Genomic DNA, 436202 nt, shown 5'->3' on the forward strand with positions numbered 1-436202 from the left:
TAAAGAATAAGTCAAACAAAAGTTGCAATCTCTAAACGTCCTCAAGCATGCTGATTAAACAGTGTTTTATAGAACAGTGAAAGTACACTCAGTGACATTTTTGCTTTATCTTTACGTTTTGGATAATTTTTCTCAACAGTTTCAATTCACAAGTAACCTTTTATAAAACTTCTATACCTTTTATAACATAATCTAAAAGTGAGTATTTCATATACAAAGAAATAGGTCAGTATGGCCCATGACTTTGGGTTTCATCTGATGGTGAAACTTATATTATTTTGGGAAGACAGTATATACATACAGAAAAGACCCAAGGATATGTATAAAGACATACTTTTAAACGTTTAACTTCTTAAATGAATAAGTAGTTTGAACCAGTTCTAGCTTAATGCAGGTAATCAGAAAAACTCTAAACAATCTTTATACTTAAACATTAAACAGCAACTTTTAAAAGAAATTACATCGTATCAAAATGCATACCATGCACTATACATGAAAATTTTGTATTTAATATATTAAATTCAGAGTTTATTCAAAAAGTTTTGTCAATTTAAATTCAGTTCTTATACTAAGCTAATAATTTTGAAGTCCCCTCTTGTTTTCTGCCTCTTCTCTTCTCTCTCTCTCTCCATATATATATATACATATATATGTACACACACACACACACACACACACACACACACACATATATATATATATGAAAAATCAAATAAAGCCTGGCTTTTTCCATGAAGAAATAAAATTCACCTGTCAGCATAGTGTATGAAAAAATACATATTCCACAATATTATTATTATTCTCTTGGCTTTACTAAAAGCTATACCTTTGCAATTATGCATTTCAATACTATAATAACATGTAGGTAAAATGAGCAATTTTGGTCTTGGAATTCCTTTTCAAAATATCCACACCTTTTCTTTTGAAAATCTGTGCTTTAATAAAGAACAGAATGTCTGACATGTCTGAAAAAGACTACCATACCTGCTCTACCTTACTGCATTACAGGAAATGGAACCCTGAATTAAAACCGTTCTTACAAAAGATCTCATACAAACTAATAAGAAAACACAACGACTAATCAGTAAAAAGGCTAAGGGTATGACAAGAAAACTAAGAAGAGGAACTATTGCTCAGAACACTTATGGGAATATGTTCTAAACACTCAAAGAAAGAAAATTAAAACAAAATACCTACGTTCACCTTGATTAGTGTACTCATTTCCTAAGCAAGACTGCCTTTAAAAAGTACCACAGACTGGATGATTTAACACAACATACATTTATTCTCACTCAATTCTGGAGGCGAGGCTTCTGAATAAAGGCACCCATAGCGCCATGCTCTCACTGAAGGCTGTAGAAAAGAATACTTCCTTGCCTGTTTCTAGCATCTGATTGCTGCTGACCATCCTTGGTGTTTCTGGACTCACAGCTGCATCATTCCAGTCTCTGCTTCCATCTTCATAGGGCATCTTCCCTTTGTGTGCATGTCTTTGTGTCCAAATTTCCCTCCTTTGTAAGGACACCAGTCGTTAGATTAGGGCTCCTCCTAATCCAGGATGACCTCATATAATTTGATCACATCTACAAAAACCCTATTTCCAAATAAGGTCACATTCTGAAGTTCCAGGTGTGCATGAATTTTGGGGGGACACTATTCTACCCAGTATGGTTAACAAGGATTTTTTACTTAATGGTACATCTAGTACTTGATGTCAACCAACCCTCACCTCTGTCTCTCATACCACATCTGGTCATCAGCAAGCTTGTTACTTTATGCTTAAAATACTATCTTCTGAATCTGACTTCTCACCATCATCTCTCCATCTGGACTATTGCAGCTGCCACCTACTTGGTTTCCGACCTCTGCCCTTGTTGCCTTACATTCTTTTGTCCACAGTGGGCCAGGATGACCCTTCAAAATCTCAATCACAGAATATCACCTCATTGTTCAAAATCTGTCAGGAACTTCCCATCACACTTAGAATGGAGAGAAGGTCCTTGTCAGATTGTATAAGGCCTTCCTTACAGGCTCCAGGCTCTGGGTCCCTCTCTGGTCTCATTTCTAATCTTTCTTCTCCTAGCTCACACCTCTCAGGTCACTCTGACCTTCATACAGGACATCTATGTTCCCCCTTGCAGCCATTTTCACTTATTTTTCCCTCTGTCTTCCTCAGGATCTTACCATGGCTGGCAAATTTACTGTAATTAGGTCCCTCCTCAGATGTCACTTTCCCAATGAGTGCTTCCTTGATCACCTTTTCTAAAAAAGTACTCCTTAAGCACTCTCTAGAGCCTTTTTCTGTTTTACTATTCTTCATAACAGTTATCTCTACTTAACATTACCTACTTATGTATATACACCTATTAATGCATGTGTAATATATATAATATATATATAACGTATATAATTTACATTAGACCTAGATGTTATAATAAACATTATATCTAATTATATTAGATATGTGTGTGTTTCATTTTGTTCTCCTTACTCAGGTGAGCTCTCTGCCCACCTAGGACACTGTCCAAGCATAACTTTTGTCCTTTCTCTTTAGAAGTCTTAATCCCTGTGCCGGTAAGGCTGAACAAATACACAGTAAGTCCTCACTTAACATCGCCAATAAGTTTTCGGAAGCCAAAACTTTAAGCAAAACAACATATGATGAAACTAATTTTACCATAGACTGATATAAGTTCCCACGGCATATTTCTGGTCACAAAAACATCACCAAGCTTCTAAATAAAGACCTAAAACACTTCCAATATTAAACATCGCACTATATGTGAATTACACATACGTTTAAGAAAGATGAACAAAAACATGTAAGATAATTATTTTCCAACCTACTAATTCCAGTTTAGGGTTAGGTGTGGCTGGAGCTTCGCCTGGCAGCTCAGGGTGCCAAGCAGGAACCCACTTTGGACAGGACACCCTCCCATCACAGGGGACACTCACACACATAGCCACACTCATACTGGGACAATTTAGACATGCCAATTCACTTAACATGCACAACTTTGGGATGTAGAAGGAAACTGGAGGACCCAGAAAAAACTCAGATAGACATGGAGAGAATGTGCAAACACTACACAGACAGTTGCCCCAAAGGAAATCAACCTTTTTTTCTCATCAGCATGACAATGACATGACACTGAATGAAACAATGCTATTCAAAAACATGCTGTATCATGAAATAGACGTTAGGGTGGCCATCCTATTGTGTTTCCCAGAAAAGAAGACCTAGCCGAACAATCAGCTCTAATGTGTCTTCTGGAGCAAAAATCAATATAAGACCCAGTCTTATTTTACTATAATATAAGACTGGGTCTATAATATAATATAATATAATATAATATAATATAATATAATATAATATAATATAATATAATATAATACCGGGTCTTACATTAATTTTTTCTCCAAAAGACGCATTAGAGCTGATTGTCAGGCTACGTCTTCTTTTCGGGGAAACATGGTATTATATTAGTTTCTAGGGAAGAGATGCCACAGAAATAAGATAGACACCAGCTTCAGTGCATTATGCATGTTGAGTACTGGACCATCCACAGGATCACAGCCTAAATGGGGAATGAAGTACTACTTGATTTAACTGGATAAACATGCTTTAATCCCTCTAAATTTGGAGCTTTAGATAAATTGTATTGGAGAATGCTATTTAAATCTGAAGCTGAAGTGAGGTTTCCTCTTCTATTCCCTCTGAGTTGAAGGCACTGATTCTACAGTGTAGGCCCAACCTGAATTGCTCACCCAGTTACAGGAAAAGTTGTAACTGAGTCCTCTGATTCTTTCTTCAAGCTCCAAACTTAGGGCAAAGAGAACCTGCCCAAAATTAAATGTGTACCAATGAATGTCAAGTTCTGAGTAACCTTGCTTAGGGAGTGTTGTAGGTTGAATTGTGTCCCCCCCCAAAAAAAAAAGATATGTTCAAGTTCTAACCCCCAGTTCCTGTGAATGTGATCTAATTTGGAAATGGAGTGCTTGCAGATGTAAATCAATTTAAGATGAAATCATACTGGATTAGGGTAGGCCCTAGTCTATTGACTAGTGTCCTCATAAGAAGAGGGAAATTCAGTCACAGAGACACACACATAGAGGGGAGAATGCCATGAGGCAAAAATTGGAGTTATGCAGCCACAAGCCTGTCGCGTCCAGTGCAATAAGGGCAGTGAGAGAACGAGCAGGGGTGGTGAAGGGTTAAGAAAGAAACTGAAGTCAAGAGCTTTATGCACTAGGGGCCAAGGGTCTCACAGCCTCAAAGGACTGAGAGCCCTGAATTGGGCCACCTTGTGGCTTTTATTGATGCACACACAAGGAAGTAACATTGCTTTCTCCACAGTCTGTGAATTTCATACATTATACTAGGAAACTGATTCAAACCAATTACCCTTGCCTGCAAGCAGCAGAACTGTAAGTCTCAGGAGGTATGAACCTCCCCAAGGGACAAAACCTTTATGGATATGAATAGATGGAGAGCTGATGTTATCACATCATTGAATCTCTTCCCAAGCAGGTTGTGGGAAGGAATGTAGCCACAGAGGCAGAAGCTCTCCTTAGCCGGGGGAAGGTGGGGGTCTGTGCCCACCTCTATCAACCCCGTGAGTTCTCCTGATGGCCCCTATGCGACTGGCTTAGGTTGTTCCTTCCTTGAGGAATCTTACTGGTCATTGACTAATCAGCCATCCTTTGGGGCCAAACAGGGAGACATAGGTGTAAGCACAAAGGTGAAGCAAAGTCCCTGAAAGGATCAGTCTCACAGACTCTCCTTTCTTTAGGGGCAGGTACGAGGGGACAGATGGGTAGGCTGCTGCATGGCAACACAAGCCAAGAAGGCCAAGGTTTGCCAGCAGCCACCAGAAGCTGGGAAGATGCAAGAGAGAATTCTTCTCTGGAGTCTTCAGAAGGGAGCACTGACCGACTAACAACTTAATTTCAGAATTCTAGCCTCCTGAACTGAGAGAGAATAACTTCCTGTTGTATTAAGACATCCAGTTTGCAGTACTTTGTAATAGTAGCCCTAAGAAACTAATTTAGGGAGGAATAAGGAATGAGTTGGAGAGAGGGTCTGAAAGTGTTCCTTCTCTTCCAACTCTCCCTCACCAGGAGGAAAAGCTTTGCCCAATGGGATAAGAGAGGATAAAATATTGGAGAGTGAGAATTTCTCTATTTCCATCCTGCATTTTTGCTTCAACAAATAGGTTTGATAAAACATCTACAAAAGCCTTTCCTTTGTGTCTCCCTGCACGAGTGAACAGGAGTGCTCACCGTAGCCCCTAGTGATCCCTCAAAATAGTTAGAATGAGATATTACTTAACTCTTAAGACATGGTACATCCTAAATAAAATATGTGTTTTGTTTTCTATTTTCTATTTCAAAATATGTTTAACTACTAGCCTTCAAATACCAGAGATTAGTTGTGACCTAGAATAATATCCTGAGCTCCAATTTTGAAAATGAACCTCCTACTCTCAATGTTAAACTCCCAGAAAGAAATTAAAGTCCAAAAGTAAAGTCTCCTCCAGTTTGTAAATTTAACTTCAAAAAATTTGAAGTTCGATATTCTTCTCTTTTTTTTTTAATTAAAGTTTATTGGGGTGACCATGGTAAGTTACATAGGTTTCAAGTGTATAACTCTATAATACATCATCTATATATCACATTGTGTGTGTTCACCACCGAGTCAGTTCTCCTTCCATCACCATATATTTGACCCTGTTTACCCTCTTCTACCACCCTTTTCCCCCCTTACCCTCTTGTGACCACTAACCTATTTTCTGTGTCTATCAGTTTTTGTTTCATTGTTTGTCTTGCTCCTTTATTGCTTTCAGTTTTATATCTCACATATCAATGAAATCCTTTGGTTCTTGACTTTTAATGTCTGACTAATTTTGATTAGCATAATAATCTTAAGATCCATCCATGTTATTGCAAATGGCACTATTTCATCTTTTCTTATGGCAGAATAGTATTCTATTGTGTATTCGTACCAGATCCTCTTTATCCAATCATCTATCGAAGCTCTGAGAACTTCAGCCTCGCAGCCACAGACTCACAGCTTCATCCTTCCCTAATTCAGTTTTCTCCTCAGTCTCAGCATAGGGGCCTGTCTGGCTCCCTTGGCCTGGGCTACCTTCCCTGGGGATGGGTTAACTCCTTCAATCCCTCCAGTATTGATTTAACCCAACACGAAATCTCTTATGTGTCCCACTGTGAGAAGACAACTCTCAGTAGATTTTTGGAGTGGGGTTCCTTTAGGGAAGTCGTTTTATTATGTTTCTTGAGATCTTGCCTTTTGTATTATTATTATCAGCATTGTTAATACCAGTAATAATATTATAATAATACCTCATATTACAGATCGCTTACTATATGTTTAGATACTATCTGAAGGTCTTTATATATTTTTATCTCACTTAACCCTTTCAACAATTTTATAAACTCACATTCTTATTATTTCTGTTTTATCAATCAGAAAACCAAGGCACAGAGACATAAAAAATAATAACAACAGCTGAGGTTCAAACCCCAGCAATGTGCCTCCAGAGGCCACAGTCTTAACCATTATACAATATTGCCTTACAAAATTTGTTTGGTTTTTGGGGGGACCCAATCAAACTTTTTGATCCTGGCACACATAAACTTGGCCCTTTCCCCTGAGCTCCATCCTTTAAAACAGTTGGATATAAATGTATCTCATTATATTTTTCTTTTCTTCTAGCTCTACATCAAAACTCTCAACATTTCTCCTAAGGAATGCTTGTGCTTATTTTAATTCTATCAACAAGAATTACTTCATGTTTGTTTTATGTTGCTATTGGTTCTAGAATGACTACTTGTCTTTCATATCTGACTTGTCTTTGATATTGTTTCCATGAGGTATACATATGCATATGTATTTTATGTAAAATTATTTAAATTATTTAAAGAAATAATGATTTAAAAAATTCACAATTATTAAGCAACATTGCTTTGTTTTTCTAATGCAGGTATTTCAATTAGTTGTTCTTTTATCTTACATTTTTCTTATAATGGTTTTCTATAATGTTCTTAAAACCTCTTCAGAAAACTCTCTTTTAATCTTTGTGGGAATCCCAAGTAAGAAAGTATATTTGTGAGAGGTTTTGGGAACGTACAGAGGGATAGTGGATGGGGGGAGGGGGGTTCACACAGTGTGAGGGATATAAATGATAAATGTCTAAGTTTTGCTTTGTCTTGTGCACCTGAAACTAATTAAAAAAAAAAAAAAAAAAAAAAGTTAAAAAAAAAAAAAAAAAACTTCTGTGGGAACTGAAAAAAAAAAAAAAAAAAGTATATTTGCCCAGTAGTTCATTCAAAATATAACAAATAATGACCTATATAGATATGTGCCATTTCTAAGATCAAAGAAATTCTTTAAACCACTTCCTTGTACAAGCCCCTTTAAAAGAAAAAGCCACGTGTTTTATTATAAAACTTAACCTGATCATTGTCCACGTCCTAGTTTAAACAACCACCAAGTCCTAGCAATTGTCCATATTCAAATATTTCCTCATGCACCCATATACACTACACAGTTGTCTTAGTTGGGAAGAGATGGATTAGGAGGAATCTAATTTTGGAGTCAAGCTTCTACCTATATCTCTGCAGTTATTTGTAAGGAAACCTACACAAATCCTAATCACACAAACAATTCCATTTTATATTAGGTATATTGTACAAATGACAAATAAGTCTTTCCATTGTTCTTTAAGTCAAAACTCTTTTATGGCAATTGTCTACTGAAGCTATCTTTTACTTAACAGCTTAATAATCTTATAAGAGTATAAATTAACATAAACTAATGAAAAAGTAGTGGGACAGTGCTCAGAAGAGATTATACAATCCAATTTTATCTAAAACCTATAATAAACTGTGCTTTCCTTTTTAAAATGAAAGTTACATCTCTTTCATTAACAGTTAAGTTGGGTTTTTTCATAACCAATTTTACCCAGAAAGAGATTATGAAGTAATTATGTTATGATATTTAAAAAAAACTAGTGTCATGGAGCTTTTAGAATTTACTGTGTGGGTACCAGAATTTGATTTTCATTTCTCTCTTTCAATTCCTAATTTAATAAACCTCAATTTATAAGCAGTTATTTATTTTAGCATTGCAAATTAGCCTAAAGCTGAGTAACTTAAAGCAGTGAACATTTTTGTTCTCTTTTTAAATTATTTTTTTTCAATTATAGTTGACATTCAATATTATATTAGTTTCAGGTGTACGGCATAGTGGTTAGATATTTATATAATTTATGCAGTGATCACCCCCAATCAATCTAGTACCCACCTGACACTACACATAGTTGTTGCAGCATTATTGACTATATGCCCTATGCTGTACTTTACATCTCTGTGACTATTTTGTAACTACCAATTTGTACTTCTTAACCCCTTCACCTTTTCACCCACCTCCCAAATCCCCATCCCCTCTTGCAACCATCAGTTTGGTCTCTGTATCTATGAATCTGTTTTGTTTGTTCATTTATTTTGTTCTTTAGATTCCATATATATGCGAGATAATATGGTATCTGTCTTCCTCAGTCTCACCTATTTCACTTATTATCTTCACGGTTTGTGTGGGCCACAATATTTGGAAACAGATTAGCTGGGAAGTCTGACTTGGGGTCTTTCATGAAGTTGCAATCAGGATGACAGAGGCTGTAGTCATCTGAGGGCTTGACTGGGCTGGAGGTCCCACTCCCAAGGTGGCTCACTCACATGGCTGCCAAGTTGTTGGTTTTTGGCAGGATGCTTCAGTTTCCATGACAGCTGAGCCACAGGCTCCAATGTCCTTGTGGTATGGCAGGTGGCTGGCTTTCGCAGAGCAAATGATCCAAGATGGAGCAAAGTCCTCTCTACAATATCTTCTTTGACCTGGACTCAGAAGTCACACACTGTCATTTCTACCACATTCGAGTTGTCAGAAGCCAGTCAGTAAGTCTGGCTCAAGGAGAGGAAAATTAAGCTCCACCATTTGATGGAAGGGGTGTGAAAAATGTGTGGACATGTTTTTGGACCACTACAATATCACTTACTTTATCCCTTGTTTTTTAAAAAAAGATTAACATAAATCTAAAATTCTAGCAATAGATCATTTACCTCATTCTCAAATATTTTCTCAACAAAGTTATTTAACCCTGTATATCCTGAAAATATCGTCTCATAGTTTTATTGTTATTGAACATATAAGCCTTCCCACTTTCACTATCACTACAATAGTGGTTAAGCATAAATTCTTTGATGGACGAGATTGTGAGGATTGTGAGGTTCTCACTGGGCTTTGAGATTTGAGACTTTTTGTTGTTGTTTATGTATCACTACAGACTCAGAGTTTGCATTATGTCTGTAACTTGTTTGTTGAATAAACGAAGAAAGTATATTACTATTTTTTTGTTGTTTTGTTTAGGATTCTTGGATCTAGCTTCCCCGTTATATTCAGAAAGTAAAATCAGGGCTTTTATAAAAATATTACATTTTGTGCCCTAAAAGGTTATGACAAAGATATATATGGTGAATAATTTTCATTAAAAAATAAATTATAAAACATGAAAATTAATAAGGAGATAAAAGCATTGAGTAGAACAGAGTGGTATATTGATCTGTTGCCTCTTTCTCTCATTCTCTCTCTCTCTCTCTCTCTCTCTATATATATATATATATATATATATATATATATATATATATATATATGATCTTCAAAGAGATGTAAGGAAAGGTTTCAAAAAATAAAACCCAACAGTGCTGAAAAATAGAAAAAAATTGCCATCAGTACAGTCACACCTAAAAGTGGACTATATAAATAAAGGGAGTTGAAAGTTTATACAGAGAAACAAAGGAAAGAAAGAGTTGTTTTGGTGAGTGAAAGGGTAGAGGGAAGTTAACTAGGGAAGTGTAGTTAACTGTATTGCCATTACAGAGGCACCCTTGAAATCAGTGGTCATGAATTTAAAGTGAAAATAATCAAATAATCAGGTTTTCTCCAGCTGCATTTAGCTACTTGGGGACAGGCAATGAACAGAAGTGAGTTCAGCTGGAAATATAGTTGGGGTTTTGCCAGAAGTAACTGAAGGGAAAGCAAGGCAAGGAATATATTATGATGGACCATAGTTTCTAAAGTGGGTAATAAAAAGTGAGGACAAGACAAAAATAACCGTGAAAAAGTGGTAGAATCAGTGGAATAGAGATATCCATTGGGGTTGAGGAATTTGGGGTACAGATATTTTAGCTAGAAATATAGTGGCAGTGGGATGTGTGAGATTATGATAGGGAAGAGTACGTAATGACAATATCTAAGCTAAGACCATGGAAGTAGGTGATTAGCACAATGTGGAGGACAAGATCATTGGAGAAGTGAAAGAACTAAGAGGCCAGAGTTCCCATAAATATGCTATCAGACAAGTTCTGAAAAAAATTATTTAAACTTTGAATTCTCTATTCATCCACATTATCAACCAGATCTGATCAAAAATTAAAAATCTTTTTACATGCAAAAACTTAAAGAACATACCACCTGTATACCATACATGAAAATAATCCAGTCTGGACTACAGAATGATAAAATATACAACCTCAAAACAAAACAAAGCAGTGCCTAAGAAATGCCAGCCAGCCCTTGGGTATGACTCAAAAGAAGTGAAGGAAGCTAGAAAATAATAAGAGACTCCATTATATTCCAACAGGTGGAGACGTCCTTTCAAATGCCAAAATTTAATTGACACAGATTAAATTTCCTCTTTGAATCCAATCACACTACACTGTGTGTTCTACAGTGAATTAATTCTTCCATGCTTTGCACATAAGTTGATTGGACAAATTGAAGCCAAGTGAGCAATGCTTACAATGTTAAGTATCTAAATAATAATTATAGTTACAATAAAAATGTAATCATTATAGTTATTGACAATGTAAAAATAAAGAAGTAACTAAAGGATAATCAAAGAAGAGGGCTGGAAGGAAGGGCAAGGTAAGTGTACTAATTTCTTCATCTTTCATAGCAGAAATTAGTAGATGTTGTAAAAATCAATATAAGTAGGGAGTTGAAGTGTATTATTTCAAGAATAACTAATATTGATGCTATAAATAATAATTTGGAAAGTGGAAGTGCAAATAAACTAAATTTCTCATATTCCTCATATCTCACAGCAGATACATGCAGCAAGGAACTGAGGTAAATGATTACCATAAATAGATATAAAGGTAACCACAAAAAGTACAACTGTTAGGAGTGGTTGCCTCTGGGAAATGAAACTGGGCCTGATGCTTGGGAAGAGGGATTATTGGTCTTCATGATCTTCCTTTTGAATTCTTTGACTTAAAAAAAAAAAAATTAACTTTGAAAAAAACATTATTTTCATCTTTTAAAAAATTTCTCTTTAAAGAAAAATGGAATGGGGGCGGCCTGATGGCTCAGTTGGTTAGAGTGCAAGCTCTCAACAACAAGGTTGCCGGTTCAATTCCCTTATGGGATGGTGGGCTGCGCCCCCTGCAGCTAAAGTTTAAAAATGGTGACTGGATTTGGAGCTGAGCTGCGCCTCCACAACTAGATTGAAAGACAACTACTAGGAGCTGATGGGCTAGAGAAACACACTGTTTGCCAACATTCCCCAATAAAAAAATTAAAATAAAAAAAGTGAAAAAAAGGAAAGAAAGAAAAATGGAATGTGTGAAAGGACATGGGATGGGGAGTAAGCCACACACGATTAATTTCAAATCTACTGTTCTGTTTCTCATCTCCGGATATAGGTAATTGTAAACTTACTTAGATTTATAAGGATTTAAATTATTTTATCCTTTAGAGACCATAATAAATAAAATCACTATATTAAACTTAAAAATTACATACTAATCACATTTTTCTTCACTTATTCAGCACTATTGGTACTGTTGTAGTATGTTCTTTCTAAAAAACAGTAAGAGCAGGGAGAGGGAGGGAGATAGAGAGAGAGAAACTAAAAGTTCTGGTAGAAGTTTGAAAGACGCAGATCTGAGAGTTAATTATATAGAGTGGAGACAAGATGAACCATACACAGCCTCTATTGCCGTAAATAAGAAAGTTTGTAGTTTTAAATAGTTTTGCTATCAAAGTGATTTTTCACATCTCTCAGTGAAGCATCCATAAAGAGATTTACCAAACACTGACAGATACGTTTTGTATATTAGATGATTCCTCACATTGTATTTGATGGTAGATAATTCAATAGATGTAATAAATTGATTCTAATGAATGTAATTTTTAATTACTGATTACTGATATGTTCAGTAACATTTTAAAAATTTTGACTAAATGTATTATTTCTAGTGGGTCTCAGCTCTAATTTGGAACAAATCATTCTGTTGTTTTTAATTAAGTCCAAGTAGGTGGGGAAAAGATAGGAAAAAATTTCCCCTTTATTCTTCATCCTGTAACCTAGCACTTCTTTTTCTCTTTTTGTTAACGTTTTTAATTGTATCATCAGTTCAAGGCCATGGGTCCATTAAAGTAAAATAACCAGTGTGTGAGAGCTACAATGTGGTTGAAATAAATAGATATCATTTTCTTTACTTGTTTATACCTCTCCTCCCTCCACGTGTGACAGCTTCTTTTGCTTAAAAATAACTTTCTTCCTCACAGAAATTAGATAACTCTTTTTTTAAACCATGATTTTATAAGTATGTATAAGTATTTTCGTAATTTATCTTGTATTACTTCTGGGAGAAGTAAGTTGCAGATGAAAAATGAGGAGAATGAAGGTGTTTCTAATACCGGTGAGTCTAACAGTAAACGGATAAAGCTGATCACTGACTCCCTCTTGCACTTATGGGACTTCAGGTGGTCACCTAATTTCTCTAAGACTTATTTCCCTTGCTTATTTATTCTCTTAATTTTCTATAAAGTGGGGGAAGTGGAAGGATTAATATGCTGTGTTTGCATCTCTGGATGATAGTGAGAATGAACTGAGTTGGGATATGTGAAAGTCAAACAGACATTACACAATGGGATAAACCATCATCCTCATTATTATTGTGACACTAGATTAGAGAACACTATGTTCTATGTAACATCACACTTACCTAGCTTTAGCTCTATAAAGTTAAATAATCAGGTTCCTTCTTTTATGCTAACTCCAGAAAGCGTAACACCACACATTCCAAAAGAAATCTCCACCTGCCCCTTGGCCAGGCTATACACAAACACACGAAGAACTACCTCAGTAGGGCCGGCCATCTTGGATTTTAACACATGAAATAAAGATTGGATTAGCTAAATTGTAAAGACCACTTAAGTAACCTGCAATTGTCTTATTTCTTAGATTATACACAATTTCCCTGTTTAGTTAATATGATATTTTGAAGAAATCATATATGTAACAAAATGCAATATATGCAATAAATCAGTATGTACCCTGTTCTGAACTTCAATAAACCCACCAGGAAGGGTCAGAGTTAAATCCCTGATATTCAGCAAAAATAAAAGGAAAATTCAAAACAGAATAGTCTTTCTCTGTGGAATTTATAAAAGAAAACACTAACAATATGAAAGAAACAATAAGTATGAATGATCGCTACCAAGCACAATGTAATGAGAAAAATCTGGACTTGAACTAAAAGTTTTGTGTTCACATCCAAGATTTACTCCCAATTATAATATGATTTTGAGCAAGTTACTGAACATCTCATCTCCATTTTCTCATTTATACAATGAGATTAGTATGACCCTACCTTATAAAATTGCTGTCAAGATTAAATTAGGCAAGGCTTATTAAATAAAAGCAAAGCATACCATACTCTTATTTTCATTTTTTTTCATATTCTCTGAAATTTGGTTATAAGAAATTCTACTTGAAAGAAAAAATGTGTATATCTCCCTTCCTTAAAGCTGAGGCCATTTCTGTTGAGCTTCTACCCTCCAACTGTGTAATATAAGCCCCATATTCTTGCTATAAATGAAGGTCTTTGTAATTTGTAACATTTGTTTTTATCCATGTATTCTCCAACTCAAGATCTCAGACTCTGGCTCTGTCATATGAAAAACATTCTCTGTGTGCTCACTGGTGAGCATACTTTATCACCCCCTCCATATCACCTACTATGGTAGGAACCTATATAATTGCAAAATGGTTGCATAGCAACCACATTATCAAGCATCTTCATTCCATCTCTTTTATCTTAAATCTCCAAACAACTAAAGGAGTATTTTCAGCTGACAGCAGTCTTTAACCAAAAAGAGAGGATATAAAAATCCCAGGATACTGATTCAGGTTGTTTTTTGTTTTTTTGTTTTTTTAAATTTACTTCTATTTTTATATTCACCAGGCTTGTGTGTAAAACAAAAACTGAAATGCTCACAGATGAGGCAGCGATTAGCATCTAAGCATACCATATGCCAAGGGGGAGTTGTTGTTAAGCTATCCAAAGTTACCTAGGTTATCACTGACAAATAGCTTCCCCCAGAACATAAGAAATCAACAGCCACCTGCTCCTTCTTGGCTGGTAGCGTGAAACAGACTTTATAGTCTGCTGGCTATGCTACAATATGAATTACAGGTGAGTCAAAGCCACTCTGCCAGCCATTGAAAGAAAAGTGACTTTACTCACCAGAAGCACTGTCCCTTGCCAAACAAAGGGAAAGAGACTTGAGAAATCATTTAATTTAAGAATTTAAGACCTTCATTGTACAAATCAGAAATCTCAGTTCATGTGTTTTGACCAGTCATAACACAGTTCATTAGTTGCAAACATAGGATGAGTAAAAACCTTTCTTAAATTAAGAATTCTTCCAGAGAGGTAACATGACAATATATTTTTGTAAGCACAGTGCCAGTATTGATTGCAGCTGCCTTGGCTTGTATTATAATTCCCCAATTATATATAAGCTACTAAGTTAACCTTTAGGGACTTCAGTTTCCTTAATGCTACCTTACAGGGTCATTTTGAAAGTATGAGATAATCCATATAATATAATCCGTATAACACTTGTGTAATTTCACCTTGCACAAATTAAGTACATGTTAGCAATTATTATTATTATTATTATTATTATTCAGTGGTCTAGAAATCCTAAACCTGTCAGGACCCAAAATACCATTGATATCTTCCAAAGAAGGGAATATTTTATATTCAATGGAATGGTAAAGTCAAATAAAGTTCTAATTGTTTAAGCTATATCTGAATCACCAACTATTCAGTACCTTTAAAATAGTCTCTTCTGTATCTTTGGAATGACTATCCTAAGCATTCAGCAAATTAACCACATAAACCAGTAACTACATAAATTATAAAGCTGAAGAAATAAGGGTTTTTATTTCCATCTAAAATACTCATTTGGACCTTTGAACCAGATTCTAGCTCTTTTATAAAAGCAAAAGGAAAGGAAACAAAATGAAACAAAAATGTATGAAGTATGAGGAATTCTGCCTAATTTGAGCCTTGAGTTATGGTTTAAACATTCTTTTAAACAAAAGCCTCCCAGACTAATTATCACTAATTACATTTTTTTTTTCCCTCTAGGAGATCAATCAACTAGATGTAACACTTGGGAGAGTTTTGTTTTGTTTGGTTCGGTTTGGTTTGGTTAGCCTATTAATCTTAGCCAGAATGGGCCTGAGAGGTGGGGGGAGAGGTGAAAAAGATTTCAAAAACTCTCTTATCAAACATCAGGATTTTCAAAAAGACCAAGGCAGTTTCCCCCTTCCCTCCCCAAAATAACAAACAAAACAAACAGACAAAAAACATGATGGGGGTGGGGACTTATATAGCTCCCTTCTTTAAATAGATTCTTTGAAAAAAATCATTTTGAGTATTACTCTTAGGCCTGGCCATGCTTATTGATATGATCATGGATTTCCGACACCTTCTTCTATAATCATCTTTTCTTTGCCTACTAAGGAAGACCCATTCCTTCTCCAACCTCAAAGATCAATAAGTATGAGCATGAATCTTGAAGTGATCTCAAGCTGTCATTTAGCTTACCTCACTATCAGCAGGTATGTTTTCTCAAATGATTTCCAAGTGTCATTTTACCACAGATGTTAAAACAGAGGTTATCAGACGTGGCTTGATGGTTCACAATCTTATGCGATCCCCAGGGTGAAATCTGAAATGGTCCTTGTTCATGGAGGGCAAAGAGAGACTAAAATAAGAGGTAGGCCATTCCAAATTGGTAGGTGGAAGGTTTAACAAGCAATGGAACTGACTTTTGAGGCTTATCTTGGGTGGTTGTTCAACAGGCAGATCACTGCACCTGCCCACCAGAATCTTCACTGGGTTTAGTCACGTATTCAGTCCAGAGGGTCTTAACAACACCTTACTCTCAAGGTTGGGTCCTTGAAGTGCCTCTTAGTGTGAGACCAATGGGCAGAACATTCCCAGGACAGGGGAGAGGAGCCTCTGATTGTGAGGGTCCAGGTGGAGGTCAATTGGTGGTCATGTTCTCTCGAAGACCTCTCCTAACATGGCTGGATCAAGCAATTGGGGCACTTAGCTGGAGCTTTCAGATCTTTCATATTTCTTCTGGAGTAATTTCTCTGACTCCTATAAGTAAATGGCTGTGGTATACTCAGGCCAGCTTCATTACAATATTATGATCTTCTACTCCAACACTATTTCATTTTCTTGATGGTGAGGTGGACTGTGAAAGACATGTGGATCTTTTTGTTTGATTATTTGTGTGTGTTGTGCAGGGGACCCTGCTCGCTGCTCCATTTGTCGTGCGGGGTGGCATGCAGGGAGTTACGCGGGGTCTCAGCTCCCGCTCCCCGCATAAGAACACAGGATATGGTGAGGCCAAAAGGGAACACCCACGGAGCCATAGGTAGGGGAGTCATACCACTATATTCTCACTGGCGGCTGGGTTGGAGACACAGGAAGCAGGAGCCACACTCTTCGCAACCCTCACTGCGCCGCTTGCAGGCTCAGCCACCATCTTCTTGCTAGCCCCCATTTTCTGCTAGCGTAGCCACAGCAGTTATATTAGTGGCCAATGGCTCACTGGTTACAGCTGACGGCCAACTAGCCACAGCTGATGGCCATCCAATCACAGTTGATGGCCATTTATTACCTGAGCCAGCACCTGTCTATGTGAGGCCGAGAACCTGGATACTACTTTCTGGGGCTCTGCCCCCACAGTGTGCTTCTTTTGTTTTAAGAAACATGAGCAATGCAGAAGAGAAAAACGATAATAACGAAGACCATGTAGTCTTCATGTATATTAAGCTAGTTAAAATTTTCCCACTTGATACTTTCCTTTGCCTGTATGAAGATATTTTCTTTTTTTTTTTTCTAAGGGGATTGGTGTTAGGTGAGAGAACTCCCAAGCAAACAATCTGGGCAGTGCTACCACCCTCCTCCCCCACCTGTCTTCATTAGTACTGGATCAAGCATTTTATGGTCAATTATTTTTGCTCTTTGGTGCTGTGGCCTTGTATAAAAGAGGCTACTATGATCAACTGCAAATGTGGGATGGTAAGTCCTTTAAATAAGAATTGAAGCCCGTAATGAGGCATGAATTTCTGTGATGAATTTAAAGAAGGTGGTTATGAATTTGACTCACCCAATAGTGGTGAGTCAGGAAGTTGAGGAATGTGGACAAATGGAGGAAAAAAAATTGATAACAGTTTGGATAAAGATCTGGCACAAATACAGAAGTGCCAATAACATGCGCCTCATTTAACCTAGTTTTTTTCTAAAGTTTTGGGTACTTACGTAGCAAGGTTAGAGAAAGATTAAGAAGCACCTGGAACAACATGTATCGACTTTAAATAATTATGCGAAGTGAAATAAGTGTCACAAAAGGACAAATATTACATGATTGCACTTACATGAGGTACCTAGCGCAGTCAAATTCGTAGAGACAGAAGGTCTGGTGATTGCCAGGGTCTGAAGAGACGGGGATACAGAGTTGTTAATGTGTAGAGAGTTTCAGTTTGGGAAGATAAAAAAGTTCTGGAAATGGGTGGTAATGACGTTTGCACAACAATGTGAATGTACTTAATACCAGTGAACTGTACACTTTAAACTGGTTCAGATGGTAAATTTCACATTATATATATTTTACCACAGTAAATAAAAGAGTCACCTGGAGAAAGTCGACAAAGGAAGAACCTGATTAGGATGGTACAATTTAAATAACCATGAGAAACTAAACACATGTACACATGCAAGTATATATTTAGTGTTACCAAATATCTTAAAATCGTACCTTAAAATCTGTTTTTACTTTAAAATAAATAGAAAAGTTCAGCAATGGTCTAACCACTGTGCTGTACACCTGAAACTAATATAAATAATACTGAATGTCAAGAGTAAGTAAAACAATAATTTAAAAAAAAAAAGTAAAAAGAAAACCTCAGCAAAAGAGTGCCCCCTTGTGGACCTCTGTGAGGTGGCGGAATACCTAATGACTAAGCCTAGCTGTCCTGAAATGACACAGCTCTTTTGAATTACACTTCCTCCATCTTGAATGTTTTTGAACATAACCTCCATGCTTGCATTGCTTGACTGCAGAGGATTCAAAAACCTCCCAAAAATTAATCCAAAAGTAAAGATTAAAAGAAGGATATTGATGTATTTTGGAGAGATTCTCTTAATTTCTTTGACAGAGTCAAAAAATTATTAATTTCCTGTTTTAAAGGTCGAAGCTCAGTGGCTTTTAAGCTAATTATAATCTAATGTTTAAATTCACGGTGCGTTTCTGGAAGAAGCTTCTCTACAAGAAAAAAGAGATATTTTGAGTGTATGTGTTTTTTGTGGAGCAGGGGTTCTTTTTTGAATATTACCTTTATTTCATTCATCATTGTATTTTGTTCTGTTTCTCAGATGACTTGTTTTGTTACTGCCATCCAACTTTGTTACTGATAAATAGGAAACGGGAAAGTAAGTATCTCTTTGATCACCACAAAATTGCATGACGTCCTTCCACAACACATGTTTTTATTTAACACTTTTATTTTAACTTGCTTTCTGATTATTATATAACTGTTTCTTTTTAAAAAACTGTAGAATTATTCATCAACCTAATTTGTTGGCCAAGGAACATGTAAGTGTTTTCAAGATCATTGAAAGAATGAATGGCAAGATTAAAGCAAGATTAAAATTCTGATGTACTGATTTTCTGCACTAATCTTAGGTGATTGCCAACGGTGATGCTCTGAAAAGGTATGTTCTCAAGTACAACCAATTTTCAGTTGGGATTTTTTTTAGGTAATTCTATGATTATGTGAGGAAAATAATTTATAGAATTTTATAAAAATTTGTTTTGCAAATATAGGTTCCTAACCTAGTATGTTTATCCTGAATAAATATCTATTTTGAAGAAGATGATAGAAAGATTAATTGCACCTGCTAGCAACTTTTACTTGACCTTGAGAAAGGTTAGAGTCATCCAGAAATCTCATTAGAAATGTTTAGTGAAAAGTTCAAATTAAATATCTTTCTACCCTTGGGTTTCTGTTTCTTTAGGAATCTTGAAACCTGAACCAGTCTGGTATTAATGCAATAACTGTAAGTAGCTTAAGCAATTTGTAGTTATCTATCCTAAGATGCTTTGGAGACCATTAGTTGAAGTTCACAATATCATTATAATGTCACATTAACAGGCTATTACCATTTCCAATTATAACTATGTGGGGATTTTTAAAAACTTTTTATTTTGGAATAATTTTAGACTTACAGAAAGGTTGTAAAGATAGTATAGAGAATTTCCATATACCCTTCACCCAGTTTCCCCTCATATTTACATCTTACATTACCATGTTACATTTGTCAAAATTCAGAAATATTGGTACATTACTCTTAACTAAACTCCAAAATTTGTTCAGTATTTCCACAAATATTTTTTTTTCTTTATCCCAGATTTACATCTAGCATATCACACTACATTTAATTGTCATGTCTCCTTAGACTCCTCTGTCTGTGACAGTTTCTCAGACTTTCCCTGTTTCTCATGACCCTGAGAGTTTGGAGGAATACATATTTTGTAGGTTTTCCCCACATTTGGTTTTGCCTGATTTTTTACTTTTTCATGATTAGACAGAAGTTATGGGCTTTGGGTGTAGAAAACTAAAAAGGTGGTAGTGCTCTTCTCATCATATCCTATCAGATGTGCATGATATGGCAGCATGACATCACTGATAAGATAACCTTGATCATTAGATTAAGATAGTGCTTGCCAAGATTTTCCACTGTAAAGGTGCTATTTTTTCCACTTTTTTTTCCCCACTGTTCTTTGGAAGTGGATCCACTATGTCCAGCCCACAAAGTGGAAGAGAGTGGGGAGAATTAAGCTTACCTCCTGAAGGAAGAAGTACTGACACATGTTCTTTAGAATTGTCTGTAAGGAAGATTTGTTTTTTTCTCTCTCATTTATTTGTATATTCAATTTCTTTATATCAGTATACACTCATATATATTTTATACTTTGGGTTATAATCCAATACTACATTATTTATTTTATTGCCCAAAGTGTTACAGCTTTGGCCTCTGGAATCTCTTTCAGATTTGCCCCTGTGACCTTTTGACATGTCCCCATTCTTTTGTGTTCTTAAGTACTTTCTTTCTTTCTTTCTGGCATTCCAAGATGCTCCGGGTTCATTTAGTATTTATCCTCCCTTGGCCCTGGAATCAGCCATTTTTCCAAGGAACTCTGGTGGCTTTTATTGGCAAATAGTATTTAGAAACCAAGATCTCGGCACTTGGTACGCTTGATGTCACTAGATGTCACTGCTTCGAGGCCCTCTCAGCAAAGGAATAGAAACATATGTAAGTATATTAACCTGTGTATACACATATATCTATACTTTTTTCTGTATCTCTCCATCTGTAGATAGATGATGGATGGATGGATGGATGGATGGATGGATGGATGGATGGATGGATGGATGGCTATCTAGATAGCTAGATAACTAGATAGATGAGAGCTAGGTAGGTAGGTAGAAAGAAAGATAGATAGATAGATAGATAGATAGATAGATAGATAGATAGATAGATAGATAGATAGATGATAGATAGATAAGAGATAGAAATTCATACTGAAGTCTCTCACATTAATCCAGTACAACAGGATTTATTCTACCTTTGGTGAGAATTTTTGCTTTAAATCTTGAACTTTATTTCCTTTTGTTAGATAAACCTTTTTTTTGTAACATATTTTATATTACTCAATGACATTTCCCTTTTATGCTGCTGCCAGTATATTTTGGTGATATAATGATATTACTGTAAGATATTCCCTGAAAGTCAAGTAAGTTTTGGACCCCTGTGGCAGACACTGCTGATTATCTATCTAATATTTTTCATGTCATTTTCATTCCGCCAATTTTAGAGACAGCAATGTGTCCAGTTGAAGATTCTCCTCCTCAGACTTTCTTTAAGCTAGAGGTGTCCCCATGTAATCTAGTCTTATGAGATACAAGAGAAAGCTTCCTGGGTGGAGCTTGCAGGAAAGCTATTGTTTTTCCCATAAAACACATCTTTTTCTCTTCATTCTGCTCTCTTCCTCATATCTGAAATATGCACATGACATCTGGAGGTGGGGCAGCCATCTTATGACCATGAGGATAAAAGCCACAAAGGATGGCAGAGCAGGAATATAGAAAGAGCCTGGCAAAATGAGTTTTCTAATCACCAGCTTTAGACTGCCTACTTCCAGACTTCTTGTTACACAGGGGACGTGAACTCATTTGGTTAACCTATTGTATAGTCTGTCATGTGAGATTTAACACAGTCTTACTTGATGCAACCCATTTGGAAGAATAGAACAATAGTTCCTTTCTTCCTAAGTTGGATGGTCTGTTGTTGTGATTATACATGCCATGAAATACCAGCCAGTGCTGGTTTGTTGTGTCATGTTTAGGTGTTGAAAAGCATGTTCCAGTTTCAAGGGTTGACATGCAAAGAGTTTAATGGCATTCTTACTATCACGTCTATGCCAGCAAGTTTGAGGATTAGCCAAAAGTCCGTCCATACATACCATGTAAAGGGATAAACTTTGGAAAAATGGGGAATTGTGTATGGATCCTAAGGTCATAAATTAGTATCATAAGAGATTTATTTTCAAGGTGTAATTCAATATCTTAAGAATACAGTCCAAACATCCTTGGGGTGGCAGGAGAGAATATGGGGTAGAGAGGGGGTGAAGCAGAGGAGTATCATAGTTCATGGGATAATATGCAGTTTGAAAGAAATCATATTAGAATTACAATGCCTTTTGATCAATATTTTGAATTTTCTTTAAAAGTTAATGAGGATAATAATAATAGATGTGTTCTATGTTCCAGGGAATACACTAAGCACTATAAAAGTAGCATAACGTTGACTTGTCACAATGATACTTTGCAGGGCTACTCTTAGTATCTCCATGTAAAAGGTGAGAAAACTCAAGTGTAAACATATAAGCTCACATAGCTAATAAGTGCTGATATTCAAAACCAAGTGTATCTGAGTCCAGGATCTCTGTACCTACCCACCTCACTGAACTTTTTTCTTGCTAAATAACATTAAAGGAAATGATAGGTCTCCTATTTTATCAAAAGACACAATGGGGTTTTAAAAAAAAAAGTTGAGTAATACTGTTATACTCAGTGAAAAATGAAAAGCTGTTTTTCTACCCACTGATAGGAGTAAATCACATTGTTAAATGACATAAATTTCTAAACCAATATAACAGTTTAAAATAACATTTGATTTACATGAGTCTATGACCTTAGGTCATTGCAACATCACTAAGAAATATTTTGTCAATTACAACATAAAAAATGAAGTATATTTGTTTCATAGAAATTACCTGCTCATAATTCACTTTTATATGAAATATTTGAATCATGCCAGAAATGAAAGGCAGCTTTAGCTGTCATTTTGATTTAGGAAATGCCCAGCATTTCTAAATTTAATTGACATGCGTAAAGTACGACTTATGAAAGATATTAGAAGGATTTTTTCATTTTTATGTATATAATAAATGTATGAATGTATATTATTGTATTCTTGAAAATTATTGTTTGTTTAATAAGTTAGGCAGTAGAAATTTCTACCAGAACAAGAATAAATCATTTTTCCTAAATTTTCAATATAGTCTTTTAATAGACATAATGCCTTTTTTATATGCTATTTAATGCTATTTAAAATAGATACAGTACCTCTAACAGATTAGCATGGACACCACCAGCTATTGCCTTGTGAGCATAAAGATTTTTGTGAAGAGCTTATGTCGTGCACAGAACTGAGTAAATTGTCTCAAATAGCTATTCCCAGGTATTGACAGTCATTGCAGCAACATTTCGTATCTGGAAGTAGGATCCATAATAATTTTATTCTAATATCAAAACATAGTTGCATAAATCCTTATTGATTAAAGAAAATAGATGTATCTTTTCTTCAAAAAAAGACTTCTGTATATAAATGAATACATATATTAATAAAAAGAGACATGTAAAAATCAATATAATTGCAATAGTAGCCTCTGATGAGGAACACCGCTTGATGAAGTGTGTATTTTATATGCAGCTCAGATGTTATGTGGGATCTGCAGACCTCTTAATGTCAATACAGTTTCGTCCATCTTCCATTTCATGCCTTATGTCAATATAAAACTTTTCTCACGTTTTCTGGAACTTCCCTACTTCTTGGATGTTTTGGTTCTTCTGGCTTCTAACTTTTTGCCCTTTGAATCAGTTTAGCTGGTGAATAAGCTTTCCACCTGGAACTATCCTTTCTGTTCTGGGCCATGTCAACCTAGATATGAAACCCAGTCATTTATTGTAGTCTCATACAATAAAAAATCTAATAAGGCATATGTGTATGGAATATAATTTACTAAATTTGGGGGGAGGAAAGGGATAGAAGAGACTTTACATTGAAGCCACATGATCACCTTATTAAATAATAGGCACCCTAGTTATTAAAACTCCTTTATCCATCCCATCCAGCACTGGAAGTTTTTCACTGCTACCTCATTGCAGATAGACCTCAGCCTCGTACTGTCTCTTTGGCTCGTCATTCATCTTCCCACTTGTCTCTCACCTCTTCCCTGTTTTGCCCTTCCTAAATTGCCACCCAGAACTCCATGTCCAGCATAGAAATTTTGTCTTCTTCCTAGTGCCCAAAAAACCAGTCTGAATAAAGCTTCCCCACTGTTTATCAGGAAGTGATAGTCAAAGGAGGCAAGATGGAGGTAAAAAGACAAGTGAGGAAGAGAAGAGAAGAAAAGAAAATATGAGGGGGTGCATTACTGACCTGGCTGTAGTTTCATAAGAAAACATAACAGTATCACAGGACAGATGAAACTTTTTGCATCTCCAAACAGTCAGGGGGGGGGGGGGAAGGAAGCAAAATGTATCTGCAGGACCCTTTCCATGTCCTCTCTTTTCATTGGTCAGGCTCCTTCCAATGCAGCATCAACTTCCCTGCACTTGTGGTTTTAAACTCCAATATTCCTCATTGGATACATATATAACAGCACACTTAATTCCTGGATATGCTTAAATAATAAATTTCTGCTTCAGAAGTTTAATTAGCAATCAAACTCACTGGCATTGATCCTGTATCATTCCAAACAACCTCTTATAAGTGTCCTAAATTCTACTCTGTTATCCTTTGGTCGCAACGTAGTGGGAGGAAAAAATACTGGAACAATATATCTGCATGGTTCATTGCTGGGAAAAAATGTACAACTGAGAATTCTGGCTGTAAATTCACCAACCTTGACTGGACTCTCACCACTGCCCAAACTTACCGCTGTGTTTCCTTGGTTAACTTACTCTCCTGTTCTCCACTCAACATTAATCTTCACTGTCCTGGCACCTCAAGTCCCAAGCTTTTCCTCTCACTCTCAGGAGATTACTTCACTACCTACTTCAGAAAGAAAATGAAGGCCGTTGGGTAGACATTCCATCAAATTCCTATCACCTAATTTTCAAATCTACCTGCATCCCTCATATAAACAACAGAGCCTGGCATAGCGTGGATATACAATAAATGTTTATTGGAGGTTTTCAGTTCTGACCTCAGTATGCCACTGATAGAATAATGCATAATCTAAAGGAATAGAAAGGAATAGCGTCAAAGAGGTGTAAGAACACCTTCTTATATCAATGTGTCTTTTCCTTTTCTAGGACCCTTTATCCTTCTTTATAAGTTTTGACATATGTGAGTGAACTCTCCTGCTAAATATACTCAACCTATATAGTTCAACTTATTGTGCTTCACTGAGGCCTTTATAAACCTTTACATGTGTAAGAATAACACAGTTATATCTCTTTCTATATTTTATTGTTGTTTTGTTGTTTTCTTCTGTTTGTTATAAAGATTACCCTCTCATTCAATGGAAGGTATGACCAAAAAAGATTCAAGAATTACAATAAGTTTCCATCATCACTACTATCATTGTTAGTCCCATTCTGTATGAAATTTCCAAATATTTCCAAATGCTCAACACTCAACATCTCCTTTCATTAATATTTTAAAAAGTCGCAATTTAATAACATCTGCTCTTTTTTTCAAAATCTTAAGAAGAAACAGCATCCTGGAATTGGAACAATAATATGTGTTTCTCTCTGTGGATAAGCAAAATTTCATAAGAACTAAGATGATTCAAGCAGGTGTTCATCATTTAACTGCCAGAAAAAGCCCTGGGAACCACAAAGATTAATTCAGATCCACAGTTTGGAAATTTCTCTACCGCATTCAAGCATCTTTTTAAATAGGTATTCAATTGTTTTGAAGTGCTTTTAAAAGACCTCATTAAATTTCATTTAAAAATCACTTTTCAAATCTGGAGTACTAGTCCTGGGAATATATCCTAGGTGGATTTGGATGGAAATGAGGGGGTGGATATAGATCTTTATTTTGTCTTTTAGTGCCTTATTCATGTATAAACATGTAGGGCTCTCCATGATCTAGCCACAACTTAGTCCTTGCCATTTCCTATCTTCAAATACTTCCCAATCATATGGAACTTCCATCATCTCCCAAAGCATGTCATGCCATTTCACACCTGTATGACTTCACTCACATTGTTCTTTCCCCCCATTGCCATTATCCACCAGGTAAATGCATCCTGTGTTTTTAGAGTCAGCCCAGCATCACCTGTTCTAGGGAACCTCTTCTGACTGTCATTCATCTCCCACAGGCAAAATAACTACTTTATCTTTGATACTTCCTCTCTCCACTCTAGATCTTGCTATGGTATCACTATATTGGCTTGCTTGCATTTGTGGCTCTCATTGAGCAACTATAAAGTATTTGGAGGCAAAAATTGTATTGCCCGTTTTTGGATTATTAACACCTACCAGTGTCTGACTCATGGTATAAACTCAATGAATTCATCTTGAAGAAATGAATGAATAAAAGAATGAATTAATACCTGTATCTCTACTAGTTATTTAATACTTGATTAGTGAAGTTTTGAAAAAATTTCCCCCTATTTTGAGATTTAGACTGTGTTAAATGAAATCAGTTACATACATTAGACATGACTTTGTCCTTTTCATTTGTCCCTAGAACATATGGAATAAATAATCTCTGTAAAGGTTAAGGAAACATTGTAATATAACATAGAAAAGGCATACCTAAAACACGAATAGTGTAGAAACTTTGTTTCCGATATTTGATATACTGCTGGAGTAAAACAGAAAAATCTGGAAAAGAAGGAATACTTAAAAATGACACCATTATAACATGGCATTTATATGCCTGTAATTGTACTGTGCTTTTTAATTGTTACCACTTTAATTTAATATGCACAATAAGCCTATGAGATGTGTTGATATATCATGTGTAGTTAAGGAAACTGAGTCTCAGAGAGAGGAAATAAATTTGCCAGTCACATCAAGTGATTTCGACTCAGGTCTCTCTAACAGGAAAGCCCATGGTTTTTGCTTTGTTTTGTTTTCCTTTTTTTCTTTTACTGTTTATTGTGGTAAGAACACTTAACATGTCTACCCTCTTTAAAATTTTAAGCACATAATACAGCATTGTGAGCTACAGACAGTGTTGTACTCTAGAGCTAATCATCTTGCATAACTGTAATTTTATACCAGTTCAACAGCATTTCTCTATTTTCCTCTCCTCCCAGCCCCTAGCAAGATCATTCTACCCTCTATTGCTATGTACTGACTATTTTAAATACTTGATATAAGTGGTATCATGCAGTATTTCTCCTCCTCCAAGTCTATGTTCTAATTTATTAACTCTTTGAAACAATAACAATAATAAACCATAACATGTTAACATAAATAACATTTATGAACAATAACTATATTTTCAAAAAATTAGAAGAGCAGCATAATTTGAAATTATCACCTCCAATCTCATTAAAATGTTTGAACTATTGGGAAGCATCAAGTTCATGCTGGCAGACACACATTTTCAAAAAATTTAATTCTTCCTTCAAAACTCAAATATTATCATTGGCAACAAATATTGTCGGTTGTTTTCCTTGAAGTCGCAAACTTACTTCAGTCATTTTCGAGAAAATATTTGCCAAATATCCAAGTCTGAATAGACATAGTTTGTCTGTCAGTGTTCTTTTAAATACGTTTTGCTCAGTGAAAAAAAAGTGGCTACTTCAACTTGCAACTCACTTGCACAAATGCTTTTCTTCAAGACAACAATCATACTTTAGTAAACAAAAGAGCTTTAGGTGTACTTCCCATTTCATCACACAGAATATGAACAAGACGTGTTCTCAAGAGCTGACAATTATTAACGTTAATAAATTCTACTACTTCTTCAAGGATATACTTATGTGAAACAGGTTTTTTTGTTTTGCTTGTTTGTTTGGGTTTTGTTTGTTTGTTTGTGAGTTTGTGGTTGTTGAGAATACATCGATGATTAACTTAGTAGAGTTTGATGCCACTCTCTTGATTCATGCTAAGGTGCCCGCAGTGTTATTCATTATTGCCTTTGCACCATTAGTACACGTTAATACAGTGAGAAAGGCAAATAACATCCTACTTATCAGGAAAATAGTGTGGACTTCATGAATCCCTGAAAGGTTCTTGGGGTTCCCCTGGGGTTCCCTAGACTACACATTGAGAATTACATATGACTATTGGCTCAGCCTCTTACCTGCCTTTCTACAATTTGTTTTCCCCATAACACTCTAAATCAGATGCTATTATCCCTCTGCACAAAACTACATGGACCTCCCATCTCATGCAGAGCAACGTGGAAAGTCCTGATCATTCTGATCTCATATTGTACCATTTTATCAACTGTCATCTTCCTCCAATTTAGTACCTCCTTATTGTTCTTGAACACTTTATGCAAGCTTTCACTCCATGGGTCTTCACACTCTCTATTCTCCTGCACAGGAATTTTTTGTTTTCCCCTCACAAGTTTTTCATGGCTCATTTTCTCTCTTCTTTTAGGTTTCCATTTAAATATCACCTTATGGAAAGGCCTTACCTGACCACAATATACAACTGCACTTCTGTCATTCTTTAAACTCTTGGCCTACTTTACTTTCCTTTTGCCGCTTATTTGTTCTTTTTTTTTTTAATTGTCCAACTCCCCAACATTAGAATGTCAGCCCTATGAAACCAGGAATTTGATTCTGCTGACTGCTTTGTTTTTCACTGCATGTAAAATAAATAGCCCAATTTAAAAATTGACAATTAAAAATTGACAAATGATATAAATAGATGTTTCTCCAGAGAAAATGGGCAAATGGCCAGTAAACACATGAAAAGATGCTCAAAATCATTAGCCTTCAAAGATATGCAACTCATAGTAAGATCCCACCTCACGCATCGCTGGTAAGAATGTAAAATGGTGAAGCCACTTTGAAAAATGCTCTGACAATTTCTGAAAAGGTTAAACATTGTTACCAGCAATTTCACGCATACAAATATACCACCGCAAAAATGAAGACATATATCCATGCAAAAACTTGTACATTAGTATTCACAGCAGTGTTATTCATAATAGCCAAAGAGTAGAAACAACCCAAGTGTTCATCACAGATTAACGGATATATACAATGTAGCATATCCATAAATGGAATATTATTTGGCAATAAAGGAATGAAGTACTAATAGGTACTACAACACAGATGAACTTAAAAACATTATGCTAATTGAAAGAAGCCAGTCTGACCACATATAATATGATCCCTTTTGCAGAGTTCAGAATAGATATATAAAGACAGAAAGTATATGGGTGGTTACCTTTGGCAAGAGGTAGGGGCTTAGGAGAACTGGAATGTGACTGCTCATGGGTTTGTGGTTATGTATTTTCTTTTGGGGTTGTTATAGCAGCCTGAACAGACTAGGACAACTCCATATCTCAAATATCTGGTTTTCAAATCTTATGTGCGTTCAGTGTGTATTCTTTCTTACTAACCATGTTACCTCGGTTAACTCCTGAGATTCCTTTCATATCCTTCTTGATTAACCTACGAAATTTTTACATTTTTAAGTTATGGTCCTCATGAGCTACATGGCTATTTGAGCATAATTTTTTAAAAGTACTTTCTTTCAGTTTTATATTCCACATTATCAGTGAAGTCATATGGTTCTGATATGTGGGATATAAAACTGAAAGCAACAAAGGAACAAGACAAACAAATAAAGAAACAAAAACTCATAGATGCAGACAATAGTTTAGTGGTTTCCAGAGGGTAAGGGGGGAAGGGGATGGTAGATGAGGGTAAACAGGGTCAAATATATAGTGATGGAAGGGGAACTGACTCTGGATGGTGAACACACAATATGATATATAGATGATGTATTACAGAATTGTACACTTGAAACCTATGTAATTTTACTAACCATTATCACCCCAATATATTTTAATAAAAAAAAAATATTTTCTGAAAGTATACCAACAGAGGGTAATAGAGGCAGGTAGGAACATTCGTTCTTTTCTGACCTTTTTCTGATGCACTGAAATACTATTTAACACTCAAATGCCCTTCCATTGCAACATCAAATATCTAATTCATATATACATTTTATTTTCACAATAAAAAAATTTTCTAGTCTAGAGTATTAAATTGTATAGCAAATGACTTTTCTATTGTGGTAAAGTATGCATAATATAAATTTACTATTTTAACCTTTTTTTATTTTATTTTAACCATTTTTAAGTGTACAGTTCAGTGGCATTAAGTATGGTCACATCATTATGCAACCATTACAGCAAATGACTTTTACATAAATAATTCAATGGAAAATTCACATATACAATTAAATCTACAAAATACCTTCAGTTATTAAAATAAAACTATAGTTCTAATAAAGAACATTATCACAAGACTTCAGATAAACTAGTAATCATGTTAATAAAGTCATGACATTTATGGAACTGTTTTTAAAATTTATTTACACTTGTAATTTCCTTTTACAACCCAAAGATTTTCATCCAGATTTTTTATTGGAAATAAATTCATTGATGCATCATGAGACAGATTGCATATTAAGTATATTAAATGTCAGGCTTGTTATTCTATTTTCATTTGAAAAACAAACTTTTCCATAAGGCAGGGACAGATGTTTATAACATAATAGCAGCTGTGGCAGAGAATACATTTTCATTAAGGAAAAATGAAAGTGCTTTTCTTTAATTGGTAAGATTATTAATAGTTCTTTGGAAGTATTAGACAGAAGTTGTTACAAGATACTTGAAACAAAACAGCTATAATCAATAACCCATCTACTGTGTTTCTTATTATAGTACCAGCTGCTACTGTTTCTTCTCTCTTGACAAGACATTAAGCTCCAAGGACATGCCTACCTACCTGACCATAACACACAGGTCAAAATGTGGCCACCCACTTGACTAAAAGAATTATCCAGTTATGCCAGAATTTCCTGTTTTTTTCCTCCTTTCATGTGCTTCTTTTTTTATGTCTGGGTCTTTTATCTATGCCCTCTTGGTCCTTAGAGACTTCCTATCCATTATTTTTTCCTGTACCTTTACCTTCAAATTTTATAGGTTCTTTCCTCTCAGCACTTTTGCATTTTGAAAAGAAAAACAAAAAAATCAAAATCCCTTTTCTTACCACTCATATTCTCATCTTGCTGGTATTTAAGATCTCTACTTCATAGCCAAACTTATTTAAAGAGAAATGGACATGCCATCTCTAGTCTTTCACCACAATTCACTCCTTACGCTACTGAAATGTTGGCTGAGATAACTCAGGCCAATGGCTGTATTTTACTTACTTACTTGACTTCTCCCTATCTTTGATGGGCTTATGGATCCTAACTCTTGAAACTCCTGCATTGGCCTAGGTGATACTGCACCTCGCAGTTCTCCAAATTTCTCACTCCTTTGCAAGTTCTCTCATGGACTCTTCTTTTTCTGCCTTATTCCTAAGAGTTGATATTTCCCATGTATCCAACTCCTTACTAACACCTATAATTAAAGGGCACATCTCAAACTCAATTACAGAATTCAATTCCTCATTTTTCTCTCCAATCTTCCCCTCCTTAGGTGCTTTCTATCTCAGTGGAGGTCATTGCCATTTACCAATTGTTCAAGGCTGAGCGCCACTCTTGACTCCTCCTTTTCCCTCCCCTCCCACACAGCATTAATTACCACCTCCTGTGGAGTTCTCCCACACCCCCTTTCTGACCAGGCTCCCTTACCATGCTGGGCCTCATGTCAGAACTGGTTTACTGAAATAACCTGTGCCACTCACTTCTATGCCCCATATTACTTCAGTCACCATTCTAGGATTTAAATCCCATCATGCCACTCCTTTCCTCAAAAACCCATCAATGCCTCTACATAAGAGTTTAACTTGCCTAAAGATACTAATACTACCTGCTTCCCACTTTCCACTATATCCTCCACTCTCATTCTTCCCAGAAGTCACTCTGCCTTCCAGCCAAGTGGAATTTATTGGATGTCCTACAATGTGCAATGCAGTTTTCCTTTGCTTAGAATACTCCTCTCACTTTTCTCTCATTCATTAAAAATAAGCTAGAGTATCACTACCCCCATGAAGTGTTCTTTGATTTTATCCCATCCCACATCCCTGGGCATAAACTCAGGCCTTAGATGCCCCTCATTTTTTCCTTAAAGCTGCCTCTATCTATCTCTTCTTAACTTGGCTCATATCAGGGTAAATTTTAATCATACATTTACTTTTATTTTTCTCTACTAAATTATTGACTCTCAAGGGAGAGAAATGTGCTTCACTTGCCTCTGTGGTCCTAGAGCTAAGTACAGTATTTGGCTTTAGTAGACAGCAATAAAAGCTTGTTGAATTAATATATGCAGGAATGAATTTAATCGAATAAATCTTTGACTTAAGTATACGGCCAACCACACTGTAACATAAGAACCCATAATTTTTTTTAGCCTGCCACTCAAAATACTCCTTCACAAATCACATCTACTAAATATGTGTTTCACTTTGGTTAATTCTGAGACAAGAAGGCTTAGTGTACTCCAGTAGTTATCTTATTAAATTTTAGGCAGTTTTATTTTTCCTAATTTTTGCAATGTGTCATATATGTTAAACTCTAGAAAAAATATTTGAGTTTGAATTACACATTCAGTTGGTAAACATTTGTGTGGGCATGAAAATAAAAACCTCTGGTCTCCAGGACATCCTGGCCAAACAGTGAAGCAAAAGGACTAGAGACTTCCAGAAAAGTTGATTATACTGTTATAATGACGGTAGTTTCCATCAGCAGCTCCCAGGCAGAACCAACTGCTATGGTTGATTTATTTGTTTGCTTATTTTTTTCCTTGCTTCCAGTGCTTGACAATGCTAAGTATCGAGTGAGAGCTGAGTAAGAATTTCATTTTATATTTATATAGCAATTTACAGGTAAAAGTACTTTCAAGTTAATGTTCCCCTTTGAAACATATGTTGATATGTCAATTTTATTTAATCCTCCTGAATCTTCAATGGTCCTAACAAGAAACAAAACTATAGATTCATTTTACTCTATCTAAAAATTAAAATCATATTTTGTCTGAATTAAAAAAAAAAATCTTCTTTATGTTTCAAATAAAACATGGTCTGTCTTATGCTTTATAATATTTTTAAGTGAGTTTTAAGTTATTTGCTTTCTAAAACATAAATATAGATATCATTTAGGGAAATGTATATCTCTAATCTGAAGTATTCCAGTCACTTCTATGGATGACTTTAATCTATAAATTACTTCTATGAATATAATCTGAAGACCTTTGCTTATCACAGGACATATTTTTCCCAGCCTCTAAGTTAAAAATCTCAAGTCACCACTTTATTCTGAAGTTACTCCTTATTCTTGCATGATTGCAATGCTCTTACAAATATCCTTTCTTTAACAGAGGAAAGCAGTAATTGTTATTTCTAGGCTTCAGAAATAACTTTCTCTCTTGTTTAACCCTTAAACCTAAACCTTTGAAACATTCTGAACTTATTCTCACATGCTATCTACTCTCAGTGTCTTCATATTTAATTCCCAGGAGGACTATACCAAAATGCATATATAATTGAGTTTATGCTTTGAATTGTATGGCTCACGTAGCTTCAGTCGGTCACACATGGAGACTGTGTGATTGGGCAGAAAATAGTCAGTTGACAACTAGTTTTTGACTCCCCCTATGGGCCAAACACTGTTATAAGCCCTGTCACACTCTAATGAACAAACAGTACTACCATTGACATGTTACAATCATACAAATAAACAAGAATGTTTTACATGAAGCATCTTGGTGCTTATTCTGTTCAGAGTGACGCCAGAAGTTTTATATTTATTTTCCTACTGTCGTGTTCTTTTTGCCCTTAATTCTCTCATACATTATTTTAACATTCTTGATTTATATGCACATTTGTATGACACCTCAAATCATTATGGAATGAGAGATAGTAACTAAATACCACTCCATATAGAAATACTATATGGAGATATAATAAAGGCGTCACTCTTTCCTTCAAGTGAACAGGAAATGTTTTCCTTTGCCTCAGCACATTAAAGAATGCAAAATACTCAAGCTGGAAATCAGAAAGTCAGCAACAAGGAAACAGAGATAGAAACCATTCCCAGAGTAATCAGCTATACACACTTTGCAGAGCAAATGTTTTAGGAAAAAAATTATATATATATGATATATATGTTATATATATCATATATATTATATGTACACGTATATAATATATACATATATACTGTAAATATTATATATATATAGTATATATGATATGTATATATAACTTTTTTTCACTGTTAATATTTACAGTGAACCTTGAGGAAACAATCAGCCAATCCCCAGAATGGTAGGAAATTCTATAAGACAAATGATCCAATTTCTTAAATAGACAAATGGAAGCAAGAGGGGAGGGATGGGAGGGGGGAGAGAGAGAGAGAGAGAGAGAGAGAGAGAGAGAGAGAGAGAGAGAACTGCATATCGACTTAATACAATATATGACCTTGTTACAATCCTGACTGTAATAAAATGCCTGTAAAAAGACATTTATGAGACAATTAGAGGAAATTGAACATACATTAGATATTAAATAATATTAATAAAATATTAATTTGGGGAATGTGATTATGGGATTGTACTTATATTTTAAAGGCCTTACATTCATGTATTTATAGATGAAATGATATAATATCGGGTATTTGCTTTAAAATAGTCCAGATGTATACATTTTATGAATAAGTTTATCAGTTTAAAGTAAGTAAGAAAGTTAAGGCAACTTTGAATCATAGTCAGTTTCTAATAGGTTGTAAATGAATATAAATTACCTACTCCTCTCAATCCACATTCTTTCAAAAGTAACAACTGAGAGAAAAGCATATTTGAAATTTATTTGGGACTGTGATCCCCGGCAACAGCATTGAGAGTCAGAGAGAGTGGAAATGGAGAAGAAGAGAAAGACAACAGAGGAATGCATATTGAGTCGGCTACCACTTTTGGATGGCAGGGAGCTGAGTCATGCAAAAACATTTGAAAGCCTCAAAGGCTAAGCCACAGGGCATTAGGCTTCGTTACACAAGCCTGAATTCTGAGAGTCCTGTGATACCTGATGAGTAGGCATAATAGAAGCCCTCCAGCAGGAAGTAAGAGGTACCCAGCATTGGTCTGAGGCAATGTACTGTGAATTGCACAGGAATTAATCTGGTTGAAGTCTTCATGGGAACTAATCTCCACAGCTAAGATCAGACTAAAAGGCTTAGTAGAGGCACATGAGTTTCTCTGATACAGTCCATTTGCTGTGCCTACCATTCATATCTCCTTTTCTTTCCATTAAGTTCAGTCAGTGATAGAATCCCATCAATATGGTGGCCAGCTGGAATCTGTAAAAAGACTGAATATAAGAAAGTGAGGGAAACAAGCTGCAATGCCTAATGCTGCACCTGGTTCCAAGACCATCATTGTATTATTTATCCTCCACTCCCAATTTAGAAGTCTGTCACCCTAGACCTGCACCTTGGCTGTTCTATGTTGTTTGCCAGATGAAGTGACTTAGACCTGTAGCCCCAGTGGTTCTGTACCCTTGATTTCCTCATGCTTGTCAGGTCATGTTTGCTCCAATTTCCCATCCACAATTTTCACTGGTCTTGGTAGCACCAAGAGACACCCAATGAGCATCCTCTAAACACCCTATAAGTCCTAGATATATAGCTCCCTACCTTCATTTTGTAGCAAGATCTCTAGTTCCTCATGGTAAAAATCTGTAATAATTACCACTGGCATTACAAAATGACTTTCTTACCTATTGTGAGATTTCAGGATGACCAGTGTTCAAACATAAGAATGTACAGGTTACCACCAATGAGATATTTAGTATGTAACATTTAATGTGGTAACAGAACAGTGATGAAGGTCACAAACAGCCTAATCAGCATCAGCAGGTGTCATGTTATACTTTTCTAAGTTTGATCTCAAACCATCAATCACCTTAAAATGCAAAAAACAAAACCAAACAAAATCATGTCTCAAAAAACAAGGCTATGTTAAATGAGATTATATTCCCATAAGTCATTTATTTCAAAACTGATTCCTATCTTTTTTCTGTCTATTTAAATAATTTATACTTTTTCTCATTCAATAAGGATTTGAAGGAGATATGTTGAATTAATAATTTTTACCAAGTGTAGACACAAGCCTAAGAAAGTTTATTTAACAGAAGAGTGGAATCTTATCTACCTCATTGGTTATGCTTATTTTATTTTATTTTTAACGTTTTTTTTATTAGTTTCAGGTGTACAAAACAATGTAATAGTTAGACATTTATCATTTATGTCCCTCACACAGTGACAACCCCCCAGCCCCCATCCACTACCCTTCTGACATTGCACGCAGCCATTACATTTCCACTGTCTCTATTGCTAATGCTGTACTCCGCTTCTTGTAACTATATATATATATATATATATATATATGTAAAATTGTAGTTGATATTCATTATTGTTCAGCTTCAGCTTCAGGTGTACAGTGCAGTGATCAGGCATCTACATCATCCCTGAGGTGTTCTCCCTAATGAGACAAGTGTCCATCAGATACCCTACAAAATCTTTACAACATTATTGATTACATTCCCCAAATTGACTTTCGTATCCCGTGGCAATCTTGTGGTTGGTTATGCTTATTTTAGATGTATTTGCTTATTTAATAATAATGAAAATGGGCTCCACTTATTTTGTGCATCTGCTGTCACAGACTCTTACATGAATTAGCCTTAGTCCCCACAATAATCCTTCAATGTAGGAAAATGATGGATTATAGGAAGTAATTTATCCAAAGTCAAACAGTTGCCTTTCCAATTCAGGCCTGTTGCCATCATTTAGAATAGTAAAAGAAATCATTCAATTTAAAGTTGTAAATATTATGGGAAATCTGTGTAGATTTGGGTTCTTTGGATGGTCATTTTGTAATTCTAAATTAAGAATAGAGAAGTAATTTACAAACGGTTGCTTTCAAACAGCTGGCTTTTGTATTATTCTATCAGTGCCTATTGCATCATAGGCAAAAGCAGAAGTCCATATACAGTTTTTGTGGGTTGTAAATCAAGGTGCCCTCCCTGGTCTACCATGGCCAAAGAGTGGTCATTTGACTTAAGTTTGAACAGTAACGTTTTCTCTCCTGAGATTTTGATATGTGAGTGAAGAGACGCAACATTGTAAAACAGATTGAGCATATTTATTTCAGGAGCAGCTTTCTTACAACACAATCAAGCAGTTCAGTCAGCTTAGCCTTTGAAATGTTTATTTTTGTGGGCAGTTCTTTAGTCTTTCTGTAGATTTTGTAAGGATATCATGATCTCTTTCCAATAAACTTTTGTTTTGTTTATATTAGGCAGAGTCAGTTCCTGTTGGTAGCAATCAAAGAACACTAAATTATACATAATATAACTGAGAACCACCTCTCCTTTCTGTAAGTACTTATTGTATTGAGAGTCTACACCACACAGTTCAACATCAACGTTCTCTAATTCCATCAGGAATGTTGCCTCCCTAGCTTGAGTGTAAACTACTTGGGCATTTCTGTTATTATTCTTTGGGATTCCATCATATGACCTAACAAGGGCTATATACTACACTAATAGGAAGACTTTAAAAACATACTAAGATGGGTAATGGTAAGAGGTGGGGTATTGGGTAAATCAGGGATAGAAAATGAACATAAAGATTCAGGGAATGCCGAAGCAGAAGTCTAAAGCCTCCTTATACCTGCTTCAAACCACTCATGACTATTGCAAAAATACAGCTCTCCATTGGACAGCAATTCAGACTAATAGTAAGTACATAAAAGCCATCATGCTCGTCATGTCACCTTGTGTTTACTCAAACCCTACTACATGAGGAAAAGAGTTGGAATCATTGGATTCCCATGGAATAATGAATGAGGCATGTATACATTATTTTTGCACAAATATATAAAAAGTTACTAGAGTGGTAATCTCATCTTTCACAAGCATTAATGATTATTGAAACTATTAAGCTAATTGGCAAGAAAAATGTATAATCTCTCATTAGATGCCATAAATGTATTATATTACCGTAGTCCCCCTCTTATTTTTGGTTTTTCTTTCTATGGTTTCAGTTACCCACAGTCCAGAAATATTGGAAAAATGGAAATTTCCAGAAATAAACAATTCAATAAGTTTTAAATTGTGTGCCATTCTGAATAGCATGATGAAATCTCTCGTGGTCCCATTCTGTCCTGCCCAGTCATGAATCATCCCTTCATCCACACTGTAGATGCTCCCAGCCCATTAGTCACTTATAGCCATTTTGGTCATTAGATCCACTGTTTAGGTTTCACAGTTCTTGTTTTCAAATAACACTTATTTTACTTAATAATGACCCCAAAGTGTAAGAATAGCGGTCCTGGCAATCAGATACGCCAAAGAGAAGCCACAAAGTTCTTCCTCTGAGTGAAAAAGTGAAATTTTCTACTTAATAAGGAAAGAAATAAATTGTATGCTGACGTTGCTGAGATCTAAGATAAGAGTGAATCTTCTATCCGTGAAATTGTGAAGAAGGAAAAATAAATTCTTGCTCGTTTTGCTGTCAAACCTCAAACTATGAAAGTTACGGCCACAGTGCACGATAAGTACTTATGGAAAAGGCATTAAATTTGTGGGTGGAGGACATGAACAGAAGAGCTGTTGATGGTAACATGCTATGCCAGAAAGCTTTGAGCCTATATGAAGACTTCAGCAAGGGATCCGCTGAAACGAGTGATACCAAGCCATTACCTGTAAGTAAGGAATAATTATACAGATTCAGAAATAGATTTAGACTGAAAAATATAAAAATTACTGGAGAGACTGCATTTGCCAATGAAGCAGCTGCTGCCACATTTCCAGCAGAGTTCAAAAAGTTGATTAGGGCTTGGTACTCTCCACAGATTCAGGCATCTACTGGCGGTCTTGCATATGGGGGCACTACTCTATTTTCAAGACTTCTTTTTTTCATTGTAGTAGAATGACGTATTTTTCTCAGCTTGCAGAGTAAAAACATCTTATTTCACAAAAATCTCAATAGTAAAGAGTGATTATTTTTAGTATATTGAATTGTTAAAGGAGTGATTATTCTACTGCTGAAGTCATTCTGAGGTGAGTTTAGAACATTTGTTTACAAGGCCTGGCTCTTCTTACCTAAAAATTGAGAAAAAAAAAAAAAAGGGGAAGAAAAACTCTTTAGGAAAAATGTTTAGATTTTTAAAAAAATAGCAACTCTTCTGGTTAAATAATGCAATGTCTAATGTTTCCTCTTTGTTTTAATCCACATAAATGCATGCCTTTTAGCAATTACAAAAGGTGATTTCAACTCAGAATGGTTTCTTTTACCTTGAAATGAATTAAACATTACCTCGCCATGCCTACCATGCTTTCCTTCATTCCCATAATTTTCTTTGAAACTTTTCTTAGACACGTATTATTATGGTAAAGTACATAAGGGATAACTAAATTAAACATGTCTGAAATTTGTGCATAAAGAACATTTTCTGAAACTAGCAATTGTCTGCGAAGTCATTCGATTTTGAAGGATATTATGAATGCTACCTCCTACAAAACTACATACAAATTATTTGAAAAATTAATCCAGGAAATGTGTAAAGAAATACAAAAAAGAAAACAAGGATACAAGAAACAGGACCAGTTAAATCTTATCCAGAAGGATTTAAAAATAAAATCTAGAGAAAAATTAAGGCTATTATAAATCCAAGATGATTGGAAGATTCCCCTTAGAGTAGGGAAATTTAATGATACAAGAATTCATTTACTTCTTTATGCATCTTGATTCAACAGAAAATATCATTTTTACAACAATGTTGTATTTGCTGTTTAATGGTTTTGGGAATGAATCTACAAAGGACAAGAAACAAAATTTAGTGACTGTCATAAACTATCAATATAATAACACAATAAAATAACTATAAAAGCCAGAAGGTAGATGGGGAAAGAGAAATTGGTAGGTAGAGTAGATGCACTAAATGTCTCATGTTTCTGAGCTGGAAATCAACAGATGCTGTCTAACATTGTTGGTGAATCTAAAAAAGGGCAACCAGAGGCAGACTAACCCTGAAATAACCAAGTTTAAGCTTCCGGAATCTTCACTGACAAGGGCACCTGCAAGGCACTGGAAGAAGCCCTAACAACTTTGTATTTGTAATTTTACATTCTTTTTTTTTTAAAGGTGACTTCCCAAGTGTATAAATTTTAGGCCTCACTTAACCAGGATCCACTCCTGAGCCACGGCCAGGGCTTTGGGAGAAACCTATACACCTGGAAGACCCTGAAACTTAAGCTTCTTTAGCTGCAAGATAAATCCAACCTGATGGAAACTACCAAAATAACTAAAAGTAGGTATCATTGATGCTCTTTGCTTCTGGGGAAGGCCCTGGTAGAATTGGGAGGATTGGGGGAAGAAGGACGAGGGACATTTGTACATTTATTTTATAGCCACCAGTGCCATTTTATTTATTTACTGACCTGTAGATGTATTTTTTTAACAACAACAATTTACAGTTTATTAGTCAACATGTACTGTCCTCTTTCATGTGTACTAAAGCTGTATATTAAAGGCAAAATATATGGCTACAATGTATATACATATATTTTATTCCTTTTTTCCACAACTGTGGTGACAATCTTTATTTTCTCCTTACACACATTTATTCTGGGTTCTGTGCTACCTTTCAAGTTAATGGAAATTCCACATGTGAAAGCAGCAGTGTGTAAGATAACAGGAAATAGAAACATCTGGCATTATATTTTTGTCCTTCGGAAGAGCTACCATGGAAAGCAAGCATCAATGATAATGGTCTTCTCTTATCAAATGTATAGTGCTACTGATAGAACTCTTAAAAATATAGGACTATTTTCTTGTTATGAAGAGTTTTCTCACGAATGAAATCTTATTCTTTCCCAAATATTTAAAAAAAGAAATTCATGATTTTCATCATAGCATCTCTGTAGCATTATAACAACAGGATTTTGCTCTTGTAAATAGCTAGTGATATTGTTTGGGGAAGATAAGCATGTATTTAGAGCTTGCAGTAGAATAAGAAAATAACTGATTTATGGAGATATTTCAAAGTCTCATGAACTACCTTGCTAACATGAAGTGTTGCTTTTTTCAGATAATTAGAATGCCCTTCACTGCCAAGAAGAAGTACAACTGCAAGCAGACACTAACTCCATGGTAACATGCAGTTCAGCATTTTCCTTTTCAATACCCGAGAAACGTCATTTCTTTGAACTTCTGCTCAGGCATTTTTTCTCAGTAACAGGTTAGACAACTAGCGGCAAAGGAAATGTTTAAACATGTTGAAACTAGAAAGCGTTGTTGGATCATTCAGCCACTTACACGAGGAAGGACAGCCTTGGCAAATGAAGGGGAAGACAGAGGAGGGTATGTATAGATTCCCTCCCAGCCTTGAATTTAGAACGGATTGACTGGAGGATCCCAGCAAGTAACTGGGGTAGCGTAACTGCTTTTCTTTTTGCTTATCTCCTGGATAGCTCTGCAAAGAAGGACCAAGTGTAAGAAGAGGATCTAATTTAAACAGTATAAATGCTGTCTTTTGATTTGTCACACTGCTTACTTCCAGTTAATAGGTTAATATCATCAATATGATTTTTATTACTTTTTAGAGTTAGGGATGACTAATCCTCAATTTGGTATGTGGTGTGTGTGTGTGTGTGTGTGTGTGTGTGTGTGTGTGTGTTAAATAATTCATTTTCAAGTTTTTCTAAGAAAGCCTCCATGGACATTTATAATACCAAATGGCCTCTATAGGGTATTGTAAAAAGTTAGGCTATTTTAAATGAAAAAAAAAAAATATTAGGAAATGGAAGCATTACATATGAGATTAAACCTTGCATAATGAATGATAAATTAGGAAGAGCTTGTTGGTAAGTTAAGTTGGAAGATTAAAGAATCTCCAAGGTCCAGTCAAATCTATGTTTCTTTGAGTAACAAGAAAAGACTACATGAAGAAATTCAGATGCAAAATACAGCACTGATTTTTTTTTTTTTTTTTAATTCTAAAATACTCTTGAAAGTGCTTGCCTATAATGGCATGGTAGGCTACAGTTGGCATGAGAGGTAATTGGTGAAAACAATGATTTGTTTGCAAGAATGAGCAAATAATATATGCCTTTGGGAAGTTATGGAACATAAAAGAAAAATGTCAAAGTATGTAGGCAAAAATACTTATGGGTGGAAAGTTCATTAGAGAAATGATTTTAGAAGCAGGCATTTAAAAGCCCAAGAGAAGTTGGTGATAGCATAATTAACAGTAAAAATTAAAATTACGAGTTATTTTAAACTAGAAAAAAATGAATAATTATAATTACTATACAATAACAAAGCACTTACAGGAACAGAATGCCATGCAAGGATATTAAAGACTAAATGAGTAATTTGGCATCATATTCTAGAATTCAAACGATCAAGAGAATAAAGGAAAATATCAAGGAGGATCAACACAAATTTTATTAAATGTTTATCAGTGGAGAATATTCATTCTATAGGTCTCTGGATCTTGTCCCTGCTATTTCTCCAAAATCATCTCATTTCCCCTCACCTTCCCCCCACCATACCTTGTGTTCTTGTCACATGATCTTCTTTCACTTATATGAACATGACAAACTCTGCCCAACTTCAGGTTTCCTGATGATACTGTTTCCTCTGCTATAAATGGTCTTCTTCCCACTCTGCTTGGCTAGCTCTTCCTCATCTTTTAGTCTTAGCTTAAAACATTGTCGTGGCCCTTTACGATTCTTATTAAACAAAGCTGTAAACATCCCAATGCTACCCCAAGACTACATTATTTTGTGTTTCAGCTCTCCTTACATTTGTTTTCTGTAGAACACCTATCAAAACTTGGAATTATTTTATTTTTTAAGACTAGAAATTAATGTCACAACTAGAAATTAAGCTCAATGTGGGAAGGGACTGTGTCTCTCCTTTTCACTCTTGGGAGCCCCATTATACTACTTGGCATATAGCAGGAACAAAATAAAGAATGTCTAAATCAATGATAATGGATTAATGAATTTATAAATAAAACATGTAAATAATATGATGTAAAATATAACAAAATAGGTAGACAAATGTCTGTTCTAATGTTGCCCTTTGCAAACATATCACGTTTTCCCAACCTATTTGTAAAATTCCGGCTTAGTTTAGACCATAAACCACAGTGTAGCTGCCAGCGATCATGGAGAACAATTATCTGAACGTTTTGGTTACTATAGTTTAGAGGTGCATACCAAGATTTAGCAGAGTAGCAGATTTTCCAAACATCAGAGAGGGAGTCAGATGCTAAGGGGCAAAAAGCTTTCTGAGAAAATTTCACGACAAGAGCCAACAGTCCTCATACTGGGATTAATTGTGCACAAGGGCTGGGGAAGAGCTCTACTTAAGGAAAACAAGTGAGTTCATTCAACAGCTATTACCAAGCTCTTGTTGAGTACCTATTGAAAACATATTTTGTGCCAAGCTCACTACCAAGTCCACAGAAGACAAAAAAGAATAAGATATCTCTGCTTTCACGAAATTCAGTGTCTAATAGAAGAAACACACATGTATAGCTATAGAGTTTTCTGCAATTTTGAGAATTATGTCCTTGAAAACTCTGTGACAAGATAATATGTAAGCTAAATATGTAAGAATTTAAGTGTCAACAAGAATGTGAGACAAAGTTCAGAATGAAAACAGAAAGGTCAAATATATGGTGATGGAAAGAGAACTGATTCTGGGTGGAGGGCACACAATGTCATATATATAAATGCACACCTAAAATCTATGTAACTTTATGAATAATTGTCACCCCAATAAACTTTAAACAAATAAAATAAAATAAATGAAAATAAAAAACAAACAAAAAACCAGAAAGGTCATATTAAATGTGAGATTTATATCCTTAAGAACAGTTTTTCAGTGCAAAAGATATTATTCAAGGGTTTCTTTTGATATTAATATTTGAGATTCAGTTTATCAAGGCTCTTTTTAAAAATTTTAAGTTGCACATATAAACCTACTCTACTTTAAAGTCTGGTAAATTTTAGCAGTTTCTAAATAATATTTGATAGGTCCCATTTAATATAACATGTAAACTATATTTATAAATATAAAATATTCAATTTGTTCCTTAAGTCATTTGATTGTATGACTTAAACAAAATCCTCACAAGTATAAAATTGGTTCTTATAAAGATATTAAAAGTTAAACTTCTAAATAATTTGATTCTTAAGTTCCCTTAAATGTTTTAATATATGCACTCAATGAGGGCTTACTTTAAAAATCAAAAGTCTAAATCACTCATTGAAAATTAGAATTAAATGCTTGACATATGTTGCTCTAAAAGGTCATTTTTTTTATTGCAAGGACGTTCCAAGCATGCTCACATTCCATAATATGGTGATTCTGATTCTCTGTAATATTTCTGTACTTAATCCTAGATCTTTTAATAGTTGGGAAATGCTTACTTGATAAGAAATGTATATCATCCCAATAAATTTCAGCATAAATTCATCATTGCTTGGTTTTACAACCAGAGCTTTTGGCTCTGATGCTGACTGGATTCTTAGTGACTAATGGGACAGGTTTAGCATGACAGTCATATGCCACTTAAGGACAGATAGGTTCTGAAAAATGCATCCTTAGGCAATTTTGCCATTGTGTGAACTTCATAGAGTACTTATAGAAACCTAAATGGTATAGCCAACTACATACCTAGGCTATCTGGTACAGCCTATTGCTCCTAGGCTGCAAGCCTGTACAGCATGTTACTGTGCAAAACACATGAAATTAAGTACAAGAGAAAATGATGCAATCAAGAAACACATCATTTAAATGTAAACATGAGCTATGGGGTTCCTGCCAGCATAACATGGGCATGCATTTCGTTGTTGGTGAATATCTTGTGTCAGCAGAGCTTCCTGCTTCTCAGAGCACTTTCACCTCATCAATCATTTGATCCTTGAGGTACCTCTGTGGAGAGGAAGGTGGGCTTCTTTATCCTCTGTGAAGCCCAGAGAGGTTGCGTGTCTCACATCTGCTCAGTGTAGATGGCAGAGCCACCTGGAGCTGGGCCCATGTTTTGAGGATGTAGGACAAAAGTGTGTTGGCTGGAGGGGATTAGGTTTATATATATTTAATCGAGGTTAAATCCACATAACAATATTAACTATTTTAAAATGTATAATTCAGTGGCATTTAGTACATTCGCGTTGTTGTGCAACCACCACCTCTATCTAGTTCCAAAACATTTTCACTACCCCAAAAGAAAACACCATACTCATTAAGCACTCCTTCCCTTTTCCCCTAGTCCCTGGAAGCCACCATTCTGCTTTCTGTCTCTGTGGATTTACCTATTATGGATATTTAATATAAATGGAATCATACAATGTGTGACATTTGTGTCTGATTTTTTTCACTTAGCATAATATTTTTGAGGTTCATCCACATTGTAGCATGTATGAGTATGCCATTCCTTTTTATGGTTGAGTAATATTCCATTGCATGGATATACCACATGTTGTTTACTCAAAGAGGGGATTTCTAAAAAAGTTTGCTAATTAACTTTTTATTGTGGTAAAATGAACATAATATCAAATTTCCCATTTTAACTATTTTTAAGTATATAGTTCAGTAACATTAAGTACATTTACATTGTTGTGCAACCATCACCACCAACTATCTCTGTAGAAAGGGATGGTTTTTAATTTTTCTTAAAGCTTCTATAGAAAAATTGTTTCTCTTCTCACAACACTTCTGACACCAAATGTATAGGGTTCCCCCCCCCATGCCAACCAATTATCCAACTTTTCAGACACCAACTGGGTGTGCTATCATTTAATTCAATTCTGACATGAACCATCTAAAGTTAGTGTCAGACTCCACATGCTTAAGGTCTCAGGCCCACAAGATTGTTCTTATTTTATTTTATTCCCTTAAAATTATTCTTTTTTAAACTTAGTTGCAGGTGTACAAAACAACATAGTGATTAGACATTCATATACCTCACAAAGCGATAAGCCCAATAAGTCTATTACCTGTATGACACTGTACATAGTTATTACAATATTATTGATTGTATCCCCTATGCTGTACTTTATATCCCCATGACTATTTTTTTAAGTTATAGTTGACATTCGATACTATTCTATATAAGTTTCAGGTATACAGTGCAGTGGTTAGACATTTATATAATTTATGAAGTGATACCCCAGTAGTACCCATCTGACACTATACATAGTTTTTATAATTTTATTGACTGTATTCCCCATACTGTATTTTATATCACTGTTACTATTTTGTTGTTGTTGTTTTTTTTACATTAAAGTTTATTGGGGTGACAAAAAAAAGATAAAGTACTTCAATATAAATCTAATAAAACACATATAAGACTTGTATGCCAAAATTCCCAAAATGCTGATGAAAAAAAAATCAAAGAAGATCTAAATAAATGGAAAGACAGACTGTATTCATGGATTTGAAGATTCAATATATTCAGCTTAGTATGGATGTCAATACTCCCTAAATTGATATACAGATTTAACATAATTCCTATTAATATCTCAGCAAGATTATTTTGTGGATATATACAAGATTGTTCTAAAATTTTAATGGGAACGGAAAGGAACTAGAAAAGCTAAAACAATTTCAAAACAGAAGAATAACTTGGGAAGAATCAGTTTATTCAATTTCAAGATTTATTAGAGAGCTGTAGTAAGACTGTGGTATTGGGGGAGGGATACACACATAAATCAATGGAACAAAATGGAAAGCCAAGAAAGAGTCACCTCAGATAGGCCTGACTAATTTTTGACAAAACTTCAAAAGTAATTCAATGGAAGAAAGATAGCTGTTTCAACAAAATGATTCTGGAATAAGTGAACATCCATAGGCAAAAAATCAATATAGATCTAAGTCACACACTTAATACACACATTAAGTTAAAATGGATCACCAAATTAAATATAAAACATGAGTATAACCATAACACTATTAGAAAAGCATAAGAGAAAATCTCTGGGATTTAATGCCAAGCTAAGACTTCTTAGGCTTCAAACCAAGCATATAATCAAACAAAAAATAATAAATTGGACTTCATAAAAATTAAAAACTTTTGCTCTCTCAAACTCCCTGTTAAAAAGATAAAAAGACAAGCTACAGACTGAGAGAAAATATTTGTTAATCATATATCCCACAAAAAGACTATTATCCAGAATATATAAAGAATTCTCAAAACTCAAGAATAAAAGAAAAAAAAAGTCTATTAGAAAATGGGCAAAGAACATGAAGAGATATTTCACTGGAATGGAAATGCAGATGGTAAATAAACAGAAAAAGGTGCTGAACACCAATTCCTTTAAGAAAATGCAAACTGTGGGCAGAGAGCAAGTGATGGCAGGTGTTGGGGCCAGTGGCTGCTGGCAATGAAAGCTTCTGTCTGACCAGTGAGAGCACCTCCCAGAGGGTCCTGTGGTGGCCGATCACTGAGACCGTCACCCTCAGCCTCACTGGCATAATGGCACATGCATCACTTCTAGAGCTTCTTTGAGGCCAAGAAACTAGTGTAGTGCCCTCTCCATATTACTCTTCCCTTTCGTTTCAATTACTTAGCACATTCCCCACTCAATAACGTGTCCACCTAGATCTTGAGGGAAAAAATGGAACAAGACTATAAGCCACATTGGTTCCATGGCAACAAAGCATTCATATCAGTCACTTGTTGACACTGGTTCACAAGGACACAAGAAACTAGGCCATGCATTCAAAAATCTGTCTTCCGAGTTTGTGAGGAGTTGCAACCAACTCAGGATTAAGTCTTGCTTGTTTCTCCCACAGTGATTCCCCTCTGTCTTATCACAAAGAGCAAATGAAAACTCTCTCCTACTCCTTTGACTTCTCCTCATCTATTAACTCAGTAGGTGACTGGACTGCCCGTTGAGGAGGCTCTTCCTCACTGCTCCCTTCTCAGTCCTCGGTTCATTCAGTGACTTTGTGAATATAATGGGCAGATCTTGTTGCCAGAAGATTTAGATTTTTTCCTATATATAGAACTACTTTTTGATAAACTGTATATGTTCCTCATTGAAGTGTTTCTGCCTGTGTGCAGCTAGCTGAAAACACCAACGCAGCCCCCTCTGCATTCTGTTTATTCACGCATTTTTGATAACTATCATGGCAGCTCTAAAGATTTCAGTGGTCTGTGAGCCAGAAATCAGATGTCACAGCTGCTCTGAGGGCCAAGTAGAACATTTTCTTGGACACCTGTGATTTCCATGACATAGCGTCTCAGAGTAAGAGGTAAAGTACTGACGGAGCTAGCACAGGACAATGCACTCTTCCACTCCCTCTTCCCTTCACCTTTATTTAAGCTGTGGTAATTGTTTTCTTCACAAGAACAGTATTTGGTTCTTTACAGAGACTTTTCCAGTAACGTTAAACATGTTGTGGTAAAAATAAGAAAATGCAAATTCAATCCACTACATCACTACATGCCTGTAAGAATAGCCAAAAGAAAATAAAGAACCAACACCAAATGCTGATAAGGATCTGGAGAATCTGGATTGGGAGGATGAATACATTGCTGGTGGGGGTGTAAAATGGTACAACCACTCTGGAAATCATTTTGATTGTTCCTGAGAAACTAAACATGCAACTACTATACAACTCAGCAATTACATTCTTGGGCCTTTGTCTCAGAGAAATTAAAATTTATGTTCACTCAAAAACCTGTACACAAATGTTTCTAGCAGCTGTAGTTTTAATAGCCGCAAACTACAAACAATCCAGATGTTCTTCCATGGGTGGATGACTAATCATACCCAGGTATACTATACTATGGAATACTACACAGCAATAAAAAGAAATGAAGTATTGATATATGCAACAACCTGCAAGAACATCCAGAGAATTATGCTGACTGAAAAAAGTCAATACCAGTAGTTTACTTACTGGGTGATTCCACTTAAGCAACATTTTGAAATATTGAGATTATAGAAATGGAGAACAGATTACTAGTCTCCAAGGTTAAGGAGGAAATGAGGACAGGAAGAAAGTCAGTGTGGCTCTAAAAGAACAATATAAGGGATCCTTGTGGTGATGGAAATATTCTGTATCTTAACTATATCAGCGTCGATATCCTGGTTGTGATATTGTACTATAGTTTTGTCAAATGTCACATTGGCGGAAACTGGATAAAGGATACATAGGATCTCTCTGTGTTATTTCTTACCGTGAATATGACTCCACCATTAACTCAAAATAATACGTTTAACTAAAACAGAAAGTATCTTTTGAAGTGTAGACATTTCCAATTTTGTTAAGATCCAATTGATCAATGTCTTGTTTTACAAATTGTACTTTTAGTATTTTGCTTAACCCAAAGTAGCAGAGCTAGGTTTACTTCTAGAAGATTATTAGTTTTAGATTGTTACATTCAGGTCTATGATCCATTTTGAGTTAATTTTTGTGTATGATGCATGGTATGAATCCAAGTTCTTTTTTTTTTCTTGTATGTGGTAACCACATATTCCAGAATCATTTTTTTAAAAGACTATCATTTTTCCACTCTGTTACCAGTTACTGTGTTGAAAACCAGTTGTGCATTGATATATACCAGGGGTGCCAAAAAAATGTATACATATGACTTGTATTCATCCTTTGTTACAGGTATATATTGAGTATTACAATTTTAATACAATTTTGTCCTTTCTTAGAATGTGTATACATTTTTTTGGCACCCTCTGTATATATCAATCTATTTCTGGACTCTATACTATTACACTGTTCTGTCTGTCTTTATACCATTGCCATTCTATCTTGATTACTATGGCTTTAAATAGTAATATAAATTTAAAATCACTTTGTCAATATCTTTACAAAAAGCCTACTGAAATTTTGAATGGGATTGTATTTAATCTATGGATCAACTTGGGGAGAATTACCGTCTTAATAATATTGAGTCTTCCAAGCCACAAAGGTAGGGACCCCAGTAATTTTTATCTGTTGTGTTCACATTTTTACTCAATTAGAAATATTTCTAATTTCCCTTTTGATTACTTTTTAAATCCATGGTTTATTTAGAAGTGTGCTATATAGTGTTTAAATACTTGGGAGCTCTTTGGTATTGATTTCAATTCAATTTCATTGTGGTCAGAGAATATATTTTGCCTTGAATCATTGTAAATTTATTAACACAGGTTTTAAAGCCCAAGTTATGGTTTAAATTGGGTAAATGTTCCAGGTGTACTTAAAAGGAATATGTATTCTGCTATTATTGGATGGGGTGTTCTCTAAGTGTCAGTTTAATGTGGCTGATAGTGTTATTCAAATACTTTATACCTCATGATGTACTATTTTTTATATACTAGTTCTATCAATTATTACTAGTTTAATGTCAACAAGGGCTTTAAAATTATGAGTTATAAATTATATAGCTAACTGCTTGTCCCCACCCCCCATCATTTACACTGTGAATCTCTCATCCATTAGGATGAAAGCTGAGTCTACAGTTAGCCTGTAGGTCTATGAGTAATATCTGTGATTACCCCAGGGCTCCTGCATGGAAATTTCATGGCAATTTTACAAAACAAAGATCATACTGAAGAAATTGACTTTGCCTTCCTTGTCAGTGCTCTGTTACATTCTTCTTCTTCTTCTTTTTCTTTCTTTTTTTTTTTTTTTCACAAAATCACTCCCTGATGAATATCTGTCATCATTAGCCAGTGGCAATGACATATTTACTGAATTTTTCTATACTTATCCAAACATCTCTTATAACAATTCAATGGTTCAGAGAAAATAATGAAATTATATCAGCTTTTCAGCTCAAAAACAGAATTTGTTTTTTTGTGTTGCATTCCAAGGAATGCTTTTTTGCACTTGGAAGCATTCTTGTTCTTTTTGGTGGTGAGAAAAGCTGCTAAAATAGTTCATTTCTTTGTTTTGCATAGAGTTTGCAGTAATTTTCCAAGATGACAGGCCATTGATTGGTAAGTATATTAACTTAGGGTTCAGCTTTAAAACTGCCAAGATTTTCTTTTCAAAGATTTTCAAAGTATGTATTTTTATTCTGTTTGGGGTTTATGCAATTTTTCCTTTTATTTGACACTTTTTCTTTACAATAATATGCAAAACCATAGCGTGATAAGCAGAGTAATCAGCTGTCTGATTAATAACTGGGTACAATGTCTTGATTTGGATGTAATACAAAGAAGTTGTGCTTTGCCACTTTTAACCTAGGGCTCCCGAAATGAATCACAAAACAGACAGTGGCCACTAATAGGCCAGATAAGTGTAAAAACTAAGTTAGACTATAAAACCCAAGCAAAACAAAATTATTTATTATAATAGTTTGGTCAGTTGACATTTCATCAACAATTTTGGTACCAATGAGGAATAAGAATAATTCTACTGTTGTAACAATTTTTTTTAAATGTTGTAGCTTTGAATGAGAGAGAAAAAAATACAATTTTAGTTTTTATAAATTTTAAGTATCAATCCATTGATCTCTCTCCTTTGGACTCAATCAGAATTTTTGTCACTTTCAATAATGTGGTACGTAATGATTTATATGATCAGCTATTTTATATATGAACATGCAGTGTTTTGCCACTGGGAATGAGAACAATTCAGGACTGTGCAAAGTAAAGTGCTTTTCATAAAATAAATGCTTAGCAAATCGCATATTTATTTCTACTAAACTCTGTAGCCTATGTTATATATTTCTTAAGAAAAAACATGCTTTAATCGTTAAAATCTGATAACTACCTGAGCTATGTATAGGGTTGGAATCAGGTGGCATGTTACACAGACACTTGTATCATCTCAAATTGTCATTATTTCATCATATTATGTATAGATGTGGAAAGTGATGACTTACAGACCCAAATCAAACAGATTCCCTACAGACTTACATCACTCACTCACTCGTGTATTCATTCATTCAATAAATATTTACTGAGCTCCTATATGTGCCAGCAGTGTGCTAGATTCAGGGGTGAACAGGGCAAACACAGGTCCTGCTCTCATTTACTAAGAACACTCTTCTTTAATTGTGGGCTGATTTGTAGATAAAAACTCTCTAACTGCTCTTACAAAGATATATGTTCTAAGCATCTTCTGTTTAAGAAAATCAGAGGAAGACAGTAGTGAATGCTCCTATCTCCACCAAAAGATTCTCTGTCCCACACTTATTGACTTTTAGCACAAAAATCAGATATGAAAACAAGTTCAACACCACTCAAATCTCATTTAGTGTATTGGAGATATATAAAAATATACATATGAGCGAGTATCAGGAAGGAAACTACAATAGCATTCTTTTGGAAACATTGAGGTTGGCCACTCTTTCTGAAATATGTTTTGCATAGGTTAGTTCAAACCATCTTATTTTGCATTGCAAGTACTACTGGCTGGGAAGAAAAAAGCATCCTTCAAAGCAATGTTTGCTACTGCCATGTAAGTTATATGAACAATGAGTTACACAATTTGTATTAGCAAATTAAATATTTTTGGTTGTCTGGAGTTAAAAGGATAGTACATGGAGACAGAAATTTATTAATTTACCTAAATAATTTCGTTACCCAACTATAAGTTAATTGTTTCAGGTGGATCTTGTGCACCATTTTTCACATAATTGTTTTATTTATTAAATTTATTGGGAATGAGATTGGTTAGTAAAATTATATAGGCTTCAAGTTTCCATATTTATAACATATCATCTATATATTGCATTGTGTATTTTGCTAAGTCATAATATTACCATGCTTACTTCAGAGAGAGTCACTATTACAACTGAGTTCACAATTTGGACTCAAAATGCAAAACAAAGCTTACTGTATTGTTTAAAACAAAATGATGAGTGAGGAGTTCACCATGTTACAAAATACATTTAAAAAGTATTTTTCACTACTGGCCAAAAGTTTGAAACTGACTGAAGAATCAGCATCATCTCAAATTAATTCTCAATTAAAGGAGGTGAGTTGTTCGTTTCATTAGTAATCATCTTTGAAACAAATACTCCCCACTGTCATCATTTCAGATTACTGGATCCTATTTAAATGATTAAATTATTTCTTGAAATTCTAAGCCAAGTTTTTTTTTTTAACTGTTATCGTTTGGAGGTACTCATGTGGGTCAATAGAGAATATTTTGACATTCTGTAATCAAAGTTGAGCTCCACTGTAATTTTCATCTCTAGCAACAATTTAGTACACTATGCTTTTCATTATTAGGTATTTTTACCTATGGTCATGTGGTCTTTTGCTACCTGGAATATATTACATTTGAGGATAGGGACTAGGTACTATGCTTTTCTGTTTCTAAATTAGAAAAATATGATACCTGGAAATGGTGGAGTCCTCTTATCACTTTTGGAGAAGTCAGCAGAGGGAAAAATTGGCACACTAAGAATAGCAGAGTGAAGAAAAAGCTAGAATCTGGATCTTTAATACCATTTTTCACAGACCAATTATACAATTCCTGATGCCCACCTGTGGACATTTGGATTTATGCAATAATAAATCCAATGGATAAGAGAGTTTGAGTGTAGAGTTTCTTTTACTCAGAATTGAGGCCACCTAAATACGGATACAGTATTATTATCCCCCTTTCACAGAAGAGAGAACTGATGCTTAGCAAACATAAGTAAGTTGCTCAAAGTCACATAATCAACTAAGTAGCAGAATGAAGACATGAACTTGGGTCTTACTGCCGACAACATCTAGATTCACTCCACCCCCACCAAAATTATTTATCTGTTTAATAGAACTCTTTTCCCATTGTTGTTATTATAATATTACAATGTTCTTACTTCCTGCCTTTTTTTTTTTTTTTTTTGCTTGCCTTTTTCTGAGAGGAAGAAGTATTCCTCCTCCTACCTAACATTAGGTTAGCCTCTCCCCTATTGATCTTGCTCTTTATCCTTCCTGCCTTTTTTTTTTTTTTCGGGTGGGGGTGGGGACTTTGCTCTATCAATCACTCTTGTTCTTGAATTGTCATTTTCTTATTTTCACTTCGACATCTGCAAAAGTTCAAGTCATGCCTGACACCTTTACCTTTCTCTTGATGCTGATAATTCTTTAATCTATTCTCCCTTTTATTGCCTTTACCAAGAGACTTTTAGAAAATGCAGTGTATGTTTGCTCTTTCCACTAAATTTCCTCTTCATTGAAATTGCTCTCTTAAAAGTCTCTGAGGGGAAAAGGCTTTGCAAGCCCCCCCACACAGAGGAGAAGGAGGTGATGTTATGTTTTGTTACAGGTTGTGTTCCTGGTTGGGTCATTGTTATTCGTGGGCAGGATCAACATGTGTTCAAACATCACTCATGCCTCATGCTTTCTTGTTTCTTTATCCCTGTCTCCCTATAGTAAGCAGATCTAGATAGTGTATTGTCCTTTAGGGAATAGGGACCATCCTTTCTTCTTCCCCTCCATTCCTACCTCCGCCATCCCATCTCTTTCCTCCTCCACCTTAGAGCAGCAAGTCAAAAACAGGCAAGCTTTGGGGGGAACTCTTAATACTAAGCACATATGATTATATCTCAGAACTAAGTCATGGGACTCACACTTTATCTTTGTACATATTAACAGTATAATATGTTTATTCTGGTGCTGCTATGATCTATTATATGTACAGAAATGAGGTATGATCAGTAGGCCAGGATTCTGGTATTACTGGGTTTCTGCACAGAATACCCTCAAAACAACATTCTAATTCTCAGCTGTCACCATTGACTTTTTTTCCTCTCTTTTCCCCACAGCTTTATTGTGGTATGATTGACAAATAAAAATTGTATACATATATATTATATACATATATATTGTATATATGTATGACATAAAAATTATATACATATATATGTACATATATATACATATATACATATATATATTTAAGGTATGCAATGTGGTATTTAGATATACATATACATTGTGAAATGATTACTGCAGTCAAGCGAACTAGCATATCTGTCACCTTACATAGTTACCTTTTCTTGGTAGTGAGAACATTTAAGATCTATTCTACTAGCAAATTTCAAGTATACAATATCTAATGACCTATTAACTATAGTCACCATGGTGTACATTAATCAGGTCTTCACTACTGACATTTTAATAGCCAAATGCAATGATCTGTATGTAATATATTTGATTATTTTAGCCATTTCCTCCTTGAAATTCTTCACTTGGCTTTTATGCTATGTTACTTTACTAGTTACTTATGGTAACTCAAATCTGTTGGTTTTATTGCCCAGGATTTATTTGCCTGTCTTCTGGCAAAATAGTACCCCAGATTTTTAATGGGAACCCTCCCAACAATCTTAGCCCATATAATTTACTTCCATTAACAGCTCCCAATGTGGGCACTGATTGGCTCTCACCTTATCATCAAACTGCAATCTCCCAGCTATAGTAATTGGGTCAGGGATGGGCACATAATTGACAGATCCAATTAGAAACAATAAGGTTTGCTAGGGCTTCAGAGCAAAAAAGCTTTTTCTGCCCTTCAGACATGAGTGAACTAGGATATAGAGAATAGAACTTTCGGTAGCCCATTTGGCCACCATGTGCAATTTGAGAATGGAGCCTAAGTAGCAGGAAGCAGAGTGAAGAGATGGAGCAGTCTCCTCTTGGTGACATCCTGGTGTTTGAGTCCTATATCCAGCTGTACTTGAAACCAGTCTATAAACTTTTCAGAAACAAGAGTCAATAAATCCTCCCTCTCTGCTACAATTTTGATTTGGATTTAGTCAGTTTGATTTGGATTTTCTTACCTTCGCAACCTAAATAGTACAAAAACAAACCAATGAAACAATCTCCATATTTTACTGTGGACTAAATGCATACATATTCACATATAGGGAACGCTCTGGAAAGATTCATTTCAAAGTGGTAGGAGGGGTTATCTCTGGGAAAAGGGACTATTATGGTGGAAGAAATTATTAGGAAGGAATTTTTTGTTATCTTTATTGTTAGACTGATTTATAGCAAGGATGCATTTCTTGTGAAATTGAAAATAAACATCCAACAAACATAATGACAACACTCTGCTACCAACCCCACCACCCCCTCTCAACAACAACAACTTCTATTGAATCAATACTGAGTATTGCCTGATATTCCAGATCTATTGCAGTATAGCTAAAACCCCTCACTCTCTTCTTTTCCTTTTCTACAGTGGGTCCTTACTGTTCCTGGAGGTCGTAAAGCAAATGTACTAAAACTGGGGCTTTTGAACTCATCTTGCAAACCAATAATGGTTCTTTTTTTTCATGGTTTTTTTTTCTGATTATAGTTGACATTCAGTATTATTTTACATTAGTTTCAGGCGTACGGCATAGTGGTTAGACATTTATACAATTTATGAAGTGATCCCCCAATTAGTCTAGTACCCTCCTGGCACTATACATAGTTATTACAATATTATTGACTATATTCCCTATACTGTACTTTACACCCTCGTGACTATTTTGTAACTATCAATTTGTACTTCATGCCTTCATGTTTTTCACCCACCCCTCTAATATCCCTCCCATCTGGTAACCATCAGTTTGTTCTCTGCATCTATGAGCTGTTTCTGATTTTTTGTTTTGTTTTGTTTTTTACTTTGTTCTTTAGAATCCACATATAAGTGAGATCATCTGGTATTTGTCTTTCTCAATTTCAATTAGCATAGTACCCTTTAGGTCCATCCATGTTATTACAAATGGTAAGGTTTCATTTTTTACGGCTGAGTAACATTCCATTGTATATACGTATCACCTCTTCTTTATCCAATCATCTTCAATAATGATTCTTATAATTATTTACTCTGCAATGGTAATTAATTATATTTCAAAATACTTTTTCATGCTTCCTCTAGTTAATGAGTAGTTGCACCATTATTTCCTTGACAAATGAGAAAACAAGGTGAAAACTAATCTAGTGGTTTGTTAAAAGCTGTCCAGTAAAATAGTGATAGTGTAGGGACTTATCTCTTTTGATTCTCAGCTGATGGGCTTTCCATTTCACCATAATTTAAAGGTGGGGCAGGCTTTGGGAACGTTGTTTTAGACTCATGCTGTGGTGTTAAATTGAACTTGGCTCCCTCCATGGGCTGAGAAGAACTCTGTTTAGCTCTCTGTTGTCTTTTTTTTATGTTGTGTTTCTTTTCATATGTAACCTGACAGTGGGTATTTAAATGCCCTGATGACACGGAGCAGAACAATTTTAAGTAGTTGAATGTTCTGTTACAGAAAAGTCGAATTTTCAGTAAGGGATGCTCAGGAGGCAAGGTGTTCACTACACTTGCTAGGAATAAAAGGGAGTTTGCTTCATCTGAACAAGAGGAAACTGTCAACCCTACCAGTTGATCTCATCTGGGAAAGGTTTTCTTCTGAAGGGGTGAACCGGACTACCACCAGGTGGCGCAGTTTTACTATGTAGACAGAGAAAAAAGCGTGCTCTCACCTGAATCTTTTCTGATCCTGAATATTAAGGAGCTCATGTCTCCCCAGCTAAGAGCTCTGTTTAACGGATCCCTGAGAGTGAAGAGAGCCTTGCTTTGAAGCCACACAATAAGTCTAAAAAGTTAAACCCTCTGAGTTCATTAGTTCATTTTTCCATGTTGTTGGAAAGGAAAGTGGTATATTGTGGGAGATAATTATAACTGATCACCCAAATGAAAACAATTTTGACAAGTTCTAATGTAACTTTTTATTGAAACAGGGACGATGAAATCCTTTTCTCTAAAAGGAAAAAGTTGTAGGTCACATGAAAGATAGGTCTCAGGATAAGAAACCTCTTGTTCAACTAAGAAAAACAAAAGAGCACTGAAATTCTGAGGAATAGAATCATATGATGCTTTACTTCCTGCCCTCAGCTTGAAGAATGAAATCAAATCGGAGGGCCAAAATCATGCTTCTCTAAAACTGGTCGCAAATAATGTCATTTTTGTTTTGTTTACATTGCCCCTGTAAATGGAGGACAACAGTGGGGATTTCTCGGGAGAAAAGACATTCTTCCTTTTGATGAGCATGTTGGGGAAGGATTCTTTGGTTTACTTTCTACCACAAGGAACTACGTGGTTATACAAGAGTAGTGAAATATATAAATGTGAATTTTCTTTTACATATCAAAGATCCATGAGAGGAGGTTTGGGATTCACCTGGGGAGACACATTATCTCTGTCCTCAAAGCATCAAGATGTACCCTGACTTTAAGCATAAATTGAGGAGGGACTGGCAGTGCGAGGAAACTGGTTACTGAAATAGGAGAACACAGTCCCGAATCGCTCCACAACAAACTCATTTAGGTCACAATATTATACGATGAAGTGTACTTGCTATGTACCATACCAGGCTATTTTTTCTAGGCCCTTCCAGCCTTGGCCATCCCCAGACTGTTAGAAGAAAGATCAGGGTGTTGTAAGGGGTTCTCTCCCTAGCCTCCCAAAACCAATATTAGCCTGCACCCCAGCTGCAGCCCCCAAGCCAGGGTTAATTCCTTAAAGATGTCAGAGCCTTAAATGAAGGAGTCTACATTAGAGGTAGTCCTCCACCTGGGGGTGGAGTCCAGGGCGGGCTGAGCCTGGCCCCGCCCAGGGAGCGGGCGGGGCATCTCCGTGGCTCGGCCCTGCTGGCCCGGGACTGCACGTGACCCGCAGCCCCGCCTCTCGCCCGCTTCGCAGCGCCAGCTCGGCAGGCGCGGGGCGTGAGTCTCGAGTGAGACCCGCTAGGCTCCAACTCCGCATCGCCGGTGCTCGGCGGGCAGCAACTTTCTCGCCGGATCGGCCGCGGCGGCGGCTGCTGCCGTGGCATCCGGAGCGAGAACCGGGAGGAGGAAGGCGGCGGCGATTGCTCCTGCCTCGTCCCCCCGGGAAGCCCCGGGCCCCTGCTGCCCTATGTCCCGCAAGGCGAGCGAGAATGTGGAGTACACGCTGCGGAGTCTGAGCAGCCTCAAGGGCGAGCGGCGCAGGAAGCAGCAGGAGCCGGACGCGGCGATCGCGGCCGGGGAGCGCAGCCTCCTGGCGGCCGCGGAGTCGAGCAGCAGCCTGCAGAGCGCGGGCGCGGGCAGTAGCGGCGGCGTCGGGGACCTGGAGCGCGCGGCTCGGCAGCAGTTCCAGCAGGACGAGACCCCCGCCTTCGTGTACGTGGTGGCGGTCTTCTCCGCGCTGGGCGGCTTCCTGTTCGGCTATGACACCGGGGTGGTGTCGGGGGCGATGCTGCTGCTCAAGCGGCAGCTCAGCCTGGACGCGTTGTGGCAGGAGCTGCTGGTGTCCAGCACGGTGGGGGCGGCTGCCGTCTCGGCGCTGGCTGGCGGGGCCCTCAACGGCGTCTTCGGCCGCCGCGCCGCCATCCTGCTGGCCAGTGCCCTCTTCACCGCCGGCTCCGCGGTGCTGGCCGCGGCGAACAACAAGGAGACCCTGCTCGCGGGACGCCTGGTCGTAGGGCTTGGCATCGGTGAGTTCGGGCTCTGCAAAGGGAATCCAGGGCCCCTGGCGTTACCGCTCTTAACCCTTGATCGCTGCTTTCCTTTTGCCCCTTCGAGGTCCCCGTCGAGTCTTGGCAGGTCCGAGAATCCTCCCCTCCACGTCTCTTGTCCTGAGAGCCCATCTATTAGTCCCGCTTCTAAGGCTGGCTCCCTAGGGGGTTGGGGCGGACTCGCTGTAGTCTACCCCGAACCCATGTGGAATGTTTAATCGCCCACCGTCAAGTGAATCCGTGTGATTGGCCTCAGCCCTTCCAAGAACCCTGCTTATCACCAGCTTTTTCCTTGATCTAGCCTTGCCTAATGCTCCTCTACAGCTTAAGAGGGAGGGTCTCTAATTTCCGGAACTCGCTCACTTTGTTTCTCCACTGCTAGCTCCTTTTCTAGGATTCCAAAGTGCGAATCCCATCAGTCTTAAAGTAACAGTAAGTTAATTTTAAAGTTAAGTAATTCTAGACTCAAAAACTATTTTTTGCTACCCCTTCTCTCTTTTTCTTCTCTAGTCATTTATCTTTAGACAGAGTATAATTTTTACTTTTTGTATGGCTTTTTGCTTTCATCTTTTTTCCCAAATGGTTTTCCTTAACTCCGTTTTGCTAACTTTTCCCTTTAAATCCATATTCACCCATTCTCCTCTTTGTTTTGCCTCTCCTGCCTTCCCGTTGGGAGCCAAATTATTGTATCTATTAAAGGTCATATTCACTTCCTAAATTCATTTAGGAGCTACTCCCCCTGTGGATAAATGCCTAGCAAGATAGATCTTTGCAATTTACTTTAAAAATACGGTATTAACGTTCCCAGGGCATTGATTTTTCACCCTGGTTGCTGAGCAGGAAAGGTACAATTGGCAAGTTCTTGGCAGAAGGAAGCTATTTGGAATGTACTCAGTATTATTAGAAAGCACTTTTGAGGGAAAGTGGGGGGTTGACACTTCAATCTCACTAGGAATTTTTCTAAGACATACTGCTGATGCTTTTTAAATGTTTCATTTCATAATTCAGTTTTTGTTTCCTTTAGGGTGCTGTTGACCTACGCATTTCCTCTCTATGGCTGGGTCTTGATGAAGCCCTTTCAACCTGGGGCTCCGATGATCTGTCCAGTCACCGCTTGTTTGACATTTATGCTTTTCACCCTTTCTCTGTAGGCTCTCAGGGGAATCGAGCCCCATTTATACAATTCCACGGGTAGGAATCTTGAGGCTAACCCTTCCCCACTTCCCCCACTCCTACACAAACACACACACTGCACTTTGTATCCCAAAGCTGTCATTTCTGACATCCTTTTTGTTTGTTTATTGAGCAATTAGTGAAGCAGGGATAGGCTCTCAATATAAAATGTTAAGTTGGCACATTAAAGTCCAAAATGACCATAAAGTACAGCTGAAGTGAACTCTCTTTATGTAGGAGCTACCTGTACCTTCAGGACCCAACAAATAACCTGGTGTTGACGTCTAATGATCAGGGGATTCTTTTCTCAGCATTCTCTGCTTGGGACACCCAGACCACCTTTTTTTGTTTGTTTGTTTCTTCTGACATAGAACAATTTTAGGTAGCAAGATTTGGTCTGCGAGACTGAATCTTATTTGTGATTTCAAAATTTGATAATGTTTTGCAGAGATCTCTAAATGAAGCCTCCTCATGTTTAGCTATGGCAAGTATTGGGTATTTGGATATTATGTTGACTATTTTATCTGATAGGAAAATTGAGCCCCTGTTATGTGTAAGGTCCCCTTCCAGGTGATGTGAGCAGAATGGTGAGGAGCATTTATACTCCAGTAAGGGTGGCAGGGTGGAACTGAAGCCAGGTAGAACTTGCTAAACTCCATAAGAAAGGCTCTCAGAGGGCTGATGAATTCAAAAAGGGTAAGGTTACTGGGAGCTGAGGGAAGCCAGAAGCTCTTCCTGATGGAAATGTATGTTGATGAGCAGTATTGTCACAGCGGAAATGAGGAAAGGACCTTCTAGCCAGGGAATGAATAAAGAAAGGAAAGCATAGGGCATTCTTGGGGAACAGGGTGGATGCAACAAAGAGGAGGAAGCAGGATTGGAAAGGCTGGTGTATAAGAACTAAGGATGCTTCTGTGTATCAGTGTGGTCCTGTGGTGCCTGGGCTGCTTGCCTGACAGTGCAGCTAGTTGGAACATGGTTCTGATTCAGTCCTGTTAAGGCCTGTGTCACTCATGGCGAAAGTACCCCTTAGAATAGAACCCCTGATAACAAAGTTTCATAAAACCGCTTCGCTTATAAAATGAAGAATGTTCTAAGATCATGAACAGGCCTTGTAGTAGACCACATGGAACAACACCACATTACAAATTAGAGTCTATGTAAAGTATGTAATTGTACACGTAAAATACTTAAAACTCATAGATTACTAACCCCTCAAAAGAGAAGTCACAAGAATTATTTTCAGCTACAAGAAAATGGGTCCCTAACATGAGCATTTTTTTAAGACATTAAATTTTATTTGTTCGATACACTAATTCTTGGTTAATTTCATGCTACTTTTTTAAGTAGTTAAATTTTAAGTGTGGTCAGAAGGGTTTTTTTGTTTGTTTTGTTGTTTGTTTGTTTTGTCCTTTCAATACTTAGTAAATGTTGACAAGTTTGCAGTGATAATTTTTTTCACCAATTTGCCTATGGTAAATATAAGGTCCACACAGACAGTGTTTTTTGTTCATTTTGTTCACTGATATATCCCTAGCCCGTAGGAGGCACGTGTTGAATAAATGAATTAAATGAATGAATAGTAAGTAGAAACATTAAAGTAATTACATTGCTGGTAGGGCACCACTCTAGTTAGGATTGTTCTTTTTTAAAAAATAGGGTATTATAAAATATTTGATAGGCCATCTAAGGGTTTTTGTTTATAACAGTTTAATGAAATAATTCATTTTCTATTCAACAAATGCTAATTAAACTTCCATTATTGATTCTGTCAGATTTGGAGTAGACAGTCATTAGATAAAAATCCCACTCTGGAGGTTTTCATTCTCTAATGGAAAAGAAAGACCATCCGCAAGCAATTAAAATACAGTAGAGGTTTCTCTAGGTGCTGTGGGACACACAGAAGAGTGGGCAGTTGAGTCCCTTGTGGGAGGAAGTAAATAGAACACAGAATTAAGAGGATTTTACAGAGACAGAATTATTTAAGCTGGGGTTTGAAGGGTGAGTAGGAGTTCAACAGATGTAGAGGGAGCTGGGAAAGGAACTAATATTTCGTGTTTATCTCACTTAATCCTTCTAACTCTTTGAAATAGGTGTGAAACAGGTCACCTTCTGCTGGATGTGGATATAGCCTACAGCAGTTAAATGACAAGGTCACTGGTACAAAGTCAGGATTAAAACAACAAAACCTCTTTCTGTTACCACTTAAGGTAGAATTAGCAGCAGGTGTAAAGGCAGAGAAGAATCAAAGCAGTGTTTGAAGCATAAAGTGACTGAAGTGTGGTGGTAGGGTGGTCGTGAAACTGGAATGAATTTTTTTTTGGGGGGGAGGGCAGGGGGTGGCGGTAGGCTGAACAGGGTTTATTTGGCCCTGCCTGTGGAGGGACAGTCAGTGGAGGTTTTTAGTTGTAAATGATATGCTCAGATTAAGCATCCATTGAATCTGGTCTTCTCTCCACCCCCATTGTGCTTTTAAACTCCTTCCTTCCCCAAAGCTCTTGCCTCTTTGAGTTTTGTAGTATTAGAAATCCTTGGCTGAGGTGGTTACTATAGGATGGGTAAAGCAGAACATGTGGCCATGAATTTCTGGAATTGGAAGAGTCAGTGGGCCCTTCAACAGAAACTCTGAGAAAGATAAAGATGTCAAGCAGTTTAGTGTGGGTGTTAATTTGTATTAAATGAGTCATATAGTAAAAGACAGAAACATCTCAAATCAGGGGTATTTGTGTTTATTTTAGTTTAAGGGTTCAGTTTCCTTGACGAGTTACAGCAAAATCAGCTTATGAGTGCCTATTTTGAACAGGGCAATATTTTAGGTTTTTGGCTTCACTAAAGCTTCCTTTGATTGCTCTGGTTTGTTTTGCTCTTGTCCTTGACTTGAGTCCTGGGAACAGACCATTGTCCCTGCCTTACTGTCATTGCCACTCAAACTGTTTAAACTTGAAGACTCAAATTTCAAATAGGACACTAGGAGAGGAAGAAAATTTCCTCTACCCTTCTAGGTTCAGCTGGTCTAATATATATATATATATATATATATATATATATATATATATATGTTTGAGAGAGATTAAATTAACAAAATCAAACCAAATTTATGTATGTATGTATGTTTGGGAAACCCACATACATGAAAGGTTCAAAAACAAAGTTAAAATGAGGTATATATTGTGGCATTTTGAGCTAAGAATGAGGTAAGGCGCATTGGGGTTTCTGAGCGGGGGAGGAAGGTCATTTGAAGGACGATAAGAGCAGATATTTAGTAATTAGATGTTTGCCCTGCCATATAATAGATAAGTTATAACAAAGTTATCTCAGGTGATAACTCATTATGGGCAAGGCTCCCAACTTAAATTCTTCAAGGGAGAGGTAAAAGATTCTCTGGAGCCCACAGGGTCTTGATTGCTTTCGACTCAAAGTAATCCATATGCCCAGGTGGCACATCTTGGGGAGGCCTGTTCTGAACCCCTTCCACACAAATTTGCACTCCCCAAATTTACTGTATTCTACAGGGTAATCTTATTTTTTATGTCCTTCATACACAATTACATTGCGCAGGGTTTATTTAGCAGTATTGTACCTGTAGCCAAAGTTTTTAGGTATGGTTTGGTACAACAGGATTGAAAGAATGTGCTTGCACAGTTCTGCTTTCTTTGATTGTCTTCTGGGACCTTGTATCTCTCATGCATAACACACACAATATTGTCTAGAAAGGGCAAAATTACAAGAACATAGTACTGTTATCACTGTTGGCATATCCATAGTTAGCCAAAAAGCAAGCCATTTAATTTAGTCCTTTCTCCATGGTGTTAGCATTTATTTTACTGCTCATTCTCGGTGGTGGTTAGTGCCTATAGGGAACATCAAGAAGTCTCTAAGGTCAGATACCCACCAATATGCAAAACCTTTACCAAGAATTGACATACTAATTTCACTGGGTTATTTGCACTGGGTTTGTTGAATTAATCTTAGGTTTACACCAGTTTATCCTTTTCCAGCCTCTGTTCCAGTACTCCCTCTTCTGGAACACAATTTGTAGCTGCATATTGCAGCTTGTAATAGGTGTGATATGGCCTGTTGAGTAACTCTTCTAAAAATATCACATTTTTCTCCCAAACCGCACTTTGAATTCTTATTCTTTAATGCCAAGCAAAGCAAGATCTTGTTTGATCAAAACATCGTGAAATTATGCATTAATGTTAAAAAAAGAATTTCATTTAAGATCAACAAAGTTAGCCAGAATCAGCCAGATTTTTAAATAATCAGTTAATGCTTGTTTCTTTTTTTATAATGAAGTGTGTTTTTTCTGTCCCCCCCCACCCAATTTCTTTCAGTTTAATTTTTTTTGTTTGTTTCAAGATTTTATTGGGGAAGGGGATATTGGGGAACAGTGTGGACTTGCAGGACTTTTTTCCAAGTCAAGTTGTTGTCCTTTTCAACCTTAGTTGTGGAGGGCGCTCAATTCCAGGTCCAGTTGCCATTGCTAGTTGCAGGGAGCGCAGCCCACCATCCCTTGCGGAGTCAAACCGACAACCTTGTGGTTGAGAGGACGCGCGCTCCAACCAACTGAGCCAACTGAGCCATCCGGGAGCTCAGCGGCAGCTCAGCTCAAGATGCCGTGTTCAATCTTAGTTGCAGGGGGTGCTGCCCACCATCCTTTGTGGGACTCAAGGAGTCGAGGCGTCAAACCGGCAACCTTGTGGCTGAGAGCCTACTGACCCATGTGGGAATCAAACTGGCAGCCTTGGGAGTTAGGAGCACGGAGCTCCAACTGGCTGAGCCACTGGGCCGGCCCCAGTTTAATCTTTTAAAGCAGGATTTCTTTATTGGATTTATGCTTTCAATGAAACTGACATGTAAAGTAAAACTTTGTTTGACTTCCTCTCTTGCCTTATTTCATACACATTAAAAGTTTGTGTGCACCGCCCCCCCCGCCCCAAGTTTTATTTCTGGTGGCATTGACATTGCAGTTATAGTGAAGGTTGTGATCTAATTATGTTTGTGTGGTAGTATTGCAGCACCCTCCTTGAGTGAGCTGTCAGTGAGATCACAGAAGTCTGTTAACATGAATTCTGTTAACATGAATTCTATGAAGTTATTCATGTGACTTCTGTATAAAACATTTCTTTCACCCATTCATATTTCAAGCTCAAAGTAGGAATACTGTCTAAGTTGAATGACATCATACTGATATCCTTGGCTTTCATACCCCTAATGATGTACTAGTAGAACCTGCTGGTAGATCTCTCGTAGCAAGCAGCCTTGGCTATCTTGACTCAAAAGTACATGAAACTAATTTCCTTTTCTTTCTCTGATCCAACTGGGTTCCTGTATACATCCATCCTGTCTACAGCTCTCTTCATTTCTTCACCTTTCTTTTTTCTTTGACCGGCAGAGTACATAGTAGTGACACTTCTGTAAGAAAACTTCCATTGTCAGGAGGAAAAGCTGTACTCACCAGAAAACCACAGAACATTTTTCCACATTTGTATTTTAATTTCCCTGGATGTAGAGAGAAAAAAATAGCTAAGTTTTGCAGATACTTCTAAACTCAAGTTGGGAGACTGCATGTTTTTTCCTTGGGCCTTTTATTAAATATTAACACCACTGTTTGCCATAGTGTGGTCTGGAATATGTGTCAAAAGCCACATGGCGGGAGCCTCATTTCACGAGGCTAAGCAATGTCACATGGGACCACCAGTGCCACCAGTGGTGGTGACACTAACATTCTTCTTGATTTGATTTTATCATCTCCCTGTTCTGCCCTGGGGGGACTCTCAGTAGTCACTCTTCATGGCACAATGTGACTTGGCAGTCGATTTAGCTGCCAACACCCTGGAAATGATAATACCTAACATTTGTCCATGGTTGATGCTGTGCCAGGCACGCTTTGAAACATTTTCTATGTATTAATTCACATAATCGCCATAATAGCTCAGTGAGATAATACTATAATCTTTTTAATTTGAAGATATTTAGGTAGAAAGAGATGATGTAACTTTCTCTCATGGTCTCAGAGCAACTCGTAGAGCCAGAGTTTGCTCCCAAGAGGCCTGGCTCCATAGTCTGTCCATGCTCAACTGCTTGGTGACACTGACAGTTCTCCCTGAATATAATTGTTCTTTACCATGATATGGTATGTGGACATTACTTGTAAAATATAAACTTTTTAAATGAGTTGTTCAAGAATACAGCCATGGCATTTCAAGGAATAACGAGGAAAGAAAAGCTGGTTAGAGCATTTCCTTGCTAAGCTTGTGAACAGGGATGCCTACCACCGGGCTGCTGGGGGCTTCACAGTTCCAGAGGGCTCTATTCACGTTGCATTTCCCCAAGGGGGGGTGTATTCACACAGACTGCAGCGGGGCCCCTGGAGTTGGTCAACACTGCGGTACTGCCTATAATGCAGCAACTACAATTTAGAAAATGCGTTTCTGCTTTTCCCTTTCAGCTCATGATATTCTGTCTGCTTGGAATGTGCTTTCTCCAAAACATTCTCTCCTTTTCCCATAGCCATTTACTGAGCGATGACTTTGTTGAGTGCTGGAGAGACACAGATAAAAATAGTCCCTGTTCTTAAAAGACCAAAGTCTAGTGGGGAAAGACAAACATGAGGTGGTTAATCCTACCATAGAATTATCCAAAAGGTGTTTACTCATCCTTCCAGGTCCAGCTTTATCAGGAAAGCGGTCTCAGTTGGCCTCTGCTAAATGTTAGCACTTTCTCTGAACCACATTTAGGGCATGTAAGTGCATTATTCCTTGCAATATATCTTTTTGGCTGTGACTCATCTCCCTGGTAGACCAGAAACTCATGGGGTTAGCAAATTAGGTATTAATAGTATTTATGTCCTCTCCCTGCACTTAGTACCCCCCTGTTTATTAAGCTCTTAAATATGTAGCAAGCTAAAGAATGCATAAAAGCAATACTCAACAGACCATTGCTGTAGTTGAACACAAGAAACCTCAGATACGTACTTAATTGCTGCAGAGTTAATTCAGAAAGTGGAATAACATGGTGGTGAAACTTGAGGCCTTTGGATCTACACTGCGTAGGCTCGCACTCTGGCTGGCCACTTACTACCTGGGGGCTGTGTCAAGACTTGTGCTTCAGTTTCCTCATCTGTAGAATGGGGCTAATACCTGCCTCATAGGGTAGCTATGAAGATTAAATAAGTTAATATTTGTAAAGTGCTTTCACATTGCCTGGCAAAGTAAAGCATCAGTATTTATTAAGCATTCGTGTATAAGTTGCATAACCTTTGACAGATGACCACTGTGTTCTTCAGTTTTCACATCTCTGGGATGAGTGTTATGCTAGGACTTAGAAAATAGGGTTGTAGAAATTAAATGAGCTGATGCATGTAAAAATGCCTAGCTATCAATAAATGGTAGCTTCTGTTATCAGGTGTCGCCATCTCAGTCATCACCCTAACACCTTTTTAAATTCAAGGGAAATGAAATCATGAGAGCTTAATGCTTATCATAACTAGTAAGAAAGAGGTGAGTAAAAATTTTGTAATATAAATTGAACAGTCAAACTTGAAAGACAGAATGAGTACTTTAAAAGGGAGTCAGTACTCTCTTTCAAGTTTTCAGTTTGTATTAGTATGTAAAATTTACCTCCAGCCAGGTAAGTGACGTGTTGAAGAAAGTCATAACCATAAGTTGTCTGAGAGAAGGGTACTCTTCTGGTGGAGGAAGAGAACAGAAATAAATGCAAAGCACTGAGTAGAGCAAACAGTTTTTCTTGGCTATGTGGAGGGGTTGAATAAGAAAGTTGTAAAAATGTGAATCTGTTTGTTAGAGTATAGTCTCGGCTGCTAGTATGGGACCAGTTGGAGCTGTGATATTGGATCTGTCTTGTAATATTTTATATGCCTGTTTATAGACAAAAGAATTTACTTCTCAGTGGAAAAGATGTATCTGCCTTTTAAGAAGCAAAGAATGAATAGTTTTAATAAATCTTGAAAGTAATTGCTTTGGAATGAAAAGATTTTTAATAATGGAAGCTTTCATATAAAACTCCATTATCATATTTTTTTGGATTTCGTTGATGACTCCATGTCAGGAAGGCATTCCATACAACACAGAGAGAAAATGGGGCTCTAGAATTGTATGCATAACACTCAAGGACTAAACATTCAGCGTTTAATATTTGGTTAGCAACTGCTTGGAGTTTTGAAAGAAAATTATATAGTGATGTAAGTTGTTATCAGGATAAGATCTGAAGCAGTTAACTACCATGTCTACCTAATTCTAATATTTGCTGTAAAGTGAAAGAAAACGGCTTCTAGAACTCTTCCCTTCACTATTTTTGGGCGGACAGGCAGTGTCAGTGTAATGTGACCATCTGTGATTTTTGTAGGTGAGACAGCATGTATATCAGGACTATCTCAGAGGTCATGCAGGGCCCACAGGCCTCCTGCCCGCCTAGCAGTGAAGTCACTAAGACTGGAAAACATACCAACCCCACCACAAAACCCAGAACTATTAGAGTCATTTATCATGCCTCTTGAAAGCAAGGTTGTTGGGAATTTCTTTAAAATCTTTCATTATATTCATGCCTATCCTATATTAGGGAAATATGTAGAATTTTTCAGAGTTTACTATTTCTTCTTCTACGTGTTCATCCTTTTTAAATGATTTTTAATGTCAAAATTCATCCAATACGTTTAATCAAATACTGCAAAGAACATAGAATTGTGAATCATTTTGCCTTAAATAGTCTTTATCTGTGTAAATCTCTAATCCTCATTTTCTGGGATATAATACTTACTTAAAGACAGCTTATTAGTGGTATTGTTAAAAGTCAAAATGTGATAGACCCTAAAACAAAGCCCATCCTTTATGCCTGTGTGTGTATGTGTTTCATGTGCAGTCACTTATTAACCAAGAATGTTCGTGTTTTCCATACTAATGTGAGTGAATTATAGGAAGTGCAGACAGGTTAGGCAAATTAGCACTTTAGTGACACTGCTGACATTCAATTCCAGGTTTCTGATCGAGGCCCGTTGTGTGCCCTGCCTCTCCATTATGTGATAAATCCAGTTCTTGACTATGAAAGTTAAATATGTATAGTCACAGTGACATTTCTTAGGTTAGTATACATATTTAATGTGCTAGAATTTTTTAAATGATTCTTGAGGGAACAGTGATGAGACAGTGATTGTTAGGGAAACTATTGAAAGACAAGAACTGCTTAGATAGAAAGTAATTACTCCAAATAAAGAGTATATAATGTACATGGCATAATAATGTATTATCAAAAGCAGAAAAGAGATGAATGGAACAAAATAAAAATTCCAGCAATAGATCCAACTATTTGTAAGAGTTTAGTGTTGAACAAATCAGATAAGATAGTGCAGAGAAGAAAGAATTGAGGAAAGGAAAGAATGTGAATAAAAATAATGTAAATATAAGATCTCATTCTCAAGATCATTGTTTAAGAATCTCTAAAATTTTAAAAAATAGAAATGGAGTGATTTTCTTTATATCAATGACGTGATTCACTGTATTATAATTTTTAAAACCTCCAATAGAGGCTTTAAAAGCAAAACAACAGATTGGAAAAATATTACGGTATATTTACCTAAAAGTAAATATATTTATGCTCAAAACATATTAAGTAGACTATAGCAGGAGAAAATGCAATTAGTAAATAAACTCTCGGGGAAGTGTTAAACCTTGTTAATAATTAGAAGTGAAAATTAAGATAACATATTAAATTAGCAAATCAGAAAAAAACTGCTAATTGTTTGTAGGAAAAGATTTTCTGGTTGTAAAATAAATTGGAATATTTTCTATAGAGAATATTTTAGATAATAGCCAGGCATATTTAACATGTTTCATTTATTTGTTATTTTGCTTATTAATTCAAAAAACCTATTTTGAATTACTGATGTATACTAGATACCAAAGTATACAAATACTTTGAATACAGAAGTTAATATGGTCAGGTCTATGCTTTTGAGTTCACTTATAAAACTACTAATACTCTTTGATTTGGAAATTTCACTTGATGGATTATAAGGAAATAAAATTAAAAAAAGTTTGCATAAAGATATATTTTTAGATGTATAGTATGTAATTTTTTAAAAACCAGGCTGGAGGGAGAACCTCAAAGTGTCTAGTGATTGGGAAATGATTACGTAGACACAGTATGTGATAGAACATTACATTGCCATTAAAACAAAAACGTGGACCTGGAGTACATATAAATATACAAATAATAGCCCCCTGAAATAGAACGTAGGTGTATGAACACACGGATTACAGCTATGTGAAAAATTATGGCTGGATGTAGAGTTTGTAAAAAGGCATAAAATTGTGTATATAGTTTACATATGGCAAAGTGGTCTTTAAATTTTATTTTTTCACTGTTGCCTTTATAGCTGTTGTTATTACTTTACTTGGATTTCAGATTTTTGTTTTAAAATATACAGACATATGTATAACAAAAGACTCTGGCAATACGTTGGTTTTTTTTTTCAGATGACATTTTACCTCATATTCCCTGGAATGAAGTTTTGAAGAAATGATGACCCCCCAAAAAAAAAAAATGTTATAAATGTAATCATAAGAAAGTTGTGTGGATGTACATCTCCCCCAATTTGTAACCCATTGCATGAATTAGCAAGATATTATGATGTATAGTGTACATTTATTTGGATCTTATTATGCGATGTATGAGTATCCCAGGAAAAGATCTTCTTACTACATCTTCATCATTGAGAAAAATAGAAACAATCAGAATGAGAGCTCCTGTCACCAAATTCTCTCATCTCCTTCCTTTGTGTTTCCTCGATGTCCCTGCATCCCTGCCTGCACTTTGCCCATGATGCAGGCTTCCTCCTGGACCTGTGGATGCACTGTTCATGCTTTTGGCCAAGACCAGCCCCTCCACTTGTATCTTAGATCTCATCTCTCCCATTAAAAGCTATCATTCCAGCTATTTTCCCTTATTTTACCTTATAAATTTCCCATTCTACTGAGTCATTTCCATAAGCATGCACGTGTGCTGTTATTTTTTCCATCTTAAAAAACAAAACGAAAAACCTTTCTATCTCACTTCATCTTTCAGTTACTGTCCTGTTTGTCTCGTTTTCTTTATCTAGAACAGTTGCCTATATTCTTTCTCTTCAGTTCCTCTCTTCCCATTAGTCTGTGACCCCTTTGCAGACAGGCCTTTGCCCTTACCACTCCCCCTATATTACATGGCTCCTGTCATGTTTGCCATGCCCTCTGTGTTGAACCCAAGGACAGTTTTTACTCCGTATCCTACTTGACTTTTGAAGGGGATTTGACACAATCATGCCTTCATGAAGCACTTTTCTTTAGCTTCCAGGACACCACACCCTCCCAGTTTTTCCTTAGGTTGTTTCTTCTCCATCTCCTTTGCAGATTCTTCCTCATCTCTCAGAACTCTTAGCTTTGGCAAACACCAGAGATCACTCTTTGGCACTCTCCTCTATTTACATTCACTCCTTTGGTGATCTCATCCCAGCTCATGGCTTGGAATGCCTTGTTTGCTGACTGTTTAGATCTCAGCCCAGACCTCTCTCCTGATCACACTCTTAGACCAGTGTCTCACCCAGCTTCCTGCTTTGCTCACCATCTTCAACATACCAGGTAAGGGCATCCTTCCCGGTGTTTGGATCCAAAGCCTTGGAGTTATCCTTGCTTTTCTCTCATGTTCCAGTCTGCCAAGAAATCCTCCGAATCTCAATTCTAATTAAATCTGGAGTCTTTTTCTCATCACTTACACTTCTATCACCCTGATCCAAAATGCCATCTTTTACTAGGAGCGTTGCAAGTCTCCTAACTGTTCACTCTGCCTTTTTGTTGACATCTCTGCCATCTTTTCTCCACATGACAGCCAGCATGATTCTTGTAAAATATAAAGTAGATCATGCTACTTCAGTGCTCCTCCAAGTGCTACTCTTGATAGCTCCCTTTTTGCTCAATAAAAGCCAGTAGCTTGTGGTGCTGCAGTGTTCTTTCCCCTTCCCCCCTCCTTTGACCTTACTTCCTACTACTTCTTCACCCCTGCAGCAGCCACCCTGGTCTCTTAAGAACACACAAGTCATCCTTCGAGGCCTTTGCAGGTCTGATTCCTCCGCTAGGAAAGCACTCCTCAGATTTCTATATCACTCCCTCATCTTTCCATTTCTCAAATGTCTCCTCTTAGTGAGTTCTTCCTTGATCACTCTGTTTAAAATTGCAGCCCCCATCATTGGTACTCCCTACTCTCTTTTTTATTTTTTCACTATGTTTTACCCTTTTTTTCTCCCTGCTTTATTTTTCTCTATGGACTTTCTACTAATTGATATTTATGTTACTTATTGTTTCCCTTCACTAGAATGTAATCTCCATGGAGACAGGTTTTTACTTTTCTGCTTGGCTTACCCCTGTTTCATCAGTGCATAGTGTAGTGCCTGGCACACAGCAGTCATTCAATAAATATTTAATGAATAGCTAAAAACTAAAACAGTATAACTCTGGTGAGTAATTTTTGAATCGAGATTGGATTATCTATGCATCAGGGATGTTATAGGAAATGTGTGCAGTGGGTGTGGGTAATTAAATGTTGTGCAGTGGGTGTGGGTAATTAAATGTTGCTTCTGACTCAGGTCTGTCATTTCATACTTTTTAAAGTAGTTGGGAAAAAAATAGATATTTTTAAGTTCAATGAAACATTTCAGTCAAATATTGTGCTCAGCACCTGGGACAAAAGCTGATCTCTTCCAGTCTTGTAAAAAAATGGAAGTTGATTTGTGTATGAAAAATGATTAGACTTTCAGGGATGAACTTAAAGTAACTATAGTTAACGCTTGAATAACATGGGTTTGAACTGCATGGGTCCACTTATACGTGGATTTTATATATATAGTAGTCGACCCTCCTTGTCTACAGATTGCAAACAGTATTTTTGATCCGTGGTTAGGAATCTGTAGCTGCAGAGGACTGACTGTATGCATTGTTCTATGCCATTTTATATAAGGGATGTGAGCATCAGAGTACTATTTTGGTATTTGTGGCGACCCTGGAACCAGTCCCCCATGGATACCAAGGGACAACTTTAGTAACGTTTCAGGGGAGTCAAAAGTTAACGTGAATTTTTGACTATGCAGGGATCAGTGCCTCTGATGCCCTCGTTCAAGGGTCAATTAGTTGTACACTGACACATGATGGTGGAATCAACTGGCATGCACACTTATTATTACATGATGCATGCATGTTCTTTCCCAGTGTTGGTAAAGCTCTAATGTTTGTGCCCTTTCCTGGCAGGGAGATTTGTGGGAAAAGAGATTATGATTCAAATAGTTGCATTTTTGTAACTGAACCTGGAATTAAAGTAAGATGGAGGTGAAGGGTTGGAGAGTGGTATTTTACCCAGACTATAAAGAGGCTTGATCAGTTTTCGCTGACCTTCAAATCATCTTTCGGATCACTCAGGTTCCCCAAATTCAGTGAATCTTTCTCCTGGAAAATGCTGGGTATGGAATTTGAAATCTCTTATTTTCTTTTTAGTGCTCAATCCATATTTCAGATTCTATGATCAACTTCATTAAGTAGTTACCAAGCACTGGGGCAGGCACAGTGGTAGTAGCTGGGGATTCAAAAAATAAAAGACATACTTTATTTTTCATTATAGATCTAGTTATAAATATAGGGGACAAAATGTATGTATGTGAATGCATTATGATGTGATAAATTTTAGAAGTATTAAACGTATGGAATTTTAAAAATGAGTATCTTGATCTTGAGGTTGCTCTGAGCCTTAAGTGGTCAAGATTTTAATTCTGGATATGAACAGTGGGGTTATGCTTCAAGTGAAGCTGGTCTGTAACTCTTCATAGCAATGGAGTAGCGTGATCATTAGTCCAAATTATGATAATTAAAATGCTAGTCTTATGTCACATTTTAAACTTACTTGAATGTGGGTGCTTCCAATAAATGTGAAACTTAAACTGTTAAGCAAAATAATCACATTATTCTATTAAGACCTGGATTAAGCCAGATTTTCCCATTTACCCTTCTAGTTTTTCGTCTTACAAACCCCTTAAACTCTTAATATCTGTGAAACTGTCCTTGCCATCCCAGACAAACTTTATTCTGCCTTTCCCTATACCACTTCTATTACTTCCTGTGTGTGATGTTCATATATCATTGATGTAGAGAGTAATAGGAAAATATGCAAGGCACAGTAGGACAGGTAGTATCTACCTGGAGCTAGCAAGTCAGGCTTCACAAAGAATTTACTTCGTAGAGTTCTCATGTGGGTCAACTGATAAAGTGCTTCCTGTTAAAAGCTTTACATAGTTCCTAGTACTCAGTAAATGCTCAATAAATATTAGCTATTCATATTGTAATTGTGCTTTTACATAGCTGTATTTGCTACCATATTGTAAGTTTTAAAAGTGCAGAGACCATGTCTTTTGCCCACCCACCTGCCTTTTTAATCCCTGTGATCTAGCCTGGTGCCTGATGGGTTGCTGGCACCTGCCTTCGATTAATTGATCTGGATTTTTCCTCCCATTTTGTATCTGTTGTAGACAGACAGCAATATCTATTGAATTGATGAGCAGAAGCAGACTATACTGAATAAGATTTCTTGGCATGTTAGTAATGAAAACCTTCTGTAGAGCTATAATTTGCATATTAGAATGAGTACAAATGGATGCGTTACCTAGTTTTCCAGTTAAAGTTTCTGGCTAAATGGAGAGAAAATTTTGAAAAGTTTCATAGTGTGATTTGAACTTTGAAATATGGGACTGGACAGAATGAAATGGAATTTACTACTTCAAATATATATATATGACATGCCATTACTCTTTGTTGTCAGTAGTTGGCCAATTTCAACTTTCACTGAAGTTCAGGGAACAAAAACACAACAAAGGATTCTAACAATATGCTTTTATTTTTAGATAAGATTTCCTCCTTATGGTGTGAAATAAATAGGAATAAATAAATGACACTGTAATTATAGTGTCAACATAAGTAAATTTAAAAGAACATTTTGATACTCAGATGAATGATATATTGTGAATGAATAGATCTTGAGACTAGGGAAGTAAGAACTCATTTTTAAAAAAAGGCATATCACCTGATTAAGAAAAACATGAATGCTGGACAAGCAACATATAATTTTGTGATATTCATTTGGTAATTACACAATTATTTAATCTTTGTGCAAGAGATCATTATGTTCTGAAGCATTTTCAAAATTACACTTTTCTGAAAATAACCATTTTCAAATGCACATTTATATGCATTAAGCATTCAGAATTATAGTTATTAATAGGCTCTAAAGCTTTGCGTATAAATAGCTGCCACTGTGATTAATAGTTAACTTCTCTTTGCTTTAAGTGAGCAACTAACTGACTTAATTCAATTCAGATTAAAAGGATTTGTAGATATGAACTGCAAGTCACTGTCGGTAAATTTTTAATATTTCTAACCATTCATGAAGATGAAGTATCCAGAGGTAAGACGTTGAGGCAAACATTTCCTTAATTGTTCAGAAGGGAATGAATTCTAGGAATTACAGATCAACAGACATCATTAATTTCTAGAAAAAAATATGAAGTATTATTAGAGTGAAGATTTGGAAAAGAGTCTGATGATTACGAGGAGCTTTTGTGGGTTCACTTGCAAGATGTCTTATTAATCTCGTTTTTTTTTCTTTGACAGCACTGCTGGGTTTATAGATGAGGGAAATTCTGCAGGTAAAGAATTTGACACACTCCCTTTCTTTGATTTAACATATTTGTAGAATATTTACTTTGTACTAGGTGGTGAACAAAATAAACTTTATTAATCTCATGAGGGATAATGATATCAAGTCATCTCTGAAATTTGGCAGATAAATAAGACATGGTTTAGTTGGATACTCTGTCAGCGGTGAAGAGTGGGTCCTGAAAGAGGTCTCTAATGGGGTGCAACCCAGAGTTCAGTCCTTCTTGCCCTGTGCTTATCCAATCTGGGGAGACCACAGCAAACAGATGGCTGTTATGCTTGATGATAGTTAATATTAAAAATATTTTCAAGATACTGAAATGCTCTTAAAAATCGAGAAAAATTAAAAGTAATAGGGAATACATTTATGATATGTTTGTCTATATCTACCTTTTACATTTCAAATTTATTTGCATTATTTCTTTTGACCTACACTTAGATCTGACCAACAGTGAGACAGACTCCGTCAGAGAATGTCCATCAGGGAGTCTGTAGGTGTCGGTATAAGTCGGCAGTCCGCATATGGTACCGAGAGACCTGTTCAGGTGCTAGGAGAAGTCTGCATTGTACTCACAGCCTGACTGGAGGGCCTCTGTAGTCCGACCTGTTTCTAAATTTCTAAGGGCTTCTTCAGTGATTACAGTGGAGAAATGGTTTTATCAAATCTGCAAGGGAACTTGTCCTCTGAAAAGGAGTAAATCAGCTAAGATACTAAAAAATGCAGACTACTTAAGAGGGGAGACAGTTGTCCCCTTTTTGTAACTTCTTATTTGTGTTTAGTAAACGTTGGCTGACTCTGACAACACCTGAGTCATTTCATTTTATTACTTTTGGCACCTGTCTTTTAAATTGTTGGGTTAGCTTTACTTTTTTGAGCATAGTTTGAGTCTGTTTTTATGAAATCAAGAACATTATTTTATGTTGTTCATTTTATAAAGAGAATTTGTAAAATATGAAGATGACAACTTTGAAAGCCATATGTCTCTGGCACCCTCTGTGGAACTTCTCAATTCCCTCGACTCTTTAAATGATTCATTCTGCCACTTGAATGATTCTTCTCAAGAAAACCAATTATTTAGTGTTCTTGAGGTGAATGACTTGCAAATAAGCTTGTGCTCTTAAGCACTTTTTGATAAATTTACCAATTTCTGAAAACTGGAAATTATTTCCACATGTAGATCTAGTTGCAATTGAGTTATTTAGATCAGATATTCAGAGATAATAGACTCAAAATCAGTAGGTGCAGGCACCATACTAGACATTTTATGATGGTAGAATAAACATTCATCTTCAACTTTGTTTTTGTAATAAGTATTTCAGCAAAGAAATTAATATCTTATAAAAACAGAAGCCAACCATTTGTCACATACCTCTTCTGGAGCTTTGTTTCCCACCCCTCCGCACCGCCTCATCTTCCTTCCCCTACCCTCACCACACTTTGAGGTTTTTATTTGCTAAAATGCTTGGTGTTTCTCAATTTTAAGTAAAGTGTGACCTGGAACAATAAACTGCATAGAAGAAAAAGCATATGTACTAAACTTATGGACCTTGGGTTCAAAGAGGATTTTATGAATTTGACCTCAAAGGCAAAGGAAGTAAAAGCTAAAATAAATGAATGGGACTACGAGTATATCAAAGTGAAAAGCTTCTGCACAGCAAAAGAAACCATCAACAAAACAAAGAGGCAACCAACCGAATGGGAGAATAAAAGCATTTTTAGAATGCTTTGGTGTATTATTGGTCTATAACACACAATATACATAGTGTGCTTGCTGTTTCATGCTATGTCAACAGAACTTCAAGACAAGATCCCTACCTCTTCTCCAACCAGACTCACACTTCCAGATCCCACCCGTATTGGGCTTCTGGAGCTGTGATAGCTGTTTAGGTAATATTTATCTTTCCTTAAAAGGCAGCCGTTGTTGATTATTGGCATCATAAAGTATTTTGAAGAAGGGATTATGCTTCTCCCCAAGCAGTAGAATACTAGTCAGGTGTAATTTCGTAAAACTTGTAATTCCTGCAGTAAACATAGGGGTGCATAAATAACCAAAATGCACATCGGTAGATGACTGGATCAAGAAACTGTGGTACATTTATACAATGGAGTATTACTCGGCCATAAAGAAGAATGAAATCTTACCATTTGCAACGATGTGGATGGACCTAGAGAACATTATGCTAAGTGAAATAAGTCAGACAGAGAAAGACAAACACCATATGATCTCACTTATATGTGGAATCTAAAGAATAGAATACATGAACAAACTAATCAGAAACAGTCTCAGAGATATAGAGGAAAAACTAAGGGTTGCTAGATGGGAGGGGAGGTGGGTATGAGGGAGAAGGTGAGGGGATTAGATAGCACAATCGGTGACCACAGGATTGCCACGGGGATATGAAAGACAGTTTGGGGAATATAATCAATAACGTTGTAAAGATTTTGTAGGGTATCTGATGGACACTTGTCTTACTAGGGAGACCACTTCATGGATGGTGTAGGAGGTGCCTGATCAGTGTACATCTGAACCTGAAACTGAATAATAGTGAATGTCAACTATAATATATGTATATATATATATATATGTATGTATATGTATACATATATATATATACATATATATGTATACATATATATATATATATATATATATATATATATATATATATATAGTCACAGGAAGTGGAGTACAGCATAAGGAATAGAAACAGTGGAAATGGAATGGCTGTGTGCAGTGTCAGAGGGGTAGCAGATTGGGGGAGGGGGATTATCACTTTGTAAGGGGTATAAATGTCTAACTGGTACATTGTTTTGTATACCTGAAACTAAAAATAAAAAAACAAAAACAAAAATCTTGTAGTTCCTTTTAATGTGTGATGTTGAAGTCAGTTAGAAAGATAGCATTTTAAAAATAAAGTGGTCTAATAAAATCAGTTTAAATGTCTTTAAATTTAGATACTGAACTATTCATGTCCTACCAAACAACTTTTCTCTTTTTTTCTTTTTTTTTGAGTAAGAACTCCCTATATTTTGGGACTTTTTATCTTTAACTGTTCCCCGCCTTTGAGTTTCATGTTTTAAAAAAAATGTTATACTCCCGATTCCTTTTACTTAATAGAGTAAACATATTTTCATGCCATTAAAACGACGAGAGGCTCTCTCCCTCCCTCTATCTCTTCCTTTCTTCATTTAAAAATTTATAAACTATAGGGTAAGGGAAAACCTGGAGGGTTAGGAAGAAGATGTAAATTCTTCTTAAAAAGAAATTATACACACACACACACACACACACACACACACACACACAGGTCTATATATGTCTATATATATCTATATATTTTTTTCTTGTGAAAACTCTTAACATGCGATCTACCCACTTAAATTTTTAAGTGTATGGTATAGTATTGGTAACTATAGGTACAGTGTTATACAGCAGATCTCTAGAACTTATTAAGTTTGCTTAACTGAAACTTTGTCTATTGATTAGCAGCTTCCTCTTTCCTTCTTCCTCCAGCCCATGGCAACCACTATTCCACTCTTTGATTCTATGAATTTGACTATTTTAAATACCTCATATAAGTGGAGTCGCATAGTCTTCTAACTGATCTAACTTGAGCTGTTTCTTTTTTCTTGAAATATATTTCTTCCCTTAGGCATTCTTCAGAGTATTCTAATGTTTAACTCATTTACTCTCCGTACCATACAATAATATGTTGTTTGTCATGTTACACAAATGGGATCTTAGACACAGGGAGATTAAATGCCTTTATGAAGGACATACATCTAGTAAGCTGTGGAGCTGAGATTTGAACCCAGTGGTTTAACCTCAGAGTCTTGGCCCCTAGATAACCGCTGTACCGTGCTGCTTCAGGATGGTAACAAGAATACTTGTTGCACAGAGTTGGTGTGAGAAGTAAATAAGACAAATTGTGCAGAGTTCTTAGAATACTGCCTGGCATATACTAGTAATTATATAATAAATGTTAGCTATTATCATGATTACATTTTAATTTTAATATGTCTACCATGTATCTGCCTCAATGAAATAGTATAAAAGGATATTTATACTGATTGTAGTGAGTCGTTCCATGAATTTATGAAATTACTGACCCCTTCTGAGTCCTCAGCTTTAAAGATAGAGAAAATAATATCAACTTTGTAGTAGTTTTGTGAGTCTTAAATCAGGTAGCCTTATATAAGGGTATCTGGTGTACATAGATGCCTGGTAGTGTTGGCTTATTTTACTCTGCTCCCTTATGAAATCTGAATTCCTCGAGGACGGGGAGAATGTTTTATTATTTTTGTATCCATCCCAGGATGTATCACAGCTCCTGGCACATAGTAAGCATGAGTAAATACTAATAGAATACAGAAATAAGAGCATTAGAAGGAGAAAGACCAGAAGGAGAGACAAATATGTGGACATTTTTCTACTGGAGGTAGCTTTATTCTAGGGGAAAACGATCATTTGAAGACCACATAGATCTAAAACTTAGTGTGTGGTTTTTTTTTTAATTTAAAGATTAAACCGACCTGATATTTAATTCTAAAGTATTATGCAACTAATATGACCACTTAAGGACTGAAGAATGAAAGAGAAAGTGGAAGGGAAAGAAAGGGTAAGGGATTTAGTAAGTACTACAGACGTTACACTATAAAACTCAAGTTACACTCTTGAATAGTAAGTAACTTCAGAGTCTTAGTACCCATTATCAGGGGCCTTTGCAAAGCCAATTAGATGATTAGCGTTTTAGTTAAAAAATGTTTACTGTTTGCTTTTACATTTGTTTTTCATAAAATATTGGTAGAATTTTATTTTCAGCTGTTGTATTGACTATTTAGCTACCAGTGCTAAGAAATTATAGCTTTCTAGAGACCTGTTACGAAAACTCGGTTAAAAAGTGGAGATCCTAGAGATGTCAAGTACATTTATTAACTTGCTAAGCATTTAAACTGTGACCGTAAAAAATATTAAAACCATGTAAGTCATAGTCTCCCTGTACACTTTTCATGGATTCTTTCTGAATGAAGCTGTAGCCAAAGATGGTAGTGGGAGGCACGGAGTGTTGGTGAGGGTGTGCGGGCGTGGTGCGTGGTTGTGTCATCAGTGACCAGAGCAAACAGACTGGTAGCTGATGAAATCAATCTGAGGACTTGATACATATTCTTTACCTCCACTGTCAGAGCTGAGGCAGGATTGGGAGGAAAGGTGCTGAATTTCTAGGGTTGGTTGTGAGGTACTGTCTCAAGGCTTAATTTTACCTCTTGGAATGAGGTAGTGAAACGTATTATCTGGGACTGACCTTTGGTTAACTGCATGAGATAACTAGTTTAACAGGTCATTCTCTCAATTTGGGGATTTCTCCAGAAACGTACTGCAGTGTTAGGTCAAGGAGACAAATCAGGATCTGTCCTTAACGTTAGAGACAAACCTAATCGCTCTGCCCATCAGTTGGGTCCTGGCACTTACGAATGCCCTGTTCTTGTTACAAGTCTTTCTACTTGTGGACAAGAGACAACAGTGCATCTTTTGTTTCTTCCTCTTAATTTCGAACTGGTTAGCTTTTAAGACTGAATTTTCTGGAATACCTTCTGCTGTTGATGTAATAAGGAAAAGCAGTCAGTGCTTTTAACCAATGGGGAAAAACAAAATATTCCTGACTTATAGGGAAGAAACATGAGAATAGACAAGTAATTTCTTGTTTGAGGGCTTGTCTTACTTTAGGTTTAATTCTGTCGTGTTATTAGTGACCTCAGGTTAAGAAAACAAGTGGCACCTAAAGAAAGGACCACATTTTCTTTTATCATGACAACAAGTGTTGACTTTTATTTATTTTTATGAATAGGTAGAATGAGAAGCTTTCAAATTAAACCCCTTCTTCAGAACAGTGATATTGTGAGGTGGGGAACAAGGGAGGGGTTTAAAAATCACCCTTCTAGGCCACCTGCATTTTGACTGCCAGTGCATCTGTTATTGGTGCCTGGAATAGCATTTCCTAGGTGCTATTGCTTCAGGAGTTTCCCAGTTTTTTCTCTTGCTTAGAAGGCAGCATGGGGTCGTGGAAGGAAGTTGGAAATGAACTTGGAAATCCTGTGTTACGGTCTAGCTTTTACTTAAATGTGTGATTTTGGAAAAGCCACTTAACCCCTCTTAGCTTGCTTGCTTTTCTGTACAGTAAGAGAGTTTTACTAGATTCTAGGTAAAGTTTTTTCTAACATCACTGCTTCATTGACCAGATGAGAGGAAAGAAAGAGAAGTAATGAGATTATCTGCCACGTACTCAGGCCTCTTCCTGTTTGTAGCCTCCCAAACAGGCTTTAACAGTAGAGAGCAATCAGATTCCTAGTCTGATAAAATTACGAGCTGTTAAATAAACTAAATTCATTATGAAAATGGCTTGAAGTCTAATGCTGTCCTATAGCGTATCTTTTCGCATTCACCCTAAGACATTTTAACTTTTAGTACACTGCTGCTGTCTTCCTCCACAGAGAGTTGGTGCTCAGTTCTGGACAGCTCTTCAGTTGAATGACCTGACTTAGGTTGTTGGATTTTGTTATTTGAGCCAACTCTGTGAGCAAGCCTGCCATGCTGGCTGTTTTTGTGTTTCTTGTTATTTAAGGCATCTTATTGAAACTGAAGTATATACTCGTTGTAAGAGTGTTTTTTTAAAGGAAAACTGTTGAAACGTGGCTTTGTGTTTTCATAGACTACACAATTCTAAGCCAGCTGACATGGTTTCAAAGTGGTTATTAGTAGGTAAAACACACAGGTGCGTACTTGAGAGCCTGGGGCTAGTCTTTTGAAGTATTTGCAAGTATTGAAGATGAAGAAGAAAACACAAACCAGGTCTGACATTTTCTGTTCGATTACTTTTACAATATCTTAAAATAGATTGATGTTTTACTGTTACCCTGCCAGATATGCGCTTCATCTTTAATTAGAGACATTTAAATTTATCTGTTAAAGAGTGTTTGGTCCAATTTCCAATATTCTGAGCACTTAATTGTTACTGATATTGTTTGAGTGTCTTTCACTGCCTCCCAACTCCATATTTGTCTCTATACTGAATGTTGTACAGAAAAACAATTGCATTTTAAAATATGGTGAGGGATATCTCATGCTAGTTGCAATTATATTCGTCTTCTACAACCTATCTCTTCACTGATTACAGCTAAACTCTCTGGAAATAATGCAAAATGCTGCCAAAGACCCTGAAAAGTAAATGCTAGCAGGGGAGAGTAGTCAAAATTTGATAAGATAGTTTGTTTGTTTATTTTTCCTTCTTAATTTTCTGAGTTTCACTCGTGGATGGGCTGAGTCCTAGGACTACTCAGTGAACACCAGCAGCAACAAAACAAAACAAAATGAAAATCTCCAAGAGAAATCCCCTCTTTCTAGCTGGAGGACTGAGTAAAGGGACCCTTTGTGAGCCAGAGGGTGTAGGAGGAAATCCCCCTTGCCCCGTCTCTTTTCCTCTCCTGGCCCTGCCTTGAGGCCGTCCCCAGTCACAAAGCTGCACTGCTGCAGTGGTGCAGGCCCCAAGATGCTGAGCTAGAAAGCGTGCGCTGGGGTCTAGAGAGTTTGCGGGGGAATCACTATTGTTTTTCTCTCTAGTTTACCTTGCCACTATGCCTCAAGGTCAGTCCCAAATATGTGGAACTGCATGACATTGTAGAAAGAAGTTCTGAGGAAACCCAGAACTGCTCAACAACAGATTGGAAATAGGGGCCCTAGGAACCAGAAAGCATCAGGAAAATATTGGAGAGGAGAGAACGGAAAAAGAGGATCCCCTAATTTGTGTATAAATTGACACAAGTCCCAAGTTACACATTCACAGATCAAGCCCAAAGGGGCATAGAAAGGTTTTGAGAGCTGAACTATAGTATAAACTGCCATTCAAGTCCCATATTATGCCCTAAACCTAAATAACATAGGCTGTCGAAAACTTGATTGACATTGAACTATCTTCTAGAGAAGGTAGGGCAGAACTTGTGTCCTAAACCTAACTAGGTTGATTGTTCAAACAAAAAATAATCAACATTCACTAAAAGATTTTAAGAGGACTAGAAACTCACAACATAATATTTAATATTTAGAATATAACCCAAAATCATTTGTCATAGAAAGACCTCCGTAAATGTGATCAACTCCCAAAGGAAAAAAATCAACGATGCTAATTGCAAGATGACCCAGATGATGCATTTGTCAGGCAAAGAATTTAAAGCAGCTTTTATAACCATGATCCAAGAGGTATAAGTGAGCACTCTTGTAATGAATGGATAGGTAGACGTTCTAAGCAGAAAAATAGAAACTTTAAAAAAGAACCAAATGGACATTTAAGAACTGAACAATACAGTATTTGAAATTTAGTATTTTTTTTTGGATGGGCTTAAAAGTAGAAGGGGCGATAACAGAAGAGTCAGTGAATTTAAGATAGAATAATAGAAATTATTCAAACAATAGAAGTTATAAAAAATTGAAAAAATGAACTAAAGCTTTAGGGACTTATGGGACATTTAAGGGTCTAAAATTTGTGACATTAGAATCCCAGGAGGAGAGAGTTGGGTGCAGAAAAAAAAATAATTGAAGAATAATGGCTGAAAACTCAAATTTGGTGAAAGACATAAACTGAGAGATCCAAGAAACTCACTGAACTTCAAGCAGTATAAATTCTAAGAAAAACATTCAGATATATGCTAATCAAACAGTTGAAAATCAAAGATTAAACAAAAAATACAACTTGAAAGCAATAAGAAAAAACCCCACGGTATACACAAGGGACCAATGATTCAAATGATTGTGGATTTCTCATCAGAAATCATGGAGGCCAGAAGATAGTGGAAGGAAATCTTTAAAGTTCTAAAAAAGAAAAGCTATTGATCCAGAACTTGATATTTAGTGAAATGATCTCTTTCAGGAATAAAGGCAAAAGAGAATCATTCTCAGTGAAGGAAAACTAAAAATATTCATTGCTTAGCAACTCTGCTCTAAAATACTAAAGGAATTTCTTCAGACTGAAGGAGAAGGATACCAAAAGGTAACTTAGAATATCAGGAATAAAGGCAGAGCAACAGAAATAGTAAATAACTGGGTGGATATAATAGTATATTTTTCTCTTCATAAGTTCTTTAACATATGTTTGATGTTAAAAGCAAAATTCATGCCATTGTCTGGTGATTTGTAAATGTAGTTATATACGACACCTGTAACAGGGAGATAAAAGAATCTATTGTAAGCTTTCTGTATTTTACTGAAAGTGGTAAACTATTCTGAATAGACTGTGAAAAGTTTGGAATGCATATTGTAATCCCTAGAGCAAACACTAAAAAATGAATACAAAATGATACTGCCAAATAACCCAATGGATAAATGAAAATGGACTATTAGAATACATTTTAAAAAAATCCAAAACAAGGCAATAAAGAGAAACAGAAGAAAAAAAGCAGAGTGTACAGAGAACAAGTAATACAATAATTACAATAATTTACTAAATGTAAATGGTCTAAACACAGCAATTAAAAGACACAGATTGTCAGATTGTTTAAAAAATAACTAGACTCCCTACCAGAAAGTGACTTTAAATATAATGATGAAGGTAAATTAAAAGCTAAAAGGATTGGAAAATATATATCATGCTAACACTAAGTAAAAGAAAATTGAATGTCTATGTTAATATCAGATAAAGTAGCTTCAAACAAGAAAAATTTCCAGAGATGTTTTTCAATGAGTGAATGGATAAAGAAACTGATACCCTGTACTCAGTCGAACTTGGTATTGTCAGATTTCTGATTTTAGCCATTCTAACAGGTGTACAGTGGTATACAGTGTGGTTGGTTTTAATTTGCATTTCTCTAATGATGTTGAACATATTTTTTTAAAGTTAGTATCTATTTTTTTAGTAGTATTAGGTTTACTGAACAACTGGGCACAAAATAGAGAGTTCCTATATACCCCTCTTTCACCTCCCACAATTCATACATATTACTTAGTCCTAAAAAGACATGAGCTATCAAGCCATGAAAAGACATTGAGGAAACTAAAATGCATATTACTAAGGGAAAGAAGCCAATATGAAAAAGCCACATACTGTATGATTCCAACTATATGACATTCTGGAAAAGGCAAAACTATGGACACAGTAAAAAGATCGGTTGTTGCCAAGAGTTTTAGAGGAAGGAGGGAGAGAGATATGACTAGATAGGGCACGGGATTTTTAGGGCAGTGGAACTGTTCTGTGTGATGTGGTATGGTGGATATATGCCATTATATGTTTGTCAAAACTCATAGAATATATAACAAAAATGTAAACTCTAATGTAAACTGTGGACTTTAGTCAATAACAACATAGGGATATTGGCTCATCAATTGTAACAAATATATCATGCTAATGTAAAATTTAATAATAGGGGAAATTGGTGGGAGGAGGTGGGGGAGTGGGAGGTGAAAAAGGGATATATAGGAATTTTGTGCTTTGTGCCCAGTTGTTCAGTAAACCTAAAACTACCCCAAAAATAGATACTAATTTTAAAAAAAAGATGCTCAATGTCATTAGTTTGAGAAATGCAAATTAAAGCCATGTACAGTATACCACTGTACAACCTGTTAGAATGTCTAAAATCAGAAATCTGACAATACCAAGTTCAAGTGAGTACGGGGTGCAACTGGGATGCTCATACATCACTGTTGTGAAGGCAGCATGGTACAGCCACTTTGGAAAGCAGCTTGGCAGGTCATTCTATTTTAAACATACATTTACTATACAATCCATCAGTCCCACTAGTAGATATTTACACAAGGGGCATGAAAACTTATGTTCACACAAAAATTTTTATGCAAATCTTTATAGCAGCTTTATTCATAATCACCACGTACTGGTAGCATCTGAAATGTCTTTAAATGGCAAATGGATAAACAAACTGCTACATGCATACAATGGAATACTACCCTGCAATAAAAAAAAATAAAGTACTGGTACATCACACTCCAAAATATATGTGTCTCAACTGCCGTAAGTGAATAGAGCGGACTCAAAGGGCTACATATTGTGTGATTACATTTATATGACATTGTGGAGGTGCAACTATAAGGATGATGAACACTCAGTCACTAGGTGTGGGCCTGCTTTTGACTACAGACGGATAGCATGAGGGAAGGTTTTTATGGTGATGGAAGTGTACTACATATTTATTGTGGTATTGGTTACATGATTATGTATTTGTCAAAATTTATAGAAGTGTACACCAAAAGGAGCAAATTTTACAGTATGTAAATGAAAACAAATTAAGTTTATTGCCTTTTAGACAAATGACAGAAATGAAACTTGGAGAGGTTAAATCAGTTTTCTAAGCTAGTAAGTGGGAGAGAGATTCATTTCATTCCTAACTCGGGGTTTCTCAGCCTCAGCTCTATTGATGTATTAAGCTGGATAATTCTTTGTTGTAGAGAGCTGCCTTGTGCATTGTAGGATATTTATTAGCATCCCTGGCTTGTACCCACTTGATGGCAGTAGCAAACCTGCTGCCCATAGTTGTGACGAACAAAATTTCTGCAGATGTTGCCAAATGCATGGGGGTAAGGGTTGGAGGGATTGTCCTCAGTTGAGAACCACTCTGCTCTAACCCACACATTGAATTTCTACATGTAACATGTTGGGTCATTAGTTTCCTCATATCAAAATGGGCTGATAAGTGGTCCTGCCTGTTTCAGAAAATGGTCCTAAGCATCCAAATGTGTGGAAGTGCTTTGCTAAATGGAAACTCCAAGTAGATGTTGTTATTTTAGGTTGTGGGGAATAAGAAATAAAATTCTGAAGAGAAAAGGATGCCCAGCGGTGAAAGGAAGTACCTATTCTGATCACATAAAAGAAAAAATATTTTGAATATAGGTTGGGAGGATTGACATTTAAGGGAAGATGCAAAATGACTGTTCAAATCAGATCTCATGGGTTGGTATTATTAGGTTGGTGCAAAAGTAATTGCAGTTGAAAAGGTTAAAAATTGCAAAAACCGCAATTACTTTTGCACCCACCTAATACTTTAGTGGTGTCACTAAAATCCAGGTTCTGTCCCTCAATTTTTCAAGTCTCCAAAGTTGATTTTCCCCCCAGTTCTTACTTGAATTAATTAGGTTTAGGGGTGCTGATTCCCACTAACGCAACCCAGAATAGACAGAGGAGGAACCAGAATGCTTTTTGTGAAGCGAGGAGAAAAATAAGTGCCAAGTGGATTGAAGTGCTCAGTTTAGCTGGTCAGTTTTTGGGTTTTATATTCTTTCTGTCCTTCAACCCACTCACCCTTATGCAAAGTTGCTTGGTGAGTTAGCGTATCTGGAATAAAGTTGGTGATATTTAGACATTCATTTTCATTCTGTTTATTTCCAATATAGAGAGAAATCACCAAATCAAGTGGTCTTTCACTGGTTTGTCAGGGAATTCTTTACTCTTTCAATGCCAGAGACACATTGAAAGTCTTTTACTTCAGCTTTTTTTTTACCCTGCATTGCATACAGACCAATTGGCCTTCTATTAACATACTAGTTGTTCAAACTAATAATATGGCTGGTTACATCATTCTATTCATACATTTCTGAGAGCCTGTTCTTATTACTTTGATTTGTAATAGCTTTGGTGTTTGGGAACCGTCAATCAAGAATTTGTTTATAAGCCATATCTTAGGGAAAGGAGCCATGGTAATAGTACTTTTCATAATGATTACAAATAGCTCCTCTCTTTAACTGATCACACATAAATAATGAGCATATAAAATTAGGATGCATAGTAATGGTTTAATGTGAAAACTATTGATGTAATCCAAAATTTAAAAGAAGTCATAGCAAGTAAATTATGTGTGACTAATGCCTTGTCTGAAAAAAAGTTTAAATGGCAAATGATGAGGAGATTTTAAAACATGGAGTGATTGTTGAATAGATAGTAAGATAATACATATTGTATAATTACACTTATATAATATTATACTTAAAGAAACTACTTCCTATAGAAGGTTGGCACCATTCACTCCTGTTTACACCACCATCCTAATTAATTCATATATTCTGCATTTCATGGTAATAAGGTAATATCTCTAGATGCTTATAATTTAGTAGTTGCTAATGGATTAAAATAAAATGTACTATTACAGAATTGTCAGCTATTATATTGGACACCATAGTCCAGGAAAGGTTTTTTTTTTCCTCTGACTTCTTTCTTCATATTGCTTGACACATGTAAAATCCTTATTGTTTTTTACAAATTTAATATTTCATCTTATTAAATGGATACAAATGGGGATTAACTGTTACTAAATACCACCAAAAGGATTGTTTAGCAACATTTAATGAATAGCTAAAATATGCAATTTCTTCTTTTAAGCTATGCACTGTTTTGAATATAATATTTCTGTTAATGAGTACCATAAATACTTTGTGATCTTAGATAAATTCTGCTTTTTTCCTTTCCTTCCCCCTCTTCAATAGATATGAAATACCTAATATTTGCAAACTTATACTAGATTTTCTTTATACTTTGTTTTTATGACTATTATATAATTATGAGGTATATAATTATCTTCTACATTAAGTGTAGATCAGAAATATAAATGTAGAAAAAGACTGTTTTTCTGCCCATTGTATGTCTAGACATCCCTAAATATGTCTGGTCACAAGTCATTTGTTCACCAGTCCCCCAATTCCTTGTAGATGAGCACTGTGGTCTTTTGGTTGGTTATTCAGGCAACTTCCTAGCCCTTTCTTAGCCCGTTCTTCTTAGTCCTGTCTTTGGGCCATTTCATATTTGGACAAGAAAAAAAAAATTCAGATCAAGTGAATTAATTTGATATTTACTCATTATACCTATCTTTACATTTTGTAGATTACGTCTACAGTTATTATTTTTTTTATTGGGGAATATTGGGGAACAGTGTGTTTTTCCAGGACCCATCAGCTCCAAGTCAAGTCATTGCTTTCAATCTAGTTGTGGAGGGCACAGCTCACTCCCAGTTGTGGGAATCGAACTGGTGACCTGGGTGTTATGAGCACTACACTGTAACCAACTGAGCCAACTGGCTGCCCCCCACAATTATTTTTAAATTGATGAAAAGTACCTAAAAGTCAGAAGGTTAAACTTTCTGTGAAACACAATACTGGTTCATCACGATAAGAAGAAACAATTTTCACTAGAGGAGGCCTGTATATAAAACTAAACAGTAAGGAAGGGGAAAGAATACAGAACGTCAGTGCAAAAACTCATATTTTTATGGCGAATATTCTTTGAGTAAGTAATATAAAGGTTGTGGAGAGAAAAGAAACATATGCAGAAACATTTTTGCTTTCATATTAGTAGTTTCTTCAGTCCTACATATCTCAACAGCCTATTGGTGACCTGAATAGATAGGTAATAAATTAGTAATACTAATTAGTATTAGTGGAATCAAGAAGGAAAAAAGAATAGAAAGTTATATGTTTAGAGAAATGGTAGAATAATATTAGAAATTACCACTGATTCCATAGAATTAGTACTGCTGTGTAAATAAAAAGAGCTTGTTAAAGTAGGATTTTGAAAATAATGTTAACCACGTTAATTATATTTAAATAATAGTTCAAGTTTATTATTGAAGATTAAATTTCCTTCAGTGAAACCGTTCTTAGATATAAGAAGCAGAAAAGCTTGTTTATAATTTAGACTAAGAATTTGATTTTAAAGAATTAGATAATAAAATTAGCACTTATACTTTTCCCCACACCTTATCTAATTGAATCCTAAAGACTCTTGAGTTAGTATTATCACCCACATTTTATAGACGGCTAAATAAGATAGGTTAGACAATTTGCCATCGTTTAATTTGAATTGTAAGTTGGCAGAGCTGCAAATTGAATATTGTCTATTATTGCAAAACAAATTCTTTCTTCTCTCCATATGCCACAAAACATGTGATTTGTTTTAGTAGTTAGTATAAATTAATTTCCTTAGGAATATTAAAATGAAGTCTTTAAGATTTTTATATCTTACGATTCTGGAAAAAGCACTCCTCCCAACTTTGGCATTCCCCTTTTGTCAGTTTTGTGGCTGTGATAACTATTCATTAAGATGTAATAATTTTCCTTTTGTTAACTTACCTCCTTTTTACTTGCAAGCCTAGTTGTTCTGTGAAACTGCCTGACAAACCAAAAATGATCTTTTCCTCCTCTGAATTCAGGAGCATTTCTTACCGTTAGTGTTTATTTCACAATTGTGTTGTTATACATTATTAATATTTGTATGTTCTGTGTCTCCAGCTGTATTATAGGTTCTTTGTATTTTATGTATCTTTATGTGTAGGCGTAGCATCTTATTATAGTATGTGTTAAATATTTTCTGAATGAAGGATGGATTATTATTGCTCATTTATATCTTAGTTCTACCTCTTGAATATGACGGGGCATCTTCTCAGTAAATGTTGTCTAGGCGAAGTTTGAAGGAGATGAGAGCCTTTGCTATTCTTGTCATTTCCTAAAATAGTGTATATTATTTCTTTGACCCGACACTCAGGTAATACTCAATTTTCCTTTGAGTGGTTATATTTTAGGTAAGCAAGATTGAAAGTAATGTCTATGGGTTTGTTTTATGGCTGGCTTTGGAGCCATTAACTGAATATTATACTCAGTACAGCTTGTCTTCCCACTTACTGCTTTATGTATCATGAGATACAGGCCTAAGATTTTTTGGCCAGACCTGTTTATCTTTAGACTCTAGTTCTAGGGACTCAAAGTTACTTTATTAATTATTTAATCTTAAATGTGTATGTTTAGTTACATCCATTAGACAGCTTCATTTAATTTTGTGTGTGTGTGCCCATGTGCTTTTTTGAATTGTTTTTAATGTGTAAGTTTCCTAAAACCCTTTTGAAAAGTGGGCCAAGTACAAATACTTTTAGAAAGATTGTTTGGCTACATAAGCATGGATGTTCGGATTAGACAGTCTTGCCACTTACTAGCTGTGTGACTTTTGGTATTTTATTTAACTCATTCAAGCTTTTGAGTCTTTAGCCAGCTGTAGAAGAGGTTAACAATACCTATTTCAAAGTGCAGTTGTGAGAATTAGAAAGAAAGCATGTATGTAAAACCTGGCTCATAGTAGGTGTTCAATAAATTATTGTTCATCTTAAGATTCACCTCTCCATTGTGGTTTAAATTTTGTAATATAGCATCACAATCAAATATTCCTCCTCTTAAAATAATTTGGCTTTTTAGGCCACTTCAGGTTGCATTTGAGAAGTTATAAGGTGTCTGTGCCATGTAGAATTTGTATAGAATCCTAGTAGGCAGCTAACAACCTTTTGTAAATGGTCATGCATTGAGGGGTAGCAGAGAGATAGGAGTATGTTAATAAAATAGCCAGAAGGATCTACAGAGGTCTTCCCTTATCGATGGGTGATATGTTCCAAGACCCCCAGTGAATGCCTGAAACCATGGATAGTACTGAATCCTTTATATACTATGTTGTTTCCTGTACATACATTCCTATGATAAAGTCTAAATTTATAAATTAGGCATAGTAAGAGATTAACAGCAATAACAACTAATGATAAAACAGAACAGTTATAAAATATACTGTAATAAAGGTTATATGAATGTGTCATTAAGTAAAATAAGGGTTACTTGAACAAAAGTGATGCAATACTGTTATATGCTGACAACCAAGGTGGCTACTAAGTGACTAATGAGTATACAGTCTGGAGACACTGGACAAAGGGATGATTCACATTCTCAGTGGGATAGAGCAGGATGGCCTGAGATTTCATCACATTATTACTCAGAACTGCACACAATTTAAACTTATGAATTGTTTATTTCTGGAATATTCCATTTAATATTTTTTGACCATCGTTGACTGTGGGTAACTGAAGCCATGGAAAGCAAAACCCCAGATAAGGGGGGACTATTATATAATTATTGTATAATCTCAACGATTTATTTTCACATTGATAATCCTGTTCGGGTAGCCTACCATGGACTAAAGTTAACTTCATTTTCTTTCTGTCTCACTTAAATATTAGTGATCTACTTCTTCATTTTTTAGTAGTTACGTTTTAAGCTTTTCAAGATTGAGTATTACAACTTTCTGGTATCATCTGTATAGACCATACACAATATTTGCTGAATGAATTATAAATAAGAAATAGGGAATTGTTTTATCACTGTTTGGTTTTTAAAGTGTTTAATAAGTATTATTTGATTTTAAGAAAAAAAAATTTTCTTTTAAATAATTTTATATTGAAGTTTAATAAGTTTTGATTTAATTGATTAACCATTAAATTGTAGGTTTTTGAAAGTTTTCTAGTAATATGACTAATGATTTACCATGATATTTCGTGTTGCTTCTCAGCACTAACACTTTAGTATTTTATGATAACCTTGACTAGCATCCCTGATGGAATATTTATTGAGAGTCTTGATTAAATATTTTACTGTATATGTTGTGATGGAAACTTAATATACTGAGATATTACTATGAGGTGTAACTGGCTTGTAATGGATTGGTATTTTGGTAATTTTAATAAGGTAGAAAGCTGTGGGACACTTACTTGGAATGAGGTTCTCTTGGTCATGAAAAAGAAATTCCTTCCACTCTGGGAGTCCGTTAGACTTTTTTAGAATTATTGTCATTTTTATTATTTCCTTCCTTCTTCATCAATAAATAGTTACTCCATATTAGGTATTTTTATTTAGGTTGAAATGTATCAAAATAACTTTGAAAGTTATATGTTAAAAATTTAAGACCTTTCTGCTGTGAGAAGTGGACTGATATTTTAAAGTATATTTATAATTAATACTGAAGATTTTTTTCAAAGTCCACTGGAGGAAAATAACCCAATATTTGATATATTGTGTAAGCACTGATGCTTAGTTTTTTCAAAATGGAAAGAAAATTTCATGAAATTACGTAGTCCTTATTTTTCTGAGGTAAGCTGAATCAAACAAAGTCAAATCAAGTCTTTAACATTCTTGGAGTTACACACCTTAATTAATTAGTCTATCCTCTATGACTTTCATGTTGGAGTCACCTTTCAGTTTTAAATAGCCCAGGCTTGGTAGTCCAAATGAACGTGTGTGGTTATGGTTGTTTCATTGCTATGGCAATTGTACAATTAGTGTGAAGTTGCTGGCAAGCTCCTGGGCAAGAGGGTTTTGATGTACTGACTTGGAAGCAAAAAAATAAAACTCTTTGCAGCTGCTGTGTGATTGTGAATAGATACAGCAGCTGCTTTTTTCAGTTTTATACGAATTCAGATGTAGAATTATGCTTCATTGAATTGTTGGCAGGAATATCTCCTTGTTCTCCTGTCTATCAATGGGAAAACAAATTTAGGTTTCAAGTAAATATTGGGGCAAGTTGTTTGTGAAAGGTCCAGAAAGTAGTCCTGGAACTGAGCTTTCCATCTTTTGGCTTTAAAACTGAAATGTCACAAATAGTAGAACTATCAATAATCTACAAAACTTCACTAGGGGATTTTTTAGTTATTGAAATGTATAGATTTATCTCATTTTTTAGGATAAAATTAAAAGTTTTTCAGAGTGATTAGTGAAGGAATTAAAATAATTTGTAAAATAAATACTAGAAAATGATAGTCACATATACCATGTTTCCCCGAAAATAAGACCTAGCCGGACAATCAGCTCTAATGCGTCTTTTGGAGCAAAAATTCATATAAGACCCGGTATATTTTATATTATATTATATTATATTATATTATATTATATTATATTATATTATAATATAATATAAAATATACCGGGTCTTATATGAATTTTTGCTCCAAAAGACGCATTAGAGCTGGTTGTCCGGCTAGGTCTTATTTTTGGAGAAACACGGTAGATATATTTGTCATCTATTATTTATCTGTCATCTATTCATCTTTAGGTGAATCACTTTTCCTCATCATTTGTCAGATAATTGGAAATCACTACTTTTATTCTGGCTGTCAGTGTCTCAAAACTGCTTGAACAAGAATAAGAAATAATGCCAACATTACTGCCAGCTAATTTGTGCCAGAGCTTGGTTCTGTTGATTGAGTCAGAGCTGCCACTAGACCTACATTTAGAGTGAAGAGATGTTTATAAGCCGTGGAGAGTAATACAGGGGCTCATTTTAATTATCTCTTGCTAAAGCCACCTTAGGAGAGATGGTACTGCCCTTTTAATAGGCTTGTTCATTATTTGTCATATCACTTTGAGTCTAATTTTAGGAGTACTACTAAGCCATAGTTATGGCGTCTTGCTTATCACATTTCATAAATGGTAAGGATCAGTATATTCTCTTTAGACCCTACAAGAAGAAACAGCATTGTAAAATGTTGATAAATGTTTTACCATGATTGGTTGGTAACATTTCAAAGAATCAATTAAAAAAATATTTTGAGTTATGTATACATTCGTGGTGTACTGGAGAACAAAATATGAAATTTGTCCATTAAAATAATTTTGACTGTAAGCTAAAGAGAACCTAAAGCTTTTCCCTTTCTCCTTCACTCAATTCCCTTTTATCATTAGTGAGACCTAGCTTTCTTAAAGCCAGATGATACGTAACTAGAGCTCCTAAAAGCAGACTTTGTTTTTCATTTTAGTATTGTTCTTTCTTATTCTTACCATAGCTCGTTAACAGACTTTTTCACTTTCTGTTTCAAAAGTTTTTGGAAAATAAGTAGAAAAAGTATTCATGTAGAAAATCATTCCCTACTTTATAGTAATAAAATAAGAGGAAATGGAAGTTAACTTGGCTATGTTCCTCATCAAACATCTAAAATTTTCTTATAGATTCCCATGATTACCAAGTGATTATTATGGGAAAGTACATTGTATGTCATTGTTTGTAGACCTTAAAAAATATGTTCCTTTTTCCCCTTCATTTTTACTTGGTAAAGATTTTTCTACTTATACTGATTTTTAAATGTAAGCATCATAGGAACATTTATATGCTCTAGGTGAAAAGATAATATTAGAAGAGCCGGGAAAGATAATATCTGTTCGGTGGCTTATATGATTTTTACCACTTTAAAAAACTCAGAGGGCAGCGTAATTTTGTCTACTTTTTAGAGACACAGGAAATCATTGATAATCTTTGGTAATGAAGATGGACATTATGTTGCTCTAAGAATCTATGCCTCTTTGAACATTAAAAAATAAGTAGAAAAAAATGTTTAAATTATTAATAGTGTTCTAACCAAGTAAAATGTTTAGCTATTGTTACCAAGTGCTGGAACAGAAAAAGACCGGTTAATGCTTTGAAGTGGTTATCAGACAAGCCAAGAAATTCCATCTATCTAGCTCCAGAAATGTGTTAGTGAGAAATGAGAAAAGGCAGGAGCCATAAGAAGAATGGTTGAGCGAACACTCAGTGGTTCAGGTATTTAGCTAGCTTACCAATCAGTCCAAAGTGAGGAGCAGATTGTCTGAGTGGTTTATACTGAAACTTCTCAATTTTTAGGGTTTTTGTTGTTAATCCTGGAGTTGATTTAGAGGCTGTTTGAAAAATAGTAAATGGGTTGTTTATCTTCTGATATTTACTCTTCACAACAGGATTTTCTAATGTTATTTGGTTATGAAATTATACACGTGGACGATACAAAATACTTGGATCACATTCCCCCCTAGATGTCTGCAGTTTTTGCTCTACAGTATTTCATGTTGCCTGGTTATTATTTTGTAGGTAAGCTGTTTTTTTCCCTTCTGCCCTATGCATTAAAAAAAATAATGATAATTAATTTTTGTTAACTGTGCAAATCAGAGAATTTCCCAGGATGTGTCTAGCTGTTACTACCTATCTCTGGGCCTACTTATTTCTTTTATAATGGTTTCTTTTTTAACAGTATCTTGTGTCATTTTAATTTCCTTTACTTTCCATTCTTGGAGAGCATCTCAAATTGATGTTCCACACTGATTCAAATTTTACACAGCTTCATTTCTGTTATTTACTGTCTCCAGTATGGTGTTTACTTCTGTAATTATTTACATATTCCGCTAGTAAATTTTTAGTGTTCTTGCAGTCCTTCCTTACCCATTTCCCTGTTTAGTTTCATTGTGTTGTGTTTTAATTTAAGCACGTTCCCTCCTTGTGGCTCTCTGTTCCTGCTTTTTAGGCAAGGGCAGACCTTGTATTGAAGAACAGCTTAAACATTTTGGAAGATGTGTGTTCATATATTATATTGCTATGTCAATATTTCCTTTAATGATTCCTTCTATTTTACTTCTCAGCCTTTAATATCTATTGCATGAATAATTCTACAACCAAATTCTAGCCCAGGACTTATGCTGTACACGTTTCTTGTGTATTTTATCTATACTTATTCAGTTACAATTTATATTTAGATGATTCACAGCCTTTTATCCCCTCTTTAGTTCCACGTTGTTTGTTGTCCTTAAACATTTACCTTTAGATGTCACATAGAACTAAATGTGACAAAGCACCACTTATGTTCCTGTGTGCTGAATTCACTGCCTTGAGCGAAACATTGATTTCTTGTTAACCTTTGTGCATTCCATTTGTGAGGTGTAAAAACATACTGCTTCTGCAGCATTTTATACTGCTATCTTTCTCTTATAACCTCCAAAATTTAAGAAATTTCTTACATATGTATGAATTTCTTGCCACCTCTCCCATCAAGAAATTCTTTCCTCCTCTGTTCTTTTCCTGCCTCTTCCTCTGTGTGTTCCAGGAACATTTCTTTCCTCTTTATCTGAATACTGAAATATTATACTGTTACTTTAAAAGATCTTGTACTACAAGAGTACCAAACCTACATGTATCCAGGTATTCAGGTTATTGTATATGGCTACATAGGGATGTGTCTTGTTTGGCTGTTTTCTTTGGCCTATAGAGTTTGTTGTACCTTAGTTGTTATGTAATCAGCATAATACCTTATATCTTATACTCAGTCGGCGTCTATATTCATGGTACCTGCTTAGCTTATGTAAGAAGTTTGAGATCCCTTTTTGGAAAAGAGTATTTAAAGAGAAGGAAAATATTCACAATATAATGAGTTAAAGCTACAGACTTATGGAAAAAATACTGCAAATTATAACCAAATTTCAATAGTGGTATCTATAGGTAGAGTGATTTTTCCTTACCTTACTTCTTACCTGTAGGTTATTCTATTTACCTTAATTTTTACCTATGGTTTCTGAATTTTCCTTAATGAATAATGTTTTTAAGTATTAAAAACCAATCAATTATAGTTTAAAAGGATATGGTTTTGTATACACATCCCATAATACTAATCAACAAGGTCTATGCTTGATACTTAGGCAAGTTATATTGCAGAAGATATGTGAGACAGGATCATGAATGAGCTTGTAGTCCTGCTTGGAGAAGCAATGTGATTCAGTCATACTGAGAAGTTACCGGGAGACAAGGACATGGGCAGATCAATAGAATATTCTCAAGTAATATAAAGGTCATTTAGCCCATGAGAGGCTGCACTGAGTTGCAATGCTGATGACATGTTTGTTGTGCTCTGTTAACTTTTAAACACCATAGAACATTACCTCTGCTAGTTATCCCCATAGATGGAATCTTTCTTAGAACCTGGCTCTTCTGCTAAAGGCATTTTGTGTTATATATATTTTCATCACTTTGGGACTTATTGCTCTCTGAAGTTGCCCAGCAGTTTTTGTGAGTGTCGAAGGCCTTATTTTTAGGTAAAAAACCAAAACCAAAAACTAAAGTCTAGAATGTTAATAACCTGGTAACTGTAGATGCCTGATTACTTAGAAGAATGCAGATATACCCGGCCTGGACAGGACAGCAAAACTGAAACAAATGTAGTGAGAGATACTGTTTGTTTAGACAGATTCTCCTTCTCTTTATTAATATTCTTTAGAAATCATGGGGCAATAATTTATAAAATGAAATTAGGACATCATAATCCTTCTTGTTCAAGAAGCGTTATTATTAAAAGGTAGCTTCATGTGCTTCTGAGAAGCTAATTAGTTGCTGTCTGGGTTATCATGCTGAGAGGCTGCTGTGATTCATGGGTATTTACCCATCGCAGCAGGATTTTCTAATGCTATTTGGTTATGAAATTATTTATACTTCTGACTCAGGGCTTTAAAAGGGCTTCCAGCAGTTTTTGAAAGGCAGCTTCTGCGCTCAAGAGCGTTTTGTGCTGTTCATTGGTGAATCAGCTTGGCAGCATGAGAGTATGAATTGAGTTTTGCTGTGTTGTCTGAGGCACAATTTTCTGGTGAAACTCCTTGAGCCAAATATGATAATGCGTTTTCATTGATGTAGACCTTTTATTTTGTAAGAAACAATCTTTGCTTGTATCAAACTTTTAAACACTATTTAGAAACAATACCAACACAGCTTTTGGTGGTTATGTTTACTCTAATATGCCCTTAACAGGAACTTGTGCCACTAAATTCCTTATGTTAATTTTAAGTCATAAGTTTAGTGTGATGATTAAGAATTTGTTTTTTTTTTAATCAGACATTTATTTTATTTGATTAGTGATTGGTATAGGGGAGAAAAAATTTTTCTCTACCCTTCTAGGTTCTTTTGGCTGATCTAATAATTAAATTGTCGTAAGACAGATTAACAAGAGAAAATAACCAAGTTTAATTGCATACATACATATGAGAACCCCATATACATGAGAGAATCAGAGACCCCACATACATGAGGGGTTCAGAAACAGAAAGTTAAAATGAAGTATATATGACATTATGAGCTTAATGATGAGGTAAGGCATCTTGGGGCTTCAGAGGGGAGAAGGTCATTTGAAGGACGATAAGAACAGATGTACAGATGTTCAGTAATTAGATGTTTACCCTGCCCTATTGTTAAGTCATAAAAAGTTATTTCTGGTAATAACTTTTAATATGGACAAGGCCCTTAATTTAAATTCTTTTAAGGGAGAGGTAAAATTTCTCTTTAACTCAAGGTCTCAATTGCTGTTAGCTCAAAATAAATCACATTCCAAAGTGCACATCTCAGGGAGGCCTGTTCTGAACCCCTGAACCCTTTCATTGGAATAGGGAAAAAAATCTAAAGCTCTTCATAGAATCTGCTAAACTGTAAATATCATTAATTGCATCCATTTATGAAGCACATAATTAATTTTGGGTAATTTCATACAATATTAACTGTCCTTTATTAGAACAGTGAGCTTTGTCTAAGGACAAAATTCCTTTGTTTCTCTAAAGTGGAAAGGAGATTTTGAGGTGACATAGTTTTAATGTGCAAGGTTTTTCATAAGTGGGTGTCATGCTTGGAAATCCATAAATTATGGTTTGCCTGGGTTGTTGTTTTGATTATAAGGTAGGTTAGCAGGGTCTGCAACATTTGCAAGTTGAACGGATGTGAATATAGTGAACACGGAGTCTACTACTCTTCCTCATCATCAGCATTCTTTGATCGTTCTCCATTTTCACAAAGCAGTTTTATGGATTTAAACTTATCTAATTCGAAATTATACAGTCAATCACATTTAGTTTTCATTTTTCTGAGTAATTCATCTGCACTCTTTAACATGTCACCTGGTGGCAATAAGTCACACAGCAGTAATAGGGGCAGGGAAGAGATCAGACCCTCCTGCCCCTACTTAATATGTGCTAACTAAGTTAGTGAGGCCAAAAAGGAAAGTGTTTCTGAGAGATTTCCAAAGTGTCACATTCTAAACAGGCATGGCACTCAGTCCTGGAATGTCTCATTACAAAGATTAGGGGACCCAAATCGGTGAGAACTACTTTGATGTTAACTTCCTATGTGACTTTCTGAAAAGCTCTTCTTGTCTGTCTCTGAGGCTGGATTTCTTTACCTTTCCTAAGGGATAATGAATGATTATCTGTCCCGCCTACCCATCGATAGGATTACCTTACATAATAATGCAAAATGGTAACATAAAAAGACTTTAGAAATAACATAGTATTCAGGGATAAGGCAGCGGCTTGCTGGTCATTTCGTTTCAGTTTCTTTCTCCAGAATTTCCTTAAATATTGCAATTTTTCAGAAATCGGTTTTAGGCATTTTTCTCATATTCCATTTCTGAGCAATCTCCTCCATTCCCATGATTTCAGTTATGTGCCCCAGTCACACAGAACCATCTTCTGAGCTCCAGGTATTTGTATAACTCCCAAGCCCTGCCTGGCCCAGCCTCAGTTTAGAGTTGCATTTAAAGAAATACAGTTCAGCAACTAAAAGCAATTGAAAAGTAGTACTACTTTTGTGTCTAAAGAATCTAATAGCATGTGCATTATACCTCAGCAATATTTCTTAAAATCGGTTACCTCTCACATTCCCAGTCAAGTCTCAGTCAGTCCCTGTGTTATAGGCTCCCATATTTTTCCATACTGACCCTGACCCTCTCACTCACAACTCTGTCCAGTCTTTTTTCATTTGAACTCCTGACAAACCAGATCTTTGACCCATGTTTTTATCTCCATATTTTTTTAAATTTTTTTTTGTCTAGCGTGAAAACAGCTCAAGAACTAGAAGAACTAGGCTGACAAAAACCAGATTTTCCCTTAAAGATGAGAAGGAAGGAGAGATTGGTTATTTTGGCAAAGACTCTTATTGGATAGGAGAAGAGAAAGAGGCTGGGGATATTCGCATGTAAATAATCTATATTCTCAGCACACTTATGGAGTAGTCTACTTGCTGTCTACTTGTATATTTCACAGAGCACCTCTGACTCTACCTGTCTAAAACTTGACCTTATTATGGTGCACCCAAAGTTGCTTCTCCTCCAAAGCTGCTTCTCCTCCAAAGTTGCTTCTCCTCCAGTGTTTCTGACCTTTGTACAAAGTACCCGTCAGGCTCCTAGTTGCTTATGCTGGACATCTGAACATCATCCTCGAATTCTTCCTCTCCTCATCCTTCTCAAGTTTATCCAAATTCTCCTTGGCCTAGATACAAAATACATAATCATAGGATCTCTCCTTTTTACTCCATTTTCAGTGCTGCCACGGTATTCTTTGCTCCCCTGCAGTCAATTTTCCACACTCCAACCAGAAGGATCCTTTAGAAACATGAACCTGACTGTGACTTTTCTTCCTTTAAACTATTCAAAGGTTTCTGAGTACCAAATCCTTCATATAGCTTTAAGATTCTCTGTAGTCTGGTTGGTCTCTGCCCACGTCTCTAGAAATAGCACCCCTTGACAGGATGCATTTCTTCCTGACTCAAGGCCTTTCTCTAAGCTGATCTTATTCTCTAAAGTATCTCTCACCCATCACACCCCCATCTAGCTTTAGCTTTCTCATTCACCTGATCTCGGCTTAAATATGACATCATCCAAGGCTTTTCTGAATCCCCATCCAGTGCCTTTGTCATAGGCTGGTAGTCCCCACACTTCCCGTTTGGTGAGACCCATCCCACTGGACGTGTAATTGCTTGTTCAAACACATTTGGCTGAGCAGCCCCTAAGCTCCATGAGGTAGAGGGCATGTTTTTCTTCTGTAACACTCTATCCCCTGTGCTTAGCACAGTGCCCAGCTCAGGTCAAGTATTCATTCTATGAACGTTCACTGATAAATAGATGCTGCTTCCATGATTTGTGCTCTGTCTGCCCCTCCCACCCTCTCTCTACACATAGTCTGCCTCACACTTTCTGTGTGACCTCTGGGAAAATACTGTCATTTCATATTTTCTTAAGCTCATGTTCTACTCTGCAGAATGTCTGCACTGCCTTTCCTTGTTGCCACCATGCTGCCAGCATGCAGCCGTGTCAGCATCAAAAGATGGGACTCAGTGTATCGCTGTACTGTGACCCTTACTATGTTACTTTGAAAGTTTTTGGGTGCATGTTTTTGTGAGTAGGGATTGTGTGTGGCTGTCTTTAGGGAAGGGACCCTATTTTATTATACTCATCCTGATAATCCCAGCACCTAACACAGGTCAAACTGAATTGGAAAAGCCTCATAGCCAGAGATATAATAATAATAGAAATACTTGCTGATATTGTTGACTACTTTCTGTATGCTAGGCACAATTTTAATGGCTTCGTTCTATTAACTTACTGAGTTTTCCCATTTCCTTTGAAAGAATTACTTTTATTCTTTCTATAATATAGATGAGGAACTGGAGACTCAGAAAAGTTAAGTTGTCCAGACTTGACCAGCTGGTATGTGGCAAGGCTGGAATTTAAACCCAGAGCCTCCCCTCATCTGTGGTGGTCAGTCAATCAGTTTCTATGAAATATCTAATAGAGCATAAGCAGTTGTAACAGTGCTAGCACTCATTAAACAGATCTTTTTTCCAATTTTAAATCCAGTGAGTCTGTCTTTTTATGCGTATAGTTCTTCGGTCATTTCCCTCTGTCCATTATCTGTTACTTTTTAGTGTCCTGTTTATTTTCAGTGATCAAGCTTTATAAGGGCCTGGGGACATCTCTGCATTTCCTTTCAAGTAAAAATCTGTGGGCTTTGTGGTGAGCATGTGCTGCCTAAATCCATGGTTCACATATTCAAATCTGTGGGCTAGCCACTGAATAAAGATCTGTGGCTAAAGAGAGGAACTGAATTCCTCTTTACAGCCAGACCAAAGCAGAAAAAGAAGTCCAAATGATCAATTACTATTGCCTGAGTTTACAAAGTTTAATCGTAAAAGAACTAAAAAGAATAAACAAGTAACTTGTCAACATTTGCTGCAAATGCTTCCTGTTTCCAAGTTAGGTGAATGCCAATTTAGGGTGGTCTGTGCTATTATATTAAGTTGATTAGCAGTCACATGGAAATTTTCAGCTGTTTAAGTGATGATTTAATTGTAGAATATTTGTACTTTGTCTGCTAACACATGCTTATGATTTTATGAAGCTCATAAAATCATGAGATGCTCATAAAATCATAAGATACTTTTCCTCATCACCACATATGGACAGGCACTACGTAACAGTGGTGAAAACTAAAGAGTGTGTGGTTCTGAGACTTAGTGATCTGACTTGTGCGCACACTTAATAACTACTTACCAATCGTTGTACACCAATATAGTGAATGTTCCAGAAGCAGATATATATTACTTAAATAAATCTTGTCTATCCATTTATTTATTTGCTTTCCTCAAATATAGAACAAAGAAAATAAAAATGTATTTCAAATAGCTGACATTGGAGATGACTGGGGCTTCAGGAGGGAGTTTAGTTTACAGAATAAGTACCATGAAGTCTTAAACATTTGGTAGAGGTAGGCCTCTCTTCCTGCCTACCTAAAGGAAGGTCGGTAGTGATTTACAGCACCAATAAACAAACACAACTCAGTTAGTGAGAAGCACAACTATTACAGTTACTGAAACTAGAGAGTACTGTCTCTTGTGGTCCAGAATGTGGTCAGTAGTTCCTTCAAAAGACCTTGTCCAAAACACAGCAATAGGTGTCTCGGTGTTACTTCCTTCCATACAGGCATCGTACTCTTTGGCATCATACAGATCAATTCATTAAAAGCAATACTATGTGGATCTAGTATACAACCCACTGATGTTCTGATTTCATCTAGATATCAATTTATAGTATCTACAGATGTAAAAATATTAAATTTTCTTAGGGAATCCTGCTTAATTTTTTTCACTGAGCTATTGGTAAGTCGTGATTAGGTATTAGTTGTAGGTTAAAAATTGGAAGCAAGCTACACATGGCCAGCAGGGCCAAGATTTTCTTCAAGAGATAATTTTGCATTGGCTCAGAGTTGTGTACCATAGAGCTGTAGTTGTATGCAGGATCGCCTGGAGGGTTTTTATAAGACAGGCCCATTTCCCACCTCTGTAGTTTTCTAGTTAACTCTGATGGGTGAAGTGAGGGCATTTTTATTAAATAAACAAACGTAAGTGGTTCTAGTGATCAGTGGAGTTTGAGAACTGCTACCATAGATTATGCTGCTGATTTTAGATTTAAAAAAAAATTTAAAGCAGGTATTAATCAAATGCACCTTAGCCATAAAACCATCTATTTTACAGTGAAGATCACCTGTTTTTGAAAACGGTCAATTCCCAAAGTACTATTCATTGTGAGCTACTTCTGAAATGTACACCTAGCCAATTGAATAAGGTGATTTAATATATGGATTTCTTATTAGTATATCAATTAATAGTTTTGATGTGTCTACTGGAAATGATGAGCTTGAATAGTAAAAAGATATTCTGAGCTATTTTTTTTTATGTTCACCATCATCTAATTACATTTCTGTACAGACTAAAATATTTTAATAATTCTATAGAGAGAACATTTTCCTATTTTAGCCCTAAAGTTATAAAGTTATAAAATATACTTATATGCCTTCTAAAGTGGTATGAGATGTCTAGAGGTACTTCATTTGTAGGCTTTCAAGTGATAATATGAAAAATGACACTCAAAAATTGGTGTCTCACATACATTTCTTATCTGCAGTGGTCACTAGTTATATATAAACAGTCATTAAATATGTGGTAAACCTTTGTTTAAAGTAGAAAATTAAGCTCATGTGTCTTTGTGTTTGTGTATGTCATAATCTAGCACTAATATCTATAACAACAGGAATCTTGAATAAATGTCTTATGTTTACTTTTCATTGTTTCTTCACAGGCATTGCTTCTATGACAGTGCCAGTGTACATCGCCGAGGTCTCACCACCCAATTTAAGAGGTCGATTAGTCACCATTAATACCCTCTTCATCACTGGAGGACAGTTCTTTGCAAGTGTTGTTGATGGAGCCTTCAGTTATCTCCAGAAGGATGGATGGAGGTCTGTAAATAGTTCTTATATTTAATTTTCAAATAAATCATGATTTTAGGGGATGGGATAAAAATTGAGAAATGATAGGAAAATGTAACTGGGTATTTTGAATCATAGCTCATGTATAAGTGGGTGGCATTCAGCAAAATTGGAAGTGGACAAGACGTTGACATTTATTTTAATGACAGACAAGGAAACTACCATTGAGAATTGATTTTTGCAGGTTTGTTTTTTTTGTTTTTTGTTTTTTTTTTGTTTTTTGCATTTAGGTGACATTTCTCACACTGTATGTAATCTTTTGCAATATTTGTTTAAAAAAATGAATACAGCAATAAATATGCATGTAGTTCTTGAATTGTATCAGTGATGAGCTGTTTATGAACTGCAGATAAAACTATCATCCTTTTTGGATTTAGGAGGCTAAATTTAGATGTCAAAGAAAACCCAGTCATTAAAGGTGTAGACTTAGTTTTACTGTATAAAAAGATGTTACATATGTAAATTTAAAATACATAAATTATTTCTTGATCATTATTTAGCTTATTTTGAATCAAAAGAGATGACAGATAAAAATGTTTTTAAAACAACTTCAAAATATTTTCAAACTGAATATTGTAAAAACAAACTTCTTATATTAAAGCTTAAAGATGGGGCTCTGAATTTTGATATCATACTTTATAGTATTCCTTTTTTTAATTAAAGTTTATTGGGATGACCATTATTAGTAAAGTTACATAGATTTCAGGTGTAAAATTCTGTATTACATCATCTATAAATCCCATTGTGTGTTCACCACCCAGAGTCAGTTCTCCTTCCATCACCATATATTTGATCCCCTTTACCCTCATCTCCCACCCCCCACCCCCCTTACCCTCTGGTAACCACTAAACTATTGTCTGTGTCTATGAATTTTTGTTTCTCATTTGTTTGTCTTCTTTTGTTGTTTTTGGTTTATATACCACATATCAGTGAAATCATATGGTTCTCTGCTTTTTCTGTCTGACTTATTTCGCTTAGCATTATAATCTCAAGCTCCATCCACGTTGTCACAAATGGTTCTATTTCATTCTTTTCTTACCGCCGAGTAGTATTCCATTGTGCATATATACCACAACTTCTTTATCCATTCATCTATCGAAGGACATTTTGGTTGTTTCCATGTCTTGGCCACCGTAAACAAAGCTGCAGTGAACATTGGAGCACACGATCTTTATGTATAAATGTTTTCAGATTATTAGGGTAGATACCCAGGAGATGGATTGCTGGGTCATATGGTAATTCTATTCGTAATTTTTTGAGGAACCTCCACACTGCCTTCCATAGTGGCTGCAACAGTCTGCATTCCCACAACAATGTGTGAGGGTTCGTTTTTCTCCACAGCCTCTCCAACACTTGTTACTATTTGTCTTGTTGATGATAGCCATTCTAACTGGGGTGAGGTGCTATCTCATTGTGGTTTTTATTTGCATTTCTGTGATGATTAGTGATGTTGAGCATTTTTTCATATGTTTATTTGCCATTTGTATGTCCTCTTTGGATAAATGTCTTTTCAGGTCCTCTGCCCATTTTTCAATTGGGTTGTTTGTTTTTTTGTTGTTGAGTCGCATGAGTTCCTTGTATATTCTAGATATTAGCCCCTTATCGGAGGCACTGTTTGCAAAAATCTTCTCCCATTCAGTTGGTTGCCTCTTTAGTTTGTCGATGGTTTCTTTTGCTGTGCAGAAGCTTTTAAGTTTCATATAGTCCCGCTTTCACTGCGTCCGGAAAATTTTGGTAGGATGTATTTTTATTCTCATTTGTTTCTATGTATCTTTTGATCTCTCCTCTAATTTCTTCTTTGACCCGGTCGTTCTTTAAAAGTATGTTGTTTAATCTCCATGTTATTTGTGTTTTTTCCTGCTTTCTTTTTGCAGTTGATATCCAATTTTAAAGCCTTGTGATCAGAGAATATGCTTGGTATGATTTCAGTCTTCTTAAATTTGCTGAGGCTAGTTTTGTGTCCCAATATATGGTCTATCCTTGAGAATGTTCCATGTACACTAGAAAAAAATGTATAGTCTGATGTTTTAGGATGAAGTGCTCTATATATGTCAATTATGTCCATTTCATCTAATGTGTCATTTAGGGCTGCTATTTCGTTATTTATTTTCTGTTTGGATGATCTATCCATAGCTGTCAATGATGTATTTAAGTCCCCTAGTATAATTGTGTTTTGGTCAATTTCTCCCTTTAGTTCTGTTAGTAGTTGCTTGGTATATTTTGGTGCTCCCTGATTGGGGGCATAAATACTGATGACTGTTATGTCTTCTTGTTGTATAGTCCCCTTTACCATTATGAAATGTCCATCTTTGTCTCTTGTTACCTTTTTCACCCTGAAGTCTGTTTCATCTGATATCAGTATGGCTACACCTGATTTTCTCTGGATACCATTTGCTTGGAGTGTCAATTTCCACCCTTTCACTTTGAGTCTATGCTTGTCCTTGTAGCTGAGATGTGTCTCTTGGAGACAGCATATGGTTGGGTTTAGTTTTTTGATCCAATCTGCTACTCTGTGCCTTTTTATTAGTGAGTTCAGTCCATTTACATTTATGGTGATTATTGATATGTGACGATTTCCTGTCATTCTATCTTTAGTTTTCTGGTAAGACTGTGTCTACATTGTTTCTTTGCCTTTCTGTTGTTGTCTATTATTTCTGTGTGGCAGTATTCTATGATTTTCCCCTCTGCTTCTTTTACTACAGTCTATATTTCAGTTCTGGATTTTTTTTTTTGAGTGGTTACCATTAAGTTTATATAAAATAAAGTTTGATATTTAGAGTATTCCATTTTCTTCAGCATGCTTACTTTCTCCATTCCCATATTCCGGTTCAGGCCTTTGCTGTCTCCCTTTTTATGTTTTGGGTGCCACAAATTGTCCCTGTTGATGGTGGTCGAATAGCCTCCTTTAGTATTTCTTGTAGTGCAGGTCGTGTGTTAGAAAATTCCCTCAGCTTCTGTATGTCTGGAAAGATCTGTATTCCTCCTTCATATCTAAAGGATATCTTTGCTGGATATATTATTCTTGGCTCATAATTTCTGTCTTTCAATAGTTTGAATATTTGGTTCTACTGCCTCCTGGCTTGTAGAGTTTCTGCTGAAAAATCTTATGATAATCTAATGGTCTTTCTTTTGTAGGTTACCGTCTTCTTTTCCTTGGCTGCCTTGAGGATTCTTTCTTTGTCATTAATTTTTGACAGCTTCAATACGTAATGTGCCTTGGAGAAGGCCTGTTGGGGTTGAGGTAATTAGATGTTCTATTTGCTTCTTGGATTTGAGAATCCAGTTCTTTCCACAAGTTTGGGAAGTTCTCATAGAGTATTTGTTTGAATATACTCTCTGTTCCCTTCTCCCTTTCTTCTCCTTCTGGTATGCCCATTGTTCTTATATTGCTCTGTCTGATGGAGTCAGAAAGTTCTTGTAGAGTTCTTTCATTTCTTTTAAGTCTCAAGTCCCTTTCTTCTTCCATCCATGTCATTTCCATGTTTCTATCTTCGATGTCACTGATTCTTTCCTCCATCTGGTCAACTCTACTACCTAAGCTGGCTATTTCATTCTTCATTTCTTCTATTGAGTTCTTAATCTCCAGAAATTCTATTTGGTTCTTTTTAAATTTCAATCTCTTTGGTAAAATGTTCATGTTTTTCTTTTATTGTGTTTCTGAGTTCATTAAACTGCCTTTCTGTGTTTTCTTGCATCTCGTTGAGTTTTTTCAGAACTGCAATCTTGAATTCTCTGTCATTTAAGTTGCATATTTCCATATCTTTAAGTTCCTTTTCTGGAGACTTTTTCACTTTCTTTCTGAGCTGTCTTGTTGCCTTGGTTATTCATGGCAATTAATGATTTATTACTTCCCTTCCTAGACATCTACAGGAGTGGGTTCTGCAATAGGTTGATAGAAAGAGGTCTTTCTTTTGTTTTCCAATACATGTTGGTAGAATGTTTTATTTTCTCTCTGACTGCAGCCTTTTTTTCTCTCTCACATTGTAGTGTTATATTTTCCCTGAACTATTCCAGCCTCTCACACAATGGTGGGATTCCCTGGAAGGCAGGCTTCTCCTCTGTTAACAGTTTGCCTGGGTCATAGGGCACCGCGTGCCCTATGTGGGTATGCGGAGAGCTTTTGAAGTTCCAAAGCTCTTCCTGCACTGGAGTCAGAGCCCGTGTGTTTCAGCAGTTCTGTTTACTCCTGCAGAGATCTGTCCAAATAGGTGGGGTCAGGGGCGTGGTGAGTTGTGAGAAGTGACCCAGAGCAATGGTGGCACCACCACCACAGCCATTCCTGTTTCCACAGCTCCCTCCCCTTTGCCGGAACTAGTTGGGCTGTGAATCTGTGTCTGCGGACCACAGTTCTCAGAACTGCAAATATTCTGTTCTTTTGATCTGACACTTACTGTTTCGCTTGTGGCATTGGGCAGGTGGGGGCGGGGCGAGCTCTGGGAGGGTAGCAAGGGGGTGGCTAGTCTCAGTGCCTAAGGCTTCCATTCTCTGCAGCAGTGAGGGCTTAAACCTCCGTTTTCAGCCTTCTTTCCTCAGTCTTTGCTCCATGGTCTCTGCCAGGAGCGTTGGGTTCATCCGTGTTATATGCTGTCCCCTCAGCTCTGCTAGGGCCATAAGCGGAGCCCTAGCAGTCCGAGTTCTTCCCTCTCCCGCAGGTGTGGTAGTTCCAGGAAGCAGCGAGGTTGGAGCACTGATCTAGGTCTGTGTCCTGCGCCTGCATGGCTCCGTCTCCATACTTCTCCCTTCCCTCTTCCCCTGCTTGCACAATTTGCCCACGTTTAGGTGAATTCAGTAGTGACTCTATTTGTCTTTCCTGTCTGCTGTGCAGGGAGTAATTTGTGGAGTTAAAGTTGTTCAATTTGTTGTAAATTCCAGGGGAGATTTCCAGAGGCTCACCTCACGCCACCATTTTGATGATGTCACTCACTTTATAGTATTCAAAACAATGGATTCATGTAATTTTTCCCGGGAGATTTTATTAAAAGGCACAACAAGTCACACAGTGTTCTTTAACTTGATTTCTTGCTAACATTCATTCCAACAAATATTTATTGAGCATTACTCTACCTAGGTCCTGGAGATAAAATACTGAACAAGACAGACTCTAGTACTTATTTGCATGTTGATTACTGTATTGCTGTTAAATCTTATCAGTTTAAGAAAAAGGGTTCAATGCCATCTGGATGTAGGGGATTAAATTTCTGTGTAAGCACACAATAAATCATATGGCTTAAGATGAGCCATTAAATACTTAGGCCGAAATTTTATTAAAAGTCATGTGAGAAAACCCATTGAAGCCACTTAGGATGTCCATTTGTCAGGACCATTAGAGAGGACACAGTTCTTAAGAAGCATTACTGGTAGCTTAGTCTGCCAGTGTTGCTAAACTGTGTTTACCTTTGAAGGAATGAATCTCTGCCACAGTGAGAAATTCCTGGAAAAATGAAGAAGGAAATTTCATCTTTTTTTCCCCATGCTGTTGATGAACAGAAAGAAGGAAGTGATAACGGTTATGAGCATAACATGATATTTTGAGTCTTTTTTTGAAGCTCAGTGGAAGTCAATTAATCTTTCAACCCCATGTCTTTAAGAAGATCTAAATCATCTATTTACATTTTCTTTAAAAACTTATTAATGTAACTAATACAGAGATAACTATATACTTTTATTAAAAATGTGTTTTTAAATGGAAATGTAAAGTGCATAAGCCATGTGTTTGACTTAAGTATAGCAATTTAGGTATCTTTTCTCAGTACTGGTTAGGAAAGAGAGAAAAATCATTCAGTAGTAAAAATAATTTATTAATGTGTTGTCCCTGTGTAGAAGTGGAGGTCTTGGGACAAGTGTTAAACCACTTTTCAGAGGCAGGGTGACATCGTTATAGACAGACCTGGATTCACATTTATTTTTTACCACTCATTGGCTACTGCACCTTGAATAAGTTCCTTAGCTCCTGGGAGCTTCACGTTGTCATTGTAAAAACTGGGACCAAAAATTGTTATCTTGTGAGATTGTTGTGGGATCTGAATTAATTATTATATGTAAAGTACTCGGCTCAGTGCTGGGCACATGGCAAATGCTCAGTAAATGATGAATCACATTATTATTTAGTGTTCTGATGAGTGAATAAAGGATGGGAGCTACTATAGGTAAGTTATAATGTAGGTTCAAGGAAAACATCCTATGGCCTGTTTTCTTTATCAGTAACGATGGGGCTTGGGGTTGATATGGCAGAGACCTAGGGAAAAAAATTGTTAAATGCTTCTAGCTGCTGTAGAAAGTATAGAAAGGAAAAGCCTTATAGACAAAAACAATTTTTCAAATAACCATGGGATTCCAGCTGAAGTTGGAGCCATATATGTGCAGTAAAGCCAAAATTCATGTGTGAATTTTTCCCACAATACTGGAGAACTCAGGGGTGAGACAATAAAATAAGAGGTGGAAAAACTAATTTGGGCTGGCATTCAGACCACTGCATTAACGTACCAGACTGCTTTAACCTATTCATTGTTTGTAAGAATACACATTTACTTATGTATACATGCAAACATGTTTTACTTTTTTTACCGGTGAATTTTCTGTATATTATTTCCTGTTTCATTATTTAGCATCCTTATTTATTTACTTATTTACTTACTTATTTAGCAGTAAGTTTACCTCATCTGACTCCTGGGTTAATAGGAGCATGGTTACAAGTAAATAGACTGAAATGGTACCTTAGCATTAACTTTAGAATTGTCAGCAATTATATGTAAAAAATAATTATTGGTAATTTTTACAGTAGTGATCTGATTGAGACATACAGAAGATGAAACTGATTAATCAGACAGAAAAAGTACTTAGATTTTGATGTTGTTGAAAGACTAACTCACCTTTTGTGCCAGATGGGTCAAGTTTCTGTTCTCTTATTGTTTGGATGTCATAGAAATAAATTGTTTTCTGCTGAACTGGAAGATTAGTTTTCCCAGACAAAAGAATTGCCAGTAGAAGATTGAAAAAAGTTGGTATTTTTATAACACTTGCACTCTAGTGTTATAATACATTTTGTGCTGGGAAGGATGTCATCTGGTTTCATGAGGAAAGGGGAATAAAGATTTTGAAGATAGCATTAAAAATTAGATTTTTAAAAACAACTTTATTGAGATATCATTCACATAGCATTCAATTCACCATTTCAAGTGTACAATTCAATGCCTTTTAGTATATTTGCAGAGCTGGGCAGCCAGCACCACTATCACATTTAGAATATTTTCGTTACCCAGAAAAGAAACTTTGCACACTTTAGCTATCACCCACCAACTTCCCAGCTCCTCCCAGCTCTAGGCAACGGTTAATCTACTTTTTGCCTCCATAGATTTGCCTATTTTGGATATTTCAGATATAAAGATGGCAGAGGTAGTTTAATAGTTAGTATTAATGATATAAAGTTTTATCACTGGTTGTGCTTTTCTGTGCTAATATTTTTTAATGTTGCTTATTGAACATAGTGAGATTTACTCACTACACCTCAAGCAAACAAAGGTTTTTTTAACTGCTGTGTTAAAGCCTGGAGCATAGGCAGGCCCTCAATATATATGTGATTAAATGAATGTAACCATCACCACAGTGATCTAAAACACATCTGGGCGTGCCACTGCGAAAATGCTTCAAAGCCTCCCCATTTCCTACAGGAAAAAAAAAATTAAGCTCTTTATCATGGCTTGCATCCCACATCATGTATCTCATCATTGAATCCTGCTTTACTGGAGTTTTGTAACTCATTGTTGCCTGCCTCCTTCCCTCCTCCTTTGTGCCTATATACTCTATATACCAATCATAGCTTGCTTTTTCATGTTTCTGGATTGTTTTTCTTCTGCTCACTTTACCTATCATGTCTTCCTACCCTGTCCTGGTTTACTGGTCTAACTGCTGTTCTTTCTTTAAATCTCTGCTTGTATGTCATGTGAAGCTGTCTTTGTTCCTTTGTTCTCTCATGAGACTTTGTACATAGCTTCAATTTTATACTCACCATATTATTTTAAACCTGTTATTTATTTGCCTGTCTTCTCTGATTTGCTTTCGAGCTCCTGAATGTCATTGACCATGCACTCATTTTTAGATCTAGGAAAGGGCCTGGAACTTAGTAAATACTCAATAAATGTTTATCGAATTGAGCTGAATTGAATGGGCTCTAGGGAACAGACTCTTAACCAAAGTAAAAAGATATTACAAACCAAAACCAATTCACTAATTTATGCTGAAGAATACTTATACTTCATAGATAGCTGAAAAATTAAATTATTAATCATTACTGTTTCTTATTGCTTTAATATCAGAGAAAGAAAATAAGTTTCTGAGTCAATGAAAATTTCTGTCTCTCAAAATAATATACGTCTCTTGGCCCCAGAACACTCTTTGTCCTTCTCTTTTGGACAGAGCTGATTTCAAATAAGTTACTCCTCTATTTATAATTACATAAACCATCATATGTAATTTATATTAATAAGAATATAAATTACATGATGGTTTATATCTTTAAAGGGGCTAAATTATTCTCTTTCATGTTGAATTTTACTCATTTTTTCCCTCAGATTTAATTTTTTAAAACTAGAGTTAGTTTAGTCTACCTCACGAGCCTAAGCACCAACCATTTGTTAAGTGTCTGAGTGTGCTAGATATTTTCATCATTTACGTGATGCTTTTTTATGTTTTTTGTTTTGTTTTGCGAAAGAAGTAAAATTTGAGATAATATGTGTTGCATGATAAGCACAAAGTGTTAGTGCTAGCAACATCTGTTTGAGAGATTTTTCTGGAGTATCTTCAGGCTAATTTATCGACAAGGTAAGACTTGTGCTGAGCTTTGAAAAATCATTGGGGTTCATGTAGATAGAGGTAGAATTAGGGGGTGTAGGCAAGTTGAGGGCAGGATCAGGAGGCTTGAAACTGAAGTGGTGATCTACACAATAGGTTGGAGCCAGATTCTAGAAGTCTGTGAATGCGAAGCTACAAGTTTTGAACTTTTATGTACAGGCAAAGGGAAGCTGTTATTTTTTGAGCAGGGCATACCATACTCTGAGTCAAAAATTAGTATAACATTGATGCCCAGAATTTATTACAACTCTTGGTACTTGAATGGTTTCAGGGAACCATTATATATGAAGCTGCTGCCGGAATACCTGTGAGGTAGTGAGGTGATTCTGTTGGAGACATCAGTTAGTATGGAAATCATTCCATCATTAAAAAAAAAATTTTGGCATCTACTGTATACTGCTATTTTGCTTCGTACTAGAGATAGAAAAATAAGAAATGTCCCTGTCATCAGGCACCTCACAATCTAATGAAGGGAGAAACTTTTCATAAGCATGTTAATTAAATGAAAGTGTTATGGGAGCTCCCAGTGGGATTGCATAACTTAGCTTCACAATGGAAATGTATTTGAGCTGAGTCTTTTATGAAGGGTTCCAGACACAGTGATGGAGAGGGATATTCTGGTGAAATATAATTTTTAAAAGCCCTGTAGTATGTAAGAGCCAGTTGCACTTGTGCACTAGTGAGAAGTTTAGAGCAACTGTAAGTTGAGGGCCATGATTAATATCTGGGAGTTTGAGTGTTACATGGAAAGGGTAGTCTTCAATGGAAGTGAATAGAACTTTAAATCCACTGCACTCTCTTTAACAATGCATTGAGTTTGAGCTTTTTAATTGAAAGACTCAGAAAATATTTTTTTAAAATAATATTACTTTGGAATGAAAAAATTAATGAGCCTCCCTCCCCCATTATATTTTACAGTTAAAAAAATGTCAACAAGATGCTTTTCAGAATGATATTTGAAAGAGGGTGGTATCCCTGAACAAATTTATGCTGAGGAAAATGTTCTTACAATTTAGTGCTAATAGATCAGTGGTGTTTGGTTCTGTATAAAATATAGACTATGAAGCAGTCTGTCTTAAAAATATAAGTATACAGTGGCCGTTTTAAGAAAGACGGATTTGATTAACCACCTTATTACAAGTAAATACCTTAATGCTGAAGATATTTGTAATTTTGTTATTGACAGATTTGACACCTGGGAATGTTTATCATGAAAGTATCATAGTATAATGGGAGGAATAGGTTTCAGACTTGCTTTAATAGCACATGAATTAATTTAAGCTCTAATATCCTTATGTGGCTAATGCTTCAGCAATTGTACAGTGTTATTGTTAGGATCAAATGAGTTAATGGCTGTGAACATATATACAAACTCTTAAATGCTACTAGATATTGTTTGCTATTATCTTCAGAGATTGTAGATTGACTCTTTATATCTTGCATCTAAAGCTGGCAATAAAAATTGCTCTCACGTTTCAATTCTCTGGATTTCTAGGTAAAACATATGGTTTGCTGATGAGAGTGGTTTCTTATAAAACTAACATTCCCAGAAAATAACCATTATAACCATGAACAGAATATAAGAAACTATTTAAGACATTGGAGAGGTCCAACTCCAGGAGTAAATTGGAACTGAAGGGGATTTGATCCTTGAATTGAGTGGTTCGTGGTGAGATCTACATTTATGTTTTTTTTCCCTGATGGCAACCCTCAATTCACGATGCTGGGCAGCTAGGACGTAAGCAGAAAAATACAGTTTTATTGGCTTGTGGTGTCAGTGGCTCAAGTTTGTGGTGGCCAGAGCAGCTGGAATTTAACGGGGAAAATCCAGAAAAGGAATGATGTATAGATGAGGAAGCCTCCAAATTTGAATATTAATTCACCCCAAATGTTTTTCTGACTCCTGAACTATGAATATACAGAAGAGATTCCATGGAGCCTGCAGAAAGTTAACAGTTAGAAGATGGTAAAAGCTGAGAGGGATATTATTTCTTACCCATAGGAGTATTTGGACATATTTGGACTTTGAAACCTTCCAAGTTAGAGAGGCCAACAACTTGAGCTTTCCAGTAAAACCCTAGGAGGACCATGTGTTAGGAGTGAAGATTTTGTTGTTCGTATAACTAAGGATTTTCCCTAAGACCAAGCCAAAACTGAGAGTCACACTAACCAAGCCATTACAAATTTAAGGTGCCTGATAGAACAATGTCAACATTCTTTAGAAGATGAGAATAAATCTTGAATCTCTACGTTTTATTATTTATAATACACAGAACATACAAAAATATTAGAACAGATGACCTAAAATTAATAGAAAAATTGGTCAATATAGAAAGATTTCAAGATGATATAGATGTGGGATTTAGCAGATAGGGACTTGAAAATAGCTATTATAAATGTGTTCAAGGATGTAATGGAAATGATAGTCATATAGAGTAACCAGATGGGGAATCTCAGAGAAATGCAAACTATAAAAGAAAAAAGAACCAAATAGAAATTCTAATACTGAAAGGACAATACCTGAAATTAGAAATTAAAATCTAAAAAAATTTAACTGAATGGGTTTAATAGCAAATTGAAAATGACAGAATATAGGATCTGGAAACTTGGAGACTGATCTATATCTATCACCTAATCTGAAACAGAAAATAAATGTGGAAAGAAATAAAAGAACCTTAGTGACCTAGAGTACAACATTGAGTAGTCTTATATACATCTAATTAATACCAAGTAGTCTAATATACATGTAATGGAAGTTCAAGAAGGAGAGAGAATGGATCAAAGAATATGTAAAGAAATAATGGCTGAAAATTTCCCAAATTTGGTGAAGATGTTAATTCCTGATTCAAGAAGCACAATGAGTCCCAAATAGGATACATACAAAGATGAGCATACCCAGGCATATCATAATCAAATAGCTGAAAAAGAAAGATTTGGAGAAAATTATGATCCAAGAGAAAAAGACACATCCCTGAAGGAGAACAGCAGTGCAAGTAATGGGTGACTTTACATTAGAAACAATGGAGGTCAGGAGAAAGAAAAATGTCAACCCAGTAGGAAAATATTCTTCAAAAGTAGAGGGAAAATAAAAACATTTTCAGTAAACTAAAATTAAGAGAATTTTTCACCACCCAACCACCTGTGTTATAAGAAATGGCAAATTCTTCAGACTAAAGGGAAATGACACTAGATGAAAGCTCATCTATAGTTAGGAAGAAGAGCACCAGCTGTCATAAATAGGAGGCTAAATATGAAGGGCTTTCGTTTTTTTCTTCTCTCAATTTTTTCAAAAGGCATATGTCTGTTTACATTTAAATGTGTTGTGGGATTTATAATATATGAAGCTATAAAATAGATGAGCACAATAGTGAAGAAGTTGGTGGCAGTAAATGGAAATTATACATGTTTGTGAAGAGTTAACAATATTTAGGTAGTACACATGCATGTTTTTATCCCTAGAACAACCACTAGAATATATTATAAAAGGATAGAGCTAAAAAGTCAATAAGAGTTAAAATGAAATACTTAAAATACTTGGATAAGCTGAACAAAGGTAAGAAGGGAAGAACAGGAATAAAGAGCAGATGGGACAAACAGAAAGCAAATAGCAGAATGGTAGACTTAAAACCCAATTATATCAACATTTACATTAAATGTAAAAAATTACTGTGCACAAAAAGCATGACACAAGTCTATGGTGTCTAAAAGCGACACTTTAAGTATAATGCCATCGATAAGCTAAAAGTAAAAGAATGGAAAAAGGTATACTATACATATATAAGAAAGCTGGTGTGTCTGTATTAATAATGACAAAGTAGACTTCAAGACAAGTGGTATACTAGAGATAAAGAGGAACATTTCATAATGATAAAAGAGCAAATTCACCAGAAATAATAATACAAAGTCTGGAATTTACCTAATAAGAGAACTTCATAATGCATAAACAAAAATTAGCAGATGGTAGTTGAACAGCAATGTGAATCTTAATGCTGCAGATTTATACACTTAAAATGGTTAAAATGATCAATTTTATTTATATTTTACCACAATAAAAATTTAATAGAACTAAAAGAAGGAATAGACAAATACAGGCTCATATTAAAGAATTTTTATCTCTTAGCAACTAATAAGACAACTAGACAAAAAAAGTAAGGTTGCAGAAAAACTGGGCAGCACTATTAACTGCCTTGTCATAATTGATATTTGTGGAGTGCTCCGTCCAACAGGTACAATATATACATTCTTTTTAAAGTTCAAATCAGACATTCTTTAAAATTGACCATATCCTTGGTCATAAAATAAATGTTAAAAAATGAAATCTTAATAAAGGATATCCTCTGACCACAGCAGAATTAAATTAGCTATTAATAACAATAAGATAGCCTTTAAGTCTTGGAAATTGAAACATCATGTTGTAAATAACTCATGGGGCTAAGGGGAAATCAAAAGGAAAATCAGAAAATAATTTTGAACGAAAAGAAAATAAAATATATCAAAATTTGTGGAATGCAGCTTTGGCAGTACTTAGAGGAAAACATATACTAAAGTGATCATATGAGAGAATAGGAAAAAATATCTAAGTTTCATGTTAAAAAGCTAGAAAAATACGAGCATATTAAACACAAAGTAAATAGAAGGAATTTAATAAATAGAAGTCAATGTAAGAGAAAGCAGGCAAACAATAGAAAAACTAAACAATGTTCTTTGAAAAGATGAATAGTTTATTGTTTTAAATTTATTTTTCAATTATACTTGACATACAATATTGTGTTAGTTTCATGTGTACAACATAGTGCTGTGTACAACATAAACTTCAGGGACAGAAATTCTGTCTATGTTATTGAGGGTTAACTGGAAAGTGGTGGGTGTAAGGAAACATTCTTAAATCATGGATATGTTCTGTTTCTGAATTGGGATGGTAGTTACAAGGGTGTATATATTTCTCAGAACTCATAGAATCATACACCTTGGATCTCTTTATATTGTTGTATGCAAATTTTGCCTAAGGAAAAAATCCATTACTGTGACCCTCCATTGTTTCCCTGTATTATATTGCTTTTCTGCGTTGACTAACAAATAATTTAAGTGTTGTTTCTGCCATGATAGTATTTCTAATACCCTCTGTTGAAATAACTTTTCTCCCTACTCTTAAACCATGCTTAAACCTCAGTCTTAGCAGTTAAATAATCCTGTTTTGTTTGCTGATTATTAGAGCATAAGTTTCTTGAAGCAAGGGATGTCTGCTAATCATTACTGTATCTCCATAATCCCTCGCCCAGAGCTTTGCATATGGAAGATTCTCAGTTCGAAAAAAAGGATATGGTGTAGGTATGGTTGTGTGTGCATTATTTTCACCACTACCCAGTAGTACTGTGAGTTTTGTGTAAATCAAGTATATTTTGCCATGTAGTTTAAAACTAGCTGCCTAATATCTGTGCAAAATAATTCATTTGTTTAAATAATATCACATCTTATTCTGTCAAAGCAACTGTACCTTGCTTCTTCTACTATAATTACAGTACTCTAAATAACCTTGGTCATACCACCTACCTTATATACCAAATTATTTTGAGGTGTTTTCCCCTAGCTACACAGTTAATACTTTCTTATGTTTACATATTTGGCAGAGATTTTTTTTTACAGTTTACACAGAAATATTCAGTGGGTAACACAAAAATCACTCATTTGCTGATCATATATCACCTGTTTTTTACTTAAAATGTTTCAACTGTGATGCATTGACTTTTTTTTTCCTCCTTATGTACCTTCACCCATAGTCTTGTGTTACTCTCTAGCTGCCACCACGTTATCAGGTTTATCAGTCTTCAGTGTTGATATTCTACATGGTCCTCAATGGCAGAGAAAAATTAATTTTCCAGCCTGGGGCCTCAGTTTGGCATGTTTTATTATTTTAATTTCTTATCTGTTAAAATGGAATTGTGAGTCATGAGCTGAAATTGAAAAGTATGTCATCAAATGAATTGTAACGATAGCAGGTGGCTAAATTCAGTGTTCTTTTTTTGCATTTAAAGCTTTTGCATTAAGAAATCATATATTAAGTAATATGTGATTTATATTATATAAATCATAATTTATGTTTGATGACTGTCATGTAATTATCTTGTCGTTGATATGCTTTGATGATGACCATTTCTTTTGCAAATCCAAGAATAGAGACATTTTAGTAAAAACATCACTCATGTGATTATAACTTGAAAGAAGCATATGAAAAAACTCAAAATCCAGAAGTCAGGTAGCTCTAGCTGTAGCGCTGAAGGAACAGGGTTCTTGGATGTGGTTTGAAGGCACTGGAGTATACCTTTTTAAGGGGAAAATGTTTTGCCATCCTATGATGGTAAATATAATGGGAAAGGGTCAGCTTTGGGGGTGTTTTTGGGTTGAAACAGTACTACACCATCTCTGGTTTATTCATAATGCTCAGTGATTGGCTTAGAGTTTGACACTTAACATACATTCAGATATTTGCTGGGTAAACAGCTCAGAAAGATTACAAGAAATTTAGTCTTTGCTTTCCAAGAAAATACAGTAAATCTTCATTAGGTAACATTTTCAAAGCATTTACTATTGATTCTAACTGCACCCCCTTTTTATTTTCAATGAACTGTTTCTGGGGGAAAAAAATGTTTAGAGTTCATTTTATAGTTATATGTGAAAGGATGCCAGTTTGAAACTGCAGAGTTTTAAAGAATAAAGCATAGCATCTTAATATTTATGATATTCTTCTAACTTATTTGAGGTATTCAGAATGAGCAAACATGGACATGGTTTGTAAATCAGTGACAGATATAAACAGAATGCAAGCTAGAAGACAGAGGATGGAAATAAAACTAGTGGAATTACAACTACAGTTTTGTCACTTGATTTTTTTCACTTTATTATAAGGCACTGTTGGATATTAGAGAACATTGCTGATAACCCTCATTATACTCAGAACACTTTCAGAGGTTGTCACTGAGTTAATTTTAGTGTTTCGACAAATATCAAGATTCTCTGTGACTAGAAAAATATAAGGTGGAGATTTGGTTTGAGGATGTATACTTATGATAGCATGAGGTTGGGAGACAAGTAAGAGAGTGATTATTGAACTATACCTCATGGTATATTCAGAGGATAATTGGCTAAATGACTGCACTGTCTAAAAAAACCTTTTCTGTGCTTCTCAGAGTAAAACATTTCTTCCTTTAGTAGAATTCAGCGCCTCAAGAACTATAACATCAATTGCATAAAATTTGTTTTAAATATAATATAATGTAATACAGTTCCCTTAGCTATAATAGTTTTTCTGTTATAGCTTGACTTACAATTAAAACCATAAATCATAGAGCTCTTCTATGGTAACGCATTGTCAAACTTCATATCATTTGGGGATTTAAGTAAGAAAAAGAACAGAGGGTGAAGAGAAATAAACAGAACATGGATGCAGGATCTAATTCCTTCTGCACAATTCCTTTTGGAAGGAGAGGCCCGGGTAGGCCTGTGGGAGGCAGAGATTAAAAGACAAAATGTAGAGAAAAATAACTTTAGATATATAATGTTCGTTATATAAAATATTTTAAAAATTTATTCTCATTGTGGAAAAAAAAATCCTCAAGTCAAAATTTTTTTTGCTCCAAGTCATCTTTTAAACTATCTACTTTGTTGTTACCTGTATTTTTTCCTACATGAAATGTTTACTATGTATGTTAAAGAAAAATAAAATAAAACTCAGTTTGGCACAGTGTCCAAAGCAAACAGTGCATGTTTACCCTTACAAATGAGAGATGTTTTCTTTTAACTAATATTCAGCTGTTTTCACAGTAACACATTAGAGTCAAGAGAATAATAAGATATTCCGTTTGCCACTGGTGGGTCTGTATTAGTTAAATCCAGGCTGCAGTTCCCCAGCCAGTGAGTGTTTCTGTGTCAGGTGCTGGGCCTGGTATGATTAGGGGTGACTGCTCCCCCATAACCTCTTTGCCCAGTTATTCTGCAGTGCTTTACTGCATTAGCAGAGGTGAGTGAACAATAAAACTTCTAAAGGGATTCTCAGAAGTCTTTAAAGATGAGACCAATGCAAATTAGTGTCCCCTCTTAGGAATTCTGCAGAATTAAGTTAACTGATTATTAAACATTTATTATAGCTTGACTTACAATAAAAATTTATTATAGGAACCACACTGCCTGGATTTTGATACTAGTTCTATTCTTTGTAGCTCATTTGCCTTTAAAATGTGGATAATGATGGTACCTACCTTGTAGGGTTGTGAAGCTATATGCGTTAAGGTATCTTAAGCCCTTTGAACAGTGCCTGGTGCATAGTAACTAGAGCTGTGTACTAGCTATTACTGTTGTTGTTATTGTTGTTAAATGATTATATGTTCAAGATGAGTTTGTACTTTCAAGTAGATTTTCATGTACTTGGAACATAACCATCACCCTTGTGGAACTACTGGAAAATCAGTGACATGTTTATTGTGTTTTCACTAGTCCATGTTATCAGATAACCATGTTATCAGTTAAGAGAAAGGGAAAAGTTATGAGTTGTAAAATTCTGTCTTTAATGACCATCTATTAGAGGATGCTTGTCTTTAGTTTCATAAGTGAGAGCAATCTGATTCCTTTAGAGCAAGAATGATGGCGAATGTTCAGTTCAGTGAAGGGCTTGTTTGGTTTTGTGTGAGGAACCGGCCCTCTGATGGCAGCAGCGGCAGCAGGTCAGCTCAGCCACTGTGGGGCAGAGGTCAGGCACCCAGGAATGCAGGGTCTTTGATTCACAGAGCTTCAGTTCTTGACACTGGGAAGAAGGCTTAACCTGAGGTGCAATAGCTGGGCTTGTCTCTCTTGTGGTGGCCCAACCACACCATTTGAAAGCGTTCGATTTGAGGGCCCCTCCTTAGTTTTCTGATAGGCAGGTGCTGGTACTGCTAGTTGGACCAGAAAAGAGCTTATTTGTGAACTTGAGTTTAGAGAGGTGATCATGGTGCTGAGAACGTTCTAAAGATTTTTCACTCCTCATGAAAGCCACGCATTTTTGCTACAGTAAACCTACTTTCCCTTTCTGTCAGCTTGGTGTGCTCTCTTGCCTGCAGGAGATAATGGCTTTTGCCTAAGATGTGGACCTTGGGTGCTTACTGTTCACTTTCACCCCCTGAGTTCTTAAAACCTTAGATCAGTGGTTCTCAGACCTCACTGCACATTAGCACCTCCCAGGGAGCTTGTACTAAAATAGAATCCCCTGGGACAGGAGCCCAGACCAATTAATTAAAATCCCTGGGTTGAGTAGAGCCTGGATACTGGTGTTTTAAAATCCCCCTGGGTGACTCTAATGTGAAGCAAGGGTTTAGAACCCTTGATTTAACTTACAATAATGAGATCCTCATGTTAGCAGGGGACTACTTGTTTGGGATTGACTGCCCTGTGTTATCAATATACTCTTTGTCCTATCAGTACATTCTTTGTCTTTTATCTTGTTCCTGATTTCCTTGGATTTAGAGGACTGATAACGAGTCCCTAATACTGCCTTGACTAAGGCTAGAGAGTTCCTGCTCTTTTTAGTCAGTCTCATGATAAAATTTTCATCAGTACAACATCAAAGAAACCTCTTATTTATCTGCAGTCTGCACATCATCAGAGTAATGGTTTTTCCTCAAGAAAGAAATTGGTTAGTTCTTCCTACCGTAAGTTTGGGTAGATGATACAGCCGTGTTAGACAGGTTGCATTGAGCTGGTTAAGGGAAGAGGGAGTCAGGGAGGTAAATATATTTTTTGCTGAGTATCTTCTCCATTTTAGGTACCAACTGAACGATTTCACTTAATTATCCCACCAGTCCTATGAAATAGATGGTCACCTGTGCATTAAAATGTTAAGTAACTTGACCAGGATTTTGTGGTTAGTAAACCCAGAGCTGAAATGTGACCCAGACCTGTTCCTATGCTCTTTCCATCATAAACCACAGCTACCCACTATCTTGTATATTTGGCCTCCACAAAGCCTTGGAAATTTATTTGTATCAAAATATTTTTATCATGAAAGGTAATTAAAATAAGTAAACTAAGTTCTTTTGTTTTACTTTTAGAAGAGAAACATTGGGATGCCAATGTATAAAACATTTTATTTTGACTAATCTCTGGAACCAGTCTTTAATATCTTTAAAGGTTGGCAGCAAGGTGCGAGTTCCTTTTCCCCATCCTGGTATTAGAGCACCGACTTATAAATTTTAGACCTAGACTCTTGGCACTTATGGATTTCAAATGCTGGAGGGCATTCTGTTTTCAAATGCTGGAGGGCTAAAGTAATCGGTTTTCTATAGCTGGCTTAAGAAACAGGCTAATATGTATGTTTGTGTTTTTCTTTTTGTCTTTTCCATTTTCTTTTTCCTTTTAGTTTTTAAAACTATTGTGTTCTAGGATGAAGTAGTGAGTAGTAAAGTACAAAATATTATGTGAGCTTCTTTGGACCTGAAAATGATTCAATTTCTGTATCCATTTCAAGTGCTTCTTTCAAGTATTCTGTGCAGGTCTTTAATCTTAATTCATCACAAAGGGTGTTTGGAGAACAAAAGGAAAGATTATGAGAGGTAGAGAAACAAAATGTAAAGGTTTTCCTCTTTAGGACTTGTAAAATTTATTTCCAAATCCAGTATATTTGGTGTTTACCATTTTATTGCTTTTCTTTTAAATAATTGGCAATATAATTATGTACAACTGTCTTTAAGAAAGTATACAACCAAATAGAAATTTCATTCATTTACAGCAATAAAACATATATTTAAGTAATAGATTTGGTTATATAAGTTAATATCTTAAGGGGAAGAGGCCAGAAATATGCATTTGCCTGAGTTGATCTCTCTGGCTCTCATCTGAAGATTCTTAGGAAGTCTTTAGATGAGTCATTTTCAGAAGAGAAGATCTAGTTGTATCTAGAATAACAAATAGTTTTATTGTCATGAATCACTGTGCAAGTAAGTTTGCAGAGCTAAATGGTCCAGAAGAGTTACTGCATAAGATATTGCTATATGATTATGAAGCACAGCTACTTGCTCTTTAATTAATACAGAAAGTTTAGATATATAGTTGCCTTTGCATCATTTCATAAAACATTTACTAAGTGCCTACTGTGTTCAAGATATTTTAGTATCTGCATAGAAAGTTAAGTATGCAATCAAGTAGGATAGGTAAATAATTTATTGTAATGCAAGGTACAGTGACATAAATTGAGGTTCAAACATTATGTTTTGTGGGTGAGCAGAGGAAGAAGTGATTCAGTATTGGTATAATTATCATAGTCCATGGATTAAAGTATAAAACAGATTTCTTTTAATACTGTAGGTCCAGTGATTCATTTAGTTAGTTACTCATAAATGCTTTCTTCACTTTCTTAGTTAATTTTTCTGTTTTCACATGTAGTTTTAGCTATTGTTTGGACTAGGAGTTATTCTTAACACTCATGTGACAGTTATATATTTTTTCTGCTGTTTTCAGAATTAAAATAAACTAACTTGAAAAATAATGGACCTTTTCACAAGATGTTTATATCCGTAGCCTTTGAGGCTGCTATGCTTTGGGTTTAACATAGCTTAAAAGTCAGAATAACTTTGAAAAGCACATTGAGTCAAGTGACTTCTCACTGAACTATGAGTACCAGTGAGCACGGTTGTTCAGTATTTGGAGTTGGCCTTCTGAGCTCTACCATCATGAACCTACCATGGAACATACCCGGGGAACTTGGATCAACAGAAAACACCCGGGTGTCTAGATTCACAGTTTTCAGTTGAAAGAGACATTGAAGTTTATCTAGCCTAACCCCTCAGTTCAAAAAGATTGAATCTTAGAGATGCTAGGAAATCAGTACAGTGGTCAGAATAATATGGAGAGATCTTTGATACTGATGTACTAATATCACTACTTTTGTTGTTTTTCTGGTGGATTTAAAATGATATACTTATTTGCTATGTAGAATTTTGCCAGCCATTAAATATAGACATTTAAAGAAGATGACAATTAAAACATGAGCATTTTTGTTTGCATTTCTATCATTTTAATAACTATTATTTGCTTCTGAGTCTATCATTTTTCTGCCTTGGGTTTCTACTTATGAGGGTGAACATGATGCTTGATGGCAAAATGAAATCATAGCTAAGCATTCACAGAACAGAAATAACTAAAGAAATCAATTAGTGCATTTATTTAAATGAAAAGTGTATCTTTTAAACAAATCAGAGAGTTTTGTCTTAATCCCATTTTATATTGTAGAATACAGAATTACATATGTTAGTACTGGATAGGGATAGTTATTGTGATGTTTTGCATGATGTGTTTTGTTTAGAATGCATATACATAATTGTGACTTTTGCCCATTCTTTTTCATTGTAATTTGTGTGAGATAGAGAAGAATCAGATTTTTCTCATTTTTCAATTTCACTATAGCATAAAAATATCCTTTTTTTTTGGTGACTCACACACATATATACATAATTGAATGAAAATCATTCTAATACAGCATTAACTGTTATTCTTAATGTGGTGCTAATAAGACCAAAGTTTACAATAATCTGTGGATTTCTTATTGCAGGTACATGTTGGGACTTGCAGCAATTCCAGCAGTTATACAGTTTTTTGGCTTTCTTTTTTTACCTGAAAGCCCTCGATGGCTTATTCAGAAAGGACAGACTCAGAAGGCTCGTAGAATTTTATCTCAGATGCGTGGTAACCAGACCATTGATGAAGAGTATGATAGCATCAGAAACAACATTGAAGAAGAGGAAAAAGAGGTTGGCTCAGGTATGTGAATTTCGTACTTATATGAATTTACAAACTACATGGTGGTTTGATTGAGAAATTATATTTTAGTTTTATTTAATCTCTAAATTATGGAGTGGTTTTATGTGTGTAACCAAAATGAAATAAATATATTTTAATATATAATAAATATATTTTATAAATAAAATTTATTATTATATAATTATTTATAATTATTATTATATAATTTATTATAAATACATATAATAAATATATTTTAAATATATAATGTTACAAAAGAATGACGAAAAACATCCCCATCATGCAACTATTCTAACACATAATTAGTATTTAAAATTTTGTATAATCCCTTTTATTCCTTCTAAATTCAATGTACGTGACATAGTTGTCATTATTTTGTGTATATGGGTAGTTTTTGATTGTATGTTTATTTTATATGTAAATTGTCATATATAAAGATACATGCACATTATTGACCTTCCATATTAATTAAAAAGTCAGTGTGAACTATTGTCAAAATAAATCAGTTTAGTAAAATTAAATACCTGTTTACATGTGTTACATTAATTTTCATACTAATTTTATAAGAATACTTTCATATACTAGTTTGGGGAATAAGAATACTTTCATATACTAGTTTGGGGATAATTTTGTATTTTCCTGTTATCTTTAAGATATTTGTCTAATTGAAATTTTGCCATGTCAGAAAATCAAAAAAGAGGAAGTTTCTAGTTAATTTATGTCGATGGGTTTATTTTCAGAGAAGAAATCATGTACGGATCTACAAAATTCTCAGGCAGGATCTATAATCTTGACAGTGGTTTGGCTAAGCAATTTGTAGGATGCAAATTATAGGAAAAGGTAGCTATTTTACAATACATGTTTTTTCAACAACAGCCTGCCAGCTTCACATTTCTCAAAGTTGTTTTGTTTTTCTCTGGACCTTTTTGCCTCTACGTTAATTGGTAGCTTAAGTGGATATGCTGACTTATATTACTCAAATTATTTTTCATACCTGAGAAACTGCCAAATGCACACACCCCTTTATTGATATGTCGTACGCAAGTGTTGGAAGGTCTATTCACTCACCTTTTTTTTACCATTTTTGGTGGAGCTGAAGGTTATGCTTTCCTAAAACAATAGAATAAACACTTTGCAGAAGCTGGCCACTGTGTTAGCCGTACATGGCTTGACTTAACTTTATATAAATGCAGCACAATATTGTGATGTTATTATCTCCTTGCTCAGACTCATTGGGAGCCCATTCTAGGTGAAGGTCATTTCTAACATTTTTAGAGCATATACTGTGTGCCTGGTATTGTCAGCTTTTCCAGAATAGCACATTAGTGCCACTACTAAAAGGAATTCTGCTTTAATAGAGTAATTTAGAATTCAACATTGCGTTAATTTTTAAAATAGGATTTGTAAATGTCTATCTAAATTACAAATAACTTACTATATACTCCTGTCTAAATTCCTCTTAGCAGTAGCTTGAATGAAATACGAGGTTTTGTAGTAATCAGTACACTTGAAACCCATAGGCTAATAATGTGCAAGTGGAAAACTTTTCAGAGTATTAGGTTATTAAATACTACTCAGAACCTAAGTTTTTATTAATTTATATGAAGGACAAGACAACTTAATAATAATAAAAAACCTTCTTATTTAAGAGTAGGTATAATATTGATTTTACTACAAAGCATTGCACATGTAGTTTTTTTTGATGACTTTTAAAAATTTGTCTGACTGGCTAGCCATGCAGTTGTTGATGATGGACACTGAGTTTCGTGACTATCTGGAACGTATAACCAAATGAATTTCTTTAGAAACTTGAGGTACATAAGATTGCAGTTTTCTGCATCTGCTTTAGTTTTTATCAGAAATCTTTGGGAGTGAAACAGGGTACTATTTCTTGGGTGCAGATAAAGTATTTAGCTACTTACCTATTTCTTAATGTTGCTCTATATACACATTTGGTACAGGTTTTTTAAAATACTGTAATGTTATCCACTGACTCCTAATAACATTTGTGTCGTGCTTGGGTAAATATTGTACACTTTGTAACTTAATGGAATTAATAATTATCCATTTCTGGATTTGTATTATTTGAGTACTATCATCTTGCTTAATTTAAAACTAATCTCATGTTCTTTTTTAAAAGTACAGAATTAATAGCATTATGAAATGAATGCATACAGACATATTGGCCAGTGTTAGTAGTAATTTTGGGCCTTGATTGAGAAATTTGACCACAGTGAGACATGTGGTACACAAGCATGAATTTTATTTCAGCATTCTCATGTCCAGGAGCAAAATTCTAGGTCAGGTTAGTTGGAAAGCAGAGACAGGTGCTAGTGCCTGTGTTAACAAACTGGGAGGGTCCTGGGCTCTCAGTGTACATTAAAAAATGATAGGCTAGATGGACAAATACAATGAAGAAACAACTAACTTTGCAATAATAAAAATGTCCTGGCTCTGAGAAGATTAGTCAGCCATTGCGCTGGAGGGTTAGACAGTGACTTGAGTTAATCGCCTTTGGATCCTAGAGCAGTGAATTGTGAGCCATGACTTCAAGCCTAAGAACTCTGGGCAGTGGAGTGTGGCGGCCTTGACCTAGCCTCCACGAAACACTCAGATATTCCAGAAGGTTGGAAAGAAGTTGTTTAACGAGGCCCCTGTTTCTTTTAGGGAGAAATGCTTTATGTTAGACGTTACCTGCTACCTGTGAGCTTGCCAAATAGATCTGATTCCAGATCAGTAAAACACATCCATCTCTAGGAGTTTCCAGTGGATTTGGGACTTGTGACTGTTATGGTACTTGCTTATGTGACCCTTCTCCTTTTGTAGGACTTTTTTTTGTTGTTGTTGTTGTTACTTGAGTTTATATTTGATCTCTTTGAGGAAAATAGGCATAACTACTGAATTACGTATTTGTTAAATTAATTTTTTGGATGTGTGATATGTCAATGCACATGGCATTTGCTTCTCCTGGTTTCAAAACACACTTTATTAGTGAATATGGCGGCTGCTCTGGCCATGTTAACAGCGGAGGTGAGGCTCACAGGCCATGCCGTGGAACAGGATTGGATTGTAATGGGACTTCCTTTCTTCTGCACATGGTATGAAGGTCACCCTCCTTAGTGTGTGATTTCTCCACTGTAGTCGGCAAAAAAAGGGGGCAGTTTATGGGAAAAGCGAACAACTGGTTTTCACATGTGTTTAACACTGTTTATACATCCTGTAGGACTAATAAAGTGAAACTAGAAGAAACAACAGCTTGGTTTGGAAAGCTCCCTGGAGTGGGAGATAGGGAAATGAAGGCTAGCCCTGGCCCAATCTCAAGTTTGTAACCCTAAAAAGATTTTGGGGGAGTTGCTGAGCTTTAGTTTCTTTGTAGGTTTGCCAGAAAAGAGAGCTAGTTTATAACAGCTCCGCAGTCTTGATATTTTTGGAGTTTTAAAAGTCTGTGTGAAATGCCTGTGTTTTTTTTTTTAATTTCTGTTTATTATGCAGATATTTATTGATTGACACTCGGTAGAGATGGGGATGTAGCAATAAATAAGACATAAGGTTCTGGCCCATTCTGTTGGGAAGAGGCGAACAAATGATATAAAAGTAAATAATTATCAGGTAACTGAAACTGTAGTAATGGCTTTGAAATAAACAAATAAGACAATAGCATATTGATAGAGGGACTGAGAAAAAGGGCTACTTTAGGTGGGATGGTTAGGAAAGGCTTCTCTGAAGAGGTGAATTTGAAGAATGAGAAAGAATCAGCAATGCAGAGATCTGAAGGGAAGAGTGTTCCAGGCAGAGGGAACAGGAAGTATAAAATTGTATGAATCATTAAGTGAACCACATTAATTGTTTGGGAGTTTTGGTAATAGTTGTAAAGTGTACATGTACCAGATTTTTCAAACATTGCAGTAAGAACAATAGTTCTTTATTAATCCCAGGTTACCAAGACTAAGCTTTGAATTAGTAGGGACACAATTAGTACTTTTAGAATTAAAAGCACGTTTGAGTACAAAATAATATTTCTATCATTCTGTTGGTTATCTTTTGTGGTTTTCTTCCTAGTTTATTTCATGTTGCATAGATAAGTATTATTAGAGTCATAACTTGTATGTATAGCAGAGGTAAGAACCTGAGAGAGACCTAGGTATGGCAGTGATTCACAAACTTTTCCACTTAACATCAAAGGTGAGTGGAGAGAGGCTGGCCTTTTGGGACCTTGGTACCAAAAGGCAGCTGCAGTAAGCTCAACATTTATTTCAATTTTTATGCTTTATCCTAGAAATGAAGACAAGTTTGCATGCTGTTCTATAATATAACTGTTTCACTTGACTCTAAAAATGTTTTTTTCTGAATATCTGTAGTGTCTATTCATTGGCTTTATGTGTTCCATCAGTATGTCATGTACATGGCCTCCCTCAGTTTGACAGACATGAGGTATATGCTTCCCTCAGTTTGACAGACATGAACTTAAAGCATTTGGAGTTCCTTTCCTGAGTAACCTGTAAGGCCAGGTTTTAAAAGTTGGGTCTGCTTATATTACTAGAGATAGATGGTCATCTCTGAATGTACTGGGCATGTAGAAGGGCAGAGAGTCGTCATCGTCAGGAGCTTTAGTTCGTAACAGTTAAGCTTAGTTTCTCCCACAACAAGAAAAGTAAAATCAATCAACCAAACAGGCAGGATTCTTCCAAAGACAATCTTAGGGAAGAATCCATTAACGAAGGTCGTGTATTCATATACTTTCTACCACCTTGTTTGACAGCACTAATTGACTTCTTCAATTTCCTTTTTTAAAATTGAGATATAATTGACACATAACATTATATTAGTTTCAGGTATACAACATAATGATTCAAAATATGTATATATTTTGAAATGATTATCACAGTAAGTCTAGTTAACATCCTTCACCACAGACTGATAAATCGATAAATTGACTTTTCCGATTTCTTATCTTGTACCAGAGAACAATAACTGTACTCCTCCTGGGATGAGGTGAAAGAGGAAAGCAACGGCTTCTGCTGGCACATGTCTTAGCAGAAGAAACTCCTTAGGCAGGGCTTGGGGAAAGTGTCAAAAAAGTCACCCTCTCTGCTATTCCTTTCTCTGCTCCGTAGTGGGGTATTAAGGCAGGATCATTGGAGGGAAAATGTAAACAAGGCAAACTTTCTCTCACTAGAGAAACATGCACATGTTGATGTTAGAACCACCACACAAAAACAGGGAAAGAAGAAACAGTGTTTGGGGAGAAAGAAGTTGTCAGGGCAGCTTCAGTGCAACAACAAGATGGGGCAAACAAGGGAGAGACTGAGAGCAGACTGCAGGGCACTGGGGAGCAGCCCCCACAAACCTATTGTCTATAGCATGGGGTCAATCCAGAAAACTTAAAAATGTTTACAGGCTTTTTTTTTTTTTCTTAAAGGAAAATACCTTTTTCAAGTGTCCCATCTTTAAAAAACTTACAGACACACACACACACACACACACACACCTTTTTACAGTACATATTACCTAGATGACATAGATCCTAGATACTTCCAAAATAAATTTATTAAATGTAAGAATATCAGTGAGACAGTTAGCCCTGCCCTTTGGTCACTAAAGTCTTAATATTTGGGCACATGTGAGAAGTGGCAATCCAGAGGCACTACCTTAATGCTTCGCATTGAGATTTCATCTAGGCTCACTGGTTGTCCTCCCTGTGACAGGGCGTTCAGGTTACCTATGCAGTGTATAATCTATGAGAAAACATCTAAGCCAACACAATTTGCGTTGTTTAATCTTATCAACTAATCATCCAGTAATCTGAGTTATTGTGGCTCCTCGTTTTGCCTTTGTCCGGTAGTTTAGTCTCCAGCCTGGCAAGGAAGAATGTCGTAGGGAGCAAAATTTATACAAGACCCTCCTGTTCAGTTAAAATTTGATTTGATTTATCTCCAGCTCTTTGAGGGTCATGTCTGTTGTGTACAGGAAGGGACAGCTGCATCTTTCTCTTTTTTTCATACAGTAATTTTGCAATTAGGTCATCAAGTCTTAGCTTCTCATAAGTTATTTTCTTTTTCTGTGAATTGATATTCCCTGTAGCAATTTCAACAAATCATATTCCGCAGAGAGGTCAGAGAGGGTAGGTATTTATCATATTTTGATAGAAATCCTTCCAAAAGTTTCTTTAGAAATCCAATTCTAGCATAATGGCATTGCAGTAGAATGCGCATTATAGTTGACATCTGATGCACTTAGAGGAAAGTAGTCATCTTTCTCAATATTTTTGGACATTTCTCTTGTATTTTCTTCATGTGGTGGCACAGTGTTGTCTGACCCAAAGTAACGCATGCATGTTATTTACTGGATGAACTTGAAATAGATATGGACAAATCATTTCTCGGCAAGATGACCCCCGATTTTATGAATTTCGGCAAAGAAAACATTTCTATATCTAATATTCTTGAGGTTGTTGCAAAATTGCAAAAATTGTCAACATGTGAGGCTGTTACACATATCTCCTATGGTAAACAGTAGATTAAAACAAAGGGTCAAGTTTAAAGCTGCTTTGCTTCTCTATCCCTGCGTTATCAAGCTGTAAGCTGAAGGAATATTAAAATAATATACAACTCTATTCCATTTTTAGTAAAATTTATTTTTTTTACTTGTGATGACTTATTTAAAAGAAGCTTTATTTAACTCAACATGACTTTAAATAAAGGCTGCCTTCTATTTTCGAAACCAAAGAGGACTTTTGAAATCTTAAACAGTATTAGAATAGTTCTTGGATTTTACATTTAAATGTCATTGACTTGTCTAAGATTTTCCACTCATCAGACTCATGGGAGAAAAATGTTTTTCCGATTACCTGTAAGCTTTCAAGCCATTTTCCTTGATTTATATTGAAAATCCAGATGGTCTTAGTAAGTTGATAGGTAATACTTGAAGGCTTATCTGTCTGCTTTCTTGCTATGATGTACTTACGTCCATATCCCATGAAAAGAAATCCACGCTGGGGGAGTTTTTACTGAGTCAAAATTTTCTTTTTCCCACAGCACATTGTAAAGTTCCTACTCCTTTATAATGCTCTGTATTTAATGTAATCAAAACAGGAGGGAAAAACAAAAAAGGTAGATATTTCAAAAAGAGTATAGTTTTTAAATTTCTCCTTCAGGGTAGTTCATTTCCAACTTAACACTAAATCTATCATGTAGCACAGGTGATAGTCTGCATTGTAAACTAAACTATACTCTGGAGATTAGTTTTCCTCGAGAAAAGACAAATTGCTGTGTCATTTAAAGGTTACCTAGTCTTTGGAGTAGGTTAGAGGAAGATCCTGATCCTGAAGAAAATACAATTTTCTCCATCTTAAAGGGGTGGGCACATGGGGCACTCTTTATTGTTGGGACTTTTTAGTAGTAATAGGATGATTCTAAAAAACTCTAGAATCATAATATTAATAACTATGTCATGTGCTATCTGGAAAAATGTGCCTGTTTACAAATAAATATCACAAGAGATCTTCTCGAATGATTCTCAAAAATCAAAGGAATCACTCTTAATTTTGTTTTTCTAATATTTTAAATTCAGTTTGTATTTAGAAGATAGAGTGGTGAAATACCATTGATTTTCTTCTTCCTTTACCATTCTACCTCAGGCCCTCTGACCCTCTGGTCTACCCACTGAGCATTATTTTTAATCAGTATCTTAGTGAACACTTACCAGAGATGTACATTTCAGTTACCTTACTTATCAGCATCCATATTGCTTGAAACGTAGTAGCCTTCAATAAGAGATGTGTAGGAGAAAAGTACTGGGTTTATGAAGCTAGAACAACAATAGATTGCTGTACAGGCAAACCTCGGAGATACTGTAACTTCAGTGTTAGACCACTGCAGTAAAACAAGTATGGCGGTAAAGCATGTCGTAATCTTTTTGCTGGTGGAGGGTCTTCCCTTCGATTTATAAAAAAAACTAACATCTATAAAGCACAATAAAGTGAAACACGATAAAATGAGGTATGCCTGTATAAGTGTCTCACATCTTTAGTGTAGTTTTTTTTCCTCCCTGAAGGAATATTTCAAAATATTTCCTTAAAAATGATTCCCACTGCTCATCTTTCAGAATAAAATAAACCTTCTAAAGTATTTTTTAAGAGAACCAAACCCAATAACTGCTGTTTCCCAAAGTGAGAGGAGGTTGTGGGGACAGAGACTTTCCAAACCAACTTTGTATAAAAAAGACCTTTTATAGTTTTAGCTTAACATTCATTATTCATATTTGAATAATATGAGTGAAACATACTAGTAACGTTTCTATTTACAGAATGCCTTTTTTGTAATGTGTGTGCACGTGCACACACCTATATTCTCTCTCTCCCTCTGATTCTTAAAACAACCCTATAAATTAGACATTATGATTCATATTGTACTGAGAAAATGGAGAGCTGTCAAGGTCAAACAGCTAGGAAGTGAGAGGCAGGATCTGAGCCCCACCCCACTCTCTCTCGTTTCTCATGTTCCACCTGGTCAGTTCTGCACCTCATGCCACCTCTGTGCTATGCAGTTTGGATATAGATATAGGAAAAAAATAAATAAGGCATGGTCCTTGTTCTTAAGGAGCTTAGAACCCCTCAAATTTCCTTAAGAATGTCCTCGTTTTCTAAAAGGAAAGAACATAAAACAACTACAAAATAGAAACAATAAACCTTCAAAGGCAATTGACAAACTTATTTCAGTTGTTTCCACCTTGAGAGTGTATTTCCCATCAGTTCCCTCTTCCCCACTCTTGCTGTCATTGTCTGTGTTACGTCTCTGGTGTTCATGCTCTCTGCCTGGGTGACAGTATCTCCCACTACTGTCCTTGCTAGTATCTCCTCTCTCCATCCACTTGCCCATGGTCTCCAGAGTTACCATCCCAACCACAGATGGATCGTGTCCCTCTCCTCTTAAGACACAAGTTCCTTAACTTGTTATTAAATGTCCTTTCAAATCTTGTTTGAATTTATCTTTCCAGTTTATTTCACGAGAGCCAAGACTTCATCATTACCCCAAGGGAGAAAGGAAGAGGCGCCCCTATTGACGGAGCACCTCCTGACTCTCAGGGCAGGGAGGAGATGCTGTGGGTTGGCACAGAGGAGGTGGGGTGAGTTAGGAGTTCCTGAGCTTCACTTTTTAATCCAACCAGTGAACTCTGCAAAGAAAATGTAAAAATTGTCTCATGAAAAGAATATATTAAATTTGAGAGCTAGTAACATACTAGCGATTTTCTAAGAAGGCCTTTTGAGACTGTTCTTCATTAACAAATTTAACACAATTCATTGTTCAGTTTACTTTTGGAACCTTTTTTGAAAAAGGTGGAAATAGAAATGTTTAAGCATTTCTTCCTGTTCAGTAGAGGCTGGTATTATTTTTATTGTGTTGCACAAGGGTAGAATGTCTACAAATTAGGTGAAATCATGTTCCATCTATTGCAGCTACTCAACTCTCCCACTGTAGCACAAAAGCAGTGATAATCTATAAAGGAGTGAGTGTGTCTTTGTGCCAGTAAAACACAAAAACTTAACTTTTTTGTGCCTGTGAGGATTTACTACGTATAAAAATAGGAAGCTGACCAAATTTGGCCTGGCCCCTTCTTTAATAAGTTATTAAATATATTTATTTTGTCAGTTGCCTCAGTTTTTACTGTTAGTTTTTTACAGTTTTTGCTAATTTAGGATGCTGCTTACTTTTTAAAAAATGTGCATTGAAGCCCCTTCAACATGGTACTCACTGGCAAGTGTGTTTGCTTTGCTTTCTGTGCAGGCGAGGAAATTGTGTGTATGAGTGCACATGGTGTATAGTCACAGAAGAACCTAAAAGTGAATGTTGCAGGGAAGCCTCTGGGTAAAAAGCAATAAGCTTTTAGAAAACCACTGTTCAGAACTTATTGCTTTCTTAAGGGCTGGGCTCCAGTCCTGCAGTTTCACCGCCTAACAGGTCCATGATGACACACTCTGTCACATTTGATCTGATGCGGCATTAGGAGAGGCCAGGATCAGTAGTGAGAGCTGGGTCTTATCATCTGATGCTGTGGCTGGCTGTCCTGTCAAAATGGTTTGATCCCCTTTTGCACCTGGGAACAGAAATCTTCACTCCCTTTTTTTGGATTACCGTCAGAGCAAGGTGATACCCTTTGTGGAAGACAAAATTCACAGGACAGTTCAGGAGACAATTTTATTCAGGCTGTTGCAATAAGAAGGTTCATTTATAATGAACTTCTCAAAGAAGAGGAAGGAAAGCTGCGATTTTATAGAGCAGATAAACAAGAGAGTCCTGGGGAAGGGTAGAGGTGGGTCTTATCTAGGAATGGGGGAGAATGGGTGCCTTCCTTCTCTGTGTTCTCTGAGCACCTCAGTAATGCATCTCTGTGGCAGTCAGTGATCAGTTTTCATGCCCCTGTCCCAGTAGCGACTCAGCTTTATTTATCATTGCATCCCCCCGTACCAGATCCAGACCCTGTCTTACATCAAGGTACTTACTGTATGTTTCTCTGATTGACTTTCCACTCTTGTGAATGGTGATGTTTGATCTCGGAGCCCTGGGATTTAGAGGAGGAAATGGAGTTCTTACAGCATGACAAGCCTTCCTTGTGTGTGACTCAGTCATTGTGAACCCCGAGGACCCCCAAATGGTTGTTGAGGAGGAGATGTAATTCAGTGTGCAGTGATAATTTGTTGAATGACCCTGCTTCCAAGGGCAGGTGGATATGTTTAGACATTTAAAGTAGATTTTACCAAAACTGTTTGGAATTTATGTGTGCATTAGGAGTTACTAGTATTTACTCCTGTTCTCTAACATGTTGAGCCCAATTAAGAAACTCAACTTTTGAGGTCAAACATTTATAAGTAAAATAAAATTTCAAATATAAAAGTTATAAAATCTTATGTGATTTATTATTATTATAGAATTTTAAAGCAAACCCTTTCTCTGTCGAAATCGGGGAAGTACCACTACAAATGAATGAGTTAGACTTTTGTTTATAATTATGGGTAATGGATTATAATACAGAGTAGGCCCTTAATATAGGTATGTACACTGTAAGATGTGGTAGAATCTTCTGCTATGAAATGTGAACCTTAGAAAATAAAAATAAGTTTTTCACTAGCCATTGCTACAGTGGCTTAGGTACTCTTAAAACAAATGATACTATAATTGTAGTGAGAACCTTAGATGTGAAATTTGGTATTTGTTTTGTTTCTGCTACTCTCTAGCTAGTTTATATTTAGATGTACCCACTTCAGGATGTAATTGGAGACATATATTCCTCAAAAATATTCTGTGAAAAATATTGTCATCAGGGTTTCTATTCATTTCACAAGAAATTACTGAAGTGGAGAAGGGTCAAGATGGCAGAGTAGGAAGACCCTTAGCTCACTTCCTCCCACAAACACCCCAAAACTGCAACTGAATAAAAAAACTATTGCTGAGAACGACCTGAAGACTAGCAGAACAGATTTTCTACAACTAATGATACAAAGAAAAATTCAGATCAAGACATGTAGGAGGGGCAGAGATGAGGTCTAGTCAGGACCCACTCCTGGTGCAGTGACCTACAATCAGGAGGGACATCAGAACTGTGGAAGTTCTCCCTGAGAAGTGAGAGGTCTGAGCCCCACATTGGGCTCCCCAGCCTGGGATACCTATCCTGGGAAGGGAAGCCCTCATAACATCTGGATTTGAAAACCAGTGGGGCATACTACCTGAGTATCCAAGGGGCCCAAGACACCACTACTACAGGGCGTGTGCACAAACTCATTCATTCTGAGTCCCAGTGTAGAGGCAGCAGTTTGAAAGTACTTGGGTCGCACATGAAAGAGACACATTGACTAACTTCAGGGCGAGTCTCAGAGCTGTTGGATATTTCTCTGGAGATGGAAGCACTGGTGACACCGTGTTTTTATTTGTTTATTTGTTTGTTTACTTTTTCCACCTGACTGGCCTGGCATTGGAAGGTGCCAGTACTGATGCTCTTTATTAACCTTGTTAATACCATTAATCTCACCTCATTGCTACCCTGAGGACCCATCCTGCCCAATCTGCCTGTCCTGGCAGGCACCCAACCAAAGTGACTAGCTCTGTCACACCCAGCAAGCAACGTTGGCTGGTGCCAATACCCCTCAAAAGTGGTTCCATCTCCAAGGTGCCAGCCCCCACACCCGAATGTGGATCAACCACTTAGAAAGCTAGTATGAAGGTTGAAAGACAAAAGTAGTAAAAATAATTATAACTATGATAATTAGTTAAGCGGTACCGAAAATAAAAATATGTAAATTGTGAAATCAAAAATGTAAAGTTGTAGAATGCTTTCAGACTTAACTTGCTATCAACTTAAAATAGGCATATATATATATATATATATACACATACACACACACACACACATATATATATGTATATATGTTATTATATGTGAGCCTCATGCTAACCACAAAGCAAAAACATACGGTAGACACACAAAAGATAATGAGAAAGGAATTTAAGCGTAACACTTTAGAAAGTCATCAACCATAAGGTAAGAAAGCAAAAGAAGAAGAAAAGAACAGAAAAGAACTATAAAATATCAAATAAAAACCACAGTGAGATACTACCTCACCCTGGTATGAATGGCTATCATCAATAAGTAAACAAACAACAAATGCTGGCAATGATGTGGAGAAAAGGGAACCCTCGTCCACTGTTGGTGGGATTGCAGATTGGTGCAAACACGATGGCAGTCAGTGTGGAGGCATCTCAAAAAACTGGAAATGGAACTACCTTATGACCCAGCAATTCTACTCTTAGTTATCTATCCAGATAGATCCAAAATGCTAATTTGAAAACATTTATGCACCCCTATGTTTATTGCAGTGCTATTCACAATAGCCAAGACATGGAAACAACTGAAATGCCCATCAGTAGATGACTGGATTAAGAAATTGTGGTATATTTATACAGTGGCCATTTATACTCAGCCATAAAGAAAAATGAAATCTTACCATTTGCAACTATATGGATGGACCTAGAGAACATTATGCTAAGTGAAATAAGTCAGGCGGTGAAAGACAAGTACCGTATGATCTCACTTATATGTGGACTCTAAAGAATAGAATAAATGAACAAACTAATCAGAAACAGTCTTGAGATATAGAGAAAAAAACTGAGGGTTGCTTGACAGGACCGAGTGGGGATGAGGGAGAAGGTGAGAGGATTAGAAAACACGAATTGGTAACCACAAGATTGCTACGGGGATACAAAAGACAGTTTGGGGAATATAATCAATAATGTGAAGATTTTGTAGGGCATCCAATGGACACGTGTCTTATTAAGGAGACCACTTCTTGAATGATACAGATGCCTGACCACTGCAGTGTATACCTGAAGCTGAATAATAATGAATGTCAACTATAATTTTACATATATATGGTCTCAGGATGTAGAGGACAGCATAAGGAATATAGTCAGTGGAATTGTAACAGCTATACGTGATATCAGAGGGGTAGTAGATTGGGGGAGAGGGGTTATCACTTTGTGAGGGATATAAACGTCTAACTATTACATTGTTTTGTACACCTGAAACTAATTAAAAAAAGGAGGAAAAAAACAATGAAATGATAAGAAGTACATATCTATCAAAATTACTGTAAATATAAATGGACTAAAATTTTAATCAAAAGACATAAGGTGGTTGCATGGACAAAACAACAAGATGTATCCATATGCTGCCTACAAGAGACTTATTTCAGATGTAAGGAAACTCACAGACTCAAAGGTAAAGTGTGCACAAAGATAGTTAATGCAAATGGAAACCAAAAGATAGCTAGGGTAGCTATACAGTTAACTGTTGAACAACACAGAGGTTAGGGGTGCCGACCTGCCATTTAGTCAAAAATGTGAGTATACCTTAAGTCAGTCCTCCACAATGCAGATTCCCAACTGTGGATCAAAAATACAGTTGACTCTTGAAAAACACTGTTCAAACTGCGTGGGACCACTTTACAAATCAAATGTATTCATATCAGACAAAATGAATTTTAAGACAAAGACTATTAAGAGACAAAGAAGGTCAGTATATAATGATAAAGGGATCAATTCCACAAGAGGATATAACACTTTTAAACTTCTATGCACCCAACATAGGAACATTTAAAAAATTAAAGCAAATGTAACAGACATAAAGGGAGAGATTAACAAGATTACAATAGTAGTAGGGCACTTTAATAATATTTCACTTACATCAATGTATAGATTATCCAGAAAGAAAATCAAACATTGGCTTTAAATGACACATTAAACCAGGTGGACTTACTAGATATGTACAGAGCATTTCATCCAAAAAAGAGCCAAATACACATTCTTTTCAAGTGCACATGGAACAGTCTATAGGATAGATCACATGTTAGGCCACAAAACAAGCCTCAATAAATTTAAGAAGATTGAAATCATATCAAGCATCTTTATTGACCACAAAAATATGAATGAGAAATCAAATACAAGAAGAAAACTGGAAGAAATACAAATATGTGATGCTAAACAACATAAGTATTAAAAAAATCAATGGGTCAATGAAGAAATTAGAGAAAATCAAAACATACATTGAGACAAATGAAAATGGAAACACAGCATTCCAAAATCTATGGGACACAGCAAAAGCAGTTCTAAGAAAGAAGTTTATAGCAATAAAAAAAGAAATAAAAGACATCCAAACTGGAAAGGAAAAAAGAAAACTATTTGCAGATGACATATTATACATAGAAAACACTAAAGATTTCACACACACACAAAAAAAAAATTAGAAGTAAAAAATGAATTCAGTAAATGTACAGTATACAAAATTCATATACATAAATCTGTTGTGTTCCTGTACACTAATAATGAACTATCAAAAAGAGAAATTAAGAAAACAATCCCATTTACAGTTGTGTACTAGAGAATAAAGTATCTACAAATAAATTTAACCAAGGTGACAGACCTGTACTCTGAAAACTATAAGACACTGGTGAAAGAAACTGAAGACGATACAAGTAAATGGAAGGCTATACCATGGTCATGGATTGGAAGAATTAATATCGTTAAAATATCCATACTACCTAAAGCAATCTACAGATTCCTATCAAAATATCGATGGCATTTTTCACAGAACTAGAACAATAATATTTATATGGAATCATGGAAAACCCCAAATAGCCTACGAGCTGTTGAAAAAGCAGAACAAAGTTAGAGGTATCACACTCCCTGGTTTCAAACTGTACTACAAAGCTATAGTAAGCAAAACAGTATGGTACTGGGGCACACAAAAAAAACCCCACATATATCCATGGAACAGAACAGAGAGCCCAGAAATACACCTTTTTTTTTTTTTTTGTCAATTAATCTACAACAAAGGAGGAAAGACTACACAATGGGGAAAAATAATCTCATTGCTAAATGGTGTTGTGTAAACTAGACAAATACATGCAAAAGAGTGAAACTGGACCACTTTCTTACATGACTTACACAAGACCGAAGTCATGAAACTCCTAGAGAAAAACACAGGCAGTAGAATTTTTGACCTTGCTATTAGCAATATATATATTTTTTGATATATCCTCTCAAGCAAGGGCAACAAAACCAAAAATAAACAAATGGAACTACATGAAATTGAAAATACTTCTGCACAGCAAAGTAAACAATCAACAAGAAGAAAAGACAGCCTACTGAATGGGAAAATATACTTGCAAATGATACATCCAATAAGGGATTAAGATCCAAAATATATAAAGTCATATAGCTCAAAATAATAAACCAAACAAGTAATCTGATTCAAAAATAGGCAGAGGACCTGAATAGACCTTTCTCCAAAGAAGGCACACAGATGGCCAACAAACCCATGAAAAGATGCTCAGTGCCACTAATTATCAGGGAAGTACAAATGAAAACCACAATGAGGTATCACCTCTCACCTGTCAAAATGGTTATTATCAAATAGACAACAAATAACAAGTGTTGGCGAGAATGTGGAGAAAAGTGCATCTTCATGAATTGTTGGTGGGATTGTAAACTGGTGCAGCCACTGTGGAAAACAGTATTGAGGTTCCTCAAAAATTTTTAAAATAGAGCTACCATATGACCTAGCAATTCTACCTCTGGGTATTTGTTCCCCAAAACAGAAATACTAATTTGAAAAGATATATGCACCCTCGTATTCATTGTAGCATTATTTACAGTAGCCAAGCTCTGGAGATAACCTAGGTATTCCTCAGTGAATAGATAAAGAAATTATTGTGTATGCATATGTATGTATACACATACAATGGAATATTACTGAACCATCACAAAGTATGAAATTTTGCCTTTTGCAACAACATAGATAGATCTAGAGTGTATTGTGCTAAGTGAAATACATTAGACAGAGAAGGACAAATACCATATGACTTCACCTATCTGGGATGTTAAAAACAAAACGAATGAACAAACAAAACAGAAACACTCATAGATTCAGAGAATAAACTGATGGTTGCCAGAGTGAAGGGCAGTGGGGGTACAAATGGAAAAGTAAAGGGGATTAAGACGTATAGGGTTTCAGTTTTAAAACGTAAGTCACGGGCCGGCCCAGTGGCTCAGGCGATTAGAGCTCCATGCTCCTAACTCCAAAGGCTGCCAGTTCGATTCCCACATGGGCTAGTGGGCTCTCAACCACAAGGTTGCCAGTTCAATTCCTCGACTCCCACAAGGGATAGTGGGCTGTGCTCCCTGCAGCTAGAAAATGGCAACTGGACCTGGAGCTGAGCTGCGCCCTCCACAACTAAGACTGAAAGGACAACAACTTGACTTGGAAAAAAGTCCTGGAAGTACACATTGTTCTCCCAATAAAGTCCTGTTCCCCTTCCCCAATAAAATCTTTAAAAAAATGTAAGTCATGGGGATGTAATGTATAGCAGGGAATATAGTCAATGATATACTTTGTTCGATGATAAATGATTACTAGACTTAATGTGATTATCTCATAAGGTATGTCAACTTTGAATCACCATGTTGTGCACCTGAAACAGTATGTCAACTGTAATAAAAAAAAACTTTTTAAAGAATTACTGTACAGTTGGTATCATTCATGTCATAATTCTGTAGATTTTTCTCTCATACTTAATAATCCTGGTGAACATTTATTCAAATGTTTAGATTAGTGTCTTTTTGAATAGTATATTTGAGAATATGAACTCTGTATCCTCATATGGAACAATGGCTATAGCTGTTTACCTATGTAGGTGACATTTCTGGGAGTAAGGAGAGAATAATGTCATTTAAAAGTCTCGTTGCTTTTAAAGAGGAAGCTTGAAAACCAATCAGAATTTTCGTATTTTAATTTATCTGTTTGCAACTTGTTTGAAATTAATAAAGAAGAATTACTTTTTTGAGCATTTACTATATGCCATGTACTGTGCACACTTTGCATGGTATTGTATCCTTTAATTTCAGAACATCCTGTGAAATAGTTAGGTGTTGTTGTTGTTGTTATTATTATTGTATTTTAAAGATGGAAAAAATGAGGCTTGGAAAACATAGGTCTCCTTGCCCAGTAAGTGGCAAAAGTCAGAATTCAAACTTGGCTTAATTCCAATGCATATTTTTAATCATTACTCTATATTTCAATGAATTTTAAGATGTTTGCATAAAAAATTATTAACGTTTTAGTCCATGCTTTAAGATTTGCTTTAAAAAGTACTTATTTTATTACAATTATATATATATATATATCATATTTGTTTATACAGAAACATAGGCTATTCAGTTTCTTTGACAATTTTTCTTGAACTCTAACATAATCACATAATTTTACTAGGTGGAATTGAATAAAATGTAGCTTTCTTCTATGCATAGTATCAGTTCATTTGTTTACAGTTTCTGCCGTATTAAAATGATTTCCCGAAGAGAATATTTCAAAACTTTTCTGACTCAAATCAGTGAAGTTTCTAAAATAAAAGTTGATCAAAATTTATTTGTTGTGTATCAACTGTAATAAAGGAGAGGCGGTTAAGAATTCAGACTGGAGTTATATGGCTAGGATCATTCCTGATTTCCACAAACATTATTTGACAGCTTACTACGTGTTAGACACTATGCTAGGTGCCAGTATACAGGGTTTTACAATAATAATGGCTACCATTTGTTGGGTACTTTCTCTGTGCCAAATATTATTCTAAGCCCATACTATTCTAAGTTGAACCCATATAATTCTTACAGTTAAAGAGGTAAATACTGTTAGCATCCCCATTTCACAGATGAAGAAACAGCCTCAGAGGGATTGAGTATTTGCCAAAGATGACACAGCTGGCAAGTGGCAGAGCCAGGATTTGATCTAAGTAATAGTCTCTTAACCAAGTATGTCAATTGACCATACTCTATGGCCTCTCATCCTGAACAAAATAGACAAGGTCCCTATCCTGATCGAGCTTATTTGTGGATAAAAGAGACAGTCACTAGCTAACAAAATAAATAAACAAGACACTATTAACTACTGTCATTAAAATTAAAGTTATTCTGGGAAGTAATGGGGACTGTTCTAGGATGAGTGCTCACAGAAATGACTCACAGAGATAGGGCAGACAAAAATGGGGCTGTGTTGACATGGTAGTACAACGCAATCAGTTAAAGTTCCTGTTAAATCATACAAGCATTCAGTAATGTTAGCTGTTAATGTTACACTTATGTAGCCCTTTAAAGTACACAAAATAAGTGCATTGATTGAGAATACAGTTTTTATGGTATTCAGCAATATCAGTGATGGTAGTCTGTCACGTGATTATTTTCTTTTTAATGATTCCTTTAACCAATGAAGTATATTTAGTCAATAAATCAAAAGGCCTTAAGTAATCATAAAAGAAAGAAGGATTTGTTTATTACATTTTATTATTCAAATCTTAACATGTCCCCTGAATACTTGAAAGAGGCGAATTTAGGATATATAATCATTTTCCAAAAGGAAGTACAGCTTCACAAATACTTGTAGATATAATAATTATGTCACAAAATATAGTTTACCAAAATACACATGATGCCAAAATGCTTACTGACTTCTATATAGAAATGATGAATGTTTCATACGTATTTTGCTATTTGCTATGTATATTAAAGTTTGGAGAATTGATAAAATTAAAACAGAACCTATGGTAAGTGGCTAACTTGCAAATCCATTGGCAGCAGAACTTCCATTACATCCATTAATTTATTCATTTACCAAAAATTGGGTGCCTATGAAATGCCAGACTATTCTCATGCTAAGATTACAGCAGTGACCCCAGCATAGAGTCTGGCTTCATGGATTTCCATTCTGATGAAAGAACACAGACAGTAAAGGAATATGTGACATACTAAGGAGTGTTAAGTGTGATGGGGAAAGGTAAAGTGCATGGGGGACAGAGTGTTAAGAGCCTGTGGGTTAAAAAATTGACAAGGGGTCTCTCTGATGCGGTGCCCTCTAAGCAAAGACCTAAGGAAGTGAAGGAGCATGCCACGCACGTGTCTCCAGAAGAGTGGTGCAGGTGAGGGATCAGCAGGGCGATGGTCCCTAAGGTGAGACTGTGCTTGGTATGTTCAGGGAAGCCAGTGCTGCTGGCATGGGTGAAGGAGGTGGAGAATATTAGGAAATGTAGTCTTGAAAGGTGATTGGGGGGCAGATCATGGAAATGATCTATATTAAATCATTCACCGTAGTACAAAGTGTGATCACTATATACGGTGAAGGCTGCTGCCCAGTGCCATCCAACAGAAAGGTAGGGATCTTCAATACGGGAAGTGGGCGTCGGACCTTAGTAACAGTGTGTGACAAGTTTCATCTTGTTCGGTGCAGTAAGTCGGGTGTGAGCTGTGGTTGAGAGAAGATGTGTTATAAAGTGTGCTGTAAATCATTCCCCATCATGACAACACTCCGTGTCACACATTGCTTCTGGTACGGCAATTTCTGTCAAGTAAAAACATTACAGTGTGTTTTCATTCACTTTGTTTACTGGATCTGGCACCCTTTGACTTCTGGCTCTTCCCCAAAGTCAGAATGACCATGAAAGTAAGTGTTTTGAATCGATTCAGGACATTGAAGCAGCCACAACAGTACAAATAGACACAAAAGAGGACTTCCAGAACTGCTTCAAAAAGTGGCAAGAATGATGGGATAAGTGTGTTCAAGTGAGGGGGTGTATTTTGAGGGGGATTAATGGCAATGTGTCTTTTACTGTAATGCATTTTTTTTATTTGAACACTCACTGTATCTTTTTATCGTACCTGGTATATCTGGAGCCTTGGTAAAGTGCCTGGAGCTCAGTAATTATTTGAATGTGGCATTTAATTTTAGGAGGATGCATTAATCAGAACGCTTTTGGATTATACAGAGGGTGTCCAAAAAATGTATACACATTTTAAGAAAGGAAAACTGTATTAAAATTGTAATACTCAGTATATACTAATAACAAAAGATGAATACAAGTCACATTTGACTTCTGCAATTACAAGAGGTGCTCAAAGTGGTTACCATCAGCGAGCGTCCAGACACTTCTGATTATGGTGAACTACTGCTTGGGTAACGTTGACCAAAGTGTCCACGTGTATACATTTTTTTAGGCATCCTCGATATTTTGGAAACACAACCCAAAGTAGCTTCAAGTTGAATGGAGAGGTGGTGTAGCTTATGTGAGTTAAAAGTTAAGGTTCCTTCTGGTGTTTGTATACGTTGGCTTTGTTTTCAGCTTAACTCTCCCCTTGTGCTGGCAAAGTTGTCTATCACAAGTTCTAGTTTTGCCTTAAATTTTACTACTTAGCAGCATTAATGGCACCCAGCACTCCTCTCCTGATATCTCCCACAAAAATTTTAGAGAGGGCTCTTATCTGCTTCATGTGCCCACACCTGAACCAGTCCGTGTTCAGGATATATGATGGCTCACAGTCATACCCGTTCCAAACAACATGGACTGAGAATCGGGGAGGGGAGATTCCTCAAGCAGGTGTCAACAGGTAAAATATGTGCACGTGGAAGAATAAGAAATAGAATTCTATATTATATGGCACCAAGGAATATGGTTGCCATTAATTTAAGGGCACGTTAGTCCTGAGCGGCTCTGCCTGCCAGGTGAAATAGTAAGCTACTCAGGGACACTGACCAGAGACCTCGTTGCTGAGCTCTTGGTGTTCTGATAAGGGACTCTGTTAGGTAGTAGGATCGGCAATATTTTACAACTAAACTAGGAACAACTTTTAGAAAGGTGCTATTTTCAACATCAGAATCACCTCTGTCATTGAGACAAAAGAAAGGCAAAGAATGTAAGCCAGTAAGCCACATGAGGACAGGTTTTCTGTATTTCTGTCTTGTTTTTCGTGATCTCTCTAGAAGCTAGCACTGTACTTGAAAACATTATATTAATATCTACTAAGTGATAAAAAGTCTGTGATAAATAGCAACTGGAGAGCTGAGTCAGAGTAACTTTTATATTGGGTTGAGTGTTCTCTTTTTAATCTCAATGCAAATTGTTCTAGCTCATGCACTAATTAGCAGTTTTACCTTAATTATATCACATAACCATTTGAGGGTTCAGTTTGTCCAACTGTAAAAGAAAATAAGTGTTCAGTGTTAATGGTACAGTGTTGGGATCTTTTATTTTTTTAATATCTGCCCATTCCTAGTATCACGGCATCACACACACACACACACACACACACACACACACACAAACACACACACACCTTCCAGGACCAGAACTATGTTTTTTACATCTTTGTATTCCTATTGCTGGGTCTACAATATATACATTTATTGAACTGTTAAACTGAACTTCTCTGATTCTAAATAACCTATGACTCATTTTGTTTTACTTTTAATAAAGGGAAGTTTATAAATTATTGTCTTTTAAATAGAGAGCTTGATTTTATTGACATTTTAAATGACAGCATAGTAGTATTAGCTCCTTCTTAAATGTCAAATCTTAATGATACAGAAGTACAAGACTTACACATTGAAAACAACAGGACATTATTGAAAAAAATTAAAGGAGACCTAAATAAATGGAAAAAAGAAATCCCCATTTTAGTGGATTGGAAGACTTAATTGTTAAGATACCATCATTAAGATGGCAATTTTCATTTGATCTACAGATTCAGTACAGTCCGTATGAAAATTATAGCTGCCTTTTTTTCAGAAATTATCAAGCTGATCCTGAATTTCATGTGGAAATGTAAGGGACCCAGAATAACCTAAACAATGGTGAAAAAGAACAAAGTTGGGGACTCACACTTTCTGATGTGAAAAATTATTATAAAGCTACAGTAATCAAAACTGTTGTACTTGCATTAAGTTAGACATAGATCAGTGGAATGAAAATGAGAGCTCAGAAATAAACCCATAAATCTATGGTCAATTGATTTTCAGCAAGGGTGCCAAAGCTATTCATGGCAGCAAGAATAGTCTTTTCAGCACATGGTGTTGGGACAACTGGATAGTCACATACCAAAGAATGAAGTTGGACCCTTTACACCATATACCAAAAAGAAAAAAAGAAAAAAGGATTAAGTAAAGAAATGGACCAAAAACCTTTACTTAAGAGCTAAAACTGTAAAACTCTTAGAAGAGAGCTAGGGGAAAATATTCTAGACATTGGATTTGGCAATGATTTCTTAGATATTATACAGAGGCGGCAAAAGAAAAAATTGATACATTGATCATCAAAATTTAAAAGTTTTATGTGTCAAAGGACACTATCTAAGAAAATTAAAAGGTAGCCTGCAGAATGGGAAAAAATATTTGCAAATCCTATAGCTGATCAGGGTCTAGTATTCACAATGCCAAAAAAAAAAAAAATGTTTACAGTTAAAGAGAAAAAAATTTTAAAGCCAAAGGATTTGAATAGACACTTTTTCCAAAGAAGATATATAAATGATCAATACGCACATGAAAAGATGGTCAACATCAGTAGTTATTAGGGATATGTAAATCAAAACCACAATAAGATACCAGTTTACACCACCAGGATGGCTATAATTAAAAAAAAAAAAAGTATTAGTGAGGATGTGGAGAAATTGGAACCCTCATACACTGCTGGCGAGAATGTAAAATGGTTTAGTTACTATGGAAAATAGCTTGGCAGTTCCTCAAGTAGTGAAACATCAAGTTTACCATATGACACCCCCTCAAATCCAGATACATATCCAAGATAATTGAGAACATATGTTCATACAAAAGCTAGTACACAAATGTGCATGACAGCATTATTCATACTATGAAAAGCAGAAATAACTCAAATGTCCTATCAACTAGTGAATGGATAAATTAAATGTGGTATATCAATAAAATGGGCATTTTCAGTGATAAAAAGAAATGAAATACTGATATGTGGTGCAACATGTATGAACCGTGAAAAGATTATGGTAAGTAGGAAGAAATCAGGCACAAAAGGGCCTGATTTGTGTGATATCTTTTAGATTAAATGTTCAGAATAGACCAATCAATAGAAACAGACAGTAGATTTGTGCTTGGCTGGGGCTTGGATGGGGATTGATAACTGATAAGGGTATGGGTACGGGGTTTCTTTTTAGATAATGAAAATGTTCTGGAATTAGTGGTGATTTTTGCACAACATTGTGAATATACAAAAACCACGGAATTATATACTTTTTAATGGGGAATTTTATGGTATGGTTAAATCATATCTCGGTAATTTTTAAAAAGCACTCTCATCCACTTGGGTAGTAGCACATTAGGGTGTAAGAGAAAGTCATAAGATGAAATACTTTATTTAGTTTGATTGGTTTTACTGAGGACAAATTTCTCAGGTTTTAAAACAGTCTAGATCAATTATCTGATCTCAGGTGTATAAAAATATTGAGTAGGATAAAGGTTACTCCTGATGGTGGGGGAGCTAATGTTACTAAACTAGTGAGACAGAAATATTAACATGTGCATTTATGAAATGGAATCATGTTGATTTATCTTTGATTTTACATGAATTCTAGGCATCATTATATTTTTAATCTATGTTTATGAGATATTTTTATTTTACTCAGTTTACTCCAAAGAAATTTCATTAAAGAGCCTATAAAGTTGTGAATTAACAGGTTGAGGTTAGTCATTTAAATACTGTGTTTCACTGAAAATAAGATCTAGCCGGACCATCAGCTCTAAGGTGTCTTTTAGAGCAAAAATTAACGTAAGACTCGGTCTTATTTTACTATAATATAAGACCAGGTCTTAACGTAATATTATATTATATTGTATTGTATTATATTATAATACCGGATCTTATATTAATTTTTGCTCCAAAAGACTCCTTAGAGCTGATGGTCTGGATAGGTCTTATTTTCGGGGAAACAAGGTAGTGCTAGGATTAAGGGTGATTTTTTAAAAAGACTCAAATCTATGAGTTGTATTTGAAAATGGTTCCTTTCTTGAGTGGGTCAACTAAGGTTATTCTAGTATTCTTAGTTACCCAGATAAGAATAAACTATTAAATAGATTTACATATAGTGTGAAAAATACCATTTTTAAGGGTTCTCTTGTATACTTTGTTACTTGTTAATTTTATACTAGCAGCAATACTAACATTTTCCTACAAGATGTTTTATTTAGTGCCTTGGATTTTTTACCAATTATTTGATTCAATTGTCTTAGAAAAATCACTCTTCCCAAAATGTAGTCATTTGCATAAAGTTTTGTTTATTATCATTATCTCTGAGATAAAAATTGACTGATTCCAATATAGCTTTATGATAGTAATTTCATTTTGTATAGGAAGGTGCTAATTTAGGAATATCTTTTGTAAACTGGGACAAGTTTAATACTTGATTTTAAGTTATTCAAATGGAATCTTTTTATGCAATTCTTAGGTGAATTTTTTCTCAACTTGAAGGTTTGGTGTACGTAGGTTGCTAAGTTATAAAATGTTCCCCTTTTACAAAAGGGATAAGCATTTTCCTTAGGTATATTAGTGAGAGCTGGAGATCTGCACAGATATTGGCGTTTGGTCCTCTGCACTTAATTGGCATACCAGACATTCACACATTAGTTCTTTGGTGAATGTTGCTCACTACTGGGCCAGACATACATTTTCATCCATTATTGTATACATGTTTACCAGGAGTTTGCTATTTGCATGTTGCAGTCTTGAATGCAGTGTATATAAAAAGTTAGGGGAAAAAAGGATCCTGTCTCCAGGAGGCTTTATAATCTGCAAGATCAAACACCTAAACAAGGAGGCAGGAAATAGATGTCATATAATATTTGGGTAAAAATATGTTCTAGATGTATATGACTGTTTATGTTTCAATAGACTGCATTTTCTCCTTATTTCTCTTGAAATTATGTGGTTTTGTTTAAATATAAGCCTGACCAATTGCTATCTGTGTAACTACTAGCAAGTTACTTAATTTTCTTTCTAAGCATTAAGTCTCTTCTGTAAAATCAGGTGCTGAAGTCTGCGCCACACCATTGTTGTGAGGCAGGATGGGACAGGGCATGTACAATGCCTGATGCTAGGGGGCTACAGGAAGTAAGAGCTTGTTAAAAATGGATTCCTCATCCTTTGTTTTGTGCATTAGTGAAGTAAGCCTCAAAAGAACATGCCCACAGTCAAATAATGAACTTCTTTTCATTTTACAATATACATGATATACATACACACACACACACACACACACACACACACACACACACATACTATATATATATATGAGAGAATGTTTGTCTGGCTTACCATTATAGATTTAGGATAGTGAGTTCTTGTATAATATAGTGGGATCAGCCTTGCAAAAAGACAGACTTTAGTAAGTTCAAGGCCTGGCTGTGATGATATGTGCCCTTGGTTAGTTACTTAACATCTCTGAACTCGATTTTCTTATCTCTAAGATGGAGATAATTCCATCTCACAAAACAGTAGTAAGATATAAGGGTTCCTGGCAACCTGCTGAAGTTATTCATTGTTGAATTAGCAGCTTTTATAACCTCCTGCTCAATCTCTTAAGACTTATTTTTGCAGTGGTTTCATGAATCTACAAGTTTTCTGATGTAGTTGTTAGCTATAAATTCGGTGTTTATTGCCTGCTTTAATACTTCTGGGAATTGATGGTGGCTCTAAAGACTTAGGTAGTAATTATTAAGAGAGAAATTTTTGAAACACACAACTACTGTTATAGCTATTTCAGGAAGAACCTCAATTCTATATAATTCTATAAAAAAGAAGGCATTTCTTTTAAACATCATATTTCCATATAATACTCTTTTGTTATGCGTCCAAGACGTATAATCCTAAGCAATCCCCCAGTGTATGTATAACCCTAAGCAATCTCAGACTATGTGGGCTGAGAGGGAGCAGAGACCAGCTAGGAGGCCCTGCTGACCTCATTTCATCTTGAAAAGCACCAGAGGGTTCTGGCATTGCCTCAGAATTTGTTTACAGTGGTCCCTTTCAGAGAATAAACTGCAATGCAAAATGGTCTCTGGGAATTAAAGCTGAAGATAAAATGCACACATTCTTGCTATAGCTCATTTTGGGGGAGTTTAGGAAAGACTGTTTAAAAGATATGTTAAATGAAGCAAAGGAAGTCATAGAGCATGATAAAAAAAAACGAAAAGATCTTCAGCTCCTCCTCTATATTGAAGAAACAAACCATCAATCTTGTGTTGCTATAAAATTTGGCAGAGGATAACCTTATATTTCATTGGCAACATAAAGATGAGTTTAATTTCCCTAGATTTGAAAAAGTATGTTATACGTATTATGAGTAAGACTAGGAAAGCAATACTTTCTATCGTATAGTTTTTCATCTTGTAGTTTTCTTTATATGTGTGGTGAAGTAAACGGGTTAAGAACATGGACTCTAGAAACAGACTGCATTTTAATTGCAGCTGGGCAACTTCAGGCAATTTAGTTGACCTCTTTGGTGCTTCAATTTCCTCTTCTGTAACGTGGATATAGTTGTAATATCTGTCTCAAATAATTATTTTGAAGATTGAATGATTTAGTGTATAAAGCTACGAGAACCGTGGCAGGCATATTATAAACTCTGTAAATGAATTATTATTGAGGTTTAGCAAAGCAATAAAGTAACCAAGGGTGTACTAAAAGTAATTAACTTGTGCACCTTTTGCATTTTTAAAAGTAGGTTTCATATAAGGAATGAGAAGTCAGATTTTAATCCACTGTGTGCCAATTTATTCTACATTTCTTGAAAAAACACCGTTTTTTCCCTCTCTCATTGGAAGTGATAACCTGTTTCATTCCCTCAATAAATATTTCTTGATTGCCTACAACATGGGAGGCATGAGAATAGGATGGTAAACAAAATTCTCTGCTCTTAAAGATCATTAATCCATTCTTTTCCCCCTCAACTGTAAATTTTAAACCTCACTCAGCCTTTATAGAAAAACTGAAAGCAACAAAGGAACAAGACAAACAAATGAAGAAACAAAAACTCATAGACACAGACAACAGATCACTGGTTACCAGAGGGTAAGGAGGGAGGGAGGGGGGTAGTAGATGAGGTAAAAGGGATCAAATATATGATGATAGAAGGAGAACTGACTGGGTGGTGAACACACAATGTGATATATAGACGACGTGTTACAGAATTGTACACCTGAAACCTATGTAAATTTACTAATAATCGTCACCCCAATAAACTTTAATTAAAAGAAAAGTAAACAGTTCATTTTACTCAGTTTTGGTTTTTGGTGTTTTTCCCATCATTTAGTAAATCCACTTGATGATTCGGGCTACCCTTTTTGAAAAGTTTCTTAGAAGCTATCCTGTGTATATATCTTTTGATTACACATTTTTTAAGAACATTTTTATTGTAGCTGCCACTGCATATTTTGTTAGTGCATTCTTATATCTGAAGGATCATAGGAATCTCTTTAGAGGGGATTTTTCTAACCACTACCTTTACATTTATAAACTGGAAAGCAAAGAATTAGAAGTGACATCCTCTGTCAAACATTCTGTAGCAAGTGCTTTTAAGCATTGTCATTCAGTCCCAGTTTCAGAGGTGCACAGTCTCTGACTGCTCAAGTGTGACTGCCTATGGCATTTGCTATTCTGGGATAGTAAAATTTGATTCCAAACACTTGTTGGGAAGCTTGCAATTTGTTGTTTTGAGCATTATAAACCAATGTACTAATCAACTAAGGTTTTGGAAGCAACCTTATCTGTGGCTTAGATATCATTGCCTTGCTTGTTTACATGGGGGAAGAATGTTCAAAAAGACAAAGGGAAAGAATTAAAGGTAGAGTCAAGTCATGTTCTAGTGATCTTTTGCAATTAAGACCAAATTGATGATATTAAAGCTAGATTTTAGGTTCATCATGGTCACACACATGCAATAGACATAAATATCACATCTTCAAGCAACATATATTCTGACATTTTATAGGAATTCGTTACATCTCCCTTGATCATACGAAAACAATGCTAATTTCTACACCTGGAGTCAAAACAGTTGCTAAATGGCGAGGATAATTGAAAGAACCTATTGCCAAAGATATTTTTTTGAGAAAAGAGTATCTGTTACCAAATGGCAAAAAGAACATCATTAATATCTTCTCTAGCATTCAAAGACAGGAGACAGATGCTACTAATAAGATATAATAAACTCCTCATGGTTTTGTTTTCAATGAAACACAAATGATTTCATGGTCTTATAATTTAAAATGTCAATCCAATGTAGTAGTTTTGTGTTCAGAAATCTGGTGTTTAAAAAATTGAGGTGAGATGTTAATTCAGTATTATGTGCAACATTTTTTGCTAAGTATAGGTAATATTAGTGACAAAATATGGTAAAGAAAAAGTAGACACCTGAATTATTAAAACCTCTTGCCCCATTGAGATGTATTAGATATTAACGTAACTCAGTTTGGTGGGAAGAGCCCCAAGACTCCTAGGTTCTAACTCCTGCCCGGCCCTTGCTCATGTGCCATTGACAGGACTGGCTTCATGGATGTGCACTTTCTGCAGTTGCCCAGGGCCCTGTGCTCAGAAGGTCCCTGTGCTGGTGTTAATGTTCCATTGTCATTGTCTGTAAATTCTTCATGATATTTGAATGCGGGCCCTACATTTTCATTTTGCCCTCGGCCATACAAATTATTAGCCAGTCCTGGCCATTGACAGGTTACTTCTCGGAATTTCAGACAAGGCAACAAATATCTTTGATGGATACAAAAGTTTGACGTTCCATGAGTCCTAACAAAGTTTTCTGGATGCTTGAAAGTTTCTGGTCCACCCTAGCTTGGTGATTCTCAACCAGGAGCAATTTTGCCCCCTAGTGGACAGTTAGCAATGTTAGAGACATTTTTAGTTGTCCCAGCTCGGAAAGATGCAACTGACAAGTGGTGGGTACTAAGATGATTAATGCTATAAATGCTCAGGACAGCTCCCACAACAAAGAATATTCTGGCTCCAAGTTTCATCACTGCCAATGTTGAGAAACTCCGCGTGACTCATTATTTGTGTCTCCAATACCGGGTTCTGTCCTGGGGAAGTTACTTGGTGTTTGTCGAACCAGTGTGTGCAGTCTGGATCTTAGATGGTTGTATTCCATGCGGGTATGTAGACTGAAGTACGAATCTGGTGATTACTGAATGTAATCTAACATTTGCATAAGGCGCAGTACAGAAATGCCCTCTTAAGGCACTTCTGCTTCTCACACTTAATCAGTTACGTGCCCGGCCCTGACGCTCTTAAAGCCTTTTCTAACCCACAGCCGCCATGTTTATAGTTGGTGATTTTCCAAGATACCCTTGTACTTCTGCTGCCACCTGTTGTGCTGTTGGGTTTGTTCCCAGATCTCTTTATGTCACTGGTTGCTGTAATTATTCAATGTAATCAGCTATTATAGAAATTTAAGGAAAGAAAGATAGTAAAGAGGAGAGAGGTTTCAGTGAAAATCTAAGTTGAATGATTTGGAGAGATTCAGTAGAGGTGTCACTGAAGAAAATCGGTCTTGAATTAACTAGATTCAAGGCAAGATTACTCTGAAAGATTTTGGAAAGAATCATTAAAATTAGATAGATTCTGGGTTGAATTTGCATATGTGTTTTAAGTTTTCATGTTCCTTATGGATATTATAGATAATTATATCTGTGGGTTTTGCAAGAAAAACAGTACTTTAGCCAGCTGATTCATGCTCAGAGAAAAGGCCGTGTCCTATGTCACAAGATTGAAGAATAAATGCATTTATGTATTTTAAGATGATATAAATTATTTGATTTAGGAATGTAACTTTAGATGACTTTCCTAATAATCAGTGCACCAGACAGCTGGGCTTCTACTGTGTTTTCTAGTTAAAAACAGAAAAAGAATATAGTTAGCTATTTTACTCTTGTAGAGCCAAACTACTCTCAGCTTAGTGATGTCTGTGAATAATTTTTCTTATTCAACACCACCTTATATCTTAAGAAGATATTCCTCCAGTTTTGGTTCAACAAACAACACAAGGTCTGTTACTTTTAACACATATACATTCCACCCATTCTTTCCCGGTGAAATGACAATATAAAAAAGACAATTATCTAGCAGTTTCCACAAAGGCATGAATGTGAGCTTTCCAAATATACTTTATAGGATTTATATCAACTACTCTAGAAATATGTAGTTGATTTAGTATGGTTCTAAATTATCTTCTCTCAAAGGAAATTTTGTAGCTAATTTTATTAAACTGAGTGTGAAATTGCTAATGTCAATTTTAAATTGGAAATCCTCTCTACCCAAATCTGTCTTGCTAATACGAGCAATCAGTAGCTATACAAAACGAAATTCATTAGTGGCAACTTTATAGCCTAACAACAAGGTTGTATCGTTCTTTCTTCCTCCATTATTTTTTCCCCAAATGCCAGCTTTCTCTACCTCACACCCATTAGGATGACTACTATTATAAAACCAGAAAATAATGTGTGTGTGCGGATATGGAGACACTGAAACCCTGTCTATTCTTGGTGGCAATGTAATCATGTCACCTTAGGCTCTTCTGGACTGTAACAGTTGTTCAGACCTTCCTTGATTTTGATGGCCTTCACAGATATAAGGAATACTGGTCAGATATTTTGTAGAAAGTTCCTCAACTGGGATTTATCTGATATTTTTCTCATGATTAGACTGGGGTTATGGGTTTTGGCGGAGAAGACAGTAGAGAGAAAGTGCCATTTTCATAACAAAGTATCAAGAGTATAGACATGATTTAACAACTGTTGATGTTGACTTTGACCCCAGACTGTCAGGTTTCTCCATGTACAGTTACTCTCCCCTTCCTTCCTCTTCTTCATTGTGCTCTTTGGACACAAGTCACAGCACAGCCCTCACGGTTTGGAATTTACACTTCACGTTTTTGAGGACAGGTATATACCTAAATTATTTGGAATTCCTCGTGGGAGATTTATCTCTTTTCCTCCATCTATTTATTTATTCAGTTATTCATATATACCAGTATGGACTCAAGGAGATTTACTTTATATACTTTAGGTTATAATTCAATATACTTTATTTTGTTGTATAAATTGTTTAGTGTTGGCCCTTATGTCCTGTCATTTTGGGGTTTTTGTTTGGTTTGTAAAATTTCCTTGGTTTCTCTGCAAGATGCTCCAGTGTTATCTTTTTTTATCCGTTGCCCCAGATCTAGGATGAGCCATTTCTGCAAGTTCCTTTTATTGGAGAATAGCTTTAGAAACCAAGATCTGGTCCTTGATCTGCTCATTGCTGCTGGGCTCTCTCAGGCGAAAGCAAGGACATATATGTGTGTGTACAATTCTATGTAGGTACACATATCTATAAACACTTCTATATGTAACTGTGCATATCTATGTTAAGAGAAACAGGAGTTAATACTGATATCTCTAAACACTAATGGTAATGTATATGGAGTGAAAACAAGGTAGAAGAGAGAACATCTGAGAAAGAAAAGGTAGAAAATGGTTAGGACAAAAATATCAAATTTGATGATTCAACCCTAGTTTTTGTCTATTTAGGAAGATTTTAAAAATATACATGATTCAATCAAAACATAATAAAACAAAGAAGGCCAGTGTTAGTGATGAGTTGGTTCTAAAGGTTGTGTATCATAAAACTGCTAAAAGGATTTTACTATTTTTTCTTTTTTTTTTCTTTTTTATATGGGACTCCAGGGAAAAACAATAGGCTGTGAAGGGAGAAGTAAAAAGGAAGGCAGAGTGAGAGATTGCGAGGTTGCTCAATTCATAGAATAATATTGCTACCTCATGGCTTTACGGGATTTCTACTAAAGTATTTTACATTTTCATATTTATGGAAAATGATAAGATGTCTTAGTTATCATGTTTTCTGTATGGAGATGGACCAGGTTTGAGTAAGAGCTCTGGTTCCTTATTGCCTGAGTAATCTTGGGAAAGTTAACTTCTCTGAATCTTAATGTTTTAATATTTTTTAAAAAATGGGGATAGCAATATGTGTCTTTATGAATTGTGAGGATTAAATGAGATGAAGTTGTAAAGGGCTAAGCTTGGTGATTGGCGTAGAGAATTACCAAATGTTAATTCCCAGCTTGTCCCTTGTCTTGAATGCCATCGAAAGGTCTGAGGTTTTTCACCATTTGCCTACTGTGGCTTTTGGAAACTGGATTGATTCTAAGACTTCTACAAGTTTGGGTATGACTTAGTCTTGGCCAGCATGTGTTTCAAACTTATTGTCTGCTCTGTTGAAAAAATAGATTAGACATTTGATTCAGTGTTCGGTTTTATTTTGTTTTAAGTTAGTTTTTTGTATGAGAAGCTGAATTTATAGAGAGTTCAATAGTGAGATTGGCTCAGTTTCCTATCTATAAACTTCATTGGGTTGGTGTGAGAATTAAATTTGTTAATACATCGAAATAGCTTGAAACAGTGCTAGGCACAAAATAATCACCTAAAAATGTTCATTGTAATTATTGTTTGCATAAGTACAGTAGCAGAATAGGGTGGTATATAAGGATATTGTTTTGGAATTGGGCTGTCTAGGCATAAATCCCACCTCCACAATTATCAGCTTTCTGTCTTTGGAAAATTGCATAAACTTTCTGTGTCTCAGTTTTCTCATCTGTAATTATTTTCATTTTGTTGTATTTTTGATTGTGGCATTATATGAGGTACTGAGAAAAATTTTTTGTAAGTATTCAATAAATTATAGATTTGATGTATTTCTGTTTTAAATTTTATTAATTTTGAGGTGACATTGGTTAATAAGATTATGTAACTTTCAAGTATATACTTCTGTAATACATCATCTGTATATTACAGTGCGTTTTCACCACCTAAAGACAAGTGTCTTTCCATCACCATATATTTGACCCCCTTTACCCTACCACGTCTCTCCCCGTACAGCCCCCCTTACCCTCTGGCAGTCATCATACTGTTTGTTGTTTTTGTCAATGTGTTTGTTTGTTGCTTTGTGACAACATGGATGGGTCTAGAAGTATCATGCTAAGCGAAATAAATCAGATATCAAAAAACAACCCATATGATTTCACTTACGTGTGGGATATAAAACAGAAATCAATAAGCAGTGTATTTCTTAAAGTAAAAACAAAAACAAAACAATTCTTATTGAGGTCTTCTTCTCTTCGTACAGGATTTCCTTTCTTATATCAGGAGTTAAGACATATTAGTCATTTGGGATGTTGTTAGCCCTTTCAGTAATCCATTTTAATAAGAGTCTCAGAATTAACTACCCCACTGTGTAGTATACCCAAAGCACGTGCCGATACTAGGCTTAGGGATTCAAGAGCCCTTACGGGTGCTTGCCTACAGGACAACTCTGACACTGAAATTTGGTTCTTGCTACATATCAGCTCCCAGTCATTATTTGGTTAACTGTTGTTGTGTTTGTCTCTCATTTTCCTTGATCCTTGGAAGGATCCATTACTTTCTTAGGAAGCTAGTACTGTGTTAAAAATCATATGCATTGAAATTTTTCAAGGGGTCTAGTTGTTAAATAGAGTAATTCATATACTATTCTGCTTGAAGCAGAAGTTAAGGCTAGCATAAATCACAAGCTTCCCCTCAATAAGTATTGCTTTTTAAAAAACCCATTTTTCCCCTGCATTTGTACCTGTTTTAATATACAGTAGTTTTTTTTTGAACTGTATATAAAATTTTCATTTCTAGATCAGTGGTTCTCAGATATTCTCTCTGCCCCATCCCCAATATGATCCTGTCATTCTTCACTGGGGGAGAGAATGGAGGTGGAGCCCAGAGCACGGCAGTGAGCCTATGATAATATGCCCATTAAATGAGCATCCCTCTCTCAACTACAAATCACAGATCTAAATTATTGATCCATAGTTTGTGTTATGAATAATCGTACTTTACACTGCATATTGGAATCTCATGTGGTTTATTTTTTGCTCTGCTGAATTCCAGTAAAAGCAATGACTTTTTCCCTCTGTTAAATCACGGTGTGGGTTTATAAATGTTCAAACATAGTGTCTCACCACAGTTCTAGTTGACTTAATTTAGGTTGAGGCATGCCGTTTTTGGAAAATGGTCATTTTTTTCAATGTACTTTTTATTTTATTTTTGGTGACTGCAGCCTTCAGAGGCCAGGAATTAGTCAAGTACTGATAGGAGAAGTTGCAGAATGAATGAATTAGTTCTGACTTGTAATGTTAGGTGACCATCTTTGAAGAACAATTTCCAAATCACTACAAGATGATCCACAGAAGACAGAAATATCTCTACCCCCAAAATCCACCTTACAGGAAGTCTTTTAATATGAAACAACAGGAAGTCTTTTCATCTGATGATGTACTGGTGATTTGCATTATGATAAGCTGAAATCATTCATTGTAAACCTCTGTCTTCTCAAGTGTTTTTAGGTATAGATAATTGTGTTTTTACTATCATAAGCGGCTAAAACAGTGTCCTTTGGGAATTGTAATTCATTACTAATACCTCATTTTAGGTTCTCAATGGGTTACTATTGGTAAATAATTAGATAACATGTTAATAAAATCTTAGAATTGCCTCTTAGACTGATAATAAAAGGCATTAATAGCTGGCAGAATTTAGAGTTCTTCAAACTAGTATCAGATTCACTCATTTAAAAAGGAGTAGAATCACTTGTTTTAAAATATAATACCCCATCTACCCAATTTCCAAATAAATATAAAGTGGTAGGATGAGGAAATATTTAATGGGCAAGTTACAAACATGTTAACTGCTTTAAATCATTTTTTTGAAGTAAAGGGAGATATGAATAAATTAACAACAAAAAGAAACTAATAATTTTTGCTTCGAGGAATTTTAAAAAAATTAATTTTTTGCTTAGCAGTTTGTTACTCTAGAAGCCTCCAGAAATTTTAGTCTTGAAATTGCTAACACATGATTACCTTTTGATGATGTCATGCCATATTAAGACCCATCGTGAGTCGTAAGATTGGGCACCTCATAAAAATGTCAGCTGTTTATTTAAAGTAGGCAACTATTTCAAGTATTCCAGTTGACAATAAATTTAATAATGGAGACTTATCCTACAGCTTGTGTTTTATTTAGTATGAAATGGATATTTGTAAGTGTTGATTAGTAAAATGGAGTAAAGCAAAAAATGGCTATTATTTCATATGTTGTTTCATATTAAAGTGTTGCAGTGTTTAAAATGTTCAGAATAGGTGTTTTTATATTTTCCCTGAAGAGATCTTATTTTGATGAAATAGCATGAACTGAAGGTGGATGAATAAATAAATATGAACAAGATGATTTCAAACTTGGTACTTTCCATTATCTAGTAAGCATGTAACTTTTTTGTTAGTTTGTTTTTTAAGTATAGTTTGCTTTTCAAGTATGGTTTATTGAAAAACTGAGCATTCAGGTTGCACAAGAAATAAACCTTGGAAATAGCTTATTTCTATCTATATATTGCAGTATTACTGAATTGAAACCCTAATAAAGAATAAATCTATAGCTAGAGCCTCAAAATAGATATAAAAGTGCAAAAATGTTGAGCATCATTAACAATTATACACATTGTATCTCTATTCTAAGTAACAGTAGTTATTCAGCACAATGTAGTGATAGAATTTGATCTTAATAAAAACATGTTAATGAATATGGACATTGAAACATTCCTTTGCTTAGATCAATGACCCATATAACATTTAAAAATTTTTTTTCATGTTTTGGCCTCAAAAATTATATTTATTTATTCATGTTTTAAAAAGAAAAAATATGACAAAGTTGTCTGTCCCTTGACTCCCTCCCCCACTGCTCCATTTTTTCCACAGTTCCAGAATTGGACCCAGGCTGGGCCTGACAGACTTTTCATATGAGGTCAGTAACATTGATGGACATGTCCTCAATGGATGTATTGTGGAAGGTCTCCTTGTCCCAAGAGGTCCTCTTGTCTTCTTCTGCCACTATGTGGATTGCCACACCCTTATGGCCAGAATATCCATCATGACTGAGTCTGTGGGTCTAGTTTTCCCTGTTTATGGGAAGGTCACGGTTGATGACTGAAGTAACCTGCTGCACTTTAGTCCCTCTGGCCCATGTCAACAAAGATGACAACTTCAGTATGTGGATGGAGAGGCAGGAGGACGTGGGCATATAGTATATATAGGTAGTCAGAGGTCAAAAGGAAACATCCCCGCACTCTTGCAGACCTTGGGCATGTCAGATTTATCCCAAGTTGCTATGTTTCTGGGGGTGGTTTGGAAACACTAGTTGGCCCCTTGGAGAGAGGATCACCTTGGAATAACATATTATTTAATATCTGTGAATGATCAAATTACTATTTCATGTAAAAGGGCAGTAATGTTGCAGGGGCATTACTGGAAGGTCACTAACATAATCTATTATGTAATTCTTTTATAAGCTCTTACCAGTTTCATTTTTCTTCTATAGACCTTGTTAACTTACTGAGTCACTTAGTTATAGGACTTAAGCAAGAACTAGGACCTCTAACTGATGTTTCATCACTTATTTTTTGTGCTATTTGTATTTACTTTATACAGAGGGTGCCAAAAATTGTATACACATTTTAAGAAAGGAAAAAAACTGTATTAAAATTGTGCTGATGATAACCACTTTGAGGACCTCTTGTAATTGAAGAAGTCAAACAAGATTTGTATTTGTCTTTTGTTATCGTTATATATTGTGTATCACAATTTTAATACAGTTTTTTTTTTTTTTTAATTAAAGTTTATTGGAGTGAAAATTGTTAGTAAAGTTACAGATTTCAGGTGTACAGTTCTGTAATACATCATCTACATATCACATTGTGTGTTCACCACCCATAGTCAGTTCTCTTTCCATCACTGTATATTTGATCCCTTTTACCCTCATCTACCTCTCCCTCCCTACTTATCCTCTGGTAACCACTAAACTATTGTCTAATACATTTTTTTCCTTTCTTAAAAATGTGTATACATTTTTTGACACCCTCTGTATATTTATAAAAGTCTGTTTAAGTTCTTATGTGTATGTGTGTAATAAGGTAGATATAAATAAATTAAAATGTCACTGTATAAAAATGATAACATCTAAGGAAAGGGAGGATCATATGATCATTTATTATATCTATGACACTCATTTGATAAAAATTTACCACTTATTTGGAAGAAGTGCAGCTTTTCCTGATATTGAAACTTAAGGTCTGATTTGCTCTGTTGGTCCTTATGGAGGAGACGTTGTGATGTAATAGGTTGGCTCATTAACAGAGTCTTTAAAATAGTATAACTTGAATTCTCTCTTTCATATTATGCTTAAAGGTCAGTTTCAAAATAATATTTTGATTAAAGTTCTGAAGGATATAAAATTCATTCATCCTTATTTAATTTTTTTATCAAGATAAAATGCATGTGCCATAAAATACACTCATTTATTGTTTACATAGTATGAAGTTTATCCTTGGATCAAGCCTATCAAAAAGTTATGCATTTGGTCCATATAATTTTGGCCCATCAGAGATTTGCCTTTTCTCGACTAACAGATTGTTATGTCACTGACTTACAAGGAGAGTGAAAAACAGCTTTATAAAACCACTTCCTACGGCATTTTTGTAACTCTAATCTCTGCCAGTGCCCATATTAATGCCTTTTAAAATCTCTTCTGTCCATTTACCTTCTTCAGTAGACTTTGAACCCTTGAAAGGGAAACAAAGGGTCCCATCATATTAGTCTTAGAGTCTTAAGGACCTAGGAGAGTGTCTGGCTCATGGCATGTGCTCAGCACTTTCATTGAATGAAAGAATGAATGTATGAAGATAGTTTGTTCTTTTTTTTTTTAAAGCATTTAGAGGAAATTCCATAATTTCATTCATTCATTTTATATTTAATAGTGGATACTATTTAGAAATTTTATGAATTTTTGTTGCTCTGTAGATCCGTTTTTTTGCCTATTTCCAGTTGTGATAGGCAATATCTCAATTTTCTTTGTGTTTGGGATCACGGCAATAGAGTGAAAACCAGTACTACATGCTTTGAAGTTAAGCAGTGCTGGGTGTGAATACTCATGGAACAGCAACATATTAAAAATGGGTTATTGGATACATTATTTAGCCTCAGTGCCATTTCTTTATTTGCTAAATGGGTATCAAGTGGTGCCCACTTCATAGAGTGATTGTGAAGATTGAGTGAGACAATATGCATACAGCACTTAGTCTGGCACATAGGAAGTGCTAATTGAAACAAATTTTATTGTAGTTGGTATTCAGTGGTTGGTTTTCCCTTCAGGCTAAACAAGCTGGGTTTCTTTAACCAGATCAGTTAAAGTCGTCCAATGGTTCAGTTGTTCTCCTTAATTTCGGTTAGCTGAAGGAATGTCATAGCTTAGTGTAAATGTGTGTGGTAGATTAATAAGATCATCTGGTTAATAAAGTCATCTAGTTACAAAATAAATTTCTCCTTGTCTTGTTACTTATGGGGATGTCTTTTCTTGCTTTGAACTTTTATCATATTTACCCAGTAGTGTGGCCTAGTGAAATAAATCTCAACAAAAATGCTGTTTCTAAAATTTCAGATGATTGATATCTTAAAGATGTTATATTTGTTGTTGCAGAAGTGGTCAGAATTATTTTTTACTTCAGACTAAATTCATTTTGTGATTATGTGCAGAATTTCAGCAAATTTAATGTTATTTATAGACTTTTACATCCCAGTGGTGCTAAGTGAATTTTGCAAAATTGTAGTTTCAATTCCCTGAGTGTAGTTAAGTCCCAAGAATAAAGATGCCAGCTTACAAGTCAGAAGTCCTGCATTCTTGTTCGGATTCCCTTGGTAATTAGTTTGTGACCTTGGGCAAGTCATTTGACCTCACTGAAAATCATTTTCCTCATTTTTTCCTGCCTTCTCTACCTCACAGAGGTCATTATGAGGATGAAATGAGAAAATATTTGGAGATGGTAAAAACTGTAGAAATCTAAGATAACATCTATGGTGTTATTTTTTAAGATGAGATTACAGCACAGGCTAAGACAGTGACAGTGTTATCTATTCACCTGCCTTTTTATTCCAAAGTGATTTTAGAAATATTCAGAGACTATTTTTAATGATTTTCGTTTTTTTTATAACTCCTCCTGAAACCAAAATTTGCAATGTCACATAATGGCTTGTCCTTTGTGTCCCCTCCCCAGTATTTGCTGCCAGTTTGGATTTTAGCAATGCACTTCTTTCAGTTGAAGACTCAGCTTGAGTAAATGCCCAAGTTAGTAGATAGAGTTGAGGAAACTTTCTTAAAACAGCTAAACATTTTTAAAACAGCTGAACATGTTTCTCCTTTCAGTGTGTGAGTCCAAGAGACTTCTGTTCCCTCAGCCATGTTGATATTTATGTATGTTAACATAATTTCTCCTGAATGTCCATGCCCTCCCTTTTGTTTCCTCTCTTGATAAGGAACTGGAGCTTTCTGACCTTGGGGAATGCATTGTCGCCTGTTGTGTGGAGCTGGTCGCTTGTTCATCACTTCTTAATGCTTATTGTTCCACTGAGCTCAAGTAGAAGTGGAATGTAATGAACTAAATTGTGTCCCTCAAAAATTCATGTTAAAGTCCTAACTCCTAAAGTACCTTAGAATGTGACTGTATTTGGAGATAGGCTCTTTACAGAGGCAATTACAATCAAATGAGGTCATATGGGTGGGCTCCAATCCATTATGACTGGTGTCCTGATAAAAAAAGGAAGAGATACCCGGCATGTATGTGCTCAGAGGAAAGACCATGTGAGAACACAGCAAGAAGACGGTCACCTACAAGCCGAGAAGAGAGGCCTCGAGACAAGCCAGACCTGCTGACAATTTGAACTTGGACTTCGGGCCTCCAAAATTGTGAGAAAATAAATTTCTGGTTGTAAGCCACCCAGCCTGTTGTATTTGTTGTGGCAGCCATAGAAAACTGTACATAGAGTCTCCCAGGCCCCGAGTGCTTAACCACTCCTGGTATATGTGTCAGCCACTGGAATTGTAAGAAATATCTTGAAAAGACCCCACAATCAGTACGAAATTCAGTTTCAATTTGAATTAAGTAGTGGTTCACAGGTTTTACAGCGTGTAAGTTCATTTTTTGAAGGTAGAAAGTGATGGCAAAACTATTATAGCATGGAAAAGACAAAGAGGATAGTATTTGAGAGAGCCCATTTAAAAGCTTTTGCAGCTTTCATAGTTTGGTATACTTTTCTACTTTAAAATTCTGGAGGAATTAATAATGCAAAGGCTTAAAAATCTCAGGCACATGCACAATGTAACTTCTTGTTTTGTTTTTGTTTTTTAATTTGTTTTAATCATTGCTTTCCCATATTAGCAGTTCACACCAAGTCAACTGTTTTGATGTTAATATTAATGAAACATTCTAATTTATGTATGAAGTTTTTTGGGAAAAAAAACCTCTTCATCTATTGATTTTTAGTTGGCTTAATTTTGATTTTCATATTGCCTTTTCACTGGAATGGACATTTTTACATCCTTCCATGTGTCATGCTATATACTGTTAAAATGCTAGTACATGCACTATCTCATCCCATCCTCCCCAAAACCTGTTGAGATGAGCATTACTCTTTAATTTTCTGGGAAATGATTCCCAGAGAAGTTAAGATACATTTTTAGAGTCACACAGTGAATTCATGGAGCCCACATTTCCTGAGTTCCCATCCATAGTTCTTTTTCTGTTTCTTAGACTCAGGTAGACTAAACCCTAAGAAATTAGAAACGCATTTGACGTGTGTGAGAGAATATGTGTGCACACGCCCATGCGCATTTTCCCTTAAGTTGTTTATAGTCCCTCCCTTCGCCCTTCTGGTAATTTTGCAGCACGTGTTTTATTGTAGTAGTGGTGATATGTGTGTTTTCTTTCTTTTTCTTTTCTATTGTGTGTGTGCATGCGTGCAAGTACACATACATATATATGTGCAGCAACATCAAAATACATGTTGAAGCAGTGAAAAGATTAGTTTTTATCACCTGTAAGTTTGGATAGAAGGATGAGTACAACTTCTAGCTGAAAAAAAGATTTTAAGATGTCTACAGATGTTGCTTCTTATTTCAGAGGGTACCAGAATCTGTTTATAGTAGGTACAGAATGACACTCAAAATCTGTGTCTCTCAAAAACTGTCACCTATATTCTTCAGCTTCCAAAGGTAGACAACAGTTTATGAAGGTGATATGTTATTATTCAGATGACTATTAAGCTAGCTCATTGTTCCCCAGACCTAATACTGAATCTCTATCTTTCACGTTTCCTAGCAACTGACTCACACGTGGAAGATGCAGAAGGGAAGCCATCAGGGACTTGCTCTGCATTTCTCAAATAGCATCTCTTCATGGTTTCTACTAAAAGCTTGCTTTTTATGTTTATGAGCCTCTAAAAGAGGATAGTCATAAAAGATGAGCATGAAAAATTGAGTAGTGATGATAAAATATCAAAGTCAAATTATTGGAAATTTTCATCAGTAGTAATATTTTTTTAATAGGCATTGCTATTTACATTTACCTTGAAATGAGGGTTCCTGGGATAAGGAGAGGAAAGCCTATTTTATATCTGAGAATTAAGATCTTTATTATTATAAGGTTATTCCTCTTAGATGCCTAAGTACTTGTTCATAATTGTAAAATAAAATGCATCTGCAGTTCTTTTTTCCTTAAAGGAAGAGAGGAAAATGTACCATAAGTACCTATATTACATGTTTATGCATGTATATGTAACTATAGATGGGTATGTATGTGTATGTCACACATGTACACACATCTGAATTTTAAACTTTCAGATTGTCAGATTGAAAAATGCTTTGTGAGCTAAGTGATAAATTTTATTATGTTTAAGCAATGAAGCATAGTAACAACCCAGCTCCAATTTCCCTTTATGAGAAATTGATAATAACTTGATGTTGCCAGTTTTAGCACGTTTAACATAGAAACTATGATTTTGTATTTTTGTATTTTTATTATCACTTAATCTTATTTAATTCTAGTGGTCTAGAATATAAAATATAATGACATTAATCTGTTAATACTAAGAGGTATCTAATACTAAGAGGTATTTATTAGAAAATACTGGTTTGGGATGATAAGAATCTAAGGTGATGTGTCTTCCTTAACTATCATTCTGCCATTTGCTGTAATTGACCCTAGGGAAGGGGATGAAAACAAATAAGAGTGATGGGGACAAGTGGCAAAAGAGAGTGAGAGGAAAATGGAAGGAAAAATGAAACAGGAATCAAAAAACACCACAATGGCTATGACCAGTGAAAGGTGGGGTGGTAGAATTTAGCCAAGCTAGTATATCTTTCTCCCTACCACCTCTATAAAAGTATTAACCTGTTATTCTCCTGTCCAGTATTGAGTTTGCTAATGAGGCCAGCCTCTTTCGGGGGAACTGGTGTTATCCATGGAATATACAGAGAGAAAAAGAGCAAGGGTAGAAAACATAACATTAATCATGTGGGTCTTTAGTGTGAGCTAAGAACCACTTTTCTCATGTGTCAAGTGCAGGCTTGGACTGAATCAAGTCTTGCTTAAAAGCTACTTTGTGGGCCTGTATGATCCATCAAGAAGTTTTCCTTGACTTGCAGCCAGTTTAGGAAACCAAGTATTTTATATCTAATTCATTAATATCGCTTAAGTTCATAGGGTTCAAAGATAAGAACATTTTACTTTATGCACTGAGCCCAACTGTGCTTTGTAGAACTGCTCTTTCTCATAGTTTAGCAGAGTTCTCAAATTCTCGTCCTCATTTTTTCCTGTCAGTCCATTGGATTTAAGACTTCAGCTTCCTATCTGTGTTAAAGCTTTGCTCTTCATCTCAGAGGAGCTCAAAGTGGCATTGTTGCCCTGCCAAGTGATAGCTGTTCAGGTCACTCCATTGCTCTACCCTGTTCTCACCCTCTTCTGTTTCCCGTCCACCACTCTTACTGTCATGTCTCTCCAATTCTCTTTCCTTCCTACCAAAATCGACGCAGGAGGCAGATCAGCAAGGATACCTGAAAACCCATGTTAGGTGATGAGGTGTTGGTCTCTCCCATTCATGCAGGCACCCTCTATCTTTATAGATGATTTTCTTGGTCCTTACCTATTGGCTTGGGATGTGAGGAGTACCAATCTTTCCTCACATGGGTGCTCCCTTTAGAATATAGGGTGCTGAATTGCCCCTTCTTCCACCACAATGTTGGACCCTATTCACGGCATCAGTTCAGGGGGGAAAAATGTCCCACTCACCATGGTATTATTTCTTCACATGTGTTTCTTTATGAGATGGTGATAGTAGATGGTAGCTGGTTTTGGTTCTGATGGGAAAAATTAAAAGCTGCCAGCCCCTTATATCTCATACATCCTGATTTTGTAAGCCCAAATGTTCTCAAGGCATTTTTTTCCTTCTTCTGCTGAAGACCTGAGTAGGGTGCATCCACTGTTACCCTGAAGCTGATTTAAAAAGGAGAGAGAAACAACCATTGTAGCAGGGATTACAGCTTTATCCAAAACACTGACCATCACTGAGCTTCTAACGTATCTGGCTTGTCTGGCCTCTGGCCTTACCAGTGGCAGCATCTGTGACTTGTTCAGAGCTGGCTGGTGTGAAGGGTGGAGGAAAGGGAGGGAGAGAAAAAGCCTGTAGAGGAGCTGCCATTGCCTGAAGGGACCTGAACCAGAGGAGAGAAAGGGTTCCACTGGCAGCTAACTGGACTGACACCGAAAGCACTCTTGATAATTGCCTGTAGTGGTTGGCAGGGAATTGCCAGCTGTTGTAGTTCCTTCATTAGCCAGTGAAACGTTATTTCACAATGTTATAAACACAGAAAAGAAATCTTTTGCATGATGCTAATAGCTATTTATGAAATGTATAAATGAATACATAAACACGGAAATGACTTTTGAGGGTGGGCAGCAAAAAGTGTGGTGGGGGGAGGAAGGGATGCTGCACTGATGAAAAATAGAGAAGACTTGGACCTTGGTTTCTAGGTTTATAAATTTAATAAAATTGAGACTAATTTGAGTGTATGCATGTGAGAGAGAGAGAGTTTGGAAATTTGAGAAGCACTGATAGTTTGGCTTTCACTAAAACTTTTGTTTTAGAGATAGTTCGCATTGGTTAAAGTTTCTCAATTGAGGTCATCTAAGGAATAAATTAAGTATGGATAGTGATATATGGAAGTTTTCCAAACACAGCTGCAACTAGGAGGTGGCAGTAAGCCCCACAGAGTCACTCTGTGAGGCAAGGCCACCTACCCTTGGCACCAGGGTTGTAGGAATCCCTTTGCTTCCTGTTGCCTTATTTCTTTTAGCTCTGAATCATCAGAGCATCCTTTTCCCAGACTTGATGCTTCTGTGGTGTGTGCTGAGATACTATTCCCAGAATATGGTAAAGCAAGAAATACAGTTGTAAACACAATTCTACTTGTACTTTTGATCATGTTTGGGAGAAAAACTCTTAGGGGAAAATGCACTGCTGACACAGGTGCTGGAAGTTAAAGTCTGAACTCCCTATGTGAAATAGTCATTTATTTATTATTTCAATGTTATTGATTTGTTCATTGAGCATTGATTGGATGCTGTCTGTGCATGGCACTTATCAGACCCTAGGGACATGGTGGGCAAGGTAGATAAGTCCCTGCTGTCCTATAAGGAATTCACTTTCTATGAGGAAGAAGATGAGAAATAAGAAAATGAATAAATATGTGTAAGATAATTTCAGATGGTAAAAAGAGGTAATATTTGAAAAATATGATTGCAGAATGCATGGCCATAGGTGTCAGTAGAATAGAGATACCACAGTAGACCTCTGAAGTCCTGATGTTGCAGACTATTCCCCTTGGCTTTGTTTTAAAAAATCAGAGCTATAGTCCCATCGTGTAGGGAAAACTCTTAAGAGAATGAAACTGAAATCTTGTGGCATAAAAACAGAAAGCTGAGGCAACGATAAACAGATTACTGGGAGCATGTTACATTATTCAGAAGCTTAATGTATTTTGCAATAACTTCTCATCTGTACAGTTTCATGAGAACTGTGGCAATTTCCTTATTGTTAATCCATACTCTGATCTCTTTCTGGATCATGCAGATTAATTTCTTTCCTGGGATTCTCTCAGCTAGAAAGTTAATAGTCTTCCTTAAATGTGTGCTAATGCTTCAAGATTTTGTGGGAAATGTGCATATGGCAATGATATTTTCAGCCCTTTCCATGTTAGACAAGTTTGAGTGTTTTTTTTCAAGACCTAGTTTCAGTGTCATCTGTTTCATACAAATCCATCCCTGACACTCCCCATAACCAACCAGAGCAAGGCATCCGTCTTTATTCATCTATTCATTCACTCAGAAATATATTTTGAGCGCCTACTTTGTACCAGGCACAGATCTGGGTGCAGTGAACAAAAGGAAGCCTTCATAAAGTTTTCTCTCTAGTGGGGAGTGTTAGCCAATGAGTGCCTAAACATATGAATGGCAGGTGGTGATAAAGGTTCATGAGTAAAGGTGATGAAAGTTAATGAGCAGATAAAGGATGGTAGATGACAGTGGGGCAAGGAGGTTGCACTTCTTTATATGTTGTTCCAGTAAGGTCAGAAAGATGACATGTATACAGATAGCTAAAATAAACGAGGAGAGCCAGCCACACAGATTCTCGCCAGTGTGGCTAAAACAGAGTGACCTGGTATTTTAGGAGATAAGGTCAGGAGAGCAGATGATGCAGGGGCTGTAAGGACTGAGGCTTCTATTCTGAATGTGAGGGGAAGCCACTGGAGAGTTAGGAGCAGAGGACTGACGTAGACGACTTGGGTTCAGAAAACCTCATCTGTCTCGTGTATTCAGAATAGACTGGAATGAGACAGTGGTGGTATCAGATTCCTTACAATGGAGGCTATTGGAATATGGTAACCCTCTCCCTCCACCCCCTCAATCCATGGGAAATACATTCCAAGCCCCCAGGTAGGTGGATGCCTGAAACCTGGGATAGTACAGCATCCTATACTGTATATGCTATGTTTTTTTATACATGCGTACTTATAATTAAGTTTAATTTAGAAATTAGGCATAGTAAGGGATTAACAATAACGAATGATAAAGTAGAACAATATACTGTAATAAAAGTTATGTGAATTCTCTCTCTCTAGTAATTTTTATATTTTTCAGTCCAAACCTATACCTGAATCTGTGTAACCATCCCTTACTTGCAGTAAATGCCTTCATGTCACTCGTTTCTGGGCATCACTTGCTGAAGTCTTTGTAGTAGGCTCAGTGTTTCCTGGCACAACACATAGCCATCCTTGGAACACGTTTTCTGTTTATGTCCTCCAGCCACAAATGTAATGCCTTTTCCATCCTAACGAAGCACTTTTCATGCACTGTGGCCGTGACATTTTTCTAGCTTGAGGTTTGACAGGAGAACTAGCAAGAATTTATGTTTCCTCCTTCATAATTTCACGGATAGAAGATTCATTTTTACTGTAGAGCTTAGCAACCTCAGCATACCATTTTTTTCTTTCCTTGTTAGTGCAAGAACATTCACCTTTTCTTTGGCATATCCAAATTGCTAACATCAATCCTCTTGTACTTTGAGGCCATTATTAAGTAAAATAAGGGTTACTTGAACACAAGCTCTGTGAAACCTAAACTGCAACAGTTGATCTGATAACCAAGATGGCTACTAAGTGACTAACGGGCAGGAAGTATGTACAGCGTGGAGATGCTGGACAAAGGGATTATTCACATCTGGGCAGGACAGACTGAGAAAGCACAAGATTTCATTACATTACCCAGAATGGTGCACAATTTAAAACTCATGAATTGTTTATTTCTGGAATTTACCATGTTATATTTTTGGACCATGGTTGACTGCAGGTAACTGAAATTGTGGATAAAAGGGGTACTACTGTAATCCAGGAACAAGAGGCATGGGCTTGTGTGATTGCTGTGGGGGAAGGAGAAGTGGTAGTGTGTAGAACTGACAGTATTCACTGAGGCACCAGAAATGGGGCATAAGAGAAATAGAGGAATTAAAATGACCTGAAATTTTTGGCTTAAGCATTTTAAAGGGGGAAGTAGTCATTAATTGAGAGAGACTGGAAGAAGCAGGTTTTATTATTATTTGGGGGAAAAAATTAGGAGTTTGCTTAGGACACACTTAATTTGAGATACCTTTAGACATCCAAGTGAAGAAATTGAGCAGAGTTGGATGAGTAAATTTTTGGTTCAGAAGATATGAATTTGGGACTCATCAGTGGTGTGTATAAAGGGTGTTAGAGACCATGATCTTTATCTCAATCATAGCACTTACTTAATTATTTTGTCATTGTTTGTTGCCATATTTGTCTTTCTAAGTTAAGATACTTGCAGGCAGAGACTGCAACTTATTTGACATTTTAATTTCATTCATGGCAGCCTGGCCGTGGTATGAAGCTGTAGGTTTCTGTTTTCTTTGTGGGTGTGAGCAGCTAAGTTTTACTTAGTGCTTTACATGGAAAGCCGTTTTTCTTAAAAAGGTTATAGTTTAAAATCTACGAAAGGGCGGAATCAGGTTGTTAAATTTATAGTCTATGGTGAAAGTTTAAGATTTTATGCTATCTAGGTATTTAAATCTTGCTTTCAATTGCAGTTACCCTTGTGTCTCTAAAAAATACGTGCCTTTGGATAGTCCCATTAAGCATAATCCAGGTGTAAGTGGCAGCTTTAACCAAGATAAATGCCCTGGAGGAAATAAATCTCATACAAACACCATAGATACACTTGAGATTTACGCTCTTTGAACTTGGTCAGTGTGACCTCAAGTGTGGCCTACAGACTGGTGCCTATCTGTAAGTGTCTATTGAATCAATAAAAATTTGCTTGTGTTTATATATCTTTTTTCATTTCATTTTTCTAGTAATTCATTTTATTGTTTTTGACAAAATATAAGTCTACAACAAATTGTAAATTTAAAAAAGAATTGGTCCACCAAAAATTGCTTGAGCAGCTGTGTAGGGGTTCATTATATCAGAAAGCACTTCACTAACTGGGGATTCTGCTAAGCCAGTAGTTCTCACTGGAGGTGGGATGGATGAAAATTTAGCCAACAGGCATGGTCATTGTCAGCAGAATATCTGTTGTTTAGTTTTCATGTCATGACTTGTTGATTGGGGTATGATATAACAGCATGATAAGAGGTAAAGAGCCACCCGACTACAAGTGTCACCAGAGACTCACTGGGATGTCCAAGAGAGGACTCAACCAGGAGCAGTGGTGACTGTTCGAATTTCCTAAAATCAGTCTTCTGGTGTACAACTCATCTACGCACCAAATATTAACCTTGCTTCTTAGCTTCTGGAACATTTTTATACCTTTGATTTATCTTTTCAACACTTCAAAAGGAAGTTATTAAGAGACACATTCTGATTTAACAATCATTTTAGTCCGTTCTTTAATACTTTTCTTAACTGTTATTGCCTTTCATGAATAATTTTATTTCATTTTTATTAAATAAACAACAGTAATATACCTCACAGAATGCAAGTAATGGCTAACCTGGTAATTTCAGAAAAAGGAAATGAGCAGATGTGAGGAGTAGAAGGGAAGCTATGGGAATTCTATTAAACCCTTGGACACTAAGAAACAGCAGGTTGAGCAATATGTATAATAAAGCACTGGAAAGAGTAAAATGACCATGATAACAGTGGTTTCCTCTAGACTGAATTTTGAAATTGTCTCCTGTTTTTCATTTTTTGGAACTTTCCAGATTATCAATATTAACCATGTTATTATTATTATTATTATTATTAACATTGTTTACATATAGTAGCCCTCCCCCTAACATATAAGTAACTTAACTGTAGGTTAGTTGAGCAAGTTGATGGATATGGTATTCTAGTTTTGGTGTTCTTGCTTTTTGAGGAACTTAAAAATGCTTGTCAAACTCTGCCTTCTTCGTGATTTCCCCAGTGACCTCCTATATAGATTGCTTCTTCTGTCCTTGTAAAGATAGATGTCAATGAATCTCTGCCAGTTAATGAGCACATGAAGCTATTTGTCTCAGGGCTGTTTGTTTTGCTACTTACAAAGCCATAAAGATGTTGACAAATATCTCTCAGTCCCTGTAGAATACTCTCAATTTTTAGTCATCAAGGACATTGGCTACCTAAAAAATTAACTGAAAGAAACTATTGGCTGTCTTTTATGAAACATTAAATAAATGGTTTTTATTAAAAAATAGTTACTTTAGAAAAATGGCATATACTCATTAGATGTTAATAATCCAGATTTTTTGCATTGAACCTTCATAATTGGTGGTAGTAATGATTTTCCATAATTTACTTCCTCTATATACATTGCATATTGTATCCTAGTTTCAGTACCAGACATTTACATTTAAATTGAGTAGAAACAAAAGTTAAATGAAAAAAATTTTTCAATGTCTTTTCCTTTCATTCAATCCCTTATTTCTAAATTATTACATTTTTATTGTTCTGTTATCCTATTTTGTGACTAGGTTATTAAAGAGAGACTGTGACTCTAAAAGTTTCTCAACCAACCAGAAGAATTTGCTTATTCTCATACTTGGGAAAGATGGACTGTACTTTAATGATATTGCCATTTGTTGCTCGGAGGAGTTCTATTTTCTTAGAATTGTCTTGAGAGCCAGCTTTTGAGTCAGAAAACAATATGTTCCATTCACTCACTCAACAAAAATTTATTGCAGTCTTACTTGTATCAGTTCTCTCTAGATGGCAGATACACTACGGTGACAAAACCACATGGTTACTGAGCTTACAGAGCTTGCATTATAGTAGGGCAGACAATATTAGTAAAAATACATACATTAAATGCTTACTCTTAATACAGTGTTTCCCTGAAAATAAGACCTAGCCAGACAATCATCTCTAATGTGTAATTTTGGAGCAAAAATTAATATAAGATCCGGTCTTATTTTACTATAAGACCCGGTCATTATAATATGATATGATATGATATGATATGATATGATATGATGCATAGTATAGTATAATATAATAATATAATATCGGGTATTATATTAATTTTTGCTCCAAAAGATGCATTAGAGCTGATGGTCCAGCTAGGTCTTATTTTCAGGGAAACATAGTAGTAGTAATAAGACCTCTAAAGAAAGCAGACATGTGCTAATGACAGATAATTTAGATAGGAAGTGGGCAAGCATTTAAGGAAGGCAAAGGATGAGCAATTGTTTGGCATAGCTCATTAATTTATAGGCCTCTCTTCTTTTTCATTTCACATGGTTTTATTCAGCTAAATAAGCTGTCTTGTCAATAATTTTTGCCTCTGGATGATTCCACTCCTTAAAGCCAAATTCTTTTGCAAAGGATGAAGGTTTGTGACCACTGAGGATATTCAAAGTGTACCACTGGTTCTGAAGATGGTTCTAAAAGATTTTCAGAACTATCTTGGGCTGTAACATCATCACTGCAATAATTTTATAATCTCCCTTCTCAAGGTGACTTTGATGAAAACGGGTTTATAAATTTTGATGTGTTCAAAAATCAGCTGCATTACTTCATAATTATTCTCAATGTAATGAGAATAGGAAAAGACTTTTTAAAGCAGCCCATTCCACTACTGTTTCTTTTAGAGAAAATGCAGATTGACACAAAATAATCTCTGTAATCATGAATGAAGTTCTGTTGGGCTCAGTTGCTTGTCGATGTCTAAAAACAAGTAGAGAAACAGCTTGATATGTGGAAAGATTAAGAACTTTTTTGGACTTTGAAGTGATAAAGCATTCATATTAGTACTTATTAGCTCTTTGATCTTTGAAAAGTTACGTAGCCTCTCTGATCCTTTCTTTTTCTTTTTTTTATTAAAATTTATTAGGGTGACAATGGTTAGTAAAATTACATAGGTTTCAAATATACAATTCTGTAATACATCATCTGAGCCTTTATTTTCTAATCTGCCAAATGGGATTAATGCTATAAATCTCAAGTATCAGTGCAGATTAATTTACATAGAACTTGAATCTAGTAGGTACAGAATAGATATTAGCTCATATCAATCAACTTTCCTCCCTCCGATGCCTTCATCCCCTACTTTTACCACATTTGTCAAACCTAATGAAATCCAGGCATTAGTTTAAAGTACATATGTTGTTTTCATGCTTTGCTTTATGATTTTTTAAAATTTAATTTTTAGGAAAACATGTTAGTGTATCACATGAAATGGCAATGGTAAGTTTAGGGGTAGAGAAAGACAGCATGAGTTTTTCCAGCAGTAGGTTTCATTCTCCATCTAATAAAAAGGTCAGAAATCTTCAAAAGATGTGTCTAGGAAGATGAGCATTTTGGCTTTGGTACCTGGAAATTATACAGAGAAAAGTCTCATATAAAATATTTGATAAGGTAAGTGAATTTGGTCCCCTACGCTCAAATGGTATATTTCTCATTAAAGGTTAAAACATTACTATAAGTAGGAAACACCAGAAATAATATTTATGAAAATGAATCATTGTAACTTGAAATGAATCATGGAACTAATAAATATACTTATTCATAGATAGTCTACTTCAGCTAGAATGTCTCTCTTGTGTTCTCAACTCTCAGCTCCTTCATTCACCCTTTATGGCTCTTATCATTGTCTATTGTGCCATCTGTGATGTAAGTTTCTTGAGGGCATGGACCTTGTCTAATTTATCTTTGAGCACCAGTTAGTACACAGTCCTGGTGATGATGATAAATTGGGTTTGATGGTACCTAGAAAGAACGTGCTTTGGTGCTGTCATAATAGATACCTGAGATGATTATTTAGGGGAGCAGTTATTTTAAGGTCGGTTTTTGGCTGTATTAGAAGATGAACTGCTCAGCAAGGCTGATACCGTATGACAATAGTGCCTACTCTGTAATTCACATTTCTGAATGGTGTTGTCAATGTTTCAATGTATGAGTTGTTATACATTGGCCACTTAGCTGAGAAGATAGTACTCCTCATCTACTGTTAGTACACACAATTATTTCGTGTTCAAATTTAAGAATATGGTGTCATTTATTTGTGACTCAAGATTTATAAGCAAATATGCATTTTGAACATTTATATATTTGGACTTTTTAGAGTCACTCTGTCCTTTTCTCATGCATGTTAATAGAAAGTGATATAAAAACAGTTGTGTTTATTAAAGAGCTACATCTGTTCTGTGCATGGGTTGTTTGACACTTGGAAAGCTATTCCGGTCAAATGAATCTTCATTCAGACCGGTGGCTTACTTACTTGAATACTACTAACTTATTTTCAGATTCCCATTGGGAGATCTTACATTTAGTTGCAATCTCTAAACTATTTTATCTGCCAACGACAAGCTGGGAGTAGGAAGTTTCCATTAAAATTAATGGGACTTGTCATGGGAAAATTTCCTCTATCTTTCAGTGGCACAAATATAGTAGTAAAAATGTTGGCATTGTCCAAGTAGTCACTTGAATAAAGGTTATTACATGGGCCTATCTTTGTATACAAATTCAAAATGCAAGTACATTGTCTTTAAAAGTACATATATAGTTAAAATTACTGTGCTTGTGTAATATTAGGGAATACAGTTTTCTTAGTTCCTTCGTTGGGCATTATTTTCTTTCTGTTCCATAGCAAATTAACAAAATGTTAGCCAGGTGGAGCGAGTGATGTTTTCTTTTTCTCCTTCAATTTTCTAGAATTAGTATTTAACAAAGTATGCAGTTTGCCTAAGTGAAATTTGCTCTCAGTATCTGTTGAATGTCTGTCTACACTGGACGCATTTATAAAAATCACCGTTGTGAATAGCAATTCAACCCTTTACAGGCATAACAAAATAATTGGGTCATGTGACATAATAGAAAAATCTTGTAGAAAGAATACATGCTTTTTTGATACTAGTATGAGCTTTAATGTTTCTGAATGGTAAAGTAAAATTGAGCTATAATTCGGTTATAACACATAAAACATTTGATTAATTCAACATTTAGGAAATGTTGACAACAGAAATGAATTTTGCCTCTAAATTTTCTGTGAAAAATTATGTAAACATTTACAAAGAAAATTTATGGTGTAAACACATTGTAAGGAAAGTAGGAATCATTACCAACATTTATAATATAAAACTTTTCAGTTTACAGGCAGGGATACTCATCATTGTCCCATGCCATTTTTCTAAAATTGTACAAATTGTTATAAATTATACACTTTAATAAATATGACCATATCTTGTAAACTAATTTCATAGTATTTACATGTAGAGTCTTTATGAAAAAGTGCTTTAAAAATACTGGAAGAAAATACAGGGACTAAAGAAAAACTTTGGAAACAATATGAAGCTTTTAAAAATGTTGTCAAGTGCACATAAGTGTCAGAGCTCAGAACTGGAAGCTAGCAGTTGTTGAGTGCATGCCTTGTCTAGTGTGTACACATCATTTATGTCATCAGCACCCTGCTTTATAGATGAGGACATTGATTACATCAGGATATTTAGTAAGAACATGAGTAGAGGTCAGATACGACCTTGAGTCCTCTCTGTGCCATTCATAACTATGTGGGAGACCTTGGACACGTTGTTGAACTACGGTTGCAGAAGAAGGGGCTTTGGCGTTCAACTCCTCCCCTCAGTCTTAGCTATACCAGTTAGCACTTCTGTGATCCTTACAACAGGCATGACACTTTCCCCGCATACTTGTTAGAATGAAGTGATGTGTATAAAGAAGTTAACATAGTTTGTGATGTCAGAAGTTCAGAAATAACGAAAGTAAAACCAATGAATCACCAACAGAATGATTAGTAAAACTTTATTGTTCATAGATCAAACAGGCAGTTTATGAACCAGGAGCACGCAAACCAAAACATGGACAGAGGCTCAGGGATGTGTTGTTATAAAGCAGCTTATGTAGTGGGAAGGCCGTGACTGTGTATTCTTCTTAGTGATTGATTATAGTATTAGAATTTTCTTAAATGATAGGGAGTTGGTCAGTGGTTATCACGTCAACCTTGCGAAACAGTTTAAGTTTTACTTATGATTTTCAGAGACATAATAAGCAATAAATAACCCTGGTCAAGTTAGTTTTGCAAAATAAGATAAATAAGCTTTGATTGTATAACGAAACTGGTTTTGTCTGCTCGGTGAATTTTCAAGGCTGGTCTCTATTTTTTGTTTGTTTGTTTATTTGCTTGCTTGTTGTTTTTTTAACAGTGGAATATAGTAAGTGTCTAACAAACATGTTGATGGGAAGGATAAAGCTGCTGGTGGGGGTGAGGCGGTAGGGCAGAGCTCATATAGAAACTCGGAATATCTAATTCCAGAGCACATGCTTTTCCTGCCGACTCTGATTCTGGAAAAAATCAGACAGAATGATATGGAAATGTGCCTTGAATCAAAAGCAGTTGTAGTTTTTGAAGCAGAAGAATTTTTTCAATATACGAAGGGATAGGCATTAGAGCCCAAGACTCCAGCCCAATAGAAATTAGTCTATTGAATGGAATAAAGAGTAAACAAAAAAACAAATAGATAAGTTGACTTCTGATCATTATAAATGCTATTAAGATAAAGCAGCCTAAGTGGATGGATTTAACTGACAGGTGTGAGGGAAAGATGACTTTTAAGCAGCTGGGCAAACGGAGATTTTATTTCGTGAAAAGGGGAATGCTGGAGAAATTAATTGCTTGGGAATTAAGAGAACCGTTTTGCTAGTACAATTTGAGATGCCAATTATATATTCTGATGCAGATACAGTGTAAGAAGTTGGGCGTGTCAGTCTGGAGCTCAGAGGTGAAGTTGGCATGGCAATACAAATTTGGGAGTCATGAGATTGGAGGATATCCATGAGGAATACATCTATGAAGAGAAAAGAAGAGACCTGGTCCCTGGGATGTTCCAAAGTTTCAAGGTCAGGTCTAGGAGCTGGATACAGCCAAGGACATTGAGCAGAGGCAGTGATGTGAGAGTAAAACCAGAAGAAAGTGGTTTCTGGAAACTAATGATGGAGGTGTTTCAGGAAGGAAAGGAAAAGCAACTGTGTTGCTATTAGTTGAAGTTTGATCATTGGATTTGCAAAGTGAAGGTAGTTGGAGACCTTCCCAACAACAATTTCAGTGTATTATTGGGATGAAAGCCTGATTAAAATTGGGTTAAGGAGAGAACAGGAATTAAGAAAGTGGAAATATAAGGTATAGATGACTGTTAAGGAGATTTACTGTAAACTGGGACTGAACAATTAGATATGAACTAGATGGTCATGTATATTATTTAAAAGTTGTTTTTTCAGTTTTATTTTACAATGGATGATACTACATCAAGATTGTATGCTGATGGGAAGGGTCAAATAGATAGCGGACCAACTGACATTGGAATAAAGGGATGGATAATTATTACAGGAGCAATGTTCTCCACAAGCTTAAAGGGGTAGTGTTCAGATCAAAAGTAGAGAGGTTAGCCTTGTACCAGGGGGGATGGCAGAGTATATGAGTCAAGATACAGGGAGATTGCCATTGTGGTGGTGAGAAGATGAATTAGTTCTCTTCTAATTGCTTCTGTTTTCTCAGTGAAATAAGAACCGAGGTCATTAGCAAGTGCAGTGTAATGGATGAGTCATGGTCATTAACCAGCATCTGCATAAATTGCATTCTTGAGCATTAGGCTCTTGGGAGATATTTCCCAGCAGAAGGGCTTTGGCTTTGGTGGCTATGCTCCCTGCCCTGCTTTAGCCATAAATGTTCTTGCTGTGTTGCTACCATGTGATTCTTACAGATTTCAGCTGAACAGTGAGGTGTGAATGAAGGGCCTCCAGTGAAGAGTCTACTTTATGCCTTCAGTTTTTCACTTTTATCAGATGATTTCTTAAGAAGTAGGGCATCACGGTCAATTTTTATGCATAAACAATATTTTCATTTTTTATCATTGTTCCAAACCCCTAATGTAAATTATAATGATTTATAACTATATAGAGTACATACTATATCACCTGACTCACTATAAGGAGAGGAACTACCTGTTACTTCACTGCTGACATAAAGAAACTATAGCATAGGGATTTTTACCATCAAGAGATGCCGACATGACCCAAGCCAATTCTGAGATGATCGAAATAGCTTATGATTAATAAACTTCTTGTGCCTTTGAACAAAGGTGATAACATTTCAAATTATTTGTTAAGGAGACAGAAATGTTTATTAGATGGAAACTGTTTAAAGGAAATATTTTATATAAACCAAATTATCTTTTAATTCAGTTCAATAATTATTCAGTGAGTACTTACTGTAAGCCACAAGAAAATAAATGTATGCGTTAACACGTGGACTTAGCTCTTAAGGGCTTAAAGACCTGGTGGTAGATACAGAAATTATAAAAATAGCCATTGTACAAAATAAAAATATAAGTGATATAAGAGTAATGTGAAAAATAGCATCAAGCAAATAATTCTGATGTTTAAGTAAGATTAGGGAAGACCCTATGGATATGATATTGTTTGAGCTGGACTTCAAGGGATGGGTAGGACTTGAGAGGAAGAGATTTGGGACTGGTTTAAACTTTCCAGGAACATGAAGACCGAGAAATAAGGCATAGAGGTATGTCAGTCTACGTGCTCACTAAGTGGTGACAGGCTCCGTGTGGCTATGTTATAGGCGTTAGATTTGAAACCAGACTATTTTGAGCATCATAATAAGGAGTATCTAAGTATTGGGGAAACATTGAGATTATGTCTTGAAGAAGGGAGTGAAATGATTATGACTGCTTGTTAGTTTGATAATTAGTCACAAGGAATGAAATGGAAGAAGGGGATAATTTGAGGACATTTGACAACCATATTTGTTGATCAACCCTAAGTAGTATATAAGGAGAAAAGAGAAACCAGAACTGAGCTGATATTTCTAGAAGGATTTTTTTTTTAAATACATTTTACCCCAAAAAGGGGGATAGAGAGCGGGTATATCATATTTGTTTTGTTTTTGTGTGTGTAACTGTGAGTGATTTAATGAATTTGATTTTGAATTTCTTGAGTACCTATAGTTCTACATTATTTATTTGCTTGTTTGGTTATATCTTAACTTATATCCTAAATGATTTTTGGAAGCTGACAGTTAATACATTCAATAAAGTGGAACTAAAATAAAAAACAACATAATAGTATGGGAAATTAAAAATTATAAGAGAAAGTCAACATGGGGGGAGCGCTAACATGTAGATATATATTATTGACCATAAAAGCATAAACACGTATTAACAATTGGCTGCATATTTGGTTCTGAGCCTCCTGTCAGCCATAACAGGAAGGATAATGCAATCAATTACATGATTCTCATTTTCCAGGAGGAAGAAAAATAAAATAATACTTTCATTAGCATTTACATATTTTCTTACATGAGTCTTCATATAGGGGATACCAATTGCGGGTAGTGAAAAATGATCTCCATGATAACAGATGCAGTAATGTGATTTAGAAAGTTGTTTCTGGAAGAATCAGGACAGATATATAATTACTTTGGAGATCAAGGAGGACAGGATTATAGGTAAAATTGTACGTGGGTGTATAGTTTTTGTTGTACTTTTTAAAATTAAAAGATGGAATTTTGGAAGTAAAAGAAACCAGCTACAATACAATTTAAAGGACTTGGGGTAAAATCTTGGAGAATGCCTACGTAAAGATAACAGAAGAAAAGGATCCAGCAAAGTTTGCTGTAATGGAACAAAGAAATGTTAGGCGAGAAACAAGATTCTATAGTATCAGAGAAGGCAAGGGAAGGGAAATAGGAGCTTTACAGAAAAATTAATGATAGTATAAAATGTAAGGAGTTCAAAAAGAATGATTATTTCACTATTGGTATTAGCAATTAGAATTTCATTAATTACCTTTTGAGAAAGTAGTTTCAATAGAATGGTGGGGGACAGGGGTAAGGGACACAAAATAAAATGGCAGAAATCAAGAAGGTATGTGTACACCTATCTTTCAGGAAGTGTAGAGATGAAACAATTGTAGTTTGGTATTATTAGGATAGAGGGATTGATTGAAAATGAAGAAAACAGAATAATGAGTACAATATCCCAGAGGAGGAAGGAGACAGACAGTAAGATGTACCACATATATGGGGGCTCAGAGAAGAAAGTATTACTTTCACTAAGCTGGAAGGTAAAGAGAAACGTAATGCTACTGAGCAACTTTGTATGGAAGCAAGGTAAGTTACAGGAATTTACGTCACATGGCTTCTGAATTGGTTTAGGATTTGAGGTAATTTGCAAGGTATGGTTGAAAGTATGTATGGTTAGGGAATCCATTTAGGTTATGACCCTAGGTCAAAATACCATTTTAGAACAGACGTTATTGAGGTTATGAAAATGCCATTTTCTGGTTTTAAATATGTCAGTTCTTTGTTTTATTAGAAATGATTTGGTTTACTTTGCCCCTTTATAACCATTCAATTCCCACACAGATGTATCTTTTTTCCATTAAAAGACCAAATGGACATATAACAATGAAGTGAAAGAGCTTTGGAATCCCAATAGACTACATAGAATATTTATGAATAGTACTTTTTAGAAAAGTGCTGGCAAAATGGCTTTTCACTATTTTCCTAAAACATGTATAGTAACTTGATGAATAATGAATGGGAATAATTTATAATAGCTATATACCTCACTCAAATAGAAGTTGTTTATATTCCTATATACCTACATAACAGTTACATCATGGCTATATTTCACATAAAGAGCCATATAGTTTTAACATAAATGTTGCTAAAATAGTTTCCTTCAACAGAGTCATAGAATCTTAGTGTTTTAAGGGACCTCAGGGAATAGGATGTTCTAGAATATCGTTGAGAAGCATTCAGTTACACATTGCTTAACTTCTGTTTAAATTGTACATTCAAATGACCATGAGCCATACTAGAATATAGTCTAAATAAGCCATGACCAAGTTGAGTACTGACGTTAGAATAATTCCCACATCTCTGATAATGAATAATAATATATACTCAACTGAAAATATATAGAGACGAGTTTGATTTTCTTACTGAATTTTGCAGTACAGTGAGTAGATTGCGTTTTTAAAAGACTAAGATTTAGCAGGCAGAAAAGAGTAGACGGAACAGAGCATTTTTAGTAGAAACTCAAGTTTCAGTCAGTATTTTATATAGACACATCCTGACTCCCTTCACAGATTGCCATTGACCATATGGTAACTGCAGACATGCCTCAAAATAAAACAGCCATATGTAGATTTTCAAATACTGACCTCATCCCTAGATATCCACATTTATTTAGAAAAGCATCTCAAGCCATATCAAATAAAATTACAGTCTGTGTCATGTTAGGAGATTGAAGAATCTGCTTAATGAAAAACAATCACACATTACAAACAAAAGAGCCAAGGAAATAAGGTTAGATATCCACAGACATCTAACAGCAAAGGCATTTGGAGAAATGTCTTTTGAATTCTCCTTGCCAAGTAGTTATACACAGTAGGATAATACATAAAAGAAATATTAAAGGTACCCTGTGCTATGATCATCAGAATGGATTTAGTGAAAATACATAAGGGATGATCAGTAGGAATGCATGCCATCTACGAGGTGTGATCAAACAATACGGTGAATGTTTAAATTAAAAAAAAATGTATTACAGTAAAAGACACATTGCCATTAATCCCTCTCAAAATACACCCCCTCACTTCAACACACTTATGCCATGGTTCTTGCCACTTTCTGAAGCAGTTCTGGAAGTCCTCTTTCATGAGTGTCTTTAGTTACGCTGTTGTGGCTGCCTTGATGTCCTTAATTGATTCCAAACATTTACCTTTCATGGTCATTTTGACTTTGGGGAAGAGCCAGAAGTCGCACGGTGCCAGATCCAGTGAATAAAACAGATGAGAACACACCGTAAGGTTTGTATTTGACAGAAATTGCTGTACCAGAAGCAATGTGATACGGAGCGTTTCTGTTGTGATCACAAAATACGGTGAATGCTGCTGCCGAGTGCCATCCTATGGAAAGACAGGGATCTTCAATATGGAAAGCGGCGCTTGGAACCTTAATAACAGTGTGTGACAAGTTTCAGCTTGTTCGGTGCAGTCAGTCAGGTGTGAGCTATGGTTAAGAGAAGGTGTGTTTTTAATGTGCCATAAATCATCCTCCGTCATGACAATGCTCCATGTCACACATCGCTCTGATATACAGCAATTTCTGTCAAATAAAAAGCTTACAGTGTGTCTTCATCCTCCTTAATTCACTGGATCTGGCACCGTGTGACTTCTGGCTCTTCCCCAAAGTCAAAATGACTGTGAAAGGTAAATGTTTTGAATCGATTCTGGACATCAAGGCAGCCACGACAGCACAACTAAAGACACTCACGAAGAGGACTTCCAGAACTGCTTCAGAAAGTGGCAAGAACAACAGGATAAGTGTGTTCAAAGTGAGGACAGAGGGTATTTTGAGGGGGAATAATGGCAATGTGTCTTTTAGTGTAAAAATTGTTTTATTTAGACATTCACCATATTTTTATACATATACACATTTATATACACATACATTTGTAGAAGTGTGTGTATGTATACACACACATACACATATATGCACACACACACATATACATATACATACATCTCTGTGTGTGTATGAGAGAAAAAAGAAGATTTTACCACCATTGTGTTACAGGCAAGCCCTGTTTCCCATAGGTGTTGTATTATGCTAGCAGATCTCTCATGCCCAAGTTTTGTTTAAATCTGGGTACTCAGGGATATGCTATGTGCCTAAAGTTGATAAAATATTAATCACTCTTAAATGTTATTTGCAAGTTTTAGTTTTCCTTTTCTTTTCTGTTGATGTAGTGGTATTTTATTGGATTTTGTTGAGTTATGAGTTCTTTCAAGTACTGTGATATATAATAGGTTTGTCTTAAAATAAAATTGTGATCCCGAAGGAAATCACTTTCATAGATCAAGAATTTTGAAAATTGTACTCTGTCATAAAAAACTACTGAGATTTTTGAACTGATCTTTATAATACATGAGTAAACAGAAACGATGTCCTTTCCAAAGCTCTGAGCCCCTCATATATCACCAGACATATAAGTAGAAATTTGTGAAAATTTATTTTTGAAATCATATTTTTGTTTCTTGGTAAGTTATATTACTTCATTCTATGCCAGATTTATAAGTGGTTTTAAAAGTAATTTAAACTTACTCAGATTTATTATTCTGTCTCCCACCTTTTGTAGCTATCTCATTTTGTTCTGTTCAGTTTTGATGAAAGTAGAAAGATGAGTCCTTAACAGAAAAGCTTAAAATTTTGTCTTCAATAAAAATTATCAATTCCTTACGGAAATCCAAAAGCTTTTTAAAATTGAAACTAATGTACCAACTTGTTGATGTTTATAAAATTCCTTTTTGATACTGATTTATTTTAGTATTGATCTCATAAGTGGGAGATGTTAAGTTAACCACTTTGGGCCATAAAATATTTTGGGGAAAAGAAAATTAAAGGAGTTGTTGTGGTACTTATGTTGCTCTTAGTACATCTTTCTGGTGGAATAAATGAAGCTATGTTTGTGCCAGTTAACTTGTCTTGTTACTTAGGTTGTATCTGATTTGTGAAATATAATGACTATATTTTGTCATTTGTGTCGAACATTTTATTATTGTTATCTTCTGGACATTTGTAAATTAAGGCAAGAAGGCTAAATGGCACTTCTAATCAAGTTTTTTCTATACAAACCTAGGTTTTGATTCATACTTGCTGTAGAGGCCAACCTTTCCTCAAAGGTCTGCAGAAGTGACTGGTATCCTTTACTAACTCAAGCTCAGCAGCCACTCAGATCTTTGGTAGAAAGACTTTACTTGCCAAGATAACCAGTGTATAAAGGAGCCCTAAAAAGGGAGATTTGTTTTATTTATATGCTATGATATAGGATCTCTGGGATTGCCATAGTGAGCAAAATGGATTCTAGAATCCATCATCTACCCTGTGGTCTCCAGGTTTCTGTGTACCAACTGTTGCATTGAGCAATCAAACACATTTATGGAGCTTCCTGTAGACTGTCTGTTCTGTTCATGGCACACCAAAAAGTTTTGTATCTCATGTGTCCTAGCACACCTGAACAAGTAGAAGATGTAGTTATTGCCCTGTTTCTTTTCAACGGCATTTACATTCTGCCATAAGTGTTATTTATTTTAGGAGTTGAACCTTTGTAAGTGAAAAATGAGAGTACTGGAAAATCCATATTTTGAATCAATGCTTCTTTTCTATGAACCCAATTCTCTATTTAATTCCTACCCCATTTTGGAGAACTTAATACTAAGTTATTTTCATAGAACGTCTTTATTTCTTACTCTGTATTTAGTATCTAACACTGATATTTTTTAACAATGTAGGAGACCATGAGTATTCGTCTTTCTCTTTATTGTCTTTATTTTTTTGTGGTGGAGATAATTGAACAATGGGAAAAGAGAGTTGGGGCAGGAGAACTACTTTGGAATTAGAGAATATATTTATAGCCTCATATATTTGGTTCATTTTTATATTGAGCTCCTGGGTATTTTTTTGAATAATTATGATTTTCTGAGACTCATGCTGACAGAAAACATAGTCTCTTTCCTCCTTTAAGATGTTATATTTTGAGGTACCACATATGTTTGCAGCAGTCATGCTTCCAGAATCTTTCAGAACAATCATGAGTTTAGATATCCTGTTCCACCTTAAGATTATGAGCCATTTAATTTGGCCCGATTTTTATCTTTTTGGTATCTTATTTGTGGTAACTATAACATGTAAAGCTAAATATAACAAGAAAGAAGAGTAGAAAATGCATGAATCATAGTTAGCTTTTCAGCTTTATTCTCAATGATACTTATTTGTTGAATACTTGAATCTAAAAGTGGGACATACTAATTAATAGAATAGTATTCAAATATTCATATAAAATTCAGATATCCATATGAATACATACTTTTTTAAAACAAGAAAATGATTGTTTAGAAGCATAATTCATATGGGTAGATCTTAACAATGTTCTAAACTGTTAGAGATATATGAATACTTAAATTTTAGGATCATTATAATGATCTAAAATGAAATCAGGCAATGGGATAATTCTAATTTACATGTGGTTGTATGAATGGTTTAGCAGTATATATCATTGAATTTGATAGAACTGCCATTTATTACAGGAATCTCTGGTATAGATCTTATTGATTTATCACCTAGTGGTTAGTAATCTGTATAGGAGTGTTCTGTTACTTATGAAATAAATAGAAATTGTAAGTATAGAATCCATTTATTCTTTATGTTAGTGAAGCTCTTGGAATTATTTTGTGGAATTTTAAAAGTGAAGACTTTATTTGTTTACACAGAAGGAAAACCTATGCCATTTGTTGACGATTTTTAATTTAAAATTTTCAAATTATATTTAGCTGTGGAGAAACTCTACTAGAGAGTTGATGGATAAATTCATAGGATCATTATTTGAGTTTTGGTGTGATATACTTCATGTACCACTTTTAATGATCAAAATACACTTGTGAAGTATATGTTATCACATGTAAGGCTGAGAGAAGGTAAGGCACCTGCCCAAGGTCAGACAGCTTCTACGTAGCTAAACTGGATTCAAACCTGCGTTTTCCTGATTTGGAGACTCTTACTCCTTGCACTAGTCAACATTACTTATGGTTGTGTAGCCTCTAACAGATGCAAGTCATAGATAGTCTTATATCTTAGTGTGTAATATCTATTGAAAAATTGAGTAGGTGAGAAGTATTTTATATCATTAAGAAGGACAACTTGTTCTGAAAATACTGTCAGAATACCATGAGTTTAAGAATATCTGTCCTTTCGTTAAAAAATTATTTTGTCCAAAGGCAATATTAATGTTAAGAATATAGTTGCTTATGAAAAATTATTCATTTATTTAAAAGGAAAGGATGTCTCCTTTTGCTTAAGAAAGGTTTTCTAAAGTAGTAATTTTTAATATTTTTTTTCCCCACAATAACACCACCCTCCCATGACTGTACGAAGTTGAGAGATCTCTCGTTTGAGAATTGCTGGGCTAGAAGGATGCAGTTTATGATTGCCTTTGTTTATGTAGATAACCTTTGATGAAGGAAATACATTAGAATTTAGAAAGGCTTCTTGATGGTGATAAAACAAGGTTTTTGAAAAACAGTATTTTAGTAGCATTAAGCCCTATCATTAGCTCTCCTTAGAAGGAGAAAAAAGTCTTTACTTTAGCAACCTGGAATAATAATGACTAGATTAACACAGTCATCGCATACAGGGTTTAATGTACCATGATCCGCTCGAAAGCACGCATCTATAGACAACCAGCCCAACAAAACATCTTGGCAAATTGATTGCCTTAGAAGGATTTCAAAATGTATTGGCATAAATGCCAGACTGTGAAGGAATGATTGAACCACATGGGGCTACATTTATCAATAGCAGCAGTCCATTCTTTCAAACAGAACTTGTGCCAAGCACCAGCTTGTAATCACAAACATCATCTGCTGCATATTGAAGAGGAAAGCAGCATGGGTGTGCTCAGGAGCTTAGTGGTAGCTTATAATTAATCACAACATTGTTTAACAACTTGCACTGTGTTCAGATTGCTTCAGTCTTGAGTTCTCATTAACCACTATTTGTTCTGGTATTTCTTTCTTGCTCTTTCCCTTCTCTCCTCCTCCCCCCCTCATACTCATTAAACAAATATTTATTGAATTTTCTCTATTTGCATGACCCTAGGCTAAGTACAGTGGGAAGCAAAATGATAAAACAGAGATAAAGCCTGAGCCATTCACCCCACAAATCCAGTGTGGAGGTCATAACCCAGTATAGAAGAGACATCAGCTGCATAACCTGCCAAACAAATTGGCCGGCAGTGAGAGCATAAGAAAGGTGTTAAAAATGACACCACGATTCAGATGACATAGTATCTTCTTTTGGAAGCAGGGGTGACCTCATAGAATAGGAATGTTGTAAGTGGCAGAGATGTAAAAATAAGACCTCTTTTCATAAAACAGTTTAAACAAAGGTTGTTGCCTCATTGTATATTAGAGGAGAAGCAGTATGAGGTAAATCTTGAAAGGTAGGCTGGGGCAAGAGTGGGCCCTTCATGAAATAGGCCATGATGGATCTGTTACTGAAGGTTTTGAGCAGGTAAGTATAAAGGACATGATCAGTGGTATGCTTTAGTAGAGAAGGTGAGATCAATGTGGAGAGGCTGGATTGATCCGATAGAAACTAGAGATATGGAGAACCTATACAAGGCTTTGTTATTGAATATATAATATATTAGTACTAGTCTGAGTTCTCCAGAGAAACAGAACCAATAGGAGACATAGATTAGATAACATTAGATTAGACTGGATTACATTAGATAGATTCATTCATTTATCAGTCATGAGGAATGGGCTCATCTGATTATGGAGGCTGAGAATACAGCATCATTTATCCTTTGCAAGCTGGAGACCTAGGAGAGCTGGCAGTGTATGAGTAAGTCCCAGTCTGAGGGCAGGAGAACACCAATGTCCCAGCTCAAACAGGCAGCCTGAGAGAACAAACTCACCCTGCCTCCTCTTTTTGTTCTATTCAGACCCTCAGTGGATTGGATGATACCCACCCACACTGGGGAAGGCAATTGGCTTTAACTACTAAGTAGACTGATTCAAATGTTAATCTTATCCAAGAATACCCTCACAGACACACCCAGAAATAATGTTTAAGCAATTATCTAGGCTCCCTGTGACCCAGTCAAGCTGACATAAATTTAACCATCACACATAATGTATGCCAGGAAGTTTATTATATCTAATTCACATAATGGCAAGTATTATACTACTACGAATCCACTTAACTGGAGAGGAGATAGAGGCTTAGAAAGGTTGAATAACATACTTTAAACTTCATAGTAGCTAAGCAGTGGAGCTGGAAATGCAACACTGGTCTGCATAAGTGCTGTCTACTGCCATGTTCTGTCACTTAGGAGATGGATGTGAGCCCAGCTGGGGCAAAGAGAGTTGGGGAGGCTGAGAGGACATAGATGCAAAAACAAGATACATTTTTCTGACATTTTGTGGAAATAAGTCAGGCACATATACATTCATTTTCATTAGAATTTGGCAACTTACTAGATGTGAAAGTAGGAAGGGGGAATGAATAGCCAAATGCCACCTTTTTTGATCCTGACTTATGTGAAATTAGGTAACACGAGGTAAAGAGCAAGTTTACGGATGGAAATGATAGCTTTTGTTTTATATGTACTTGAGCTGGCACACCCTTTCTGGGTCCTTCTGGATTCTTCAATCTCATAATACTTTACATGTACCTCTGTTAGAGCACGTAAGCTATTGGAGCTTATTTTCTTTCTGTGTGTGACTCCCTCCCCACGCGATGTGAGCTCCTCCAGGGCAGGGCCTTATCATGATTCTGTACCTAATGCAGAGTGGGATCATGGACTATACTTGATGGATGATAAATGGGCTAGGGAATACTTGGGAGCTATTGAGATATTAGAAAATCTTTTGAGATTCGAGCAGATGCCTAATACTCTTGGTAGTATTGACTGAATGTTTGTCTCCTCCAAATTTATGTGTTGAAGCCCTAATCCCCAGTGTGATTGTATTTGGAGATGGGGGCCTTTGGGAGGTAATTCGTTTAGAAGAGGTCATGAGTGTTGGACCCACATGATGGGATTAGTGCCCTTAAAAGGAGTAAACAGAAATTATCTATCTCTCCCTCTCTCTCTGTCCACACACATGCAGGGAGGAAAAGCCATGTGAACACACAGTGAGAAAGTAGCCATCTACAAGGCAGGAAGAGGGCCCCCACCAAGAACCAAATCTGCCAGCCCATTGATCATGGATTTCCCAGCCAGCTTCCAGAACTGTGATAAATAAATGTTGTTTTAGCCACCTAGTTGATGGCCTTTTGTTATACAGCAGCCCAAGCTGACCAAGACACTTGGTGATTCATGAAATAATTAAAATTAAATGATGACTGTCCAAAGCATGCACTGGTTAATAGCTGGATATCAGGATGTCAAGTTTTCTTGGTCAGGGGGTTGGGGGGGTAGGGTGTAGAAAAGAAAACCTTAAAATGCTCATTGATCTTCTGGAGTCATTGTGGCCATTACACCTCGTCTCTTCCTGCAGGCGGCAGGGTATAAAATGGCCTCCCCTGGTTGCCTTCAGGAGAGGACTACAGTGTTGGGTCCTTGCTGTGATTGATTATAGCCCAACTGTGGGGCCTCAATGCGGGGTGCAGGGAGAGTCACATTTAAAGCTGAGCAGCGATTATCTTGCTCTCAACAAAGGCCCTGCTTTCTTCACAGAGGCATCTGTACTTATAGCAAAGAATTTAGTCTGTGAAGACTTCTCAGCCGGGGCGAAGCCTCCTACAGTTATGTCTTATAATTCATTAATCGTAATGAGTTCTACTTTTTCTCCCTCAAGTTTTCTTTAGAGTACAATAAAATCTATAAATAAATAAAACAAAATAAAGGGGGAAATAACAGTAAAGAAAACCTTGAAGAAATTCTAAGGCTCCTGCATCCTTTGCAGTTCTCACTTAGTAATCTCAAAACTGACTTCACTGGTTCAGTTTAATCAAATATTTATTGTTGCTTCTAATTAGTAATCCCTGTGTGTCCCTATTTAAGTGAAAATCATGGTCTTTGAATATCTGAATTTTCTTCTTACCATTTCAGCTCTCTTGACATCTAGAGTTTTTGTAAAGTTGTTTTTTTTAAGCAGCTCTATTGAGGTATAACTTACATACAATAAACAGCACATATTTCAAGTTTAAAATTTGATACGTTTTGACATAAATATACACCATGAAACCCTTACCACAATCAAGATAGTAAATCTATCCGTGTCTCTCAAAAACTTTTCCTTTGTACCCTTTTGTAATTCTTCTGCAGGCAACCACTTATGAGCGTAGGAGAAAGCTTTTAATTTGTAGTTTTTAACTACAATTTCAGTGTTTTTAATAGCTTTAGGGTTGTATATTAGAGTTTCTTGAATTAACTTTGGAAGATTCTGTTTTTTAGGGAATTTGCCTATTGCATCTAAGATGTTGAATTTAATGCCATAAAGTTGTTCATAACATTATTTTGTTATTTTTTAAGTTTTTCTTCTTTTTATAAAAAAAAATTGAGAAATAATTAACATATATCCTATATTATTTTTTTAAATAACTGTAGAATCTGTATTAATTTCACTTCTCTTTTTTATGATATTGGTAATTTGTGTCTTCTCCGTTTTTTCTGATCCATCTATGTATTCGTTTCCCATGGCTGCTGTGGCAGTTTACCACAAAATCGGTAGCTTAAAACAAAAGAAATTTATTCTCACAGCCTGGTGAACACAAGTTTAAAATCAGTTCACTGTGTTGAAATCAAGGTGTCGGTAGGGCCATACTGCCTCCAGAGGCTCTAGGGGACAGTGTTCCTTGCCTTTTCGGGTGGCAGCTGGCATTCCTTGGCTTATGGCTGCATCAGTCCAATCTCTGCATTCACGATCACATTGCCTTCTCCCATTCTGTATCAAATCTCCCTCTGCCTCCCTCTTATTGGGAAACCTGTGATGCATTTAGGACCAACCCGAATAATACAACATCACCTTCCCATCTCAAAACTCCTTAACTTATTCACATCTGCAAAATCCTTTTTTGGGGGAGAGGGTATCTAACATGGCAATTTGCAGGTATTAGGATGTGCATATCTTTTGAGGGGTCATTATTCAGCCTTTTTCAATCTTGGTCGAAGTTTATCAATTTTATTGATATTTTCAAAGAACTTTTGGTGTCATTGATTTTTTTTAATTTTCTCAACTATCTCCTCATTGATTTCATGGATTTCCATTCTGATAGATTATTTATTTATATATTTGTTTGTTTTTACCTTGTGCTAATTTTGGGTTTTATTTATCTCTCATTTTCTGGGTTTGTAAGAAAGAAGCCAACATCATTGCTATAAATTGTCCTCTGTTCTGCTTTAGCTCCATACCACAAATTTTCATATGCCACATCTTTCAGATCAAGATCCAATTTCCCACTATTTCTTTGATCCATGGAAATGTGTTATTTAGCTTCCAGTTTGGGGGAAATTTTTCAGTTATCTTTTCGTTACTGATTTCTATATTAATTCCATTATGGCTATAGAATATTCTTTGTATTACATGAATCCTTTTAAATTAATTGAGACTGGTTTTTAGACCTCAAAATATAACCTATCTCCAAGACATTTACCATGTATTTACTTGTAGAAAGAATGTGTATTTTGCCCTTGGTCAGTAGAATGTTGTTTAAATATCAGTCAGGTCAAGTTTGTTGTTAGTGTTGAGGTCTTATGTACCTTTGCTGATTTTCAGCCTACTTTTATTCTATCAATCATTGAGGAAGGTGTAATGAAATATCTTAGTATAATTGTGGATTTTTATATTTCACCTGGCAGTTATATTTTGTTTCATATATTTTGAAGCTCTTACTAGATGCATAGACATTTAGGGTTGTTACGTCCTCTTGATGAGTTAATCCCCTTACTGTTACAGGTTGTACTTTCCTGCCTTTTTGCATGCCTGGTAATTTTTTATTGTATGCCAGGCGTTATGAATATTATCTCACTGTTGAACTTTGTTCTGGGATGCTATTCAGTTACTTGAAAGCAGTTAGGTGTTGCTTTTAAGTGTTTTAGATGGTCCCCAAACAGTGTTTAATCTGGGACTAAATTTATACCATTATTGAGGTAAAACCATCCTAAATACTCTTTCTCATGGTCAAGGTTTTCACTCTCATTGAAGGAACAGGTTATGTCCCCGACCTGTGTAAATTCCTGGGACTGATTTCTTTAATCCTTTTCTTTAGCTCCTTCCCCTGCATTGGGTAGTTTCCTCACACATAACCACAAATCAGTACTCAGCTGAATATTGGGGAAGGAGGAGGCTGCAGATCTCCATTGTCTTCTCCTACGAATCTCTTTTTGCCCTGTGAACTCTAGCCACCTTGGCACCCCTAGATTCTGAGCTGCATCTTTTCAACTCAAAGAGTGCGTTAGGATCTGCATGGTTTCCCTTCCCTGTGCTTTAGCCTGGAAACTTTTTCAAGGCATTAGGCTGGCATGGTGGTAGGGTTCATCTCATTTGTTTCCTGAATCTCAGGAGTCAGTATCCTTTGTTTCATTATCATGAGAATGATTGCTTCATTTATTTTTGCGTGGTATTTTAGTTATTTCATGTTGGAGGTAAATCTGGTAACTATTATTCCCATATTTGCTGGTGGAAATCAAGAGCTGGGATTTTATGCAAAGTACCTTCTGGTGCGTTTATAATCAGACCTGGAGAAGCTTCCATAGATTCTGTTCTCTCACAGACAGCCGGTCCACAGGCATAGCTTCACTTGTGGAACTGTCCTTGTCATCTGTGCCACCAGAGTCCCTGCCACACCCAGACAACCATTGTGAAAGTTACTTAGTAAGAGGTGTTTAGAATGAAGGAAAAGATAAACCCATTTGAGGTTCTTGCATCTATTGTTTTATTATGTGTTATATTTTGAGTCTTGCATTTCCAATCTGCTTTAGTTTATTTAGAGGTTTTAGTTCTTATTGTGTGGGAATTTCTGTGTTTCCAAGACACATTTTTTTTAAAAAATTAAGGATGAAATGTTTGTGTGCATGCAATGTTTTTAATTACAAAAATCAAAAGAAATATAAGTAGAGTATGACATTTAAAATTTTTCACTTATGAACATTCAACCAATTAATGTATTTGATTGTTTTCTTCTGCCTCATAGTTCTTTGATATACAGATTAATGATGGTTTGCATTTGTTATGTTTTACTGCCTAATAAAGCTAGGTTTATGATTTTAATGAAAGGAAATTCTTTAATTTTGTTTATGTATAATCTGATATGAAGCTGCTGTGACCAAAATTTATCTATTTTTTTAAAATCCAGCCTGTATAGGAACTACCATTGTTTATTTTTAAGAGGAAAGTCAAACCCAGAGAAAGTCCAAAACCAGATTATCAAAAACTAGAAAATAAATGTGATGTTTATCTCTTGATATTTGGTCAAGTCAAACTTTAATCCTAATTTGTCATAATTTTCTTTTTATTATTTTGTCCTTCAAAATCAGTATTACTTCGTCTCTCCATCAAATCATGGAACAGTGTAATAGTGCAAATAGTTGCAGCTATCCAAAGATTATCATAGATTTCTTGCAGAAGGCTAGTTTCAAATCTGTAGAGGCCACTAAAAGCTGAAAGGGAGTTTTGCTTGTTTTTGTTTTGTTGTCATTGTTTTATAAATTTTCCACGGGACACAAGGTAAATAATAACCATTTTTCTTTTGTTTTTAATACTGCGGGTTTTTTTGTTTGTTTGTTTCCAGTGTACAAAACAAAGTCATAGTTAGACATTTATACCCTTCACAAAGTAATCACCCCCCTCCCCAATGATAAACTTTTTTATTGGAATTTTTTGTTTTGTGGAAATAGGTAGACACTTACCGGATGCTATGTATCTTTCTCATTATGTGGCACATTTGTAGACCTCTTAATTTGCAAATGAGTCTGCTCATCTTTCAGACACTGATCCAGTTAATATTTTAATATTGGCACAGTAAAGCTCTCAAAATCTATTTCACACAGACTTTCTGATATACTAGGTTTTACTACTGCTTTACTTGAATCTAAAGGACGTTGATATTTATAATACTCTCAGCCTACTTTCTAAATGGGTTGTCACTGCATTGAGCTTTGACTGACCATCAGTGCTTTATCTGGATTCTGTCCTACTGTTTAGAGACAAAATCATTTGCAGTTAATCAAGTCTTCATGTGATTATAATTATGCCGGGGTAGAGATGAATATTCTCCTATAATAATCAGTTCTAGTTAATGCCCTGGCTTGACATCCGTATTAACTTGTATCGCTGAGACAACAGCATATTCTGTTCCATTTCTGTGAGCTGGAATATTAGATTTCCAAAAGATTCCTGAAATGGTGAAACTTTCTTAGGTTTTAATTCACTTGACTTGGTTTAGAATTCCCTAATGATACTTGGCCTCCAGGAAAAATGCCTCTCATTAAGCAATTAACATCCCGGTGATTCCAGGCCATCTCTTCTAACAGCAGGAATACCACAGTTCCTCCGATTTGGCTCAGGTCCCATGAGGACACTATATAGAATACCTCTTAAGGCTAAGGTGAAGGTGTAATTGAAGCACTTCGGAGAATAGAGGGGGCACTTTTAGTAATTATGCCCAGACGGCAGGCATCAATAAGGTTAGTCACCTTATTAACACCTCACTGGTTCATATCTTCAGCTCTCTAGAACTGATCTAGAGTTCTGATATAAAAACCAAGGATATCTGCGCCATTTTGAAAGTCCGTTTATATTTTGAAATGATCACTGAATGCCACTTGGGGAACTATTCAAAATATATATATGTGTATATATATATATATATATATATATATATATATATATATATATATATACACACACACACTCACAAATATATACATATATATGTATATGTATATATGTATATATTATACTTTATTTTATTATTTTTGGTAACTTTTATTAATATCCATTGCAGCTATAACAGAGTCTGATACCATGCCCAAACTCCTTAATTTTAGTTGAATAGATTAGAATGAATATTGTTACTTAATCAAATAAATTGGAGTGAGTGTTTTTTTAATTGTTTTTAACGAATGCCATTTCTTTGGTTGACTAAAGCAATTTGCCAGTGACTTTGTAAGTATTCCCACACTGAATGGATTTTAAGTAATAAATAATTGCCAAGGAAGTAGAAGAACAAAGAGTGGTTAATACAGCTCATGGGGATTTAAGAAAGAATAATTTCTGACAGTTACAGTTATGTAGGTCTTCCTAGTATTCATAATTGCTTTATTGAATTCTTTCCTGTTGCTTTTACAGTTTAAATTCAGATATATATACTGTTTGTTTTTAAAAATATATTGTATATGGTGATGGAAGGAGAACTGACTCTGGGTGGTGAACCCACAATGCAATATATAGATTATATAGATGATGTATTATAGAAATGTATAATTTTACTAACCAATGACATGCCAACAAATTTAATACAGATTAAAATAAATACATTATGCTCAGATTTCTGTAAAAGTATGTATGTTCTGTTTTGAAATGCCCAGTCATGTTTATTTCATGGAAATTTGGGGAAATTTATCCTAAAGGGATAAATTACCATGGGAACTAAAAATAATAGCTGTGTCCTTCTTTTTCTTTCCTTTTTAAAAAAGCTGGACCTGTGATCTGCAGAATGCTGAGTTATCCCCCAACTCGCCGAGCTTTAATTGTGGGTTGTGGCCTACAAATGTTCCAACAGCTCTCAGGCATTAACACCGTCATGTATGTATTTTTTTCTGGCTTTTTACTGAAAAGATTGTGAAGGAATTATTTTACACGGAAAAAAGAATAGGATTCTTGGTGACTTGTTATTATTAAATGTGTAGGATTCTCTTTTTAGAAGATAGTTAACTTTACATTTTTTAAATCCTATTAATTTGTAACTAGAAGGAGATGATTTGTTTTGTGTGCTTTGTTTAATTTCATATAATTTTCTCTTTTATGCCACCTGGTACTTCCTTGTATTCTGAGCTAATGAATGTATCATTTTCATAAGCCATTTCTTGATACTGGTTAGAAAGTAATCAAAATGAAATCACCTAGTATTGTTAGATTAATAGGCACATAGGTGATTAGTTCATTTCCTTTTGGGGCAGTTACAATGCAATGTGAAAAGAACATTAGGAGAAGTATGTTTATTACAACCAGAGCACAGTGAACTGAAGATGGAGTGGGGTCAGAGAAGTGGAGAAGATGCAGAAAACAGTTTCCTGTTTTCTAGTTTTCAGAGTAATCCCCACAGTTGTATGTATGATGGGGATGGAGCAGGGTGACTAGTAGGGGATTCTACTGTGTTTCAGTTATTTCAATGTTAAACACATTTTTGGCAGCCTATTTTGTACTAGATGCACAGCAGTGAGTGAAGTAGACATGGCCTTGGCCTCACAGAGTGCACAGGCTGGTGGAGGAAACACACATTAAATAAACTCAAGGGTTTAATTTCAAACTGTGATCAGGGCTGTACAGAACTATTCCAGTCCTCCACAGAGTAGACTTTTAGGATCCTAGGTAATAGAATATGGGTAGAGAAAAGTCATGATTTTTTGCTGAGAAACTGGTTGTTGGGTGAAAAGCTATTTAATCGTAGAAGCTTTCTCCCCCCCACCCACCTATTGTTTAAAATTGTTCATTAGAAAACTCCAAATTATGTAAAATTAAATTTTGCCTGGTAAAGCATTTGTATTTGGGACTCTTGATATTTTCCTTTAAAATTATTTGGGATATGATGAATTATTTAGTGATAATCTGAGAAGAGTGAATTGGTTAAAATGATTATTAAAAGTAATAATAAGGCCCAATTACCAATTAGATTAAATCAGTATTTGTTAAGCAAGTCTACTTTAAATACATCTACTGTGTTTCCCCAAAAAGAAGACCTAGCTGGACAATCAGCTCTAATGCGGCCTTTGGAGCAAAAATTAATATAAGAAGACCGGGTCTTATATTAATTTTTGCTCCAAAGGCCGCATTAGACCTGATCGTCCGGCTAGGTCTTATTTTCTGGGAAACATGGTACACACTTGGTGAATTTGATTTTAATCATAATCCTTGTTAGACTACAACTTTCTGGACTAAATAATTGTTAATTATTTGGTCTTTTCCTACTTCTCACATTTCTTTTCATTTTTCCTCACCTCTGTTAAGGCCCACCTGTCAGTTTAGTGCCCCAGTATGTTTACTTGTTTTCCAGATGTCGTCCATCATGACTGTTCAGAGATGTATCCACCATCCTGAGTGGGTGATGGTACAGAATTATAACAACGCTAGCCCCACACTTTCAAATACTGCAATGCAGCAATAACCCTATGTGAATATCTAGTTTATCAACCTAATTTAAAATATGTCCTGTTTCTGAAACTATTTTTTGTTTGTTCTGCCCTTTTCTAGGCATTTAAATTTGACAAGTTTAAAAGCACAGAAAATGAATTTTTGCTGTACTTTTTTGTGTTTCTGTAAAACAGAGATCACAAACAGAGGCAACTCTCGTTGATGGGTAGTGGCTGAGGCCAGCATGTTCCTAGCTGAAGTGACTGTTACAGTCCATTTGTGATTTGTAGTATAAAATGTGCCGACTAAGGTTTTCACATTTTAATAAAGCATTCACTTCTCCAAACTCTCAATCTTTTGTCAGTGAGATCAAGTGATTTAAGGATCCTGATATTCCTTAAGATTTATGAGTCATTAATGTGCTTTGCTTATCACAAACTATACATGATGTAGGTAATGTCATGCACCTTTTGCCTACAGTTGAGTATTAATCTCAGAAAGAAGGAATAATAAAATAAGGTAAGTGATGGTGAAATTTAGATTGTGTCTACGTGATGCAAAACAGCTAGCCACTTAAACAATATGATGGCTATGCTAAGTAACTGGTGGTTATTTGTAGCCCCGAATTTCAGACATTCATAGTTTAAGCCCATAAAACTTAGTATAAATTAATTTCATTGTAATAGACTGCGCTTCTGTCATTACCTGAATGGAAATGACTAATCTGGGACTCTCACATAATGCGTTTTCTTCTACACTCTCTAGTCTGTGTTCGTGTGTGTGCACCTGTATGCTGGGTATCTGTTTCCATTATTCTTAAGATTCAATAAATATGATCATACATTTTGTTTTATTTAATTTAAAATAATCTCTTAAATTGAGCCTAATAGTTTACTTTCTGTTGTTTTTAGTAGAACATATTAACTACATTTTTTTTTTTTTAAATGTCACCTTGTTAATTCAGAGTTCTGTTTTTATCGATATTTCATTATGTTCTGGGGGGTGCCAAAAAAATGTACACAAGTGGACACTTTGGTCAGCGTTGCTCAAGCAGTAGTTCGCCATAATCAGAAGTGTCTAGGCGCTGATGGTAACCACTTTGAGCACCTCTTGTAATTGCAGAAGTCAAACATGACTTGTATTCATCTTTTGTTATCGGTATATATTGAGGATTACATTTTAATACAGTTTTCCTTTCTTAAAATCTGTACACTTTTTTTGGCACCCCCTATGTATTTCATTACTCTTTTTCTTTCCAACTTGTTCCCTTTTAAGTGGGAAATAAAGTAGGCAGTGCTTGTCTGTATTCACAACCCAAATCTAATAATCTGCAGAAGTTGAAATACTTCTATAAAATCCATCTTTCACCCCTAAGTTTGTGTGAACCTGAAATTTCAGGTAGTTTGAATTCTGTTTTTCACCAATGAAAGTTAATATAAAGATCATGTAGAAAAAACATTGAGAGATAAATTATCCTTACAATTCCATCATATAATCTTACCATATTTAGTTTTCTCTCCTCTTCCTCATAAGATATTTATTTCTGTCTCCTTGATCTATTTAATATCCTATCTCAGTCAAGAAAATAGATATTTTTCTTGGAATATTTAATTTTTTCATTCTCTACCATGAAAAAATATATATTGTGAATGTCTATGTCTATATATTATATTTGTATGATAATTCATGTTTGTAGCCTAACTCATACCTTATCATTGTTTATCCTATTGAAAAGGATTTAGAAGTCCTTAAAACCAGTACATACTTCAGACAACTACATTTAACTTTTAGAAGAGACAATTTACTAATATGACTCTAATCACTTAATTTCAAACATACAGTGAATAGATTTTTCTCCATTCACAGGAGAGAAAGAACATAGCAAATGGAGTACTTACTAGCTTTCCTGATACAAAAGTGTTGATATTGCACTGTATCTCACAGACCAATAAAATATGTCCACATAGATGAAAATGAGTAATGTGAAGAAAACACTTATAAGAAATTCTTTTTTCTTTTTTTGGTTTTATTCTAAACCCTAGTTATAATATTAATACTTTTCCATTTTCCATCTAAAAATTTTATCTGATAACTACTAATAAATGGACCCTTCCAGCAATATTACCACAACCAGAATGTGTGTGTGTGTGTGTGTGTGTGTGTGTGTGTGTGTGTGTGTAAGTAGGGAGAGAGAGAGAGAACACAGCTGGCTCTATCTGGGTTTGTTAGCACCTTGCTTCTCTTGAGGACTCTTATAAAAAGCTGAATTTTGATATGTTATGATAAATATATAATAATCCATCTTGGACAGGTGGAAGGTATCAGAATTTTACCTGGGAAGACCAAGTGGTTAAATGGCTCATTTTAAGGTTATATAGAAAATCAGTAGTAAAGTGGAGAAGGAGTAGAAACGATTGTGGGGGAATAAACTTCTTCTGGACACCCTATACTAGTCTTTTAGTTTTAATCTACTCTTCTTTTAGATTAATACTCCCAGATTCATCTTTTCTTACCCGTCCCTTTCCTACTAACTTAAAGTAGGGGAGGGAAATAGGCAATTATATTGATTGGGCAGACCATTCTTACTTCCATAACTGCTGTAAATCCCTAGGAGATCACTTCCTATATGGCATTTATAAGAGATAATAAAGACCTTTGGGAAACATGCCCTTGTAATAATAATGTTAATAGCTGTCATTTATTGAGCATTAAATATCAGGTACTGCTTCAGCATTTATTAATTCATTTAATAAACATTAACAGAAAAGTGAAAAAAAGCAGGACAAAACTCTTAACCCCTCAAATGGTGTAATGATTTATTATTGTCATTGATAACAAACATTTTTATTCCTTTTATATACAACACTATGAAATATTTTCATAGACAAGATCCCTCTTGATCTTCATAACAATCCTGTCAAGTCGGCAGGGCAGTTCATCAGTTTATTCTCCTAGGTAAGGAAGCTAACTCTTAAAGAATGAAGTGACTTATCCACCATCACACAATTAATAAGTTTTAGAGCTGAGGGTAGAGTCCTGATTTTCTGACTCCAGATGACATGGTCTACCCTCTACTTGTAGAACACCTGACATGCTCAGAGATGACTGTTTAAAGCTTTTTGGGGAGTGATATAAGGTAAGAAATCAAAGTTAGTATAATTCGGTACTATCTAAAGATAAAAATCTAAAATGACTGTGCACTAATAAAATTGCATCCATCTCAAGAATCGTACGTAACACTCATCAAATTCTTTAATCTGCTGGCACCCAGGTAAGGCCTTTGCTTTATACACCGATCTAGAGTTCCTGGACAAGCCAGTGTGGTGGTTGGATGAGTCATTTATATTTGTTAATCACATTTAATTAATTTAATTTCATAAGTGCCGTATTCTTGAATCTGTTCCATTCCTGTGGAGAGCTCTCCCAACAAGCTCTCCTCTTATAAAAAATTACTATGCAATCAGGAAACATGGCACCATAAGTAGGCATGGCCAGATGGTAGTAAATGTAGAGAAAAATGAAGATGACGGGAAATAAGAAAAGAAAAAGGATTTATGCGTTCACATGTTGTAAATCTGAACCAGAGGTGAGGTTTTGCTCCCTGTGCGATCCACAGCAGGCAGGATAAATGGACCAAGGCACCAACTCACTCATGTGAGAGACTTCTCTGTCTGCTTCCTCAGTATGGCTCTGAACATAATCCAAAAAGCTATTGAAAGATAATATGCTTATCTCATTGGAATGTTTCAAGATGAGTGCATTTGTGGTCATTTGTGTTCATTGGATGAAAGTCATTGAATAGATGAGGAAATGTTAAGGTTCATGGTTTACTCTTTTGAAAGATGAGTTTAATGTGCTGGAAAGAATATTCACCCAGGAATCAAGAGAATCAGTTTTAAGATCTTCTCCACTGTGATAGGCATGCCAGTTAATTGCCTTCATTCTAATTATCTATAAAGTGAAATAGATGGACTTTAATGTGCATTTGAATTAGGAAAAATGGAGTTTCAAGCAGAAGTGGAAGCTAAAACATTCGTGTTTGAAATACTTTAAATCTTTCTTGGATGAAAAGTTATCAGACTGTAGATCAATTTTAGTCTTAAAAAGAAAAATGTATTTTGTTAACATAATTTTTGGAAAATCTATCAAATGCTTACTACATGCTAATCATTGTCTTAGATGTTTAGCCTCTTGTACTATATTAAGACCACATATATTTTTATTTCCCAAGTATATCTTTGAAGAATGGTCTTGGTTATAGTTGACCATGTTTTCTTTATCCCAAGATTGTGTGGCAAACCTATGACTTGATACGAAAGGACTCCTTGGCTTCTGTAATGACGTAAGGGTAGGTTCAAGCCCGGTGAGCTTCACTGGTCTCTCAAATAGTGTACATGTGGAATACATGGGAAAGAATGCACTCTTCACCTCTGAAGTCTAAAGCCATATTGGGAGGCAGATAGATCTCTATCCTAACATACAAAACAAAGTATTCTCATCAGGTGAGGCTCTGAAAAGACTGGCTTTATAGTGGAACGATCAGAATGTTCTTAATCACTTTTCACTTCCCCGTGGTCTGTGTTGCACACCTGTCTTAGTTTGGTTTCCTCAAAACAGACCCTAAGACCAAGACTTGAAAGCAGATGATTTGGGGGTACAGGGGGTTGATACCAAGAAGCATGAGTAAAAGAATGGGGGAGAGTGTGATAGGGTGACAAATGTAGTCAAGATTGCCTTGGTTAAGTAGGTTACCTCACTCAGTAAGCAATTAGAGGTCAATCCTGCTGAGGAATAGTGAGTGTAGAATGTGCTTCAGAACTATTCCAGGAGTATTTATTCACAATGCCCAGTCCCTCAATGTGAGAATTACCCCCTGCAGATGGTAAATGCAGTTGGTAAATGCTGTTCTTTCGGGCTTCCCTAAGCAATCTTCTATGATGCCAGAAATATCAGGCAGAGTAGAGGGACGCACTTTGTTTAGGTAGAAACTGTCAGATTCTATCGTGAATTGTCATGATAGTGGCAAGAGAATTCAGAAAGAAGTCAAACGCATATGAGGCAGGGCATTAAAGGGATGTTTTTAAAATTCTGTGTCTTCAAATATGTGTAAAAATAAGTTTACACCATATGGATGTGAACTTCCTTCATACCTTTCATGTGTAAAATTTCATTTTCAGTGAAAGAAGTCACTTAACCATATAGAAAGTATGCAATACAGTGGAGTTTTATAAGATATGATGAGAACATATTGTCTTGAATATTATAACATTTTCTTTGTATAATTCACAAATAATTTTGTCCTGTCAAAGGAATCGTAAAACTACATCTGCTGAAGTATTCGTTTATTTATTTGTTCAACCAACATTTACTGTATTGATAGAGCTTCAGATATTTGGAAACTATATTCTTGTCTTTGAGAAGTCTGTATTCTACCCGAGCAGATAGACAGATAATTACAGTGCTATAATTGAAAACAAATTAATATGCTATAGGAACACAGAAAAATGGAACACTATATAGGAACACTAATTCTACCTAGAAAATGAAGAGGACACATATAAATTATTTTTTGTTATATTTTTAACAATTTCTTTATATGGAATTGTTTTCTAGGAAGAAACATGGTACATCAAATATTAATACAGCCTTTGGTGTTAAATCTGAATTTGAACCCAAATCCACCATACTTGCTAGTTGTGCAAACTCCATAAACTGCGTCTCAGTGATCTGGAACTCAGGGTTAATCCCTCCTGCGGTTGTCATGGTGATTAAATGATATAGCATATATGGTTCAGGACCACGGGAGCTACTTAGTTGGAGTTAATTCCTTCTGCTCACTGTATATTGCAGTTTAGAAATTCCTGGCCATTTGGAAAGCAGGGACATTCCCAGTTAACCCATTCTCTTTGTACCACACCCATTGGTTTAGGATCTGAGGCATCCTCTGTAGACACAAAATTGTTATAATACCCTTTTTTCATGCACGTATCCATTTCCAAACTATTGAAAAGAATCATGCTAGTGGTTTTCTTCTAACTTATAAGTATGGTAGGAGTGTTTTCTAGTTCAGTATTACATGTGCTCTTTTTATCTAAAGTTTAAGTCAGGGAGAAAAGATCTCAATGACCTTTGAATGTTAAGAGCTAATAATGCCTTCTTAGGAGGTGAGGGATCTGTAGCTAAGTATATCCTATGTGACATGACATCTGGTTTACATCAACAGATTGTCAAATCTTTTTGGCATGCTTTCTGAATCAGATGTGAATTTAAGGTTCTGTGGTAATTAATGGAAATTTATCTGCATGGTTTGTAAAGTATCAGCAACAAAGATTTTGGCTTCCCCAGGATATCTTTGGTAATGTGAAAACATGATTTCCTTGCTTGCTTGCCCTTTCTCTGCTTCTTATGTTTTGCTGAATGGTAAGTAGAAGACATAGAGATGCTGTTAATGAGTTGAAATAGCAGCATGAAATCCAGGAATGTGTCCCAGGAAATCAGCTAGCTGTGTCCATAAAGCAGAACCTTGCCCCCTTACCCCCACCCCCAAATCATATGTGAGTTTGAGAGTAACCAGTCTGATTAATTCCAGGTAGACTATTATAAAATTGTAGAAATAGTCACTTTTTAATTCATTCTTTAAACCAACAGGTGGAAAGCGCTCTGCCAAGGCCAAGGAGTCAAGACACACAATATGACTTAGCCCGTCCCCGGGAACTTTGGTCTTTTTCCCTTATCTTTAAAAGGATCTGCTGTCACCTGTCTTGAAAGGTTGCTTTGAAGATGAAATGAGACAACAAAATGCTTGCCATATAGTCAGTACTCAGTAGATGTTGGGGAGTTTGGTTCTCCTCTTTCACACTCACATTTGTTGTCTCTCAGTAAGTCAGCTTTCTGGGCTCTCCTTACTTGGCTGTGGTTCTTTTATTCCCCCCCACACACACACACACACTCACACCCCTTATTGGCATATTGCAGCATTTCATGCTGAGCCTCCTTCATGGCTTTTCCTGCTCAATTTGCACCTTAATGTTGGTGCTCCCAGGCCTTGGCTTACAACTTTACTGGAAGATTCTGTCCTCTGCATGGTTTCAAATGCCATCTATATGTTAGAGATGACCTAATTCACATTTCCAGATCAGAACTCCTCTGAGATGCACAACCATATCCAACTGCTTGATATCTTCACTTGGATATTCTACTCTCACCAACCTCTACATGCACAAAACTGAATTCCTGTCATTTCCCACCAATCCTGCCCCTCCTATAATCCCCATCTCAGTGGAGGGTATGACCAGTGGTGCCCAAGACTGTAGCTGGGAAGCCAACACATCCAAATCCAACCAGTTGCGATTTCCTTCAAGTTCACTTCCTTTATATCTTTCATATCCTTCCTATTCTCTTTATTTTCATTACCTGTCCAAGTTCAGGCCCTGCTTTAGTCAGGGTTTATTATAAGTAAATGAATCTCACTCAGACCAATCGTGAGAAAAATAAGGGGGTTTACAATAATGGCACAGGGACCAAGGGCAAGAAATACAGCTGGGCCTGGCAAGGGGCTAGAACCAGAAACTGGAGGGTTGCTTGCTCAACCTCTGTGTCCACATGCAATTTTGTCCTTGCTCCACTCTGGCTATGTGCATCCTCTTCCTTCTTTACCTTTGAGATCTTCCTCTGGTCTTGCTCACATGTGATCTCACTGCCACCGTAACCTTGGATGCACTTCTAAGTTCAAACATCCACAATAGAGTGACTAGAATTGTCCCCATTCCTAATTCCTAAGAGAAAAACCAAAGTGAACCTACCTTCTTCGCCCAGGTGTGTGAGGCCGGGGGGCTGGGCAATGCTGTAGGAGGAGATACACAGAGAATTTTTCTCTCTTAAATCATACATCCCTCTTTCTTATCTCTGCCTGTGAACTTTCTGAAATCAAATCAAATCAAATCATATCCCTTCTTTAAATCATGTAAGTGTTCTCACAGCTTTCCGCAGAGCTCCAAGTCGAGAGCCCTTCGTGGCTTGACTTTTGTTCATCTCTGCGTTACCCCATGTCCAGTCCCTTCCCACATGCACTGCCTCCTGCTGTACAAAATGTCCTGTTCTTCTGGTGATGATTAAAGCTAACCCAAGCCTCAGTGCCTTCAACATACCATCGTCCCAGGCTGAAATATCCAGCTTACCCAAGAAAACCTCCAAACTCAGGTTACATGCCATCTCCCGACACCCAGAGGCTAATTTAGGTGACCCTCCTCTGGCCTCCTGTAGCACTCAGAGTAGATTTCTGTCATAACAGTTACAGTAATACTTTATTATAAGTAAAGATTTATGTGTCTGTTTCCCCCCAAAGACTATACAGATAATAAAATCCACCCCCACCAGAGAACTCTTCACCATAGAGAATCCGCTAGATTTCGGTTACTACTAAACTGTTTTGTTTTGTTTTTGTTCTTTTCATAGCCAGGGTCATAGCATGGTGTTAACAATTGGATTTGTCTCAGTCTAACTGTATGAGTGTGTTCCTTAACTGATTTGCAGATATTACCTTAGGAAAACAAAAGGCCACACCATTCAAGACTTGAGAACAGGATATTTCAAGTCCTGATGTTTAGAATTAGTGGCAAGCTTCAGTGACATTTCCATTGATTTACATTATTGGATAGGTGATACTCTTTCAGTTTAGTCTGACTTTCAACACTGAACATCCCATGACAAAAATTCTGCAAGTCAGATCTCTTGGGTCCTTCTTTGTCAGGGCAACTGGAGAGCTAAAGTTAGGGACTTCTCTCCAAGTTTGTGATTATGCTTCCTGTGGCTGATGGAATTGCAGGATTTCAAATGCTATTAAGCTGCTTGATGCAGAGACAAATAGTCTGATGACATGCCATTCATGGCAGGGAGAAAAATGAACAGTCTCTTTCTGGAACATCTTCATTTATTTTGATAAGATTATTTTTTACTGGGAAGATTAAAATATACAGCACTAAATATAAGGTGTTCCTATTTCCATTTCTGTAAAAACACACAGTGCTAGAAAATGTATAAAGCAGATGTAACTATGGAGTTTTAACTTTAGTTTCTTGCATAGAATTAACAGTCTCCTCCTGGATTCTTCTAATGATCTTCTTCATCTTCTAATGACTCCTCAGCCACTTATCATAAGTACATTTGAGAAATTTCATCATATATCTAAGACTATTAGCAAGGACTAAATTTAGCCCTTAGGCATGTTTTCTTTAGAAAGTGCAGAAATTTACACTTGTTAAATTTCCCATTAAAGTCCAGATTTCAAGGGACTGCATTGCCTCTTGGAGTATATGTGTCCTCTCCGTTTCCCCACATTCCCAGTTACTCTCCATGGCTGGGAACCATGGAGGTTATGCCATCTGCCCTCAGGAATCGATAGATATTCAATTAGTATTCTACTTAGCACTTTCCCCATGTATGTCCTATTCAGGGCTGAGTCAAGATGAGGACAGACAATTAGATTGCTCTGATTTTAGGAATAGAAATAGTGTTTAATTACAACAACAACTGTGGACACATGTAAAATGTTTTTCACCCCCAAGACCTTCATTTCACATTTAAAAAAACATTTTTTTTTTTGAGGTTAAGTGGATGAGACTGTCATTTTCCAATACCTTGTATCAGCTAAGAGGGAATATGTTGTAACTGACTTTGAAATCAGACAGACCTATCAAACAGTGTTGCTGGAATTAAATGAGATAATCATATTTAATGTCCTCTGATGTGACTAAGTCATAGCATCTTATTATTTATTGTATTATTTTATTTGGCATCCGACAGGCCTGGAGTCAAGTGTTATCATGCTTCCTGCCAGTAGTGCTGCCTTGCATAGACACTCTGAAGTCTCAACTCTCTTATGTACAAATGGGGTGCAACCTACCGCTCAGGGTGGTTATATTTTCCTTCATTCTTTCGCATCTCAGTAAGTGGCATTACCATCTATCTAGTTGTTCAGGCCCCAAATTTCTTACCTCCCCACATCCAGTTCTCCTATAAGTCTTGGGTCCAAAACCATGATTCCCTAGCTCTGCAGAGACATGAGACTCCTCACAGGGAGTTGTGGGATATTTTCAATTCGTGAAGGAAACACTGACATGCTCAGACTACTGCTGTTAAATAATTTGTACCTTAAGAAACTGAACCACTAGGTATTTTTCTGGTTTAGGGGTGCTTGTGAAAAAAATTACTGAGACACTAAGGGCTCCATGCAGCAGGAAAGTTTGGGAACTTCAGCTCTATCATAGCATATATCCTTCTCCTTGTCTTCATCTCCTGGACTATGAGCCATCCTAGTCATCATGGCCTCTTGCTCGTTTATTATAATAGCCAGTCTCCTAACTGGTCTTTTTATTTCTAGTTTACCCTCCATAAGCCATTCTCCACAGAGTAGCCAGATTGGCCTTTGAAAAATATGAATAAGATCTTAACTCTCCATTACTCAAAACTTCTGGTAGCTTTCCATCACACTTAGTCAACCCATCCTTTCACCCTGGTCCCCAGACTCTACCCATCTGGTCCACCATCCCCATCTCCTGCCACTCATCCCACCATTCACTGTGGTCTCAGGCACACCAGCTTTCTTTTCTTTTCTTTCATCTGTTTCTCAAACTCTCCAGGTTTATTCCCACCTTAGAGACTTTGCAGTTGCTTTTCCTCCCACCTGGAAAGGTCTTCCTCTCGATCTTTACTGTAGCTGCTTCCTTGTGCTTGAGTCTAAATTTAAATGTTACCGCCTGAGGCAGGCCTTGACCCTATTTGAAATAGCCACTTCCTCCGTTAGTATTACATTACTTCATTTGTTTTATTCATAGTATTTATCACTGCCTAAAATTATTCTCTTTGTTTATTTGCTTATTAAGCTCATGAGGGTAGAGCCCTCATCTGTCTTGTTTGACTTTGAACTGTGCCTAACAACACAGTCGGCCCTCAAGATACATTGGTTACATAGGAAATGCAGACAAATGCTTGTTCTGTTTCCTTTCTGCAGACAATGTCATTGATGATCACATGCCCATAACTGCTTTTTTATCATAAAGTCGTGATGAAATTTTGAAAGATGGGGAACTACATGTTTTGGGGGTGATTTGAAACATTGGATTATTTACTCATCTTGCTTCAATAGTCAGGGAAAAAAATGCAATCTCAGTGTAATCTACCTTTATTTGAAGTGCCTGTCTTTTCCAAATCCTTACTAAACTGATTACACCACTAAGAGAAAAATCCCTTTTCTATTTCCCTCTTTACCCAAATCTCTCTAGATTGCCAAGTCTTACAGTTGGAGAAGTACTGGAGTAATATATAGTAAAATCAAAATCACTCTAGTACACCACTCATTCCATTAAAAAACAGGACTGAAACCAGCATGAGAGAAAGGTGTTGATACAGTTTTTTGGTTTATCCTTTCACTATTTCTAGGAGGTGAATGAACTATATTGCCAAATTATATTGTGCAGGCTCTGTTTGAAGTTCAGTAAGATGAAACTTAACAGCAGTTAGTAAAGAAAAAGAAAGAAGAACTATGAGTAACAAAATAAGGACTATGAATTAACCTCAATAAAACTATAATTTTATAATAATATAGTATATACAATAAATTAAAACTAATAATATTTTAGTTATTAGGACAAAATACAAACAAGTAAATTTAGGTAAATATTTACAATTTTTAAAGTATTTATATTCTGGCTATTTGTTTTGTGGGTATTTTTTATTTTCATCAATCTTTACAGAGTCCACATCTAACCTAATAACTGGCTACTTTCTAAGGACTTCAAGTTCGGTTGGAAATAGAGAATTGTTTGCTGATAGAAACAGTCTATGTTAAGCTGGAACACAAAATCCCCTTACGCCTTACCATATCTGAAATTGTGAAACAATCATACCATTGCTGTTATAGGGAAACTTCCAAGTTATAGCTCAAAATTCCAAGCATATTTTTCCCGAGCCCCAGAATTCCCAGAGCACCAGCTTTAGATGCTCAGGAGGCCCAAGCTTCTCAATGCTCAAGTCAGGTACGGGTGTAGGTATGTGCCAGACCCTGTTGGCAGGTGAGTGGGAGTGCAAGAGGGCATGGCAACATCAAAGGCCGGAACAAGGGCAACTAGTGGTGTGACGAGAACTCTGGTCATAGTAGGGTGTTCATTTTGTCCCTGGTGGAGGAAGAGTGGTTCTTACAGTGGTTCTGACAGCAGCTGTTAGCGATGAATGAGGCACGGGATCATTCCTGTTTATCAGCTGTTAGTAAATTGTATGTTTGTACGTTAATCATTACGTATCTCTAATATAGATATATTAGTTTGTAATTCAAATGATTTCTAAAATCAGAAAAACTGAAATCACTAGGACTTCTCTGCATGAATCATACAGTATTTGTTTCCACGAGTTCATTAGAAAGCCACTTTGTGAATTAATTTCGTTATTAAAAGCATATTCCTAATTTAGGTTGCATGTATATAAAGTTTCAACAGCCAGATGAAAACTGTTACCTGGGTGTTTTCATGGTAGAATATGAATCAAATGGCTGTTTGACCTGAACATTGATGTATTAAAGAACAGTAAAACAAGTTTTCTCCTATTTTGTTGATTTTATTTTTTTTTTTTTTCAATAATCAAGAGACTACACTTGAAGTTGGGTCATTTATGTGATGGATTGAAAAGGTCACCGACTTGTTCTAAGGTTCCTCATATTTTGTTATTTTGAGTTTAATTTTTATCCCAATATTACAGATAAAAAAGTCAAGGTACTGTAAAGTTTATCATGAAAAACAGTTGTGCCTGTTCCTCCCTTCCTCTACCTCAAGTACTGCTCTCCAGAGGCAATTGCTTTCACTTCTTTTAGATACTTCTTTTCATATTAACATCTGTATTTCTAAATAGTATTTATATTTTTAACTGATTTCAATTTTTGAAATTTTGTATTGACTTTCCATTATGGAAGGTGAAATACTTCTTCCGACTACTGTCCCCCACCTTCACATTCACACCCCCCATTTATAATTATATGTCGATTTTTAGATTCACTAATGTTCACTGTTTTCATCAGTATGGCTACAGAAATGCTGTTTTCAGCTGAGCATCTGAATGCTCTGTGATTATTTGTATTTCACTGTTGTGCTGGGTATCTTCTGTTTGCTACTCTACTGACACTTTCCAGCCTTCTCTACCTTAGCCCTGCGCAGGAGCCTGACTTCGTGACCTAACTGATACATTTGTACCAACATGTTTTTCTCCACTATAGTAAATAATTGCCTCCTTCTTTAATTTGCTTAGTGTTCAGTGTACCCTTCACTAATCCTTGCCGTATACTCTTCCATGGAACTGTAAAACCTCTCTCTTTATGGTGAAACCTAATAAGAAACACCAGGAAATCTATTCCACCCCTTGCCTTTCTTGCAGACCTTCCTCCTAGAGCCTTCGTGATGATGCTGCCCTCTGATCTGGATACTGTCCAGCCACAGCTGTAGGAATTCTCTTTACTGCTCTGGTTAGCTTCCCTGTTTCCTGGACCCCATGTCCTATTTTTAGCCTTACTCCGTCCTCTTTATGGTTCTTATTCTGCAGTAATTGCTGTGAAAAGCTCAATGTGAAGTAAAAAAAAAACAAAGAGACCATGAAAATCTTTATTCTGCTCCCAGCCTTGATTGTTGTTACCCCTCAGAAGTTTTAAGGGCATAGACTTTTATTTGCAGACCATGCCTTCCAGCTGAGCTTAATTGTGCCTGCTGTCATCAAATCTGCAAGCTTGGTTATTCATTGTCTCTAGACAGTAAACCTCTGTGTCCTCTCCTGGTGTGAGTAGGGTAAGAGATGTGGGAGGGAGACTGGGTGCTCTAACTGATTGTTATAAAGATTTTCAACTAGTCTGCTTATTTTTAGTCACGGTCTGAAATATCTGGTCCCTCCAGTTTTTGGACCTTTCCAGAGTTCTGTCATGTAAATCATCTTGCTTCTTGCAAGCCTCCCCCTATATGTTCTGCCATTTTAAGCAAGTCAACAGTTGTCTATTCTCTTTCCATTGTCCAAAACTTCTAGTCTAATGATCTGTATCCTTGCATACTTTAAAAAAAAAAAAAGTTAATTATTTTGTAGTCATTTTAGCAGAGGGTGAGGAAAAAAGCTGCTGAGTTTAAATGAATGTCTTTCATAAGTTATTTTAAAATATTACGTAGGCAAAATACAGTCAAGCTCCTGATTGAAATGTTTCTCTGAAATAAAAAGCATGTTATTTTTTTTTTTAATTCTACACTTAATAGCTTCAGAAATTTTAAGATTTTGATTTTTTACACTGCATTTGTACAGTAGAGAATCTAGCATTTTGGCTCAATTTTATCTGTTCCTCATTTACTAAAAGAAGTACTGTTGGTCCCACCACTCACACAGAAAGTGCAATTAGAGCCCGAATGGACAATTGGCAGGCTCTCAAGTTAAATCAATAAATTTACATATTGGAAGTAGCATGGATTTCATTTATAGACTCGAGTTAAGAGTAAGATCTTTCACCCAACCTAGCAAGCAAAAATTGGGTCAAAGCATACCAACATATACATTTGATATTACACATATGATTCAATTTATACTTTTATTTAATGTTTGTGTTTCAATTCACTTGAGGTTGATTCATTTAACTATGCATGTACCGTTTATCTTTGTATTATTCCACACTTCCATAGATGTTCAATAAATGTTAAAATAAAATAAAACTCACATTTTCTGTATCTAGCATGGTGATTTGAAGATAGGATGTTTAACAAATTTGTCAAATAATACTTTAGCTTTTCTAAATATCCCTTAAAATAAAGATCTTTTATTTTGAAAAGATTTCTGAAATAAAATAGATTTTAGCCAAGTTACTATAGCATTGCATAAACACTTCTTGGTTTTGAAAAGCTGCTTTGAAGTTAACAATAGCCAATTAAATATTCTTTTGTTTGATATTTTATTGTTTAAAAAATGATAAATTGTAACAAAATGTAGGCCACATGTAATAAACATGTTATTTGAAGCATTAAACATTGTATTAACTTTAGTAGATCATAAACCTGTGAACTACCTTATATTGTGTTATTTAGGGATTTATATCTTTAATGACATTTGTGGGGGGAATTCAAGGATATGTTTTGATTAATGTTTATATTCTTTCCAGAAAACATTTAAATCATATCTTTCACCAATTTTCAGTTAGTTTACTTTGTGCTTTATTGGTATTCTAGACCTAAAGAAAGTTAAACCTCACAAATATTTTGTTGTCAGGGATCAGCAGTAAACTTGCGTAGTTTAACATTTTTTAAAAATTCTATAAAATGCACAAAATATATTACAGCTTTTGATACAGAGGATGGGAGAGAAACGTTATTATTACTGGACTCACCAAGCTGTTTGATTATGATGCATGCACTTTGGTTGACAAAAATCTTATCTGTTTTAAATGCTTAGTGCAAAGTCTATTACTGTTCCATTTATATGTGAACAAACTAAATGCTTTGGTTCTGAAGGTACTATTAATTATAAGGACAGCTTGATGGATTGCTGTATCAAATGAGCAGTTTTTCTCAATCAGATAGCATGAGGAAAAGATTTTTTCTCTATAAATGAAACCTCTAAAACCATTTTTGCTTTTAAAGTTAGAGGTGTATTCAATTTATATAACTGTGAAGATAGTTTTATCTATTGAAATAATGACCTGGCTGTTAAAATACCAGTGAGAGATAAGCCAAAATACTAAAGAGCAGTTTACAAAACAATGTTACATGTCTCATTCATTTATTGTAGGATGTTGACCATTCTATTTATATTTCTGCTCCCGTTTTTATAAATGTCAGAACCATATAAATCAGTTTGAGTTTTTAAAGTTTCTCATAATAAATGTTCATATAATGTTTTCTGAGAGTGCTTATTATAACATATGTCTTTGAATCTTTCCAATCCTCTAATCCTGGGATTTACAAGGAGGATGTTCTTGCAAACCGAGTAAAGGAATAGTAATTGTTTCCTCAGAGTAGTTATCAGTCATTCTTTCAAATAATATTTCCTGTCTTTGAGAGGAAAGAATTATTTAAACACAAAGGATTACTCTTTCATATATTTTAATAATTGAGGAAAAATGTATTATTTTGAGGAACATTTTCTTTCTCGTGTTTTAATGTTCTGAACATTGAGTTCTCTTCAACAAATTCAAATAACCTTTGTTTCAGTATTCTGAGTATTAATCAACCACATAAAGAAGTTCATCAAATTCATTCCGAGATGAAACAATTGGTTTCATTTTTATTTTAAAATCTTATCTTTTCATGAAGTACTCCATAGGATATCCTAACAACTGGGTGAGAACCACTAAAGAAGTTAAAATGAATAACTTAAAATAAGAAATTATTTATTTTATATTAAACTCTGTACTACTAGGAAAGATTGGTAAATATTGATTAGTACTTAAATGTAATGTTAGCTGCTTTGGCTTTAAATGCTTTAAGCAGGGTGTTTTCACATTCAGTTTAGTTGATCATTCATCTTTCCATGTAACGGAAAGAAATATGCATTTTTTATATAAACATTGACTCCTCCATGATAAGAATCTAATTAAGTGCAGCTTTTCTAAAGTAATAGTTATTTTTGTTTTGTTTTCATTAATTAATGTTTTGTACACAATCCCAGAATGACTGAGATGTTGGAGTCATTAGATATCCATTTTAAATCACCTATTTTAACTATGCTTAGAGAGATAAGATAATACATATATTTGTAATAAATGCAAAGATAGGGTACCTCAAGAAAGAAATATTTAATAGAAACTATTTCCCGGAAATCTCAAGAAAGAAATATTAATAGAAACTATTTCCAATTTTTGGAAAAGTTTGGAAGAATTGATACTAGTTTTTCTGTAAATATTTGATACAATTCACTAATGACACCATCAGGTCCAGAGATTCTTTGTTGGGAGATGTTTTATTACTGATTCAATTGCCTTGGTTATAGTTTTATTTATATGTTCTCTTTCTTCATGATTTAGTCTTGGTAGGTTGTGTGTTTCTAGGAATTTATCCTCTTCATCTAAGTTATTCAATATGTTGGCACAGAATTGTGTGTAGTACCCTCTTGTAATCCTTTTTATTTCTGTAGCGCTGGTAACATTGTCCCCACTTTCATTTCTGATTTTAGTAGTTTGAGTCTTCTCTCTTTATTGTCTTTGTGCATCTAGCTAAAGGTTTGTCTTTTTTTTTTTTATCTTTTCAAAGAACCAAACTTTTGATTTCATTAATTTTCTTTATTGTTTTTCTGTTCTCTATTTTATTTCTCTCTGTTCTAATCTTATTTCCCTCCCTCTGCTAGTTTTGGATTTAGTTTGTTCTCTTTTTTCTAGTTCCTTAAGTTGTAAAGTTCAGTTGTTGATTTGGGATCTTTCTTATTTTTTTTCATTAAGTATCTATAGCTATAAATTTCCCCCTTAACACTGTTTTCACTGTGTCCCATAAGTTTTCATATGTTGTGTTTCTCTTTTTGTCTTTAAGTATTTTCTAGTTTCTCTTGTGATTTCTTCTTTGATTTGTTGGTTGTTTAAAAGTCATTTAATTTCCACAAATTTGTGAGTTTTCCAGTTTTAATCCTGTTATTGACTTCTAACTTTCTCGCATTGTGCTCAGAGAAGATACTTTGTATAATGTCTGTTTTTAAATCTATTGAGACTTAATCTGTGGCCTGCCATATGCTCTATCTATCCTAGAAAATGTCCTCTGTGCACTTGAGAAGAATGTGTATTCTGTTGTTGTATAGATTGTTTTGTGTATGTCTGTTAGATCCAGGTGGTTTATTGTGTTAAGTTCTCTATTTCCTTACTTATCTTCTGTCTGTTTGTTCCATTATTAAGAGGAAGGTATTGAAGTCTCCCAATTGGAATATAGCAAGGTTCCTGAAGGTTCTTCTTAAGGAAGATGAAAATAATAAAATTCTTGATGAGTTAATGTTATAATTTTAGATGACTGACAAAAATTTTGAGTTTGAATTAATGATAAGTACATAAAAATTAAACAAAAAAGGCAATCATTCTCTCAATGGGTGGAAGCAATTGTGTAGGAAAGGTATAGTAACAATGGAGCAATATAGGGCTCAGCTGCCAATTTCTTAACATATTTGAAGTATTGGAAACATCAAATATTGACATAATTAAAATTACAATATAACAGTATTAGAAGGATGGTAGGATGAGCAGGGTGCTTATATGGTTGGTGGTAAGGGATAGGAACAGGGAACTGAATCTCTCTTTAAAGGGAGGTAGATAATTAATAGGCATTGCTGAAAACATTTTATTAAAAAACATAAACATATAAACAGATATAGAAGTAAATACCAAATGAAAGTAAAGTGGCATGATCTCAGAAGTAGTGTTTTACTTAAGTGTATGGCTTTTTTAGTAGTAAAAACCAAAATAATTTATATAAAACTGATTACACCATAAAAAACTTATAAAATGTTTGAACCATAGTTTACCCGCTTTTGAATATTCCTTTACCCTCATTTAAAAATATATAATTATTTTATTTTATTTTTAAAAAACTATACAGATGAAAAGTACTTGTGTATTATCATTATACATGCTTAGCTGGTATAAGTAAATGCAGTCATTGAGATGTGTTACTATAGCTACTTTTTTACGAAGAAGGACATCAAGTGGCGAAAGATAAATGACAGAAGTTGAAAGACTGAATTAAAATACATTCATTCAGTTTATCATTACTTCCTGATTTGTTTTAGGTAGATATTATAAATATTAATAATATGTCTGTGTGTATATAGGACAGCTAACCTATTCATTCATGTCATATATATCATATTCTGTAATATATATAGGGTGATATTAATAAATGTTGAAGATTAGTTTTAAAAGAATATTCCTTGGCTGATTTCCCACATTGTATTAACATACAGGAACAAAGAAACTTGTTTTTCATAATTAGTGTCTATGTGGAGTGAGAAAAAGGTGAAGGCTTTTGACTTGCTAACTGACTAATTCAACTTCCCACATATCTCCTTGATATTTAAAAGAAAAAAAAAAACTGAATCTCTTATGCTTGAATTTGGTAAACGTATTCACTTTAGTAAGTTTAGTAATTTTGTTTTCAAGAAAATTTTGGGGTTTCTGACAGTCAAAAACTGTAGGACATATTTGTTTAGGTGTGTATGTTATTAATGTATTCAGAAAAGAAATGCAGGAAAGTCTTAACATAGCATTTTTTTAATTCTGTTTTGTTTTTGCTATTTACCTTGATAAGCTGTATTGAATACAACTAATTTTGGAACTTTACGTATGAAAGCTTTCAAGAAATATAGAATAGAGTTATTGTAGCTTTAGCTGAGAAATGATAATCAATAGCCTATTTTTGGTTTTGATTCTTTTCCCACATTTGTATAATAGTTTATATGTCTTACGTTTTCATAAAAGTATAGATATACATATTTTAACCTAATAACAGTGCTTTGAAGGAGGCAGAATAGATGATGAGATGCTAAGCAATTTGGAAAGGGTTCTTTTTTAGTTTTTATAAATTTTCTTTTATTTTTAACTTTTTTTATTGTGGCAAAATATACATCACAAAATTTGTTTTTACCGTTTTAAATGTAAACTCATTGGCCTTGATTACAGTCATGTGCTGCTTAACAATAAGGATACGTTCTGCAAAATTCATTGTTAGGTGATTTTGTCATTGTGAGAATATTGTGTGGTGCACTTACACAAACCTAGATGGTCTTGCCTCCTATACACGTAGGCTACATAGTATAGCCTGTTACCTGTTACCTATAAGCCTGTATCGCATGTTACTATACAAAACAACATGAGATTAAATCAAGCACAAGAGAAAATGGTGCAATCAAGGGATGAGGTAAACATAAGATGCATGAGCCTGTGGCATAACAAGGCAAAGTATTTTACAGCAAAGTTGTTGTTTTTTTTTAAGTAGAAAGAGTAGACTCTAAAATAATGATAAAAAGTATAGTGTAGTAAATACATAAGCCAATAACATAGTTGTTTATTATTATCAAGTATTATGTACTGTACATAATTGTATGAGCTATACTTGTATACATCTGGCAGTGCAGTAAGTTTGTTTACACCAGCATCCCCACAAACACGTGAGTCACACATTGTGCTACAACCTTACAAAGGCTACAGGACTTTATCAGCTCCATCTTACGGCACTGCTCTCCTATATGTGGTTCATTGTTGACCAAAAAATGTTGTGTGGTGCATGACTTGATATTCACAATGCTGTATAACTGTCACCATTATCCATTGCCAGAATTTTTCATCACCCAAGAAAGAAACTCAGTACCCATAAAGCGATAACTCCCTATCCCCCCTTCTGCTCAGACCCTGACCATGTCTAATTTATTTTCTCAGTGTTTGAGGAAAATACTAGAGAAGAAAGGCTGGCACTATAAGGTGCTGTAGGCTTGGATTTTGCTGTTTTGTCACAGAAAGCTAACTCAAGAAAAAAAAAGGAAAAAGAAAATTATAATCCTGTATAAGTGTAAAAATCCAGGGGTAGTTTGATTCTTCAGGACTCAGATGATGTCTTTGGGACTCTGTTTTTCCTCCTTCCTTCTCCATTTCTAAACTGTTCGTCCTTTATATTATCTCAGAAAGAATACCTCAAGAAAACAGCAACTCTTACCCAACCGTTATAGCAAACAAGTTTACTCCTGAAACTGGTGCTAATTGATCTGAGTAGGGACACAGGCCAACACCAAATATCAATCTTTTTTTCAGGGAGCTGTGGAACTCCTGATGTGACTTAGGCCATATGCTATCCCAGGAGTCAGGGTTGGTGGGTCAACCCTAATGGAACTAGAGAACAAGAGTGGAAAATAATACAGGTTCCATCAGAAAAGACTGCACAGGAAAAATGAAAAATTCTTCCTGTTAAGATCAATAGATTAAAAAAATTTTGTTAAATATAGTTATCTGGATTTCTTTTTGCTTTTCATTTTCAGTTAAGCTGATACAGAGAATAATAGGGAATATACATATATATATATATAAATAATATATATTTGTAAACCGTTTTTTATATTTGTAAACTTTAACAGACATTAGGCGTGTTCCTGATCTTCAGTTCTCATCACAAGAAAAGAAAAATTGTGTAACTGTGTGGTGATGGATGTAACTAGATTTATTGTGATCATTTCACAATATAAATATAGAATCATTATGTTGTATATCTGAAAGTAATATGATGTTATCTTCATATTACTCTAAAAAAAAGATTACACAACTACTAATGAGCAAAATTCAGACTTAGTCCCAGATCACTGTGACTCCAAACCATGTATTTGTTACTGTTATTGGGTTGGTGCAAAAGTAATTGCGGTTTTTGCAATTATTTTTAACCTTTTGAATCACAATTACTTCTGCACCAACCTAATACAACCTAATTTACTCTAAAACACAATAAACTCTGTACTGCTTCACTAGCAAAAAAATCAGAAAAAAATGGTAATTTCATACCCATTTCTAGAAAGGGCTGTGCCAGGGCCACAACCAGTCCTTATACCTGCCACTTAATCTACAGCAGAGGGTATGTTTTTTAAATGAAGGAGCTGATACCTCAAGCTTATCGCTGTGCCTTTGAAATCTCTATAAAGAACATTTGGGCTGGGGGGTGGGGGGTGGGGGGCATGTTCCTATAGTATAAATTTTAAAGGGATATGAAACATGTTGAGAAGTATCTCTTACCCTACAAATGCCAGTAAATCAGAATAGCACTGAAGCCCAACTAGTTGTCAACATACCTTGCAAACCTTGATGCTTCTGAGTTGACATTTTTATTTGTTAGCACATTCGTTTTTTTTATATGCAATATTGATTATCATAATTAAGTGGCGTTACCCTGTGGAACAGTTGATTTCACCACTATTTTCACTGTTATTTCAATTAGCCTTATTGGCACATCAAATTGCATTCTAAATTATTACGTAGTAATTTAACTTTAAATCAGTTTTCTTTTTTATTAACTAGAATGTTTAAAATACACGTCCAAGGGTTACTAGCATGTCTGACGTGCACAGTCAGGGTTACTTCAATGCAGGTACATGGCTCTGAAATGCTGCCTCATGGCCAGATCAGAATTTTGAATAGACAAAATAGAACATAAAAATATGATAATACATGTGCCCTGTATGGACACCCTTTGGAAACTGTTTTGTTGTTCTTCAATCATGGACTTTTATAAACAGTAATGCTTATCACTTGAAACAGTTTACTCAAGTACAGGCAATTAGAGATGCTGGAAGCTGCCATGACTTTTCTGTGCAAGCATGGCTGGCACACATTCCTGCATACTGAAATACTAAAGGTTCCTGAACTGGGGAAAATATGACAGGGCGTAAGAGAACTCCCTCTTTGTCACTGACTTCTTTGAACTGAGGGGAAACGTCCTGCTTCATAAAGCTTCTCCAAGCTGTTATTGGTAACTGAAGACGATCATTTTCCAGGAATAGGAGAGAGAAATTCATGCACCTGAAAACAACCTAATCTATCAAGGCAAACACTAGAGATCATGCACACAACTCAGTTCTTACCCTCTGCAGTTCTATATCGGCAATCCTAGTGCAGGATACCCCATTTAGAAACTCTATGCATAAAACCAAAATCAGTTATGTTTTAAATTTTGTTTTACATTTCAGAATCACCTTTAATATTCTCTCAGTCTTGTGGTTTTCTGTATTTGAAGTACTCTTTCGTTGCAAAAAAAATTATACAAAGCACTGAAGAGCTTAGTACTGACATTATTTAGGCCATCTGATGAGGAGAGGAACCGGGTTTCCTTTAATAATTGGTCACTAGCTTTTGACATAGTATGTGGCATTTCGTAGGCATCCTAATGATAGCTAAAGTCTGTTCATTTGGGTTTGTGTGCCACAGTGTTTTGCGGGGATAACTTTACTTAATCCTCACTATAATACATTCATGTGGTTGATGTTATTACTGTGCAGATTTTATAGATAAGGAAGCTGAGCTTGGTGAAGTGTTTTGCATGGAGTCTTAGAGCAGTGATCTATGCTGGGATTCAGAGCCTGGACGTCGGCCCAGAGCTCCTAACTACTCCGCTATACGGGGTTTATAAATGTTCACTGACCAGAACAGAAGCTCTGTTAAGTAAAGAAAGGAGCAATGATGTATTCTGCTGTACTGTTTGTCTGGTTCAGTTTTCTGCTTTGCACCCTAGTTCTCATCAAGATAGAGGTTAAGATGTACAGTGATATCTCTGGTACATTTCTCTCTACCACTAGCTTTCATCCTAACTTAAGTCTTTCCATAGTATAAGCCACTAACGAGAGTTCAGTTTGATTCAACATTTGGTTAAGCATCTGCTTTGTCTAGAACAACGTGCCAGGTTTTCTGGGAGATAATTAATGTGGAAATTTCACAACCCCTGGATAAACACACACACACACACACACACACACACACACAGAGTTTTAAAAGGGATTAATTTTAAATAGAGTGGGGTGGGAACATCTTGGACTGTCTTGAATGATGGGAAATGTAAGAGGATGGTTCCCTCTGGCTAGTACAGGCCAGACGGACTTTTCACCAGGGATTAGTTTGCTAACAGTTCACAGCTGTACTCCTAAGTAACAAAGGGGCTGATTTAAATAATATTCAGAGATAATAAGCATATCAAGATGCCAAATTCAGTTTAGGAAAAAATCGTTTAAAATTTAACATAATAGCTTTGGGGATTGTAAAAGAATGCTGGTAAGCACCTTTTCACATCTAATCATTATCACAAAATATCTATGCATGTGTAAAGAATTCTCTTTAAATGTGTAAAATCTTATTAAAACAGTGATGATTTTCATTAATATACCTCCATTAGAAAAGGTAAAAATTGCTGGTTTTATGAATTTATAAAGTTTTAAGGATTTGTAGATTTTCTTTGTTATTTATTTGTTTGTTATTCTTTTAAGTTTTTATATCATGATCTAAAACATCATTATTATTTATATTAATTACACAATTTTTTTCTGAACATGTTAGTATAATTACTTCAAAACCTATGGGTTGACAGATATTTTTTTAATTACTGTGTTAATTATGTAACAGGGAAATTTTAGACATGATTAAATATTCCTGAAAAACAAAGGAGTAATGTAATATATTGTTAAAAGTATGAGCTCATCTTGGTAATTTTCATTTTACAAATTACCTTCATGTACCTAAGCAGAAAACAAGACATAAATATTAATACTTCAATATTGTTTTTCCATCTGTAATATAGTTATCCATAATCACAGTTATCTTTTTTAATGTTGAAATAACTAAGGTTTTCTTTTTAATAGTGGCATTTTTCTTAAGCGTTAGTGAAGTAGATTTACAACATATACAGTTTATATTCTTTCATATTAAAATATGATCTACGAACATCTAGAAACTTAAGATCTGGTTATAACTAAAAAGTTTTTCTTTAATTCTTTCTAAAACTCCGTGTACATGTGTACCCACCATCCATTCTACTTCATACATACATATAAAATATAGTAAAAATAATTGAATATTTCTTTATGATGAATGATGATTTACTGCACCTTAGAGTCAGCTGTCTGATATTTGCAATCATTACTCAGTATAGAGAAGGTGTTAGGGGTTCAACGGCATCTTCTCTGACCTTATTTAGGACTAACTGTAAAACTTTCCAGGATAGGGAGGTTAATGTCTATGACAGAATTATTTCATTTGAATTAAATTATTTGTTTTAGAGGTGAAGATGTGAAAAAAAGTCTTGTTAGTCCGGATAAGGTTCTAGTTACTCAATTAATTTTTATGTAGGAAAGCCAAAGGAAAGACAGTGGTAACTAGGTAAAGTGATAGATATACAAGTATTAACTAGCTTGATTGTTGTGCTCACTTCAAGATGTGTATGTATATCAAAACATCAAGTTGTATACCTTAAATGCGTATACCTCTTATTTGTCAATTATACCTCAGTAAAGATGTTTAAAGGGAAAAAAAAAGAGTAGAAAGCCAGGCACACAGCATAGTGGAGTGGCTCAGAGCACAGCATCTGAAGGAAGCTATGTGAGTTAAATACCATTAAAATAATTTTCATTTAGTGTTTTCACTTTACTGAATAATCTAATTCTACTCAAATATAATTAGTGCATACGGTATATATCATACCATAGAGTACAGCAACGTACAGTAGATACGATCCTTCCAAATAAAGAGCATGACTTCCAAATAAAAAGCGTCTTTTTTGAGCACCTACCAACTATCAGGTAGTGTTCTAGGCACTGGGGAATCTCTTAGGAACAAAACAGACAAATTTCCTGCCTTCGTGGAGTGTAAATTCTAGTAGAAGACAGATAATAAGCAACATAAAGTAATTATATAATATTTTAGAAGACAGTAAGTGCTGTAGAGAAAAATAAAACAAGGAAAGGATTTTAGAGGGGCTGCGGTATGGAGGAGGTTGAATTTCAAATAGTGTTCAGGGGAGGCCTCATTGTGCAGGTGACATTTTAAGGTAAGTCCTGAAAGAATTGAGAGAATAGGCCATGAGTATGTCTGGAGGAAGAGTATTCCAAGTGCAGCAGAGAGAAAATGCCAAAGCTCTAAGACGTGCCTGGGTGTTAGAACACCAAGGATTTGGTTTTTGAGAGAATGAGTTCAGCTGCGCACACATTATGCTTGAGTAGCCTATGTATGAATGTATAAATGGGGAAACTGCCCAGTCTCGGTATATGAACCTAGGAGTCAGCAATGGGTAGATGGTTGAAACTGGATGTAATCATAATCAGCAAGGAAGCTAAAAGAAAAGAAGAGATCCGAGGATGTTCTGTGGCACTTTGCATGCGATGGAGTCAGCCGAAGAGAAGAGCAGCCTAGAGAGTGCTGTGTCATACAATCCAAGTGGGGAGAGCACTCATTTCAGGAAGGAGGGAGTGATCAGCTGTATCAGATGTTGTTGATAAGCCACGTAATGGAAGGACTAAGAATTGGCTATGACATTTAACAATGTGGAGGACGTGGGTGACCTTGAGCTACAGTGGTGCAATCCAAAACCTAATCAGAAGAGTAAGAGGAGAAGAATAACAGTGAGTACAGCCAAGTCTTTTCAGTTGCCTTTTTTTAAAAAGGGAAAAGGGGATCGAGAAAATGTGTGTGTGTCTGTTTCAGATTTTTGTCCGTTGATGGGAATGTTCCAGTAGAGAGGAAACAAATGATGCAGGAGATAGAAGGAAGGTTGCCGGAGTGATGCCCTTGAGTAGGAAGTGTTTTCATATGAGCAGAAGAGCATGAGTCAAGTTTCAGCTAAAAAACACATGGTGTTCTAGAGAGAGTGAAGACCACAGAGTTCATATGAGACTCTAGTAGCACAGACAGGGGTATGAGACAAAAGAGAACTGAACGTTATTTTGTAGGTAGTGGGCTGCTGGTAAAGGGTTGAGTAAGAGACTGACAAAATCCTCCTCTGAGTCAATGGTCTGGCACAGGTGGGCAAGATACATAGGGAGTGGAGGGGCTGTTTATAAGGAGACAAAGTAGAAGGGCCTTGCAAATGTAAGCCTGAACACTGTGAAAATGCTGAAGGCCTTACGCAGAATAAATAGACTATCAAAACATATATATATATCTGGAAATACACGGACTGCTTGGTAAGAATGAAGCAGAGGTGCCTGAGTTTTCCATCTTGGTAATTGATAAAGGACACATTAGTCAGAGGTAAACAGTGTTTGCAATAAGAATAATGATTGACATTTTCTTAATGGTTTTCTTTTGTTTATATTTTAGTTACCAAGGCTAACTAATTAAGAATATAAAATATTACCCATTATGTCGATAAACACTCAAGGCCTATTTACAGTTGTTAAGTTCTATCCCAATCGCCTCTGACCTCTCCTAATTACCATTATGCATCATTTTTCTTTAACTGTAACTTGGCTTCTGGTCTTACGCTACTGTATTTCTTTATATTTTTCATTCTTATAACTAAGAGCAATGTTGGCTTCTTATTCATATTTATACATGAACAGAGTAAACAAATGTTGAAAGAATGATAAATGTCTTTTTTAAGGCTTTGTTAAACAATTAACTTTGAGACAATGGGATATTTGACTATGGACAGTATATTGGATTCTATTATGGAATTATTATTTTTCTTTGGCATGATAAAGGTTGTTGGGTGTATGTGTGTGTGTGTGTGTGTGTGTGTGTGTTTATGTTATGTATTGAATTGTGTCCCTCCCAAAATGATGAAGCACTAACCCTCAATGTGACCCTATTTGGAGATAGCGCCTTTAATGAGGTAACTAAGATTAATTGAGGTCATAAAAGTAGGACCCTAATATGCTAGCACTGAGTCCTTATAAGAAATGAAGAGACACCAGCGAATGTGCTCTCTCTCCTCACATGAATGGAGAAAAGGTTATGTGAGGACACAGTGAGAAGGTGGTCATCTGCAAACCAGGAACAGAGATCTCACCAGATCCTAACTCTGCTGGCACCTTAGCGTGGCGTTTCCAGCCCCCAGAACTGTGAGAAAATAAATATTTGCTGTTTAAGCCTGGGGCATTGTGTTATGTCAGCCCAAGTAGACTGATAGAAGGTGGTGGGGGTGGAGGGCTCTGTTTTCTGTTTTTTGTTTTAAGTGTCGAATCTAGGTAAAGAGTTGGCAAATTTTTTCTATAGAGATCCAGAAAATAAGTATTTTAGGTTTTCGGGTCTGTTGATCTCTGTCCCACTCAACTCTACCATTTTAATGCGAACATAGCCACAGATATAAACAAATGGGCATGGTTGTGTTCCAATAACCCTTATTAACAGACACTGAAATTTGAATTTCATATAACTTTCACATGTCGAAAAATTTTTTCTTTTGATTGTTCTTAACATTTGAAAAATGTAAGGGCAATCAAATATATGGTGATGGAAGGAGAACTGACTCTGGGTGGTGAACACACAATGGGATTTATAGATGATGTAATACAGAATTGTACACCTGAAATCTATGTAATTTTACTAACAATTGTCACCCCAATAAATTAAAAAAAAAAATCGGCACCATGAAGGGATAGTTGTCCCATGAAATATTAAAACAAATTGTAAAGCTATAATAAATAAACCAGTGTAGCACTGTCAAAAAAAAAAAAAAAAGGAAAGAAAGAAAAGAAAAATGTAAAGACCATGCCTAGCTGGTGGGCTATACAAAAACAGGCGCAGACCAGATTTGACCCCTTGGGCCATAATTTCTCACCCTTGATCTAGGTGAAGAGTAAACAGGTGTTCAACTGTGCTATATTTTAAACTTTCCTGTAGGATTTTTAAAATTCTCAGAATAAAAAGATGGAGGAAAGTGACTTAATCTTGAGAATAAAAGTAAAACCAAAGAACAGTTTCAAATTTGTTAATTATTCTTCACTGCTGGAATGAAAGGATAATAAAAACTTTCTCAAGAGAGTGCATCTCTTTGAAGAAACAGGCTTTAATGGAGAGAGTGGTGGTAACGTAGAGGATGAGTAAGAACAAACTTGTTTCCACCTTGATTATTTAAATTTGAATCCTTCCCCAGGACCATGACTACTAAACTGGAAGGAAAGAAGTACTAAGTTCATTAAGTACTTTAACATATGAACTTAAAATTCTTGTAAAGGTCAGGTTATTGCTGTGCTCTTGATAGATGTTTTTAATATATAATGATGGTGTGAGCCAAAACTGACCCAGCTGCCTGGTGAGGTATAGTAGTCTGTGTTCCAAGGGAACATTTATGGAAAAGATGATTAATTTTAAAACTGTTTTTCTCCTTACATAAAAATAGAAAATAATTAACCTTTATTGTTAATGCCGTTTAGTTTTAGAATGCCAATGTGTGTGGTATTGGGACACAAGTAGTCTGTATAATTAAGCTAGCTGCTAAGGTTTCCATTTTCAGAATTAAGATTTCAGCAGTAGCAGAAAGAAATTGGTTTTGACTCTCACTTTCCCTTTCCTTAGCAGTGAACAGGTAGATCTATGCTTTTTATATTTGTAAAGGGCAGTGCTCGCTGCTGGCCTTAATTTTTTAGAAAATTTCCTCCAGACAAGTAAAAGCAAAGTAAAAAAATTAATACATTTTGCCACCTGATTATGTTCACTTATATTCTTATTATGTAATACTCAACTTGAGGTATATCTGTGCCATAACGGAACTGAAAAATCATACATAATTTATACTTTTTAAATTAATGTTGCCCCTTCATAGTAGTCACCTTAGGAATCTGAGAACATTCTGAAGATGCTGGTTTAATTTTTTTGTTGTTGTTAATATGCTTTTTAATTCCTAAGGCAAGTTCTTTTTAATATTCTCAGTGGTAAGAGATCTTTGTGTTTTGAGGATGATTCGATTCATGGAAATAGGCAGGAATAAAAGGCATTTAGAAGGTATTCTATGTCTTTTTGAATTAAGGTACATTATCAAGCCTTCTTGATTACTCTATTTTTTTAAACTTTTTCTCTTAAAATGGTCTGTGAATCAGAAATTTGTCATGATAAAAGTCACGCATTGAGTTCTTTATGTCACATAGACTCTTAAAGTTTATGATGTTTTATTTTTTTGTGATGCCTATGATTAATATTCGGACTTTGAAATTTGTCATTGCACTGTTATTTTTAAGTCATCAGTGTCCTCAGCCATCACGTTGAAACCAGCTTGGTCTTGGTATTTTTAATCCTAGAATTGTTTTTGCTGTCTTTCTATGTAATAATCAAAAATCTTATTTCATCACTGGCTGCTTTTAAGTTCCCTATGAAAGATAACAATAGATGTCATGTTTTCTGATGACTGTCTTATGCATCATTATTAATATTCCCCCATTAAAACCTTGCTCTTGACTTCCCCTTCAGTCATTCTTTCCATATCACCATTAATTCATTTGTCAATATGATTATATTTACTGAACATTTTATATTATTTCTTAACTTGTTTTTATGCCAGTATGAAACATACTAAAGTCCTGTCCTAGTTTTTTAATATTATCAATGACTCTTTTTTTATTCATTCATTCCCCACCGTCTTCTCTTCTCCATAGGAATTCAAATATACCTATGAATTTAATACTCAATGTATTTAATGTATTCTTTCAATCTAATCAATGCTTATTTTGATTAACTTTGTTTTGTGCTATCGTCCTAGAAATCTTTTTCTCTAACTTTTCCCCTTACTATTAGGTTGTTATCTGAAATTTTAATTCTTTTGATCACTATATTTTATTCTAACATTTGTGTAACGTACTGTATCCATTTTCCTACTAATGGAGAATCTAGGTGCCTCCAACTCCAAGCTTTTATAGTCGTGCAATGAGCATTCTCTTACATATCTCCATATAAACTTCTATGAGGATGTTTCAAAGGCATACACCCAGGAATGGGGTTTCTGGGTTCTAAGATATTACTCTTAATTTGCTCAAGTCTTTTTCAGATTATTCTCAGAAGTGGCTTCATCCATTTTCATTCTACGCATTTGTATATAAAGGTTTCCATTCCCAACCCACCCTCATTAACAGTTTATATTATACAACTTCATAAATTTTGGCAATCTGGTTGGTATATAGTTTAATCTAATAATTTAGATTTGCATTATTCTGATTATTAAACTTATTTATTAGTTATGTGTTGCATATACCAGTCCCCTGTAGTCTTTTGCTCCTGAAAACATCTAATCAAGTCTGTCATCCATCTGTTAACTGTGTTGTCCTTTGTTTATGTAGTCAGTTTTTCCCTACATAACTTGTGCATTTTAGATCTCTAAGATATTCCATTTTTTATTGAAGTCACAATATTTTCTTACATTTCCTTCTATTAGCTTATAGTTTTATACATTAGGTCTTATATTATTTGGGGTTTTTTTATGATGTAAGGTAGAGAATCTAATTCTATATATTGAGTCAGTTTTTCATTATCACTATATAGTTTGTCACGTCCCACTTGTTTGTTATGCGATCTATATCGTATCATAAATACATACATATATACATACATATATGAATATATATACATACACACACACACACACACAGATGTGATTATAACATGGAATTTTATTCTTCTTCATCTTTAATAGGGGTTTTATTTTGGTTTGGTTTGTTTTTAATTTTCCCTGTAAAGATCCAGTGCATTCTTTGTTAGGTTAATGCCCAGATTTTTTTTCTTGTTGTAAATGTTATCTCATCTTCTATCATATGTTCAAATTGTTTATTTTTGGTATAGAGAAATGTTAATACAATTCATAGGTTGAATTGACTAGCCAGCACTGTGATACTGCTGAACATTAATGGAAAAGTATGCACCCTTGTCCCAGACTTAAAGGTAATGTCTAAAGTTGCTCCACTAAGTATGGTGTTTGCTGTAGCATGTGGTAGAAATTCTTTATTGAGTTGTCAGAGTTCTCTTTGATATATACAGTTTTCTGAGTTTTTATTTTAATTAGGAGTTTCATAATACACATTTATAAAATAGTCCTGGTAATGGTCTGGGCATAAAACAGTTTTTATTGGAGGATTGGGGGGAGGATCGTGATATAAGGTTTTAGATACTATTTCAACTTTTCAAATAACTATTGATCTTATCATAGTTTACATTTCACATTGTTCCATGTTTCATTTTTTCCCAGAATGGATCTATTCCATTCTTGTATTCAGTCATTGGCTTATAGTTGTTCATAATATGCATTTTGTTTTGTGCTTGATCTGTGTAATAGTTCATGATAGTAGTAACCCGTGTTTCACTCTATTGTTAATTTATATTTTCTCTCTATTCTTTTTGATCAGTCTTGCCAGAGGTTTCTCTGTCTTAAAAGTCTTTTCAAAGAATCAATTTTTGTTTTGTTAATCATTCCTTTGGGATGGGTCCATTCAACTTTAGTGAGTATGGTTTATATAAAATAAAATTCACCAATTTTAAGTGAACAAATACATGAGTTTTAAGTTTTGACAAATATATAAAATCATAATAAAGAATAGTTCTGTTACCCCCAGAAGCTTTCTCATGACACTTCTCAATTATATCTAAATAAAGCTGAAAAAATGATATATAGATGGCAAATAATCACATAAAGGAATGTCCATCATCTTTAGTCATTAAGGAAATGCATATTAAAAGCACAATGACATACTATTTCACCTCCACTAAAATGGCTAAAATTATCAAGACTGTCTATACCAAATATTGGCAGGATATGGAAGAACTAAAACTGTCATGGAGATGTAAAGTGTTACAGCCACTTGAGAAAGCAGTTTGGCAATTTGTTAAAATGTTAAAATTACACTTACCAAATGCCCCAACAATTTTATTCCTAAGTATTTATCCAAGAAAAGTGTTAATATATGTCTACACAATAATTCGTGTGTGTGTATATATGTTCATGACAGCTTGATTAGTGTTTCTAGTGGCAACAACTAGAAACAACTCAAATATTCATCAATGAATTAATTTTTTCAAAATGTATATTTATGATGGAATATGACTTAGTAATAAAAGGGAAAGAATGACTGATACATACAATATGTGTGAGTCTCAAAGTACTTTACTAACTGAAAGAATCAGATACAAGAGACTCTGTACTGTATGATTCCATTTATATGAAATTCTAGAAAGGGCAAACTGAATAGTTACAAAAGTAGTTGAGCAGTTGTCAGGGGTCAGGGGTGGGAGGAATAGTTTTCAATCATGAAAGCATGTTGTATTTTGTCAGTTGCTTTTTCTGCGTCTATTGAGATGATCGTGGGACTTTTATCCTTTATTTTGTTAATGAGGTATATCACATTGATTGCATGTGGAATCATTCTTTCATCCCTGAAATAAATCTAGCTTGATCAATTTTGTATAGACCTGATTGTATTGTTAAATTAGATTTGCTAGTAACTTTTGTATCTATGCTCACTAGGAATATTGGACTGTAATTTTCTTGTCGTGTCCTTGTCTGCCTTTCACGTCAAGGTAATGCTGGCTTCATAAAATGAGTTGGGAAGCATTCCCTCCTCTTCTATTTTTTGGAAGACTCTGAGAAAGAATGGCATTAATTCTTTAAGTGTTTGGTAGTATTCATCATTCAGGCCATCAGGTCTTGGACTTTTCTTTGTTGGGATGTTTTTGATTACTGATTCTATCTCCTTAGTAGTTATTCTGTTCTTATTTTCTCCTTCATGATTCAGTGTTAGTAGGTTGTATGTTTCTAGGAATTTGTCCATGTCTCTTAGGTTATCTAATTTGTTTGTGTATAATTGTTCATAGTGATCTATTATGATCCTTAGTATTTTTGTGTTGTCAGTTATAATGTGTTTTCTTTTGTTTCTGATTTTATTTATTTGAGCCTTCTTTTTTTCTTGTTGAGTTTAGCTAAAACTTTATCAACTTTATCTTTTTAAAGAGCCAGCTCTTAGTTTCATTGATCTTTCTTATTGTCTTCTTAGTCTCTTTCATTTATTTCTACTCTGATCTCTGTTACTTTCTTTCGTTCACTATCTCTGGCTTTTTTTTCTTCTTCTTCTTTTTCTAGTTCCTTGTGGTGTAACGTTAAGTTGTTTATTTGAGATTTCTCTTTTCTTAATGTAAGCATTTGTTGTTAAAAAATTTCCCTCTTACAACTGTTTTTGGTACATCTCATAAGTTTTGGTATGTTGTGGTTCCATTTTTGTTTGTCTCAAGATATTTTTTGATTACTTGTTTGATTTTATCTTTGACCCATTGGAGGTTCAGGAGCCTATTGTTTAATCTCCACATATTTGTGAATTTTCTAGTTTTCCTCCCATAATTTATTTCTAATTTCATACCATTTTGGTGGAAAGGATGCTTGAGATGATTTCAATATTCTTAAGTTTATTAAGCCTTGTTTGTGATCTATTAGGTTAGTGCAAAAGTAATTGCTAAAACTATAATTGCTATAGGTTAAAAATAATTGCAATAACCACAATTACTTTTGCACCAACCTATAACATGATCTGTCCTGAATAATGTACATTTCAGAAGAATGTGTATTCTGCGGTTGGATGTAATGTTCTGTATGTAATTCTTAAGTCTGTCTTGTCTAACATGTAGTTTAAATTCAACTTTTTATTACTGATTTTCTGTCTGATCTATTTATTTTTGAGAATGGGGTAATAAAGTTCCCTACTATTGTATTGCTATCTACTATTTATCCCTTCGTATCTGTTAATATTTGCTTTATGTGTTTAGGTATTCCTATGTTGGGTACGTAAATATTTACAAATGTCATATCCTCTTGATGAATTGACCAGTTTCTCATTGTAATGAATGATCTTTTTCTCGGTATAGTTTTTGCCTTAATCTGTTTTGTCTGATATAAATATATTCACTCCTGTTTTCTTCTGGTTCTATTCACATGGAATATATTTTCCATGTAACTTTAACTTTCAGTCTATGTGTGTTCTTAAAGCTGAGATGATCTCTTATCGGCAGCATGTAGTTCAGTTTTGTTGTTGTTTTGTCTGTTCAGCCACTCTAGATCTTTTGATTGGAGAATTTAGTCCATTTACACTTAAAGTAATTCTTGATAGGTATGGACTTACTGCTGCCATTTTGTTAATGTTTTCTGGCTGTTTTGTAGTTTGTTTATTTCTTCTTTCTCTCTGGCTCTCTCCCTTTTTGATTTGATTTTCTGTAATAGTATGCTTTGATTCCTTTCGCTTTGCCTATTATAGATCTACTATAGGTTTTTGCTTTGTGGTTACCAAGAGACTTCCATAAAGCATCATATACCGTGTTTCCCCTAAAATAAGACCTAGCTAGACCATCAGCTCTAATGCGTCTTTTGGAGCAAAAATTTATATAAGACATGGTCTTATTTGATTATAATATAAGACAGGGTTTTTATAATATAGCAATTAATATAATATAATATAATATAATATAATATAATATAATATAATATAATATAATACCGGGTCTTATATTAATTTTTGCTCCAAAAGACGCATTAGAGTTGATGGTCCAGGTAGGTCTTATTTTCGGGGAAACACAATAGTTATAATACTCTGTTTTAAACTGGTAACAACTTAACCTCAAATGCATATTTACCCTTCTTCCTCCCACATTTTTTATTTTTGATGTCAAAATGTACGTATTTTTCTATTGTGTATCTATTAACAAGTTATTACAGTTATAGTTATATTTAATACTTCTGTTTTTTAACCTTTTTAACTAGAATTATAAGTATAACCACCATTATTACAATATTAGAGTATTCTGGTGCTCGCTTCGGTGGCACATGTACTAAAATTAGAGTATTCTGGATTTAACCATATATATTAACTTTACCAGTGAACTGAGTGCTTTTATATGTTAACCTGTTACTAATTAGCATCCTATCTTTTTCCTTGAAGATATACTTTTAACATTTCTTGTAAGGCTGCTCTAGTGAAAGTGAACTCTTAGTTTTTGCTTGTTTGGAAAACTTTTTATCTCTTTTTCAATTCTGTACAAATTTGCAGATAGAGCATTATTGGTTGGCAGGATTTTTGGTTTTTGTTTTTTGTTTTCTTTCAGTACTTTGAATATGTCATGCCATTTCTTTCTGGCCTGCAAAGAATCTGCTGAAAAATCAACTGATAGTCTTATGATGGTTCTCTTGTATGTAACAAGCTGCTTTTCTCCTCCTGCTTTTAAGAATCTCTTCTTGTCTTTAACTTTTGACGATATAATTGTAAGTGTCTCTGTGTGGATCTCTTTAGATTTGTCTTATTTAGAACTCTCTGGGCTTCCTGGAACTTTATATCTGTTTCTTTCTCCAGTTCAGGAATGTTTTCAGCCATCATTTATTGAAATAATCTTTCTGCCCCTTTCTCTCCTTCTTCTCTTCTGGGACCTCTATCATGCGTATACTTGTACATTTGATGATATCTCGTAAGTTCCTTAAGCTGTCTTCATTCTTTTTCATTTGTTTTTTGTTGTTGTTTTTGTTTCTCTGATTGGATAAATTCCACTATCCTGTCTTTGAGTTCTCTGATTCTTTTTTCCAGTGGATCTAGTTTGTTGTTGAACCCCTTTATTGAATTTTTCAAGTTAGTTATTGTGTTCTTTAGCTCCCTGATTTCTGTTTGGTACTTACTTATGTTTTCTGTTTCTTTGTTGAAATTTTTATTTTTTTATGCATTGTTCTCCTGAGCTTAGTGAGCATTTTTGCAACCATTATTCTGAATTCTCTGTATGGTAAGTCAGTTATCTCCATTTCATTAAGATCAGTTCTGGAGATTTATCTTGTTCATTTGTTTGGAACATATTCCTGTTTCTTCATTTTTCTTGACTCTCTGTGTTGGTTTCTGCACATTAGATAAAGCGTCACCTCTCCCAATCTTGACAGACCGGTCTTGTGTAGGAGATGAAACTTGCCAATCTACCTGGCCTAAGCTCCTCCTTCCATCTCAAATCTTTGTGATTGTGAAAACCACTGTTTTTATTTGTAGTGTCTCCCAGTAGTTGAGGGTGTGCAAAGACCCGTCAGTGTCCCAAAGAGGAGGTGACAATCAGCACCTACATATAAGCTGATTAGAAGCCAGGCTCTCAGGCAGCAGATAGTAAAGTGTGTATTTAAACACCTTCCAAGTTGAAGCTGAGAGATGCGGTTTTTTGCTTGCTGAGTTCTGGGGGAAAAGGACGAGTAGCCATGACAAATGCTTACACACCCATTAACAACTGATTCTTTGTTTGCTATAGCCCTGTGGGACTCATGAATGCAAGCTCCATTGGCTTTCAGAGCTTGGTCATTTAGGGGTTCATCGCTTGGATTTCAGCCTTAAAAATTGGGGTATTAGATGTGTGGTTCAAACACTTTTCTTTTCAGGGAGAAGCTGGGAATTGAGGGTTGCTTCTCAATTGTATGATGAGCTGCCAGGAGTGGGGTTTATGGCAGAAGTATAGTCCAGCCTTTCGTATGTTTTGATGTGGGTATTTTCTCAGTCACCCTTCGTGTAGCAGTCACTCAGCTAGTTTCTGGATTTTTCTCAGAGGGAATTGCTCCATTTGTTAGCTATACATTTGATGTGTCCATTGGACGAGGGAAATTCAGAAGCATCCTGTGTCACCATATTGGTCTGGACTTATGGCCTATGGCATTCTTGCCCTAGAGTGTTGTTTCTGCCATCTATAAATCGCTTAAGGTGAAACATTTATTCAAATCTTATGTCCTTATTTTATTGCATTGTTATCTTGTTGTAATTGAGTTGTAAGCATTTTTATATATTCTTTACTAACTATAGGGCCATTTCCTAGGGTAGTGTTTGCAGTGAACAACCTTGTAAATCTGATATGAGTCAGTCTTAATCACTGATTTTGACAAATGTATTTTTATTGTATTTATTATTGTATGGAGCCTTTATTTCTGACATCTTCTTTCTTGTTTTTATTCATCGTTTTTTTTCTCCTTTCCTACCTCTATTATGTTGATGATTCACTTTATTCTTTTTGTTTGAAAGTTACAAATACTATTTTTCTTCTGTTATTTCTACCTTATTAAGATTCATTATATTTGTTTTTCCTTTCTAATGTGTAAATGTTAATATATCTATCTTCCCGCTCAACAACAATCTTAGCAGTCTCTCAGCTTACTTTTCTCCTATAACCTCCCTTCATTTCATGATGGCATCATCTGGAGGTTTTGTTCTGTATTTTTTAGTGTTTATTCAGGTAACAATAATTTTACTAAGTTATTATTCACCGTTGATTCCCTTATCCCTTTGCTTTGACTGGAATTCTTGTTGGAACATATCCTGCAAGATGTTTTTCAAAGAGGATCTATCAATGTGTGATACACTTTATGAAACTACTACCTCTTCCTAAGCTATCCCTCTGTGGTCACATCCAAAACTACTCCCTTTGTTTCTTTATTCATTCATTCAGCAGCTATTTAGTGATTACCTCCTGTGTACCAGGTATTACCCTTGGTCTGAGGAAAGAAACAAAACCAACAAAAATCGCTGTCCTCTGGAGTTGACACAAGGTGCAGAAGAAAGGGCTAGAGAACACTTGAAGCCTTCTTGGCAGTCCATGGTAAAGGCTGCACACTCCAGCAGAGCTCCTCAGCTGCCATGATGTTGCCCTGGTGTTTCTGGATGGTAAAATAGGAGGTGCTGCTTTCTTGTCACTTCATGATGACTGGGCAAACGATATTTTAACCTGGGGACTCCAGGAGGAAAAAAGGACCAACTAGATTGCCGTCTTGATCCATCTCCACTCTGTGGCTGTTGACTCTTCCTCTTTAGATTATATTAATAACTTTCCCATCCATATTAGGACAACTTTTTCCTGATTTGCCAGGGTTTCTTGCTTGTGGTTTTGTTGTTATAGCTGTTATAAATGTTATTTCCTCAATAAAGTTCTGAAAACCACCAAGACCTAATATTATCTGTAATAGCTATGGGATTTGTGTGGGAAAGTTATCCAGCAGCCCATGGTTGTTCCCCATCTTTTCCAGAATTGGTAGTCCTGGTAGAATTTATTATTTATTATTATTTACTATTATTATGGGATGCATATGCCAGTGGAAATCAATGCCAGGAGAGTTTTCGCAAATGATTATCAAACACGTCCTGAATTTAAAAGAGAAAAACTGTGAAATTTAATTACATGTGTGGTACATTAGCCTATAAATTATCAGAATCTTAGGACAATTTTATCTGCTGAACTCCTAAGAAAGTTGACCATTGTAGGGAAAAGAGACTGAGGAGAGAAGCTGGGGATGTCTGAGTGGCCCTTCTCTATGCAGTTCCAGGAGGCTGGACCAGCTCCTACTTCCAGCTCATCACAGGAGTTAGGAGTGAGTGGGTGGGATCTGGTCAGAGAGTCAGAAGCAGCCCTTAATTTCTGAAAAAGCCAGAACAGGAAGCTCTTATAAATAGCAGCTGCAGGTGACCAAGCCATGCCGTCCATCTAACGTGCTGTCCATCTGACAGCATCTGAGCCATGTGCCTTGCACAGCTTTTGAAGCCAACCCATTTCCTTCTCCTGTCTGTGCAGTCCTAATTTTAGGACACACACCCCACTGTCCTCAAATCTTTTTTTAATTTCCAGTTAAAGGACTTTAATGTTGGATTTCATTTTATTTTATGCTCAGTAATTTCCTTGATACTCTCAATCTTCTCAGACCCTGTTTCAGGGAAGGGTGCTAACACTGCAGAAGGCAGCGGAAATGGACTTTTGGCTAGATGTGACCAAAAAAGGGGAAGGAGAACAATGAATTTGGGGTACTGTTCTCACGTTGAAAAATAAGATACCGTGTTTCCCGGAAAATAAGACCTAGCTGGACCATCAGGTCTAATGTGTCTTTTGGAGCAAAAATTCATATAAGACGCGGTCTTATTTTACTATAAGACCGGGTCTTTATGATATATGATATGGTATGATATGATATGATATGATATGATATGATATGATACTGGGTCTTATTAATTTTTGCTCCAAAAGACACATTAGAGCTGATGGTACGGCTACGTCTTATTTTGGGGGAAACACGTCTTATTTTGGTGGAAGAAATGTTAAGGAAAGTTAAGGGCTGTATAAAACCCCTTTTAATAAATCCTCTTGTGCTTTTTTCCTTTAGTTTCCGTAATTTGCATTAAATCCAGTTATCAAATGGTGGACAACAGGATGAGGTAACAGTATCCTAAAACAGCAATAAAACAGGTTATATACCTAATACAATATGTACGTTTAGTGACCCAACAGCACAACAGTTGACCAAAACTAGTGTCAATTAGTGTAGGTATCAGGACAATGCTGGTGTGCTAAAGGCAGCTCAGTAAGTAAAAAATAGGCATTAATAAAAAAACAACACTATTGTTATGTTGAGCTGCATTTAGTCATGTTCTTGCCAAGACCAGAATTTGAACATATGCACTGTGCCATGCACTCTACATGTCTAGCAGGAACACATAATAGAGTGTCATGTTATCTTAAGCTCATGAAAGATTTGGTGAGATATTAATTCTAATTAAAATTTTAAAAAAGGTTAGCATTTTCTTCCTTTAAACAATTAATTAAAACACACACACACACACACACACACACACACACACACACACACAGAGCCACCTCCGGTTGTAGCAGTGAATATTTTTCCTGTCAGAGAGTCTTAGTAAATCATAATTTGCTAAGCTGAGCGTCTGAGTCCTGCAGCTGTTGGACATGTTCTGTGGGTTCCCAAGGTTGTTGATTTCCTCTGCTGTAACAGATGGAGTGCAAGAGGACAGAAGAGACATTCATCTAACAGGAGGCAGGCATATTAATATTCCAAATGTATTTGTGTATCAAAGCCAGGCAATAGTAATGTCTGAAAACCATTGGACTTATCAAAAAAAAATATATCTCCTGTAACACCCTGATGGCTTGACAATGGTTATAGCCTTTAAAAAAACTACTTGAAATTTATCCAAGTTTTACCTATACTATATAGGTGGTAAGAGCACAAATTACTGTCCTTTCCCTAAGTATAAATACCATTTGCTTCAAAGAAATGGTTAAATTATGAACACTCAGATATATTTATTAAAACAAAGCAATTATTGAAAATCGACCTGCTCCTATAATAATAAATATCACTTTCTAGGATTACTAGTGTGTTTGTACTTTATTCAAGAAGGAAATGTATTTGCATGTGACATCGCAGGTAGTACTGCACAGGGAGGCAGGTAATGAGGTTCTAGTCTCTCCTCTTTCAAGGGCTTTTGAGAAAGCTATATAACTCTAATGGATCAAAGGGCCCTTTACAAAAAGGGAGAAATTGTAGTACCATAACTATCTCCTGATAGAATAGTAAGCCAGAGCGCCTCCCTTCCCACCCACCCACCCCCTGAATTTTTTTATTGTTGTAGTAAAATATCAGAGCTCCTTTTAACTTGCCTTTCATTTCAAACATTTTGGTGTATTTGTTACTGTAACCTGGGGAAATGGAAAAGGAGGGAGGAGGGCGCGAAATATTGGTGGATTCTCTATGTATGTAGGGAGACATTCTCTATGTTATTTAAGCTCCTGGGGGGAAAAAGAAGAAGAAAAAGGAGAAGAGAACTGATATTCATCGATATTCATCGAATACCAGCACTGCAAATTACCTATATTTTCTCATTTACTGTTCAATGAAACTTCCTAAGTTTGTTTCGTTAGCACCATTTGAACAACTTAGACTCAGAAAAATTTAATTGTCCCATGCAACACAGTTAGTTAGAGATGGGAGCTGAATTTAAAATCAGATCCTCTTGACTGCCTTGGCTTCACAGCTGAAGCTGCTTCAACTTCACCTGCTAAATGGTCATTATTTTTGTGTCTTCAAATCTTCACTTCCACATAAATATTTTCATTTATTTATAGAGGCAATATTGTGTTTTGATATATTTTTGTAACTTGGGACCTGTGTGTTATGTAATGAGTATTCAGCAATATTATAGCAATAAATTGAAGATTAACACAGTCTTCTGAAATATTAATGGTAGGCAAAAAAAAAAAGAGCACTGAATCCAAAAAATTGACTGGCGGTTTTTTGTCACATTATTGACAGATACAAGCTGTTCATATTTTATTATTGGGTAAATTTGTTAGTCGTATTATAAATGCCATCCTCCTCACCCTCTAAAACTAATTTCAGAGAAGAAAAGCATATTTAAAGTAGAATTTAGAAATAAATGACTTATAAAGAAATGATATGATTGGGGAATATTATGCATGTAGATCTCACAGCAGTGTATGATAGAAAGATTTTAATGCAATCCTTTTATCTTTATTTGAAAATTGATGAGCACAAAATATTTTCTTCTGTTATTAATCTTTATCCTAGAGGTTTCCAAACATGGACAATATGTGTATGTCACTAGATGTCTTGTGAACACTACTTGTCTCTACCCCCATGAACTTACCCTCCCCCTTAATTATTTAATTTTAAAAAACCTTCATGCTTATTAATTTTCAAATCTTATCTTAATACAGCCCATCTCTGACTTGCCTGTATCTATCACTTATAACTGTTCAGGCCATTATTACCAGTTACACACCTGTTCTGAATTGTCCATAGAATTTCCTTCCATCTTCCCCAGACATATAAAGTCTGTTTTTCTGGTCCTCCCAAGTAGCAAACCGTTTGGGCTTTTTGTCTTACCTTTGCGACCAAGGCCTCACAGTTGTTGTAGTGTAAGAAGTATTGATCTGGATATTAGGATGAGAGTAAGTCAAGTAAATACCCTTCTCGCTCTCATAGAACTCATCCCTAGCACCACTGTCCCATTATTTTTGCATCTCCAGCTTTCATCCCTTGACATTCATCTCATTCTCCACAGCCACCCCCTGATTTTCTTCCTCTTCCCTTCCTCCTTCTTTCTTCTCTTCTCTCCTCTCCATTAACACGATCTGTTGCTTCAGCTCTAGAGTTTTCTCCCTCCTCGGACTTTGAGCAATGGAATGTAGCCAGTATAGTTTCCCCTTTACCTATAATCCCAAATAAGCACATAATTCTTTGTGGTTGTCCATGATTTTTTTTCACTCTTAGAAACATTAGGGCATTCAACAATGGGTAGAAATAATTAACAAGAAGAGACATTTCACATTTCAAGGTGTTTTGCCCCTCTCACAGTTAAATATCTGAGATGTTTCTTTTTGTATCCAAAGATCCACCATTAGAATCCATATCACCTTCATGCAACTTGATCTTTTTCCTCACTGTTGTCAGAATAAATTAAGGTGAGACATTTAAAAAATGTAAACCCTATAAGAGAACTCTACCATTCTTGTGATTCAGAAACTTTGCAGCACCCTCTCCCTCTCTTGCTGGTTCCCATGTGGCCTCTCCCCATGGCTCCAATCCACTGAAACTTTTGAGGGTGTAGTTGTAAAAGGGGAATGAATTAGCAGGGAAAGATAATGGGTGGGTTGGGAGTGTAGACTCTAGGCTCCATTCTCTTCTGTTGGACACAGGAGAGAGCATGGGGCTAAAGCAGAGTTAGAATCGGTGGAGAAAGAATCAGGTAGGCCAATTTTAATGGCATATATAAGAGAAATTACTCTCAGGACAAGTGTCCAGTCCACTTACTTTCTAGACCTCTATTCATGTACCTTGATTTCTAGACCTTTAGTGCTTTCTATTTCACAGGTGAGAGAGTTTTCTGCAGAAGGGCGGTTAGTGAGATGTGTCTGATTCTGTTTCCAAGATAATGTGTATGGATAGATAATCTTAGACCTCAGAACTGGATCATTTAATTCACTTTCCCCATTCATTAAAATATCACTCCACATTATGGACAGGTTCATTATTCTATTGATAGCATATATCAGGTACATTATGGATTTCATAGGGTTTTGTGAGAGCCCGGGGCCTCTAACTTCCACTTTTTTATGGGAAAATTCATCCTGAGTGCATACAGATAGATTTTTGAAGTCTTGTAAACTGGGGATCAGCTTGTAACCTCAGTGAACAAATATTTTCTATTCCTCAACTGAGAAAATTAAATAAGGAAATCAGCGTAAGCAATTTAAATTTGCTAACTATGGCTATAAGTAGTACATGTATATTCTGTTTAATCATTTTATATCTTGATGGATTTTCATGAATATGTAAATATTCCAAAGACTACGTACCCCACTTGTAAGAGCCAATAAAATAGAATGACTTTCCTATTCTGAAGGTTTATACAGAGGCTGCCAAAACATGTATACACATTTTTAAAAAAGAAAAAAACTATTAAAGTTGTAATACTCAATATATACCAGTAGCAAAAGGTGAATACAAGTCATATGTATACATTTTGTTTTTGGCACCCCTGGTATATTATTTTAATTACCAAGAAAATTGTAAATGATTACTAAAATGCAATAACAACTAATTAAGCATTAATATGATAGCATATATATAGTAAAACCTCTATTCATGTACCTTAATTTATGTGTTAATTTCCTTCATTTCCTCATAAATAGCTCACTATTATCAATGGAAGAAATCTAAGAGATAAAAATCAATGCAGTTAACTTTCCTACATATAAAAAGAATGAAGTAAACATACACTTTTACTCCCTAATGGATAATGCAAAGCAAATTTTATTTTACCTACTTGTCTTCCCTCATAATGGTTTTGCCTACTTTCATACTTCATGGAAAGTGGGGGATAATTTACTGAAATAATCTCTATTTTATCAACCTTTAATTTAAAATAATCATGGAAGACCTATGAACTCCCTACATTTAAGTAGCTTTCACTTTAATAAGAATTTTAGTAATTGTTTTAATATTTACTTGTCCTGAGTAATGCAACTGAAATTCTCTGCCACCACCCCCATCCTTATCCTCTTGGTTGCCTGGCAACATAGAACAAAGCAGAGATCCATCAGAACAACAACAACAACAACAAAAACAGGTTTTACTATCAGGGACACTGATGAAATGAAACTATTCCTTTCAGATTAAATGAAACACTGGGAAAACTTATTTAGTGATTTACATATGTAATATGTGTGAGTATGCATATATATACATATAAATTTAATCTGCATTGACAGTAGGAGTGGTGACAGTTACCTCTCATGCAATTTAGTCAACAAGCTTGCTTAGTTACTCAAATAGAGATTCACTTAATTTGCCCTTAGCATCAGTTTCTCTCCTTAAGTAAATGGGAACTGGAGTTACCACCTTCAGGGATTGAGAACTGGGGGTATAAAAACCAATAGAAAACTATGCCTTATAAAATGGTCTATCTGAAAACAAATGACAGTTCTTTGCATCCACGAGGTAGAGCTTATCTAACATAGGTGAATTTTATCACAAACAAGTTTGTGGCAATGAAGTTGAAGTGTGCTTAGAATTTGGGATATTTTTCAGATAATAATTCCTTTTAAGCAGCTATTTGATTTCATTTGAGAAGTAAAATTATAACTATACTAGTTATGCCAGATATAATTTAACTAACAAAAATTATTATTTAGAACAGCCAAAGAGATTTTGATTAAAAATTTCCAAGGATATCTCATCTTTGAGAGGCAGTGGAATGAGTTACCCATGGAAGTATGGAAATATCTAGATATTTTAATAATAGCCTAGTGCCATATCAACATCTGTTTAAATTTGTAGCATGACTTTTTTTCTTTAGGTTAAACAGATATACATACATGGTTTCTTCTTGAGCTTTCTCTAGCTCCTGATTCTGCAGTATGTTTTAGAATATTTATATTTATAGGTATCAGGTGTCTTAAAGGATAGCATCCTATATGAAAATCAGCTACATTTGTAAGACAAGCTGAGGAATTCACTTATACACATTTACGATACTTTGATTCAAAATACCTTATTTACTTAAAGATTATATTCTTAGACCGTATTTGTAAATAAGAGAGGGAGTAAAATGCCACAAAGTGAAGCAACTCTCCTAGAAACTTAATTAAAATCATGATGATACATTCAGCCTGGAGTTTAGTTTTATTTTCAGCTAGTCATCTGCAGCCATGCTTCCCACAGAGGGAGGTTGCCAGGCTCACGGCACACTGTGCAACTTGGATGAACAGTATTACAGGCTGCTTATGAGCATATTACATCTGGGATCTGTGGAGAGCAGCCAGAGCACCAAGACAAAGATGCTGAACGCAGGGTATTTTCTAGGTAGCTTTCCTAGCTGCCTAAATGCTCATCACTTTTCTTCAGTACAGTGTTCAGAATGTAGTTTAAAAACAAAAACAAAACAAACAACAACAACAAAAAATATATATATATACACATATCCAACTTAACTGTTGTTTCTGATAATACCAGCAAGTTATTCTGATTTTTAAATTGTTTACATGAACACAAGTCCTATTCTATGGGTATATTCGTGTTCTTCAGGTGAATTGAATGACTTGTAGCCGAAGCGGTGAACTACTTACAGATCCAGCAACTGAAGCAGCCATTCCTGCTGCTGAGACTTGGTTTGTTTACCTCCATGTCTGTGTCAGAGATTTGGCATGCCTTTTGTGTTTACATGATGTATACACGTGTTCAGGGAGCAGCTACACAACAAAAGCGCAATTAAGAAGATCCATTAGTTCAGGGGCATGACAGATTTACATCTTAGGATGTAGGTATTCAATCAACAAATATGTATTAAAGAAGTAAGATGTACAAAGAACTCTTGATACAAAACTAAATACTACAGCAATACCTTCTTCCCAAGTGGCTTGTGGTCCAGTTTCCTTGGCTGCAACAGGGAAGGGCATAGAAAGGATTGCTGAAGCCTGAAATGAGCTCCATTCTTCTATCAGAATGGGGCAGATGGTAGGACATTGAATTTATCTGCAATATCTGTGATATCCAGTCTAGTAAACCAGAACACTCTCCACAGAAGGTGGTGGGATGAAGCGAGAGTGTCCTAACTTGAAGTCTTGAAGTATCCCAAATGAAAGGCTGTTTTCAGGAAAAGTTAACATCACCAGGCCAAAGGCTACTATCCTTAGACAGACTGGCTTATACGGTTGGCCTCTGACTGATGTTTGGGAACGTGAATGATAAAGAGTTTCCTACACTGATTTAAAACTTTCTCTAAATAGTGGGAGCGGCTCACTGTGTACTGTGTCTAAACTACTTTTAAGAGCAAAGTGGTGTATACTGAACATTTGTTTTCCTTCTGGGAAACTGGAATTTTTGTACTTGCTAAGCAGAGGGTGCCTATGTGAGTAGCCCTCCATCAAAACCCTGGACACACAGATTCTTTAATGAACTTCCCTGGTAGATGGTATTTCACAGGTGTTGTCACAACTTGTAACTGAAAAAATTCAGTGTGTTCTGTGTAACTCCACTGGTGGACTGTTGGAAGCTGTGCTTAGTTTCCTGCAGACTTCACTCTTAAGAGCCTGTTCCCTTGCTGATTTTATTTTGAATCCTTTTACTGTAATATAATCACGAATATAACAATTTCTGGGTCCCATGAGACACTCTAGTGAATCACCAACACTGAGCATGTTCATGGAGAACCCCAACACATGCAGAATCTGAATTTCAAACTGATATGTAGTAGCAGGAAATCTGATGGACAACAATATCTTGTATCTTTCTCTCAAGTCCAAATACGGAACTCCAGGAGATATTGGTCCAATTTGAAATGCCTCTTCGTCACTTCCCCGATAATGTAAGAGATAATCAGTCTACTCTGATTTTCCACCTCCCTACCCATTAGTTTTGAATGATAGAAAACTCAAGCTAAATGGGAATTTATTGATTCTCATAACTGAACGATCTTAGGATATTACTTGCTTTAGTTTGATGCTCAGCTCAAATGATGCCTCCATTTCTGGGTTCTGCTGTTGCTCTGCTGGTTACTTTCTCAAGTGCGATCTTCCCTGTTGTCACAAGATGGCTGTGGCAGTTCTAGGATCACATTCATAAGTCCAACAAGAAAAGACAAAGTTGAAAATTAGAACTCACGAGTTTATTTTGGCCACATGCCCACATGAACCACACATACTGAGAACTATCCCCCACCCCCTTCCAGGAATTGGCATGAGCCTCCTCTACCCCTAAAAAAACCAGGACTAAGCATGATATTTTTCAGAAGTAGCATTAAGAGATACTAGAAGGCCAAAGTCACAGCCAGTGTTTACTTCCCTCACAATCCCCACCACTTCAGAATCACTGATCATGTCAACAGATGCCGGAAAAGCATTTGAGAAAATTTAACATCCATTCATGATAAAAGCTCACAACAAGAGAGTATAGAAGGACTGTACCTTGTCATAATAAAGGCCATCCATATGTGACAAACTTACAGTTAACATCGTACTCAATGGTGAAAGGTTGGAAACTGTTCCTCTAAGATCAGGAGCAAGACAAAGATGCTCTTACCACTCTTACCATTCCTAGTCAACATAGCCAGACCAATCAGGCAAGAAAGAGGAATAAACACCATTACAAACTAGAAAGGAAGAAGTAAAATTATCTCTATTCATAGATGACATAATGTGACATATGAAAAATCCTAAAGACTTCACTAAAAAACTGTTAGAACTAATAAACAAATTCAATAAAATTGCAGGATGCAAAATGAACATAAAAAGTCAGTTTTATTTCTAGACATTAACAATGAATTATCTGAAAAAGAGATAAAGAAAACAATCCCATTTACAATAGCATCAAAAAGCATAAAATCCTTACGAAGAAATTTAACCAAGGAGGTAAACAAACTGTGTACTGAAAACTCTTTAAGACATTGATAAAATAAATTAAAGAAGACAGTAAGTGGAGTGATGTCTCATGTGTTTGGATTGGAAGAATTAATATTGTTAAAATGTCCATACTATCCAAAGCCACCTGTAGATTTGATGGATTCCCTATGAGCATTACAATGGCATATTTGACTACTGGAAATAGAGATAGAAAAACAACACTAAAATTTGTATGAATCAACAAAAGACCCTGAATAGCCAAAGCCATCTTTTGACAGCAGACAAAGCTAGAGGCATCACACTTCTGGTTTCAAACTATATTACAAAGCTGTAGTAATCAAAACAGTATGGTATTGGCATATAAACAGATGCACAGCCCATGGAACAGACAAGGGTGCCAAAAATACTAAATGAAGAAAAGATAGTCTCTTCAATAAGTGCTGCTAGGAAAACTGGATATTCACATACAAAATGAGGAAAGTTGACCCTTCTCTCACATGACTCACAAAAATTAGTTCAAAGAGATTAAAGACTTAAGTGCAAGATCTGAAACATAAAACTCCTAGAAACAAACATAGGTAAAAAACCTCCTTGACATTGGTCTGGGCAATGATTTTATGGATGTGACACCAAAAGTACAAAAAAAAAAAAGAAACAAGTGGGACTACATCAAACTGAAATGGTGCTGTGTAGCAAAGGAACTCACTAACAAAATGAAAAGGCAACCTATGAAATAGAAGAAAATATTTGCAAACCACGTATCTGATATGGCGTTAAAATCCAAAATGTATAAGAAACTCATAAAACTCAATAGCAAAAACAAACAAACAAACAATCTGATATTAAAAGGGGCAAAAGACCTGAATATACATTTTTCCAAAGAAGACATATAAATGGCTAATAGTCCCTATGTGAAAGATGAATAACATCACTAATCTTCAAGGAAATGCAAATCAAAACAACCACAATGAGATATCACCTCACACCTGTTACAATGGCTTTATCAAAAAGATATAACAAGTGCTATCAAGGATACGGAAAAAAGTGAACACTGTAAGCTGTTGTTGGAAATATAAATTGGTGCAGCCACTATGGAAAATAGTATGGAAATTCCTCAAAAATTAAAACTCAAATTACCATGTGATCTAGCAATTTCACTTCTGGGAGTATTTACAAAGGAAATGAAATCATTATCTCAAGAAGATATGTACACTTTCATATTTATTGCACCATTATTTGCAATAGCGAAGGTATGATACACACACGCACATGCACGCACACAGTGGAATATTGTTCAGTCTTAGAAAAGAAGGAAATCCTGACATTTGCAATAACATGGATGAACCTTGAGGACATTATGATAAGTATAAGACAAATAGGGAAGGTCAAATACTCTATGATCTCACTTATATGTGGTATTTTTAAAAAAACAAACTCATAGAAACATGGAGCAGATTGGTGGTTGCCAGATGTGATGGATGGAAGGAATAAGTGAAGGTGATCAAGGGTACAAACTTCCATAATAAGATGTATATTTGAAAGGTGCTAAGAGAGTAGGTTTTAAATGTCCTCAACACACAAACACACACACACAACATACACACACTATGTGAGGTGATGGACTATGTGAGGTGTATTAACTAATCTTATTTCACAATATGTACATATATCAAATTAAAACACAACAACAACAAAAAAAACACTGGCCCACCTGATGAATTTTATAGCTTTGTCTTCACTGTTTTTGTGCCTTTTGGAAAAATTCTGTCCTAAGTAGCTAATCTATCCAATACAGTATTTTGATTAAAGGACCAATCACATTAGATTAGTGCCCACTTCTGAAATCATCTTTTTATATTCCAGTTAAGCCCTATACTTAAATTAATGGGATAAATGTCATATTCAGGTTCAGAATATTATTCAGACTTTCTGTAAGTAATTGGACTTATGCCTATCAGATCAGCCTTATTTTTCCATCTAGGTTTGCTAATTAGACTCAAATTAAGTTATTACTGTATTCTTATGGCCTTTTAATTCTGTCTCTTCCCCTTATTACCTGTCTCCTAAGCACAGTAATTTAACTTTCCATCGCCTTGAAGAAAGGAAATGAGCTTTTTATGAACAGATGTTTCCTGGAATGTAGTCGACCTTTTAAATGCAACTCAGTAGGGAATAAGATGCAGAATAAGGCATTGACTTCTTACAGGAATTCATTTCCCAGTTGCTTTTTTCTTTTGATTTTGAACATTAAACTGCCATAACATTCATAGTAGAAAACTAAAATTGTATGTATTATGTAAATATAAAATTATATAAATCCCATTATATCTTATTTTTTTCTATAAGCCTGTAAGGTAAGTCAGGATGACTCATATGGGGTTCATGAGTTACAAGGCAGTGCAAGAAAATTGGAACCCCTATCTTTAAAATGTTAAACCTACTTTAGGCATACCTTTTTCTAGATTTCACTTTGGGAAGAAAAAGAATATTCCTTCTCATCTGCGATTTTAATTTCAGTATACCTGGCAGAGCTTAAAAACAGCCTGAGCTCTTCTATGGTGTGTACAAGCATATATCACTATTTAATTTTTTACAGGCAATATGAACAGAGCATTGAAATAGTACTGCATACTTGGGGGAGAAGACGCATATCAAGTTTAAAAATAGTTCTCTTTCATGTGCATACTACACACATTTTTCACTCTTCATTTCTTTCCCTTTCTCTCCTTTTTCTCCCATCTTTCACTTTATACACAAAGATAACGAACATGTTAAACATCCTATACAGAAAAGTCACACCATTTGCACATTTAATTTGTTCCTGCTGAAAGAGAATAATCCAGAGAGATATAGTGTGAGTGACTGTGGTTCTAATCTATGCCCCAGATTGAGCAGTAGGATGGGAAATTGCAATCTGCTGTTTCCTCATGAGGTCTCAATTCCCTGTATGTCTCGTAATGTGAGTATAAGGCTAACGTGGTATAATTCCTTAATTTAAAGATACATGTGTTACATATGAAATGGCCCTAAATACACGGCAGCTACTTTCCCTGGTTTTTAGCTGATGAAATAGTAATACTATGTTCAGTGATAGAGGAAAAAAAAATCCTGGCTAGCATGGAGCTCTTAAGTGGCAAAATGTGGTGTATCAATCTCCAAAAAGATTAACACAAATACTGTTTACTGTACCTTAAGGGTAAACCAAAGTATTTTCTAGGGTAATTATGAAATCTGTAGAACTTAATCGTTTCTCTGTATCATCATCATCACCACCATCTGTTCACCCTAATGATTTTGTAAGCCTTCTCTTATATTTTCAAAACAGTTTTGTCTTTTCAGTAGTTTTTTTCTGTGTGGTAATTTGATAATAGTTATCGACAGTGTGACAAAGAGCATTTGATCCATCAAATCCAATTCTAAAAACATCTTAAGGGAATATTCCTACATACAGAACAAATGTACAAATATATTCATTGCAGGACCTTTTTATCAGAACAAAAATAGGAACACAAAGCTAAATTCCCAACAATGAGGGACTGTTTAATGTCATGTCAATATAACAGTGTACTTTGCAGTCATTAATAATAGTGGCTGATGTCTATCAAGTGATAATGATGTGCTAGGCACATTATAAACTTGCGTGTATTAATGTAGAATAATTCTTAACAGCCCGTAAATTTTGTAGATCTGCAATAATATGCTTAATATACTGCATTTATATGTATTTAGCTTATATATGCACTATACTTTTTGATTTATTAATATAATCAGTAAAAGAAAACTTCTAGAAGACTGTAACAAAATGTAAATAATCATAGAGGTGAAGGAAGCTAAAGTGATTTTTTTTTAATATCTTGTATTTTCTAATTTTTCTAAATTGAAGATATTACTTCATTTGAGCCATTAGTTGCAGATTTGCTAACTCTGCTGTCAGTAGGCTAGCCATTGGCCACATGTGACTATTTTAATGAAATCAAATAAAAAATTCACTTCCTAGTAGCACTTGCCACATTTCCAGTGCTCAAGAACCACATGTGGCTGTTGGTTCCCGTATTGGACAGAGCAGATATAAAACATTTCCAGTATCACACAAAGTTCTGTTGGTCAACACTGCCTAATTACTGAATTAAAGGTTGTAGTCCAACAACACTTCCCTGTTGAAACATTAATACATGACCATCCTACTAGTTAGAGCAGTGGAATTGCTACATCACTTACTGCATACTGGCGGTAGGCAGTTGGAAATTTTGACAGCCGTGTGTTAAGCAGGGCTAGTGAGATTCTGAAACTGGGAGCTCCATGCGGGCCTATCTTCAGACAGGCTGTGAAGGCTGGCAGCGGCATAACCTTGATCTTTCTTCCAAGTGCTTGACCTGTTCTCTGTTTTAACATGTGCTAGTCATGTAGATATCAACTGCCACCATCTTCTTTTTTAATGGATGGGAAGATTGAGTTTCAGCAAGATTGACCAAAAGGCATAGTGCATCTCTTACTCCAGAGGTCTCTTGATTCATAGGCATAATCATAAAGAAGTAATTGTCAGTTGTTATCAATTTCTTACTCTCAGGAAAATAAGCATTGAACTAAGGGTTAGAACTTGTGTATCTCTTCAATGATTTGTTTTTGATTTTGTTTTCCTTTTATTACACCCCCATCTTCGTGGTTAAAATTAGAAAAGTGAGAGCCACCATTCAATTTCTACTGTACCATCTAGCAAGTTCAGATTCCAGTAAATGAGAGAAAAGGACACGTATGTTTCCCCATGCATGTAACTTGGTTGTAACAGTCATAAAAACTATAATATTTTTAGCTCACTGTTGGCAAAATAATTTGTTTCTCAGTTAAAGTATATTATAACTTTATAAATTTTTGATTATGTGAAAATTGCAATAGATACGAAATACAAGATATTTCACTAGGATATACTGTAAAATACATGTAGCCTTCAATTTCTAAGAAAGCATGGAGGGTATTTTAACCTGGTTGAGTATTGTTATGTTCTTCTAGAAATTATATTTTGTTTGAAAAATAGCTTCTACAGTTTAGTCATATCCTAAGGTGCATCCGAGGGTGGCAGACCCTCCACCTGTTACGTAGCTAGTTGTGGTTCCGTCTCTTTCCTGCCCGATTCAGGTCATGGTCCTTGAGTGCTTCGTAAGCACAGGCTTCGTAGGATCTGCACACCAGCTTTCCTTGTAGCAGTAGTTAGGTAGTTCTTATTGGTACTCTGTGGTTTCAGCTCCATGTTTTCTTTGTTTTTTTTCTTTCTTGCCTTCCCTTTCTTTCCTTTTTGCTGTTTTTCTTTCTTCATCTTTGTTGCCTCTCCCTGCTTTATTCCCTAATCTTTACATCTGTTTTACTCTTATTTTTATTGCCACCCAAAGTCAGTGTTCTCCCATTAGCCCTTTGGATTGATCTTGAACTTAATGATTGTCTGCTTTAGTTGTTCGCCTTGACTTTAAAAGACGTACATCTAATAAAGTAGCTAGAAAAGATGAGTTTAATTTTATTTTCCCCTTTAATCATTTCAGTGTTACAATTTTTAATCTGTCTCAAACATACTCTGGATTGAACCATTCTGATATCTATGTTAAATCAATTCAGAAGGACAAATTATTTTTGTAGACTTGAAAGCAAATTTTATCATTTCTCAACATTATTTTCTTATATCCAGTAAACTTTTTCCTTAAAGGTTTTAGTACCTTGCTTGTCTGAATGTTGATTATGAATCAGAGAAAAAAATTGAACCATAACATTGTAATTCCTTTTATTCATCATGTTCATAAATGTTCTGTTAATCGGATTCAATATGTGGGTAACCAGTATTCAGTGTATTAGAATTAAGCAAATTAAAGCAAAATAAAATTTTAACTCAAAAGTTATGATGGCCATATTTTTTACTGATAACAGTTAGACTTACAGGCTTTCAGAGTCCTTCATTTTCAGTTTAGTTAACAAAGCTGCTACGATTTCCCTATCTCAAGGTCAACTGATTACAACCTTAAGGCCATCTACAACCTTAATTTTCCTTTATTATGTAAAGCAACATATTCCCAGATTCTGGGGATTAGGACATAGACATCCTTGGGAAGCCATTACTCTGCCAGCCACAATGTGGGGTTTTTTTTCAGTTTTATAAATAATAGTTATAATAATGATGCTCTAATTAACTTCCTTCTACAGGAATCTTTAGTTACATCTTTATTTTTTTTAAGATAAACAGATGGCCAGCTTTTTCCTGTAAGTTAAGCAATATTCAACTTATTTCTGTATTAAATATAACTCCAGATTTTCAGTAGTCCTAATAATTGTCTGATTTAGGACTGAAAAAAGTGATATAGACATATATTACTTAGTATTGGTGACTGAGGTTATTACATAGGTTGTAGAGTTTCTACTCACATGTAGCAATTTTATTGCTACTTCTTAAAACTAGAGGTTAATATGTAGAAATATAAAAATTACTGGCCAGAGACAAATTGGAAATAGAAGCTGATAAAAATATGAAGAATTATATTTATTTTTCAATTGAAATGATTGTAGGGTTGTGGAGTTTTTTGGGGGGGGGGTTTTGTTTTGTTTTTTTGAGGTTTTTTTTTTTGTTGTTTGTTTTTTTGGGTTGTGTGTGTGTGTGTGTGTGTGTGTGTGTGTGTGTGTGTGTAACATATTAAATAAGAACAACAAATGAGGTTTTATACCTTAAAGTAAAATGTTCACCACTAAAACATAAACTCTGCGTGTACTCACTTCAAGTATATAATAGTGTAAGCATACCCTACATACATTCACACTCTAATAATTATAAAATACAGGGTTACTTATTAGAGTGCAAGATTATACTTGTATTAGTATATCTTAAAATTTTTCATTTAATATAAAAGAGCACAAGAATCTTCCAATGCTTTAAATGCTGAGAGAAATATATAACATCCTGAGAGAATAAAGAATAATTTAAATACATAATGAAAAATTTAGCAACAAATATGAGATTGATAACAAATTTTGGGATTTGAATTTGTGATACATAATTAATAAATAAGTAAGCAGCCTGATACATATGATCTGCAGAAAGATACAGTAGGTCTAATAAACTTTAAAATGAAGTAGTATGATATGATAACATGAACTGACATCTCATGTTATCCAGATGAGCATGACATCTTGTTTTCTTTTTGCAAAAATAAGAGCAATCCCTTCATCTAGTTTATGTTTATAAATATTTTTAAAACCATAGTATCACAGCTAACGTTTAAGCTACAGTGTTCAATATGGGGAGAGTTTTCATTTTAATTATTGAATCCCCATGTGTATTCTCAAAAAGTAAACATTTTAAACTATTCAAAAGAAAAATGACTGAGTAATTATGGTTATATTCTGGAATAATTTTGGTTTTTATTCAAATATAAACAGATACTAGCTATATGAGTCAGATCATAGTTGTATGAATCAGGATATAAAGTTAAGTCCCATAAATTACTAGTATTATATTATAAATTTTTGATTACTTTGTAAGTATTCCAAATAGAGGAAAATACTATGGTCAGAAGGATTTGTGTGTCAACCACCCTCTTTGTTTGTTACGTTACTGCTAACATCATACTAAGTATGACCAAACAATGATCTTGCAAAGTTAGTTCAGACTCTCTTACAATTCTGTCCTATCTGGGAAAGGGTGACTGTTTAAAATCAGGGTAAGTTTTGCACGCTGTCACTAATTATAAGTGCTTCTTAGTTGTCTGTTTTAAGTTACAAACCTAGAATGGAGAAATTCATACCCGTTTTCTTTGCACTGGAGGTGGCCTGCCTATGTGGCGCTGCTGGATCTCCACAGGGCATACCTCATCTAGGGGCCTTTGCTCAGTCAAGACAATCAATTCGTCATTTGTTATCTGCCATATCAGGGCAATAGAGTTTCCTAGCACTCCGGCACAAGGTTGAGAATGGGGTGCAGATGTGGGGTATAAAACAGGAGCAAACTAATTTTGGAAGGTTCCTGAAATTAGAAGAAAAAGGATTGTTCACTGACCTGTTCACACCATTCCCCTCTGGCTTCTGCCCTATTTAATCAATCAGTGGAAGGAGAAACAGAAGAGGGGCCTCATACAGTGACAAGAATGAACACATATTTCTTGGCTCCAGGTTCATGCTCTTATGCTTTTTCCTCTTTGTGTCATTGATATTGTCACTCTGTGCCTTCCTTGCCAAGAAGAAAGAACTCCTAGAAATTGAAAGAAAAAAAAAAAAGATTTAAACTATAACAGTGGCCTTCATAACAGAATAATGGTTCCTCCCCACTCTCTGTGGAATGGGCATAACTAACCCAGGCCTCAGCTATGGTCATTAGAATAAAAGCAGCTGGAAGAAGACGAAGCCTACCCTCTGGTGCTTTAAAAAATATTTTGTTTTGTTCAATACATAGTAATTCCTTGCCCCACCATCACCATGAGAGACTGAGAGAGCGAAGAACTCTACTTCCCCCTTTTCTCATACATTTGTAAACATGTTCTTTTTATTTAATCCCCTATAAATCTGCTCTTTAAGTTTATTATAATTGATTTAGAGCTCTTAGTGGACAGGAGTGTTTAATCAGCTTTGAGCCTGTGGGATAGGCTAGCGCTCTAAATTCCGCTTAAGGGGCAGCATACTTCTGGGATGTGTCTTGTAACAGGCTGGCTGCCCATCCATAGGCCCATCTCTGCCTGTCTCTTTCTAACTAAATGCTTTTATGATTTTTATATTTTATGAATTTCACTATCAATGACAACTTATTTAGCAGCAAAAGTGATAAACTAGACAAAAGAGTTTAGCTATAGAAAAAAAACAAAAACACGTTTTCTGCAGAAAAGACGTAACGTGGTAAATGTGCATAAGGTTTTGTGTTTTGCCCAGTGCATCAGGTGAATGAGCAAGGATTTCTGTAACAGTCTCTTTGGGATCCTGAGTATGTATGAGAATGGAACGAAGAACCTTTATGTTGAGTTAATTACACCCTAAAAATGCTGAGCATTGACTCTTACCAGGTTTGCATTTTCCTAAGGTGTTTGAGATGATTAAATGATATAATATGAGCAGAGCACATTTGGACACTACTTGGTATATATTTAGTGTTCGTTAGATGTTATTTCTTCTTTTCCTCTTTTATCAGAAGACAAGTTCGGCCGTCAGTTCCAATTCTAAAGTTGAATTTCTTGGGCTCCTGGAAAATGCTCAGTAAATGTTTGCCATTTTTATTTTTTTTCTGTATTTTCTTATAAAGCAGCTTTAGATTTTCATCATCAGGAACAGGAATTCTACACACATAAAGGAAAGTAGAGAATTAAGACAATGCCATCAATTCAAACACAAAAATAGTTAACTCAAAAGTATTTTCCTAATTCTTCTGGTTTTTCAGAATTAGTTAGATGATTTCAGTGCTTCTCCATAGTATCTATGAATTAAAAGGTTTTTCATGCGACATTCCCTCAGTAAAGTTTTAATGTTTTGTTGATAATTGTTTTTCTTCTTCTGGTCTCATTTCATGTACATGCAAAGGCAGACTTTTTCTGTCATCTGTGAAAAGTCCCACCGTTCTGCTAAAAACTGAACACGTGTGTCCTGTTGCTGTCTGCATGCACTTGAAATGAACCAAGTGAGGTTTTCGGGCTTTCCATTTGAACATCAAAGGGCACAGTGTCCCCAAGAGCCCCCACATCAAGGGAGCCGCCTATTTAATTTACTCCTCAATAATGCATTGGTGAGTCAGGCTTCTCTTTGCAGTCTTTTTTGGCCTGGGGCTGTTAGAGCTCAACTAGTTCTTCTGCTGTTAAAAAATTGATCAGCTTTCTTTCCCTGATATTTGGAAAAGGAAAAATAAGATTTATCCATTTAAAATGGATAATTCAAAAGTGTTCACTTCTGTCCTTCCTTACTCCAGCAAAAGTTGGAAGGCTGAATTAGATAAGCAGTAAGGACCAATCAACATTAAAATTGGTAATTTAGGTAATAGCAAAAAGTAGGAAAAGATAAGATGGTTTCTACATAAGAAATTTGCTGATACAAACTAGGTCAGAAAGCCTGTCTTTTTCAAAGTGGCATTCGAACCCCCGATGTTAGAATCTCTTGAAATGAATCAGAATCCTGTGCAGAGGTGGGTGGGTAGGGGTGAGAAAGGAGGGCGGACAAGCAGGAATCTTGCATTTGTTGCAATCTCCAGATGATTCTTATTCACACTGAAGTTTGAGCATCATGTTTCTCTAAATGTTTTAGCAGCCAGTACAAAAAGGAAGAGATGTTTTGTTACATGATTCAGTGTCCCAAAGACAGAAACAAATCAGTTACCCCAGAGAAGCACAAGAATTCCTCCTTTACTAAAATCAATGAATTTCTTCTCTCTGAGTGCTTGGTGGTAATATAAAATCCATTAATATTCATCTGTCTTTTCATAGAAAGTGTGTTGTAATAAGCTAAATTCATAGATATTGGTGTTGATATCTACAACAGGTAAGTCATGCCATAAAGTAGAAGGAATTTCTTTATCCTTCATCTACAGTATAGCAGGAGAAAGAGAAAACAAAAAATAATTGTCTCTGTACTTACATGTTAGACGATGGAATAAAATAAATTACTTTGGCACCTTGTTCATATATTGCATTCTCCTTCCCCCGCTCACTCTTGTTCTGCAAGCCCACTCTTTTCATTAAGAGATGAAATCATCATTGTGGAGAGTTGAAGAGTGAGCATATTAAGGGACTTTCAAGTGTAGTCCGTCTGTGTTGTTCTCAGTGTGGGGAACTGAGCAATCCTGTTGACCTTACGTCTTCCTGTCTCTCCAGTATGCCCTCTCACCCATCAATTAATTCTTTGGCCTCATGAGCCCCAGTGGGTGGAGCTCCTCCATTTTCAGTTTTCATGGATCCCCTGCGTCAAAGGCACATGTTAAATACAGTCACATTCAGATCATTGCTATCTCCTATGGAATAAAAATCAAGAATTCCCTTCCTGGCTATAACATCCATCTCTGACACTACAGATTTTCTAGTCAGTGAACCAAATAAGTAGGTATTTGTCATCCTGATTATGACTTACAGTCTCTCAAGTCCTTTCCTATTCTCCCTGTGTATGATCCTGGAGCTGGTTTTAAACGCTCTCCCAGACTAAACCCTGTGGTAACTAGCATCTTAAATTCCTGGCCTTTTTGTATTTTTTTTCAATCCTGGCATATGAGAATCCAGTAATATGGCAAATTGAAATCACTAATTAATTACTTGAACTGTTATGTGGAGTTACATAATCACTGCCCTTATGTTCCAGGACCACTTTACTTGGACTCTTCTCATTGAACTTGGCCCATTGTGGTGTAGTTTTTAAGTGTGTGGCAGTCTCCCTCCGTGCAATGCAAGCCCCTGCCCTCCCAAACAGTCCCAGATATTACTTGTCTATTTATCTCCTACTGTGTCACATACTAAACCCTGAATAAATACATTTGAATTGCATGTAATTCTGACATTCAGCCATTAGGTACTTTTTTTCCATTAGAACATCTATTAGTATTATCATGTCTAAGTATTTGTTGAATTGAGTAGATAAGCTGGGAATGTATTCCAGTGTCTTCTTTGCAGTGTTTTGGGTACCAAAAGGTAAATGGCATGGATTATTTCATTTAAGAAAATACTGAGTTTGGCAAAGAAAAAAATAAGTTAAAAGTGTCTTTCTCTGAAGACAAACATATTCCTTATGATTATTAAATCTTGTTTGTTTTTTAAATAATATTGTATTTAGTTCGCAGAGTTGGAGGCTTATGCTGCCTGAACACAATGTGTGACATGTTCTAATCTATAAAACTTTAATACTTTAAACAACACTTTTAAATAACATAGGCTTATTATAGAAAATTGGAAACATAAAAAGAAGAAAAGGCACCTAAATTCCACCACCTAGATATAGTGTATCTTAACATTTTAGTGTATTTGTTTATCTTATTTTTCTGTGGTTGATTTTAATAGTTGAAGTTCTGCCCTTCACATAATTTTGCACTTTGCTTTTTTCACTTCATCCTGCATGCACTTGATCTATTTTTTCCAGCCTGATTCCACAGCGACTCAGAGTTATAAATAATGTGCATAAAGCTACATATCTTTGCATAATCACACTTTTGTGTGACCATGCTCCAAAATGTTGCTTTTATTAGAATGAAAGTTCTTGCAAACTTTTGCTTACAAACAAACCTTTGAGTCCATTGTATTTTAAAATAAAATACTATTTTGTTCCGTTTTCATAGTCAGCTCCGAGAGCAGTGTTTTTCATAAATTAAATGCCAGGACCTGCCCTTTTTTCTCACTCAGGCTCTGAAGCCTCCTGAGAGGAATTTTAAATAGACTGTCACCTTTTTTCCTCTTGTTTGCTTTAATGAGGCATTAGATGGCACCACTTGAAACTAGAGGGACAATAAATGATGGAAACAACACTAGTTTGTATCATTGTTTGGGTAAAAATACTCACAAGTCATATACAATCATTTTTTTTTTTTAATGCTCTCTTCCCCAGCCTTGAGGGTACCTGGGAACTGAAAACTGGCCAGTGGAGTACAAAGGATGCAACTGAATCAGGAAATCATGGTGGCGAGGAGTGTGTTGAAACTAAACCATTCAAAACACAACCTCTACCCTTCCCTCTCACCCTACTCGAGAAACTATTTTTATTTCTTTAAACCCACTGAATTGTTTGAATAATTTATTTTGAATATTAGCTATTATAATTATTTAAGAGATTAAAATTTAGTCAGATAGACTAAAAACCACTGAATTATACTCTTTAAAAAGGTAAGTTTTATGGTATATGAATTGTATCTTAATATGAATTTTAAAATAAGGCAAAAAAGAGAGAGATAGAAGTCATTCCATCTATTAATTCATTTATATAAGCATTTACTAAATGACTGAAAAAAAAAAAAATTGGTAGCCTGCTTTGGTGGTGGCAAAGGTGCATCATACCTAGACTGTTTTGGGGAGAGTGTATAGTCTAGTAGGGGAGATATGATGTGTATTTAAGTAAGTATTACCAGAGGGAAAGGGTATTATAAGAGAGGTACAGGTAAATTGCTGAGGAAAAGCAGAAGGAAAGATTCATAAATTCCAGCAGCAAACGTTGAAGAAAGAATTTAGAAAAAAGTGTTTGAGTGCTGATTGATTTTCCGTGAATTAATGTAGAATTGATCAGGTAGGTAGGCTGGTAGATTTGGTGGTGGTGAGATGAGGGAGCAACCCTCTGATTGCTCATACTTTCCTCAGGGAGAATTAGGCACGATTTTACCAGAGGCGGGATAGATTGGGAAGTGGAAAGAAGGGAGATACTATGAACTCATCCTTTGGAGAGTTGTAGAGGGTGCATCTTTCACATGTGGTCAATTTGTGTGTTTTTGTCTAGAACCTTTTGGCGGCTAGGTGTAAGTGAAGTGCAGAGGGGAAGAATAACTGGATATAGGTAAGCAGAGTTGGAGTTTATGACATGAATATGACAAAGGGGAAACAGGCCAGGGAATTTGAGAGTGGTGAAAAGAAAGTAATTCTAATGGTTTGGGGAAGTGGATTTTCAAAGTAGTGTCAGTATCACCTGGAAACTTGGTGGAAATGCAAATTCATGGTCCCAGAATCAGAGGCCCAGGGGTGGGGCTTAGCAATCTGTGTTTTAATAGGACCTCCAGGTGATTCTGTAATATACTAACCTGACAACCAGTGGTTTGGGAACTCTAAACTACTTAAGGCAGTAAGTACAGTTATGGAAAAGGGGAAGAAATGATGATGATGGATAGCTAAAAAGAAGTAGAGTATATATATGGTGTATATAGAGTGTATGTATCTCCATGAAGTGAAGAATTGTGTGAGTGGAGGAATTCAAGAAAGTGAGCCATGAGGGTAGGCAGTGCTGTCCGAGACTAGGATACTTGGAGGATTTTAGAAGTGGAGCAATTAAGAAACTCCCTTGTTGAATGGGATCGTCCATATTGGTGCTACTCTCACCAAGAATCATGACATGGATAGGAGTGGAGAAAAAAATTGTGAGGCAGGTACTGAAATCGCCATTGCATGAGGAGTGACAAGAAAGCAGGCAGACCGCTACAGGAAGGTTAGAGGTTGGTGTAATCTAGCTCATTTCTTTCCCCTCGTCTTCCTCTCCCCTTCCTCAGATATATAGGACAGGAGAGAAAAATAGCTTGGACTCTAAATCCAAACTGAACTAAGGTAGTGCCCTCATGTCCAGACTTAGAGCACAAGGCACCAGGAAAGAGTATGGGAGGGCTGGGCCAAGAAGATTGAGTCATATTAGTGAATCAAAGGTTAGTATGGAAGTAAAAGACCAGGTGGAAATGGGTGACCTGGAAGTCATGGATTCTTACTTGTTACTGAAATAAGCAATAAGCAAGTACGTGAGACATGATGAGGCAACGGGAAAGCCCTCTTAGCTGACGTGATTAGGATCAGCACTTGTGTGGTTAACTGAAAATGACAGTTATGAGAAAATGATGCATTATATCCCTTCAGCTCTTTATTTTTAGTTGTATAGTAATTGATCATATCCACTGCTTGAACTTCCAAATTATTTTTCCTGCATAAACCACACTGAGGAATGCCATCTATGAATTCCACATTTAGTTCCTTTCAAGTAAAACAAGAACTAAAAAACACTTGATAAAACCCAAAGGTAGAATCTTTCTAGATGTTTTTACATTTTATCCCTAACTTTTTTATGATTGTGTTGCCTACATAATTTTTTTAATAATTTACCTTTATTTACTCTTTTCAAAGTGTACAGTTCTGTTTTTAATACAACTCTCGCTTAGAATCTTGTGTTCTACTGATCTTTGTATTATTTGGTTAAATTACATAATTGCAATGACAAACATAAACAGCTTTGGGAACAAACACACCTGATTTGATGTATCTAGAATTCAGCAAATGGGAGACAAGAGCCAGCATGAACTCCTGAATATCCAATATCCTATTGGTGTATGTTTTATAGAAAGAATAGGTTAATCTGGCAAATTGATGAGTCGGAGGTCAGATTAGAGAGCTTCTATCATTGTTGCATAGTGGAAGAATAGTGATGCATAGAGGAAGGTCAGTGATCAATTGGGCTGGGTGGGACGAGATTTCTCCTGAGGTTTCCAGAGGTATGAAGCCAGGGTGAGGGGACAGGCCTCTGAGATGAAGAATAGGTCACATCGGCAACACTGAGGATCTGTAGAAATCCCTTTTAAATTCCTTTGGAACATTTTTACTGTATTCTTTCCAAAAGATTAATGAAATTATTTAACTTATGAAAATGGTCGGTTTTCTGAAGATTAGTATGATTTTTGGATCATTGCTTGGTTTAAGAATGGTAGTATGATAAAAGCAACTACTATGTTAGGACAAAATACATGGATAATATACATGAAATCTGATTTCTACTTTTCTTCTAACATTTAGTTTTTTGCTCTATGGCTTGCATCTAATACAAAGATTTCTGAATGTATAAAATACATAGAATAGATTGCAAAATTTTAATCATTTTTTGAAACCATTTTTAAGACCTTTGTATTTGGGTGAAACATTTTTCTCTTAAAGCTGTTGGTGTAGTTTCCATAGTTATCCATGTTTTTGACTGTATAAACACCATCCCAAGAGGAAAATATATTTTTTTCAGTTAAAAGAACATCTTTTATTAAAATGACTTTAAATCTATAATCAATGTACTTTGGCGTATGATACAAATAAATATACTGATAATACTAAGAACTAAAAGAGCCAAACAACATATCTTAGACAATGGGACTCTTTCAGGGCTTATAGTCAGTCAACTAAGTTCTAGTCTTCTCATTTCACTTGTTCTTTATCCCACGTATGAACATGACCCCTAAGACCGTTGAGGAAGACAAGGTTTGTAGATGACTAATTTGGAAGCTATCTGCAACTCTGCCAGAAAATATCACCTTTATGCTACATGAATTAAAATAATTATGACTAAATTTCATCTTTTAATTTGTCTTATTTAGACTGGCTCTCGGTGTCAGGAAGAGTATATTCCATGTCTCTTTCATTCATGAAATGAAAGTCTTTAGAGTTTCATGCCAGAAAAAGTTTGTCTTTATTATGAACTGGTAAGTTTTGTTTTGTAAGACAGACAAAACTATCATTTATGATTTTACCGTGGCTGCCAGGAATTTTAGAGCTAGCTTGTAGTGAGTATGCAGCTAAAGTTTTCATATAATTATCTTCAACTTCTGCCTTCTTACTCTGTCTTACCAGTCTTTAATTTTTGTTTTGGAAATTCTGTCATGTGTTTTCAAATAAATATTCTTAATTCCTTTTTGTAAGTTGGTGGTAAATAAATTCAACAAACAATAATTGAGGCCTACTTCTTGCTGTTCAATTAACTCTGTTACCCTGGCAGTAGTGAAAAAGACAGGCTCTGGCTTCAAGAAGCTGAAAAATAATTAAAATAACTTTTTCAGAAATTCCTGGGGAATGCACTGTTCAAATAGGAACATAAAATAGGTATTTTTCCAGGCATATAAAGTGCTCGTGTTTATTCTTGTATTGCTAATTAAAAGTCATCGTTAGAACAGCTTGCTTTTACCAAATCCTGTATATTTTCTAGAGCTATTTTGTTTTATTCAGATTTAAAATTCAGGACTGGAAGCTGGGTCTCACATAATCTCTTGAGGTAGCAATGCACCTCAAGAGATCTACCTCAAGAGATTTGTTTTGCTCTTAGATGTCTACAGAGAGTTGTGAAGTTGGCGTTCTGTGAGAACACACTGCCATCAGGCCTTTGAACTTCACTCTGGGAATGAGACGGTACGTGTGAGATGACCAGAGGTTGTCCAGGGAGTCTTTGAAGAAGATGATAGCTTGTCTGATGGGTATTATAGAATGATTTTGAAAAGAGAGGCATCCCTACTTTGAGTCTAAAAAGGAAAGAAAGCCTCTTTCTGTTGTTCATATTGTTCTTTTATGAAGAAGACTCTCTTGTGTTTTGTGTAACTTTAGAATGAATACCCAGTCCCTTGAAAATTCAAACTACTACATAAAGGCTTAGAACATTGTAAATACACTGGTAGCCCAGTACATAAATGGTTGGCCTGATAGATCATTTATGAAAACACTGGAAGTCACACATTTTAAAATGTACGTTAAATGTATCTTTTCACCACTCCATAACCTAACTTTTAAAAACTAGATTCGTGAATTATTCTGACCTAGATATGTCATTCCCTGCCCACATGAAAGAATATAATTATTGCCTGAATTTTTCTGGAACTGATTACCCTTTAAATGAATGCCCTTGCCTTCATTTCTTATCTGCTCATTCTAACTATTGGCCTTGTGCTTATTTTATTGCTTATTAGCACCTTAATGTGATAGGCAGAATAATTCCTTCCATCCCAAAAATACATGTTGTAATCCCCACAACCCATGAAGATGTTACATTACATAACAAAGAGAAATTATGGTTGCAGATTGGATTAAATCTGCTAATCCATTTATCTAAAAAATAGGAGATTATGTTCATTATGTGGGTTGGCCCAATGTGATCACAAAGGTCCTTAAATGTAGCTCAGGGAGGCAGAAGAGGATGGCAGAGTTAAGTGACATGAGAGGAACTTGACTCTCCTTTATTGGCTTTAAAGATTGAAGAAGAGGGCCCCACATGCCAGTGAATTCAGGAGACTTCCAAATCCCAGAGAAGGCAAGGAAAACTATATCCCAGAGCCTCCGGAAAGGAAGACCCTGCTGACACACCTTGGATTTTTGATATCCAGTGACACTCAGGTCAGATTTCTGACCTACAGAACGGTTAGAGAATAAATTTGTGTTGATTTAAGCCACTTAACTTGTGGTCATGTGTTATGACAGCAATAAAAACCAACACATTTAGCAGTGTTCAAGAAAAGAAAATGAAGATGAAACTCAGGGCACTCCATCCTGGAAAAGATTTAATGTGGGTGGAAGTTGCAACTCTTGCTGACAAGGAGATACGAGGCCATGGAATTTCAGCCCCTGTTCTCACTGTTTTCCCATTAATACAGAAAATCTTCAGGTGCCTGTTGGCAGTATGACCTGCAATAAAACGCTTCTCCAATAATACCTTTGTTTCGGTCCACTTCCAGTCTGCCCATGTGGCCATCATTAGAGTGATCTTTTCATAGAACACATTTAATTGTTATTTCTCTTTCAAGTCCATTTTATGATTTCCACTGCCTACAGATAAAAGCTCAAACATGTAGGATGGCAGTCAAAATCTCTCTGCAACAGAAGCTTCTGCTGCTGTCTTATGCCACACTTCTCTTTTTTCTGCACCTTATGTTCAGCCAAAGTAGGGTTCTCACAGTCTATGAGCCCAGCTTACTATTTTGCACTTTTCTCCTTCATGCGGGTCATTTCCTTTACCCCTTGTATCCTGCCAGATCATACCTGCTGGCAAACCCCTATGAATTCTTCAAGAAAGTCAAATGTTAATTTCCTGGAAAATCAAGAAACTTACCACATCAAATAAAGTTGTTTTGTTTGTCCTTTATGCCACATGGTGATATGTATACCTTGCGATATTAAAATTATTTCCATTTGTTCCTCTTATGCTAAACTGTGAGCTTCTTAAGGGCAACAACTGGGTCTAGTAACATATCTATGGGATCTTAGTGTTTCACACAGCTTATATAGTAGGTACACAATAAATAAATATTAAGTGAATGAATGATTCCGTTACTTGACCTGGCGAACACACCACAGAGATGCCATGAAAATGCAGGTTTCTGACTCTCAGGCCAGTCTTTGGTTACACTCTGCCTCTAAAACTTAAGTACCATAAAAGAAATGTCCTTATATAAGTAAGGAACTTTATGTATTTTAATTAGATCTCTGACACTGTCCAATTTATTTTGTTTGATACCACTCCTCTTTCTATCCCTTAACACTTTCGATTTTGTGATTTTATTGTATTGAAAATGAAAACATTGCAATAATCTGTTTTATTTATAATTTTTTTATGGCTCTATTTGGAAGAATTATTTTGTGCAATGTATGTTTTTATCCTTAAAACATTGAGAAGACTGTAATTTAATAGAATAGCATGACAAGTACAAATTTTGGGGGCTTTAAATATTTCAGTTTTCTCTAAGCATTTCTGTTTTCTTCCTTTCTAGATTTGGTATTTATGTCAGTTTCTCAGTGATTACATATAGGTTTGACCTTGATACCTAGGTCTTTATGAAAATGAGATCATACATACATATGAGATCATATACATGAGATCATATGAAACTTGGAAACTGTAAAGCACTACTCAGAATTGTTATCATATTTTATTATTACTTTTCAATCTGACTGCAGAGCATTCACAAAATCATGATGATGGGAGTAGTTCCACTGGGAATTTCTCTTTTATAACAGCTGTCAGAATTCAAAATCTTAAAACGGTTGGCATAATTTTTAGTGTGATTAGTACAACACATCCTTCATGCTGCATAGTAGTTCATAAGTTTGGTTTACTACTTTCAAAAATAAAAACTTTTTGTTAATATGCATGAACCCATGTTGGTGTTACTATTTTATATAAAATCATCCTTTAGAAAATGGTGGACAGAAGCCATTGATGAATCAATGAGACTTCAATGTATTTAAAACAAATTTTATTTTTGAAATATTATGAAAATGTTGATAAATATCCAAAAACTGTAGATGGTAACTATGGAAATATGCAGCATGATTGAACACTGCTTGACTGTCCACTGTTGGATTAGAGTAAAGCTAACTTGTTTTAGAATGGCTGGAAAAGCTAGGCAGAGCCATGGTTCAGAATGTGTCGTTAGGATTTGATTTCTATCACACTTGATAGGTTATTCATCAGGAGTATTTTGCTGCCTTGGTTTTAAGGGCAGCTGTACAGTAATCTTCTTATATAGCCTTTGATATTTTCACCAGAAAAGAAATGATCTGTGAGAAACCTGTCATCTTTAAACATGCCAGATGTACCTCCCATTGTACATCAACAAATTGGCATTGTGGTTTTTTAAGAGCCAGTCTCCAGTAAAGTCATTTGGGGTGGGGGAGGGGGCAGGAAAAAACTATGCCCAGCACCTACTCATGCAGATCATGCTAGAGACTTACCAAAGAGTACACTTCTCTAGGAAGCACAAAACCATTCTCATGTCCATCATGTCAGTTTTTCATCTCCTTCTGGGATGCCAGATAAATTGACACATTCTTCTTACTCCATGTGTCCTTTTCCAAGATACTCTTTACTTGTTTGTACCAGATTTCTGCCATTATATCTCACTTTCCTTATTATATGCAGCGAGTCTCTTTTCTCTTATAAGTACATCATTGCACAGTGTTTGATGACTCCTAATTTATTCCAGGGATTGGAGCTTATCCTTGATAGTTTTAGTGAAATTACCAACTGCCCTTGTCCCTATTTGTGGGGTACATTTTACTTTTGAAGCCTGCGGCCCTCTCTCCACTTGCTTGAGTGTCTTGTCTTGATTATATAAAGTTCAAAATAAATTTATCTGAACAGTCTTTTTATCGTGATCCTTTAAACAGTTTGCATTAATTCCCACATTAACTTGATGTTATTACTGGAGCTACACATGGTTTTTTGAGGTCAGGTAGGTATTTTTCTTTACGAATAAGTCTGTTTCTTTGAGTAACTATCAGCAACAATTGTTTTATTCTTGCCTCACAGGTACTACAGTGCAACCATTCTGCAGATGTCTGGTGTTGAAGATGATAGACTTGCAATATGGCTGGCTTCAGTTACAGCCTTCACAAATTTCATTTTCACACTTGTGGGAGTCTGGCTTGTTGAGAAAGTGGGCCGCAGAAAGCTTACCTTCGGTAGTTTAGCAGGTATGTGGCTGGATGAGGAATTCAATGATAAAATTTTCTCTAATGATGACAAGTTAACTTTCCAAGTACAATACCAATACCTTCTGATAGCGTGTTTTTCACCAAACAATAGAATTCCCCTAGACAAAAAGCTTATTAAAAAGAACTTGGTGAATGTTATGATTTGTAACTAGAAACTAGAATGTGACTAATCATTAGAATTGTTAAGAACAATTTGAATCTACCGAGGGTAACATTTTGAGTTATTATTTTGAGTTTTGCTCAAAAGTACAAAAGTGACAGGAATAAAATCTTTTTGTTCCTCCTTGGTTGGAAGAAAAACTTGGTATTCATAAACTCACTTTTTAACATGTTTTATTTTTAAGTTTAGAATAATATGGAAGTAAATCTGGAACATTTTGTATCAAAACTCTACAACGGTGGAATATTAGAACCATATAATTTCTTCACAAAGCATGGACAAACTCTTTTTGTGTATGAACCAGGCCTAAATTCTAGGATAAATTCTGGTTCATTAAGTTTGTATTCTATGATAGCTAAATAAGATAAAACCTTTCTCGCTTTCAAGTATCTTTTGTCTTTAAATGCTGCCCATTTCATTTATCATTTCTCTGTAGCACAAGGGCTGTTTCACTTAACAGAAGAGACCATCTTTGCTAGTGTCTTCACATGATTGCATAATATAATTTCCTAATCTTTTTCATATGTACAAGCAGATTCCTTATCAATTGGCTGTCCTCTAATAGCTCCTTTATAAGTTTACTTAGAGTGAGGATACATTTTTCTATTAAAATTTAGTTTCCATCCCAGCATTAACTATATTCTATTTTAACCAAATTATGCCTAAAACATTAATCTAGTAGAACTGCTTTAGGCCCTTGTCCCAGATTGGATGAGAAAATACATTCTGAGTTTCATACTCAGTCATTAAGAACACAAGCTCTCTCCCACCCCTAACTCCAGAAGGAAGGGTGGAATGCTTCCACCCTCTGTTCTTGCCTAAGCCATGGAAGACCTTGAATCCAGTAATGTACGTTGAACTGCAGTGTCAACACTGAGGAAAAGCTGAGGGGAAGATTGTCTGGCTAAGAGCCACGTTATACAGGGAAGTGGGAGGGAAAGTGAGTAAAAGTGACGGTTTAAAAACATACATTTATAAACCTGTTACAGAAACCAGAAGTGTTTAGCCTAGGAAGAAAGTCTAAGGGGAGATCTAAAGGTATCTTATTCTATAGCATATGGTAGCTGTTAAGAGGACATAGATTTTTATTGAATGTAAGAACAATATTCTTAATAATCAGAGTTATCCAAAAATGAATTGGACTGCTTCCTTACAATGGTAAATTCTCAAAAACAAAACAAACAAAAAGTATTGATGACAATTAAGTAGTTATACGCTAAAAATAAATTTCTACAGTTGGTTGGAAATTGAATTTGCTTATACCCCTGAGGTTCAGGTCAACTCTAAGAAGAGGTAATAGCCACTTAAATTTTTTTTTTTAAATGGATATCCTTCGTTTTTGACAGGGCCTCGATTATTACCTTAAAAGCTCTGTTTTCAAAGTAGCATTTCAGATCTTAAATTTGGGATTTGACTTTTGAGATCTGGGGAATCTGTGATTTTGAGATCCAGAGAAAAGCCTTTTCTAGCAGCCTCTTTTCCTTCATTTGTTGCATTTTAATACTTTCTCATCGATTCTGCAGGATTTTGAGGCATTATGGAGCCAGACTGTTTAGGTTTGAATTGTGTGACTCTGAAGAAGGTTCCATTTTCTCATCTGTAAACAGGGATTAACTATAGTCCCTACCTTATAGGCTTGTAATGAGAACTAAACCCATTTATACACGTATAGCATTTAAAACACTGACTGACCCAGACAGTAAAGTGCCCAGGGCATTTTAGTTATTACAGCATTATTTTTGCCAAAGAGTGATTTTTGTTGTTGTTTTAACTATAATGTGAAGTCAATTTGCATAATCAGAATACAGGAACTCTCCTGACCACTTCCAGCTGATGTCATGTTTCACCGCTCAGTGTAGGCCCTCACCCTGAATGATTTCCAGAGCCTCCCCTGACTATTAAGAGAAAGTATTAAGACAGTTATTTGGGGGCAGAGACCAAGGGGTTTCAGTGACTGCTGCTTATGAGCAACCTGTAGGCATTTTACTTTCCTGCCATGTTCTCTTTTCAACCAAAACCACCAATACCCCAGCTCCATCCACAACCATACCACACGGTGATGCCTCCAGCTTGAGAGAGATCTTCCATCAAGTAGGCACCTGATTTCCTTGTGATATGGCCAATTAAAATGATGATATAGATATTACATTGGTTTAGGAGGTAAAAGGCCTGGTGTTTTTTCTCATAGACTTCCTCTTTACCTGTACAAATATGCAGTTCTGGTTTTTAACTGTGATCAACAAAGTCACACTAGAACATAATGACCAATGGACATTTACACCTTCAGAAGAAAACATATTGCAAAACAGCCGTTTTAGTGTACAATCATCCCTCCGTATCCATAGGGGATTGTATCCAGGACCCCCCAGCTGATACCAAAATCTGCAGATGCTCAAGTCTCTTCTATAAAATGGCATAGTATTTGCATATAACCTATGCGCATTCTCCTTAAATCATCTCTAGATTACTTACAATACCTAATACAATGTAAATGCTACGTAAATACTTGTTATACTCTATTGTTTAGGGAACAGTGACTCGAAAAAGAATCTGTACATGTTCATTACAGAACTATTGAAGCCCTAACTACGTAGTACACATCAGCAACAATGTAGCTTTTTCCCCCAACTATTTTCTATCCTTGGTTGGTTGGATGTGGCGTATTACTCCAACATGACCCACGTAATAGATGTTTATGTCCCTTTCTGATACCAGTTGATTCTGGGTTAGTCATAGTTTTATATCAATGTTTTTATTTTATTCATTTGTATGTAGATATATATTTGATATTCTAATAGAGCTTAGTATTAGACCACTGTTCTATTTAAATTTCTTAAATTAGCCTAGAATTTTTAAACCTCTGATTCAGTTTTGCTCCCTATTTTATGTTTTTATTATGATTTATTTTATTATAGTGGGTTAAAAATAGTGGGAAAACATATCAAAATAATTTTTGAATAGGTATTCATTCTTTAAAAATCGTTACAAATAAACTATATTTAACTAGACCTGGACAAAGAAACTCTTTATACAAAGAAATATAAAGTATATCGTCCATGAATAATTTTAAATATGGGACATTTTGTGGTGTTCTGACTTAGGATATTTTCAAAGCTTGCTTAGAGAACTGGTCTTCCTTGTAAATATTACAAATTTAATGACAACCTCTTGATTCTTTTAACAGAAGAAGGTTTATATCTATGTAACTTTATGGCTTATAAATAAGAAAGCCAGACACACTGTGTTATTTTCCTCCAGATATTTTGGTAGTGGAATATTTCTGAAAACATCACTTCTAGCCTGTCTCCATCAGGATTACTAGGGGTACTTATTTTAAAAGGTGGATTCTTGTGTCCTACCCCAGATCTTCTAAATTAGGATTGCTTCAGTTGGGATATGGAGCTTATGCACTATAAACAGATTCCACGGGTGATATTTATACACACAGCGTGTGTTCTATTAGAGTCGTGGGAAGGGAATCGTTTTTTCTAAGTATTTACTAATAATCTCAGCCCTGTACCAGGTTAATGTAACTTATTACATCAGATATTTTTGAGAATGCTATTTATCCAACACACTTCACTTCCTGTGGAGAACATTATTTGGTAGATATGATAACTTAGAAGGATCAGGAGTATCAATTGATTGATGATCTTAAATTGCTGTGCAATGAGCTATACTACGGCAATAAATATTTTTATTTAAACTTTAAAAGTTAATGTCAGGAAACCTATGTCATTATGTAAATCATTAAAAACTTAGTCATTCCTTTCCTGTATCATAAATTTATAAAACTTTTTTCATACTCTGCCTTTAGTTGACCTGACAGTGTATCAGTCTTATTCTGAATCTAAATCCCTACATCTAAATCAGACGTTAAATCGAGAGAGTATTCTATGTTGCTCAAACAACAGCAATTTTTTAAAAATAATTTGTCAGCAATAACTGTTTTAAAAACATTTTACGTAAAATATCTGTCAAAAAAAAACAAAGTAGAGCATGACCATTTTTATTTATTGTTGCATGGCTGCAACAATAGTCAGAAATTGGAAAACTTCCTTATTTACCATCAGATGTCTCTAAGGGACTCAAAAATGAGTCTTTTAAGTGATATACTTAATCACCATTCCTACGCCTTAAAATCAAAAACAAATATTCCAAGTACCAACGGGAAAGATAATGACTACATGTGTTATATCACTTCTGGCATCTTAAAGTCTTTTAAAAATCCTGCTCCTCTTTAGTAAGAAATGCTATTTCAACTACTTTTGAAATATTCAATTTGTTACTTTTTAGTTTACTGATTTGGGTCTTACATGATCAAATGTCAGTAGAACATTTTCTTGGCAATGAAAGAACACTTGTGTAAATCTGTTGCCTTGCATCTTCCTGACATGTTAGGCATTCGATAATGTTGGTTGCGCTAATTGATTTTGAGACTGTCAGAAATACAAGCATTTTGTTTTGTTTTGTTTTGTTTTGTTTTGTTTTAAATCATTACCAATCTACTGCTTGCCTAGCAAATGTATTTGCTTGGAATCTCACTCTTGTCATGTCTTACAATGAATGTGCTAGTGAGTTTTTCTGATAATTTGTTATTAGGAGCATTTTTGTAATCCATTGAAGATAGATCAAAGTATTTTTCAGAGCTATGTCTTGCCAAACCCAGTCTACTTTGGAAGAATGTTGTCAACTATTCTTTGATGTAAAATGTTTTTTTGTTTTGTTTTGTTTTGTTTTGTTTTAGGTACCACCATAGCACTCGTTATTCTTGCTTTGGGATTTCTGCTATCAGCCCAGGTTTCCCCACGCATCACTTTTAAACCAGTAGCTCCATCAGGTCAAAATGCTACCTGCACAAGATACAGGTGAGATTTTGTTATGGTTCCCTTTCTAAAAATGCTAACTCTGAAAATGTCATTGTTTGCTTTTAACTTTTCTGAAATTTGAGAGATGAGTACAAGCTTGCTTATGGAAAAGGTAAGAAAATGGGAAAGGTGCTAGGGAGGGACCACCAGGCAAAGGAAAAGATATGTGAAGATACGAAGGTGGAACTGCTTAAGGAAATGTGAGTTGCTAGACACAGTTTTGGTGGTGTTTTTCTTGAAATTAATGTAGGGATTGATACAGAATCTAATTGATACAGAAATACTGTAGATTGATACAGAAATACTGTAGATTGATACAGAAATACTGTAGATTGATACAGAATCTAATTGATACAGAAATACTGTAGAACTATTTTAGGTCATACGTGACTCAGTAACATCTACATTCTAGCTGAAATAAATAACTTTAACCAGTAATTAAACTTTTCCATGATGTACATGTGTGATATAGTTGATTATCATCTGGATATTCTAACAGTTAATCTTTACTGAGTTCCGCAGGTATCCCCTCATTCATGTAAGCAGAAAAGAAAGTTTCCTCTCACTACTACTAGTTTTCTTCCTAAGGATGAGAAAGTGGAAAGGGAATGGTAGAAGACAGTGAAACGTGTTCTAATGGCAAGCTGCAGGTTTCAAAGCTCATTTAAGTCTAATGGTGCACACATTATGGGATAGATGGACAGAGAAATGGATAGATGGTCAGATAGACTAAAGAATGCCCAAATGAATTAAGATTCAGTGATTGAACAGATCAATTAATATATGTGGCAGCAGCGTTTCAAAGTTTTTTTACTTCATTTTAATGGTTGGAAAGACTAGCAACCCCTTTAAAACGTATGGGTAGAATGTGAATTAGCTTAAAAACAAAAAAATAATATTTCTTCAGCCTCAGGTAGATGGACACAGGTCTCACATAAAGGGGTAAATGATTTTATTAATGAATTTATCAATAATGGGTAAATGATTTATTAATTTTTAATCATGTATCCCTGTATGGAATTAAAAATTACAATTGATACACCAAATTCCAGTTGGAATCCACTTGGAGCTTCTGATTGAGCATGTATTTGTGGTGGCTTCTCATCACGTCAATGAGGAAGATATATATTATCATACCTTCCCAGTCCCAAACTGTGGTATCTGCTTGCCTTTGAAAATGAACAGGTATAGCTCCTCCTTTCTCATACTAATGAGTTTTATTTATTTATTGGCTTACTAATTGTTTATAATCTTTATCTTGTTCTAAAGAAGACTTAAATGTATCTTAATACAAGAGGTTAGCCTTAGCATAGACTCTTTATCATCTGGATAGTCTAACAGTTAATCTTTACTGAGTTCCGCAGGTATCCCCTCATTCATGTAAGCAGAAAAGAAAGTTTCCTCTCACTACTACTAGTTTTCTTCCTAAGGATTAGAAAGTGGAAAGTGATCTTTATTTGGACATCTCACCTCACTGCTAAATTGATAATAAAGCTGTTATCAGAATTCAGCAAGGTTTATTTTTGTTTCTCTTGATGTATATTTTAAGTAAAATGTTTTTAACACAGTTACCTCTGATAAATTATTTAAAAAATTGCTGTTGTTTGATCAAAACATAGATTCTGATGTCTGATTTAGATGTAGGGATTTAGATTCAGAATAAGACTAACACACTATCAGGTCAACTAAAGGCAGAAAGTCGGCCGAACAGTATGAAAAAAGTTTTATGAATTTCTGATACAGAAAAGGAATGACTAATTTTTTAATGATTTACATAATGAAATAGGTTTCCTGACATCAACTCTTAAAGTTTAAATAAAAATATTTATTGCCATAGTATAGTTCATTGCACAGTAATTTATGGTCATCAACCTATTAATCCCCCTGATCCTTCTAAGTTAATATCATCTACCTAATATGTCAAAGTAAAATTGTAATGAAGTGAGAAATGGTTCAGTCTCATTTTAGTCTTATCAAAAATGGGGAGCTATTTTTGAAAACTGAACCAAATTTCAGATGTCCTTTGGAAGTCAATGAGTATGAAAAACAATTGTTTATTATGTGCCTTTTTTCAGAGTAACATTAGTCTTTGTGGGAATTTGACAGTATGTATTTATAGTCTGAGTGATTTTATAAAATATTCCTGCCGTCCCTTTACTGCTTTTGTTGTGAAAACTTACCTGTACAGTTTTCTCCTTTCTGTAAGATAAACATGAAAAAGTCATGTCTGTCGTACCTTACAATGAGTAATGTTCATGCTATAAATAAATGTAGGTAGTATGCTTTCCCCATGGAATGATCCATATAGGAAAATTAAGCAAATAAAACATTTAAAAAGGAGAGTTGGTTTAATATTTATATTAAGAACATTGTATACCATTGGTAGGAGTGTAAATATTTTTCTCTGTTTTGGAAAGTAATATAGTTCTGCCTAATAAAAGTTAAATTCCTATGCTGATTGACTCAGCACTTTCACTTGTAGAAATCTATACACTATAGTGACAATTTATGTAATGCGTTCTGACTATAGTATGAGATTTAAGAAAGTGAATAGTTCAGAAACAGTGGTTCTTATTTATTTTATTTGTTCTTAAATTTATTGGGGGTGACATTGGTTAATAAATTATATAGGTCTCAGGTATACAGTTCTATAATACATCATCTATATATTTCATTGTGTGTTCACCACCCAAAGTCAAATTTTTCATCACCACATACTTCCTTACCCTCTTCTACCACCCCTCTCCCCACTTAACCACTGTTCTCTGTGTCTATAAGATTATTTGTTTGTCTTGTTCATTTCTTGCTTTCAGTTTTATATCCCACATATGAGTGAAGTCACGTGGTTCTCGACTTTTTCTGTCTGACTTATTTCATTTAGCATGATAATCTCAAGATCCATGCATGTCATTGCAAATGACATTATTTCATCTTTTCTTATGGCTGAGTAATAGTCCATTGTGTGTGTGTGTGTATCACATCTTTATCCAATCATCTATCAAATGTGCCACCATCTGAATAAAAGCTGTCACAGGGTACTAACTGGCTAGGAGAAATAACTTTAGTGTGGGTATCATCTAAATCATATATCTGAATGAGAACACACACATATATTCCTAATATAGCCTTCAGCTCTACACTCTCAAATTGCTGTTTTACTACCATTTTCTTATCCAATTAATCATATTTTCTTATGAGAACTATCCAAGCTTTGAGGATTTAAACCTTTCCTAGGTAAAACTTCCTTCAAATTTTTGACATTATTTATAAGTGTGATCTCAGTATATGCCAATCACTATCATAAAACCCTTCAAAGTAAACAAATATTTCCTAAAGTATACAATTGTAGAATTGCAAGGTACCCTTGCCTTCGGGTTTTCATCTCATCTCATTCATTCTTTCATGCATGCGTGCAGTTAAAAATATTTATGGAGCATCTACTCATAGGATTATAATAAGGATGCATTATTATATAAAAATCACCTAAAAACAGTGTTTGGCACACAAACATGACCCCATTGAGGAGCTTTAAGCAGGGGAGTGACTTGACCAGGTTTCCAATTCCAAACTCTCTCTGGGGGTAGGGATGCACAGAGAGTACCAACTGATATAGGGAGACTGGTTATTAGAGTTGTCTGAGAGAGGTGATCATTGCCTGGACTATGGTTGACATTAAAAATAAACAGGTAGACAAAGTCTAGGTATTTTTAGGAGAGAAAAATCAATTGGAATTTAAAATAATTAACTATTAGATCATGGAAATAGGATGGGGTAACTGAATTAGGCAATTACTATATTTTAGTAGGAATTGACAAGAGACTGCCTCTAATTCATCGTTCTTTTCCTTTCAATCGTTCTCAACTGAGAGTCTTACCTAGAATCATTAAAGGAGGTATTTAAGCTACCCATCTGTTATTTACACAGATCAGCCTCAGGAGGACAGTGGAGAATAGGTTAGAAACACTCCCCCAGGCGATCCAAAACAGTAGGTCCTGGAATGACTTCATTTTGTTATAATGCTGATGAGATGCCTTAGCAACTCTTGTTTATATCAATTAGCCTACGGTAAAATTGGTTTCATTATATGTCATTTCCCTTAAAGTCACAGACCCTCTTGATGATGTTAAGTCAGGACCTACTGTATGTCTTCCACTGAGAAACATTACCATAATGCTTCAATTTTTTTTTAACTGTCAACTTCCTTTCATTGCTTTTTTTTTCCTTTGTGAACATGTGAAACCAAGAGTACAAAAATAATGAATGTGGTTATTTTTCTATAGAGTAATATTTTCATGTTTTCCTCTCCACATGAAGTTTCCAAACATCCAAATTGATAAACTGTTGCTTCATTTTAGACCTCCCTGTGGTGGTGACACTGGTTTTGAGCAGCAGTATACACCTAACTAATTAATCCCTTCAGCAGTCATTTACAATAGAAATAATTTTGCATTAACTACACTTTTCTTCTCCTTTTGATGATTTAGCACACATCATTGGGATAGGCACTATAAGAGTGTTAGATTCAATCATAAAACTTTTATGAAACCATAGAAATGTACAGAAACGCTGTTAGCTCCTATTTTTCCCCAGTATTTAGCATCCTGGTGATAATGTATTTGTTTTCAATAATTCTTACCAACTTGACAATAATTATAGTATTATACTATGAATTGAAACGTTCCATTTTTATCGAATTTTGTTTTCTGCTTAGTGATTTCATTTAAAAGTTACCTATTTTACTTTATTTTTGGCCAGGTACAGGCTAATACTCCTTGAGGTGAATATTAATAAAACTACAGAAGAAAATATGTTACATCTGTTGAATAATATCCACAGAACTATTTCAGATGAGGATAAATATATGTAAATTGGTTGAAAAGAAAAATGAGTTGAAACAAAAATCTTACATAACCTTATCATGTACTCTTATCTCCAAATAATTGTACATGTATTTTGTTATAGCACTTAGTCAGTGCTGAATTTGACACCTGGAAAGGAAGATGGTTGAAGAGATTCTTGCAGGAAGTTGGCCACTTACAGTATGGGGAAGATTCATTGAGTTCTGCATGACCTTTTCATCTTGATGCCTAAGCTTTTGGCCAAGGACCTACAAAGCCCCCACAATGACAGAATCCCCTATTCAAACCTTGTGTTTTTGACAATCAGGAAGTGCTTCTTGGGAAGCTAGAAAGACAGAAAGCTAGAGTCTAGTTTACCTGTGCAAAGAGTGGGGAAAGAGCATTCTGGGAAATGAGAACATCATGTGTACCGGCCCTAAGCAAGGAGTGTGGCTTCTTCCGAGAATTTACCAGTGAGGCTGGGTCCTATCAAGCAAGCAAGAGAATGGCACAAAGATAGAGTAGATGGCAGGCTGGTTACAGAGCTTGCTGGGAGCTCATGAACCATGAGAATTTGAGATATCATCTTGGAATACTGAGAAGCCTTTCAAGGGTGATGAGAATGACATAATCAGATTTGTGTTTTTAAAAGATCACTCTGGCTATAGAGTAGATAATTGATTACAGAAGGACAAAGGGTGATGCAAAGAGACAAGTTAAAAGAACTAGGCAAGAAATAAAGCAACTTTCACAGTGGCAGTGGATATAAAGAGACTCGTGAGCTATTTTGGAGGGGAGCGACAGGGCTGGGTGATTGGTTGGATGATATATATCCAAGAACAAATGCTTTACACAGTTAGGATATGACTCAGGTGAAAGGAGTCCAGGTTTCTGAAACCTCAGTGTAATTCACTTCTTAGAAGCACAGTTTCAGGGACATAAATCTGGAGACTCTTTCCCTTGCTTTCCAGTAATTACAGCAGTTACATAATAAGAATAATACTTAATATTTGCTGTCACTTATACTCTTATTTGAAATGTCATTTTGATTCCTTCTTGAACTCAAAAGACTTTTTGAGAAAAGCTCTTCTGAACTTGTCCAGTTAGGCCTAAAGTAACACAAAAAGGTGAAGGGAAAAAATGTGCATCTCTGATAACCCATTAGGTTCTCATTCTAGAACTCTGGTCATTGAAATGAACACATAAAATCAACCTGGAGTTTTGTTCACATTTCAAGTCAATCCACTTTAGACTATTATCCCTGTTTTGTTCTGCCTTCAAAAGGAATACACTGTCCAATACTGTGACAACAGTAGACATAATCATAATTAATGGAGTAATTCCTTATAACAAAGGCCAAAAACACTTTATAAATAAAAGAAGTATTAAATGAGATTTCTAAAACAAACTGAACTATTCTCTTAAGTATAAATATAATGAAGATCATCTTCTTATAATCAAGATGTTGAATGAACAAGTGATGAAAACAGTTTAGATTTTAACAGTTAAACATGCTGACTTGTTAAATTGAGGTATTTTCTGTCACGTTGTAAAACCATGTTATGTAACTCCTAGTGCATTTTCCTTGTTTGAGAGGTGAGAAAATACCTATTGCTGTCTACCAATGTTTAAAAAAAAAAAAAAAAGCATAGCAACCTTGTTAAAAGAATCTCTTCAGTGACTGTAACTTTGGAAACTATTATTTTGGTTGACTGAATGGTTAGTTGGATAAGTGGATAGATGGACAGTTGGTTTTGAAAGAAGGTAGGGGATGCCAACTAAAGGAAGTTTTTAATATGATTTTTATCCTGGAACTTAGGTACATGTGCCAGAAAATTTGGCAAAACTTCGTTACCATAAATAGTTGATGATTTAGGAAGCTTCCAAGCCTTTGTTTCTTCAAAGTGTTTGTCCTTTACTCCTAGTCCTGGTTGTAGCATGATTAGTGATACATTTTTGTAGACATGCTTGCAGACCCAGCAGTTGAGGTGTGAAAATCTTTGGGCATGCAAGGAGTCACATTTTGTTCAGGTAATTCTCAGTGAATTTTTTAGATTGTTCCTTGGTAGTAATGAAAGGGTGTTTTCCTAATATAAAAAGTAGGTAAATAACAAAACGAGATGGTATGACACATGCGTCTTGGACTATAATATCCAAGTTAAATGATGAATAAATGAGAAGACTACAAAAATGAAATCCTGTATCCTAAATAAACTGCTTTTAGAAACAGACAATCAGCAGTTGATTGTTGTATGCTTGTACAAAATTTAGCAAATCAGAGAATACAGCACCTTAAAAAAATATGTGTATTTGTAGTCAGTTCATTCTTTAGTAAACATTTTTGAGAACTGCAGTAGGTTGGGATACGGAAATTAAAGGGGGGAAAAAGAAGCCTCACTCTATATGGAGCTCACAGCTAGGAGGAAGAATGATACAAATAAATAATTGCAAAGCAGTGTGATAAAAGCTGGTGGATGTATCAGAGCATGTCTGGTCTAATTCACTTCTCATGGAGCCATCACAGAAGGCTTCCCACATGTGGGTTCTTCACCTTAACGTTATTCTGGACCCCTTATTAGAGTAATGTTTTTAGCTACATAAAATAAATTATATAGGAGCTCAAAGGAAATCAATTATATTGAAATATGATTACCAAACTCGTTTTTCAATGAGCTTGTTACATAGTAATGTATGTACTTATTTATTAACATATTAAGTAACAGCTCTAACTGCAGGTTAATACCATAGTTTCAGAACCGTGGTGAATATAAATGGTATTTTGAGATTTCTGCAACTACTGCAATGGGATATGAAAATAGATGATTTCCATCTTGTCAGTAGTTTATTGCCTACATTCATAATTGATGAATGCTAAATTTCAATAAAAGGTTAATGAAGTACAGATGTAATTTTTTTTCTAACCTGAGTTTCTGGGCTCTCGTAAGAACCCCTTACATAGGAGTGAGCTTGGTCAAATAATTCTTCAAGAGTGAGTGGGAGTTTCTCAGACCAATGAAAATAGAGAAGCCTCCCAGGGCATGATAGCAACCTGTGCAAAGATGGGATGGATGTGTGGCACAGATTTAATTATAAAGGTTGATAGTGCTGAAGAAAAGGATACTAATCACACGATGAGGTGGAAGGATAGGCCTTAGGTACTAGGTCAAGACGAGTGGTAGAGGGAAACCATCTAGCAGCATCAGACAAGGGAGTAACATGACTAAATGTCAGCTTCCTAAGGAGGTTTCTGCATGCATTTTGGGAGAAGCCTCTGCCAGCCCCAGAGAGAGATAACGAGAGTCTGAAGTTATTGGATGATGGTGAGCTTGAGGACAAAGTTATCTTGGGAGATATGATTAGTAGACTGGTTAAATGTTAAAGGGAAAGAATTAGGAAAAAGGTGTTCAGGCAGTTCAATTTTATGGATACTCAGTGGGGGTTAAGAGACCCCAGGTGATATATCCAGGAGGATAGATGGACCATAATTCCAAGTATGCTTTTTAATTTAAAATAATAATAGTTTCTGTTAATTCCTCACTATATGCAGGCATCATTCCACATTTTTTAAATATTATCTCATATTACCTTTAAACTTCCCTAAGAGGAAGATACTATTTAATTCTATGGCTAAGAAAATAAGGCTTAGAGAGTTTATATAACTTGTCTAGAGTGATGTAACTGGTAAAGTGGAGAGCCACTGTGTTCTCTCCACCCTGCACACCCCACCCCCTGTAGTGAAACTAATGGCCTTTCTTTGAATATGTGTTAATGCTACCCAAATTCTATGAATATTATAAAGAAACTCTAAGTATCAGTTACCCAAGAAGCAAAGGGAAGAGTTTTAACTTCCACATATTTAAGTGCCAGGTATTTAAATACTGATTTTTATTTAACAAAACACTCCCCTGAAAATCAAGTATTAAATGATGAAAATTGTTAAAAACAGAGATACCTTAAGGAAATTCTGCCCCAGTAAATGTGCCATTTAATTGAAATAATTTTAAAACTCTTTCAGAGATGTTCAGTAGCTAAGGGACACTGTATAGCAGAGATGGAGTACTGGGTTCACGCACAGACTCCCAAACAAGTAGAGATTACAAAACTTTTTTCTTTAAAATCATTTCCAATCACTTCACCTTCGTAGCAATCTAATTCTGGCAGAATAGGAGATACCTTGATTAAACACTATGCTATAATAGCAGCCTGAATAAAGCCCTTACTGACTTCTAGGAAAATCATTCATGAAAAGAAAAAAATGCTCAGCTTGGAAGTGTAAGGACTTTATTTATAAATCTCTGCCTTAGGATCCTGTCAAAATTAGGGATGACTCCCTTCATTCTCATACACTTCCTTTTGATTCTTTTTTAAAAAGCAATAAGGTAGACATTTTGAAACACTGACCAAGACACCAGTCATAGAGATAGGGTACTGTAACCAGGACCATGCCAAACAACATTTAGCTATCACACTGGTTCACCCTTCTGCTAGTCAGAAGAGTTCTTTATTTTCCAAACAGTATGTCTAGTTCTAGACCCCAACAGAGGGAACACAGTAGACACAGAGCAGTTGCCTGAAACTCAGAGCCATTTTTTGTGCTCATATCTAGGCAACCCCTTCAAGTGGATGAGGTAGTCGGACCCTTTTTACCTCGTACAAAACAACGATTTACAGCGTGGTAGCACCATGGGGTTATTGTCTTCTCTGTGACACATTCAATGAACAAGTTCCTTTTTTCTCTACAGCAGCACTAAAACATCGAGCAAGACAATAATTTCTTGACACAGATTTTTCACAGGAAATATATAGCATTTTAAGTCTTATTTGTTGCACTCTGGAAAGTACATCTGAATTGCAGTCTTTCTCAGGAGCAACTAATGATAGTCACAACTTGTGTGATGACGTTAACAGGATGTTAGGCCCATAAAGGGAAATTTTACCGAATGTGCCAGATCCATTCTAGAGACTGAATGGTTTTCCTTTCTCCCCCATGGAATAACTCATTTCTCATGAAAACACTAACCCATGTGACTGAACATCTGATCAAAACAGATTATTTCGCAAGCTACTTATGTTATACAAACTTTGTAACAAGTGGTTATTTGACCATTACTAACCACCTTACACGTTACCCTACCCAAATCCGCACACCGGTATTGTAGGCCTTTCTAAATCATGCTCCCTGTAACTGAAAACAGATTCCATAACATCTTCCCAGATTCTATTGTTCTGAGATAATGAGATAAAAGACATTGTTCCCATCCTCAGGGAAGTTTCAGTTTGTGGAAAAGAAAGATGCTTTACACAATTGCCTATAATCTATATTTTAACACAGGGGTAAAGAATATTGTTCGTTGTGATTCTTGACAGGGTAAAATAGATGATCTATCATTTTTGGAACGTAAACTTTGCAAAGTTATTTTAAACTGTGTAGAAGTACTTAATTTTTAGTGATAACGTCTCAGAGCTCAGCATGTCTTAAGTATTCCATGTTATTAGGTAGCTGATGATACAAGTCTGTTCTTCATTCCCCTGCTTTTCACATGATCCATGTGGTATAACTGATGTTTTCCTCCGTGTGCCTCTCTATTGCATAGTCACCAGCTTTTTTGGAAACCTGTTACTCATTGGTAATTAGCATTAATGATTATGTCAATTTTATGGTAATTTTATCCTAAAAGATGTATATATATATTTTAATGATGTTATACATTGGGACCAACTTCCAGGTAGATTAATAAAGTCTCTAACCTCCACCGAGGTTAAAAAATTCACTGCTCATTTTCACAATTATCAGTGTCATAAAGTCATAGCCAGTAGCCCAGTTGAGAGTCAGAATTTAACCTTTTTAGGATCCCTATTATCCTTTCTTTTCTTCAATTTTTACTTTTATATCACAATTTCATGCTGATTAGTTTTAACAAATCAAGAGTAAAAGTTGTTTCACAGAGAGAACTTATTAGCATTTTCTAATTCACCCATTTTAAAAGCAAAGGGAATCTTTATTTTAACTGATTAGTGTTTATATAAACATTTAACTTTGTGGGGCCTAAATATTTCACTCTTCCTGATTTTTATTTCATATCATCATATGATTGGTATTTGACTGTCAATAGATATGTTCACAAAAGGTTAGTGTAAAATAATAAACATTTGAAAATGAAGATGGTAATTCACCCTCTAAAACAACAGATGTTGGCCTATGTAATCAAACTTGGCAAGAAAATGTATTATCCTCATTCATATATGCTATACAATTATGTGTAATACTCTGGATAAACAGACATATAAATTCATGTGCTAATTAACATGTGCTAATGTTGATACAGATATGATTCTTTGTTAGCTTTCTTTTCATCTTTCATATATAAATTTGTGTGTATGTATGTGTTTGGCTATCTATATGTGATAGGAATAAACTTCAGAGATCTAAACATACTAAATGAATATTCCTGCTTTTCATACTTGGAATTCCACCATGTGTACCAAAGTAGTCTTCCATTCTTATGCAGACAGATAGTGGTCAGTGCAACTGTGGAGGAATTATAAGAGTTAGTGTTGTACTTTTTAAAAAAATATCTATTCTTTTAATAGCTATAAGCTACCTTATTTTACCTAATACTTAGATTCTTGAAAAATAATACAGTAGAGGAACTCAGTATTTTAAAGAGCTATTCATCTAATTATGTTTTAAAGGCATAACTCCTTTTTGGTTCCTCTCACTGCCCATTGCCAAATCCATTGATTCTTAGGATATTATGGAAGGCTTCTCAAAGCTGGGCAGCGAGGGACTGGTCGGAATTAGACAGACCAAAGCAGGGGAAGGCAGCATTCCCGACAGATGGAATAGCATGTGTGCAGAAACTAGAAGAAGCTTAGTATTTTTTAGAAACTACAAGTATATGATCTTCTCTAGTTTCAGATATTCAATGTCACAGAATACATACTTTCCTTTCATTAAATTATGTGCCTTATATGCCTAATTTTTTGGAGATGAGCTGAGAAGCAGTAATTTTAAGCTGTGTCATGGGGACTTTGGCAGTGAGAAAAAACCCTAGGTAAGCTGTGGAAGGGAGGACCTGAGCGTTCTTAAAATGCTTATGCTGTGCTTACTGAGCGCCATTGGTTCTCCAACTCTGAGCGTCTACAACTGTCTCCTGCACCTTTCTCTTTCTGCCTTTTCCAAGGAGAGGGTCTTGCTGGCCAGTCAGGGACAGCAGGGTCAACATTACCAGTGAGCATCCATTCCCATGGCCTGACGCAGTCACCTGCCCATCCCCTGCCTCCATGAGACAGGTGGACATGCGGCCAGCATCACTAGGAGACAACTGAGTTTGTGGAGGAGAGGAGCTAAGGCCCCAGCCCCATGGCAGCCTATGTTGTAGTGTCTGGGAGGGTGGAGACTCCTCACTCCCAACCCCCAGTACCCTTCCATCACCTTGCTCTGGCATCTGTCACAGGCTAGGTCAGAGGTTTAAAAAGCAGGGGTTCTTTCCAACCATCTCTCCCAGCCGTGTGGCAGAGGGGCAGATGCCTCTGGAAAGAAGACCCTAGATCAGTGTCCTTATTTCCCAAGGAAGATGCCTGTGGTGGTTCATCAATTGGCAGATGTCTCTCAACACTTTCAAATGTTGAATGTCAGACAAATTTTGAGAAAACAGATGCCTATAATTCCATTCAAGAAATATGGAATGAGGTCTAAACAAAGATAGGAAATGATGAGAAATAAACGTAAAGAGCCTGTTGGGAATTTAAATTATAAGAATTTATGTGAAACTGGTAATAAGGATTTCGAACTCCCTCATTAAAAAAAAAAAAATCAGATGAACTTATTAAGAAGAATATCATCATCAGATTTGTATTTTACAAAAATCACCCTGACAACAGAGTGGAGATGGTAGAAGAACAAAACTTTAAGAGTCTAAATTAAGACCTAAAGTGAAGGGATGGGATGCTGTCAGGTCTTGGTGACCGGGAGGACTTGTAACTGCCCAGTTTTTGTGGCTTGTGTTCCTAAATAGAAATGTGCAACTTGAAAGCCTGTATTACGTTTCTTCTCTTTCCTTCTTTGTTTCTTTATTTTTCAGTCTGCTTTTTTTCTTACTCACCTAGCAACTAAATATCATGTCTTATATAAGGTATTTGTTTCATGATTTATTTAACCAAGTACTGAGACCTGATGTGTGCATGACTGTGGTGTGGACTTGTACGTTTTCCTCTGTAACTGCAGTAATTACATAAGCTGATTTGGAAATTCAATACAAGATATTTCCGTCAATCTTATGCCTTCTTCAGCTAACTGAAGGTTCTCAAACAAGCCCCTTGCGGTACCTTGTAAACCCCTATTCACGCCTTGCAATACACTAATAGTGCTTCATTTCTATTTGATTAGATTCTTGCATTTGGCTTTCACCACTTGTCTATTTTGTTCTGATAAGCTCAATTTGAATTGAGTTATCAAAGAAGATGAGGAAAGACAAGCATCTAAAGATTTTAAACTGCAGGACTAAAATAAAATTATGTACAAGTATACTAATGAAAACAGAAAAAAGAAACTAATGTTCCTGTAAGATAATTTTTTTTTTTTTTTTAAATCTACAGAACTGAGAAATCTAACCAGGAAAAAAAGAGAGAGTGGAATGGCCATATAATCTTTAAAGTAACTTAGGATCTAAAAGATCTTTGAAGATTAAAGTATTAAAAAACAAAAAGCAGCAAAGTGAACATATACCATAAAAAGCTAAATTGAAACCCAAATAAACGTGAATCTGTGAGACTCCAAAAGAGACAAATTTGGTAATTATCCTGTCAGAGAGGGAAATCAGAGCAACAGAAATTGTAGCACTACAGAAAGAAGTTTCACCGCTTGGTTACCCTATAAGGAAGAGTCACAAAAGAACAATTCACCATCTGATTTAGAGAGGTGCTGAGGTCAGATAGATACAGTCGTGAGCATCTCAAAAAACAGAATTACAAAGCAAAACAACCCTGACAAGCTAGAGCTCTCATCATCATTGTCATTACTGAGCTCAAGCCTCACAAATAAGAGGCAGTGCCCAGCCATGGAGGCTCAGCCATTCTTGGGTAGATGAGATTAATGGAATGAGGCACTAACTCTTTGAGATTTTTTTTTAGGTCTCCTTTCATGTCCAAGTAATTTGAAGGAACGCTGTGCTTGCTAAATGCCCCCATTCACCACTAGACGTTGACTGAGGCACTAGGGAGAACCATGTTACCAGGATGCAATCACATGTACACAGGCACACTGTTAGGGACTCTTTCCCACTTTTCATTTTGTCGTTTGGCCTACATTACTGAATACTAACCATTTACTACTTATTGTGTCAGCTATTAAACAAAGCATGAAATACAGCCCCTTGTCAGCAGTTGGCAATAACTTAGAATGGCTTTTATTTATATTTTGAACCCATGCTCAAGTCTCATATCTTTAGAGAGAAGTTGGGACTTGAGTAGAAACTGATATTTCAGAATATATTTAGAAATGAGCAAAAATATATTTCAAGCATTTGAAAAAAATACTCTTGTATTAGTTAGCAATTGTGTTTGGTTGTATAGAACAGAACCCAAAATAACTGGCTTAAACAAGAAAGACGTTTCTTTCTCTCATGTGAAATAAATTCAGAGGTAAGGAGTTTGGAGCAAATGTGCTAACCCTAGTATCATCAGGGACCCAGGCTCCTATCCTTCTGCTGTACCCACATAGGTATTCTTCATAAGTTTACAAGGATGGTCCAGAGTAGCTGAAGAAACTCCACAATTATGTCTGAAACAGGCCAGACAGAGAAAATGGAGAAGGAGCCATGCTTCCTAGTTGAATCAGCTCCCTTTGAAGTCTTCCTGAAATCCCACATAATGCTTCTCACAGCCAGAATTAGTCCTGTGGTCATATCTAGTTGTAATGGAGACTGGGAAATGTATTCTTTTAGACAGTGGTTGGGAGAGAAAGGGGAGACCACAGTGTTCCCAGTTCAGAATCAGGATTCTCTTACAAAGGAGGAAGCAAAGAATGGATACAGAGATAGACTACTAGCATCCTTTGACAGAACAATAGATACAGGCACTCTGTTAACTTTTAGGACATTTATGAGTGATTCTGCTTGACAGCAGAAAGGATGAATTGATTGACCAAGTAAGGCTCTACCTACTTTCATGGTTTAGTTCTCTTAATAGTGATTAGAAGTCTAAGGTCAACTTTGCAGATGGCAAAAAATATGGCCCTCTTAAATAATTTACCTCCAGCTTTGAAGAGGAGAAAAAAAAAATCATTAAAGTCTTTCTTTTGTCGTTTTTCTTTGGTTTTGTAAACCAGTGAAATAGCTGCTCTTTGTCATGTTTGTTCAAAATGAGTGATTTGAGTAAATGAGTGATTTGTTCATCTATTCAAAAGCAATACTAGTCATGGCAGGCACCATTTATTATTTAGTCACCATGGTGCCAACCACTATGTTAAGAGCTTTATGTGGATTCTCTCTTTTATCCTTCAATAAAACTGAGGTATTATTATGCTGCTGTTATTATTATTATTTATTATTATTATTTTATTCCCCCATTTTACCAATGACATTAAGGCTTAAAGTTAAGTGGATCTTAGAAGATGATGTAGCTTGCCAGACCGTAGAACTGAGCTTTAACTAAGAACCCAGCTTTTGACCACTCTTCATTTTGAAATGTACAACTCAAGCAGTGGGATGCCCTACTGCCTGGAGAGCGTGTGCATGCACTTAGGGAAGTGGACAATAATTGATTAAAGGCCAGTAAATCTAAAAATACGTACATTTAGTGCAATTGAGATTCTTTTTCTGAGAAATATTTTTGTGAATTGTAGTCTAATTTGGACTTAACGAAGTTTTCTTTTGTTTTGTTTTTTTAATTTTTGCTCATTTTGTTTTTCATTTACCTATATTCAGCTCAGAAAATTCTTTTTCTGTCATTTAAAGGATCATGATAGAACATCTTTGATATAAAAACAAGTGCTTAAGATAAAGTAAAATCATTCTAAAATATTATAAACAACTCATCATCTTGGGTTTCCTTAGAGCAGAATCATCTTAACCACATAGTTTTGAAAATGTATCTGATCCGAGTTAAATTGTGGCTTTTATTTTGTTTTGTTCATTTTGAGTGAGTCTTACTTTTAAGGCCTCTGGATGACTATGGAAAACATTATTTAAGACAAGAAGCAAATATAGATGAGATGCACTTACAAAGAAATACCCTTTAGGCAAATTATACTATATCTGTACACTCAGATGAGGGAATGGAGGCCATGAAAGCCATTCTTTTCTTAGCGTCCTCCTCTAGTTATAGAGATGAATTTACATGTGAACCTGAATATTTTCCTTAAAGAGAAAAATCAGTGTGCTAATATTAGTATTTTGACCCCCACCCCGACATCACTTTACTGATTCCTATTGGTTTTATTCTCCTTGAATTCTTTTTAATTTTGTGAAAACCTGTCAGTGTGGCATGTTATAGTTGTAAGAGCACATGATGACCCTTAATAGAGTTGCAGGCATCAGAGGACATGGTGATATCCAGGGAGATGACTTCCATGCTGTCTTGTTTCATCTCTATCACACAGCACAGCTTCCAAATCAAACGTCTTTCTGGGGCTCAGGGCATGACTGTTTCTCTCATTCTCTAAGCAAAACTTACTTTGTCCTTCATATTACAACATTTCATTCCCTATGAAAATCAAAAACCCCTCCAAGTAACCATAGAAGAGCTGATAAGCAAAGCTGTATAAGCCAAAATGTTTTTTCCTTTTGATTTTGTGGTATCTGTGTGAAGCACTTCTAATGTGATAAGCATAGTGCCAGGTGTTGTAGGGTTTGATGAAAAATACAAAACACACTTGGTCACCAAATTTCTTTCTTGATGCATAAGGAGATACTTGGGTGCTACTTAAAAATAGAACAATTGATTATCAAAGCAAACAAACGAACAAAAAGGGGTCCCCCAAAAGGCAATTTTAGGAAGTGTTTGCATAAATAGGTTAAAAAAACAACTGTGAAGTGCCTGCTTTAAAACAACCTGTTTTTGCATGTTGCCATAAAATATATTAAACTCAGTGTGACCGTGCATTCACAAAAAATGCAGATACTATATATTCAAATTTCAGTTTGTGATTCTGCAAACAGTAAAAGTTAATTAGTTCAGAATAAAAATTGAGTCCCATTTCCAAATTTATAATCTAGAAATAATTTGTAAATACTTATCATGTGTGTTGGTTTAATTTTTCTTTTTTATTTTAAAAGTCATGAATTTAGGTAAGTGCATTAAAAACCAGCATGGTCTTCTCAATTTATTTGTTCAGAGAAGGATTATTTCTAAAGCATATTTTGGTGGAGACAGAATTCCCATAATATTTCAAGGAAAAATTCACTACCTAAGAAAATAAATAAAATGCTTCTTTATTTCATTACCTTCGTTTTAACCTGTCAAATGAAGAAAGAATGTAATTTTCAAAGTCCATGGAAGCTCAGTCCCAGAACTGAGTTTATACTTCACTTGCCTCTCTCAGGACACTTGAAGTAGCATTGAAATCTGAGTGCTTGACTTAGGTAGGATCCAGATGTGTTTACAAGAATTTGGTTTTTATAAATACTGAAAGCAGAATGCTTCAGTAACAGACCTTGTTTTCACAGATGAATGTTATCTCTTCTAAGAAGGATACCCCAATTTGCTTTTAAACTGTTCTTTTCTAATTCTGAAAAGTTCAGAAAAGAAAACATTTATGGTTATCATTTCTATGTATGGACAGATATTTATGAGCTGCACACTATTAAGAATTGTACTGTTATATTTAAAAATAGTACAATACTAGTCAAAGAAATTGGCTCTCAGTGCAGTGCTTAAGTTAAACTTTGACTTCATGGTTTTTACTATTATTCAAACTGTCTACCTACCCTATGTCTTAAAATATCAGAAAGTTCTCAATATGTGGAAGAGCTAATGTTAGGAGCACTATACAGAAATCAGCAACTCGTATTAGTAGTTAAATGTGATTAGTTAAATGTATATTGCAAGAGGAATGTGCATTATATAGCTTTTTTAGGGACACATATGCATTTATAGAAATACAATCACAAAGACATAAAATAAAGCTTATATGAAAGTTTTCTAATGGTGATGATGAGCCCCAAACAAAACTGTCCTTACATTATTTTTATTACTATTTTTGGTAATGCTCTGTGATCTACATATACATTATCTATAGACAAGATAGTTATTAGTTTGTAATGCTTTGATAAAAACAGTGTGCTGATAACTATTTAAGACGTGCCAATAATCATATTACTATAGGTGGTAACGAATGATACACAAGTCAGGATAGGGTAGGCATTACTAATAAAACAATAACACACTAAAAATCAACACCAAAATCTTAGTGGTTTAAAGCAACAAAGGTTCTAGTGACATCTCAGTGACCCAGGATAATGGCAGCTCCACCATTTTATGATACTACTTCTTACTTCAAGTCTTTAAGATTTATCACAGAGATGAAATGTAGAGCTGGAGAGTTGAATACCAACAATTAAAAGTTTTGGCCTACAACTATTACTTCCACTCACAATGTGTGCCCACAGTCATTTGGCTGCTCCTAATTTCAAGAGGGCAGGGAACTGTAATCTTTTATATACCTTAAAGTGGAGGGCATCTAGATATTGGTGAAAATTATTTATCAGTTAATAATTGATGTTTATTAATATCAGTTTATTGGCTGTTTTATAGTGGCCAAGATTCCCCATCATTATTTCTGCAAAAAAATCTTAAAGAATTTTTATCTTGCTGATGGCTTCACTACTGTTAATAGAGAGTATTGTTATCTTGAAAACATCTCATTTGGTGATGCCCATTAAAAATGACAAAATTAATCAAATGACCATGTCTACCACTGCTTTGGAAAAATTGACAGTATTCAAGACTATATCTGTACCGATATAATCAGCTGAAGATTAAATACCAAAAAGTGTACATGAAACAGTTTTGCGTTTTTCCAAAATGTTAAACATAGAGTTACCATACAACCCAGTAATTTCACTCTTAGGCATATACCCAAGATAATTAAAAACATATGTTTATACAAAATTTTATACACAAATGTTCATAGCAGTATTGTCCATAATAGCCAAAAAGTAGAAATAACCTAGCTATTCCATCAATTGATGAATGGGTAAACAAAATGTGATATAGCCACAATGGAATATTACACAGCTGTAGAAAGGAATGAAGTGCTACAATATGGATGAACCTTGAAAATATTATGCTAAATAAAAGAAGCTGGAAGCAGAAAACCAATTATTGTATGACTCCATTTATAGGAAATATCCAGAATAGGGAACTCTATTGAGACACAAAATAGATTAGTGGTTGCCAAGAGAGGATGAGAAGTCAAAATTGGAAGATATGGAGTTGATTTGGTGGTGTTAGAATGTTCTGGAATTGGCTAGTGGTGATGGTTGCACAACTCTGAAAAGATTAAAAATTACTAAATTGTAAACTTTAAAAGGATTAAAATAGTAAATTTTATGTTATGTGAGTTTTAGCTCAATCTTTAGAATTTAATTTTTAAAAATATGTGCCATAGTGGTCACCACTTTCTACATTAAGTGTCAACCATTCTGCCTTCATTTTACTGCTTCATATGCTATCTACACAAGACAACAGAAGATTCCAAATCATCTATGCTCAATAAATATTTATTTAATCTATCACAATGTCGGTATCTTCACTATGTTAATCAATTTTCCCAAAGGCATAACTTTAAATTTCAACAAATTAAAGGCTAAGTAGAATTAAAAAAATACATTTGGAGTCAGAGAACCTGCATTAAAGACATGAGAAAGTCTCGGTTTTTCTGGGCTTTGGTTTCCTCATCTGTAACATAGGAATGCTAATGCATACTTCACTACATTGTTGGAAAGACCAGATGACAGTATATGGTGAAAGTGCTTTGTAAATTTTATACCTCTATTCTCAGTTCCCCCATGCTAACATCTTGCAAAATTATAGTACAATATTGCGACCAATATATTGACATTGATACAATCCAGTAATCTTGTTCAGCTTTCCCCAGTTTTTCTTGAACTCATTTGTATGCGTATGTATTTAATTCTACACACAAAAAAATAAAAATAAAACTATTCTTTTCTTTCCAATTTTAAGTATAGTGTATTTCCTTCACAATTTTTTAGCTTCTTTTCCTTTAAATAAACTTCTTAATGCTAATTGGTCATTTGGAGTGGATGCACTTGGGTCTGAATCCCAGCGTTGCCACATTTTAGCTGTGTGACCTTGCTCTGATAGCTCAGTCACTCTATATCTCAGCTTTCTCATCTATAAAAGAGGAAAGTAAAGCCTCTCTCATAAAGCCAATGTAAGAATTAAATAAGAACATGTAATTGTTTAGTACATTACTTCTAAGTGGTAAACTCTCTGTGATCCAATCACAGCAAAGCTTGTGATAAAACTCAACTGCCAAAATCCTCTTCATAGCCACAAATACTAATTGACTTGGTCTATTGGCAAACCTAAGAATTTCAATCTCTTAAATGTTCCTTCTGATATTTCTTTTCTGTCCCTTCAGTAATGAGTAATGTATACTGCAAACAGACAAGATAAATTACTGTTTTATTTTTTCTTTGAAGGTAGCATGTTGTGCACTAATTAGATTGTATATGGGTACCTGTGTGTTGATTACCAAATTGTATTATAACTCTGATTTTACTCTCAATTTATTGACTGAAAAAGTTGTATATAAATGTGTGTGTGTATAATAAACAAATTTATTTACCTAAATATACATATGTACATATATAAACACATGTATCTCCATGTCATCTTATATTTGCAAAGATGGAATTAAGGTTTTTACCGTGTTTCCCCGAAAATAAGACCTAGCTGGACCATCAGCTCTAATGCATCTTTTGGAGCAAAAATTAATATAAGACCTGGCATTAGATTATATTATACCCGTTATTATATTGTATTGTATTGTATTATATCATATCATATCATATTATACCCAATCTTATATTAAAATAAGACCGGGTCTTATATTAATTTTTGCTCCAAAAGATGCATTAGAGCTGATGATCCGGCTAGGTCTTATTTTCAGGGAAACACGGGATGTTGATCAAAAGTTCATGTAATATAATAGGAAAACACTTAGCCCTAGTCAAGGTGACAGGCTTGGCAGAGAGAGCTCTCTTCTGCCTCCCCTTTAGGGAGTTTATTGGTACACTTTTCTGTGATGAAATGGGAAAAACAATTCAAGAGTTCATAAAAAGGGATTAGACAGTCGGTTGCTAGAAATCAGAGCCTGAAGTACCACTAAACTTTTTTTTTAAAACACCATTGATTATTTTTTTTAAACTTTTATTTATTTAAGTGTGTTTTTCCAGGACCCATCAGCTCCAAGTCAAGTAGTTATTTCAATCTAGTTGTGGAGGGTGCAGCTCACAGCGGCCCATGCGGGGATCGAACTGGCAACCTTGTTGTTAAGAGCACTGCATTCTAACCAACTGAGCTATATGGTTGCCCCACCAGTAAATATTTTTAAAAAGAAAAAGAAATCCATTTGAACAATTAGGCTCAATTTAATGGTGCAAAAGAGCAAAAGCCTGTGATTTGCTCTTAATCTTCAGGCCTCAATGCTGTGACTCTTTTTGCCTCTATCTCAGGAATCCATTGTATTCCTAGCCTCAGTTTCTAAGAGGAAAAGATGAGAACAATGGCTGTGTTCCAGATGGCTCCAGAAAGTTGTGTATGGATCTGATCTGAGAGCCCTGAATTGTAAGCAACAATTCACAGGTGGATTCAGGCCTCAATCCTGTGATCTCATGGCCCAAGATATGGGGAACAAGGTGTAACTTCTCTAATGGAACTACACAAAGAACTACCAAATCTCCTGTCAGTATAAGTAACATTCATTCATCTCTTTGGTACTTACTCATTTATTGAGCTTACTATTTACTGAGCACATATCTATCAGGCAACATGAAAATCACTAGGAATGGAAGATGTACAGGACAAAAGTCTCTACCTTGAAAAGGTCATGGCAGTAAGAGAAAGCAAACATAAGACAAACCCTTAGACAGTGGGTGGGCAGTAATAATACTAAACCTTGGTGATACTCCAATAATATAGTGGTACATTTAATTGTACTGAGGTCAGGAAGTTTCACAGAAGAGGTGATGCCAAATGTGCGTCTTGAAGCAAATGTGTAGGAAAACAAAGGTGGAAAGTAATATTTCAGAGTAAACGATATGAGGAAAAACGTAAGAGCAGGTCATATTCTGAATCTGGCAGTTTGTATGGACTGACTAGAGCCCATGGCACCTGTGGAGAAATAGCAAGAAAAGATTGACAAGATAAGAAGAGGCTAGATCGTGCCTCACTAAGGAGTCCGGTCTTCATCCTACAGGCAGTGGAAAGCTATTGCAGGATTTAAATGGGAGAGAGTTCTGATCAAGTTATATTTAAGGCAATATAGAAGATGGAGTGGAAGGATCTAAAAGCAGGAGGACTCATTAGAAGACTATTGGAAGAGTTGAGGTGAAAAGTGGCAAGTTCAAGTCAAAGTTCAGGGGAGAGATGGTAAGAATGGTGAGTAGAGGAACTTTGTACTTTGGAGATGTACTTAATGGCATTGTACCTATTTAGATATAAGTGGTCTTAGATCATGCTCAGGTTTTTAAATAGTGAAACACAAAAGAACAGTAGGTTTGACATGAAAGCCAAAGATTTAGCTTTAGCTGTGTTGAGTTTGAGGTACTTGTGAAACATCCAGAAAAATCGGGCAGTTGGACGTACGGGTCTGGCACTTAGGAAAGAGAAACAGCTTGGAGAAACAGGTCATGGAGTCTCAATGTCAATGATAATAATGGTCAGGTAAGATTGATGTTCCCCCAGCAAAAGTGTAGAGAGTAATGAAAGAAGATTGCCAAGAACAGAACCAAAGGAGAAAGAATCAAGCAGAGAAAGAAAAAACTAAGATGCAGTAGAGAGATGCAAGAGTCATAAAAGGCGTAGCATCAAAGGATGAGAATTTCAGGAAAGAGGAAAAAATTTTAGTGATAAAAAAATTTTATCACAGAACGATAAATTAAGATTAGGAAAGAAAAGTTCCCAGAGTTAATATTGATAAGATCATCAGCAATCTCTGTGAGAGCCGCTTTAATGGAGTGCTGAGGCATGACTTGTTTCGTGAAATCAGAACCAATAGGTCCCCAGCTTTTTCATTTCCAACCACTTACTTAAGCCCCCAGAATTTTTCTTTTCTTTCCTTTCCTTTCCTTTCCTTTCCTTTCCTTTCCTTTCCTTTCCTTTCCTTTCCTTTCCTTTCCTTTCCTTTCCTTTCCTGTCCTTTTCTCTTTTCTTTTCCCTTCCCTTCCCTTCCCTTCCCTTCCCTTCCCTTCCCTTCCTTTCTCTTCCCTTCTCTTTTCTCCGCCCCTCCCCTTCCTTCCCCTTCCTTCCCTCCCTCTTTCTTTTTTAATTATCGTGAGTTCTCTACTTACACAATCCAAATGGAGAGAGGGAGTCACCTGACATCTACACTCTGGCGGAGAAAGAAGGCAGGTGTCCTGACGTTCTCTTTGCAGTACTCATCTAGAGCTCTGGTCCTGCAGGGAGCTATAAGCAAGGCAGGCTGTCCCCTAGTAAGGGTGTTCTCGGGTAAATTGGATTCCAAGTCACCTGCTGAAAGCAGCAGGAGCAGTTAGGAGTGAGAAGGGAGTAGGAAAGAGTAGGAAACATTTAGAATGGCTGTCACAGGAAACATTGACATTATTGCACAAAGGAGGGTGTTCAATTCATGCATAAGGAATGAGTCAGTGAACACAGTTACCCACAGAGAATGAAAGTAACCCTGTGGCAATAGATAATCCTAACACCTGGATTTGCTGCCTTTGTTGTTCTGAAATTTAGGCCACACCAGAGACAGGCATTTTAAAGACCAAACACTGTTCTTAATGCTCCATCTCATTAGCTGTACTGAGACATACTTAAAAACAAATGGACCGTTTTCTAGAGGGCTGAGTTCATACTCGACTTCACAGAGTAGAAACTAAGAATGTTCTCAATTAACCCGAATCAATTTTTAAAAGATTTTCTGAGGAGAAAGAAGAAGGCACATTCGGTTAAGACCCTGAGCGCTACGGTATGTGAAACATGTAAATGCTTGATTAAATGAAAATAGACCATCCTCTCTGTCCCTTAGACACAAAGCGGACTTTTATTTTCTTCTTTTCTGCTTTAATTGGAAACATTTTATAGTTGTAGAACTAGTTTTGTTCTAAATATGTGAATACTTATTTTTTTCTCTTTTTTAAAAAGAAAGGTCAGAGAGTGAAAAGCTCAATCCTCTCCCCCCTTCAACTAGCCAGAAAAGAACGTTTGGTTCTCACTATTGTTGTCTGGATTATGTATTTTCACGCCTCCTGTTCGAGCTTCTAGTATGCTGTGCATTCAGTTTCCTCAGCAGCGTCACCCCATAGGAGAGCAGCACCGTTGGCTATGATGTAATCTCCCCAGTGAAAGTATCCACAGCCAAGAACAATAGCATGGATTCTGGGCACCATTATTTGCCACAAATTCTCTTGAAATATTGTAACGTCCTTTTACTATAAGATTTGCAAGCTGTGGTTTTAAAAAGGGCCATCTCTTTCTGTTTGTCTCTTTTCTTCAGGCTCCAAGGAAATTGGCCCTTGCAGCTGGTGCTTCCGAAAGTGAATTATCAGAATCACTAACCAGTTCCATTTGGGTTGTGGGTTGAATGTTTACAAATGGCAGGCTTAGCCTCTAGCAATTTAAAAAACTAGCTCAGCTTCAAGTACCCTCTGACAATTAGTTTTACCTTTTTATTTTCATCTAAAAATGACTCAGATACTCACATCCCAAAGTTATTTTTCACAAATGGGCAGAAGCAGGCTAATGAACCTACAGTAATGCCTTCATTTATAGAACTGTTATACATTGATTCATTCCATAAACATGTATTGGGGACCCAGGCTACAAAGTGGGGTGCAAATATAGAGTTGCTAAGCATGGCCTTTTCCCTTGGGTTCTCACAGTTGCAAACCAGTCAGTAAAGGACATTGTAAGTTCTACAATAGAGCTGTGCACAGAGCAAAGAAAGGAACCATCTCTATTAACTATACTATATATATATATACTATACTGGTTAATGTATATATTAACTATACAATATATTGATTTGTCTGAAATTTAAAATGTTTTATAACAATAGGGAGGAATCCCCATTTTATTTAATTCATTCAGCAATTCCTTTTATGAAACATACCTAATCCTTTTGTAAATACTTTCTTAATGCATGTCTTCTGTAAATTTAGAGTTTCTTAAAATAGGGCACACCTATAATTTCTGCCCTTGAAATCAATATGTAAGAGTAAATATTTTTGAGATGTTAACAACATTCTCATATGTTTTACTCTGTTTGTGAATTTACAGTTAAAATCCTTATATTTCTCTCATTTCTTTTTTATATAATCTTGCAATTGGATGGGTTTTAGACGTCATGTACTCTTGGTATGGTAAATTCGAAGTCCAGAGTTTAGAACCACCTCAAATAACACTCTGAGAGAGGATAAATGGTGCTTAGCATGCCACTCTGATTTTCAAACACACACACAAAACATTTTAATTTGTGCTTAGAATATTATTATGAACATTATTTGGCACCAATATATTTAAGTTGTCAGCTTTTATATTCATAAAACCTTACATAAATTCAATAGGTCATGTTTAAGAAAGACTCAAAGAGCAAATCATGAATAAAAAATAGCCACTTCTAGAAGTTGTTCCCTTTTCTTTTAATGCCATTTGTTAACGCCACAGTTATGATATGTGCTCTCTGTAAAAGGTCAATTAGCAGATTCCCCAGGATATTTAAAGTTTTGTGTTACCTTCTAAATGTCATGTTGAAGTTAGATATGTTGTCACATTTAGGAAAATTCTGCCATAAAATCATCTGTATGAAGAAAAAAATAAATTCTAGGTCAAAGATGAGGGAGTGGTAAGATATCTTGTCTCCAAAAGCCTGAGAGACTGTAATTCCAGCTAAGGGCTGGCCACATCAGTTCCTAGACAGTGGCCCACTCCCCAGGATGGTAAGGATTTGAACATTTTTTAATACTTGACCTCTTTTCACTAAGTACCCTTACGAACCAGTATGGAGGGAAAGTATAGGGTAGTAGAAAGGACAGTTTTTCATGCTATTTTAATATAGGAAAGGCTTGAGCCTGCACATAAACAATGCGGTATGTTCTGGGAGAGGTTTGAAAGTATGACCAATGGGACAAGGTGTGGGTCCTGGTGAAGCCTAGAGGGATTGAGATTAAAAGCCCTGTTAGATGGATGACCTTTGAACACCTCCTTTGCAGAGCCTGGCGGAAAAGAGGTGACTATGGACATGGCTGCAGATACCTTTGTTCATGTCTGAGTTTAAAGTTGAGAAAGTTCAGGCCTAGCCCCCTTCAGTATGACAAGGCCATCTTCTAAGAGATGTGGGTGGGGGGGAAGGATTGGGGTTGGAGGAGAGTTACGGGTATTAGGGATATCAGTGGTGGGGGTGGAGGATGTCACTGATTAGGACCAGGTAAAAGTTTGCCAGCAGCAGTATGAATCCGGGTGCTACAAATGTGTCCTTTTATCAATATGCTGGTTGTGTTCATTCTTCACAGTAAGGAGCATGCTAGGTGTAAAAAGAAAGAAGAAAGATGGTTGGAAACAGTCAAACATAAATGTTTATGGGGTGACTGTTTAGAAGGACCTAAGTACAAAGACTTTGAGGGTCTGGTGAGAGTGGTTAAAGGGATTTGCCGTGAAAGTTTGACAGAGAAGGACCCAAAGCCGTGAAGTACGTGAAGGATCAGGAGGAAAGCAGTGTGAACGGTCTCTGAGTTAGAAGAGCAGTTGTCCTAGGGGTAAGGAAATCAGAGATCTTGAAGGAAAGGAGTTAGAAATATGCATATGGGATCTGTGTATGTGTTCTCGATCAGGGATCTGCAATTTTCCTGTAAAGGGTCGGATATAAATATTTGTGGCTTTAGAGGCCATATGAATTCTTTTAGAACTTCTCAACTCCGCCCTTGAAGCTTGAAGACAGTCATAGACTGTAAGTGAATGAAGGGGCGTGGCTATGTTCCAGTAAAACTTTATTTATAAAACGAGGTGATGATCTGGATTTGTCTCAAGGGCTGTGGTTTTCCTGACCTCTGTTCTAGATCATGACAATTCCCAGGAAGTAGACAGTTAAGTGGAGATGAAGACTTAGAAACCAACGAGCTAAGATGCTTTAAAATTACTATAATTACTCCAAACCATCTAGCTCTAACAGACAATTAGAGAACATGTCACCACCAACATACACAGTCTTCTTAAAGGCACAAGTAACATTTAGGATATATCATATACCAGGCCATAAAATGAGCTTCAATAAATTTAGAAAGGACTGAAATCATACAAAATATGTCCTCTGGTCACAGTGGAGTGAAATTAGAAAACATTAACAGAAAGAAACTTTTTTGGAAAATTACAAATATGTGAAACTTAAACAATACAGTCTTTAATACAGTAGATCAAAGAAGAAACCCGCCAGCACAGGGAATCTGTTTTAGTCACTAATGTGTCCCAGCCTCTGCCTGGCACATAGGATGTGTAAAATATTTGTGTTTCTTGACTAAATGATGATGGCAGAGCAGGGATCGTTTGCTCAGCAAGCTCAAAGAATGGGAGGTTGTGGTCAGGGTTGGATGCTTGCATGAGGGATGAAGGAGGTGAAGCATCACGGATAACACCTCGTATGTCTTGACAGATAGTAGGTTTTCAGAAAAGATTAGCCTTTATTGTTACTTTTGCGGGGCTTTTATAGGATGTACTTATTTTTAAAGAAGTAGAGTCATCTGTCTGCAAATGGATGAGTTGACCTTTCCCACATAAGTATCATTTAAAGCCATTGGAACAATCCAGGTTGTTAGAGTCCACCTCATATGAGCAGAATAAACAAAGTACTAGTAGGAATTATCTTCCTTTTCAAAGTAGGCTAGTGTAGTTCTCAACGACAGAAGCTCGAAGTACTTCTAATGCTTTCTATTGCTTTGTTTACTTTGCTTATCAGACAAGAGGACAGTTTTGTATTTACAATGCTGCATCACCTCTCTAAAGTATATTGACTTTCCAGTAGGCTTCGAAATGCCTCTTTTTTGCCTTTAATATAGGGCTGAAGTCTCATTTAACAATAGGAGGTCTGTTTGCAAAGGAAAAATTTACAGAAGGAGGCTGAAGTAATAATCCAATTTTTAAACAGTGCCAGTATTGTCCCATTTAGCTAAATGAATCAAAGAATTATTTTGATTTTTAAGGATTCATATCTTTTTCGGATAACTTGCAGTAGTTCTTACCCTGTTTCTCCCCCCACACTCCAAAGTATAATTCCTTGGACACAGTAGATATTTCTACGTCTGTACTAAGTGATTTTAATTGTAAAATAAGCAGTTCTCTGAAATGCCCTTCCCTCTACCTCTTTGCCTGACAAATTTCTTTTATGATCCATTCAGTTCAAATACCACCTCTGAAATGATCCCCAGCTCTTATGGACAAGTGAACACGCCTCTGTTTTTAGAGTAGTTCATAACTATTTTCTCTTGCACTGCCGTTATTTACTTGTATATGTGATTCTCATCCTTGTCTCTTATCTACCAAGAAGCAGGGACTTGGGCTGATTTCATCTTAGTGTCTTTAATGCCTTGTGTGTACCTGCCATGTATGAGGTGCTCCAGAATTATTGGGCAAATGAATATGACAGCAAGATAACTCATTCCTTTTTTTAATTGAATTTATTGGCGTGACATTGGTTAATAAAATTATATAGGTTTCAAGTGTACATTTCTATAATACATCATCTGAATATTGCATTGTGCGTTCACTACCTCAAGTCAAATCCCCTCTGTCACCATATATTTGACCCCCTTTACCCTCTCCCCCGTTACCCTCTGGTAACCACTAAACTGTTGTCTATGTCTATGAGATTTGTTTGTTTGTTGCTTTCAGTTTTATATGCCACATATGAGTGAAGTCACATGGTTCTCGACTTTTTCTGCCTGCCTTATTTCGCTTAGCATGATAATCTGAAGATCCATCCATGTTGTCACAAATGGCAGTATTTCATCTTTTCTTAGAGCCGAGTAATATTTCACTGTATATATGTACCACATCTTCTTTACGCAATCATCTAATAAAAGGAAAACTCATTCTCCAAGCGCACTATAGGCTTAGGTTGGAAAACCCTGCCCTCTAGAGGATTTTGCCTGTTTAGAATTTTCCTGTAGTTTGGATACGGCTGTTAGGTGAGCAATGATTAATTGATTATGGCTTTTCAATCCAACCAGTAGATATAAATAACCTAGACAAAATTAGCCTGTTTATCTACACTAACTTCTTTTAAATTAAACCTAAGACGTAGTTGATACTCAGTCATATTTGTTAACAAGTATAGGTGTCCACCGAGATGTTAACAGTGACTATTACTATGGTGGTAGTCTTTTTTGTTTTTTAATTTTTTCTTCAGATATTTTTCATTTTTTGAATTTTCTATTTCAGGATAATATATTGAAAAATATATATATTTTCCATTTTGAAAAGTCATGGTATATGGTGGAGACAATTAAGAGAAATAAATGCTTTGGTATAATTTGGAACTAGTCAGCTAGGTCAAGATGGGCCATTCCGTGCTTTGGTAACAAATCTGAGTGGCTTAGGAAAGTAAAGTTTATGTGCTGCTGGTTGACCAGGGTTTTTGTACATCCAGTGTCTCAGATCCAAGCCTCTTCCATCTCAAAGTGGCTTCTGAAGTTGCTGAAGCCAGAGCGGGAGAGATGGGAGAAGCCTGTCAGCCGTCACCTGCCTCAGCACATGTCACTTTGCCATGGCTCAAACCAGTCTCATAGCTCCAAGCTTACTGAAAAGTCGAGTGGAAAATGTTGGGGGAGCACCGATGGACTCTGCTAACATGACTATAACTCTTTTCATTTTACAGTTACTGTAATGAGTGTATGCTGGATCCAGAATGTGGTTTCTGCTACAAGATGAACAAATCAACCATCATCGACTCCTCCTGTGTTCCAGTTAATAAAGCATCTACAAATGAGGCAGCCTGGGGCAGGTATGTCACCTATTATATATACCATAAGAATATACAACAAAATTTCAAAATGAGGCTTATTTTTAAACTTACAGAGTGACTACACTTACCATCAGTGCCTGTACTTCTTTTAAACTGGTCTTCTTTCAAACGATCTTGTAAACTGATCTTTGTAAGTGTATTACTCTGCAGCATTTACTGATAAAAGTGGGTGTAAAGCATTGCAACTGTACGTTTCACAGACTGAGAGTACACTCAAGCCTAGACTTCAGGAAATTCACATTTCAGACCAACTCAGTCCTAAGCTGTAGGAGTTTGGATCTTGAGGCACGTGTTTCTAAATATCGCCAAGACAGTTTCTCGCATTGCATAATGTACCTGTACCAGAAATTTTCCAACTCCCAAACTTAAGTGAAAGACAGAAAATTGTCAAGTCAAAATGAATTAATGCTACTTTAAGTTCTCTCATGCAACTTTTGTTTTCTTAGAGTACTTTCCTGGAAGTTTAGTGAAAGTTAGCAAAATAAGGATAAAACTCGGTGATCACTGGATGTAACCAGTCTAGGAAGCTATAAACCTTTCTCGTTTTGATGGATCACATTGGTTTGTAGTAGGCACATTAATGAAATCATTCTATAGAACAAATATTCCCCTACATTTATGAATATGCATATCCATGGACACAGAAAAGACATAAACATTCAACAGGGCTTGAATTTCTTTTGTGTTAATATTCCCATAAAGAGAATAATATGCTCTCATCCTGTCTGCCTCGTAGTGCTGATGAAGGTAATGAAATCTATAATAAAGTACTTGTGTCTCCTAGGAGCTATACAGTACAATGTATCAGTATTAATCATTATACTATTGTCGTTAATCATTTTATTAAGGGATTACTCCAGAGAAGTAGAAGTACATTGTATGGTAGCAGTGTAAATCCAGACCAAATTTTGAATACATTAATTACGAGGAAATACGTAAATGAAATAAAATTATTACTTAAACTGAAAACTTGAAAGAGCTTCTCTTAAAAACACCCAGTGTGTAATTTTCATCAGCCAAGCCTCACTGGGGAGTTAATTGACTAAATATTTCTGGATGTAGGAGTTTACAGTTTTAACCCCCCTTATGATTTATTTTTCAATAGGAAAAAACAACAACAACCTGAAAGTTGCTTGTCTAGAATTGTGAACGTGTTATGAAATCTGTATATGTAGTTTCCTGTATTTCACAGAATTAATTTATAAACTTATTAGAAATTTCTACTAATAGTAAGGCACACTAAAATAAGGCATTTTTGTTACTCTCAGAAGGTCTAGAGGTCAAAGACTTCAAAATAGGGATTTTGTTCTTTTTGCAAATAACGAAGTGTACAACTTTTTAATAGCAATGAGTACTTCTTTTATTTCAACATATTCTTACATTTTATTTGTATTTTTATACCATGTTTCTTGACTGCACACACTACTAGAGAAAAGTGAGGCACAGATAACACCTAAGTGTATAAATATAAAAAACTGAACACAATATATGAAGAACTTTTATGTTTGTAGAATACTCTTAGAATAACCTCAAACTCTTTACCAAAAAAACCCAAAAGCAATGGGTTTCCTCTGTGCTGAGTAACAGCCCTCCTCCTAGCTGGTCAGTGCAGTTGGTTGCCACAGCCTGTGCTAGAAAAAAAGCAAGAAAGGCAGGATGCATGCGTTCACCATGAAAAATTTCTACAAGAGATTTGCCATTTGTGGGTAAAATAGGATTCTCTGTATTTTTGTTTATTAGTTGGCTGTTAGGTTTTACACAATTACCTATGGCATTCTTAGGGTAAAACCTACCATTACCTTGGATTCACATCTGAAATACACTATTTGTAGGGGTTTCAGGGTCAAATTTCATAGCCACATATCCTGATCTCTAATTATAGCTGTTTCCTGAAGATACCAGGTGGAATGGTGATACCATTCATAATGAAGGTAGTAGGCTGATTTTGATGAATTCTGAATTGTCTCGACATAAGGAAAACCACTTGTCCATATAGTCAATTATATCTATGTTGTTATGTTTCAGTTATTTTTTTAAATTAAAGTTTATTGGGGTGACAATTGTTAGTAAAGTTACATAGATTTCAGGTATACAATTCTATATTACATCATCTATAAATCCCATTATGTGTTCACCACCCAGAGTCAGTTCTCCTTCCATCACCATATATTTGATATGTTTCAGTTATTTTCAAAAATCATTTAGTTCTCCAAAGATATACGAATGGTCAACAAGCACATGTAAAACTGCTCAGCATCAGTAATCGTTAGGGAACATGCAAATCAAAACTATAGTGAGATACTGTCTCATACCCATTAAGATGGCTACTATCAAAAAAATTGTGAAGGATGTAGACAAATTAGAAAGTCTGTGCATTGTTGATGGGAATGTAAAGTGGTGTAACCACTATAAAAAACAGGATGGCAGTTTCACATTTTCTTTAAATTTTAAGATAGAATTATATATTATCTAACAATTCCATTTCTGGGTATATATCCAAAAGAATAGAAAACAAGGTTTTAAAGAGATATTTGAATACCCATGTTCATAGCAGCATTACTCAAAATAGCCAAAAGTGGAAGCAACCTAAGTGTCATTTGATGGATGAATAAACAAATGTAATATATACATACTATGATATATTATTCAGACTTAGAGGAAAGACATTCTGGCACATACTACAACATAGATGAACCTTGCAGATATATTGGTAAGTAAAATGAGGCAGTCACAAAAAGACAAATACCATCTGACCACCAATATGAGGTACCTATAGTCAAATTTATAGAGACAGAAAGAAGAATGGTGGCACTAAAAGGAGGAAGGTGGGAGTAGAGAGTTGTTTATGGGCATGGAGTTTCAGTTTTGCAAAGTGAAATGAGTTTGGGAGATTCCTTGTGCAACAATGTGAATATACTTAACACTACTGAACTGTACCATTAAAAATAGTTAAATTTTAAATGGTTAATTAAAATGGTAAATTTTTGTTATAATGTATTTTACCATAATTAAAAATTAAGAAGGAAAGCCCATTTAAACATAATTTAGTATACTTCTAGAAAATACAGTACAGTGAGCTGATGGAAAACCTGCTCATCACCCCCTGTAATTCCCACATGCATCCCACACACATGCAAATACAGTTTTAGTTTGGAAATAAGAAATAAAATAAAATAACTTTAAATTAATTAATGGGTGAAGAAGAAATCATAATGGAAATAGAACATTAAAATCAATAACTGAAAAGATTCACAAGAAGTTAGAACTAGAACACAGAGTTGGCCTATAAAGTAAGCAGAGGATAGAAATTAAAAGATAAGAGAAAAAAAGTAATGCAAAGGAAAGAAATACTAGAGAGAATTAAAAAAAAAAGTTGGTTGTTAGAGAAGACTGATGTAATGGAGAAACTTCTGGCAATACTCTTTTAATAAGAGTGAGAAAGCACAAATAAGCAATATTGAGAATGAAAAAAAACGTAAAAACATATAGTGAAGATGTTTAAAATTGTAGGAGAATACTATGAATAATGTTGTCCAATGCATTTGAAAACAGATAATTGGACAGTTTTCTAGAAAAAAAATATATAATTTCTAAAACCAAGTGAACATCTCTGTGAAGTGTGATTTTTTTATTCCCATTATACAAATGAAGAGAGTCTGAATGACTTTCTTGAAGTCAAAAAGCTGGTAAGTCCACTGCTTTTCAGGAGCAACAGTTGGGTTGCAGAGAGATGCACATTTTAGATTCAGATAGTTTCAAATTAGAGCTTTTGTCATTTACCTCATAATTGACACTGGGACCGTTTGGGCCTCTCTCGGCCCCATTCCTAATCTGTAAAATGGGAATAAGATAATTGCTGTGTTCAACAATACGATTGTTTTTATGAAGATTAAACAAGAGTGTATCTGAAGACACTTACAAAAATGTAATGCCCTGTGCAAATGTAAGTAGAACATATCCTGTAGTAATTTTTTCTTTCTTAGATTTGTCAATAACACATTTTCTAGATGAGGATAAGCACTTCCTAACAAATAAGTGCATTAGAATACTACCTATGTATTTATCTGCATCTTGTCATTCACCTCCATATCTCCTGGCTCTCGGTACACAGCAGAAAACATAAATAATCTACTCTGGAACTTCAAAAAGCCTGACTCTTTAAAAGTATTGCTCATGAGGGATATTTTCTTAATGTGCTGATTCAGTATTTTGTTTCCTATAATGCAACATTTTTGCTCTGTAATTAGACACACTGAAATAGCTAGATAGATTCCCTATTTGGCAATTCATTGTTCTGAGTCACACTGAATGACTGAATGCCTGGTTTATTGTATTCATTCATCAGAGAGATTTTTCTCAAAGCTGCACTCTGATATAACACCCAGCCGATTTTTCCAGCATCCCACCCCTCTCCCACACAGAATTCTATCTAGTCCATCGAAACCCCTTGCTATTACCCTAATATCCATTATGGTTTCCCACCTCTCTGCCTTTCCTCATGTTGTGCTTTCTGCCTGGAATTTACCCTCCTTGTCCCTCTTTTTGATCTTTGCCTGACTTCTATTAATAATTTTTTTGTGTAGATCAGATGTCCCTTTTTCCTTGCAGTCTTGCTGCTTAGCACCAGAAAACAATGCTTATTATATTTCCTGCTTTCCTAGTCTAGTACTTGCCTGTATAACTTATCTGATAATTATACCCCCTTATATACCGGTAATAGTATTGGGTTTGGATGTATCTTCTCTACTAAATTATATATTCCAGTATCTGTATACTGCACTATTTTTAATCTCTTGGTGACTTGTACATATCACGCATTCGATCAATAATTGTTAAATGACAAAGTAGAAAAGACTGTCATCACTGGAAAGTATGTAAGTGTTTGAAAGTACCGTAGTTTTCAATGACAGGATATGGTGTTCCCATCATTTCATTTTAGTTATATCTTCCACATTCATCCTTATTTTCAGAAAAGAAAACGTTTAAAAGAAAAATGAGAGTGATGCAATATTAATTAACAATGTTAAATGTTTACCTGATACTAATTAAAACACTAAAACATTTTTTTAAAAATAAAACTAAACCATATACTTCAAGTACATATACTATTATATATATTGCTTATAGTCGTACTACATGAAAAATACTTTTTAAAAATTGTTGGAAGAATTATTCAACGTGTTTCGTCAAAACATTCACTGAATGTTTTCCTCAAAACATACCAGAGAAGGAATATCTATGGTGACAGTATAAGATCACGTATATTATGAAACTAGGCCAGATAACAAAAACAGGATTTACCCTCTATCATCTTTTTTTTTTTTTTTTTTCAAGAAATATACCTGTTTTCCATTTAGGAAAAGAAATTTATTTTATCATTAACAAATTATTTCAGTATCTTAACATATTCATGCACAAGATTAGTGTTTTTATCACTTATTTATCTTAGGGATTTTAAATCCTCAAGCTGTGCTTCTAAATTAAAAACAGTATCATTCAAAATTAATTTTTGCTAGCATACATTTTATAGAGAGAGAGAATCTAATAGAGAATATTTTAATCCAGTTTGCTTTTGAAAATACACTTTTATGTTTTTGCTTGAATAGAGGTCATTATGCTAGATTACTGCCTTTAAGATCTGTAGCCGGATGCTACATAAGTTTACCTGTCCATAAGTATTTCAAAGGCCACAGCCTCTGGGCTCTTCTTTGTTCAAGTCTAGAAACAGACTTTCTTGGATTTCGTGACTGTCTGTATTACAGACTCTGATGCTATTTATGTGGCAAAGTATACATATCAGTAAAGCAAAACATTTCTGAAAAATGTATCTCCCTCCTTCATGACTATTTGTCCAATTTCTTAGTGAACATTTAATTATAGTTATAAATAAACACATTTTAACAGTTTTATCCAAGTAGTAATATTCATAGTATATTTGACTACCCTCCCTCTTAGACCAATACCTTACCTTTCTGGTCAGATCCTGTTCCTTTTACATTTAAAAAATTATTCTTCAGTTCCTATTTCTCCTAAAAGTATCTAAGTTATTTCTCACTAAAGAAGACTGTAAGATTTTTAGAATAAGAATAAAGGCCAAGACTTGAATTGCGTGAGGTCTTTGGTGAATATAAAATATCAGTGGCAAGTCTTGGTTCATCAAATAAAGGTGCAGTTAAGCAACAGAAGATGTGCAGAGATGAAACCTGGGGAGGTTGGGATTTATTAGAAAGAGCGTAGAGGGAGCAATGGGAACAAGAGGAAGGAGAGTACGTGGCCTGCGATGATACAAATATGAATTTGGATCAGTGTCAGAGAGCCTTTTTTAGGAATTTTCATTTGACTTTTATAGGTACATTTTCATAGGTGTGGAAATCATACTGGCAACAAATTTAGGTGATACCTGAATGGCAGATCTGACGTTGTATCACATAGTGAGATACAGTTCTCTTCCAAATTTTCTGAATATATTAAGAAGAAAACCAGTTGACACTAGCATGGTTTTAATACTTGGCAGGAAACATCTAACTAGAAATTAATAACATTGTTGTGTTTTCATTAAATTTTTATTAGAACTATCTTCTCTTCTTGGCAAGTGTGCTTGATTGCATTATTGTTCAAAATATCTGCTATGCTCACTAGGGGAGGATTAGATTCCCCTGGACCATTCATTCTTATCCACATGATTTGCTCTGGCCAAGCAAATGAGAGTGGAACCAATCTGTGTCACTTCTGAGCTAAAGCTTTCAGAGCAAGGATTTGCCATATCTTTTTTTTTTCCTCCGCAGTAAAGTTGGCAATGTCCCAGAATAGATGGGATTCCATTAGCTTTGGGCACAGAGTACAGAAAAGGTGGAACAGAACCACAGCTGACCTCAGATGGACCTGTAGCATGAGCAAGAAATTAACCCGTTTGTGGCACTGGAATTTGGGGTTCTTCTGTTACCTCTGCAGTCTCTTCTGACTGATAAAGCAAGATAAACTGCATTCCATTGTGGAAGTGACACAGAATTTTCTTTATTTACATTATATAAGGAAGCTCAATTATTAAACAAATAATAGTACAGTGAAAAGAAAGATATGGTAAACAGTCACAAGAGGGTTACCAAATTCCTTAAGTCTGGGGAATACTGCGATAGATGGTAGGTTTTTAAGTAGGGGCTAATGTGAATGGCCTTGGGTTTAAAAGATAAAATTTTGATAGAAAAAGGAAGAAAGAATTTGTAAAAAAACAGGTAGAGGGTAAGGCAAGGCATTTGGAAATTCATTAATATTAGTATGGAGGGGTGACATCTGTGTTTTAAAATGTTATATATTTTAATGAAGACATTTGAAAGGAAGATTATACCTGTTGCTGTGATACAGAAAGAAGAACAGCACTAGACATCCACATACTCTCAGAAAGTTTCTTGCTAGACAGCATGTATGAACTAAAATCCAATTATTCAAATCAAAGAACTGTTGCTTCGATACACATCATGTCGTACTCAAGTCCTTCCGATTCTCATGGTTTCAGTGCTAACTTGAAAATAAGCAAAATAGTTTTTCCATTACATATGATCTGGGTTTACAACTTAAACACAGTTTGTATGGTAACAGCCACGGGTTTACAACTTAAACATAGTTTGTGCGGTAACAACCACATGTTTTATCACTTGAAATTTGGAGAAATTCATAAATCACTACCAATCAGAATTCCTGCTATTTCAAAATAATGCCAAAATGGCAACGTGGAAAATATCAGAGCACAATAGTCTGTCCCCATGGTTTCTAGGAAGATTTCATTAAAACACCCTTCACTGGATGGTCACTTATCCTCTATTTTGGTATGTGCCGTCTAACTTCGTCTAAGAATTTTATTTTGAAAATAAATAGGTCTAAGGATTAACCAACTGTATTTTCACTTCAAAGGCACATGTACCCTGCAACCCTCTAGAACATAAAATAAATAAAAGATTTATTTTTCCTTTTTATGGTTTTTTTTTTTTTTCTTTTTTTATCTATGAGTTAGAAAGGGGAAAAGGTTGGGCATAGACCTGTTCAGCATGGAGAAACCTGTAAATGTTGACATTCTCATGCTTAATTATTGATAGGTTGGATTTTATAACAGAATTTAACTTCTACTGGTATGGCATCTGTAGCTGGAAATACAAAGATTTTTTTCTGAAGTCATAACATTGAAACTTGATATTGTGCTACATGCTATTAAAATATATATTAAAAAGACATTACCTCAAGATGTATAATCCAGGATGGATACATAGATAGGACATTTACACAAACATACTTTAAAATTATTGTAAAAAAATGAATGTTCCTTTTAAAAACACATGAAGAAAGAAAAGTATTTATTGTATGTACTGCCAGAGTCAAGGACATTTGGGAGAGAAGGTGCGTGAAAATATGTTGCCGAATGTGCAAATACCGAATGAGTTTTAAAAACAAACCCGCTCTTTTAGGAATGAAAGCATTCAAATAATGGAATGCTTGAGGAATAGGACAGAATATTTCAGATACAAAATATGGACTGTAAATATTGACAAAATTAAGTGCCCCCACCTTAAAAATATTGTGAAATAATATTGAATTCCCTTATCACAGTGACCAGTGACTTACTTAAACTTTCTATGACGTAACTGAGGAAGAAGGTCTTCAAACTATAAAATAATTTATAAATCATTAATTTAATGGAGTCAATTATATGGTGATGGAAGGAGAACTGACTCTGGGTGGTGAGCACACATTGTGAGATATAGATGATGTATTAGAGAATTGTACACCTGAAATCTGTGTAACTTAACCATTGTCAGCCCAATAAACTTTAATTAAAAAAATAAATAAATAGATAAATAAATCATTAATTTGTTTTATGAGTTTTAAATCTTATGAAGATAGGTCGTATTATTTATTATTTTTCCAGCTTTATTGAGGTATGGCTGACAAATAAAAATTTTATATACGTATTAAGTTGTACAACATGATTTACTTAATGTACAACATGATTTAATATACATACACATTGTGAAATGCTTACCACAATCAAGTTAACACATAAATCCCACACCTCATATAGTTGTGTGTGTGTATGTGGTGAGAATACTTAAGATTTACTCTCTTAGCATATTTCAAGTGTACAATACAGTATGATTAACTAATCATCATGCTGTACATTAGATTCCCCAGAACTTATTTATCTTGTAACTAAGAGTATGAACCTTGGACCAGCATCTCCCCATTTCCCCTACCCTCAGTCCCAGGCAGCCATCATTCTACTCTCTGATCCTATGAGCTCTACTTTTTGAGATTCCACATGTAAGTGAGATCATACAGTATTTGTCTTTCTGTGTCTGATTATTTCACTTAGCACAGTGACCTCCTAGTTTATTCATGTTGTCACAAATGGCAGGATTTCCTTCTTTTTTAATGACTGAATAATACTCGATTGCATATACATACCACATTTTCTTCATTCATTCATGGACAAACAAGTTGTTTCCAAATTTTGGCCCTCGTGAATAATGCTGCAGTGAACATTCTTTATTATTCTTGATGAAAATTTCATTGAAAGCTTAAAAATGAGATTGATGTGTGATACATGAACCCCATGTGATGGCACTAGAGCCATCAAAACTTCTGAAACATCAGGGATGGCAAACTATTGCTCACATAACTACACTTTGTTTTTGGAGGGATCAGGTTGGTTGACTAAAAACTGACAATGGAAAATCATCTTGTTTTAACATTGAGCGTTTAGGAAGTACTTGGTTATACAGACCTATTGTTACTATGTAATCATTTGACTTAGGAAACAGGCTGTTGGAATTCTGCTCAGGAAAATCAACAGATGAAGGAAAGGCACAGTTAACATTTTACATTTACTCTACTGTATTAATATTCAACCAACATTGGATGGTAACTTTGCTTATAACCTAAAGTAGGATGGCAAAGCTTGGCATTTGTAAAAATTGGGGGGAGATCAACTAGGACAGTTAGACACACTTGAAAGAGAATTTCAAAGGGATTACAAAGCAGAGAAATGTCCTTGTCCTGCGCAATGTCACAGAAGCTACTTTTAGTAACATCTGCGCCAAACGAAGGATGTATTGCCCAGAACATCCTCTTCCGTTACCGGAGTTCTTCATTGACTCATAATATATCTTATATCTTGGGAGCAGTGAACATTTTAGCAAATAATTCTTCATCCATTAGTATAACTTTGATCCTTTAAATAGAAATTAAGGAGGTACATAGAAATATTTCATGTCTTTTACAATTAAACCAGGAAACATATTTTGTACTACTACTGAATTAAGTCTGAGAATTTTTGTGTGATGATTTCTGTCTGCCCTGAGCCAGGAGGGAAGGAAGCTCTGGGATGCTACACATTAGTGTAGAGGAGGACATTTTTACCACCTTAAGTTCCAGGCTAGATTGTGTAACAAATGACAGATTCACAGGAGTTATTCATATGTATATCTCATATATACCTGGGAGAAACTCAGGGATGAGTAATCCAAAAAGGTGATTTACAATTCAAGTTTAAATAGCATCTTCAACAAAGAACAATATATTTATAGAGAAGGGACAAGACAAAAGGACCTTGAATCACTAAAGGTAGCAAATTGTTAGGAAGACAAATATAGGCGAGAATGAGAGAGAGAGTCTAGTTAGTCAGGTTCATTATGTAAATTCCTCTGGTGCCACCTCCAGGCTGATAGAGTTTAAAGTTTCTCTGTGATTAACTTTTGTCCTTTCTGGTAGAGAGGGAAGGAGGAGGGACACCTTTGTAAATTTAGGTCCTGCTTCTAGGCAAACGGGGAGGGCAAAGAGCTTTTTCTGCGTTTGCTGCTGCTTAATTGCCTGCAGCTCAAAACATTGAAAAGGCATATTTTGGAGTGTCACATTCTGGTTTCTATCATTTGGCATAAGTGGGGATGTCACTTGGGTCAGAGGAGTGACCCAGGAAGTTTTGTGGCAGGGTAGGAATGCACAGAGTGGATTACAAAGCATGGAGAAAGGATAAAGATCTGGAAAATGTTACCAAAACGGGACCTAAACAGAAAGGGCAAAGAAGAAAAAAAGTGGAGCAGTGCAATGAAGATAAAACAGGGCAGGCCTAGGCAAGTTCAAGGAATGTGTATCTTGGAGACAACTCCGAAACTCTGAGAACACAATCAGCTTTCTCTGTAGTGAATTTTCTCATTTGCAGATCCTCTTGGCTGGGCAAGGAACTAACTGTCTGAAGCAGAACTGCTTCAGCTATGTTGACAAATTTCTGCTAAGACTGACAGCTTTAAGTGTTTCTTATGGATTTAGTGTTTGGTATCTATTGGATATAGATATCTTTTAAATATATATATTTTAAATATGTAAACACTAAAGAAAAAATAGTATACATATAGCATTAAATTTTATCATCTACTGTGCACAAATAACTTTTATAAGTATAGGTGAAGGGTAGTATATCTTTGTTCCATTAAACTCCTTAGCAGTCATCAATCGCTTTTCTCAACTGGCTTCTATAAATGTTTCATGTCCTGTAGTGCAACCGTTTCATTTCAGGCAAGGCACTGTTTTTTTGCTTTAAGTGAGGCACTGATAGAATATAAATTATTGAGATCCTAAATCTGTGGAGCAGATAATTTACAACTGCAAGCTGGCAGAGCCCATCCTAAATTGAAACAGGCTCAGCATTGATTATCCTGTGGATTTACCTGCGACTTGTAGCAGCAGTGTAACCTTCACTGGTGACCTCCTCCACCTCCCTCCAACACACACATACACCACCCTCAAAATGAGCAACATACAGTGAACTTGGGAGTTCGATGTTAGTCTGAATCTTTAAAAAGAGGCTTTCTAGCCTGTGTGAATTTGTTCTGAGTGCTCCTGAGATGTTCAAAGAAGTTAGTGTTTTCCCAATACCATTCACACCTCTTTTATCTTCCAAGTCAAAGATTGAATGAGATGTTCTGTGTGTGCTGCTCTTTGGAGAAAAGGAAAGGATAAAATCACTCACTACCTACACATCCTTTCATTATTTTTTCTTCAAAGCATTTGTGGCTCTTGGCATTCTGAAATTGCGAATGATCCAAACCACATGGAAATAATAACATACTTACTCAAGAGAAAATAAATGATCAAGCATACCTAGTGTACTAGATAAAAAACAAACTCAAAGCATCTGACCCTGTAAGCATTTTTTATTAAAGATTTTCAAACTCTTAAGAATACTAATGTTCAAGATGGTTCTGAATTCAGCCAAGCACTGCTTTTTATAGGAACTTATCCCCCAGCGCTAAGTAGAATAATGGCAAATGGATAGAGGTTCTGGTAGCTTAGCCCAAAGAGGCCCTTGAAAGGGCAGGTTCATTTGTTTGTTTGATCTAGTGTGTTATTTTAAAAATTCATATGAATTTCCCTTTATATCCTAACATATAGCCATTTCAGTTTAATACTATAATGTTTTTATCCTTATCTGTTGATTTTTCTGCACACCCCCAGTCCACCGCCTCTCATCTCATCCTTCACCCCATCAGTGAGAAAAGGGACACTTTTTATTCCTAGAAAATGTGCTATTTTATTCTGCAGCCATCAGTAGAAGTGATAATTTGAGAAGCATGACAATAAAGCATAGGCCCATCCCAGAAACAAATTCTAGTGAAACTGTTTCAGATCTCAGTTCAGTATCAGTTTAAGACACATATGCCTTATGGATTTAAATGTTACCATTAGGGTCTCTAGTATAGCAAACTGATAAGACTTGAACATCTGATTAAATTTCTTGAATGAGAAAATATACTCAGAATGGAAGGGAAAATATTTCAGAAACCTATGGCTTCATAATATCATTGACCCAAACATAAGCATTAACAAACTATTTCACTTCTGCATGGTTTTTTGGCTATATTCATTTGACATTTGGCTCTCTTTTACAGAATGGTGGACTGTGAAATAAATAAAATAATAGATAATTATTTTTTCCACGCTTAAAATGTAAGAAGTTACTTCATTGTAGCTAGCATATATTAAGATACTTTTCAGTTTTTACTCCAAAACACTATCCTTATGCACTTAAGTACAACTGCCCTAAAGTACTTTGTATATAACCTATAATTATTTTATTTTCTTGCATTATAGTTATACCTGTTTGTCTCTGATTGTCCCCAAATTGCATTATGACTGGCACATAGAAATCGCTCAGTAAATATGAATATTATTAAAAGAATAGTAATAAAGAAAAAGAGTGCTCCAGCCACCAGGCCTCTAGATGTTTTGACAAAGAATCTGTCAATTTTATTCTTTGGGATGATTTTGTGTCATTGGAGAAGGCTAGACTTTTTTGAGAAACTTGTAGAGGAAATGACAATAACTAACAATAACAGCCAGATCATCACATGTACGATAGCTCACACTGTTCTCTACCTTATTCTATTTCCTCTTTTTCTATTTCTGACTCATAGTTGCGTATATGGAATCAGGAAGTTTCTTTTAGAAAGTCTAGAATCAATGGGCAGTGTAGCTCTTGTGTAACAGAAAGATAGGAAGGACAGCAGTACCTGGAGTCAGAAGACTGTGCTTTGTGTCTGGACTCCGTAACTGACCAGAATCTGGCCTTGGGTCATTTATTTGACCTCTCTGATCCTCAGTTTGCTGATATTTAAAATGGAAGGAAGTAATAACACGAAATCTTGCTTGCTATGAGAAATCATTGCAAAAGTCAAAGGAAAATATATGTGAAAAGAATTTGTGCTCTTGATTAAAGAAAGAAAAAAAGCTGATTATAAATCTCATTTCTACAATCTATTTTCCTAACTTAACTAATGATATAAATTGACTAAAATTACATATCTAACTGGCAAATGTAGAATTAAAGTTTTCTTTCTGAAGCATTCCAAGTATTTTAGGACCAAAGAAGAATCCATTTTCCTACAAAGGCATTCCTAAATTTGTAAGATTTTTTTCATCAGTATATTTTCATTAAATCCTATATAGTTATAACAATGCTTAGCATTATCAGAATTTTCATTAAATTTTTTCAGTGAGTCACTTATTTCACGTAAAGTCAACTTAAGCCACCTTGTGTTTTTCTTAAAGGAATGGATGTTTTCGCTTTACCCTCTATTTATAAAAAATGTAAGCTGATAAAAAAAAATACACACAATGTGTAAATTATGAATAATTCATTAAATGTCTTTGATGAGCTTATTCCTCAGAAACTATCAATTGATGTCTACATCTGTAGCTCATTTCCTTGAGAGGGAAATCAATGACATTAAAATTCCAGCAGAATCACCTACATCACAAAGTTGGTTAATTTTTAAACACTTGTACCTAGTCTTTACATTTTAAGTTACTTTAACTTTTAGTTGTCATAAACAAATAAACAGTACAGTATAGGCAAAACTTAACAGAATATTGATGAGTAGTTTCCCTCCTCTTAGAAGATGTGGTTATGGCGTTACAGGATTTGGCAGTATTATACTGTTGAAGTAATAGGAAATCACTCCTGTGGGAAACTGTCCAAAATTGAAGTTTTCAAAATATGGAGTTACTTAAGATGTGGCAGCATAAACATTAGAGAATTTCCAAGAATGACATTCTTCAGGATAAAGTGGAAGCTCAAATTTTAAAATGCATGTAGTGTGGGAGCTCTATTTAATTAATATTGCAAATTAAATATTTTTATTATTTAAATTTTAAAATCAAATGTAAGTCATTCTGGGATTCAGGGATGCGTAGCAGCAGTGTTTTTAAATCTCCCTGAATCTCTTTCACCTCACCATCCCAATAAAAAGCAAACGATTGCAAGGAATGACCTTATTTGAATCTTGATTCAAATTGAAAAAAATCTTTTTAAAAGACAGCCAGGGAAATCTGAAGAATATTGGATATTTAATGCTATTAAGAAATTATTGTTAATTGTTTAGATGCAATAATTATATTGCTTTTATTTTTTTAAGTCCTTACAGAGATATATACTGAAATAGTCCAGATGAAACGGTATGATACTTGGAATTTGCCTCAGAATAATGTAGGAGAGGTGAGAGTTAGTGGGGGCTTAAAAGAAAAAGAATTGGTCATGTATTTATAGTCGTTGAAGGTTTACATCAAGAAAATATAGTTATTGAAGGGTATATTAGATTCATTATACTGATTGTCTTTTGAATACTGTATTTGAACAATGTGTAATAAAAGAACATTTTAATGTTATATTAAAATAAATGTTGGCCTCGATCAATGACTAAAAATTAAAACAAAACAAAACAAAACAAAAAAATCAGTAGCTAAGAAACAAATAGAAGAGATAAAATGGAACATGAAAATATATGCAGTTAATTCAACAGAAATCAGTAAAAAAAATTTTCACAAAAATTCCCAAATACAAACACACTTCCAAGTTAAAAAATATTTTAAACCCAATGACAATGAAAATATATTACAAAATGTTGGGATGTTGCATAAAGCAATGCTTGTGGCAAATGTATAGTTTAAGATAATTATATTAAAAAATAAGAAAGGTCTAAAATCAATGATCTACACTTCCAGTTTTGAAGCCAGAAAATGAAGAATAAATAAAACCCAATGTAAGTAGAAGAAAAGAAATAATAGATAGTAGAAATCACTAAAATAGAAAAGAGATACAGTAGATAAAGTAAATGGAATCAAAAGCTTTTGCTTTACAGAGAGCAAAAGTTGAGTTAGTTATACCTAGATTCAAGGGGAGAAAACGAAAGAGAAGACATAACTCACCACTATTAGAATTAAAAGAGAGGACTTAGATAAAATGTCAAAATCTTTGTAGATGCAAATTTCCCAAACTGACACATACAAAAATAAAAAACCTAAATCATCTTATATCTATTTTAACTATCAAATTTGCAGTTAAAAACCTCCCACAAAGAAAACCCCAGACCCAGATTGCTTCATTGGTGAATGATATCAGATATTTAAGGAATAAATAAGTCCAATTCTGCATAACCTCTTTCATAAAACAACAGAGGGGGTGTACTTCCCAACTCAGAAAGTATCATCTTGGTATTAAAATCATACAAACACTACAAGAAAGGAAAATTGAAGACCAACATCAGGGTATCCTTCATATGTATAGACACAGAAATTCTCAGATGGAACTCAGTAATATAAAGGAATGCAAGGTTGATTTAACATTTTAAATAAACTGATTTAATCCACTGTTTTAATAGAATAAAGGAGAAAAAACACATGATCATCTCAATAGATACAGAAAAAAATGTTGACAAAATTTAATATCTATTTATGATAAAAACTCTCAGAAGGCTAGTATTAGAAGGAAACTTCCTCAACAAGAGCATTTGTGTAAACCCTACAGCTTACATCATACTTAATAGTGAAAAACTGAATATTTTCTAAGATAGAGAACAAGATAAGAATGTCCACTATTACCACTTCTATGCAACATTTTTACTGGAGGTCCTAGCCTCTGTAATAAGGCAAGAAAAGGCATACAGTTTGGAAAGGAAGATGTACTGTTTTCAGGTGACATTATTTTTACACAATAGCTACTAGACCAAATAAGTGAAGTCAGCAAGGTCTTAAAAAAGGTCAACATACAAAAATAAATTTTATTTCTATCAACAATTGGCAAATTAAACATTTAAAAAAAAATGCTAATTATAATAGTGTCAAAACATATAAATTCTTAAAGATACATTAAACGAGAAATATGATCACTATGCTGAACTCTACAAAATGTTGCTGAATGAAACTGAAGATCTAACTAAATAAAGAGATATACTAGGCTCATGATCTGGAAGATTCAGTATTTAGAAGACTCAATATGTCAGTTTTCTCCAAATTGATCTATACATTTAAATAACCCCAATCAAAATCCTAACAGGTTTTCCTGTTTAAAAAAAAAAAAAATGGCAAGCTGGTTCTAAGATTTATATGGAAATGCAAAAGAACTGGAGTGGCCAAAATGTTTTTGAAAAAGAAGAACAAGGAAGATTTGGCTTAAATGATTTCAAGACTTGTTATAAAGTTACAGTAAGGAAGACAATGTGGTAGTGGTAGAATAGATGTATACATGAATGAAATAGAATAGAGTCCAGAAGTATATCCATACATGTATAGCCACTTGACTTCAACAAAGATGCAAAGTTAATTCAATGAGGAAAGGATAGTCTTCAACAAATGGTTCTAGAATAATTGGCTATCTGCATCAGGGGGAAATGGACCTCAATCCTAACCTCACACCATAAGAAAAAAAAAAAAAAAAACTCAAAATGGATCATAGACCTAAATGTAAAAGCTGAAAAATCACAAAACTTCTACAAGAAAATAAAGAGGAAATCTTTGTGACTAAGGGTAGGCAAATAATATTTAAGTAGGACTTAAAAAGCACAAACAATAAAAGAAAACAGTTGATATATTAGAGTTTATCAAAATTAAAATCACCTACTCTTTCAAAGACACTGTTAAAAGAATGAAAAGCCTACTGAGTATAAGTAGATATTTATAGACCAGAAGTAAACATTTGCTGACAAAGAACTTTAGGAATAAAGAATTTCTTTAACTTAATAATAAGATAAACAAGACAACATCCCCACCCCACCCCCCTAAAAAATGAGACCAAAAACTATGAACAGACACTTCACAAAACACAATATAGAGATGGCAAATAAGCACGTAAAAAGATGTTCAACCTCGTTAGCCATCAGAGAAATGCTAATAAAAATCACAGTGACATGCCAGAACACCTCCCCTAGTATAGCTGAAATGAAAAAGACTAATAATAGTTTAAGTGTTAGTGAGGTTGTAAAGCTTCAGGTTGTAAATTGGTACAAACACTTCACAATCAATTTGGAAGTTTCTTATAGTTTATCAGACATTTTCCATACAACCCAGTAATTTATCTACTACATATTTACTCAGGTAAAATAAAACACGTATCCAACAAAGATTCACATGCTTCAGTTCTTAGCAGCCTTTTTCATAATAGACAAAACTGAAAACTACCCTAAATGTTACTTCAATAGGTGAATGGATAAACAAATTATGATATACCCATGCAGTTAAATACCACCCAGAAATGAACAACATGAGTGCCTGATAGGTCCAGTAACCTGGTAGAATTTCAAAAACATTATGCTGGGCAGATGATTCTAGACGCAAGACAATATATGCTGTAAAGTTGTCTTTATATGAAATTCTAGAACAGTAAATCTAACTTCTAGTGACCAAAAGCAGATCACATATTGACTAGAGCTGGACATGAAGAACATGTTCAATATCTTAATTGTGGGGATGGTGGTTACATGGGTCTGCACATTCTCAAAACTCATTGATTTACACACTTATAACGAGTCTATATTATGTATAGTATACATCAATTGGTGATTGAATTCCTGGATTACTTGGCTTCTAAAAATTACCCCTAACACAGAATTATATTTTTCTAGCTACATATTTTCAAAAAGCAGAATAATTCTGATTTTAGCAAGCAGCATTTGGTGACACCATTAGCCACTGCCAAGATTCTCTTGGTACTGTTATTGAAAGCCAAATTTTGAAAAGCTCTATCAGTTTATCTTTGCAAGTGAATGAGTAGCCAAGCTGATCGATTATCAAGTCTCTTAGCCACGCTTTACTTTTTTTAATTAAACTTTTTATTTTTAAATAAATTTACGTGCACTTTTAAAAAAATAATAGAAAGATATCCCGTATACTCTTTTCCCAGTTCTCCTCAATGATAAGTACAGTACAATACACATAATTTTTCTTAGTACAGTACAATACACAATCTGGATATTGACATTGTTGCAATCCACCGATCTTACTTTGATCCCCCAGTTTTACTTGTACATTGTATGTGTGTGTTTTATCATGTATCCACCAGCACAGTCAAGATACAACAGTTCCATTACCCCAAGCATCTCTGGTATGGCTCTGTTCCCTCCCATTCCCCTTCCCCCAACAGTTTCACCACCACCCCCATCCTTAACCCCTGACAACCGCTAATATGTTTTCCATTTCAATAATTTTGTCATTTCAAGAATATTTAGTGAATGGAATCATACCGTATGTAACCTTTGGGGATTGGCTTTTTTCTCAGCCCAATTCTATAGAGATTCATGTTAGTGTATCAATAGTTTGTTCCTTTTCATTACTGACTAGTATTGCATAGTATAGGATGTACCACAGTTTGTTTCACCCATGAAAGATATCGGTGCTATTTCCAGTGTTAACTTCTAAAACATTATTTTCAAATATCTTGATTTCATTATTATATGACAAAGAGAGTAACAACTAAATGTGTTCCCATATATAATTTAAGCATTTTGGCGAATTTTCAAATCGTACAATACTAACTTTTTGTATACTGTGGAAAGTACCTCTTTTTTCTGAGTCTGTTTAACTGTAAAGAAGTTTGCTTGAAGGAGTTATATCTTTTCAAGTACAGTGGAGTTTCATTTATGAGCAGCTAGGTCTTTCTCAGATTAGATTTTACCACACCTGAGAACATGCCTTTTTATGGACATTTTATAATTTGCAGATAATTATAAATGCAGTCAGCATCCTGTGTTGCTTCTAATTAGAGCCTCAGGGGAAATGTATCCGGTAGCCTTTAGGAGAATGGGACAGAATACCTTTTTATCCTGGAAGAGGGTGATTCATCAGGCACCTAGGGTCAGTTAGATATTCCTTCCTCCTTAAGAATACCTTACAGTTTGTTGGGCAACATTTGGTTCTGACATATCCTTCATTCCATTTTCAAGTTGGTTGAGAGCTTTTGGTCTGATCTTTCAGCTTCAAAAGTTCCAGGCAGGATAAGGGAAGTCAACTCTGCAGTATAAACTTGTCAGCAATTTTTCTTAAGTTTTAGTTTGTGAACTCTTATTCTTGGAAGCCCTTGTGAAATCACTTTATACATTTGTATACAAATTGGGTTTGTGATTCTAAATCATCTCTTCTGCTGTAGCTAAGATTTTGTCATGCCCAAGTTTTCTCAGCAGTCAGTGTCACAAAGACAGCTGTACAAATTGCAGGGAAGTTGCTACTGCGAAAGAAGGTGTTAAATGAGTAGAGGAGCCATAAATTGTTTCTTGCTAGTTTGTCCAGTTACCTGTGAAACTAGGCAAATCCTGCTCAAATCCTGCTTTATCCTCTCTGCCTTTGTTTCCAAAATATCCGTTCAGTAACCTTTCATTTTTCCGTGCATCAGACAAGAGGTGGCCAGGTAACTCCTCTATCTCTGACATTTGTCTAAGACCTTGACTCTGACTTGCCCACTAAGATTCAAGTTCCTTGGTGCCTGAGTTACAGAGGAGGTGCAGCTCTAAGAACCTGAGAGAATGAGCATAACGCAGGTGGCTGCTGCTACCTGGAAAGACTCATCATTTATCCAGGGAGACCCTCTTCACAGTAGACCCAGAACCCCACTTTCTGGCACCCCTTGAACTGCTTGCGGCCTGGGCCCAGCCACTGTCACTCTTCCCTGATGACTACAGAGCCTTCTGACCCGTCTCCCTGCTTCAGCCCTGGCCCCTCCACACCCTCTTACCATCGTGTTCTCCACAGCACAGCCACAGTGATCCTTTATAACGAAGCCAGATCATACTGCTCTTCTGTTCAAGACTCTGTGATGGCTTCCCACATTACTTAGAATAAAAACCACACCCTACAAAGCCCTTCACACTCTGAGCTCACACAACACACACCTCTCTGACCTGGCCTCCCAATGCAGTCTTCTTGCTCGCTACACTGCAGCCTCTGTTCTTGCTGTTCTTGCAGATACCCAGCTGATTTCCATCTTGGACTTTTCACTAGCCTGGAAAGTTCTCCCTCCAGATACCTACAGGGGGCGCTCTCTTCCTTCTCTGCTCAGTAGTCACCTTACCATAGAGCCTTTCCCTGAGAATCCTGTAAAAATACCACAGTGCTCCTTGCTCTACTCTGCTGTATTTTTCTTTTTAGTATTTGTAATATTACATTTATATTTACCATGTAAATATGAACATATTTATATGTTTATCTATTTGTTTTCTGTGTGCCCAGCTAGAATGTAAGCTCCATGAGGGCAGAGATTTTTTTTTTTCAGTGCTGTGACTCTGCAGACTACAATAGTTCCTGAAGCCTAGGAGTCATGTAGTAAATATTTGTAGAGTAAATTAATTAATTAACCACTCTGTGTCCCCTTTGGTTTACACTCCATTGCCAAAACTGGCAGAATAAGCCGAGAGCAGAAGAATCTGGGAATACTCAAGCTATTTAATAAGCATAACATGAGTATAGCAAATAGATTAGTTTTGACAGATGGATGATTATTATTATTATTATTATTAATCTCACAGTTTCTGAGAATTAATGTTAAACTCTACATTATAATTGTGAACTTGTCAGTTTTTCTGTGAAATCCTACACTGTTGCCTTACATAGCTTGAAGCGTATTTAATCAGGTGTTTATAAGATTAGAAGTGTTATATTTTCTGATGACATGAACCTTTTATTATTATGTATCCTTGATAACCGTTTTTGCCTTAAAATACGTAGTATCTATTGCCATGAAGTTTCACCAGTTTTCTTTTGGTTAATATTTGTTACATATATTTTTTCTTCATAAATATTTCAACTGTCTGCATATGTATATGTTTTTTCTTCTAAACAGCATATAGTGTTTTCCCCACCATTCTAACCAACTGTATTTTTATCAAATCACAACGTGTTTACATTTATCCACACACACACTGGTTTTTTGGTTCATAATTTTTTGTTCCATCTTTTTTCTTCCTTCAGTTGAGTTTCTGAACTCATATTCATAGATATATAAATATATGTAAGAATATACATATTTCCTATTCTGTATTCTTTAGAAGCTTTGTCTGCAAGAGTATTAGTAGTAGACTCTCCCAAGTTTTGCCTGAAATTTACTTATTTTTCCATCACTCTTAAATGACAGTAACCTGAACATAGAAATCTAGAATTACAGTTTTTTTCTCTCAATACTTTGAAAATGTTATCCATAGTCTTCGGGGCAGTCTGTGCCAGGCTACTTATCAGCATTCCTCGCTAAGTAGTCTTTGCTTTCTTTGGATGCCTTACACTTTGTCTTTGTCTTTGGTATTCTGTAGTTTCACAATGATGTACCTTGATGTGAATTTAATTTTGTTTATACAGCTAAGGGATCATTGTTCTTTCTAAAGAACAAGAAGAATCTTGTTTCACCAATTCTGAAAAATTCTCAGCCATTATAATCTTCAAATATCCCCACCCACCCACATTGTCTTCTGTCTTTCAGGAATTCCAGTGAAATGCATGTTGGCCATCGCATTCTGCCCTCTCTGTCTCTTATTTCATCTCTTTCTTGGTGCCATGTTCTGGGGAATATTCTCATCTCATTCATCTAGTTCTCCAATTTTCTTCACTCGGGTCTAATTTGCTGGTTAGCACATGTATTGAAGGAGTTTTTTCTATGACTGTATTTTTAAGAAGATATATTTGATTCTTTCTCAAATATGAATAGTTTTGTAGTTTTTTCATATTTTAGATGATCTCCTTTAAATTATTTAATCGTGCTTTTTTGCTTCTGGTAGTTTTAATCTAAAGGTTTTGTAGCTATGATTCTGCTGTTTGTTGTTGTCTACTGTTATCATCTGCTGGGGATTGATCACACACACAGTCGATTGTTTCCTTGTGTGTTCTGTGTCATCGTAACATCAGTTCATTTTCAGGACAGTTTTTATCTGTGGCAATCCTGAATAGCCTGAGTTAAGAGCTTGTCTTTCCAGAGATGTTTTGCATTTGCTTCTGGTAGATACTCCAGGGCTTTTACCCACCTGGTGGCTTAAAAGGATACCCAGCTTGGCCGCCCTGTGCCTTGTACTTCAGGTGGGGACCCAGGGGTGCTGTATGTAACTCCTCTTTTCTGAACACATAAATTTAGAAATGTCTATCATCCTAGTATCCTAGGGGGCCCACTAAAGAGTGAGGCCTCTTCTCAAATGTAGTATCTTGGATGACTCCACACTGGTTGAATTGCCCTCCGAGTGGGCTTTACTGCCTTAGGCTCTGTTTCTGTTACTTTCTCTTCTCCAGTTGGATTTTCTTAGGTTTTTCAGTGTACACCAAGAAATCCCAGTCTGGTGTGTTATTTGGCCTGTGGATATAAATTCTCAGGATATATATATATAGTTTCAACCTGAGTTTACACCAAAACAGACAAGTTTTCTTGTGTTCCTCTGCCAGTGGGTGCATTTTTCTTCTTATCATACCTTTTCATCAACTACACTATCCTGGTACTTAGATAAAATCCAGTCTCCTACAAGACCCTATATGAACTGGCCCTTACCTACTTCTCTGGCTCATCTGCTCCCTCTGCCTTTCTCTCACTTCCATGCATCAGTCAACTTTGTCTTTTCTGTTTCTCAGACATGTCAGGGTTATGTTGCTGTTCCCTCTCATAGAATGTCCTTTTGCCATCGTCACAAAGATCTAGCTCCTTGTCATTCAGATGTCACTTCTCTGTAAGACCAGGACATGTGGGGCTCAGTGTAGAATGAAAATACAAGACCCCTTATTAAAAATTTCAAGACAGTGACAGCAGAGCATTAACCCAGGTGTAGGCTCTCGTAAGCATGGAGCTCTGTGGACATGTCACTCACTCGTGAAGCTGGCTCTGTTTTCCTTGACCAGCCAATCAAATGCCCACTTCTTCTGAGTTTTTATCTATCATCTCACTCTGGTATTTTTTTCTTAATATTTACCACTATCTGAAATTATTTATTTGCTTACTTATTTATTGTCCATCTCCAACTGCTAGGATACAACTTCTATGCAAACAGGAACTTTTGTTTTGGTCACTGCTGTAGCATCTAGAATCATGCCTTGGCTCAATAATACTTCGTTTAATAAGCAAATAAATTTGTCCATTATTTTTAGTGTTTGTTACAAATAGCAATCCACTTTAAGACCAAAGGTATTCCAGAATAATTTATTCTATCCCTAAATCCAGAAAAATCACAAACAGCGTATGTTTTTTTAAAAGATATAAAAGTAAACAGAGTTTTAAAAGATCCACTTGGAAATAAAATATACATATGTAAATATTCTTCCCATTCAAAGGGTTAAAGATGGATTTTAGGATCAAAACAAGGGTTTATATTTAGGTTCCTAAGAATAACATGTGAAAGAAGATTTCATTTATTTTTAATAGCAATTTTATTTTATTCTCAGAGGTCAAGTAAAACTCAAAACTATCATATGGACTTAAGTAGGTTTTATTAGTTTTATTACCTCAAAATATCAGTGATGTTGAAATTTATCATTAATATATTCCCTTGCCACTACATTTCACTATACCCTTGATCCAAGGATAATCGGTCCACTATGGTCAGAAAACATAGTGCTAAGCCTCACAAGAGGAAATGCATTTGAACATATTAACTTCTGTGGTTTCCCTATGCTTAAGTTATGTTACCACTTCATCAGAAAGTACTTTAAAATATTTTTATGAATGTGTAAATTATTTTAGACTGAAATTAGTTTTAAATGATTTCTGATGTGTTATTTGATTAATATACATTTTAACTAAACTTTTGTTAATTTGTAACAATTGAGAAATAGGTTAATGATCTCCCCAATAATAGTAGCAATGCTACTGATTAAACATGTGGCAGTTAATTGCCAACTGTATTTCTTATTGCATTTTCTTTTCAAATTCAAGTTGTAAAGCCACAACAGTCTCTTTTTTTGTCTTTTTTTTCCCTTTTTTTTTAAAGCTGCTCTAGCTGTTTAGAATTTTGCAAGGATGTGACAGGCAAAGTGCAAGGAGTTTTAATGAAGTACTTGTTATTATCCCTGTGACAGTTAATACTGCCTCAGGCCTATGAAATGCAAAGCCGAGTGTACTTTTTTTTTTTTTAAATAGAACATCAGTTGCTTTGATACAGTCCTTGTTACCTCTTCAAATTAACAGCCTTAAACAATACAGAATATTCTTTCTGTTTATTGCTAGGTTTTTTATAGTTCCTAAATGTGTAGTTTTGTTGAAATCACCCATCAGTGGGTTTTCTGGTTAGTTATGGTCAATGAGTCTATGATAGAATGTTATAGTTGTAAGTGCCCTTAAAGATGATTGAGTCCAAGGGTAGCAGCTATGCACTTCCCCAGCCATTGCTGGCCTTGCCCTGGCAGACATCACTCATTGATTACAGTCTCCTTTCCTAATGGATCTCTAAGCAGCCTGAGAATCATCCTCAATACAATATTGATTTTGCACAAACTAGTAAATCCTAGATTTTTGTCCAGTCCTTTCATTATACAAATGAGGATACTGAATCCCAGATATTTGAAATGATTTGCTAAAACTCAGAAAGCTGATTAATTGATGGCCGAGCTGGGACAATAAAATAAGCCAGCTGACTTCCAATTAAATCCTCTGTCTCCCAGCACTAGTACCTTTGGTGAGTTTTCCTGCTCTAGCAATCTTTGTATTCAATAACCTGACTTTTTAAATAATATTAGAAGGCAATGTTACCAGTTCTTATCTTTGTGCCAAGAGAAATTAGGTTAGATGAGCCCTCTTAAGTAGACTGTTATCATGTCTGGGGGAACTTCTCTATTTGTTTATGACTCGGCTACCCACAGAAGCCCCAGTTCTTCCAAGCCCCCTCTTTGAAACAGCTCTGCCAAATCATGCTCAACATAAATTACATTCCTATTTATATCATTCTCAAAAGATTTTAGCCACAAATTTTACTTCTGTTTATAATTTTCATGCAAAACGTATCTGTACCAATTACCTTTCTGTAAAAATGCCAAGGATTTGAAATATATGACTGGTTTGAGGAGCTCAATGGCAGCGTTAGAGTTGCCTTGTTTTTTTCTCATGTACTAAGTAGGTTGGAATAGGTCCAAATAAATATCACTGTACACATTGTATATGTTTTCTCAGCAAGGATGTGTTTTTCATGGAACTGCAAAAAAAGCTGGGCATCAATCTTCATTATGTATTTTGTACGTATCAGCTGCTCCACTGCAGACCGAGAGCAAATTCTTACCCTAAGGATTCTAACAGGTTACAAATGATGCTGTTATAAATTTGATTCTCTCTGGACAGATGAGCTAAAAGTTTTACCAAGTGTCTTTCTGAGTCATATGAACTCGTGATTCCACCAACCGTCCTTAGTTGTCAGACTTCAGTGATATGAAGAAGGTATTATCCCACTTTATTTCTGGGCATGTTCTTGTAGAATAGGCCTTACTGTAAAAAGCACTCCATTGCTGCATTTCACTGCCATGCACCCTCTACCTTTTGAATTGCTATTAGTTGTACAAACCAATTTGTAGCTTTGGTTTTTCCAATCTTTGTGACCCAGCTGGTAGCTAATCCTCAGTATTGTTCTAGTGCTGTCATAATTGTTCCTTTATTTGGCTTACTCTGCCAGTGGCAATGAAAATAAATCTTATTTTTCCAACAATTTTGGAGATTAGTCTGGGTAGAACTTTATAAAAATATACCTTGGGGTGCTAATGTTCAAAATTAAAGAACAGCTGTGATTCTCCAGGGGGTTGTACCTTTCCTGAGGTGGGAATGGGGGGCGAGGGGGTAGGGTGTCAGGATGGTGGGAATGCATATAGCTTGAAGACGTTTGTTTCATTACCCTGATTTATTCTGGGGATCATTTATACAGTATTTTGAGCTTCAGTTAGTACTAAAAGACTGAGACATTTTTATGTTTATACATGGGAAATGTTCTAAAAGCTTAGGAAAGCCTGAAATGGAGTGATATGTCCCATGAGTCTCTTCTGCCTAACACTAGCCTGGGGTTTTCCTGGGAGGGCCTACCCAGGGAAAAAGTACTGGCTTTACAATTAGAAAAAGTTAAAGGACTCTTCTTACACATAATACATATGTTGTACATTTTGATGAATTATAAGGTTGGTGCAAAAGTAATTGCAGTTTAAAAGGTTAAAAATAATTGGAAAAAATGCAATTACTTTTGCACCAACCTAATAGAAGTTATTTGGGAATGTAGATCTTACTTGACCTCAAGGTGTCTTCTTTTGCTTTTAGTTTCTTATTCAGGTTAATTGATCTTCATTTAATACTCAGAAAGCCCTGTAATCTGTTGCTGTATAACAAAAACTTCAAACTTCAAACAATAAACATTTTTGTGCCATACAGTTTCTATGGATTAGGAACCCAGAAATAGCTTAGCTGTGGGTTCTGGCTCAGTGTCATCTGAAGGCCTAACTGGAGCTGGAGGATCCACTTCCAAGGTTGTTCACTCATGTGTCTGGCAAGGTAATGCTGATTCTGGTCAGTCAGGCCCCAGTTTCTGTCCATGTGGAGCTGCCCATTGGGCTGTTGGAGTTTCCTCATGACTTGGCAGCTAGCTTCCCCTAGAGCCTGTGCTCCGGGAGAGAGACAGGCAGAAGTCATATCTTTTATTAACTAGCTTCCAAAGTCATATTCCATCATTCCCCAATATTAGTTACACAGTTTGACTCTATTTAGTGGGAGCTCCACAGGGCACGAAAACCACCAGGAGATGGGATCACTGCGGGACAACTTGCAGGCTGACTCCCACAGCCTCAGATAAATATCATGTTTGAAGTAGATTTTAATCAAAACTATAGCTTTTACATTCACGTGGTTGGAATGCATGAGTTGAGTCATGACTGGTTTTGAACATGTGTCTGTGTATGACTATGTTTATTATAATATGTTTCCATTAACTTTTTATTTCAAATCACTCCTGTATCCTGGACTGTGATTAGATTATCTGATTTTTGTTTATCATTCTCACAGAATAAAAGCTACCAGTATGAGACAACAAAAATTAAAGATGCAGTTGTCCTCATCATCTGTGTGAATCGAAATATTTCGCTACTTTAGAAGGGATGGGTTAGTGGATAGTTCCACGTTCTGTGTCAGATCACCACTTATACATTTTTCAGTATTGCTGTTGTTTATGGAAACATAAAACCATATTCTGTTACAGAACCACAATATAAATGAGAAAAGATTGAGTTGAAATGAGAAAATAACATTGTAATTGTAGCTCAGGAAATGCAAGTCAGAAATCCAAAATAAGTTCAGTGTATGCTGAAAATGTTATCATTTTTTTAATGTACTTAAAGATAATTATATTGCAAACATAATACAATTTTTACCATTGTCTCCCAGTTGAAGGGCTTAGGGATGCTTGCATGCTTACTTTAAATCACTCAAGGAGATGTGTTTCCTTAGCATAAGAACTTACAAAATAATAAGATAGGTAGTTTTCACTACCCATCACTTACCCTAGGCAAGTTACTAAATAGCACTTTTTAGGTTATTATTTTTTAAGTTTTTTGAAATGAGCAAAAAGCACTCTTCTGCCTTGGTGTGTCAAGCGTAAAACAAATCATCTTTCTAAATAGAAATTTGTCAGTATGTATCAAGAGGCTTAATTTCCACACCCTATAATTAGCAATTCAAATTTTAGAAATGTGATATAAGGAAATAATTGGAGAGGAAGTCCTATATGTTCATGGCAGCGGCATCATTATTAAAAACATTGGAATAATATCCAGTAGGCAAATGATAAATGATGTTACATTCTAATTACATTATTTTGCATACAAGCTAAACTGATGTAACCAGAAGGCATATCTAAACAAAGTTTATTTCAATCAATTTTAATATTCTAGAGGTAATAACCCTGTGGCTGGCTAGGCAGTACAAGATGGTCAGGGACCTAAGTCTGCACTCTCTTTCTCTGTAAATTTGAAGAATTATACTTTCTACATACTTTCAGCCAGCTCACCATCACCAAGACCTTGTACCAGCCCAGGGAAAAGATGGCAAGCAGCTTACTTTTAAGAAAATGACCTATGAGTCACATACCTTATTTCTGCTCACATTCCATAGGCCAAAACATAGTCACATGGTCACACTCAGATTAAGTTAGGATGTCAAGGGCTACACCCTGCACTGTGAGAGTGAATGAAATATGAAAAGTTGCCATGCATAACCTTGTAAACATTATGTGAACTGATAGCAGCCTATTATAAAAGACCATGTCCTATATGATTCCATTTATATGAAATGTCCGTAAATGGGGATGGGGTTTCTTTCTGGGGTTATGCAAGTGTTCTAAAATTAGATAGTGGTGATGGTTGCACAACTCTATGAAATACTAAAAATCACTGAATGATATATACTTTAAAATAATTAATTTTATGGCACCTGAATTATATCTCAATAAAGCTGTTATAAAAGAAAAGAAAAAATGCTCCAGTGCAGAGAAAGACAAGGAAAACTCATTTCTCAACTGGCATGGATAGAGAGAACACCACTCTACCCCATGAATTTAAATCAGAACTCAGCCCTTACGTGGGCTCTAGCCTGAATTTATGCTCCCTATGTCTGCAAAACTTCCAGCTAAGGATTTAATCTAGAGCAACACCCCCTCACCCATAGGTGTCTAGCAGAAGCAAATGTAAATAATCCTCTCTGTAAATATCAACCTCAAATAAAGCCTCAAATCATTCCCACAGATAAACTTCCAAGGAAAATGAGCAGTTCATTGTCCAAATCACAAATACACAAGCGTACCAGGTACCATGAGTGAGAATCAGCACAACAAGACAGCAGTAATGGCCCTGCAGAGTTTTCCAGTGTTGGGTTTGTTAGACAAATACAAAATAACCATGATAATGTGTTTTAAAAATAAAAGAGATTCTTGAAAATATGAGCATAAGTGTACTTTATTCAAGCAGTTGAAACAGGGTGAACACCCAGAGGAAGTGTCTGTCTGAAAATGAGGGCAGGAATTTTATGAGGAAAGAGACAAAAGCCTGCAGAGTGCCAGCTGCAAGGTTGGTGGGCTATGGTCAGGCAGGTGTTGTAATCTTGCAGAAAAGAGATGTTTTCCTTGCAATTTGGCTGTCCTGGGCCAATTCATCCTGTTCTAGAAATCATTGGCTCAGAAGAGGAATTTGGAGGTAGTGGATTAGTTCCTTAGTACCAGACAACAAGGGAGTTGGTGTAAGTTCAGAGCAGAAAATGTTTACATGTTACAATGTTCTCCACAGCCCCTCCTCTTGAAAAGGTGGACAGAATCCATCACCTGGGCTCAGTTAATGGCCCTGTTAAAAGAAAAAGTCTTTAGAACAGGGGTCAATATTAGGGTTAAAATTTTCCTTCTGCTTCTGTTCTGAGAGAATGTTCTGGGATCATTTGTTTTGAAAATGTGTCACTGCTTAGCTGAATGTTGCCTGGAAACAGCAAAACCTTTAATAGACAGTATAGTTGTATATCTTCATGATCCAAGTAAAGTGGAGGATTTACCCCAGCCCCTCCCCCTTCCAGTCCTCGCCCTGAAGTTAGTCAATTTAGTTCCTCCCCATATGTCCCTGGCACTTTTCAAGCTGCTACCCCTGCTCTGGAGTTAGAGTGAGTGAATTTGTGAGCGAGTGAGTCAGTACATGGGGCTGTTAAGACCTGTAGAGCCTCGGTCTCCCATAGCCCTGTGTCTCTCAGACACAATCCCTGCTGTTTTCCACAGCCAGATGTTATGGAGAATCCTCCTCAACACTGAGCTCTGGGTTGGGGAGCTCAGTGTGGGGCTCAGGCCCCCCTCCTCATGGGGACTTCCACAGTCAAGATCTCTTTCCCAATTCTTATTCGCCACACCGTGAATGTGGGGCTTTGCCTGCTCCTGCATCTCTGCTCCTCCTACCAGTCTCACCTTGGCTGCTGCTTTATATTCTCAGTTATAGGAATTCTGTTCAGCTAGTCTTAAGGTGGTTCTCAGTGATCGTGTTCTATAATTTAGTTGTAATTTTGATGTGGTCATGGGCGGAGGTAAGCACAGCATTTACTACTCCACCATCTTCACCGTTAGGCCATACGATATTATATTCGTTTCCCAAGTATTTATATTCACCTTGCATCATGATTCATTTAGACACAGGCCATCTTCTCTTGTCTCTTACCCTTGCTATTGATTCATTTCATCCTAAAATGTATCATAATATTCTAAAAGACAATGCTTACATCACTGAATAGAAATAATAAGTGTATTGATGATTGTGTGAAAACTTGCTCCAATAAGGACAAAAGAGGAAGCCAAGGAGATATATGAAAATCTGATTTAAAAGATTAACAAAAAGATTGTGACTAAGATAAATAAAATGAGCTGACGAAAAACATAATAATGTCCTAGGAATCCAGATGATGTTATTTCTTTCTTTTTGGGAAACACATCATATACACAAGGGAATATTATAATGTATAGAACTTTACAGAAGGAGAAAAAATATTCTTTTTTGTCTTTGGGGCCCCAGCCTGCAGAATACATGCATTTTATTAATAACAACAATAATTACTATTTTTTTTCATAATAATTTCATTACATAACTAAGGTTTTTTAAAAATGAAGGTCGCAAGCCTAGGGCAGGTTAAATAACTTGCTTAAGGTCAGTGATGGAATGACCTTAGCTAGTAAGTAGTTGAGCCGCCATTCAAACCTGGGTCTGTTCCTGTGCTGTTAACCTCTGTTCCAAACTGCCCATATACCCAAATCCATCTCCATTTCCTTTGTAGCTTTTAACTAGATTGAGTTATTCGTGATGTATTGATCAGAGGTTTACCCTAACGTCTAGGTTGATCAAATCATACAGGGACATAACTTTATTTCTTTTTTTTTTAAAGAGAAAACATTTATAGAAAATTTAATTGTGGCTATGATTTGACTCATATAAAAATGTTCTCGGTATTATAGGCACTGTGCCAAGAACAAAGGCAAGTGGGACCAAAAAAGAGTTCAAAGTAGACCATAGACTGAAATCTCAAACCTGATCAGCACTTTCTTCCAGGGAAAATAGTCTTTTGTACCTGTTACAGGACAGAGAATTTAGATAATGCACTTAACCCCTTAAGCTGTTTCCCACTCTCCTCATAGGGGAAAGTTAGTACAAAGATTGCTTCATTCACTACAGTTGAACCCAGTTTTAATATTCTCTGTGTGAAGTTTCCCTATCTCCTAAAATGTGTGAAACTGGATTTACTCTTTTGTGATTAGGACAGCCAGACTGATCTAACCATCCCTGAGGACGTGCCTCTGAATTTGATGTTCTGTCTATCCCAGTGTCTGCTTAGAATGTGCTTCGGGATCCCCTTTCCCTGTAGGGACAGAACACTGAGACATATCAACCCCCGGGACCTTTCTGGGAAAATTTCTACCCAAGGGAAATACAAGGTTTTCTCAATAGGAGAGTCTCCTTTATAATAAGACCAGAGCAGTTCCCCTTAAGTTAGAGTACATGCCTTCCCCCTATGATTTTTCCTTATCTCCTAAGATCTTTGCCTTATTTCTAGGCATGGTTCCATAACCATAGTTACCTTAATGCCATAGAGTACAAGCACTAGGATCCAAGAGAGAGCCCAGACCCGAAGTACGTAATTCCCTGGTTCATAGGCTCACAAGACGCCCATAATCTAAGACTGTTCATTGCTTCTTCACTTGCTCACAGTATTCCTCGTTAGCGGGCATTAGAACCAGTCTCCTTAGCAGCTCTACAAATAAGACAAATGTGTTAAGTCCCATCCACTTTTGTCTACTGCTACCAGACCCTTTGCTCTCTTTCTGAAGTGCCACAGATTTCCACTAGTACCTTCTGTGGTGTGTGTGCGTGTGTGTGTGTGTGTGTGTGTGTGTGTGTGTTGAGAAATATAAAAACTCCCATCTCACTTGTTAATTTCTTTTGGCAATATGTATATCTAATCATTTTAATTGGCACTTAGCTTGTAGTCAATGATTATTAAATCATGGAATGAATGAATATAAGCATCGATTCTAATGCTTATTCTCATGCCTAGAATACAACAAACATCTGTTGAAATAATAAGTTAATCAAAAGAGTAATTACTTTGAGTGAAAGTACATGTAACTTTATTAAATACCTGCTGTAGACTATCAAAACATATAAAAATCCATATGAAGGAAAAAGGACACGTTACACTACTAATTCACTTTCTCCTTCCCTAAAACTGCTTTGGAAATAAAAGAACTTCAGATTTGTGAGGCCATATTTTATTGTAACATTGTCAGATTTTGTATTCATTTAAGAAATATTTATTGAGCCCCAACTGTGCCGGCCACTGTGTCACAGGGGTGAGGTAAAGTGAAGGGCGGGGGTGCTGGGTAAGGCTGGAGCCCGAGCTGGCAGTGCAGGGCTTCCCCCAGGGCGAAGCCAGCACTGTTTTTAGGAGAATGAGTGTGATAGTGAGTGTGACACGATTTGCTTTGCTCCAGAGCCAGTAACAGATGAGAAGGATGGGGTGGATTTCTTAAATTTTTTTTATTATACTTGCCATACAATTTTATATTAGTTTCGGGTGTGCACGATAGTGATTCAACATCTTTATAGATAGGGTAGGTTTTAGTGGACCTGTTAAGCTACGTATTCAGCCAAATGGTAGGAAAACTATCTTTGATTTAGAAGAATTAAACCTTCTTTGCAATGTGACCAGAGAGATGTGACCTAAGACTCAACTCGCTATTTCTAGCTTTGAAGATGGGGGGATGGGGCACTCGCCCAGGAATGTGGCGGCCTCTAAGTGCTGTAAAGGCAAAGAAACTGGCTCCTGTTAGAGTCCCCAGAAGGAACACTCATACACACAAGATTGAGACACATCCTCTCTGTTTTATAGTTTTGTTTCATTGCTGATCATTAGTAAGGTGTTTTCCGAAGTTTCAGTACACTTCAGGAAGTGACAAAAGGCAATTGCAGTTAATATGTTTAATTTGCAAAGCTATTACGTTTTCACTTTAGCAGTAATTTGAAATAAAGTAATGAGAAACTGCCTTACAATTTAGTTTTATGATAATGCCTTTCCATCGCCTCATTTACAAAATTCTATGTCAGTAACTAATGATGGCACAACCTCTTTATTAAGTAATTGCTGAGACATTCCATGTGTACTTCCATCCTCTAAGCAACTTCTGGGGAGACTTTTTTTTTTAATTTCTTACTGACATGACTGTATCAGACAGTCATTATGTAGCTCCATGTTTTGGAATATGTATTATCGAAAGGCTGCGTAACATGCCATTTTATTGTATTAGAACCACTGTTCTCCTTGTAATACATTTGTAGTGTTGACATCACTGCCCTCAAATTAGTTATCTCGCTGGTGAGATTGTTATGAAATATTTGAACTTCCAGCTCGTATAAGCATCCTTTTTGTTCTAATTGTTGTTTAGTGCTTCAGGGCAAAATGGATATTGAGTCAAAAAATAATGTACAAGACGTGGAGTCCCAGATCTGCCAAAATGCCGCTTATTTTAATTCCTAATGGTCTTTGGGAAGCATTGTGTTCCTACTTATTTTGGATGAAGATTTTAGTGACTTACTTGGTACTGACATTAAGGCAGAACTCTGATCTAAGAGAGGCTTCAAGCAGAGTGTTCATCTCATTCTCCATTTAAATTTCATAAAAAGTTAGGCAGTTCAAGAAGGAGAGGTTTTCATATATACAGGAACAGGTAGGGTGATTATACTGAAGGAAAAAGAAACAGAAGACTGGGTTTCAGATGTTACCTCTGCTGTGTAATCTTGAGAAAGTCGCTGTATTTTTAAAGACTTGCCTCATGCAAAATGGGAATAATGATGCTATTTCTTTGGATTATTATGAAAATTAAATGAGTTAATGTATCTAAAGGTATTTTGTATATGGCAGAACTTTATGTCAATATTAGTCAATTTCAGTCACTACTCAGGGACATTTCTGTTGGGAGCACAGCTTTCATAAAGAAGCCACAGAACTCACCCTTGACGGAAGGCAGCTGTAGAATGGATTGAAAAGAATCCAAGAAGCAGATTATACCATTGTTTGCATCAAGATAGCCCCAGTGATAAATCAGCTACATTCATTCCCATGCACCTGCAAATAAAACATGAGCTAGCGAGCGAGGGACACTGTGCAGGCACTCTCGCGGATGGAAGAAAATCAAATCAGAGTACTGGTGTCCTTTGAAATTCTTAAAGCTTGGGGTGATACAGATGGATTTTGCAATGCTTATATGGGAAGGAAGCATGTCTTTTCTATACTGCCACAGGCAATTACCTGTTAATTAAGTAGAGATAAATTTCTTAGCATTTAAAATAATGTCGACAACAAATATACAGAGGGTGCCAAAAAAATATGTATACACATTTGAAGAAAGGAAAAGAACTGTATTAAAATTGTAATAAACAATATATACCAATAACAAAAGGTGACTACAAGTCACGTTTGACTTCTGCAATTACAAGAGGTGCTCAAAGTGGTTACCATCAGCATCCAGACACTTCTGATTATGTCGAACTACTGCTTGAGCAGCGTTGGCCAAAATGTCCACTTGTATCGCTGCGCATACCGTTTCAATTTCTTCTCACACAGTACCGTGTGTCTCAAACTTATCACGAATTCATGCAATTGTTAGGCGTGTTGAAGGTTCTGTTGCACACTCACACCTCCACTGTCATTGTACTTCCACAATGTTCCTGGATTTCAAATACCACTGCAAAATGGTCTTGCGCTCCCAGAAGGACAACCATGCTTCCGCCATTTTCTTTGTCCTGTCCGTTGCATTCATTTGATTAACGCCATCTTTTGAGTAAACGTCACACTACACATTGCTACCGAAATTCAATTCAACTTTGAAAAGTAATACATAGATAACATCGCTTAAAATGTGTATACATATTTTTGGCACCCCTCCCTCCTAGTATGTATTCTTTAATGCTTACAATACAGTGGAGAAATTGGTGTCAAATATCCCAAGATCAGCTTATTGGGAACTGATAAAAGTATTTTTGTTTTATTTCACAAATATTTATTGAGCATTGATTATGTGTAAAATGTGCCTATGAAGCCCAGGGAAGGTAGAGGACAAGAGAGGTGTTTTCCTCACTAGAGGAAAGTCTCAAGTGATGCAGGGAAGCAAAAGAAGCCAGACAGGAGAGCAAACCCTCCGGTCTACAAATTGGAACTTGAGAGGGATGGTATAACTCCCCATCATGAGATCCTTGTCACAACACACTCACATGAGGGCCAATCATAACCCTATTCCAAATAAATAACTTTAGTCCCATTGCCAATTGTATTAATTTCATTTACTTTAGTATTTCTTTTTGTTTGAAGATAGCCATCATGCTGGTAAATGGTTTAGATATAGGAATTGATATATAAATAAAACTTTATTAAATTCATTTTTTAAATGGCTTTTAGCTCCAAATTGCTAATGTTTTTGAAATTTACCCATGTGTATGATTTAATCATCTCAGTAATTCTGAAGGTTTTCTTTTTACCAGAAAATAATAGTAATTAACAAAATAGATGATTTTTTTCAACTTGCCTTTGTGTGACAGGCCTCTGCAGGAAAACTGTAAAACACAAAAATAGGCGGAAAAGGCTAGACAGTAGAAAAACATCCAAAGCCACGATCTTCCACATGGTTTACAAGCTAGGGAGCTATACTTTTGTAAAATTATTCAACTATACACATGTAGAGTTTAAATGCTATTTTGCCACACTTGACATAAGTTTATTACATGTTATTTTATTGTATAAGAATTATGCCACTGAACAGAAATTGAAATGTCTGAGTAGTAATGAGTCAGATTTGTACCAGTAACATTTTCTGGTTGCTTTGATGGGATGCTCCAAAATCAAAATTTCTCATAGCTTGGGCTGCTTATAAATTTACATCATCCTGGTCCTCTGATTGATTGGCATTGTGTTTCTTTATTACTCCTCAAAGAAAAGTGAAGGTGTCTTTTCCTGGGGAGATACTCTGTCCTTTTCTAGGTACCTCTCCCCTACCACTCTCAGACTATCTGTAATCAGGTCATAAATTCCTATAGATAAACAACTGTCAGAGTTAACCTTTAGGGGTATCCATTTTGTTTTGAGGTGGTATCTTAATGATCTTGTTCAGAGGAAGTTACAGTCCTGCATCAGGAATTGGAGATGAAATCGTGCTTTACTCACATGTCTCAGTAATGAATTGGCCAGTAAACCACTAGCAGTGAACTCAGGAGAATAATATGTGTGTCACACAAATGATAATAAGCTCTCCCATCCCTTCTCCAAAGCCCTAGATTTTTTATAAACTCTTTTGGGAAGGGGGCAAACTTCTATAAGTTTCTCAATTATCAGAATTAGATAAAATTTGAACTTTTGTGTTATTAAATATAGGTTGTATTTTCTCCCATCCCCCATATATGAACATGAAGCAGTTAAATACCTAAGTTGATCATAGTGAATAAAGACGCAATACAAAAAGCATGTGCTGTGTAGGGAGTAAGGAGTAGATTACAAATGATTCACTGTGGCAAGAGCAGTTACATCACTTAGTTCCTTTGGTTGTTTGTTTTAACACTCTCTAGGTATCTGATTAACAGGTAACGTGAAAAAATAGGCAGAAATAGTTCTACATGTGAACTGGTTTTTGGGCTGGGTGTTGAGTAGGCAAGGGAGAATCGTTCCACCTTCCAAGAGAGCTGTCCATTTCTAGATCCATTGTTCAGAGAAGCACTGTGTGTTCCCGGCTGGAACAGGGAACTGATCATTTATTTGGTCTGCATATCAGGTGTCAGTCTACTCATGATGCTGGTGAAGACTAGTTCTCTCCCTCTGACAAGATGAGCCCTATTTCACCTGCTTGCCTACGATTCTGCAGCTTTGTCCACTGCCGCACCCTCTGTGCAGCTCCCATTGTCATAGCTTTTCATTTTGCTTTTGCTCCGGGATGTGGTGAGAAGGTCCCCCATCAGAGAGCATGACTTTTTCTAATCCCAGCCCACACACTGATGTCAGAGTGTTTTTTTCTTTCTCCGGGGCATCATGTTCTTCCACCAGCAGTAACTAAGCCAGGAAAACAGAGTATTTTGCAGTAACATTTGGAATATACATTTTTATTCTGTAGTTGGGATTTCTAGTGTTTATATTTTAAAGGTCAGGTGTGATGTCACATTCTTAATCATTAGATGTCTCCGTATCACTGAGTGTGTAACTCTCAAGTCAGTGCCTGCCGTGCTTTTTAAAATCAGCATGAAGATGAGTTACTAGGTTTTTACATGTGTAAATGTTCGTGTGTGGCCAGATGGTGAAAAACTAATCAGAGCAAGCAAAGACTCTACCTGAAAATATGCCACTTTCCATTGTTTCATCCAGAAACCATGCAAGGAATGAAAATAGTAAATCAGATTTTTCAGTGAATGTTGGTGGTTTGATTATTTATAATCATTCCCTCCCCCTGGAGCCTAGTTGTCTGTCTTTTTTTTGCTTTCCTCCCCCTGCCTCCCTTCCCTTCTTTCTCTGCTCCTCTCCCTCTTCTTCCTCCTCCTTCTTCCTCCCTCATCTCTGTCCCTCCCACCTCTCTCCTGCACATCCCTTCTTATTTTCTCATTTTAAGATCTTCATAACGCAAAACACTGACTGTTGGGAAATGAAGGTAGAGGATTATTGATCAGGGGATTTCTGATGCTGTTTTCTACTCACAGTTAAACAAGTACAAACATAAAGGCTTCATTCATCATTCGATGACCATTTATTTCTATAGAGAGTACTATTATGAACTAGATGTTGATATTTTTAAAGGGGGATACAAAATGACTATTCTTTTGGCAAACACATAAATAGATCGCAGTCTTTGTGCCAACCAGTTATCACTGTATTTAATTAATCTTTGTAACAAGTCTATTAGGGACTCTTATTTTATAGATTAGAAAACCACGGTACAAAGAAGTTAAATACTCGTAACTTGCCCAGAGTTACACAGCCAGCGAGTGGCCAAACCCAGAGAAGAAACCGGGTCGCCTGTGCTCTTAACCCTGTGCTGTGCTTCCTGGGATGAGAGCCCAGTGAAGAGGGAATATATCCGGAGAGGATAATACAGAGCACTGTGTGAAAACAATATAAATGAGGGAAATGAAAAGGCATAGAGGAGGGGGAGAGTATTTCAGCCAGGTAAACGAGTGGCATCTGTTTGGCCTTGAGGGCTGAGGCAGATTGTGAAGGTGGAGATCAGGAGAGACAGTTTACCTGCAGTTACAGGAAATGGCATGAGCCGAAGATGCTCAATCTGGAAAGTCCTTTCAGAAAATCAGTGGTCTGCTGTAGTTGGAGGTAAGGACCTGCCCAGGAGCACAGGATACGGTAGGCTGCAGGCCCCATTGCATAGGCAGCTGGGATACGGGGGTGGATGTTTTTGAGCCACTAGGTGGCCAGAGCAGTGCTCTAGAGATCTCAGCTTGTGAGGTGGTACTTTAAAGAAAGGAATGCTAGAAGCAGGGAAAATAATTAGGAGATGGTATCCGTTTTTTATTGCAGCACAAAAATATTACCACGAGCACACACTTACTATATCCCAGTTTCTGTGGGTCAGGAGTCCAGACACAGCTTAGCTAGGTCCTCAGCTTAGAGTCTGACAAGGCCACCATTAAAGTGTCAGCTGGGGCTGGGGTCTCATCTGAGGCTCATGTACAGAAGGATTAGCCTTTGTTAGCAGAACCCAGTAACTTTTGCACCAAGGACTTCAGTGTCTCGCTAGCTGCCCACCGAAGGCCACCGCCACTCCTAAAGACTTCTCTCAGTTCCTTCCAAGAGGATCCCAACATTGGGACTCCACAACATGGCAGGGAAGTGAGAGATTGCAGCTAAGTAGCACTGTACTCTTACTCATTTAATCACACATTTTTGTCCTCACTTTTGCCACATTCTGTTAGTTAGAAGCAAGTCACAGGTCACTCCCACACTGATGGGGAGAGGACTGTACAAGGCCATGAACGTGAGGAAAAACGGGTCATGGAGTGGCTACGCCAGTGAGTCTGCCACAGACAGATGTAGCTGGTGACACAGATGCTCAGGGGTCTGAACTAGGATGGTATTAATGCAACTAGAAAGGAAGAGTCAGAGTCAAGAAATTATGTCTAGGAAATGCGATTTCTTGCTCAGACCATGTAAAGTTCTTTGCGTACATTATCTCATGTAAGCCTCAAAATATCCAAGTTAGGTGCCAAGAAAACCCGTATTTCACAGATGAGGATGCAGGCTTTGAAAAATTAAGTGAATAGGTCACATACATGCTAGCTTCAAATCTGGGTGTCCCAACCTAGATCTGCATGGAAGATGTCAGCCCCAGAGCTCATCGTCTCAGCCATTCTTCATTACTTGGACTTAAAAGTAGAAGATTTAAAGACAGGTGGATAAGAAGATACTGGAAATAACTCCAAGATTTTAGTCCATTTCAACTCAAGGAATGGTAGTGTTAACCAAAATAGAAATGTCATGAATGTCACCATTAAAGTAATACTTACTGTGCACACACAACATGCCAGGCAGTGTGCTAAGCAATCAGTACACTTTACCACATTGAATGTTCCCAGCAGCCTGTTTCCCTATAATTTCCCCTCGCCCGTTTTACAGAACAGAAAACAGGATGGCACCTGTGCCCACTAAACTCTAGTTTCCACAAATGCGAATGGTACTTCTTTTTGTTCGTAACATTTTTCTAACGTCTGACACATAAAATAAATTTTTGAATGAACAAATACAACCAATAAATGGGAGAGCCATGATTTGACCAAAGAACAGCTGCACTCTGTCTCCTGGAGAAGCCAGTGTATTCTCTTGCAGCTCTGGTGTGTCTGAGGCCACAGCAGGATAGCTAAATAAGAATGTTCCGCAGATACCTAAATTCCATCGATGGAGCTTGAGAAAAAGGTCAAGGCTAGAATAAGCTATCAGAGAACATCCATGTGGAGATTAAAATGAGATGAGATGGTTAAGAAAGAAGGTATAAGCCCCAAAATAGAACCTTAGAGAACACCTGTATTTAGAGGGTGAGGGTTCGAAGAAGCAATGAAGATGTATACATCACAAAGGTAAGATTGAAATACAGACATAAAAGCAAAGGAGAAAGAGAAGGAAGAAGGGTTGTCAACAATATCAAACACCACATAGTAATCAAAGAGCCTTAAAATTGAGACAAAATCAATGAATGTTGGAATTAAGAGGGCATTGATAACTTTCAGGTGAGCAGACTCAGGAAAACAGAGCCCAAGTCAGTCAGCAGGAGTCTGGGTGGTGGGGGAGCTTGGCTGTGAAGGGAAGAATGGGCAGTGAGATGGAGAACTCACTAATACAAACTTCTCTAGGATTTCTGATGAGCTAGTAGTGTGACATGAGACGGGTGGATGTTTGGACAGGAGCAGTCTTGTGTGTTGTAATCAGAAGAGAAGGTTCAAGTAGGAAGAAACTAAAGATGGCAGAAACAGAACAGACTACTGATAGAACATGACCCCAAAAGAGACAAAAGGAGAGTGAGATGAAGGACCACTAATAGGAAGGGCAGTCCTTTGAAACGGCAAGAGATCATTACTACTGGGGATAGGAAATACAGAAAAGTAGAAAAAACTGAAGGCATTCAAATGGAAAGGTCTCAATTTTCTTAAAGAAATCATACAAGTTCTTAGGACCTAGAAAGTAGAGGCAAAGATTTCGGGACTACAGGATAGTAAGAAGTATTTTAATTGAGGCAGCAATTGACAAAAGTTTATTGAATGCCTACTCTGAAATAAGCAGAGAATTCAGTAGAGAAGTCAATAAAGGATAACATTTTTGAAACCATAATTAGGGACCCAACTGAGAAGAAATAGCATGAACTGTTACTAGAACCCAACATCATGGTTTCATAATTTTGCCCAGCTTCTGAAAAGTGGTTTTTGAGGGAAGTTAATGATGCTGCACAGGGTTTTGGAACTGAAATGGTGACATTGGCAGACAAGCATGGAGGAAAGAAAGATGGATTCTATAGGCCAGCAAAGACGGTATTGGCATGCTCTGAGCTGAGCAATGAGATGAATGAATACTGAGAGCCGTTAAACGCTAAAGATGATGATTTGGATGTAGAGCAAGTTCTCAGGACTGAGGAAATAAACCGCTTGCAGTCAGAATAGGAATGCTCTAAATTTGAGACCTTGAAGTCAGATAGTTCCAAATAAAGCAAATTATAAAGTGCCCTCTCTGCAGTTTCAGAGGTTAAATAAGGAACTATGAAGCCAAGTTATTAGATGGGCCTGAAGTGAAAATAAACGAATGAGAGGGGGTCGAAAAGATGACTGACTGACCAGGCACCCAAATCTTACCAAAACAGGTGGGATGTAGGATGGAGGTTATGCACCCAGCAACAAGGACAGGGCTTGGATGTGAGGATATAAAAACAGTCAGATGATGGAGGCAGAACAATGATCTAAAAATGATAACGGGTTAGAATGTTATTTTTTTTGTTTTTGTTTTCTTTTTGGCACATCATGGAATTTGTGTATTTGAGGCCAACTGTGTCTTCAGGTACAATTCAGATTTCAATTTAAGGTAAAGAATTGGAAGTTCAACTTGAAGATCAATAAAAGACCATAAGAAACTTGCTTCACCATAGAACTAGGAGGCAAAGTCAGTAGGGAGTGACTGATAGAGAAGCAAGGACGCACAGCAGGAAGTTGCAAAGGGTTAGTTGGAATCGGATACAAGAATTGTTCCCTGCCATCATCTATCCTATCACCTCTTTATAGGTGACCCTTCCAATACTTAAAATTATCTGTACGGCATTATCCCCATTTTACAGATGAAAAAAAAATCTGGTTCTGGGACTTGAATCTTGCCTGACTGCAAAATCTAGTCTTTCTACTATAACACACTGACTCTCAGTGGTCTTAAATTGTTACTGTAGCTTTCAAGGACTAAGTGGAAATCATGTCTGATTTATATGAAATGGGTAATAAATACAATGTATTTCTTATTTTTTATTGAGTATAATTGACATACAACAATTTATTAGTTTCAGGTGTAAAACGTGGTTCGACATTTATGTATATTGCAAAGAGATTGCCACATTAAGTCTAGTTAACATCTGTCACTATACTTACAGATTTTTTGTCCTTGTGATGAGAACTGTTAAGATCTATTCAGCAACTTTCAAAGCTGCAATATGGTATTGTTTAAAATTTAACTGTAGTCTCCACCTTGTACATTACATCCCTTATTTCTTTATAACTGGAAGTTTAGACCTTGGGACCCATTTTACTCACTTCCCACCCCTGGCAATCTGTTCTCTGATGTCTCTGAGCTCGTTTGTGATTAACATGAAGCTTCTGTGCACATTGGAGTCCACCCTGGGGAAAAGGGGAGGGGGACAGGACAGGGTGCAGGGAGATAAGTTTTAAAATAGAGTCAGCTTTTTAAGATGACCTCAGCTCTGTCCACACTGTTGTCTTTTTTGATGGCAGCCACTCTTAACAGGTGTGAGGTGGTATCTCATTGTGGTTTGGATTTGCATTTCCCTGATTATTAGTGTTGTTGAGCACCTTTTCATGTACTTGCTGGCCATCTGTATATCCTCTTGAAAAATGCCTATTCAGATCCTCTGCCCATTTTTAAATCAGACGGTTTGGGATTTTGGTAGAGTTGTATACACAACGTATTTCTTTGTGTTGCTCATGAATTATATTCAGCTCTAAAAAGTTCTGTGTGAGTTTGCATATCCAATACTGTGTGTTTAAATCTTAACTTTTGTTCAAGAGAAACATCTTGGACTTTTTCTTTAATGATATTAAGGAACATCCAAATATATCCTAGGTGATCACATTGAATTTCTGCAACTATATCCTAAAACACTAAGTTTTTCTATTGCATTATTTTTTTCAGGTGTGACAATGAAACCAAATTCAAAGCAGAAGAAGTGTTTTGGGCTTACAATTTCTGCCCTACTCCATACTCCTGGACTGCACTTCTGGGCCTTATTTTATATCTCGTTTTCTTCGCACCTGGTAAAGAAGGCTCTATTGTTATTCTTATGTTAATTATATTGTCTCTTCTTGGAGGAGACAAGCTACTCTTTATAAAATTCCTTACATACTGCTTTATTGAAAATTTAATTTTGTATTTCTCAGGAATGGGACCAATGCCTTGGACTGTGAATTCTGAAATATATCCTCTTTGGGCAAGAAGTACAGGAAATGCATGTTCATCTGGAATAAACTGGATTTTCAATGTTCTGGTTTCCCTGACATTTTTACACACAGCAGAGTATCTGACATACTATGGTAAGAATATTTTTTTTCCAACTATAGTTTATTTTTATTTTTCCTACTCGATTTCTAGATATGCTGTCATTTGTGATTGAAAGACTAGATCGTTATATTTTTGCTGTTATAAATATTTCTCTGTGGCTTTCTTGTTCCCCTAAGTCCTTAAAAATGTACCTGGGAAAGGTAAGAGGAATTCTCCTTTCCTAGGCAGTACTGTTTCTTGTCCCCCAGTACTTTATACCTTCACCCACTCTCCCAACCCAAACATCTCCCAGCTGTCTACTCAGCTGGAAATCTTCACAGCATGGCGTTTAGTTTAATGAGGAATCACAACAGAGAATGGTGGAAAGATGTAGGCAGGGAGTGTAGGGCTCATGGATGAAGGTGTCTCATGACAGGGATAGAGCCATAACCAGGAGCCGAATCAGAGTAGATTCTCTCACTGCTGTGAGTGAGGCCTTCCACTGTATTATCCGTGCTGTGCAGGCCAGGATGTGTGCCTTTGGGTGTCTGCTGAGACCAGCTCTGACCACTGCCAGAACTGCAAACATGACAGAAGTGTTCAAGTGAAAATGAGAGGGGACCGTAAGTCAAAAAAAATAATAATAATAATGGGAAGTGGCTGAGTTAGGGAAAAACTTGGGGAAGCTACTTCAAGTCCATTTTTACTAATGTGAAAAAACTGTCTTTTTAGCAAGAAGGTTTCTTCATTGTATGAGTTTATAAGTTGTGATTGCATTCTGAATGATGAAATATGAAGGTTTCATTCTAATTCTAATCTCCTCAGAAGCCTCTGTGGTTTATATGGAATGCCTACTGCCGAGACATTCTCTGATCCCTTCCCCCGTCACTCACCCCATCCCAGGCTCTGGGCATTTATAATGTCTTTTTGCAAGAGCAGGTTTTTTTTTGTCAGACACACACACACACACACACACACACACACACACACACACACACCATTCACTGCTGGACTATAACTACCTTGAGCTCAGGCCGGGACTAGGCCTTGCTCACCACTGTATTCCTAATGCTTTCCATGCACTTGATAAGTGCTCAAAAGTGTTTGTCAAATGAATAGGTACACAGATGCATTTTGCAGATGAATGATGAACATGAGGAAACATTATAAAAATCTATTCCTCCTCTTTTCTGATCATGCTGAAATGGTATTTACTACTATTTTTCTAATATTTTATTATCTTTATAAAATTCTTCTCTCTCCCCATCACCATTTAGAAATATTTATTTTCTTGCAAAGGAAATGTACTGGCACTTTCAACTGAATATATTAGTTCGTATATTCAGCTTTATCCCATTTAGCAATTAAAATTCTTTACCTAAATTCATAAACTTATCTTGCTGACACCATAAATATGAGCATAATATTTACCCATATTTGCTGATCCTTGAGAACGCTTAAATATAGACTAACATCCTGAGAAAGCATTTTTTATAGAAAGTCATAGACCAAATAATAAATGTCTACGTGGTAAGACTTTTGATAGCAAAGCCCCTCTTTCTTAAATTTATGCTGCTAGAAAAACATGAGGCAACAGAAGTAAGTTTTAAGTAGGGCATAGCCAAGCTTCTTTCAAAAACATTGGTTAGAAGAAGCTCTTTGCTTTGCATTAAGCCAGGCTTCTATCAAGTCAGCACACTGGTCCATTAAGTCTACTGCTGGCTAGTAGTGGAACAATATTTCAGTTCAGGTTCATTTTTTCCTGTATTTTGATCTACATTCTGATAGACATTCGTAATCTACATTACTGATCTATGTAAGATATATGTTTATATTCCTGATTTAAGGAATACATACCAAAATGACATATTCCTCTGGAAATACCCATGTCTTCTTTTATTGCCTCCTTTTTTTATTGTTTTACAAAACCTTAAATTTTGATTCTTTCCTAAACTATACTGCTTAGACAGGTCGGCCTTGGGCCCCATTCAGTAGTTTACTACTAAAAATTATCATTACAATATTATCAGTATACCATTTTATGTATATAGCGTGTGTGACTAAATAGACCCCTCGGAGAGCATTATATCAAAGTTCCTATGTTGAGGTCCTGAAATTCAATCAAACGTGGTCTTTGATTCTTCAGTGTACATAATTCCATTAAATATTTGTTTTAATCTGAAACTTAATATAGGGCTCTAAACAGATGTATTTCCTTCAGACTGAAGCTGAGGAATATTTGTAGACTCAGTACAGACATTTTTTATTTTTTTCACTTTCATTCCGAGAGGGAATAATTAAGGTAGTTACATAAGTGACTCGCCAATTACATGGAACAGATCACAGCCTCCTGGCCTTCTCACACTTTCATGGCTTAACCACAGGTCTCACCAGGGAAGACCACTGAGGCAGTTTTGGCATTTGCCTGTTTAAATTCATCAGATTTTATAAAAGGGTCTTGTGTTTTAATAGAACTCCCTTGGTATTATCTGGCCTTGGGGATCTGGGTCACAAGCTAGAAGCTATATGGCCTATAAGAATCTTCCTAATCTATCTAATTGTTTTGAACTCTAGGAGTTCACACTGAGAGATTTGATTAGTTACTTCTGATCATGGCAGTGTGTTCCCAAATTGTGAAAGATGATAAATATTTCTTCAATATTACATTTTATAATGCCAAGCTAGGTTTGCTCTCTTACACATTTTGGAGTTTAGCAGCCTGGATTAGTCTAAAATATTTTACCCTCAGCTCTTATATATTCCTGTATTATCATCATCACAATTACTGTCCTTTCTTTGTCCCTCCCACTAAACATTCCATTTCTGTTCTTAACTCCAGAATTTTGATTATCAGTAATCAGAACACAGGACTTCATCTCCTTTCATTCCTTCTCAAAATTCCCACATTCTCTAAGAGTTAACTTGTCAGTATCAATCACTCTTTTAATGAAAACATCCCCATTTATCAGAATACTAAACCTTGTTCTACCTCTTGAGCAACTAATAATCAAAATTTTAATAGGCATGTAACATACATTATTTCTATTCTTTTTTTTATTCAAGAATAGTTAGTATACAATATTACATTGATTTCAGGTATACAATATAGAAATTCGGCATTTTTATACCTTACAATGTGATCACACCACTAATTCTAGTGATCAAATTTCACCATGCAAAATTCTCACAGTATTATTAACTATATTCCCCTTCACCATTTAAAAAATTTTTTCAGTTAGTTGACGTACAATATTTTAATGGTTTCAGGTGTACAACTTAGTGATGAAACATTTATGTAACTTACAAAGTGATCACCCCTATAAGTCTAGTACCTGTCTGACACCATACATAATTATTACAATATTATTGACTATATTCCCTATGCTGTACTTTACATCCCGTGTTTTTATGCGTGGTAATTTGTACTTCTTAATCCCTTCCCCCATCCACACAAACCCTCTCCCATCTGGCAATCATCAATTTGTCCTCTGAATTTATGAGTTTATTTCAGTTGTATTTATTCATTTATTTTGTTCTTTAGATTCCACATGTAAGTGAGCTCCTTTGCTATTTGTCTTTCTCTAATTTATTTCACTTAGCATAATACTCTTTAGGTCCATCCATGTTGTTGCAATTGGCAAGATTTCATTCTTTTTTTACATCTGAGTAATATTCCATTGTGTATGTGTATGTGTGTGTGTGGGTGTACGTGTACACACGTGTGTCATAGCTTCTTTATCCATCTGTCTATCAATGGACACTTAGGTTGTTTCTATATCTAAGCTATCATAAATAATGCTGCATGAACATAGGGGTGCATGCATCTTTTCAAATTAGTCTTTTGGATTTCTTCTGATAAATATCCAGAAGTGGAATTGCTGGGTCATAAGGTAGTTCTATTTTTAATTTCTTGAGGAACCTCCATACTGTCTTCCATAGTGGCTGCACCAATTTATGATCCCATCAACAGTACACAAGTGTTCCCTTTTCTCCACATGCTCACTTGTTTGTTATTGATATTCTGACAGGTGTGAGGTGATATCTCATTATGGTTTCAATTTGCATCCCTGATGAGTAATGATGTTGAGCATCTTTTTATATGTCTATTGGTATGCCCTCTTTGGAGAAGTGTATACAGGTTCTCTGCCCATTTTTTAATGGAATTTTTTGGTTTTTTTTGCTTTTAAGTTGTATGAGGGGTGTTGATTTTATTTATCCTTTCAGAGAACCAGCTCTTAGTTTCATTAATCTTTTCTATTGTTTTTCTATTTCCTTTATTTCCACTCTGATCATTATTGGGGTTTTTTTCCTTCTACTTCAGGTATTATTTGTTCCTTTTTTATGGTTTCTTTAGGTGTAAATTTAGATTGGTTATTTGGGATTTTTTTTTCTGGTTCTTGAGGTAGGCCTGTATACCTATAAACTTTCCTCTTATAATTGCTTTTGCTGCATCTCATAAACTTTGAAAGGTTTTATTTTTCACTTTCATTTGTTTCAAGTTAGTTTTTAATTTCCTTTTGATTTCTTTTATCCATTGGTTGTTTAGAAACATGTTGTTTATTCTCCACATATTTTATTTTCCAGTTTTCTTCTCGTAGTTGATTTCTAGTTTCATCATGGTCAGAAAATATGCTTGATGTAATTTCAATCTTCTTGAATTTATTGAGGTTCATTTTGTGACCCAGTATGTATTCTATCCTGTAAAATGATTCATGTGTACTTGAGAAAATTGTGTAACCTATAGTTTTTTTGGATGGAATGCTCAAAAAAGTCAAACTGGTCTAATGTGGCATATAAGGCCATTATTTCCTGCCCACTATCTACATTCAGGGGAAACGTAAACAATAGCACTCACCGGTTCCTCCTGTCTGGGTTGCTCCCTCAGCTCCCAGAGAGCTCTGGTAGTTCCCTGACCTTCTCTACGCAGTCCCTCTCTCGTGCAGAAGCTGTTCAGTTGGCTCTTAGCAGGACCTAATTACAGGTGTACATTTGATGTATTCTTGTGAGGGACCAAGCTTTGTATCCATCTAGGCAACCATCTTGGACCCCCCTCATTATTTCTATTCTTTGCAGTTGGGAAGTCAGGAATATTTCTGCCATTAGACAAATGAGGAAACTAAAGTCAAGAGAATTTAAGAAACTGCCCAAGAATTCTGCCTGAGTCGCTGTGTGACTTTTAGACCCACACTCTCTACAGAGACCTCCTCTCATTGTAACACTTTCATGCATTCCAGATGACCTAGTATTCTTTTCTGATTAAGACACACACACACAAAAGCTTATAATGTATAATATGAAGCAAAATAAAATAAAATAAATGAGCCCTGTATTTATAAATGTAGTTATAATGAAATCTAGCTCCTTAAGAGTTTTATGACATCTGACGACACTATCACAGACTGTCTTGATTTAGTCGACCCTTTCAGCTTTTTTTCTAATATCACCTGTTTACCTGTTTTCCTTCTATGCTCTCACACCACCTTAATCCGCAGAGCAGATTCTTTGGGGCAGCCAATTCAGCAGCATTTATCCTCTGTAGTTTTCCTTGAGCCTTCCCAAGAAATGTGTTTGTTAGATATTCCTGAAATGGTTACATATATGCATATCTTTAATTGTCTTTCCCATGCTATAATGATTCGGCAAAACTGAGAAATGTTATTCAGTTCTTTAATCACTGTGCTATTCAGCTTAAAGTTTGACTTTCAAATATGTCTTTATGTTATCTAGTTTAGCCCCTTATTTCAGATCTGCTACCAATGAATTCTGACAGACAACAAGAGCACATTCATTCTATATAGACCCTCCAATGTGTCAGGCACTGTACTTGAGGGAACCCAAGGACAAACAAGCCATATGCTCTACCCAGATCTTCCAAGTCCTAATCTGATGTCCTTTCTCTAGCCATTTGTCACATTAGTTTGTACCTGTCAGCTTCTTTCCCCCATCTCATATACAGAGTGGTCTGGACTAAAGGTCTAAAATTAGGCAGGGATTCCATTCTAGTTGGTTGTTCATCATCATCAAAAGTGAAATCATAGGTTCTTAAATTTGGAATTAGGTTACAAAGGAAAGGCAATCTTATAAATATGTAAAGAATAAACAGGAGTCATAGATCTCATCCATCTAGGCTTGTTGTATTGACACTTAGAAAACACAACCAGGGAGTATTTATGTCTTTGTGGTTGTGCTTACAGCAAAAACAAAATTCTCTGACCTTATAAACTAATCAGCTTTATATTGGACTTATGGTCAAGATGGCAGGGTATATAAACACTATACTCACATTCTCCCATGACATCAACATTACAATTGAATTACAGAACAGCTATAATAGAAAACCACCTGAAGACTAGCTGAACAGAAATCTTATAACTAAGGATATAAAGAAAAAGCCACGTCAAAACTGGTAGAAGGGGCTAAGATGCAAAACAGGCAGGTCCCACAGCCACCATGTGGTGATTAATAATTGGGAGGGATCTCAGCTGTAGAGGAATCCCTTCTGCAGAGCAAGCATTCGAAGCTACCATTCGGCTCCCCAGTCAAGGACTCCAGTGACAAAAACAGGAGTTCCCATAACATCTGGCTGTGATAAACAGCAGGGACTGTGGCCAAGTGAGTTGAGAGCTGCTGCAGACCCAGGCATTCCTCTTGAGGCACCTATACTCAAGCTCAGGGCTCCAGGGAAGGAGCAGCAGCTGGATAATCACTAGGGACACATAGGGAGGAATTAGTTTTCTACCTTCGGGGCAAAGGCTGGAGGGGCAAGGGTGCAAAATATTCAGAATCAGTTGCATTTTCATGCACCAATAGTGACATATCAGAAAGAGAAATTAAGGAAACAATCCCATTTACAATTGCATCAAAAATAATAAAATAACTAAAAATAAATTTAATTAAATAACTAAAAATAAATGTACTTAGAAAACTACAAGACAATGAAGAATGAAATTGAAGATGATACAAATAAGTGGAAGGATGTACCACGCTCATGCGTAGGAATATCGTTAAAATGTCCATACAATCCAAAGCAAAGTACAGACGCACTGCAATCCTTATCAAAATACCAATGGCAGTTTTCACAGAACCAGAACTAATAATCCTAAAATTTATATGGAACCACAGAACTCTGAGTCGCCACAGCAATCTTGAGAGAGAAGAACAAAGTTGAAAGTATCATGCTACCTGATACAAACTATAGTACAAAACTATAGTTATCAAAACAGCATGGTACTCGCATAAAAACAGACAAACAGATCAATGAAACAGAATAGAGAGCTCAGAAATAAGCACACGCCTTTATAGTCCATTAATCTATGACAAAAGAGGTAAGACTATACAATGAGGTAAAAACAGTCTGTTCAATAAATGGTGCTGGAAAAACTGTACAGATACATGTAAAAAAAAAAAGAAAAGGAAAGAGAAGGAGAAGGAAAAACTGGATCACTTTCTTATACCATATACAATAAATTCAAAATGGGTTAAAGACGTAAATGTATGAGGTCAGACAAGAAAGTTCGCAAACTCGTCCTAGAAAAAGTGCTACATACTTCATTGCTGAATATCACTATGGTCACCCTCGAAGTACTCCCCTTGGGAAGCTATGCACTGACGCCAGCACCTAGTCCACCCTTCAAAGCAATTTTGGAACTCTTTCTGGAATGGCCATCAGAGCTGTCATCGTTTACCCTTGATGTCCTGAATGTCATCAAAATGTCTTCCTTTCAATATTTCCTTTATCTTCAGGTAAAGAAAGAAGTCATTGGGGGCCAGATCAAGTGAGTAGGGAGGGTGTTCCAATACAGTACAGTTAACTTGGTTAACTGTTTTTCCAGTTGGTTTCCAAAAAATTAAACATAGAACTAGAATATAACCCAGCAATTCCAGTTGGTTTCCAAAAAATTAAACATAGAACTAGAATATGACCCAGCAATTCCACTTTTGAGTATTTATCCAAAGAAATCCAAAACACTAATTAGAAAAGATGCATGCATCCCTCTGTTCATGCAGCATTATTTATAATAGCTTAGATATGGAAGCAACCTCAGTGTCAGTCGACAAGACAAATGGATAAAGATGTGGTATGCACAGAGAGTGCCAAAAAAATGTATTCACATTTTAAGAAACGAAAACTGTATTAAAATTGTAATACTCACAGAAACTCATAGACACAGACAATAGTTTAGGGGTTACCAGAGGGTAAGGGGGGTGGGGGGTGGGAGATGAAGGTAAGGGGGATCAAATATATCGTGATGGAAGGAGAACTGACTTTGGGTGATGAACACACAATGGGATTTATAGATGATGTAATACAGAATTGTACACCTGAAATCTGTAATTTTACTAACAATTGTCACCCCAATAAATTTAATTAAAAAAATATTGTAATACTCAATATATACCGATAACAAAAGATGAATACAAGTCACGTTTGCATTCTGCAATTACAAGAGGTGCTCAAAGTGGTTCCCCTCAGTGTCCAGACACTTGTGATTACGGAGAACTACTGCTTGAGCAACCTTGACCAACCCAAAGTGTCCACTTGTATACATTTCTTTGACACCCCCGGTATATACAATGGAATATTACTCAGCCATGAATAAGAATGTGATTTTACCATTTCTGACAACATGGGTGGACCTAGAGGGTATTATGCTGAGTGAAATAAGTCAGACAGAGAGAGAAAAATACCGTATGATTTTCTGTAACTTATATGTGGACTCTAAAGAACAAAAGAAATGAACAAAGAAACAGAAACAAACTCATAGATACAGAAAACAAATGGTTGCCAGAGGGGAGGGGAGTTATGGAGCTGGATGAACGAGGTAAAGGGATTTAAAAGTACAAATTTCTAGTTAAAAAATAGTCAAGGGGATGTAAAGTACCGCATAGAGAATATAGTCAATAATATTGTAATAACTGTCTATGATGTCATGTGGGAACTAGCCTTATGGTGAATCACTTTGTAAATTATATAAAGTTCTAAGCACCATGATGTACGCCTGAAGCGAACATAAAATAATATTGAACATCACGTATTTGAAAAAAATAAAAAGACGATGTTTTTAAAATATACAGATTTCCAGTTAGAAAAATAGTCATGGTGATGTAAAGTACAGCATAGGGAATATAGTCAATAATATTGTAACAACGATATATGGTATCAGTTAAGTACTAGACTTATCAGGGTGAGCACTTCGTAACTTATATAAATGTCTAATCACTATGTTGTACACCTGAAACCAATACAATACAGTATGTCAACTGTCAGTGAAATATAAATAAATATTTTTCAATTGCACCAGGATAAAATTTTAATAAAAAAACAATCTTTATAGTATGTCAGGTGATGATAAGTGCTATAGACCCACAAAGTGGACTATAGAGATCTAAGAGAAGGAACAAGGAGACTATTACAATAGTGCAGATGAGGGAGGATGGCTCTTCAACAGAGATTATCAATGGAATAGTAAGAAGTGTCATCTTCAGATTATGTTTGAAAGTACCGTGTTTCCCTGAAAATGAGACCAGATCTTATATTTAATTTTTGCTCCAAAAGGCGCATTAGGGCCTATGATCAGGGGATGTCATCGTGAAAAATCATGTTAGGGCTTATTTTCCGCTAAGATCTTATTTTCGGGAGAACATGGTAGATCCAACAGGATTTCCTACCAGATTGGATTTGGAGAGGAGAATAAGAGAAAAGCGAAGGTTGACTCCCAAACTTTGGGCATGAGAGACTAAAAGAATAGAGTTGCCATACTCCATTAAGTCATGACATCAGCAATGTAATCATTTTATGTGACTGGGAAAATATAAGGTAAATAAAGAAATTTCTCCTTTAAAGTACCTCAATCTGGCAGACAAGAGAGACAAATACATGCACATAATTATAATACTTAATTGGTTTTTATTATAGGGGGCCTTGGCAAAGTGCTGTGAAAGCATGTAGGAGATAAGTTATCTCTAGCCAGGGAAGTGAAGAAAGATTTAAAAACAGAAATTACATAAGAGCCCGTCTATCATTCTTGAGTTGGGCATTACTTGACTTGAGTCTAGAGAGATAAACTGCATTATAGTCACAGGGTTAGAACAATTAGAGTAAACCAGGCTGGCAGTAATTTTTTTGGCTCCATTTGAGACCATAGCTATGCATGACTGAGCAGAAAGATAAAATCAAGTACTCTTTCCAACCCTGGTCAATACATGTATACACATGACTTGTATTCATCTTTTGTTATTGGTGTATATTGAGTATTACAACTTTAATACAGTTTTTTCTTTTCTTAAAATGTGTACACATTTTTTTGGCACCCTCTGTATATTTACACAGATATAGCAAGTCCTCAGATAGAATAGTTTCATTCACGTTGTTTTGTTATAACATTGATGAGATGCCATAAGAACTTCACTCATGTTTGTTTTAATTAGCCTGTGGTAAAATTGGTTTTGTTATGTACAGTTAACCTTTCAACAACACAATTTGAATGTGCATTTCCACTTATACATGATTTTTTTTCAATAAATACAGTACTGTAAATATATTCTCTTCCTAAAAAAAAAAAAATACATATATATTTTCTCTTCCTTACAATTTTCTTAACATTTTCTTTTCTCTAGCTTACTTTATTGTAATAACATATTAATAGTGTATAACATACAAAATATATGTTAATTGACTATTTATGTTAACAGTAAAGCTTCCAGTCAACACTAGGCTATTAGTAAAGTTTTTGGGAAGTCAAAAATTATATACAGATTTTCAACAGCACAGGAATTTGGGGCCCCCTAACCCCCACATTGTTCAAGGGTCAACCAACCATAGGTTGTTTTGCCAGTTCTAAGAACCTATTGATGACATTGAGTGAGGACTTACTGTGTGTATCATTTTTCCGTTACAGGAGCCTTCTTCCTCTATGCTGGATTCGCTGCATTGGGACTCATTTTTATCTATGGCTGTCTTCCTGAGACCAAAGGGAAAAAATTAGAGGAAATTGAATCACTCTTTGACAACAGACTATGTACATGTGGGGCTTCAGATTCTGATGAAGGGAGATATATTGAATATATTCGGGTGAAGGGAAGTAACTATCATCTTTCTGACAACGATGCTTCTGATGTGGAATAATTTTCAACTGCTGATATATTTAGTTATTTAAACAAACTTGAGGGGGAAAGACCAGCAATTGGTGACCTCACTGCCCTGCTTCTAATCTGGTTCTTCCCACAGTCTAGTTTTGAATGAGTTCATATTCTAGAATATTTGATTAGGAGGAAGATACAATCGTGGTGACATTTTTTTCATAAGCAGAAATGTAAAAAGAAAAGTACCAATATTTACAGAGATTTTAAACTAATAATTATTGAACAAATATGTGTAATTCCTCCCTGAGATAGTCTAAAGTGAATATTGTATCCAGTGACTTTCCGTGGTATCCTTTTTTCCTAAGACCATATATTATTATTAGTGGCAAGTGAGTCAGTGCTAACCTAACAGAATCATATATGAATGATATACTTATAAAGAATGATTCTGGGATATGCTCCAAGGGTGTTTTCTGTCAAAACATGGTCTGTGGGCCCTAATTTTTCTATGGACAAGTATCTTACCTATGATCTTACCTGCTATTAGAAAGTAAATTCCATTAAGCTTTCATCAACAGATTCAAAGTGCCTCCCACAAGGGCACAGCTGTCCTTACCTCCTTTGGATTCCACATTTTGGTTTCTCTCTCCAATTCAGATCTTGAGAGCTCTTCAGAAACTGACTGCACAGGATCTTTTGAACATTATGAAAAGCAGGTCTTTTTAGGTATATTTTCATACATATTTTTTGCATCAGTGATAAGTGTACATTTGCACAGATAAGCTAGCAAGTTTTGATAAGTATATTTTATTGCTAAAGAGAAAGAAAAGATTTTTATGGATCCTTAATTGAGTTAGTCACTTAGGTATGCAACTATAAATACAGATAGCACTAGATCTTCAACTGCATTTCAGGGTCAGTTTTTGTTCGTGCCCAAATCACCAGATATTCACCATGCCTTCACTCATCAACTCTGGAGTCCTCCTATTTGTGCCTTCATTTGTGTTATAGAACTATTTTTCCCTTCTTTTATTCAAATAATTTCTGGAACAAAGAAGAAAGGAGGGAAGAATATCAGTGACAAATAATCCTGTTGTTATTGATGTTTGTTTAATTAAATAGTGGGACTTATTTTTAACTTATTTTAACTTTTTATTAACCCTAAGGGAACTGTCACATTTTACTTAATAGTACTTGTCTGTTTTTACTCAGAGCATAAACTAGTTTTTATTTTGCACACCCTTTCTCATTTTCCCTGATAGTTTATCTCCCTACCCTCACCTCCAAAATATACATAGATTTATTTGTCTGTGGCCATTTCCTTTTTCTCATGCTTGTCCTGGACTTTTTTTTTTTTTCCTTCTTGTCTAAAAATTGGGATTTTCTATTGGAACAGATTAGTGGTTCTCACATAGCACATCCTTAAGAAATGGTGACTTACTACATCTATACAATGTCTTTTCAAAGTGTTCATTGGTCTTTATGTTCATTCATCAATGAACTCTATTTTTTGCTCTTATATTAAGACTTTATATAGTATGTATAAAATTACTCACAAAGTTACTTGCTAGTTCCAGTGAAAATATGAATGACTCTTCTGTGGCCAGTTAGGAATACATATGTTTGATGCATTTTAACATGGCTTTAAACATCTAATAAGGTACTCTTTGGAGTGAAGAGGTGGCTTTCTAAATTTGATGTGTTTCAAGATGTTTTTGTTTTTCCTTTTCTTAAAGTCTGGCTTGTTCCTATTTAATGTCAAAGCTGAGAATGTAGCCAAAGAGGTTCATTTTCTAAGCCACCAAGGGCATGATATGTGCGTTAATGGTCACTTTACAGGCCTAAAAAATGTTCTCCCTTTGATTATTGCATATAATTAAAAAAATTATTTTAGAGAGTTGTTTTCCTTAGGTGCTTTGACAGTTGATTTCTAAGGGGATATTAATTTGCCTCATAAAAGCATTGGTATTTTTTATCCCATAAAAAAGTTATCTGTGTAACATTTCACATGGGTAAAGTGAAGTGGAAAATGAGCTATTGTGTGTTAAAATAAGAATATTTGGGAGAAGACAAGGTATTTAGACCAATAAAGTACTCTCTTTTAAGAATTTTTCTGATTTATCCAAATAATGGCCTCAACTCTTCTCTTTATTATATACATAGCCTTAACTCAGCTGGGCTGAATGTACAGTAACTTTGTTAAAGGAGCAACTCAACTCTTATTATTTTGTAAAACAGAACATGGCCTATTCTCTCTGACATAAGTAAACAGCATTTTCCACTTTACATCCATAAATGCACATAACAGGGAAAATCATTCATAGTTCTCCTGCTTATTCTCCTCAACCCCTTCTTTAAAGGACTCTTTGGTATTTATATACTGATAAATATTCCATATCTTTGAAGTACAGAAGAGAGAGGCACAGTATAAGAATTATTTATAATTTTTTAAAAACAAATAAGTATTTGAAAAGGAACCTTATACAGTTAGGGTATTATTTTTAGATTTGGTGAACATTTATAGTGCATTAACAATTTAATGTTTGAACTTTGCAGGGTTTTTTTTTAATATTATGCACCTTTTACATTCTCAGCATCTTTGGCTACCCCTATCAACTTGAAACCATTCCATTTGAAATATTATCAAATATGCATTTTGTAGGACTATTTATTTATGGTATGATTTGACCTACCATATTAAAATGCATTAAGCATCATGCTTTTAACTGGTATTATAGGTTTGCTTCTAAACATGCTGCAAATTCAATAGAGGTGTATTAGTTTTAGGAAAATATGGTGAAGAAAGTTGTAAACCCTACTGAGGCTTAGATGGCTGATGAGAGCTGCAGTAGACTTAAGAGAATTTAACATTGCATCTGAACACATAGGTCTGAATGTGATGTCAGATACATTTTAAAGATTTGATAATAGTTTTCTTCACTATAAACATTCTAATAATTTTGATTGTTGCACTTAGTCAATAATTACTCAACACATGATTTTAATATATATGTAAAGATCTAAATTAAAGCTAGATTTAAAAGGTACTATTCCGTTCGAAATTTTGTTCCCAATCATAGTCAGTAGTTTTCTGATGGAAAAGGTTTTGAGAGTAATGCTGTCAAGTGCTTTCTCATAACTTATTTTACCACTGAACCAGATTTTACTATATTAATCTAAATATTATTTTTTAAGTTATTCACACTAATATGAGAAATCTGTTAGCAAAGAACTCAGAAATTGTTTACTATAATTTCAAAATCAGTTATTCAGAGGAAGACGAACAGGAAAAATGTAAGTTCACAACTCACACTTTTACTTTTTCATCAGAAAGTAAAATTGAAGTGCATTATAATCATAGATCTGGAGGAAGTTATTCTAGGAAATACTATCCATGTATTATCTAAGGAAAATCTCACAAATTAATGACACTAATAGGTTATAAATACTGTAATCCAGTGAGGGGACTGAGAGGATTGTTTTATTTTATCGTCACACTAAAGACAATAAAATTAATGAGATATTTTGTTATAATCAATTTTTTTTACCATTCTCCTACTTATAAAATCTCAAATTATACTAAGCACCTAACAACTGGCATTTATACAATTGTTGTGACAAGTTTTCAATTACCAAATTCAGACCTTTTCACTAACAACGAATAAAAGACGGACATCCCAGGTGAGGAAAGGAGAATTCATGATATGTGCTATATAGCAAAACATATTAAATAGTGTATAAAATGTACTGCTCATTTGTAACTGCTGCCTATAAAAAGACTCAGAATTGTTCTCTGGATAAACTTTAACGTCCTGTTTTCTGTCACTTTCTATCAATTTTCTTAGCCTCATGTGATGTTAAACTAATGAAGTGATTCGGGTTGTAGCAGCGTATCCATTGTCAGTACATTCAGTTCTGGGTGAGCGATATTGTGCTATTTTCTAGAAATAGCAATCATTTAAAAAGGCCAAACAGCTAACTGCTACCTAATCTTGTGTAGATTGTCTCTTAGAGAAGGACCTTTTTGTGTGTCAATAGTCATCAGAGAGGTATTTCCTAAGAGTGTTAATGATGCTCAGAAGTACATGAGAGAATTTTATCCTCATAATTTGCTTATGAGTGTAAAACAATATAATTCCCATAAATCTTCATTTGTATGTATAAAATTGTTTTACCTGAGTGATTTGGTCTACAGAATATTAAATACCTACCTTCATTTAGCAGTAATATTCAGATTTTTATTTTAGACAGTTAAGTTCAAGTGTTTGATTTTTGTCATAGCAATATAAATGAGAAAAAGAAATGCAGCTTATAAGTACTTGAAGGTAAAAACCAATATTTTGTAAAATTTTAGTAAATTTTAATATTCAAGTATCATTCCATTTCACTGGAAGATTAAAAAAGATGAGACTTAACTCTAGCCAAAGTAGAAAATTATATTCTACATGTCCAAATGGTTCCTAGCAGCTTTTGGACTATATCTCACTTGATATTACAGTATCTTTTATTTATAATAAATGTTCAAATTTCTATTTAGAAGTTCTAATGTACACCTAGATTAAATCAAAAACAGTTTTATGCTTTTAAAATGTTTTCAAAATATATATTTTAATTTCTGAGTGCATGTTATATAGTGTTTAATATTTACATCTCTTGGCAAATCCAATATAAATATTTATTCCTACATGTGACATATGGGATATCTCTTCAAAATTATGAATATCTGTCACTTCTTTCAGTCATTCTAGCCTATAGCTGTATCAAAAGTTATTGTATATTTTATGGAGATTTAGTGATGTATATGTAAATGTTTTTAAGTTATTTTATTGAAGTTCAATCTTTACATAAAATTAAAATCTTTTTTTTTAAAGTGTCAGTGCCAGAACTGTAAATGAATATAATCAAATAAAAGTTAATTCATTACTCATTTATCTCCCTTGCACTTTTATATTTTCTCTAATTCTCTTCCTTAGATTTTAGGCTCTACATTACATAGCAAAAGCATCTGCAAAGATTACTCACTTCTATATATTTATGCAATCCTACTCAATTTAATGATATTTTACCTGTTTTGATCATGGGTAAACTCAAGTATCTTTTAAAAATATTTTATAATACCTAAAAATTGTTTCAAGGAATTATTCTAAATAATAAATATAAAACTGAAATGAAGTACTAAGGAACTCTTGAAGTATTTCTGGTTGTTGTCAGACCCAGATGTTGAAATCAACCGTTATGTTGAGTTGACAAAAATTATTTTTCGTTATTGCTTTGTTAGAGAACAAAAATACCTGCTGGATAACCAGTTGACAGTTCTTTTGGAACTTTGTTGCTCTCCACTGCCGTTCTGTCCTAATTGTAGCTTCTATTAGTAACCATCATATTATTGTTTGATCTGGGCAGCCACCAGATTTATCTCCATAGTTAGCGTGTGCCATCGTGAGCCCAACTGTAGAAATAACCCACGGAGATCCTCTGAACACAGATCCACTGTCATTCAAAGGCTTACAATGAAGTTGCATCTTCACCAAGGATTCTGGTATAACCAGTAAGGCAAGAATCCTACAGTCAAAATGACCCTTGAGAATCCCACAAATTGTACATAAAGTGTCCACTTACCTGGACAACATGAATAGTGCAGTACATGTCTCTATCCATGGTCAGAAAATCCTGTTAATTGTCCAGTCTGTGGGGCAAACACTGTCATCCCTTTATGAGTACTAAAACAAGTTGAGGACATTATGGTGACTTGCCCAAGATCACACACTACGACGTGATCCAAAACTTCTCTCTGCAGTGACTACTCCAGCAGTCTTCCTTTCGGTCCTCATTTGAAATGGTTTCTTGTCAGACTCAGGCAGAAAGATTACAAAATAGATATGGTAGAATTCCTGTACTGTAGCTTAGAGTACACAAAAAAAACAATCAAGATACCTCATTTTAACTGGGACTATAGACACAAATCCTGAAAACCTTTGATTTGGGGTTTCTTTTCCAGATATCAAGCAGTACATAGTACATTGCTTAAGGGATCAGGCTGAAGACAAATGGTCTATGTTTGAATCCCACCTTTGCCACTAACTGCTTGGTAACTTAAATTATACTGAATTACTCTTTGCCTCACTTTCTTGTCTATAAAATGGAGATGTTGTTGCTATCTACCTCATATGTATTGTGGAGGTTACATCTGTTGCTCGCATAAAGCACTCCGAGCAAAATGACCTCAAGTAAGTGCTGGGTGATTTGGGCTGTTCTTAGTATCATCATCCATATGCTGTCATCATCCATATGCTATCTCCCTGATGCTGCTAAGGTCATGATGCCCAAAACACAAGCTACGTGCTTATAAATTCCCTTCCCGGGAACAAGTACTGAGAACAGAAGCACATGGGCTTCTTTGACGTATGTCATACAGGCTGTGTGACTGCAGCAGGCAGGCTTCCTGCTGACCAGAACGGTTTGAGCTGACCTGGCTAACCTAGCCTGATGGCCCTCTTCCTTTCTCCAGTTCTTTTCCACAAACATCTTCCTGAATGGCACAATTGATGGGCCATTCTCATATTCTCCAGATTAACAACATTTAATGTATAATTTCTATTTATGTGAAACAAAATAGAAACTCAAGAAACAAAAATAATTTCAGAAAAATCTCTGTCACCCATCATTTAAATTCCTTTCAGCATTTAAAAAATAATTTTTGAAATGCTCTCCAAATGAAAACTGACATTAACCCTTTACTAAATGGCTATATTGAAATTAAACTCATAATACTACAGATGCTATGCATTCAATACGAAACAGATGGTACTCTTCACCTGTGATATTTCATGCACTTTTCACTTACAAAAATTGATTTCAGATGATGAGCATGCAGTTAATTTTTTATGTAAAAGAAAATATTGACAAGCTTTACATTTAGAAAATGGATACTAAACTCACAAAACAGGTTTGTCAAAGCAGTGGTTCTCAATGTGTGGGCCTCAGACTAGTAACACTGGCACCACCTGTGAGTTTATTACAAATGCAAATCTGTGGGCCTCACCTGACCTACTGAATCAGAATCTCTGGAGATACAGCCCAGAAAACTTTTTTTTTTTTTTTTAATATAAGTGACATATAACATTGTATAAGTTTAAGGTACACAATATATTGACTTGATACATTTATATGTCACAACATGAGTGCCACTATAGTGTTAAGGAACACCTCTACTACGTCACATAAGTATCATTTCTTTTTTGTGGTGGGAACAATAAAGATCTAGTCCCTCAGCAATTTTGAAGTTTATAGTCCAATATTGTGTGTTGTCCCTACTCCTTGCCTTAGATCTCCAGCACTTATTTGTTTACTAGCTCCAATTCTGTATCCTTGAGCATCTTTCCAAATTCCCCCAACGCCAGTCTCTGGGAACCACCATTCTATTCTGTTTTGACCAGTTCCGCTTTTTTAGATCAGGAAATTATATTTTAACAAACTGTCCAGGTGATTCTTAAGTACATGATAGCATGGGAGTCACTGCATTAGAATTTTTAAATCATCACTTTAAAAAGGAAATCTGCATTATGTTCTTTCAAAAGGTGAACTCATCCAGTGATTAATAAACTGATTGAGTAGGTTTATATGCAAGTTACTTAGGGATTCATAAAGCTGAGTCATTTCCCCCTCAGGGGCTTTGCATGAGGTGTCCCCTCTGCCTTCGGTACTTGTGGCCCTGTTCTTTGGCTTCCTACTTCCTTCTTATCATTCAGGTCTCAGCTCAGAATCACCTCCTCGGAGAGTCTGCCTTGACTATACAACTTAATTCAGCCCTTCCTCCCCAATACCTTATTATGTAACCTTGTTTTCTTCCTAGTATTTACCACTATTTGAAAATTATTTTTATTTCTTGTCTGTTTCTACCATTGGAACACACACTGCATGAAAGCAGTAACTCCAGTACTTCATACAGTGCCTAGCATATAGTTTGTGCTCAAAAAATGTTTGAAGGATAAATGGATGCATGCATCCCAAGTGCTCATGTGGCCCACAAAGGAGCACTGCAAGTTCTTCCTGGGCCGGAAAAAAATGGTGAAAATGACACCATGGCACCAGGCCAATATCAATAAGCCTACTTTGTAAATGAACCTCTGTATAGCAAAGCTGTTTTAATCAAACAGCAAATTCTCTACAGTATATGAATTCATGTATATTCACAGAAGCACATTTGGTTTCTTAAGAGTCATGATACAAGGGTGTAATCTAATAAGAAAAATCATTAAATAGTAGGATAGCAAGGTTGGGGTGGAATTTGCATAATTATAAATAAGTTACACTATTTCTGCATTTTCTTTATAGGATAACAACTCACACTTACTCTATGCCAGATAGTTTATACACTAAGTCCTCATTTAACGTCCATAGATTCTGTAATGTAAGCAAAACGACCTTATTCATATTCCTTTTGTATGCAAAATACACTACTCATTCCCCAAGACAACCCCACCTCTGTACAAGTCTCACCTATTATGGCACCAGGCATAGGTTCAAAGTCCAGAATCTCATCTAAATGTGTATGACACTCTTCAGGTGCTATTTATCAAGTACAGTTCCTCAAGTATATCTCCTCTGTATGAAGACCTGGTGGACTAAAGAGACAAGATTATATATATATATATATATATATATATATATATATATATATATATATATATTCACATATATCCTCTGAAAACGAACATAGAATGGTGGAAGAGGCATAAGAAAATTATTATAGATTTTTCCACTGAAAGTGGGGGTGAAGAGAGGCAAACAGGAGTCGCTAGTTCATAACAATTCTGAAGTCCAGCCACGCACATGCTGACAATTCCTGGACTCAGACCCACTGCCTGGGAATACAGCACAGCATCTCTATAGGTCTTGGCTCTAGCCTCTGGGCTCATGGTTCTACCTCCTTAGTCATCCCTTTCCATTAAAAAAAAAAAAAATTGCTGAAGTTTGCAGCTAAACAGTTTATCAGCCTACGTCCTGCCAATAGTACTTCAGAAGTCCAAAGGCCTCTTCATGTTGCACTCTGTCCCTTTTAGTCCAAGCAGGCAGTGTTTCTGCAAGTACACACTTCGTAAAACCATGTGGGTCTCTTATGAATTGTACTGGGGTTTACCCCATTAGACAAAAGCTACACACACAAAATTCATCAAGATGAGTCCTTCTCTATCTTTGGCTTCCTGTAAGGCTACTATAGGAAAACACCCTTGATATTCTTAAAAGCCCTATTGTTGAGCAACGCCTGCCCTGTAAGATACTTAGAGATCGCTATCTGTTTGAGATACCTCCTCAGCTCTCTGAGGTCTCTGCACAGAATTGTATAGTAATACTTCTGACACTCTATTCCCAATTTTCCTGAGTGTCCTGGAATTCATCTTTGTCCAAAAGTCTTTTCATAATTTTAGCATCATCTGCCATCTGAAGAAAACAGAATAAGAAACGGTTTTATTTTAGATCCCTCTGTTATACAGTTATTTCTTTTACTGAACATTCTCATCTTGCATATTACTACAAGCAGCTGGAAGTCAGGTAGTACTTTCAACACTCCCCCTTGAAATCTCCTAAGGTAATTTTCTAGTTCTATTTTCTCCTTAGATCTATATTCCACATTACTACAGGTGATAGTGTTGCTTAGCCTCCTGCCACTGCATAATAAATGTCCCCATTCTTCCAACTTATAACAATATTGTCTGCAATTGCCTTTCAGCCCTCACTGACAAGCCACCTTAAGGACCATAAGGTTCCCATTATGGGTTCCTCAAGGGCTGTTAGACTTTCACTAATAATCTTTTCAAGGTTCTTCCAGTTTCAACCTGCCACTCATTCCCAAAGCCATGTTTCAAGTTTTTGTTATGGAAGCACCTCATTTCCAGATACCAAAATGTGTCCCAATTATCTACTATTGGGAAACAAACCCCCCCAAACTTAATGGCTTAAATCAACAATATTTTGCTCATAAAGCTGCAGTGTAGGCAAAAAATTCATATAAGAATTAAAGAAAACCTAAGCACATGGAGAGATGTAACATACTCATTGATTGTAAAACTCAGTATTATTAAGATGTCAATTCTCCCCGAATTACTACATAGATTCAATACAATGTCTGCCAAAATCCAACTAGAATTTTTTTTTGTAGGAATTGATAAGCTGAGGCCAAAATGTATACAAAAATGAATACAAAGCCAAAACACTTGTTGAAAAATAGGTAGCAAACTATCTGATTTCAAAACTTGCTATAAAGCTACATTAAAACAATGTGTTGGCCGGCCCTGTGGCTCAGGCGGTTAGAGCTCCATGCTCCTAACTCCGAGGGCTGCCGGTTCAATTCCCATATGGGCCAGTGGGCTCTCAACCACAAGGTTGCCAGTTCAATTCCTCGAGTCCCGCAAGGGATGGTGGGCTCTGCCCCCTGCAACTAAGATTGAACACGGCACCTTGAGCTGAGCTGCCGCTGAGCTCCCAGATGGCTCAGTTGGTTGGAGTATATCAAACCTCTACATCACAGCCAATTGATTTTTGACAAAAGTGCAAAGTTAATTCAATGGGGTAAAGAACCATCTTTTCAACAAATGCTGCTGGTGCATGTGGATATATATATATATATATATATATATATATATATATATATATATATGAACTTACAATTGTTTTTATAGCTGGAAATGAATCAGACCTAAATACAAAACTTCTAGAAGGAAATACAGAAGAGAATTTTTGTGACCACAATCATTAATTTTCAAAAAGATAAATTAGACTTCATCAAAATTTAAAACATTTGCCCTTCAAAAGACACTAACTAGTAAGCAAATGAAAAGACACTATAGTCTGAGTGAAATAGTCACTTAGGCTATAACAATTGTTTTGAGAGGGCAAATGTGTTCCCCCATGATATATTAGGAACAACTTGAGCATAACGTGAATTTCACCTTGACTGATGTGCAATTGCATCCACAAGAAACATTTGGTGAATACACAACACTGCACTCATCTGAACTGAGCCACTTAGAAATACACAAAACACGTACATTTAAAAACCTAGCAGTTATTTCGATTCATTGTGTGTATTATTTTTTAAGGTTCTGTCTTGCTATCCTTTCACATTTGTGAAGCATTTTGAAATAAATGAGAGAACATGTGATATCTCTTCAGCAACAGGCATAAAGGAATATACACTGCTGACCAACAATGAAAAATAAAAGGAATTCCTAGGGCTGGAACATTCTCAGGTGCTGCAAAGTCAATACAAAGGCCTAAAGAAACAGAAGCAATGGAAAAATTATTGAGCATATGGGTGTGGGGACAGAGTCCCAGAGAGCAGTTTCCAGGCTCTCGGCCTCATGTGGAAAGGTGCTGCCTCGAGTAGTAGATGGCCATCAGCTGTGGCTAGTTGGCCATCAGCTGTAACCAGTTAGCCACTGGCCACTGATACAACTGCCGTGGCTGCACTAGCAAGCTCGGATTGCAGTTAGCAAGGGGTTGGTTGACAGAGAAGCAGATGGCAGGTTGCGGATCTTGTGGCTCTTGCTTCCTGTGTCTCCAACCCAGCCACCAGTGAGGATATAGTGGTATGACTCCCCTATCTATGGCTCCGTGGGTGTTCCCTTTTGGCCTCACCATATCCTGCGTTCTTATGCGGGGAGCAGGAGCTGAGACCCCGCATGACACCCTGCATGACACATAGCACAGTGAGCAGGGTGTGGTGTTGGCCGAAAGTCAAAGCTAATGGAGCAGTTTATATGTATGAATACTCAGTCTCAGGAAGCCTGTGAAGAGCAGCGCCAGGAGCAGAAAACACAATCTGCCTGAGAGAAACATGACCCCTCAGTGAATTGGTGGTCTTCTCAAGCCTCCGGATGGCATGCCGCCCTATTGGCCACAGCAAGCGTCACCTTCCTTTTGGTGGTCTGCTGCCGCCGTGGGCTCCTAGAGTTGTGGACATTTTACACCGAGACCTCCACCAAATTGGACACCTGGCGCGTCAGGATTCCAGACAGGTAGGAATGGTGTCTGACTCTGGGCAGGAGGACATGTGGCCCCCATACAGTGTGTGGTGCCGGGTAGCCATGGTTCTCAGGAGCTGGAGCCCCGTGGAGGGGTGGGAGGAGGTAGGCGGTTCTCCAACCAGCATAGACTGGAGAAAACCAAGGTCGTTGCAGCCGTGTGGGCTGGGAAGTGCTTGCTGGGGCAGCCCAGATGCGGGACTTGTGTTCCCAGGGGGAGATGCTTGCTGAGTCCTCCGTGGAGGATGCGGGTGAGGTCAAGGTCGTCCCTCACCTCCAGCTTGGGGAGGATTTGGAGCCCTCGCCCTGCAAAGGGGGCACACACTATGAGATCAACGCACAGCCCTGGTGAATGACTGTGGACTATGGGGAAGTGCCTTCCATCCTTGATTTGATGGACCGCTTGACTGTTTGCTTGGGAACGTACCACCATGTAGTGGAACTGGCGGATGTTTGCTTCCTGTGTCTTGACCAGCCACTGTGGAGAATATGTGAGAACCCTGGCCGTGCCCAGAAAGTAGGTAGACATCGAGGGACACCCCCTGGGACATTATTTGAACTGGGCTTAAACTTTTTCTCATGAGCTGGGTTCCTGACACAGGATCCCTTGCGGAAGATGCTTGTCACGTAGATTATGAGGCGAGACCCTAGGGGTGGAGTCGGGGGACAGAGTCCCAGAGAGTAGTTTCCAGGCTCTCGGCCTCACGTGGAAAAGTGCTGGCTCGGGTAGTAGGTGGCCATCAGCTATGACTAGTTCGCCATCAGCTGTAACCAGTTAGCCGTTGGCCACTGATATAGCTAGCAAGCACAGATTGCAGTTAGCAAGTGAGGTTGGTTGACAGAGAGGCAGACAGCAGGTTGTGGATCGTGTGGCTCCTGTTTCTTGTGTATCCAACCCAGCCACCAACGAGAATATAGTGGTATGACTCCCCTATCTATGGCTCTGTGGATCTTCCTTTTTGGCCTCACCATATCCTGAGATCTTGCATGGGTAGCTGGAGCTGAGACCTCGCATGACACCCTACATGGCAATGGGTTAAAGACCAAACAGTGAAAAAAATCAGAAACTTTTCCCACAGAGAGAAAACATTAGCTATATACAAAAAACTTAAGTATAAAGCACCAAACCCTGTAGAAATTGTTCCTTAATGCTATTATTGGCTAGTTTGGTGCATCCAAACAGTGCTAGAGGTGTAGGGCTGGAAAAACAATTCTAGCGTGACAGTGTTTTCTATCAAGATTGGAAAGAATTATTACACTGTCTTTTTACCTCCATTATTGCTACTAAAAAGTCATCTAATAGTGTAGCTGCCCTTCTGGGAAGGTAGTCTTTCTCCAGCTGCTTTTAAGATCTTCTCTTTGTCTTTGAGGCTCTGCCATTTTATTATGCTGTGTCTAAACATGGATTTCATATTATTTATCATATTTGGAAAGTTTTGACCTTCTTGAATTTGTGGATTAGTATGATTGATCAATTCTGGAAAATTCTCAGCCATTATGTCTTCAAATTATGCCTCCATCCCATTCTCTCTCTCATCTACTGTTGATACTTCAATTCAACACACGTTGGAGCTTCTCATTCTATCACCCTTATTGTTTAACTCACTCTCATATTTTCTTTTTCTCTCCTCCATTCTGGATCATTTATTCTGATGTATATTTCATTTTACTAATCCTTCACTTTTTTCTAACATGCTGCAGGACACACTTGAGTTTTCAGCATGTAGCAGAAATGGAAAACTGGAACTAGAGCACTAGAAAAATCAGCAATGTTAGATTTGAGTTCTATCTTATAAAGACCATTCATTCATCCATTTATTATGGTCCCTAACCTGTCAATATGGATTTCCCCCGGGAGAAAACCATAAGGCAATGATTCAAGTGCATGTAGGTTGTTTTAGGTGTGATCGCAAGAAACGCTGCTATCGACTAGGGAAAGAAGGAAGCTTATAAAGGGTTTCTTATCAAGCAAGTTACCATTGTATGCAACTGAGGCTTAATCCTTCTGAGGAATTCTGGAAGAAAAGCTCCTATTTAAGCACAGATTTCTGGGCTCCACTCCCGTTCTGATCCAATAGTTTTAGGGTCAATTCTAAGAATTTTCATTTCTAACCAACTCCCAGGAAACAGCGATGCTAAAGTTATGGGTCAGTGGACCACACTTGGAGGAGGCAGTGTTGTAGAACACACTTCTGAGGGAGTTATCCTGCCTAAGAGACAAGGGATCTGGCATATGTATTCACCAACACCCACCAGACATTGTTTTTAAAGACTGCTCTGAACAGCATGAATTCCTTGGTATGTCCTGCCTGCCAGCACACAGGCAGAGCAGGTGTCTGTAGCCAGGAGAAACCACTAAGGAAATGAGTCACAGGTACTGGCAGTTAGAAATCAGGTTGGCCTGTATTGAAAAGGAAAGTGCCAAGGAATTATAAGCAGAGCACTGACAGCACTTGCTACACTGCTATCTACGGTGTCATGGGGAAAATAAACATTAACCAAGAAATTACACAAATAAATTACAATTATGATAAGTGCTATAAAAGTAAATTACATGAGACTATCCCTAAAGATAGGCTCATATTATTTCAGATGGCAACTTCCTAGAGTAGTTGATGCTGACCAAAATAATGCACTGTTTCACTAATCAGTTCAACACCAACTCCAAATAAGTATCATACACATCAGCCATTACTGAGTGTACAGTATTTTATGTGAAGTCACTGTGATTGGCAGGTTACATTACAAATGTGTGCAGAATCATTAATTTTTCCATTTTGTTTCATTTGGATAAACCTTAGCTAGGATTTACTTGGTTTTATAAACCTTAAATTGCAAGTATGGGAAGAAAGCTACATTTATAACAGTTTTTTTCTCATTAAATGGTTTCAACAAGAGAAAACCTAAATCAATATTGTACGTGAGAAGTATGTTAGAATCTATTCTGCGATATAAGAGATGTCTTTATTTTGTAAATCATACTTGCTTTCCTTTAAATATATTTTAAATATATTTATCTCTTAAAGCACCTGAACAGTTAGCAACTACAAAGTTAGGGAACGGTCCACAAAACTACCCTTACTGCAGGGACTCTAAGAGCACTCTCTGACTTGGTGATTGCTGGAAAGGACGCACAACTCACTGAAAGCTACAATTTATTACAGGGAAAAGATACAGATTAAAATTAGCCTAGATAAAAAACACATAATATAGAGTCTAGGAAAATAATAAATGCATAGCTTCCAGTTGTCCTCTTCTGGAGTCATAGTGTTACTTTCCTGGTATCAATGTGTGACAACACAAAGAATATTGCCAACCAGGTGAAGTTCACCTGAGCCTTGGGATCCAGAGTCTTTACCAGGGTTCCATCATAGTTGCATGGCTGACTGCTCACATGGGTGGGTGACCTCAATTTCTAGCCCCTTGGGAAGTTGAGATGATATACTGCCTGACTCAAAGTCTCAGCCTAAATCACACTGTTACTATCTGGCTTGGTCCAGGATCCCCAGGCAGACAAGGTAACTTCTATCAGGCATGACATTCTAAGGGCTTAGAGATTACCTCTCAAAGCCAAGAGCAAAGTCCTCTTTCTAGGCAAGTTTAAATTCCATACCATACTGCACATTACCCTGCTCTCACTGTGTGTGATCAATGAACTAAACAGCCCTGATATTCTTCTTCACTTTATTGAATTTCACTTCCAAATCATGATATTGAGAAAAATGTAACTACTTTTGATACGAATGTGCTTTCAATATTGCTAGACTTTGATTAGTATTTGGGGAAAAAAGTTTATTTGATATTTGAAACCAACCCAATATTCACAGCTCAACCTTATTCTAATATCATGACCATAGAGTTTTGTTTTTTCCCCATATATTAGTCTTCATTGCTATATATTTCATATTTTGCAAAATAATGCTCAGGATAATCAATCCAAGATGGAATACCTTTCATTTAATATCAGGATGAAAATCTGGCCTTTTGAAAACCTATAAATGTGCATCAGATAATTATATTCCTCTTTCATAAAATGATTACAATATTTTAAGAAAATTATTTAGGAGTTCATTGTGCTCTCTCTGAGGCAGCAAAATAACTTCCTCAAACTAGCTAAAATCCTGGAGATTGCTACTGTTCAAAACATTAGCTGTTGGTGTTTCTAAATCGTTATGCTTCAAATAACTTCTGCAACACAAACTATTGAGTGATTATGTGTGCATGTAAAAAATACAATATCCAATCATCCTTTTCATTAAAGGCACAGAAACTCCTAACAATTTTATTTTTGGTTCAATTAGATATCAGAATGCCCCCTGCTGGGCAATTTGTAATACAGCCACACAAATGTCAACTTTAGAATACAAATATTTAAAATCTTGACACAAAAAATAAACATATGTTGGAAACAAAGCCTACGTTTTATGAGAAATCCTGATGTAATATTTATAAAAAGAATCTTATCAATATTAAAATTAGTGAACATAAATCATTTTTTCCAATGTCGAACTGTTCTTTTATGAAAGTATTGAAACATTTTTTAATCTTGAAGAAAAAAAATTTCCTTTGAATATAAGCACCACAAAAATGTTGTCCAAACAAAACAGAAAATATATTTCATCTAAAAATTTATGCCAGAATTTTTTAATGGAGCATAATATTTAAAATAGTAGCTAAGAAAATTCTTATAAGGTTACAAAACATTTGATATTATTTGGTATTACTTTCTGTCTGAAAATCTTGGAAGAGAACACTTTTGCTAAAAGATGCGACTGCACTAAATTTTAAGTGCATAAGGATGCAATTAAATGTATTTTGAATCCATATATCATAATATAACAAATAATGACCTTAAGAATGATAGACAGTAAAATTATAATTTTTTCTAAAAACTTGAAGATATCCTAAAGCTACAAAATAAACTATCTATGTAAACTGAAATGCATAAATTAACATTAAAACATTTTAAAACAACCCACAAATATATCCTCTAAATATCTGCACCGTGTGTTCAGGTACCCTTTCTCATTCCTTGTTATGTTGATGAATTCTGAACATTAAGTGAAATCCTAGATCTCAGGCAGAGATTTTACAATATTAGTTGTTCTTAAGGATTTCCTGCCCTCCAGTGGTATCTGCCTTAATATTTTCACTGTACCTTTCAGCATTACAAAGAAAAGACACATCACTTCTACATTTACATTTTGAAATTATATTACACTGTATGGCAGCATCTAATTTTTTTTCCATTACAGGTTCATTCTCTGTTTGTACCCATGCATCACATCTTACAACCTGTAAAATGTAGTTATTACTGGTTGTGTTTTGTAATACATGCGTTGAATTACACTGAGGTTGTGCAAGCTGATCTGTATTGTTTTTCATTGAGAACTGGGGGAAATTCTCATTTTGTTGAGGAATTTTGGCATTGTCTTTAATAATCCTATCACGTGGAAGTTTTGCCATCCTTTCTGAATACAAATTATTAGTTGTTTCAGGTTTGATGGATCTCCTACTTGAATCTTCAATTTGCTCTTCATCTTCAGATAGCTAAAAGAAATATAGCAATTTTATTGTAAGTGATGCTTAAATATTTTTAAAAAATCATTCAATCACTTCAAAGCATAAATTCTTAAAATTCATATTATAGAAAATTTCAAAACATAGAAGAGACTTTGTCAAATTGCTAATCAACCTGGATTTTTAGTTTTTAAAAATCAAGGTTATGCATTTTTAAAATAGCAAGAACAATAATAATCCTTGTATTAAAAATACAATAATTAAAATGAGAAGGAGAATTTTGTCACTCATCAGTACGCATAATCATAGGCTACATCATCCGCTTACCCTTTCACACAGAGGAAATGATGCACAACACTCTTCAACCACTTAAAAAGAGTGGAGTAGAAGTAATAACTTTGGAAGAAACAACTAACACATAAAACTTGTTCTACTCTTCACTCAATTATTAAGGCAAAAAAATATCTATATTATATCTTCAATGGGCCCAGTCTCATAAAAGATATAACTTATGGAGAGCTATCAGTTAACAGGAAATCAAATAGCTAAAAGTTAAATAATAAATATCACAACTGTTATATAAAAAGTCAAATTTTAAGAACTTTTAATAGGTCTAGATTTAAATCTGTTTGCATGAATTTTTCAACCTCATGGAAAACTTATCTTTTAATTACTTAACCAAAATATTTATGAAAATCTTAAAGTATTGATTACTGAAGCTAAACGAAAAAAGCAAAGTTAGCATCAAAAACCTAAAGGAGGTATAGGCCTCAGCTGATTGGCACTGAAATAAAAAAATGTAACTCCAACAGCACTGAGACTGGTTGGACACGTTAGAGGAAACAAGCTCAATATATTTCTTTATTCAAGAAATATTCACCTAGCATCTGCAATATGAATGAAACAGATATGATTGGTGCCCTCTTACAGCACACATTCTCATGGGTAGAAATGACAACCAAATAATCATACATATGCATATATAATTACAAATTGAGAAATACATTATGACTAACAAGTGTGAAGCACTTTGAGAGCATAACTGAGGGGCCTAATTTAGATTGAGGAGCCAAGAAGGGGCTATGAGTAGAAGAGACATATTTAAGGTAAGACCTACAGAACAAATAACAGTAAGTTGGAGGAAACAGGACACATAAATGCCCTGAAGCAGAAGAGAGACTAATAAGCTAAGGAAAGTGAAATGTCAGTATGTGTAGACTGTGGTGAGGGAGAGAGAATACTAGAAGTTGGAAATGTTATCAAGGCTAGAACACACAGGGACTACAGCCACGGTAAGTAGTTTAGATTCCAAAGTAAATAGGAATGCATTGAATAAAAACAAAAAATAACATAATTCAATTTAAAGTTTCTAAAGATCACGATGATTGCCAACTGGAGGAAAAGTGGGCAAGAGGAGAAGTAGAGAAATCTCTTAAGAAACAACTACATTAGTTCAAGAACAAGATGATGACGCCTTAGACTAGGGTACCGACACCAGAAGCTGAGAGAAGTAGATAATATGCAATTTATTCTGGAGGTAGAATTGATGGGATAAAATGATGGAATGAATGTAGTTAAAGAAAGCAGATGAGACAAAAAGAAATTACAAAGTTAACTACTACTGTGTTTTCCCCAAAATAAGACCTAGCCGGACCATCAGCTCTAAAACATCTTTTGGAGCAAAAACTAATATAAGACCCAGTATCATATATCATATCATATCATATATCATATCATATCATATATTATATTATAAAGACCCAGTCTTATTTTAATATAAGGTCTTATATTAATTTTTGCTCCAAAAGACGCATTAGAGCTGATGGTCCAGCTAGGTCTTATTTTTGAGCAAGCACGGTAGTTCTAAGGTGTGAGCAACTGAGTGGACAGAAAAGGTATCTACTGATATGACAACTATCAGAAAAACTGATTTGGGGGAAAGATCAGGGGGCATTCACTGTGAGGTATGAAAATAAAGAGATTTTTGTGAATTAACCAAGACATATCAAACAGGAAATTAGACATCTAAATAAGGATTTGAGCTAAAGTCATAAAATTGAGAAGTATTACTGATGAGATAGTAGATAAACTCATTGGAATATATAACGTCATTCAGAGTTTGGAGTGTAAGTTAAGAAAAGAGTCCTGTAACAAACCCTAAATATTACAATATTTAGGGGGAAAGGTGGAAGAGAAGTGGAAAAAAGCATAAAGCGGCATTCAGAGAAGTATGAAGGAAAAAGATAGCGTGTGATCACAAAAGCAGAGAGAAGAAAACGTTTCAAAGAAAGAAAAGAATCATGTCTACCAATATTATTAGGAATTCTTATAAAATAAAAACTAAAATGCATCTAATGAATTAGGCAACATGGAGGTCACTGGTGTCCTTCCTTTACCAAAGGGCAGTTTGCACAGCTAGCTAGAGACAAAAGGCAGATGAAATGAACATGGAAGAATTAATGAAGAATTCCATTTAAACGTGATTTAAGAGACTTGCAGCATTCCCATTCAGAAAATAACATGTCACTCCAATTATTCAGATTACAATCTACAATAACATTTTATATATTTTTTTCATATAAACCTTGAGATTTTCTTTATGTATTCTTGGTTGTTTTAGATTTTCAATTATTGTGAGTGGGTTCTTTTAAAAAACCCTTTTAAAAGAAACACAACTTTATCACATATGCATAAACACACATCTTAATAATAGTGGCTTTTGTAATAACAATGAACCCACTCATCTTTATAAATGTGAATGAATGATGCTTTATATTTTAATTTTTATGTTATTTTATACTTCTTACACTTTTAATATTTTTCACTTTTTTAAAACATTTATTTCCACTATTTATTGGCTCAGCTGTTTTTTTCAGAATGTAATCCATGAGCAAAACAAACAATTCTAATTTAGTAGAGCATGTAATAATCAAAAAAAAAAGGGGGGAAAAGTATAACTTACCATCTCTGAACTAGAACTGAAACAACTATCTGTTGGCCTTGGAGAGTAACTGGTACACTGACTGCTCTGTGAAGAATAAAGATCTGAAAATGAAGGTTTAATTCATGAGGAATGATATTATATTATATAAAATATACGAGGTCTGACAATTAGGTTTGTGAACTTGATATCAGAGGGATTATTCATTATGAATCTGTACCAACTAGACAAACAGTTAACCAAGTTTACTATTTGGAAGTACTGAAAAGGCTGTGTGAAAAAGTTAGATGACCTGAACTTTTCACCAACAATTCATGGCTCTTACATCACGACAATGCACTAACTCACATGGCACTGTCTGTGAGGGTGTTTTTAGCCAGTAAACAAATAGCTGTATTAGAACATCCTCCCTACTCACCTGATCTGGCCCCCAGTGACTTCTTTCATCACCCAAAGATAAAGGAAATATTGAAAGGAAGACATTTTGATGACATTCAAGACATCAAGGGTAATAGACAACAGCTCTGATGGCCATCCCAGAAAGAGTTCCAAAATTGCTTTGAAGGGTGGACTAGGTGCTGGCGTCGGTGCATAGCTTCCCAAGGGGAGTACTTCGGAGGTGAGCATAGTGATATTCAGCAATGAGGTATGTAGCACTTTTTCTAGCATGAGTTCACAAACTTAATTGTCAGACCTCGTATACATAAGCAGAAGATATCTTCTGGTAAAATTAAGTTAGGTAATATACTACAGAGTGTTTTAAAGTTTGCGAAAACTAGTTAACATTTTGGATACTTGGCAGCTTGTGTTTCTGACAAGATTATTATGGGTTTATTCTACACTTAAAATTTGTATCTACAAATAAAATAAGGGTCTGTAACATAAGGAAAGCTATGAGAATAAAGAAAATTGGATGGATTTTTTTCCCAAATGTATGAACCATTTTTATGAATACATAATTTAAAGTAATAACCTGCAGGAAGGAGGAATAAGTCAAGTTTATTAAGTACCAAGGCACCAGATATTTGCTAATCTAGTAAATGAAGCTTCATTGTACAATCTAAACTATATGAAAAATAACTTGATTCACAGCATCCAGTATGATATTCTTTCATTTTCTGCTTAATGTCTTCTATTAATATTGTATATAAAGTTTTAAAATGGGCCTGAAAAGTAGGTCATGACTTCCTACAATGCATAAATACTATAGATCAACAGGAGCTTTAATCACTCCTCTCCTTGTTTGTGAAAATGGGTTTGCTATCAAGAAAAGCAAAAGGTAATAGAACATAGAGCAAAAACTCCTATCACGCCATATTCCCTCCTATATGCAACAAACAATGAGTCCTATCCATTCAGGCCTTGGGTCAGAACTGAAGCTCTCTGTAACAGAAACTAACCATCAGTCAGCTACAGAATTTAGATGAACTAACTTGAGTACCCTTAGTTCATCACTCTAGAGGGAAATTCATAGCCCCATGGAGCAGGTTCTCCCTGAGAGTAGAAAGCAAAGTGCAGCAAAGTTAATGGTAGAACTTTACTAAGAACATAATCTAACGGCATTCCCCCACAAATAGGGTTCATTCAATCCACAGGTACAGTAAACCCAGTCATCAGTAGGGAAGACAAAGGTCTGTTGAATGAGGACATATCAGTGTAAGAAACAGTGCAAACCAAAGTGTAAATGCCAGTCAACGCTTACTGAGTAATTACCTAAGACACTGTAATCATTAGTAGGGATACATGGCCATAATGCCCAAAGAGTTCAGAATCTTGTAGCGGAGAAAAACATTTAAAAAAATAATGAGTCCCAAAATTAGGTGAAACGATAAAAGTCATAAAAGATACAAAAGTAAAATGAGAGTTAGGTATGATGAGCTCGAAGGAAAGGTTTGGTGAAGAGTTACAAAGAAGGCACAGTACAAAGAGGATGTTTTGAAAGATAAATAAACATTTTCCAGAGAGACAAGATGAAAATAGTATATGGAATAGAGGTGGTGGAAGGAAGTGTAAGGGCACAGTTTCATTTTAAAGAATTTTCCACTTTAGATTTTTCTTATCAAGATTTTAAGAATATCAAGTTGAGAAGAAAAAATAATCTCTATGTTTTTCAAGAAACACAATAAAGACTGAAAATAAAAAGATAGCAAAATTTGGGAAAGACTGCTTCTTGGCATAAATAGAAATGATTATTAAATTTTATCTCCTAAAAAAACTCTCCATAAAATAATCCACACACATGTGCCTATATCCAAAATCCAGAATCTTACTTAAAGCAGAAACATGTATTCACAGTGAAGTAGCAACAAAAACAAAGAAAAGTGCCTACAGCTAACTCATAACAAGACAGGTGCACAATACACTTGAGAAAAACTTTAAAGTGCTTACAGATGTTTCCAACCACTATTAAAGATACAAAATTGGACTGAATTAATAGAAAGACATACCTTGTTCTTGGTAGGACTACTCAACATAATTGGAATGACAATTTTCACTAAGTTAATATATACATTTATCATTTTACTAATAAAAATTAAAACATGTCTTTGGAGACAGAAAAGTTGATATTAAAGTTCATATTGAAAAATAATCAAAATGAGCCAGTAAAACTCTTTTTAAAAAGTACAAAGGGGGGGTGTAACTCTTTTAGAAATTAAACATACTATAAAGTAATCATAATAAAAATACTGGTATGGTATTAGCATATGAAAATTAGGGAAATAGAATATCTGAAAAGTGCCGGAAACATCTGTCCATAAAAATTCAGTATAGAATAAAAAGACCGCTCAAATATGAAGTATTTGCTACACACAGCCTACAAGCAATTATCGTGTTTCCCGAAAATAAGACCAGGTCTTATATTAATTTTTGCTCCAAAAGATGCATTAGGACTTATGTTCAGGGAATGGCATCCTGAAAAACATGCTAGGGCTTCTTTTCCGGTTAGGTCTTATTTTCGGGGAAACACGGTAGTATCTAAGATACATAAAACATACATAGGATACACACATACAGATACAGTATATACAAGACACATCCCTCAAGAAGAGTCAAAATTCCTAAAAGAAACATGGGCAGTAGACATGAAAGGCATTTCACAGATGAAACATAGTTGGCCAGTCAACCTATTTAATAATCAGGAAAATACAAATTAAAATAATGAGATACCAGAATGCCAACAATGACAAAAAGCTGACCCAGCGGGAGAATAAGTTAACAACTATGACTCTTAACTCTTGCAAGTGGAAGTTTAAACTGGCACAACTGCTTTGGAAAACAATTTTGCATACCTAGAATAGGTGAAGATGTGCATATCATATAAACTAGCCAATTCTACCCCTAGAACTATATCCTAGAGGAACTTTTCATATATGTGTGCCAAGGGAAATGTCAAGAATTGCCAAAGTAGCACTGTTTTTCATTGCAAAATATTCAAAACAACCTAAATAATCATTGCCAGAGATGCATAAATAAATTATACATTCGTATAATAGGCTATATAGCAGTAAACAAATTACCAGAGTCACAAATTTCAAAATAGATGAACCTCAAAATATGTTACTGGGTGAACAAAAACAAAGCAAGTTGCAGATAAACAGAGTTTACCTCAATTTGTAGAAAGTTCAAAACCAAGCAATGGAAAATTCTATGTGTAGTATCACAAAAAACAAATTCAGCATAATAGCTACCTCTAGGGGGCAGGATAGGTAACGCAATAGAGAAGATTTTCAAAAGTATTAATTCTGCATTATTTCTTAAACTACAAAGTGAGTACAAAGGTATCCGTTTTATTATTTGTTAAACTGTACACATACTGATATAGTATAGTATAGTATATAGTAATCATTACTATATTTTATAAAAAATAAAAATAATTTTAAAGAGTCAGATATATTACTAATATATTTTAAGTTAACTATGAAATATACTTGCTAGCAAAAATCTAAAAAAAAAAAGCACTGAAAACTTAACTGATTTCCATTCAAACGTAAGGTTTTTTAAAAGGATAAAATTCACTTACTGTTATACTGACAGATTTTCCTTGTAGATGTTGGTGTGCCTTTTAAAGAACATGTTCCTCCTTCTTCTATCAGATTCTAGAAGGAAAAATACTTTAACTCCCAAGTATACACAATAATATTAACTTACGAGTGCATCTCCCTTCTAACCCCACCAATTCAATTTTCAGAACTTTTCTTTCATATTATTATAATTCAACAAAGATGATTTTAAAACCAAGAAAATTTTGCCTGAATTGCTTTAGAAGCACAAACAGAAGAATAAACACTTGCTAGGAAATTAATTCCTAACCAACATAAAAGGCTTCAGGTAATCATAGTAAATGCAGTTGAAAAAAGACAAAGATATATAAAGTAATTTGGAGATTTATTCTGTTATTGCCTTTCTAATTTCTTAAATTGAATAGCAGTTCATTTATTTTCAGGGTTTTGTGTTTTTTTTAAATAAAAGCTCTTAGAGGTATACAGTTACTGTAGAACACACCAATGGTTTTGGTTTCCATCAATTTCATATAATTTGTAATTTATTTTCATTCTCTTTCTTTTTCTTTTGTTCTTTTTCTTTTTTTATACCCAGAGTGTTTCTTAATTTCCAAGAATATAAGGGAAGTTAAGCATCTTTTGTTGTTTATTTCTAATTCAATGTATTTTTATTAGAAAATGTGACTATCACTCCTTAGGTAAATCTCTTAGACTTTATGGGTTACTACATGAATTATGTTGGCAAATGTACCACGGACTTAAAGAAAACATCTATTCTCTCTTAGTGGAACATAGAGTTTTAGATTGACAGGTAAGATAAAGGAGCAATTGTCTAACTGCAACCAGACTTGTTTCCCTTTCCTTTCAAACGTAGAGCTAGACTACATTTCGTAGCCTCCCTTGGAGTTGGTTTGGACATGTGATTTAAGTTCTGGTCATGGGCAGAAGTGTACACCAAGGCCAGTCCTGGCCCATAAAAATGTTCTCCACAATCCTCCACTTTCTTTTCCCTTCTGCTGTTATCAACATACACTACCAACATGGAAACCATCAATTGAAGATAAGAGCCCCACCAACTTAGGGCCCTAAATAACTTTATGCAGCAGAACCTTTTCTCAGACCCCATTATTATTCAATCATTTTTAAAGTCTTATATGTTCAACTTTTTAAAAATTCAAGCCCCAAATTTGCAGTAGAAACACACAAGATTAGAAAGCTATGTAGACTCTAAGGCTTGCACACACTCCTACACCCACATCAGATCTGTTGATAGAGAATAACAGACAGAGAAGATCACCCCAAAGAGCAGAAACTGAATTGTTCAAGGAATTTCCCCATCCTCCAGGAGAGCAAGTCTTCACAAAGCCTGCCCAGCAGGATTTCATAATTGGTATAGATCAGTAACTCTGTATCTTCTCTTCTCTTTTCTGAATGGACATTTAATTGCAAATATACTGTCCTTGCTCCAACACTATATATACTTTCTTTATGTATATCTTTTGCTATCTTCTTATTTTTAATCTTTATTATGTTGTACATGTTCCTTGAAAAACAGATTATATTTTCTTCTCAACTTGATATTCTTAAAATCTTGATAAGAAAAATCACCCCCTTCATATTTAATATATTAATTGCTAAGCAGGTTTCATTTCTTACATTTTTATGTTTACCATTTATGTAGAAGTGTTATTTTATTTTTTCCCACCTTGAGAGGGTTTTCTAATGATATAGCCACAACTTTGAATTCTGAAGTTCTTCTCTGTCTTCATTTCTCTAGATTACCTTCCCATATTAAGCAATCATACTTAAATCTTATTCCTCTACTATGTTAAAATTAAATACACTCCAGTTCAAGATGTTGATACAGGAGGATCCTGAACTCACTTCCTCCCATGGACACAGTTAATCTACAGCTACATATGAAACAATTTCCTCTGAAGGAAACCCAAAGTCTAGCTGAAACACTCCTTCTTACACATCAGGCGAAGAAGAAAAAAACCCACATCAAAATGGGTAGGAGAGGCTGAGACACAATTTCATCATAAACCCTCCCCCAGGTATGGCGACTCACAATCGGGAGGGAACCCACAACTCCAAGCTTCTCCCTGAGGAGCAAATGGCTTGAATCTCACATCTGGTATCAAAACTTTTAAAACCTGCACCTAAGAGATGAGCCCCCAAAATATCAAGCTTTGAAAGCCCATATATAGATGAGTCTTGTTGCTGTTTTATTTTTTTAATCCATTTAGCTATTCTATATCTTTTGATGGGAGAATTGAGACTATTTACATTTGATGTAACTTTTGATAGGTATGGACTTATTGCCATTTTGTTCATTATTTTCTAGTTGTTTTGTAATTCCTTTGTTACTTTTTTTCTTGCTCTCTTCCTTTGTGGTTTGATGATTTTCTGTGATGGTATGCTTAGATTCCTTTCTCTTTCTCTTTTGTGTATCTACTATAGGTTTTTGTTTTGTGGTTACCATGAGGCTTATATAAAACAACTTATATTTATAGCTATCTATTTTAAATCAGTAAAAACTTAAGTCAACTACATTCTAAAGCTTTACATTTTTACTCTCCTCTCATGTTTTATGTTTTTGATGTCACAACTTACATCTTTTTATTTTGTGTATCTATTAACAAATTATTGCAGTTATTTTTACAACTTTTGTCTGTTAACTTTCATACTAGCTTTATAAGTTATTAACCTACCACCTTTATAATATGGCCCTTTCACAAAACATAGGTGGTAAGATTCTTGACATCCATCTTAGCAATGATTTTTTTATATTTGACACCAAAGCAAAAATAAATAAGTGGGACTATATCAATCTGAAAAACTTCTGCATACACACACACAAAAAATCAACAAAATAAAAAGGCAACCTACAGAATGGGAGAAAATATCTGCAAATCATATTTCTGGTAAGGGGTTAACATCCAAAATATATTTTAAAAACTTATACAACTCAAAGCAAAAAAACAACAACAATCCTGTTTAAAAAAATTGTCAGAGGAACTGAATAGACATTTTTGCAAGACATACAGATGGCCACCAGGTAGTTGAAAAAGTGCTCAACATCATGAGTCATCAAGGAAATACAAATCAAAAGCACAAAGAGATACCATCTCACACCTGTTAAAATGTCTGTCATCAAAAAGACAAGAAATAACAAGGGTCAGCAAGGATGTGGAGAAAAGGGAACCCTTGTACACTGTTGGTGAAATGTACATTGCTTAGCCACTATGGAAAACAGTATGGAGGTACCTCAAAAAATTAAAAATAGAACTACCATATGATCCAGAAACTCCACTTCTGGCTATATGAAGACAGTAACTCACAAAGATGGTCCTCACTCCCATGTATATTGCAGCATTATTTACAACAGCCAAGACATGGAAACAACTTAAGTGTCCATGAATGGATAAAGAAGACGTGTATATACAATGGAATATTATTCATCCGTAAGAAAGAAGGAAATTCTCCCATAGATGGACCTAGAGGGCACTATGCTAAGTGAAATAAGTCAGAGAAAGGCAAAAACCATATGATCTCACATATGCAATCTACAAAAAAGGAAAAAATAAATTCATAGATATAGAAAACAGATTGGAAGTTGCTAGATGCAGGGTGGGGTATGGGTGCAATAGATGAAGGGGGTCAAAAGGTATAAACTTACAGTTATAAAATAAATAAGTCCTGGGGATGTAATGTCCAGCAAGGTGATTATAATTAGTAATACTGTATTATATACTTGAAAGTTTCTAAGAGAGCAGATCTTAAAAGTTTTCCTTACAAGAAAAAATAATTTTAACTATGTATGGTGATAGATGTTTACTAGATTTACTGTGATCATTTTGCAATATGCACATATATCAAATCATTATGTTGTATATCTGAAACTAATAAACTGTTACATGTCAACTGTATCTCAAAAAAATAATAATTATACTCTTCCAAGACCTTGTTCTTTTCTATTGCTTCCACATGCAACAAAACAATCCTGGGAACACCCCTACTTCCCAATTCCATTCTCACTAGCTGCCATCCAAGAGAAATTTTTGTTTGGTTTGGTTTATTTCTTGTTTGCTTGTTGGCTTTTGTCTTTTCATTAATTGTGTCTCAGTAGGAACTACTGGTTCTGATTTTACCCAACCCGTGGACAGGTCCAGACCAGCTCTTCCACTCCTACCCTTTCTTTCCCTCCTATGGTGACTACTGCGTTGGTCTCTCTTGCAGAAATTAAGATTTTAGCCAGCGTTCCACCTCACCTTTAGCCCTGTCCAAGTGTCACAGATGAAAAGCCCCATGCCTGCTCTGCATAAGAACTCCTCATAGCACCTGATTCCCTTCAAGACCACCAATGGGCTTATTTTCTTTTCTGTCTTTCTTTGGCCACATTCAAGCTGCCACAGATATAATCAAACAGAGTTTGTTTTTTAAGGAGTCTAACCTACTGATAATTCCTTCTTTGAGTGGATATATCTATATTATTCATACATGGGAAAATATGAATTCTTTAAAAGATTAACTGGACAGCATCTGATATTAATGACCACACTGCCGTCCTTGAAAATCCTGTTTTCTTTCCTATGGCACTATTTTTCTAGTACTTCTAAAGCATCTCTAGCAGCTCATTCTCAGTCACTTTTTCTGGTTTCTCTTTTATTGCACATCCTCCAACTTCAAATGCTGTGCCTCCTCAGGACTCTGTCTTTTGTTCTTACTCGGGACATTGTCTCTTGAGAATCATATATATATATATATATATATATATATATATATATATATATATATATATACACAAACATATTCAATTGCCACCTATCATTGAATACTAAAAATCTCTTCTCAGGCTCTGTATATATAAATGCCTGCTACACATCTTGACCTATTTCACAGATTTTTTCAGAAGACCCTCAATTGACCTCAAAGGCCAAACATAACTCATATTCTCTTGGAAATTTGCTCTCCCTCTAAATCAGAGTAATGCTAGGTATTTTTTAAATCACAAAATATATAGTACTCAAACACTATTATTTCTTTCTCATGTAATAATCTAATTAGTTTTCTTGGTTGGCAGGCAACTTTTTGCATCTAGTGATTTACCGACGCAGTCCTTCCCATCTTGTGTCTCTAAGCATCCCATCCGTGAGGGCTCCAGTGCCATCTAGCCATAGAAGAAGGATAATGTAGAAAAGGAATTGCCACTTCTTACAATCCTTGAAAATGATGCACATCACTCTGGTAACATTCCATTGTTGAGATCTAGCCTCATGGTCACACTTAGCTGGAGAGAAGATCAGAAACTGTGTTCCTTGGCTGAGCAGCCATTTCACAGTGACTATTCTATGAAAGGGTAGGTGAATACTGGTGAACAGTTAACCTATTCTGCAACCTCCTCGTATGTTTTCAATTTTGGTGAATGGCACCATCCCATCAACTACCCATTTACCCAAATCATAAATCCAGGTATCTTCAATATTTTCCTTACCCCTTAACTAATCATCAAATCCTATCAAATCTAAATCTTCTAAATCACTGTGATAGCTCTTACCTCATTCCCATCCTTACTGCCACTGCTCAACTTCAAGCTCTCAGTATTTTTGGACCTGCCTGGAGACTTGCCACTTCTCAACTCTCTCCTCATTGTTCCCATACACAACCTTTTAATACTCTGATGTCATCATACTTCTCTGCTAAAATTTTTTCAGTGGCTTTCGGTTTGGTGATAGGAAATTAAAGAAACTACTATATGTCACACAAGATCTTTTATGATCTGGCCCTTTATATTGTCCAGAATTATTTCCTGCCATTCCCCAACCCCTTATAATATGTACTGTATAGCAGCAGCAATAACAATAAAACAAGTTACCTGCAGTTTCTAAAACAAGCTATTCTCCCTCACATCTTAGTTTCTATCTATGTTACTCCTTCTTCATAGAATGAACGCAGTTTGTCCACTTGGTAAATTTAGTGATAGATACCAGATGAAAAGTTGTCTCCTCTAGCACATCTTCCTCCTGACAACTGACAAAACTTAGAAGTATCTTTCTAGGCTCCCACTGCCTTCTGTACAAAACCCAATTGGAGCAATTTATCTAAATGTGTTAGACATTTTTCTCTTTCTCTCTAGCTACTAGATTATAGCTTCTTAAAGATCAGTTCCATGTGCTTTCATCTCTGTACCTTGCAGAGTCTAACACATAACAGAATATAAACTACATAAGAACAGAAACTTTGCTTTGTCACAACTGTAACCTGTGTCTAAGATATAGGAGACACTCAATAAATATCTATTAAGTAAATTCATAATATGTCTTCAATGCATATTTACTGAAGATAAAAAGAGAAAACAATTAATATAGTTGAAAGTATAGTCAGCTAAGAGTTTGAATCCTGGCTTGAATGTATGACCTTGAACAAGTTATTTAATCTCTTTGAACTTGAGTCTCTTTTGCTGTGAAGACTTCATAGAATCAAGTTCTTGTAGAATAAAGTACATAAAGCTCATAGCACAATGCCTCGACTATGGTAACAATCATGTATCCTAATTATCAGCAGGGGTTACAGCGTACATAACCAATGTTTATAGATGTTTCAGTATTCCTAACTATATAACTAATCTCACCTATAGCACATTGAAACCTAAAGCATTTTTATCTTGGAAGAAATTTTATACAATTTCCAAAAAAATTTAAAGTGTACCTAGATTGGTTTGTCTCAAAGAAATCACATTACAATTTCTGAAAAGGTGTTAATTTTATTTCTAGATCTAAGCCATAATTTCCACACAGTAAGAAAATATAAGAAAAAGAGCCTAAAAATAAAGTTTTCAATAAAAGCTAACTTTAAATCAAAGTAAAATACAAACACTGAAATGTGACACAAAAATACAACTGACTTAATTGGAAAGACAATGTAAGATATACTTACCTCACCAAGTCCGAAGTTCCATGATTGCTTATAATGTAATTCTTCCAAAGGGACAGTACCCCTGAGGATCATAAATAAGACAGTATTAAAGTTTGCTTTATTCCCTCTGAAAATGATCGTTCTATATTACAGTTCCCAAACTTGGCTACAGATTGGAATTCTAAGGGAAGCTTTTTAAAAAAAGAAAGATTCATAAACTCCATCCTAAGGAGTCTAGTTATTATATGTAAGTCAAACTTGGTATTTTGTATTTTAAATTCACCCCCTCAAGTGATGTGGGTCTGCAACCAGGTTTAGAAACCATGTTCTAAATCATTGTCATAAAGTACACTTTAAAATTCAAGGCCTAACATGATGTTTCCCATTCATAAATTTCTGAATATTTGGAGATTTGACAGACAATTTAATCTGTTCATTTTATTAAATAAGTTGTGAATCTACATTTTAATTAATTTGTTGTGCCAATCCCATAAAAATGGCACATTTTTTATAAAGATATTTTTAATATTTCCATAAGAAAGTACATCCAAAATAAAAAGCTATTCTAGTTCATGATTTTCAATTACCAGCATTTAACTAAATCACAGTTATTACCAAGAAAGTTAGGACTATTCTGAAACTACAAGTTTTCTTTAATTAACCATAACTGCAGCACCGTAAACTGTTGATATACTTCCTTACGCCATTAACACTTTAATTCTATTTTCCCTTGTTCTGATTCTATAATAACCAAGCAACCTTCCCATGGAGAGCCACCAAAAGCTTGAAACGATGCTTACTTATCATGCCAGTAAGCATTCCTATATATGTGATCCTTCTATTTCTTACTGTAAATTAATAAACTAACATTCTGGAGGGTATACAAGTTTCTTGAATACTCAAGTCAGTTTTCTTACATCTACTAGGTTGGTGCAAAAGTAATTGTGGTTTAAAAGGTTAAAAATAATTGCAAAAAATGCAATGACTTTTACACCAACCTAATAATCAACACCAAGATTCAGATATAGAAGATATTTTTGCACTGGCAAGTAGGATCAGCATTCTCTCAAGGAGGGTAACATAACCAAGATTCTGACAAGTGGTAAGCCATCTTTGAGACCAGCCTGCCCACCCTCACAGCAATATGCCTACCTCACTCTGCATCAGTTCAACCCTTCAACATGCATTATACTAGATTCTAATTTGCATTCCCCAGATTCACCTTAAAACTTACACATGGTTCACTGGATATTTCTGGATTTCTTTCTGTGGTGTATTGTCTTGGTAATCACTTTCAAATTTTCCTTTAAAAGTAAAAGTATGCATTGAAATAAAACATTAGCATAGACGGCTTCCGTTTTTTAATTTGAAACTTATTACTATGACCCATGTAGAGGGAAATCCCTGGTCCACAATGTCATATAATAGACTGTCATGCTATTTTTAATTTCATATTCCTCCAAAGACACACACACACACACACACACACACACACACACACACACGACAAAACAAAACAAAACAGAAACACCCAATAGATTATTGTGTTTTCCACGTATAACACCAACCTTTTTTTTCAGAGCTGGCTGGGTAACAATCCTCAAATTTTGTACTAAGATTATATCTTTCACTACCGTTGTACTCTTTCAGATAGTTCTTGTTTGGGTAACACTTTTCTGGATAACTTGTTTTATTAAAATTAGAATTACTAAAAGTCAACTCTGGATCTGTAAAAATACTTCTAATGCATCTACCAATGGGATAGTTTTTATCAGAACTAGTGACGGCACAAATATCTCCCATACTTTCACAACCACACCTGTCAAATGTTTTCTTTATCCTCTGTTGATCTATGCTTAATAAATTGATCATATTTTCATTAATAAAACAGTCAACTTTCTCTGGTAAAAGGCTGGAGGTTGGCTGGTTCACATCTTCAAGAAAATTTGAAACCTCTTTTCTATTTTCTCCCCAAACATGTCCTACTGATTGGTTTTCAGTAATGAAGTCTAACTGTCTTCTCTCATCCATGTTTTCACAATCTTCACTCATAACCATAGCAGGTCTTCCAGTGAGGAAATTCCTATTTCCTGGACTTTGGGATAAATAAAAACATTCAGCAAGAAAAGCATAGAGCATTTTCATTTAGAAACTCTTAAATTCTTAGAGAACATACTGAATAGCTATTAACATTTGCCTAGACTATGTTTTTATTTCTCAAATTTAAATAAATACTATTACTTTGGGTTGAAATTTGTCTAATGCACTCTTGTAATGTCTTGTGAGTATAAACATAATCTATGTACACTTAGTTTAGTATCTGAACATGAAAAATTAGTATGTGGTTCAATTTACTGTTACATTAACAAAACGTGAGAAACCTATAGATGTCTTCTGTAATAATGTCTAGCAAATAACCTAGACAACCACTATGTCACTGATGTTAACCAGAAAAGCTATTTTTAAGACTGTGCAGAGAAAAATTATCCAGTGTTAAACTATTAAATCAAATAGTTATGAGGACACTATATGAGGTATTTCTCAACCTATCAAGGATATAAAAACAAACCCTTATGTTCTCAAAGAAGAGTATAGATACAAATGGATATATAAGTAATAAAACCAAGAGATAAGATGAATTAGATGAAAAGGTTAGACTAGATAACTTGTACGTTCCCTTCTAATGCAGAAATCATAATTCTAGTTTATGTCCAACTTGTGTAGAAGAATAAAAGTTATCATAGGAAATAATTAGAAATCAAAATGTTCTGGATTTTGTTGCTATTGACTATCTACAATTTATTTGGGGTTGGGTTGTTCCACAGATGGGAAGTACCAACGAAATTGAGAAAAGAAAGATAGACTCCTAAAACGATGATTGATTTCCAATTTTATTTTTTAAGTTACTCATGAAACATTTTTGAACAGGTATACCTGCTGTGTTCAAGGCATTATGCCACATGTTGGAAACCTAAAAATAAAAGAATTCAGTTTGGTATTAAAGAGAGAGAGGTATTTTGCCCATGAATGTTCACAGATCATGATCCTACACTGTTTCTCAATATGAGTATTATTGGTGTTTTAGGCAGAATAATGCTATTCTGTTATACCAAAAGGCACAGCCTATACTATGCAACAGTACACACTATTAACACCAAAGAAATTCCTATTATTCTAAATAAGAAAATAGTTATTTTAAGTAGTCTGACTCAGGAGAATCACTTACTGAGAGATCTGGGCATAGAGAAATGTATAATGCAGCTATTTCTCACAAGAAATAGTTTAGAAGAGGAAAGAAAAAAAAAAACTAGAAACTGATAAATGCCATGCTGCAGTCAAGTGTTACTACAGTAAATAGAAAAAAAAATTTACTTTGCTTCAGAAAACTCAGGCAGGTAGCATTTGAGTCAGGGACTGAATGTTGGGAAGAATTGCTGCTTGTAGAGATGATAGAAATGATACTAAGAACGTAAAAGTCTTATTAAGACAAATCAATCCAACTTTCTTAACAATTTATTCTTTCCTATAAATATAAAATTCAAATATAAAAATTATGGACTAAAATAGGGAAAAATTCATTATCTAAATGTCTTTTATGTATATTAAAGAGATATTTAATGTATACCTACTATGTGGTAGGGAGACAGCTTATAAGTTAATTAACTATTAATAAGCACTATGAATAAAAGAAATAAAGAAGCAAACAAACAGGTGCTACAAGATCACATGATGGAATAACTTGTGTTGGAGGTCCCGTTTCAGATTATTTGGCCAGGAAAGTCTCTAGTAAGCAAGTGATAAATAAGCTAAAACTACAGAATGGTTAGACATGTATAGAAAGCACACTCCAGGGGGATGGAATAATAAGCACAAAAGCAATATTTGCAGCATGTTTGAGAAACAAAGGGAAATAAAGATAGAATAGAATCAGTGAAAGAAAACTTATGACCTAAGTTTTAAAAGATACAAAAGGGCCCAGATTATATAGAGCTTTATTTTTTAAAATAATAATAAGAAACATGGAAAGGTTCTAAGTACAAAAGTAAAACTGACTTGCTTGTTGTCTTGGAAAATGTCAGTCTGATGGCTGGGTGAATATGAATTTCAGGACTTCCATCTGGCCAAAATGAAATATGAGCGACCAGATTTACCCTCCTGACTAACACAGTTAAAAAACAGGAATAAAACGATATGAAACAACGGTTTTCAGATGGACCATCAGGTAGAACAGGATAATGATGTCTAAAAGACAGCAAACAAATGAGATGAGCCCTATGATTGCTTCTAACTTACTGAGTGGAGAGAGTATTCAAGCCACACAACAGAGAAGGGAAACCCAGTCAGAGCCCACAGATACCCTTTGTTGAGAAAACAGAGCTGGGAGTTCAGAGAAACTACAGAGGATGGAGTTCATAGGGCAGAGTACCATAAAGGAGAGTGCTTCAAAGAGAGACAAAGAGTGCTCCACAGATCTCCGAGTTTTCAAATCTTCAGGTAAGTAGTGATCTGCACATGCATATGAAGCTGGGAAAAGACCCACCCAAGATGAGAAGTTGGAACAATTTCAGGAGCTCACGCAGGGATGGGAAAATTTTGTGTTCCCACCAATCAGAGTGGGAAACCTTATAATTCAAAGGAAGTAGGAAAATACTCAGAAGGGTATTATCTTAGCCATAGACTGAAGATGTATCTGATCCTGCTTAACACAGTTTAAGGAAAGCCTCAATAAGATCATTCTATTTTCAACTAACTAACTGTATCTCAGGACAAAACTTAAGACAATTTATGGGAATGCAAAAATTTCCAGAAACCAAAAAGATAAAATTCACAATGTAGAAAATCAAACAAAATTACCTGGAGGGCAATGAAACAGAAAGTGACAACCCATGATGAGAACAATTATTAGAAATAGATAAAGGAAAAACACAAGTGATAGAATTTGTAGACCAGGACAGTAATAGAGTTATCATAACTATATTCTCTGTATTTGCATAGAGGACAGACTGAGCATATTGAACAGATACGTGGACGACAAAGAGTTAAATCCAACTTCTAGAGATGAAAAATAAACTGAACAAGTTCACCAGATTTGATACAAAAGAAGATACAATTAATAAATATGAAAATACAGCAATATTATCTATACAAAATGAAACATGAGAGAAAAAAGATTGAAAATAAACAGAGCATCAGTAAACTGTGACACAACTTCAAGTGGACTAATTTACATGTGATTTGAATCCCCAAATAAAAGAGGAGTCAGAAAAAAATATTTAAAAACTTAATGGCTGACTTTTTTCCAATTTGATAAAAAACAGTATGTCCACAGATCCAAAGAAGCTCAACACAACTCAAACCCAAGAAATAGAATGAAAATGAACATCCTAAGCAAAGGGTAGATATCCATGGGGAGAAATCCGTCATAGAAAAATCTTTTACAAAGAGAAAAATTATATATTATGCATTCATATATTAACATAAGAAAGACAGAAAACTTATTGGAAAGACAGAAAACTTATTATTGGAAACAACGCAAGTCAGAAGACATCTTTAAAAAAGAGGAGTATAATAAGACTTACAAATATACTAAAGATGAAAGATTAATTACCAGAAGATCCACACTATGAGAGATGTTAAAGAAAATGTTTTGAACAGAAGGAAAATGCCACCAGATAGAAACCTAGATCTACACAAAATAATGAAGACCACCAAAAATGAAAAATTTGTGCTTAAGTATAAAAAACATGTTTTCTAATTTTTAAACTCTGTACAAAGTAAAAGAATGTATTACTGGGACTTCCAGTCAAGATGGCAGAGTAGATAAACTCTGTGCTCACCTCTTCCCATGATCACACCAAAATTACAACTAAATTATAGAATAATCATCATTGAGAACCCCCTGAAGACTAGCTGAACAGAATTACTATAACTAAGAATATAAAGGAAAAAAAACACACCTCAAAATTGAGAGGAGGGCTAGAGACATGGAACAGGCAGGTCTGACATGCACAGTGTGGCGAATAAGTATCGGGAGGGCTATCTCAGCTCCAGAGGTTATCCCTAGGGAGCGAGGGGTCTCAGCCCACACCTGGTTCACCAGCCCAGGGCACCAGTGCCAGGAAGAAGAGTCCCTATAATATCTCACTGTGAAAACCAGCAGGGATCACATCTAAGAAAGACAAAGAAAGGGCTGCAGGAGACTGAGACACACTGCTCTTAAAGGGCCAGAAAAAAAGAAAAAAGAAAAAAAAAATGAGGATAGTTTAAAAATCCCTCTGGGACAACATCAACCATAACAAGATTTGCATCATAGGGATACCAGAAGGAGAAGAGAGAGAAGGAATTTAAAAACTATTTGAAGAAATAATGACTGTAAATTTCCCTAAGATGGAGAAGCAAATAGACATACAAGTCCAGGAATCGCAGAGAGTCCCAAACAGGATGAACCCAAAGAGGTCCACACCAAGACACATCATAATTAAAATGGCAAAGATTACCGACAAAGAGGGAATCCTAAAAGTAGCACAAAAAGAGCAGTCAATATGTACAAGGGAGCTCCCAGCTGATTTTTTTAACAGGACAGAGGAAATGGCATGAAATGTTCAAAGTGATGAAGGTAGAAACCTACAACAAAGATTATTCTAACCAGCATGGTTATCATTTAGAACCAGAGGACAGATAAAGCACTTCCCAGACAAGAAAAAGCTAAAGGAGTTTATCACCACTAAACCAGTTTTACAAGAAATGTTTAAGAGACTTCTTTAAGTAGAAAACAAAAGATGAAAAATATGAATAAGAAAATACAGGGAAGAAAAATAAAATCTCACCAACAAAGGCACACTTAGTAAAAGGAGTGGACAACTATGAAGCTAGTACAAAGGTTAAAAGACAAAAGTAGGGAGACAAAAATTGTGTAATTACAACAATAAATATATGGATACACATACAAAAAAACACACAACAAAAACATAAATGTGGAGGGGGTGAATAAAAATTGTAGTGGATTTAGAATGTGATAGAACTTAAGCAACCATCAACTTAAAATAGACTGATACAAACATAGCCTGGTATATATGAATCACATGGTAACCATAAACCAAAAATCTAAGAGATTTATAAGTTAGAAAGAGAAATAAATCCAAAAATAACACTATAGAAAGTCATCAACATTCAAGAGAAGAGATCAAGAGAATAAGAAAGGAACAGAGAAGATCTATAAAACAATCAGAAAACAATAAAATGGCAATACCTGCATACCTGTCAATAATTAATTATAAATGGACTAAATGTTTCAATCAAAAGACAAAGGGTGGCTGAATGGATAAAAAAAACAAGACCCATATTCAAGCTGCCTACAAGAGACCCACTTCAGATCGAAAAACACACACAGACTGAAACTAAAGGGTTGGAAAAAGATATTTCATGCAATGGAAACAAACAAAAAGCTGGGGTAGCAATACTTATACAATAATAGACTTTAAAACAATGGCTTTAGAAAGGACAAAGAAGGGCTTTTCATAATAATAAAGGGATCAACCCAACAAGAGTATATAACTCTTGTAAATATCTACACACCCCACACAGGAGCACCAAAATATATAAATATAAAGCAAATATTGATGAACATAACAGGAGAGATCAATAACAACCCAATAATAGTATAGGACTTTAACACCCAATTGACATCAATGGATAGATCATTGAGACAAAAATTCAACAAGGAAATATTGACCCTAAATGAAACATGAGACTAGGTGGACTTTATTGATAATTTTAGGACATTTCACCCCAAAAGAGCAGAATATATACATTTTTCTCAAGTGCATATGGAACATTTTTCAGGACAAACTACAATGTAGGACACAAGAAAAAAAGAGTAAATCAAATACAAAGAAAGAGACAAAAGGAAATAAAGAGCAGAATTCAATGAAATAAAAATAGGAAAATAAGAAATATGTGAAACTGGAAGATGATTCAGTGAGAAGATTAATAAAATTGGTAAGCCTCTAATCAGAATGACTGGGGGATAAATGAAAAACACAACTTACCATATTAGTAGTGAAAGATAAGATATCACTACAGATGTTAAAGATTTTAAATGCATAATATGGGGATTTTATGAATAACTTGAAGTCAACAAATTCTACAATGTGGGAAATGACCAAAGAAATACAATAAATTTAGAAGCAGTACTTCAAGAAAAACTACTGAGCCTTACTAGGAACAGTGGGAGTCTGTAGAGTTTGAGCCATGGGCGGCTACCTTCCCTCCACCCCTAGTTCCATGGCTAGTAGCTCTACCAAGACTGAGCAATCTGGGGATGGGGGGTGAGGGGGAGTCCCATGCCCAGGGAATTCATCAAAAACAATCATTATCTTGGTGGCAAACCATCAGGGAAGTCCAATATTGCAGCTGCTTGAGGCTACAATATTTGGAGCAAATGATGAATTCAGACCCTTATGTCACACCATACATAAAAATTAACTCAAAATGAATCGCAGACCTATAATAAATGTAAGATCTAAAATGACAAGAGAAGAAAACATAGGAGAAAATCTTTATGACCTTGGTTTAGGTAAAGATTTGTTAGGTTTGACACCATATGCATGATTCATAAACAAAAGGTAATAATACGATTTCATCAAAATTAAAACCTTTTTCACTTCAAAAATATACCAATAAGAAAATAAAGAGAGTATTTCAGCAAAGATACACTAATGCCTAATAAACACATGAAAAGATGCCAAAAATCATCAATCATTAGGGAAATGCAAAAATAAAACCACAATGATAGAATGGCATAAATTTTAAAAGACTGAGTATACCAGTGTCATCAAGGATGTATTACAACTGGAACTCTCATAATTCCTAACAGGAATGTAAAATCATACAAATCACTTTGAAAAAGTTTACCAGTTTCTTCAAAACTGAAACACACACCTACCATATGACCCAGCCATTGCACTCGTTGATATTTACCCAAGAGAAATGAAAGCATATGTCCAAACCAAGACTTCTACATGAACTTTCATAGCAGCTGTATTTGATATAGACAAAATTGGAGGAAAAAAACAAATGCCCAACAAATAAATAAATAAATTGTGCTATGTCCATACAATGGAATACTACTCAGCAATAAAACGGAATGAACAACTGATACACAAAATAAACAACAAAGATGAATTTCAAAGTAATTATGCTGAGTGAAAGAAGTTAAACCAAAAAAAAGGTGAATATGCTGCATGATGCCACTTACATAAAATTCTAGAAAATATAGACTAATCTGTAGAGTCAGAAAGCAGATCAACAGCTGCCTTGGGATGGGGGTAAGGGGTGTGAAGTGGCCAGAGGAAGGAATTACAAAGGTGCCCAAAGAAACTACTGGGGATGATGAATACTATCTTTATTACATTTGACATCTGTCAAAACTTATCAAAGTGTACATTTTAGGTAAGGTGAGTTTGTTGTATGTTGATTACACATTAATAAAGCTGTAAAAATAAAAATGGATCTGAGGACAAAGAGGAAACAAAAACCACCATTATGTGGCATTACAATTCTGTAAATAAGAGGCAGTGGTAGCTTACTCTGAGATGAAACTGTATAGATAGAAACATGAGTAGATAATTTTAAAGTTTATTAGAATACAGAATCGACAATATTTTATTGGTAAATGGATATTGGGAGTTGAAGAAAAGGAAGGAATCAAGGACAACTTTTATTTTGGTTTAAGCAAAGTGAATAGTGAGTGAATAGTGGTGCTATTTACTAAAATGAGGAAGACTGGAATAGGATTACAGAGTCAAGGTTTTTCACCATGATTACGAAGAGTGACTCAAACTGGTTTTACAAGTTTAAAAGATTTAAAACAATGAACCAAGGTTTATATACAGACATCAAAAAAATAAAAATGGGGCACTGATCAACTGCCATAAATGGAAATTAATATGTTTGATGATACAGAAAAATAAACTAGTAATTCATGGAAATCATAAAACAGGTGCAAAACACCTTAACCTAAAATATTTTTTTAAATAGCTAAATAAAAGGTAGATGTGCAAATTGGAAACATAATTCTTTGAAACTATTTTAATTAAATGCTACATTTTACTTCGTGATTTTTTCTACTATTACTTCATTCTGTTTGCATATCTAACTATTTGTCTCCGTTAGAATCAAATTAGTAATTCAAAGAAAGAATGTTCCAAGTTCTTTATTACCTTCCACATCGTTGCTCACCTGTTTAATCTATCGAATGTTCCAAATTGTGCTGTTTTATATGATGGACTGAGAGCATCTTGACTTTCATTTAATTTGGAAATCAAGGAATTAGAATAATTAACATTACTGATCTGAAAAAAAGAAAAATAGAACCTGCCAAAATGGTAAATGTGTGTGTGTGTATACAATTAAACATATTTAGCATAAAATGCCATTTAAATGGACATCTATATTGAAAAAAACCATTTTTTCGTCTAAAAATCAAGTAATTATATCCTTATTGAAACAAAATACATATTGTTCTAACAATGAAAGCAATATCAGTATTTGAATAATTGTTAAGCTAACAGAGTTGGTACTATGGTGAAGTAACCATTTTCTCACAGGTTTAAAAAAAAAAAAAAAAGACTAAAAGAAAAATACCCAGGACAGCAGGATCTTGAGTAAATAAAAGTTAATTTCTCTGACAGAAAATAATAGTTCTTCCCAAGGTAACAGCTATACTTATCTCAGTCCTTCCATTTACTGAGTAATTTTATAGACTACTACTTTAATCTTTCTGAATATCAGTATCATTGGGTACAATGGGGGAAAGTGAAGACTGTTGTGAGAAGTAGGTGAGAAATATCATTTGTTAATGTGGAAGGTACCATATAAATGTAAGATACCGTGTTTCCCCAAAAATAAGACGGAACTGGACAATCAGCTCTAATGCGTCTTTTGGAGCAAAAATTAATATAAGACTTGGTATTATATTATATTATATTATATTATATTATATTATGTAAGACCCGGTGTTATATTATATTATATTTATTATATTATACCTGGTATTATATTATACCTGGTATTATATATATTATATTATATTATAATGTTATATAACACCCGGTCTTATATTATAGTAAAATAAGACCGGGTCTTATATTAATTTTTGCTCCAAAAGGTGCATTAGAGCTGATTGACCAGCTAGATCTTATTTTGGGGGAAACATGGTATTATCTTGGCCCAACACTAATCTATCCAGCCATAATAATTTATACCTGTACTGTATTTTATTTATAAGCCATGAAGCAAAGAAATGAGAGGTCCAAAGACAGTCAATGACAGAAATAGAGAAAAAAAGAGGAGGTAACAAAAGAGATACTGAAAGTCTTTTAAAAGAAGATCAAAAGTTACAGAGAGCTGTAAAATCTCTACATCTCAGCCTCAGAGAGACAGTGACAGAAGTGCAGAGACCAAGTCATCCACTGACGTGAGAAAAACAAACAAATCAAAAGATAATACTATATACTGGCTCAATACTACTTCTCTAGGGATGAGTGAGCCACAGACCACTTTTTATTCTAACCTGCTTTTTCAACTCATTTTCTTTCGTATTTTATAATTTCATTTGAATTCTCACTTTTCTTGAAATCCCTCCAAATAAGTTATTACTTCCCAAATACTTCACAACGTGACACTATGCCCCTCTTTTCTCTCTTCTGCCACATTAAATATAACATTATACTCCTCTGGAAATAATCAATAACCTGCAGTCTGTAAGTAGAAGACCATTTAAGTAGAGATTACAAAGAGTTTCATTCTCTATCTTATAGACTATTTAATGGAGCAAGGATGAGTTATAAACTGATCTAAAATGCAAGTTTTAATCTTATAAAATACACACTGAATGAGTAATTAAATGTTTTTCATTACATCATTCAAAAAAATTATTGGATCTTTAAATTAATATAGCTACTAGCACATATCACTAGAATGTATTTCATTTTCTCTTCTCTTAAAAACAGAAAACATAGTTTAATAAATACATTAATAAAATTGAATCATATCATTATATATAATTATACTTTACCATAATATATAACTATAATTTGTTTAATTATAAATTTATGAATTTATAAATTATAAATTTATAAATAATATATACATAAATATTGCAAAAACCACTCCATGCAAAAATGGAAGACATTCATAACTAAATATTCCTGTTGACAAGACATAGTGTTTATATAACAATTTTCCTCACTACCATTTGAACAGTCCAGTTTTTGGATTCATAATCTTCTACAGTGCAAAGAATTAAGCTTTTGATCTAAGATGAATTATTACACCTAATTTATCTCCTAATTTGGCTATACCTATAGCAATTCACAACTAATATTTTTTTTAATTTATAAAAGAAAAAATATCGTAAAAATATAAGGACATAAAATACTAAAAACTAGTGATTCAAAGATACCTGCTCATTCTGTTTCTCATATGAGACTTTTTGAGGACTAGGCACTATTCTGGGAATGAAATTTTGTTTTGTAATATGTCCGTTAGAAGATAATTCTGCTGAAAAAGATAGTGGAGTGAAAGTGCAGTTTTCTGTTCTGTTGAACTGAGGTTCAAACATTCCGCATGCATCCACAACTTGTGATGACTATAGGAAAGAAGATACAATCATGTGAATTTCCAAAATATATAGAGAAGACAAAGGTCAAAATACAGGTGAAAAGGTCATGGGTTACAGAAAAAGTCCTAAGGAAAGGTAAGTCGTCAGTAATTGACAGAACTTAACTAAGACAAGAGAAGTTACCAATTAAGTATGTACTTAAGAGCTGCTTTCCATCTGCCTTTCTCACCCCTGGTCCCTTCCACCCTAAAGCTCCATTCCTGCATGTCATCTCCTAATGATAAGAAATCTGAGTTTTACTAACCCACAATTCAGGTGAAAATATTTCAAAGAGATTTTAGTATCATTGCCGCTACCTTTCTGATGTAGTTTAACTTTGGCAATTCAAAGGAGAGAAAAGATAATAATATGGTACTGGACCTTAAAATTTCAAGCTTTTATAACAATCTGTGCATTTTCTAATTGATTAAAATATTATTTGCTAAAAAATAATCATTCACAAGTACTTTGAAAGAAAAATGACCTTGGGATCAATGTAAATATTGAAAACCACAATTTGATATGAAATAATCTGGTCACTGTGCCTGAACAGATAAATTACTCAATGATTACACAAACTCAAAGTAGGAATCCTCAAACGAATTATCCTGTGAAACTCCTCAAGACAAACAGAATCAAATGTTGTACATATACAGGCCTAAGTCTACATTATCAGAATTCCAAAGAGTTTCTCATAAGCAATCAGCTAAAAAATTTTTAAGGTAGTTTCCTTACATTAAAAATTAAAAAAATAATAATTTTAAAGACTTAAATTTTTTAAAAAGAATAACTAATTTTTCCTGATAGTCAAAAAATGTACATTGTTTGGTAGCATGCCACAATTGTTATAACAACTTATAAAAAAATTTGTTTTTAAATCTCACCTGAACTGGGCCAAGGTCTTCTTTGCTGCCTAGTCTTTGATAGTGTATACTACGAAAAGAAAATTTTTAAATTAAAAATAGAGATGCCAATAAAATCGACTACCTTTTTATATAGCATATTTAAAATTCATATTGTTCTATACAAATACATAAAACATATGGAACACTAAGTAAATCATTCCAAGGTCATAATATTATTGAGTTTTATAAAAATTATATTATTACTAGAGATATTTTTATGTCAAGGAATGTCAAACTATGCATACAAAACAGTATAGAGATTAGGTCATTTGATAAGGTCATAACAGTTTAATAATACTGTTAAGAGCAAAACAAAAACTGGAGGTAGATGGATAAGCCTTTTGTACATTTTCCAATGAACAAAAGTCTCAATTTAATTGATCCATTTAAATACCTAATAGTATACAACTTAGCTAAAACCTACTTGTTTTCTATATCATCAATGCAGAGGTTAGATGGTACACAAGGAGGCGACATTGGAAGTTCTAAATCATGCTTTCTTAGGGACATTTTTATGTCTCTCTTCATATTCACGTGGATTGGTTTTCTCACGGTTTCTATAATAAAATTATAATTTTAAAATAAGAATGCTAAAATCTTGTAAAAGCACTGTTTGATATACCATATAAATTAAATAAATGTACATCTTGAAAATTTATTAAAACTATATATATCCTATATAGGCTAAAAGAAGTCATTACAGTAGCAAACATCACAGATAATTCCAATCATCCTTTTCGTCATCAGCCACATACTCCTCATGAAAAGGGCTCTACTAATTCAGTTCTTTTTTCTTCCTCCAAGACTTCCCTGACCCCAGACTGTGTCAGATACTGTGTCATATTCTGCCATAGGACTACATGCATTCTTTGTTACAGCACTTACCATAGTTTATTGTACTTGATTAACTCTATCTCCCTCACTAGATTTTTAAACTTTATAGAAGCAGAAACCTTGTATTTCCTTTTAGAGGATACCACTATTTTATCTGTTTAGTACTTGTGACAACTCTCTTTTTCTGGGAAATACTTTTTACACACGCACAGACTATATAGTTCTAGAGAAGACTTTTTATCTTTTTATAAAACCCTACTTCTCCAGAAAAATTAGTTTAGAGGTAGCCATCTGACTCAAGATGAATCGTAATATTAATAGTATTGTATCCTTCTGGTAATAAGTAACTGTGCCCCTCCTGGGACCTGGCACCAATGCGGGAAGGCAACATCCTTCCAGTGGAATTTAAAAATTCAGAACCAGAGAAACTCTCAGTATTTCCCTGCTGGCAAAACTAGAAGAAATGAGCGATATTAGTTTTTTAACATCATATTTAAGCCTCAGGATGAAGACAGTCTAACAGAATAAAATCAAATCTGAAGTAAGAAAGAATCTTCATAGCATTCAAGTCCCCAGTTCAAGCAGTCTCTGCGGCCCAACTGAACCACTGTTCCTCCCCTTAGTTAAGCATCTTAGTCCATTCTGGCTGCTACAACAGAATACATATCAAAGACGGGTGGATTACAAACGAAAATTTATTTATCAGTTTGGAGGCCGGGCAGTCCGAGATAAAGGTGCTGGCAGACTCGGTGTCTGATGATGGCCCACTTCCTGGTTCATAGACAGCCAGCCATCTTCTAGCTGTGTTCTCACGTGGTAGAAGGTGTTACCGTGTTTTCCTGAAAATAAGACCTAGCCGGACAATCAGTTCTAATGCGTCTTTTGGAGTAAAAATTAATATAAGACCTGGTATTATATTATATTATATTATATTATATTACATTACATTACATTACATAACATTACATTATATTATACCCAGTCTTATAGTAAAATAAGACTGGGTCTTATATGAATTTTTGCTCCAAAAGACGCATTAGAACTGATTGTCTGGCTAGGTCTTATTTTTGGGGAAACACAGTAAGAGAGCTTTCTGGGATCTCTTTTATAAGGGCACTAATTCCATTCATGATGGCTTGACCCTCGTCACTTAATCACCTCCTAAAGACCCCACTTCCTAATACCATAAAATTGGAAGTTAGGATTTCAACATATTAATTTGGGGGGGGACACAAACATTCAGTCCATAACATTAATATATATTTTTTAAATTTCTGTCATTTGCGGCCATGAATCCTGACTAAAAAAGTTTTGTTTTTCCTCTTCTAAATTCTCAGCTGGGGTCCCTCTAATAAAAGGCAGATTAATAAGAGAAATTTATTCAATGTAAAGTTTTATATGGAAAACTTTATTTAAAAAATGAAGACCCAAAGAAGTGATTAAACCTGAGCATTTTCATGCTAGGTTTGATGAAGAGTGGAAAGTTGTGGGAAGATGTGATAGGACAAAAGGGTATGAGCTAAGTGCAGTAAACTGGGGAAAACACAAGGCCTAGTCATCTAGATTCCTCTCAGTGTCCCTCTGTCTTGGAGATGAAGATCTTGCAGGTATAGGGAGAGCATCTCTCACGTGAGAATCTTTCCTGCACGTGCTGCTTCTCAAATTCCTTCAGCGTAAAATATTCAACGTACAAAAGTGCCTTATTTGAGGGCAGCATGCCCTGACACTGTCACTTTCTGTTCTATTCCCAGCATCAATCAAATACTTATGGTAGATACTCAATAAACATATGTTGAATACATGAATTCAAAGAAAGTGAGGGAGAAAGAAAACATAGAAAGGTAAACACATCATTGGCAGCCACATCCAAAAGAAACTGGAACCCTATCTTAAACCATACACAAAAAATCAAGTCAAATTGGATTAAAGACTTGAACATAAGACCTGAATCCATATAACTCCTAGAAGAAAACATAAGGGGTTAGCTCCTTGATATCAATCTTCGCAATAATTTTTTGGATATGACACCAAAAGCAAAGGCAACAAAAGCAAAAATAAACAAGTGGGACAACATCAAATTAAAAGCTTCTGCACAGCAAAGGAAACCATCAACAAAATGAAAGGCAACTTACTGAATGGGAGAAAATGTTTGCAAATCATATATCTGATAAGGGGCTAATATTCAAAATAATTTTTTAAAAATTTATATAATTTATTAGCAAACAAGCAATCTAATTAAAAAATGGGCAGAGGAACTAAAAAGGCATTTCTCCAAAAAAGACATTCAAATGGTCAACTGGTACATGAAAAGGTGCTCTATATTACTAAACCTCAGGGAATGCAAACCAAAAACCATGAGATACCACCTCACACCTGTTAGAATGACTACCACCAAAAAGACAAGAAGTAACAAGCCTTGGCAAGGACATGGAGAAAAAGCAACCCTTCTCCACTATTGGTGGGAATGTAAATTGGTGTAGTAACTGTGGAGAACAATATGGAGATTCCTCAAAAAATTAAAAGTAGAATATAATCCAGCAATCCTACTTGTGGATGTATATCCAAAGGAAATGAAAACAGGATGTCGAAGAGAGATGTCTGCCCTCCTATGTTCACTGCAGCATTATTCACAACGGCCAAGATATGGAAACAACATCAGAGTCCATCACAGGATGAATGGATAAAGATGTGGTGTACACACACACACACACACACACACACACACACACACACACACAAACACACACACACAAAATATTCTTCAACCATGAGAAAGAAGGAAATCCTGCCATTTATGAGAACATGCATGGACCTTCAAGGCATTACATTAAATAAGCCAGACAGAGAAAGACAAATGTTGCATGGTATCACTTACCTGTGAAACCTTTAAAAATTAGAAAATTAAAAGTCAAATTCAAGGAGACAAATAGAAAAGTGGTTGCCAGGGATGGGAGACAGGGGGAGTAGGGAAAATAGGGAGAGCTGGTAAAAGAATACAAACTTTCACCTGTAAGATGAATAAGGTCTGAGGTCTAATGTAAAATGTGGTGACTGTATTTGACAACAATGTATATATAAGTTAAAGAGTAAAAAGATAAATACATCAAACAGATTTACAAAATATTCCTAAGTCCATGAATAATGTATTTACTGCTACTAAAGTAAAACTAAATTTACTTGTGTAAGCTGTCATCTGTGGAGGGAGAAACAAAAAATGGTAGAGAAAGGAAAAGACAAGATACTGAAAATACTATGATCAATTTATATCCCTTTTATGAACTGTCTTATTTCTTAAGCTCTCATTTTAGCATTTATTTTAAAACATATATAAAACACAAGTTCCCTTGAGAGAGAAAAAAGTACTCTGATTAAGCTTTTTATTTACTTGAAGAATCAAAGTACAGGTCAACATGAATTTATTCATTTAAAGTATGAGACTACTACAGTTAACATCCCAGGAAAGCCTAAGAAATTATTTGGGTTGTGAGATAGGAAACTAATCACTGAGAAAAAATCTTTTCAGCTCTTCCTTTCAAACAAATTCCCTGACTAGCATAAGATATTAAAGAAATATATTCCCTGCCCTTTAGCTAAACTTTGGTAACTATATGCTTAGATAGAACAGTAACTGAAACTGAACAATAATAACCATACCTTATAAAATTAATTTTACATAACACACAACCTAAAATAAATGGATTAAGCAACAAAAGATTTTAAGCAAAAATTAACAAAGCTTCTAATTTAAGAAGACAACCAAGTTCTAAATTAGTTTATTTTTCACATCCTTTGAGTTCTAAAATTATAAACTTATTAGAAAACTAAATACTATGGTCACATCAGTCAAAACAAAATGCTTTTGGAAAGTCTTACTTACCAGGTGTTTTCTTCTGGCAAGAGATCTGATTTACCACATATAGGTTAAGGAGGTCTAAACTGACAGTGGAATTTTTGACAGGGGATAAAACTCCCAGTAATTTCATTTTTGACTTTAACTTTTTCTTTTCAAAATATTCCTAAAACAATTAAAAATTAAAAAGTTATTGCAGCCACCATATCGTTTCAGGCAGAATCATAAATAATAAAAAGTAATAATGCCATTAAATAATTTATTTGATTTTTTAAATTAAAGTTTATTGGGGTTACAATAGTTAGTCAAGTTATATAGGTTTCAAGTGTACAATTCTGTAATACATCATCTATATATATTTTTGTATTTTTGTGACACCAATCATGAAAAATCAACCATGAAAACTTGTAGTTTGCCTAAAGACTGTAAATTTCACAAGTGGTTATAATCTTTCTTTTGATAAAGGTAAAACAGAATTTTATAAAGCCATTCCCAGGTATCAAAAGATTAAAAATTATCTGAGTGTAGAAAGTTTTTAAAAATCTGATAAAACAAATATGACAGACTGAAAACCTGTTTTTCTACAAAGTATGCTATCTTACAGATATTAAAAGCCTTAAAACTATGCACAGCTGAGTGCTATTAAAAGTCAACTGACATGAGAAGAGAAAAAAGTTATGTGAGAACTAATCTCCAGCCAAACCCAATTTAATTTCCTTTGTTATTCCTCAATGACTTCCACATTTTTTAAACCAGACTTGCACTTAATTATCATTTTTCATCCAGTATTTATTTTCTTCTTGGTTGTTTGAGCTATAATTATTCTCGTCTTCATTCTTTTCCTTTCAGATGACATCCTTAATTTACCAAGTTCAAAGTCATTTATTTGTTTAAAATTCATTTACTGAACAACTATTATATATTAGACACTAAAAAACAAAATGTGACGACTTCTCTTCCATTAAATAACTCATAATACAATGCCATAAACATGATTATGAATGTAACAAATCAAATGTAAGAAAAGTCCAAGATGGCAAAAAGTTTAATGCAAGAGGAAGTACCACTTTTGCAAGAAGTTACGGTTCTTCCATTTTAATATTTCAGACCATTATTAATTATAATAGACTTTTAAGATCGTAAAAAAACTTTTAAGAACTGTAAGACACTTGCCAGCTATCAAGCAAAAAAAAGTCATGTTGTTATGCTAAATTAACCATGGATTAAAAAGTATCTGTTTATATTTCATTTGAGTGATTTGCAACTCCCAATTGGACTTAAGTGGTTTTTAAAAGATCATACTATATTTGTATATAGTTCAGCAATGAAATGACAGGTCCTTCAGGATGTAATTATTTTCCCCTTGATAAAAATGACTACAGATCTTATAATTGATGGCATCTTGGAATTAAAATGTTAATTCCAAAAGTGATAGGAGATGGTACAGGATCCTCAAGAAGGAAACTATGGGTATGTTGGGGAAGGTGGGCAGAGGGAGGGCTGGAGGAAAGGGAAACTTTCTTAGAAAGTTATTTCCAAGATTGATGGATGAGTCAGAATTAGCCAGAGGGTGGTAATATAAGGGTCCAGAAATAAGGAAGAACAGTACAAAGGCTGTCTACTCCAGGGGACACTGCAGAAGAGGTTGGACCCTCATACTCTCTAGCCATAATGATAGCTTCTATTCTTTGTATTCCTAGAAAGAACAAAGATATATGACTAACTTATTTACCTGACAAGGTTAGGCTTTATTTTTCTACCAAGTCTCATTTGGTAGAGACAAGCAGAAAATAATTAGAAGATAATTAGAAATCTTATTGAAAATAATCAAATTTTAATGTGAAAATAGTCATTTAACAGAAGTAGCTATGAAGACAGAAATAAAAACTGGAGAATGTGTCAAAGGAAATAAGGGAAGAACTTGTTTCAAGGTAAAGGGAATGGGCAGTTCTCCAAATGGAGACAGTCCACTTCATGAAGTGTTCAAATTAGTTTGTATCTCTCTCACACACACAAAATGAAAGGAATGGCAAACAGTGCAGGAGATGATAACATATTAAAGTAAACTGGACTGAAAAATATCCTTGAAATTGAACAACATGAAGTACAATTTTAACATTAGCACATAGGAGATAAGAGTGAAGGGACATAGTAGCAAGGAAAGGAAAAAGATCCAGAGGGGGATTTATTTGTTTTAATAGGAGAGAACTGAAATATCAATGGAAAGCCTCCAGTTGACACAGAGTGGTAAAAGACACAAGAAAAAGAATAGAAACAGTGAGGTCCCTGAGAAAGCAGAAAAAAATGGAATCCAGATCACAGATAGAGAGACCTTCCTTTGACAAAGGGAAACTACTTCCATAATTAAAGGAGGGAAAGAGAAGATGGGTGAACATGTAGGATGGTTTACAGAACTGATGATTGAAATTTGAGACAGTTCTCATCTAATAGCTTCTATTTCCTTTGAAATGCAAAATAAGGAAATCTAATGAGTATGAAGGAATAAAGAATAGGGTTGGGGAAGAGAGGTTTGGGGAGGCAAAGGAAGGTATGAAATTTTCAAAGAACAGGAAAGTGACATAACTAGAGAACAATACTTTGGGAAAAGGGCCATCTGTCTTTCCCTTTGTTGCAGATATTCTTATAAATATAAAGAATGAACCAAATGGAGTGAAACTATTTTTATAAAAAAACAGTCCGGGGAGAGACAACGTTCATAGCATATTATTGAGTGCCTATGTTATTGCTAGCCACAACTTTAGGCACAGGAGATACAGAATGAACAAAAGTAGTAAGATCCCTTTTCTCATAGATATATTTTAATGGACGGGAAAGAGAACAGAGTAAAAAATAAATAAATAAATAAATAAACAAATAAATAAATAAATAAATAAATACACACACACATACATATGTAAATACTAGTGTGTGAAAAGATTGATGAATAAAAGAGGTTACAGGAGAGAGTAAATGGAGGGTGGGAAGCTATTTAGATGTAGTGATCAGAAAAAGCGATCCTAAGAGAAGGTACTTTTGCTGAGCCCTAATTGTTGACAAGGCAGACATGCAAATATCCTGAAGGAGAATATTCCAACTAAAAGAAGAATGGGAGAAAGAGGTCAGTGTGGCTGAAATACAATGGACAATAGAGCAAGCAGTAAGAAATAAGGTCAGACAAGCCAACCCGGTGCAGATTCTTCAGGTCCTTGTAGGCTATGGTTAAATCAGATTTTACTCTAAAAGCAATGAAAAGCAATTGAGGCTTTTAAGGGGGGGGAATGATAAGCCATGGTTTGTGTTTTTAAAATATCATACTAACTGCTTTGTGAAAAACTGACTTTGACTACACAGGAGTAAAAGACAAAACAGAAGAAAGTCGGTAACTTCAGTCACATTAAATTTAAGAACTTTCCTTCAAAGATAGCACTAAGAAAGTAAAAATAAAAGCCACAGAGCATACATACGACTGACAAATAAGTCCTAAATGTATAAAGTCACTCTAAGAAAAAGACAAAACAACCCAAATGAAAAAAATACTTGAAAAAGTACCTCACTAAAAGAGGAAAACTGAATAAAAAGAGTCAGCTTCATTAGTAATCAAGGAAATACAAGTTAAATTTACGAGGCATCATTTCAATGAGTTATCAACTACCCTGTTTTCATAATAATCACTTCCTTGGTTTTCTCTAAAGTTTACTGCATTTGAACATGTTTTTTCCTGCTTTAGAACTTTTTGTAAATGGAATCTTACTGCTAGTAATCTTCTGTGAGTTTCTTCATTTGCTCAGTATTATGTTTTTAAGATTCATCTACTTTAATTACATGTAGCTGATGTAGCTGATACTTTTTCACTGTTGTACCATTACTTGGGTATGCCATAATGTGTTTCACCATACTACTGCTAATGGACATTGCATGATCCCCTTCCTGACCCCTCCCTTGCTCTTCTTCTTCCTCTCTTTCTCCTTCTTTTTTTCTTTTTTTCTTTTTTTGTTTTCTACTTACAAAACAATGATTCAAACAAGTTAATGTCTCAAAGTGCACATGTGGAAGAGTTTCTCTCGGATATATACTGCTCAGTTGTACGATATAAGCATGTGCTCAACTTTACTATGTCATATAATCAATGTAGTAAAAAAAATTGTTTAAATAGGAGATAGGTTATAAGTCCATGATATTACTCTAGGCAATAAATGATTATTTGAATCAGGGTGCTAATACCATGTTTCCCTGAAAATAAGACCTAACCAGAAAAAATGTCCTAGCATGATTTTTCAGGATGACATCTCCTGAACATAAGCCCTAATTAGTATTTTGGAGCAAAAATTAATATAAGACCCGGTCTTATTTTCGGGGAAACACAGTAGTACAGGTAGTGAGAAGTGATGGGATATAGTTTGGAACTAGAACAACAAGAATCAACAATGATCCTTAAGTCTCTGCCTGAGCTAAAAAGGGAGCTAATCATGCTATCTACAAAGAAGGGGAAGACTAAAGGAAGACGGTCTTCCAGTTTCACTTAGGTCAATTTACAAACCTGGTAAAATTGTTACAGATATCAATTTTCTCATAAAGCTAATACAAATATATATATATATATATATATATATATATATATATATATATATATATATAATATGTATTTTTTTACCTTTTGCTTTCTCTTTTCCTGCTTGATCAGAACCCTGGTCCTGAAAAGGAAAGGATGAAAAATACAATAATTAGAGAAATGGTCTCTGAAATGATTGCCATTTTAGCAGAATTGAAGAATTGGGATTAAGACTAAAAGGGTAGTGATTATTCTCTGAAAATAAATTTAAAACGTTCTTAAAGTATTTATAGTATATAATTTTCCACAAAACTTTGTTAGATAGAAAATCCAAGAACAAAACAGACTCCAGACCTATGATAAATAATTAAGTATAAAATAAATCTGAATTATAAAATGAAGATAAGCAAAGAGAAATCATTGATTGGAAAGGATGTATCACTGAAATAGTCTCATCTGATAGCAATATTCTTGGTCAACACTACTAGTTTCTTTGCCTTTCTTTGTATTTCAGTATCCTGCTAATCAACAGGGACTAGAGAGATGATGAAAATCTATATATAGGATTTAAGAAAATGTTAAGTTTATTATTAGAGCAACTTCAATTACATTAATATATTAGCTGTTTGTATTTGAAATCTCATACCTTCCTTAAAAAATACCTAGTTATTATGGATGGACTTCATACCTATGATCTTTGTGCCAAACACTGCACTGAACCACAATGATACTGCACTATTTATGGTTACAAAATGGTTATAAAATATTTGCTCTGTTAATAATAGTGGAATGCTATAAAACATTCATGATAATACAAGTAGATCTGCACAAAATATCTTTTAGATATACATGAAACTATGGTCTCAAATTCAAGATTTGTGCAAGAAGTGTAAGTAAAACGACAAAATGTATCTTAGCTATATGAAATTATGTAGTAACAAATATAATTGCTAATGAGTACCATATATCTCGCACCATTCTAGATACATCAGATACTTTATGTGTATAAGTTAATTCAATCTTCACAGCAGTTCTTTAAAGTAGGTTCTATTTTGATCCCCATTTTACTGATGAGGAACCTAGGACACAGAGAAGTTAAGTAACTTGCTCATAGTCACACTGCTAATAAGTAATAGAGCCAGGACTCAAGCCAAGAATTCTAGTTTTGGAAGTTTTTAACCAGTACAGTATACTGTCTTCTAAGTATATGAACTGTGGACATACAAAGCTTTTCATTATTCCAAATGATTTTCATAAACTACATAAATGACAGTTATTGAATGCCGCCAGACTCTGCCACTTACTGAACTTGTTCTTTAATGTATTTCCCAATAGCTATGTCTTAACTGATGATTTTGAGCTCGCTAAGCAAAGAATCTGGTATATTCTGCTCCATGCAGCATCATAATGTACTATTGGCATTCAAACTTAAGGAAATAAATTGCATTTCATTGACTCATCAAATGCTAAATCTAGAGTGGACCTAAGAATTTAGTTTATTCTCCATCATTTTAAAACTTACAAAACTGAAGCATAGAAAGCAAAGTGACTTTTCAAAGTTCAGAAATCTAAGAAGTATGACAGAGCCAGCAATGATATTAAACAATCCAATTAAAAAGAGATAAATATCAATTCTATAAGCAGTTTCCATGTTATTAAGCTCAGTAGAATTGGAAACGTGTCAAAGTCTAAATGCAGTCTTCATATACGTATGTATAAATCAAGTGACTTGATTCTTGGCTGCTTTTCCACTATCCAGGACACTTTTATGGTTCTCACCAAATTCTATGTACTCCATAATCCCTATTTCTATGAGCCTAAAAAAAAAATTAGTAATTCAAGACCAATTTCCAGATCAGCCTACTTCACAGTGAAAGTGAAAATGGATTCTGGCATGTAAGTCAAAGGTAATTTCTTAAACAGAACATTTTAATTAAGGCAACCAATGCTACTAAGTAGTACTATATGTCTAAATGTTTTACTGAATATAGTCATGTGATTACCTGCACTAAAAAAGGAGATTGATCTGTTAAGATTATTAGTTACAAGAAATTGAAGGAATGTTTGGCTAATTTAAAAAGAAAATAAATGTATTAAAAGAAAACTGGGTAGCTAACAAACTTGCCAAGAAAGCTGAAGAAGCAACTGGAGCAAAAAAAAAAACACAAGGAAGTCTAGCAGCTGTGGGTTACATTAAAATCATGCCATAATTAGCCTCTAAAGTCACCAGTGCTAGCACTGGAGAACACTGAACACCGCCGACTGCACCATCTCCACTGCTGAGCAGTGAACGAGGCTCCCCTGGCATCACTGGCATTACTGTCCCTGAAAACTCAATCCTGCTACAGCTCCTGCAACTGCCTACAACTACAAAAGATGCTCTGTGGTCCCTATTTCTTTGGGTCTCTAACTTCTTTTCAAAGTACAGGACAAGTACATTCAAGTCTGAGCATAGATCACATGTCCATTCACTAACTACAAAACAGACTGAAACAAGTATCTGGGGTCCCCTCCCCACCCCAGATTCTATAGAAAGAGGTGGTCTGTGATTATCACTAAAACTCATACTGTTGGGAAATACTCCACACATAGACAAATTGCTCAGGTGCTGGGCTGACAAACAATACAAATGTACACTAAAGAGATGTTGTACAACAAAATTAAAATAGTTGACGTTCCAATAGTGATTATTTATTATTATTATTTATTATCTATATCTATGCCCGGTATATATGTGTGTGTGTGTATTTATATTGCCAATAGTTGCTTGTAATGGTTTTGCTTATGCTAAAATTAAAATAAGACAGCAAAGTGTTGTTGTTTTCTCCCAGGGTGGGCCAAGGTGGTGATATAAGAGGCTCCCAAGCTTCCCTCTTCCCTCCAACACACTGAATGCACAGCTGCACTTGGAGCATTCCCTCTGAAAGAGATCCAGGAACTAGCTGAGTGACACCTCCACATTGAATGAATGATAAGATACCCACATTGAAGTGGGTAGAGAAGTCTGAGACACAAACTCACCATAAACCCTACCCCTGGAACAGTGCAGTGCAGTAGAGAGAGAACCCTCATGCCTAGATTCCTCCTGAAGAGCAGAGTTTAGACTCCACACCTAGTAACCCCACTTTTAAAATGCAAACCAGAATAACAGGCTCTCAAAACACCTACCTCCGAAAGCCAATGGGACTTGTGTCCACGAGAGCCACAAGACTATAGCAAACAAATAAGCAATTCTTAACAGGTGTGCAGCATTCACCACAGCTATCTCCCAAGGTTCAGCATGGAAGGAACAGGTAAATCACCCATTGCTCAGACTTTCCCTCAAAGAGGTTTATCTGCATACTATACAAGCTGCTGCTGGAGATCCAGGCTTACAATTCCAGCAAGCACTAGGGGCTGGCTGCAATCCTCTCCAGAAACCAGGGAAGCTGAAGGACACCTCCCCTAACTTCTCCTTCCAATTCACTCCAAGTTGCAAGTATCTCCCCAGAAGAAGCTTGTATCCACATCTGTGCCCAGCTTAACAGGTCACTGGATCCCCTGGCTCTGATAGCCAAAGGGGCTTCCATTCATGAAAACAACAGGACTGTAATAAACTAAGAATTTTTAACTGGTTATTGCCCAAGGATCAGCACACAGAGATGAGGCAAAATTGCCCACCTCCCAGATTTCCCTGAAAGAGCATTATCTACTCACCTTAAAAGCTGCTGCCTGCTGGCAAGGCTTCTAACATAGCAGGCATCTAGGGACTGGCCATGATCTTTCCCAGAGACCAGGGAAGCCTGCAGACACCTCTTACGCCTTGTCCCTTCAGCCCACACCAATAATAAAACCAAGTTGCTAGTATCTCCTAAGGAGTTTGTACACATATCTTGTGGCACAGCATTTGTGACAGCCCTCAGAAGGACGGGTCTCCAAATCTCCTGATTCCAATAACCAACAGGGCTTGCATTCACAGGTCCCACAGGAATGTAGCAAACAAAGAAATACAGTAGCACCTCGGTTTTTGAACGTCTCCATTGACGAACATTTCGGTTTACAAACGCCGTAAATTTTATGGATCTATGGTATCATTAGATAGTAAAATTCATGCTAAATTTGCAGTTTTAGGGGTTGATTGTAAAGGTCTGGAACAGATTAATCCATTTTGAATTACTTTCTTTAGCGAAACCGCACCTCAGTTTTTGAACGTTTCAGAACTCGAACGGTCTTCCGAAACGGATTACATTAGAAAACCAAGGTACCACTGTAATTTTTAATGGGCACAGGAACACCATCCAGAGGCTATATGCCAGGTCCAGTGAAGACGGATCAGGCAAAAAAAGCTCATCTCCCAGTTTCTCCGTGGAAGGGGTTTAACTACATAGACACCCCAGCTGCTGCCTGAGGGTCAGGTTTCTCATCAACCAGCATCTAGGTGCTGACTGTGATCCTTACCATTAGGACACTGCTGGCTCATGCCACATCCTCAACTACTATGAGCAAAGAAGGAGGCTTGGACAATCACAAAAATTTGAGCGACAGCTAGGAGAAGGACCAGGCTGATCAACGAGGTTCATATCCTATATGACACCGTTCTGTCAAAACTGGGAAAGATGGCTTTTTTGTCTAATTCACAGAAGCCAGAACAGAGGGTCAAGGAAAATGAAGAAACAAAGGAATATGTTCCAAACAAAAGAATAAGGTAAATCTTCCAAAACAATGAAATGGAACTCATTTGAATGAGTTCAAAATAACGGTCATAAAGATGCTCACTAAGCTCACCATAGAAATGCATAAACAAAATAAAAATTTCAACAAAGATACAAAAAATATTTTCAAAAGTACCAAAGAGAAGTCACAGAGATGAAAAATAAAACAACTGTACAGAAAAACCCAATAAAGAAGTTCAAAAGCAGACAAGATAAAGTAAAAGAAAAGATCAGTGAACTCAAGGACAGGGCAGTGGAATCCATCCAATCAGAAGAGCAAAAAGAAAGAAAAATGAAAAATAATAAAGATAGCTTAAAGAACTTAAGAGAAACATCAAACAGACCAATATACATATTGTAGGGGCCCCAAAAGGAGAAAAGAAAAAGGGGCAGAAAGTTTATTCAAAGCAATAATGGTTGAAATTTCCCTAACCTGAGAAAAGTAACAGACATCCAGGTTCAAGCCCATAAAGGACCAAATAAGTGGAATCCAAAGAGACAAACACCAAGACACATCATAATTAAATTGGCAAAGTTAAAAACAAAGAGAGAATCTTAAAAGTTGCAAGAGAACAGCAACTTATTACATACAAAAGAATTCCCATAAGAGTATAAGCAGATCTTTCAGCAGAAACTTAGCAGGCCAGAAGAGAGTGGTGTAACATTCAAAGTGCTGAAAGAAAAAAACCCTGCAAACCAAGAATTCTCTACCCGGCAAAACCGTCTTTCATAATTGAAAGAGAGAGAGTTTTCCAGTCAAATAAAAGATGAAGGAGTTTGTCATCACGACACCAGCCTAACCAGAAATGTTAAAGAAGTTCTTCAAATGGAAATAAAAGGATGCTAATTCATAACAAAAAAAACATATGAAAGTATAAAAGTCACTGGTAAAAGTAAATATATAGTTAAATTCAGAATAGTCTAATATAATGGTGGTGGATAAATCACTTATAATTCTGTTGTGAAGGTTAAAAGACAAGATTAAAAATAACTATAAATACAATACTTTGATAATGGATACAGAGTGAAAAAGATGCAAATTGTGACATCAAAATATAAAATGTGGGAGAAAGAGAGCTTTGACATATGTTGAAGTTAGTTATTATTAGCTTCAAATAGTCTGTTATAAATGTGTATATAAGCCTCATGTTAACCACAAAGTAAAACCATGATACATGTACAGACGATAAAGGGAAAGGAACCAAAGCATAACATTACAGAAAATCATGAAATTACAAAGACAGACAGCAAAAGAACAGAGGAATTACAAAACAACCAAAAACCAACTAACAAAACAGCAATAGTAAGTCCATACCTATCAATAATTACTTTAGAGGATTTCCGGTCAAGATGGCAGAGTAAGTCAACACTGTGCTTGCAAACTCTCTCACGACCACATCAAAATTACAAGTAAAATACAGAACAACCATCATTGAGAATTGCCTGAAGTCTAGCTGAACTGAAGTCCTACAACTAAGGACATACAGATAAAGCTACGTCAAGGCTGGTAGGAGAAGCAGAGATGCAGAATGGGCTGGCCCCATACCCGTGTGTGACCATCAGAAATTGGGAGAGTTATGTCAGTTGCAGAGGTCCCCCTGCCCCGGAGAACTGAGGGGCACCAGCCCACCAGGCTCCCCAGCCCAGGGTTCCAGTGCCAGGGAGAGAAATCCCCATAACTTCTGGCTGTGAAAACCAATGGAAGCTGTGCCTGGGTGAGACAGAAGGGAGCTACAGTACCAGATGTCCCTCTTAAAGGGACACTGCATGGACTTACTCATTGACAGACTCACTCGCTTTGAACTCCAAGGCTAAGGCAGCAGCTCGAAAGGCGCCAGGAACATATAGGGAGGAACTGAGCTGTCTGACTTCAGGGCGAGGGCTGGAAGGGCAGCTTTCTCCCAGACAGAAGTGCTGGAAGAATCCATTGTTTCCTTGTTGAGCTCTCCATTCCAGGCAAGGAGACACAGGCAGCTACTATATGTGAGTTTCCATCAACCCTGAAAACACCATTTGTCCACCCCAAACTGGTGATGCCCTGAAACCGTGCCCCACCCAACTTGTGGGCCCACCCAAGCTGCTTTCAGCGGCTTTTCCATACAAATGGCGTGTCTTGGCTCACACTGTGGCCTTTCCCAAAAATCTCTCAAAGGTCCACAAAACCAAAACAAGCAGCATCTGGCTTTGGTGTGTCCTGTACCTCTGGCTGAGAAGCCCCAAGACAAGCACTAGCAGCAGCCTAGCCTTGGTTCAAGGCTTGGCTTTTTGAGGCATCCCCAAACCCAGTACAGATGGCAGACATCTGCAGATTGCTTTGTGGCTCATGTCAGGTGGCTCCAGACAGGGCACAGGCTGTGGCTGAATTTGACCTGTGGCGGAGCCCCTCCCAGGAGGGCAGACCAAGACAAAGCACCACCCAGCTGCCTCCATGAACGACACACCCAAAGGGCAGAATGGGCAGGCACCAGAGCTCTGCTAATGTGAATCCTACTCTGTAGCTACTGCACAGTAGCTCCTCCACTGTAGTTAGAGCCAGTCCTTACAACCAATCAACAAGAGGATCAGTCCGTCTTCCCACTGATATGCCAACAGCAACCAAGGCTCAACTACAACAGGAAGGCACACACAGTCAACACAAGGGACACACCTGGAGCATCCAGCTCAGGTAACCAGGGAGACTGGGCCACTAGGCACCACAAGACTCCTACTACAGAAAGCCACTCTGCTAAGACCGGGAGACATAGCAGCCCTACCTAATACATGGCAACAAACAGGGAGGCAGCCAAAATGGGGAGACAATGAAACATGTCCCATATGAAAGAACAGAACAAGGCTCCAGAAAAAGAACCAAACAAAATGTAGACAAGCAATCTAAGAAACGCAGAGTTCAAAACACTGGTTGTGAATATGGTTAGTGAGAACTTCAATAAAGAGACAGGAAACATAAAAATGGAGAGAGAAAACATAAGTAAGTCAGAAATGAAGAATATAATAACTGAAATGAAGAATACATTGGAATCCATAGCAGATAGATGAAGCAGAGGATCAAATGAGCAATTTAGAAGACGAGGTAGGAGAAAACACCCAATCAGAACAGCAAAAAAAGAAAAGGTTCCCAAAATAATGAGGAAGTTTAAGGGGCCTCTGGGACATCAAGCATACCAACATTCACATCGTAAGGTTGCCAGAGATAGAAGAGAGACAGCAAAGAATAACTTCCATAGCCTGTCCCCAACTTAAGACTTCAACCTTCTTATCCATTCTTCCACTTAGTGTATCCCAACACTTTAATCAAATTAAAATATACTTTTCTTCTCCATGTATGATTACCTCCCCCACCATATTTTTTATTCAAAAATTTCAATAACATTAAAACCACATTCAAATACCAGTTTCTTCATGAAATTTATATTTGCTTTATAAAAAATAACTAAGAGTTTTTCTAATTTTTTTCTTGAAATTTGTATTACCAGAGAATTGGGGGAGTGGGGAAGTGGAAATGAGGCTGATCCTTTCCATAGTAATCACTATGTTATTCTGGAAAATGGATTTTTAAAGAAATATATTGCAACTATCTCTTTCAATAAAAGTTTGAATGACAAATATTAGTTGCCATTATAGCTACATACTAAAAAGAAAATCAGAACGTCATAACCTTTCCATAGAACATTCCACAAGTTGTCAATTTGGGGAAGTAGGAATGTAAATATGTGTTACATTATTCTTTGTTAAGAAAGAATAAAGTAAAATAATGAGTATAAAGAGGTTAAGGGAGGAAAGGAAAGGGAGGAGAGAAGAGGAGGGAGAAAGGAACAGAAAGACAAAAAGAAATAAAGCCAGGCCGACTACAGAAAAGTATCAGGGCACTCTGCCTCTTGCTATTCTTCTTAGTAAAGAAAGATTTAAAGAAAAATGCTGAAGAAATGCTGTTTTGTTTGCTGCTTAATTTTTTTAGTGGCATGGTGCCATGCAAAAAGAAACTGTTTCCAGATTGTTAAGATCTTGTAATGATATCTTAAATTGTGATTAAAAGAAAAATATTTAAACAAAATTAATAGAGCAATAACTAACAAATGAAAAACAATATCATATGGCTTGTGTCAGACTGAAATTAACCTAAAAACATCATAATCTAACATTGTTAGCTAGCAGACTTAATTAAGATTCAGGACAGTAACTAGCCTAGAAAACGTACTTACATTGGCTTTCCACAAAACTAAAGCAGGTCTATCTGATGTGTTAGGAATAGTAATGATATATGTTAGAATGTTATGGCTTTTAAATAAATTCCTCTAATACAAGAAAAAAAGTTTCTAAAGATGTATGAATTACAAAATGTAAGGTATTGAGGAAAAAAACACACTGTAATCTATAAGGCAGAAATCCACCTAATATTCAGAATACAGAGCCTAATTAAAATAATTCTGAAAGACTGAATTCTTATAGTATTTTCACACAAAAAGCATTGTTCATAGTTACAGGCTGTAATGATAAACATGAGCAGCAAACTTCTGAGTCCCACAAGTGGAAGCTTGAAACTCGAATATATTCATAGATATATTTTCAGGCTATTAACAATTAAATCTTAACTTTTTGTACAATAACTGTAACTCACTACAAGCTTCAAAAGCTGAAGGTTTTTTGCTCCATTTATGGGATACTTTGAATAAAAATTTCCAAATGGTTTTAAACAAAATGTCATAAAAATTTAGAGAAGCTGCTTACAAAAATGTTCAAAAACAATGTAGGATACTTAGACTGGTTTATAAGGTAATTTGTCAAAGCCTCAAATGTTTGTGAAATCTAATTAATGAAAGGCAGCAAAGAGAGAAAGCTTATAATGACATGCCCAAGTATTATTTTTGTATTTGACCTTAGTATTGTCTCAAAAACATTGTAAGTCAGTTACATTAACTAAGCATATGTAAAATTGTTTGAAATTTTGGCAACTGCAGCTTCTGTTTGGTAAAATATCAAGCTTCTCTGGATGCAACTATAAAATATACAGAAACCACAATGAATTCCAAGTATATCTTGCCTACATAAATTACATAATTTAGTAAGAACCCTGTTTCATCCAGGATGCTATGATTCACCGAATCTGTATTTATATTGTCATGCAGATATAATTTTATCTTCAATGTTGTGCTGTTACATGTGTCAAATTATTGTCTGCAGCTATAACCTCCTTAAAATAACTACTAAATCTGAAAGTAAATCCTCATGTTTTTTCAGTAGATTTGTTTCAGGTTGTCATGTGGTCAATGATATAATGATGAGAGATGCTAAGTGTTGGCAAACATTTTGTGTACAAGTTACAGGTTCATCATCAATCATTGAAAAACAAAATATCAGTACTTAATTTATCATTAAGCATTAATTTTCCTTTATTTGACCTCCCTGCTGCCAAAAAGATTACAAATGCATTACCAAACAATTTAAAAAAGAAAACAGCTGTTGACAAAACCATTGTAGCAAAAAACATTCCTACTACTCTATGTACCGTGTTTCTCTGAAAATAAGACTGGATCTTATATTAATTTTTGCTCCAAAAGACACATTAGGGCATATTTTCTCGGGATGTCTTATTTTTTTCATGTACAACAATCTACAGTTATTCAAATACAGTCATGTCACCTTCTTCTAGGACATCGCCATAACGTACTAAATGCGTCCGTCTGGCTGACAATCTTAACTGGGGCTTATTTTTGGGGTAGGTCTTATTTCCAGGGAAACACAGTTATGAATATTCTCTTACGGGACTGATTAGCCTCCATTCCTCGCAAATATTTCACTTACACCTAATCTAAAATTTCCCATGTTTCCTACTGACCTCACCTCTGGGCATGGCAGCTACATAAACGTCTGCAATTTTAGTACGTAATGGTACAACGTCCTGGTACAAGAAGTGGCCAGCAGGGGCAACAGCACTAAATACTTTTCCTACTCCACCCAGTGAGTTAGTTGACCCTAACTGCTCATGTCCCAACACACTTCATTTTATCAGCAAGTGCCCTTTATGCTGTCTTTAAAAGAAACTATTAGTTTCTTTCCATCTGGAAAGTGTCAGGCCTCAGTTATCATTGGATGTCTTCAGATTTAACCACATATTAAAATGAGAACTGTCTTCACTGAGCACATGGCTCATGTACTAATTCAGACCACGGCAGAGGTTACACAAAAATGGATGTTCATTGAATCTATCTGGGCTCATTTATATGGAACTATTAATGGTAGTTACTATTTAGTTAAAAAAACAAAAATTCCAAGACAAATGATAAACTGGGCATAAACCATGACTATCCCAGGCAAACTAGGATGATGTTCACTGTACATTTAATTATTATCCTCACTTAACAGATGAAAGAGATTCATAGGGATAGGGGCTTAATTTACTGGACAGAGAATTTAAGCTTCAGGCCCTACACTTAATTATGCCCCGTTCAAGTCCTACACCTAATTTTGTAGCCACAATTTTGTATTCTTTTTCCATAAAGAAGGCTCCTCACAACTTGGAACTGCCCTTGTATAGAGAAGCTTAATAATTAACCCCAACTCACATAGCCCATGATACCTACAAAGTGAGTTAGGACTGGTGTTAATTTGATTTGGAGAGTACAAACTCATACCAGAAAATGGAAAAACAACATTTTTTTTTTCCCCTAGCAGAATGTTAACTGGTGTCTCTATCCTGGAGTCTTTCCCTGCTATATTCCAACCTACATACCACTAACACCACCGACAGTCATAAAATACCACTTTCATTGGTTACTTCAGAATATGAATGACTCCTCAATAACTAACAAACCAAATTTCAGCTTCTCAGTCTGGCTTTCAACCTCACCATCAAGCAGACACATACACACATTTAAAAATATTTAAATATAATCTTATCACCAACTACTTATGTAATGTTTATTTTCTTCTTTGCTTTTCTCTGTTTGAATTTTCATTTATCCTTGTTTCTGATTTGCCAAATCCTTAGCAAAAACTATCCTATGTTTTACTTTTGTTCAAAATATGTATTTTCTAAATCACATATTTTGGCTCCTGATCATAAAAATTTTCAAACTTAAAGACAAGGCATATTTTCCCACCACCACCAATAAAGTCTAAATCTCTTAGAAAGAAACTAAATTTCAGTTACTTTTTATACCCACATAGCACAGTGATTGGTACACAGCACTCAAATATTTTGCACAGGCAAACTTTCTAGGTCTACATTTATAAATGAAAACTTCTCCTTCACCTAAATGTAAACAGGATTTTATCTGTGTCTTTATGACACTGGTTGCATTCTTCAATCTAAGTTATAAAAATAAACTTCCCCTAAAAAAAAAAAAACAAAAACCGTCTTCCTAGACTGCCTATATAGTGCTGTATTTATAGACCTACAATCTCATTCTGAAGAGCATATTGTGGCCCAAAGACTGGTTACATCTTTATATTCTCCTTCCTCTCCCCTCTTCCTACCAGCTTCCTGTGTGAGGTGGCTATGAATTAGGTGAAATAAGTCATTGATCAATAAACAAGGAAAATAAAAGAGAATCTTTTCCAAATTAAAAAATCAGTGCTAATACCTGTCCTCTCTCAAATTTACACCTCAATCTAGCTAGGAAAATACCGGGTCTCAGTGGTGATTTGTAAAAAGTACAAAACAAAAATTTAAAGAGTAGAGTTCTAGGTCAATAATTCCCAGACAATTAAAAAAAATTGTTTTACTTGGTAAGACTGAAAAATGACTGACATTTTAATTTTATCAAGAAAGGACTTAAAAGGGGTCATTTTAAAATCCAAAATAAGAATTTTAGAAAAAAAGAAAGAACAGACCATTACATTGAAAAACCTGACGTTATCACTGGTTACCAAGTTTCAGGGGCAGTAGATTATAATAGATATGTAAATTCGTTTCAGCTTAGACCAAATCTCTTTACCCTATTTGTTTGAAATGAAATGGTATGATATCTTGCAAAGATGTCCACACACCGTAACACTAAAGCCAAACCAAGTAATTTAAAAAGTAAAATAAAGGAAGCTTACTTCTTCCCTAGCCACTAGCCTTTTACCCTCACACACAAAAAAAGACATTTTAATGTATTACTGGTAGAGCCCCGTAAAATGAAGGGCAGGAAAAAGTCAAGGGCCAAGTTTGTTTTATGCCAAGAAAAGTTGTAAAGACTTTGCAATTGTAAAGAACCTCCTATCAAATGATTCTGCAATTAAACTTAATGTATATCAGGTTTCTATAATAGACAAGAATAGTTTCAATTTAGTGTATACAATCAGCTTGTCATGACCAAAATATAAACTTGCTATAGCCTGATTCAGTCATTCCCTTGACAAAAATGTACAAAGCCCCTTATTAAGCGTTTTCCTGTCCTAATGCAGACCCACCTACTGTCTACTGAATAATCCTTTCAAGTGTAAAATAATCAACTAATCTTGCCCATCCCTATCTACTGTGATAGTAGAAACTGGAGATACTAATTTTTTTTCATTACCACTCTGGGGTTTGACCCTAAGGAGTCCATGCCCCACCTAGAATTTATTTAAAATTGAATATTTATCTTATAATTTCACACGAGTTTTGCATTTTACTCTGTAATGTATCCATGTTTGTTCAAATTTAAAAACATTTTTTCCTCTGATCCCTGAGTAAAACTGATACTCCAGGGAGATGTGTCATATTTCTTTTGTGGTTTCTTAAGCATCCTGGTGCCTAAGACCTCCAGGTGCGGCACTACCTCATTTTGAGAAATACAATCCTGGACTACACATTTCCTGCAGTATATTGTTTTTGCATCCTCCCACTACCAACTAAAATATTACTCCCTGAAGAGCCAAAAGTTTGAGATATATGACAGAATAATAATAGCACATTTTAATAGTGCTTAAGTATTTGTAAAATGATTTCATATCTCAATATTCACATTTTAAAGAATGTCAAATTCAAAAACATCAAATTATCATATATGAATGAAATTTTGTGAAGCCTGTGAATTTTCACTTTTCTCCAAGGTGGAAGCATGATGCTAGAACACTAGCCAAGAATAATTCAGATAAATTTCTAAAATACAGTGCTACCATATTCTTCAACAGAATAAATGCTCCTACTAAAATTATCGTACAGTTACAATACTTGGTGGACACAAAAGCTACTTGTGACCAAAAAAAAAGTATTTAATCGCTCAGTGTTTCAATAAAAACAATTCCTTTCATCAAGGAATTTGATCAAATGAAATTGCAGACCCACATGATTTCCATCCTAGTGAATTTTAAGGTCAACAGCAACGCATAGGTTGTATAAAACTGAATTGTCAACCTATCACGTTTTATGGGATTAATCCTAAATACAAAATAAATTATAAATTCTCTTGCAAGTTATTAAAGTAAAAACTATTCCCCTATCTCCCTTTAAACTAAATTAGATTTATGGTTGATACTGCCCCCCACCGATGAATTTAAGGGCAGCAAGGAATGGCCTCTTCCATAATACTTTGCGAACTCATGCAAAAACTATATATTGACCCAGAAGAAACCCCTCCCGAATTAGGAGCTGCAACGGGCTGAAAGCCAAAGAGGGCTCAGGTGCTCAGAGGCGTCATTAGAGGAGGACGTGGGGCCGGACAAGCGAGGGGCAGCAGAGAACCTCGCCCACAGGAGGCCCCACACCTGAAGCCTGTGGAAAGACAATGGGGAGAAGCTGCGTTGCTTTTTGGTTTATGACTAGAGACACCGTGCAAGGGTTTCCAGGGTTGAATGTTTACAAGACCCACTCCTAGTAAGTTCTCTCCAGCCAAGGCTATGTCGTCCTCAGGGCCTAAGGTAAGAGACGCCATTTACGGGAATGAATGTCCAGAGACTAGAGGGCGACAGTCGCAAACTCCAACAGCAAACTCACCGGGACCCCCCGACCCAATTCATCTCTCCAAAATTTCTGAGCTAGGGGACACTGAAGTCCCGACTGCTAGAGTGTGGATGTCTCAGTTCTGTGCTGAGCCACAGGTTCTTAAGCCTCAGCCTACTCCTTCCAGGCTTCCAGGCCTATGGGCCAGCCTCCCGACAGCCTGTGCGGCCGGGGTAGTGCCCTCCCGGGCCTCCCGACAGCCTGTGCGGCCGGGGTAGTGCCCTCCCGGGCCTCCCGACAGCCTGTGCGGCCAGGGTAGTCCCCTCCCGGGCCTCCCGACAGCCTGTGCGGCCCGGGTAGTGCCCTCCCGGGCCTCCCGACAGCCTGTGCGGCCCGGGTAGTGCCCTCCCGGGCCTCCCGACAGCCTCTGCGGTTTCTGCAGAGGCCTTGTCCTGATGGGGCCGAAGGGGACGCTATGGGAAAGCAGTAAGCCTGCCTAAAGGAGAAGCAACACGACAGTTTTAACCGCTCAGGCAAGGCAAGCGTAAGTACATGCAATGTCAGACTGTGGCCACAGGATTAGTGTTTCAAACCACCCCACCATAATTTTATTTAGTTCTTTACTGGTCTCAGCCTTCTTTTTCAGGTCAGCCGCCACACTTGGAGAAGAAAAAGAAGGCAAAGACAAAGTTATAGATCCCCTAATTCTAAAGATGATATTTCCATTCCCACTTATCATTCCTCTCCAAATCCTTTAAATATTTTTCACATGCAGTTTTAATATTCAGTAAACAGTTGGTTTATTAAAAACATTGCTCTGTAGTAATTTACTATTCTGTACATTAAGTGAGTTTCCCTGAGAGCGTGATCAAAACTTGATTTAGCTGTGAAGGCCCAAAAACTTGAAACTCCTTACCGGAAAAAAATCTCCAAGCAAAAATTGGATTTTATTGTTCATTTCTGTGTTATGTTTGTATAGCCTCACAAAACATTTATCTTACAAATGCTTTTGTAATATTTTGGTTAGAAACCAGAAACTTCTTGCCTCAAAAAAATGAACAAAGCACTTTTTTTCCATTCTTGTCATGATTGTTTTCTAGATTTGAACCTGGGGAATATCTCATAATTTCAAATATAATACGTTTTAAGTCATTGGGAAATAATATCTAAAACAGGATTATGTCCCAGGGTAGACATCTTGTTTAATGATATAAGTCCTTATTTTTATAACAGAAATTTACTAAAATACATCTGTCATTGGTTTGAATTAGACCAGGTGAATACATTTCAGAATGAAGTAGTCTCAGGTGTGGAGTAGCTGGTTGCTTTTCAGTAACTAATCATACAGTCAAGGCAGAAGCAGTGGCCCAGTATATTAGCCTTTCCTACTGTCAATGTTTTAAATTAAAAACCTCAGAAAAATGCATGTAGATTTGTTCAATGTTTTAAAACAGATACACACTGACTAAATTAACTAGAAGGGAAAAATAATTTGCTAAAGGGATTGACTGGAGTTTTGTTTTTGTTTTTGTTTTGTTATATTGTATGTAAAGGGACATAAAGGGGAAGTTGCCCGATTTGTTGAAAAGTGTCAAGAACTGGGGGCTGGATAGAATCATCTTTCTCCCTAAATAGAGTCACAGCTTTCCTTCCAGCCACAGGGAGGCAGTGAAAGTAGTGAATGAGGCTAAGAAAAAATTATGAAACACATCTTTAGACAAGATATTTACTGGATTTTTTCCTTTGCAGAAAATACATTTCCTTATGAGCTAGTTATTAGGTAGTTATTTGTGATAGCTGAAATGTCGACAGATCTCATTTTCAATGTTGTTTATGCCTCACATGAATAAGGATAGCATAATTGTAAGAGTCAAATACTGTGCTATTTTAGGGCCAGTAGGGCAATTAGGTAATCTCTTGGGTCAAGAAACATTTCAAGAGGCGAATACAGCACAGATGAAATATTACTTAGCATTTGTTGAGGAGGAAATCCATTCAAAATTCTTTTATTTTAAAAATTAAAGTTTATTGGGGTGACAACTGTTAGTAAAGTTACATAGATTTCAGGTATACAATTCTGTATTACATCATCTATATATCACATTGTGTGTTCACTACCCAGCGTCAGTTCTCTTTCTATCACCATATATTGATCATCCAAAATTCTTAAACCTTAGTTTCTCTTTATCACTAGAAAATATTTACTTTCTGGTGATTTACTATCTAAAGACACAACACATATATTATCTATATTATATATTTTTATTTATATTCTTGCATCTCTAGGTCTCTTTATTATAAAAATTACTCATGTTTTACAGTTTATAAAGCATATAGTTTTTCTAATGTTAGGCACGGCCAGAGGAATGAGTCGCGGGAGACCAAAATTGGTCTATTAGAATTTATTTGGTGTGTATGAACTGCAAGAGGTCAAGCTAGAAAAGACCATAATCTCCTCAAGCAAAGAGGGGTATGGAGTTTTATAGGAGGTGGTGAACGAGGCTGTTCCCCCTTCAATGCTTCAGGGGGGTTCCGTTGACAAAGGGTTTTAGGGCATGACCAGCCCCACACCTGGGCCCCAGGTGGCTTTCCGGACCTGCCCTAGTCCTTAGAAGGTAAAGCAAGACAGGATCAAGACAAGGTCTTTTAAGATAAGGTTTCTGTTCCTGGCCTAAATATGGCTTAACATCTAATATATGTAAATATATACTGTCTAGTACATATAAAATTCATTGAATCCTGCTCTTACATGGATATTGATAGTGTCCACTTTGATACTGATGTTGACAGCCTCACACGTGAGAACAGAGTAATTTGATAATTATTGCTTATTTTTTATTTTTATTCATTTTCAAGATCTTTTTCTAAGATTATTTCTCCCCTCTTCAGAAAATGTTAATACTTCCCTGTATAAACAAACACATGTAAAGTTGAGAAGCCTGAGTGGAAATTAGGTTGAATTATGTTTACTGTAGTAAGTGATTTTTTTCACTTCCTTTCTCTCGCCTCGTTTGAAATTCAAACTAAATTAACATTCTCTTTGCTTTAATTGTATACTGCCAGTAGAAAAAAATGAAAGAAGTACCTTGACATTCTTACTTTCTTACTTAAATGGTATGTATTTCCAACTGGAATTACCTGTCTGGTTTCCTATCATCTCAAATTCTTCCTTAGTCTTCCCTGAAGGCTTTAGCTTAGCTCAGACACTAGGACCAACCCTGACTCGTGGGCAGGGTGGGATGAAGAGTGAGAGTGAAATTTAAATGATCATATTTAGGTCTGTGTTTAAGTGGCTCAGCATCAAGTCAAATCTCACATTGACTTTTCCCCAGTTCTGGTAACTGGCCTTCAACCTTCCTTGCACCACAATTCTGGTAACCAAATTTGTATCTTGATTATTTTCCTCATACCTAATTGTTCATTCTAACAAGTCTTTCATCTAGTCATTAAAAACTTGTTCCCGTAACCCAGCTTCATTATCAGTTAGTGAACTGACTGACCTACCTACAACTAAGTGCAGATCTGTTTGGATCTCTAACGCTGTTTGCTTCTAGATTTCTCACTGCCTGCTCCTCCCCTCATGTGGCTGTCTTACACCCATGATACAAGCCACTTGCCTTGACTGCCAGCTGCTTTCTGACCCATGCATCCCTCTGCGTACCAAGTTCTGCCTGGCTGAACATCCCCCTATCAATCCCAGTAATTTTACCCTGGCTCTCCACCTGTCCTATCACAGTCAGGAGGTGTGACAAAAAATTAAATTTTATAAATATGAGGCAGCCTCATTTGACACATGAAAATTATGAGATTAGGAATAAAAGATTTTGAAATGAACATTATTATATTATCTCTACATATAGATTTAGAAAGTCTTAATAGAATGATAAAATTATGCTGCTAGTGTGGCCAGCTACTAGAGACTTGCATGAATTTGCCATGCATGTGTTAGTAAGTCTGCTGAATTGAATGCAAGCAAATGAAAAGAGATCTGTGATGATTCTTACAATTAATATAGGTACATGGGAAAGAAGGAGTTTTAAAAGTTTAGGAATATTGTTACTTATAAAAGTGAGGATAGTTCTTTATTCACAGTAAACTGAATAATGAAGATCAACATTGAGACAGGTTTTGTATTTTAGCACAGGTCGGCAAACTTCTGAAGAAGGCAAGATAGTGAGTATTTCATGCTGTTTCTTCTACCCACCTCTGCCATTATGCCTTGAAAGCCATAGCAATAAACAAATAAATGGGTATGGCTGCTCCAATAAAACAGGACACTGAAATAAAAATGTTACATAATTTTAATATGTCACAAAATACTATTTATTCTTCTTTTGATGGATTTTCAACCACTTTAAAATGTAAAAACCATTCTAAGCTCAAGGGCCATATAAAAATAGATGGTGGACCAAATTTGGCCCACTGGATGGTTGTAATTTGCCAATCTCTGTTCTACTTTAGTGCATATTTTCCCAGGCTTACAACTGACTAGAAATGTGCATGTACAGTTGTGTGTTGGGGGAGGGGCGGTAAGGAAGCAAATATGGTTTTGCATATTCAAGAATACATTCATCCTTGCACAAAAAATGCCCTTTACATTTTTTAAATATGCAGAATTTTGCTTGACATTTTAGCAGTTTAAGTCCTCCATTAGAGATATAGAGAATTTTTTTTGACACTCTTGGTTTTTAAAATGGAAATGGGAAGTAGCCAATGCATTATCTGTAAACGTAAACAAAACAAAAGCTTGCAAAAGTCTAGGAACTCTTGAAAAATGAAGTAAAGTCCTGGAGAAGCAATTTCCACTAACTGCAGTTGGATTCCCCAAATGGTTAACTTTTGCTTATGGAGTAACAACTACCTAAAGGACACAAGGGGGGAATAGGGGTAGAAGTGAAACATTGCTCTCATTTATTTAATAGTCACCTTGTAAATAAATACCAGTGCATCAGAGCTCCATTGCTAAAAATAGCAGTTATGGGGCTGGAAGATTTTTATTATAAGGACAAGTAAACATAAGGATGGCGGTATAGCAAAGAATTAGTTTCTATAATACAGTGGACTTCTTGCCTATTTATTTACAAAAAATACACTAATTACAACTTGTCTCACAGGTTCTGGGACGTCATATGAAATTAGAAAAAAATTTAAATGGAAGGGGCGGGACCAAAAAACAGATTCAAGTATTTTTTTTCCAGTGTTCTTGCCACGACGTGTCGCTTTCTTTCTCTCTTTCAGATTCATTCCGTAGCCTTTTCATA

The 436202-nt window shown here is 35.6% G+C and overlaps 2 protein-coding genes and 1 non-coding gene across 3 annotated transcripts; 1 reads left to right on the forward strand and 2 right to left on the reverse strand.

Annotated features, from left to right (window-relative positions):
* Positions 1–58590: 58590 nt before the first annotated feature.
* SLC2A13 (solute carrier family 2 member 13) lies at positions 58591–367128 on the forward strand. The gene is made up of 10 exons (XM_019736318.2): positions 58591–59382; positions 105835–105994; positions 127443–127651; positions 201280–201388; positions 271785–271948; positions 276877–276997; positions 306911–307036; positions 350775–350896; positions 351020–351172; positions 362018–367128. Exons 1-10 carry the CDS (start codon positions 58824–58826, stop codon positions 362242–362244), a joined length of 1950 nt encoding a protein of 649 aa, XP_019591877.2. The 5' UTR covers positions 58591–58823; the 3' UTR covers positions 362245–367128.
* On the reverse strand, positions 164197–164339 carry LOC141570269 (small nucleolar RNA SNORA67). The gene has a single exon (XR_012494274.1). It is a non-coding gene; the product is annotated as a small nucleolar RNA SNORA67 (small nucleolar RNA).
* Positions 367129–378795: 11667 nt separating the features above from the next.
* On the reverse strand, positions 378796–416542 carry REDIC1 (regulator of DNA class I crossover intermediates 1). The gene is made up of 12 exons (XM_019736364.2): positions 416506–416542; positions 411882–412020; positions 407595–407727; positions 407150–407198; positions 406068–406253; positions 403844–403956; positions 395173–395699; positions 394839–394908; positions 393626–393686; positions 386707–386782; positions 382707–382789; positions 378796–379774 (listed from the first exon to the last, which is right to left on the reverse strand). The coding sequence occupies exons 2-12, from the start codon at positions 411985–411987 to the stop codon at positions 379322–379324; spliced, it is 1857 nt and encodes a 618-aa protein (XP_019591923.2). The 5' UTR covers positions 411988–412020; positions 416506–416542; the 3' UTR covers positions 378796–379321.
* Positions 416543–436202: the final 19660 nt, after the last annotated feature.

Source organism: Rhinolophus sinicus, linkage group LG02 (genome assembly GCF_036562045.2).
Source record: "Rhinolophus sinicus isolate RSC01 linkage group LG02, ASM3656204v1, whole genome shotgun sequence".
NCBI classification, from domain to species: domain Eukaryota; kingdom Metazoa; phylum Chordata; class Mammalia; order Chiroptera; family Rhinolophidae; genus Rhinolophus; species Rhinolophus sinicus.

Excerpts from the sequence above, each read along its gene's own strand:
- SLC2A13 (XM_019736318.2), top strand. The coding sequence starts at position 58,824 with ATGTCCCGCAAGGCGAGCGAGAATGTGGAGTACACGCTGCGGAGTCTG. Across the intron at positions 59,383-105,834 it reads GGTCGTAGGGCTTGGCATCG|GCATTGCTTCTATGACAGTG; the intron begins GTGAGTTCGGGC and ends GTTTCTTCACAG. Across the intron at positions 351,173-362,017 it reads AGAGTATCTGACATACTATG|GAGCCTTCTTCCTCTATGCT; the intron begins GTAAGAATATTT and ends TTTCCGTTACAG.
- REDIC1 (XM_019736364.2), bottom strand. The coding sequence starts at position 411,987 with ATGAAATTACTGGGAGTTTTATCCCCTGTCAAAAATTCCACTGTCAGT. Across the intron at positions 407,199-407,594 it reads ATTGATGATATAGAAAACAA|TATACACTATCAAAGACTAG; the intron begins GTAGGTTTTAGC and ends TTCTTTTCGTAG. Across the intron at positions 394,909-395,172 it reads AGCCAGCTCTGAAAAAAAAG|GAAAATTTGAAAGTGATTAC; the intron begins GTTGGTGTTATA and ends TTACTTTTAAAG.